The sequence below is a fragment of the Heteronotia binoei genome, chromosome 3 (assembly GCF_032191835.1).
Source record: "Heteronotia binoei isolate CCM8104 ecotype False Entrance Well chromosome 3, APGP_CSIRO_Hbin_v1, whole genome shotgun sequence".
Lineage (NCBI taxonomy): Eukaryota > Metazoa > Chordata > Lepidosauria > Squamata > Gekkonidae > Heteronotia > Heteronotia binoei.
In genome coordinates this window covers 137,897,624-138,474,339 of record NC_083225.1, presented here as the reverse complement: position 1 = coordinate 138,474,339, position 576,716 = coordinate 137,897,624, and the positions used below count along the sequence as shown (strand labels likewise).

At 42.2% G+C, this 576,716-nt stretch overlaps 1 protein-coding gene and 1 long non-coding RNA gene across 3 annotated transcripts; both read left to right on the top strand.

Moving 5' to 3' along the window:
* The first annotated feature begins 164,523 nt into the window (after positions 1-164,523).
* Positions 164,524-529,312, top strand: EPHA3 (EPH receptor A3). Of its 2 annotated transcripts, none has more exons than XM_060234514.1 (17): positions 164,524-164,753; positions 191,349-191,413; positions 296,119-296,779; positions 407,350-407,505; positions 408,270-408,605; positions 445,872-445,996; positions 455,322-455,481; positions 460,683-460,785; positions 463,100-463,167; positions 473,907-474,032; positions 484,910-485,095; positions 495,584-495,645; positions 499,040-499,249; positions 506,621-506,770; positions 509,384-509,577; positions 523,864-524,019; positions 528,161-529,312. In XM_060234514.1, the coding sequence occupies exons 1-17, from the start codon at positions 164,663-164,665 to the stop codon at positions 528,264-528,266; spliced, it is 2,955 nt and encodes a 984-aa protein (XP_060090497.1). In that variant the 5' UTR covers positions 164,524-164,662; the 3' UTR covers positions 528,267-529,312. The 2 variants fall into 2 exon arrangements, with proteins under 2 accessions (XP_060090497.1, XP_060090496.1); XM_060234513.1 differs by having other exon boundaries at positions 164,531-164,753; positions 455,319-455,481.
* Positions 217,309-220,358, top strand: LOC132568968 (uncharacterized). The gene is made up of 2 exons (XR_009555232.1): positions 217,309-217,386; positions 220,186-220,358. It is a non-coding gene; the product is annotated as an uncharacterized LOC132568968 (long non-coding RNA).
* Positions 529,313-576,716: the final 47,404 nt, after the last annotated feature.

The window sequence follows — 576,716 nt, the reverse complement described above, 5'->3', positions numbered from 1 at the left end:
GGTGCCACTTCTCTGCTAATCCATCTAATGAGTGGCTAGAGAGCCAGAAATCCCACAAAACCATCTGAAGCTGCATAGGGTCCATCTGGCATTGTGGGTGAGCTAAAATATGCTCTCCAACTAAATAGGGTTGTGGTGAACCATCCACACAGGTCCTCAGGGCAAAGTGGTCTGACCATAGCACTGCCTCTGCAGTAATCCGGTCCACTAAAACTCCTGCCACAAATATAAAATCCAGCTTGTGTCCAGCCTGGTGGGTGGTAGTTGTTATGTATTGGAGAGTCCTAGTGTCGCCATGGAAGACACCAGGTCCATCGCCTGTATGGAGTTTGTGTCATCAGCATGGATGTTGAAATCACTCAAGACTAAAAGCTGTGGGTATTCCAATGCCCAGCCTGTTACGGTCTCCATCAGGGATGGTAAGGCACTGGCCGGTGCATTAGGCAGTCGGTATACCAGCCAGATAGCCAACCTCTCCCCCACATCCCATACCAGGCTGACGCATTCAATGCCAGTGATTGTTGGAGACAGAAGCACCCAGAAGGAGTAATTCTCCTGTATGAATAGCACCAACCCTCCCCCCCCACCCCGTCCACTAGTCTGTGATTGGTGAAGGACTGAATACCCAGGAGGAGCCACTTGAGAGAGAGCTACTATCGCACCTAGGACTTGGTCTCACAAGCCAGGTACATAGCCTGCTCGTGCAGGAAGTCCCGAAGGACTGCAGTCTTATTATTAATGGACCTGGCATTGCACAACACCAAGGACGGAGATGAGTAATTTCCTTGAGCCCTACTACCTGCTGCCTTCAAGATGGGACATAGGCTGGAAGGAGAGTGACCCTTCCCATATCTATCTCCTTCCCTTTAACCCTTGCCTATTCCCACTGTTATACTTTTCCTGCCCCATAAGCACTGGGATCTCCCAGCCCAACATCACCACCAGCTGGTCTTCGCAACAACCTCAGACCGAACCAATGTAGCAATGTGTCACGGCTCGAGCCTCGGGTAGGCAACGGCTGCTGGCGTCCCGGCAGTCAGCCAGAACTCTTGCAGCCGGCTGAGGTTTTCAGGGAGCAGCACAGGCGTTATCTTAAACAGTCCAATTAGTCAAAACCATAAATCAGTCCGAGCCGAGGGATGAGACAGAGAGCGTAAACACAGGAATGCCGAGGGTCGGGTACCCAGAGGGAGCAAAGCCGAATGAAGTCAAATTACCAAAGCAAGTCCACAGAGCAGAGTCACAGTCCAGAGTTCTGAGGTCCAAGCCGGGTCAGAAATATGCGGGTTCTCACAGGAGTCAAGAGGGTGCAGAGCGTGGTCACGTCCCAGGAGGATCGTTCGTTGCCAGCACAGTTTGCCAAAGGGCCAGGATTGCAGATATACTGTGCTGGCTCGTTAACCCATTAGTATGCCGGGCTTAGATCTCTTCTCCCCCGCATGCGTGCTTCACTCCTTCTGTTTCTAATCTCCTGCCGTCTCCTTTCACGGAGCCGGCTAACAGGTGGTGGAGATTCAGGAGGGGATGAGCTGGGGCCCGGCGTGGCCTGATCAGTTCCAGGTGGCTCCTGCTGCCGGCTTGCCTCCTCAGGACTTACGTCCAGGGCTGTTAAAGGCACCTGCTCTGAGCTAGCAGGTGCTGAGTCAGGGGCAGGCATGACACAATGTCCTATTTACGCTTAACTTTGCCGTATACATTTTCTATGCTTGTTGTTTTATATCTGTTGTTTGACAGCTGCCTGGACTGTGCCCCAGAGTACCTGACCAGGGCTTTGGAGGCCATGACTGGTTGGTTGCAGCAGAGCAGGTTGAAACTCAATCCAACAAGGATGGTGGTCCCGTACCTGAGTCAGAGGGGGTATACCATTCCATAGGACCTGTAAAATGGAGCTGTTCTACCAGGCTTTTGACTCAGTTGGCCTCTCTGCTGTAGTTCCCATTCTATTGGAGTACCCATCTGACTCCATCTATGTGGAGTAAAGAGGTCACTATGCAATTGTTGCTGTTTTAGTCTTATATTTTAATTTCTATTAACTGTATATTTATAACTGTTAATTGTATGTTTCATTTGGATTTTATTGTGACAAGTCACTGACTGTTCTCTTGTTGTGTTCTGCCTTGAGCCTGCTCATGGGAAGGGTGGAAAAAAATCTAAGTAAATAAATAAATAAATTTTACTTAAATTTTCTCATAAACAGGACAAGGATCAACTGTCTATCTAACACTTTTTTGTGATGGCAAATCTCTTGCACTGGTAAGAAGAGGATGTGAACATATATACCTATGACCAGGAAGTTAGTTCCTCAAGTTTAATATTGACTGACAATGATTCTCTGGTAATTTTTTTTTAAAGGTGGGGGGGGCTTCTCCATACAATAACATTAATAGTCTGGCAAACTGGCATGCAAACATATCTTCTTCTGCTGAGGCACAGTTTCTATTCTATAATATGCATCAGAACTAATAAAAGTTCAGTGTTTCTTCCAGAACATAAAAGTATCAGTACTAGAGATAAGACTCGTTATATCTAATAGGTCTACAAAAACCTCTTGGTTGTTCTTCCAAAGGAAAGCTTTTTAATAAATATTTTGATAGAAATCAGCATTGAACAGTAATCACACATCAGTTTTAGGTGTCAGAGAGCCACTTAGCCATAAAGTTAGGCAGTTGTGCCTAATGTCTGTTTGTGTGTTAAGAAGCAGAAGCGGATTTGGGAGTTTGGGAGATCTGGAAATGAACAAAGTTAAGGAAGAAATGGTAAGGAGGAATTATGCCTCCTTAACTTAACTGCAACTTTTTAAAATTAATATTATAACTCTTTAGATGTGTGTGGTTTTTAAAAAAAAAAAATGGTAAGTCAATACCATGCTTGCAATACTTTGTAAATAAGTATTTGAACTTAGACATTAGTGGTAGTGATAGAAAATTTAAACCTTTGCATATATTGGCAGATTTTAGGTGTATTGAATGTTGGAAAACAACAGGGCCACCATTGGTAAAAATTAAAAGATGAATTCTTTCTAGTCTGCTTTTTTAATTTCTTCCCGTTACTTCCTCATTTGCAAATCCCAGGGCTAAATTTAGAATTAAGAGAGGAGGTGTGATTTAGATTTCATAATGTCACCAGCATTAAATTAGTGATCCAAATCTGTGTTCTATATTTATGTGTGTGTGTGTATTTTCTGTATTTAAGGAGAGTTCTTTTTTTTTATTTAAGAGAATATCTTACTTATCTTAAAACATAGCTTTGAGATATACCTATGTGTATGTACACAGATATAAAATATTTTAGTCTTGCTTGCAAATAATTTGGAATGAAAAATGGAAATAAGATACTGTTATATTTCCTGGGAAAAAATTATACTGTAATATGATTTGCAGAGATCGTGGACCTCATGTGCCTGAAAGAATATGTATGGACTATTAACCACCATTCCAATATATCTAAGGAAGTGTGCATGCACATGAAAGCTCATACCTTGAAAAAAAACTTTGTTGGTCTTAAAGGTGCCACCGGGCTATAACTTTGTTCTACTGCTTCAAACCAATACGGCTGCCTACCTGGATCAACCTAGAGTTGGCAACCCTATCTGTATGATGGTATTTTGTTTTCATAATAATCAAAATTCTCAGAAGTCCTTCAGAATTAAATGTATGTACAGAAATCTTGGAATTTGCAAAAGTTGCCAAGTACTTTTAAGTCTTTTACAGGTAAAATCAATGCTGTGCAAATACTCCTTTGTTCTAATTGAGATTTTCTCATGAATTATGAGCAGCACCTTTCAACACCTCAAAAAAGAATCACTTTTATTGAACATTGTTTTAAATTGATTTGCAGATATTTTAGGCATGAACTACCTTCTGGAAGCTCTCCTCCTCTTAACCTACCTGACATTTAAAAAGACTTACAAAGAGCATCTTTTTCTTGGTTGGTTCAATCTTGCTGAGATTGTGGGATAAAAGCTACTTGGTTTTCTCTCTCTAGAATGCCACTGTTGCCCATTAAACCTGCCTGCCTGAGAACTGCAAACCCCAATCATTTCCAAAATCTAAGTCTATCCAAGATATCCTTTGGATTAATTTAAGTCTAGATTGTCTTATTTACAACTTAATGAATTCCTTTTTTCTTCCTTGTATGTATGGGACAAAAATAGAAGCTGTTGCTGGATATGTCTCTTTATTCAGCTTTTCTAAAACAGGATTTGTTTCAACCTCATCAGCATCAGTCTTTCTATCATAGATTCAACATAAAATGAGATGTCTTATTGACATATCCAACAAGCAAGCCATTTTGGATAAATCTAGCCTAGATGAAAAGCTAAATTGTAAATTGCACTGATTTCAATATTTTCAATTCAAACATCTATCATCATTATACATTCAATACACTCCATAGTAGATGTCTTACAGACTTTGAAACAATTCTTAAATCCTTTGTTAATGCAAATTGGAGTTTGATTACCAAAGTTTATAAAATTTTAATTAATAATATTAGTTCTAAGCAAACTCATTATCAAAAGACTTGGCCATCTGTCTGTAAACTAGACTTGTCAGAAGGGTATTGGTCTTCCATCTGGAATTCATCCATCTTCACATCCTCTTCATTCAATATAAGAGTTTAATCTTTCAAAATTCTGTTGCATGGATAAATTATTTCCATTGAATTGTCACTTATAGACCCTTCCCATAGTCCTTTCTGCCAGAAACAATGCAGCGAACTTGGATCTTATGACCACTGTTGGTGGCAATGCAAAATTATAAATAAATTTTGGCAACTAGTATTTGCACAAATATATGAAATAACTGTGTATGATACACCTCTGAGAACTGAACTATTGTTTTTGAATTATTCGCTAGCTTAATATATCAAAACCTACAAAAGAACTGATCTCTACTGTGTTCATGGCAAAAACAACTGTTGCCTCTAAATGGCATAACAAATCAGGGCCTTCAATCTCCTTATGGCATACTAACATCTAGAACCTTTATCTGAGAGCCAGTTTGGTGTAGTGGTTAAGTGTGCGGACTCTTATCTGGGAGAACTGGGTTTGATTCCCCGCTCCTCCACTTGCAGCTGCTGTAATGGCCTTGAGTTAGCCATAGAGTCCTTGAAAGGGCAGCTGCTGTGAAAGCCTTCTCAGCCCCACCCACCTCACAGGGTGTCTGTTGTGGGGGGATAAGATATAGGAGATTGTAAGCCACTCTGAGTCCCTGATTCAGAGAGAAGGGCAGGGTATAAATCTGCAGTCTTCTTATTTAATGGAGAAAATTACAGACCAATTAATTCAATCCAAAGTATACCCTAAACAATCTATATTTGTTGCAAAATGGTTCCCAATATTGGACTACATTATTATTATTATTATTATTATTATTATTATTATTATTATTATTATTATTATTATTATTATTATTATTATTATTATTATATTTCTATTCTGCCCCTTCCCCCTTTTGGGGGGCTCAGAGCGGAGTACAATAGTTTAAATTAAGATCACAATAAAATTATAATAAAATCAACTTCAGCAGTCAGTAAAGTGCAATAGGTTAGTTCAGCATGATGATATGAAACAAGATAGTATAGCACCACGATACAGTGGTGCAATGGGCCATAAGGGCGTAGGGGGAGGCCAACTGATCTAACAGGTGGATAGATGCCTGCTGCCTCATCCAAAACCTGGTGGAATAGCTCCATTTTACAGGCCCTACGAAAGGTCAACAAGCCAGGTAGTGCCCGGATCTCCATAAGGAGCTGATTCCACCAGGTCGGGGTCAGGACTGAAAAAGCCCTGGTAGAGGCAAGATAGGCATCCCTTGGGCCGGGAACTATTAGAAGATCTTGGGAGGCCGAATGAAGTGACCTCCGGAGCGTATATGGAAGGAGACGGTCCCATAGGTATGTTGGTCACAGGCTGCATAAGGCTTTAAAAGTCAAAACTAACACCTTGAAACAGATCCAGTACTCTGTAGGCAGCCAGTGCAAGTTGCAGAGCGCCAGCCGTATGCTCATTTATATAGGTGATGCAGTCAGCGGGAAAGCTGCCGCATTCTGCACCCGCTGCAGTTTCCGGATCAGTTTCAGGGGCAAGTCAGTGTAGAGTGAGTTACAGTAGTCCAGCCTGGAAGTGACCATTGCATGCATCACTGTAGCCAGATCTTGGGAGGATAGGTATGGTGCTAGCTGCCTGATCTGCCATAGATAGAAAAAGGCAGACTATGCAGCTGTTGTGACCTGGACCTCCATGGAGAGGGAGGCATCCAGAATCACTCCCAGACTCTTCACCTCCTTGGCGGTACCAAAGCAGCATTGCCCAGGGCTGGGAGCTGGATGCACGAAACCCCCCCCCCCCTCAATTCAGGTATAGGACCTCTGACTTAATTGGATTTAACTTCAGTAGACTCTGCTGTAGCCACCCAGCCATGGTTTCTAACACCTCCAACAGATGTTCAGGGGTGGAAGACTGTCTGCCATTCATCAACAGGTAGAGCTGGGTGTCATCAGCATACTGGTAACAACCCAGTCCAAAACCTCGGGCAATCTGGCCAAGGGGGCACATATAGATGTTAAATAATGTAGGGGAAAGAATAGCTCCCTGTAGCACTCCACATATAAGTGCCAGCTGTGAGGGAGCACTGAAACAAAGCTCCTCTCAAAAATTTTTTAGAAAAACCTAAACTTCGTATACTGCGATTTAGAAATTTGAACATACCTGTGCATGCCTGAATCCTGTGGATTCACTGAGGAAAACAGCAGCATTAATCCTGAAGCAGAACTTTGTACTGTGAGTTTTTATCGGTGGCCTAGTCGATAGTGAAGCAGCCAGGAGGTTTACTGGCTGCTGACCGATACAGAGGACCGGATGGTGAGTGAGCTGACTGCTACGGCCATAGAGAGAGCTGCAGATACTGGGAGCTAAGAGGGCTGTGGGCACAAGGAAACAGCAAGGGTCTGTCTGACTCTATCAGCTGTGCTGCAGCTTGAAGGTTCTCCTCAGTAGTTTGTTTCGGTTCCCTCTCTAAGCTGTGCAACACAAGAGAACACTCAGGGTGCATTTGAAACATGGCTAAAAGGGCTGTGTTCTGTGTGGTGGCTGGTCCAGACTCCTTTTTTCCCCTGATCAACTTATCCTCTATGGCTGCTCTTTGGGAGAAAATATTCCAGGCGGAGGTTTGCATCCCAGTAACTCCTTTCCCACCGCCCCCACCCGGACTTTATTTGTGACTGTGGCTTTATTATCCAGCCCCTTCTGCAAACTGGATGCAACCAGCTCCAAGTTGCTTGGACACCAAGTCTGGAGGAAGATCAAGGGCTGTGATTGACCTCATGTGGGGTAGTGAGGTGTGTTTAGATACTGTAGATCCTCTGCCTGTGCAAAGGAACACAGACATTCTTCTCACAAAGTCGAGATACTGGGCACTATGAAGAGCACTTTATTATTGGACATCTGAGCTGCTGTTTGGATTATGTGTTACAACTGAATCCCCCCTAGAAGACCCACCTTCTCTCTGCTATGTGTTACTGCTTCTGTTTTGGGTTTATGACTAATTAATTGTACACTAATTAATTACTGTGGGTTTTGATTTGATTAATTGATTAGGATTGCCAAAAAAAAAATTTCTATTGATCAATTGGTTTATTGTTAGTGCAGGGCAGCAGGGAGGGGGGTTAGTTTTGGTCTATGAGGATACTTTTCCTGCATAAGGAATTGGCTCATTAATTAATTGGTGTGTAGTTATATTGACATTAATTAGTAGTTTTTACTGGAAGTATAGGATTAGGGGTGGGGGGTGGAGGTTGGTTTATATAATGGTATTTTAAGGTGGGGGGTGGGCTCCCTCTGGGAATCCTACCCCCCCAGGGAAAGTGCATGCGCAATACATAGCCTCTCCTCTCCCGGTGTAGTGAACGCCGCGTGGTCACTGTCTGGCTATGCCTGGCAGATGGTCACTGCAATGGCCTCTCCTGCATTACTGCTTCCGTAGCAACACCTTCTCGCTGGTCCCCCCCCGTTTTCACAGAGTTTGCTACGTCATGGTGCGACCGAATTGTCCGGCGGTATAACCGGATGGGCAGGCTGGGCCCACCAACCTCGTCAGCCTAAGAGAAGGAAAACTCTAACATCAAACCCGGACAGATAGAGCTCGTTAATGTAACACCTACCACCTGGAGGACTCACTGCCGGCGTCCCGGCTTACTGGGCCATGGCAGATGACCCCCAGGTGAAAGGGTGGAGCCAGTACCGCGCACACTGCGCTTCACCTAAAAAATTCCTCTGCGCAGGCCTGAAGGGCATATCCACACACACAACCCACAACGCATCAAGTCCTGCAGCGATAGGCAAGGGGCGAAACGGCAGGTGGAAGGTGCCACTGGAAGCCGCAGTCCCGATCCTGCATGTAGGCGGTTCAGGATATTGGTCGCCTGATGCTAACCCGGAGACGAAAGCATCTTTCGGCAGCACCCTGAACGACCAAGCAGCCTTATCTAGGGACAGCACTGCTTGCTCCACACGGAGAGGGGCCTAGAAAAGGTGGCTTAAACAAAGCTCGTCTCCCCCACCCCAGTTGGCTAGCCGCGGTCAACGGGCATCCTTACTTGCGGTCGAAAAATAACAACAAAGAAAAGGCATGCACCTGCCTCACAAAGTGTGCAAAGACTAAAGCTTGCGTGTTGGAACATCAGAACCATGCTTGACACAGTAGGCAGTGGTCGCCCTGAACGACGCTCTGCTCTAGTTGCCCACGAACTTCTCAGGTTGAATATCGACATAGCAGCTCTCAGTGAGGTCCGTTTCCCTGAGGAAGGTAGTCTTCAAGAACACGGTGCTGGCTATACCCTCTACTGGTCGGGTAAGTCAAAGGCTGAGAGCCGCCTTTCTGGCGTTGGCTTCATGGTCAGGAACTCCATTGCCTCCAAACTCGAAAACCTTCCAACAGGTCACTCAGATCGCATCATGTCCATGCGCCTCCCACTTCAAAACAAGCAGCATGCAACACTCTTCAGTGTGTATGCCCCAACCCTTCAAGCAGATCCTGCAGAAAAGAACAAGTTCTATGCTGATCTACGCAACCTCGTACGGAAGACCCCTACAGAGGACAAGGTGATCATCCTTGGCGACTTCAATGCCAGAGTAGGTAAAGACTCGGAAGCCTGGAAAGGAGTACATGGCAAACACGGCATTGGCAACTGCAATGACAACGGGCGCCTCCTGCTAGAATTCTGCATGGAGCACCAGCTCACCATCACCAACACTATCTTCCAGCAGAAGAACAGTCTGAAGACAACCTGGATGCACCCACGGTCCAAGCATTGGCACCTTATCGACTACATTCTGGTGCGCCAGAGAGACCTTCGAGATGTCTTACACACCCGAGTAATGCCCAGCGCAGAATGCCATACGGATCATCGTCTTGTACGCTGCAATCTCCGTCTTCACTTTAAACCCACACCCAGGAGAGGAGGTATCCCTCGGAGGAAGTTTCAGGTTGGCAGCCTCCAGTCAGCCGAAGTTAAAGCTGCCTTCCAGGCAAAACTCCAGTCGAGAATTGAGGACCTCAGTTGCCCCACAGACCCTTCTCCAGAAGCACTCTGGGAACACCTAAAAACTACCGCCCTGCAGATCTCTGAAGAAGTCCTCGGGTTCTCCACAAGGAAGAACAAGGACTGGTTTGATGAGAACAATCAAGAGATCCAAGAATTACTGGCAAAAAAGAGATCTGCCTACCAAGCACATCTTGCTCAGCCCTCCTGTCCTGGGAAAAAAGCAACCTTTCGCGCTGCATGTAGCAACCTCCAGCACAAGCTTCGAGACATTCAGAACGAGTGGTGGACCAAGCTTGCAGAGAGAACCCAGCTGTGTGCAGACACTGGTGATTTAAGAGGGTTCTACGAAGCCCTGAAGGCAGTATATGGTCCATCATATCAGGCTCAGAGTCCCTTGCATAGTGCAGACGGCCAAGTGCTCCTCACAGACAAGGCATCCATACTGAACCGGTGGTCGGAGTATTTTCAGGTTCTCTTCAGTGCCAACCGCGTAGTTCAAGATTCAGCAATCCACCTCACCCCACTTCAACCGGTGAAAACAGAGTTGGATGAGATCCCCGCCCTAGAAGAGACTGTTAAAGCCATCAAGCAACTGAAAAGTGGCAAGGCAGCAGGAGTTGATGGAATTCCACCAGAGATCTGGAAGCATGGGGGCACAGTACTACATAGCTCACTTCACAAAGTACTTGTCACCTGCTGGGAACAAGGCAAATTACCACAGGACTTTCGCGATGCAATCATCATCACCCTATACAAGAACAAAGGGGAAAAGTCAGACTGCTCCAACTACCGGGGGATAACCCTGCTCTCCATCGCAGGCAAAATCCTTGCCAGAATACTCCTGAACAGACTGGTGCCCACCATTGCAGAAGAACTCCTCCCAGAGAGCCAGTGCGGCTTCAGAGCTAACAGGAGCACCACCGACATGGTATTTGTTCTCAGGCAGCTCCAAGAGAAATGCAGGGAACAGAACAAGGCTCTGTATGTGACTTTTGTCGACCTTACCAAAGCTTTCGATACCGTTAGCAGGAAAGGCCTGTGGCAAATCTTGGAACGTTTAGGATGTCCCCCAAGGTTCCTCAGCATGATCATCCAACTACACGAAGACCAGCGAGGCCAAGTCAGACACTACAACGACCTCTCGGAGCCCTTCCCAATAGGCACAGGTGTAAAGCAAGGCTGCGTTCTCGCGCCAACTCTCTTTACGATCTACTTTAGCATGATGCTTCAAAGAGCCACAGTAGATCTAGATGAGGACGATGGTGTCTACATCCGCTATCGCACCGATGGCAGCCTGTTCAACCTGAGGCGACTAAAGGCACACTCCAAGACAATGGAAAAACTCATCCGAGAGCTACTGTTTGCTGATGGTGCTGCACTCGTCTCCCACTCGGTATCAGCTCTGCAGCATATGACGTCCTGCTTTGCAGAGGCTGCCAAGCTATTCGGCCTAGAAGTTAGTCTGAAGAAGACAGAAGTTCTCCACCAGCCTGCACCCCAGGAAGATTATCACCCTCCCTGCATCACTGTGGGTGAATCAGTTCTGAAGACAGTCCAGCAGTTCAGCTACCTGGGGTGCATCATCTCCTCAGATGCCAAGATCGACAAGGAGATTGACAACAGGCTGGCAAAGGCAAACCGTGCATTTGGCCGACTGCACAAAAGAGTGTGGAGCAACAAGCATCTGAAAAAAGGCACAAAGATCAATGTTTACAAAGCGGTTGTGATGACAACCCTCATCTATGGCTCCGAATCGTGGGTTTTATACCGTCATCACCTGCGACTCCTTGAGCGCTTTCATCAGCGCTGCCTTCGCACCATCCTCAACATCCACTGGCGTGACTTTGTGACCAACACTGAAGTCCTCAAGCGGGCAGAGGTTACCAGCATCGAGGCACTGCTGTTGAAGACGCAGCTGCGCTGGGCAGGGCATATTTCTAGGATGGAAAACCACCGCCTTCCCAAGATTGCCCTGTATGGTGAACTCTCCACCGGCCATCGAAATAGAGGGGCACCAAAGAAGAGGTACAAGGACTCCTTGAAGAAATCCCTTAGCACCTGTCACATCAACCATCACCAGTGGTCTGACCTAGCCTCAGATCGCAAAGCATGGAGGCACACCATCCACCAGGCTGTCTCTTCCTTTGAGAACGCACGCATAGCTGGTCTTGAGGACAAAAGGAGATTGAGGAAGAATCGCACTGCTACAGGACCAACCCTAAATCAGACTTTTCCCTGCAGCCGCTGTGGCCGGACCTGCCTGTCCCACATTGGTCTTGTCAGCCACCAGCGAGCCTGCAGCAAACGTGGACTATTTCACCCTTCTTAAATCTTCGTTCGCGAAGCCAAGCCGAGAGAAAGGGGGAGTTAGGTAAATAATGGGAATAGCAGGGAGCTAAATTGACATTTGGAGTAGTGTGCATGAGAAAGGAGTGTGTGTGTGGGTTAATGAATGAAAGATCTGCTCCTTGGACTTTCCCAGCAGATGTTAGCAGGGCCTCTTTTTGGCCAAATAGCACTGTGTGTGGGAGATCATGTCAGGGTCAGAGATTTTGGTTGTAGTAGGGCGGGGAAGGTATGATGGTAGGAATAGGTTGCGAAAACAGAGAGTTGGAGATATGGAAATGCTCGGACCCCCTCCCACCTATGTCCCAACCCAAGGCATGTTGGTTGCAGGGCTAGGCTAAATTACCCATCTCCTTCACTGATGTTAATTAATGCCAGGTCCATTAATAATAAGTCCGCCACGCTATGAGATTTTATTATGGAATAGCAAGTGGACCTGGCCTGTATGACAGAGACCTGGGTGTCTCCTTGAACCAGCTTACCCCACCTGGATTTGCCGTCCTTCACCAGTCTCGGACAAATGGGGGGGGGGGTTGGTGTGCTCATCCAAGACCCTTTCTTTCAGGGCACTCCCTGACCCGAACATCGCTGGCATAGAGTGCACTGGCCTGGTGTGGGAAACTGAGGAGAGTGTGGTGATCTGGGTGGTGTACCGACCGCCTAATGCACCACTGGAGAGCCTACCTGCCCTGCTGGACACTGTCCACTTGGGCATTGGACTTCCCCAGACTTTTAATTTCAATGTTGATGGCGCGGCATCCTTGCAGGCACAGGATCTGGTGTCATCCATGGAGACACTGGGACTCAACCAATTTGTATTGGTTCCCACACACTGAGCCAGTCACATGCTAGATTTCATCTTCAGGGCAGGGATATCAGTGGATCTGATAGCAGCAAACGCTGTTCCATGGTCAGACCACTATGCCTTGAAAGTCCGGCTGGACCTGCAACTTCCACCCTGTTTAGGCAGCAAGCAGATTTACGCTTGCCCGCGGAGCCAAATGGACCCAGAGTGGTTCCAAGATCCGATGCCCCCTAGTGGGTCGTTAGATGAGCTTGTGGAGGATTGGTATTCCTGACTCTCTACTGCCATCGACAACATTGCCCCCCCGGCGCCCTCTTTGCTGCCGCACCAAAGCAGCTCCCTGGTAGTCCTTGGACCTGCTAAGGATGAAACGGCAGCTTAGACGGTTAGAGAGAGTGTGGCGGCGTGCTCGTGATGAAGAGTCCAGAACCTCTTATAGAACGCTTATGAAAGTCTATGAGAAGGCTATGAAGTCTGCCAAGAAAACTTTCTATGTGGCCTCCATAGAGTCTGCAAAGTCGCGCCCAGCCCAATTATTTAGAATGATTCAGTCTGCCATCAAGCATCCAAAAATATAGGGAATTGGATATTGGCTCTGAGGCTTTTGCGACATATTTTGCAGATAAAATCTTGACTCTCCACCAGGACCTCCCAGCCACAGTTGATGCAATATGTGAACTGGAAGCCCCTTGGCTGTCAGATGGTCCAATATTGGACCACTTCAGTTGACTCGCATTGGAGGATGTAGACAGGATCCTAGCAGCAGTGAAGTCTACCACCTGTCCCTTGGACCCCTGTCCATCCTGGCTTGCGCAGGCTTGCCAGGATGATGATGATAATAATAATAATAATAATAATAATAATAATAATAATAATAATAATAATAATAATAATAATAATAATAATAATAATAATAATAATAATAATAACAACAACTTTTTATTTCTATCCCGCCCTCCCCGCCGAGGCAGGCTCAGGGCGGCTCACAACATAAAATATATTATACAACAATTATACTTATAAAATCATAGTTAAAACAGACTACAGATTATTAAAATTAACATTAACAATAAAGTGCTATAACATTAGATCTTCAATAGAATTCAGTAACTAAAGGCATTTTCAACGGCACTTCCTGGCTTGTCGTTAGTTGAAGGCTATTTTGAAGAGGTGGGTCTTACAGGCCCTACGGAATTGATCTAAGCATCGTAGGGCCCGTACCTCCTCCGGGAGTTGATTCCACAGCAGTGGAGCAGCGATAGAGAAGGCCCGATCCCGGGTGGCCTTCAATCTGGCCTCCCTTGGCCCAGGGATATTCAGCTGTTTTTTTCCAGCCGACCTCAGCGCTCTCTGGGGCTCATATGGGGAGAGACGGTCCCTCAGGTAGGCAGGTCCTCGGCCATATAGGGCTTTAAAGGTGATAACCAGCACCTTGTAACGAACTCGGTATACCACTGGCAGCCAGTGCAGTCCGCGTAGCCCCGGCTGTATGTGCTCCCACCTTGGGAGCCCCAACAGTAGCCTAGCCGCCGCGTTCTGCCCCAACTGCAGCTGCCGAGTTCAGCACAAGGGCAGCCCCATGTAGAGGGCATTGCAGTAATCCAGTCTCGAGGTGACCGTAGCATGGATCACCATTGCTAGGTCACGGCGCTCCAGGAAGGGGGCCAACTGCTTTGCCCGTCGAAGATGAAAGAACGCGGACCTGGCAGCGGCCGCTATCTGTGCCTCCATTGATAATGAAGGCTCCAGAAGAACCCCCAAGCTCCTGACCTTATAGGCTGCTTTCAACAGCACACCGTCAAAAGCGGGCAAGGGGATTTCCCTTCCCAGAGCGCCGCGACCCAAGCAAACGACCTCTGTCTTCATTGGATTCAGCTTCAGCCTGCTCAGTCTGAGCCAACCTGCCACAGCTTGCAATGCTAGGTCCAGGTTTTCTGGGACGGAGTCAGGTCGGCCGTCCATTAGTAGATAGAGTTGGGTGTCATCTGCGTATTGATGGCACCCAAGCCCAAACCTCCGAGCAATCTGGGCAAGGGGGCACATGTAGATGTTAAACAACATCGAGGAGAGAACTGCCCCTTGTGGCACCCCACACACTAGTGGGTGCCTCCGGGACAGCTCTCCCCCAATTGCCACCCTTTGTCCCCATCCATCAAGGAAGGAGGAAAGCCACTGTAAGGCCAACCCCCTTATCCCCGCGTCGGCGAGCCGGCGGGCTAGTAGCCGATGATCGACCGTTTTTTTTTTTTAGAGCATATTCATCATTTATTGAATTTAGTATATGTAACAGATCCATAATAACAATAAGAATTTAACAGTTAAACAAACAAAAATTACGTAGTTCACAATTATCCACTCATCCAGCACCCTGTGACCCGTCACCCTTGTTAGCCCTACTTATCTATCACTGCCTATTGTATGCCTAATACTTAATATAGCTCTCTGGACCACCTTGGCCCCCACAGCCTAGAGGGAACTATGTTCAAATTCGCCTCCCGGACCCTGTAAATTATTGACAGCCGCCAAAAACGGTGCCCAAATGTCCTCAAATTGTTGTTGTTGCATCATTCGTCGGTAAACCAGCCTTTCATCCACCGCCAATCGCAGCATGTCCTCTAACCATTGCGCTACAGTTCCTGAAAAATCCGTTCTCCACATCTGCATGATTATCCTCTTTGCCGTCATCAGTGCCCGAAATACCCAATATCGCTGTGGGCGAGACAACACCCATGCTGACGGGAAGTAGTTTAAAAGAACTTGCATAGCTGTAAATCTGTGCTGAGTTCCCAATACGCGGTTTATCCACCTGAGTATATCGCCCCAGAAATCAAGCAGCACCGGGCATGACCAAATCATGTGGCTTAGCCCTGCTTCACCTCCCTGACATCGCCAACATGCTGGTGAAGTCAAAAGGTTAAATTTGTGTAGTCGAACAGGTGTCCAATAAATGCGAAAATGAATTTTTTGCTGAATTAATATCAGGCGTTGATCTTTAGAGACTTTTTGGATCGCCCTGTTGATTGTGAACCATTGGAATGATAGAATACTAAGTTCATCTGCCCATTTTACCCGTAATTCTTCAATTAGCTGTTGTTGTTGCGTCCCATATCGAAAGTACGTGTACAGGGCTTGCACTGGGTTATCTTGCTGCCATATCCGCCTTAATACAGCTAAAAGGGATGGTGGATCAGGGGCAGCCAAGGCATCCGGACCCAGCAGCTGCGTCAGCGCCGTCTTTATTTGGTGATAGTGTAGCCATTGGTTAGATTCAAGATTATACTTGTCTTGAAGCTCCTTAAATGTCCAGAATTCTTCTCTGTTTGGGTCTAGTAGATGATCAAGTGTTGTTATCCCTTTTTCAATCCAACCCTTCCAGACCACTTGGCACCCTCCAATCCTCAATTCTGGGTTTCCCCAAAGAGTCATTGATCCATGTAAGAAGGCGTTAAAGCCTTGCTTGGTACCTATTAGCTGCCATAATCGCCTGGTGGCCTGAACTGCCGGAAGCAATACATCCCCTTGGTAATGCTTCGAACTCAAAACCTCTAGCGTAGAAAGAGGGGCCACAGTTGAAGCCTCGAGAGCCACCCAGTCTGGAGATTCCTTCCCTACATTTCCTAGTCATGAGGAGAAGGGAAGCATTGAAAGAATTATCTGGGCATGGAGGCAAATGTCAGTATTTTTCCATTGCATCCACTGAAGGAGAGGTGGTGGCTGGGGGCGGGGGGGAGAAAGGTCAATCAGAGGCTTGCCACCTCCTATGAAGCCCAGTCTTCCAGTATGGAGTTTTTTTGGTCTCCATCTTGGGGCCTTTTTGGGACACACAAGCTAGCTTGAGGGAGCCCCTGTGTCTTTTAGGGCTACCCTCTTTATTCGACAGCACTCTGGTATCAGTCCTTGCTCACGTACTGCAAACCAATATCGTATGTATCTTATGATACATCACTTGTTGTTCTCTATAGCAACTACATTGACCTAGTGATTAAGATATGGAATTCACTGCCAGATTATATAATAATAGCCACAGGAATAGACAGCTTTAAAAGGGAATTAAATAGATTCATGGAGGATGGGTCTACCAGTGGCTACTCGCCATGGTAATTGAATGGAACCTTCTCTGAATCTCAGTGCCAGAAAGCAACACCAGAGGAAAGTTTTTACTTCTGTGCCCTGCTGTTGGTCCTCCACAGGAACTGGCTGGCCACTGTGTGAGGCAGGATGCTGGACTAACTGGACTAATGGTCTGATACAGCAAAGCTCTTCTTATGTTCTTAAATGCAGATATTAACACACACCCCTCTAACTACATGGATTAGCCCAGGAGTGGTGGAATCAGTGAATGAGGTTAGTCGCAGGGGGAGTCTGTTAGCTGGGGACCTGGATAAGATTTCCTGGGCTCTGATTACCTTGTATAAGGAAACTGAAAATTATGTATAAATTAATTACTACAGGGGGGCAATATTTAGTATGACTTGATTATAGATGCTACTGCTGGACTATATTTTTCAAGTTGAAAATGTAGCCTGGTTTCTATGGCATCAGGTTTGTTTCCTTTTGCAAGAATCTGGCCCCACCCAGCCGATCAGCCAATTGGCTGATAAGGCTGGGGGCTGTCCTTTGCCTCCCTCAGATGGAGGAGGGACAGTGGACTCTTCCCGGTTATCCGTGGCCTCAGGGGGTGGGCACAGGCTAAATTAGCCAGCCCCGGCCCCTGTGGCGCAGTTCTTCACCAGTTTTGGCCCACCCACCCGCTCTCTTATCAGTGTAAGCACAGGCTGGTTGCCTTGTTGAAGGGGCCAGGTAGGAATTTTTCACTCTCAACTAATTGGCCTTGTTGGGGGTGTTTTTGTCTACCCTACGCTGATCATGTCGGGTGCTGGCTAGGGAGGTGGTGGCACCATTGAATAGGCTGGTCACTAGTTGCTGCAGTTGGGCTCCTGTTAAGCATGGGGGTTGGTGAGCACCTGGGGCATCGTACCTTATGGTAACGGTTTACCTGTTTTGACCATTAAGCTTCACGGCTTGGGGTCCGAATCCAGGTAGACTGGGGATCCCCTTGCAATGGGAATAATCCACTGACGGCTGTATGGTTTGGGGGAGGGTGGTGCTCCGTTAAGGGGAGATCAGTTGGACCCTGCCAGCAGGTTATGAGCCAGTAGATTGGCTCGTCTCTGGAGCTGGGTGCTCGCCCATAACTAGGTCAAAGGGGTAGACAAAGGCTTGATCTTGGCTTGACCTGACCCATGAGTTAGCCCTTGCCGTTGTGTTAAAATTAATAAAGTGGCCCTTAACTCTAACCTGTCTCTGCCTCATCATTCCGACTGGGCGAGGGGGCAATTTGAAGAATCCAGACTCCCAACATTATTGCAAGCAAAAACCAGTTGCTTGACTGACTTCATAGAAACTATTCATTGCAAGGTTCAACTCACTATTTTTGTTGCAGAATGAGGGCCTAGGTTGAGCCTCAGTCCCCTGCTAAACCTACAGTAAATTAGCCTCCATAGTTGAATCTTTGGTTCTGTTTCCCAGGAGACTTCAGGAATCTGCTGGTGTTGTGGCCTTCTGGTACAGATAATCCTGCACATGATTTCTGCCTTAGAAGATGTTAATACGTTCCAGGAGTTTGTGGTGCCACTATTAAAGTCTAAATGGATAGAGTATCAGAACCTAGCTTCTTTGACTTTCTAAATTCTAAAGCAATGTGGTAAGGTTGTAGAAGGAAGGTAGTTTTGCTACTCAGTTGAGTGGCTGTTGTGGATTCATGCCCAGTGGATTTGCTTGTTGTTGAGTAAGGACTCCAGAAATTATTGAACTCTTTTAAAATGGCGAACAGATAAGATGAGCAGGAGACATCACTTGTATTTAATTAATTTTCATTGATTCTACAGTCAAGTTTTCTTCTTTTTCCTGCTCCCCAATTATGCTTAGTTTGTTATATCAATTGTCTCTTGGCTGCAAGTACAAACCTCTGGTTTCTCATAATTGAAGTGGCTGGCAGTGTCCACTGAATTGGTTGAGCTAAAATCAATGGAAAACTGTCTAGGAATTAAAAAGAGTATTAAATCCTGCAGGATATGTAAATACTGCCCCTGCTTTCTATTTCTTTTTTTCCTGTTCTTTTTTTGCCTTTGTTATCAGAAACTTCATATTCAGCAGTTAAATTGTTTCAACCAGATCTCTGGATCCAACAAAAGCCATGACTGAAACCATACCTGCCACCTTACATGTTTCTTATTGCTATTTAGGGAGGTGGGGTTTATAAAAACAAAAAGACAGTTCTAAATCTATTTCTGCATATGTTAAAGCAGTTTTAAGTGCACTCATATAAAATTTCCAAATTGACTGATGGCCACACAGGAAGATCAATTTACAATCACAATACAACCATTTTAAGACATGTGTAACTTCAGCAAAGAATTCTCAGACTGACGTTCAAAATTCCTGTTCCTTGAGAGGAATCCCATTGATTAACTTAAAAGGCAAAGTACAGGTAATAGTAATGATTCCTATTAAATACTTTGATCTTTACCAGATTGATAAATATAATGCGTTGTTATGAGGATCTCTCATGCTGTTTGGTAGCACATGAAAGAACCCACCTGGTATTGCATATTTCATTATTTTTAAAAAACAACTTCCCTTTTCCCAACTAAAAATAATAGTTTACTTTAGGAATAAACAGCAGAATTTGTAGCAACATCAGAATGTTATTATTTTATTGAGGTATTAAAATGGACTGTTTATATGTCATAATGTCCTCTAAGTATTTTTTTTTCAGTGTTTCATTTACATTTTACAGTTTTCTTAAACAACATAAGAAATGCCTGTTGCTGCATGGTAAAGAATACACTTGGCATGCAGAAGATTTAAAGACCAAACCCTAGTGTCTCTCCAGTCAAAAGGAACATTAAAGGATCAGTTAGTAGATGTAAAACTTCTACCGGTACCTCAGATACCTCAATAACAGCATGCAGCATTCTGAATATACATTCTGAAAAAACTTAGTTGGTCTTAAAGGTGTGCTTGTCTACTGCTTTGTTCTTCAGCATGTAGCGCTGACCTTGATAGACCGATCATCTGACTCAATATAAGGGAGCTTCATAGGTTTCCAGGCTGTTTTACTAGTTCTGCATTTTTTCTTCTAGCAATTTTTAGCCACGTGCTCTTTGGAACATCACAAGCAGTGTATGATATTTAGAATTCAACATTCTACTTAGTTTTATGGCTGCTGGTAGGCAATAACTTAATTGAATTATCATTATCATTCTATCTAAAAGCAAAGGCCCTTTGCCTATGACATGAACAGGAGAACCTGTCCAGACCAGCCACTAAACTTCTCTTCCCAAGTTCTGCATTCTGTGCCCTTATCTTCAGAAATGAGGTAAGTGGTGACCAGAAATAGAGCTTTTCCAGTGATGACCCTTCACCTTTGGAATGCCCTCACCTTTGGGGGTCATCTGACACCTATCTTACTTTAATTGAGGCATCAGACCAAAATATTTCATTTTATTCAGGCTTTTAACTGAGATGCTCCATCTTTTAAAGCTGTTCTTAAGGTCTGCTTCTAGCCTGAGAAATGTTTTGTGATTATCATTTGAGGCTGCTGAGTATACTGTTTTTATGCCCTAGTTTGTTTGTATACTGGTAATAGATTATTTTATTATATTGTTTTACAATGTGGGTCACCTTGAGCAGGTCTATGGCAAGGCACCATATAAATTTCTAAATATACAAATAATAAAGGGCAAAGATGAATAGGGTTGCTAATCCCCAGTTGGGGGCCAGGGGATCCCCTGATTTGAGGGCCCTTCCCCCACTTCAGGGTTAGTAGAAAGCAGGGAGGGAGACTGTCCACTGGCACTCCATTATACCTTACAGAGACCAGTCTTCATAGGGTATAATGTAGAATTGATCTGTAGGTTTCTGGGGCTTGGGGGGGGGCTGGGTTTTTTTAGGTAGAGGCACCATTTCTAAACCACCATCCCAAGTTTCAAAAAGATTGGGCCAGGGGGTCCAATTCTATGAGCCCCCAAAGAAAGTGCCCCTATCTTCCATTATTTCCAATGGAGGGAAGGCTTTTAAAAGGAGCGTAGTCCCTTTAAATGTGATGGCCAGAACTTCCTTTGGAACTCAATCATGCTTGTCACAATCTTGTTCCTGTCCGCACCCCCAAAGTCCCTAGATATTTCCTAAGTTGGACCTGGCAAGGCTATTTTAGAAGTAGAGGATTTCTACAAACACTTCATTTATAGGAGTGCATTTTTATTGATTAAAATAAAATGTCTTAAAACAAATGGCTAAGAAAAATACAGTAAAAATCAAGTATAAAGCAAACATTAGAGCAGTAGAAAATACTAATCCAAAGATGGATTTCTGGGGGTAAAAGAAGAAAATAAATCAGTGATGGAGAAAGAGAATTTCTCAAACATTAAAGAACCCCAGAGAAACTGAAAATATACAGGGTAGTACATCCCTACAGATAGGCTGGGGGATCTTCTGTACTGGAAATTGTATAGGATTGCATTTTTTTACACTACTGTTCTGCAAGATGTCAGTAAACCAATATGGAGCCAGTTTGCAATAGGTTTAATAAAGCCTTTATCTGGTTGTACTTTTCAAAGCACCGACCTGGATGGACCAGGCTAGCTTCATCAGATCTTGGATACAAAGCAGGATTGTTCCTGGCTGGTATCTGGATGAGAGACCACAAAGGAAGTTCAGGGTTACTATGCAGAGGCAGGCAATATCAAACCACCACTAAACATCTCTTGACTTGAAAACTCTATGGGGTTGGCATAAGTCAGTTGTAACTTGACACCACCACTCTGCAAATGGAGTAGTATATGTCTCAGCATGACACAGTGTCACACACTGCTGTCTTCCTGTGAGTTAAAACACACTGCTTATCTTACCATAGCTGCTAGAAGTCAAGTGTTACCAACAAAGCAGGATTGAACCAAACTAGAGTTTTTACAATTGACATTTTTACATGAGACTTTAGGCCTGTACACGTGGCATGCTCATATAGTAGAAGTTTCAGACATAATTAGTTTCTGGAGGATGCCAGTCATGGCTATTGAAATGGCTTTGAGTACACCTCCAATCCTTATTGTAGCACTATAACTTCTGTATTTGGCTGTATCTCCCAGAGGAAGCATGGCAGCTGAAATGGATATTATAATTGTTCACAAATGTTCCTTTTTTGTAAATGAGATATCTTTAATGTAGAAAGCAAAGGGTAGTGTATTTTGCAGAGAGACAGAACTTAGGCTATTGAAGAGCCAAGCTGTCTACAATATTGTACAGGCATAAAATTAGTTTTTATGCAGGGTTCTCTCAACATCATTCAGGACTGTCTGAATGAACAACCCTCCAGTGATTTATGGCCCATTCATTGGTCAATGCCCAGCCACTCTTCAGCAATGATGGATAAGCTCTCCTGTTGAATTGACTATGGCCTGCTGGGCATTGTTGAGCATGAGAGGGAACAGGAAGAGGATTCAAAGCAAGCCCCACTCAGAGGTTAGATTGGGGTAATCATTAATTATGTGGAAATTGAGTGAAGTACAAACCAAAATCCTGAACAAGGAAAACAAGAAGGTTTTTCCTGAAAGTAAGATCTGACAGGGAGATTACTGTTAACTTTTTTGAAAAATAAAGAACTGTCCAGGCTTAAGAATCAAGTCTGAGTATAAAGACCCATAATCAAAAGAGTGTCTAAAGCTGTTTGTTATACCACATGGAAGAAATTACACAGTGCCTCTTTTCATGCAGAAGCATTCTGCACATAGTGCAGAAGTGACAAGTGTCCCTAGAATATTCAAAGTGCTTCAGATTATGACCTTTAATCATTGTTTGGAAAGGTTAAGTACATTTTAGTGGAGGGTAGATGTTAAAAATACACTCCATTTAGTAACATGAATATCTAGAGGTATATTAATATAATTGTAGTGAAGAAATTAATAAAATAATCAATAAATAATTACTCACCCTGAATTTGAGCTATGATTTGGTGATGTTTACTATGAATGAATTGGATATTTCTTATTCCTTTTCTCTTTTTTTGCATTCATTTATATTTTTGTTGAGAATTTCTGTGCACATTTCAGTGTTATTGGTACACCAATAAAGCAGCATTATATATTCACAAGCAGTACTTTTAAATGACACATACACAGTGTGAACTGCATATAAAGACCATACATAATGCATACATAATGCAAAAGTACAAAACCAAAAAAAATTAAAAAACAGAAATTCCCAACAAAAATAGACAAGGGTACAAAAATAAAGAGTCAGGGGTTTGGATTGCATGAGGAACAAGCAATATCCAAATAGGAATTTGGGGAGGGGTGGGGGCTGGAACAACCAAGAAATTTAAAATCATCCCTGCTATATAGTGGCAGAACCTACTATATAGAGCTTGAATGTCATCTAGATGCATAGCTAGGTTAGTCTACTGGAGCCAAAATCTCAAAACAGCCAAAACCCACATTGTCAGATGCAGGAGTATCATCCAGTTGCTTTTTCACCAACAACAAAAAAATTACTGTATTCATCCAGTTTCTATCTTTTAATCCAACCTTTTGCTGACTATACTAAGCAAAGCCAAATAATAGTTGCTGCAAATTGCACTTTATATGGCACAATTTACAGATGTCTTTCTTTAATATTTGAGATTTAATATGAGTATGAACCAGGAGTCACCAGAGCCTAGGCCTAACACTGCCTGGAAAAAGTCCTGGAATACATCAATAAGGACGTGCAGACAGCCTTTCTCTCATCACTATGGAAACCTAAAAATCTCCATATAACTAGGAGTAGGGGAGCCACCTGATCATGAACTCTATGTAAGCTTTCACATAGAACAATTTAAGATAGAAAGTAGCACATCAATTGCTCCATTTAAATCTTCATCAATAGGACTTCAACTTATTTCCTCTACTCATTAAAAAGAGAGTAATTGTTCCTTTCCTCAGTTGTGGAAGAACAGATAAACTGTCTTCTCTCCGCTCCATTCTTTACTTTTCCTTTCCACAGATCAATTTGTTTTGGTTGTCATCTTAGTTTTTCTTCTTTACTTCATCTCTATGTCTCTTTAAGAAAGAGTGAGCTCAAGTACCTCACAAATCTAGTTAGGGTGTAGCCAGTGCCAAGTATCATAGGATTGTTGCTCCATATCTTTGGATCAATTTCTGCCTTGCAGGCTGCCCACAATTTGGAAACACTGCTGCAATAGCAACTGACATACCATCTGTGAACCAGTACAACATAAATTCTTTACAATCCACAGCCCTTTCTATTGTGTGTTTGAACATTTACATTTGATTGTATGGTCTTGTTTTTCTTTACCCTGAAATATACCTTGAAATATAAGAATCATACAGGCTGACCATCTAGATAAATTTTACTTAGTTTCAACATTCTATTTTGAGCTGTCACTTTTGGAAACTCAGCTCACCAGTATGTTAGATTACTTTGATGACTTTTGATTGTCTATATCTTTCCCACAATGCATGAACTGTGGGTAGGGCCCTGACTCCAGAATCAGTGTCTTGTGGACACTTACAACACTGCATGAAGAAATGGTCCTTCAGCACCATTTTCCATCCATGGGGTGCTTTAATAGAATTACATTGTTGTGAACTACATCAGGCACTTGTGGTGACAGTGTGGAGAATTGATATATGAAATAAACAAACATTCTTCTCTTACAGTTATCATCTCCAGATCAAAAATATTGGCATACCAATTGCCTTGTTTTACAAAGGTGTGTCCAAATGAGTGACTTTTAATTATTTGATAAGAAGATAGCTTTTTTCCTGTCAGGGGAAAGGTTTTAGCTTTTTCTGAACTTCAGCAAACCATTTTTTCCTGTTTTACACCGGGAAATTATTTATTCAGAGTAGAAACTCAGGGTGTCAAATCATAAGAACATAAGAGAAGCCATGTTGGATCAGGCCAATGGCCCATCCAGTCCAACACTCTGTGTCACACAGTGGCAAAAAAATTTATATATACACACACACTGTGGCTAATAGCCACTGATGGACCTGTGCTCCATATTTTTATCTAAACCCCTCTTGAAGGTGGCTATACTTGTGGCCGCCACCACCTCCTGTGGCAGTGAATTCATTTAAGTAAAATCATTTACTGTGAGATGGATAAGGAATAAGTTCAAGATTTTTTAAAAGGCTTGTGACAATGACTGCTGGGGTCTTCTCCAAATTTCTCTAATGAGGCATATTGCAGGTGGATCTGACTATGGAAGAGAAGGGAAAGAAAGAAACAGAGAATATTTTTACACTCCATTGCTGCCTCTAAACCTCAGTTTCCCACAGATTTCCTTGAATTCCCATAATTAGAATTCATACAGCTATTAGATTTTTTAAAAATTCAAAATAAGCATCAAGTTTATTCTTGGATCCATACTATGCTCTACTTATCCTGTCAAACTCTTGCTTTTTGTTATTAAATTCTTGAACAATCTGTTGTAAAAGTTATAAATATTCTCTGTAATTCTCACAGTTACCTTCTCAGTGTTGATAAGCAGTGAGAAAGAGTATTTTTGAAGTGCTTATTTTATTTCACAGTTAAAAACAAAATCTTAGGTGACTAACTGCTTTTTGGAGTGGTTCTTTCTTCAGGCAAAACAGAGTTGCAAAAAGTTTAATCACTTGAATTTAGGAATAATGCAAACTTAAATTAGTGTGCACATATAGCTTACATTAAACACAAAAGAACACAGTTTGAGTCCAGTGGCATCTTTAAGACCAACAAAATTTTATTCATGGTATAAGCTTTTGTGCGCAAGTACACTTCATCAGATTCATTGAAACAGTTTCCTCAAGCTTTAGTCTTCATATTAATGTTACCCTGCTCCTAAGCAAACATTCAATTACAGGTTCATATGAAAGCACAGAGGCAATGTCAGGGTAACATCTGCTGACCCCTGTCCTCAACCTTCACCTCTGCATAGGGGCCATGTTCATATGGGACACACTTTCATTTTTGTTTAAGTCAAGTTTCTCATAAAATAACCAAATGAAAGCTGTGTATAAGCAAGATAGCAGTGTCTTTGTAAAGTTGAGGGATTTGTGAGAGCTCTTAAAATGGTGTTGGTACTCTATTAAGTACCAGAAAAGACCTGTTTTTCATCAAGCTCCTTAATTCCCATCCCACATGGAATAATTAACGCTAATCAGGGTTACAGGGATATACAAATGCCCCAATTTTTTTGTTTAATTTTTCAGTTTATCAGCTTTTCATTTCACCTGTTTCATCTTTGGTGTTCCCAATTCCCCTTTATGCCATTTCATTTTGCATGTTATTCATATATTATTGACCCCAAAATAGGATTTCAAATAGATTCATTTTAATAGAATGCATATACTGATATGAAACATAAAATGTTGTGTAAATCAATGCTTACAGATTCTGTTTACACAGAGAGAACGGAAATCAATATGGTGCAGTGATTAGAGTGTCAGACATGGACTGGAGAGACCCAAATTCCAGTACCATCCATCCATCCATCTATAAAGTTTATTGGGGGACCTTGGGCTTGTCAATCCCTGTCATCCTATCTCATAAGATTGCTGTGAGGATAGAATGGAAAGGAGGACAACACATACTGCTCTTGAGTTTATGAATAGGTGGGATAAAAATGTCATGAATCTCAGAATGGGAATTTTTCCATTTGAAACAAAGGAACTGAAGAGTTGGTAATATATTAATATCAGTAACAATACTTCTGTGTAAAATGATGGAGACAAGCATAGATAGCTTTAAAACGGGATTGTACAGACTCATACTAGGCATGATGACTGAAAGTTGCTTTCATGTACAGAGGCAGCAAATCTCTGAATATCAGTCCTGGGAGGCAGCAGCAAAGGAGGGCCTCATTTGGGCTTGTTTGTTTGTCTCTCTAGGGCAACTGGTTGGCTACTGTGTGAAACAGATTGACTAGATGATTCAGAAGACTTATGTTCTTAATTGAGAAAACATGTAATTCCTTAAATTCTATGGTGAATCCAGAATCTATCCATTCTTTAACCATGGTCTTGCCTACCATCTCTAAACAAATATTGTGAGTAAATAAGTGGTAATAATTTTTAATGGTATCCTTTAAAAAAATCAGCATTTTGAATTATGATCATTGGTACAATTAAAATGACACTCAGAGCCACTTCCTGGTTATACTGTTGGAGATGCAGGTCTTGAGATTAACTCCACATAAAAAGATGTAACAAAAACTGGAGTCCAGTTGAACACTGGTATCTTGTTTATACACAGCTTGCATTTGGTTATTTAATGAGAAACTTGACTTAAACAAAAATGAAAGTGTGATTAGATTTTTATTGTTTTATCTTTATTATTTATATCTAATTGGATGCTCAAGGCATCACACAGTGTTATTAAAATAACAACTGGAAAATTTAAAACAGCTATAAAACTAAGCAACCAGAAAATATGTGAACTGCAGTGTGACATAATTAAAGACACCAACAAATAAAAATATCAGAAGGAAGTCTGGCCAATAATGGAAGATGGATTGAATTTTCTCGGTATCAAGAGATTAGATCAAGTGAGCTTTCTTATGGATGTGACATTGAGTTGATGGTATTCTCTGACTGTAATCAGCTTTACGGTTTTATTCCTTTTTTGAAGGTTTTTGGGATCACCACATCATTTCACTGCAGATAATATGAAAGCATTTTTTGAAACATTTTTATTAAAAAGTGCATTGCTCCCATCTCCCATTGAAAAGAAAGCTTGCCAATAGTATTAAAGCAAGCAAAGTTAAGTTATTCTTTTTATGCTCCTTGAAGATACTTCATTTTGGAAGCCCTCTAAATCTTTCCTTCAAATGCTGCTCTGGTGGGAAAAATTACTGAGCAAGTAGCTTTAACCAGCTTCTGTTTACACCTGTGAGGATTGAAAATGAGGTGCATTAATAGGCCATATGAGAAATCTATGTTGCACTTTTTCATGGTTTGACTCAACGTTCTTCAGAACTTGCCTGAATCCTTAACATCTGGCAGATTAAAAAACCACATTTTGAAGGAAAACTTTTTCTGAAATTATGTATTGACTGTAATGACTCAGTTAAATGTAATGATGCCAGTAGGTACTGCTTGAATATGGCAAGGTATGTAGCAGTTCCAGAAGGTCTTAACTTTTTATTTTATTTTATTTTTGAAAGCACAGAAGTATCCTGTTGTGTCATTAACTCAAATGGGTGCTTAAGGAAGCAGCTGTTATAAGATTAAACAGTTTAAAAGTTGTTTTACTATTTCAGATTGTCTCCAGGTAGCATTATTTTATGAGTTTGCTTCATTTGATTGTTCCTGAAGTTTCTTTCTTCTGAAAACAGACCGCTGTAGTCTGAATTTAAATTGAATATGAACAAAAAAAACCCAACAACTCTCCAGGCATTGTCATCTAATTCTGTGGTTATCAAACATATGGTGATATCAAGAAAGGGAAGCATGATCCAAGTCCAGTTGGTTTTTGTTTCTTACTCTTCATATTAATGTTGTACTACTCCTAAGCAAACATTCAGTCACAGGTTCATATGAAAGCACAGAGTCAAAGACCGGGGAATGTCTGCTGACCCTGTCCTCTGCATAGGGACCATGTCCATATGGGACCCAGGAGTGGAGCCAGCGAGTATTAACCTGATTTTTTTTTAGTGATGGGCACAAACAGGCACAGGTTCAGGAGGTTCAGGAATGTATAGAATGAATCATATGCAAGCTAGAGACACCAAACTTGTAGGGTATTTCCATCTGACTTTCCTCTACCCGCCCTCTAATTTGGTGAGGATTGGATTTATGGGTGATGGCCCCCAAAGTAATGGCCTCTAAAGAATGTGCCCCTAGGAAAATGCTTTCTGGGGAAATGACTGCCTGTCATTTCCCCAGGAAGCACTTTCCTGGGGGCACCTGCTTTGAGGGATGCAACTTGGACCCTGTAAATCCAATCTTCACCAGACTTGTAGGGCTGGTAGAGGAGAATCAGACAGAGATCCCCTGTGAGTTTGCTGTCTCTAGCAAACTGGGAGTGTTCTGTCAGGCCACAAACTTCACAAACTGAACCAATTCATGAAGCAGCTAAAAATTCATGATGGTTCATGGTCCACGAATGGGGCATATCATGAACCACAAACTAAACCACATTTTCCTGGTTCATGTCTATCCCTATCCTTCTCTCCTCTAATCAGTCCACCTCTAAACTGTGTTACCAAAAGATAAGCTATTGAATAAAGGGGAACAGTGGTAGTCAAAGAGAAGATTGCTGCTGTGTTCTAAAATTTTCAAAATACCATAGTTCATTTAACCCAAGGTTTTGTGATTGCCCCCAACTTTCTTTTAAAACAGTCAATTCATTAAGCCTTTCCACCCACTCCCTAAAGAAAATACAACAAGCCTATGATTATTTCAACTTATTTCTTCCTTGGATGGCTATTGCCTGTTTAGATCTAATAATTATATGTGAAGTGAAAAATTTTGAGATTTTTATGTCCCAATGTCATCACACTTTTCTTGCTTCCTTGAATCTTATTTGCTATTCTGTTTCCAAGTCACTCAGACTGGAGTTTTACATTGCTCAGGATTTACCATCCTGGATAACGGAATGTTATCAGCAAAAGTAGATACCTTGCTATTCATTTGAAATGTTACACAAAGAAGAAGTGAATTTATTCTTTGCAGCTTGATTCCATTCATGCTGAAATATTAGCAGTTTCAACTTATGCTGGAAATCTCAGATTTCTCTAAAACTGCATGCTTCAAAGTACATACCAAAAATGCAAACGGCCTGGCTCGATCATTTTCCAAATGTTCAGCAATCTTCTTTAAGTTGTTTTTAATTCTTCACCATTTTGACAATAAATGCTGTTATCAGGTTACATGTAGGTATGGGCCACCTCTAGGTTATTTCTGCACTATACTTTCAGTCTTTGATTGAAAAATAATATGGGAGGGAGCCAAATACTTTCCCAACCCATTCTCAAAGCAGTGTCAAGCTGAATATATAACTCTGATAGGCTATGTCAGTGTGGTTCGTAAGTAGACCTTTGAAGAAATATGCATTGAAACGTATATCTATGCATTTTAAATGCATAAATCATATGCATTTATTGTTACAAATTAATATTCAAGTAACCAGTGCAAAAAGTAACACATAGGGAATGGGCAGAAAATTACTCCCACAGCTGTACAGACTGAATTAATCTTTCATAGACAATATGGTATGAACTGTTTAGTTCTGAAGTTAACAGGATTGTAGTTATATTGTCTGGCTGACCATTTGTGCTGTTTAATATTATCATATCCTCATAAGACATTAAAGAAATAGCTCTTCTCTTCATACAAATAATTATCCTCATATCAGAGAGGATATAAAGATATGGGCTGGGGTGTCACCAGTATGCTGATGACACCCAGCTCTATCTGCTGATGGACGGCCATCCGGTCTGCACTGGAAAATCTGGATCGGGCACTACAGGCCGTGGCTGAGTGGCTCAGACTGAGCGGACTGAGACTAAAACCTGCGAAGACAGAGGTCCTTTGCTTGGGTCGTCGGGGACCGGGGGGGGGGGGAATCCCCCTACCAGTTTTTGACGGTGCGCCGCTGATGGCGGCGGACAGGGTCAAGAGCCTGGGGGTATTATTGGAGCCTTCTCTAAAGATGGAGGCTCAGATAGCAGCCACTGCCAAGTCCACGTTTTTTTCATCTTAGGCGGGCAAGGCAGTTGGCCCCCTTCCTGGAGCGCGATGACCTAGCAACAGTGATCCATGCTACGGTCACCTCGAGGTTGGACTACTGCAATGCCCTCTACATGGGGCTGCCCCTGTCCCGAACTCGGAAACTGCAGCTGGTGCAGAAAGCCGCGGCCCAGCTGTTATTGGGTCTCCCAAAGTGGGGACACATTCGGCCGGGTCTTCGGACCCTGCACTGGCTTCCAGTGATGTACCGAGTTCGGTACAAGGTGCTGGTCATTACCTTTAAAGCCCTATATGGCCTGGGACCTGCCTACCTGAAGGACCATCTCTCCCCACATGTTCCCCAGAGAGTGCTGAGATCGGGAACCCAAAATCTTCTCGCTATCCCTGGGCCAAAAGAAGCCCGCTTAAAATCCACTAGAGACAGGGCCTTCTCTGTTATGGCCCCTACATGGTGGAATCAGCTGCCGGAGGAGGTGAGGGTCCTGCGGGACCATGTTCAGTTCTGCAGGGCCTGTAAGACAACCCTCTTCCAGCTAGCTTACACCTAGCTGAGACGAGAAACTCAATGTAGCTTTGCCAAACTCCTGTTCACATAGTTTTGGAATGTTTAATGGTTTTAAGGTTTTAACTGTTCTAAATGTTTTAATTGTTTATATATTCAAATATTTGTTTAATTTTATGTCTGACTAATTGTTGGGAGCCGCCCTGAGCCACTTGTGGGAAGGGCGGGATACAAATCATAAATAAATAAATAAATAAAACAATTTGCCTCTCATATCAACCTTGCACTGGTTTGTCAAGATTCTGGAGCTGGCTTGGCTTCTCCTGCAGTTTGGTTTAAACCAAGCTACAGAAGAAGGCATGCAGAGCTGTGCCAGTGGGGAGTTATTGATCCTGGCTTAGCTGTTGTCTCCTGCCATCCAGTTTAAACCAGGTAGCAGAAGAAGGCAATGTAGAGCTTTGCCTGCAGGGAATAATGGGCTCTCTGCAGACACAGCAATCCCAAACTGGGCTTCCCTCTTCTGACATCCAGTTTAAACAGTGCAGAAAGGAGCAATTGGCTCCCCATGGGCACAGCCAATCCTGGCTGGGCTGCCCTCTCCTGCTTAATCATGTTTAAACTGGGCAGCAGGAGAGTGCAGCACAGAACTGTACTGGCAGGGAGCTCTCAGCTCCCCAGTGACCCATCACATCTTGGGCTAGCTTCTCTTGCAGCTTGGTTTAAACCAGGCTGCAAGAGAAGCTAGCCACAGCCCAGGTGACAGGAAGCTTTCAGCTTCCTGGCACCCAGGCTGATCCTTGGGCTGACTTCTGCAGTCCCTTTAAAGTTTAACCCTTTAAATTTAAATCCTTTAAAGTTTAAAGAAACTGCATAAGCCTGCCTGACAAACTTCAGTGTTTATATATATCCCGGATTTTCTCAGGAGTTCCCCCCTCTCCAAGAAAACCAGAACATTTGGAAAGCTTAAATACACCTGAAAATACTGATAAGGTAGTTTGTGGTATATTTTCAGTTCAGATCCAAATGCACATCCCTACTAATGTACGCATTACACCCAGCTATACATCTCTATACATATCTTTGACTAAGCTTCCAGATGCCACTGTTGCAATTCTTTGGGTGTTGTCTGGATGTTGTGGTCAAGTAGCAAAGGACAAACAAACTGAAGATGAATCCAGATAAGACAAAGGTGATGTTGGTCATGAAGACTAGTAGAGGATACTTCACTGCCCACTTTAGATGGAATGCCTTTAGCACTAGTAGATTAAATTAAGAGCCTGAAGTGCTCTTAGGCCTGACCTTGAAAATGGAAAGTAGACTGTTGCTCAGAATGCCCTTTTCAGTTATGTCTGGCTTAGAAACTACACTTTTTTGGATACAGTTGATCTGGCCACACTAATACATACTAATATAACTCAAGACCAGATATGTTGTTATGTGCTCTTAGTGAGAATGCTCTTGAAATGATTTTAGAAACTCCATCTGGTACAGGCAGAGTGTTTGTATATGGGAGCCAGCCAGACTAGTCATATTAAAGCAATATGAGATAAAGTGCACTAGTTACCACCAGTGTTTTCAGGTTCAATACAAAGTGCTGGTTCTGACCTTTAATGAGCTTTATGGCCTACAACCTGCATAACTGAGGGCTCTTTCCAGATGAATGTGGACATACCTTATAAACTTTGTACCAAGACTTGCTTTCTGGTATTCTTTAAGAGTCACTAAGCAGCCTCAACTTGTGTAAGGATGTTTTCAGAGGCAGTTCTGTCCTTCTGGAATGGACTGCCAAATGATGTAATGGCTGCATCATCCCTTTTGCAGTTCAGAAAGAAATACAAAGGAGAGATTTTTAGTAGGACCTTTGGTTGAATGTATCTTCCAGGCTGGCTTTTTTAATGGGTTTCAAGATGTTGTTTTTTGTTTATTTTATTTTATTTATGTATGGAAACTACTTTGAGCTTATATTGGGAACATGTTATATAAATATACTAAATAAATAATAATACATAAAATACTGAAGGATCGAATCAATGGCATTCATGCTTCTATTTGGGACCCAGTTCCTCATTCGCTCTAACTCATCTGTATTCAAGCTGCAGTCACTACCATCTACAGTATATTAATGCAGCTTATTTATCAAAAATATATTTCCACATACTTTTATCAATCTCTTCATCTTTCCTCTTGCAAATACTGCTTTATTTTTAATCATGACTCCCATATTTTTAATATCTATTACTTACTGCTAAGCAATCTCTATTTTTAACAACCACATTTATTTTACTGCTATTATCGAATATTAAGATCTTTTGAAATGACACACTTCATTGCATTGTAAATTAATATAAAACAAAAGAGGTTGCTAAATATTCCATTGCTGTATCACAAGAATGTCAATTCTGTAAGTATGTCTTTGGACAAGGTGACTATTTGCATAGGCTTTCCTGGTCCTGTTCCACTGCATTCTGAAAAAGGTTATGATAGTTACAGCATTTCCTTTACAATTTGTTTGTAGGCGTAGTGGATGAGGGATTGGGTAAATGGCCATGATGCTGGTGTCTCATCACGAGCCTTTAAGGGAAACTTCTGAATCCTTACTATGATTGTACTGTCTCAACAAACAAGGAACTGTTCTGTTTCAGTTTAACAAAAGCTGAAAAAATTTCCTACTGAAAAAACATAAACTCGCTGTTTGAGGAGTCCTGGGTGGCTGCTCCATATTTTCTCAGAGTGAGACTTTCCAGGGCCGACAAAGTATTTGCTTCATGCTGACTATGGAATGAATGTTTCCTGATTGCACAAACTCAGCTTGTACCAATCAGTGTTTAGCAAACACTGATATGTTTTTAGCCTCAATCACTTTTTAGAATGCAGATTTATTTTTTTTAAAGATATGGTTCTAGAGTTCAGCAAACCAAGTAATGCTTCATCAATCCATTTCATTTTTCCTCAAAAGGGGAAATGGACTTCTTCGTAAATGTGTGTCCTGGTTATTTCTGTACTCTTTGTATTTCAAGCAAATTTTCTCCCACTCCACGGATAATAAAGCATGTCTAAAGGGGAGGTCTATACTGGAAAAAGGTTTCATTAATCATGAATCATTCCAATTTGTCATTTGGCAAAAGAAGACTTCCTCATTTATCCTTTGAATGAAATTAGCTCTGGTCTGGGCTGCAGATAAGAATCTTAATTGCCTTGGCAACTCTCTGTGACCGTGCATGTATGCTTCTTAAAATGGCAGAGAGGGTTTATTAATGGCAAAGATTGGATTCTTTGCAAGATACTTTGAACAATTGTCAGAAGTTATTTTGCATCTGATATTCAGAGAGGCTATTTAAAAACATGTGTCTGCATACACAACATCTCTTTAAAGATTGTTTCATAAATGGTAGAACAGTGGAACCCTGAGAATGTAGTAAGAATGGTTAATATATGATAATGGAAACTAGTTATTTCTACTCCTGTGTAATGTCACTAACATGAGGGTGGAGATGATGAGGTATAAGAAAAAAAAGTATAGACTAGTTCTTCATACTATAACAGTATCCAGAGATCAGCAAGAGAAGAAATTAGCATGTAAAGACATTTTTCAAGCAGTTACTGTGTTATGACAGTAACATGTAGCTTGGCCTCAACTTTGTAAAAGGAAATACAGAAAAATTCCATAATTTTCCATAAAGGAGTAGAGAAATATCCCCCCCCCCCAATAGGGAATACTTAAAAAAAACATTATGTGTCTCAACACCAGGCTACAAGCTTCATTGTTCCAGTGCCATTCTTCTGTTCTCACATTTTATTCAAGCGATAACCTTTTGTATGCATACACACTTCTTCAGATACAGTGAAACAGAACTTCCTCATCCATTACATATAAAAGGGTGGGTGGTAGTTGCGAGGAAAGGTTAGTTAGAGTAAATATGCATAAGTATCTGGGCAATTACAGCTGAGATTGGATTAAGGCAGTTGGTAAGATCTGTGAATACTAGCACTTAAGATACAAATACAAGCATTAACAAACAGATGGGAGAATGATGTTTGAATCCAGTGGCACCTTCAATAATAATATAATAATAATATTTTATTTATATCCCGCCCTCCCTGCCGAAGCAGGCTCAGGGTGGCTAACAACATAATCAGTCTGTACAATGAGTTATACAACAAATTTTAAAATCAAAATTCAACTTAAAACATTCCAATTTAAAATTAACATTTCTGGTGCTCTTCTATTAGATACAAATATGTATGATGGCTGAATCACTTAAGACGAGTCCATCAGTCATTCAGTCAGATAAAGGCCATCTTAAAGAGGAAGGTCTTGCAGGCCCTGCGGAACTGTTCAAGGCTCCGCAGGGCCTGCACTTCTTCCGGGAGCTGGTTCCATAGGTGTGACGCTGCAATGGAGAAGGCCCGTGTACGAGTGTTCTTTAATTTTGCCTCCTTCGGCCCGGGGATAGTCAGTTGGTTCTTCCCCACTGACCTCAATGCTCTCTGGGGTTCATATGGGGAGAGACAACCAACAAAGTTCAATTTTGGATAAAAGTAAGAACTGAGAGACTAAATATGTGTAGATGCACACTCCTTCAGATACAGTGAAACAGATTACCTCAAATGTTACTGTCATGACTTCCTCTTAATGTAGATAATGCTGACACCAGGAATTTAATTCCAAACACTTTATTTAACATTTCCAACTGAATTGTGCCCAAGCTCTAATGCTCCTTCATTGGACTATGTGGCCCTGAGGATGAGTCTCTTATAATTTAATATCATAGGACTCCAGGTTCATATAAAACACAATAAAACATTATAATATAATTGAAGCCCTTTCACCTTGGTAAAACCAAGCAACCTGATTGGTTGGGACTGAGTGGGACTGTGTTTTTAGAAGTGAAAAACAGGTTGCTTACCTGTAACTGATGATCTTTGAGTGGTCATCTGTGCAGTCACCATTGGGATTAGGCGCCAGTGCTGATCTCGATCGGTAACTTGAAAGCTGTGGATTTCCATGCCTACGCCTCAGTGTGCATGTCCAGAAGCCCCACTGCGCATGCCCAACGAGGTGGGAGCAGACATCCCACCAGTTCCTTCTGACCGTTTCATGATCTCAAACAAACGGACCGGCAGCAGAGGGGAAGGAGGGCAGGTAGTGTGACTGCACAGATGACCACTCAAAGATCATCAGTTACAGGAAAGCAACCTGTTTATCTTCTTTGTGGTCTCTGTGCATCACAGCATTGAGAGATTTGCAAGCCACAAAAGCCTACTTGGAGGAGGGTGCAATGGTCCATCAGCAGGTAAAAGACTGTAGAACAGCACGGCCCACCAACGTATACTGATGTAAACGCAAGTCCAGCGCATAGTGCTTCACAAAGACAGAAAGGTTCCATTGAAAACAAGACAAATGGAAAGCAGAAATACCATCAAAAGAAGAGATTATGAAGAATCTGTCAAACTATCAGTCAAGAGTAGTGTGCCATTGGCTGAGTCTGCTCCTCTCTCCTGCCTGAGTGGCTGTTGCTAGCCAGCAAAGTTGATTCTGTCAGTGAAAGGCAACCAACCTTAGTTCTGGCAGTTACTTTCACCCTACTCTCTCATTGGCTGAGCTGCCTGTGCACTGATTCACAGAGGAGAGAAAGAAACCTCTCCCTTAATTGACAGAGGGAGGGAAGAGGAGGGATGCAGACAGAGAAAGGCTTGCCTTGATTGGTTGAGGACTCCTCCCTATTCTCCTCTGGAAAGGGGGAGAAATGGCATCCTGTGGCCAGATAAAGAGAGAGAGACAACAGAGAGAAAGTGAGATACAGAGAGTGAGACTGCTGTCCTGTGCTGAAGACCAACAACATTCTCAGACTGTTGGTCTAAAGGCCTCTGAGGCAGAACTCATTGGGACCAGTCCTGACCACAGCTGCTGGTTCCAGGTTGCTAGGAAATTCCTGTAGGTTCTGTGGTGGAGGAGGGCATAGGAGCTAGGGCTTCAGACTGGAGTCTACCAGACACGGATTCTTGCTATGGAAGTTGAATTGATTATTTTGGATGAGTCACAGACTTCCAGCCTAACCTGCTGTAGATCCCTCAGATGAGAATCTCTGTAGGATTGGAGCAGATGCAACTGTAGAGTAGAGCCTGGCTGTATACAATGGATTACTATTGAGTTATAGCCTACCATTTGGTTCAACTAAGCATGCAGTCTTAGTCCAATGCGGGGGGAAAAGCTTTGTCCAGAAAAAATAGTCTTCTAGGCTGAATTCAGGCAGCCAATTTGAGCCAGGCAGATTTAAAAAGCAAGGACAGACAGCCACAGCTGCCACCCATCCCATTCCACACTCACCCCATCCTTTGACATCTCTGAGACAGATCAAATAGCTACCACTTGGAAAATGGTAGCAAATTCTTCTGCTGCACTCCATCTGTCTTTCCAGGCATCTGACCGCAGGAGCATGCAAGCAAGGCAGATTGGTGGAGTGAACCTACCAATCCGCTCTAGGCACTTACCAATATATATTTTTTAAAAAAACACCCCAGTGCGTGTGTGCATGAACACATGAGCACCTAGCCACTAAAAAAATGTAAGGGAAAAACAGAAACCCAAACTGTGCTAAGGGAGTGGTGCAGAACAATTGTGTGAATGTGCCAAAATGCCCCCTGTGCAATATATGCACTGGTTGCCTGTGGTGTTCTGGGTTTGCTTCAAGGTGCTGGTTATGCTTAAAGTTCTATATGGCCTGGGACCTGTCTACCTCCGGGCCCACCTTTCCTCATATGAGCCTCAGAGAGCACTCAAGTTTACAAAATCTCCTCATGATCCCTGGGCCAAAAGAACCTGACCACCACTAGAGCAAGAGCCTTTTCAGTAGCAGCCCTTGCCCTGTGGAACGGCCTCCCTGAAAACATCAGGGCGCTGCGGGAGTTGCCACAATTCTGCAGGGCCTGCAAGACAGAATTGTTTAGGCTGGCATTTAATGTCTAATGGGGAGGCAACCACTATTCCACCATCCGATATCATTGGTATTTGAACTCATCCCAATATAAATGTAGAGCGCCAAACAACATCTAACAACATCATTACATGTAGTTCTCAATAAGAACTAACCACGCCATTTTGGATTCTAGGGAATGAAACTGAAACTGAATGGAATGTTTCTGAACTGTATGAAATATTTTTAATAACTTTATTGCAATTTTATTTTAGCACTATGTTGTTTTAAATGTTGTTAGCCACCCTGAGCCTGCCAGGAGAGGGCAGGATACAAATTTAATAAAATAAATAAATAAATATGGGCACAGGGCCGGCACGTGGGAGCCAGGAGGCACCCCCTCTCCTCACGTGCTATGCCTGCTGCCATCCCGACCTTGCCTCAGTAAAGTCAGGGGGCGTGGCAGCGAGTGTGCTCAGAGCCCGGCTCTGAGCATGCCCACTGCCTTTCCAACATCTCTGGATGAAATCAGGGGGGCGTGGCAGCAAGCACGCTTAGAGCCTGGCTCTGAACGTGCCCGTTGCCATCCAGGACTCAGGAAGCGGGCCAAGCCATGTGTCCTGCTCCATGCCCAGCCTCTTCTGCTTCAGAGGGAGCCAGGAAGTGGTGGTCTTTCCAGCTCCTTTTGAAGCGGGAGAGGGCCAGGCACAGTGGTGGGTCAAGCACTCACACTTCATGCCCCCGATGATGTTACTTCCAGTGACGTCATCAGGTCACGTGCACTTTGTGCCCGAATAGACCCCTGGGGGGGAGGGGCGTGGGGTTCAGCCTGGGGCATTAGAACCCCTAGCACTGGGTCTGTATAGGCACATTGTGTGGGAGCATCTGATTAGGATTTGGCCACTCTAGTTTGGAATGGCTCCAGCGCACCCAAAGCTGCCTGTCTGTACCCAGCCCTAGAGAGTCTCTTCTGCCAGAGTAAGAGTTTCTGCACCAGTGAAAAGTTTCACACTTAGCTGAATGGCATGGTATATAGCTTATTCCACATTCAGCTTTACAAAGATAACACCCTTCCACACACAAAACCATGCATGGATAGAATACTAAATGATTCAGAATTATTATAGAATACTAAATGATTCAGAATTATACTTACAATAAACATTTAATGTACAAATTAGTTTTAGTTTACAAGAATTCTTAATATACATGTGTAATATTGGTTGCAAGGATAGATTTAAAACTTTCACAGAATTTTATCACCAGGAAGGCACCCTGAGCAGTACATGTAATAAGTAAATGGATACAATATAAAAGAAAACCCCATTGAAGAAACAGAATAGTTTAATTAATAATGGGTTTCACCTTTGATGTTGCTCTGTTTATGAAAAAGATTATTATTTGCTGCTAGCAGTGAGGGAAGAAAGAGTTATGCTTTGAAAATTCATATTAAGATTTTGCTGATTCTTTCCAAGTTAATCAGATTTGTGCGGTGAAAAGTAGTGTAGATTTACTAGTCATTGTTATAAATTGCATTTGACAAGGATGCTGAATATTAAAATGTCACTTGCTTGCTTCTGGGTCATCAAAGTATTTTTACAAGTGCAATATTAATATGGGGAATAGAACATAAAGCCATTTTAATGTCCCTAATGTAATCACTGAAGCCACTTTATGACAAATCTATCTAGTTTATTTCCGTTGCGGATGTTCCACATGAATTTCCAACAATCCAATAGCAGAACACCATAAAAATGTAATTGCGGTAGACTCCTAGCTTTGGTGCACTTTTCTATGAGTCGTCCACTTGATGTCTTCAAAGTTTTGCTCTGTAGGCCAAAGCTTGAGACTGAATGACACTGATTTAAAATAATATTGATTTTTTTTTTTTTTTAAATCTGAACGAGCATAGGTATGTAAGTGAACAAGCATAGATATGTAAGTGTCATCAAATCACAACTGACTTATGGCTACCCCAGCTAGGTATTTTCAAATCAAGTGAGAAGCAGAGGTGGTTTGCTATCACCTTCCTCTGCAAAGCCATCCTTGGTGGTCTCCCATCCAAATAACAACCCTGCCTAACTTTCAAGTGTAGTGGGTGCGAGAAATATATGGTCAAGTGACCTTATATAGGATTCAAGTATGTTGACAGCTAGGCTTTGTAACCATAAGTGGCTACAGGATCACTCTCCTCTGATTTATTCATCCAATGAAAAGTTAAGGGAGCTCCAGATGCTCCAAGCTGCTATAAATTCATGGCTCGCCAGATATTGCTAGTCGGGGGAGGGGTTTCCCACCTAGTTGGCTGGAGAACATTAAAAGGAAGAGGCAGAGTGTAGGCTTCACTGGAAACTCAGAGCTTCTGGCAAAACATCAAGATCAGATTAGATCAGGCTGTACCATGCCACTTCCCCTCTTCAAACTATCATAGCTGGTGCTAACAATAAATGCCTTTCCCATGTAGCCTTTGAAATGTCAGATTTGGGGGTCTATCCTGGAATTTTCTATAACAAACTGAGAAAAGGTTGATAATAAACTTTGGTTCTCAGTGTTCCTTCTAGCGTGTTGAAATGCCTTGCCACTTATAAACAGATCTCTTATAGCCATTTATATTGTCCCTTAAACCATGCAGAGAGTCTAATCCAGCAGCTCTATTAGTATAGAATTGAGAGATTACACTCAGGCTATTTTAGTGTGGGTTTAGGCTGACTTGGAGTCTGCATTCATACCAACAAGTATCCAATGTATATATGTTTTCTTGATCATGCATGGTAGAGGGGAGGCCCACTATGAAACAATATGAAAATATCACCTCCGAGTCTTGAAATCTATATATACTTCCAAGAGTACTATGTTCTTTTATGGTATCAAGTAGGGTGACAAGGAAATCAGCTGTGAGGCTTTTGCGAGCTTTTTTGCAGATAAGGTCTCATTGTTTCGACATGACCTCCCCGCCACATTTGATACAGTAAGCAAACTTGAGGCACTGAGCATGTCTTCTGGTCTGTTTTTGGATTCCTTCACTCCACTCAGTCTGGAGGAAGTCTTTCTACTGTGCGTCCTACTACCTGTGGATTTTGCCTGTTTTGGCTTGTAAAAGCTAGCCAGACATGAACCACTATTGGTTATTGTCAACAGATCCCTCATAGAAGGGATCTTTCCCACGCCTTGCCTCATCTTAAAGAAACCATCTGCAGACCTGGCTGTATTGGCAAACTATTGGCCAATAAGGTAACAGAGTGGGCAGTGGTGACTCAGTTACAAGGTTTCCTGGATGATGCTTCCGTACTGGACTCGTTCCAGTCCAGCTTTTGCCCAGACCATGGGATGGAGATGGTTCTGGTTTATTTATTTATTTATTTAATTCAATTTATATCCCGCCCTACCCCACCGAGGCGGGCTCAGGGCGGCTTACAACATAAAACCAACAAAATCAATTTAAATATATTAAAAATACATTAGTAATTATAATTATACAATAAAATACTTAAAATACATATAAAATACATAAAACACATAGAGCTCACATCAATATATACTATGCTGCCATTCTTCAAATCAGTTCTTCAGTGTTCCAATATTAGATAGTCTGATGTTCGAGATTAGATGTTCAGGCATTCCGATAGCAATTTACTTGTATGCCAACCGGAAGAGGGCTGTTTTGCAGGCCCTGCGGAACTGTTCAAGGTTGCCCTCATGGATGACCTCCTATACATCTGGATCAGGACAGCTCAGCAGTGCTGTTATTGTTAGATCTGTCAGCTGCATTTCATACGGTTGACCACCAGCTACTGTCTAACCACCTCATCAGTGTGGGGATCCAGGGGTCCGCCTTGCAATGGTTGGCCTCTTTTCTACAAGGTTAGGGACAAGGGGCAATTCTGTCCCCCATGTTATTTAACATCTACATGTGCTGAAAGAGCTGCTCTGGCTGCCTATTGTGTTCCAAATGCATTTCTGATATTGATCTTTAAAGCCCTATATGGTTGAGGCCCTGTCTATCTATGGGACCACCTTTCCCCAGAGAGCACTGCATCTGGAAGCACCTTTCCCCAGAGAGCACTGCATCTGGAAGCACAAAATCTGCTCTCTATCCCCAGACCAAGGAAGGCCAGACTGTTCTACAAGGGCTGGGGCCTTCTCAGTGGCAGCGCCAATGATGTAGAATGCCCTCCCAGAGGCCATAAGGGCCCTGCAGGATCTTTCCCAATTCTGCAGGACCTGCAAAACAGAACTATTCTGACTGGCCTACAAAACCTAAATAGGAGAGGACTGCCACTTTAATATAGGCTGAGCAACATCAGACCATCATAAGGATCACTGTCAGATAAAAAAGAAATTACATCATCAATATTAATTTGCCTGCCTGCTGAAGAAAGTTGTGATCCCACCCATATAATTTTTTTCTGAGTATCACCATAATGTAGTTTTAAATTGATTTTAATTGTTTAAGTTTATTGTTTTTAATACTATAATTCAATATTGTTATTTTAAAATTATTGTTAGCCACCCTGAGGCTGCTTGTGAAGAGGGCGGGATATAAATCCAAAGTAAATAAAAAAAATAATACATTTATTCCTTTTTAGTGACTCTCAACATTTCATTCCTTCTATCATTTGAAGTCCTTTCATGGCTAGTTTTTCTTTTGGTTGGTTTACCTTGAGTAAACCATTTTACAGACCTTTGCTTTGTCTGTTGGTAGCCTGGTTTTGCTGCTTTCACTATTAGATATAGCAGTCAGAGAGACAGAGAAGATGGTTTCCCATGAGAAACCTTCCACATTCTCCTATCCCCTTTCCTCCTATCTCCCCTTCTTGTAACCTCAATTTTTGTTTTCATCATATAAGGAGATTGCAGCAGAATGACACTGAAAGCTCACAAGATGAGCTTGCAAGACTGGGGACTCTGTTTTGGTTTGTCTTAACAATCCAAAAGATGTTGAGGTGTGTAACTTCCATATGCTGCAGAGCTCCTCTGAAGAATTCAGTGCCCTCAGCCAAGCAACTGGCATTTTACCTGTCACCTGATCTTTGGCTGAGGGCACTAGACTTGGCAGACAGGCCCCACAGCACAGCTAAATTCAGCATTTGGCTGAATTAGTAAAACAACCCAAAATAGCAACCAAAGTCTTGCACACAAAAGCTCATATCTTGAATAAAACTTGTTGGTCTTAAAGGTGCCACTGGACTCTGACATTGTTCTATTGCCTCTTTAGTGCTGATCTGCAGGCTTCCAGTTTGTTTTATGCTGCAATAACTGTTTGTATTTGTGTTGCAAACAGTTTAAATCATACAAGTAGGAAAACCCTTATAAAGTATCAAATAAATAAATTAAATGACTGCCAGACATGTTATTTTGAATGTAATGAGAGACTTTACAAAACTTTAAATATAACTTGTTAGTCATTTGCTTAGCTGAGGTTTACAGTAGGTTAAAAGTTACAGTATAAACTGGGGCATTTTTCCTATCCCGTATCTAGACTTAATAATTTCTGATAAAAGTAGTTGCATGTTGGTCTGTCTTTTGAAAACTTGCCATATCAGACTGAATCCCATAAAACATGATGAAGTTTACATGACTTTCCTAGCATAGCATTCTGACAAAAACTGTCTGATTTCAGCTCTTGGTCAGGATGGTAAATTTCATGATGTTCTATTTATTTTATCTACTTCATTTATATTCTGCCTTTCTCCACAATGAGGATCCAAGCAACTTCCACCATTCCCTTCATTTTATCATCACAACAACCCTGTGAGGTGGGTTAGGCCAAGCGTGTGTGACCCAAACTTCCATGGCTGGGTAAAGATTTGAACCTGGGTCTCCCAGATCCTTGTCTGACACACTGTACCACACTTTCTCCAAAGGAAGGTTTTGAAGGATTCAGTCACAGGGGCCAAGCTTAAAGGTAACAGAACAAAAGATAGTATATGTAGTGTTTTACTATGAAAAATACTTTGTGTGTGTTTATGAGTTTTAATGTGGAATTTTGTGTGTATGTTGCTGTGGTTTAAAATGCAGGCCTCTAGAGTAAGAAAGAAGGAGGAAGGATGAGTGAATGAAGCATGTTATGATTGGGTTGTGGCATACCCTAGGGGGTGGAGCTGATAGCTTGGAACAGAGAAAGTGTGTTCAATGTTTGGGGGAGAAGAAAGCTTGAGCTGGTGAAGAGCGTGAAGTGTGAGAGAAATCTATGTTCTTTGTGGAAATTATTAGCTTAAGTGGCACGTGAAGAAAATAAACTTTTGTGGCTAAATCTATTTAAGGAGCTTTAGAGAAAGTGAACTATACCTATCTGAAACCATTACACTTATGAACCATACTGAAACTGATATACTTCTGAATAAACTCTTTAAAGGATCCCCTTTTACATCAGAGCCACCCCTCACACTGACCATTCTGTTATTCTACCAAGTATAACTAAGCCATCTGTTCTCTGGATTCTAAGAAATCTAAATTGAGAACCTTTGGCAGCAAAACTAAGTAGGGAACACCAGGGAGGCAAGGAGGCACTATAACACAGGCCTTGAATTCAGCAGGAGCTCACAGGAGCACAGCTCCTGAACCTTGCTGAGGGTCCCCCTTCCTCCTCCTCACCTACCTTGTCCATTGAATAGTTGATGCAGCTGCATGACAATCGCTGGATTAGGAGAGCAGACAGACAGACAGCCACCAGTAGCTTTGCCACACTCCCAGCAACCCTCATTAACCCCTGGAGAAGCCCACACCACCCTTTCTCCACTTCTTATGTGATTTTGGGCAGCAGGTGGCTTGCTGGCCTTTTGACTGTTGGGGGAGGGGTGGCCAAGGAGAGTCACAGATGAGCGAGACCTGCTTGGGCTGGCTGGATCTCTAGTCAGCCCAAGCCGGTCTCACTTGCCTGGGGCTCTTCTTTCTTGTATTGGGTTGCTGTTGGCTGGTGCGGGGGCAGCATATGCCATTGAGTTATGCTAATGAGCTCTACCGCCTATTTTTCTACAAAATGACTCCTGCTATAACACATATATCACCGAATACTACAGATAGCTGCCTTTACAGGTGCTGCATATAAGGTGTCTCAGAAAGAAGCAAAATGTTATAGTATATAATAGAACAAAGTTTGAGTCCAGTGACACCTTTAAGACCAACAAATTGTATTCAAGCTTGAACAAAACTTAAAGGTGCTACTGGATTCAAATTTTGTTCTGCTGCTTCAGACCAACATGGCTGCCCACCTGGATCTAGTATATAACCCACAACTATTTTTCTTGAAAATCACAAAGTCTTGATCATTTGCAGCATGAAAGGTGAGAGTCCCCATGACTGTAAACCACATGTATGCAGTGAATGGAGGCATATGAAACTAATGGTCAAAGCACAGATGCTCATTCTTTCCAATTTGTTTTTGATTATTTAGGCTGTATATTGTTTGGGAATAGAAACTGAGTTAACATAAACACTGTTGATTGTTCACAAGAAGTTGTAGAGAATGCTTACAAGTTGACAGCATGAACACGGGATTTTACACATTGCCTAGTAACTATGCCTGCCCCACAACTGATTTTTAAGACTCTTATGTAAATGGAGTGTCAATTAGATATTAACCAAACAATATACACAATGTCTGTGGTCATTTCACACTATTCAATTTATATATAATCTGTGACTTCATGTAAGTGCAGTACTACAGTTCACAAATCAATTTGCATCACTCCAGCACATAACAGCCACTGATGGACCTCTGCTCCATATTTTTATCTAACTCCCTCTTGAAGTTGGCTATGCTTGTAGCCACCACCACCTCCTGTGGCAGTGAATTTCACATGTTAATCACCCTTTGGGTGAAGAAGTACTTCCTTCTATCCGTTTTAACCTGACTGCTCAGCAATTTCATTGAATGCCCACGAGTTCTTGTATTGTGAAAAAGGGAGAAAAGTACTTCTTTCTCTACTTTCTCCATCCCATGCATAATCTTGTAAACCTCTATCATGTCACCCCGCAGTCGATGTTTCTCCAAGCTAAAGAGCCCCAAACGTTTTAACCTTTCTTCATAGGGAAAGTGTTCCAAACCTTTAATCATTCCACTTGCCCTTTTCTGCACTTTTTCCAATGCTATAATATCCTTTTTTGAGGTGCGGTGACCAGAATTGTACACAGTATTCCAAAAGAGACCACACCATCGATTTATACAGAGGCATTATGATACTGGCTGATATGTTTTCAATTCCATTCCTAATAATTCCCAGCATGGGGTTGGCCTTTTTTATTGCAATCGCACACTGTCTTGACATTTTCAGAGAGTTATCTACCATGACCCCAAGATCTCTCTCTTGGTCTGTCTCTGCCAGTTCACAACCCATCAACTTGTATTGTAGCTGGGATTCTTGTTCCCAATGTGCATTACTTTGCACTTGGCCACATTGAACCTCATCTGCCACGTTGATGTTTACTCACTCAGCCTCAACAGATCCCTTTGGAGTGCCTCACAATCCTCTCTGGTTCTCACCACCCTGAACAATTTAGTGTCATCTGCAAACTTGGCCACTTCACTGCTTACTCCCAACTCCAAATCATTTATGAACAAGTTAAAGAGCATGGAACCAAGTACTGAGCCTTGCGGCACCCCACTGCTTACCGTCCTCCACTGCAAAGACTGCCCATTTATACTCACTCTCTGCTTCCTATTAATTAGCCAGTTTTTGATCCACAAGCGGACTTGTCCTTTTACTCCATGACTCTCAAGCTTACTAAGGAGCCTTCGATGAGGAACTTTATCAAAAGCTTTCTGGAAGTCAAGGTAAACATCTATTGGGTCTCCTTTGTCCACAAGTTTGTTCACCCCCTCAAAGAAATGTAACAGGTTAGTGAGGCAAGATCTTCCCTTACAGAACCCATGCTGAGTCTTCCTCAATAAAGTGTTCATCAATGTGCCTATTCATTGTGTCCTTGATAATGGTTTCTACCAACTTTCCCGGTATTGAAGTCAGACTGACTGGCCTGTAATTTCCCGGATCTCCTATGAGACCCTTTTTAAAGGTGGGGGTGACAATTGCTACCTTCCAGTCCTCAGGAACGGAGGCAGATTTCAATGAAAGATTACATATTTTTGTCAGGAGATCCACAAGTTCAGCTTTGAGTTCTTTCAGAACTCTTGGATGTATGCCATCCAGACCTGGTGACTTATTAGTTTTAAATTCGTCTATCAATTGTAGGACCTCCTCTCTTGTCATCTCAATCTGACTCAGGTCTTTCAACACCCCTTCCAAAATAAGTGGTTCTGGAGCAGGCAAACACTTCTCATCTTCCACAGTGAAGACGGAGGCAAAAAATGCATTCAGCTTCTCAGCCATTTCCCTATCCTCCTTCAGTAATCCTTCTACCCCTTGGTCATCCAAGGGCCCCACTGCCTCCCTGGCTGGTTTCCTGCTTCTTATATACTTGAAGAATTTTTTGGTCTTAATGTTTTTTGCAATATGCTCCTCATAGTCCCTTTTTGCCTGCCTGATCACAGTCTTGCATTTGATTTGCCACAGCCTGTATTCCCTTTTATTAATCTTAAATGGACTAGCTTTCCACCACTTAAAGGAGTCCTTCTTACCTTTTACAGCTTCCATTATGTTGTTTGTTAACCATGCAGGCCTTTTCTTATATCTGTTTGTGCCTTTCCTAACTTGTGGTATATATTTTATCTGAGCTTCTAGGATTGTAGTTTTAAATAGCCTCCAAGCTTCCCCAAGGGTTTTGACTGTATTTACCTTTCCTTTCAGTTTCCTCTTCACATGCCTCCTCATCTCAGAGAATTTACCCCTTTTAAAGTTAAACGTGGTTGTGCTGGTCTTTTGGGGCAACTCTCTATTTATACAAACGGTGAAATCAATAATGTTATGGTCACTGCTCCCAAGTGGCGCAATCACTTTTACATCTCTCACCAAGTCTTGGGCATTACTTAGGACCAAATCCAGGATTGCCCCACCCCTGGTATGTTCTGAGCCATCTGCTCCATAGCACAGTCATTGAGAGCATCTAGAAACTCAATCTCTTTCTCTACCTGAACACATATTGACCCAATCAATCTGCGGGTAGTTAAAATCACCTATTACGAAACAGTTTTTACGTTTAGCCACTATCTTTAATCCTTCCATCATGTTATAATCGTCCTCTAACTTTTGATTTGGTGGGTGATAACAAACTCCCATAGTTAAATTTCCTTTTGGGCCCTCTATTTCGACCCAAAGCATTTCTAGAAGGGAATCTAATTCTCTGACCAGTCTTACTGGACTGTATACCCTCTCTGAGATACAGAGCCACCCCACCTCCAACCCTTCCCTCCCTATCTTTCTGATATAACTTATATCCAGGAATCACCGTGTCCCACTGATTCTCCTCATTCCACCAAGTTTCTGAAATTCCCACAATGTTTATGTTTTCTCCCAACACTAAACATTCCAACTCCCCAATTTTACTTTGAACACTTCTAGCATTTGTATACAAACATCTATAATTTCCCAGGCAAGCTAGGCCCGCCACCTTTCTCCTGCTGCCTCGAGACTTTGGCAGACAGTCCATACTGTTTGTCACCATATCAGTGGATAACTCTGATCCATTATCCAGTAGAAAAGTAACAGCTAACCCTTCATCTCTTTGAGATGAGTCCTCCCGAATCAGAGATATTTCATCTCCTGTCGGCTTTTCCCCAAGATTTAGTTTAAAAACTGCTCTGCCACCCTTTTGATTTTAAGCACCAGCAGTCTAATTCCATCTGGGAATAAGTGGAGGCCGTCTCTTTTGTACAGCTCCTGCTTGTTCCAGAAAGCATCCCAGTGCCTAACAAACTTAAACCCTTCCTCCCTACACCATTGTTTCATCCACACATTGAGACTTCTAATTTGTGCCTGTCTCTCCTGCCCTGCACTTGGAACAGGTAGCACTTCTGAAAAGGCTACCTTGGATGTCCTGGCCTTAAGTATCCCACCTAGCAGCCTAAATTTTTCCTCCAGGACCTCAAGACTGCATTTCCCCACATTGTTGGTGCCCACATGCACCATGACCACTGGCTCCTCCCCAGCACTGTTTATCTGCCTATCTACTACATGCTTAATGTCCGCTACATTTGCACCGTTAGTCACCATACGGTCAGTATGTAGTTTTTCCACCCAGCTGCCTACTTGCCTAAGGACTGAATCACCAACTACCAAGACCCCCCCCCCCCCTCTCTCCCTGCCCAGGGATGGTTCCTTGGCGTGAAAGGATACCCGCTCACCAACTGAAGAAGAGGTCCCTTCTGAGGGTGCATTCCCCTTATCCTCAGCACGGTGCCCTGCTCCCTCTCGACCCTCATGCTCCCTGGCAGCAACGGGGCTGCCATGTTCAGAGTGGCGCTCATCTAATACGTCCCTGAGAGTCTTCTCCGAGTGCATAACTGACTGTCTCTGCTTCTCCAGGTCAGTCATCTTGGCCTCAAGGGTACGAACTCGTTCCCTGAGGACCAGGAGCTCCTTGCATCGAGAACACACCCAAGACTTCTGTCCTGTGGGCAGATAGTCATACATATGACACTCAGTGCAAACACTGGAAAGCCCCCACCCCCCTGCTGGTATTCTACCTTCATGATAGCTTTTTAAAAAATATACAGTCCCCTTTTAAATCCTGTTTTCTTATGTGGCTCTCCTTCTGGAGGGTCTACTTACCTTATTGGGAACACAGGAAAATAGGGATCTGGGTTCCTGGGTCCTTACACTGACCCCAGGCTAAGAGCCACAGGCCAAGAGCCCTTTGTCTCTCTGGCAAGGCACAGCTTAATAATGTAAAGAGGGTGGGGAACACAGCCACTCCTAATCAATCAGCAACAATCACCTTCAATCACCTTCAGCCCACTCAAACCAAACAGACAGCAGTTCCCCAGCAACCACAAACTCAGAATATTCAGCAGTCACACAAACTCAGAAATTCTCAGCAACTTCCCCAGCTGCTTAGAAAGCCAAACCTCCCTTTAGATCAATTATTCTCTGCTCTCTCTCAGAGCTCTCTGAAATGTGCTCAGCCTCTGGCAAGGTGCAGCTTAATAATGCAATAATAACATTATTACAATAATGCAATATTACAATACATTACAATATTACAATAATAATAATAATAATAATAATAATAATAATAATAATAATAATAATAATAATAATAATAATATTGTTACATATCTGATGACTATGATCTAGTCCTTGGCTACAGTCCTGAGACCTGGTGTGGATACTCTGAAGGACTTGTATATATCCACAGCTCATTGTCCCCCAATCCATGTATTGTTATTTATTTTATTTTTTAAAAATATTAAATTCTGAGTTTCTAATACCATGCAGATGAGAGCATCTTATTGTTTGAAAAACATTAAAATCTGTCTCTCAGGGGATCCACACGTTGTTGGATACTGAGTTGCTGTGTAATCATTCACTTCCCAGATTCTCCTGTGGAAATTCCAGGAAGTGAATGATTACAATTACACAATATTCAGGAACGTGTGGATTCCCTCCTGGGTTTTAGAGCTAATTGCACCATTCTCTGCACTGTGCTCCTGGTACTCAAGTCTGTATTAGAACAAGGTGAACAAATTATATTGAATTTTCCAGCAGTAGGCCTTGACTATGCAGATCTTAATTTCAGCTTCAGACACTTTAAACTATAATACAAATATGACATTCTGCAAACTTTCTCTTATGATTGAAATTCCTTAATTAGTGATATGCAAAGCATATCATATAGTTTTTCATATGCTGTAATGGCAGATCAAATACTGAGGAGGGCATCAATGATGTGCCATGCTTCTCTTTTCCTCTCCTCACCATGAATGCAATATCTGCAAAACTTTGCAAAGAAAGATGCATGAAAGACTTTCCTTTATTGCACACCATTCACACTCCTGACGTCTTTACTTGAGGCAATCTTTTACACAATTGCATGTAACATTCTGATCATTTTAACAAATAGTTTGTTCTCTTTGTGCATCAAAGACATGCTTCTCCCCAAGGGAGAAGCAGCTAGAGTTTCCAGTAACAGAACATTACTATGTTATGTGGGGCTTGGAAGCAGCTCTGCCCTCATCCCCAGCAGTGGATCATTGCATACTTTAGACCACCCATGTGTGAGCCTTTCAATGCAGTTAGTTATTTTACAATAAATCTGAACCTTAAATTTGAATAAATTTAAATTTGGGAGGGGCTATGTTTCAGTGGTAGAGCATTTGTTTCGCAAGCAGAAAGTTCAATCGCTGGCATCTCCAGTTAAAAGGACCAGATAGTAGGTGATGCTTGAGACCCTGGAAAGTCACTGCCAATCCAAGTAGACAGCACTGGCTTTGAGGGACCCACAGGCCTGTAGCCACGGGGGGCCTGGGGGGGGCACAGCCCCTCCATTAAACCCCCCTTCCCCCTGAAGGGCCCCTCCATCCAGTGCCCCCCGCCACCGCCCACCCCTTCCCTTCCCATTGCAGGCGCACCTCCTCCTCCCTCTACCTCCATTCCTGACCCCGTGTGGATTTCCAAGCCAGAACAGGCTCTAGCGCCGCGTTCCGGCTATCTAAAGCACCCCCCACGGATGGCTGAAGTGATGGGTAAAACCGCACCATGAGGCCGCTCTCACAGTCTGTCAGGACCGGAGTCCTGAAAGTGCAGTCTTGCTGTCGCTGACTCCTCCCCTCCCCACTTCCTGGATGGGATAAGACACAGCGATAGTCATCTGTGCGGGGGGGACACTTTAGATAGCCAGAACACAGTGCTAGAGCCAGTTCCGGCTTGGAAATCCACACAGGGTGGGGAACGCAGGGGGGAAGAGGCACAGGGGGCAAACTGGTGGAGTTTGCATGAAGGGCTCCTCAAGAGAAGTCCTCCATGCAAACAGGGCCATCTGGCCCTGCGGCCCCATACCACCAGAATTCTTACCTCAGGGGCCCCTCCACCCAAAATTTTCTGAGGACCCATGGTCTGATTCAACATAAGGCAGCTTCATATGCTTATACATAATCTGCTTGATGCACATTCCACATGTTATCCATCAAGACTGTGATTCTGTTGCAGCAACATCACATTCCTTGAGCATTTGGAACACACCATTATGTACACAGTACACTGCAATGCTTCCCAAGTTAGAGCTTTCACTGCTGTTGTACCCTCTGTCTCCAATCCTGTTTCATAGATTGGGCTGAAACTGGGCACGTACAGCATTTATTTACATGCATGATTCCTTTTCCAATCTGATTCTGTGCACTTATAGCTCAGAGCTGGATGGTGGTGGCTGTGTCAATGTGATTGGTAATATATTGATGGTGGGGATGTAACTTTATCCTTTCATGTGCATACTTTTCTGTAGAACAGTTAGCTCTTTATTGTTCATTTGTGTGGTGCTGTGAATTCCTTGTTATATAACACCAGTGCATGAGTGTTGTTAAACCTGAAAGCAATGCAACCCATTTGTCAATGTTATTAACCTTTTGTTATTTAAAAAAATATGTTGCAAGTGATGCATACTTGCTTTTCTGTTCTGGAAATCAAATTTATTTTATTTTTAGGATGAATAGCATCAAGGAGGCCAGCCCAGACTGGCCTGATCTCATCAGATCTTGGAAGTGAAGCAGGGCCAGCCCTGGCTTGGTAAATGAATGGAAGACCTCTAAGGAACACCAGGGTCATGACATGGAGGCAAGCAATGGCAAACCACCTCTGAATGTCCATAAGTGAGCTGTAGCAGCACTTTCCACCACCAGAACATCAGGGAGACTTACCCAATTGCCTGCTATAGAAGGGTGTCAAACTCATCTGTTTTGTTAACCGGATTTGACATATATGAGACCTTGTTGGGTCAGGCCATGTGTGTCATAAAATGTAATGCCAGATAGTGGACATATAAATTTTATAAAAGGCATAAACACAATTAAAGATTTTTTTAAAGAAAACTTAAAATAAAACATGCTTAACACGTTAGCATGTGTGACGGTAATGAATGGGTTAACAAGAAAACTAAGGATGCATAGAGCCTGCATCAGATGACCTGAGGGTGGGGGCCAGAGTGCTCTGAACTCTCAGAGGTGATTGACAGCTAATGGCTGAGGGCAGTTAGTAACAGACAGAGTCTGAGGGAGACTGCTGAAGAGAGTGGTTGGTCTGAGAAGGAGCTGAGACAGGAGCTGAGGAGAGTCTTTGAGAGAAGCAAAGCTCACTGTTCACTCTGTTAAGACAGCCAAGGGGCTGTGTGTGACTAGAGAAGAGTCACAGTAAAAGACCTGAGAGGTCACAGACACTTCTCTAAAGAGCTAAAGAGGTGGTTGAGGGAAAGATGTGGGTCTAGAAGTCTGAAGGGCTGGGAGAAGAGACACCAGTCGACTTAAGGGACTTGGCACATTATACCCAAGAGGCCAACCTAGAATAGTGTTGGAGAGTGAAATCTATATGATCTGTGAAACCTGAGAGACCTAAGTGAACTAGATATTATAAAGCCTGAACTACGAAAAAACTGTTAACTGCTTGAGATACAATATAGCCCATGTATATATTTCCCATTCCCCAGTTGAAGATGGTGTGTGTACGTTAATAAATTTCTGTGGTTTACTTTAAAGTTCTCTGGTGCCAGTATATTGGGAAAACTATCAAAGCTGCTGTGGTCCCCTACAAATTGAGTTCTATATCCATCTGAGAGCAAAACAAAACCCCCGAAGAGACTAGTAGTGAGAAATCCATATTACACCCACCCCTTGAGTTCCATAGCTGTGAGGTAAAATTTTAAAAGAAGAACTGAGGCGGAAGAGGGGCTGGTGTAGCCATAAGCCGCATATAGAAGCGATCCAGTGAGACCACGAGGCACACTGCTATAGCATGCTTGCTTGCAATATTTGGTTTTATAGTTTCTGATAAATGTCACCTCTTGCTATGGATTATTGCATCAAAAACTGCAGACGATATCTGTGCTGTACCATTCTTGAATATGCTGTTCAGGTGTTGTGTTGTTTTGTAAGCTGCAAAACTACTTTTGATTTATTGACATTCATTACAGAGATCTCATGGTCAATGCTGCAAGCTTAAAACCCAGCGAAAACATGAAACAACTGGGCATTGTGAGCGTTTTTACATAAGTTGCTTCATGTGATGGTCAAAAACATGTGAAGGCACCATGGCACAGACTGAGGGCTATGTGGTTGTCTACAAAACTATACTCTTCCCCAGAGAAATAACTACAACTCCGATGAACAAAGCAGTAGACAAGTGACAGCTAAGGTTTATTCAGAATATAAGCTTTCATATGCTCTTAAATAGACTTCATCAGACAAAACTGGAATGGCAAGCCATCTTTAAATATAGAGAAACTTGGCAGTGACTTGGTATGTAGAGTCATGGGAATGTTTTTAGAAGATTAAAAGAATCACAAATTGGAGTCTGTGTTTGTTTGGTATTATTAACTGGGCTGTAAAAGCAGTGGAGGGTGATAAAAAGCAGACATGTCATAGATGTGAAGTGCCATAAATCTGGGTGTCATTCTGGCTTCTTAATTGTGGGTTTAAATGGCGGACATTAGTATCTCAAGAGGTTATATCATTATAGTTTGTCATTAGAAGAAAATAATACATTAAAAATAGTGGAAGATGGGTTGGCATATCAGGGGTGGCCAACGGTAGCTCTCCAGATGTTTTTTGCCTACAACTCCCATCAGCCCCAGCCAGCATGGCCAATGGCTGGGGCTGACGGGAGTTGTAGGCAAAAAACATCTCGAGAGCTACCATTGGCCACCCCTGGTATATGTAATAAGATAAACAGCCAATTTGAGGCTTGCAGCCTGCAGCAAAGCTGCTAGGCTGCTTTAGTCTTGTTTGCCTCCCTGGGAGGGTGGAATCAGTGTTCGCCCATTTGGGTGCACAATGTTGGGGGTGGGGTCTGGCTGCCTTAACGGTCAGATCCCTGCTCCTTGCTGTCAGTCCTGCAGATGATCGGCCCTCCCGCCCACCCTGTCTGTTATGTAGGCAGTTGCTGGTTGCCTCATTTGGGGGGCCGGGTAGGAATTTTTTACGGTCCAGCTGATTGGCAGTTGCTGGGGTGTGTTTTTTGCCTACCCTACATAGCAATGCAGCGGATTGTGGATTTGGCTATAGGGAAGTGCTGTTAAATAGGCGGTCACTTTAGTTGGCAGGTTTTGGGGGGTTTAGGGCACTATGCGGCTAGGGGAGGACTGTGAAGCATCCCCCTTTTGGGGAATTAGGGGTCTGGCATGATCAACCTTGGGGTTTGGTGACCTGGGGTGTGGAGAATGCAGACCGTCCTGGAGGCTCGACTAGAGAGTGCCTTCCGTTGAGACGTGCATCTGGGTTTGGGCCCTCTGGTGCATGCCTCCCTGCTGGGCCTGCCTGGTGGGAGCTGAGTCACACAGCTCCAGCTGGGGGGGCTGGGTCTCTTGCCCGCTAATGGCAGGAGAGTGGTCGCGGTGACCCCTAGCCCTGGCCAGGCTGCTGGTTGGGTGCCCTTGCCATTTATTATGATATTTAATAAAGTAGCCCAATTATTATCCTTTTTAATATATAAATATATTTATTGTTTTCATCATTTACATTGAGCTTATCCTTTTCCTCATACAGAGTATACATCTAAATCTCTATCCCCCTTTACAAGGTATTCTTGCTCAGTCCTTTGAGTCTAAATGTTCTTATATCAATCCATATTGAGGCCTTCTCGCTTTCAAGTAGTACAGTCGATCTTTAGTCTTCTTCCCCTTCTAGGCCTTATTAAGTCCATTTTCTTTTCCACCTTCATACTCTTGTCACTTCCGAGCTTTTCCTGTCCTGACGGTAGGGATGAGAATGTTTTAGTACATAGGATTTGATTTCCTATTACAATCATCAATCTATTTTTCTTCCCTAATCCCTCCTTTGCATACTCAACTTTCTAACCAGGGGCACAAATTAAGGAGCTTCCACCGAATGTCCCGCCGTTGACTTTCTAGTGACCACTTTAAATATGGATACCATTTCTCCTTTATCCTTTTTGTTTTTGACCCCCATTGCTCATCTCGATTAATCATGGCTATAATGTCCGACTGAACATATTCAAATAAATAAGTGGCCCAATTATTATCCAATGCATTGTGTCTGACTCTTTATTCCGACCTTGGGGGGCAATAGCCCTATTCGAGTATGTCAGTACAAAAAACCAAAATATTCTGATATTTGAGTATATCAATACAAGAAAAAAAATATTATTCTGATACACTGTTCTAAAAGAGAAATACATTGGAATACTGTGGATGTATAGTTTTTTTATCACCCTCCATTGCTGTTACAGCCCAATTAACAATACCAAACAAACAAACACAGACTCCAATTTGTGATTCTTTTAATCTGCTAAAAACATTCCCATGACTCTGCATACCAACTCACCGCCCACTTTCTCTATATTTAAAGATGGCATGCAATTCCAGTTTTGTCTGATGAAGTCTACTTAAGAGCATACGAATAAACTAAGTTTGTGCAACTTGTCTACTGCTTTGTTCTATTGCTTCAACACGGCTGCTCACTTGAATCTATCTACAACTCCTATGAGGCAGTGCAAAAAGAGAGAGACAACCATGTACAGTGGTCAGCCTACTATCTGGGAAGTCTAAGTTCAAGATCACCAGCCAAAGGAAAATGTGAAAGAAAAATCAAGGGAAATTTGCTGGGTAAATCTGGGCTGGACGCACGCTTTCATTCTAATCCTGACTAGTTGTTATTTCTCTTCTAAATAGTTCACATGCTTTCCTATTGAGAAAGTCTGGAGAGCATGAATACAGTGAAAAAGAGGAGAACCCAGTTGTACCCATAACAAGCCCAACAAAACTCTCTCTCTCTTCTCTGTAGCAAGGCAAAAAGCTCATAATTTTAGTAAAACATTGCTTATCTTAAAAGTGCTCTTTGTATCTCTTCTGATGGTGGGGACTGGGCAAAGGTATCTTTGACTGTTCCTTCCTTCCCCAGGGGACAAGGAGAGGGAGGAGCCTCAGCCACTAAGGAAGAGAAGCTTGGCTCAGTAGTTCTGCTGTGTGATTGATTGAGCCTGGCAAACTTAATCAACACAGCAGAGCTATAGAGCCAAGTTCTATCATTGGCTGAAGCTCTTCCTCCCTCTAGGGAAAGGGAGGGGGAAGAGGGAAAGAGTAGGGAGAGGCTGCAGAGTTTGCTGGCTGATCTGAAAAGAAACACAAAATGGCAATGGAAGGAAGCAGGCAAGGAGGAAGGAAGCCGACGAGGGCCAGTTGCTGGCATGCCTGATTGGAGCCGGATCCATCCTCCGGGCTGCATGTTTGATACCCCTGTGTTGTAGCCTCACACCCCTCAGCTCTGTAACTGCCCTTACTATGTGGAATTGTGGGAGCAAAACACGGAGGGATGGCATCATGCACCATTATAGGAATCTCCCCTTGTTTCTGTGTTTTTTTACCATAGAGGTTTAGGACATTCTTAGAATGTTATATGATGTCATGTCATTTCTGGGTATTTCACAGCATCAAGCTATACTGTTTGCAGAGCCTTTACTCCTCATATGTTCTCACCCAACCAATGCTCCTCGCTGACTTCACCCCCTCCTTGCATTATTCAAATATGAGATTTCATTAAAAATAATTTGTTGAGAATGTTCTAGGGAAGCTAACTTGCTTTTTTTGATGGTTTGTTTAGGAAATGCCAGTGACTGGGGTGCATGATACAGTCCTAATAGGCTGGGCTTTGGCGGTGGGGGGGGGGGGGGCGGATTTCCAGCTTTCCAATCACACATTGAAAGATATGCCAATCAAACCAGTATTGAACAATCCGATTTGCAGATTGAGGCATATGCAAACCTGTTTGTTTATTTAGTTGTCCTTGTTAGATTTTTTGCAGACTAACCTATGGCAACCCATCGGGTTTTCAAGGCAAGAAACATTCAGATGTGGTTTGCCATTACCTGCCTCTCCATAGAAATCCTGGTATTCCTTGGTGATTTCCCATCCAAATACTGATATAGGCTGATGCTGCTTTGTTTCTACGATCTATGACCTATCGAGTGCAGTCCTTAGGGAAATAGTACAATCCTTAGGAATCCCTAAGTGCAATCCTTAGGGAAACAGTTTTATGGTCTTGGAGAGCTTTGCATTATTCCTTGAGTGGATTTCAGGCTGCTAAAATATGTCAATGTGGTGTTTTTAAATGACGGAATAAAAGCATCACAGCACTCTAAATTTTGAGGGGGGTGTCATTCATACTTCCTTCCTCTCAGCTTACACAGGATAGAACTGTTTCTCATTTCAGTGACCCAGAAGGTAAAACATGCCATTTTCTGAACCACTTGATCCAAACCAATTTTACTGATAACTGCCTTTACTGATCAAGATGAATATAGCATTCCTATATGATCATATCCTGCATTCCAGAGTCTATCTTTGTTTGTTACACATCATTAAAGAACGAGTAAGCGGACTATGTAATGATGATGGTAAATGTAAATTGTCTTTGACAGCAGCTGGTGGTATCCTGCTGACAAACGATAATGCCATTTCAACATGTCCTTAGAGCATGGTAATTACTGTTGTATTCAGGGATGTATATATAACTTGAGGTATACCTGATCTGAATACCAAAATGCTTCTCTGGAAAGTTCCATGCAGGCTCAGTGCAAGGCACATGTCCTGCATAAATGTATTAAAGCAAACTGTTTGCAGATATAATTAATTCAGTTTCATCTGACCTCAGGCATTCCCTACACAACGCCAGAGCAAGGACTTTCCTGGAATGCCAAATGAGTCTATTATTAAAATGTTGCATTAAGTTCCTTGTTTTACAAGATGATGAAATGAAAAACATAGTGTGGTAGATCAGGTGATGCAGCACTCACAGAAGAAAACCAGCCACCTCTATCAGCTTGTGTTTCTAGCAGAATTTATCAATGGTCAATACAAAAATTTTCAAATATGTTCAAAACAAAAATACTGTGGTATTAACACAAATTTTATTACTGGAGGAAATCTATCAGGTATAGCCTGAAAAGGGGTAATCACCCTGTCACAGATTTCCACAGTTCTCCAAGTAACCACCTTTCATAATTGAAAAAAGTAAGAATCCAGTCTTTTTAACTTGCCAATATAAAGGAATGCATGATAATGTGGTACTAAAATGGGTTGCTTGAAGTAAACTTCTTTCTGACTCTCTTAGGGCATCCAGTGGTTGGATTGGGATCTGGGGCACCCAGGACCTGTAATATGAAAAGCTTGCTGGTTAACCTTGGCAAGTCATGCACTCTCAGCCTAACCTACCTCAGCAAACCTACCTGAAGAACCAGAAAGCTTATATTCAGAATTAAACTGTACATCTTAAAGATGCCACTATATTGTGTTATGTTTGAGATATGAGGACCTTTGACAATTATTGGCTGAGCTGGTGCAGTAGTTGGAGATATTCAGTTGTACAAGCAGCAAAGCAGTTTGCTGTCTGGCTTCTGTGAGGGAGTGAAATGTCATTACTTTGGCTATGATTGACATGTCACACCTCGGTTATAGCAATGATAAAGGACAGAAAGGCCAAAAACTCATCAGTGAAGAAAGAACAGGAAACCTACTGAGGATCTATGTATACTGTAAATGATGCTCAATTTCATGAGTATCTGGATACTGTAAAAGGAGAAATAAGCATGGGTTCTAAAAATTACTTGGGAGGGCCAAATCTGATAATAAAGACTGTTTACAGGAAAACAAAAAAACATGTTTTTCTTAGGAGAATGAAGAACTTTCAGCTTCTTACAGTTACCTAAAAAAAGTGGGGAAAGCTCTCGGGGAAGACACCCATGTGATTAAGGCTGTAAGTATCTTCAAAAATAGAAAGTGCAGGCTGCGAGAAAGTGTAGGTTAAGGAAAAGGAGGCTTGATGAGAAGATAAACACTGATGTTAAGGAGAGAAGAAACTTCATAGCATTTATTTGCTCTGAGAGAAAATACAGGGGAAGTGCTCAAGTGACAAGGTGTTTTAAAGAAGTAGGACAAAGTAAACAGACTGCTGAAAAGCAGGAACTTGAGAAAACATCAAGTGATAGAACCAAGATGAAAGTGGAATGAGGATAAATTATGTATAACTAGGAGAAGAAAGCCTGTGAGCTGTTAGCACAAAGAGAATGGGCAAGGAAGGGAATCATGGGAGCATAACATTTCTATGAGTATCGACCCTCATAAAAATTCTGCTAGTTCTGTTTTCTGCAGTGACAGCAGCATTATGCTCTTGCTACTGCAGGGTGGGAAGTGGTGGTCCTCAGTTTTGCATATTTATTTGAACTACAAGGCAATTTATTTTGACTTCTATTTTAGACAAGCTAAACTGCTTGAATGTATTCTTTGTACTATTTCTCATTGACTTGTGACTGTTCTACCAGATTGAACTAGATGAGAAATTTTAATATGGTCTTCACCTTGCCATGTCCCTCCAGCCATCTATATATTTTGAATTTTTTTTTGTCATCAAGTCATGGATAATTTATGACAAGAGACTTTCAGAGGTGCTTTTGCCATTACCTGCCTCCACATAACAACCCTGGTATTCCTTGGAGGCCTCCCATCCAAATTCTAGCCAGGGCAAACCCTGTTTAGCAGCCAGGTTCTGATGAGCAGGGATGGGAAAAAACCAGCTCACAAATTTCAGCCAGTTCATGCTTTGCAAAGTCAAGTTTCTGACATGTCAACTGGCACAAACTTTCCATTAACTTTGAAGCTGTTCCTGGAGGTTCATTGTGGTTCATGAACGGATACATTTCTAAAAGGACTGTCTCTGCTCAATCAAGATGTTTACCAACCTTCAAAGCAAAATGGGAGAGGGGGGGTCAACATTTCCCTGGAAGTTTGGTGTCACTGGCTTGTTCCTCAGCCATTACATAGACTCTTGCTAACTGCAGCAACACAAGCAAAAGAGGACTAATGTCAAACCACATTATCCCTGTAGTACAAACTGAAGGGGGAGACATTTGTTCAAGCTCAGTACAACCAGTTTAATGTACAGATTGCTCAGTTCAATGTACAGATTGCCCAGTACCATGGGGCAATGTAATGCAAGCTTAAAAGGAATGATTGATTTCAAATTTCAATGTCAAGTGTGGGAAGGGGGTTTCAAATCCAGCACAACTAGTTCAGTGTACAGAATGCCCACCAGAATCCAGTACTAAGATAGTAATGCAAGCTTAAAAGGAATGATTGATTTCAAATTTCAGTGTCAAGTGTGGGAAGGGGGTTTCAAATCCAGCACAACCAGTTCAGTGTACAGAATGTCCACCAGAATCCAGTATTAACAGAGTAATGCAAGCTTAAAAGAACGGATTGATCTCAAAGCAGTGTCACAAGAAATTCAAGGGGAGGGAGAGATTTTGCAAACTCTGTGCAAAAAAATGGGAACACAAAGGAATACCAGCAACGTGAGGGAGAGACTTCTCAAAACTTACAAGAGTTGTTTGAAACTGAGAAGAGCAGTGGAGAAAACTTGAGACAGAAGGGAGGAAAGGAACCTCCTGAACCTGCACCTGTCATTTCCCCAGAAAGCACTTTCCTAGGGGCACCTTTTTTGGGGGGGGGGCTGTAACTTGAATCCTGTAACTCCAATCCTCACCAAATTTGGAAGGTTGGTAGAGAAGAGTAAGCTAGAAATCCCTGCAAGTTTGATGTCTCTAGCAGGCCTGGGGGGCATTCTACCAGGTCACAAACTTCATAAACTGAATTGGTTAATGTGATGCCTAAAAGTTAGTGACGGTCTGTGGTTCACAAACTGGGCATGCCACAAACCGAACCACATTTTCCTGGTTTATGTCTATCCCTACTGACAAAATCAGGCCATCCTGAGCTATCCAGGTCTAGACATTTTGAATTGTGGTGCTTACAAAATGGGTGTCTAGCCTGAAATACTTTCTTACTGGGAGCGTATGTATTGGAATTAAGCCATGAAATTGAGTAAAAGTAATAAATATGGCAAAAACTTAGCAAAAGCACTACATCTGCTTTTAAAATGTGGGCATCAAGAAGAAGAGTCAAGAATAGCCATTCCAGATACTTTTAAAGAATTCTATTATGTTCTAATGCCAGGATGTTTCACCACAGAGTGAATTTGATTTAAAAATAATTTTTTTTAAAATGGAACTGGGATTTAAACAATTTTCCTGCTTGCCTTGTGAGGTTTTTAGAAACCACTAAAATTTCAAGATGGGTCACAACTTCAATTAAACCACATAAAAAATGCCCATGCAGTGAGTATGTAGGAATAACAGGTGACTAATCTTATTAGATACATAGCACAGAAAATTCTGTCATTGTGAGCCGAAGACGGGAAACTCACCCACCTCCATCAACCAAAGTGGAGTAAGAAATATAATTTTAAAATGATAAACAGACTTTAGAGTTGTTATGGCTGAAAAGCAGTCTCTAGTAAATTTATCCATTTGTTCATTCATGCAATTGTACCACCTTGACCAATTTTCCACTAGTCTTGTCCCAGTCTCATACTTCTCTTCTCCACAGCACTTACATCTCATTTCGCACAAGCTGCTATAGGGCTGCAAATTGCCCCGCCTCTTTCCCGTGGCAAGCAAGATCTCTGAAAACTGGTTTCTGCTTGCTGCCAGAAAGAAATGGGGTGAGTTTCAGCCCCGTGGCAGCTTGTGCAAAATCAGATGGAAGCGCTATGGAAAAGAGGAGCGTGAGACCGGGACAAAGCTAGTGGGGAATTGGTTCTTGTTTGCACATACTTGAACCATGCAATAATAATGCAGCAGAGTGCAGAGAATCCCTTTATTTCTAAACTCTACTTGCTTATTGGAACCAGTATTTCTGTTGTCCAAGCCCTATGCCAACACTCCATGTATGGGAGTGAGGAGAGGGTATGGGGAGTCATTTTATCTAGCACCAGTGCCTTCAGTGCCTAGCTTTAAATGTATAGGACATTATCAGCATATGTTAAGTGATTCTGGCATTAGCTCTGTAGGCCTATCTGTGACATATAACTAATGGAATCTGGAGTGCTGACTTGGAGCCATAAATATTATCACACCCTGCATACACATGCACATCCAATGCTTTACACACACACACACATACACGCACAAAATTCAAGAAAATCTTATATTCCACTATCTGTTAGTGGCACAGTTGTAACGTGAATCCCACTGTGATCTGTGGAGGTTTGATACTTAATGAATGGTATTATTTATCTGTTTGGACTTTCAAGTACATGCAATAGTTGTACACAGGTTCAAAATTAATATTTATTTATTTACTATTTTCAAATTTGTAGCCCACCCTTTCCCAAATGGGCTCTGAGTGAGTAACAACAGTCAATAATACAAAGTTAAAATCAGATACATATAATAAAACAATATACAATAAAAACAATTAAACATTCTAAAAACAAACTCCAGTTCTGCAGTTGGTGGTATTAGTTTCCTCCACTCCTTCCATACATTCCCCAGCTGGTATAAGATAAATGGGTCGACAGAGTTATTTCATCAGGTTTCCCTGCAGCAGGAAGGCCACAGAATAACAAAATGTCCACCACCTCAATTGAATGCCTGGTGGAATAGCTCTGTTTTACAGGTCCTGTGGAACTGCAGCAGTCCCTGCAGAGCCCTAATCTCCAATGGGAGCTTGTTTCACCAGGTAGGGGCCAGGACAGAGAATGCCCTGGCCTAGGTTAAGGTTAAGTGGACTGCTTTTGGGCCAGGGATTACAGTAAATCCGGTACTCAATTGGCAACCAATGCACCTGGCAGAGCACTGGTTGCATGCATGTCCATATAGGCGCTACCGCAAGCAGATGCGCTGCAGCATTCTGCACCAGTTGGAGTTTCCCGATCAGATTCAAGGGCAAGCCTACATAGAGCCTGCATAGAGCGAATTGCAGTAATCTAGTCTGGAAGTGACCATTGCATGGATCACTGTGGCCAGATCCTGGACGGATAGGTAGGGAGTCAGTTGTTTCACCAGTCATAGATAGTAGAAGGCAGACCTGGCTACTGCGGTGACCTGGGCCTCCATAGAGCATTGTCTGTAGGCTTGAGCCCTAGGTTAACTCAGACAGTGTTTCTCAGTTCACTCTAAGAGTGTGGAAGTTCCAGGGTTCCAGAGCAGCTATAATTTTGTATTTCAAAATTGCTAATCCTAAATCTACCTGATATTACTTAACTTCAAATATTGGGTTAAAAGGAATGTTTTTGTTGTTTACATGTCACTTTTGTTGTCTTGGGTATATTGTACAAGGAAAATATATAACTATTTTTAAAGCAAAAATCTGCCAATCTGTGGCTGCTTATTAGAGATGGGCACAAATGGCTTTTTTCTGGTTTGGTTTGTGGTTCGTGGCTGAACCAGAAATGTAACCATGAACTCTTACGAACTGGGAGGTTGGTTCACAAACTGACCTGGTTTGTATTGGTTCATGAGCTATTTGAATTTTAAACCTCTGCTTTCTAATCCCCGCAGATTTTTGTAGGAAGCAGAAAGCAGGGGTTTTGTTTAAATGGCTCCAAGCTATTTTGTGAGGGACAGAAAACAGGGTTTAAATGCCTCTGAGTTGAGCCAAACCAACAGCTGAGCAGCTTTCTGCTCTTCATGAACTGCCATGAACTGCACCAAAATTCATGGAAGTTGATGAATATTGCTTCATGAATAATGAACTGGCCAAAATTTGTGATGAACTTTAGTTCATTAACCAGTTTGTGCTCATTCCTACTGCTTATTATTAAGAATGTCTTCAACTGGGGATCTAGAGAAATCACAAGATGGGGGTCATACTCTAGGCTGAACACATGAAACCTACTTTTGGTTGATGGGGTGACTTCTTGGGTCTGTTCAGGTTGATCTATGGGCCATGGCATGACCTTGACATTATGAAGAATGAATAGTTTTCCAAGTCACATTTTTTTTAATTTAAAAGAAAAAGCCATGCCACAGCTCTCTCTCAAGCAAATCAGGTCAAAAGCTGCAAAGTATTAGAGCATGCTGGGTCAAAAATGTTATACATAAAATAATCTGGAATTGAAACTGATGTAAATAAGAAATACCAGAGATCATCTGAAGTAATTTTCTAATGCAGGCAGAAAGAGCGTTCTCAAATACATCCCTGAGCAATTGTCAAGAAGATTGTTGCAAATTTATTTAATTATCCAGCCATCTATAGTGCTGATCAAATAATGGGCACTTGTATTTGTAATAATTATTCGATGGAGAACTGCCAGCATTGGCAATGAATGCTGTTTGACCACCTCTAATCATCTGAAATATTTCAGATGGTCATTATGGGAATTACCTGTCTAGCATTACTTCTTCTGACAAGGCATCTGATTGCCCTCTGGTTCTCAGCCTTCCTGTCTGATGATTAGCTAACTCTTCTGCCCTCGTTACTCTTGTTTATATTAGCATTTGAGCAGTTTCTTGATCCGTACTGTTCTTCCCCTTAGCAGCTTGAGTCCTTTTGCTGAGACCATCTTAACAAGTTGATCCTGATTTTCAGTTATAATAATACATAGTGGGTGCTGTGCTTTTTATCAAGCATCATGATACAATGTTAGTTAATATTTAGATAATACATACTGAATATATATACTTTACAATAGAACTCAGACATACAGCCTGGAGATGGAATTAGTATCTGCTATCAATTTTACATTAACAACTAACAAATATATACTACTTCTTCCTTCCTGTAGTGCAGGAGTGGCCAAACTGCAGCTCAGGAGCCACATGCAGTTCTTTCATACATATTGTGTGGCTCCCGGAGGTTGGGGAGGAACTTAATGCAGGCTTACTCTCTAATAAGTGTGCATCGCATTGGGACCTCAGACAGCCTCTGAGCCCTGACCCATAACTAGGTGACTATTTCTGCTGTGTGTGATCCAGAGAAGGAAGGTGGAATCGGCAGGCTTGCAAGCTCATCTCCACCACAGAGGTCACCCAGATACCTAGAGCAGCGAAAGTGAGCGCAAGAGCCAAGGGAACCACTGGAAGGAGGGGTGGAATTAAAGAGGGCAGCACAGAGTTCCCTCTTAGTTTCATAGCTCTTGTAGGAGCTATATTTACTAACCTTGGTGTCAAGGCAAAGAGTGTTTCCTTCTCCCACTGGTGCCAAATCCCTAAACTTTCTCTATACTGGTCTTATGGGGACTGTTATTCCCAGCTTTTGTTGTTGTTGTTGTTTTTAAAAGTCTTCTTCCACCATGGTAATGGTGTAAAGAGCATACATATGTATTTTATCAAACACCTGATATTTATTCTATGTGGCTCATGTTAAGCAAGTTTGACCACTCCTGCTGCAGTGGAAATAATACATTCTAATGAAAAATGAAGACAGATCAAGATGGTAGATCTACCAGTAAAAGTAGAAAAGATCAAGAGTCCACTGGCATTTTAAAGGCTATCATAATTTGTTGCAGGGTTTGAGCTTTCATGAGTCACAGAACCCAGACATACACCCAGTCATAGCAGTGACTTACGAAAGCTCATAGCCTGGTACAAATTATAATAGTCTTTAAGATGCTAGTGGCTGCTTGTTGTTTTTTTCCTAATGAAAAATGGTTTTTCACATCTTCAGTGTAATTTTTATTACTTCTATGCAACAACTCTTCAGACATTTTTTGCGTTCAGTCACATCCTCCTCATACTTCTTTTCTTCATGCTAAACATGCCCAATTCTCTGATTTTCATCACAGGACATGTTTTCTAAAACCCTCCCTCTCCCACACTATCTTTATTGTCTCCTGAATCTATTCTACTTTGTTCAAAACTGGACAAAATACTTTAAATGAGTTCTGATTGGGGAAGACCACTAGCATATATATATATGTATATGTTAAGCAAGTATATATATTCTAAGCAGCCGTAGGAGTTATTGTGACTGAAAGGTGATCTTTCCTAGTTCATCCTTGCATTTGTTCATTCATTCAGTGCAACTCTATCGTTTAGCTACCAGGATTTTCCAGGATTCAAGTTAGCTATATTTTTAGTGTCTCATTGGATCAGGCCAGAAATAATTTTCAGAAAATTCTTCCTGGCTTAAGAGATATGTGTTCTCCTTGGCTGGACGTAGTGGATATTTTCAAATCTGGAGCAAAATGAAGACTGTGATAGAGCTATGCAGTACAGATGGTGGTGATTTGCTGAAGTTGAATGAAGTTAGCACATATTTACTACTATTCTAAACTGGTTTTGAAGGATTTAAAAGAGCATAACTCTGTTTAGGATTATACTTATAGAATGCTGAAGGATATGGTATCTTTTCAACACAAATAGTTTGATTAAGGGGGAAACACAATCCAATTCAAACTGGAAAGGAAAACAAAGTAACAACGCTCAAACTGAGAAAAAAATTGTGTCTTGCTGCTTTTTTTCCAGCTTTGTGTTATATGGCCACTTCTCTGTGGTCGTTTTCGCACTTACCTCCAGCCGGCGCGACCCCCCTCTTCACCGCGCAGGATCTGCGCGGATTTCGCACTAAATGCCGCGGAGCAGCCTTTTGCGCCGGAAACTCCCGTCGCAAAAGCTGCTCAAACGTAAACTGCCAAAAAGCAGTTCCCGTTTGAGCGGCTTTTGCGACGGGAGTTTCCGGCGCAAAAGGCTGCTCCGCGGCATTTAGTGCGAAATCCGCGCAGATCCTGCGCGGTGAAGAGGGGGGTCGTGCCGGCTGGAGGTGAGTGCAAAAACGACTTGTGAGTCAAGAAGAGATTGTCTACTTTAAATTACAGTTAATTGCTGCTTTCATTAAAAAGGATATGGGATGAGCCAACCTCCCAAAGGACAAACTATAAGTATTTTTGCAATTTGTTTGATAATCTATTTTTTTCTCCTGGATTTTCCAGATGATCTTGTAAATAATTCTAGTTTTGCATTATATTTTATTTTTTCTAATCTTACTATGAAGTACTTGAAATCATTTTAATATCTCTCATGATAATTTCTGAAGGAAAACTAGGTATTACAATGGGGTATATAAAGTTGCAATCTCTATTTTCCCCTTGTGATACCTGTGCCCCCCCAACTCTGCACATAGTACTGAAATCCAGGGCATAAAAGGTATATTTTATGGGGAAAGTGGTTATTGGGGAGTTTATTTTCTTTTGGTTTTCAGTTGTGATGTTTTTAGTTATGATGCATAAACAGCCTTGAATCACAAGGAAAGGCAATATATTAATATTTTAATAAATATATAAATGTATTTTTCATGGCAGGTTGTCTGTCTTTTCCACTATTGTGGAGTGCATAGGGGAAAATATTTATCTGGGAAATGCTGGTCTTTCAGAGAAAGAGTGAAAGAGACCTGAGATTTGTTGGGAGAAGAGTAGCATTTGCCTCTTCTGTTACCCATCTAATCAGCTTTGTGGCAACTCTGCCCTCCAGAGAATATAAGCAAAATATTTATCTTTCTCCCCTGCAGGCTTGTGGCCTGTTGCAGCCAGTTTATAGAATGGCCTGTCATCTGCATCTACTTTTGGAAAATGCTTTGAATGTGAATGCGCTAAACGTTTACTGTTATTATATCCAGTACCTTTGCCAAAGGAACAAAGAACAGCCCTTGAAACTGTGTCTGGGCTCTGAACCTGGGTATGTTGTCACCTGGGAATATGGCAAATGCAGACACTGCTAAAGGTAATACCTGCAGAGGGAAAGGTAGTTAGGCAATTCAATAGAGCAAGTTTCCATAGCATTGCAGCTTCTTTAATAAAGGCTGTGGACTTTGTTCTGCTCTGATCTTGTGTTTTGTCTTTGGATTCCTGTGCGTGCCCTTGCAATACCATTATATATCACAAAAGCAGGGAACAAAATAATGTGTATGTAGCAGATCCTGAGAAACGGGACTTTATGAATGCTATCTATCATATCCTCTTCTGCATGCTGATGTTACTCCCAATTTTCTTTGCATTCAATCTTCAGGTTTTAGAATTGGCTTGAAATTCAGCACTCTGTACCTTGTCCTTTTTCCTATAGTATTTCCTGCTTTAAATTCATTGTTTTTCTGTTTGCACTGGGTCACGCTTCAGTTATAAAATGCAAGGGCAGCAGACGTCAGCAATGTTGTCATTGCTGCTGACAGATCGCCTTCCCCTTTTTTTAATTTGTGCAGGCACAATAGCAATACTGTATACTAGCACTAAATTGAGAGATCACCCAACATGTCACTTTTTTTTTTTTTTAAGACCACTACAACATGGCTACTAATCATGTGTTATCTTGCCCCATTTTGAGTAACACATTAACATGCTATGATGGACCTGTCCACTTTCCTCCCTCAGAGACAAGTTTTCCTTCTATTTCTATTTGTGTTTGGCTTTTTTTTTTTTTGCCTTTCTGACTGAGCAGCCCTATCAGTCTGTTTTCTTCTTTCCAAAAGAACTCTGGCTGTCCAACTCTGTCTCAGTATGACAAGGCTCAGCCCAGAAACCTGACAGAAGGATCAGGGTCACCCTTAAACTTAATCCACTAAAAATAGCACTTCAAACACTTTGAAATTCAAAATTAGCAAAATATTTTATTCAATTTAGTGGGGAAAGGTCAGGTGAAATCAGGGGGTGAAATTTGTGAGGTAACTCATAAGAACATAAGAGAAGCCATGTTAGATCAGGCCAATGGCCCATCCAGTCCAACACTCTGTGACACACAGTGGCCAAAAAACAAGTGCCATCAGGAGGTTCACCAATAGGGCCAGGACACCTGAAGCCCTTCCACTGTGCCCCCCTCAAGCACCAAGAATACAGAGCCTCACTGCCCCAGACAGTTCCAACAATAAGCTGTGGCTAATAACCACTGATCGACCTCTGCTCCATATGTTTATCCAATCCCCTCTTGAAGCCATGCTTGTAGCCGCCACCACCTCCTGTGGCAGTGAATTTCATGTGTTAATTACCCTTTGGGTGAAGAAATACTACCTTTTATCAGTTCTAACCCGACTGCTCAGCAATTTCATTAAATGTCTATGAGTTCTCGTATTACGAGTTCTTTCTCTACCTTCTCTGTCCCATGTATAATCTTGTAAACCTCTATCATGTCACCCCTCAGTCGACATTTCTCCAAGCTAAAGAGCCCCAAGCGTTTTAACTTTTCTTCATACGAAAAGTGTTCCAAACCCTTTACTCATTCTAGTTGCCCTTTTCTGCACTTTTTCTAATGCTATAATATCTTTTTTGAGGTGTGGTGACCAGAATTGTACACAATATTTCAAATGAGGTTGCACCATCCATTTATACAGGGGCATTATTATACTGGCTGATTTGTTTCTCACTACAGATAGGTCTGAGGTACAACCAGTACATACGCAAATTTTAGTTCATATATTTCAGGCTAATGAGAGTTTCTTAAGCTATTCATAGTTACTTGAATCTTTATGATGACAGACTTTTGTTCCAGTATTTTCCAAATACTCCAGTATATTTTCATTGAGTATTCACTAATGTTTTTAGTTTCCAGAAGGCTGATATACTCTTTCCAGTATCCAACCCCCTTCTCTTGAAACATGAGTACTTGTCTTGACTTTTTACCTGACTGTTATGGTTTCTACAGACAGATTCTAACTAGGGGTGTGCAAAAAAAGAAAAATTCAGTAAAATCTGGATTTGGGGTTATAGCAGCGCCAACCTCACGGCCTCACTGGATCTCTTTATTTCAGTCTCTTCGGGGTATTTTACTTGTTTATTTGATGGGACCACAGCAGCTTTGTTTGTTCTTCCCACAAAATATAGGCTCTTGAGAACTTTAACTTAAACCACAGATTTATTGTAACACAAAGTCTTAACTTGGGGATATGGGAGATATTTACACAGGCTAACACGTTGCTCAGTTGTTTCAAGCTTTACATTCACTTTGTCTTTTGAGTCTTTCACAGTTACACAGTTCACAGTTTTCCTATAACTCACTCTCCACCTCTAGCCAAGGTCTGGCCTCTTGGGATTGATGTGTCTAGTCTCACCCCTCGACTGGAGTCTCTCCTCTCAGCCCTTCTTGGTGTCTCAGACCCACATCCACTCCCTCAACCACCTCACTAGATCTTCAGAGTAGTCTCTAGGTGTCTGTGACCATTCAGGTCTTGACTGACTCACACACACACAGCCCTCTTGGCTGGTTTTGTCGAGCTTGCAGTCTCTGGAAGACTTCCCCGTCTCTGCCTCAAGCTCCTTCACAGGATCAGCTGCCCTCTCAGCCCTTTTGGTAGGCTCAAACTGACCCTCTCAGTCTCTGTCAGGTCCCCACTGACAGATTTCTCTGACAGGCACCTTCTCTGTCAGAAGCCAACTTGACTGAACCCTGCCTCAGCAGTTTCTCTCACTCTCCTACTTTCCCTCCCTGAGAGCTCTGAGCACTTTGCCCCCACCCTCAGGTCACCTGACGCAGCCCTGTGCGTCTTCAGCTTATGGTTAACCCATTGCTTTCCGTCACAGGGGTTGTTCAAGGGCAAGATATTTAGGAGGCCCAAATATCCCTGGATACCATATTTGTCAATTACAGAATATATAGGAGATATTTGGCTATACAGCCCCATTATATTCTATGGGCCATTGAAGTCAATGGCAAAATAGAAGAAGAAGATATTGGATTTATATCCCACCCTATACTCTGAATCTCAGAGTGGTCATAATCTCCTTTACCTTCTCCCCCACAACAGACACCCTGTGAGATAGGTGGGGCTGAGACACCTCTCACAGCAGCTGCCATTTCAAGGGCAACTCCTGTGGGAGCTATGGCTGACCCAAGGCCATTCCAGCAGCTGCAAGTGGGGAATCAAGCCCAGTTCTCCCAGATAAGAGCCTGCACACTTAACCACTACACCAAATAGGGAAAATTAATTGTGCCTGGGGGGGGGGGGATTTAAGGGACAGGCTCTAAATTTGCAGGGCACCTGTGGGACCCTTTGCCCAACAAAACCCCCAAGTTTCAAAAAGATTGGACCATAGGGTCCAATTGTATGGGCACCCAAAGAAGTGCCCCTATACTACCATTACTCCCTATGGGCCATTGAAGTCAATGACAAAATAGGGTACAATGAATGGCAACGGGGGGGCAGGGAGTTTTAGTGAGTCGCCCAAAATTTGCAGGGCAGCTGCAGGAGCCTCTCCCCCACAGAATCCACAAGTTTCAAAAAGATTGGATCAGGGAGTCCAGTTCTAGGGGCACTGACCCTTTTCCCCTATGGTGGGGAAAAAGCATTCAGTCACTTTTTCCCACTGAATTACAGGGCTGCTTCTGGTGACTCTCCCCCACAGAACCCCAAAATTCCTGAAAGGTTGGAACTGGGGGTCCAATTTCTAGGGTCATCCAAAGATGACCCTTTTTCTCTATAGTAAGGGGGAAAACAAAGTTACTTTTCCCAATGTAATTACAATGGAAAAGATGACTCTGTGGAGGCGGGGGTTTAAGGGAGAAGCCCCCAAATTGCAGGGCAGCTGCAGGGGCCTCTCCCCACCAGAACCCCCAAGTTTCAAAAACATTGAACCAGGGGGTCCAATTCTAGGGGCACCCAAAACTGACCCTTTCCCCCTATGGTGGGGGGGGGGGGTTTGACAGATTGGGGGTTTTTCCAACATAGGGGGGGAGGGCCAAATTTGGGGACTCTTTCTCAAACCACCTGCCCCCAGCTGCCATTCATTGTACCCTATTTTGCCACTGACTTCAATGGTCAATAGGGCATAATGGTAGGATAGGGGCATGCTCTTTTGGTGCCCCTAGAATTGGACCCCCTTGTCCAATCTTTTGGGGACTTGGGGGATCTGTTAGGGAAAAGGTCCCACAGGTGCCCTACAAATTTGGAGCCTGTACCTTGCTTAAACCCCATCCCTCCCAGGTGGAATTAATTCTACCCTACTTTGCCATTGACTTCAATGGCCTATAGGGTATAATGGAGCTGAATACAGCCATATACTGCCAAATACCACCAAACACTGATTAGGTGATATTCAGCCTGCTTTGCTTGGCCCCTGAATAACATTTGAGAATCTAAATAAGCTGATTAGACTGGGCAGGGAAACTTCTCTCTCTAGAAGATCTATCCCCTTCCTTTGGCTTGAATGAGAATCTTCACCTAACTACTCAGACTTGCTTGCCAACTTTCCACCAGAACTCTGTCTGTGTAAAACTGCTCTCAGCTAAGTCTGAAATCAGACTCAGTCAAGGCAAACATCTGAGAGCTTGTAGCTCTCAAGTCTTTCTCTCTCAGCTGAGGCTAACCAATCAGATTGTTTGGAGCAGCCTGTCACTCAAGGCTCTCTGTTTCTGAGAAGAATTAGCCCTTCACAGTCCTTTAGCTGTTTGTACAGCACTTCTGTGCTTTTAAAAGTGCAGTCCATCACACATGCCAATGTCAGTCCATTGCAAAACAGACAAATAAGGGTGGTAGGCACAGGAAAATAACATGGAAAATATTATCCACTGCCAGCTACTAAAATTATATATCACCATGGGTGAAGGGGACAGTAAATGTAGCCCGGGGTGAATGAGATTGCTAAAACCAAAGGCAGGAAAAGGCAAGGGAGGGAGGACATCAAATTGTGTGTGCTGCTGAAGAAATTATCAAATGAAGTAAAGCAGGAAGTTTCTGAACATATCATAGTAAGGAACATTAGCAAACATTGCTGCCTTTGGTATGATGCAAGCAAAGGTACTACTTGGGGGGACATACTCAGAGTTTACAGAAAAATAATCAAAATAATCCAAATTCAGAATAAGAATAATAAAATCATCAAGGGGTGAATGGTTGCCTTTAAAATAACTCATGAATGCACTATTGCGCTATGATCATACTGTTTAGCTATCATTAACATACTATTGTTAATCTCCTTTACAATAAAAAAAAAGTTGTGTGTCAGAGAGGAGGGATTGAAAGGGGAGGGGATACAGAAGAGGATGTTCAAAGGGAATATAGACCACTGCTGCAAAAAATAATGATTCTAACCTTTAACACTTGAATCAAGCCAACTTGAAAATAATATTGTCCTATAAGTGCTCAGGATGGGTGTGACAGATTCAAGCTAGTAACTTTGCTTCGGGTTCTTCGGTAAATACGATTCCTCTGCTTGCAGATATTCTTGGGGAAATGGGATCCTAAATTGGCTTAGAATAGTTTTTACTACTGAAATATTCTATATGGTCAGGATAAGGTATGCCAAGTAACTGGATTTGTCTGACTAGAAATTCTAGTTGAACATGCTTATCTCAATACACCATTTATTCAGTATAGATTTTAGCACTTTCTAAACATGTAATATTCTGAAATATAACATTAACTAACAGCCCTAGAGGCTTTTCAAGAACATCGTTATCACTGTTGATGTGCTTATGGGTAAAACAGTTTTTCTCTTTGATAACTTATCCTTCAAGCTGTATTGTTGATTTGAATTGGAAGTCGGTGGATGTGTTGACACTTGTTTTCCTGACTTTTCAGGGAACAACAAAGGGAGCCCCAGGAAAGCCATCATTTTGCTCTGAAGTGCATTTAGAGAGAGCAGCAACAGGAGAGGCTTCATAGTAGAGCGCATTTGATCTGTATCACAAACATGATTGAATGAAAAAGGCTGTACTTTGTATACTGTTGAAAGAAAACTCCCTGTGGTATGTTCCATTCTCCCTGACGTGCACATCAAATTGAATTAGCACACAGTGATCTGGTGAAAAATGTTTCCTGAATCAATCATTTTGGGATGGTTATAGGAAAACTGCTGTGTATTCAGTCCAGTAGCAAAAAAAAATCAATGAGACCTTGCTGGCTTTCTACATGGGATATAATCAGAGCAACTTAGGCTCCGACTTATGTTTAGCTGTGATGAGAAGCCAGCACTCACAAGACAATGACAGTTATTTTTAGCACAGACAAGGCAATTGCAGAAATTCTTCAGTTTCAGAAAGATGTTTCTTAGCTGCTAACTGATCTCAGCATACGTGGTTGTGAATAGGCTGCATAAAAGCCATATCTAGCCATATTTTTGCAAGTACAAGTGTAATAAATTAATTATATCTTAGAGGTTTTAATTCTGTGGCATATTTTATCAGTATACAGAAATATGCACAAATTGCTGTGTCTTTAAATTCAACATACATATAAATTCATAAAAGGAAAAATGTGCAGGTGTCATAGGTAGAGGAGGAGGGATGTTATATAAAACAATGAAAGAAGTGTAAAGGAACATAATGAAGCTGCCTTATGTTGACAGAGATAGACCACTGGCTGACTATTTTTTACTGACTGGTAACAGTTATCTAGTAAAGTGATGGATTTAGAGATACTGGGGAATGTGGAATCTTATACAAGTAAAGCATGTGTTGCATGAAACACAGAATTATGATTCTAAAGCGTGAGATTTGATGTGCATTTAGACCATAGACTTGCCTGGTATACATTTTTATATTTCTTCTTAATATAATACATTCATTGGCCACTGTTAGAGCAAAGAGAAAAGATAATGTTGATTTATGTCCCAACTTCAATTCTTAGAATCTCGAGTTAAATTTATTAGGGTGAGATCTTTCATGAAAACTGGATTACCAGATGACACAAGGTGCATAGTATTGGATCAGATTGACCAATTGTCTACAGTTCTCTACACAGTTTCCTGGAATACAACCTAACTGAATAAAGTGTGATAATGAATAAACATGCTAAGGATTACATACAATATATGTAATAATGTGCTGCTTTCATGAGACAAACTTGTAATGCTTATTCAGAAACCAGTTGAATAGTCAGAAGTGAAACAATAGATGAAGTTATGGAGTGGGGCCATAGGGAAGAGTATCTGCTTTGCATGCAGAAGGTCCTTAGTTCAATCCCTAGCAGTTCCACTCAAAAGAATGAGGTAATAGGTGATGTGAAAGACCTCTACCTGAGACTGTGGAGAGGTGCTGCCACTCTGAATAGGCAATATTGACCTTGATAGACGAAGGGTTTGATTCAATATAAGGCAGCTTCATATGTTCAAGTTGTTGCACTGTGAGTAGACAAAATACAGGTTGTAAGATCATACTTTCCTTTGTATGTTACCACAAACCTATGTGCTTGTAGCCTGCACTTGCATAGTCTCCATGTGACTGAGAACTCTTGAGAAATAGTGCTTCATGGACAGCATCTAGATCAGGGGCTTCCAGTCTTGCAGAGCCTTTGGACAGTAGAGGATAGCTGGCACTGGGTCAGTAAATGGGTGTTAGTAAACCAATCAATAGGTACCATGGTACCCCATAAGGGTCAGAGAAGGAATAGTAGATATTATGATTTCTGCTTGGTGTGTATGGTGTCTGACTGTGTTCAAAGTAGAGTTACATTCCTCTAAATCCTTGAAGTCAATGAGTTAAAAACAAAACAAACCAGGATAGGCTTTGTCTGATTCAAACCAAATATACTTTCAGAGGAGTTCAGTAGGCAGGGTACAGACACTGGAAAGGTCCTGTCTTCAGTCAATATTTGCCTGACTTTACAATGCAAGAATGCAAAGTAAAGGCATCTTAATGGTAATTTCAACTGTTGGTCAGGTTCATGCTCAAAAAAGGTGGTTTAGGCACCATGGCTGAACTCTAGCTGTAGAATATTTAAGGCCTTAATGAAGGTTTCATATAGGCTTGGATCCCATGCAGCATTTGTGGAACATTTAGTTACTGTAACATTATTCTGTTCACACAGTGCAAGTGGTCACACTTCATAGTGTGATCAGCAAGAGGTCTGCAATCTCTTGCACATACAGAAACATGCTAAGGATGCATGATCTTCTAGGTTGTTAAGGGAAATGAACTATGAGGATCCACTTGGGCACAGGTAGATGTGCGGGTGAGACACTATCATAGGATTCAAGCCAGTGTGTATATATACTGATATATATACAAAAGTATATATACTATACTTTTGAGTATAGTTTAGTTTAAAGGGCAATCTATACATTTAAGCTTCATATTATACTATTAGCTTTAATGACTGTGAAATAGGTATGACTTTCATTTGTCCAAACTTCCAATGGTCTATTAATGAAAACTTCCAAAAGCTAGTTCTCACAAAAGCAATAGCAACTACCTAGGGCATGGCTCTTGTGAAAAATTAATATGTCCAGAATGTTGACAGTTTTTGCCAAGTACTTTTTTAAAGCCATTTTTCACTGCTGACCTACTATAGTAAGCTCCATCTCTGCCATTAATGAATTATTGTAACTTTTCAGAGAAATCATGTATGGCTGATATAGATCTTTTTCTTGGCTGTATGTAGATTTAGGTCTGTGAAAAGGGCTTATAAGAGCAAATCTAAACTAAAGTTTTTCACATATTTAAAAGTAAATTTTACTTGCTTTATTAAAATAAGTTTAAAATAACTACAAATGTTGTGATATGTAGATTATGACTACTAGCTTGGTACTCTTATTTAAATGCCAACTAGAGTTTTCCCCCTTACAGCTGTAATCACAGTCTTCAGCTCAGGAGAATTTGTTTTACATGCAAATAAAATCTAATGTCTGCTCCATTTGTGGAATGCAGGCTGCTTCCCTATAGTCAGTCCCCACATTATTCTGTTAATATCTAAACAGAGAAGCACGTGGCCACAGCAGTGACCAAGACCACAGAGAGATTCACACTGTTCTTCAGAAACCAATTTCTTGAGGTTAGAGTTAAATGGGTGCTCAGGTTAAAAGCTTGCATTCTGGGAAGGGTGAAGGTTATTCTCAACATGGCTCCTGACTGAAGATCAAAATAATCTATGCAATGAGCCCATGTAGAGATAGAGGAGAGCTTTTAAAAATACATTTGGATACACTGATACTTATGTTTAAACATAGATAAGCATATTAAACATCAAATTTTACAAAACTCAAAACTGCATTTTTGCAAAATCCTTAGGTGTTCAGAAAAACCCCAAAATTAAACAAAACCTGACATCTGAATTGGATGGTATGCACATGCTCACTCATGAGATCATCATAGGAATTAAGGGGAGGGACGGTGGCTCAGTAGTAGAGCATCTGCTTGGTAAGCAGAAGGTCCCAGGTTCAATCCCCGGCATCTCCAACTGAAAAAGGTTCAGGCAAGTAGGCATGAAAAACCTCAGCTTGAGTCCCTGGAGAGCCGCTGCCAGTCTGAGTAGACAATACTGACTTTGATGGACCGAGGGTCTGATTCAGTATAAGGCAGCTTCATATGTTCAATTGCAAAGGGAGAAAAGGCAAAGGGGGATTAGAGAAAGAATGGAGGAGGTGGGGCTTGAAGTCCTCTCACTTGTTCTTTTCTAAACAAACGTTTCTTCTACCTCAAGAGAAGATATCAGTGCCATGAGATGAAAACATCCAATTTATCAGTTGTTCCCAGAACATACAAATGAAAACAAGCATTTAACCTAAGCACCCATTTAATTCTAACCTCAGGTAATTGATTTCTGAATAACAGTGTGAATCCTTCTGTGGCCGTGGTCATGGCCGTGGATGTCACCTGTGTGACCCATAGCACTGGAACACATGATAAGCTAGGTGGTGTGAGAGTTTCCATCCCATTCATTCTGCCCACAGGAGGCTCACAAGTCAGAAATAACCAACAAATATCACTTTATTGCTTCCTATTCTTGTACAAAGTCTTCCTCAATGGAGTACAACACCACTTCTTCATCCCTCTACAGCAGGGATCCCCAACCTCTGGGCCATGGACCATTACTGGTCCATGGCGAGTTAGCAACCGGGCCATGAGTTATATAGTTATTTCACTATATATTACAGTGTCATAGAAATTAAGTGCACAATTGTATCATCCTGAAACCATGGCCCCTCTGCCCGATCCATGGAAAAAATTTCCTCCACAAAACCGGTCCCTGGTGCCAAAAAGGCTGGGGACCTCTGCTGTACAGCCACACTACTACCACCATCACCAGAAAACCCACAGATGCAACACAGCACAACGTTTGAGGCTTGCTGTAATAACTGGACCTGTCCCTGGGGATGGTCTTGCCTTCTTAAAGATCTTCCCTAGCTGCCTTGGCTCAAGCCTAATAGGGGTACCCTTTTCTCCCAAGGCTGCTGATATCATTAACTAGCCCTACACTACATTCTCAGTATTAATCTATAACCATCCCACAGACTGACCTCTATTGTCCTGCATCTTTAAGCCAGTCTGAGCCAAACTGGTCCATCTTCTTGCAGCTGCCATCTCCCAGCTGGTTCCTGAGTGCTCAAAGGGGGCCTGAATCGAACTTTCCTTGAATGGTTACTCTGATTGACTGCACTTTTAAAAACTTCGAAGTGCTGTACCGAGTAAAGGACTGTGACAGGTTAATTCTTCACAGAAACAGAGAGATTTGAGTGACAAGCTGCTCCAAGCAATCTGAATGGTTAGCATTGGCTGAGCAGAGAAAGTCTTCAGAGATCTGCATGCTGAGGAGAGAGTTGAGACTGATTTCAGCCTCAGTTGAGAAAAGTTTAATGTAGAAAAGAGAACTAGGGGAAAGTTGAGAAGGAAGTTTGGGAAGACAAAGACATCCATTTAGGCCAATGAAAGGGAACAGATCTTCAAGTGAGAGAAGAATATTCCCTACCCAGTCAAACAGGAAGTTGCTCTGAAGAGTACAGAGAGTCCTGGTTTGGTGTGGTTAGAAACTTCCTTTAGAAATGTTAAGAAGGGGGAGGAGATGTTGTAGCAGGAACTCCTTTGCATATTAGGCCACACACCCCTGATGCAGCCAATCCTCCTGGAGTTTACAGTAGGCCCTGTACTAAGAGCCCTGTAAGCTCTTGCAGGATTGGCTACATCAGGGGTGTGTGGCCTAATATTCAAAGGAGTTCCTACTACAAAAAAAGCCCGAGTTAAGTGTCAGTTAAAAACTCAAGATGAGTACTGGTGTTTCAAGAGAAGGGGTTTGGGTACTGGAAAGATTTGTAACTGTAAGAACTTTACAAAACTCTCATTACCTTGAAACATAGGAAATAAAGGCTGTGCATGTACTGGTTTCACCTCAGAAATTTCAACTCTTGATTTCACCTGACCAACAGCCAATATTGTACTATGACAGGGTAGGATAGTCAGAGTTCTTCAGAAAGAAGAAAACACATTGCTAGGGCAGCTTACTCAGTAAAAGGAAAGAAAAAGAAGGAAAAATGTTGCTTCTGAGGGAGGGAATCATAGAATCATAGAGTTGGAAGGGACCTCTAGGGTCATCTAGTCCAACCCCCTGCACAATGCAGGAAACTCGCAAACACCTCCCCCTAAATTCACCGGATTTTCATTGCTGTCAGATGGCCATCTAGCCTGTTTAAAAAGCCTCCAAGGAAGGAGAGCCCACCACCTCCCGAGGAAGGCTGTTCCACTGAGGAATCGCTCTGTCAGGAAGTTCTTCCTCATGTTGAGCCGGAAACTCTTTTGATTTAATTTCAACCCATTGATTCTGGTCCTACCTTCTGGGGCCACAGAAAACAATTCCACACCCTTCTATACATGACAACCCTTCAAGTACTTGAAGATGGTGATCATATCACCTCTTAGCCACGTCTTCTCCATGCTAAACATCCACAGCTACTTCAACATTTCCTCATAGGACTTGGTCTCCAGACCCCACACCATCTTTGTCGCCCTCCTATGGACCCATTCCAGTTTGTCTATATCCTTCTTAAAATGTGGTGCCCAAAACTGAACACAATACTCCAGGTGAGGTCTTACCAGAGCAGAGTAAAGCGATACCATCACATCACATGATCTGGACACTATACTTCTGTTGATACAGCCCAAAATTGTAGTAGATTTAGCCATCATACTTACCTTTAGAAATGGGCACAAACCAGCTCATGGACTAAATTTAATTACAAACATTGGTTGCAAAGCTATGTTTGCAAACTGAAGAGCTGCCACAAACTTCCATGAACTTTGATGCAGTCTGTGGCAGCTCATGGCTGGTTGTGAAGAACAGAAAATGGGTTTAAATGGCTCTAAGCCATTCAAACCCCTGCTTCCTGCTCTTTATTAATAAAAAAACAGTCGTGTGGTGGGGAGCTACCCACCACTCAGCTGTTTGGTTTAAATGGCTCAGAGTAGAAGAAGATATTGGATTTATATCCTGCCCTCCACTCCAAAGAGTCTCAGAGCAGCTCACAATTTCCTTTACCTTCCTCCCCCACAACAGACACCCTGTGAGGTGGGTGGGGCTGGAGAGGGCTCTTACAGCAGCTGCGCTTTCAAGGACAACCTCTGCCAGAGCTATGGCTGACCCAAGGCTATGCCAAGCAGGTGCAAGTGGAGGAGTGGGGAATCAAACCTGGTTCTCCCAGATAAGAGCCCGCACACTTAACCACTACACCCAACTGGCTCTCCTTTTCACCCCCATTTTCTATTTGTCATGGCTTTTGGCAGTGAACAAAAAAGCAGGGGGTGAAATGGCTCAAAGGCATTTCACACCCTGCTTTATGCTGGCTGTGGCTTTTCACAGTGAGCAGAAAGCAGGGGGTGGAATTCTTCCCACCAATTTAACCTCAGCTGCAGTGAGCAGAACATGGAGGTGAAATGACGAGGAGGCATTTCACCCCCTGCTTTATGCTGACTGTGTCTTTTGTAGTGAAACCAAAAGCCACAGTGAGCAGAAAGCAAGGGTGAAATGTCTTGGAGCCATTTAAACCTCTTATTTCTGCTCCCCACTGCTTTTATCATGGAGCAAAGTGCAGGGGTTTAAACTTTAAATGGCAAATGAATCCATACAAACCAGTTCCATTCATAAACCAGCCTATCAGCTTGCTGTTCAGCCATGAACTACAACTGAACAAGAAAAATGCAGTTTGTGCCCATCCCTGGTTAGAGCAGTGATATGGGGTATCACTTGTGGTTGACCATTCCCAATTATTTTTGCCCATCACCAGAATACTAATAACCAGTCTGCAGTGCAAAAGTGTATGTATGTTGTTGTTGTTTTTTGTTTAAGGTAAGCTTTTATGAGAATGTGGTATATATTGTTGTATATCAACTACATTTTGCTGAAATTTTGTTGTTTTTGATTACCGAAATCTTATATTTTCTATATTTGGATTTTTATTGAAATGCCCTTAGAACATTTGGGAAATGTTTCCTCCTTTAGAAGATGGAAGGAAAGCTATCATCCTAGAGCAGGGGTGTCAAATTCATTTGGTACAAGGGCCAGATCTAACATAAATGGGACCTTGTCGGGCCGGGCCATGTGGATCATAAAATGTAATGCCAGGTAGTGGAGATATAATTTATTATAAAGGACACAGACAAACATAACTAAGGACCGTGTGCCTGTTGGGATTATTTTTTATTAAAACATAAACATGCTTAAAACATTAACATTCCTACAACATTAGTTTGATAACTGATACCTCTTGCTCTGACTTTCTGTATTAAAATTTGAAAACAATTTCTGTCCTATAGCAATCTTGCATATGCTGTTTATATGTGTATCTGTAAACTGTGTGTGTACTTTTGATTTATTAACATTCATTACAGAGAAGAGCTGTTCATGAACATAACTTTTGAAGGCCTACAAAACGTAGCAGCAAATAAACCCAATTGTGCCTATTAAAAGAAAATGATAGGTAAATCTACAATTAAACCTAAAAACACAAGAGAAGCCATGTTGGATCAGGTCAGTGGCCCATCCTGCTGGGCAGTCAGCTCCCACTAAAATTCCAAAATTGCAGTCAGGCAACATTCCAGGGAAAGTACCATCAAGGGTCACAGAAAGATACCAGAAGCAAGCCTGGATTTAAATAGATCCATTGTAACACAAATGTTGTTTCCTAAGATAATTAATACTTGCAATATTAAATGCAGCTTTATATTATAAACAGAATGTTACTTATTCAAGCAGATTTTTTTTACTTGTTTTTCATAACCTCAAGTAATTAACCACGCTTTCCATGCAACCACACTTAAATGTAATTTAATGGCAAACAAAATGATTCACTCCAACCTGCAATGCTCAGAGAAACAACCACACGTCTATAGCAGACAATTGTGCTTCTTTGGGCTCTGCTGCTTTTGCAAACACAGCACATGAGGGAGCTTCCAGTCAGCTTGGTCTATTGAGTTCCTGTCTTTGCAACCCTGCTTGGTGGGGAGGGGAAGAGAGCAGCTGTTTTACCTGAACAGGTGGGTGATTCAAAAAGACTCCAGAACAATGCAAGGCCTACTGGCTCCGTGGATTGAACTCCTGTCTTTGCAAAACTGCTTGGTGGGGAGGGGAGGAGACCAGGGCAGCTGCTCTACCCCAACAGACACACAATTCAATGAGGCATCAGAATGAAGCAGGGCTAACTGGCAAACCTGCTTGGTAGGGAGGGAATGTACCTGAGGCCAGCCCGCTCTGTGGATGAGCCTTTGCAAACCTACTTGGTGGGGAGGGGAAGAGACCAGGCAGCTGCTTTACCTCAGCAATTCAAAGAGGCACCAGGATAAAGTGGACTCAATCGACTGAGTTCCTGCCTTTGCAAACTTGATTGGTGGGAAGAGGCCAAGGAGGCTGCTGTACTTGAACAGGTGTAAGATCAAAGAGTTGAAAGAGGCACCAGAACAACAGCAAGGCTAGTAGGTTCAACTGAGCTCCTGCCTTTGCAATCTTGCTTAGTGGGGAGGGGAAGAGGCCAGGCAGTTGCTCTACTCCAACAGATGCACAATTTAAAGAGCCCACAGAATGACGCAGAGGCTGGCCAGAATGGTTGAGTGAGTTCCTGCCTTTGCAGAGCTGTTTGGTTGGCAGGGGGGAGGCTCCCATGGGCCAGATTAACGCCCTGGGTGGGCTGGGTGTGGCCCGTGAGCCGTATGTTTGACACCCCCTGCCCTAGAGTTTCTTTTCCTAAGCCCAAAAGTGATATAGCTCCATAACTAAATGAAGTTGATCCATAAATAACCCATAAAATATTTGTTTGACAATGATATGAAAACCCAAAGTATGCACTAAGTTTTATTGCTTCTGAAAAAAATGGATTCTTATAGTATTCATACATGTCTAACCCCTACTATGTATTAGGAAATAATGCTTAGGAAAATTTCTGCTTATAAAGAGAATAGCCAGGAATTATAATACAGGCGGATGGAGTGCATAGAATGTCTATGCTATCAAAGGATTGTACCTTTAGATACATAGTTATGCAACCATATCAGCTTTTCCTCTTGCCTTCATTTTCTTCAAAACCAGTTGAGTGAATTGCAAAGTTTGAAAGAGTGAACTGCCTTGCCTCACCCAAGAGCTAAAATAGCAACTCAAAAGATTGCTTTGCCTAGCACTTTATGGATGGAGTTTCATGATTTGGGCTTACAGCTAGGGAAATCAAGAAAAGGTATATTTTTCTAATAGTTTTGTTCTCTTGGAACGCAGATGCACAACCATTTGGCTTAACTCATCAAGTCCAAAGTAAGCGACTGGTGCCAATACATCTTTATACTCTGGCTGCTAATATATTGGCCTTGTTTTTTTCTAAGACCTAGAACCTTGTTTCAGACCAACGTGTAAACGCACATGAGTGAATTACATAGTGTGTCTATTCAGTGGGAAGACTGCAGTGATTGTCACTCCCACTGTGGGTAGGAACATAATACGTTATGATCTCAATGCTGGTTTAATTCTTTGTCCAGTATGTAAATGCCTGCTGTGTAGGAAAAGTACTGTGTCCCGAAGGTTAGTTGTACTACACTGGGAATTGTTTGCAATTTTCAACCTTATTTATATCTGTATTTGATCCTGGTATGAACATATTTTGTTAAGTTTACTACATAGTGGTTGTGGGAGGGTGAATACCAAACTCTTCATAGCAATACAAAACAAAATTCACAGGACTTGTTATAGCTCAAAAGCTGATTGTCAAATTGACAGATTCTTCATGTTCCTGTTGCTTTAGCTATTAGGTTGCTTATGTATTTATATTTAAAAACAAAATGCTAAAGTAGAGCAGATTCTGACATGACGTCAAAGGTATCTCTTCTGTCTCCTTATATCTTCCTTGATAGCCATTGATACTCTTGTGTTATGGGAGGAGCAGGCAGACCTAAACTGAAAAGTGTAGGAGAACAAGGTATTCAGCTCTTCAAGTGAATGAAGAAAAATAAAAAGCAGCATTTAAAAAGGATTGTATTAGGCACAGTTAGTGGTAGGCTGATTTGATCACTCAGCTAACAGGTCAAACAAGTACCACCAAGAGATGTTGATGTTCTAAAACTGATAGACACAGTGCTCTGGTGTAGTCCAAAGGAGACTGTGCCACAACTTTCAGTGTGTTTAATGACTCTGTCAATTTCCCCCTAGACATTCTTGTCTGCGGTTACTCTCACAAATAATATGTGGATTCAGTATTTGGATCAATCACTCTGATATAAATCAGTAGATTAAGAATAACAATGAGATAACAGTTTCTGAAAACATTTAATTAGTCAGATACGTAAACTACCTTATAGTATGTATATCATTGTTATGCAAACCTGCAAGCCACAACTAATCAAAGTGCTGAGAACAGTGTTGCCTGAAGCCTGGAGTGATCAATTTACTTTATAGCAACTCTGCACACTGAGCTCAGGAGACAAATCTAGTATAGTTAAACAGCCGTCAACTCCAACCTTAAATCCTTGTGTGAATCCCTCATGCACTGCTGTACTTCGAAAACCATCACATTGCTCAGCGTAATTAAGCATGATTGTTTTAACAGCCTGGATTGACTGGCATTAATTAGCCATGTTGTGCTATTAGTCATTGTCCATAAATCTGCTCTTACCATTCAGATCGTGTTTGAATTTGCTGGCAGAGAAACATGTGGACAATGTATAAATCTATATTTTAGGATTTTTTTTCAAGCCAACATCTATGCATCTTGTCAGGGTAAGGCCTTTCAATGAATACAAAATAAAGACATTAAATAAAGCCAAAGAAACCCAAAATTCTGGTTGTGAACAAATTTGAAAGTATCAGGGAAACTCCTTTGTGTTTCAGAAGGAGACAGACTGTCTTCAAGAGAGCCATTCTTTTGAATAGTGCAGCTAACCTTTTCTTTTTACGGAGAATAAGAAGCATGATATGCCAAACACTCTGGAGAGGTCTGTGGTTGATTTCTTTAAAAATTTAGTCATTCTGACTAATGCAGAATTCATCCTCAGTCTTGTGGAGTGACCAGGTGACATATAGATAGGGTTCAAACAAGGACAGAGCTCTGAAACTCTGCAAAGGGACAGAGTTCTGGTTGCAAACTTTGCATCTAGCTTTTGTTTTTCAACATTTTTAAACAATGGTGTGACACAGTATCAAGTTCTGTCCTCCCAGAACCTCAGCCAATCACTTTCAAACAGTGGACTGGAAAGTTGAAAAGTGAGGGGAAGAGAGGAGTTTTGTCAATTTAAAACTGCTGGCCAACTGGGGGAGTTGGATTTTGGTGGTAGAAGGGTTAGGAGGTCTGATGATTAGGCAGGGATTTCATTGGAGACATTAGGTATTTTGAAGATAAGAAGAATTTGGGTGCTGTTCCTGTCAAAAACAGTTAAAAGTTAAATGCCTTTTTTGTTCCATGTTGTAAGTCTGTAGCAGTTAAACAGGAAACCTTTATAAATATTATGCTTTATCATATCTCTTCCCATATACCCCCTGGAGAGCCTTACGCTTCATGGATCAACATCTGCTGGTAATTCCTGTGTCTAAAAGCTACACAGAGTGCTTGAGCACATGAACATTTGACTCTTTGAGGGAGAAAAAGAGTAGTGTCTCGGCCCCAGCCCGCTGGGACTGCCGCTGGCACTGCCCACCCACCCCCACCTCAAACCAGCACAGGACCCCCAAGCCCCCAGCAGACATGCCCGACAACCCTTACGCAGGATGGAGACCGCCCGGCCCTCCCACACTCACTCAGCGAGCCACTAGCCCGGCACCTGCTGCCAAGGTCTGAGGAACCGCAGGGCCAGCAGGATGGCCGTTTCCTGGGGCGGGGAAGACACTGAGGCCAGGAACCGCCTGGTGGAGAGCCAAGCCCAGCCCCAGATCTGAGGCCACGTCACCTGGTTCCCTCGCCCTGATGGGCAGGAAAGGAGGGGCCAGGATGGCCAGGGCATGTCATTCCGGACCAACTGATTCAGCCAGAGAGGGAGGGGGCTGCTTGGTGTCTGCCCTTAGAAAGGGGGAAGAGCCTGGAGGATCCCTCTCTGGGGGAGGAGGCAAAGGAGTCGGGGGAGGGATAACAGGAGGGCTGGTGGCCAGGAAAGGGGCTGATTATGACGCATAGGAGTGGAGCTGGTGCTAGAGAAAGCCTCGTAAGTCTGACCAGAGCCAGAGAGCGAGTGAGCACAAAGCAGAAGAACCAGCCAGAGGGGTGGCAGGGTGCTGCAACTCGGCCCTCCACTCTACTCTGTGACCCCCGGCCACCCAGGGAAGGGCCCCAGGTGGCGGACAAGTTATGGCCTCTCTAGGGGAGGGCCCCCCGAAGAGGGCAGGGCGTGACAAGTAGTTTAGCCTCTGAGGCACCCCCCCCCATCTTATCGCACCATGACAAGTAGTTTAGCCTCTGAGGCATACCCCACCATCTTATCGCACCAAGCTGCCTCACAGACAGGATGGGACCACCTGGCTGGGGAGCATCTGGAGGGTTCAGGATGACTCTTTTTGAGCTGGCCCAATTTGGGACACCTCCAATCTGCCCCTAAATGCCCATCTGTTATCACCCAATATGTTCATTTCAAAGGCATAATTTAAAATCTAGCTTCATCTTGAAATGTGGAAAAGTTATGCGTAACATCACTCCCTGACATTCTGTGGTTGGCTCTGCTTCCTGTGGCAGCCATGTGTGGTTTTTTTTGTGCCCTGTGTCAAAATTCTAAAGGTCCCACAAACAAACAGAAAAGGTTGGGAGCCCCTGGCAAAGACCATTAAAGTACAGTGGTATTTGGTTAAATATATAGATAGAGATCTTTCAGCCTAATTACTATAAGGAAATAATTGGCTATTTGTTATTTTCTTTGAAGCCTCACAAGGAAATATGGCACTCCTACTGTGGGGAAGATTAGCTGTAGACTTGTACATCTTCAACAGAATCTCTGGCCATTGCAGGAGGTTCTAGGATGCATACTAGGGTGTCCATTCAGTTCATGTGTGGCACTGGTCATGCTTGTCATCTAATGAGAACCCCACAATCCCACCTGGTTGCATTTTAAGGGGAAGCCAGTAATGGCAGGCAAAATATCTTTTGGAGAAGCCTGCCTGAGCTTCACTTTGACAACTCCTCCTGTAGTAACTTCAGAGTCTTCCAGAAGAGTACCCGGAAAAGGAAGGAGGATCCAACTTACCCAAAGCCCTCTTTTTGCTGCACCGGGAGGAGAGGGAGAGTCAGCCAGGAATAGTCTGGGGCTGATTCCGCACTCACCTTTCTCCGGGGCAGGCTTCCGTTTCTGGGCGGAGCAAACTGGAGATTTCGCACCAGTTGCTCCACACCGGCATTTTGCATGGGGCAAACCCGCGATTTGCCCCGCCGCAATGCAAACCTGTTTTTTTTCAGATTTACACTGCAGTGGGGCAAATCACGGGTTCGCCCTGCTCAAGATGCCAGCGTGAAGCAACTGGTGCAAAATCGTCAGTTTGCTCTGCCCAGAAACGGAAGCCTACCCCAGAGAAAGGTAAGTGCAGAATCAGCCATGGACTGAGCTGCCACAGAGAAGGTGAGGGCCAGCCACAGTGGTGACTGGGAGGGGGGTAGGCTACAAGAACAGCAGGAAAAATTGGTCCCCCCCACCGCCAAGGACCTATAGAAAGGTTTGTGTTGAGTCTAGGGCAAGGATCTCCTAGGAAAAAGGGGCCTGCCATGCTCCCTGGCCTCCATCCTTTTTCTGGCCTCCCAAGCAGTTTGCCCACCTACCCCACCCTATGTGGAATTCTTGTGGAGATGATAATATTAATACTAGGTAGCTGACCAGGGGCTGTTTTAGGAAATTAGCCTGTGTTCTGCTTTCCCAGATATGGGGATCCCATTAAGGGTCTCGGCATGAGGGCTGCATGGTAGCAGAGCACCTCCAGGACTACCAGTGTTTGCTCTCATGCTCAGATGGCAGGGGAGATCATTTAGGGGTGATTGTCCATGTGGACTCCGGCAACTTGCCATTCCATGGGTCTCCCACTCAAGCCAGCTAGCTGGCGGCAAATGTTCCCTCTAAGCTTCAGAGTCATGTGAGCAAAAATTCTAATTTGTGAGCTACTGGCATTAAAGTTGTGAGCTACTGGCATTAATGTTGTGAGCTACTGCATAAATTATTGTGCTCTGGGGCCATCCATCCTGAACTAGGACAAAAATCTGGGAGCTGGAGGCTAAAAATCTGTGAGCTACTCATGCTAACTCAGCTTAGAGGGAACACTGCTGGCGGGATGGGTATGTTGACTGGTGCTAGGTCAACTGACGCTGTGAATCCAGGGGATCCATGCCATGTCAGTGTTTCTTACAGCTGTAACCAATAAAGTTGTGGCCATTTTATTCTGTACTTATCCAAATCTTGTGTATGACTGTTTTATTCAATGCTGATGTGGGGAATATATGCCGGGCTGATCTCCCTCCGCCCCCACCCCGCCTTCCTAAGAGTTGGGGCCACAACTATGGTTAAAGATGGCATGGACTGCTTTTTAAACAGAAAAGCAGCCAGTGTCTTCAGTGGTATGAATCACTGCAACTGAAACATTAAACAAAAATTAAACCTTTTCATATCTCCTTGTTGATACATGTAGAGGCGGAGCAAGGTAGAAGTCAAAATCTTCCTATAGCAATATAAAAGGAATATATTTGGTGGGGCGGAATCCAATCACACATGATGCATCAGATTCCCAAAGGAAATTCAAGGTGCAAAACTGAATCTAGCTGTCTGTCTGTATCTCCCAGTCTCTGAAAAGTGTCATGTGCCAAAGGGTAGAGAGAAATTCTAGGCTATTAAAAAGCAGTAAGCTGCTTTAGTTAAGCCATGGATCATTCAGCTGCTGATGGGCAGGCAAAGCCTTAATGAGGGGCCCATTCTCAATCTAGTGAGCCAAACACATAGCAATGGTTATTATGAAATGATCATTTGGTCATGTTTTTCAAAGCCTACAAATGGACTACAGTTTTTCTCAAAGGGCAGCAGATGTTTTTAGATAAGCTGTCTCCGTATCATGAAGAAAAGCCAGTGAAATGGAAATAGCCTTATGTCAAAATCTCAGCATTAGGAAGTGGGGGGGAATCTGTGTGGTTGCCATTTCATTCCCCATAGACTACTGTCAAGGGTATGAGAGACCTTTGGGATTCCATCTTGACAAACATGCTTTTAAAAATCAACGTAAGAATTTGCTGCTCATGGTCATCTATGGTTCTATCTTTATGGCTGATTCAGTATTGCAAAATGAATGAATGCACTTCTTAATGTGCCTTGGAGAGCCTTGGCTCCATGGTATACCTTGGAGTTGCGCCAGCTGAAACAAGGGCTCAGACGACTAGAGAGGCGGTGGAGGCATACTCAGGACGAAGCGACGAGAACATCCTATAGAACGTTTATGAAGTCATATGAGATGGCAGTCAAGGCTGCAAAGAAAGAATACTTTGCAGCCAAGATTGCATCTGCAAATTCGCGCCCAGCACAATTGTTTAGAGTAATTGGGGACCTTATAACATTGCCACAAGGCAAACCAAACGTTAGAGAATTAGAGATAGGCTGTGAAGCATTTGCGAAATATTTTGCCGATAAAATCTCGTCACTCCGCCAAGACCTGCCTATCACATTAGATACAGTAAGTGAAATTGAGGCTCCGCGCCTGTCTTCGGATTTAATGCTGGGCCACTTCGACCCACTCATCCTGGAGGAAGTCGATGGAATCCTCTCTGCTGCTCGCCCAACAACATGTGATTTGGACCCTTGCCCCTCTTGGCTGATTAAATCTTGCCAGAGGGAGCTTAGATGTCCTTTATGAGACATCATAAATAGATCCCTCTTAGAGGGGCATTTTCCAACACCTTTGAAAGAGGCCTTGGTCTGCCCCCTCTTGAAAAAATCTACAGCAGACCCAGCCGAATTGGCAAATTATTGACTGGTGTCTAATTTACCATTTTTGGGTAAAATTATCGAGAGGGCTGTGGTGTTGCAGCTACAGAGATTTCTAGATGACGCTTTTGTCCTAGACCCGTGCCAGTCTGGTTTCCGGCCAGGCCACGGGACGGAGACGGTCCTGGTCGCCTTGGTAGATGACCGCCAGCGGCAACTGGATCGAGGCAGTGTGGCAGTGCTGATGTTACTAGATCTGTCGGCTGCATTTGATACGGTCGACCATCAGTTGCTGATCCACCGCCTCGCCGACATAGGGGTTAGGGGGTTGGCCTTACAATGGCTCTCCTCCTTCCTCATGGGTCAAGGACAAAGGGTGGCGATTGGGGGTGAACGATCCCAGAGGCACACACTAGATTGTGGGGTGCCTCAGGTAGCAGTTCTCTCCTGGATGTTATTCAACATCTATATGCGCCCCCTTGCCCAGATTGCCCGGAGGTTTGGGCTGGGTTGTCATCAATATGCAGATGATACCCAGCTCTATCTGCTAATGGATGGCCAGCCCACCTCCGCCCTGGGGAACCTGGACCAGGCCCTACAGGCTGTTGCAACGTGGCTTAGGCTGAGTGGGCTGAAGTTGAACCCAGCGAAGACAGAGGTTCTCTGTGTGGGTCGTGGCACTCTGGGGAAGGAAATATCTCTCCTGACCTTTGACGGTGCGCCGCTGAAGGCGGCGCAGTGGGTAAAGAGTTTGGGTGTTTTACTGGAGCCTTCATTATCAATGGAGGCCCAGATAACAGCCACTGCCAAGTCAGCATTTTTCCATCTGAGGCGGTTGAGGCAGCTGGCCCCTTTCCTAGAGCGTCAGGACCTAGCAACAGTGATCCATGCGACGGTCACCTCAAGATAGGACTACTGTAACGCCCTCTACATGGGGCTGCCTCTGTGCCGGACCCGGAAGTTACAGCTAGTGCAGAATGCGGCGGCCAGGCTGTTGCTTGGTCTCCCAAGACGGGAGCATATACGGCCGGGGCTACGCGGACTGCACTGGCTGCCGATTGTATACCGGGTCCAGTACAAAGTGCTGGTCATTACCTTTAAAGCCCTATATGGCCGAGGACCGACCTACCTGAGGGACCGTCTCTCCCCGTACGAGCCCCAGAGAGCACTGAGGTCAGTAGGAAAAAACAGATTGACTACCCCTGGGCCAAAAGAAATTAAACTCCAGAATACCCGCACACGGGCCTTTTCTTCCGCGGCCCCATACCTTTGGAATCAGCTCCCAGAGGAGGTGCGGGCCCTGCGGAACCTTGATCAGTTCCACAGGGCCTGCAAGACCACCCTCTTTAAACTGGCGTTTATGAATAGCTGAACTATAAGTGCATAACAAAGAAACATCAAAATGGTCCAGTCTGGAGATCCGCCATCAATACCAACTGACAGGCATAGCGTCAAATGATAATATTACGGTTAGATTTAATTCAATGCTATTAGATTAGTAACAGTTCTTAATTAATGTATTAATTGGTTTTAAGGCTAATTTAATGTTTTATTAATGTATTGTTATTTTCTGTTGTTGTTAGCCGCCCTGAGCCTGCTTAGGCGGGGGAGGGCGGGATACAAATAAAATTTTACTTTACTTTACTTACTTCTTGCCTTACTCACGTGTTTCATTGTCATCTTCCTACATGTTGCTTTTGGACTCAATAGTTATTCATGACCTCAGGGGGGAAAAACAACTTGTATTGTTGGTGCTCAGGACAGGACAATTGTTCTGTTTCCCTTTGGGACTGGAGCACTCTCATTATTTCACATCCTAGGAAAAAATGATCATTACATAAACTTTTTTTTTTTAAAATGTAAGCTCTAAAAGTTTCCTTAGTATTTTGTGAGCACTTTTGTAGAAAGCTTTAAAAAAGAAGAAGCTTGCCTTGTACAGCTATTGTGTTTCTCTACATTTACTTTTGCAAATTGGTATAAGCAGGCTACATAACGGAAATGACATTATTCTTGCTTAATATGGGTGGGTGTGCCATATTGAGACTCCCAAACACTAGGCATCAACCTGGCACCTCTCTTGGCTTAACCAGATATAAATATAGCCCGGTTGGAAGGGAAGCAAGGAAAGGCACTAGGAGTGCAGAAGGGGCCTCCTCTCACCAAACCTCAGGCTAGCTCAACAGAGCCCAGAACAGACAGAATGTTGAGGTGGATTCCAAGGCTGGCAGACATACAGCTCAGCACACCAAGTGCACATGGTGGCCTTTCTAAATAAATACATGTATCACCAGGCCTTGAATTCAGCAGGAACTCACAGGAGCACAGCTCCTGAACCTTTCTGAGGGTTTCCCCTCTTTGTCCCCACCTACCTACCTTGTCTATTGAATAGTAGGTGCAGCTGCATAACAATCCCTGGATTAGCTCCACCACCTATATTTCTACAAAATGACCCCTGTGTTAAAATGTTAAAAAAGAACACTTCCTGTAAAGAGTGTATAATGTAAACTAGAACAAATTCTTGCTTTGTTGTTAATTTATAGTGTGGTCTAAAAGTTTGCTTGTATGAAGTTATCCAAAGAACATATTCGCATATTACTTTTTGATGTGCTAAAATTACCATGCAGTAACTTCTTGTCAACACTACAGGTGTTTTGTATGAATTGGCCCTGTAGAGTAACAAGGATAACATTGTCTGGTTTGCAGGGTGTCAGGGGATGTGACAATATGCAAATGAGTTCCTGCTGGTTTTTTCCCACAAAAAAGCCCTGTGTGTGTGTGTGTATATATATATATATATACACACTCACACACAAATACATACACACACATAGAGGTTATCAAAATTCTATTTAATAAGGGTGTGGATTTTTTAAAAATAAGAATAGAAAGATTATTTGCTAAATAAGCAATAAGGGGTATCACAACAAAAGAGAAGACTGAAAACTATATGACAGTTATTCTGACTATTTTGGTAGTGAATACATAGTGACTAAAACCAGGGTGTGTGTGTTTCTTTTACCCTTGGAAGAAACCAGAAGTCCTTCAGGCTTGAAAATTCTAAGATCTCAGTAAATAAACATATGCAATCATATTGATGCTGCCGTGGTTTGCCCATCATGGTGGTGACTATACTGTATTAGATTTATTTCATTTCTATTTTACCCTTCTTCCAAGTATCTCAAAGAAGAAGCACATTTATCTTCACAAATAGCTACATGATGTTGATTAAACTGACTTGCCCAACTTCATACAGTTAGCAAATGAAGATTTGAAATCAGGTTTCCAGGGTCAAAGTCCAGCACTGTTTACTGCATCATGTTAACTGGGTCAAGGAGAAGGCTTCAAAAGAAAGGCTCGCTAAGTTTCTCCTTGAAATCTTGCCTTACCACAGCGTAAAAGGTAAATACATTTATCATCTTCAGCCTCTGGAACTAACATGATAACAATATCAACTACAAGTACATATTCTGTTGAAAACAATGTTGAATCTACCATTGATTTTAATTATGTTGGATTGTGCCCAAATCCCCAGATATTTGCTTTCTCTTTCTGTCTCTCTGACCTTGATGCTGATTTAATAGAGTTTCTTTATCAATGAATGTCAATATACATGACTTCAAGAAATATATGACAACTGTTAGAGCACCAGACTGTTAACAGGGGTTGATTCTTTACTTCGTCATGCCACATTAAGGATAGTTTCCTTCCACCAATAACATAGCAATTAGTTGCTCTGTGCCTCAGACTTTATTTTGACCAATTTCTAAAGCAGGGTCAACAATTCTGTTACTTCAAATGCTACTGAAAGGGCTTACAAGAGAGGGTTGTTACCTGAAGTTCCATCAAAATATAGAAAGCATTTGTGAGACCATACAAAATAATGTGTTAGGCATGTTGGAAAATTCATAGTACTTCACTTAAACTATACCATCCTCATAGAATCACAGAGTTGGAAGGGACCTCCAGGGTCACCCAGTCCAACCCCCTGCACAATACAGGAATTTCACAAATTTTTGTTGTTGTTCAGTCGCACAGTAGAGTCCGACTCTTTGTGACCCCATGGACAAAGTCACGCCAGGCCCTCCAGTCTTCCACAATCCTACAAAGTCTGCTCAAATTTGTGTTTGTTACATCAGTAACGCTGTCCAGTCATCTCATCTTTTTCCGTCCCCTTCTTCTTTTGCCTTCTGTCTTTCCCAGCAACAGGATCTTCTCCAATGAGCCCTCCCTTCTCATTTGGTAGCCAAAGTATTTGAGCTTCAGCTTCAGCATCTGACCTTCCAGGGAACAGTCTAGGTTGATTTCTCTTAGGACTGACGGATTTGATCTTCTTGCAGTCCAAGGGACTCTCAAATTTCTTCTCCAGCACCACAAGCATCTATTCTTCTGTGCTCAGCCTTCCTTATGGTCCAGCTCTCTCAGCCATACATTACTACTGAAAATACCATCGCTTTAACTATATGGACTTTTGTTGGCAGGGTGATATCTCTACTTTTTATTATACTGCCCAGGTTCGCCATAGCTGTCTTCCCAAGGAGCAAACTTCTTTTAATTTCATGGCTACAGTCACCATCTGCAGTGATCTTGGATCCCAGAAATGTGAAGTCTGTCACTACTTCCATGTCTTCCTCTTCTATTTGCCATGGTGTGATGGGGCCGGATGCCATGATCTTAGTTTTTTTGATGTTGAGTTTCAAGCCTACTTTTGTGCTCTCCTCTTTCACCCTCAACAAGAGGTTCTTTAGGTCCTCCTCACTTTCTGCCATTAGAGTGATATCATCTGCATATCTGAGGTTGTTGTTGTTTTTCCCGGCAGTCTTAATTCCAGTTTGTGCTTCATCCAGACCAGCATTCTGCATGATGTACTCTGCATATAAATTAAATAAGCAGGGTGACAATATACATCCTTGTCGAACTCCTTTTCCTATTCCAAACCAATCAGTTGTTCCATATCCCATTCTGACAGTTGCTTCTTGACCCTTATACAGGTTACTCAGGAGACATGTGATGTGGTCTAGTACTCCCATCTTTTTAAGGACTTGCCACAGTTTGTTGTGATCCACACAATCAAAGGCTTTAACGTAGTCAATGAAACAAAAAATAGACGTTTTTCTGATACTCCTGTGCTTTCTCCATAATCCATCGAATGTTGGCAATTTGATCTCTAGTTCCTCTACCTCTCCAAAACCCAGCTTGAACTTCTGGTAGTTCCCGATCTACATACTGCTGAAGCCTAGCTTGTAGGATTTTTAACATGACCTTGCTGGCATGTAAAATGAGTGCAATGGTGCAAAAGTCTGAACATTCCTTGGCATTACTCTTCTTTGGGATTGGAATATAAACTGAACTTTTCCAATCCTCCATTTTGGAACTTTTCCAATTTTGCATTTTCCAAATTTGTTGACATAATGTGTGCATCATTTTAACAGCATCATCTTTTAGGACTTTGAATAACTCAACTGGGATACCGTTATCTCCACTCACTTTGTTGTTAGTAATGCTTTCTAAGGCCCATTTGACTTCACACTCTGGCTCAAGGTCAGCGATTTCACTGTCATGGTTGTCAAGAACATTGAGATCCTTCTTGTATAATTCTTCTGTGTATTCTTGCCACCTCTTCCTGATCTCTTCTCCTTCTGTTAGGTCCCTACCATTTTTGTCTTTTATCATGGCCATCTTTGCACGAAACGTACCCTTGATTTCTCCAATTTTCTCGAAAAGATATCTTGTCCTTCCCATTCTATTATTTTCCTCTATTGCTTTGCATTGTGCCTTCAGGAAGGCCTCCTTATCTCTCCTTGCTGTTCTCTGAAACTCTGCATTCAGTTGGATGAATTTTTCCTTTTCACCTTTGCCTTTCGCTTTCCTTCTTTCTTCAGCTATTTGTAAAGCCTCATCAGACAGCCACTTTGCTTTCTTGCATTTCTTTTTCTTTAGGATGGTACTGATTGCTTCCTTCTGTACAATGTCATGAACCTCCATCCATAGTTCTTCTGGCACTCTATAAACTAGTTCCTTAAACCTATTCTTCACCTCCACTGTATATTCATAAGGGATGTGATCAAGGTCAAACCTGAATGGCCTGATGGCTTCACAATTTCACAAACACCACCTCTTAAATTCACAGGATCCTCATTGCTGTCAGATGGCCATCTAGCCTCTGTTTAAAAACCTCCAAGGAAAGAGAGCCCACCACTTCCTGAGGAAGCCTGTTTCACTGGGGAACCGCTCTAACTGTCAGGAAGTTCTTCCTAATGTTGAGTTGGAAATTTAATTTAATTTGATTTAATTTCAACCCATTGGTTCTGGTCCTACCTTCTGGGGCCACAGAAAACATTCCACCCCATCCTCTATATGACAGCCCTTCAAGTATTTGAAGATGGTGATCATATCACCTCTTAGCTGCTGCATCTCCAGGCTAAACATGCCCAGCTTCTTCAACCTTTCTTCATAGGACTTGGTCTCCAGACCCCTCACCATCTTCATTGCCCTCCTATGGACCCGTTCCAGCTTGTCTGTATCCTTCTTAATGTGGTGTCCAAAACTGAACACAATACTCCAGGTGAGGTCTTAATGTGATGCCCAAAACTGAACACAATACTCCAGGTGAGCTCTTACCAGAGCAAAGTGCTACCATCACTTCACGTGATCTGGACACTATGCTTCTGTTGATACAGCCCAAAATTGCATTTGCCTTTTTAGCCACTGCATCACACTGTTGACTCATGTTCAGCATATGGTCTACTAAAACCCCAAGATCCTTTTCACACATGCTACTGTTAAGACAAGTTTCCCCCATCCTATAACCATGCATTGGATTTTTCCTACCTAAATGCAGAACTTTACATTTATCCCTGTTAAAGTTCATTCTATAGATTTTAGCCCAGTTTTCCAGTCTGTCAAGATCATCCTGGATCCTGTTTCTGTCTTCTACTGTATTTGTAACCCCTCCCAATTTTGTATCATCTGCAAATGTAATAAGCATTCCCTCTATTCCTTCATCCAAATCATTTATAAAGATGTTGAGCAAAACAGGTCCTAGGACAGATCCTTGAGGCACTCCACTTGTCATTCCACTCCAAGTGGATGAGGAACCATTCACAAGAACTCTTTGGGTGAGATCTGTCAACCAGTTACAGATCCACCTAATGCTAACAGGATCCAAACAACATTTTACCAACTTTTCAGCAAGGATAATATTTGAAACCTTATCAAAAGCCTTACTGAAATCAAAATAAACGATGTCTACAGCATTCCCCTGATCCAGCAACGTAGTCACTGTCTCAAAAAAAGAGATCAGGTTAGTCTGACATGATTTGTTCTTGAGAAACCCATGTTGGCTCTTAGTAATCACATCCATTCTTTCTAAATGTTCCAGGACCAACTGTTTGATGATTTGTTCTAAAAATTTTCCAGGTATAGAGACGTCAAGCTGATGGGTCAGCAGTTACCCACATCCTCCTTTTTCTCCTTCTTGAAGATGGGGACAACATTCTCCCGCCTCCAATCTTCTGGCACCTCTCCTGTTCTCCAGGAATTCTCAAAAATAATAGCCAGAGGCTTAGAAATTACATCTGCAAGCTCTTTTAGTACCCTTGGATGCAATACATCTGGCCCTGAGGACTTAGTTTTATTCAAAGAAACTAGGTGTTTCTGTACTACCCCTATGCTTTTAAGTCAAGTCAAGTTAGCCTTTATTGGCATAAAATATATAGATGTATATATCAAAGCAAATTGGTTTAAAAAGAAAAAGATAAAATGGAACAATTGCATACATATACATCAGGAAAAGCATAAACATAAACTATTTCTATGAGATCCTCTGGCATGCCTTTAAAACAATAAATAATAACAAAATAAATAATAAACAAAAAAATAAAGAAACTTAGCCACTTTCTCAGTGACACTAGATGAAGTATCGTTCAAAAGATTATAGACCTTAAGTGCATCAGAACAATCAACCATGCTAACTAAAAGAGGATGTAAATACTTGTGACGAAGATCTGCATACAAATTACAATAAAGAAGAATATGAGTAACTGACTCCACACATTTTTGCTTACAGAGACAGTATCTGACTGAGTAGGCTGTCTTGTTAAATCTGCCATAAAGAACGGCAGAGGGCATGAATTTGCATCTGGCAAGGGAAAAAGCTCTACGCTGCTGTGGCACCTGCAAGACGGATAGATATGAGGCCATTTTCCCAGTACTAAGAGAGATCTCAAAACTCAGTGGGGAACAAGTTTTCTTAGCCAGACTGTATAGGTCTTGGCATTCAATATCTAGCAACCTGTTTTTAATTTGTTGGATTGCGATGGTGAAGGACAGCATGTACAATAGTTCTAGGGATAAACCCATTGCTTTTATTTTTCTCTCAATTTGTGCTGACCAATTTGACAAATTAAATTCAGAGAGCATTTGAGAGATATAGCTCCCTGGTTCAGAGTTGTAGTGCAAGCGTAGCCAGAATTTGAAGGTCATGCCAGTTTCTAAGCAGATAACTGCATATGGGACACATTTTGGCATGCTCAGAATTTTACACAAGAATTTGGATTGGACACATTCGATAGCACCTTCATAAGATCCAATCCAGATTGGGATGCCATACAGAAGTTGTGAAATCACTTTGGCTTTGAATATTTTTATGGCAGCTGGCACAAATTGGTTACCTCTGCCATAAAAAAAGTGAGCTATGGCAGATGCACTGATGTTAGCTATCTTCACTGCATACTTGCGATTGGTAGACCAAGTCACATTATATTGAAAATAAACACCTAAGTATTTAAAATACTTGACTTGCTCTATCTCTTTACCATCAATAACCCATTTGTAAAGTCTCCACTTTTTTGAGAAAACTAAGATTTTGGACTTCTCATAATTGAGCTGGAGTTTATTACTAGTAAAATACAGAACACAACGGGACAACAGACGTCTTAAGACCACTCTAGAGCAGGACAACAGCACCGTATCGTCAGCATAAAGTAACAAGGGTACATGTAATGCACCGAGTTTTGGACTATGGCAGTCAGGACCAGACAACTGAATAGCCAGGTCATTACGGAAGAGATTGAATAAAAAGGGAGCCCAAATGCAACCCTGTTTGACACCCTTATTGGCAGCAATCTTTGATGTTAGGTTGCCTGCTAATGAGCATTTGATCTGGCAGGTGGTAGAAGTGCATAATCTCTTAATAAGCATAAGGAGTCTTTTATCCATGTTTAGTTTATCTAGCTTAATCCAGAGGAGGACCCCGTCAACTGAATCAAATGCGCCTTTTAAATCTAAAAAAGCAACAAATAATTTCTGGTTATTATGCACAGTGTACTTCTTGACTAGATGGGATAGGGTAATGCAGTGGTCTAAAATGGTCTTACCTTTGCAGAAGCCCAACTGTTCAGGGCCTAGAATTTTTTCCTGCAACATCCAGAGATTGAGCTTGACTAATAGATGTTTGGAGTAAAGCTTGCCAATGATGGAGAGTAGGCTAATCGGCCTGTGTTTCTGTACTACCCCAATGCTGGTCCTAGGTTGCAACTCCATACTCTCATTATATGTTCAGTTTTTGCCATGTTGAGCACTGTTTCCCTCAGAAGAGGAGACTGAGGAAAAGTAGGAACTGAGCAGTTCTGCCCTCTCTTCATCACCTGTTACAATTTCACTTTCCTGCCCTTGCAATGTCCTTGCTCGTTTTCTTACTCTGAACATAAGAAAAGAACCCTTTTTTGTTGTTTTTAGCATCTTTGGCCAACCTAAGTTCATATTGAGCTTAAGCTTTCCTAACTTTTTCCTCTACAAGCACTGGTGACTTGTTTAATAAGGTATGACATTTAAGCTGCTTGTTGCAGCCCCAGTTCTTTTCTTTTTGCAATTTTTTTTCTGATTATATGAAGAAAGAACAGTTGTTTGTGCCCTTTCTCCAAGGTTCGAAGCCTTCCTCTGGCCTTCTTCCAATAACAGTAGTTGTTTGTGTGCCACAAGAGCCCTTCCATTACAGCCTCTTCAGGCTGGATAAAGGGTTCAAACTTTGCTGAGGCCAAAGAATCCAGTTCTTGGAATAAGGAACAGGTTATAAACGTGTTGTGAGAGGATACAGTGGAGCACAACTGTAGCCAAATATGAGGGTAGATGAATTGCTTACCATTCTTAGTCACAAATATATCTCTTTCATACCTCTCTTCTCCCTGATCTGCCACTCTGTATTGTACTTTTTGCTTTGGCTTATCACTTAATTTGCATTATGCATCCCTGATAAAGATTACATGAACGAGCCCATCACACATATCGGCCTCCAACAGGTGATTTTATGTCACAAATGCTGTAAGGTATAAAATAAAGAGGAGGGGAAATCCTTGGCCACTGAAAGAGCAATGCCATTTGGATGTCTGAACAGGAGAATTTAGGAAATAAGTAAAGATGCATGGGACAGTTGCCTAGCAATGGCTGGAGCTCAGTGGAATATTGCTAGACAACAGATGCTTGTTTCCCCAGTTCTCTCAAACAGGCTTGTCAGCCTTCAGTCCCATGCGGCTTTTAAGCAAGGACACTTTCAAAGGCAAGATAAGTAAGCAAGCAGGAGAAGGGAGGGTGTGAGAAAATAGAAAAGACCCTGTATGTGTTTTTACTAGAATAGTAAAGATGCTGGTTTACCTCACATCAAGCTGAAACATCAGAATGCTATTAGATGATTAATTAGCAAATTCAGACATAGCATAATTGAACAGCATCTCTAAATATGGATATATATTAAAGTTGTTATTGTGAGAATACAGAATAATCCAATAGTTTGAACCTCTTTACATTAGTGAAAAATCAATAGTGCAAAGGAACAAAAAGAATTAAGTGCCTATCAGATCACAATAAATTAGCCAGGCAAATTTTCAGATTATCTAGATGCAGTCAGAATAGTGGGACCAGTCCAATGATTCTGAAGCCCAAAGATACACTGGCAGTGAATTCTAATTTCACAGATGTTAAAATTATTATGACAGTGGCAGGAGTTAGAATTACTATGGTGAATGGTCCATAGAGTCAAAATCATCTTTCCAATGGCTCTACTTAAAGCAAACTCATGAATACATGTACACATGAAGCTGCCTTATACTGGATCAAACCATCGGTCCATCAGTGTCGGTATTGTCTACACACATTGAGAGTGGCTCTCCAGGGTCTCAGGCAAAGGTCTTTCACATCACCTATTGCTTGGTCCTTTTAAACTGCAGATACCAGGGACTGAACTTGGGACCTCTGTAGATGCTCTGTCACTGAATCACAGCCACTACAAAAACGGAACTTTACTCAAATTTATTACTGTTCTTGCTCTTGTAGTTTCAGTTTGGACATTGTCAAGAACTAGTTTCTAATGGGGTGGAACTTAAGAGCACTGGATCTTCATAAATCAGGAAACTGAACCAAGTGGGATGAGTCATAGCTGGTGGGTCAGTGAAGTTTGCACCCAAATACGCAGTCCTCTTAGTTCTCTCCCTTCACTGTGATTTCCCTTCGCCCAGAAAATGAGTCTTAAGCCCCCCAAAACCACACGTCAGAATTAAGAGACATGTCAATGGTATCTGAAATGCCAGTATTGGATTTAATAGGTTATATCTCAAGCTGCAGTTTGTTTGCTGCTTTTAACATTCAGTGCTGATGTAACGGTAAAAGACCAATATGTTTGTTAAATCCTGAAGCCTCTCAGTGCACAAAGTGCTGTGTTGAAGATCACAGTTCTCCCTCAATCTGTAAAGGGTAAAACATGCGAGCTTGCAGCCATGATTCGGACCAAGGTCATGCAGGAAGGGTAAAGAGGATTTAACCCCTAGCCTATGCTCACTTTTGTTAATAGAAATTACACTTCAGATTAGTATATTAAAAGGACAAGATGGGGTTTAAAGCACATTCAGCCATCTCTACCTCCCTGATGTTGACAGGATTCCAGGTGCTGTTAGGCTAACTACTTGCCTCTTAGATCCATATCCCTCATGGATGCTGAAAGCTGGCAATGAGAGGATATGGGCCCCGCTGATGGACTTTATCAACCTATCCCTGGAAACAGGGGTCTATCCTGAGGGTCTGAAAGAAGCTATGGTGGTACTGCTCTTGGAAAAAAAAATCCTTGGATCCTACAGATCCTCCCAATTACCACTAGGTCTTGAATTTATTGTTTCTGGGTAAGGTAATTGAGAGAGCAGTAGTTGAACAGTTCTAAAATGTCTTGGATGATACATTGGCATAGGATCCATTCCAGTCTGTCTTTCACACTGGCCACAGGATAGACACAGTGTTAGTTACCCTGATGGACAATCTCCACAGACAGCTGAATTGAGGCAGGTTAGTGCTGCTGTTGTTACTCGATCTCACAGCAGCATTTGACACAGTCGACTATGATCTATTGACCCACAGCCTCACTGATATGGGATTCTGTGGGTTAGCCCTGAAATGGCTTTCTTCATTTCTCCTTGGTAAGGAAAGAGAGTGGTGCTGGGGGGAAGGGGGTCAACTTGGTACCTCTTAATATGTGGGGTTCCTCAGGAGACAAACCTCTCTCTTTTGTATGTGCCCTCTCACTCAGTTACTGTGGAGTTTTGGACTGGGATGTCACTGATGATATACAGCTATACCTGTTAATAGACAGCCGTTCAATACCGCCCTGCATAATTTGGCTAAAACTTTGGAGGCCATGGTGGAATGATTAAAAAAGAGCCAACTGAGACTGAATCTAACAAAGATGGAGGTTCTGTGCCTGGGGGGGTTGGGCTTCAGGATTGGGGCACCCTTGATGGAGAGCAATTGACACTGGTGTAAACCATTAGGAGTTTGGATATGCTCCTGGATACCTGCTTATCCATGGAAGCCCAGATCTCAAATGTTGTGTTCCATCTATGTTGGAAGCCCAGGTCTCAAATGTTGTCTTCCATCTATGTCAAGCACTGCACGTAGCCCCTTTCCTGTAGTACCCTGCCCTGGCCACAGTAATCCATGCAATGGTCACCGCCAGGCTAGACTACTGTAACTCATTCTAGGCTGGCCTGCCTTTGAGACTTACCCAGAAACTCCAGCTGATTCAGAATGCAATGATGTGTGTCCTGATGGGAATGTCACAGTCAGCACACATTCAGGTTGTGCTGTGCCAGTTACACCGGCTTCCAGTGGAGTATTGAGTCAAGCTCAAGGTTTTGGTGTTGACCTTTAAGGCCATGAGCAGTCAGAGGTCCATGTAATTTATGGGCACCACCTGGGAACTGTTTTTAAGATTGTATGTTTATATTGCATTTTATTTACTAGAGCCCTGTGAACTCATGGATTGGGCTATACATAAATTTAATTTATAAATAAATTCACAAATAAAATATTTAAAATAATAATAATGTGGACAACTTGGTTTTATCAAAGATTTCAGGTTTTCACGGCTGGTAACATCATTAGGGTTTGTAGAATCTTTCGGGATCAAGTGCTGTGTTCTACTGGAGAAAGTTTTCCTTCCAGACGTTTCGTTCTCAGCTGCGGAGAACATCCTCAGTGGCGTTGCAGCTGGAGCAGGCGCTCAGACCTTCTTGGCTGCTGTGCATTGAGTGGAGCCAGGGCTGCTGGAGAGCTGCTATTTCTAGGCTGGAGGGGGTGTGATGAAAGGGCAATTGGTTTGTGGATGTGCCCATTGTTTGGTGGGGCTTCCTGGAAGGGTAGTGATAAGGAAACTGGCTGTTGAATGTGACCATTGTTCTGTGTTAATTGCTGGGAGGGTTGGAAGGGGTTTGAAGATAATGAAGATGGTTGTTGACTGTGCTGATTGTTCTGTGGAATTTGCTGGTTGTTCTGAGACTTTCTGCAATTGCAATTAACACAGAACAATTGCAATTGCAATTAACACAGAACAATGGTCACATTCAACAGCCAGTTTCCTTATCACTACCCTTCCAGGAAGCCCCACCAAACAATGGGCACATCCACAAACCAATTGCCCTTTCATCACACCCCCTCCAGCCTAGAAATAGCAGCTCTCCAGCAGCCCTGGCTCCACTCAATGCACAGCAGCCAAGAAAGTCTGAGCGCCTGCTCTGGCTGCAATGCCACTGAGGATGTTCTCCGCAGCTGAGAACGAAACGTCTGGAAGGAAAACTTTCTCCAGTAGAACACGGCACTTGATCCCGAAAGATTCTATAAACCCTAACAACTTGATTTTGTTTAGTAAAATGAAGGAGTCTGTGTTTTGCTTAATTGTTTTATGTATTATATATGTATTTTAAAGTAATTTTGATTTTTTTTAAAGAAAAAAGAAGAAGTAGTAGTAGTAGTAGAAGAAGAAGTTAACTGCTTTGGAGACCCTACATTGGGTGGAAAGGTGGTATATAAATGTTTCCAATAAATTAAATTAAAAATTTCCGCATGGTTCTATTCCAAACCATGGCTGCTCGTGCAATTTAACATATAAAGAAAAAGAGATCTGTAATCTTCTTAGCTTTCAGTATAAAAAATATGGCATTAACAAGAGCTAAAAACAAAATTCTGAGCTATGGCTGCTCCTGGTGAAACACTTATAAAGTTATTCAATCATTTCATGGGAACTGAATTGAATGACTGCTTGAAGTTCAAGTATATCACATCCAGCATCAGTTTCTCTTATTAATCGCACTCCAGTGAGTTCACTTTAATCTAAATGGACACTAGTCTGGGAAGAAAGCCTCTTGAATTATATTTGGGAATTTAACAAGCTTAGACATGGTCTGAGGTTTGGAAATACTGCAACTCATAGTTATTTGTTAAAAAAAATCCCATTATTCTAGAGATTGTTGTCATCTTTTGCAGTGTGGATGACTGGCTTCAAAATCAAAATCCAGATATTGTTTCTTCTTCTGCATCCTTTGTTTCTATAACAGAGTTACTAATCTATGTGAGGTTATCAAATAACTTGAGAATTTGCTATAATTGTATATACCATTTATAGCCAATAAATTGTCTTTGCATACAATTTATAATAATACCATTTAGTGAAATTACTAGGAAGAGGTTGAAAATTTCCTAGTTTTTAAAATGATTTGCCTCACATATGATGGTGATGATGATGATTATTATTATTTTCCACCCATTTCTCTCATGGGGTCTCAGGGTGGAGTACATCAATATTGGTAATAATAAGATCGCAATAAAATCAGTTACAATATTTAGTTAATAGTACAGCAGGATGGTCCTGCTGGATAGTATAGTAAGATGGTACAGCAGTATGGTACAGCGGGGGAAGCCAACTGATCTAATAGATAGATGCCCGCCACCTCATCCAAAAGCCTGGTGGAACAGCTCCATTTTACAGGCCCTATGAAAGGCTATCAAGCCAGGTAGGGCCCAGATCGCCATAGGGAGCTGATTCCACCAGGTCAGGGCCAGGATGGCCCTGGCAGAGGCAAGACAGGCATCTCTTGGGCTGGGGATGGTCAAAAATTCTTGGGAGGCAGAAGGAAGCTGGTCATATGCTCATCCATACAGGAGATGTAGTCAGCAGGTGAGCTGCTGCATTCTGCAACCGCTGCAGTTTCCAGATCAGCTTCAAGAGCAAGCCAGCATAGAGCAAGTTACAGTAGTCCAACCTGGAAATGACCATTGCATGGATCTCTGTAACCAGGTCTTGGAGAGATAGATATAATGCTAGTTGCCTGATCTGTCGTAGGTAGTAGAAGGCATCATGACCTGGACCTCCATAGAAAGAGAGGCATCCAGAATCACTCCCAAACTCTTCACCTGTTGGGCCAGCACTAAAACAGCACTGTTCAAGGCTGGGAGTTGGATGCACGAACCCCTCCCCCTCAACTCAGGCACAGGACCTCCATCTTAGTTGGATTTAACTTCAGTCGGCTGTGCTGTAGCCATCCAGCCACGGCTCCTAATGCCTCAGACAGATGCTCAGGGGCAGAAGATGGTCTACCACCCATCAACAGATAGAGCTGGGTGTCATCAGCATACTGGTGACAACCCAGTCCAAAACCTCAGGCAATCTGGGCAAGGTGGCACATATAGATGTTAAATAATATTGGCGAGAGGATAGCTTCCTGTGGCACTCCACACATAAGTGGGTGCCGCAAGGAAGTCTGCTCACCAAGCACCATCCTTTGTCCCCGTCCCTGGAGGAAGGAGTAAAACCATTGCAAGCCTACCCTCTGTACTCCAGTGACAGTGAGGCAGTGGGTCAAGAAGTCATAATCAACCATGTCAAATGCTGCTGACAGATTGAGGAGAATCAGCTGCGCCAACCCGCCTTGGTCCAGATGCCTTCTTAGGTCATCTGTGAGGATAATACCATCTTCATCCCATGGCCCAGGCAGAAACCAGACTGGAATGGGTCCAGGGCAGATGTTTCATCCAGGAAGGCCAGCAGCTGCTCCACCACCACTTTCTCAACTTCCTTTCCCAGGAACAGTAAGTTCAAAACTGGGTGGTAGTTAACTAATACCCTAGGGTCCAGTGATGTTTTTTTTTTCAAAAGTGGCCAAATCACTGCCTTTTTAATTTCTCTAGGAATGTCCCTGTTTCCCAGGACAAGCTGACAATGTCACCCAGAGAGTCCCTGATACCATCTTGGCATTGGATTTGTATTGGATTTTGCACATGCTCCTTCAGGACCAACATGGCCCCTCAGGACCATGCAGCTAGGGTTCTGGGAGATCATGACTGCCTGAGAAACAGTTGACCCTAATGAGTAAGCCGGTTTTATAAGAACAAAGTAATATAAGACAAACTGCTTGAGTCATAAGAGACAAGTATGCATTACTCATGCATTTTCTTTCATAGGGACACCACACACCTTTGGGCCCACTGTCTCATTTCTTACTTGGACTGCAGCATAGCCAATCTATATGTTTTTTTCCCCAGAGCTTTTTTTTCTGGGGACTTCTGGAACCTCTTCATGGAAACAGGTTTTGTTTTTTTAAAGTCTAACAGTTCATGAGGCACACCAGGGGAGCTTGACAATCTTTGATCCAACAAAGTATGTTAAAACTTGGTTGCTTCATCATTCAGCATTAGGCACCAAAAACAAGACCCCAAAAAGAACTGAGAAAGTTGGTGACATGTCTAAAGTTTGGAAACTGCTTTAAAGCGGAGGTAAGTCCATAGTACATTAAAATAATACCGTTTCTATGAATCCTACATGTTCCTCCTTCATTTCCCTCTTGAGAGTTCCAGCACCTCTTTTTCCAGAAAAAAGTCCTTTAAAAAAAATACTAGTCCACCTTATGTCAAACCAATATTTAACAGCAAGGTATAATGGTTACACAGTGGAAGGGGCAGAATGACTATAATGTTAATCTGTTCTGGATAAAGTTGTCTAGTCTTGAAGAGACTGAATGCCCTGAAAAATAACAAGTGATCAGCACTGTGAGGTGACTCACAGGTAAGGACTGAGGCAGCAAGCAAGCAGAAGGGAAAAATGTATGTGACTTTGCACCTCGGAGATTTTTGTTAATCCTTACAAAGATTTTGCTTTTCTTATTATTCAGGGCATGCTCATGAGAAACCTGCTTCTGAATGGTCAGGATCGTATGAGAGGTAAAACATACACACAGGTTTTATAAGAGTTATTATTAAGTTTTGTTCACTTCTGAGCAAGCATTACACCAGTGCTGGGCACTGCAGCAAATATGTATACACAGTAAATTGGATTTTGACAAGCAAAGTAAATCAATGGGGGTATCTATGAATACTTCATAATGCTGACTCGGTCAGGTTTATACACTATTCATTCTTGGTGTGATATTGTGAGCTACAAGCTCCCCTCCCCACTTTATTTATGAAAAAGTGGTTTTCTCTCCACAGAACCAGTTCCTTCACTGAGTCCAAGTAGTGAGATGATATCATTTTGAGATGTAACGTTTATGTCCAGACTTGTTCTTGGAGATGTGTAGCACAGGCACATGTGATTTACATAGCAATTTTTCGTGTCTGGCTGAGAAAAGTCCAGTGTCTTTCCATTTATCAGTATAAGAAAAATAATGTACTGTTCACATAGGAAATCAATGTCATTGCCACTTTACAAACCACTTTTCTGAAGCTGAAAAGGTCAGGCCTTGCCATTACATATGCACATGATGTTGCATTGCTTTACTACCTGTGGGTTCAATGTGCATTTAAGAGAAATCCTCGCTAATGTTACTGTCATGATCCTGGGCCTAACGAGGCCTGCAGGTCCCAGGGAAGCCTGCTTAGGAGTTACTGGGGAAAGCCTACATCTCCTAGGATCCCCTCTGTCCCTCTAGTTGGGTAGCAAGGGATTTGGAGGGAAACAGGCTCAGAGAGGGGTGGGGCCTGGGAAGAGAATATAAAGGCTAAGCCCAGGAAGGGGGGTTCTTTCCTTGGAAGACTGAGCTGGAGGTAGGCTGTGCTTGAAGAGCTTGAGCAAGGGAAAGCTCCCTCATCCAAGGCAAGGGGTGAGTGCTGGTTAGTAGTTTAGGGACTGTAAATTAAGACGCGTTAGGACTTTTATTTTCCCTTCACCCTTTTACAGTTTTATGCACCTTGTTACTTTATATAGCACTGACTTTAAAATAAACCTTTTTGTTGTTGTTCACTCTGCCTGGTCCTCATGCCTATTATTTGGCCTAAGCTACAAGAGCCCTGAAGGGCTTGGGGGGGGGGGGACTCTGGGCCTTCTCAAAGGGAACCTTAGATGAGTTTGAAGAAGACGATGACAGCAATTGATAAGACTCCCGTGAGTCTTGACAGTTACCAAGAAAAATTTATTATGCTTCTATTAGTAGCTTCTTCAGCACTGATAGATAAATTTCCAATCCCAGCTCTACAATACTGAGTTGCAGGGGGGGGGGGGGCTGAAGTATCAAAAGCATCTTAACAAAAACTGGGAGCATGATGGAACTTCCTGAGTGCCTTTATCATAACAGTAGAGCCTAGGGGAAACATGTCTACCACTGTAGCAGGATACAACCTGTTCCTGCTGCTACCCAGTAAAGAAACAGGAGTCTTTATTCATCCTGTGGTGGCAACTGATTCCCACATAGGGCCTCCTTTATATTTTTAATAGCCATTCTCTGCAGGTACTGTGAGGCTGCTGGGAAACAGAATTGAGTGTGGGCAGTCAAAACAATGGTTAGCACAATTCCATAGGTTTCATTTGTGAGTGTTAAATACTGAGTTCGATGCATGAGGAGGCTCTTGTGTAGTGATTAAAGCTCTTTATTAGTAATTCAGCATGTTTACTAAGTGACTAAAGAACATGCAGCAATATATAAACTTGGGGCAAGGGAAACCCAGCTCCCAAGAAACAGGATACATCCTGTGATTGTGCCCTTTTTGAATCCTTCATTAGAATATGCATACTCATTGGCAAATCCTATGATCCTCTGATACTGCCTCCCAATTGAGGATGGAACCTGGGAAGAACAAGGACCTAAGTGGTGTCCAATGCCAATGCCATAAAGTCCACCCTCCCAGGCATCCATTTTCTCCAGGGGAACTGATCACTGGAGCCTGGAATCCCGGGATCATGGTTGTAATCTCAAATTATGTTTTCTCAAAACCAGGGCATTTTTTCTGGGTGACTGCGGTAGAATAGAACATCTTTGTGGAAACAAAATTCTCAAAAAAAATGTTTAATAGTTCATGAGGGGCACCCATGGACTTTTCCTTCATTTCCATCTTGAGAGTTTCGGTACTTGTTTTTCCAGGGGGGGAAAGCCCTACTCAAAACTAAGATGTGTTTGCAAATGTGGGGTTCCCCTGGGTTTGTTTAACACTGTACTGGAGTCACAGTGCTGATTTTTGTAGCTACACAGTGACTAGCCCTTGGCTATTAAACACATAGCCATCAAATGTACGCATGTACCTTTCAGATTTGTGTCTGATCTGCAAACACCTGGCATATTTCCATGTTCTCTCATGTAAGGAGCCTAAACAGCAAGTAACAGCATAGAAGTGGCTGCAGTCCTGCCATCTCAGTCACTGGGTTGTTGTTTTTTTTAATACCATGCACTGTCAATATAATGAACACATTGTCTGGCTTTCTAATATAAACATAATTGTCTTGTGCAAATTTTGTGTTCAGAAAATGCCTGCAAGGTTGGTAAACCAGTCTGGTTTCCTTAAGGTCCAGGAGAAAGAATGTCATCCTTCCCCACACACCATTGTAATTTAGTTCAAAGCAGCTCTTAGCAAACATGTTTATTTCTCTCTTAAATACATATTGTTGTGAGACAAACTGCCATAATATTATTATGCATCCTTTTCCAGTAGTTATTTTAAACCTGAATTATTGGTAGTGTTTCCTGAAAGCAGTATGTGGCTTTTTAAAATGTGTTCACCTGTGTTCAATTTCCTCTGCTTTTCCCAAGCCCTTTTGACTGCTCTAGCACTTTTTTCTGGTTAAATGCCTGAGTGGCAAAATAGGAAGTGAACCGTAGTGTGTAATTAAGTTCTCTATATGCTTAATGTACTCATTAGTGCTACCGAGAAATTTGCTTTTGGGTGGAATCATAGGAGGAAAGCAGTGCATTCTGCAGCCTTTTAAGAGAGCTATAGAGAAGTTTAAATAAAAAAAAAATTAGTAGAAACATTGTATTTTTTAAAAAATTCCAATTCAAAGCATGTGACAAATTGCACTTGCTCTGTACGTTTTCACAGAATGCAATGTGTTAGATTATTTTATGACAAGTAATGCAAAGCAATGCAGAGTGTGGCACGTTGAGAATAGCTTGATCAGTATTCAACACTAGGAAACCAAAATAGATTGTGTTCTATGAAGCCAGTAGCTCAGGGTGAAGCGAAATATGACAAGAAGAGGACCAGAGGATGTACTGGGTTGCTTTCACAGAGTAATGATTCCTGCCTGCTGTGAATAAAAATAGCCATTCCCAATAACACAATTCAGCAGTGCTAATTTGATAGTTGAGTGTGCTTATGAGTGTTTAATGGAGTGGAGTGAATAATCCATAGGGAGCAATTTACTTGAAATGTTTGAGACCCCATTTCCCCCTCTGAACATGAAATAACTCTACTTAAAATTACTTGCATTTATTCATTTTTATAATATTGTTATTAATCCTGCATCAGATGATCGACTAGTCTCCAAATCCATACAAACCACATTCAGGGGTGGGTGGGGGCATTAAAATGATTTAGCCCTGTCAAGGAACTGGAAGAGAAGGATACATTACCCAGGACCTGAAACAAACAAAAAAATTACTTCTAAAAACTGCACCATGTTTTCCCACACAATAAATACTTCTTCAAACAACTTAAACTGACGCAGAAAATTCTCATGCAGCTTGTCATGTTCTTGTATCAAGAATTTTCTGGATCCAAGAAACAATAGAACATTGGATAATTTTATTAATTGCTTACACAATATAATAGGTGATTATTAGAGGAAGAAAGAAACTTCTAACTGCCCAATTAGAGATTTGTAGGATGTCATAGTAAAAAAATAGGGACAATTCTCTAAAGTGACGGTGTTCTCACATCTTTCCTTCCACAAAAATAAAAAAATATTCAACAATTATTCAACAATTCTCTATTAGGCTATGATTACACACCCTAAATAATGTACTTTCAATCCATTTTCAATGCACTTTCCAACTGGATTTTACTGTGTGAACTGGCAGAATCCAGTTGGAAAGTATACTGAAAGTGGATCAAAAATGCCTTATTTAGTGTGTGTGATTGCAGCCTTGGAGTCTGGTCTGGGTTCCTCAGCCTTGTAGTACTATGAGATATAATGGACATTTCTGCTCTCTCTTTTGGTATTCTGTCAACATCTGCTGTCTGATGCACTTGAGCACAACTAAGCTTCCTTGGTTCAGATTTTGTCATACCTGCAGGCAGCTAATTTTTGTCCGCTTGCATAATAATCAGATAAAGATATTTTCTTCTGCAATTGTTGGCTTCTCATAAAGACTGAGCTGTTTCTTGAGTAACCTTTGTGCTTGGTTTTTTTGGTTTTTTTTTGTTTTTTTTTTGTTTGCTGAAATCTATGCTACAATGTTTATTGTAGAATCCATATTGTCGGTAACTTTTGTATGTAGCAGAACTGGGAATGGAAATAATGAACACTTTCATACTCATTGGTTGAGGTGGTTACTCAGTGGTAATAGCCAAACATGACAATGTGTATAGTACCATGGACCATATTCAAGGCTCCAAATGTTTGGATTTTAAAAATGTGTGTTTTGAAGATACTTTTAGTTCCTTTCAATTAGATATGTTTGACCAGTTGTTGTGATCCAGAAACAGCCATTTCTGAATAGCCCATTAGTGTAGTTTATACAGCTCCAGTCAGGCTACTATACATTCTTGTTCAGTTTTCTGAGCTAATTGAGAGAGCTCCAAGGTGAAATTCTAAAACCACACTTCATTATATTTTCTAATTACCTCAGCAGATGTCATTAACTTAAGCAAAAGCGAATTACAGGATGTGTATGCATACAACTCTGAAGGCAGAAAATGAGCTGTCCTTTGTTTCAAAGATTCAAACCCATTAGTTGACTGTTTTGAGTAGTTTTGAAGTAAAAAATGAAATAAAGAGGAAAATGGTTGCAGACAAAAGGTTTAACTAGTCTTTGCTGAACTGTAACTGTCTCTTCATCATCATGCTTCATAAAGCTCATACAATTTGACCTTGAATTAAAGGGCTTCCACTCCAAAACAGAAAATAATTGTATGTCTGGTGTTCAAAACACTGTGTTACAATGAAATTAGCCTTGCACAGGAGGAGATATTACAAGGAAAAACATCCCATTAAGGTTCTGTAAATCTTTGGCGTACACCGTTATTTTTCAAATCGTTTAAATAACTGTGAAGTCATATAACCTGTCTATTGCAGGAATACATTCCCTTCATGTTCAATACCATTTTATGTGAAAAGACAGTAAAGGATCTAACAATGGGTTCTGTAACTTTTCTAATAACATTGGGGAGGGGAAATCAGATGTCATTTTATTTTGTTTTTAAGCAATTCACTGAAGAAGCTGTTATATGAGCCTGTGTGTTTGCTATAGTATTTCCTGAACAACCTGCTGACACTTAGTTATCCAATGTAGATGGGCATTTGAAAGAACTGAGCAATTTACATCTTTTGATAAAAGTATAATAAAGCCTTTGGAAAGTCTGTGGCAGGATTACAATCAAGACAGATTGTTTGAGAGATCTTTAGAATAAAGGATTGGTGTATAAGCTTTTTTTAAAAAAACATGCACTTTAAAAATTAGATATTTTACTATTGTGACTTTTTAAAATAATGTTTTTAGGGGCTGTGGAAAATGAATTCATGCAGCTTCTGTCATTTCTTTTTGAACATGCAATGGTCCACCTTTATTAATGTGGAAACCATTACACACAATACTGTATTTACAATTTACTGTATTTACTTTTGGGCTTGTGTGCTGTTTTTGTGCTTGTGTGGTTATCAGACTGGACAGCTGAGGTAAGGAGCTGTTTGCTGGTATGTTTTCTGAAGTTTCTCCTTTAACTAGTCCTTTATTTCCTTTAACTGGTTTTTATGACATTTCTGTGGTAATGGAAGCTGAATTGAGGGGGGTTGTTTGTTTTTGTAAACTAAATAGTAAATGTCACTGTCTCTGCTGTTACCTCCTAGCTTCACAAACAGATCCAAGCTGGGATACCTGGAACATGGGCAAAGTGTTATCATGCATAAAAGTCATTAAAGAGGAGCATCACAAAGTTGTGCCTTTTATACAACTGCACTGATCCCCAAATGATGTGGAAACATATTTTTTGTGTGTGTGTGTGAAAGAGAGAGAGATGTTGATTAAAAACATTTCAGCATTATTTGAGCTGTAGTTCACAATCATTAGTTGAATTCATCTATCTATCTATCTATCTATCTGTCTGTCTGTCTGTCTGCCTGCCTGCCTGCCATCATCTATCTATCTATCTATCTATCTATCTATCTATCTATCTATCTATCTATCTATCTATCTATCTATCATCCATCCATCTATCCATCTATCTATCTGTCCGTCCGTCTGTCTGTCTGTCTCACACATCTTTTTGAACAACTGATTCACATGAAATGTGCAAACCACAATGATCGTCTTTCATTTGAAATAACAGAAGGCCTGGCACTGAATTGCTTCAAAGTGCAGTTGATATAGAATGAGTATGAGTACCTTCCTTTTCTCCAGACACTAGCCATGACACTCATTGATCGCTACCAGTGCCCAGCCTGGAGAAATGGAACCTGTTTCTTGACAGACCATGAATACCAGACAAATTGGTGACTCTACAGCTCCAACTCCCTCTAGCAATGGAAGTCACTTCTACCTTTAGTCAGCACTTTAACACAAATGGATGAGGTATAAAGGACAAAAGCACATTAAAGGTCCTTAGAAAAAAGTTCTGCAAGCAATGTGACAACAGGAGGCTGACCTGTTCCTGAGAGGTAAAACAGCCGCTCAGCTGTTTCATACCTGAGCCTATGGGAATGCTGCTCCAGTAGCCAATCACCTTACAGAGAGGGGGGGACTAGAAGTTGAGAGTTGCCGCGGAAGAGAGCAAATAGATGAGACAGCAAGGGAGTAGAGAATTCTGTGTGTAGGTCTGCCTGATAGTGTCGCTGAATGGTTTAACTCTACTACTGGGAGTGGACAGAGTTGTGAAGCCTGTCTCTGGAGATGAGCAGACCTGATGACTTCAAGCTTTAAAGCAAATTCACCACATAACCTGTACATAAATAATCTTCTCTGATAGTTAATTAAATTTCCTGCTTCAGTGCTCTCTGTATTCTTCAGGCTCAATACAGAACTAACCTCACAGCAGCAGCCCACAGCCTTTACACTTCCTACCTTAATGACATATAACTGAGGGGAAGGTCTGTATCTCAAAACCAACCGGATTCTCCAAATTCATAAGTGAGGCAGTGTGGGTCCCTTCAGTTTCAATAAAGGGCCTGTTATAACCATCAACATAGCTCATCCATAATAGCCTTTAGGCTAGCAGAGGAGGAAAACCCTTGTTCATATTCTACTCCAGATAGGGCTTAACATATTTAATAATAAGGTAATTTAAGTAAGCTATTTAAAAAATGCCAGTATAAATGTGCAGAGTAGTAATGTTGGGGAGGGACGGTGGCTCAGTGGTAGAGCATCTGCTTGGTAAGCAGAAGGTCCCAGGTTCAATCCCCGGCATCTCCAAAAAAGGGTCCAGGCAAAAAGGTGTGAAAAACCTCAGCTTCAGACCCTGGAGAGCTGCTGCCAGTCTGAGTAGACAATACTGACTTTGATGGACCGAGGGTCTGATTCAGTATAAGGCAGCTTCATATGTTCATTGTGATAATATGGTACTGAAAATGACCAAAAACTCTACTTTGAAATACCTGCTATAAGTCAAATAAATAGCAAAGTGATGTGTTCCTTCCTTCATTTTAAAGGGGTTCCTAGTTGGTGATGAAGAGGCAGTGGTGGTAATGAACTGGGTTAAGGAGATTCCAGTTTATAATTAGATAACAACAGTTCCATCCTAAGAAGAGTTGTGCCCTTCTAGCCTAATGGGCTTAGAAGGATGTAACCATGCTTAGGATGCCATGGTTAGTTCTGTAGTAAATCTACTTGTTACAGTGCTAAAAGACTTATTGTATTGGTCTGAAACAAATGACTGTTGAGACAGAGTCCTCCCTACCCCCATACATTCCCTCCCCTTAATCCCATGTCTGTAACTCTTTTCCTTCCAGACATGGACCTCAAAATATAAATGAGTTGCTAAGGAGGCTTGTCAATGAGGAGATAATTTTGTCACTAACAGTGAATTTAATTAGACAAGCTCTTTTAAATTAAAACACACTTTCAAAGGGAGGCAGAAAGAGCAGGTGGCAGTCCCACTTTCCTGAGCAAACAGAGTTTTATGCTCCATCAATCAATGGTGGAAGAATATGTCATTGGGGACAATAATGGCTTAAAACAAATTCATCAATGTAGGATTTCCAAAGTTGTTTAGGGTAGTTAAGTTGCCAGCTCATACTGGAATCTGAGGAAATGGACTGCCTCATTTTGTTGGATGTCTTAAAAAAAAAAAACAGAAGTCCCAGTTCATAAATTTAGTTTATTTACAAATAGCCTCATTCACTAGCTGTACTTAGAAAACCAACAATGTTCAGAGAGATTATAAATCACTGCCAGCATGAAGCAAACTGAATTTTAAATAAAGGTTGAAAAAGATGAAAGGTTGTGGCAGTGTGTGATTGCCTGGGAGCAAAAACATTTATTTATTTATTTATTTGATTTATATCCCCCCCTCCCTGCCGAAGCAGGCTCAGGGCGGAAACATTTGCCATTAGCACCAAAATAACTTGTAATATGGCAGCACCTCCACTGAACATAGAAACTATGCTACATTAGCAACTCAAGAATACCTTTTACATTAAATTCCCTGCACCAAATTATCTAGTGTCAACAGGAAAAAAAAATCTATGGCCTCTAGTAATCAGTTGATGAAAAATCAACATGAAGTAGAAGTACAGTACAGTACAGTACAATACTGTTGAAGAAATAAAATAGTGAGGACACAATCCTGTTCTTGTGTATCAGACCAACAGTTTCATGCCAAGAATGTACTCACCTACTGCTTCTCAGTATGCATTGCATAGGGTTGCCAACTCTGGGTTGGGAGATTCCTGGACATTTGGAGGCAGAGCATGGGGAAGATGGGGTATAATGTCATAGAGTTCACCATTAAAAGCAGCTATTTTGTCTAGGGTTTCTGATCTCTGACATCTGGAGATCTGTTGTCATGTGGGAAATCTCCAGGCCCCGCCTAGAATTGTCTTAGGCCCTTTTCACACTTACCGGTGGAAACCGGAAGGGAGCTGGTATTGTGCCAGCCTGGAGTAATCCGGAACAGGAATGGGAGTTTTCAGACACATGGTTTTTTTCCCGGTAGGGTTCTGTGATTGAAGCGAGCCATTTCATACTATTCCACTTTTATCTCGTTTCCATGAGCACTGGCTCTTTTCGCGCCCTTTTTTTGACTGCCAGCACACGATTTCCGGCTTTTTTTTTTTTTGAACGTTGGGCTAAGATTGTTATAGCACTATAGCGATGTTTCAAAACAGCATCACCATAGAATTGGATACACAGTTCAAGTGGGAAGAGAGCCTGGCAATCTGAACATGGTCTGCGGCTCCCCCCCTAATATTTATACCTGCTGCAGCTTGGCACAAGTCACTTTTCAGCCAGTAGCCTGTGAGCATGGATGGGTGCACATCAGGCTGGGTTAACAACATCTGTCTCACCAATCACTGTTGGTCTGTTCTCCCGCCGAAACCTGCTGCCCTATGGGCAACCCCTTTCCTGGTGGCAACAGCCCCCCCCCCCCCCCAATAAATGTGCCTCAGAGTCACCTACAAACCAATCACATTCCCGTGACTCCTGTGAGGGCATGAAAGTGATAGCAACAGGTGACGGTTCAATGCCTGGTGCCCTGATCTTCTGCTTGAACTGTGTATCCAATGGGGCACTTGTTACAAAGTGTCAGCCGCAGCGATCTCAGGCATCTCAATGGAGCCCAGGCACCCCTATGGTGGTGCTGTTTTGAAACATCACTATAACACTATAGCGCTATAGCAATCTTAGCCCGACGTTCCAAAAAACAACAACAACTGGAGATCGCATGCCGGCAGGCAAAAATGGCGTGAAAACGGCACTCCTAGAATCACTACAGGGCATTTCGCACAACGTCCCATAGCAATTTCAACCCGGCAGGAGGGGTTGAAAACTGAAAGAAGCTGCTCTTTGTTAATAACGACTCAGGCATGCCTCACTACTGGGACAGCCGTGGGACTGTGTGAAAAGGTGACAGTATTCCGGTAGCAGCCAGTTACTGAATCTGGTCTGTCTGAAATGCCAACAGAAACCCATTACTGTTCAGTAACTTACCAGCTACCATACCGGAATACTTAGGCTGTGTGAAAAAGCTCTGAATCAGACTGGATCCACATCTGTGTGATAATTGCATTAAAAACACACAGAGAGGGAGCTCTTTCCACAAAACTCCCAGTTTTCATCTGGTTTGCTCCTCAGTCATGTTGGGAAACATGGCAACCAGAAAACCAGGTTCTGGCTATAAGCTAGGAAGAAAAAAAAATGCTTAACTGACCTTTTCTTCTTCCCTTGCAGCTCAGCAATGGAAGCTGCCCTGTTGCCTTGCTTGTGCCTGTAAAGAAACACCCTACTTAGCACTGTACAAGGAATAGGATTGCACTCTTATTTGACAACATTGTATCAAATATTGCACACCCTATCTGTAAAATGTGAACAAAGATAGCCCATGTCATAAGGCACCATGAGGCAGAAACCAACGTTGAATAGGATAGTATTTTCCTGCAAAAGTTGCTTTTCCAGGGTCCCCTCTCTTTTCTGTACCTTGATGGTCCAAGGATATGGGCAACATGCAGATCTTTATAATGTTACCAAGGAAACAGAGAAACAAGCTGACCGTGTCGATTCTCTGGTACAGTTCTTAAAGCATGAGATTTATCTTAACATAGAAATCATCTGTAGAATACCAGTTCTCTTAGTGAAAACAGTAAAGTGGACTTGTGGTATCAAACAGTGCTTCTGCTCAATCTTAACTGAATCTTTAATTTTACTTGTGTTGTCCAAAATGTAAAGACGAAAGTAATTGGTAATGACCCTAATCCATTCTCTACACCCATCTAACCACTCCCTAGCTTGCCAGTAGTGCTCAATAGGGTGCTTTGGGGGAATTTTTTATATAACACGACTAAATGTAAGACTAGGATGTCAAAACCATGGGAGCAATCTGTTTGCCAATCTGTGCTGCCTGCAGATACTTGCATAGCAGCAGAACAATAATTGCCAAAGCATCCTGTTTTTGTTAAAGACTTTTTGTCAAACCACTTACAATAAGCATTTCACCTATTGCAGATAAACTTTGTTTCTATGCAAGGACATTTCTAGTAAACTGAATAAATGCTTATTGTAACTTAAGAAATTTCTCACTGTAGCTACGTGTGTCTGAGTGTATGGGCATGTGTGTATCTACAGTGAGAAATTCCTTAACTGTGTTCTTGAATAAATTTTAATTCTTTCTCTTTGTGAAACTGATGTATGAATTGTCATGCCTACTGAAATGCTATAAAAAAACCTCTTATGAATTTAAATTGGCCTTGTCTAAGGCATGCCCCACTGAAAAGAGTTCCAGACTGAGGATATAACCTCCTGTTTGTTCTCCTTTTTAACATTTTAAAATGATGTATATTTAAAAGTAAATAGAAAACACCACCTTTTTTTGATCTCATCTAACTATTTGAGGAAGATCACTGCAATTTCTTTTTTACAAATAGAAAATCTAAAACAGATAATCCAAATCCTCACATGTTCACAGCCTGGACCTTTAATGGATTTTCACTTCTGACCTCTGAACTGGAGTTGAATTGTTGTTTTGTGGCTTGTGTATGTGTTTGTTGTCATTTGACATTCTCCCTAAGAGGCGGAGGACATCTTGGGGGGGTGTTTCCCACCGTCCAATCAGGGAGGCAGGAATCTTAAAAAAAACTTCCCCTTCCTGTGGATGTGGGAACCACCATCCTTCCAGTTTATTTCCTGCCTCGACAGGGAGTAGCAGCGTTTAGGCTAGGTTCCTACCCTTTCTCATTACTTGCCTATCTCTTTAAAAAAAAAAAAAAGATACTTTTTCTTTCCCCTCAGTTCCTACCTTGTTGTTCATCTCCTGATATTCTACCTCAGATCTTTTTTCTGCCTTTCAATCCGTCCTTCAGTCCCTCTCAGCTTCTCTGCCTCCTTCCCCCCCCCCCACTTTCTTCAGCGCTTCAGAAACGGCGCGGCTGTTTAAACTCAAGCCGCAGCCAAGCGCACAGCATTCAAGCCGCAGAGGAGAGGGAAAATGACACGTCGGTCAAGAGACGCGTTCATGGACGATGACCTGGTTCCTGACGCCTGGCGCGGAACCGAGAGGCCCGCCTTCGGAGCCGGCATGACTTCTAAGCTTGCCTTGGCTACCGGCAACGTGCCCTGTAGGGGCGAGAAACCCAAAGGCGAACGCAGGCGGCTCTGGTCTTCCCCAGCCACGGAGGAGGCTTCCTCGTCAGGGCTCTTCCCCACTGGCGGCGGCCATCTTGGGGAGCGCAAAAAGGCGCAAAACGGGGATAGATCTCAGCCATGCAGCTTCCAGACGGAGGAACGTCCCGATGCCAACCTCCTGGCGGGAGACTCAGTCGCAGATGTGATCCAACCTGCACTGGAAGCCACGCAGACCTGCCAGCCCCAGTCGGGCTTGGGTAACGTACCCTTTATGGGACCCTCCCTTTTTTACTGAGTTTCTTGAATCAATAAAGCAGACAGTGGGGGCAGCAGTCAGGGCATCTGGCCATAGGAGACCCAGGTCCCCCAGGTCCAGTTCCTCCTCCAGATCACCTTCTCCAAAGAGGTCCAGAGGTAGCTCCAGCCACCATAGGGCTTCAAAGAAACCTCTGCTCTGTGACCAGATGGAGAGCGAAAGATCCATTTCTGAGACCCACTCTCATGATTCCTATGGGGGAGATCGGGAGGAGGGCGAATTCTTATCTGATGAGGAGATAGAGGACGTTGCAGTCCGGAACCCTCATCACGGTTTTTCAAGGCAGAAGCGTTCCAACCTCTTTTAGCCAAGGTGCTGTCTGCTCTAGACTTACAAACATCAGGAGCAGGAGTCTCCCCACCCACTAGCCAACCCCAAAAACAAACCCAAGGGAAATACGGAGTTTTTCCCCAGATTCAGATCCTCTGAAAAGGTTTTTCCCTTCCCTGAGTTCTTTGAGCGTCAGTTGAAATCTGAGTGGGCCAAACCTAGTACCAACAGACAGGTACGCAATTCTATCAAGAAGCTCTATGAATTACCTGCCTTTGCTAACGATATGCTGCAAGTACCATTGGTGGATGCACCAATCGCAGCCTTACAGTCACACGGTCTGTTAGCTGAGGATGGCCATGGCTCGGTGCGAGACAACTGGGACAAAAAGATAGACCTGGCTTTGAAGAGGAGCCACGAAGCTACGTCTCTGGCCATCAAGGCAGCTGCGGCCACCTCTATAGTTTCCAGAGCAGCGATCGTCTGGATAAGACGGCTTACCCAGCTACTGCCAGACGTGGATAAACGGGTCCTGGAAGGTACCTGCAGACTCCTTAGGGCCTCCGAATTTTCAGCGGATGCCTCATTGGATGCCCTCACTTTCTCCGCTAGAGCAATGGCATCAAGCACCGTAGCAAGGCGGGGGTTATGGCTCCGGGCTTGGCCGGCAGACGTGCACTCGAAGTCCATCGTGTCAGCATACCCATTCCAGGGAGAAAAGCTATTTGGAGACACCCTGGATAAGATCCTGGTGGAAACACGGGATAAGAAAAAGGCCATGCCCAAGTATCTGCGCCGCTCCGATAAGAGAAGCTTCGGGTCTGGCTCCTTTTGTGCCTCCTCCAGCTTCTCCAAACCAAAACAGGACTTCAGAAGAACAACCTGGGGACAGTTCAAACTGAGTTTCCAAAAGGGCTTCTCCAATTCCCGGTTCCAGAGGAATCAGCCCGATAGGTCCGACAAATTTGAGAAGGGCCCCAAGCCCAACAAAGCATGACTGGAATTCTATTCCAGTGGGGGGCCGTCTACTACACTTCAACAGGCATGGGCGGCCTCGAGGGTCGATGCTTGGACGTTGGAAATCGTTTCATGGGGTTACCCCATAGAATTCAAAAGGGCACCTCGAGATCGTTGCTTGGTGTCTCCTCTTCGCTCAAACCCAGAACGAAAAAGCATCACCCTCAAAGCAATTCAACATTTGCTGGAAATTGCAGCGATAGAACCTGTTCCTCCATTGCAGAGATGTCAAGGCGTCTATTCCATCTTCTTCACGGTGCCCAAGAAAAACGGGGACTGGAGAGCGATTCTAGACCTGAAATTTTTAAACAGACATATCAACCTCCGTCACTTCAGTATGGAGTCCATCAAATCTATAATGGAGTCCCTGCACCATCAGGACTACATGTCTTCTCTGGACCTAACAGAGGCATATCTGTACATCCTCCCAGCACATCGCAAGTTTCTTCGTTTTTTGCGTAAATGGGACTCACTACCAATTCAGAGCCTTACCTTTCGGCCTGGCGACGGCACCATGGGTGTTCACCAAGGTGTTGGTGAACCTGATAGCAATCCTCAGACAGAGAGGGATACATGTGCACCCTTACCTCGACGACCCGCTGATAAGATCCTCGTCGAGGGAGAGTGCGGAGCAGGACGTTATACACACCATATCCTGTCTTCAACAACACGGGTTCATAATCAACATTCCCAAGAGTCATTTACAGCTGTCCCAGAGGCTACAACATCTGGGTATGGTCATCGACACAAGGATGAACTCTGTTTTCCTCCCAGAAGAAAAGATACTGAGGACCAAGGCATTGGTGCTCCAGATAGTGCGGGAACCATTGTCATCTCTCCAGACCCTGGCACAACTTATGGGTCTTCTAGTCTCAAATCTAGAGGCGCTTCAATGGGGCCGCTTTCACACCAGACAACTTCAGATGTTTTTGTTCCCTTATCAGATCCAGATCATGGAGAAGCGCCCTATGTCGTTGACTGTTCCCAAGAAGGTCAAGGAGAGTCTCCTGTGGTGGACGAAGGACCACAACCTGTGTCAGGGGAGAACGTTCCTCATAGAGAAGGAAATACAGCTCTTTTCGGATGCCAGCCTTTCAGGTTGGGGGGCGACCCTCAACGAGATACCTACCCAGGGCCAGTGGACAACCGAGGAGGCGAGTCTTCCCATCAACCTTCCGGAACTCCGTGCCATTCGACTGGCTCTCCTGTACTTTCAGAACCAGGTGACCGGGAGGCATGTCCTGGTACGAACGGACAATATCGCTGCCAAGGCTTATTTAAACAATCAAGGGGGGTCCAGGTCGACTTCCCTTCACAAGGAGGCCATGAAACTGTTCGAATGGGTGGAGAGACATCTAAAGTCCATAAGGGCGGAGCATATCAAGGGGACTTGCAATATCAAGGCGGACTGGCTCAGCCGGGAGAGCATTCAATCGGGAGAGTGGTCTCTCAACAAGAAGCTTTTCTTAACGATAGTGACACGCTTCGGCCCGCCGGAGTTGGACCTCTTTGCGTCTTCTCAGAACCACCAGCTTCCTCGATTCTACACGAGGTACTACCACTACCAAGCGGAGGCCACGGACACATTAACTTCTCCCTGGCCGCAAGGCCTTCTATACGCCTTTCCCCCAATCCCGATCATTCCGAGGTTGCTCAGAAGGATCAGGCTGCTAAGGGCCGACGTCATTCTGGTTGCTCCCTGGTGGCCACGACGTCACTGGTTCTCATCAATCCAACAGATGTCAGTAACGGAGCCGCTTCACTTACCAATCTGTCCAGACATGCTGTTACAGGGCCCGGTGTGGCATCCTCATCCAGACTGGCTGAGGTTGACCACTTGGAGGTTGAACGGCGCTCTCTCCTAGATCTTGGTTATGCAAGTGACGTGACGAACACCATCCTAGCATCCAGAAAAAGCTCCACAACGCGGATCTACGACATGTCCTGGAAAGCCTTCCACAGATGGTGTCGGAGAAAAGCCGTGGACCCGTTGCATCCTCTGTCCCCAAGATCCTGCAGTTCCTTCAGGACGGTCTCCATTCTGGATTGAAGCCAGCTACCCTCAAACGTCAGGTGGCAGCCTTATCCTCAGTTCTCCAGCAGGTGGTTGGCGTGAACCTCTCATCTCACCCCCATATTCGACGCTTCCTTAGAGGAGCCTCCATGAGTTCTCCACCACAAGTACATCGGTTTCCTACCTGGAGATTGAACCTGGTACTCTCGGCCCTAACAGGTCCTCCTTTCGAGCCCTTAAGTTCTGTATCCCTAAAGTTCATGCGTATGAAGACCATCTTTCTGGTGGCAATAACATCGGCCAGAAGAGTCTCAGAGATCGGGGCCTTATCGGTTAACAGGGAACTGTGTGTGTTCCACAAGGACAAGGTGGTCCTCTATCCGGACCCTACCTTCCAACCGAAGGTCTCTTCTAGATTCCATCAGAGTCAAGAGATCAACTTACCATCCTTCTGTCCGGATCCCAAGCATCCCAAGGAGCGCACATGGCATACCTTAGACGTGCGAAGAGCAATTAAGGTCTATCTTACAAGAACTGAATCTATCCGAAAATCAGACTTCATGTTCATTAATATAGCGGCTCCTAGACTGGGACAGAAGATGTCCGAATCAGCAATTAGCTACGCCATCAAGCAGTGTATATCGGAGGCGTATAAGGCGTTAAACCTTCAAGTACCACCAGGGATCACTGCACACTCAACCAGGAGTGCGGCCACCAATGCTGCCTTCAACAGGAATGCCTCCATAGAGGAGGTGTGCAAGGCAGCTACGTGGTCATCTATCTCCACTTTCATCCGACACTATAAGTTGAACGCATATGCGTCGGCGGACGCAGCCTTTGGCAGACGAATCCTGCAACATGTGCTGCCTGAGTAGGACGATCCCACCCTGTATGACATACTGCTATGGGAGCACCCAAGATGTCCTCCGCCTCTTAGGGAGAATGACCCTTGGCACTTACCGTGAGGGGTCCTTCTCCTAAGAGGACAGGAGGACATCTTGCCCTCCCCTTCTTCTATCGTCCTACCTTGGGCAGCATCTATCTTTTATGTGTCTGGATCTAACTACAGGAGATGAAGTTGGCAGCAGATGTTGGGCAGATGTTGGGCAGCATCTATCTTTTATGTGTCTGGATCTAACTTCTTCTCCTGTAGTCTCACCTACAGCTGTTGATTACTCTTTAACACAGGCTACCTGTAGTTTACCTGTTTTTTCTCAGTTTCTATACGAGTTTATTTCAGTCGGTTTGGGAGGCTCATGCCAAGTTTTTGTACCAACCACCAGTTAGCTCACCTTTTTTCATAGCAGCGATGGTTGCAAGAGTTTTTTACTGCTTCTCGGAGTCACCCGAACTGGAAGGAGGGTGGTTTCCACATCCACAGGAAGGGGAAGTTTTTTTTTAAGATTCCTGCCTCCCTGATTGGACGGTGGGAAACACCCCCCCAAGATGTCCTCCTGTCCTCTTAGGAGAAGGACCCCTCACGGTAAGTGCCAAGGGTCATTTTGGGGTACATTTAGTAGTATCTAGTTTCTTTTAGAGACCCTTCATCTGACAAATCTCACTTTATATTAGCAGTGAGATAAATGCTAAGTGACATGTTCAAGGCCTCTGAAAACCTATAAGAAATATCAAGAACAAAAAAGAATGGAACCATTAATCTCTCCTAGGTTGTGGTTGGAAGGGACAGCATGCAACAATCTTGGTGAAGCCAATCAGGTCTGAATCCCTACTGGGAACTTGAATGAATACAGAGTTAATAAATATGCTTTTAAATCACATTGGAGTTCTACTAGCATCCATGGTCTTTCATCTTAAGAGGCTGAAAAGCACACACTGACTAGGGTTTCCAACTCTAGGCTGGGCAGGGCCATAGCCAGAAAATTTTGGATGGAGTGGCAGGAAAGAAAATTTTGGGTGGAGGGGCCCAGGAGAGAAATGGCCCCTGGTGGGGCCAGCAGGAGCCCACATCTGGTGGCTAGGATTGCCAAGTCCAATTCAAGAAATATCTGGGGACTTTGGAGTGCAGCCAGGAGCCTTTGGGGGTGGAGCCAGGAGCAAGGTTGTGACAAGCATGATTGAACTCCAAAGCGAGTTCTGGCCATCACATTTAAAGAGACCATGCCCCTTTTAAAATGCCTTCCTTCAATAGTGAAGGATAGGGGCACCTTTTGGGGGGGCTCATAGAATTCGATGCACTGGTCCAATCCTTTTGAAACTTGGGTGGGGGGGTGTTTTGAGGAGAGGTACCAGATGGTATGCTGCAAATTTTGTGCCTCTACCTCAAAAAGCAGCCCCCCCCCCCCCGGAGCCCCAGATACCCACGGATCAATTCTCCATTATTCCCTATGAAAATTGGTCTGCATAGGGAATAATGGACTGCCCAGCAGACGTTTCCCTCCCCCCACCCCACCTTTCTGATGACCCTCCAAACTGGGGGAGCGAGCTAGCAGGTGGGGAGGAGAGAGAGATGGCTTTTTGGGGCCCTGCATGAAGAAGAGGAGGAGAGAGAAAGACATTACAGATCAAAAACCCCCAGCCAGTGCACCCAGCAACAGAGGCATCAGGAGTCTCCCACTCCTCCCTCTCCCCGCCCAAGCCAGCCATCCAGGGCCCCAGCAACCAGCGCAGCCTGGCACCATCAGCGGCTGCCCCACCTGGCAGGCCAGGCAGCAGGGGGGAGGGGAGGCGGATCGCATGGGAAGGAAGGAGGCACTCTCTGCCAGACAGCCCAGTGCTTCTTTGTGGGGGGGGGGGGAGAGGAATCGGGCATGTTCCCCTGTCCCCGGCAGGGATGGCGCTGCTGCTTCTGCTGTTGCTGCTCTCCTCTCCAGTGGGCCCAGCAGTTGGGCACTTGCCGGGGGGACTGGGGCAAAGGTTTCCCCACCTGGCTCCTACCTGCCAGCTACAGGTCTCCTCTCTCTGCATGCCAGGAGCACAGGGTCCCGGACACGGCTCGCCTTCTCATGCCGCCCAACCCAGCCAGGTGTACCTCCTTCTCCTCCCTCCTCTGCACCACTTTGCCTGTCCACCCCATCAAGTCCCGTGATTTGTGGGAGGAAGGGAAGGCAAAGGTGACGGGCTGCTGCTGGCAAGCAGAGGAAGGGGCGCTGCAAAGGAAAGACCCTGCTGATGCAGGCAGAGGGACAGCCCAGCCAGACAGATAAGAGGGCTTGCTCCAGTGTCACCCTCAGGGGGAGCACTTCTACAGCTCACCCCTTCCTGTGGGTCCTAGAGGCTATCCAATAGAGGGGCCCTACATAGGGAAGGGGGGTCTCGCCCAATGGAGGGGCCACAGAGCATTAAGGGGGGGGGGTTGAATGGAGGGGCTATGCCCCCCATGGCTACGGGCCTGAGGCTGGAAAGTTTCTTGAGATTTACAGGTGGAACCTGGGGAAGGCTATTTTTAACAGCAGAAGTGATCAGGACCTATTGGATATCTTCCAGAACTCCACAGCTAGTCTTGGGGAGCTAGGTTTAGGACTTTTCTTTTTTTTGAACATATCAAATATGGCAAGGAAATCCACAGTTTGAGGGTAGGTGGGAAGGGAGTGCAGCCATCCCATTGGGCATACCTTGGGCACACCTGAAGTAACTCTTTGTATTGCAGCCTATATATCTCTTCTTAACAGGAGTTGCAAAAATGATGTTTTGGATTCCTTCTAATCCTCGTTCTAAGTAGAATTATTCAATTACAGTACTGGGAGAAAAGGCCTGTGATGGGTACAGTCTCACATGTATAGTCAACTGGCATATGTATACTATGCACACACAAGCTAATGGCGTCTCCCTTCCTTTGTATACATCAGCTTATGGGGAAAATGCCCAAATTATATTTTCAGTTTCTATGATTATGCTATGATGCAAGGGTGGTGATGGTGGGGAAGTACTGATGTTTTTGCTGCAAATGCACATAGTAGCAGAAGACTGTGTATGTTTTAGAATTCCAGAAGAGATAATAAAGATTACTGTAATGGTAGAATCTTCATCATGGCTTGACAGCTACGGTTTAATGCAGTTCTGCAGGGCATGTAAGGCAGAGCTGTTCTGCCAGGCATTTGTTTTGGGACAATGACGGCTTTCCATCTGTCTGGCAGTTCTGTTTTCCTGCTTCCCGCCTCCCCATGAGACAGTGGCACATTTTGGTAGTCTTACTGTCATTTTATTGGTTACTAGGTTAACTACTGTATCTCAGGGGTGGCCAGCGGTAGCTCTCCAGATGTTTTTTGCCTACAACTCTCATCAGCCCCAGCAATTGGCCATGCTGGCTGGGGCTGATGGGAGTTGTAGGCAAAAAAACGTCTGGAGAGCTACCGTTGGCCACCCCTGCTGTATCTTATTGATGTAACTTGTGAAGTTTATTATTTTAACTGTGAATTATTATGTGAAGTTTTTTATTGATGTACACTGTTCTGATTCCTGTCCCACAAGGCAGAGAGATTTAAAAACTGAATGTAACAACAACAACAAAGGATGGTTGTACATATCTGAAGCATGCCTTTAAAAGTATGAATGGCTGTTACTTGCCTGGTCATTTGCTTTTCTTAATTTCAACTAATATTTCCTCCTTAAAATTATTGACACTTCTAGCATTCTCTGCTTGTAATAACACAGTCTGAACTTCAAGTTCTGGAAAGGATCCGAAGGTCAGCAAAGGCATAACTGTGCTGAGACATACACCTATCAAAGAGGTTAATCACCAGCTCTGCAATGCCATGATGAAGGCTTCTGCTAGGAAAGAACATGTATTTTAAAAGAAAGAGAGAAGCTATCCTGTCTGCTTTAACAATATGAAGAATATTACAACTTTTTTTTTTAAAAAAAAGTCTGTAGTTAGGTCATCAGCTCTTTCAAGGTGAGAAAACAGATTATCAGTTGACAAGTATGACTTGGGAAAATGCAAACAATGCCAGTAATTACCCAAATTAACAGTAGAGTTTTGAAGCTCTGTCAGAAGAACACCTTTTCACAGAGGCAAGATGCAGAATTCATAAAGAATGCTGAGGCAAAGAAAGAAAGAGATGCCTCGCCCTCTTCCCTACCACCCCTCCCCCCCGTTTTAATAATGCAAGTCTGACATGTTAACAATCGGGCACATGCTCCTTCATTGTAGCCTGATCTCAGCTGTCTGATAATGGCTTAAGAAGGATGATGAGTGCAATCACACATCAAGGGACTCCTTTGTTGATGGAGGGGACTAGGAGTGCATTTCCAATTTACAGCTTGGAGAAGCAGCTTCAGAAGCACTGCTTATGTTTGATACCCACTTAGTTGTTACCACCAAACCATCAACCTCAAAGGTCAAGCATTCTTTTTCTATTGGGTGTATATGTGAGTGCCTAAGAAGCTTTTCTGGAACTGCTGCCAGTGTTCACATAGAAACACAGGAAAGAAGAGAGCTTCTTGTGGACAGTTTCATGTATACATGTGTCAAAATCTTAAGTACATAACCTTTCCTTGTGCAATGTGAGTTTCTTGATTCTTCATTGTAATGATGATCCCCAAATCAAGACAAAATGGTTATAGCTTCCCTAAGTGTACAAAAAGGACAAAATGGCTCAAGTAGCAGAGAGTTACCTGAATATGATTTGATTTATTTGACTTGTATCTCACCCTCTCCCACAAGCAGGCTCAGGACAGGTCACAACATTTCAGTCAAGAACAACAACAAAACATTAGGGTTTAAGTAGAAACAAATGTAAACAAAATTAACATTAAAAGATACAATTTAAAATTGAGTTACAGTCCAATTAAATAAATAGTGACTAGTCAAGGCAGATTCATAATGCCTCCTGTGGTGATGCTCTGTTGGTCTCTGTGAGCAGGGCAAATTCTGCTGAATGCTGTAAGCAGAGGAGGTCAAGATGGTTGGATAACTGCTGCCCCAACCCAAGGAATGGTGGAACAGCTCCATCTTACAGGCCCTATGGAATTGTAATACATACCACAGGGCCCTGATCTTAACTAGAAGCATATTCCAGCAGGCCAGGGCAGAAAAAGCCCTGGTCCTGGTCGAGGCTAAGCAGATGTCTTTTTGGACTGGGGACTGGGAACTGCCAGGAGATGTTGCTCTGCAACTCTCTGGGATACATATGGAGAGAGACTGTCTCATAGCTATGTTGATACCTGGTTGCATAAGGCTTTGACGATCAATTAAACTACTTTGAACTGGGTCCGGTACTCAATTGGCGCAACACTGGCTGAATGTATACCCGCACAAATGTCACCATCAGCAGGTGTGCAACCATATTTTGCACTAGCTACAGTTTCCAGGTCAGGTTCAAGGGCAGCCCTACAAATTATGAGTTACAGTAACCCTGCCTGGAAGTGACCATAGTGTGGATCACTGTAACTAAGTCCTAGGAGGTGAGATAGGAAACCAGCTGTCTGACCAGCCAATGATGGTAAAAGGCTGACCTGGCAATTGCAGTGACCTCAGCCTCCATAGACAGTGAGGCATCCAGAATTACCCCTAGGTAATTCTTGGTGCTGGTGTCAATGGCGCCCTGCCAAGAGTTGAGAATCAAACCCTTGCAGCTCAGCTACAGGACCTCTGTCTTCATTTGATTTCAGCTGGTTCTGCTGCAGCTATCCAGCCATGGCCTCCACTGTCCTATATATATATGACTTTAATGGTTTTGTTCACCATGGCACCAACCACTGCAAATTCAGATAAACCCAATAAGACCTAGTCAACCTGTCTCCAAATTCCACCAGGAGATTTTCTCAGAATATTGGAAGTACAGCTGCAGCCTTTCCTTTACATTAATACTTCTTTTAAGCCATTTTTGGATATTGAAAAAAATCAGAGGGACTTGATTTATGCTCTTATCAAACAGGTAAGAGCCAACATACGCTGCTTATAGTCTCAATCAATGTGAACTTTTATTTAATTATGGAGATGTAATATTCTAGACATCTCAGTCAGTGAATTCATTCTTTCAGTGTTCCATGCAAATCAGTCCTGCCAGGATAAACAAGCTGAAAATTCTATCTCTTGGCCTGGTAAATTCCTGCATGTTTTTACTAGACCACTTAACCAGCATAAGCAGGAAGAAAAAAAAAGAAGAGCTGGTTTTATGCCCGACCCTTCACTACCCAAAGAACTCTCAGAGCATCTTATAATCACCTTCCCTTTCTCTCCCCACAGCAGACACCCTGTGATGTAGGCAGGGTTGAGAGAGCTCTGAGAGAACTATGACTGATCCAAGGTCACCCATCTGGGCTATATGTGGAGGAGTGGAGAATCAAACCTGGTTCTCCAGATTAGAGTCCATTGCTCTTAACCACTATACCACCACTGGCTCCACACATACTTTGCTACACACTACTTACTAGTCTTTGACCAATTATCTTGCCTTCTCCATTGTTGTAATGTCTTTCTGTCTCTTAGGACTCCAATTCTAAATTAGCTTTTCCCTAAAAGAGACCAAGTGATGAGTTTGCATGGTTCGGCCAACTATCATAGTGGGGAATGCCACTAATGCCACAGCTTTACCTTTCAAAAGTAACTTCCTGATCTTTTACACATTCAAGAATATGGAAGGAGGGAAAATCTTGAAATATCCTGAGCCTTTGCTATTTCTAGTGGAAATTCCCCCTAAAGATTCTCACAGGATATAACTTCTAATGGTATGTTAGGATTCCTGTGCCATAACACTGATACTTGCATATAAACAAAAAAAATAGCAGGTGTCTTATTAATTTATTTATAAAATTTATATGTTGTCTTTCCTGACCTGCTAAAGAGTTCACAGTTGAAACAGCAAAAACAATATAAACAATATCAATATAGGGGAAAAAATAAGTATTAACATTGTTAGCCAAATTGCCCTCAAAAGAAGTATGGGGGAATTATTTAGGTGGGCAAAGATGGCAAAATATATGGGGTCAATAACCTGTGTATACAGGAGTCAGTCCTCCAAAGGAGGCCTTTTTAAATAATGAGATTATATACTAAAAATGGGTTTTTATTAGAAAAATCACTCAAGAAACACAATTATCAGCAATCACACAGTCCTAGGAAAATAGGTAGGAAAATTGAAAGGGACATATAAGGATAACACAAACAGGGCAATACTATACCTCTTGATGATGGAACAAGAACAATTCTCCAGTGAAGATAGAAAAGGGAAGGGGAAGCAAGAGATGACCAGCATCGCTCACAATAATGGGCCCAGTACTGATCAGGAATTGGGGGTGGCTTCAACAGCAAGGTAGGGGTACTGGCTGGCCAAACACAGGGCTGGCCAAAAAAATGGCCTTCTATTAGCCAGTTTCATATTCCAAGGCAGGGTCATGTGATGGGGAACACCTACCCAGAGATGGATCCCTTGAAATAGAACAAAAGAATTTGATGGGCAATGATCATCCATGATGTGCAGACCATTGTTTATATAAAAGTGGTCAATTTGGTGCCAGATCTTTCCCTAATGTAACCTTGGAGGAGAACATTGATAAAACAAAGAAAGGAGATGTGGCTGTCAACAGGCTATCATCTCCAATGGTAATGAGGCTGGTGTAGGAGCCAAATAAGTACAGTCCATTGAAACTAAATGTCCATAGTAATTCTGGCACTGGGAGACAAATGGTTATAGTCTATACTAGTTGGAGAGGGGGTCCAGGGCTAACAACATTATCAATACAAATAGCCAACAAAAACAAGGCACAGTATAAAAAGTGTCTAAAATCATATTGATAAAACAGGCCACAACATATTTATAATAAGAACATAAGAGAAGCCATGTTGGATCAGGCCAACGGCCCATCCAGTCCAACACTCTGTGTCACACAGTGGCAAAAATTTTTTATATATACATATATATACACTGTGGCTAATAGCCACTGATGGACCTGTGCTCCATATTTTTATCTAAACCCCTCTTGAAGGTGGCTATACTTGTGGCCGCCACCACCTCCTGTGGCAGTGAATTCCACATGTTAATCACCCTTTGGGTGAAGAAGTACTTCCTTTTATCTGTTTTAACCATAATCCGTTTTAACCATAATCACTTTTATGCCAGGATTGCTGCAAATTAGACCCCTGCCTGAAAAAAAAAGAGCATAATAAAATTAGTTTCTTTTTAGTAGCAAATAGAAATGTCTCTTCTTTTTCCCATAAGTGACACCACGGTTGAATTTGGATTTTTTTTCTTGACAGTTTATTGAACCTCTGCAGAAGCTTTTTCTTCTCCCCCCAAGGAAATGTTTGTTATAAAGCTACCTTGCAAATTCCATTAGAATTAATATTTCAAAGGAAATAAACAAATCAAAATGAATAAAAGCCCAGGATACACATGCTGACATAAATTATATAACAGAGCTATTAAATTAATAACCTTGTTGCTATGTGCTAATTTGTAGCCTCAATGGAATTTTGGAAATGAATACTGATTTGCAGATGAAATTTCTTAATTGAACACCATTGTAACATATTCTGAAGAGAAAGTATTGCACCAGCTTTAAACTGCAAAGTGATCTCAACTGCTTTAAGGCTTCAGATGTGCAATCAAGTGTATTAAACTTCAAAACACCAAATGGTTTATGCGTAGCCCAGATGTCACTCATTCTTTGTGATCATGTATCTTCATGTCCAATCTAATAGATCCATCTTTCATCCAGACACACAACCCAAGAAAGAGATATACATGCCTTAAACTTGAGCATAGAAAACATGGATCAAGAATATACTGTGCAAAAACCAGTAGTATAAAATATGACCAAACTGCTGTGCATCATCAAGGGGCGGGTATATGGTAATTAATAACTAGTTACATACCAGGTTTGAACAATCAGCTTGATAAGCCAATTCTGCCAAGCTGTGGGGGCCATCTGGGAGCCCCAAGTAAAGCAGCAGTGAAGCTGCTGAAGGAAGAATGGGACAGGAAATCTGGGTTAAGACACAATCTTAATGTCATTTGGGAGCTGTTTAGGATGGCAAATATGCACTTCTGCTGGTATAATTGAGCATTTTGAAATATGTCTAGATTTCATACAAATCTACTATATTCTCTTGTAGTAGTTTGTTTGTTCGTTTGTTCATTCATTCATTTGATTTAATGGATCGCCTCATCTCGGTCGGGCTCTGGGTGATTTACAACACAAGAATAAAATACATACATTTGAATTGATAAAACCAGTTACATTAAAAACAAATTACAAATCCTAACGGCATAAACCTATGGACATTAACTGAGCTGGCACTGTGGCATGGAGTGGTTAGTTTTCTTAAGGAGCTAAATGATTTTGCAGTTCAGTAAAAGGAAAGAAAGAAGAAAGAGCAAATATTGTTGGGTTTATATCAGATGGCTGACTACTAAGAGGTGCTAGGAGGTGTTTAGATTCTCAGTGCAATCATGTGAAGAATTGTTCTAGTTTATGGGCTTAGGCTAGAAAAACTGTGTGTGGCATTCCACTGTGATACTCTGGCTTATGCAGGTAAAAATAACTTGGACTGATTTTGCAGCTGCTTGATGTTTATCCAATGGGTTTGTGCAGTGTCTCTGATGCCTGAAGTTCAAAGATACAGTGGACTCACATTGCCTTCTCAAAACCTAGTAAATGAATGGTGAATATAGGCCCAGTTCTAGCTGTGCGGTATATAGGCTTCCCAATCCCCAGGTCCCAGCGGGGGATCCCCGATTTTACAGGCTTCCCCCCTCCCCCAGCCAGCTGGCCAGTGGAGGAAGCCCCACCCCCACAGCCATTATGCACCTCCACAAAAGATTCCCATAAGGAATGATGGGGAATTGATCTGCGGGTATTGGGGGCTCTGGGGGGCCTGTTTTTTGAGGTAGAGGTGCCAAATTTTCAGTGTAGCATCTAGTGCCTCTCCCCAAAATACCTTCCAAGTCTCAAAAGGATTGGACCAGGGGGTCCAATTCTATGAGCCCCAAAAGAGGGTGCCCCTATCCTTCATTATTTTCTATGGAAGGAAGGCATTTTAAAAGGTGTGCTGTCCCTTTAAATGTGATGGCCAGAACTCCCTTGGAGTTCAATTATGCTTGTCATACCCTTGCTCCTGGCTCTGCCCCAATGTCTCCTGGCTCCACCCCCAAAGTCCCCAGATATTTCTTGAATTGGACTTGGCAACCCTAGCGGTATACCCTTCTGGTCTGTGGAGATGTACTGGAAAGAGTAGAAAAGTTACTCCTCTTTTCCAGGAATCCTGCCTGTACTTTTAGCTGAGTGGGTCAGCATCAGAAAGAAGCATAGGAAATCTCTCCCATCACCAGTTATTGACTTAAACAAAATATTGTTCTGGTAGAACTGTAGATATGGAACTGTCACACTGCTACAATTGTGTCCTGTTTATGTAAGCACATTACAACACAATATTTATTACCAGCTACAGGTTTTCTCCTTGGTTTAAACTTTTCAAACAGTACCAAACCAGAGTCTTTTACTTACCCAGCATCATCTTCCATAAACTTAGAAAAGCCTTTACTGCCATCCAATTACAAACAGTGTCAACTGCCAGTGTGTATCTGTGGATCTCTCAGCAAGTGTGTATTTGTGGATCTCTGGAGCTGGAGGGCCTCCTCTGCTACATCCTGTTCTGCCATCTTTATTTGGCTCCCATGTCTTAGTTTCTTGCAGCCATTTTAGCCAGGCTAGCTATGCACTTCGTGGTAGATAACTTCTTTCTGATGATCTGCTTATTACCTATATGTTTTTATATGTACTGGCTACTTGGAAAATCTGTCCAAAAATTTTGCTTAACTTTTAATAGTCTCCATTTATGTTATGTTTTACCCCTGGAAATTTTAACATCACTCTCATTTTTGGGGGGGGAGGGTATTTTTGTTTTATTTATCATTGCTTGAGCAGTTGTCTTTTGCTATACTGTATCACCACTTGGGCATATGCAATAATTTTTACCTATTTACTTACCTATAACAAAACCTATGACATAACATCAAACTCTGCATTTCCCATCCTCACCAGGAAACAAAGTGGGACAGGGGTAAATATACTGAGCCAGGGTTACCAGCTTACTTGATATAGTGGGAAGTCTCCTACTACCATCTCCCAGCCCCTACAGCTACCTGAATCAGTAGCAGGAAGGAAGACAGAGAGAACAAGGTTAATCGATGTCACATTACTTCCTCATTTCACCCAGAAGTGATGTTATGGTAGTCTAGGAAGTCCCAAAAACTCTGTGTTTTTACCATAAAATTTAGGGGATGTCTGGAATATTATGGCATCAATCAACACTTTTCTTCCCTGTACGCCACCCCCAAAGCTCCCACAGGTTAAGGTAGAGGCCTGGCAACCCTAGAATAAGCTAATAATGTCATATCATGTGGTACATTAGAAGAGATGTAGAGGAGTAATATCTCCTTGGCTCCTCTGTCCAGTTCTGTTCTGTCAATAAAATTAAGGATCTTAATCTTGGAATTTGCTCTGTGTAGAAAATGATTTGGCAATCCCTTCAGTGGCATCTTTATTCAAAAAAAAAAAAAAATTAGGGCCAATGTTATAGGACCAGCAGAATGGTGCCAGGCTATCCTGACTCATCCTGAATGTCATGTCAGCTAAAAAAGGACTTCCCACATGGCTGGGTTTTATGCAATTAGGCCTTTCTGCTAATACATACAAGGAAATGCCACATAAAGAAACTACACTCTCTCTCTTTTTTGGTAGCAGGAAACAATCAGGGCATAGGGCCCAACAGTTTGGCTCATTGGGCTGAATAAGGGAGCAGTGTTAACTCTTGATTGCAGATCCACAGAGCTGACAAAGGTTGTCTGATCAACATTTCAGATAATAAAGGACACTGCAAAGTTGTGGTGTTTGTTCTATAGCTTTCTATAGAGCTACAGTGTTTTGAAATAAGGGAGGTCCATTATGTGTTGTGGAGATGTGATATTCTGGAATCAGGGACAGTCATTTAAAATAATGGGTGTCCCTGAGAACAAGGGCCATCTGGCAGCATTAATACGGACAGACTTTACCCTTAATAACAAAAGGGGCAGAAGACAGCAATGTGATTTTTGGAGCCTGGAGTGTGGGAACTATGCACAAAAGCATCATTGACAGGCAGGGAAGAATGTGCTTCAAAGGAACGATGTTGCTTGCAGGAGACAGAAAGCATGAATTGCAAGAGACATTAAAACCACCTCTATTGGATCCCTTCACAAGGTAACAGGAAAATTGGAAACATGTTACCATTCGCATGAATTTGTGGGGGCCTCCCAGTGGCTGGTTTTAGAATCAGAGTATATTTTCAATAGCCAGATACAAAGTTATGAAAAACACCAACTTTACATGACTGAAGTGGTCTGTATTAGTCAGAAATATAATACACTTCAGGAGTGTATTAAACAAACAACTAGTACTAGTGTTTGTTCATAGAGGTCTCATGGAGAGTTTGACAACCATAAAAACAACTCTCTTTTGCTTCATTTTGAAGTTGGAGTTGAGAGGGCTCTTCATATTCTTTTCTTCAGATCTGGAAAAAACAGAAGACCTTCGTCAAGGTGCTGGGGGCAGGGAAAGGAGAGGGCATGTAGACCTGTCATGCCTAGGAATATCCAGCTCCCAATGGTGAAAATATGCAGCAGTTCTTAAAGTATTACAATAAAGCCATCTGCCTATTGAATCCTTCACACATCTACTGCATCTGAAAGATTTTTAACAGCAGTATGAGGAACCATCCCCACCAAAATACATATAAGTGAGGAACACTTTCCTGATCATGCAGAAAAGCCTTTAAATCAGGGGTGGCCATGTGGCTCTTTCACGCATATTGTGCAGCTCTTGAATCCCCCACCTCCCTGTCAGCCAACTTGGAGAAGGCATTTCTCTAAAAATCACTTCTCCAAACCAAGCCAGACGGCAATTTGGGGAATGCATTTAAAGTTGTTTTCTTTCCACCTCTCCCTCCCTCCTCCGTCTATTTGCTTTCCTTCCTTCCTTCTCTCCCTGTCTTGAGGCTCTCAAACATCTGACGTGGCTCTTATGTTGCCATTTTGGACACACCTGCTTCAGATAGTAGGTTCAAGGTTTACCATGGTTAGAGGAATCTCTGCTTGCTCAGAATTTTGAGAAGCTCTTCTGCAATCAGAAGATAGGCCATAGTCTATCACACTGGCAATGCATGTTGGAAGGGGCATTATCAGAAATAAGTTCTCAGTAATGGGAAAGAGGTTATGAGCAGTGTTCCCTCTAAGCTGAGTTAGTGTGAGCTCACAGTTTTTTAGCCCCTGGCTTACACATTTTTGTCTTAGCTCAGGAAAAATGGCCCCAGGGCAAGCTAATTTATGCAGTAGCTCACAACTTTATTGCCAGTAGCTCATAAAGTAGAATTTTTGCTCCCAAAACTCCACAGCTTAGAGGGAGTATTGGTTATGAGAGGGAAGTTTAAGAAATGCAAACATGCTGAAGATAAATCCTCTGAGGGATAAGAATCCTGGGAAAGATATACAAATAAACTTTTTTTTTTAAGCACAAAATAAACAGGGCTCCAGCAGAGAAAAACATATACTTCTGCAGTAGGAAAAGCATATACTTTGATGAAACAGTAATGATATAAATATGAAAAAGAAACAAAACAGAATGAGGGAATACTTTCTGAAAAGTACTGACTGTGTGTGTGAGAAAGAATTTTGCTGTGAAATTTCAAACTAGATTCTACAGCGAGCCATTTTGCACGTTATTTATTTACTTAACAAGATGGTGACGAGGCAGGGGCTCTGGTGCTAGGGCTCCTGAAATGGAAACTTTTACCCCTAGCACACGCCTGCAACAGTTGCTTCTAACAGTTGCCTAGTAATATGTTGCTAGGGGATGATGCGGGGCAAAAGTTTAAGAACTTGGTGGGCTCCAATTCCCCAGAGAGACAAAGAAACATGGTCTACCGTTTTGGTGAGTTGGGCCTGGCGCTGACACGGAGGGCCGCTGTGACTGCGGCCTGGTGTGTGGGCAAGGCCGGGCGGAGCCGAGTGGTGAGCGGGACTGAGTGGCGAGTGGAGCGTCGAGCACTGGCGGGGTTGGACGCCGGAGAGCAGGGCATCGGAGAGGAGACACTGGTGGCGGCTGGACCACCAGACGAGGCGCCAGGAAGGCAGTGGAGGGCACCCATTCGGCTCACTGCAATTCAACCAGTGCTTCCTCCGCTGTGGTGGTCGGCTGCTACTGTGCCTCTGACTTGGGCGGGGAATATTATAAACAGCCGTCCTGGGCGCCGACCACGAGCAGAGCTAGTGGAGCTCCTAGAGTCCTAGTTTGCATTGTGGGGAATAGCAGGGGGGGCCTTTATCCCCCCAAATCTGCCAAGCTGCGCAGAGGGGTCAACGGGCAAAAGACTTTGCTCAAAAGGACGAAAAATTGAAGACCTTGCTCTGCACCTTGCTGCATGACCACACTTTGGAGAAATGGGGACCCTGCTTTTTGCACAACTGCACTTTGAGGATATTTTGCACAACATCTACACTATAGAAGCACAGCAGCACTTAATTTTGCTACAACGTCTACCTCTAACTATCTCCGAGCTGCTAATTTATAATGATTGAATTTTAACTGCTAATTGATGAATTGTTTTAGTAACTAATTTATAGAGAAATTTATTGTTGAATTTATTGGCTTTCAGATAGAATATATATTTTTGGCAAATTAATTAAGGGTGTTTTATTGTTGGGGAGGGTTTCTATAATTAGTAATGCCATTAGAATTAATTTACGTATTTTAGCTAATTAATTTAAAAGGGAGATTGTGGGTTGGGCTTAATTGGTTGGTTAACTTTTAGAATTGGCAGGTCGGTAAATTAAGGGAATTGATTGGCAAGGACAGAGAGGATTGGGGAGTTAATTAATTGCAGGATGTGAGTTGTGCTTTCTACATTGGTTGAGGCTGAAGTAGAGACCAGTGGGAGATGACAGACCTGGGGATTCCAGTACTCCTGGGAAGGGGAAGGTATGACAGTGGGAACAGACATCAATATAAGGGAAGGAGGCTGAGACAAGGTGGTGGTCGGCCACCTTCCGGTTTGTGTCCCATCCCGACGGTGACAGGTAGTGGGGCCAGGTTGAATTACTGGCCTCTATCATTGGTGTTATGTAATGCCAGGTTCATAAATAATAAGACCTTGGTCATCCAAGAGTTTCTGCTTGAGCAGGACGTGGACCTGGCTTGCGTGACTGAGACCTGGGTGCAAGAGGGAGACGCTGTGGCCCTCTCCCAAACGGTTCCCCCGAGTTACTCAGTCTTTCATCAATCACGGACTAGCGGGCCGGGGGGGGGAGGGGTGACTCTATTCATACGAGAGGCTTACTCCTTTAGGGCTCTCCCGGCCCCAGAGATCAATGGTATTGAATGTGCCAGTCTGGCATGGGACGTTGGTGATTTGGCTGATGTACCGTCCGCCTAATGCACCAGCCGGCGCCATACCATCCCTGATCGAGGACGTAACAGGCTGGGCATTGGAGTACTCAAGGCTTATGATCCTGGGCAACTTCAATGTCCATGCTGACGACGCGGCCTCTAGTCAGGCGATGGACCTAGTGTCATCCATGGCGACACTGGAACTCTCCCAATTTGTTACATCACTCACTCACCAGGCGGGGCACATGTTAGATTTGATCTTTGCAGCTGGGATTTTGGTGGACAATATTACTGTGGAGGCGGTGTCGTGGTTGGACCACTTTGCCCTCAAGGCTTGTGTGGATGTGCCACCCCAAGCCCGTTTGGGCGGTGAGCTTATTTTGGCTCACCTGCGGAGTCTGATGGACCCTGAGTGGTTCCAAATGGCTCTACGGGACCCCTGGCAACTCTCTTGATGATCTGGTTGAGTCCTGGCATGGCCGGCTCTCCAGAGTCATTGATGAGATCACACCTCGACGCCCTCTGTGCCCTTGCATTAAGCTGGCCCCGTAGTATACCCCAGAGCTGTGACAGCTGAAATGAGGACTCAGACGGTTAGAAAGGCAATGGTAGCATACTCGAGACAAAGCGACTAGAACATCTTATAGAGAGTTTATGAGGTCCTATGAGATGGCAGTCAAAGCCACAAAGAAGATTTACTTTGCGGCCAAGATTGCGTCTGCAAATTTGCGCCTGGCGCAATTGTTTACAACTATTCGGAATCTTACAACACTGCCACAAGGCAGGCTGAATGCTAGGGAATTAGAGATAGGCTGTGAGGCTTTTGTGAAATTTTCTGCAGATAAGATTGCATCGCTCTGTCATGACCTCCCCACCACATTGGATACAGTATGTGAACTCGAGGCCCCTGGTCCAGTTCTGGATCACTTCGACACACTCAGCTTGGAGGAAGTTGACAGAATCCTCTCTACTATACACCCAACAACTTGTGATCTGGACCCATGTCCCTCCTGGCTAATTAAAGCTTGCCAGAGGGAGCTTAGGTGTCCTATATGGGACATCGTAAACAAATCCCTCTCAGAGAGACTTTTTTCAACACCTTTTAAAGAGGTGTGGTCCGCCCTCTCCTGAAAAAGGCTACATTAGATCCGACTGAATTGGCACATTACTGGCCAGTCTCAAATTTGCCCTTTTTGGGCAAAATTATTGAGAGGGCAGTAATGTTACAGTTGCAGAGTTTTCTGGATGACACTTCCGTCCTAGATCCCCACCAGTTCAGCTTTCGCCCGGGCCATGGGATGGAGACAGTGCTGGTGGCCCTGGTGGATGATCTCCAGCGTCATCTGAATCGAGGCGGTTCGGCGGTGCTGATGTTGTTAGACCTATTGGCTGCGTTTGATACGGTCGACCATCAGTTACTGATCCGCCACCTCGCCAACACGGGGATTCAGGGGCTGGCCTTGCAATGGCTTTCCTCTTTCCTTGATGGTCGGGGATAAAGGGTGGCGATTGGGGGAGAACTGTCTCAGAAACATCCACTTAATTGTGGGGTGCCACAGGAGGCGGTGCTCTCCTCAATGTTGTTTAACATCTACATGCACCCCCTTGCCCAGATTGCCTGGAGGTATGGGCTGGGCTGTCACCAGTATGTTGATGACACCCAGCTCTATCTACTGATGGATGGCCAGCCTGGCTGCATCCCAGAAAATCTGGACCGAGCGTTGCAAGCCATGGCAGGATGGCTCAAGCTGAGTAGGTTGAAGTTGAACCCAGTGAAGACAGAGGTCCTTTGCCTGAGCCATGGCAGCCTGGGAAGGGAAATTCCCCTACCAGCTTTTGATGGTGCGCCATTGGAAACGGTGTGGAAGGTCAAGAGCTTGGAGGTGCTACTGGAGCCTTCCTTGTCAATGGAGGCCCAGATAGCAGCCACTGCTAAATCCGCCTTTTTCATCTTAGGTGGGCGAGTCAGTTGGCCCCCTTCCTGGAGTGTGACGACCTGGAAACAGTGATCCATGCAATGGTCACCTCGAGGTTAGACTACTGTAATGTCCTCTACATAGGGCTGCCCCTGTGCCAAACCCGGAAACTGCAGCCAGTGCAGAACACGGCAGCCAGACTGTTATTGGGACTCCTTAATTGGAGCACATACAGCTGAGGCTGCGGGAACTGCACTGGCTGCCAATTGTGTACGGGATTCGTTACAAGGTGCTGGTTATTACCTTTAAAGCCCTATATAGCCGAGGACCTGCCTACCTTAGGGACCATCTCTCCCCATATGTTCCCCAGTGGGTACTGAGATCTGGTTCACAAAATATATTGACAATCCCTGGGCCAAAGGAGGCCAAACTGAAAGCTACAAGAGAAAGGGGCTTTTTGATCACAGCTCCCCACTGGTGGAATCAATTACCAGAAGAGGTGCAGGCCTTGCAGAGCCTTACCCAGTTCCGCAGGGCCTGCCAGACTACCCTCTTTCAGCTGGCTTTTTCTAAATGAGGAACCTATTTTACCGTCGCCATGTAAAATTATAAGATGAGTAACATCGGGACTGGAGCACCAAACTAATAGTTGGAATTGAATTTGATGATTTTAATTAGATGGTTTTAATGTAATAATATATATAAGTGAACTGTATTATGTAATTTTGTTATGTAACCAGTGTGCTTTTATTATTGTAATGTTTGTATTTTATGTTATGCTATGTGAGCCACCCTGAGCCTGCTTCGGCGGGGAGGGCGGGATACAAATTAAATATTATTATTATTACTTATTCTATACCATGATAAGATAGATCCTGGGTCAAGGGACCGAGGGATCAAGTCACCCACAGCCAGCTGGTGCTATGAGAGGAGCCTTCAAGAGTGAGTAGGGAGACTGTTGGGAATGCCCACCCATGGATTGGGCTGGCTAATCCAAGAATTCCACTGGGTCTGTGGAATTCCACTGGGTCTTGCTGGAGGCAAGGCAGGGCAGGGACTTAATAAGAAAGGGTAGGACAAGTAATTGAGGTAGGCTAATCTGGTGGTGCAGAGCAGTAAGTAAAGAACATAAGAACATAAGAGAAGCCATGTTAGATCAGGCCAATGGCCCATCCAGTCCAACATTCTGTGTCACACAGCGGCCAAATATATATATATATGTGTGTGTGTATATATACACACACACATATATATATATATATATATACACACACACATATATATATATATATATATATATATATATATATATATATATACACACACACACACACACACTGTGGCTAATAGCCACTGATGGACCTCTGCTCCATATTTTTATCTAACCCCTTCTTGAAGGTGGCTATGCTTGTGGACGCCACCACCTCCTGTGGCAGTGAATTCCACATGTTAATCACCCTTTGGGTGAAGAAGTACTTCCTTTTATCCGTTTTAACCTGTCTGCTCAGCAATTTCATCGAATGCCCACGAGTTCTTGTATTGTGAGAAAGGGAGAAAAGTACTTCTTTCTCTACTTTCTCCATCCCATGCATTATCTTGTAAACTTCTATCATGTCACCCCTCAGTCGACGTTTCTCCAAGCTAAAGAGCCCTAAGCGTTTCAACCTTTCTTCATAGGGAAGGTGTTCCAGCCCTTTAATCATTTTAGTTGCCCTTTTCTGAACTTTCTCCAATGCTATAATATCCTTTTTGAGGTGCGGCGACCAGAACTGCACACAGTACTCCAAATGACACCGCACCATCGATTTATACAGAGGCATTATGATACTGGCTGATTTGTTTTCAATTCCCTTCCTAATAATTCCCAGCATGGCGTTGGCCTTTTTTATTGCAAACGCACACTGTCTTGACATTTTCAGTGAATTATCTACCATGACCCCAAGATCTCTCTCTTGGTCTGTCTCTGCCAGTTCACACCCCATCAACTTGTATTTGTAGTTGGGATTCTTGGCCCCAATGTGCATTACTTTGCACTTGGCCACATTGAACCGCATCTGCCACGTTGACGCCCACTCACCCAGCCTCAACAGATCCCTTTGGAGTTCCTCACAATCCTCTCTGGTTCTCACCACCCTGAACAATTTAGTGTCATCCGCAAATTTGGCCACTTCACTGCTCACTCCCAACTCTAAATCATTTATGAACAAGTTAAAGAGGATGGGACCCAGTACCGAGACCTGCGGCACCCCACTGCTTACCGTCCTCCACTGCGAAGACTGCCCATTTATACTCACTCTCTGCTTCCTATTACTCAGCCAGTTTTTGATCCACAAGAGGACCTGTCCTTTTACTCCATGACTCTCAAGCTTTCTAAGGAGCCTTTGATGAGGAACTTTATCAAAAGCTTTCTGGAAGTCAAGGTAAACAACATCTATTGGGTCTCCTTTGTCCACATGTTTTTTCACCCCCTCAAAGAAATGTAACAGGTTAGTGAGGCAAGATCTTCCCTTGCAGAACCCATGCTGAGTCTTCCTCAATAACCCGTGTTCATCAATGTGCCTACTCATTCTGTCCTTGATAATGGTTTCTACCAACTTTCCCGGTATTGAAGTCAGACTGACTGGCCTGTAATTTCCCGGATCTCCTCTGGAACCCTTTTTAAAGATGGGGGTGACATTTGCTACCTTCCAGTCCTCAGGAACGGAGGCAGATTTCAATGAAAGATTACAGATTTTTGTTAGAAGATCCACAAGTTCAACTTTGAGTTCTTTCAGAACTCTCGGATGTATGCCATCCGGACCCGGTGACTTATTAGTTTTTAATTTGTCTATTAGTTGTAGGACCTCCTCTTTTGTCACCTCAATCTGACTCAGGTCTTTCAACACCCCTTCCAATATTAGTGGTTCTGGGGCGGGCAAACACTTCTCATCTTCCACGGTGAAGACGGAGGCAAAAAATGCATTCAGCTTCTCAGCCATTTCCCCATCCTCCTTCAGTAATCCTTTTACCCCATGGTCATCCAAGGGCCCCACTGCTTCCCTGGCTGGTTTCCTACTTCTAATATATTTGAAGAAATTTTTATTGTTGGTCTTTATGTTTTTTGCAATATGCTCCTCATAGTCCCTTTTTGCCTGCCTGATCACAGTCTTGCATTTGATTTGCCACTGCCTGTGTTCCCTTTTATTAATCTCACTTGGACTGGTTTTCCACCGCTTAAAGGAGTCCTTCTTACCTTTTACAGCTTCCAAAGGACAGAGGCAGAGAGAAAGATGAGTGAGGACCAGAACAGCAGTACCAGAGGGCATGGCATGAGCAACCAGGTAGAGATTTGGTATGAACTGTGGCAAGTTGTTGGCTGAAAGTGTGTTGTCTCTTTATTTGATTAGTGCCTCAGTCCATACCCTTCTAAGGATATCCATGCTGCAGATACTCTGCCTACCTGTCCCACCCCAAAGCTTGTGACACCAGCCTTTGTCCCCAGTGAGGACATAAATAGCTTTGACCTCCTGGGCAAAGGTCATTCAGCAAGCTTCCAACATCCTAGTCCAACTTTCAAACCACTACACTATACCTATGTTATTTTGCAAAGCTATACAAGGGGTGTGATCAAACAAGCTGTTTGTTCCAATGTTGTCACTTCTACTTGCCAGATTTAATGGTGCCCATCCAGACATCTGTCTGGACATCTGTCTTCCATTCTCCAGTTGTACTTCATCCCTTGTCCTTATCTCCAGCTTTCCTGACACCAGAGAAGATCTAGTATTTAAAGATTTATTGTTCTCACCACACATTTCTGGATGACTGCTCTCTTCAGTGCGTGCTCAAGCTGTTTCGGTGGTCTGAGGCTTCTGCTCCTGACCACAATTTAGCAATATGTGCATAACTGAATATTCTCCCCCACCAATAAGCAGTTCTGTGCATGTACAAAAGAATTTCTTTTTTTAAAAAAAGTTGCCTGCCCACTCCATGGTGTCTGTGCAGCTGTTTTCTGATTGGTCAACCACAGAGTGAGGCAGGATTAGGTGGGTGTGTTTGGTCAAAACTCTCCAGAACAAATAGTTCTGGAGAAATTAGAGACACAGCCAGACTGCGTCATTTGACATCAGCCAAATTCTTGTATTTCTGGGATTGGATCACCCAGCATGTCTTCAGGGTTGCAGAAAATCATGAGAATCTGACTGTATGATATCATATTTGCAAATTTCCATTAATTATCAATTTGCATTCTTAAGACTATCATAAGGCCCACAAAATAAAATGGGACAAACTTCTAAGTACAGTTGGTTAGGATTGCTCCTTTAGTTTACAACTCAAAACGTTTTTTTAAAAAAACACTGTAAGGCATTTCAGGTTTTTTATATTAAAAGAACACCATTATTACATATTTATAGGGATGGGCACAGACCAGAAAATGCTGGTTCAGTTCATGAACAGAACCGGACCAGTTCGCAAACCAAACCACAGCCTAGATAGCGAACCAGTTCGTGAACTGGTCCAGTTTTTAAAAAGCCCCCCACAGGTCTTCGAAGCTCCAAAATGGCAGGTTGTCTCCAGATCACTCTGCTCAATGTACCCACCAAGTTTGGTCCACATTGGACTGTGGGAGGGGGCACTGGTGGACTAGCTAAGGGAATGTGTGGGAATATGTGGCAGAGGAGAAAGGATTTTTTTTTTTGGAGGAGCAGAAAGGGCACGCCATAGCCAAGCCCCCCAGAAATCTGCAGGCAGTTTGGGTGCCTGAGTGGGAGAGGAGAGAGGATACCCCCCAGGCAGAGACTCAAGCAATGCAAGAAGAAACAGGGTGCTTTTTGGAGGAGCAGAAAGGGGACCCCACAGCCAGCATGCAGAAAAAAGGGCAGTTTTCAGAACCCGCAAAAATGAACAGTCCACCCCCAAATCAAATAAAAAACATGTTTCAAATGAAAAAAAATCTATCCATGTTTCTCACTCCTCACAGCAAAGAAAAGAGTAGGGTGGGGTGGGAGAGAAATGTAGCTCCGAATGCAAGGAAAGGAGAAAAAAAGAGAGAGGTGATGCTTTTACTTTGGCAGTTTGTATAGAGGCCAGGAGATTCAACAGGTTTCTCCACCCACCCCAGTAATTCCCACCCCCCACCCACCAAAAGATATTCTTTCACGCTCAAGAAGAACAAGACTCACAAAACCCAGATGCAAACAGAGGACAGGAATGCGCCTTCAGTGACTATATTCACCCCCCACCCCCATCCTGAGGAAGTCAGATCGATGCCTGTCAGCTTCAGACTGTCACTATGGGTCCCTCAATGGCTGGAAATATCTCACCCATATCCATTTTTCAGCACAAAACTCCATGGGTGGAGTTTCTTTGCCAAGAGTGCACAAGAGGATCCGAACCAGGCAGAAAGTTTGGAGACTTCCTGGTCCAAACATATGACTTTTGAACCAAGCTGTCCGAACCTCGAACAAGGTAAAGTCCAGGCCAGATTTTAGTTCAGGTTCAGGTCAGTGCCCATCCCCACATATTTATATATTTCTGTTCTACTTTTCTCATGCTGGGGACTTAACAACAGTGTAAATAAGCAACAGAAATGTAAACCCAAATACACAACTAAATATATTCCTCATTAAACGTATAACAGGCTATGAGTCATAAAGATGTTCCCACTGGTGTTCGTTTTGCTGACTTGGCTCATTACAGAAAGACCATAAACTGCAAGCAAAATGCCAAGACAGCTGATGCTATTACCAGTGTGGTATGGTGCTCAGAGTATTGGAGTACAATCTGGAAGACCCGGGTCCAAATCTCCATTCTGCCATGGAAGCTTGCTGGGTGACCTTGGGTCAATCACTCGCTCTCACTGTAACCTATTTCACAGAGTTGATGTGAGAATAAGATGGAGGAGAGGAGAATGATGTAAACTGCCTAGGTCTCCATTGGGGAGAAAGGCAGGGTATAAATAAGGAAAATGAATAAAACCCTTGCTCTTGTCACTCACTGTGCACTTTGGGTCCTTGCCAGCATGGTGGGAATAGGAATGCTTGCTGGTATCATTTCCCACCAAGTGCTGGAGGAAGAGAGGAGCGTTTTGGCACTTGAAAAGACACAGGGGAAATGAGAGTGCCTGGTCCCACTGGGCCTTTTTAGCATTTTTAAATGGCTTGTGTTAGGCGCTAAAATGGTGGTAGCATCTCTGGGTTGAGTTCCAGAATGCTGTCATGTCTAGTTGTGCTCACAGAAAAAGTGGGTATAAATAATTTGTTCTTACTGTTTCTATAGCAGTAGAATTGAGAGTCATTTAATGAGACTGGCAGTAGACTCAGGAGAGAAGAAAGGAAGTAGTTCTAACATGACACATCCTATGGAATTCATTCTCACAAGGATATGGAGTTAGAGGATAGAAAAATTCCCAGAGAACAGGTCTATCAACTGCTATTATTTGCAATACCTAAATGAAACCTATGTTTTCATGCAGCGTACTTCTGAAATACAGTTATTAAGGAAGAATGCTGCCTTTCTAGTGAGCCTCAGGAGTATCTTGTTGCCAATGTTAGATAAAAATACAATTAGTCAAACGATGATAGTGCCATCCAAAGCAGAATTACACCCTTCTACATTCATTGAAATCAATGGTTTAGATGGGTGCCAGGTGGCATGGGATTAGGATGGTAGTGTTGGTCTGGTCCAGTGGAGCTTTTTAAAGTTCTTAATATATAAGAGGTCAAGAGAAGAAACAGAACTAAAATGGCCCATCAAATTCTATTCAAAACCAGAAATAACAAATTTAAAAAATTATGAATTGGATGAAGTTCCAACAAAATTTCTAAAGCTTTTGAAACTGATGTAAAAAGCTGACTGTTCTTGACACTTTTGGAGATAAAAGTAAACAAACATCCTAGTATGTGATCATAAGAATGCAATAATATCCTTGAGCAAACTCAGCTGGATGGGAATGCAACTATATTTTTTACAAAGTTTATGTGAACTTTATAAAATTATGCATGGAGGCTGAAGGTTACTACAAACAAACTACACTGTAGAATTCTTATTCCAGTTCATCTAAAAATGGCTGCTGTTCTTTGTTTCCTCCAAACATTCTCCAGAACTGCTGTTCTCCATGTATGCACTGATGGACTACTTTGCTTCCTATAAAAAAAATCTCCCTTTTAAAAGAAAGAAAACATTACTTCTTTGTCTCTAATTGATGTTCTGCCAACTGATGTAGTCACAGAAATCTCAGTGGCCAATGCATTCTGAGAAGTTCCTGAGGCATTTTGTACTATAATAATTTCATTAGCAAAATAGGATTTTCAATCTAAGCACATATGCCTAGCCAGTAAACATCCTGAGCAATTCTATTCAGTTCTTTTCACAGATTACTCTCATGTAAGATTTTTAGTATTTCTGGCCTCAGATTTTGGGATTCTGTCCCTTTAAAAATGTGTATCATTTGGGGGTTTTATTAAAGATTATATCCTATTTCATCTTATAATTCAAAGCTGCTAACAGCACATTTAAAATACGGAATAAATTTAACAAAAAAAAGGAAATTCACAGCAACAATAAGCATTAGTAATTCAGTCAGTAGCAACTCTGTCATGATAAAATCATCATAAACCAGAGAATCAAATCCCTTGATGAGTTAAACTGCAAACTTCAAAGTGTGGTGTAGTGGCAGACTCTAATCTGGAGAACCAGGTCTGATTCCCCATTCCTACACATGAAGCCCATTGTGGGACTTTGGTCCAAAGTCCTCTCAGAATTCTCTTAGCACCACCTGAGCCTGCTTTGGCGGGGAGGGCGGGATATAAATCTAATAAACTAACTAAACTAAACCTACCTCACAAAGGTGCCTGTTGGGGGGAAAAGGAAGGGACAGTGATTGTAAGCCTCTTTGAGACTCCTTAAGGTATAAAATCTTCTTCTACCAAACTGCAAATTCTCTTAAACAGAAGAGGGGAAGAAACTCTCCAAAAGTCTTTGGGCAAACTGCTCCAAAGAACAGATGCCACCACAGAGGACGGAAAACATCTAACTGTGGTTAATGTAACTCAGCAAACGGGATAACTAAACATGAGAGGACAAGGGGCATGAGTTATTTTAAAATATAAGTTACGGGCTCATTGTGTTTCACACCTCTCAATAAGTGGACCTCTGCATTTTGTACCAACTGAAGTTATTGGGGCACTGAGTAACAGGTGAGTTTATTGAGTAAAAATAGGGGAAGGGTATCCTGTTCTCTCACAATGTTCCCATTTTCTTACTGGATATGTCTATGATACTGGAGGAGCAGGAAGCCCCCAGTTGACTACCTCTACAAGGCTTCCCGGTAATGTTACTTTAAGGAACTTTTTTGGATCTGATTTTTCTTGAAAGAGCTGTAGGTATTCTGTCGGTCTCACCACTTCAAATGTGGAATCCCTCAGCAGTGCTGGTTTTTATAGGGTTCTTTGGTGAGAAGAGGCATCCCATCCACGTTGGCTTCAGATGACTCTTGGATTAGGTATGTTTATTTCTGGTTGGGGTAATCATGCCACGGAGCCAACATCTAGATGCCATGGCTCCTTTCCACCACAAACATATTAAAAGCTCAAAGCTTGTATTTAAAAATAAATTTTAAGGGTTTGCCAAAAGATCCAAAAGAAAATCTTCTCATCCTGTAGACTGCATGTGGTCTTTTTTTTTGGGGGGGGGGGGGAATGGATGGATGGATTAGTGATCTAACTGAAGATTTTAGTTCAATATCTTCTATTTCCCTGCAGCAATTATTCATGTTTTCTTCACTATTTGAAATTGCATACTGATAGTGTTTTATTTGATTTTGTGTTATCTTGTACTTTTCTGTTTTCATGTCTGGCTTCCTTGTTTTTGTCTGTAAACAAAGAGAAATCTCTGTGTTTTTTTTAAAAAGAAACAAAATATTCAACCCACCCTTAATCTACTTCTGAGTCATTTCTCACTAACTACCCAGCTGTAAGATTACCTTTTCAATTTCTAATCATGTCAGCAGCTTGAACACTTACACTATTGCTGTAACTCATATATGGGTATTCCTAAACCACTATCTTTCCCAGATGATATAAATGGTCAAGAGGAGTGTGAAAGAGTGTGAAAGGATGGAGAGACACTTCATGGCTGTATTGAAAAGGTGGGTTGAGCCAGATCAATAGCGTTGAAAGCAATCATATAACTAGTTTTGTATAGCTTCAACTCTGAGCTCAGGCTACATTTACTATGAACGTGAAAACTGAAAAGCAGCCCCAAATGATTTTGGTAGTATCGTGGATAAATGTGAGTGCAGGCTGAGATGGAAAAGATGGAACAATCCCATGACTATGTCATCATAATCTGAATCATGTGGAAAAAAATCTTCACCCACAGACTAACTAGGAGGTTCTGAATATTTACATTTTCCCATAAACACTTTTTCTGAATTAAAAATTAATCCACAGCTTTCACTTTAAAAACAGTGCAATTTACAGAGATTTTAAACCTCTACCATTAGAAGCTTACCTTGTGTGATGCAATTAATTAAAAGTGCAAATCAAGCTCTGTAGACATTAAAAAGCCTTTTTGGAATCAGACTGTGACTTTGAGCCCTTAGAGACGGAGTGATTGATCACTTCTGTAGTTACTTTTAATAATCCCATATTTTTCATCAAACAGAAAGTTGCTTTGGTGTTCTGTATTCAAGCATGTTGCCGCAGCACTCTAACTGTATGTTCACAATTTTCGATCTTATTCTCTCAAGAAGATGTCACTTTCTGTTTTAAGGGATGAAAAATGTGTGATGTAAAGTTTACATTTGGTAGTGATTTTAATCTTCGACATATTTTTTAAAAATATATGTAAGTGCAACATCAGCAAGAAATAATAAATCACAGTTATGTGCTTCTACAGAATGATTTTATGGAAGCTGGAATGGATAGATTGCATTATCTGCTAATGCAGAATGCCATCACTGCCTGATCTTATTCTGCAAAGGTACTTTTACAGTAAGAGAAGATTACTCTTAATAGAGTAAATAATGTGCCCAGTACAGCGTTTATACATGCAATGGTAGGATGGGTGGAACACAGGCACACTTCTAGCACCAGCCTATGTATGAATAAATTGAACTAATGGATTATGCTTATGCAGGTGTACTCAGATCAGAAAAGTGATTTCAGAATTGCACTGTATGCCCTATGATGGAATGGGGCTGACTCCAAATTAAATTTGAATAGGAATGCACCTGTTATCTCTTTTTCAACTCTGATCTTTGATTTCTGTTTGGGGGGTGGGGAGAAGGAGATTTTAAAAGCAATATCTATAGTAGCTGCTTACATACAGGTTCTGCTTGAAGTTTTGTGTTTTCTAACAGGGCAACTCTTATAATTTGGGAAACATTCAATTACTAATAGTAGCTTTTGACAACATTCTGACAGGCTGGAAAACTGGACTAAAATCAATAAAATGAATTTTAACAGGGATAAATGTAAAGTTCTGCATTTAGGTAGGAAAAATCCAATGCATGGTTATAGGATGGGGGAAACTTGTCTTAGCAGCAGTATGTGCGAAAAGGATCTAGGGGTCTTAGTGGATCATATGCTGAACATGAGTCAACAGTGTGATGCGGTGGCTAAAAAGGCAAATGCAATTTTGGGCTGTATCAACAGAAGTATAGTGTCCAGATCACGTGATGTGATGGTATCAGTTTATTCTGCTTTGGTAAGACCTCAACTGGAGTATTGTGTTCAGTTCTGGGCACCACATTTTAAGAAGGATATAGACAAGCTGGAATGGGTCCAGAGGAGGGCGACGAAGATGGTGAAGGGTCTGGAGACCAAGTCCTATGAGGAAAGGTTGAAGGAGCTGGGGATGTTTTGCCTGGAGAAGAGGCATCTGAGAGGTGATATGATCACCATCTTCAAGTACTTGAAGGGCTGTCATATAGAGGATGGTGTGGGATTGTTTTCTGTGGCCCTGGAAGGTTGAATGGGTTGAAATTAAATTAAAAGAGTTTCCGGCTCAACAATAGGAAGAACTTCCTGACCATTAGAGCGATTCCTCAGTGGAACAGGCTTCCTCAGGAGGTGGTGGGCTCTCCTTCCTTGGAGGTTTTTAAACAGAGGCTAGATGGCCATCTGACAGCAATGAAGATCCTGTGAATTTAGGGGGAGATATTTGTGAGTTTCCTGCATTGTGCAGGGAGTTGGACTAAATGACCCTAGAGGTCCCTTCCAACTCTATGATTCTATGATTCTAGTAGACCCAGCAAACAGAATATTCCAGAAAGAAAATTATTTATTTATTTAACAAATGTATATGTCTCCCCTCTAGAGAGCCTGTTTGAGGCAGCTTACAAACTATTAAAGCTACAGCCACCAGGACCCACCTGGCTGCTGGCAGGGGTATCCTTGTTTCTTTCCAGAATGTTTTGCCATGCATGCAAAGTGCATATGTGTGATGACTGTGGTGGGATTATAGAAGAGACTAGACAGTTCTGTCCAGTTCTGAATCAAATTATGGCTCTCTGTTTGGATTTATTCCCCATAATGCTTTGCATCTTTCTCAAGCCTGGCCTGTTATGCCAGTACACTCTGTTCTAGAAGAATTGTTGACTTCTTTTAGTTTCACCCTTGAAGCCATAATATTTATGTGTCTCCATGGTTCCTCCTTGACACAGAGAGTACCACTGATAATATACAGATCATTATTATTTGAAGCAACAGGGCTTCTTGCTCTCATAGTGTTGTTCTGGTAAAATCAAGGTTCATGCCTTACTGTAGAAAAGGGTTGGGTTTTGTCAATTATGTCAGACTAGGAATAAGGGCCATTGAAGAGAAAAATACAATGGGCTCTAGAAAGAGGCTCTGGGCAAGTGCCCCCACCCTTACTGTCTTCCCACCCACCCAAGTAAAGGCATTCATTCCTTCCCAATCTCAAGGATAGCTGATCTCTGCCATCTGGAAAGGAGTTGTAATTCTGAGCGATCTCCAGCCCTCACTTGGAGATTGGCAACAGTGGTTCCCCAAGAGGAAATGGCTGTTTTGGATGATGCAGTGTATGGCATTATATCTGTCTGAGGTCCCACCCCTCCTCAAACTCCACCCTCTCTAGGCTTTACCCTTTAAATCTCCAGGAATTTCCTAACCTGGAGTCGGCAACCCTATCTCCTTCCCATTATATGCCCCTCTGACTTCAGCTTTCCATTGCCTCCCACCTCCCTGCAGCTTCCACCTAGGGAAAGGACACTGTCCATCCACAGTGCTGGTGACCAAAGCAGCTTACATCATTCTTCTTTCCCCACTTTAAACAACAACCCTATGAGGCAGGTTAGGCTGAAAATCTGTGACTAATCCAAAATCACTCAGTCAGCTTCTACAGCAAGAATCTGGGTCTGGCAGACCATATCCTGAAGCCCTAACTCCTATGCTTTCCTGAAACTCTACCACAGAATCTCTAGGAATTTCCTATCAACCTGGAACTGGCAGCCATAGTTAGAACTGACCCCAATTTCTCCCTCAGAGGCCTTTAGTGATACCTTTCAGACCAACACTCTCTGATAACATTGTTGGTCTTAAGCAGAGCTTTTTCTACCAAAAAAGCAGGAACTCATTTGCATATTAGGCCATATCCCCAATGTCACCATTGTTTCACATAAGGCTTTTTGTAGAAAAAGCTCAGCAGGAATTCATTTACATATTAGGCCACACCTCCTGATGCTAAGCCAGCCGGAGCTGTGTTCCTGCTCAAAAAAAGCCCTGGTCTTAAGCACAGGACTTCAATCTGTCTCTATCTCTCACTTTCCCTCCCTTTCTCTCTCTGTATCTGGCCTGCTGGTACAGGATGCCATTTCCCCCCATCTCTGTTTGTTTCCCTTCCAGAGGAGGATAGGGAGGAGTCCTCAGCCAATCCAGAGAAAGCCTTACCTCATCCTCCCTCACTCATGCAATTGTGAGAAAGCTTTCTCTGCGGCTCTTTCCCCCCTCCTCCATCCCTCAACCAGTTGAGGGAAGGCTTTCTTTTTCTCCTCTGCAAAGCAGTTGGCTTAGCCAATGGGAGAGTAGGGAGAGCCATAAACTGCCAGAACCAAGGTTGGTTGCTTTTAACTGAGAGAAGCAGCTTGGCTGGCTAGCAACAGCTATTCAGGCAGGAGAAAGGAGCAGAGTCAAACAATGAATTCTCTCTCAAAGGCCAAAATAGGACTTGAGAAGACCTCCCCCCCCCATCTTTTACTGAGAAAACCAAGCTTAGTTGTTTTTTATTGAGAGAATTGGCCCACTCACTTTCAGTCTTTCAGAGCTGAAAATATGGTTACGTTTATTAGCAGTCCTCAGTTGTGATTAAAAATTGGAGTTTTTATGGTTTAATGGGTTTTTATTTTAAGCATTTTATCTGCATTGTAAGCCACCTTGAGCGCTAAAAAAAAAGCCAATTAATATTTTAAATGAATAAATAAATTACTGTCTGATGCAAAAGCCAGTGTGGCATAGTGGTTAAGAGCGTCAGGCTACTATCTGGAAGATTCAGGTTCAAATTTCCACGTGTCATGGAAGCTCATTGGGTAATCTTGGGCCTGTCACATTCTCTCTGCCTCAGTTACTTCACAGGGTTGTTATGAGGATAAAATGGAGGACATCATAATGATGTAAACCACTTCAGGTCCTCATTGGAAGAAAGGCAGGGTATAAATGAATTATTAAATATATAAATGAAATAGAACAGGTTGCAATAATCTTTAACACATTTTTATCCTCCTTTTCTTCCAAGGAGTCTAGGATACCCTATGGTTTGAACCTCATTCATTCTATCAGCGTGGTGTGGCTGTTAAGAGTATTGGCCTCTAATCTGGAGAACCAGGTTTGATTGCCTGCTCCTCCATATGAAACCTGCTGAGTGACTTTGGGCCACTGCCAGTTCTCTCAGAACTCTCTCAACACTATCTACCTCACAAAGTGGCTGTTGCGGAGAAAGGAAGGAAAGGCCATTGTAAGCTGCTTTGAGACTCCTTAAGGTAGAGAAAAGCTAGGTAAAAAGTGTTGTTATTCTTCTTCTTCTTCTTCTTCTCAACAGTGTGATGTAAGTTTGAAAGAGAATGATAGCCCCAAGGTTACCCTAAGAGCTTCATGAGTGAATGCAGATTTGAAACTACATCTCCCAAGTTTGCTATTACCCAGTCAGAATCCCAGCACCACACTGGCTGATCTTAAATGTATAGTTAGCAATTAATACAAAAACATAAATCTGAGTCCAAACTGGCAAATCATACCACACAAACGTTTTCCAAAATTAATTGCAAAGTGGCCTAAATAAGATGGAAACAAGTTTTGTAATCTTCAGAGTTGTTTGTTGCATCCAAGATGGTATCTGAAGTCATGCTTGTTTAAGTTCAGCATGTATAATATCAGAGTCAAATTTCAAGTGTTTGAAATTTAGAATTATGTTTCAGTCTCTGTTGAGGCACCTCACAAGGATTTAATTATACAGCCTCATCAGGATCATTTTCTATTTATTGCTCAAAATGAAAACTGGGAAGAAAAATAAAAGGGTGCAAATACATCCTCTGCAGGTGTAATTTAAATGCTTTTGTACTTTAATGGGTGTTTGCTAGGAAAAGGGTCAGCAAGTGCAATGGCAAAAAAAATGCTTGCCAAAAGAAGCCTGGAGTCCTACATCTGGAAGTGTGTAGTTGTAGAAACATTTCATTCATATATATATATATACACACACATACAAAGTTTAACACATTGATTGTGGCATCTATTTTCATTGACTCCTTTATTGAAAGTGTTATTTTATATTGGCAAATACATACGATACAAGGCATACAAAGTGTTTGTTTGTTTGAAACTGACAGCAAGACGCTGTGCCATACCAGGGCAATGTGTTTAAATGCTGATGCAAACTGAACAAAATTATAAAAGCAGAATTCATTCACTGCTAATAGCACTGTTGTGATGGACTGCATTTGAAAAGCTCAGGAGTGCAATGTAAAAATGCAAAGGGCTGAAGGGTCAACACCTTACAGAGCCAGAGAGCCTTGAGTGACAGGCTGCTCCTGTAGCATAAGTTGAGAAGAGAAAGACTCGAGAGCTGAATGCTGAGAAGTACTCTGACTGATAAGAGTCTAATACTGGAAGAGTCTGAATATAGCCCTGACAGAAAAGGGTTTACTACTGATGCGGTTTGCGCTTAGCCCTTATTGAGAACAGTTTAACACAGATGGAGTACTGGGAAGGTTGGCAGGAGGAGTGGATAGTTATGTGAAGACTCCTATTAGGGCCAAAAAAGGGGATAGATCTCCTAGTGAGAGAAGAATTTCCCTATCCAGTTAGAAAAGGGAGATAGCTCTATGATTCTTTGGTGAGTGGAAGATCTGACCCGAGATTTAAGGTGTCACCCATTCTAGATGGGTTTACGCTTCCTTTGAAGGAACAGGTCTGTAGTGCGGGGTGCTTGTGGACCCAAGCCTACTGTTGGATAAACAAGTGGCAGCTGTGACCAAGAATGCCCTTTACCAGCTTAAACTGGTTAACCAGCTGCAGCATTTCCTGGACAGAAATGATCTGGCCACTGCAGTGCATGACCTGGTTACATCTAGATTAAACTACTGCAATGCGGTCTATGTGGGCTGCCTTGAAAAGTATTTGGAAACTTCAACTGCTGCAGAATGCTGCAACCAGGATGTTGACGTGAATGGGTTATATGGATAGTATCATTCCAATATTGCCCCCCTCCACTGGCTTCCAATAAGTTTCTGGGCACAAATCAGGTGCTAGTCTTGACCTTCAAAGCCTTATATGGTTTTGGACCAACATACCTGAAAGGTTAACTAATTTTGTATGAATCTGCCTAGCCATTACAGTCATTGCTGTAGGCTCTGTTTTGAGTACTCCTGCCTTCCAAGATTAGGCAGGTGGTAACCAGGGAGAGAGCTGTAACTCTTCCCCCAGTAAGTGAAAACTTCTTCATTTTGTTTGGTGTTCCCTCAGTGATCCCTCCGTTACCTACTGTTTTTGGAACAATCATATCATGCCAAAAGGGTGTATCACACCACACTTTGGTCAGTAGTGTGTTTCTTTCTGTTTGTGTTTGGAGATCCCATAACTTACACCCCCAGCACAAGGTTGGGCACACTTTCTTCCTTAAGTGAGATGCTCATTCATTTCACTCATTCCTCTTCTTGAGAGCCAGTTTGGTATGGACTATTATCTGGGAGAACCAGGTTTGATTCCCCACTCCTCCACTTGCAGCTGCTGAAATGACCTTGAGTCAGCCATAGCTATCAGAGAGGTTGTCCTTGAAAAGGCAGCTTCTGAGAGAGCTCTCCCAGCCCCACCTACCTCATAAAGTGTTTGTTGTGGGGGAGGATGATAAAGGAGATTGTGAGCTGCTCTGAGTGGAGGGTGGAATATACATCTAATTTCTTCTTCTTGGATCTCTGTTCTTTGGATAGGTAAATATAGTCCCATATAATAACTTCCCTTCTTCGTCTCTATAAAGGTACTACCTTTATTTTCTGAACTTGTATATGTGTTTATAGACTGCTCTTCAATTAATAAATTTGGTTTTATTTCTTTAGTTCTATTTAACAACAACAACAACAATAATAATTTAATTAAAACAATTCCAATTCCTGGTTCATTTGAGAGTTCTATTAACAGAAAAATCCTAGTATATAGATGGAGATCCTGCTTATCTGCCTCTTGGATAGCCCAGGGGTCTTCTTGCTAATTCTCCCAACACAATCATGAACCCATCATAACCACGTAGGGTAAAAGAGGGCCTCCTCAGTGACTGATTCAGTTCTGTGGAACCAGCTGCCTGAAGAGATGCATGCCTTCTGGGATTTCCTTAAGTTCTGCAGAGCATGTAAGGCTACTCTTTTTTGGGTGGCCTTCGAGTGATCCATCAGGCAGTTGGTATGCTTCAAGGGAAAGAAATTTGATAAGTAAAATAAGTAATGACCACTCCTCCGTTTTCCTCCTGCTACTCCATTGAGTGGGGAGAAAGGCCAGGGCAGCTATGGTGGGAGGTTGTCTGCCAAGAATGGCAACCTGGCAAGACTTAGTACAGGGAAGCTTCATGTATTCCTGTAGGACTGAGATGATGAAGTTAATTTCAGGGACACTGTGCTTTGTTGAATGTACTTTGACTTAGGCAATAACAGTTTAAATACGTATGTTAAGATTCCCCACCACAAGGCTACATTCGTTCAGTTTCATAATGAATGCCATTTTGCAGTCCTAGACTAGCAGAGGTGTCCCTCGTTTATTATGAGGGCCTGATCTGACAGGAATGTCAATTTGTCGAGTTGGGCCATGTGTGCCGTATCATATAATGCCGGGTACTGGTGATATAAACTTTATAAACTTGTGGGTACATCATGCCCTTGTGGTGACATTGTACCTTATTGCAGCACTATCACCATCACTTAAATGTGGGCTTATAACTGGCTACTTGACATGCTGTGCCTTTTTCACTGATGGTGCATTTTTATTGGTTATTGTTTTTACTGTTTAATTTTACTGTGGTATTTTAACTCTGTTTTATAGCTTCATACTGTTACTATTATTATATGTTGTGATCCGCCTTGAGCCCGATTATGGGAGAAGGCAGAATAGAAGCCCACAAAATAAATAAAGAAATAAATAAAATAAAGGACAGTAGTTGACAGGCTCTGAATTGGTGTGTCCTCACCAATGCCCCATGGGCTAGAAAAGGGAGGTGCAGAGGAAAACCTGCATGAGTGGACTGGAGAGCAGTGGTGCAGCAATGGAAGATATTCTCCACTGCCTGGGGGGCAGTCCCCTTCCCCAGCCCACTCTTGTCACTAATGCTGTGAGCCTGGGCCCCAGGGGAAAAATGTGAAGTGGCTGGGCATTGCAACCGCCCCCCCCCCCAAGCTACCAAAGAAGGGGCCTGGGAAGGCAAGTTGAACTAAACCCCCCACTCGCAGAAGCATGGAAGGGAGCAGCCCAGGTACAAGGCTGCATACATGACAAGACACAAGCCAAGCAAATTCCAATAAGCTGGAAATGCCTGTGCAGCAGCAACCACCTCCAGCCAAGAACAGGTCACCCATGGGGGCATGCTGGGGATTCAAGCAGAAATTGTCAGCAAGCCTACCACTCCATGCAGTGGCACCTACCCCAGGCTGAAGGCCACCAGATTGTTTAATGGATTGTTCAAGGCTGTGTGCGCAGCAGAAGACCCTGGCCACCCAGCTACCAGTATAACTGGAGATTTCCAGCATCTCCCCAGGTTGTCCATGGGGGAAGGAGGCCCGGCTGCTGAGTCACATGCTTGATGGCAGGACCAGGACCCTAAAGTGCTGAAGAAACTGTCAAATGCCCTCCATGAGCTGAAGCACATGGGGAGGATTAAATGGCAGCAGTGCTGACTGCTAGCAAGCTCTGGCAGAGGATCATTCATACCACCCCCCCCCCCCCCACGTGCAAACACCTATCCCCACAGTCACCTAGAATAGCATCACCAGAGCTGAAGGCCAAATGCAGAGGTGTGTGACCTTACCTTGGAATTCTGAGCTGGCATGAATGTGGCTGCTATGGTCCCCAGCCAAAGAGGTTTCACTTGACTGCTGCAGATGTTCCACTGTGCTGAAGCCATGATTGGAATGATTCTGACCACTCACCCTCTCCATCACCCTCTTGTTCCCTCTCGAACCAGTTGCATGCAGGACAGATAAGAGCTTTGGCAGGCCAGTTCTGGCCCACAGACTGTATGTCTGTCACTCGTATTCTAGTCGGTCCCAGGCCAGTTTACCTAAAAACTCTGTATTTATTCTGGATTGTAAATCCTCAGTGCTTTTATGCCAATAAAGGTATGGATTGAATTTAAATCGGTTACAGTAGGAATACAAAAATGTCAGCATACACAAATTTCACTTGTGGATCTTAAGATCCAAGTAACAGCATAGAGATTGGTTGCAACAACAATCTCACACTTATAACTAACAACAGAATACAGATTTGCCAATTTGTGAGCCAAGGAGATTTTTTTTTCTGGCATAAAACCTTGGAAGAGGAGCTTTGTAACAAAACACATGGAACAAAAGCAATGAAACACAAAAGAGTGTAACCAGCCCCTATCATTATTATAGTTGTTGCTTACATTTGGAGTTTATGAACCACTTTTTGAGTGTTTCAAGTGATATTATTTGGGTAGAATTTATGGCAGTCCTGAAAAGCTGGTTTATTCTCAGATAAAACCAAAGCATAGAAAAGAGCTAAAGGTGAGCAGGTGACTTGCCCAAGTGATTTTAATTCCAGAGATGAGATTTTAAACAGGTATTCCCCAGCTTCAAGTCTTAACAACTCTATTACTCCAGAGCAACTGGAGCTGCTTGGGACTCTAATCTGTTGGTTCTGAGAGTGAGGGATTGTGACACAAAAGTTGGATCCCTCATTCCACCCTTCCCCGCAGCTGGCAGATGCAAAGAGGAGTGCTAATGAATCCCAGCAGGCACTGCATTTATCTTTCCTGTAGCAGCCCTCAGAATGACTTCATTTGAGGCCTATATGACTAGATAAATGGAGCAGAGGATTTAAGACACAGACCTTTAATGAATTCTATTAAAAACATGCTTTCTGAGTGGAAACTATGAGAGGGTGATCAGCTCTACAAAATAAATGCTTAGCGCCGACAGAATAACAGCAGAGTATGTAGGAAAGATGAGAAAGTAATATGCTCTAGTTTGCACAGGACATCTCCAAGGGCCCATAAGGATTTCCTGAGGTGTGAATTATTATCCTAAGCTTCCAAATTGCCGAATTCATGGAGCATAAAGGACTGCAATTGCTCTCTGTGGCAAAGGGAGTAAGATTGACACATTCTTTAATACCTCTGCCACAGAGTGACCTGAGCTCTGATAACATTACTTAAGCTCACAGTTGCATTTGACCTGGGAATAAAGCAGTAACTGGGTAGTACTGGGAATGGCTCACAGCGTTTAAGGAAGAAGCCCAAGTTTGCTGGCAATTATGTCATATTTTCTAGCAAAGCTCCCTTGGGAATTGCTCAAGTATCACATGTGTATGGAGCAGTGTGGAGATAGTTGTTTTATGATTTATTGGCAGGACTTGGTGGGACACTGTTGTATCATAATTTTTATGCACAGTACCACCACACAACATAAACTCACAGACTAGGTGCTGTGCAGTGAAGGGCCTTCTTGTGTGATTTGCTGGCTCTAAAGAGATGCCACTGATGCCAGTTTAATTATTTGGTGAGCTAGAGAAACTAATTGAAAAAGAAACAAACAAAAAGGGATCCTATAACTGTAATAATTGAGTTTAAGGAAAGGCACTGCATGTCACCTAATTTGGCCTGTGCTTCTGGTACTGAGGGGTGGGCTTGTGTGGTTAAGTCACTGCATGTCCAAGCATATCAGTGTGTGCATGTGTGAGATTTTAACACAGCACAATCAAATTTTGTGGAAGAAAGATGTCCAGTCGCGTTGAAGAATGGACTTGGACACGTGGCGGAGCATAATCCTGGTTAAGACACATCCACTCAAAACTAAGTGCTTTTATATTGACTCCGAAAGTAAGCACAGGAGGGGTTCGACCCTTAGCTTCACCACGGAATTCAGCCCGCATTGCTTCAGTCTACCTGTATTGTGCTGAGATCCAGTCATGTCACCAGACAGCAGGCTGGCTGGCCCTGCCCCTTGCATCCTTCCTCTGCCCAAATTGCATCACATCTGGGTTGAACTGATAAGTCAACCAACAGAAATTGTGCATTTTGCACGCAGGAAGGTTTGTGATGGAGTTCAAAACTCTAGCCCTCTGGCACCAAACTATTCAGACAACCTGTCTCCAAAACAAGAGAGTGTAACCCAGATCGGGAGGAAAGCAAATTCCTCCCTCTCCCCCTTGCCTATAAAGTGTGTGAACAACGATAAATCAAACAAAGCATATGCTCAGAAGTAATCGTTAAATGGACATAGAAGCTGAATGGACATGTTCCGGCCATGCCTGACACACCACCACTCACCCCCCCCCCCCGCTCAACTTTAGGCTGCGATCCTACACACTAAATAATGCACTTTCAATGCATTTTCCAAATGGATTGTGCTGTGTGAACCGGCAAAACACAGTTGGAAAGTGCATTGAAACTGCATTATTTAGTGTGTGTGGTCGCAGTCTTAAACTCCAGCCCGGGATCCGGAGATGATGCGAACCGATGGAGCATCTGGGGAGGAGAGCGGCCCATTCGGAATGACAGAGCAGGAGTCCAGTAGCACCTTGGAGACTAACACAATTTGGGACAGGAGCTTCCGTGAGTCGCGATCCACTTCTTCAGACGCCAGGAATGGGTCGTGGAGGGGGGGGGGGGCAGAAGAATCCTCCAGCTTCCCGTCGGGACAGCGCTGCACTTTGTCCAGCTCCCGAAGAGCTTCTCGCCTAGCCGCGCTGGGGAAGGGGAAACGCGGCGGCGCGGGGTAGGGGCTGCCTGCCTGCCTGCCTGCTTGATGGCCGCGCCGCTAAAAAGCGACGGCTTCCCGCGGCAGCGTGGCAAGCTTCCATTCCATCCCAGGTGGCCCCGGAGTGCTTGTAAATAAATAACGCGCCCCTTATCGATTGCCTTCGCTTGCGGAGGATAAAACCACCTTTCCTTCTCCTTCTTACCAGGAGGCGAGATACAGACTGGTGAAACGATCCCGGCCCCTGGGTTCTGGATAAGGTTGCTTTTTTAAAAAAAGCCCGCACTCGCTCCAAGAGCCCAGCTGGCCGTCAGTGCTCCGATTTCTTGGCCCTCTCGACCTCCCTTCTCCCCACTTTATGTTGTTGCTGTTGCTGTTTCAATTGCCCTTCCTCTCCCGTCCCCACCTCCCCTTTCTTCCGTTCCGCATGCCTCGTGCTTTGTACGAAAGCGGGAAATCGCGAGCGCTAGGACCCCGCACGCTGCCCGCCGAGCTGCCGGCAGCCGAGGCAGCTCGGCAGACTCCTCCTTATCTCCAGTGTCAAACTTGACATCAGCCTGCAAGCGGAGCATGGTAACTTCTCCTGCAATCAGAGCACTCACATCAGTGGCATGCTTGGGGAAGATATGCAGCTCGCGCTGCCCTCTGCACCAGCAACATGGATTGTCACATCTCCAGCCTCCTCCTCCTCCTGCTCGGGTCTGCTCTCGGCTGCTTTGGGGATCTGATTCTCCATCCCACCAACGAAGGTAAGCGAGGCTTTGAGCAAAAGCCAAGGAGTGCTGGAAGTTCCCTGCATCCCCGTTGGGTAACCTGGTCCACAGGATTTCTTTTTAAGGTGGTCCGGCGAGGACCGCACAGTTTGGTTCAGCCTAATTTTCGAGGGGTTCGCACCGTTCCCTTATATCTGGAGAGAGGCAGGCGGCCAGAGACAAGCGCGTTGGGTTGGGGGAGTCAGAATCGGTTCTCCGCTTTGATCGAGGTTGGCAACAGGGGCAGCACTTCCCGGGCGTTACTTGACTGGCTTTTATTTGGCGAGGCGAAGTTAAAAGTGGAGGTAGCCTTTGAAGGGGTCTCTGCCGCGGCGGGTGACTGCAGCCAAGGCGAGGCTGCAGGTAAGTGGCAAAAAGAGAGGGCTCAACTCTTGCGTGTGATTGCCGCCGCCAGGGCGGGTTGCTTAAAAGCCTTTCAGGAAGGGATGAGGGAAGGACTCGGATCCACCTGGGGATAATGAGCAGGGCGTGTAGACTTGACTATTAGCATAAAAGTGATGCCAGGAAGACACGCTTTAGGGATGCCCGGTGCCTTTGCATGGCGGGGAACGGCAAATTCGGATATCTTTTTAACTGTTTTGTGGCTGGACAGATTTGTATGAAGGAAAACAAATACTGGATCAATAGAGAGAAAGGAGACAATGCTCATAAAGCTGTCCCACTTCATATTGGTTCCTTGTTTCGTTACCTGGCTGCTTTATTAATTTTGTTTGTATGAACAGATTTTGCATATATTGTGATCTGTAATTGCATTGAATAAGAGTACAGAAAATTTTTATAATGAAATAAATATATGCTGGCCCACATCCTTACATATTTGATTATGACAACTCATAGATACAATGTACATATTATTATGTTAATTTTCATCATAGACCTTAGATTTAATTTATAAACTGCTACTTCTGATAAAGATCAGGTGTATTAAAAACGAAGGTGTATTACACTTTCCCTCCTTCATACCTATTTAAATTTATTATATTTCTAGCATGTTAGCTGTGATTCAAGATATTGCTTACATTGCTACAAATACCAATGATATGGACTTTTATTGAAAAAAAATGTTTTAAGATGTTTTTCTTTAAAGTGTACCCAATGGCTGAAGGGACCATTCACTATGCATCCCTTCCAAAGCAAAGTTGTACTCATCTATATCCATTGAAATCAATGGGCGTAGAAAGATGTAACTCAGTTTAGGATTGTCCTAGTTACTTCTGGTGTCAGGTTATTCAAGAACACTTAACTGCAAAATACAAAAGGTATTAAACAATTGTGCCAAGCCCCATTTGATTAATGTTGAATTTTGAGCAATTTCAGTTCATTATGTTTTTAATAAGCAAGAATCTCTGGAGAACTGCTCAAATAAGGTGTTCATGGGGGGCAATGATAATGAAATTTTATGGATACACCCAAACATAGTCTAGGAAAAGATATATTGAAAGACGAAGGCTAAAACATTTTAAAATCAGTTGAAACACAAGGAAATTGTTAATTCTATTCTTTTGAAAAAAGAATAAAGAATTTCTTTTATGATTGTGTATTCAGGGCTTCTAATTATTTTTAAAAGATAATGACTAACACATGGAATAGAAGGATAATTAGTAGAACATGTGTAATGGATAGGAAACCTGTGGTATTTAGCATGTTACACCTTTGTTTGAGCCAATAAAGGAGGAGTGTCAGTGGAGGCTAGTTTGGAGTAGGGTGCAATTCTTAGAGGAACTCCTTGATAATGTCTGCAGTTCTGTTATTACACAGTCAATAGAGCTGGAGAGCTGCAAAAAGCTATTAGAAAGTAGATGGCAAGATAGCAGCTTTTCACTGTTAATCTTTCAAAGGTATTTATTATAGATGTATAAACTATTTATACGTGTCTATATATATGTATATGCAGTTAAAATCATAGTTAAATGTAAACGGAACAAAAATATACACAATTTAATATCCAGACATGATTTTTTTTTAAAAAAAATGGTGCTTGAATATAGTTACTTAAACACATTTTTCTATATAGTTAATTATCTTTCTGGCCATATTTTATTTTTTTTCTGTCCATGACCCACTAGTTTTCAGCTTGCTAGCTTTGACAAATCTCTTATAAATTATGTAATTATAATTATGCAATTATTAGGGAATTCAGTATTCACAAAGAAATACAGCAACACTTTGTTTTCAAAGTTTTCTTGAAACTTCCTATAAGAAAAATAATTTTTAAAATCTACTTTGAAAACTGTTTCCAGTAGTTTTCTCTTTTCAGTAATAGATGTAAACAAATACAACTTTAATATTAAATATTTCTGTATATTTTAACTTCATAGTAAATATTTTTTACACACATGACTGGGATAGTTACAACCAAAATTTAATAAATTAACAGCCCTTTCCCACCTATCATCAGAAAGAACTTCAAATTTATTTTTTCTCTAAAGATGCTTTGAAGTTAATTAACTTGTAAGATAGAGCATATTGTAACAATACTTGAGCTTTTGGTATGTTTTACTTCACATGTATGCAGAACTAACTTCCTTTATGTCCTGTGTAAAGCATGAGGAACTTCTTTTACCTCATGTGGGCTTGAAGAAAGAATTCTTGTTGTAGCATGCATTTGGGACATTTATATTCATTCTTTTTAGAACAATTGCAAAAATTGTTACTTAGTGCTTTCTATCTGCTGTGCCATTACATAAAAACATACTGCCATTTTGAGATTTAATATAAAGGAGCCGCGTCAGTTCATATGTAATACGTGGTGTTCATTTTTTTTGCACAATGGGGATGGAGCATGTGATTCATCTCACAGAAGCTTCTGTTAAACAGAGAGGTGATGAAACAGGTAATTTCCTTCAAAGTTATTTCTAAAGAAATCTATCACACAGAAGCCTTATTTGGTGCAAGGGTGTGGGGTGAGGGAAAGACGTGTATTCTTCTAAGTAGTCTCAACTGGGTAATTTTTTTTAAATAGAAGAGTTGTGAAGTGTGAGCCATCTATTCAGTAACAGGAAAATGTCAGGATAAATTAACATCTGAATAATGAATGGATTCTGCTCCATGCTGAGGTTTAAATAGATTTTTTTAATATGTTCAGAAATTTCAGTAAGAATTGAAATTCATAGGTCACCACTCTATCTGTTCGGAGTAGACTTTTATTTTAGGAGTATTCTGCTTTCGTATTGAAGGTGAGGTAGCTTCTTTCCGAACTAGTCATGTGGAATCAAGAAGCCAAATGAGTGGTATAACCCTGCAATTTAATCACTTTTTTCTAATCCATTTTTGTAATGATGCTATTTGCTCCAGGGTACTAGCAACCCTAATTTAACTGTTTTATAACCCACAACAGTTAACACTTGACCTAGGTCATTAACAGGATTATCAGCAAATTTGTTTAAGCTTTTACTGACAACCTGAATTGCTTCAATAATATTTTGACTGTGCAGACAGGAAACTTCTTTTAACCTCTCAAATCTCACATAAAGAATTTCTTATGAACACAACTACCAAAAAGACACCAGGATTGTACATCTGTTCATGGTTACCAACAGGCTCCATTTTGATAAACAGCAAGAAGTATTTCAGACTCTATGTTTACAGTGTGTAAGATTTTTCCTTAAATGACTTCATCATTTGTTCTTCCCGTATTGGGGCATTTATTTTTATGGTTATTTTGCATCTTATCCCTCCAACTAAACAGATTTTAGTGTTTCCAATTTATAAATACAAATACACTTTTAGTGATAACAGCAGCTGCAATGTTTTCAGGTGGATCAGTGCTAGATGTAGTTTTCTATATAGCTGGCATTTGGATATACAATTGCAACATTTTGTTCACTGATTTCACATAAGCTGTAGTAAAAACTATTTTAATAGATTTTAACAAAACATTTTTTTGGTAATTATACAGAACAGAATAAACAATTTTAGTACATGTTTTATATCCTATATTTATTATTTTAGCTCACTACTGGGAGGTTCTACTGTATGGACTTTGCTGAAGTGAATTGAAAGATGTACAATTCCCAATGATCTCAAGTAAGCCTGCACAGGGTAGCTTTTCAGAGGATTTAACCTTTAGTTCTTTAAACCCACAATATCTTAAGGCATGAGGTAGTTTAAAATATATTTTAAAAATAGAAGACACTAAAAATATCATGTAACTTTCAAGGAAAAGTGTCCCTTTTAACTCACTGTATTTAAAATTCTATCTTCAGCTCCATCCACCCCACTTACCCTACTGATGCCAGTTTAATGCAGGCCCCTAAGTCATCCTGTATAATAGTTTACAATACTTCAACACTTTTAAGAAGTTGAGTGTCTTTAGAGCATGGCATAAAAGGATAAAACTTATGTGTTAAAAAGTTAAAGTACCTGGGTTTTTTTAACAAGTTACAAACTGAAGTCTAAATGGCGGGTGGGGGGTGCTTGAAAACAGGGGGGAAAAACCTTCCCAGATTTTTAAAGTGGAATTTAGATGGCAATAAAGCTAAGGTGTGATTTTCATGCTGCTGCCTATTATTCAGACTTACTGTATTTTAATCCTTGATTATATAATACAAATAAGTAATGAGTATGCTTTATAATGTCCACAAGGGCATTTTTATCAATCCATTGTTACAAAACTGGAATGTTGTGTACGTTCCCTTTTCTAATTGTTAGAATTCATTAGGAGATTTTAATGATTTAAATATTCATGTGGCTTCATTTAATATTTCATAATGTAAGATCAACAATCCTGCCGAATGACAACTTTTTAATTTAAAACATACGTTAAATGTTAAGAATCCAAAATGTAAGATTCTCACTATTATTTGGTGCACAGTCTTTTACTAAGGGAAGAAACAGTTAATAGATAATGAAATCCATAATTAGGATACATGTTTTTCAAGTGTGTAACTTCAGAAACAGCCAGCTTTAAATAATAAAAAAGTTTCTCTGCCCTCTCATTTAAAAAAACAAACAAACAACTTGTAGAGAATTATCAAAACACATGCAAAAAGTGGATTGTTGCCTGAAATTATATTAAAAAGTCATGATATACATGAATGAATATTATCTTCATGTTTGTATTTGACAGAAATGTTGGGATTATAAAATAATCTCCCTGGATAATACTATGCAAGGATAATGTTGCTTCTGTCAATGTACTGACTTCCAGGTTTGTTCTAAATTCTACAGCTTTTCTTCAAGGAAAGTTGCATAACTGTCCTTGTTCATGTAGTTGTCATTTGGTGAAAGGTTTAGAAAAAAATGCAGGTGTTTCTTCTTCTTTTTCTCCCAGCAGTCTGGACTTTATCACCAGTGAGGGTCACTGCAGAGCTGTTAGCAAAAGTGGGAACAGAGGCAGCCAAATTTTTAAATTAAAGCTCCGACTACTTTGCTCGGTAACCCTGAGGTTACGCACCATAGAGATGTATTTATATAATTGTGTGTCTTTTGGTTTCAGTTAGTGTGTTCTTTTATAATAGAGGATTGAGAGAAACTGAAAAGCTTACATTAATGGAAAAGTCAGAAATGTTTAGCAAGGGGAAGGGATCTGAATGTGACTGGCCCAAGTTCCATCACATTTTCTGTTGAAAGAGTGTCAGTTCCCATGTACTGAATTTCTACTGGTTTGTGAGATTTAGACCACAATGCTGGCCAACCCATTGTGCATAAGAGAAGTTCTGTGGTCAGTGTTAGGATCTCTGAAATAAGGCTGATACCCATGCTTTATATGCTTTACATTTCTTCCTGCTCAAAAGTGTGTTTCATGGTTACTTAGGAGCTGTGTCAATTTATTTGTATTTAAATTAATAGGCATTTCCTAAGTATGTTTACTTGGGAGTCAGTCCCATTTGAAGTCATTGAAGTATTTCCAAGTGAATGTGTTAAGTTTAGTGTGTTAATTCTTTTGAAATAAAAGAGGGCTAAAGTTATGAATAGCATGAAAAAAGACACATCATTCTGGGAACTAAGTATTACTCATTCCAATGATACCAGCTTCCACATAACTACAGATTAATTTCATGAAATATGTCAGTTTGCTAACCTATACAAAATACAAGTTATTTATCAGGATGAACAAACCACGACACTTTACTTGATTAATGATTAAAATACAAGCCAGTTAAAAATAAAATTGTAGAAGGCTGAATGTACAGGTATTGTGATCTGATCATTACTGAGACAAAGGTCAAGAGCTTGGAGAATGCTCAACTTTAAAAGAGATATTAGTTACATCTATTGCTTCATCAAAGTACAAACTTGACCATGCCCCATGGAGAAAAACAGCAACAAAATGAAGTTGCTTTAGTAGTTTAACTGGAAGAAATACCAGTTTTGTTAGTTTGCATTATTGGTTTGAAAACTGAATCTTTGATCCCAAGCAAAGCACTTTTAGATTCTTGGTTTTAGCAGTATACACTTTAAATACACACACATTTAAGTAACTTAAATCTACAACTAAAAACAGGGGATGGATCTTTCTTATTGCATTTATTAAATGTAAAACTAAAATTTGGTTGCAAAATATAACTGAAGAACCTTGCTATGGCATTAGGGATACTCCTCAAATTTTATCAATTGAAAGCCATTATTATTATATATTCATTTAATAAAGGCATATTGCTCTTCTAAAAAGTACTTAAAGTATTCTACAGTTATTTTTAATACACCTGAATAAAATACTTAAAATTTACATACAACACCGATTACCAGAAAACCTTTTGGATTACCAGAAAATCTTTACTAGAAGCTTCATCTGATTCATTGGTATTGAAATGCTAATAATCTGGAGACCTTCCTGACCTGCACAGGAGGATCTGGCACTGTTTTGCATCTGCTCTAGAGAAGGCACATGCTGATTTAATTTACCTACATGGGGGCAGTTACAGGTTTTCCACTTGCTTGGTTCTTGATTCAGATAGTAACTGTGGCATGTGTTGTGTTTCCTGCCCCTGCTACTTTCCTGACATGAAGTGATCTATAGAGAATATTATTTTGATTTCTCCTGTGTATCAAATAATGCACTCCGTAGATCATTTCCACATGTGCCACAGTAATGATCTGAATTGGGCATCACACCCATGGAGACTGAGGAGAACCCACAGCTCACATATTACAAGCCATAGAGAGGAAGCCTCAGAACTATCTTGTGTTCTCTGCAGTGTGTGAATTACTGGTCTGATGAGCAAATGAGAGGTAGTCCTGAAGATATATAGAATCTAGATTATTAAAGGGTTTATATCACACCATCAGTTGAACAAATAGCCAATGTGATGTCTTCAACACTTCTGCAATAAGTGAACAACATTATCATAGGGAGTGAATTACTTTTTCCAAAATTTGTTTTTTTTTTCAGATACAGCCATTGATTACTCTTATTATCTCCCCCCCCCCCCGAGCATCTGGAGAATAAAATTGTGAAATTTTGTAGAACTCCCTTCCCAACCCTTGCTTCTTTGAATATCTTTTTTGATCAAAATGGAATTGGATCAGAACAGCTTCAGATTCCTAAAAAAAAAAGGGGGGAGGAGGATTTGAATTTCAGGAAGAAATTGGGTTAAGTGGAATTAAGATAATTTCTCTTAATAACATTATATGCAAATTGTGGTTAATTTTATATGGCAAACAAGCTGGAGCAATTTGCATTAACTGAAATGTCTGGCTCTTCTCAAATGATAGCCCCATGCAGAGCACATTACAACAGTCCAGCCTCAAGGTTAATGTAGAGTAGCTGCATAGACTGAATTGCATACTAAAGCGATAGTAAATTTTTCCAACATCCAGGTAGGGCCTAGAGTTTTTTCAGAATTACAAGTGATGTCCAGACTACAGAGGTCAACTCGTCTAGAAAAAGGCAGCTTTGAAAGGTGGACTGCATGGCACCACATTCCTACTGAGCTCCTTCTGCTCCCCAAATTCCACTCTTCCCTGGTACCTCTTCCAAATCTCCAGGAATTTCCCTAGCTGAAAATCTCTCCATAAGAAGAGGAAAATATTGGAAAATGACATGAGGAGGACTTCAATGAATTTAGAAGGGTGTTATTCTGCAAGAGGTTGGGAAAGGATTAACGAAACCACATCTCTTTGACATGGAAATATGTTATTGAAGTTGATGCACTGTAAGTGAAAACTTTTAGACATCCATTAGGGAGAGTGTTAGCTACTGTCTATCCTGCTGTTGCAGTTAGAATGAGAAAGAAAATCCCATTAATGTGCTGTGAAAAAAATGCTGGGAAATAAAGACTCTACAAACCCACAACAGTACAGACACAAAAGCAGCCTAACAATGAAGTGAAGAAATTAGAGTTCTGAAATAGAATTCTAGCACCACCAGTGATTTGCAGAGTTGGGATACCTTGTTTCTCACAAAGGACTTACACCATGATGTACACCTACACCATGATGGCAGAGAAGTTATATTGAAAATATCTTAGCTCAGTGCTTAGAAGTCAATCTTCAATAGTTTACAATTGTAATGCATTTTACAAATATATTAGTTGCAGGAATGTTTACGAACTTGTCTAGTTAAATTTTTTCTTAGAATTTCTAAGGAAGTGAGACAACTTTCTGGAGTTGCATTGCATTGAGTTGTTTAGCGGCAACTACACTCTGCAAAATACTATTATGAATGGTCCTGCACCAAAAATAATGTTCTCTGTGTTTGCACTAGCAAGCTTCATAATTGCAAGATTTATAATTTTTTAAAGTTTTTCATTAGTCGTTTCAAACTAATTACTAAACTAATTATCAAACTATTACCAGTAGAGTATATCATCAAAAAGAAAAGACAGAAAACATCATCAAACTGAATGGTTTAAATATTTAAATATTATCCATACTATTAAAGATATTATTTCAAATATCTTAAAGTTTAGGATCTTTTAAAGCTGTAAATTAAGCATTTTAAACATTTACTGGTACTTATCTTTCTTAAGGTATTGTTGGTGAAGAAGAAAATGACAGCATTTTCCATTCTGCTTAAGTAATAATCATAGACTACTTTGCAGTATTTATACAGGAGTGCAAAGAGGGTCATAGAAATATTTAGAGTAATCAGTGCTTGGTTATATGATCTCGAGCATACTTCTTCCCCCAACTGATTAAGTTTGGGTAACAATATCAAAACTGAGTACTCAAGTACTAGATGAAGAATGTTATCGGTAACCCAATAGGAAGCAAAAAACTCTGATGTTGTAATTCTTTGCAGAAACATTTTTTTTCTTGTTCTTTATGCTATGTTCAAATTGACAAATTCATTCATGTTTCAGCTTTCCTTTTCAACCACCTAATTTTTAATTTTGCATTCTTATAGTTAAAGAATATAGTTTTATCAGTCAGTCAATTTTATTACAGCAAGAGCCAGCAATAACATAAGTTCACAATAATAGTCAATGAATCAGAAGTTGTGTAAAAGTAAGCCATTGATATAAAAAGGATTGAGAGCAATACAAAGTTATGACATATCTTCAGTTACAAAGGATTTATGTTTCCTAATTGCTAAGCAACAAAATTCTGCTTGAGCTGAATAAAGAAATATGCTTTTTGCTTGACAGTGGTCATGTTTGTGAGAATATTTTTGTGTGGGATTTTCATTTGCAGAAATACCCTGTGCTTACAAATGTTTCTTTTAAAGGTGATCCACTGTTTTCTTTACTTATGAATATTCTTCCTCCTTCCAAGTTAGTATTCCACATTCAACAGACTTTTGCCATCTTGAAACACTGTAAACATTTTTAAAGAAAAGTAATCTTATTTGGAATGACAGAGTCTAGTGTCTTCAAAATATCCAGAAACCAGAATTGTTACTGGTATTGATATCTTGCTGAAATGGTCTATGAAGATCTTTTTATTCCTTTTTCAGCTTTAGAGTTTCTTACTGTGGGAGATTCTACTTTATCGCTAAGGTACAACTAAATTAAAATGCTGGAATCTTTGTGATGGTATCTTCCCAACAATTCTTAAATAGAAACAGCAGTCATCCTGGGCCTCAGTTTGAGCTTTGTTTGTTGTATGTGTATTCAGGGATTTTTTGAGCAGGAACACACAGGAATATAGTTCTGGCTGGCTTGACATCAGGGGGTGTGGTCTCATATGCAAATGAGTTCCTGCTAGGCCTTTTCTACAAAAAATCCATGTGTGTATTAGAACTTTAACTCTTCCACATGATTCCACAAATCCAGACCACCAGTTCTTCCTGTGCTGTTATTAATCTTGGAAAGGCAGAATAAACACATTTTTTAAAAAGTTTCCAATGGGGGGCAGTTTTAGTTGGTGAAAGAATTAAGCATCCTTTTCTCCTTTATGTCGTTGTGAAAGCAACGTCACCCCAGAGTCGGTAGCGGCTGGTGCTTGCACAGGGGTCCTTTCCTCTCCTCTCCTTTATGCTATGGTAGGGTTGCCAGGTCTGACTCAGAAAATATCTGGAGGTTTTGGAGTGGAGTCAGGAGACTTCCCCATTCCCTAAATAAACAAACAAATTAATAAAAATACAGCAATGCAGATCCCCTGAATGTAGTCTTCATTTCTTCATCCTCTTTTTTTTTTTTTGCCTACCATGGCTGCTGCACTTCCACTAAATGAAAGTGAAATTTATCATAATCTCACAAATCCCCTTGTCAGGCATTGGAAGTATTTGCAAACATGACTCTTTTAAGGGACACCCCCCAACACACAAAGCAGCCAAAATAAACACTTTTGTGATCTCACTGGGGCAATTTACTCACCATGAGGGTTGCTGAATGTAACAGTGTGCTGTATTTCAACCAGCTTCTTCAGACTAACACAGGAATAGGAATAGAGCTCAGCAGGGGGTGGAATTTTCCTCCATCCCACAATTAAATTCTAGCTAACTCTTTACTATCTCTTTTACTATAGGAATGACTTTTGAAATGAATGTAAAAAACCCCCAGAAGCACTATGCTGGCTTCTCTGCCTTTCTCAGAGACTTCACAAACTCCATGGCTCTGCTGGCTCACCCCACCCCCATCCAGCTGTTGTCAGGATTTAAAGGCGCACACACATTTGGAAACACAAACAGTTGCAAGCATTTCCTAACCCTGCCTAGAGTTAAAGGCACATGGAGGCTATTGGGGCAGGGCTTCCCCCACTATCCATCTGGCTGGCAGTGGGGAGGAGCATGCAAAACCAGGGTATTCCCCGATGGGGACTGCCAAGCCTATGCTATTGTGAAACTGGGGTCCCACATGGCCTCTATTTCTAGTTAAAAATTCTGAAAGATATAAGCATAGCTGTCTCAACATCATCTAGTTAGGCCCTTAAGTAGGGATGCCAGCTTCCAAGTGTGGCCTGGAGATCTGCAATTACAACTAATCTCCAAAGTATAGAGATAATTTCCACTAGAGAAAATGAATGCTTTGCTGAGTGGACTATATGGCATTATACTATGCTGCAATCCTTCCCCTGACCAAACCCAGGTTCCAGCCTCCAAATCTTCAGGAATTTCACATCCTGAAGTTGGCAACCCTACCCTTAAGATTGCCATCCTAAGCAGGTCTTCGCAGGATAATGCTCAGATCTATTCAGTAGGGTTTGCTTCCAGGAAAATATGTTTAGGACTGCAAGGTAAACTGCTTACATGGTAGTGTTCAAAACTTGTGTTTGGAATGTTGTGTACTGCTCTGCTCACTATTCCTGAAAAGAGATATGGTAGACCTTGAAAAGGTGCGGAAAAGAGCAACCAAAATGATCAGGGGACTAGAGTAGCTGCCCTTGGTTAAAACAGCACTTAGGGATCTTATCCTAGGAGAAAAAAGCTAGTGAGCGGAAGTATGACAGAGGCTTATAAAATTATGCATAGCAGGGAGAAAGTGGACAGGGAGAAGCTCTTTTCTCTCTCTCAAAATGCTAGAACCTAGGGTCATGCACTGAAACTGATGGGTGGGAGATTCAGGAAAGACAAACAGAAGTATTTCTTCTCTCAGCATTTAGCTAATTTGTAGAACTCGCTGCCACAGGATGTGGTCATGGCCAGCAAAATGGCAGGCTTTAAAAGGGGAGTGGATAAATTCATGGATGACTGGGCTATCAATAGCTAATAAACATGGTATCTACTCCCTCTAGTACCAGAGGTGTTACGCCTTTTAAAATCAGTGGCTGGGAATCACAGGCAGGATAATGCTCTTGTTGCCTTCTTGTTTATGGGTTTCCTGTAGGTAGCTGGTGGGCCACTGTGTGGACAGAATGCTGGACATGATAGATCTTTGGTCTGATCCAGCATGGCTCTTCTTATGTTCTTATGGCCAAATGGCACAACAGTTCTTCTCAATTTCTGAGCTCTGGTTAAAACAACCCATGTACAACAGGGCTGAACATGCCGAACACTGGGACCATTAAAGCCACCTGAAAGTACTTTAGTGACTTGCATGGGAGAGAAACTTCAGAAACAACCACTTTGGAAGCAGAAGTTGTGCCTGGGTGTTGTTGAGTTATGAAGAAAATGAAACAGGGCAGCAAACACCTGCTTGCTGGTGAAAGAAAACCAACAAATACTCTGGGGAGTCTGTGCACACATACTGTTTTGGGATTTTCAGAGAGGTAAAAAAAATGTTGTGAAACATGATGTTTCTGTATAAGAACAGTAAGTTAGTGGAGCAGGAGGTGGATAACTTTAAAGAGTTGGGGCAGACAGGGTGAGGAAGACCAGTAGAAGTAATTGTTTATCTGAGTCTGATCCACATGATAAAAGAGTGATATTATGTATATAAAATTTTGCTCAGCAAAGCAGAAAATTAAGCTGGGCAAATCAGATTTTTTTGAGGGGAAAATATATGAACAGTGAGACACACACATGTTCTGAGTTAATTACTTCCATAAATTTCTGTTAAACAATGAAAATAGCTTCTTGGTGACATCAGCAAGTTGGGAAATAAAACCGGATTTAACATTAGTATCCCATTTTCTTAAGCATGTCACTTAATGGACATTTCTGATATTATCAGCATGTTGTCTCTCCTCCATGTCCACATAAAGGCATTTAACAATGTGCCCTTTTAATTTGTCATATATGAATTAATAACTACCTGTGAACAATTGCTGATTAGGCCTTGAATTGGCAATAGGTGGATAGTTCTTTGAGTTCAGCTTGTATAGCTGTTTAACTATCACATGTGATTGATATAATACCCACAACCTACAAACTGTCTTTACTCAGGACATTAACACTGAACCTCATGAGACTCCTTCAGACTAATCTGTTTTCAAACTACAGTATAAGAATTTGTGAGCTCATATATTATGTGCTGAAGAGTTTAAATTTGCATAAAGATTTTTCAGGTTTCTGAAATACATCTGTTGTTATTATTGGATAGTATGAGTCAGTATGATGTGATGCATTTTGTAGACAATACGTAAATGTTTGGATGCTTGTGTTTGTGTGTGTGTGAATTTGTCTGAAACTGATAACACTATAGGTACTGAAGCCACCTGTCTCCTGCAAATACATAGATATTTAATTATACCTTTAAAACTTAAATATTTGGATTCATTGGAAATATTAGCCTTTTTCCATTGTTATGTTTTGCTGTGTGTATATAGGGAGAATGCGCTACATGTGATCCTCCCAATATGCATAATCACCATTTTCTCTGAAAGGAACAATTTGCATGTTTGCAGTTTTGGTACATGTGTATCAGAACCCTCTGGTAGACATTTACTGAGGCTGAAAATAATGGCCCTTTCATACAAAATGGTGATTACACATATTGGGAGGTTCATGTGTTCTGCATTCTTTCCAAATGCATGATGAAACATAATGACTGAAAAGGGCTATTGTCTGATTTGCTTTTCGCTTTCCCCATCTTCCAAAGTCTCAGGCCTCATATCAATGGTTGGTCTGATGGTTATGTATCTTTAAATCTGCTTTCCATCAGTCTGAAGACCTCTGATGGAATTGCTTATGCCATCATCTTCTCAATAAGCCACCATTTGACGACAACCTTTCAGAACTCAAAGCTGGGTGTGAATCCCTTGTAAACATTAAAAATGAGATTCTCCCATTGTTGGATGAATCCCAAATGTTGCTCAACTGGTAGGGTAGCAACAGCAAGTATAGAATTTTCCAAGAGTTTAAAAATCTGGCTCATTTGGTTATGTTTTGTCTGCTATCAGTGTATACAGTGCCAGAAAGTGATAGGGTTAATTCATGCCAGTGTACTCAGCCATATATAGAATAGTCTAGGACCAATTTCACACTAGGGCTTGTTCCAGGTAGAGAGCTTTTTTCCGCAGCAAGCAGAAACTGCTTGTCAGAGGTTCTCTCTTGCTGCGGAGTAGCAGCGCGCCAGCTCACAGCTCCGGGGCAACTTGTGCGAAAATGGAGAGAAGGCCTCGGAGCAAAAGGGCTCTCTACCCAAAACAAGCCTTGTGTGAAATCGGTCTAGAATTTTTAAAGAGCTTGAACAAGAACAGCTTAGAAAACCTTTTAGTTTAAGCTATAAATGTAAAGGTAGTCCCCTGTGCAAGCACCAGTCGTTTCCGACTCTGGGGTAACATTGTTTTCACAATGTTTTCACGGCAGACTTTCTTAGTTTAAGCTATATACCCTGCATATCAATCAATCAAATAGTGTGATATCCATGATCACATGCAAGTGAAAGTCATGTGCCAAGCATAGTCTGTTTTCTTCTGCTAATCTGAATAGATGAGTGGTTAGATTTACTGGAAAAAGTGCACAAGGGGAAAGGAAGGAAGGGAACATTGCTCATAATCTAGCAGGGGGAAAACAAGATGTTCATCATCTTTTACTATTTCCACTGCTAGCATGCATTTAATAGAACTTGGCAGCACTGCAATTAAGTTGCAAACACAAAACCCAGTATTTGAATTTTAATAAACCCACTTTAAACTTGCTTTAGCTACCAGGATCTATTATTCCTTTTGGAGAATTGTAATATTGTATAGGTTGTTGCTTATTTTAACACCCTGTTGCTTTCACAGATAGCAGTTTGTGATCTGTGATTAAAATTAAGTATATATGGATCTGGCAATGGATTAGGCATGCTTTGTACTCTAAGAATTTATGGCAGTATGCTTTATGCCACTTCGTAGCTCTCTCTCCTTTAACCAGGATGTTTAACTTCAAGCATTAATTCTTGTAAGCATTTAAATTCTATTTTAAGGTTTTAACAAAACATTTATCACAGGCTGCTGTTTATTTAGCCAACATTTGGATAGCTTCATGCTGGTTGTAGAGACAAAAAGTAATGTTTTAATTTTTATGTATGTTGTGTTAAAATAGGTAATAGACTTGCCAATCCCCAGTTGGGGGCAGAGGCTCCCCAGGTTTGGAGGCCCTCGCCTCACTTCAGAGTTATCAGAAAGTGGGGAGAGGAAATGTCTGCTGGGCACTCCATTATGCTCTATGGAGACCGGTTCCCACAGGGCGTAAGCGGGAATTAATGTGGGTATCTGGGCTTTGGAGGGGGGCTGAGGCTTTGGAGGGGGGCTGAGGTAGAGGCACCTTTTTAAAGCATAGCATATGGTAACTCTCCTTAACCCCCCCCCCCATTTCAAAAATATTGGACCAGAGCATCCAATTCTATGAGTCCTAAAAGAATGTGCCTTCATCCTCCATTATTTTCAGCAACAGGAAGGCATTCAAAATGAGTGATCCCTTTAAATGTGATGGCCAAAATTCCCTTTGAAGTTCAGTTGTGCTTGTTGCAACCCTGCTTTTGGCTCTACCCTTAAAGTCCCCAGATATTTACTGAGTTGGACCTGGCAACCTATGTTGACAGGAATTGAAGCATCATGTAAGTTTTCAGCAGTTTTCAGTTCCTTCAGTTTAAATGTTTTGTTTCTCTGTGTTACTGGAGCATGTAACTGAAATACTACAACCAAGAAATACTACAACCAAGAAATATTTCCTTCATTTTAAGCAGTTTGCATGCACTCATGCACATTTAGTACATAACTAAAGCATCACTGAAGAAATTTGGTACAGTTGTAGATACATGTACGGTATATTTTTAAAATTTGGTAGTGTTACATTAATGTTTTTATGTACACAGCTTGAGTCCAGTGGCACCATTAAGACCAACAGAGTTTAGTTCTGGGTATAAGCTGTCGTGTACATGCCCACTTCTTCAGAATACATACACGAGGAGACTCATGCCCAGAATTATTTGTTGGTCTTAAAGGTGCCTCTGCACTCAAACGTTGTTTTGTTGCTTCACACCATCATGGCTGCTCACCTGAATCTATGTACACTGTGTGTGTATCAGTATATTGGTACCTGCCAGATTCTTTGAGATTATATATATGACAGAGCCCTAAATAAGCAATTTCCACAAAAAAGTGATGTATTTTGGCTATCCAGCTTGGAGATTCCTACGCACAAACTGGCTAAAAATCCCACTGCCTCCTGCTGAACTCAGCTCACTCTCAAGTGACCACAGGATTGGACCATTAGTTATGGAAAACCAATCCTTCACCTCCCCCCTGTTTCCTCTCTGCTTAATTCCAAGTACTGGAATCTTGTACTTCAGGTTTGCCAAGAAATTATTCTGACTTTGATTAAGCAGAGCCATGAAAATATTTTCTCATAAATGGGATGGGGAGGGGGAAAAAGAGTGGGAAGGCAGGTGAAGTGTTGAAATAAAGGCAACAGGTGCGGTGGGAAAGTCTGCTGAAACTCCTCATTCTTTTTACAGTTAGTGTTCCAGCTGACTCTACAATTCCAGCAGCTGGTACATTATATCTTAGTAGAGAGAAGGAGAAGGAGATTGCTCATGTCCAGCCATTTAGAAAGAAAGTTGAGTTTGAAGAACAAGCATTCTACACTTCATTGGGTTGAGAAGGAACTGCAAGCAGCCAGATGCACTCACAGAGTGACTGCTGTTTTAGAGGCAATTCGTTTGAGTTACAGGACAGTGATTTCTGTTTGCTTTACATCAGTCTTGATCATTAGATGCTTGGTAAGCCAGTATGTGCATTAGAGTGAGTGTGCATACACTGTGTACAGGGGTTTGGCTTTTGTTTTTGATCTGCATACTGAGTAATTTTTTATATTACATTATATATTGTGTGGTTGAACATACTCCTCATTTTATTAAGGATAAACACCAGTTCTTTTCAGATGTTGCATCCACAGGAGCCCACCAACAGCTAGCACCTTTAGAAGCTGTCATAGCGGCACATAGCAAGAGAGGTGGTTCTGCAGGTAAACTGGCCCGAGGCCATTGAGGGCCTTACAGGTGATAACTAGAATCTTGAACTGAACTCGGTAACTGATTAGTAGGGAACCAACTTAGTTTCTGTAAAATGGATTTGACATGTATGCCTTTCCTGGTGTCTGATAGTAACTAGATGGTGGCATTCTGCACTAACTGGAGTTTCCCAGTTGTGGTAGCTTTATATTAAGACTGCTCTCAGCTGATTATTAGTAAATTTTGGGAAATGTTTCTGTGTTAATGTTGGATTGGAAAATCAAACTTGACTGGTGAGCCCTGACAAAGGCAGAATTCTGTTTGGTGGGTCTCTGTAGTCAAATGTTCATAAGCTGCTCTAGTAATCGGGATTTTTGCTGTTATGTTATGCCAGTGTTTCCCATTTGCAGGGTCGTGACCTGGTACCGGGCCACGGAAGCCTCACTACTGGGCCACAAGAAAAGCCAAAGCTAGCCCCACCCCCAGCAAAGCTAGCCCCGCCCCCAGCAAAGCATGAGCTTTCCTGTGCCTTGCAGTATGTTCTTTTGGGGAGATTTCCCCGGGAGGCCTGGGTGGCAAAGAAGGGTGTGTGTGTTTTTTTCAGCCAGGAGGGCTTCCTTCCTTCCTTCCTTCCTTCCTTCCTTCCTTCCTTCCTTCCTTCCTTCCTTCCTTCCTTCCTTCCTTCCTTCCTTCCTTCCTTCCTTCCTTCCTTCCTTCCTTCCTTCCTTCCTTCCTTCCTTCCTTCCTTCCCCCCCTCCCCCCTCCTCCTCTCCTCCTCTCCTCCTTTCTTTCTTTCTTTCTTTCTTTCTTTCTTTCTTTCTTTCTTTCTTTCTTTCTTTCTTTCTTTCTTTCTTTCTTTCTTTCTTTCTTTCTTTCTTTCTTTCTTTCTTTCTTTCTTTCTTTCTTTCTTTCTTTCCCTGCAAGTGATGCTCTGTCTCTATTCTTGTTGCTGGGAGGGGGGGAGCAACAGTGGGAAGGCTTCTAGTGCCCTGGCCCCATTCTGATGGACATCACAGGAAAAGGTGGAGTTTTGGTTCAGTGTGCCCCAGAAGTGACATCATGTGGCCTTTGACACCACAGGAAATGACATAATTCCTGTCTCCTGGCTCTACCTCCAAAGTCTCCTGGCTCCACCACCAAATTTTAGTGGGTCACGAAGGAAAAATGTAAAAATAACTGGGCCATGGGAAAGAAAAGTTTGAGAAACCCTGTGTTATGCCGTTAAGAAGGGGAGGAGAGAACCAGGGACATCTGCCACAAAAATATCTGAGATGATCGGTTGTTGATCTTAAACAGTGAAATTCATTTGTCTAAAACAAATGTCTGTTCTTTGGCCACTGCAGTTTACTGATGGTAGATTTTGGTATGAAGACTGGTAGTTAACGTTCAGTAGTTATTAACATTCAGTAGGGTTAGATAACATGTGCCTTCATTCTAGCTTTTACAGGGCATCACAGCTATATAGTTTAAGTGAAATCAACTCATTTCCTCATCTGCCCAGCAGAAAGAAGTACACTCAGAGCCACTTCCATGAGCATAAGGCATTTCAGACTGCAGTCAATACAACGAATTAAAAGGCATTTACATTTTGTGTGATGACGACCAACTCTGATTGGGAAATACCTGAAGATTTGGTGGGAGAGGGAGAGCCTGAGGAGGGTGGGGTTTGAGGAGGGGGGACTTCAGAGGGGTACTTTCTGTCACCTGGAGATCAGCTGTAATCCCTAGGGATGCACATGTTCTTTTCTGCACCTCCTCACCCCTGACATTTGGCTTACCACTGATGGTTTGGATAATTAGACTATGGAACTGTGGTGTGTTATAATATGGGATGTCCATGTATGTAATACAGAATGTTGGGCAGCCAAGCTGATATATTTCCTACAAGATGGAGACCTGGAGTCTGGAGGTTTGTAGTCAGCAGAAATTTGGCTTGTTGGGGATAGATTGTTATATACGTTATATTGTTCACCAAGAGGTGGAGATTGAAAACTATAATATATCATTTGCTTGGAATTTGAAGGTAATATCCTCATGTAGCTGAAGACTGGCTGTTCCTCTGCGTATACTAAATTTTCAGTTTTACCAACAGTATCAATCTGAGCCAAGCAATCTGTAAATGTGTATCAGTTTGTGAACAGTCTCTTCCTTGTCCCACCCAAAACCCAAGCCTGGCTTGATTTCTGCCTTTAGGTACTTCTGGGCTGCTGCCTGCTTCCTGGATTTGTATGACCCTCCTCTTCCTTCTATCTTTTCCTTTTGTTGTGTTACCATTTTATTAAAAAAAGAAAAATGATTTTGTTTAACTGGCATACCACATCTTCTATATATTGACAGGTGTGTTTAAAAATTTTAAATAAAGGAAGCATTGGCTTGGATATTGAAGAAAGGCACTTTCACCTATTTTTATATGTTTCTAAGTACCCAACTTGCTGGGGTTAAAGTGTAGATGACTGGAGAATGCAACGGCAAACCACCCCATAAAAAAGTCTGCCTTGAAAACGTGATGCGACATCAGCAGAGTCGGAATCAACTGGTGCTTGCACAGGGGACTATTTTTACTTTTTAATCCTGTTTTTGCACTTTTCTACAGGATATTTTATTGTTGTTATTGCAATGCTCTGTGATCTAACTAATCTCTGAAGGGCTGGCTAATGGATGGTTCAGTCTTGTGACAGGAGCCTGTAGTGTTGTATTAGGTTCTACTGTTTTATAATCCTTTTGTAAAGTACTCACAGTTTACAAAACTTGCACCAAAATGGTTACTTATATGTGACTGACTGTACAACCTTTTGCATGCTGGTGAGCTCTTGCATTGTACTGTTAGGGGCAAAAATACCATGTTTTCACAGGATTCCGGTTGAGATCTGCACTGCTATTTCAAGTTCTAGAATGAAACTCATCCTAGTAGCATGGCATAAACCTGTACTGAGGCAGGTCATTATGAGTTCTCTTAAAATTTGAAGCTGGCTACTGCCAAGCCCGCATTAGCCATGCTGGAACCAGAAAAGAACATGTTAATAATAGGCAATGTGTTGGTATGTTGCAATGGGCCATAAATAGTGATGGTGTGCTGTGCTGTGGGCAAACCATATTTTTTTCTCTGTAATGGGGTGGTTATTTTCCTGGCTGGGATTTGTAATTCATGTAGTCCTATATTATGCAAGTTTTCTCAAATCATTCTTACTGATTTCACAAGGATTTACTCTCAAGAGCTCAAGAATTTCAGCCTTACAATAATGTGGCAAATCATTTGGTCCTTACATATATAAAAATTGCTTTTGGACACTGTATTCTTCTGCATCTAGGTAAAGAATGTTCTTTAATATCCTCCCCTCCTAAGGCAAGTAGTAAAGCACTTTAAAAGAGTTCTTTACACTCAAAAAACCATTCTTCACAGGAGATTCAATGTAAGGCTATAACCAGTAATCATCCAACATTACATTTATATGTTTTGGATTAAAATATTTCATATTTTACTAATATTTTATTTTGAATCTGTAAATATAGCTTTGTATTCTTTGAGTATGGGACTGCCAGTAAACATTCTCCATTGGGCAATCCAAGGGTGATTAAGTATATGAAGGGACAAGAGGACACCTATAGTCTAGCATTCGATTTCACATGTGTTTTGCTTTGCTGTGTGCCTTTATCTTGGAATTTGGAGTAAAAATGATGTGCTAAAATTGACAGGTAAAATCAGGGCTTTTTTGTAGAAAAAGCCTAGCAGGAATTAATTTGCATATTAGGCAACACCCCCTGACAGCACCATTATTTCACAAAGGGCTTTTTTGGTAGTAAAAGCCCAGCAGGAACTAATTTGCATATTAAGACACACACCCTGATGCCAAACCAGCCAGAACCGTGTTCCTGTGCATTCTAGCTCAAAAAAATCCCTAGGTAAAATATTCAGTTTTCAAATTCCTCTATTAATTGGATTGTTTTGACCTATAGATTGGTTCCAACCATCTTTTATTTTGGAAAAAACAGAAAAAGGGGCTCTCTTAGGCCACCTAAAAGGCTCTGCTGGGCTAGGACCACATGGACAAAAATCATGTGCTTGCTTCTGAGACTGTAATAAGGAGAATAACTGGCAGAGAGTGAGACAGCTGATTCGATCCAACCCTATATGTATTCCAAGTTTAATTTTCCAAAAAAACGTATTAACACAGCTGTTGTACCCTCATTCCATTTGAGTGAGGTGTAAGATTTTCATTTGCGTTTTAAGACTTTCAGAATTGTGTCTAGTACATGTTTATTTGCCACATATGAAGCATGTAATTAAAAGTTATGTGACATTATATTATATGTCAGAGAGATACTGCAACAATTATAAACATTAATATAGTTTGAGCAAGGATTAAAAGCAAGAAGAAAATATGATGACCATCCTGTTGTGTAGGTGTTTAAGACTGTAGAATGCTTGAGGATGCACTTCCTGCTCTTAAAACCCCCCTATTTTTAGCAAGAATTATATTTCTGTTTTCAGACATTCTAAACATGTAGAGTGCACACACTTGAGTTGAGCAGGATCATGACAGTGAGCTCTAGGGTTGCCAAGTCCAAGTCAAGAAATATCTGGAGATTTTGGGGGTGGAGCCAGGATACTTTGGGGGTGGAGCCAGGAGACATTGGGGGCAGAGTCAGGAGCAAGGGTGTGACAAGCATAATTGAACTCCAAGGGAGTTCTGGCCATCACATTTAAAGGGACAGCACACCTTTTTAAATGCCTTCCTTTCAAAGGAAATAATGAAGAATAGGGGCACCTTCTTTTGGGGCTCATAGAATTGGACCCCCTGGTCCAATCGTTTTGAAACTTGGGTATTTTGGGGAAAGGCACTAGATGCTTTGCTGAAAATTTGGTGCCTCTATGTCAAAACACAGCCCCTCCAGAGCTCCCGATACCTCCACATCAATTTCCCATTATACCCTATGAGAATCGATCTCCACACAGGAAACAATGAAGTGCCCAGCAGACATTACCCCCCCCTCCCCCGTTTCTGGCGACTCTGAAGAGAGGGATTGGCATTTCTCCTCCGAATTGCTGCCAACTTCTTCAAAGTAAAACAGACACACCATCACAAGAGAAAGCCTTTCCAATCGGAGACTGAAGCCTCCGGAGGAGGAAAGTCCTACCAACTCATTATGATCAGTATTTGAGGTTCTTGTCTGTGTTCCCAGCTGGGATTGCCATTTTAAAAATGGCTGTTGGCCTAATGGAATTACATCTCTTTTGGAAAAAAAAACAGAGATGACATAATGCTTTTCTAGCAATCACTGGAAACTCTGAAGTGAAACCATAGAGTTATCAGTGATTTTTACAGAAGATGACATCACTTCTAGGTTTTCTCTGGAAGTGACATCATGTTGCTGCTGGCTGCTTCCCCATGCCCTTGCCTACCCGTCTCCTGCTAAAGTCAGTAATGCTTTGGGACAGGGCCTTTTTTGTTATAGCCCCTCAGCTTTGGAATTCCCTCCTTGTGACAAATTACCTGATGCTTAGCAGTGCAATCCTAAGAGCACTTTCATTGGAGTAAGCCCCACTTAATGAACGTTAATAGAATTCAGAGTAGACCTACATAGGATTGTTCTGTAAAGATCTAGATGCCAGTGAACACTTTTCTTCACTCAGACACTGGTGATTTCTTCACTAGTGATTTGTCATGTATTGCTTCTTGGCTTCCTACAATGAAAGGAGTTTTGCCGTTTGCTAAAGGAAGGTTATACTTTTAGCTGAGCAGAGTTGTTGTACAATCCAGTACTATACTAGGTGATTTAGGGAGCAATTCTAATAAGTCTACTCAGGAGTAGATCCCATTTAGTTTGGCAATTTTTACTCCCAGGAAAGCATTTTTAGGATTGTAGCTTAAATGCTTACACAACAGGATAGTTATATTTTTCTGCTTAAATTAAAAAAAAAAAAAAACACCCTTGCTCAGGCTGTATTAAGGTTTGCAACTAATGTGATGTCTGTCTGTAATAAACTAAAATAAATTACATAACATTTATTTACATGGTTAAGTGATCTTTCTTTGATGTGGCATTTGTTATTCTCCCTAATCCAGCATTAATCGCTTGTAAAAATGTTTGTTTAGACAACAAACACTTATGCTACGTCTTCTCCTTGTTGCCCTGAAATGTTGTGTTGTAGGTGAACTGTCTTTTTGTTGGATTGTTAACCTAGTGATGGATCATGTTGTGACGCAGTGTCCATTTGCATCAATCATTTCCTCTTCAATGCTTTAGTAGACTCCATTGAGGTTATTGGGCAAAAAAATAATCTAATTGTATTACTGAGTTTGTTGTGAGTTAACTTTTATGAAGAGTGATAATAATGGAATCCTGAGGTTCCTAGAATAAAAGAAGAAGGTGTATTGTACAGGGTTGTTTTAGACAGCATAATATCTAATTAGTCAGTATAATATTTTGTTTATGAAAATACTACTATGTGCAATTAACTAAATGATCTTTTTTCTAAAATACTCTTTAAAGGAACAAACAACTGATAATCACTAGAAATTTATTTTTAACTCTTTCAGAATATGAAATATAATCAAAATACTGAATCAGACATTTTTCCCTTTAAAAAGACAATTTCTGAATTACTCAGTAATAGAAGTAAAAATATAATAATGTTGTGGGTTGGGTGGCTGGTCTTTCAGAAAACATTCATAACATCTGCAAGAATGTTTTATTATTTTATAAGTTTTTATGTGCAAGTACCCGAAGAAGTGTGCTTGCACACAAAAGCTTATACCTTGAATAAAACTATGTTGGTCTTAAGGGTGCTACTGGACTCAAACATTGTTTTGTAATTTTAAAGTTATAGGTAAAAACTTATGTTGGGGGGAAAGACTAAACTGTTGGTAAAAGACTAATGGTTAGAGAAGCTGACCTAGAGGCCTTTGGTTATTTTCATGAGTAGATTTCTGAATAAATTATACAATTTATAGAATATATTCTTTTCAAAATGTGTTTTTATCATTCCCCGCACAATTCTGTTGCATTTGCTCTTTTTGTGTTTACAGGCAGAAAAAAAATCAATAAAGAATGAATGGGAAATTATAATGAAAATCATACTACTGTATAGGAAATCCTATTTTTCATTGAGTGTCTTCATTAGTAAGGAAAGGCATTACTTTTGAGCACTACATTGAAACAGAGTTACCCTAAGTATCTTGAGTACCCGCATACCATTGTTCCTATTATATTAGGATTCATGCAGTGCCATTTTAAGCAGAGTTACACATAGCTTAGAGTGAAACTTTTTTTCTTTATTTTATTACATTTTAGTATACATATCTCCATCCCTCCCCCCTCCCCTCCGTATCTGGAATGAGAGTTTGTGACTGACTCACCCAGTGGTCTTTGGGACTGAAGATAAATCTGTAGAAGTAGAATTGTCTTACTGTGTTTGATGTAGTGCCATTTTGGAGTAGTGGCTAAGGTTGTGGACTGTAATCTGGGAGTTTGCTTCCACATTTTTCCACATTCACATGCTGAGTGACCTTGGGTCAGTCACAGTTCTTGAAAGAGCTGCTCTCTTTGTTGTGAGGAGTCTTGAAAGAGTTGCTCTCTCTGTTGTGAGGGTGTCCGTTGTGGGGAGAGAAGGGGAAAGGAGATTGCAAACCATTCTGAGACTCCCAAGTGAAGGGTAGGTATAAATCCCATCTCCTCCTCCTCCTCCTTCACCAAAAAGAAGGGGGATTTTTGACTTTAATTTTGTATAATAATAGAAGAATCCGTTTGTTTATAATGCCTCAGAAAATAAAGCGAGGAGTCTCAAATGTGGCCACCAGCTGCAGGATGATCTTGGGAATTGCAGTGCAAAAACAAATGAGATTTGGGGATCAGAGCTAATATGGGATAGGGATTAACATGTCTGACTAGAACCTGTGACCCAAGTTCAAATCTCACCTCTTCCACAGATGTCTTGGGACAGTTGCTTGATGATCTGTGCCAGTTGCTAGGGTTGCCAGGTCTGTGTTGGAAAATACCTGGAGAGTAGGGCTGCCGAGCTCCTGTCAGTTTGGGGCATCCCCTGGTTTGGGGGGCCCCAACACGCCGACACAAAGCAGGCTGCCAGGGGGATCCCCATCCCCAAAGAGCCCCATTGGGACATGACATGATGCATGATGACATCACCTGGAAGTGACATTGTTGTGCTGGGCACGTTGTGCCAGGATGCTCTAGGATTTGTGGTAAAACTTTGGTACCATACAGTTTTTACCGTGAATCCTAGAACGTCCCAGTGCAATGTGCCCAGCGTGATGAAATAACTTCCGGGTGATGTCATCATGCTGTGTGCACAAAGCACACATGAGAGGAGTTCCCTGCCACACAAGTGGAGGAATCCCTCCCTACCAAAGAGGGATGATTAATTATTCTTGTTGCTGCTTTGTCAGGTATTGCTGCAACTCTTTTGACAGGAGGCAGAATTCCTAAATGCAGCATTCAAACTGCCATTGAATATTGCGAGCTCAACAAGTTAAGGGGCTGGTGAGCAGATCAAGCAGGATTGGACCTGCAGTCATAAATATGGAGGGAGACTTTAAACCATTACATACTAAGATGCTGTATGTGTATTCAGAATTCTTATTGATTTGGGCCCTTGTGGAAACCATTACAATGATTTTTTGCTGCTACAGTGTATACAGGCTGTCTTCTGTTGATTGCTATTGAAAAATGAACAGACACTCTATAAAAATAATGTGACATTCAACAGCAATCAGATCAATATTTTTTATTATGAGGAACAGCAGAGATGTTGCTTGTTGCTGGTTTTGTAGGGGACAGTGGCAAAACAAAGATATTGTGTTTCCAATATCTATTTGAAATTTTTTGTACAATTGCAATTAACATTTCAAATGTGCTTCAAAATACAAGATCTGGTCTTCCATGTTAGAAAAGTGATAAAAACCTTAAAGTTATCTAAGATAGGAAAGTTGTATTCAAAAACAAGCAGACGTTTTGAAGTTAGTTTATTTTTTTAAAAAATAAATTTTTCTCTAGTCCGTAAATCATACATCAGCCAAAAATATGTGTAACTGAAATAGACAGAAAGTCAAAAGGCAAAGCCTGGCGTTAGCATTTATTATTATATTCTTCATGTTATGTTTGCAACACGTGCAATCTTTCTTAAACAGTATCTTAACATAGCTGTATCCCATCAGTGCATTTATTTGTGCTCACTGAGCCATGATTCAGAAAAGAGGGTATGCGCACATGTGATGAAGATCGTTTAATCCTTCCTGCCCTTTTTTTTGGGAATAAGATCCATTATTTTATTTTGCTTTAAAAGCTTTGGTCCTGTACATGTGACAGTTTAACTTGAAAAAGCAGACGCTTTGCAAGGACCTGTTTACTATGGAGCTTAGCTGAGCAGAGGCAAACAAAACTCATTCCTCTTCATTTTGTCTTCTTTTTGCAGTTAATCTGCTGGATTCAAAAACCATTCAAGGGGAGCTGGGCTGGATCTCCTACCCAGCACATGGGGTAAGTTCATAAGACTGCAAAATAAGGAAAGTGCTATTACAGTTCAGGATGCTGCTGATCATCTCCACCCCCCTTCTAGGAACAACAAACCAGAGAAGAAGCTCACTTGAATTTTCAAGTTGTGGTATCTATATGTAAATACCTTTCAGATCTCAAGGTTTGTGTTCTATATCACAAATACAACATGAATGTTTCTTTCAACAGAAAGCAAAAATGAGGGCGCTTTAAACTGCCTTTAAGGAGTCCAAAACACACTTTGGACTTTCACCACTGAGGCTTAATCAGGCTTTATTTGAGTCTAGGAGCACTTTAGAGACTAATGTGAAATTATTACAATGATTTTTTAGTCAGGCTTGAACACCTTTTAACCTGAAAAGTTGTACACTGAGAGAAAAGAGCCATTTGTAATACAAATATGTTTTCACTATTGTTGGTGTTTTTGAATATACTAGCTGGAACCAGGAATTATGTCAAGTTTTAAGTCTGACAATGATTATTTTTAGCTATTGTATGAAAAATGAAAGTTATGTAGCTATGGCATGAAGGCAGTATGATGCTTTTATTAGAAAAATGGTAGGCATACAAAGATGTGTAAGGAATGGTCTTAAGGATTCCCTTTGCCATACACCTGTCTATGTCTGCTCTGATACCACTAAAGATCCTGCAGATTTCAGGCTCACAAAATTTTAAAAATCTGTTACAGTTTCTGTCTCATAATTTCTCATTCTGTTTGAAATGACAAGGTTTAAAATACAATTCTAAATAACTTTTTCTGTCTGCAATTAGATAGGGGCACCTGGCTATCTTGTCTTCAGAGCTCAGGAAAGCACAGCCCAGCTAGCTGCCATGAGAGTCTGCATCAGCTGGGCTCTTCAATATGACCACTTTGTTAATGAACCTCACTCTTTTGTCATTGTTTGCTGTTGGGTATTTGCAATTTAGACAGCTGATCAGGGTTTTCATCTCAGTCACTCATTCCCTGTACTGGTTGTAAGTTTATAGGGAATCTAATTCAAAGGCAAGTCCCTCCCATGTTAAAAAGCACATGTGGACTGTTGACAGACATGGTTTGGGAGTTCTGTCCTAGGAACTTAATTCCCAGGTACGATTCAGATTGGAAACACGGTGTGTGGGGAGAGGAAGTTTAAGCCTTTCTTCCTTGCACTGATTTCCTCTGAAGATACCCAGTGAAGAGAAATTTGCTCTGTTGGAGAAATTTACATGTAGCCATCAATATGGGTACATTTTTTCCCCAGTGGCAAATAGCAGTTCCCTGGGATCATTTCTGGTGGGAAAAAAAATGACACAAGTAGAAGGCTTAACTACCCCCCCCCCCCTCTCTCTCTTTTCCAATTTAAATTTTATTGAATTTTTAAAACTTAACTGACATAACAAACATAATGGGTTTCATTCCAAGCATTACAAACAATTAGTGTGTGAGATCAACATATGTATCCATAAACCAATACCTCTCTCTGCATACTATGGTTCTAATCTGAATCATGTTCATGTGTATCGGAGAAAGAAGTTCCCAGACAAAATCTAACTGAATTGGCCCTAAGAGAGTTGCATCTTTCTGTGACCATTTCCCCCCTTATATTTACCACTTTTCAATTTCTTTACTACTGTTACCTCTATTTTATTTGCATAATCAGAGCAGCAAGAAAATCCCTCATGTGTCTTCCCCCTTTGTCTACTTTAGCTGCTTACCTACTCAAATCATATCAGGTGCTCCACATTCTTCCATTTGATTGTTATTAATTTTCTTTGGTGTAGTAGCATTCTTCCCGTGATATTGCATGCTTTCTGTGACATTGATGAGCAATAGATTCAGAACAGAAAGAAAGATCCATAACTTATGGAATTTACTGTCATAAGATGAACAAAAGCTGTAAAAGAGTGTTAGAAAACTCCATGAAGGATATATTTATCAATGGCTATCAGGCAAAATGGGAGGAAAGGTGCTGTGGTATAGCCCAATCTCATCAGATCTCAGATGTTTAGCTAGGCTGGCACTTGGATGAAAGAATACCAGGATTCTGCAGAGGAAGGAAATAACAAACCACCTCTTCTTCTCACTTTCATTGAAAGCTCCCTGCTGAGTTCACTATAAGTCAGCTGCGACTTGACGGCACATATGTCCGGAGACTCCGGACCAGCCAAAATATTTAAATGGCCCTTCTGTGTGCATAGACAGAATGCATCCAAGTACCAGATGCTGAATATTGGCAACCAGATGTTTGGGGTGCATTCTTGTTTTTATACCCTGCTTAAAGCCATTCTATTGAATACTGTTAGTTGGTTGGTAGATGAGCCTTTTGTCTTCAGGTTCAGGTGTACATTTCTTTTAAATTTAGGGACATACATTTTTAACTATTTAAGAAATAGGTATAATTCACTATTGATATATTTATGTAAACTTTTAAACTGGCCAATTGTGAACAAGAAGCAAGAATTGTGAGCAAGAAGAAGAGGGAGGAAAAAAATCCATGAGATTGGTTCCTCTGCTTTTATTTGAGTCTCTTTCTGATTTATGTTTAAATGATAAAAGTTTTAATAGTTCAAATGGTTACTTTTTAAAATTAAATTTACATTCTACTTTGTTTAATCAGTTGCACAGTTAACTTTTGAGTCTTCTCTCTAGTGTAATTAAACATTTTGTTTTCTTATATGGTAACTTCAAACAAACCATCTCTGCATGAAACTGAGTGATGGATCAAGTGTACATATATTCCACTTGAGAATGTGTGTTGAGGATCTCTTGAAGTACTGCAGAAAAATCCCTGCCTGTGGAAAATGAATGCATATTTGTATGTCTAATTGAATTCAATTGAGTTTACTTGCAAATAATAGTGCATAGGATTGCAGCTTTTTCCCTGTTCTTTATCTTGTACTGGGAGATGCCACTGAGATATTTTCAAACGATTTCTCAAAGGCATTCTGAAAAGGGATATTGTGATGTTGTGGTAAGACAATGCTGTTTCCCATCTGATGATTGGACTACACCAAATGTCGAAGCTAGAACTAGTTTGTAGAATTGATCACAAAATATCATAGATTATTTTGTCTCTTTTTTCTTATTACACCTTGGATGTTGAGAGAGCAGTAAATCATCATCATCATTCTCTAAAGTATCTCAGGATGTATGGTCCATCTGATCTAGCAAAAGAAGTACTATGATGTGAGTACAGATTCCACTGCTCGAGTGGTGTGACAGGACACATGGTTAGGTAATCTGACAAACTGGATAATCAGAAAGAGGACTAGCTCAAACATCACAATTCATTGGGGATACCAGAAATTCTCTTCAATTTTACGAATTAGTAATTTTGAATTATTTTTCTTTAGATTTGTTTGATGCAGCTTGCCTTAACCCTGTACTGTTTCAAATACAATGATAGCTGCATGTTACTAAACATTTGCAGAAATTAATCAAATAGCCAATATCAAATGTACAGAATGGTAAACTGGAAAAGGGGGAAAGGTTTCAGCAGCGCTTTCCCCAGTTCTGCTCTCCAAAGTTAGTCTTTGCTTCCTGAATTACATTTATATACTTCCTCTAGAATCTGAGGAATTATAATGGTGCCTTCCCATTTCTTTTGAATTAAAACAAATCCAGTCAATGATCACTTGTGATCTTATCTAGTTTGACCATCCTGTCATGTGGAGAGTAGAGTTCTGCTAAACACACATTTTGTCAGATTTTTCTGGACAGTTATGGAAATATTACAATGCATTGTTGTTTTAAAAAGTCAGTGAATGTAGTACCTTTTCTCCAGTCAGAGGTTCAATGCTCTGCTGAGGTTCTCACTTCCCCAACCCCTGTCCTTCTAGGGTCCACCCCAGTCTCCACAAATTTCCCAAACCAGAGTTGTCAACCCTGGGAGCAGTTCCTTATGAAGCTTTCATTATCTACACAGAGACTAGCCAATTCCTATCAGCTTTATTTATTTGACAAAGCCCGCCTATCCCGTAGGACAGGCTCGGGGCAGGTTACATCATAAAACCAGACAGTCAAACAGTTAAAATCAGATTAAATTATATAAAGAGCTAAAATTACAGAACCTAAAAGTAACAGATTCAGCCTCAACAGACATGGCCTATTGGTCCAGGTCCATCAGGTCCTACAATAATAGAATGGGAGGGGAGGCTAATAACAGGTTATGCCCACTACCTCAGTTGAAGGCCTGGCAGAAGAGCTGTGTTTTACGGGCCCTGCAGAATTGGAGTAGGTCCCACAGGGCCCAGATCTCCAAGGGGATTTCATTCCACCAGGCAAGGGCCAGGGCTGAAAAGGCTACAGCCCTAGTCAAGGCGAGTCAGATGTCTCTAGGGCCGGGTACCTCCAAGAGATGTTGAATTGCTGATCATAAAGACCTGTGGGGCTCATTTGGGGAGAGGTAATCCTGAAATTATGCTGATCCCTGGGCATATAGGGCTTTAAAGGTAAGTACCAGCACCTTGAACCGCATCTGGTACTTAATAGATAGCCAGTGCAGTTCGTGCAGCACAGGATTGCCTGTACAGGCAACAATGTACAACAGGATTGCCTCTACAGGCAACAGTGTCAACATTCATGCAGCAGTGTTCTGCACCATCTGAAATTTCTGGCACAGGGACAAGGGAAGCCCCACAGAGAGAGAGTTACAATAATCTAACCTGGAAGTGACTGTTGCATGGGTCACTGTGGCCGGGCCATGAGGATGAGATATGGGACCAATTGTCTGACAGATGAAAAAAGGCAGATCTGGCAGTGGAGGTAATCTGGGCCTCCATAGATAAAGATGCATCCAGGAGTACCCCCAAGCTCTTCACCCCTGACATGGGCATCAAAGGAGCCCTGTCAAAGGACAGGAGCCTGGATCTCAACCCCCCCCCCCCCATAGCCTAGGCACAGGACATCCATCTTCAATGAATTCAGTTTCAGCTGGCTCTTTTGCAACCATCAGTCACAGCTTGCAACTCTTTAGTGATTACTTGTGGAAATGCTGTGTTTCCCACATTTTTCTTGTGATTTTTGCTTTAGGGTATTAAATGAATATAATTCCAGGCATTTTGCTATTCTTTTCAGTAATATCCAATTGATAATTCTGTGATGGGGATTATTAGGAAAGGGACTGAAAATAAAACAGTCAATGTTATAATGCCCCTGGATAGACCTATGGTGTAGCTTCATTTGGAGTACTGTGTTCAGTTCTGGTCACCCTATATCAAAAAGGACATTGCAGAACTGTAAAAAAAAGTAGAGAAGAGGGCAACCAAGATGATGAGGAAAGGCTGAAAAGTCTGGATCTTTTCAGTTTAGAAAACAGATGACTAAAGGGAGACATGATAGAAATTTATAAATTTCTATAATTTCTCTCTACAGGGTAGAGAGAGCTGACATAGAGAATATGAAAGCATCCTAACAGATTGGCAACCAAAATACTAGAATTAAAGGGCATCCAATGATGCTAAAAAGGTAATAGATTCAGGATGGACAAATGAAATTCTTCTTTACACAGCCAATGATTAAAATCTGAAATTTGCTGCCAGAGGATGTAGTGATGGCCAAAGGAATAAATAGCTTTAAAAGATTTGGTAGATTAATGGAGGAAATGTGTATCAGCAGTTAAAGGGAACTTCCACATTCAGGGGCAGAAAACCTCAGAATACCAGGAGAAAACATGAGGAAAAGTCTCAGCCTCTATGCCTTGTTGATGAACCTCCAGAGGAACTTGCTGGCCACTGTGTGAGGCAGGATGCTGGACTAGATGGACCACTGGTCTGATCCAGCAAGACTGTTCTTATAATCACATAAGTATTGATATTGTTTTGCAGAATCTTATTTTTGCTCTTTTGTCTGACTTTCTGCTCCATTTTTGCTCTGTGAGTCTCTGCTGAAGCTCTCATATCAAATGCCTAAAGCTTGACAAAAGGAACTGGCACAGGGATAAAGAATAGCATGAGCCTTAAAAAAACAAACATGCTCTATTAAACCATTTAAATGACACCTGTGTCTTGTGCAGCTTTTTGGGTACACTTTGGTAATGTGGGCTGAGTTAGAAAAAGTCCCCCCCCCCCACTTGTGCAGGCTGTTCCTATCTGTGATTTTAAATGGGTAGGTAGATTTGTTGGATTGTACAGTGATTCCATGAATGGTGCACTGAACAAGCTTTGTTTATATGGATTGGTTGCCAATCTGTTAGGATGCTTTCATATTCCTATAGAATTCACATTCCTATTGAATCCAATAGCAAAGCAATAAATGATTTTAATGGAAATGCCATTTCAGAGGCAGTATAGTATACCACTAAATACCAGTAGATGTCAGGGCAACAACAGAGGAGGCCTTGGTTTCTGTGGTCAGCTTGTGGGCATCTAGTGGGTGGATGCAGAAAGCAAAGTGCAGGACTAGCTAGACCATTGGTCTCATCCAGCAGAGCTCTAATTGTTAATTTGTATGAATGGTCTGATATTTTAAAATAAAGATAAAATAACTTTTGTTGTTCTGTACTTGTGTCATAAAATATAATTACTGTGCTGTGAAGAAAAGTACTACTGAAGAAGTGAAAGAGAAGAGAGAATTGATAATATTTTCATAGTCCTTCTACAATATTAATTAAAACTCTGGGATTTACATCTATGGAAGACCTGGTTAAAATATGAACTTAAACTTCAGAGGGAAAACATTATAATAAAGATGTCACATCATATTGAAGCATTGCTAATAGCACAGAGGTGATTTACAAGGTAAAGTTAATAGAGCTACACTTGAAACTGTGACTCATAAATGAGTATATTGGTATCATGCCAGCTGAGTTCCAAGGCATAGTAATATATTCCCATCACAACCCATAAGTGCCTATACACTGAGACAAGTTACTTTTATAAATATTAAAAAAGACTGTCTTTCCCGTCTCTTGGAAAGTCATCCAGGGAGTTCTTCCGTATTCATTATTGTATCTTGGCAATACACAAAGGGTTAATCCTAGAGGAAGAAGATAATTTTGTTTGGCTGCTTCACTGTTCTTTAGATACTTTTCATTATGATTTTCTGACCTGATTTCCATCTATACAGAATTCCTGAATATTCATTTTATGATATATACTCATTTGTATTCATCAATTTGTGTTTCACTTGATAACTCAGTGTTTGAACCCTGGATTTAGTATCATCACCCTGTAAGAATGTGATTGCTTAAAAAAAAAGCTATCCCAGACTTCCACAGTATTCTCATTTGCAGCACGTTGATCATCTGATCAAGCTCAATCAAGCCCATTGGGAGGTTGGACCTCTCCACAAAGCAGAGCAACAGAACTATTAAGAAGTGCAATAGCTACATTTACTATACTTGATTGCAAAGTCCACAGAGATAATATCCTGCACCAACACCTGCATGTTTGCAATTTTCATTCTGTCAATCATTCAAATTTGTTAAAGGGCCTGGGAAATGAGAGCCACTTAGTCTTTGCTGAGCATATTATTGATATGCTGATTAAGCACAACACAACTGATTATTAACTGCAATTCACATAAATTACAGCAGTACAGATGTGGGATGGGGGGAAGTGAGTTACTTCAATCAATAACACACATCTGAGCAAATCCATACAGGATAAAAAGACTAGAGTCCATGATACCCTTTACTCACCCATTGAATAAGGGTGTTTTTATTTTTGTTCCAGTTCAGTTTCTTGTTAGTTGAATAGAATTCCAAGTATTAACTTTTATGCCCAGATGGCATGTTCAAGTGAGTCCAACATATGTATGGCTTTTGTGGTTGGTTCAAGGCTCTGTGTGGACAATGGGATCTGAATAAAAAAGATCTGCCGCCTCCGAGGAAGTAAAGGGGAAATTGTGCACACTGTTTGCCTCTGAAGTTGTTTAAGAACTCCATGTGCACGTATTTTGAACAGTCTATTGGCTATGTGACATTTTAATTCAAATTGTTAACTCAAAGCTGTGTCATGTTGAGTGAATATGTCCTCTTTCATTTGAGCCAGTTTGGTGTAGTGGTTAAGTGAGTGAACTCTTATCTGGGAGAACCAGGTTTAATTCCCCACTCCTCCACTTGCAGCTGCTGGAATGGCCTTGGGTTAGCCATTAGCTCTGGCAGAGGTTATCCTTGAAAGGGCAGCTGCTGTGAGAGCCCTCTCAGCCCCCCCCCCCCCAGCTCACAGGGTGTCTGTTGTGGAGGGAGAAGATATAGGCGATTGTAAGCCGCTCTGAGTCTCTGATTCAGAGAGAAGGGCGGGGTATAAATCTGCAATTCTTCTTCTTTTTGTATGTTGCATTTCTTAGAACTTCTACTGTTCACATCAAGAGAAGGGGCCATAAGATTCTTCATACATCTCTGACAATATGCAGATCCTGGGTTGTCTTTTTTTTAGTGGTAGTATCAATACTGGACTGTCCCCTCCAGAACTTGTTTTTGTAGAAAAAGCCCAGCAGGAACTCATTTGCATATTAGGCCACATCCCAATGCCAAGCCAGCCAGAACTGCATTTCTGTGTGTTCCTGCCCCCCAAAAGCCCTGGCTTTCTCCCTTACTATTCAGCCTACCAATTAAGATATGCCTCTCAAGTCCTGATATCTGTGCCCTGCTTTCAGAGCTGAGTTAGGTAGCAACCAGAGACAGGGCATTTTCGTGGCAGCACCTCATCTCTGGATCACCTTCTGCCTTGAGGCTCACCTGGTACCTGCTTTACTTCCTTTTAGTGCCAGGAGAAACCAAATCTTTTTACACAGGCTTTTTAATTAGGGTATTTACCTTATTAGTTTTGCTGGTCTGCTTCTGTTTTATGGATAATTTTTATGCTGCTTATGTGTAATGGCTTGTTTGTAGAGGCTTGTTTTAATGGGGTTTTATATTTTTTTTGTAATTTTAATTGTTAGTGTCCAAGCAGGACTCTGAAAAGTCTGAAAATTTTTTTCTGACGACACCATCGACATAAACGACTGGCTATGTCGATGGTGTCATCAGAAAAGATTCGAATTTCTGGACCATGGCTTATGCTTTTGAGATGGTGGTCTTCTGTTGGGAGATGGTTTGCACCTTACAGTGGTAGGGAAAAGGGTGTTTGGTAACAGCCTTGCTAACCTAATAAGGAGGGATTTAAACTAAATTGTATGGGGGAGCGAGACAATAATTCAAAGCCTCGTATGATGCCAGAAACTGGGGATAAGAACATTAAAGATTTGCAGAGAGTGGCGCATACGCTAGGTAATGTTAACTTGCAGGCTTGTACGGAAATCAAACCCTCGGGATGCATTAAACGTGGATTCTGATGTCTCTACACTAATGCACAGAGTATGGGAAGCAAACAGGAGGAACTGGAAGTGCTAATAAAGGAAGGAGACTATGACATAATAGGCCTTACTGAAACGTGGTGGGATGACACTCACAACTGGAATATTAGGATTCAGGGGTACAACATTTAAAAGGGACAGGCAAATGAATAAGGGCGGAGGCGTAGCTGTATATGTGAAGGAGGTATATACTTGTGAGGAAATATGTGAATCGGAGCATGGCAGCTCAGTTGAGAGTCTCTGAGTAAAAATAAAAGGAGTAAGAAACAGCAGTGATATTATTGTGGAGGTCTGCTATAGACCACCAAGTCAGGCAGAGGACTTGGATGAGATTCTTCTACAGCAGATTGCAAAGTTCTCCAAGAGAAGAAATACAGTGATCATGGGAGATTTCAATTACTGGGACATCTGTTGGAAGTCCAACTCTGCTAAAAATGAAGTCAAATAGATTCCTGACTTGTCTTGCTGACGACTTCCTTTTTCAGAAAGTGAAGAAGGAAACAAGGGGATCTGCTATCTTGGAGTAGTCAGACTTAAAGATTGGACTTCAGAAAGGCAAACTTTGATAAACTTAGAAGTATGCTGGGTAAAATCCCATGATCAGAAATACTTAGGAGGAAGGGGGTTCAGGAGGTGTGGGAGTTTCTTAAATGCAAAATATTGAAAGCGCAATCACAGACGATTCCTGTGAGAAGAAAAAATGGAAAAAGCCTAAAGAAGTCGAAGTGGCTCCATAAACAGCTCTTTAAAGACTTGAGAAATAAAAAAGACTCCTTTAGGAATTGGAAGGAAGGCCTTATAACCAAGGATGAATATAAAGAAATCACAAATGCTTGTAGAGAAAAAGTTAGGAAAGCTAAAGCTCAGTATGAGCTTAAGCTGGGCAAAGGTGCTAAAAGCAACAAAAACGGGTTCTTTTCTTATGTTCAGAGTAAGAAAAAGAGCAAGAACATGGTAGGCCCATTGCGAGGGCAAGAAAGTGAATTGTAACTGGTAATGAAGAGAGGGCAGATCTACTCAATTCCTACTTTTACTCAGTCTTCTCTTCTAAGGGGAACGGTGTTCAACATAGCAAAAATAGAACACATAAGGAGGGTATGATGTTCCATCCTAGGATCAGCATGGTGGTACTACATAAACATCTAGTTTCTTTAAATGAAACTAAGTCCTCAGGGTCAGATGAATGGCATCCAAGGGTTCTAAATGAGCTTGCGGATGTAATTTCTGAGCCTCTGGCTATTATTTTTGAAAATTCTTGGAGAACAGGAGAGGTGCCAGAAGATTGAAGGTGGGCGAATCTTGTCCCCATCTTCAAGAAGGGGAAAAAAGAGGATCCGGGTAATTACCGACCCGTCAGCTTGACGTCTATACCTGGAAGTTTTAGAACAAATCATCAGTCAGTCCTGGAACATTTAGAAAGGATGGCTGTGATTACTAAGATCCAGCATGGTTTTCTCAAGAACAAGTCATGTCAGACTAACCTGATCTCTTTTTTTGAGAAAGTGACTACCTTGCTGGATTGGGGGAATGCTGTAGACATCGTTTATCTTGATTTCAGTAAGGCTTTTGATAAGGTTCCACATACTATCCTTGTTGACAAGTTGGTAAAATGTGGTTTGGATCCTGTTACCATTTGGTGCTTGAGAATCGTTTCTCATCCTCTTGTAGAGGAGTGGCAAGTGGAGTGCCTCAAGGATCTGTCCTGGGACCTGTTTTGTTCAACATCTTTATCAATGATTTGGATGAAGGAATAGAGGGAATGCTTATTAAATTTGCAGATAATACTAAATTGGGAAGGGTTGCAAACACAGAAGAAGACAGAAACAGGATACAGGATGACCTTGACAGGCTGGAAAACTGGGCTAAAACCAATAAAATGAATTTTAACAGGGATAAATATAAGGTTCTGCATTTAGGTAGGAAAAATTCAATGCATGGTTATAGAATGGGGGAGACTTGTGTTAGCATTAGTATGTGCGAAAAGGATCTAGGGGTTTTAGTGGATCATATGCTGAACATGAGTCAACAGTGTGATGCTGTGGCTAAAAAGGCAAATGCAATTTTGGACTGTATCAACAGAAGTATAGTGTCCAGATCACGTGATGTGAAGGTATCGCTTTACTCTGCTCCAGAAAGTAGGCATGCTGGTGGTAGGATTGTGGTTACGTCCAGAGGATTTTTTGTAGTAGGAACTCCTTTGCATATTAGGCCACATCCCTCTGATGTAGCCAGTCCTCCTGGAGCATGGAGGACCTTATAACCAAGGATGAATATAAAGAAATTACAAATGCTTGTAGAGAAAAAGTTAGGAAAGCTAAAGCTCAGTATGAGCTTAGGCTGGGCAAAGGTGCTAAAAGCAACAAAAAATCTGAGTTTTTTGGCCACAATGTGGCAGAGTTTTGGACTGCATGGGCCATTGGCCTGATCCAACATGCCTCTCTTATGTTCCTATGCTGAAAATTTGGTGCTTCTAAAAAAAAAAAGCTTCCCTCAGCCTGCAGATATCTACAGATTGATTCTCTGTTATACCCTATGGAGTCCAGTCTCCTTAGGGTATAAGGAGTGCCCAGTGGATATTCACCCCCAGTTTCTGATAACCCTGAAACAGGGGGAGGGCCTCAAGACCAGGGAATCCCCTGCCCACAGCTGGGGATTGGCAACACTGTCATATGCACAAGAGGAAACCCTTGTGACCTAATGTGCTGTTACCCAACTGGACCTTTCTCAGAGGTCAAACAATGTATGGTACATACAGACCTCTGTTACAATCAAAAGCCAGTAAGCCAATTGACCAAAAAAGGACTTTTCAGATATGAGATCAAATAACACAGAAAAAAAATATTATTTATGAGGTCTCCTTGAAACTGGCCCAATGTCAATTATAGATGCATACAAAACAGAATAGTGTTGCAAGTGTTTGTCTTCCTGTTTTGGTCCAGGAAGTATATGTGAAGACACCTAGTCAGAGTCAATGTGCCTTCATGCAGCTATCATGCACCTAAATCTCTGGCTGGGTTAGGATGGTTACATTTCACATGCAGAAAGGAAAGCACTTTAGTTTTATAATGTGAGATAAAAGGTTGAATAAATCTGTTTTTTTGCAAAATTGTTTTCATAGAATTAAGCACATGATGATGCATTTTATTGCCATCTAGTTGGGACTTCATGTTTTGTGTATAACAGAAATAACCTAAATATGAAATAACCTAAAATATAAAAATATATATTTCTGTATCCTTGAAAAATATATATTTCTGTATCCTTGAAATAAACTAGGTATAAGAATAAAAAAAAATTAAAAAAAAGAAATAACCTAAAATATGTAGATTAAAAAAATCCTTGTGCATTTATGCATCCTGATATTGAAATACTTTTAAAAACATTTAAACATCTCTAGTAAACAGACATCTTTATATTTTATATTTATATTTTAAGTCAATTGACTTAAATCCAAATACTGTGGGTGAAATGAATAACAGTATCTAAAATCCTTTTGATCCTGCTTGGCAATCATGTTTGCTTTTTTTGCCAAGAGCTGTATGGGGTAAAAGAGCAGACACATGTTTGTACAAAAGTGAGTGCTATACATAAGAAGAACAAAAAACAGATTTAAAGTGCTGGTGGTAGTGGGGAGATAACTGAGTTGCTTAGAAGGTTTTAAGTGCTACAAAAAAATGAGGCAGCAATATGTCATACTAACCAAAACGTCATATCCAAACATTAGTTTTCTGATCAGTTTGTGGGACAGAAGTGAAATTAAAACAAGGTTGTTTTTTTTTTTAGTTTAAATCAGTAGTATCCCTATCGTAACTTAGGTTTGCCAGCCTCCAGGTGGGGCCTGGAGATCTTCCGCTTTTACAACTGATCTCCAGCTGGCAGAGATCAGCTCCCCTGGAGAAAATTCTCAGTATCAATCACCAAATAACAATAATACATTTACACATTTAAACTCTATTTATCAAAAACCATGCATCAGTATCAACATCACATATTACTGATAGCCACTCATAATTCACAATTCAAAACTGGAAACTGAGTCATTTCCACTTCCCCAAACTGTCTGCTGTATATAGTTCTTTAGGGGCAAAAGCCTTCCTATTAAGGTTTGAAATGGTATATGTTATAGGTATGAATGGTTGTTATATGCATTAATGTAATTTTTCTATGAAGGGTTTAGATAAAAATATGGAGCACAGGTCCATCAGTGGCTCTTAGCCACAGTGTATGTGTGTATATAAATTTTTTTGCCACTGTGTGACACAGAGTGTTGGACTTGATGGGCCGTTGGCCTGATCCAACATGGCTTCTCTTATGTTCTTATAATTAGCTCTAAAAGTTAAGTTTTTGAGAGAAAAGGCTGATGAAGGACTGGACCTGTGAAACCATGAGGAACCCCAGGCATACAGTCCCTTACTCTCTCTGTGACAAGTTTTACTGGAAACTGGAGGACTCCACCCAAGTCACTGGATACAAGTTGGGATAACGAGAAGGCTTTTGCCTCTAAGGAACTATATACAGCAGATGGTTTGCGGGAGTGGAAAGGACTCTGTTTCCAGTTTTGGATTGTGAATTATGAGTGGTTATCAGTAATATGTGATGTTGATATTGATGCATGGTTTTTGATAAATAGAGTTTGCATATACACTACATGTGTAAAGGTATTATTGTTATCTGGTGATTGATATTGAGATATTTCACTAACATTGGAACTTGTTGATTTTCCTCCCCTGAAGAAAATGGCTGCTTTGAAGGGTGGACTCTATGGCATTGTACTATGCTGGGGCCTCTCCCCTCCCCTCCCCAAACCCCACCCTCTTCTGGATCCACCCCAAACAGGTATTTTCCAACACAGACCTGGTAACCCAGCTTATGTCATATAGTAAGAAAATTACAAGGGCAGGTCGGCAATGAAGCAAAGTTTCATATCATGGTTGTAAGATTTCTGTTCTCAGAAATTCTTTTAAAACAGGCCATAGCCAGAATACTGTACAAATTGCAAATCAGATTTTTAAAAAACCCCTGTACTAGTATGATATTTTTTTCTTAGAATCAACCGAATACCACAAAAAGTCAGCATAAAAGACGCTTTTGAGTTACTCTCCTCGTATTATTCATCACAATCCTGTTGAATATGGAGTTGGAGGACGATTTTAATGAATTGCTGGCTTTTATATGCTTGGGGAAAATACTCCATTTCTGTTTCTTTATCGCTGAAATATTTAATTAAATCTGCAAAGTTTTCTAGTTTGAATTTTTTTAAAAATGCATACTTTAGGGCTCTTGCTCCTGAAACATAATCTTTCCTTTCCTACTTCTTTTTGAACTTCACACTCAGCCTGATGAAGAGTTCTGGAGAACTTAAAGGCATATTTTAGTTGGTCCTACTGTTTTAAATTAGGTTTTCATGAATTGCCATGGTTACCTACAATTCTGTCTATTTTAGGAATTGGATGCATGGGGCAACCCTCCCTATTTATTTAAGAAAGTTCAAAGTTTATTTAACAATATTGAATCACAGAAAGAAACAATAGACTTCCAGGTACTGAAGATCTTTCATTGTTGCCAGGTTTCCCCCCCCAGAGAGATACAGGCAGGGTAATGAAAGAGAATATAGCATAAAGAATGCCAGTCTTGATTGTGTTGGCCTAGTGTGGGAGGCGAAGGAGAACTTGGCTATCTGGCTGGTGTACTAACTGCCTAATACCCCAGCAGATATCCTGTAAGGTCTATTGGAAGCTGCCTCTGCCTGGACATTGGCGTATCCCAGGTTACTTATTCTGGAGGACTTTAATGGCCATGTTGATGAGGTGGACTCCACTCAGACCAAGGACCTGATGCTATCAATTGGGGCTTTTCCAATTAGTAGAAACCCCCCCCCCCCTCACACACACACACATACACAAAGCAGACCACACACTAGATCTTATCTTTAGGTTGGGGATAGAGGCAGGTCAGATACACACTGATGTAGTGCCATGGTTGAACCACTTTGTCCTTAAGGCCCAGATGTGCATTCCAAACCCACTTCATTTAGGCAATGAGTGAATTTATGTTCACCCGTGGAAACTTATGGATTCTGGAATGATCTGTAACCCGATACCACCTGGCAATTTGATTGATGAGCTGGTAGGAGACTGGAATAACCAGATCTTTAAACCATCAATATGATTGCTCCCCTCTTCACCCCAGTTCCAAACTGACTCCATGGTATACACTGGAGCTATGGTGAATGAAATGGAAACTGAGATGGCTAGAGTAAAGTGGCAGTGTATTCACAATGAAACAACTAGAGATAAGTCTTTTATGAGAACCTATGAGATGGCAATGAAGCCCACAAAGAAAGACTACTATGTGGCTGTCATTGCATCAGTGAGCTCTCGTCCAGCAAAATTATTCAAAACAATTCACTTCCTAACATTTGGTACCTAACAATTCGGTCCTACAGGGCAAGCAAAATATTGAATTGGACATTGGCTGGAAGGCCATTTCACTGACAAAGTCTTGTCACTCCACCAAGACCTCCCCACCACAGTTGAAACAATAGTGGAACTGGAAACCCCTTGGCTATCTTCCAGTTCTATAATGGACACATTCAGCCACCTCTCTCAGGAAGAGGGTGACAGGACCTTATGGCTGTGAGGTCCACCACTTGCCTCCTGGATATGTGCCTGTGTTGGCTGGTGAAAGCCTGTGGAGACGGGGTCTGACCCTCCTGTGTGAGATTATCAATCAATCAATCCCTATCTTTGGGGATTTTCTCAGGGAGTTAAGGAAGTGGTGGTGTGGCTGCTCTTAAAGAAGCCATCTTCGGACCCGATGAGGAAACTGTGAGGAAACTGAAATAAACATATTTCAAGATAAGAAGTGTTAAGAAGAACCACATACCTTCTCTGATCTCTTTCAGGAAAGACGTTGGTTAGCTGGATAGGGTCCATAGGTTGCCTAACTCAGCTTTGAGTGAATGAGTACAATCTATTATGTATGATGTAACCAGGTCTTTTATTGTAGCAGGAACTCCTTTGCATATTAGGCCACACACCCCTGATGTAGCCAATCCTCCAAGATCTTAAAGGGCTCTTAGTACAGGGCCTACTGTAAGCTCCAGGAGGACTGGCTACATCAGAGGAATGTAGCCTAATATGCAAAGGAGTTCCCACTACAAAAAAAGCTCTGGACGTAACCACAATCCTACCACCAGCATGCCTACTTTCTGGAAATGACAGTTTTATAAATTCATCCAGATTGTGATATTTGTTCCTAGGCAGAATTTTAGGTTGATAATAACTCAAAGTAACACAGTAGAAAATATCAGTTTGTTTCAATGTAAACTTCTCTTCCTCCCGTAATCACTACCTATATTTAATTTTTTTGAATATCTCATTTTATTGCCATGCTCTTTCGAACTTTTCTTCATCTCTTTTTGCAGCTCAGCTGTTTAAAATAATTAAAGCCACCAGCAATCCAAGAAAAGCAGTTAAGAATATAGCTGTAGTTCCACATTTGAGGAAGGGGAGACCTGAAATACCATCTTATTTAATTACATATATAATCAATCATTCTGCCATTTGCAAAATAACTTGTTGCAGATTGAGTATCATTTTTCTGTGGTTTTCAGAAATGCACATTTCAGCTCCTATTCCAAGGCCTAAATAAAGATTTTATTTAGAAGTTGTACTGTATATGTTCCAGCTTCCCATTTTTCCTTTTTAACTTTAATGCTTAGAAATAGTATCATTTCCCTTGTGGGTAGGCATTTTATTTCTGTCAGTATCTTGGTATAAATGCAGACCATTTGTGGAAAGTTATCAGAGATGAGATCACATGGGAGTTCTCTTCTTCCCTCCCTCACAAAGAAAAGCTTTACTGTCTTTCTAAGTTTCTCAATATTCTCTTATACTGAATTAATTTGAATAAAACACCACAGAATTAAATGATGATGCCCACTTGGAAATAATGAAAAAAGTGGATGGATGATGTCTTAAATGCAAATAGGTGCCGCTTTATTAGTTCATATTTATGAGTTATGGACCTTGGAGGAAATTGTATTTGGTAACACGCGTATGCCACAAATATATTTACCCCTGACTCTTTATAAATGCTGGATCTGCTCAATATAATGGCTCTATTGGTTTAATTTTTAAAGTGAAAATAGCTGTATAGTAGCTGCACATATTAGCTTTGAAATTGCCCTGGTATGTTGAATATGAATGTGCCTTACTTCCTATTATTGCCAGGTATCACAGATACTAAGAGGAAGCTTTTATTGTTAAAAAAGAAAATAAAAGAAAAAACCTGGCCATTATTTCATAATACCTCTCTCATATAGATTGATATATTTCTATTTTACTGGATCATGGCAAAGTTGTTTATTCTTACAAGATTGTTGTTTATTCTTAAAAAGGTTCTTGGAAATGGTAGCTGATGAAAGTTGTGTGTATACAGCTGGTGAATAATAATGTACAGTGGAATGGAAAAGACTCCATTGTTTTTTCACTTGCAGTGCAGTTCTCTGCAGAGTTACAATTCGTGGGCCATATGGGAGAGCTGTAGGCTGAGCAGAGAGGCATGCAACCTGGCCTTGGGACCCTGAGCTGGCATGAATGTGGCTGTAGTAGCTCCCAACTTAGTAGTGAGGCTGCCATTGGAGCAAAGGTATTCTGTTTGACTGCTTCAGACAAGGACCGATTTCCCACTCACCTTACGCCGCTCTCACATTCCTCTTCTCAGTGGGGCTTCCTTCCGATTTCACACTATCTGCCCCAGGGCTGCAGCTAGCATCGGATTTTTCACACCGCAAACAGAAACCTCTAAAAATCAGTTTCTGTTTGTGGTGCAAAAAAGCCGACACTAGCTGCAGCCCCGGGGCAGATAGTGTGAAATCGGAAGGAAGCCCCGCTGAAAAGAGGAACGTAAGAGTGGCATAAGATGAGTGGGAAATCGGTAAAGGTTGTTCTGCCATGCTGAAGCCACAATCAGAGCGGCTCTGCCTACTTTCCCCACCCCCACCTCAACAGTCTCCTGTTCCCGCACCAGTTGCCAGTGGGCTAGATAAGAGCCCTAGGCAGGCTGGTTCTATTTCCCTGACCTTTTGTTTGACACTCCTATTTTAAAACATGAACTTGCTTTTGTGAAATTAAAGGTGAATGGTCTGTGGCAATTGTGAAATTAATTGTGAATGGTCTGTGGCAAGGCTGATAGAAAATGGTAAATATTGGTAGGGATGTGGCCCCTAGGGTGTGATAGATATTCTACCATCCTTGATTGAAGAAGTAAAAAAGACTGAGCAACAGTGACCACTGAAATTTCAGAGGGTTTTTAGTTTGTTTTTATTTTTAAGGAAGCTGCACACTGAGATAATGAAGACTACATCAGAATCAATTTGCAGTCCCTTGTCAATGTTGCTGACTAAAGTGCTCAAAACTGATGTAATCATGCTGGATATGGCGACGCTCTAGCATTTGGCCAAAACTCTATAGTTTTGACCAAAATGCTAGACCATCACTGTGCAGTTTGTCCAACATGATGACATCTCTTCTTCATGATATCACAATGACAGCATCATGCACAGCAATGCTATCCCATCCTCCCCACTCTTGGAAGGCTGCCTTCCACTCGCCAGCCAGGTAAGTAGGCCTGACAACTTTTAATTACAGCCCCTAAACCTTAAATTGTCTATTCCTGGATAATGAAACTATTGAAGTTCTTAAACACTGTACAATATTGCAGTTGATGAACCAGTAACTCAATAGCAATTTTATAACTGGTGGTACAGAACCTAATGCTATATACGTGTGTGAACAATTTCTTTCATATTTCAGGAATCTTCATGCTCCCACCTTTCCTTATGATAGGTAGATAGAGCTATACTTCCTCTTTTTTTGTGTGTGTGGATACTTTTAACATCTCCCTGTTTGGAATCATAGGTTGTCAGAAAAGCATAAACTGTAGTTTACCAATACAGACATATTGGCAAATTATGATTTGCCAAGAAGGTAGAACTCTGTTTAGCTGGCCATGTGTGAGAAAAGAGACTAGAGAATGCATTGTGCGCCTGAGGGGACAATACTCCCTCTAAACTGTGGAGGCTTGTGAGCAAAAGTTCTACTTTGTGAGCTACTTGCATTAAAGGTGTGAGCTACTGCATAAATGAGTTTTCTGTGGGGTCATTTTTCCTGAGCGAAGACAAAAATGTGTGAGCTAGAGGCTAAAACTATGAACTACCTCACACTAACTCATCTTAGAAGGAACATTAGAGCATAGATTCTGCAGCTCAGTCCCTCCCCCCCACGTGCTCTGGTAAAGATTGTGTTTTAAAGTATGTTGCGTCTTTCTTTTTTTGGTGTGTGTTGTGTGTGTGTGTGTGTATGTGTATGCATGTCTGGAAATCATGGCTGATTTCTGATGACCCCTAGTGGGCTTTGGACATTTCAGAGAGGTAGCTTGCTTGCCACCTCTGCCTGGTATTCCTTGAAGGTTTATCATCCCTGCACTTGCCAGGGTCGGCCCTGCTTAGCTTCCGAGATCTGATGAGATCAGACTCTCCTGGACTATTGAGGTCAGGGTATAAAGATTGTGCTTTGATTAGCTTTATCAAGGGTGGTTTCTGTTTGTAGCTCATATATTTAAGCTTATAATGCTATCAGTAGTGTTATGGCTAGGTAGTTGGGCTACTAAAGCAGGAGACCTCCTTGTTGGCATGCTGACTCCTACTGCTGCTTGATAAGGTTGTGGTGGGCGGGTGCTGTGAAAATCACTGTAGCTCTGATGGAGTAATGTTACTTCATGATTTACACCTGAAATGACATCACAGCGCCAAAGCTTGGTTGTTTTAAATGTCTCTGCCCACCCAAGCCTCCCACTGGTTGCAAGTGTTTGGCTGGCAACCCTATTGTGAATTCACTTATTGCCACAGGCCAACCAGGAGTGACTAATTCTCTTTAGGTTTCTATAATTGTCACATGGCGAATTCTGAGAGCTGATGACCTAATTGTAGGTAATCTCAGCTAAAGTTGAGCTACTTCAGAATGTTTGCTGGAGCCCTAAGAAGCTGAAACAGGCATTGACCTATTCTTGTGTGCAGCAATTTTGAAATAGAAATTCAGCTAGTCAATATTTTTAGCCATTAAAACTTCTAGTAGGTATGCTGTCTGTCGCTGTTGTTCCTTACATTTGAAGGGATGTGAAGGACGGCAGCTGTGCTCAGAGTAAGAGAAAAGTAATGAGGGTTTTTCTTTTTAAAAAATCATTTTGCTGTGAATTGTATCCCAGGAGATCCAGGAATGTGCTTGTGCTGAAGCTTGCCTTTAAAGGGCAGAAGAAACCACAGAACACATTATTCCAGCCTGCATTTTAAGTGAAAAGACTAATACTCAATAACGAGTTGAGCTGTGGCCTTGAAGAGCCGCAGTCAGTTGTATGCAGTTAGGAAAATATTTGACAGGTTGTGAACTTCTGTGTTTAGATGTTTTTGGAAGCGTATTGCTTGTTGTCCTAAATTATACAAGAGATAATTTAAATAGCATTATTCCCTCAATTGGAAAACCGCATGAATTATAAATGTGACATATTATCGAAGAACGTCTTTAGTTCTTCAGAATGGTTGGATAGAAGGTGATGCCACTAGGGAAGGCTGCCATGTTTTTTACACACCACATGCAGAATTTCCACATAATTGTGTCTGACATGTTTGGAAGCAACCTTTTAAAACCACATGTATTGGAACTGGTACATGGGAGATATTTACAAACATTGGTGGAAGGTGATTTGGGTGTTTGTTTAGGCTGGTTTAGTAGTTAAGTAAAGGCATCTCTTTTAATTAATGTAAACAAGTTTGGAATGCTGTTGTAATACTTTGTGAGTAGGAAATTGGTTCATTTGGTCAATTTAGGCCTGGTTTTCATCTGTCTGGCTAGTCATCATTTATCAAAACTGATGGATACGCAAAATCTGACTTTCTTGGGAGTTCTTTGGTAAACTTTAGGCTGGTCTTTCTATAATTAAACTTTCACACAGCTCTTTGTTCAAGGGGAGGCTACTTAACCAGCCAACAAACAAAACATGCTTTTTCTTTTTAATTTCCTTCTATGAAAGTCACAAATAGCCATCCATGCTCATTCTGTTAAAGTTGAGGTAATTACATCTGAGAAATAACAATCTCCATCTTTCTAATTACTTTCTGCATACCTGCCTAGGAACTTAGAAAAACTCAGTGTTGATAAAAGGGGTAGCATGGGATGAGATACAACATGGTTCTTTTTATATCATGCTTGTATTTTACCTTTTTTCAACAATGTGACAGCAGCATAAGGCAACAATGTGATGGCTGTGCTATAGACACAAAGAGCATAGTACATGCAGTTTAAGGGCCAAATTCAAAATTACCCATATTTTTCGGTCCATAAGGCGCCGGACCATAGGACGCACCTTCCTCCTAGGGGGCGATCCGCTGCCTCTGCCTCCGATCCGGCGCTTCCCCCGCGCCCGCCTGCCTGGCTCCATCTTCTTCAGGCAAGCGCTGGGATCGCTCCACGTGGCCCCACCACAAACCCAGCGCTTCGCAAGCGCCGGCTGCGGAGGGGGCAGCATGCTTCCTCCTTGTCTGTCTGCCTGGCTCCACCTCTGATGCTTAAGCAAGCGCTGGGATCGCTCCCTCCGCCCTCCGATCCCAGCACTTGCTTTAAACATCACAGCTGAAACCAGGCACACAGGCAAGGAAAAAGCACCTGCCCCCTCCGCAAACCCAGTGCTTCGTGAGCGCCGGCTGTGGAGACGGCAGCGTGCTTTCTCCTTGTCTGTCTGCCTGGCTCCACCTCTGATGTTTAAAGCAAGCGCTGGGATCGGAGGGCGGCGGGAGCGATCCCAGCGCTTGCTTTAAGCATCAGAGGTGGAGCCAGGCAGACAGACAAGGAGAAAGCACGCTGCCCCCTCCGCAGCCGGCGCTTGCGAAGCGCTGGGTTTGCGGTGGGGCCACGTGGAGCGATCCCAGCGCTTGCCTGAAGAAGATGGAGCCAGGCAGGCGGGCGCGGGGGAAGCGCCGGATCGGAGGCACAGGCAGCGGATCGCCTTCCAGGAGGAAGGTACGTACCTTCAGACCATAAGATGCACACACACTTCCCCCCCCCCACTTTTTTTTGGGGGGGGAAAGTGCGTCTTAAGGTCTGAAAAATACAGTATATACTTTTTTTCATATGTTGGGTCTGGATTCCCTCAACCAAACTCTAGTAGTGTCAAAGCCAGTTGGTAGCTGCTAAGTCAGTTTTCTCCTTGTGCTGTTTTCCCAATCCAAAACGGATTGGGTGGTACTATTTGCACTGCTATGGATCCAAAATGGGTCCCTGTGGCACTTGGGATTTAATTCCTAGCAGCTGCCGTCTGACTATGAGACCATGAGAGTCAAGTTGAGGAGACCCAGATCTGACCAGTGTAAAAAACATCATATCTACTTTGGCTTTTTTTAAATACATGCCACCTTAGCCTGAAATAGACCATTGGTCTGCCTAAGTCCATATTGTTCAGATTCACTGAAGCTCTCCAGGGTCTCCAGCAGAGTGTTGTCTTACATCACTTTCTATCTTTTCTTTTCTAAAATTGGAAATGCTGGGAATTGAATCTGTGACCTGCTACAAATGAAGCAGATGCTCTGCCACTAACCCACAGCACCTCCCTTTAACATTCCGTTTCCAGCATTGTACTTCTGGGAAACTTACGCAAACAACAGTCACCATCTCTGTCCTGCATCTGATATGCAATAGTATGCTGCTTTTGAACATGAAGGTTCCTTTTAGCCCATCCTGGCTAATGGTTAACCTTAAGGTTTTAAAAGCCATCTAAGCTAAATTACATGTTCCACATAAGAGCTAGTGATTAACGGTGAATGCCATAGTTTAGCCGGTGTATAGACCTAGCCTTGCTTCATCAAAAATCAATACTGAAACTATTGTTCATGTCTTTTTACATGCCTATGATAAGGACAAAATAAGTACTGCATTAGATAGTAGATTTTAAAATAGGATCAGAAATGGCAATGGATTTAAAAGGCAGTCTTTAAACACAAACAAAGAACCTAAGGTAATTTATTGGTCTCCCTTTACTGTAACGGCAGTTTCCATAACATGAATATGGGATTATAAAACGCCCCCAACCCTATGCATGCTTGATAGAAGAAGCAGAATAAAATACAATGGGCAATTTCAAAGGTTACAGGATGGTTAATAAGATTATTAAAGCTGTTAATAAAAAAAGAGTGTGGAAAAGGTCATAATAAAGAGTGGGGTTTTTAAATTACTTGAGGAAGCTATGTTAACTAAAGGAAATGATGTAGCTCTGGAAGTGGCAAAAATTATTTAAAGCCTATAAAATATTTCTTCAAACACAATCAAATTAATCATTTTACTTGGGTTTCGGAGGGCTGTGAAGGTGATTGCAGATGCACATATACAGCTGAGAGATGTAACGAAAGAAAGAGGTCCCTATATTCAGCATTAATCATCTTGACCACTGGTAATATTTATCTTGCACAGGAAAGGACAGAATCAAGGTAAAGGCCTGTAATATGCATTACTGGGATTCTTGCAACAGTTTGTTCCCACTGAAGATTTTCTAAGAACTCAACAGAGTTGCTGGTTGTGTTCTCTGCTTAGTAGGCTTGCCAATCCCCAGGTCCCAGTGGGGGATCCCCCGTTTTTTCAGGCTCCTTCCCGCCCCAGCCAGCTGGCCAGTGGGAGGATGTCACACCCCCACAGCCATCACGCTTAGAAGACACTTGAAAACAGCTTGCTCTTTAAAAGATGTATGTGCCTTTAAATCTCTGGAGCCAGACTGAATGGGGGTGGAGCGAGCCTGCAGAACGACATGGCTGTTGTGAGAAAGGGAAGAGAAGCAACCCAGTCCCTCCATTTGTTTTACAGTCCCTTCAGAAGTCATCTGCACAGTGAAATAGAGAGTAAAGAGTAAAGTATAACCTATGGTTTCCCTGTGTTAGTCTGAAGAACTTGTTTGAGTATACAGCATTCAACATCTCCCATGGTGAATTAATTGCCCCAGTGAGACCACAGAAGTGTGTGTTTCCAAATTGTGTTTATTTTGGCTGCTTTGTGTGTGTGTGAGAGAGAGTGGAAGTGCAGTCAGCTGCTGTGGAGACTGTATTCAGGGGAACTGCACTGTTCTATTTTCATTTATTTATTTTAGGGAATGGGAAAGTCTCCTGGCTACACCCACAAAGTCCCCAGGTATTTTCTGAGTTAGATTTGGCAACACTACTGCCTAGGATTTCAAAAGATGGCTGGTTGTGAAACACATGTCAAGCCACAATATGTGACCAAAGGGATTTCTTTTTGTGGATCACGTAGTGTTGACCTGATTTAGAAACTATACTGTGACAATGCAAGCTACTGAAATAAGGTTGGGCAGAATAAAATACTATATTGATGCCATGAGTATCTCAGAAAACTTAGAAATATAGGTTTTATTTAATGTCAAGGCTTTTTTGAGCAGGAATGCAGAGGAACACGGTTCTGATGGGCTTAGCATCAGGGGGTGTGGCTTAATATGCAAATGAGTCCCTGATGGGATTTTTCTACAAAAAAGCCCTGTGTGAAACAGGAGTGATGTCAAGAGGTGTGGCATAATATGCTTTTTCTACCAAAAAAAGGCCCTGTTTAATATTATAAACCTTGAGAAAATAAAGGGATGATTTAAAAAAAATAAAATAAAATTACATTGAGTTATTCACTTAAAATAACTCTTTCCCCAGGCTCAAAGTTACTTAGATCGGTACATAAAATACTCAGTAAAAACAATTAATAAAACTCTATTTAGTATCTGTTCGAACAAGAAAGCTACTGGGTATGTTCACAGTACACTGAATAATGTGTTTTGCAACTGGATTTTTACTGTTTAAGAATAGCAAAACTACAGTTGCAAAATGCTTTATTTAGTGTAGTATGAATGCACCCACTATTAGGTAAAAGACAATCAGAAATCTTTTGCAGTTCTTGTAAAATGTCTGGAAAATGGAAGCTTTCCATGAGAGGTTCTGTTCATCACCATTTCTCCTATTTGAACAAAGAACTGTCAGTGGGATCTCTTGCCCAGTATATTCAGAGTAATGTAGGAAAGGGTAGACATTTGAGTATATAATTTATTTTAAACCCAGCACCTTGAATTGTACCCAGAAGAAAACTGGTAACTAGTTTTACTGGCACCAAAGAAGGCTGATAATAGTTATGACTGGCATCTGCTTTTTTAGCAGTTCAACTTTCCAAATTGTTTTCAAGTACAATCCTTCATGGAGTGCATTATGGAAAATGCATTATTCAAAGTCTGACAACCACAGAAACATTGATCAGCATAGCAAGGTTGGGTGCGTCTAGAAGGAAACAGTGGCTAGCATGTAGATGAAACCCCTGCAACCACCACACACTTGTCACAGACAAATCAACATGTTTCGTCTGATAGGCAAATGGAGGGGAATGATGTTTTGTCTTGTATGCGTGCATATGTATGTGTATAAATGTAACTCCAAGCTCATTATCTACACCAGGCACCAGCTATTGCAACCATAGGCTGCAAGTTTCTATAAAATGAAACCCATGCTCTAGTTGCAGGGGCCGATTAAGGCTCACTGGTGCTCTAAGCACTGACCAATCTTGGTGCCCCCCTCCTTTCCACACTGACCCAGTCCGTTTTAGTTGTTGACGTGTCTGACCAGATATACAATTTCATTTCATTTTATTCGATTTATATCCCGTCCTCCCCACCGAGGCGGCTCAATGCAGGTTGCAACAATACAAAAAATTATTCATATGATAACACAATATACTGTACAAACTAAGCCAAGCTTGGGCTACATAAAGTTCTACAAAAATGCAATACAACATCTATTTTAATATTTCACAAGTTAAATGTATCAAAGTTCCAATATTCATGACCTGAAAGGCATTTTTCTACATTTCATTTTCACAAAATCACTCGAAATTAATACTTCTCAGAATGTCTGCTTCAATTGTTAATATACACAGTGAGTTGAGTCTTTCTTAAAGCATAACTGATCTATTTGGGTTTTTTACATGTTTCGGTTGTGAGAAAGACCTCTCTGTTGTGCAGTTAGTGACCATTTATGTTAAAAACATTCTTAAGGCAATTTCAACATTTGGAAAGGCACTCTCTAGTTTGAATCTGTAATTGTGTTGTAAAGTTCCATGTGAGTGAAAGATGTTTTCTTGGTTGTTTTAAACTTATGAAGAACATATGAATGGAACTGCTGAAGCTCTGTAGACAAAGTGTTGTTCATGTCATCTGGATAAGCATCAATGAGTGTCTGACAAGTCTTTGAGTATTTTTCACTTTCTGATAATTGGGAATTAGCACCTTGTTGGGTGACATTAGGAACATCTCTCAGACAAGAGAATCTGTCTGCTATTTCAGTGTACACCTTTCGTTGCCTCATTTCCATTTCTAACTTTTCAACAATTACATAAAAAGTGGAGATATGGAATTTGTCTCTGGCACTGAGAATGACCTCTGGTGCATTTCCATCGTTGGGCATTATCTTTCTTATATGCTTACATGTTTGAGTTGCTTTGTATTCTACATCAGGGAGCATGTCTTTTGCAAATGATTCACATCTCTCAGACTCATCTCTTGATGTGTGCAACTGGTCTGCCAATGATGAATACATTGATGAATAGTGTCACTTGCATATGTTTGCAAGATCACATTTTCACTTTGAAGAAGTTGACTTGTTCAAGAATTCAGCATGAACACAAATTCCAGTTCTTGCATCTTGTTTGCAATATTCTTTGCCTCCCTTCTAGTGTCACTTTTTTGCAACTGGTCATCTGATAAATCTTCCAAAGCTTCCAGAATCTTGGAGTTGATAATTCCTGTAGTTGCCACAGCATGTGCTTCCCATCTGGTGTCTGAAAGTGATTTCAACACTTTTTCATTTCCAATGCAATCTTTGAGAATTCTCCACCGAGCAGTTGTAAAGAAATCTACTGCAACTTGGCAGCAATCCACAGCACTTCATCCAACTAAATTTAGTGAATGAGCTGAACAGGGTACATAAACAGCAAACTGATTTGCATCCAAAAGTTTTTGCTGTATGCCATTGTAACATCCAGACATGTTGGCAGCATTGTTGTATGACTGCTGTCTGCATTTAGCAAAATCCAATTTACAATCATCACATAAGTACTTCAACACCTGTTGTGCCATAGCTTCACCAGTGTGGTTTTGGAATTCCAAAAATGTGATAAATCGTTCAACTGGCTATCCATCTTGCAAGTATCTGAGCACCATGCTCAGTTGGTCAACATGTGAAAGATCAGGCGTTGAGTCCACAGACAGACTGAAGTACCCATAAACATTAATTTCATCAATGATGACTGAGTGCACTTTCTTTGCCATTAACTCAATTAGTTCCTTACATATCCTTTTGGACAGGTACGAAGGGTTGCCATTTCCAGCATTGCCATACCATGATATGTGAGCAGCCAAGAATGGGTCAAACCGACTTATCAATTTGAGTAGCCCCAAATAATTCCCATTACTGAGAGACCCATATTTTTCCATTTTTCCTCGGAATGCCAATCCTCGTTCAGCCAGTGTGCAAATTACTGCTACAACATGCCGAAGCACATTCTCCCAGTAATTGTACTGCTCTTCATTTTGTTTTTCCAGTGGCTGTGTGAAGCCTAAGCCTTGTTTTCGAGTTAAATATGTCAACATGGCATCTTGGCAAGTTGTACTTTTTTCATGGTTGTCAATTACAGCAGTGTTTTGCCAGTCACTGAATCCCTCATTTCTAGCAAAATGCATTGACCCTTTGGGCGCAAATAGTTTACAAACAAAACAGTAAACTGATCCTTTTGAAGGAGAGTACAACAGTCATTCTCTCTTGTAGTGTTCACCATTGACTTTTATTCCAAAATAATATCTTCTGTGAACAGTATCTCTTTGACTTCTCACTGATGAAATTGCGACAAGATTTGTCAAATGGCCCATTGTGGTGCTGACATTCACTGGGTCCACAAGCAACCCAATAAGTCACATCATCACTATAAAATTCATTCCACAAACCTGGGTCCTTAGCTTTGTTCATTTCATCCTTGGTCAGTTCTCTAAACTCCTTGGACAGTTCAAAAGCATTTACACATCTTGTCGTGGAAGTAGGTCCAGGTTGTGGCACTTCATCATGTGCAACATCATCATGAAAATCTGGCCTTGCACCAACACTGCCTGTTTCTGATGAAGGAGATAGATTTGATTCACTTCCTGTCTCTGAAGACTGATACTGGTTTTGATCTGGATCATCTTTCTCTGCAGTTTGTAAGAAGAAATCTATCAGATTTCCTGTCTTGGCTACAACAGACATTCTTGCTCATTCCCTTTTGCATGTTTTCTCTTTTGTGCACCACTCAACTGAACACGCTTCATTTTTGATGTTTACATGGGGCTGAAATTAAAAAGGGGCAGAGAGGAGTCATTAAAATGACTGTCATGACAACTGAATTTGGCTCCATCATTTTACTTTTAAACACATGCATTTTACTTTTAAACATAGCCTATGACACTGCACCTCGCCAACAAAAAATAGAAGATAACCCTAGGGTGCACCATGATCAATCTGAACTAGTTTTATCATTTTTTTTTCTTTTCACCCTTTTCCCAACTTTGTGGTGCCCCCTTTGGCCCTGGTGCCCTAAGCACGTGCTTAGTCTGCTTAATGGTTAATCCACCCCTGTCTAGTTGTGGTAGAGATCTTAATAGTCCTACCAGTTTATCAATCAGCTTTGTCCCTTGTCCATAAATCTATACTGTACTATTGTACAAGGCACTGGAAATTTCATGGCTATCCCTCATTAATGGGTAATGTTACAGATGCTGATGGATGTTTTAGATACTAGTAGCAAAAGAAGTCTTGCAGCAGAGGACTAAAAGTTAAAAATTTCCTACTGTATGAGGTTTTCACCCTTCTTCTGCACAGCCTTCATCCCATGTAACCATACTTGGTAGCGTGACAAAAAATGGCATAGATGAAACTGGACAACTGTTTCCAAAACACTATTCCTAACTGACAGATCCCACATTTGTCGTATTCCAGGCCAGACTAGTTTTCAAGATAATTCTGCCTAAGTCAATGCTAAAACAGCAACCAAAATATCAAATTCTGGTGGAAATTGGAGTAAATTGTGTGAAGCTTAGAAGGACAATTGTTCTATTGATATTGTTTGTAGTGATTAATGATGCTTCTATGAATAATAAATTGATATAATAACTATCGATTCCTTACCATTCCACCAATGCTGTGTGCCCTTTTTCTTCCAGCTGGACTTATTACTCATTTTTTTAAAGCACAGAGTGCAGTTGTAATTTAAGATCTGTTTCAGAGACCCTAAGTGCCTCAGAAGTGAGCACCAGACAGGGGGTCTTTTGTTGTGATGGTGTCTCCACTTTGGAATTCCCTCCTAGCAGTGACTTGATTGGTGCTGGGCTGTACCAGGGAGAAAAACTGCTTTTCAGAATTTTGTTTTTAAACTTGAGTGTTCTCTCTTTCCCCACCATTTTATTCTGCTGGGTTCTGGTTTGTTATCAGTCAGGTTTCATTGATGGTCTCTTTCCCATGTATTGACTTAATGTGATTCTGATTTGTCATATTGCTTTAATTCCTTGCATGAAAGTTGCCTTGTAAAATATGCTGATTACAGGGTATAAATGCCCCTCCCCAAAGAGAAATGATTATATAGAGTAGACATATTCTCCCCCCCCCCAATAACTTTATTAGAAAAAATTGCAAATAAATAACAACAAAACTAAATAAGTAAACGATTAATTAGAGAGGAGTAGCACAGAAATTCTGTCAAAAGCATTTTACATAGCATAATATGGTGGGCATTATGAACCATTGGGTACATTGGGATAGATAGAAAAAAGAGGACCAAATAACAAAGACATATTCTGATATGACAGGGAATCATGGTAATCAGAACTTTATTATTTATTTATTTATGATATTTCTGTGCTGCTTTTTCAGAGTCCTGCTTGAGGTGGTTTACAGTTAAAATCACAATATTAAAAAAAGCTGTTATTCCAAACAAGAAAAGCATATAGAATGAAAAAAAGTGAGGAATGGGAAACTCAGTGAAGCAAACTTAGGCTGATTCCTTACTGGCATTTGTCCCGCCCCCGCTCTTCTCCCTGCGCCAGCTCAAGCAATGGATTCCCCACTAGGTGCTCTGCGGGAGCCTCTTGCATTGTGGCTACTTCCTATTACTGTCGCAGCAACAGGATGCTGGTTTTTTGGAGTTCCAGTTGCTGTGACGGGAATAGGAAGCAGCCCTGAAGCAAGAGGTGCTGCAGAGCGACTGGTGGGGAATCGATGGCTTGGGCTGATGCGAGGAGAAGTGTGGGAGGCAGAGCAAATGCCGGTGAGGAATCAACCTTAATGGTAAAAATGACCATGTAACAGTTACCTTTATGCACAGATATGGCTGGATAATGGCTGAAGGGGATCATGCAAAAGGAACTGACATTGGCTTATGCAGGGAGCAAATTGTCCTTCAGACATTACAGTTGTTTGCCCCCCAAAAAAACAAATGCAAAGTGCTCATGTGTCTCTTTGTTTTCTCACAATGTCTGAATGCAGCTTGTGTAAAAAAAAAAGTGTCAGTCCATGGCAGGCACAAACAGCTTGTTGTCATGCTTATATCTCACTGTCAGTCCCTGCTTTCCTAATGTATAGAGTACAGGCTTCCCAAATCCCCCACCTGGGTGGGGGCCCCCCGATTTGGAGCCTCCTCCCCCCGTTTGGCAAAAATCCAGAAAGCGGGGGGGAATGGTGGCCCTTCACACGCAGCCTAGAACCCAGCAGCTTCTCTCCCCTTTCCACTGATCCCTGATGCTTCTCCTCCTCCCTTCCCTTCCCTTCTCACCTCCGATGGCAGCAGCTTCTCCTTGTTCCTCCCCTTCCCACCCAGCTCCATTGCAGCAGCCGGAGCTTTCCCAGGCTGCTTCCTGCCCCGCCCCAAAGAACCATGTGCCTTTGCACCTCCGGTGGTGAAAGGCTTCAACTTTCTGTGTCTGTGTCGCTATGAAGAAGCTGGCTGGTGAGTAGAGAGCCAATCCCCTACATCAGATCTGCGAGAAGGGGGGGGGGTGGAGGAGAGGGAAATGTCATCATTATTCCCTATGTGAAATATTTCTCATAGGGTATAACGGGGAATTGATCTGGAGGTTTCGGGGGCCCTGGGGGAGCTATTTTTTGAGGTAGAGGCAACAAATTTTCAGTATAATATCTAGTGCCTCTCCCCAAAATACCCTCCAAGTTTCAAAACGATTGGACCAGGGGGTCCAGTTCTATGAGCCCCAAAAGAAGGTGCCCCTATCCTTCATTATTTCCTATGGAAGAAAGACATTTAAAAAGGTGTGCTGTCCCTTTAAATGTGATGACCAGAACTCCCTTGGAGTTCAATTATGCTTGTCACACCCTTGTTCCTCGCTCCGCCCCCAATGTCTCCTGGCTCCACCCCCAAAGTCCCCAGATATTTCTTGAATTGGACTTGGCAACCCTAATAGAGTATGAGATTGAAAGCTTTCTGGCTTGCAAAGCCTCTATGAAACTCTTTTTTTTCTTGAGGTTTGACTCTAGACTTTGTGCAAATGGAATATGTCTACTCAGTCCAATTCCAGCTTGGAGTCCCTGGAATTTATGGAAGAAAGAAATTCAGTTTTCCTAGGTGTCTGCATCCAGGTGCTATAGCAAACTGGAAACTTTACAAATGAGGAAGCTTTCAGACAGCTTGTGTGTGAGGAAAGAAGAAAAGCAGGAGAGAGTGCATGACCTTGATAAGTGAACTGTAGTATCAAGAAACAGTTAATTCCTTTTAAAATTTCAAAATTATGTTAAACCTTTTTTTTTTTATGCTGAAAGATATCACTCATGATTATCCTGAAATATTATGCCTGCAGAAAAGTACAGGAGTCCAGTAGCTCCTTAAAGATTAACAGAATTTGTGGCAGGGCATACACTGCCACAAATTTTAGTCGTTAAAGTGTTACTGGACTTTTGTTCTTTTCTACTGCTACAGACTGGTGACTGACAACAGTAGATTTTTAACCGTTTTATACATGAATCTTTTTTGACCCATTAGTCTCTTATCATTTTATTGGCTTGTTTCCCCTGCTACCTTCAGGTCTGTTTCACTGCAGTTAAAGTACTATTTATCCAAGAGTTCTGAAAGAACTCAAAGTTGAACTTGTGGATCTTCTGACAAAAATATCTAACCTTTCATTGATATCTGCCTCCGTTCCTGAGGACTGGAAGGTAGCAAATGTCACCCCCATCTTTAAAAAAGGTTCCAGAGGAGATCCGGGAAATTACAGGCCAGTCAGTCTGACTTCAATACCGGGAAAGTTGGTAGAAACCATTATCAAGGACAGAATGAGTAGGCACATTGATGAACATGAGTTATTGAGGAAGACTCAGCATGGGTTCTGTAAGGGAAGATCTTGCCTCACTAACCTGTTACATTTCTTTGAGGGGGTAAACAAACATGTGGACAAAGGAGACCCAATAGATGCTGTTTACCTTGGCTTCCAGAAAGCTTTTGATAAAGTTCCTTATCAAAGGCTCCATAGAAAGCTTGAGAGTCATGGAGTAAAAGGACAGGCCCTCTTGTGGATCAAAAACTGGCTAATTAATAGGAAGCAGAGAGTGAGTATAAATGGGCAGTCTTCACAGTGGAGGACGGTAAGCAGTGGGGTGCCGCAGGGCTCAGTACTGGGTCCCATGCTCTTTAACTTGTTCATAAATGATTTGGAGTTGGGAGTAAGTAGTGAAGTGGCCAAGTTTGCAGATGACATTAAATTGTTCAGGGTGGTGAGAACCAGAGAGGATTGTGAGGCATCAACATGGCAGATGAGGTTCAATGTGGCTAAGTGTAAAGTAATGCTCATTGGGGCCAAGAATCCCAGGTACAAATACAAACTGATGGGTTGTGAACTGGCAGAGACTGACCAAGAGAGAGATCTTGGGGTCGTGGTAGATAACTCACTGAAAATGTCAAGACAGTGTGCGATTGCAATAAAAAAGGCCAACGCCATGCTGGGAATTATTAGGAAGGGAATTGAAAATAAATCAGCCAGTATCATAATGCCCTTGTATAAATCGATTATGCGGTCTCATTTGGAATATTGTGTGCAATTCTGGTCACCACACCTCAAAAAGGATATTATAGCATTGGAAAAAGTCCAGAAAAGGGCAACTAGAAGGTTTGGAACTCAACCAAAAGGTTTGGAACTTTCCCTATGAAGAAAGGTTAAAACGCTTGGGGCTCTTTAGCTTGGAGAAACGTCGACTGCGGGGTGACATGATAGAGGTTTACAAGATAATGCATGGGATGGAGAAAGTAGAGAAAGAAGCCCTTTTCTCCCTTTCTCACGATACAAGAACTCGTGGGAATTCGATGAAATTGCTGAGCAGTCAGGTTAAAACGGATAGAAGGAAGTACTTCTTCACCCAAAGGGTGATTAACATGTGGAATTCACTGCCACAGGAGGTGGCGGCGGCTATAAGCATAGACAACTTCAAGAGGGGGTTAGATAAAAATATGAAGAAGAGGTCCATCAGTGGCTATTAGCCACAGTGTGTATATATATGTGTAATTTTTTTTTGGCCACTGTGTGACACAGAGTGTTGGACTGGTTGGGCCATTGGCCTGATCCAACATGGCTTCTCTTATGTTCTTATTAGCAGAGTTTACTGTTACCTTGGATTTTAGATGTGGATTTCTGGTAAAATTTCTTACCATGTAGAATGGGAGATTGCATGTGCACCACAAGAAGCTACCACTTCATAACAAGTTGCTTATGTAGAGCTTTGGGAATTAGGGTTCTCAGCCTCCTGCTGGGAGCAGGGCTTCTCCCAGTTTTGGGACCCCCAACCCACCGGCGTCGAGCTGGCCACTGGGGCCTCCCCATCCCCAAAGAGCTCCTGACGTATGTGACGTGGCCAGGTACAATGACATCACCCAGAAATGATGTCATCATGTGGGGGATACTCTAGCAATTTGGGTAAAAGCTCACCTCCCACTGGGAAACTCACCTCCCACTGGGAGCCAGGTAAGACCTGGCAACCCTAGTGGGGATATATGCTGTTGGGTGGAGCAATAAAACTATTCAATTTGCATATTGGGAGGAGTATATGTAGGAGTGACTGAAGGAAAAAGAAAGATGAAGCAGGATGTGGAGCAAGACGCCTGGTCATTTGTCTTTTCAAGGACTGGAATGCTGAGGCTTCAGCTGAAGATGTTTTGTCTGGCACAGGCCCTCCCTTTATGGAGATCCCTTTTTCTGGAGGAGATTAGCCCCCAGATCTTTGAATTGGAGCCTGAAAAACTGGGGGATCCCCTGCCAGACCTGGGGACTGGTAAGCTTAGTGAGTGAGAGGGAGGGAGTTTAAGAAAGGAGACTTTAAGCCTTTAACTTGCTCTTATTTCCAACTCCTAGGTTACACTTATTTCTTTAGTTTCTGCTTTTTGATTACAAATTCCTTAAGTGTTTTACAAACACAAAGTGAATTTATACAGCTGAATAAGTAAAATAAATTGACAATGGCTGAATGCAGAATAAAAAATGTGTCCATTTGATTTTCCCAAGGAAGCACATATTACTATTCTTAGCTGTATAGAAACAGATACTTCACTTTAAAATAAATTGATGGAGAGAAAGCGCAAGGTGGCTACTCTATAGGGTGGAATCTATAGCATTATACCCTGTTTGAGGTCCCTCCCCCCTCCAAAGCTAGTCCTTCCCAGGCTTACCTCTGAAATCTCTAGGAATTTCCCATCCTGAAGTTGACAGTTCTACTGGTAATAGTTCACATACTACACTTCATATCTTTAAAAAAAAAAATCAGGCTGTGGGAAAACAAAGCTATGAAATGCAGGAAGAATCACACCTCATGCAATTTTATGAATGTACTTTCTTTTTAGTTGATGTTCATGTCCAGTTGATTTCATGATATCATCACATGAAAGTGTGTGCAAACATAAGATGGAGACGTTACTTGAAGGTCTATTGTGACTGGGTTAGAGCTCCCTTAATTATACTGTGTTGGGACAAGTCATATGCTTAATCATATGTGATTTATTCTGCCATTACAATTGTCACTAGCTTTGATACAGCAGGTTTAGGGTATTTGATATAAATGCGTTGTCTACAACACTAACCCTGGACGGAGATAATTGTTTAATGAGTTGAGCATGATTTAGCTTATAAACGTAATATTTTTTCTCTAGGTTTATTTAATCCAGATGTTTTGTTGTAAATAATTTATACGATGTTATATTACACAGGCATCAAAGAGATTTCTATGGTAAAATACTGTCAGTAGCATAAACTTCCATGATCAGATAAGGGGGGTGGGTGGGATTAGGGACTAAATGTTTCAGTGGATTTTATTGACTGTTAACGTGGATGCCATTCTTAGGTACTTTAAAATATATGGGACTTACAATTATATACAGTATTTCTTCCATGACAACATCATTTTCAATAGATTTTTGCTACTGTGAAGTTGTGTCAATATATGGATAAAAGCAAATATAAAATGGCTTAGAAAAGAAGTATTGTCTTATTATCTTGCATACAGAAAAGTTATTAAATAAAAGGAAGCAGTGAACAATGTAGGAAGTGTTTACAGCTTACAAAAACATGCCTAAATGCTTGACTGGAGAGAGTAGATGTTGGTGGGAGCTGGTAAATGAGCTTGTGACAAAATATTTGAAGAAAATATTTAGAACTCAATCCTGTTTTTTATTCTTTTCATTCTTTTTATGAATGTTGTTGTTTTTACTCAGTATATGCCTGTAAGCAGCAACCAAATAAAATTAGTTTAGGTTATTATTCTCTGTTTCACAGGAAGGAAAATAAATTTTGTACTTCTATGAAGTATCAGAATGATTTCCCATTCTAGTAGAAAGCAAACGGGTCAGATATGATGACCAACATTCTTTTCACTTTCTATGAATGCAAAATAATCATTTTTATAGTCAGTTTGCAACTGTCTTTCTGTTAGTTAATTTATGTATTTAACTTTAAAGTGTTCTAATTCTTTAGTACTTCTAGTGGTAAAACAATAGCCATGAGCAAAGTAATGTCATCATCAGCTGAACTAAATTGGTGGTCAACCATCCTTTGATTACTTCAGTATCAAGTGAAAACTAACGAGTATTAAACAATCATTGCAGTTCAGTTGTCACAGAGCTCAGAGATATTGACACAGAGAGCCATATGTTATGTGGTGGGACCCTGAATGATGTCCATGGTTGTGTGAATTAGCTCTTTCTCATGTTGATGACTGGGCTGGTAAGATAGACTCAGGTGGGTAGATGTGTTGGTCTGAAGGAGGTGCCACTGGACTCAAACCTTCTTTGGTCTGGTAAGGTATTTTCAGAAGCAAAACCCACTAATATAATTAGGCTTCCCAACCCTCACGCCCTGGTGGGGGACCCCTGGATTTGCAGCCTCTTCCCCTGCTCTCCAAAAATCTGGAAGCTGGGGGAGGGGGGGGGAAACGGCGCCAAGGAGCGTGACAAGCCGTGAGTCCGGATCCTTCTGAGCCCATTTCGGAGGATCAGCCTCTAAATAGATTCAAGTGGGCAGCTCTGTTGGTCTGAATCCTACTTTGTTCCTCCAGCCTTGGATCGCTCCTACATTGTAGGAAAGACCGCGCATGCGTTCGCAGCGGACCAGGCAGGCCAGACTCTCTTTCGATTGCGCTCGTTTCCCCCCCCCCCACGTGATCGGCCTAGGCTGGGTGCAGGCGCGTTGCAGGGCTGGGCAGCAGCAGGCACTGAAATTCAAATCTGAAGGGCGGTTGATAGCCACTCTTGCCTCAGAGGGATGCAGCGAAGGGAGAGCGAGCGCCGTAGCAGTGCCTGTTGCAGACATGGACCCTTTCACTGAGGTAAACGGTTCTGACGGGCCGGTTCTGTTTGTGGAGAGGGAGCTTTGTACGGTTGGGAGGGATGCTGACGGAGGGCAGCCTTTGCGTGTGTGGGGTGAGGAGGAAGGTTTTTATTTTAAGTGCATAATTTAAGATAAAGCAGTTTAAGAGGCTGTTACGAACTGGCCTTATGCTGTATTAAATTGATCTTCACTTTGTGCCATGCTTTTGAAACTTTACCAGAGTCCACACCCTTATGTAACTGAATGTTTTTGAGTACAGGGTGCAGCAGTCAAGTCTGACTTTGCCCATGTCAAGTTAATTCAGATACTTCACAATACTGGAGGGCATGCAAATATATGCCCTTGAAAATATATGCACATTGAAAAAGAAATTGTACTAGTTAGGGTTGCCAATCCCCAGGTGGGGGCAGGGGATCCCCCAGTTTGGAGGCCCTCCCACCGCTTCAGGGTCATCAGAAAGCAAGGGAAGGGGAGGGAAATGTCTGCTGGGAACTCTATTATTTCCTAGGGAGATTTATCCCCATAGAAAATCATGGAGAATTGATCCACGGGTATCTGGGGCTCTTGGGGGGGCTGTTTTTTGAGGTAGAGGCACCAAATTTTCAGTATAGCATCTAGTGCCTCTCCCCAAAATACCCCCCAAGTTTCAAAAAGATTGGACCAGGGGGTCCAATTCCATGAGCCCCAAAAGAAGGTGCCCCTATCCTTCATTATTTCCTATGGAAGGAAGGCATTGAAAAGGTGTGCCGTTCCTTTAAATGTGATGGCCAAAACTCCCTTTGGAGTTCAATTATGCTTGTCACAGCCTTGATCTTGGCTCCACCCCTAATGTGTCCTGGCTCCACCCCCAAAGTCCCCAGATATTTCTTAAATTGGACTTGGCAACCCTAAATATAATACAAGAAAATTGTCTGGAAGAAGAGCAGGGTAGGATAAAGCAAAGCACCTATGGGAGAGATAGGGGAGGCTTTTTTTGGAAAAAAAATACATGAACTGAATGATTTTTTTTTTTTATCCTTGTGCTTTGAATTAAGACTTTCCATATGCATATCCAAGATCAGGACCTTGATTGTTTTTGATAAAATGGAAAACTGCAATTACTTGCAGCTGTCTCTGTACGTAAAATTAAAAATCAACAGATCCTGTAAATAAAGCGGAAGTATAAAGCAATGGCCAGGACATGTTTATGCAATATCAGAAATGGTTGTTTACTGTAGAATGGAGAGGAAATAGCTGACATTCATATTTTTAATAGTATATGAACTGGTGAACTGATATCAGAGAACAAGGCCCCTGTGCTTTGTAAGTTGTAGAGAAAATACTTTCAGCAGGTGCAGTTTCTCATAATCTAGTGTAGGAAGGATAATACCAGGGCTTTTTTATAGCAGGAATGCACAGTTCCAACTGGCTTGGCATTAGGGGTGTGGCCTAATATGCAAATGAGTTCGTTCTGGGCTTTTTCTACAAAAAAGGCCTGTGGGAAACGATGATGTCAGGAGTGTGGCCTACTATGCAATGAGTTCCTGCTGGGGTTTTTTCTACCCAAAAAGCCCTTGCTGAAACAACAACATTAGGCTACTATAATTGATCATTACCTGTTTTTCTAATTTAATATTTAACATATCAATTCCCCACTCCTCCCCTTATAAGATACTTGCTATTCAAAGGCCTGGCAAGTGAAAATTGCATTTGCCTTTTTAGCCACCGCATCACACTGTTGACTCATGTTCAGCATATGACCCACTAAGATCCTTTTCGCACATACTACTGCTAAGACAAGTCTCCCCCATCCTATAACTATGGATTGGATTTTTCCTACCTAAATGCAGAACTTTACATTTATCCCTGTTAAAATTAATTTTATTGGGTTTAGTCCAGTTTTCCAGCCTTTCAAGGTCATCCTGTATCCTGTTTCTGCCGTCTACTGTATTTGCAACCCCTCCCAATTTAGTATCATTGGCAAATTTAATAAGCATGAGGAAAGGTTGAAGGAAGTGGGCGTGTTTAGCCTGGAGAGGAGGCGGATGAGAGGTGATATGATCACCGTCTTCAAGTATTTGAAGGGCTGTCATATAAAGAATGCTGTAGAATTGTTTTCTGTGGCCCCAGAAGGTAGGACCAGAACCAATGGGTTGAAATTAAATCAAAAGAGTTTCCGTCTCAACATTAGGAAGAACTTCCTGACAATTAGAGCGATTCCTCCGTGGAACAGGGGGAGGTATTTGTAGGTTTCCTGCATTGTGCAGGGGGTTGGACTAGATGACCCTGGAGGTTCCTTCCAACTCTATGATTCTAAGCAAGCAGGCCTTGCAGCACCTCCTGAAAACCTCCAAGGAGGGGCCCCCTCTCATCTCTCCAGAAAGCCCATTCCATAGAGCTGGAGTCATTATGGAAAAGGCCTGGGCTCTGGTAGGATAGCCAAGTGGTAGGATAGCCAACAGATGGCTGTCTGATTATTACACACCTATTGAGTACAATATGCAATTCTATAACCAATGCTAGGGCACAAATATTGCTTTGCATACTACTTGCAAATTTCTATATTGTGTTGTGCTTCATACAATTTCTGATTTAGTACTAGAACATTAAACCAATAAATGGAGCGTCCCATGTGGAATTTCTTGTATGTTTTGTCTCTGACTTCTTTTTGTTCTGTTATTATTTTGACAAAAATAGTAACTGTAAATGTATTTGCATTAAATATATTAATTAAATTAAGCACAGAGAAAACAAAGGATTTATTCACAGAATGCATAATTAACATGCAGAATTTTCTGCTACAAAATGTGGTAATTGTCACTGACTTAAATGAAGAACAGGTTAGGCAGCATTGCTGTTAGGAAGCATGCCGCTGAATTACCAGTACTTGGGTGGCAAGAAAGGAAGGCTTCTAAATGCTGGACTCAGTGGACCATTGGTATGATCCAGCTCGTAGATATTGATGTACGACATAACACCTTTTTGTCCAGAATAGGGCTAATCTCATTGCACTTGAGAAAATACCATCAAATTGTTTTACAATACTATACTGTGTTGTTATTGAACTTTTAAGTCTGAATGAAATCAAATTCTATTGATACTATTTAATTAGTTTCATGACAAGAGCAATCTGTTACAGTAGATAAAATGTAGCTGATTTGACAAGAGTCCATAATGAAACAAGGGTTGCCAGCTATTGCTGGGAGTTTGGGGAGGCAGGAATATTTAATTTAATTTACAATTTATATCCTGTCCTATCCCGCAAGGTGGGCTCAGGGCGGCTTACAGCATAGAGAGCATTACAATAACAATAAATAAAGCATATCAACAAAATTAAACTATCTCATAAATATAAAACAAAGGACCATAGTTCAGACAATTGGCACAGCCTGAGACGACAATTCAAACAGTTGGTACAGCTTCAGCTAATTGGCGTGGCTTTGGCACAACTTCAGATAGTTGACACCACTTAGAACTATTGAGGAATGTCAGTGACTAATGGCTTTATGTGTTACCATAGAGTTTCTGGTGATTCCTACAGTAGACAGATGTCAGTTCCTGGTTTATTCAGAAGTGATGTAATGCTATTAGCCAAAGGTGATTTTAAAAACTTTATTCTCCTGCCAGCTGCTGTAACTGCAGCAGGACATAGGAGCTGGGGGCGGAGAATCCCAGCAGCTATAATATAATGGACTGATCCACATAATTTGTGCTAGGCATTGTGACCATCAATTCCTGGCAGTGGTTCTTTAACTCCCAGTGCCATTTTAACAGCTGTTCAGAAGAGAAAACCTTGCTAACAGTCCATTGAACAGCTGCATCCTGAAAACTGAGACTTGAATTTGCTTACTAAGAATATAACTGCTCAACTACTGTAGGTCATAGTATGTCCGTAACTCCCTGGGTTTCCTCACATCTTCTGTTTGAGTTGGTACAGGTACTTGGTCTGGAGATGTGTTGCTATAGACTATTCCAGTATTTTCAGTATTCCATTATTTTGCATGTACTATATATCTTTTCATTATTTCCAGTGGTCTTTTTTCCCTTTGTGTCTAAATACCATATTCTGACATATTATTTGCTAGTCCTTTTGATCCTGTCCTATATTGTCTGCCAGATGACTTTGCATGATTATTTCTGACTTAGAGGGACCCACATCCTAGTGCATCATGGCAGATTTACTATGGCTGTGACCAGATCGCTGCCTCAGGGTGGCAGCGTGCCAACCAGGAGGTGAGCCGGTGGAAACAGGAGTGCCCTGGAGTATCCAGATGGCACATGGCCTGTGCTGGGAAAGGCCACGGGTGCCCAGAGGACACCCTCATGCGCCTGTCTACCACTCCATGGATGCTTTCAGGATACTTCCTTCCTGTCCATATGGTCAGGGAGGCACCTCAGAAGCACCTCAGCAATTTAGAACCACTTTGGCCAACCTGTAGGTAGGGATGGCTTCAAGGTGGGAGCGGGATGGGAGCCAGATGTTTGCATTTGGACACGCTTTTTTGATCTAGGTTCTCCTGTCCCTGTGCCAGCTTAAACTGCCGGTCTGGATTCAGCCAAAATGTATCAAGTCCCTCTGGTTCCATTTTGATTCTCACCAGAGATCTGGTCTGGGGAAACTGTAAGGCCAGTGGTCTTGGGTTTAAAATTTTTCCAGTGCTTTATTTTTTTTCCACTTGGAGTGAGAAGGGCAGACTAAGAAGACCATCATTACTGTTAGCTGCAACTGTTCTTCCTGTGTCCAGGCTATGGGTGTAAGCCCTTGCATGGCAGCCAACAGGCCCAGCGCTAAGGTTTCTTGTGCCCCACATCCCTCCCTTTACTGGCGCCCCCTGTTATGTTTTTGGCTTGATGACATCACCATGACATCATTGGCCTGCATGCACAAAGTGTGAACACCCCCCCGGCTTTTTTTTTCCTCAATGAAGAGGGAGAGGGATGGGCAATGGATGGGCCCCCAGCACTCCAAAGTTGCTGAAAGTCGCTTCTGAGTTGCTTCAGAGGGGTGGATGCCAGAGCCCCAGAAGCCACCTCCCTCCCCCCCCCCCAAGAGCGGCGGAAAGTCCTGCTCCTGCCCAACAAAGCCGAGCAGCGTTCAGGAGGGGTGGATGCCAGAGCCCTGGAGGTCGCCTCCCTCCCCCCCAAGAGTGGTGGAAAGTCCTGCTCCTGCCATTGCCCAGCCAAGCCAAGCAGTGTTCAGGAGGGGCAGATGCCAGAGCCCCAGAGGCTGCCTCCCTCCCCCTCAAGAACAGCCAAAAGTCTTGCCACTGCCCACCATGATGTCATCATACTGGGCACTCAGCCCACTCTTTCGGCTCTGAGGGATCAAGGCAAACTCCTGTCCCTCAAAGCTGAAGGAACACTCAGCCTTTCCCTTCCCCTGTGCCCTCTGAGGACGCAAGGGGAGGGAAATGCGGTTCTTTCAGCTTTGAGGGAATGGAGGAAAATCCTCTGATCCCTCAAAGCCAAAGAACAATGCATGTTTTCAGTCCTGGGTGTTCAGTTTCTCAGCCATTTCCCTATCCTCCTTCAGTAATCCTTTTACCCCTTGGTCATCCAAGGACCCCACTGCCTCCCTGGCTGGTTTCCTGCTTCTAATATATTTGAAGAAATTTTTATTGTTGGTCTTTATGTTTTTTGCAATATGCTCCTCATAGTTCCTTTTTGCCTGCCTGATCACAGTCTTGCATTTGATTTGCCACAGCCTGTGTTTCCTTTTATTAATCTCACTCAGACTAGCTTTCCACCGCTTAACGTGTAATTCAAGTGATGTGTTGACCTCCATGGATGAGAATTAAATTCTACTGTAACTGTATCCATGATATACTCACAGTTCTTTGAGTATGGCAAAATATATGTTTTTGGTTTATTTACATTTAAACCATGTAAGGAAATTCCATTCTAATCTGCCTCTAAGTTTTTGTAAATATTATTCCAGTAATGTTGCTTCTGCCTCTCCCCATTGGTAGCAGGCCTAGGTTGTGAGCAGCCCTCAAAGCCCCATATATGGTTTCTTTCAGGTTCTCCAGAGAATTCTTGACACAGCTTTAAAAGGGGCTGTAGACCGACCTTCAGCCAAGATGCACCTAGAGATGCAGCTTCCCCTGCAGGTGTGCATTTTGAAATTTCTGAAGCAAAATTATAAACAAACTTGCTGGGGATATTCAAAATGGCAAAAGAACTCCAAAGATTTTGAGATTCCCAAAGTCTCCCCCTCTCCACCCCCCCCCCCCAGTTATTTCAGCAAGTACTGGATACCAGGTCAATGTGCTTTGTGTAGTCCCATCTACATGACTTCGGGAGGAAGTTGGAGGTTCCTTGCATAACCGAGCTTCCTGACCTCACTCCCACAATCCCTCAGCATCTTTCCTTATCTCTTTGGAGTATGCCCTGTCTTTTGCAGGGACTATGCATATGTAAAACAGTTGTCTAAAGGCATCATTGGGAATACGTTTCAGGCTTATTCTGGCGGTGATGCTTATTACCAGGTACTGTTACAATACATATGTATCGAATATGCAAAGGTGCGCTTGTTTTATTATTGATCGGTAGCATCATTAGGCAGACTTACATTAACATGTTATTATGAAAGTAGGTCTCTGCAAGGTAGGCTCTGAGTGGCAGCGATGTTTCAGTATCTGGGGCCATGGCCTCCAGTGAGTCTATCCTGACCCGGGCTTGCCCGACAGGAAAGATGGAGTGCCTGTCAAACCGGTGACCTTTTTCTTGTGCGGCCATGCATACAAGCAGTTTAAGATTTCTGCATAGACAGCTTGAAGGTCAGATATTACAGCCGCAGGATTTTTTAAAAGATTATTTTCCTGCCACAGAAGTAATAATGAGAAATCAGAGGGAAACATTTGTCATTCTAGGAAGAGAAAACTGAAAATCTTAATGAGAATATAAGTAATTTATGTTGTAGCAGATCAGCATTCACTTGGAAGACTACTTATAAATTTCTGGAGCAACTTGCTTTTTAGCAGGGCTGGATCTAGGGGGGGCAGAGGGGAGTGCTTGCCTTGGGCGCCAATGGTGGGGTTTTTTTTTGCCAAATTGGTTATGGAGTCCATTGTATTCTATGGGACTATAAGATAGAATGGCCCAAAAGGGGGCATCATTTTTTAATTTTGCCCCCCCTCAAAAAACATGTAGATCCAGTCCTGCTTTTCAGTTCCAGTGGGATGGAGGTTTTGCTACAAGATCGAGCACACTGACCTTGTATCTGCAGGATTTATCCTATTAGTAGCCCTGTAAAACAGAAAAGTATTTTAGAAAAAATATATATAAATATTTAAAGCATCAGAAAAGTTCTAAAGGATTGCATGGCTTGTTTTAAAAAATGAAATCTTGAACTAATTTGCTCTGAAATTAGCAAGACCCACAGGTGGCAAGTAAAGTTTGAATGATAGACTGACCCAGACCTTGAGGTAAATTATGCATAATTATTCATAACTGCTATTTTTGGATTGCCTGCATTTGTCCTAGACCTCTACTAGAGGAAACAATTTGAAGTAATTAGTGTTTCTAGTGTGTTGACAATGATGAATGAATCAAACTTGTCTGATGCCAAACTTGGAACTCGATAAGAAGCAGATAACTTAGGTAACGATAGAATTCCTGTTTTGAAAATCCCCAAGACTGGAAACATTTAGCACTGGGCTGTAGTGGGTGGGCTAGCTTAACTTGCCATTTTAATTTAACAGTCAATGTTCAAGAATCCGATAGAAGTCAAACTTAAAAGATACCTAAATAGTCACCACATATAAATTCTTTATTTGTTCATTGAATTATAACATACTCTATCTTGAAATGTGCTTAAGCAGACAGAAAGTTCATCAGGGAGGTTGTTTTGGTTTTCAAGTGAGGGGGCAATATAAAATTTGTGTAGGTTAACACTTACACCCAGGGCTTTTTTTGTAGCAGGAACTCCTTTGCGTATTTGGCCACACACCCCTGATGTAGCCAGTCCTTCTAGAGCTTACAGTAGGTCCTGTACTAAGAACCCTGTTAGCTCCTGGAGGATTGGCTACAACAGGAACTTGTGGCCTAATATGCAAAGGAGTTCCTGCTACAAAAAAAGCCCTGCTTATACCTATGCTATTCTGATGCTCCCTGCAGCAAATATATTAAGTATGAATGATAAACAGGCATCCTTAACACAATTGTTTAGTTGGGCCATATTTAGGATCATGTGGAAGCCACTTTACATGTTTGCTGTGGAAAACACAATAGTGTATATTGGGGTGTAGAACTCATTTGTTAGGAGGGCCAGATCTGATACAAATGGGACTTTGTGGGGCTGGGCCATGTGTGTCATAAAATGTGATGTGAGGTAGTGGAGATGTAAATTTTATAAAGGACACAGACAAACACAATTAAAGATATTTTTTTTAAACTTAAAATACAAACATGCTTTTAAAACTCCTTTAATATTTTGTTTAAAATGGAAAAATGGGGGAATAGTGCGATTTGGCAATGCAAATTTTATAATAAAACATCAAGAAAAAACACAAGGATCACAGCAGAAACTAAAAATATAAAATGCTGTGAGCTTGGTTAAATATGAAAGTGGAGGAAAAATGCAATTTTAAAAATAAAACATCAAAAAAAAGCACAAGAATCACAGCAGAATCTAAAAATATTAAATGGCGTTGCACGCTTCTCCCCCTTCCCCAGGTCTAATCAGATTGACAGTGGCTTCCCAGTGTAATATCCCCCTTTGACTGTGGGTTCCCAGGTCAGGCCCAGTGAGCAGGGACAAGCTGGCTCAAGCATCAACCCTTTATTTGCAAGGGCATAACTGCCTATATAGGAACACTGAAAGGAAAGTGATCTCCACTCCATTGAAACATATTGCTTCATAGACAAAGCTGCAAGGAAAATGTGGAGTCGATCTTCCTTCAAGGTCCCTGGGCACTATCTATTTGGGCACAGAGATGTTAATGGAAAACCCACTCCATGTTCTCTCCATAGCTTTGATGAAGAATCCGTTCCTTGTTTTTCTTGCAGCTTTGTCTGTGCTGCAGCCTGCAAAGACAAGGCAGAAAAGGCAGGGAACTGAAAAAGAAGGGAGCTTTGTCAGCCTCAGAGCTTCAAATGGTGAGGACAAGAGGGGGGGGGGAGAAAAGAGACCCGGGGGCCTGATTAAAGTCCTGGGCAGGCTGGCCTGATTAAAGTCCTGTGGGCTGGACATTTGACACCCTTGGCATATATCATGTAACAATATCAAGATATTTATTATGATCACAGAGTAGGCTTCCCAATCCCCAGGTCCCAGAGGGGGATTCCCCATTTTCACAGGCTTCTCCCCGCCCCCAGCCAGCTGGCCGGCAGGGGAAGCCCCACCCCCCACAATCACCATGTAGCTTTAGAGCTCTTGCAGGTCCGTTTTTAAAATATGTGCCTTTAAGGCTGAGCAGGAAACAGGAAAGGCTTCGGAGAACGGCCCCTCCCTTTGTTTTGCTTTTGTTTTTAGATCAAGTAAAGTTCTGCAGGAACAAGACCCAGTAAGTATTTGTGTGTGAGAGAGAGGGAGGGGGAAGCAGATTCCCTGGTTTGGAGGCCCTCCCTCTGCTTTAGAAAGCGTGTGGGGGGGAGGGAAATGTCTACTGGGCATTCTATTATTCCCTATGAAGAACGATTCCCATAGGGAATAATGGGGAATTGATCCACGGGTATTGGGGGCTCTGGGGGGGCTATGTTTTGAGATAGAGGCACCAAATATTTCGTATAGCATCTAGTGCCTCTCCCCAAAATACCTGCCAAGTTTCAAAACGATTGGACCAGGGGGTCCAATTCTATGAGCCCCAAAAGATGGTGCCCCTATCCTTCATTATTTCCTATGGAAGAAAGGCATTTAAAAAGGTGTGCTGTCCCTTTAAATGTGATGGCTAGAACTTCCTTGGAGTTTAATTATGCTTGTCAGATCCTTGTTCCTGGCTCCGCCCCCAAAGTCCCCAGATATTTTTTGAATTGGACTTGGCAACCCTATCATAGAGCAGAATAAAACAAAGAGATATCAAAAGAAATAATATAAAACTAGATAAAATACTATTTTGTCCTGAAATAAATCAAATCAACTTGTTGCTGTGGATCTCTGGCGTATTGTATAAGCAGCTGCACAAAAATTGCACAGTTAATAGTTGTTCGAGAGTTAGTCCCCATATTACAGTGTAATAGGATATGTTAAACTGATTCAATCTCATTAGGTACATAGTCTTTGATCCAAGGGAATCTTCTTGAATTTTCCATCAAGGACAGCTGAAGAAAACGCCTGCCATCTTGCCAATGTATAGGCTCTTCTATGCTTGGGTACTACCAATAATGAGAGATATGCAGCCAGTGCACTTAAATACTTGCAGTTCTTTGAAATAAAAAAAAAGAGGTATCTTAGTGTTATCTTCCTGTCTCTCAGTGTTGAGTATCCTTTGTTGTATCAGTACTTTGTCATGGGAACTGTCTAGTTGGGCAATACTACCTTCTACTAGTCCAATAGAGTGGGGATTCTGAAGAACTCCTTTTGCCCAGGATGAATGAAATCCATCTTTTAAAAATAAAAAATGACATAAGACCCTGTGGATTTCGTCTTAGTCAGTGAAGAATGGAGATAAGTTTCACCTTAGCTTCAACTTTAACCAAACCCAATTCTATATGTAAATATTTGTTAGTCACACACTTGGGTACTTGCAAGATGGATCTTAAGAATTCGGATTGTACTTTTCCCAGAGATGTATAGTTAGTAGGTGGACGTCCTAACATAGAGCCATAGAGCAATTGTGGCAGAACTTTTGCCAGATAGACAAAGGGCTGCTGGAAGAAAATGGCCACTGTTCATATGATAAAATTTGAGGATGCCTTGAGTAGATTTCTGTCTACTTATAATGTGATATACTCTTTCCAGAGGCATAAGCAGTACCTATAGATAAGAACATAAGAGAAGCGATGTTGGATCAGGCCAGTGGCCCATCCAGTCCAACACTCTGTGTCACATAGTGGCCAATATATGTGTGTGTGTGTGTGTATACACACACGCACACACACATACATATATATATACACATACATATATATATACACATACATATATATACACACACACACACACACACATACACTGCGGCTAATAGCCACTGATGGACCTCTGCTCCATATTTTTATCCAATCCCCTCTTAAAGCTGGCTATGCTTGTAGCCGCCAAAACCTCCTGTGGCAGTGAATTCCACATGTTAATCACCCTTTGGTGAAGAAGTACTTCCTTTTATCCGTTTTAACCTGACTGCTTTCTCTACTTTCTCCATCCCATGCATTATCTTGTAAACCTCTATCATGTCACCCCGCAGTCGACGTTTCTCCAAGCTAAAGAGCCCCAAGCGTTTTAACCTTTCTTCATAGGGAAAGTGTTCCAACCTTTTAACCATTCTAGTTGCCCTTTTCTGGACTTTTTCCAATGCTATAATATCCTTTTTGAGGTGCGGTGACCAGAATGGTACACAGTATTCCAAATGAGACCGCACCATCGATTTATACAGGGGCATTATGATACTGGCTGATTTGTTTTCAATTCCCTTCCTAATAATTCCCCGCATGGCGTTTGCCTTTTTTATTGCAATCGCACACTGTCTTGACATTTTCAGTGAGTTATCTACCACGACCCCAAGATCTCTCTCTTGGTCAGTCTCTGCCAGTTCACACCCCATCAACTTGTATTTGTAGCTGGGATTCTTGGCCCCAATGTGCATTACTTTGTACTTGGCCACATTGAACCGCATCTGCCACGTTGACGCCCACTCACCCAGCCTCAAGAGATCCCTTTGGAGTGCCTCACAAGTCTCTCTGGTTTTCACCACCCTGAACAATTTATTTATTTATTTATTTATTTTATTTATTTAAGATTTATACCCCGCCCTTCCCACAAGTGGCTCAGGGCGGCTGAGTGCCATCTGCAAAGTTGGCCACTTCACTGCTTACTCCCAACTCCAGATCATTAATGAACAAGTTAAAGAGCATGGGACCCAGTACTGAGCCCTGTGGCACCCCACTGCTTACCGTCCTCAACTAGGGTGGCCAGACCGTCCCGGTCTCCCGGGACATTCCCGGATCTGGCCACCCAATCCCGGATCCCGGGCTGCCTATACCGGGACCATTAAAGGTCCCGGTTTAGGCAGCCCAGGAGCCGGTGGGCCGCGGGCGGGGAAGGCGGGGAGTGAGGGAGGGAGCGTCCCTGCGCCTGCGCAGGGCCCCTGCGCACGCGCAGGGACGCTCCCACCCTCACTCCCCGCCTTCCCCGCCCGCGCGCGGGGCCCGGCGGCAGTGGTGGAGGCCTCTCCGTGGCCTCCGCTGGTCGCTGGAAGCCCTCCAGAGACTCTGGAGGGCCTCCAGCGACCAGCGGAGGCCGCGGAGAGGCCGCGGGGCACCCGGCGCTGGTCCCGGAAGGCCTTCCAGAGCCTCTGGAAGGCCTTCGGGGACCAGCGCCGGCCAGCGAAGGCTTCCCCGCGGCCTCCGCTGGTCCCTGGAGGCCCTCCAGAGTCTCTGGAGGGCCTCCAGGGACCAGCGGAGGCCGCGGGGAAGCCGCGGGGCACCCGGCGCTGGTCCCGGAAGGCCTTCCAGAGGCTCTGGAAGGCCTTCGGGGACCAGCGCCAGCCAGCGAAGGCTTCCCCGCGGCCTCCGCTGGTCCCTGGAGGCCCTCCAGAGTCTCTGGAGGGCCTCCAGGGACCAGCGGAGGCCGCGGGGAGGCCGCGGGGCACCCGGCGCTGGTCCCGGAAGGCCTTCCAGAGCCTCTGGAAGGCCTTCCGGGACCAGCGCCGGCCAGCGAAGGCTTCCCCGCGGCCTCCGCTGGTCCCTGGAGGCCCTCCAGAGTCTCTGGAGGGCCTCCAGGGACCAGCGGAGGCCGCGGGGAGGCCGCGGGGCACCCGGCGCTGGTCCCGGAAGGCCTTCCAGAGGCTCTGGAAGGCCTTCGGGGACCAGCGCCGGCCAGCGAAGGCTTCCCCGCGGCCTCCGCTGGTCCCTGGAGGCCCTCCAGAGTCTCTGGAGGGCCTCCAGGGACCAGCGGAGGCCGCGGGGAAGCCGCGGGGCACCCGGCGCTGGTCCCGGAAGGCCTTCCAGAGCCTCTGGAAGGCCTTCGGGGACCAGCGCCGGCCAGCGAAGGCTTCCCCGCGGCCTCCGCTGGTCCCTGGAGGCCCTCCAGAGTCTCTGGAGGGCCTCCAGGGACCAGCGGAGGCCGCGGGGAAGCCGCGGGGCACCCGGCGCTGGTCCCGGAAGGCCTTCCAGAGGCTCTGGAAGGCCTTCGGGGACCAGCGCCGGCCAGCGAAGGCTTCCCCGCGGCCTCCGCTGGTCCCTGGAGGCCCTCCAGAGTCTCTGGAGGGCCTCCAGGGACCAGCGGAGGCCGCGGGGAAGCCGCGGAGCAGCCGGCGCTGGTCCCTGGAGGCCTCCAGAGGCCAGCGCCGGTATCGGAGAGGCCCGGCGCTGGTCCCTGGAGGCCTCCAGAGGCCAGCCCCGGCAGCTCCCTCCCTCCCTCGCCGCGAGGCCGCCGCCGGAGGACTCCCCGCCGCCGCCGCCACTGGATCCGCCGCCCTGGATTAAGGTAAGGGGGCCGAAAGCGGGGGGGGGGGGGCGGGGGGGCGGCCTTCCTTTCTTCCCTCCCTCCTCCCTTCCTTCCTTCCTTCCTTCCTTCCTTCCTTCCTTCCTTCCTTCCTTCCTTCCTTCCTTCCTTCCTTCCTTCCTTCCTTCCTTCCTTCCTTCCTTCCTTCCTTCCTTCCTTCCTTCCTTCCTTCCTTCCTTCCTTCCTTCCCTCCCTCCCTCCCTTCCTTCCTTCCTTCCTCCCTCCCTTCCCTCCCTTCCTTCCTTCCTTCCTTCCCTCCCTCCCTTCTTCCTTTCTTCCCTTCTTCCCTTCCTCCCTTTCTCCCTCCCTTCCTTCCTTCCCTCCCTCCCTCCTTATGTTGTTATGTGATGCAGAGTGTTGGACTGGATGGGCCACTGGCCTGATCCAACAGGGCTTCTCTTATGTTCTTATGTGACGCAGAGTGTTGGACTGGATGGGCCACTGGCCTGATCCAACAGGGCTTCTCTTATGTTCTTATGTGACGCAGAGTGTTGGACTGGATGGGCCACTGGCCTGATCCAACAGGGCTTCTCTTATGTTGTTATGTGATGCAGAGTGTTGGACTGGATGGGCCACTGGCCTGATCCAACAGGGCTTCTCTTATGTTATTATGTGACGCAGAGTGTTGGACTGGAGGGGCCACAGGGCTTCTCTTATGTGACAATACTGACTTTGGTGGACCCAAGCACTGATTCAGTGTAAGGGAGCTTTGCGTTTGTGTCTTCTAGTGCAATTTTGTTCTCAGATCCTGTATTTACTTCATCAGTATATGGGATAAGGCACTTTCTCAACTGTGCTGCATAATGCAGCCTATTTATTTTGTCCTGTTGGCTCTGTTGGCTCTATCTGCGCCACCTTCATCACTTTCGGGGTGTGGATCCCCCAGTGGAGTGGTCTCCCGACTCCCTCCGCCGGCTGTTTCTGATAGCCCTGCGCCCCCTCTTTCATTTGATATGTGTCCCGTGCGGGTGCCACCCTCCCGCCGGGAGATGCCGCAAAATGAGCCCCCTTGAGGCTTATGGCGGCAGGGCTCGGGGGAAGCGAGCTAGACTGCTGTTCTTTTGAGGGGTTATAGAGTGTTTCGAGCCCGTCCCTGTGGCATCGGTCCCATCGTTGTGGAACCAAGGGGGCCGGCGCAGCGGCACGCCGAAGCAGCCTGTCACTAATAACACCGGTCAAGATGCAGGACAGGAACCTGGAAGTGACCGACAGGCTGCTTCAGCGTGCCGCTGCGCCGGCCCCCTGGGCCCCACAATGATGGGACCGATGCCACAGGGACGGGCTCGAAACACTCTATAACCCCTCAAAAGAACAGCAGTCTAGCTCGCTTCCCCCGAGCCCTGCCGCCATAAGCCTCAAGGGGGCTCATTTTGCGGCATCTCCCGGCGGGAGGGTGGCACCCGCACGGGACACATATCAAATGAAAGAGGGGGCGCAGGACTATCAGAAACAGTCAGCGGAGGGAGTCGGGAGACCACCCCACTGGGGGATCCACACCCCGAAAGTGATGAAGGTGGCGCAGATAGAGCCAACAGAGCCAACAGGACAAAATAAATAGGCTGCATTATGCAGCACAGTTGAGAAAGTGCCTTATCCCATATACTGACGAAGTATATACAGGATTTGAGAACAAAATTGTTTCCGGCGGTGATATTTGGGGGATTTTTGGGGACGTCACAGGAAGTGCTGTGAAGTCACTTCCTGTTTCCGGCAGGTGACGCGGGGGAAATGATGTCACAGGAAGTGATGCCACTTCCTGTTTCCGGTGGTGGCATGACGTCACCGGAAGTGACGTCACTTCCTGTTTCCGGCGGCGCGCGCGCTTCGCGCGCGCGCACCCCCCCCCCCCCCCCAGTGTCCCTGGCTGGCCTTCAGGCATTATGGTCACCCTATCCTCAACTGTGAAGATTGTCCATTTATACTCACTCTCTGCTTCCTATTAGCCAGTTTTTGATCTGCAAGAGGACCTGTCCTTTTACTCCATGACTCTCAAGCTTACTAAGGAACCTTTGATGAGGAACTTTATCAAAAGCTTTCTGGAAGTCAAGCTAAACAACATCTATTGGGTCTCCCTTGTCCACATGTTTGTTCACCCCCTCAAAGAATTATAACAGATTAGTGAGGCAAGATCTTCCCTTACAGAACCCATGCTGAGTCTTCCTCAATACTGACTGATACTTGGTATAGGAAACTTGCTCTAATGTGTGGCGTTCTAGTTTCCATGACCTACTTTTCTTATTGTTGTCAAAGGAAATAATCTTGGTTTTGTCAAAGTTGATCACAAGACTATCAACTATATTGACTATATCATTCAAAAGTTCTAAGAGCCTCTTCAGGCCCACTGGAATCCTAGACAGCAATACTGTGTCATCAGCAAACAAAAGAGCTGGACTATACCTATCAGTTGGTTGAGGTGGATGAAGATCTGTGGAGCTTAGATGTACAATGAAATTGTTAACAGATAGATTAAAAAGAGTTGGATCCAGAACACACCTCTGTTTGACTTCTTTTGTGGTCTGAATTATGTAAGAAAAATGTAACATAGAAGCCATTTTTTTTTTGTGGTGCAGAATTGTAAGCTGCATTATTGCAGTCCAAGTTCTGCTTGTGACCTGAGTTTGATCGCGGCGGAAGCTGGGTTCAGATAGCCGGCTCAAGGTTGGTACAGCCTTCCATCCTTCTGAGGTCGGTAAAATGCGTACCCAGCTTGCTGGGGGTAAAGTGTAGATGACTGGGGAATGCAATGGCAAATCACCTCGTAAAACATCTGCCATGAAAATGTCATTATGCAACGTCACCTCAGTCAGAAGTTACTGGTGTTTGCACAGGGGACTACCTTTTTTTTTACTGTAAACAAACTAGCCTAGTTTATTGTCAGTGTCTCTTGCTTTGTCCATCCTAATTCAGAGCTAACATTGAGGCCTTCCTAATTCAGGAAGCCTTTGCTTTAACCCAAGTTTATGAGTTACAAATTCATGTACTTTATGAGATTTGCTTTTTGCCCACAGTTTGAGATTTTTAACCAGGACTAGAGTAAGATATATAACAGTCTTGAATTCCTCAGAGGGAAATGAGTATGCAATCCAGATAATAAAACATGTACAAATGGTGTTTTCCCTGTGATCTGGAATATACGCTAGTGAAGAGAACCAGAATGGAGAGCAGCTTCTACAGATTAAGCACTAAATGCCTGAAACCAAGTAGCTACTATTATTTTACTATCTATGACATACTGTCTATGTCAAGGGTGCCAAACTTATTGCCCACACTGGGAACTGCTTTCTTCACTGGGGCTGGTTTTGCCCAGCTTCCTCTCCCGCTTCCTGCTTTGTGTGAAAGAGATTTTATTTATTTATTTTATTTGATTTATATCCCGCCATCCCTGCCGAAGCAGGCTCAGATATGAATCCAAGCCTCCATTGGCAGACTAAGGTTTCCCCTTTTAGAAAAAGGGTGGTGGGAAGGAAAGAGCTAGAGAGCACACCCAGGCAGGAGAGAGAGAGCAACATATGAACCTTTAAGAGCAGCTAAGTTTTATTTCAGGTACAAGCTTTTGTGTGAATACATACTTTTTTAGAGGGAGGGAGAATGGTAGATACTTCTGACAAGCATACTGTTTAATGGCTGGAAGTAGATGGCTAAGTATTTAAAATACATTTATGGTTCCATATATTCCAGTTTAACACATCTCCCTTTCTCCTCTCACTAACTGCCTTTTGCTAGCTGCCATTTGGTTTTTTAACTGCTTCATTATCATCATTAGCAATGAGTATATTTTGCCTAGTCTGAAATCAACACACTTCAAGAGATCCCTCTCTCCAGTTTAAACAGATGAAGCGGGTGGGGGGAGAAACTAACAGCACAGTTTTCAATTTTTATTAGTGGAAAGGAATAGGAGTCCAGTAGCACCTAAAAAATTATGGCAGGGCATGAGCTTTTGTGAATCGCTGCTCACCTCTTCAGATACACCTGTGAGTCCATTGGTCCTTATATCTTGGAGAGTGCAGTGATTTCATATGTCAAATGACAATAGCAGATGTTGGTAATTAGACAGAAAACTTAGGTCTCAACTCAGTCTTGGAGGATACATTGAGCCTCACTATCAGTTGCAATTCAGCAATCTCTCTTTCTAATTTCCCTTTGAAATTTCTTTATAAGAGAACTGCTACTCTTATGTCAGCAACGGAATGTCCTGGAAGGTTAAATGTTCTTCTACGGTTTTTGAATGTTGTGGTTTCTCATATTAGACTTGATGTCTATTTATTTATTGCATCCTATTGGACTGAATCCCCCTGAACCGAATTGAGACCTAGGTTTCCTGTCTCATTGCCAGTGCTGGTATATCCATGTCTACTACCCATCTGAATATCATACCTATGTTAGCCAGATTGCTCTCAAATGAGGTATAGTTGAATTTATTAGGTGGGCAAAGATAGTAAATGCACAGGGTCAGTAACCTATATATACAGGAGGCAGTCTACCCAGGAACCCTTTAAAATAACAAGGAGATCTTTATTATATAACTAAAGGGATTTTTATTAGAAAAATAGTTCAAGCATACAAGGGAAATAAATCACACAAGCATCACACAGTCCTAGGAAAAATAGCAAGAAATTTGATATGGAAACATATATGGGAGAAACACAGATAGGGAAATACTTAATCAATCTCAAAGAATCCAGAAGAACGATCTAAAAACAATGATAAGGGAAGAGGAAGCAAGAAGCCAGCGTATCTCACAATAATGGGCCCAATACTGATCAGGTATTTGGGGGTGGCTCAAGCAGCAAAGGTGGGGGTACCACAAGAGACATACTGATCTGGCCAAAAATGGCCTTCTTATAGCTAAATACGTGCCCTAAGGAGCTGTTAACTTACATCACCTCCGGAGATGGCTCCCTGGAAATTGACAAAAGGATTAATGGCTGTTGATGGTTTTACCCATTGCAAACTATCCCTAAAACAAAGAAATATGATGGGTCAATCTAGCGCCAAATTACTACCTATTGTGACAACGGAGATAACACAATGAAGGAGGTCTATGTGACAGGATTAAGTTTTCGATGGCAGTCATCTTTCTGGATGTTATTTTGTGTCAGACACTTGCCTAGATGGTCATCATTAACAGTCTTTTGTTAGGTGTGTAGACGTGACAGCAAGTCTATTGTTGACCATTGGCATCTATCTTCATTTATATCTCCATAGCATGACTGGAGTATGTGGGGCTCTCTTCTCACCTTCATGGTGCTTGGCAGGATCAAGAGTTGTTGTTTTAGGACATTGCAGGAACATGGCTTCTGTGATGGCTGCTTCTTGCCACTGTCTTCTGATGACAGAAATGCAGTTGCAGTTTGGAAGGCTGGGCAGCTCTTTAGGGAAGTGTGATCTGGAGTTCTTCTTTGCAGGAGAAGTACAACAGTCATAGTAGGAACAGGCAGGGAACTGTCTGGAGTCTGGCTGGAGAATCTTACTGCTTTTTTCCACACAGAGTAAAATGACCATATTGAGTTGGCACAAATGCCAAAGGCTTAAAAGTCCAAAAGACTGAATGTCCAATGAGTGATAGACATATGAGTATCAGACTATTAATGTCCATTGCAACTATAAGTCCATATAGGGCCTGGCATCATAGCCAGAGAGTTCTAATCCTTAATGGTGGGAGAGGGGGTCCAGGGGTAACACCTAATCCAATCAAGCCTGCTATTGTCATTCACCTGCTATTGCCAGTTGGCATCTGAAATAATTTCTTAAAAGTTTATATCTCTAGTACCTTGAGAAGGGACAGTGTCTCAGTGGTAGAGCATCTGCTTAGTAAGCAGAAGGTCCCAGGTTCAATCCCTGGCATCTCCAACTAAAAAGGGTCCAGGCAAATAGGCATGAAAAACCTCAGTTTGAGACCCTGGAGAGCCACTGCCAGTCTGAGTAGACAATACTGACTTCGATGGAACGAGGGTCTGATTCAGTATAAGGCATCACTAGCTAGGCAATCCTCTTGGCATTCTAGGCTGGGGGCACAGCTATCAAAAGCTATAATTTATTTAGCAAACTTTTATTCTCCTCCTCCACAGAACCTGCTCAAGATGGCTTACAAACATAATATTTTAAAATGCCATAAAAGTTGTTAATTATTAATAAACAGAAAAAATCAAAACTACACAATTCCAGCTACAATATAGAAATAGTATAAAACAGCATAAAACACTGATAGGTTTAGAATGTGTTTAACTACATAAAGAATGGAAACAGGACATATTGGAATGCTGGATGTGGGGTAGCAAAGGTATTATCTGGGACACCACAGCTGGGACACTACAGTCTGGTACATTATAGGATTCAAGAGCAGATTCTATGTTATGTTGCCTATTTATAAAGTAATCTTCTAAGTCAGGAGATTAAAAAGCTGGGGCAATATCAGATATGCCTGCTGTCTGTACCAATATATTTTTTGTAGGTAGATTGCTGGCAGCTTTGATTTTGTAGTGTCACAACATAAATGCAGACATCAGTGGAAACAGAAGCAGCTGTCAAAAATGATCAAGTACTGCTAATCAGAATTAATGATGGGGTTGGAGTGTCAAAAGTAATGAGCACCACTGTGCAGGGTAGTAAGCAGGGTGGTTTCTTTTGCAAACGTTGTACTAATGCTTCACTAATTGGTGCTTAGTTCTTGAGGAATTTTACTACATCAATAATACCAGAACAGGATTGGCTGTGATGCCTTTAAAGCATTTGTGGGAACTACTTTCTTTCTAGATAGAGTTTATTTTTATCACAAGGATGAAGGAGGGAAAGGATTACACCACATAAAAATCAAGAGTCTCTCTCGTATGTATGTATGTACGCATGCTTGTATGCTTGTATGTATTATGTATGCGGCCCCATCTCTGGATCCCTAAATCTCCAGTCATTAGCATGGAATCATTAACAGATCTCTCTACAAGTTTGCAGGGGAAAAACCTTGGGATGATGATGATGATGATAGTAACAACAACAAACTGGAGGTTAACCCCCCTCCCAATAATAGAAGTTCTTTGGCTGTTGCTAGACAACCACAACAGTATTACCATCTGCCAAGGCTTGGTTTTCATCACTAAAAGGCAGAAACAGGGCCCTTTTAAGGGCTGTTTTGGCCTTCAAGAGAGGACTTTTCAAAGCCAGGCCCAGCAGCAACTACTGGGCAACATGCTGATACCAGACATGCATGACTCACCTGGACCAGATTCTTGCTACTGTTCAACAGCAGCCACCCTATGAAAACCAGATTAGAGTTGCAGATTAGAATATCAGTGGATCCAAATCCTCATTCTGTTGAGGATCACTGTGCACAGCATGATGATGTCACTTGGAAGTGCAGCAGCACTCTGGTATTTTGGGGATGTAGCATTGGGTCATGGGGACATTGTGCTGGGTCATGGCTATTGGGGGCAGGCAGCTGGCCAGTAGCAGGCAGGAGCCCATGAAACCAGGGGATTCCTTCTTCCACTTGGGGGCTGATGCCCCTACCTTTCTGCCATAGAAGCTAACTCAGTGACCTTGGGTCACCCCACTGGGTTGTTGTGAAGATAAAATGGAGGATAAGATAATGGAATAAGCTGCTGGCAAGCCTGAATATGAGAGGAAGACAAAGGACAGATTGGTGTGTGGATGGGAAAGAAGGAAGGAAGGAAGGAAGGAAGGAAGGAAGGAAGGAAGGAAGGAAGGAAGGAAGGAAGGAAGGAAGGAAGGAAGGAAGGAAGGAAGGAGCAGGAAAACATGAGGATATGGGGGTTTCCAGGAAGAGAGAAAGAGAAAATAGTGTGGGGAGGGGGATCCAGGGGAATGTGAGGTGGTCTCTACAAGTCCTTTGGGGGTTTCTGAGTTGCTGGACCCAGCAGCTGGCACCATTCAACTGGGCCATAGTTTTCCTAGGTAGAGAAGCTGCTACGGGGAGAGGAGAGAAAGTTGAAGACGGGGTGGGGGACAGGTAAAGAAAGTTTGTCTGGTGAGTGAGAATGAAGGAGATGATAAAGTTGAGAAGAGACTATGGGGCTTTCAGGGAATAGAAAAAACAAAGCGGAAGAGAGGGAAATTGGAGGCCCCCCTCAACTGTTTACAATGGAGACCTTTTATATATATAATGTATTAAAACTCAAAATTAAGTCAGAAGACTATCATAGATGTAAACAATCTAGGAATCAATGGAAGATTAATTTAAAACTAGCTAACTATTCTACTGTATTGGAAACCATCCAGTTATCCCATTCTGCTCTTTCATAGAAATACAGGCCAATCCAGACCACCCTTTTTCCCCAGTGGGAGGGGTTTGTCCCTGTGGTTCTGGAAGCAACATTCTAGGGATAATTATGTGTTATCTTCTCCTTGGGAATTGGCTTCAGGTATGTCTATCAAAATCATCATTACTGGGGGATTACAAATATATATTTTTTATCTTGAAATGGATATACTGGTTTTCCTTCTTTGAAAGACTCCCAAGGGAGTTTAGGATATCATCCCTTGTTTCTCTATTTGTTTCTGAAACTCCTCACTTTTTATTTCATTTCTGGGATGCTTTTAGTTTTTAGGGGCATGACAAAAATAGAATGTAGTAAACATGCTTAGTCAGGTAGACTTAGGTAGGCAGAAACAAGTTGCTCATACTGAAGATCAAGTCAGAGACACTCGTCCTGTAAAGGTGTGTGACACACTGTTGGCTTTGTACATCACTTGATCCCTATCAGGGATGGTGATGAAAATTTCCACTGCCTAATTTTTGCCAGCAAATCTGATCTCTTTATATTGTTTATACATATCAGCTTGGGACACCACACTTTAAGAAAGATATAGACAAGCTGGAATGGGTCCAGAGGAGGGTGATGAAGATGGTGAGGTGTCTGGAGACCAAGTCCTATGAAGAAAGGTTGAAGGAGCTGGGCATGTTTAGCCTGGAGAGGAGGTGGCTGAGAAGTGATATGATCACCATCTTCAAGTACTTGAAGAGCTGTCATATAGAGGAGGGTGTGGAATTATTTTCTGTGGCCCCAGAAGGTAGGACCAGAACTAATGGGTTGAAATTCCATCTCAAAATTAGGAAGAACTTCCTGACCATTAGAGTGGTTCCTCAGTGGAATAGACTCCCTCGGGAGGTGGTGGGCTCTCCTTCCTTGGAGGTTTTTAAACAGAGGCTAGGTGGCCATCTGACCGCAATGAAGATCCTGTGAATTTAGGGGGAGGTATTTGTGAGTTTCCTGCATTGTGCAGGGGGCTGGACTAGATGACCCTGGAGGTTCCTTCCAGCTCTATGATTCTAAAATGCCTTGATCATGCATCTTTTATTGATCCTCAGTGTACTGCTTATGAAATGAATGACCAGAGCATACTTAGTTGCATATTTAGTTAGGTAATAGGTTTTGTTTCTTCTAATGCAGTGCCAAAAGGAATAGAAATCATAGGCTATGCAGGTCAGAGAACAACTGTTCTCAGAAGTTTTATGCTTCCTTTCCTACCAGCTCAGATGAGCTGCCAAAGACATGTGCAACCTTGGGAAAGAAGTATAAATGTAGTTGTGACAGCTTAAAAGTGCTGTGTAAACAGATAAATGACTGTGAGGGGTTAATTCTTTACAGAGCCAGAGAGCCTTGAGCAATGGACTGTTCCAATAGATCTGATCGCTTAGCATCAGCTGATCATATAAAGACGTCTGAACTGGATGCTGAGGAGGATTCAGTCTGCCCTAGTCAGCCCTAGCTGGCAAGACTCAAGTACTGTTTTGGAATTCAGTCCTGACTGCGAGCAGTTTAACAGAAACAAGACATTTGGAGGAATGTTGGCAAGGAAGTTTGGGAAGTTAGGCATAGTCTCCCATTCAGGCCAAAGAGGGGATAGATCTTCTAGTGAGAGGAGAAATTCCGTACTCAGTCAAACAGGGAGTTAGCTCTGAAGAGTGCAGAGATCCCTGGTCTGATGTGGTTAAAAACTGCCTTTGGAGACCTTAAGAGACAGTTAAAAATTCAAGATGAGTACTAGCGTTTCAAGAGAAGGGATTTGAGTACTTGTTAAAGCATATCAGCATTCTGGAAACCGAAAGAGTCATAGAATACTCAAAGAAAGTGAATGTTTGGGAAAACATTGCAGCAAAAACCTCTCAACATAAAAAAGTAACTGTGAATAGCTTAAAAAACTCTCATTGGCCTGAAATATAAAAACTAAAGTCTGTTCATGTACTGATTTTACCTCAGAGTGATCTATATTGAATTACCACAGAAATTTTTATCCCTGATTTCACCTTACCTTTCCCTTCTATGTTGAGCAAAATATTCTTTTAATTTGGAATATAAAAATATTTTGAGTGCCATTAAAGTTAAAGGAGGCTCCCATTCCTTCTTTCTGGTTTCTGGGATGAGCAAACAGCCAAAATATTATATTATGATGGGGTGGGACAGCAGAGTTCTTCAGCAAAGAAGAAAACACATTACTAGAATGGCTAAGTTAGTAAAGAGAAAGAAAAACAGAGGGAATATCTTGCCTCTGAGGGAGGGAAGTGGACGGCACTATCACAGTAGTGTTCTGTCATCCAAATGCATATGTAATTCCATGTTAAAAGCCAAGTAAAAAGTGTGTTTGGAATACACCCACCCTGCATAAAAATCTAAAGAAAAGGAATGGAAGGTCAGAGAGGTGAAATATATATTCACATTTGGATTTATGTAAAGGAAATCACTTATGTAAAGGAAATCAGCCTGGCAGCCATGGCTTTGTTGGAGCAGGAATGCACATGAACACAGTTCCAGCTGGTTTAGCACCAGGGGGTGTGGCCTAATATGCAAATGAGTTCCTGCTGGGTTTTTTTCCTACAAAAAAGCCCTGTGTAAAACTGGTGCTGTGGCCTAATATGCAGATGAGTTCCTGCTGACCTTTTTCTCCAAAAGAAGCCCTACTGGCAGCTATAGCAGATACTACTTCTGACAGCTACAGTGGTGGTGCTGCAGAGCAGCAGACATCAGGCCAATACTTCGCTTTGCTTCCAAACTGGTAAACTGTCAGGGCCCTGTTGTCCTGATTCAAGTCCTCTGGGACCTTGTAAGGTCACACAATTTCCCCAGATTCTGAGGGAAAGGAGCTACATTGTTCCTAATGGGTTGTGTTGAATATTTCTATCCCTTAAATCTTTTTGAAACCTCTGGAGCTATGTAGAAACAAGTTATCTAACATTGCCTTGAGTAGTGGGACTGCCATAGAATTCCTAGATTACCTGGCAGAAAGAAGAGATTTTTTGTAAAAACAACAACCCAAAAACAAAACATAGGAGTAGGAATGGAATGAAGTATGAAATCATTGCTGAAGGCCTGCCTTTTCTTGGAATGTGTTATTGCTCCCCCCACCCAGCACTAAAGTAGAATGCAAAAACCTAATGGATACAAAATTTCCACATTTTGAAGACTTATAAGCAGACATTTTTGTAGTATATATAACAAAGGCAAACAATGGAATGGGTCTTCTGATTAGTTATTTCTGAATGGAACACTATAGGAAAACCTTAAAGGGGATGGCTTTGTTCCCAATGTAATCTTACCATCTTCCACTTCAAAAAGATTTCAAGACCATGGTGCCTTGTAATCCATGATGTGGTTTAATAGCTAGCTTGAAGGTTATTAGCATCGTTATAAATGTTAGTGGTGACAATGATGGGTCTTTGTTGTGCTAACATCATGACTAAATGGAGAAATCTCCCAATTCAGACTGTAGCCCCCTTCTTTATTCCCTTGTCAGAAAGCTATTGTGCAACAAACACTGTCAGTCCTTACTCCCTGTTTAATAGCGGCAGCTTGTCATTGAGGGCTGGGAAGTGGGAGGATAGGATGCTGGCACCAGCCACCAGGTGGTGGCCAACTGGCCAGCAACTCCCACGCATTTGAACCTAACACAAGTTGCATCAGAGTTGGCCACAAAAGGCACACATGTGTCTTCTGTAAGCCTCATTAACTCCTTTGGAAGCGAAAGTACCTTTCTGACATATTAATTAGTTGCTGTGCTTTCTTTTACTCCAAGTTAACCTTTGCAGTGGTCACTTGATTCAAATTACTAATAATTGCAAGGCTGTTAGAGCCCAATTTATGCAAAGTGTAGTTAAAGCTTTCCCAGGCGGAAGGATGAGGTGAATGTTTCATATTATTGTAAAGCTGATGGGTGAGATTGTGAAAAAAAATGGGGGGAAAGGAGGACACAAAGAACAACACACAATGAGGATGCCATTTTTAAAAGCTAGCGGAATAAAAACGTAACTATCTCGAAAGCCACTGTGGAAGTTTAACTGGGCTTTGCTTTTTTTCAATAGGTTTTTTTAATTGAGCCATTACATGAAAAAGCATATTCCCCATGCAAATGCCAATACTTAGAACTTTCAGAGAGTACAAAGTACTTAATAGAAAATATCTCAATAATGCAGACAGTTTTAGTTATTTTGGCGGGAGATGTAGAGGTTGGGTAATAGAATATCTGCTTTGTGTGCAGAAGGTCTCTGGTTCAATCCCAGTCCTCTCTGCTTAAAGGTTAGGGTTTTTTTTTTAGGTTTATTCGATTTAGGTTTATTTGAGGCAGGCTCAGGGCAGCTTACAGTTTGTAATAAAACAACAATAAAAGCATTAATTAATAGAACATTCAGGTGCTAATTTCAATGCAATTAAATAATTTAATAAAGAATGCCTTGTTTCTTGAGACAGTGTAGAACTCTGGCAGTACTGAGGTCTGACTTGGTCCTTGACTTTTTGCATTATCGCCCTTGTTCTGCAGATATTGAGATAATAGTGCTTAGCAGAGTTGCACCTTTCTAGTGCACCTTTCTCTGCTAGTGTCAGTATTTAGAAATCTAACTCTGTTTAGGATTGCAGTCTAACCTGGTAACTTTACTTAAAGCTATATAATAAAATTAGGACAGAGGCAAAGTTTTGCAGCTGGTTTATAACTTGGTGGTGGAACATGCTGTCAAATAACAGCTGACTTACTGTGACCTCATCAGTTTTTCAAGGCAAGATCTGTTTAGAGGTGGTCTGCCATTGCTTGGCTCTGCATTACAACTCTGATATTCTTTGGAGGTCATCCAAATACTAGCTAGGGCTGACCCTGCATAGATTCCAAGATCTGATAAGATTGGGCTAGCCTGGACTATTCAGGTCAGGATTGTTCTTAATTTGCACCCTTAGTGACTATATTATGCTTGTCTCTCCTTTAACAGTGTGGAATACACTTCAGGAACCAAATTTGGTATAGGTTATATGGTATAAGTGTTTCAGATATGGTCATCTCACTGGTATTCAAATATAACAAGAGTTTCTGGCAAGTTAATCTGGAGTAGATGGTGATGGTAAGAAAAGCATGTCACTTTTTTGCAAATTTTACTAGAGACTTCTTGTGCCTCCATCTTTTACAGGGCAGGATTTTATAATATGTTTATAGGCATCACATATTGATAAATCCATGGTGTGTCCTCATTTGGAGTACTGTGTACAGTTCTGGTCACCACATCTCAAAAAAAGATATAGCATTGGAAAAAGTGCAGAAAAGGGCAACTAGAATGATTAAAGCACTGGAACACTTTCCCTATCAGGAAAGGTTGAAAAGCTTGGGGCTCTTTAGCTTGGAGAAATGTCAACTCAGGGGTCACATGATAGAGGTTTACAAGATTATGAATGGGATAGAGAAGGTAGAGAAAGAAGTACTATTCTCCCTTTCTCACAATATGAGACCTCGTGGACATTCAATGAAACTGCTGAGCAGTTGGGTTAGAATTGATAAAAGGAAGTACTTCTTCACCCAAAGGGTGATTAACGCATGGCATTCACTGCCACAGGAGGTGGTGACAGCTGCCAGCAAAGACAGCTTCAAGAGGGGATTGGATAAACATCTGGAGCAGAACTCCATCAGTGGCTATTAGCCACAGGGAATTGATGGAACTCTCTGGGGCAGTGATGCTCTGTATTCTTGGTGTTTGTGGGGGGGGGGGCAACAGTGGAAGGGCTTCTAGTGTCCTGGCCCCACTGATGGACCTCCTGATGGCACCTGTTTTTTTGGCCACTGTGTTACACAAAATGTTGAACTGGATGGGCTACTGGTCTGATCCAACATGGCTTTACTTATATGATATGTCTCTACTACTTGCCTTTCTCTATTGCTTAAATTTAAAAGTTTCTAATATAAATAGGTATCGTGAAGAGCAGCAATCATGTGAGTTTAAACATACATAAAATTAAATTGATTCTTGAGCCCCCTTCTCAGTTTTCCATCCAGTAACTGGATAAACAAAGAAGGCAGGATAGTCCCTATCTCATGGCTTTATGTCAAAATTTCCATTAACTTTAAAGGTTCTTCATGACTAAACTTTAATGTACTTTTATATCTACACTATTACATTGTTTATTGTTATTCTACTGTCCTTGAAAACTGGTCAATTTGGAAACTTATATTCTGACTCTACTATGTAGCAGTAAAATGGTGAAGATATATAGATAATATGATTTTACTATGGCAAGGCAGTATAGAAATTTTAGAGAACTGTCATGCATGGATTAACAGCAGAGATGAGAATATTAAAATAAAAATGAATCACAATTGTTACTCTATAGACTAGACTTTAGAGTAAAAAAAATTATAATACCTGGTGCACCTTTAAAGACATACCAAGCAATACATTTAATGTTTTCTGTTAAAGTTTATGCCTGCGTGTGAAAAAAAAAATCAATTTTGAAGATTAAAAACAATTTATACACTGCAAAAGTCTTGTTTTATTAATTAATCATGATAGAAAGTGCCATCAGGTTGCAGATAACTTATGGTGACAGTGTATGGTTTTCAAGAGAAAGTAATTAATGCAGAGTATAAAATACCTATGAAGAGGGACCCCTGAATAATTAATGAATACCCCTATAATAATAAATGAAAATTTTTGGGGCCTTCAGAAGAGAATGTCTGATGCAATGTTTAAAGTAACTGTTAGAGGCCACACAGCCCAAATGGGTGTGAATTCAAGGTTGTAAAAGTAGATAAAAGAAGCCCCTCTGAGAAGCTTCTTGCTAAGCTGACAACGCATGAAGGCAGGACGTATGGAAAATTACAGGAAGGTGGGGCATGTTGAGTAGATAAGCCTGGGGGCTTGCCTGCTTGTTTGGGGGGGGGGGTGAATAAAAACGGTTGGTATGAAAATAACTTTAATTTAGTCATTTTGAAGGCTTATGCCTTGCTAAGTTCTGCTTTGGTGCCAGAGTAAAATCGTTTCATACCACAAGTGTGCGGCTCTATTATTTTCCTGCTACACCTAGAACTAGAAGAGTGCAAATATGCCATTTTCTTTCTTTTAAAATATTGTTTTAATGAGATTTTGATTGCTAATCTTCCTGAGTTCTTTGTTTCCTTTTAATGGCAGTTTACACTCTTTTTATTGCTCAGACTTGGATAGTTCAGGCTCATCATATCTGGGAAGCTAATCAGGGTTGGCCCTGACCTCCAAGCAATACCAAGGTTGTTACATGGAAGCAGACAATGGCAAAATACCTCTGAATATCTCTTGCCTTGAAAACGCAACAGGGTCACCATAAAAAAAAGTGACTTGATTGTACTTTCCACCACTACAGCCACCACCACTATTCTTTTACATGTTTTTATGCCATGTGTACTTTTATGTTATGTTGATGTTACAATAACATTTAAAATAGTAGAAATGTAATGGAAAAAATGACTTGAGAAAACAAAACAAAAAAATTGTGTGAAAATGGTTCAATTCACAGAAGAATTGAAAATGCCATGTATGATCTGCAATAAGGTAGTTTTTTTTTTTTTAAAAAAAACTTAGAATCTACAGTTGGCAGATCTTACCTAGCTTCCAGCAAGGGGCTTCTAGGTCCATTCCACACATGCACTGCAATGGCATCACACAGAAGTGATGCCATCACACTGGACATGTTGTGCACAGCGCTCTAGCATTTTGGCAAAAAACTGTATGGTAACCATAGAGTTTTGGCCAAAATGCTAGTGTCCATATATGACATGCCCAGCATGCTGATGTCACTTTCACATGATGTCAAAATGTCAATGTCATCAGCATGAGAGGGGGCTGTTTGAGGGTGGGGCTTTCCCCACTGACCAACTGGCCAGTGGCAGATTGGAGCCCCTGAAATTGGGAGAAAATCCGCCCAGACTGGAGAACTGGCAACCTTATCAGAATCATTAGTTAGGAAAGGATTGGGCTGATGTTTCCAGGTTTTAAAAGACACATGCTCTTAATTGCTCTGCCAAGACAGCTTCGCTCATCCAAGCATGACCTTCTGCAAATGCCAGCCTTCAAATGGGCAAAATCAACAACTGCTCATACACATACTTTCTTCATTGTGGGCCCTACCTTGTACAATGGCCTATCTGAGGAAGTTAGGAAGGTTCTCATTCTCCTGACTTTCTGCAAACTATGGAAAAATGAATCATTCAAGAGGGTTTTCTACTCATTCAGTAAGGTAGCACTACAAAAGGCTTCACAAAGTTGCTTGGATAAATTTTTGGGGACTGTGGTCTGTATTATTTTGTATAGTTTGCTGTGGTTGTGGCCTGTTGTATAACTTCACATCATTTAATCTGTCTTGTGAACACTTATGCTTTGCTTCTTTTTTTTAGAATTCTGGTTCTATTTTATTGTTCATTGAATGTTCCATTTGTGCCTTTTTAAATTAAATGTTTATTTAAGAGTCACATAAAATACAGTAATAGTAGCATATACACATATAGCACATATAAAGATAACATACAATTGGAAAGTAAATTATAATTCTGTTGTGTTATAGTGTGGAACCTAAGATATAATTAGGGTCAACATAACAGTACACATGCACACACAAAAAGGGATGATGAGTGGATATAAAAAATATCCTGTCCTGTGTCACAGCTCACTCCACAGCTGACAAGCAAAGAGGCTGCTTGTGTAGACTGTAGTTACAAAATTAAGGTGAGATAAAACAAGTTGAAAGTAAAATGTTCTTAGATGTAATGGATCATGGGGAAGGATTTCATGGGATGGAATGTCCCATCTTGTTAACTGCATTGACTTGCTCTGTATAATCCTCCTTGAGTCCTAGTGAAAAGGGTGGACTATAAATAATGCAATTAAATTCTTAGGTATGCCCTTCATATTTACCAGGACATGCATGCATTTTGTATTCAAGTATTCATCATGCGTATAAAAGTCACAGAAGAAACCGCCCAGAGCCTAGATTTCTCCCAAGGCCCTTTAAAAAGCAGAACACAGAAAACATTTTTTATAAAAGCAGAATACAGCAAGTAGGAATCAAATGTGACCTTAAGGAGTTGACTGATGGCCTTCAGGTACTGGTTCCTCATTGGATGTGTGCATTAGATTCATGTACATATAATAAAAATTCTTATATAAAGTTACTTTGTCTGGAGTGCTGTTTTATATCCTTTTTTTTATAACTGATTATGAGCTTGTTCATCACCTCTAGTCCTCCCATGGGTGCCTTCAGATTGAGCCCTTGGCACAAGCTTGTCTAGCCATAGCACAACTCCACTGTTTTTCAGTGGCAGTTTCAGTGCTATGTGCCATCCTCCCCAAGGAAGTGTCTTGCCTTCCAGAAGAAATGTGAAGCTGTCGTTTTCAGGATGGAATTTTTTTAAAGGGGAAACTGTTTTTTGTTTTTAATAAATGTTAACTGCAGGCAGTGGGTAGGGTTGTAGCCACCTTGAGCTAATATGATCAATGGAAAAAGTAATGTATAAATATTTGAATTAAATAAAGAAGGAATAATTCAATGATAATCTTGTAAATTTGGGTGGTGGTTTAGATTTTCATATATCGTCAAGGTACATATCTGCTAAAATGTCTTGAAACTGGAAACATAACGCATTTTATCTGGTCATCCTGTCTTGGATTAAGGAGAAAGAGATTTTCTTTTTCAGGTTACTTCCTTTGTCGTCTCTGGAGTTTCTGCAGGAACTTGCAAATAAAGCTTCAGATCAAACTGTTGTACCTTGCTAGAAATCTACTATCTGAACCTCTTGCAAGCTTTTTTCCATACCTATTGTTTTGTTATTTATGGTGATAATCCATAGAAGCAGTCACTGGTTAAACAATGCCTAATTAACATGACTGCTGGACTGACTTGTTTAAATCCGCCCCCCCTCCCCCCCGCAGGCACTGATGCTGTGCTCTCACCTCCCAGTCCTCATTCAGTGAAATCATATGCATCCCACACTTGTTACATGACAAAGCAAGGGGTGATTGATGACCCCAGACTGAAAAGTAGTAAAGGAGAAATCCCAGGGGAGCATTTGTAGTTGAGGTTCTGCAAAAGAGGCAGTGCCTTAACCTTGTGTTGTAGAGATCTTGGCAGTGTTCCTAGTCAGCGACCAGACCAGTATCTAGCATCATTGAGCTGTTTGCTGACCTTGGAAATGGCCTTGGAATCAATCACAGTTCAGGGTCTGAACTAAGGAGTCAGTGGAACATGTGTGGGCTAAATGAGCATGTAGATCTCTTCACTTGGGAATGTGCAAGTTGTCATTCAGACATTACACAGAAGCATAGAATGAGAAAACACAAGAGACTCACTTATCCACCTTTTGATTCTTCTGTGTATTATCACATAACAGAACTACACAATCTTCCTTTGGTGTTTCTGTTCTAAACTACAATATGCAAGCAGCCTCACCGTGGATGCTACATGGCTTGCAGAGTTGACAAAAAGCATATCTGAGCCAATACCTTGTTTATGAAAAGAAAGTGACAAAGTCTCTTCCCTGTGATGTCAACTGAATTTTCCTATCACATGCTTACTTTGTCACAGTAGATCATCATGCCAAGCAGGCTGTCAGCACATTAAATTTACCACATGATAGTCATTGCTCTCCAGTTGTGTGATGATCCTACAGTGAGCTATAGGGACCAGCAGAGAGTGGTTAACTCTAGAATGCAGTAGCCAGAGGGCTCTCTTGAGCCAGGAAATGCAATAATGGCTCTATCCATCATTTGCTTAGATTTTTTTTGTAATCATACGCTCTGCTGTCTGTCCTCTATATTTACAATAGCTTATAAAATAGCTTGGCCAATAAAGTGTGCCAGCTGCTTTTCCTTAATGGTAGCTTAATTTTCTGTGTGTCATATCCCACAGTAGTTAATCTCTGATAGTTAATGTTGTGCTTTATATTTTTTTAAAAATCTGATTTGGCTGGAGAGAGAAGCATAAGCACCCACTTCTCTTTCGTGCTAGCCCACTCACTGGTGGAGAGTATTTGTTTCAAGTGTAATTTTGCTTTATAGAATGGACTGTAACATAGTTGGCCCATATGAAGCTGTGGAAGTCTTTGATAACATAGACTGGTATTTCTAGACTTTTTTCTCTTTTTGATCTTTAAAATACGACACTTTAGCTAGATAACAAATCATTTTCAATTTAAAAAGTGCATTTAAAATATAATGAATGAGAATTTAGTTAATTACTGTATAGTTTTCTGTGTACCCCTTTAACATACAGGAATACACACAGGTTTTTGTCTACCATTTTACCAAAATGTGTGTGTAAACTGCTGTCCAACTTGGTGATCCTATAAATTAATTACCTCCAAAATGTCCTATCATTAACAGACTTCCTGAGGTCTTGCAAATGGAGCGCTGTGGCTTCCTTGACTGAGTCATACCATCTCATGTTGGGTCTTCTCTTTTCCCTGCTGCCTTCAGCTTTTACTAGCATTATTGTCTTTTCCAGTGACTTGTCTTCTTGTAATACAACCAAAGTTCAACAGCTTCAGGTTAGTCATTTTAGCTTCTAGGGATAGTTCAGGCTTGATTCGATCTAGAACCACTTATTCTGGATCTAGAACCACTCTCAAGGCTGTTCTGCTCATGAGCAGTTCTGAGAGAGCTCTCTCAGCCCCACCTACCTCACAGGATGTCTGTTGTGGGGACGGCAAGGGAAAGGAGATTGTAAGCCACTCTGAGATTCCTTTGGCTAGTGAAGGGTGGGGAATAAATCCAATCTCTCATTATTATTTGTCTTTTGGGTGATCCATGGTATCTGTAAGACTCTCCTCCAACAACACATAAATAAATAAAATTTATTATTATTATTATTTCAAAAGAATCAACCTCCTTTCTGTCAGCTTTCTTCATTGCCCAACTTTCATACCCATACGTAATAATGGGGAATACAGTTGCATGAGTTATTTTGATCTTGATCACACATCTTTACACTCAGGGGTCATTGCGTAGAAAAAAAGGTGCTGGAGCTCATTAGCACAACTAATTTGCATAACTCATTTGCATATGCCACAGATCCCTGACATCACCGGAAGGTGTATTAATTATATCAGTTCAGCATCTACCTTAAAATGCTTTTGAATTATAATTGTCATAATAAAATCTTACTCCCATCATACTTTTTAAATTACTTTCTCCTCTGTGGCCTCAGTGGCATGATGAAGATTTCCATCTGTCTGCTTTATATGTTTTTGTTATTTCCCCATTTTCTATGTGGGGGGAAATATTAGAAAATTTGTCAACTCTTAGAGTTTAGCAAAATTTTCACAAGGGGTTTGAACAATGGAGCCCCATAATCAAGTATTGAGGGAGGGGTAAGAAAGAAAAAGCACAATAAAATTTAGAGGTTCTGAAGCTCTGTTTATGTGAGCCCCTGCCCACAAAAAGAGCCTGATTACACTTAAGGCTCTTTGCTTGCTTCTTCATGGCTACCCTTCCTAGTCTTCTTCTGATTTCTTGGTTGCCATTTCCCTTTTGGTTTATGATGGTGCCAAGGAGTAGAAAATCTTTAACAATTTAAATATAGTGATTGTCAACTTTAAAGCTGTGCAGTTTTCCAGTAGTCATTTGTCTTCTTGATGTTCAGCTGTAAATCCTTACTTAGGACTGTACTCTAGTGGTTAAGAACTAGAACTTTAAATTGTCTTTGGAACTACACTATGTACAATTGATAATTGTGTGTCATGTTTTGCCTCGTAAATTTGTGAAATTTCTGTATCACAGTCCAAAGTTGAAGGTAAGCTCCCAAGTTGCAAATCAAAATCCTTCCCCCCCACTATATATTTTATGAAAAGGAATGCATCATGATGGATTCCACACTAGCTACTGTATAGGAAGGTGTGTGTGTGTTTTTTTCTTTCTGTTTCTTTCAAAAAAGAAAAGAAAATTGTTACCTTGAAATTCAAAAGCATTTCTTATCTTACTGTATAGGGGGCTAGCCTGTGTCATGTGAGTCTAATTCAAATTGGAAGAGTTTGGTGGTCTTGTCTCAGGCCCCTGAGATTAGGCTGTCTTTATCAGAAACACAAATAATTTGACATGCAATAACTCAGAGGTTAACCTTAAAGCATGGAGGTCTCTGGGGACTGAAATAGTCTGAAGGTTAACAAACCTCCTATCCTTGGAAAACTGTTCCTGTTCTAGTGCCAAGTTCATAAGCAGGGCATTATGTAAGAATGCATAGTTACCTACAAGAAGTGGTGTGCAAATAGAGACTTTCATTATAACCCTGTGATGTCTGTCCTTCTACCATGGAGGCACAATTTATCAAGAAGTCAAACAATGAAATCTTTGTGTGACTTTTTCCCACTTGTGCAATTTCAAATACAGAAGAAAGAGTCAAATACACTTGTAGAAACATGTCCCCAGCTGGGTTATATTTTTGTGTAGCACTGTCTTAACAGGAAAAAAGCCACCTCTCTGGTGTGCATTTTGTTTTGTTTTTTACCTTTAATACAATGTCTGATTTTTCTGTGAGAACCCACTGTTTTAAAATCCTGTGAAAACTAGTATGTGAGTAATTTTTAATTCTATATTTTAAAACATGTACTGCTAGCTCATTTCCAGCAATTCCTAGAGAGGCATGGTGTCACTTCTATCTAGGGTTGCCAAGGTTAAATCCCTAATATAAATAAATAAAAATACAACAGTGCAATCCCCCTTAATACAGTCTTCATTGCCTCATTCCCTAGCACTTCCACTCCCCCCCCCCCTCTCTCACACACACAGACTCACACAGCAGCCAAAATAAGCTCTGTTTGGAAGCACACACTTTGTGGTCTCACTGGGGCAATTTACTCACCATGGGAGTTGTTGACTACAGTCTATACTCACTATTTTAATGTCCAAATGAGCTTCTGGGCTCCTTCCCTTCTAACAGGCTCGTTCTACAGACTCACCCTGCCTTCATTCAGCCTGACTCTTAAAATATTAATCTGATCTTAGAATGCTTTTTAATTACAATGATGATTAATTTTATAAATGTTTGATTTATAATATGTATGTACGTATAATATGTATTGTTTTAATTGTTGAAGTGCCTGTGTTGTGAGCCACCCTGAGCCTGCTTTGGCGGGAAGGGTGGGATACAAATTAAATATTATTATTATTATTATTATTAAAGGTGCACACACACCTTTCAAGAAGCAACTGTTCCCAGTGTCTTCTTAAGCCTTCCAAGGTTTGAAGGTACATAAAGGCTATTGGGGTGCATGGAGGCCACTGGTCAGCTGACTGGGGGTGGAAAGGAGCCTGCAAAAGTGGAAGAACCCCCACTGGGAGCAGGGGATTGGCAAGCCTACTTCTATCCCTGTAGTGTCCACCCTCAGATTCTTACCCCTGGACTGTCTCCTGGTTCCAGCTACCAGTTCCACTTTTTCTCCTCTAAGGTACCATACTTGGTCAATTTTGACTTTCTTTTTTTATCCTAAGTTAAGATAAGAATATGAAAAGGTCAGATATAGTTGATGTGGGCAAGGGAATGTGTCTGGTGGGCCTGTTTTCTATTGCCATGTTGTATGCATGCAATCTTCATCCCTACAATGTCTGTACGAACAGGTGGGCACTTTCTGGAAGGAAGCGCCAAGACAGATCTGTTGGATTTTGTAACAGAATGCTTTTTTCAATAGTTTACTGAAATTGAGTAATGAATTTCCTTTTTTTCGTGTTCTGGCAGCCAGATCACTGATTGCTTTTTGCTCTTTGTATGCAGTTTGTATGTAGAAGGGTCAGTTGGTTTTGCAAATATATGTCAACTGCGTGCATAGATTTGTGGCAGTCTGTCTTAAGCAAGAAAATAATTCTTTTTTTCTTGAAAGAAAACATTTTAATCAGACGTTGGTTCTCATTGCATCATGAATTTAGTCAGTCAGGAGAAATGACTCAGTTAAATTTGTACTTAGGAGATTTTTTGGGGGGGTTTCATATTTGTGTTGGTGGTTTTTTAGTCATAGATCTGCTGATAATAGTGGCCCCGTGGCGCATTCAGGTAGCCAGCCCAATGTTGACTCAGCCTTCCATCTTTCCGAGGTCGGTAAAATGAGTACCCAGCTTGCTGGAGGAAAAGTGTAAAGGCTGGGGAAGGCAATGGCAAACCACCCCATAAAAAGTCTGCCGTGAAAGCAACATCACCCCAGAGTCGGAAACGACTGGTGCTTGCACAGGGGACTTTTCCTGCTGATTATATTTATTAGCTCTAAATATTAAACAGCCGGCAGAATTCCATTGTATATAAATAAGACATTTGAGACCTGGAAGTAAGCCATTACTGATACAACCAGCTGGTGCTTTTTAACAGTTTTATTTCAGCAAGCATTAAGGGAATCTCACTGTACATTTGATGCTATGCAAAATGACAATAGGAAAATATGTATTCGTTTGAGATTTCTGGAAAAAATTCCATTGTGCACATTCAGTTTGAAAGTTGGGTGGACTAATAAAATGATATATTGTGCACCTGTCTGATGTCATTACTTTCTTTGGGTTTGTTTAACTAAGAAAGCCAAAACTATGATTTTTCAAATATAAAATTCACAAAGAACTATTATAGCAATTTTTGTAAAATCTCAGATATAGATTTTCCCTCATATTTACGTGACTTTCTCATTCTGCCCTGAATAATGGATGGATTTGACACTTGGAAATACTGACATTGATTTGATGGTAGCTTTGGTTGTATGTTACAGTTGCATGCTCCAAAGTGTAATAAATTTACTTCATTATAGAGAGTGAGTGATATGTATCAAATAAGGCATTAAAGCTGTGGAGCATTTTGCCCTAGCTCCCTTGTTTCAAAGGAGGCACAAAGCAGGAATGACGAGGAGAAATTCCAGCTAGTGTTGAGAAGACAGCATGTAGACTGTGAGGAGCTACTACCTTTGCCTCTCGGCCTTTTGTCGTTGTGGATGCACATCTCTTGGCATGTAGTCCATGTGCAGGCAAGCAACAACAAGGCCAACAGAATCGCTGACCAACTTTGGAGCCAGGGTAGACTTTCCTATAAAAGGCAGGCTAACTAGCACAGCTAGTCTCTGAGAAAGTTAGCTTATGGTAACAAGCAGTGGTGTTGATCAGCCATTTAAATAAACAAAACCCACACATCTGTCTTGCATCTTCATTTGGGAAGTGTCAAGGCAAATGAAATTTTAGCTGTTTAAAAATAAACCTTTCTATTCCAAATCTGGCCACTTTAAGGAACCTCAAGCCAGTTCAGAAACTTGAATATCTGGGAAGAATTTTGGCAGGATCCAAAATCCCTAGCCTGTATGCAAGAGGAAATTGCTTCTGCACACACATGTGAGTGACGGAGTGGTTGCAACCACCCTTCAAGGAGCCTTCCTTTAACGTAAGTTGTTCTTGCTTAATAGAAGGCTTCAAATTTTGCTCAGTGCTGAGGGAGGAGAGGGATGAAATCCTCTCTGGTGTTTTCCTCTGGGAGCAGCACATCATACCTGTCCTGAAACACCCCACTTTGGGGGAGATTTGGGAGGGTATTGTAGCTTCCTCATTGAATGGGGAAGTGAAAAAGCCCCATGCAGAAGTATGTTGTTATTTTGAATTCTGGTAGTGAAATTTCTTAGCTTAAGAAAAGGTTAAGGATACTGTAATAATAGAGATCTTCTTCGTGGTCTCTGTGCTTCACACTCATGGGATAGTGCGCTTGCGCCGATCCCCGAATCGGTATCTGCAAAAGCCCGGGATTTTTTCGCGCTCGGCGCCAGCAGGCATGCGCAGGCGACCCACTGCGCATGCCCACCGGCGCCCGCGCGGCAATCCCGCCAGTTCCTTTCTGACCGCTGCGCTAGAGAGGTTCCCTTTCTGATTCTCCGGTCGGTGAGAGCGATTTTTTCACTCGTTCCAGCCCGTTTGGCATTGTAAATAGTTAGTTAGCCAGTTATTAGTGTTAGTTAGTGATAGTTAGTAAAAAAAAAAAAAAAAAAAAGAAGCGTTTTCTTTGTTGTCCGGCGGATCGCCCTTTGGGGTGGCCCGCTTCCGTTTCTTTACCCACCCTTTCTCTCAGGCGTTCCTGAGCAGAAGGAAAATTTTTTTTTCCCGCGCGACTGCTTATGGAAAGTCGCTGGGGGTTTTTTAAGCGCTGCCGGGCTTGTGGGAGGAAGATTGCCCCTCCCGACGGACATTCCTTGTGCCTACTGTGTTTGGGGGAGGCGCACAGAGTTGAGTCGTGCCCGCATTGCCTTCGGTTTTCGAAACAGACCAGGAAGAACCGGGCGGCTCGATTATCGGCAGCGCTCGTCGAATCGGCGCTTCGACCTCATCGACCGATGGAGGTATCGGCACCGAAGTCGACCGACAACCCGGCACAGGAGCTTGCATCGGCCGATGCCGCTCCGATTCTGACTTTGGAATTGCCGGAAGAGCGTGGCTCCACGAAGCGTCCCCACGAGGGTTCGGTGGATACGCCCGCTACAAAACGCCGAGAGGACTCGGGGACCCGGGCTCCGAAAAAGGCGAAATCGAAGGAGAAGCGCAAGCGACCCCGCACTCCTTCTCCGTCGGAAGGCGCATCGACGTCGGCAAAACCGCCGAAATCGATTCGGGTCTCCCCGCGCAGGAGCCCAGCAGCCCAACAACGCCTGTCGGCGTCGGAGCAGGAGCCGGAAATTGACCTCACCCAACGGTCTTCATCCTCAGGCTCACGGCGTCGGTCGAGCAGCGGATCGACATCGGGGGTAGACGCTTCGGCACCGGTCGTAGACCCGCCCTTCAAGCCCCGACCCAGGCGGGACCTATCCTTCACCCCGCAACGCTTCCCAATACCACCATGGGAGCAACGGCGGTGGCAGCCTCTCTACTCCCGATACGAATCCTGTCGGTGGTACCCGGAGGACTACCAGGACTGGGAACAGGCTTCGGAGTTTTCTGCGATGTCGAGGGTATCGCATCACTCCCGGAAGGCGTCGGCGTCGGTGTCAGTCCCCCCGGATCGACAGCTAGTCCCGGTCGAAGCTCCTCAGAGACTATCGTCGGTGCAACTTCAACCGCGAGAGTCGACACCGAGGCTCTCCGAGCACTCCACCCAGCGTGACTCCTCGTCATCGGAATCGGACAGTGAGATCCCTGATCAGGAACCCTCACCTGGCTCCAACACGGCGGAGGATCTTCCGATCTCGCCGTCGGAAGACCTGAAATCCTATGGCGACCTCGTGAGGCGCATTGCTTCCACCCTCAGACTGCCTGTGACCCAACCGGATCCCGTAGTGGATGACAACGTGTTCGATATAATGCAGAGGAACACGTCCACTGCGGTGGCCCTTCCAGTCACCAAGGTGATTCTTCAGGCCATCAAAGAATCTTGGAAGAAGCCTTCCTCGACACCCGTCTCCTCTAAACGCCTGGACCACATGTACAGGGTTCAGGAGGCAGGTGCTGAATTTCTATTCACCCACCCATGTCCGAATTCTGTGGTGGTCTCCTCCTCCTCGAAGGCAAGGAAGGTGCACTCCTCCCCACCGGACAAGGAGGGTAGGAAAATCGACGGGATGGGCCGCAAGGTCTATTCAGCGGGGGCACTCGGCATCAAGGTATCTAACTATGCAGCCTGCATGGCTAGGTACCAGTATGCCGTGTGGGAACAGCTTTCCCCCTTCCTCTCTTCACTAAGTGAGGACAAGAAGACGGCGGCAATGAAATTGCAAAAGGAAGGTCTCGCTGTAGCCAGACAGCAACTGGCTGCAGCGAAACATATGGTGGAAGCCTCAGCCAAAGCCATTACATCGGCAGTTTGCATCAGGCGACACTCCTGGCTCAGGTCGACGGCACTGCACCAAGACACCAAGACCTTTATCGAGGACTTACCCTTCGAGGGTGATGGGCTCTTCAGCACCACGACCGACACGGCGCTGCAAGAGTTTGACAAGAGCGTCAAGACATCCAGGAACTTGGGGGTCCAACCTTCCTCCAAGTCCCCGAAGTCAAAACAATGGTCCAAACCTTGGGCCAAGAAGCCCTATCAGAAGTTCTCCCCTGAGCAGTGGCGTCCTCGCTCGCAGCAACCTGAACGGCCGCCCTACTCCGGCAACGGCAGAAACCGTTATGGGGGCCAGCCTTCCAATAAATCCAAGGGGGCTCGGCCACAGAAGCAGGGGGTTTGACTTCCCGCAAGCACGCGTCATCGCCCCCACTGTCAACCATTCCATTCGCCTACGCCCTTTCCTGCCTGCCTGGGAGTTGATCTCCACAGACAGGTGGGCTCTGTCCATTATACAAGAGGGCTACAAGATAGAGTTTATCCAGACCCCAAACCAGTCCGTGGTAGTTACCACTCCCCCTTCCCCACCTCTGCTGGCGGAGGTGAGCAACCTCCTACAGAAACAAGCCATAGAGGTTGTTCCACCGGAGGCCAGGGTGGGAGGCTTCTACTCCCGCTACTTTCTGGTTCCCAAAAGGGACGGGGGTCTACGGCCTATCATGGACTTGCGGGATCTGAACAAATTCATTCTATACCAGAAGTTCAGAATGGCTACACTGCAAACAATCCTGCCCCTCATCAATCAGGGGGATTGGATGGCGACCCTGGACCTCAGGGATGCTTACTTTCATGTCAGCATCCATCCCGCGTTCAGGCGTTTCCTACGATTTGCAGTGGGTGCTCGTCACTTCCAATTCAGGGCCCTGCCGTTTGGACTGTCTACTGCTCCTCGGGTGTTCACGAAGCTGATGAGTGTGGTGGCTGCTCACCTTCGTCTTCAGGGAGTCGTTGTTTTTCCGTACATCGACGACTGGCTTCTTGTGGCGAAGTCGAGGGAGAGTTTAACATCTCACATCGCCATCACTCTGCGTCTTCTCGGCACCCTGGGGTTGCAGGTCAACGTGGAGAAGTCTCATCTCACCCCTTCAAAGACAGTTCAATTCATAGGGGCTCTGTTGGACACAGATCAGCACAGAGCGTTTCTTCCCGCTCAGAGAGCAAGGGACATCATGACTCTGGTACAGCTTCTCCAAAGGCGACAGTGGGGCACAGCACAGCAGATCCAGCGGATGCTGGGACTGATGGCTGCGACGACGAGCGTGCTACGCTTTGCAAGACTGCACATGAGGGGCTTACAGCTATGGTTCTTGCGCCATTTTCGCCCCCTCAGAGACTCACCTCGGAAGAGGTTCACCATCCCATCCGAGGCTCTTCAATCCCTGCAATGGTGGGGGTCGGAGAGCAACATCTGTCAAGGGGCTCCCTTTCATCTGCCAACCCCTTCCGTGACCATCGCCACCGATGCTTCCATGTGGGGGTGGGGAGCTCATCTGGAGAACTTATGTGTGGGGGGCAAGTGGCCACTGAAACTCGGCCAGTACCACATAAATTATCTGGAACTGCTGGCGGTCCACTTTGCCCTTCGATCCTTCCGCCCTCTGTTAGCGGGGAAGACCGTGGCATTACTGACGGACAACACCACTGCCATGTGTTATATAAACAGGCAGGGAGGGACAGTGTCTCGCAGGCTATGCTCACTGGCATTAGATCTCTGGAGGGAGTGCCTCCAGTGGGACATTTTTGTGAAGGCTGCGCATCTGCCTGGAGTCCTCAACGTACAGGCAGACTCTCTCAGCAGGGGTGCAGCGTCCCCACACGAATGGGAACTGCAGTGGAAGTTCCTGGAACCGGTGTTCCAACTTTGGGGCTATCCGCAGTTAGATGTTTTCGCCACAGCGCGGAACAAGAAGTGCCCCTTGTTCTGTGCCAGGGGGGGTGCGGACCCGGCTTCCCTGGGAGACGGACTCCTTTTTCAGTGGGAGGGTTGGTTCCTGTACATGTTCCCACCCTTACCTCTGCTGACGAGAGTGGTCCACAAGTTAGTGCAGGAGAGGCCGCGATGTATTCTGGTGACCCCGTGGTGGCCCCGTCAGAGCTGGTTCCCGATTCTGCTCCAGCAGTCGAAAGGGGTCTTTTACCAGTTCCCGGCGGAACCGGACCTGTTGTCGGCCCAGGGCGGACACGTGCTCCATCACAACGTGCCGCACCTGAAGCTGACAGCGTGGTTCATCGACCACTAGACTTTTCCACCAGAGTTCAGCATGTGCTCCAGAGTAGCAGGAAACCTTCCACTCGTGCCTCTTATGACAGGAAGTGGAAGAAGTTCAGTGACTTCGTGGCTGACTCTCTTATGCCACCCAACTCGGTTGGGCTCCCGGCTATTTTTGAGTTTCTTTTGTCTTTGATCGATGAGGGGTTAGTTTTTTCCTCCATCAAGGTTTATTTGGCAGCTATTTCTGCCTTCCATGTTTCGGTTGAAGGTTACTCTGTTTTTGCGCACCCGCATTCCAAAAGATTTTTAAAGGGGCTGTTCCGGCTTCATCCTCCCTCTAGATCCCCTCCACAGTTGTGGGACCTGACCTTGGTTTTGGACAAGTTAACTCGCCGTCCCTTTGAACCCATGGCAACATGCTCCCTGCAGCTTTTGTCCTGGAAGACTGCATTTTTAGTTGCCATCACTTCAGCACGTCGTGCGGGGGAGCTCACAGCGATGCGGTGTGACTACCCATACCTTGCCTTTAGGGAGGCCGGAGTTTCTTTGGCCCCGGACATTACTTTTCTCCCGAAAGTGGTTTCCCAGTTTCACCTTAACTTAGAAGTTTGGTTACCCACCTTTTACCCTAGTCCTTCCTCGGATGAGGAACGGAGGCTGCATGCACTGGATGTTAAGCGTGCCCTCCTATTTTATTTAAACCGTTCGAGGCGTTTTCGTAAGGATAACCAGCTTTTTGTTTCTTACTCTGCCCCCAAGTTAGGGTCCAAGATTTCGTCTCAGAGACTTTCCAAGTGGCTTACTGAGACGATCAAACTTTGTTATCTGTTGGCTAAAAAGCCTTTACCTGGACCTGTGCGTGGACACTCCACTAGGGCGATGGCCACGTCGGTGGCTTTCCTGAAAGGTGTGTCCCTTTCCGATGTCTGCAAGGCGGCTACCTGGTCTTCTCCGCATGCCTTCATGAAGCACTACGCGCTGGACGTGCATGCTCAGCAGAGGACTCGGTTGGGAGCTGCGGTGCTACAGGCTGTGTCTTCAGGCTGACCGTCTTCCCGCCTCCAGGTATGCTTTGCTTGCTAATCTCCCATGAGTGTGAAGCACAGAGACCACGAAGAAGATAGACAGGTTGCTTACCTGTAACTGTAGATCTTCGAGTGGTCATCTGTGCATTCACACTACCTGCCCTCCTTCCCCACTGCTGACGGTCTCTCTCTCTCCAGAAGGGGGCTTTCAGCGGTCAGGGAGGAACTGGCGGGATTGCCGCGCGGGCGCCGGTGGGCATGCGCAGTGGGTCGCCTGCGCATGCCTGCTGGCGCCGAGCGCGAAAAAATCCCGGGCTTTTGCAGATACCGATTCGGGGATCGGCGCAAGCGCACTATCCCATGAGTGTGAATGCACAGATGACCACTCGAAGATCTACAGTTACAGGTAAGCAACCTGTCTTTGCCAGGAGGGTCAGACAAGCCAGCGAGGGACTTACATGGAGGTTCTGAGAGATGGGAGCAAAGAAGCATGTTTGAACTCTGAAGCAAGTTTTGGCCATCACATTTGAAGGGACTGTGTTCCTTTAAAATGTTTTCCTTCCAATAGAAATAATGGGGGCACCTTTTGGGTCTAATCTTTTTTAAACATAGGAGGTATTTCTTTGTTAGGAAAGGCACCAGGAGCTATCTCAAAAATGTGGTGCCTTTACCTCAAAAAACAGTCCCCCAGAGCCCCAGATACTCACGGATTGATGCTCCATTATATTATATGGGACTAGTTTCCATATGGTATAATGGAGCACCCAGTGGCTGTTCTGCTTCCTGCCACTTTCTGATAGCCCTACAGTGGGGGGGGGGGGAGCTCCAAACCAGGGGATTCCCTGGCCCCAACTGGGGATTGGCAACTCTGTTTTATGTAGCTTGTGAAAGCATATATTGATTGCCCCCCAAGTCGGAATGAAGAGTCGGACACAAAGCATTGGTGTAACTAATGGGCCACTTTATTAACCATATTAATAATAAATGGCAAGGGCACCCAAAACTGCGGCCTGGTCAGGGCTAGGGGTCTCAACAGACCGCTCCCTGCCATTTACAAGCGAGAGACCCAGCCCCCAGCCGGAGCTGTGTGACACAGTTCCTGCCAGGCCAGCCCAGCAAGGAGGCATGCCCCAGAGGGCCCAACCACAAGACGCACGTCTCGGGACTTCCGGGGGAGGAAAATGCCGAGCTAAGCTGTCTCTCATAGCGGGAGCAGGCTGGAACTTCTGTTCGGGGTAGTGGAAGGCAAATTAATGCCTACTGCCTACTTTTCTCAGTTAGAGAATAGTCCAAGACATGCATGGAAAACTTTAAGGAGATTTACCTTGGCTTAAAGGGAGCCCCGGAGGCGGACTTCTTTGAGGCTTTGAGGGGTCTCAGGGGAAGTTGCATAGTCATCGTCAGCAGAAGTGCCCAGAGTCATTTATTTGACATAAGCTCGTCAGGATCCTAATCTTCTTGGACATTGCTAAACATCTAACGCTTTGAAAGACCAGTGGAAACTTGGATAATGGGAAGAAAAGGTACAGAAGATTATTTTTTCATTCCGGAGCTATTTATAGCTTAAAGGGACAAAATTAAAAGGTGGGAAAAGAAAGTATAGAAAGCTTGGAAGAAGAGAGAAGGAAGAGGCGAAATTTGGATTTTATAAATATAAAGGACAGTGTTAAAACTGTTAAAAAGTGAGAAGGAATTTATTGTTTTGTCTACTTGCGGTTTGGAAGTAAAAGCAACATCGTCATACTGGAACAGACCTGCAGCACATCTGAGCAAGACAGGAAATACATCAAGTATCCTGAGATCTTCTTGTGAGTTGGTGGCAACAAAAACAGGAAGCAGTAGAAAGAAAACCTACTCTAGGAATATATACCATTGAGAAACATTGGCGGCCATTGCTGGGAGGCTAAATTAAAAACATTGTTTTTAAAAGAATTTGGGACATTAAAAATTGTTGGAATCAACTGAAAAGAGGGCAAGAAGATAAGTATTATTGGTTATATTATTTGTGGGCTCCTCGGAATTTTTTAAAAGGAAAAAGAAATTATAAGAAATAATAAAAAGTTGCGGCTGCCATTTTGGAAAATTTAAAGACTTTAAAAATAAATATCTGGACTTTGGGGGCTCAGAGGACGGCGAAATTGGGCTTGCCATAAAGGGCAAGTCCTAATCTATTGAACCTGATAGTCAAATTGAAAATTGGTGAGGTCAAAAATTTCATTATTTTTTGAAGGGATTAAAAGTTTTAAAAATTCATATCTTGGCCTAGGAAGCTCTGAGGAAGATGAAATAAAGTTTATTATAAAAAGTAAGCCCAAATCTCTTGAATCTGATAGCCGAATACGAAATTTGTGAGATTAATTTTTTTTTTAAATGTCTGAAGCCAAGCAGCCCCGAACAAGGGCTCTTTCAATGGAGAAAATGCAGGAACAATTGGATGCAATGGAAGCCAGAATGATGAGAGGGGTCAGGAAGATGATAGATGAATTGAAAGAAGAAATTATTGCAGAGATTAAAAAAGACATGGAAGATCTCAGAAAGGAAAATGGGGAAACAGTTAAGAAAGTGCAGGAAGTAGAAGGAAAAATGAAAGTATATGATTACACCTTGTTGAAAATTCAAGAAAAAGTGACAATTCATGACTGCAAATTGATGGAAACTCAGATACATCTGAGAGGAGTACCTGAAGTGGAGGATGGTGATCTGAAAGGATATATAATAAAAGTAATTGCAGAATTCCTAGAAGAAGATCCTGATGAGACTAAAAATACGTATGACTATATGTACAGAGTGAATTCACTTTTTGCCAAGAAAAATAATCTACCAAGAGATGTTGTTATAAGATATATGACAAAGGAAATGGTGGGAAGGATCGTGAATAAAAATTTTGAAAAGGCGTTGATAGTGGGAGGCAGTAAAGTGAGAATCATAAAGGAGTTGCCAAGGCAAGTGATAAATGATAGGAGAACATACAAAAAGTTGACAGGAAAACTGAGAGACAATGGCACAAGGTTTAGATGGATAATACCTGAAGGTTTGAGCTTTGAACTCCAGGGGAAAAGAGTCACAATTACAAATGCTCAGGAGTTACGTAGATTTTTTTGAAGAAAATAAAGAATTTGCACCATGATGGATTACAAATTATTGTCTTGGAATGTTAATGGACTAAATTCACCACAAAAAAGAAGGGCAACATTTCATTGGATTAAGAAACAAAATTGTAATATAATTTGTTTGCAAGAAGTACACATTAAACAAAAGGATTATAATTTTTTATGGAAAAAACAATTGGGAGTAGAGTTTTTTTCACTAGCTGAACAGAAGAAAAGGGGAGTGGTTTTATATATTAAACAAGAATTGGAGCCAAAATTAGTATTTAAAGATAAGGATGGAAGATTTGTAGCAGCGGAGATAATATTAAATGGGAAAAAAACGTTGTTATTGGAACTGTATGTGCCTAATGGTGCAAAGGATGCTTTTTTAAAAGACATTACACAACAGGATGAGCTGATTTATGATCAAGTATTGTTAATGGGAGACTTTAATGGAACAGTTAAGAACTCATTGGATAGATCTGGAGGGAAAAAAATGATGGGAAAGAAGGGAAATTGCCAAAGTCTTTCTTTGAATTGGCTAAACATGAAAATATAGAAGATATATGGAGGAAATTTAATCCAGAAGTACGGGATTACACTTTTTTTTCCAGCAAGACATAAAACTTTTTCCAGAATTGACATACTGTGGGGAACTAAAGACTTAAGTCTTATAACAAGGAAGATAGAGATTTTACCTAAAATTGGGCCGACCATAACCCAATAATGTGGATTACAAAATTGTCCAAGAAATTGAGAAGATGGAGATTGAATGAAGATTTGCTACAGAATAAAGAAACAGTGACATTTCTAGAAAAGGAAACTAAAGCCTTTTCCCAAGTGAATGATAAAGAAGATAATGATTTTCAGACGGTCTGGGATGCTTATAAAGCAGTAATGAGAGGGGTGTTGATTACTTTGAATAATAAAGACAAAAGAAAAAAAGAAAAACAGTTGTTGGACATTCAAAATGAAATAAAGAAAAAAGGAGAGCTGAGAAAAAGACCAGGGAAAAAGAAGATTCTAAGGGAAATTTCAGTATTACAAACTCAATTGAGACATTTTTTAAATAAAGAAGTGGAATGGAATTTGAAAAGACTTCAGCAGAAATCGTTTGAAGGGGCAAATAAAGTGGGAAAGTATTTGGCTTGGCAATTGAAGAAAAAGAGAGAAAACAAAATAATTAGTAGAATTGTGATAGATGGAAGAGAAGTGGTTACTCAAGAGGGAATAAAAAGAGAATTTTTAAGTACTATGCCAAACTGTTTAAAGGTGTTAAAGTAAAGAAAGAGCAGATGGATGAATATTTACAAAAGTTAAAAATAGAGCCCCTAACTGAAAATATGCGAAAAGTTTTGAATGATCCAATTGAAAAGATAGAAATTGAAGTAGCAATCAACGCAATGAAAAATGGGAAAGATCCCGGGCCAGATGGATATACAGCTAAATATTTTAAAACTTTTAAGGACGAATTAATACCAAAATTGGAGAAGTTGATGAATATAATAAGAATAAAAGGGAATGTACCAAATACATGGAAAGAAGCTGTTATTTCCTTGATACCTAAAGAAGATAGAGATGCCACGAAAGTAAAAAATTACAGACCAATTTTGTTATTAAATAATGACTATAAAATATTTACAAGAATCTTGGCAGAACGGCTTAAACAACATTTGATAAACTTTATAAAGGAAGATCAAGCAGGGTTTCTTCCCAAAAGACAAATAAGAGACAATATTAGGACTGTTGTAAATATTGTAGAATATTATGAAAGACATCCAGAAAAAGAAGTAGCATTATTCTTTGCAGATGCAGAGAAAGCATTTGACAATTTAAGCTGGGACTTTATGTTTGCGGTAATGGATAAGATGGAGCTGGGAGAAAGTTTTATAAGAATGATAAAAGCAATATACTCTGAACAAAGGGCAAGGCTGTGTGTTAATGCAGATTGCACAGAAGAAATGAAAATTAGTAAAGGTACTAGACAAGGTTGTCCGCTCTCACTATTGTTGTTTATAATGTCTCTTGAAATTTTATTGATGCAGATTCAAGAAGAAAAAGATATAGAAGGCTTACAAATAAAAGGATGTACTTACAAATATAGAGCATTTGCTGATGATATAATGTTTATAAATGAAAACCCCGTACAAATTACACCTTTGTTGTTAACGAAAATACAAGAATATGGGGAGTTGGCGGAACTTTCTATAAATAGAGAAAAATCTAAAATTCTGTGTAAGAATATGCAGATGAACAGACAACAAGAATTACAAAGACTAACGGGCTGTGAAGTTACCTCCAAGGTAAAGTACCTAGGGGTGGAGATAACAATGAAAAACATTGATCTGTTTAAAAATAATTATGAGAAGTTATGGCATAAAATGGATGAAGATATGCTAAAATGGAACAAGTTTAATTTGTCATTGCTGGGCAGAATATCTGCAATAAAAATGAATATTCTACCAAGGATAATGTATTTGTTTCAAACTATTCCTATTGTGAAGGATGCCAAACAATTTGATAAATGGCGTAGGAAAATTTCAGAATTTGTGTGGGCTGGGAAGAAGCCAAGGATTAAAATGAAAATTCTGTCAAATGCAAAAGAGAGAGGCGGATTTCAACTACCTGATTTAAAATTGTATCGTGAAGCAGTTTGTTTAGTATGGATGAAAGAATGGATAACATTGTTAAACAAAAAACTTTTAGTGTTGGAAGGTCACGGAAATAAATTTGGCTGGCACGCATATTTATATTATGGAAAAAAGAGGATGGATGGTCTTTTCTCTCACCATTATATAAGAAGCAACCTATTAAATACATGGATAAAATATAAGAACTATGGAGATGAGAGAAGACCTTTATGGATAGTGCCAGCTGAAGTGATAAAGATAATGGCTAAGACAGGCGAAGAAAAGTGGCTGTCATATAATCAATTATTAAAAATACAAAGTGGGAAAATAGAACTGAAAACTGCGAAGAATTGAGTCATAAATATGATTGATTTCAAATGCAACAAATAAAAAGCTTGGTGGAGAATGATATCAAAACTGAAGGAATAAGGAAAGAACAAACAGAAATGGAAAAACTTCTGCTTGGAGACAATGAGAAACTAATTTCAAAAGTATACAAATTACTTTTACAATGGTCTACAGAAGATGAAGTAGTGAAATCTCAAATGATAAAACAGGCAATTAATGCAAATAAAGAAATAAAGATGGAATCTTGGAATATTTGTGGAAGAACTCTATGAAACTCGCAACATGTCAAAGTATTAAAGAAAATTGTTTTAAGATGATGTATGGATGGTATATGACTCCTTAAAAATTAGCAAAGATGCCAGACAGGTGTTGGAAATGTAAAAAGCATGAAGGTTCTTTCTACCATATGTGGAGGACTTGTGAAAGTGCTAAAATGTTTTGGCAGATGATCCAGCAAGAGATGTCTAATATCTTGGGATATGAGTTTAACAAAGTTGCAGAGACTTTTATGTTGGGATTACAAATGGAAACATTTCCAAAAGAAGATAGAATTTTAATTTGGTACTTGCTCTCAGCTGCTAGGACATTGTATGCACAGTTGTGGAAGCAAGAAAAAATACCAGAGAAATGGGATTGGATTATAAAAGTTATGTCATGGAGTGAAATGGACAAATTAACAAGCATATTAAGAGACTATGATTTAGAAGTTTTTAAGATAGAGTGGAAGAAGTTCAGAAGATACGTAGAAAAAGAGTGGAAAATAAAAGGACATTGGACAATCTTTGATAATGATTAAGTTTTTTAAAACAAGAATTAAGGGTACCTTTAATATTTGTTTTTCTTTAAGTAAATAACACTGGCGGGGGTCAAGTAACGGGGGGAGGGGTGGGGAAAAAGTAAGATATGGGGTAGATAAATCTTTTTTAAGTTGTAATATATATAGATTTGCTACCATATATTACCAATAAAATTGTTTATTGATGCCACAAGACACACGTCTCAACAGAAGGCACCCTCTAGTTGAGCCTCGAGGACAGTCTGCATTTTCCCCACCCCGGGTCATCAAACCCCAAGGCTGATTATGCCAGACCCCTAATTCCACACAAGGGGGATGCTTCATGGTCCTCCCCTAGCCGCATTGTACTCTAAACCCAGTAAAACCTTCCAAACCAAAGTGACCAACCTAATTAACAGTGCCTCCCGATAGTCAAATCCACAATCCACTGTTTTGCTATGTTGGGTAGGTGAAAAACACACCCCGGCAACTGCCAATCAACTGGGGAGCAAAAAATTCCTACCTGGCCCCCCAAACATGAGACGCCCGGCAATCGCTTACATAACAAGCAGGGCGGGCGGGAGGGCCGATCGTCATCCAGGACTGAAACAGGAAGCGGAGGTCTGGCCGTTACAACGGCCTGGCCCTGCCCCCTCAAACACATGCCCAAATGGGCTGTAGATCCTCCCTTCCCTCCCAGGGAGGCAAACCTTGCCCACACAGCGTTGCTGCAGGCTGCAAGCATCAAATTGTAAGTGCTGAGAGCTGCAAAGGCTCTCTATGAAATTCCTCTACTAAACTGACTTATTTGCGCTAATCTGGGTTTGGAATACCCACCTGTTAGCGCTGCAGTGGACATCAAACACTCATTAGATCACTGGGCTGCCTTGTTTCAGCATTCAACACAGACCACCTGGCAACTCTTCCACAAGGCTTTTACACCCTGCAGGTTTATCCCAGCACATTGGTGGGAGGCACTGCATTAAAGTGTTCTCTCTTTTTTGTTTCCACTTGTTAGGGCAATTACTTGGCAACTAGAGATTGATACGATCAGTTTTTTTGTGTTTGGCCAAGGGGGGGGGGGAAATCATAATGTTCCCACACAGGGCATCTGTAATATGAGAGTCCTTTTACAGATATGTTACTGTCTGTACAGAAGAACTGATTAAATAGATGTCAGAAGAGGAGGAAGCCTAGTTAAGTTTACATCTTTTCTCCTTTGATTTGCATAATCCTATTGAATGCTACCCAACAGGATGGGATTCTGGATGTGATCAAGCACTCTTTACTGTGCTCAGTGGCATCTTTGTTGCTTGACTGAGTTCACAAGGTGACACAACGTAATTACATTGACAATGAGACTGTCATGATTTTACCTCCCCCCTCCCCCACCTTAGTTGCTTATACAGAATATGAGGATTTGTCTACTTCCAGCTGTGTGTCTGGAGCTTGTTAGTACATGTAGCAATTTTCATATTATGTCAATATCTTCCCATCAGATATTCATCTTCCTTTTGATTTTTTGTTTCTCAGCCGCATGTTCACAGTATGTTTTCTATGAATGTGTCAGGTTCACTTAAGTTCAATCTATGGTTTGTTGCCAACTGCTATCCAAACATAATGGGGACAGGGATAATTGGAAGTAGTCATACGCTGTGGTTGGGTCTACTGTTGTAACTGTGTACATGTTTCGCAAAGAACAATATTTTAAACATTCCTTCTGGTTTAAAAATAATTAAATCACAGAGTTGCACTACATTTTTAATGGGAACTATTTTCTTTTCTTCTTTTAAATGTCAAGGAGTATTTTAAATGTTAATTATCTATTTATTTAGGAAATTTGTATGTTGCCTCCCCATACCTGCTCACAACTAAAACATCAAAATGAAACCAATCATGATAATGAAAGCAGTCAGTAAAACAAATCCACAATAAAACAAGTCACTAAAACAGACCAAGTCAATAGAATGAATTTATATACTTAGGATGACTAATACTTATAAATGTCTGTACTACAGTAGGAATGTTACTGAATTTTTAACAAACATTTTATTCAGTAAAAAGATAGTTGGATACAAAGTTTTACAAATTCATCTTCAGTTCTGTAAACAAATCATATAGCCATCATTAAGTTCAGTTTGCCATCTTAGCCAGAACAGCCTTCCACATCAAACTTACTTAACTTTTTACCATATAACATACAAGTTAGTTTACACATTCCTTTAATTTCAACAAGCAGTCCACTTTATTTAGCATCATCTTCCTTTTTCAATATCTAGCAAAAACTCATCTTGCAGAGGTTATAGCATTTTAAAAAATTATTGAGTACCCTTAAAGAAGTGTATGTAATTCAACAACAAACATTTACATAGAAAAGCAACTTTTTACCTGTTCATTGAGAGAAATGAGCCATAGAAATTCTTTTCCTATATTCCTTGGTTGTACTACATCTCTACCATGTATGTATAAAAATTGTGTCAGCTACTCCACAACATAAAATAAAAGGAATGTTACAGAATTTTGCAGCTCCAGCCTTTCAGTTTGAAAATTGAAAACTGCTCAATTTCTCCCTTGAGAAAATGTAACCTTGTTATTTTTAAACTGTTGTCCATTTCCTCACTCAGTAATGATGCATAGCATATAAATGGCATTAAATATTTTAAAATGTGACCAAAAAACCCCACACATTTGTGCCTATTGATGTCAGAGATGCTATTGTTTCAGCCCTTTCTACAAATTCAAATTAGGTTTGACTATTTAGAATATTTAATTCCCCAGTCTATGGGTGATAGCTATGTGGCAAGACATAAAAGAGTCTTCCTGCTTCTTTACATATTTTCTGTCTGCTGCTGACCCACTGACACCAGGCAACATGAAATTATTCCAAGTGTTGTGACTAAGCAGGAATTTTTGCAGTTCCTGTGATTGATAGTTTTAAGGGAATTTGAGTTTGTTGTTGTTGCTGTTTTTGGCCTGCTTCATGTTGTAACAGGAAGGATGAGATGAATAGGCTTGGTTTTGGGACAGTTAGGCCATAACTAGAGACAAAAACATTAGGACAGTTTTTTAGGATTGCCAGACAAGGCAATGGGTGGGAGACATACTAAAGGGAGGGGGGCTCACAAGTGACATATTGAAGCCACTGGCAACATGCACCCAGAAGTGACATCAACACATCACCAGGGAATTGGGATGCTCTAGCATATGACCAGAAACTCTTTGGATTTATCATAGAATTTTTGCAGTATGCTAGAGCATTCTGTTACTTCTAGTTTAACATGGAAGTAATGTAGGTGCATGGGGGCACTGCTGGGATGCCAGAGGTCGTACCCCCCCTCCATGTCCTCTCATCAGGCACAAGGCAGCAATGGGTATCAAAAGTCTTCACTTAGGGGCTTCTTATTATGGCACAAGATGTAGTCTCCCTGTAGGTTGCTCATGATAGAGGCAGAATATTGGTGAGCACCCTGAGACATCTTGCATTAATGGAGGGCTGTTCCGGCAACAGTTCATCATTCATTGTACAGCGGGGAAGGTTGTGAGGGAACATCCTTGGTGCTGTGCCTCATCAACAAACCCCTTAACTGTTTGTGTAGCATGCTGGAAGGGAAGGATGAGATTTAGCATATCTCAGAGCAATTAATGTGCAGAAGTGAAAAATAAAATCACCAGTCATTACTGGCTGGACCCAGGATGGAGTTGCAAAATAACTAGCTGTACGGTGTCAAGCACATCCCACCATTTAAATATGAGGGATCTTAAGGGCAGCATCTTATAGGATTTTCATTCGTCTGTAGACAACTATGGGCAATCATGGTCCATGATTGCTGTGATAGAAGAACATTTATACACCATGCCCTCCCCCTACGGTATGTCAGACCAATTAATAAAATAGTCTCTATTGTGTATCAGGAGACATGACTGAAAGCACCAGCAAGATAGAAAGTCTTATAAAATACTTTGTACATAAGAAATGGATGTATACATAGACTAACAAGCTGTAATATGCAAAGCTGTAAGCCAATTTTGACATAAAGAACCACAAGATCATGATTGTAAAGCTATTAAAAATCTCTTTTAGGGCTCTCAAAATGAATTGTGTGCAATCTGATAAGTACAAAATAACTATCACAGATAGTAATTGAATCTGGTTATCTCAGTTTCTGACAATTTTGATGTTTCTGCTGTCTCTGCAAATGGTTTGAAACCTCATTCTGCTTTAATTTTATGGGCAATTTGGACTTCATTACAAATTAATGCAGTGATAATTGTTCATTGCTGCCCTTTATAAAGAACATATTCTAATGTTTGCTTTGTCATGTGAGTTACACTTCAGCATTTTGCTCCTTGCATCAACATATTGAATTAAAAATGTTAGACATGAAGATTAACCAATGCAATGAATCTTTTCTGCATCCTAATAGTACTGTGTCTTACATTGATATGATCACTTAAACCTGCTTATTAACTTGTTCATTTTTATCCTGCACTTCTTTACTCTTTCATGCATGATAGGTTAGACTGTAAGAGAGTGTCTAGAATCTAGATCAAGGTCAATGAGAATGAAGCTGCATAGCACAGAGGCTGTGTAAACCTGCTTTCTTCTTAGGACTAGTACAACATCCTAACCATACCACACAGACATATATTCAAAAACTAATACTATTATATCGACAGAATTAATATTGAGTGTCTTCTTAAGTGCATGGCAATATATTTGCATGTATAATTGGTCTATAAAACCTTGAAGGTACTATTAATAATGCATAAATACATTAACACAAAAGATGTTTACAAACTGTAACTAGACTAACAGATATTAAATAACTCAAGGGGAAAAATACAGTTAATTCATAATTGCTTTAGCATGTACTTCAGCATTTCAAATACCCCTGTTTGGCCAAGCTTGTCAGGGCTTGGAAGCTAAGCAGGATCAGCCACAGTCAGTATTTGGATAAGAGGCCATCAGGGAAGGCCATGGTTGCAGGTCAGAACAAGGCAATCACAAACCATCTCTGCTTATCTCTTGCCTTGGACACACCATAGTTGAGGTCACCATGAACCAATTGTGACTAGATAGCACATTATTTTTAGTATATATTTACTTGTTTCTCCTGTTAGCTTGAATCACCTGTTCATTAATACCTCTTTGATGCACTAAACTAATCTGAGATCGCTGGCCTTTTAAAATATATGTAATGTTCTGAAGTACCACAACCCTGCTAAATAGCAATTGTGATTTTAAAATAACTATTGGGGGGAAAAAGTCCAAATTTGGCATTGCTGCCCCATCTTAAGAGCATAGGAGCGGGCATGTTTGATTAGAGTAATGGTTTATCAGGAGTGCCAAACGTGTGGCCTGGGGAAAGAATGTGGCTTATGCAGGATTCAAATCCATCCCTTTAGCAACTTCCCTCTCCTGCTTCCATTTCCAGGGCTGCTGCTGCAGTAGCACAGAAGCTTGCTTTCTCCCTAGCTTCCAGAGTGACTCATTAACTCATTATTCCTGTTTCCTGCCTCTCGCCTCCCTCCTTCATACAGAGAGAGAGAGAGAGAGAGACAGCTGTGGCTGCTTTCTGCTGTGTACAGGAGATAAAAAAATAAGCTTCTCTCTCATGCACATGCAAAGAGAGAGGGGAGAGAGAGCACTTCTGCTTCCTTCCCTGGGGCTGCTCTTCTTCTTTTGGGGAGAAAGACAGGGGAAGGAAAGAGAGAGAGAAAAAACAAAATTGGAGCCCCATAGCAGTTTAATACCAACAACGTTTTATTCCCAGTATAAGCTTTTGTGTGCAAGCACACTTCTTCCTTGGTAAGTGGGTGAGTTGGTTGGAGGGTGGATGGATCCTTCTGACAAACACAATGCACATTGAGAAAATTATTCTGGTTTAGTCTGAAAAGTTGTTCTTAAAAAGATTGGATTTCTCTGTTCTTACATGGATTTATTTTCTTAAAAAAAAACTGATTAGGAATTGGAATACTTGGATTGGTCCTTATATCTTGGAGAGTGGAGTGATTTTAGATGCCAAATGATAAGCACGCATTAATAAGGAGATAGGAAAACTAGGTCTCAATTCAGTCCTGGAGAATGCATTGGCTTGAATTTCATTATCAATTGCAATTCAGTAGTCTGTCTTTCTAATTTCCTTTGAAATTCCTTTGTAACAGCACTACTACTTTAGGTCAGCAACTGAATGCTGCAGTTTCTAATGTCAGACTTTTAATGTCAGACAGTTTCTAGTGTCAACTGAATGCTGCAGTTTCTAATGTCAACACTTCTGTTCTATTTATTCTTTGCATCATCCTGGATGGAACTGAGGCCTAGGATTCCTGTCTCATTACCAATGCTGGTATCTCTGTGCCTAGAACCCCTCTGCATATCGTATCTAATCCAATCAGAACTGCTGTAATTCACCTGCTATTGCTATTCAATGTATGAAATCAGCTTTATAAAGTTTGTATCTCTGGTACCTCTGTTACATTTTATAGCACTCATCGGCTGGCTCAACAAGGTGACATTTATGTAAGATCTGTCCCTCATAGCAAATTAGTTCAACACTTCTAGACTGCTTTGTTCCTTGCTTTTGTTTTCCCGTGTTAGTCTGAAGACCTTTAGTTGAAATACAGCAGATTGCTACATTCAGCAACTCCAATGAGTAAATTGCCCAGTGTGATCACAAAAGTGTGGGTTTGCAAACTATTTGTGCTTATTTTCGCTGCTTTTTGAGTGTGTGTGTTTCTTATCAAAGCCACGCTTGGAAATGCTGGCAAGGGACTTGTGCGATATGACAAATTCCTCTTCCATTTAGTGGAAGCACAGCTGCTGGGTAACCCTTTGAAGGTAAAAAAGAGGCTGAGGAAATGAAGACTGCATTCAGGGGAACTGCTCTGTATTTTTATTTATTTTTAGGGAATGAGAAAGTCTTCAGACTCCACCCCCAAAGTCCCCAAATATTTCCTGTGTTGGACATGGCAACCCTAATTGTTGAGGTGAAGCTTGGCTCCACCTGCCTGCCTGAATTGGTTGCCTAGACATTAATCTTGCTTTGCAGACTGTTTTCTTTGTATATGTGTCCATGTATAAAGTGCCATCAAGTTGTAGCTAATTTATTGCAACCCAGCAAAGGGCTTTCAAGGCAAGTGAAAAGCAGACGTGGTTTGCCATTTCCTTTCGCTGCAGAGTCATTTTTGTAGTCTCTCTTCCCAATAGTGACCCTGCTTAGCTTCTGAGATCTGATGCGATTGAGCTATACCATGCTGCTTTCCCTCCCCTGTTTCTTCTAATCAGCTTGTACACGTTTGACTTGGAGAGTAAGTTTCAGCTGCTTGTAACCCTTACTGTCAAAAGTCTCAGAATTATTTTCTCCAGTGGTCCCAGTAGTGGGTCAGTCCTGACCTATGGGAATACAGCTCCTCCTCTCCATAGGCAGGGCCAGCAAAACAAGTTCTTTCCAGGAAGGGGTACTATTCCCCTTAACTTTCAGTTTTGCTTGGCCTACCTCCAGAGCAGGACATGCCAGCTGAGCTTTGGCTCAACTTTGCAAAAATAATAAAAAAAGAAGTAAAAAAAGAAGCGGGACAGAGATAAGAGGCGCTTCCAGCCCTTTCAGGATCAAAGGAGGGGCTCCAAGTCGAATTACTCCAAATCCTATACGGGAAGATGGCAACAGAAGCCCCGCAATTCCAGATCTTCATCTTTCAATACAAAGGGCAGTCCTCCAAAGACCCGAGAAAAGGCAATACCACCTGACTATGCCCAGAACAGTCCCCCAGGGGCTATAGGGGGCCATCTCCAATGCTTTGCCGAAGTGCGGAGACAGACAGTAACAGACAGATGGGTGGTGGAGACGGTGTCCAAGGGCTACAGTATAGAATTCAAGACAGTTCCACAAGACAGATTCTTGGAAGTTCTCAGGAACAAGTCTCCTCAAAAACATCAGCTTTTGCTATCAGCCATCTTCTATCTCCTTGAGATAGGGGCTATACAACCGATGCCGGAGGAGGAGAGGACCCAGGGTGTCTACTCGATCTTCTTCATCGTCCCAAAAAAGAATGGGGATGTGAGAGCAATCTTAGACCTGAAATGGCTCAACAAAAAGGTGGAGACGAAGACGTTTCGGATGGAAACCTTGTAGTCAATCCTCCTAGCCCTACAAAAAGGAGATTTTCTGGCATCGATAGCTCTATCTGAGGCCTATTTACACATACCAATTCGGCAGGGGCACCGCCGTTTTCTAAGATTCTTGTATGACGGCAGCCACTACCAATACAAGGCATTGCCATTCGGCTTAAAGTCCTCACCCAGAGTCTTCACAAAGATACTGGTGACTCTAGTGGCAGCCCTGCGTCTCAAGGGAGTGTCATTGTTTCCATACCTGGACGACAGCCTAGTCAAGGCACCATCATTTACGCAGACGAAGGCGGCCCTGAAGGAGACAATGGATGTTCTATCCTCCCATGGGTTTGTCATAAATCGGGAGAAGAGTTCCCTCATACCGGCTCAATCCATCCTTCACCTGGGGGTGCAGATCAATACCAGGGAAGACAGAGTCTTCCTCTCCCAGGCAAGACAAGCGAAACTGACACAACTGATCCATTCAGTGTTGCAGGCCAAAACCACACAAGTGATGACTCTAGAAAAACTGGTGGGACTCTTAGTCTCATGCCAGAACCTTGTGCAATGGGCACGTTCCCATACATGACCCATCCAGTCCTTCCTACGTCCCTTCCAGACATCCATTGCTCAAAGGAAGCCGCTTCAGGTAGGAGTGCCAAAACGGGTGAAAGTGGCCTTGCAATGGTGGTTGTTGCCACGGCGGTTCCAAGCCGGACAGGCTCTGCGAGAACCAATTCAAACAGTCGTGACGATGGATGCCAGCTTGTTTGGCTGTGGGGCACATGTGAAAGGACAGATGGTTCAAGGGCGCTGGTCCAGTCAGGAGACCTCCAACAGTATAAATATCCTGGAACTGAGGGTGATCAGACTAGCTCAGCTCCACCTTTTGGACATAGTGAAAGGCCAACATGTTCTCGTCCAAACGGACAATATGACGGCGATAGCCTTTGTGAACAAGCAAGGGGGGGATGTGATCGAGACTCTTGCAGCGAGAAGCAACTCTGCTGATGGACTGGGCGGAGACAAATCTTTGGTCCCTGAAGGTGACACATGTTGCCTTCAACGTGTTAAAGGACAACGTGTTAGCGTTCTGGCTCAGCCATCAGACCCTGGATCCTGTGGAGTGGTCGCTGAACAAGATGGTCTTCCATCAAGTTTGCCAGAGGTTCGGGTTTCCAAAAGTAGACTTGTTCGCATCGGAACTAAACCATTAAGTTCCAAACTTCCTGTCAAGAACAAAAACTCAAAAGGCCATGGGTACAGATGCGTTGCACGCAGAGTGGCCCAAGACTCTTCTTTATGCCTTTCCTCCAGTCCAGGTGCTGCAGAAGTTCTTGCTCAGTACAGGAATTGGGGGCAGAGGTAATAGTAATAGCACCTTTTTGGCCGAGAAGGGTCTGGTTCCAGGAGTTGATGCATCTCAGGGTAGCCAAACCCTGGATTCTTCCACTAAGAAAAGAGCTTCTGCTACAGGGAGAGGCGCTGTGTCCACGAATGGAGATGCTAAGACTCACAGCATGGAAGTTGAATGGAGGCAACTAAATGAGCTGGGGTACCAAAAAGGGGTTATAGATACCATGCTGGCCTCTAGACAAATGTCTACTAATAGAGTGTACAATGCTGCTTGGCAGACCTTTGTATCCTGGTGTCAGGAGAATAGTGCAGACCCAATGGCTGCTAAGATAGCAGACGTGCTAGCCTTTCTTCAGGCGGGGTTGGAGAAGGGACTTAGTACCAACACCCTCCGAAGGCAAGTAGCGGCCATTTCAGCGGTGATAGGTGATAGGAAGGGCAAGTAGCTGTCCAAACATTCACACATCAAATGGTTTTTAAGAGGGGTGTCTCTCCTTAATCCACAGCAGGCACACAGGTTCCCTTCTTGGAATCTGAATGTAGTGCTTGAGGCATTAAGTCACAAGCCTTTTGAGCCTATGGCTTCATGCAGTTTAAAGATGCTTACTTTTAAAACGATTTTCCTGGTGGGGATTACTTCGGCATTCAGGGTGTCTGAGATTAAGGCATTGTCTATACACAAGGATCTTTGTGTTTTCCACTGAGATAAGGTGGTCTTGAGACCTGATCCGGACTTTGTCCCAAAAGTTAATTCACTGTTTCATAGATCGGAAGAGCTTATTCTTCCTTCCTTTTGCCCCAATCTGCAGCACGAAAAGGAGAGACTATGGCACTGTTTAGACGTTTGCAGAGCCTTAAGCTTTTACTTGGACAGAACTAAGCCTCTAAGGTCTTCTGATTCCTTATTTGTTCCTTTTAGTGCCAGAGCCCTGGGTAAAGCCATTTCTAAATCTACAATTAGTAGATGGTTGCGAGGCTGCGTCATCGAGGCATATAAGGCAAGGAGATTGGAGCCTCCATCAGGCATCACAGCTCACTGCTTAAGGGGAGCAGCCACTTCGGCAGCTTACAGAGCTTTCCCTTCTATGGAGGCAGTGTGTAGAGTGGCCACTTGGCTCTCTGTTAATTCCTTTACGAATCACTACCGTATTGATAAGTTTGCTTCAGCTGAGGCAGCATTCGGTAGGAGGGTGTTGCAGGCTGCTATTTGATCCAAAGGACTGAGTGGGCCCACCCTCGGGAACTGCTGTTATAAGTCCCATAGGTCAGGACTGACCCACTACTGGGACCACTGGAGAATGGAAGATTCTGTTCACTTACCGTGAAGTCTTCCTTCTTGGTGGTCCCAGAGTGGGTCAGTCCTCCCCGCCCGGTTTGGGATTGACTCAGTCTTTGCATCAATACACTGGGAGGCCCAGGAGTTCGGGCATTTGTCTTTCTGCTGAGTTTACTGTGGACCATGTAATTGCACATGAGGAGTTATTCGTTATGGGCGTTCTGGTTTGGTTGTACCAAACTGTCCAGTTCCACCGTTATGAATAAAGGAAGTTGGTTGATTCTGTGTATGCTTCCTTGATTCCGGGTCTGGGAAGGGATGACAGATATTACTGTGGTGTTTGTTCCTTCGGTTGCAGTTTGTTTTCTAGTTTCTAGTTGAGAGTCGACTGGCTTGAAGACGAACTGAAAGTTAAGGGGAATAGCACCCCCTCCTAGAAGGAACTTGTTTTGCTGGCCCTGCCTACAGAGAGGAGGAGCTATATTCCCATAGGTCAGGACCGACCCACTCTGGGACCACCGAGAAGGAAGACTTCATGGTAAGTGAACAGAATCTTCTGTTCTGCCTTAGATAACACTTCTATGTCAGAGAAGAATTTCTCTTTCCTCTCCAGTTTACCTGCAATAGCTGCAGAGGCCTGTGGTGGCAGCAGAAGCAGTAGCTTGGGCTGAAAGGAGGAATGATCCCCCATGCTTCCTCTCTTCCTTGTGTGTCATATGGACAAAATGAATGTACAATATTTGTGGCATCTCTTTTATGCTAGGCAATATAGAGATGATTTTTAAAAAATAAAACATCTCCAACTGAATATTCTTGCCCCTGACTGTGTAGTTCAGTTGTTGCTGTTTTTAGTGGGAGACTGCCCACATTCCGTGTATCATCTCTTTGGTCTCTCGATGGGTTTTTTTGCCTGACATTTGAAAGACATCATTTAACAGCATTGTGTGTTTAAGCCAATGGAAGTTAATAGTTTTAAGTGCTCAATGTTGGATATCACCTTCTAATCTAAACATTTAGAAACATTTATTCTATAAAAATTGTGTAAATGTTGTTTGGATGATAGTAGACAATATAGAATGTTTTGACTGTGACCTAGTTGTGTTTAGAGATTAATAGTCTGAAGTTCTATTTTGTATGTTTAAAAACCAAAACTACTGTTTTCTTTTTTGTTTCCCATCAGTTATTTTGCTAGAAGGAAGAAAATTGCATAATGAGCAAAATCATTCAAGTGAATGGATAATTGTGGTTAGGACTGAGCTTTAAGAAGTTCAGTGTTGACATGCTGGGATCATTTGTTGAAAGATCCCTTGTGAATTACCGTATTTTTCGGACCATAAGACGCACTCCCCCCCCAAAAAAAGTGGGGGGAAAAGTGTGTGCATCTTATAGTCCGAAGGGGGGGGGGGGCGATCTGCTGCCTCTTCCTCCGATCCGGTGCTTCCCTCGCGCCTGCCTGCCTGGCTCCATCTTCTTCAGGCAAGCGCTGGGATCGCTCCACGTGGCCCCACCGCAAACCCAGTGCTTTGCAAGCGCCGGCTGCGGAGGGGGCAGCGTGCTTCCTCCTTGCCTGTGTGCCTAGCTTCAGCTGTGATGCTTAAAGCAAGCGCTGGGATCGCTCCCTCCGATCCCAGCGCTTGCTTTAAACATCACAGCTGAAGCCAGGCACACAGGCAAGGAGGAATCACGCTGCCCTCTCCACAGCTGGCGCTCGCAAAGCGCTGGGTTTGCGGAGGGGGCGGGTGCTTCCTTCTTGCCTGTGTGCCTGGCTTCAGCTGTGATGTTTAAAGCAAGCGCTGGGATCGGAGGGCGGAGGGAGCAATCCCAGCGCTTGCTTTAAACATCACAGCTGAAGCTAGACACACAGGCAAGGAGGAAGCATGCTGCCCCCTCCGCAGCCGGTGCTTGCAAAGCGCTGGGTTTGCGGTGGGGCTATGTGAAGCGATCCCAGCTAGGGTTGCCAAGTCCAATTCAAGAAATATCTGGGGACTTTGGGGGTGGAGCCAGGAGACATTAGGAGCCAAGATGAAGGCTGTGACAAGCATAATTGAACTCCAAATGTCAAATGCTGCGCGACCCTGCACTTGTGACAGGAGTGGGGGCTGAGATGCGGCTTGGCCTCCGCCAGCACCTTCCTGCGAATGGGGCAGGGGCCTCCACTTGCCTCTCTGAGACGGCTCTGCTGGATGTGAACGCTGGCCACGGCATCGACCGACAGCAGCACCGTCACCCCAAGCACCGCCGACATGTCCCAGGACACGACGCGTCACACGGAGCATGCGCCTGCCTCCCCGCGCACAGCCCTCCTGTTCCTGGAGCAGCTTTGCTCCAAAGAGCCTTCCAGGGGTGACCCCCACCCCCAGAGAGCAGGGAGCGGCCTGAGGCCCAGTCAGCTGCGTGTGGTTCGACTCCCTGGGCTGGGGGTCATTGGCCGGCTGGGAACGATGCGCTCGGCATGCTAAGCCTATAGGAAAGGTCGAGGGCCGCCTTCGGAGCGCTCCGGCGCTTTCTCGAGTTCTTGGCCCAGCGCTTCTCTCCAGAAGCAGCTGCCGTGCAGCAGAGCCGCCCAAGGGAGCAGCAACCTTGCGCCGGCCCAGGCGACAGCACCGCTCTTGGGACTCTCTCCTCCATCTCCCGCCCGGGGCCGCTCGGGCTTGGCACTGCCGGGCTCAGGCACATGCTCCTGCGAGAGTCTCGGCGCGGGGCAAGGAGGGCGCGGAGAGGCAGCGCTGCGCTTCTCGCTTAGCCTTTTCCCAGAGGCAGTGTGGGTGCTGCAGTGCTGAAGTCTGGAGAAGCAGCAGCAGCAACGAGTGCAGACCCCCAGGCACGCCTCGCCCAATGCGGCAAAGCCTCTCCTGGCGCCAGGCTCCAACACCGGCTCGGGAGCCTCGCGGTGCAGCCGTTTCCCCCCTCCCCCCACTTCCATTTTTTGGGGGAGCGGGGGAAGAGGCTGGAAATCCTGGGGTCCCCCGCCAGGGCGGGAGGGTTGGGAAGCCTAATCCCAGCGCTTGCCTGAAGAAGATGGGGCCAGGCAGGCAGGCACGGGGGAAGTGCCGGATCGGAGGAAGAGGCAGCGGATCGCCCCCCAGGAGGAAGGTGCGTCCTATCCTCCGGAGCGCCTTATGGTGTGAAAAATACGGTAATTTATTAGGGTTAACAATTTTTTGAAAGATTTAGGAGAGCACCTACCTGGAAAAATTCTAAATTTATTCTGATCATTCTGAAGATGCTTATTATTATATTGCCACAAAAGCAGTATTTGTATTTTCAGAGATTGTTTCAAGTTTAGCATGCTGTGCTGTGTCACATCTAGTCTTTTAAAAGGCTTGTAGGTTTTTAAACCATTTTGAAATATACTGAAAATAGATTACTGTAGCTGTAGGGTGAGACTTAATTTAGTTTTGAGACATCCAGTTTACTGATAAAGACTGGGTTTTTTAAAAGACAACTTTTGCCAAAATATCTCAGAATTATTTTCTAGTGTTCAGTGATTTCTGACAAAATGTTTTGCTGCTCATCAGTAGCTAGGAAAATTATTAAATTACAGTGAGTGATAGAAATGATTCTATAGTACATTTATTTATTTACTATTTAGTAAATCTTATTGAGATTCAAGACAGATTACAGAGTGTAAAACTGTACAATCAAATAGCATGAGACATCCAATAAATAATATAGTACCAGGATGGGGGGGAGGGGGGGGAACAGAAACATTCAAAAAGTAACAGACATTCTGGGCCTGTTCAAATGCATAGTTTAATCAGTTGTTGCTGCTATTTCCTACCGGATTAAAATTGGCTGATCAGACAGCAACATCTGCCTCTCGGTGGTCAATCATTGTCGCCCCCCTCCAATCCTTCTCCAAACCGGATTATTTTGTTACCTGCTCCTTTGTGGTGTTTTTTGAGTTGTGTGGTTTCACCTCAAAGTTTTCTCCATCTGGATAGTTCTGCTGCGATATTAACCAACTTCCAGATGTCTGAAGGCTGTCCCAGAGCAAAAGGAGCCTCAAACATCCAGTTTACGGTTGCCATTTTTTTTTTACTACTTAGCGATATGTGCATAGCTTCATAACCACATACTGTTTTGACCTATGCGCATGCACATATGTTAATAATGTGCACATGCACATTATGCTCTTAAGCGCATAATAGTGGAAGAAACAAAAAAAGAGAACTGCATGGTGCCATCGTGTGGATAGCAGAAGACGGTTTCACCGTGGAGTGATTCGAATTGCAGTATGGCAGTCTGATCGATAATATCCGGAACAAAGATATTCAGAACAGAACTGGGACAGTTTAACAGGACCTTAATGTCATAAACAATGCAAAGATGGGATTATAAAAAATAGGAAACAATGCAGCAAGAGCAAGATAATATGTACAGTAAAATGTGTAATAGACTACAATACCATTCTCTTTATTAAAATGTCCTCCTGAACAATTCTGTTTTATGCAGTTTGCAGAATGACAGCAGTGAGGGGATCATCCTGACCTACAGGCTGCATATAGGTACCATTTTGTACAAGGCATTACACTGCAGCCCCTCCATGTCTTACAGAATGTAGAACTACTTGTTAAACTGAGTATAAATAACACAACACTAATTATTTTGTGTAGTTCCTTCAAAACAGAAAGCAGAAAAAGATATTGGACAGGTTTGTTAGAGGCAAATATTTGTACCAATGGAAACATTGTAAGAAAAAAGAGCTTTAATACTAGCTCTCCTTGGTGACTACAAATGTTCATTGAAAATTACCTTACTGTCAAAATTCCCATGACTCAATTGCATTTCCATTATCTTCTAGTTTACCTAAGAACAAGTCAGTGGGTGCTTCAGCGGGTTGCTAGCTCCAGATTGGGAAATACCTGGAGATTTTGGGGGTGGAGTCTTTAAAAAGCAGGATTTGGGGAAGTGAAGGACTTAATTGGAGTATAATGTCATGGAGTCCACCATCCCAAAGCACAATTTACAACAGATGAATTTATCTCTGTCACCTATAGATCAGATGTAATCCAAGGAAATCTCTAGCCACCACCTGGAGGCAGGCAATCCTAGGTCAACCATGCAAGAAACCAGTAGAAGGTTATAAAATCAATCCCTGATCCTAAGTGGCATCTTACTTTCAAGTGGAACTTACTTCCAAGACTAACTGGTAGACTTCAGGATTTTAAGCCATACAAATTGTGTCTTTGAAAAGCAGCTGTTTCTATATTACTGCCAAGGAATGGACATGAACCACAACAGCTTGCATACGAACTGGTTTTGTGAGGTTTGTGGCTGAAACAGCTGAGCTATAGGGGCAGCCTGCTCCCGTGGCTCAGCTGTTTAAAGGAGCTTTCTTGGGCAGCCAATACTTGGGCTAGCTGGAGCTGGCTGAACAAGAAAGCTCTTTTAAACAGCTGAGCAGTGTGGAGCAAACAGCCCCTGTGGCTCAGGTATTTAAAGGGGTTTTCTTGGGCAGCCAGCCCCAGCCATCCTCAGGCTCAGAGCCATTTAAACCCCAGCTTTCTGTTCCCCACAGCTTTTTGCAGGGAACAGAAAGTTGTTTTTGTGAAGAGCAGAACACAAGGGTTAAAACCCTTGTGTTTTGCTCTTCATGAACTGCATCAAAAATCATGGAAGTTTGTGATGGTTCTTCAGTTCACAAACATTGCTTCAAGAACCATGAACTGGCCAGAATTTGTGATGAACTTTAGTTAGTCAGCTGGTTCATGCCCATCCCTAGTTATTAGGCTATGAAAGTTTTTTTCTAGTTTAATAAATAATGCTTTCATAATAGAATCATGTTTGTATACAGGTTCTTTTCTATCTTGTCTGTCAGACTTGCACTGTTCTATTGCTTATACTGACAATGGGTAAATATGAGCAAAGAGATAATACAAATAGTCCAAGACTCTTCTCAGTGTGTTAATCAACAAAAAAGGTATCAGATCACCATCTGATTTTTTGACCTGGTTAAAATGGGCTGTTATATGACTGTTTTAATATTTATATTTTCAGTGGGAAGAAATAAGTGGTGTTGACGAGAACTATACTCCAATCAGAACCTACCAAGTTTGCAACGTTATGGATCATAGCCAGAACAATTGGCTGAGAACAAACTGGATACCACGTAACTCAGCTCAGAAGATCTATGTGGAGCTCAAGTTTACCTTACGGGACTGTAACAGCATCCCACTTGTTCTGGGCACTTGCAAGGAGACTTTTAACCTGTATTATATGGAGTCAGATGATGACCATTCTGTCAAATTTAGAGAACATCAGTTTACAAAGATTGATACCATTGCTGCGGATGAGAGCTTCACTCAGATGGATCTTGGGGATCGAATTCTCAAGCTCAACACAGAGATTCGCGAAGTGGGACCTGTCAGTAGGAAAGGATTTTACTTGGCTTTTCAAGATGTGGGTGCATGTGTTGCCTTAGTATCGGTGCGAGTGTACTTTAAAAAGTGCCCTTTCACTGTGAAAAACCTGGCCATGTTCCCAGATACTATACCTATGGACTCCCAGTCATTGGTGGAAGTGCGAGGTTCTTGTGTTAATCATTCCAAAGAAGAAGATCCTCCCAAAATGTACTGTAGTACAGAAGGAGAATGGCTAGTTCCCATAGGAAAGTGTTTATGTAATCCTGGCTTTGAAGAAAAAGGCTATTCCTGCCAAGGTAATGTAATTGAATTTTTTCAAAGGATTTCATTGGTGGTTAATTGAATTACTCTGATTTAAAATGCTTTGTCAGGTTAATAAGCCATTATTGTTCCAGTCCTAGCCTCGTAGCATCAGTGCTTTTTTGGTAGAAAAAGCTCAAAAGGAGCTCATTTGCATATTAAGCCACATCACCTGGCCTGGGAGCATGTAGCTGCCTCATGGCGGATTGGGTCAGCCAGGGCCTTGGCCAATCCAGGCAGAGCCCCACTCCTGTGGGCTCCAACAGAACCCTGCCCCCCCAGCACCATTGTTGGTCCAGAAGCTAGAACCAAATTGCATACTGGCTCTCTTGAAGGTCCACAGCTCTCCAGATCTTCCTTACCTGTCAATTTCAATCCTGCCAATATTGCACATGCTTACTGTTTCTATACCCTGTGTGTTGTTTTGCCCATTTTTTTTTTTTCTTATATGGCTTTTCTGTCAATGTATATTGATACATGTACCCACTTCTCTGATTGGTAAGAAGCTCCAAGGGCAAACTTACCTGGGTTGACACTTTTTGATAGAGGAAGTATTCATAGAATCATAGAGTTGGAAGGGACATCCAGGGTCATCTAGTCCAACCCCCTGCACAATGCAGGAAACTCTCAAATATGTCCCCCTAAATTCACAGGATCCTCATTGCTCTCAGATGGCCATCTAGCCTCTGTTTAAAAACCTCTAAGGAAAAAGAGCCCACCACCTCCTAAGAAAGCCTATTCCACTGAGGAATCGCTCTAATGGTTCCTCAGTGGAAGTGAGATGTGTTACCACTTAGGAATTGAGATGTGTTACCATTCATTTTGTCATGAAAAGTAGAATGGCACACAGTGATCTGAGGCTAGTGCATGAATATGGGTGCCACCTGGTGATGTAAAAACATAAGAACATAAGAGAAGCCATGTTGGATCAGGCCAATGGCCCATCCAGTCCAACACTCTGTGTCACACAGTGACCAATATATATATATATATATATATATATATATATATATATATATATATATATATATATACACACACACACACTGTGGCTAATAGCCACTGATGGACCTCTGCTCCATATTTTTATCTAACCCGCTCTTGAAGCTGGCTATGCTTGTAGCCGCCACCACCTCCTGTGGCAGTGAATTCCACATGTTAATCACCTTTTGGGTGAAGAAGTACTTCCTTCTATCCGTTTTAACCTGACTGCTCAGCAATTTCATTGAATGCCCTTGTATTGTGAGAAAGGGAGAAAAGTACTTCTTTCTCTACTTTCTCCATCCCATGCATAATCTTGTAAACCTCTATCATGTCACCCCGCAGTCAACGTTTCTCCAAGCTAAAGAGCCCCAAGCGTTTTAACCTTTCTTCATAAGGAAAGTGTTCCAAACTGTTAATCATTCTAGTTGCCCTTTTCTGCACTTTTTCCAATGCTATAATATCCTTTTTGAGGTGCGGCGACCAGAACTGCACACAGTACTCCAAATGAGACCGCACCATCGATTTATACAGGGGCATTATGATACTGGCTGATTTGTTTTCAATTCCCTTCCTAATAATTGCCAGCATGGCGTTGGCCTTTTTTATTGCAATCGCACACTGTCTTGACATTTTCAGTGAGTTATCTACCACGACCCCAAGATCTCTCTCTTGGTCAGTCTCTGCCAGTTCACACCCCATCTACTTGTATTTGTAGCTGGGATTCTTGGCCCCAATGTGCATTACTTTGCACTTGGCCACATGTGTTTTATGATGTTAATGATGTGTTTTATGATGCTAATTCTACAACTTTATTTTCAAGAGTTTTCTGTTGTCTGCAGCAGATAGTCTTATACATTTCAGATACTAATGAAAAGTGAAATTTCTCCTTCAGAGAGGTTTACATTTCAAGATGGCTGTAGTTATACTATAAATCATGAGTAATTATGAGTAATTATTAGTACATAAATTACTCTGGTTTGTGTTGTTTTATGGGAATAGCACATAGTCATATTGAAGTCCCAGAGCATCCCAGACTAGCAGTTGAAGTCAAAAGAGGCCTTCTTCTTGCAGGAAAATCTTTCCTGAGCAGGTGGAGACATTCTACCCATGGATGTTTTCTTCTCTGAGTGGAACATTCCTCTGTGAGCAGAATAATTTTATTTAGTTCAAAACTCTTTGAAAGATCCTGAGCCACAATTTTGGCGCTGCCCCTGTGAAACACATTATATTATCTACTCAACCCATGTTCAAGATACTCTGGGAGATGCAGATTATCTCTGCTTCTATTTTATCCTCAAAATAGCCTTCTACTGAGAGATAATAGATTTCCATTTACCTGGATTTCAGTAAAGCTTTTGACAAGGTTCCCCATGACGTTCTGATGGCTAAACTAGAGGTCTGTGGGCTAGATACTAAGATAATTAGGTGGATAGGGAACTGTTTGGAGAACTGCACTCAAAAAGTAGTTGTCAGTGGCATTTCATCTGAATGGAGGGAGGTGTCCAGGGGGTGCCATAGGGTTCGGTTCTGGGCCCTGTACTTTTCAATATTTTTTATCAGTGATCTGGATGAGGGTGTGGAGGGGCTACTCATTAAAATTGGGAGGAGCAGCAAATGCACCAGAAGATATAGAATTCATTGAGATCTGAACATGCTGGAAAAGTGGGCAGAAGTGAACAAGGTGAGATTTAACAAGGATAAGTACCGAGTTCTACATCTAGATAACAAAAATGAGGAACACACATACTGGATGGGGGATACACTTCTGGATAGCAGTGTGTGTGAGCATGATCTTGGAGTATGGGTGGACGGTAATATGAGCAGCCAGTGTGATGCAGTGACAAAAAAAGCTTATGCAGTCTTGGGATGCATCAACAGAGGCATACCATCCAAATTGCAAGATGTCATAGTCCCGTTGTACACTGCATTGGTCAGGTCGTACCTGGAGTATTGTGTGCAGTTCTGTAGGCTTCACTTCAAGACGGATGTAGACAGAATGGAATGGGTTCAGAGGAGAGCGATGAGGCTGATCAGAGTCTAGAGACCAAGCCCTATGAGGAAAGGCTGAGGAACTTGGGAATGTTCAGAAGAGGAGATTGAGGGGAGACAAGATTGCTCTCTCTAAGTAGCTGAAGGGCTGTCACTTAGAGGAGGGCACGGAGCTCCTGGCAGCAGAGGAGAGGACTTGCAAGAATGGGTTTAAATTAAGGGTGAGAATATACCGGCTGGATATTAGTTAAAACTTGTTCAATAGTGGAATCAGTTACCTTGGGAGGTGGTGAGCTACCCCTCATTAGCAGTCTTTAAGTAGCAGCTGAACAAACACTTGTTGAGAATGTAGGCTAATTCTCTATTGAGCGGGGGTTGGATAAGATGGCCTGTATGTCCCTTTCTAGCTCTATAATTCTATGAGGGTTAATGGTCATGTAATGAATTTCATGGCTGAGTGTGTCTATGAATCCAAGATAGCACATTGACTTTCTTTTCTCTCAGCCTAGCAAACTTAATTGAGATGAAGTTGTAGCATTTCTGTCTGAAAATAGTATGTTTATTACCTCAGACAAAATGCTGCAACACTGCCTAATCCAAGTTGCTGGCATGCAGAAGCTTTCTAACTAAAAACACCCTGCTAAAAATGCAATGACACTTTCCAGGTTAAAGTTATTTTGAATAGGTACAAAAATGCATATTGCTACTACAATCACATATAAGCAAGCTTTTTAAAAAAATCACCCAACTTAATTTCTTAAGCTCAAAACAGATATTTTATTTCAATATTTATATCTCCAGATGAATCCTGTTTTTAGAGATAGCATACAACATTCCTGCTAACTTTAGACAGCAAAAGATTACTTTTGACCATGAGTGTAAAATGTGAAATGAGATTCTGATCCTGCAGTCATTTGTTGGTATCCAGTAGAGCTGCTCTGCTTTTTGATTTCCATTCCATTTGTTCATCAAGTGAGCTTTGTATGAGAAGACCATTAACAAAAGCGACAGGACATTTTGGTATGCTCTGGTTTTACATACAATGTCCTGCTGTCCTGACAGCTTTTATCAGGACCCAAATTTGTCAAATATTTTCATCAGGGTATGATTTAAGTGGCACTTTAAAAGCAGCTGGTAACCCAATCTCCTCCCTGCTGTTGACGTCAGTAACACAGCGGGAATTGGAAGGCTTGGATCCCAGTCCAGTTTTTCGCATACTTTTTGACTGACCAGTGTGGTTCTGTGATTTGTGTCTCTGCTTTTTTAAAAAAGCTAAAGCTAGCAATTAAAATAGCTATTCCATATGCAGGGCAGAAATGGCCAGGCAATTTTGGCATGTAATTATAAGTAATGTAATAATGAGAAACATTTGGATCGTACCTGAAATAGCAATGTAAATGTCTGTGGATAGCTTTTATAAAACTGGGAATGTTTAAGCAGCTGCCTCTATAAAGATCAATTAGTATTAAATAGAAATGTACAAGACATATAAAAATATAGATTCAAGCAGGTTCAGACAAACATTTTATAGCCTTCCCTTTCATTTTAAGATGCAGGAGTAATGTACAGTCTTGACTAAAGGAAATTGAATGGATCTTAATTTTTCAAAACTTCTCTGCTTAATTATATCACCAGCCTCTTTGCATACTATGGATTTTTTCATTTACTTGTTTGAACTTGATTTGTAACAGCTTTTGCTGCTCACATGTATTTATTGGTTTCCATTTTTATTCCTCCTTCCCTGCAAACGGACTCAGGGTGGGTTACAAGTCACAGAAAACAGTAGAAGTTTAAATAATTAAAACTTTATTTTAGTAAAAGCACAAATCGCTTTTTATATTTTGACCATAAATAGTGTGAATTCCCCCCCCCCATATTTGCTAAAAATTGTGTTTAACAATCTAAGTTGGGTAGATCCAAGTGAGCAGCCATGTTGGTCTGAAGCAATAGAACAAAGCAGTTTTATTCAGAATGTAAGCTTTCGTATGCTTAAAGCATGGTCTGCTTAAAGCATACGAAAGCTTACATTCTGAATAAAACTTAGTTAATCTAAGTTGGGAATATAGATATCCTTTTCCACTGGCATGGAAAACTGTTCCCTATTTTGGGGCCACTTTTGTCCAATTGGTTATTAAAGCCCTTAGAACCTACATAAGAATATTAAAGCCCATTTACATAAATTGAGTCCAGCAGAACCTTACAAACCAACAGTTTTTCAGGAGATAAGCTTTTGTGAGCTGAAGCTCACTTCATCCCATGCAAGCTTTTGTGAGCTTGGTCACACAATACCTTATGCCCTGATAAAAATTTTGGTCTCTAAGGTGCTACTGGACATGAATTTTGCTCTACTATTAGGAACTAATGTGGCTATCCATCTGAAGCTCGTTATATAATATTCTGACAAGAATTAACCTACTGGGGTAGGCTTCCCAATCCCCAGGTCCCAGCGGGGGATCCCCTGGTTTTACAGGCTTCCCCCCTCCCCCAGCCAGCTGGCCGGCGGGGGAAGCTCCACCCCCATAGCTATTATGCACCTCCAGGAACGATTCCCATAGGGAATGATGAGGAATTGATCCGCGGGTGTCAGGGGCTCTGGGGGGGGCTGTCTTTTGAGGTAGAGGCGCCAAATTTTCAGTATAGCATCTAGTGCCTCTCCCCAAAATACCTCCCAAGTTTCAAAAAGATTGGACCAGGGGGTCCAATTCTATGAGCCCCAAAAGAAGGTGCCCCTATCCTTCATTATTTTCTATGGAAGGAAGGCATTCTAAAAGGTGTGCTGTCCCTTTAAATGTGATGGCCAGAACTCCCTTGGAGTTCAATTATGCTTGTCACACCCTTGCTCCTGGCTCCGCCCCCAGTGTCTCCTGGCTCCACCCCCAAAGTCCCCAGATATTTCTTGAATTGGACTTGGCAACCCTATACTGGGGAGATCACGGCAGAAAGCTCTGTTCTGTGCCAAGGCCCACTAACTGTAAAGTGTGCAAAGGTCTTACATGGATGCAGCTATACACATGTAGAATTCTCTTCCCTCAGTGGGGAACCCTAACACTTGTAAGTCAAGGCTGAAATGGATGCTATCTATTCTCTCCCCAGAGTGTCGTGTGAAAGACATATATGTCTGTTGATTTTATCTTTGAAGCATTCTCTGCTCTCTGAAAAACCCTTTTCAGAGGCTGAGATCACCCTCAGCAACAGATTGAGATGGATAGGTGCTCCATTTAGAAGTTCATTCATCCTTTTTTTAAAAAATTAAAATTTTAAGATTTTGGAAATTTGTCATTAACTTTGCTTAATTATGAACTTTAAAGTATCCTACTGAAGAAACTGTGAAATTTGACTACAAGAAACAAGGGACTGGGTCCAGCAAAATATTTAGCCTTGCATTAAATGAGATTATTAAAACTGATAATTGTAAAAATCTGTCCTATGTAATGAGTGAGATATGACACATATTTCAGTAAAAGAATTGGTTATTTTCTAGACAAAGTGTAACAATTGTCAGCCTTACAGTTTGAGTAGAAGAGATCCAAGCACAACTAATGTCACATTCAAATTCATTTTCTTATCCATCAACGTTAGGGTTGCCAAGTGCAATTCAAGAAATATCTGGGGACTTCGGGCGTGGAGCCAGGAGACTTTGGGGGTGGAGCCAGGAGACATGGGGGTTGGATCCAGGAACAAGGGTGTGACAAGCATAATTGAACTCCAAGGGAGTTCTGGCCATCACATTTAAAGGAACAGCACAGCTTTTTAAATGCCTTTCTTCCATAGGAAATAATGGATAGGGGCACCATCTTTTGGGGCTCATAGAATTGGACCCCCTGGTCCAATTGTTTTGAAACTTGGGGGGCATTTTGGGGAGAGGCACTAGATGCTATACTAAATATTTGGTGCCTCTACCTCAAAACATAGCTCCACCAGAGCCTCCAATACCCGCAGATCAATTCCCCATTATTCCCTATGGGAATCGTTCTCCATAGGGAATAATAGAGTGTCCCGTAGACATTTCCCTCCCCCCCACGCTTTCTAAAGCGGAGGGAGGGTCTCCAAACCAGGGGATCCCCTGCCCCCTCCCTCTCTCTCACACACACACAAATACTGGGTCTTGTTCTTGCAGAACTTTACTTGATCTGAAAACGAAAGCAAAACAAAGGGAGGGGCAGTTCTCTGAAGCTCTTCCTGCTCAGCCTTAAAGGTACATATTTTAAAAACGGACCTGCAGGAGCTCTAAAGCTACATGGTGATTGTGGGGGGTTGGGTTTCCCCCGCCGGCCAGCTGGCTGGGGGCGGGGAGAAGCCTGTAAAAACGGGGGATCCCCCGTTGGGACCTGGGGATTGGGAAGCCTAATCGACATGGACATACCAGTCCATAGTATACACACACACATGTGTGTGTGTGTGTATATATATGTATGTGTGTGTGTAAAGTGTAGATGACTGGGGAAGGCAATGGCAAACCACACAATAAAAAGCCTGCCATGAAATCGTCATGATGCAATGTCACCCCAGAGTCAGAAACAGTTGGTGCTTGCACAGGGGACTACCTTTACCTTTTTATATTTGCACAAAAGTAGTGTGTGTGAATAGGCATGACAGAAATGTAACTAAAGAAGCAGATTAAACTAGAGATATTGTTGTGATAGCTTTGAATTATATTTTATTTTATGGCAGAGCTTTACTAAGATTTTAAATAATTCTGTATCTGGTTTCAGCTTGTATTTGGTTTTAAAAAACAACAACAACCCTGCTATGAAAACAAGGTTAGCAATAAATAAAAAGCTAAAGTTTCAGTCCTTGCTTCTTTCTTGCTTCTAAGTAACTTGGGCTTTTTTGTCAGGCTTATTTTTCTGTGTATTTCCCCAAATTATATAGATATCATCAGTGGTTGTGAATTATAAAACTATTTTTGTCAGAAGAGGCATCGACTCAAACTAGATTTATGATTAGCTTGGATAGGTAGTTTGCTCTCACTGTGACTTTCAGGAATGCATTCTACAAAAACCAGCTGTATTACCCATACGTTTATCTTTGTTTCTCCAGTAGAAATATATTGCAGTTTATGGGAGAAAGAAGCCAGAGAAATGGGGTCTTATTTATATCGAATTTTTCAGAATTGTCCTTTTTGGTACCATATGCAGTATGATCATAATTGGTAAAACATTTCATGTAGAACTCTGCTTAGATCATGTAGCTGATTTGTACAGAAAAATGATTAGAAGCATTTATGAGCATACTCCCTCATCTTTTCAAACTGTTCTGTCAAGGATTAGAAAATAATTTTCAAATAACTAACTTTAATTTTTGAAATTGCTACACTGTGTTTGGCAAAAATGAGCAAGACATGAGATTAAGTTCATAGCTACGTAAAGGTTGCATTGAGTTGTACAAGTCATGCATCATTGCGCTCTTCCCCTTTCCAGAGGATCCTTCCTCAGTTCTGTCTGTGTCTGGAGTTATCAGACAATCCTTCATTAGTTCCAGATAGGAATGTATAAGAACTAACAAGGGCTTACATTACAACATTGACAGCTGCTACAAGACTTTCATAGAGAGCAATTGTAGTGAGCAGTGTACATTTTGATAATTGATGAAAATAATCTTTAAGTAAGAGCCATTTGGAAAGATGAGCATGGGTAGGCAAGCATCATCATCCACTACTGTTCCTTTCATGATGTACAGTGTTGCCAAATCACGTTGATGGCAGATATCTAAATAGCCACTAATGAAATGGTATTTGCTTTGATTTACAAACTTTTTGTGTTGATGCTTAAGCAGTCTTACAGTTGACTCTTATTCTGCATGAGTTGTTGGCTAATCAGGCTTTGAACTATTATTTTAAACTTAGTGCCTATATTTTAATGTTGTTATATGTTAATAGTATAATATGAATCCATAATAAGGAATCAATTTTTCATCTTTTGTTACACTATGAGAAGGATTAGAGGTAGAATTTTTAAAAAATAATTTGTAGTTTAAGCAACAAATTTCTCAGCCACTTTGCAGATCAATAGACCACTGGCAGAATGAAAGCAAATTCCTCTCCCAAGTCCTTTAAAGGCCATTTGGGGCGATGTACCTTACTGACATACATCTGTGGGTTCATGATTGCCTACCGTAAGGTTAAAGTTTGATATGATCACTTAGGCAGCTGCAGTTTGACAGGAAGCTTCACTTTGTACAAAGAAAGGGAAAAAAAAACTGATGAAGCACAGCATAAATGAGAGTCAAATCACATTAGTGCGGTGGGTGAAGAATGACTTCTAAAATCCCTTATTTCACTTAGCTAAGTTCAGATACCAGCTTTAAATCATTCAACGATAGCCACTCACTAAACAGTGGCCTTCACGGTATCTCACATCAACCTCAATGTTATGTTTCGGGTTATGTTTCGACTGCCTGGAAAATATTTTCTCACAAACAGATTGAACAAACATATTTCACTTGCTAAGGGGGAAAAAATCCCTCTCATTCACGAATCTTTAAAATGAACCTCTGGATGGTAGCTAAATTAAAGGCAAGCATGCCATCATCCCTATCTTAACATCCCTATCTTCGATAAGCAAGCATCTTTCTTCCCCTCACCAAAAAAAAAGAAAAGAAAAGAAATATGAGCATTCTACAACTTGTGTCCCAGCACAATATCATGTATACATAGTGTTGTGTACATATGGGAACTATTGTATTCTTTAAAACAAAAGGACTTTGACCTTGACAGCCACCATAAATCTCTTTAAACACTTGGCTACAGTCACAGCATTTCACATAGTCTATACTACATCCAGTACCAGCAGAATAAAACTCTACTGCGATCTACACAACAGGAATATGCAATCTGCTTCACAGCATTATTTGGAGGCTCAGAAAATGTTGGCACCAGTTAAATAACCCTCGTATCATGTCAAATGACTACTTAGTTTCTGAAGATAACCTAATATATCTCTAGGAGATACATATACTCATGTTCCTCAATTTTCCATAGGGTTGCCAGGTCCAATTCAAGAACTACCTGGGGACTTTGGGGGTGGAGCCAGGAGCAAGGTTGTGACAAGGTTGTGACAAGCATAATAAAACTCTAAGGGGAGTTCTGGCCATTTAAAGGGATCATATAACTTTTAAATGCCTTCCCTCCACTGGAAATAATGAAGATTATTATCTTATCTCACAGGGTGTCTGTTGTGGGGAGAAGAAGGGAATGTGAGTGTAAGCCACTTTGAGACTCCTTATGGCAGAAAAAAGTGGGGTATAAAAAACTACGCTACTTCTTAATTTCTTGCCAATAAGCAAAATCACAAATTATATCAGTTTCAACCAAATATTTTCCTTTTCTTTAATTTGATTAAACTTTTCCTGTTATGAATAAGACTGTTACAATTTTTAAAACAAGATGACAGTTTTCTCAACAGATTGGTAACTGATGTGCTGTTCAGTAATCCCTAATTAGGAAAGAATTTGGATGGTTGACATTACTGGCATTAAGGCAGCAACCTCAATAGTGTCATACTGACCCTTCCGGAATGATTACTGTCCAGACATACAATATATCTGATTACAAAGAAGTGATTAATGTAGTTTTACACACCTTTATGAATTCACATCTAACTCATGTCTATTGCTAATGTGGAAAAATATTAGTTGAATTCCTACATGCTGATAAACTTCTCTGTGTGTGTGTGTTCAATTATTACTAAAAGAAACAACAAAAGCCAGGAAAACTGTGCACATTTTCTCTTTACGTGCATCCAATGATCTAAAAGGCTATATACTTTTTTGCAAATATATATGGAAGAATACTTCACTGAAATCAATAAAATCTACTTTGAATAAACAGCTGCACCAGTGACTGGTTACAGTTGTAGAACATGGGTGGTAACTTGGAGCTTAATTTATGTCCAAGCCCTTTGGTGTGAGAGAGAATTCATTAAAATATTTTTAAACAATAAATACACATTTCCACATCACTTTAATATTTGTATTCATTTTAAGGTATTATCTTATCTTATCTTATCTTATCTTATCTTATCTTATCTTATCTTATCTTATCTTATCTTATCTTATCTTATCTTATCTCATCTTATCTTATCTTATCCATTTCTCCCACATGTAGCCTGCTGTTCTTCAAACACACTCATAGTGGTATACATGGTTCTCAATTTTGTGCTCACAACCCTTCAAAGTAGGAAATGCTCAGCTATATTTACTGTCGCTTGGTGAACTGCGCAGATGAGGAGGGATTTGAACCCATATTTCCCTCATCATAGATCAACTACATGACACTGGTACCCTTGCTGCATAATGTAGCACTACATGTAACCACTACATAACACTGGTACCCTTGCTGCATAATACCAGAATTCTCACGAGTTCATAGCTTCAGGTGTCCATGCCACCTTGTAAATTATCAGTGTTTTCCTGTAGGTTATGCAAACTCCCTTCTGCCGTGTATTCTATGTGTATGAGATGAGCCAGAAAATGCTGGTCATGTATTTACTATAGCCTTACGTTTGTTTTACAAACTTATTCATACACAGCTCACTACAGACTTATCTAATCTTTGTGTAAAAGTTCAACAAATAATATTGGGGTAAAGATGTTATAAAGAGCTCCGTGGCTCAGAGTGGTAAAGCTGCAGTACTGCAGTCCTAAACTCTTCTCACAACCTGAGTTCGATCCTGGCGGAAGCTGGGTTTCAGGTAGCTGGCTCGAGGTTGACTCAGACTTCCATCCTCCCGAGGTTGGTAAAATGAGTACCCAGCTTGCTGGGGGGAAAGTATAGATGACTGGGGAAGGCAATGGCAAGCCACCCCATAAAAAGTCTGCTGTGAAAACATTGTGAAAGCAACGTCACCCCAGAGTCAGAAACAACTGGTGCTTGCACAGAGGATTACCTTTACCTTTTTAAAGATGTTATACAAAGCCAAATAAGAAACCCAGCTGACATTATGCCACAATTTGTAATACGAAAGCCTGGAAAATCCAGCAACAATTAAAGGGTCATTCTCACTCCTCCTTTCATACTGTTATTGGTTTTGGCACTAATTGAATGAAGAGTGTTAGATAAATCTATAGTAACCTTACTAAAAGAAGACAACATTTTCTGTACTGATGTTCCTTTATTGCTATACGATTCTAGGGTTGCTATCCTCCAGATGGGGCCTGAAGAGCTCCCTGAATTACAACTGTTCTCCAGAGATCAGTTTCCCTAAAGAAAATGGCTGCTGAAGGTTGTGATCACACATGCTAAATAATGGAGTTTCAATGCTGTCTCAATCCTCTTTAAATGCACTTTCAAACTGGATTTTGCCAGTCCATAGAGTAAAATCCAGTTGGAAAGTGCACTGAAAATGAATTGAAACTGCATCATTTAGCATATGTGATCTCAGCCGAAGAGTATGGACTCTTTGGCATTATACCCCATTTAGGTCCCTGTTCTGAAAACTTCTTGAAATTCCACCTTTCACAGGTTCCACGCCCAGATCTCCAGGAATTTCCATTCACATTCACCACCTTAGAGACCCTGACTGGGTGGAAAGGTGGCATAAAATGTTTAAAACAAAAGGAATTTGAGCTAGATGTAAAATACCATCTAAAACCCCACCCCAATGTTGAGCCTCACTAAGTCCACTAACAACACTTATTTTTGGTTGCAAAGGTCTTGACCAGGAATTACAAGGCAGAGAGCATTTCTGAACATGGTAGAGATCCTCCTTGAGCTTATCCAGCCTCCTTGGGGTTATGACGTCTTGCTTAGAGTTCTGAACCCCAGCTCCATCTCTCCAGGGGAATTCATGTAGTCCAGGTTCCATGTGGATGTTGGCATCCCTTTATAACTACTGGTTTGGCAACTTTACTCAGGACCCCTGTGACTGTGCTTTCATGAATCATTTGCTCTGACTGCTGCAGCAAACACGTTCTTGCTTTTAGCTCAATGTTCTGAAAAAAGTTTCAGTCACTGATGTCTGCACATCGAAGCTCTGTTAAAAGCAAAGAAACAGTCTGGGCTGGCTTTAGGCTGATGTTGACAGGCACCCACACCCCAGCAGTTGGAAGTTCACTATAGACACCTGCTTTGGCCTGCCTAGAGAGCTGAACATCTGGCATGACAGTTCTCTTTTCACTCCTCCCAACATGGCTTCCAGCTAGGGTTGCCAATCCCCAGATGGGGGCAGGGGATTCCCCAGTTTGGAAGCCCTCCCCCCGCTTCAGGGTTGTCAGAAAGTGGGGGGAGGGGAGGGAAATGTCTGCTGGGAACTCTATTATTCCTTATGGAGATTTATTCCCATAGAAAATCATGGAGAATTGATCCGTGGGTATCTGGGGCTCTGGGGGGGGGGCTGTTTTTTTTGGGTAGAGGCACCAAATTTTCATCTAGTGCATCTAGTGCCTCTCCCCAAAATACCCCCCCCCCCCATTTCAAAAATATTGGACCAGGGGGTCCAATTTTATGAGCCTCAAAAGAAGGTGCCCCTATCCTTCATTATTTCCTATGGAAGGAATGAATTGAAAAGGTGTGCCGTCCCTTTAAATGTCAGGACCAGAACTCCCTTTGGAGTTCAATTATGCTTGTCACAGCCTTGATCTTGGCTCCACACCTAATGTCTCCTGGCTCCACCCTCAAAGTCCTCAGATATTTCTTGAATTGGATTTGGCAACCCAACTTCCAGCAGAAACGGCCATAAAATAGGAGAAGGTGAAGAATAGTAGAACTAAGAAAGCCTGGTGGGTCCTTCCAAAAGTGAAGGTGAGGAAAGAGACAGACACTTGACAATGCCCCTCCTCAGACAGACTGACTGATTGATTGAGGCTCACTGAGGCTCAAGGATGATTACAGAGCACAAGTCAACCCAGTCAACAGGATAGGACATCCAGTGAGCAATGTAGTAGGATTGAGACTGCAGAAATCTGAAACAAGCCTGAAACAAAGCATGGCATGTTTTTTGGGCAAACAGTCAATACATTTACAGTGACCTTACAGGAAGAAATGAGGGTTTGGAGCCCTGTGATGGAAGTGACATAATCAGAGGGGTGGCATTTGGGAATGCTGAATCCAGTTTTTACAGATAGGTTTGCCACTCAAAGGGTTGCCAGCCTCCAGGTGGTACTTGGAGATCTTATACTATTACAGGTGACCTCCAGATGACCAGGATCAGTTTCCCTGGTGAGGTTCCTCCCTTCCCCAAACCCTGCCCTTTACAGCCTCTACCCCCTAAATCTCCAAGAGCTGGCGAACCTACGGGGCTGTAGCTGGAGTCCTGGGAGCATTTAGGGAACATAGACTGGTGTGCCAGCATTATGCCAGCGTACCGATATCACTTCAACAGAAAACTGGAAGTTGCATCATGGGAGGTTTTAGGATTGAGTGTTTGCAAATTCTAGAGCATTCACTGATGTCACTTCTGTTTTTCACCAGAAGCACATTAATTCAATACCACAGAACACCTACTTTTCCTTTCCGTTTCCTCCCACCTATGCTTCAGGCACCCATGGGCAACAAATAGGATATCAATATGGAGGTTTTCTGATATAGCAGGAGAACTGGCAACACCAGTGTGCATGTATTTTGGCAAAAGAAGCAAATGTTATTTTTTTGGGGGGGGGAGAAGGGGAAAGGTCTTTTACAGCAACACACATGCAAGCTCTATAATACTTATTTTCAGTCTCAGATATTTAATATGCTAACACACTGGGCCTGTTCAGACGCACAGTTTAATCAGTTGTCGCTGGTGTTTCCTACCGGATTAAAAGTGACTGATTAGACAGCAACATCTGCCGGTAGTCAATCATTGTCGCCGCCCGCCCTCCAATCCTTCTCCAAACCAGATTATTTTGTTACCAGCTCCTTTGCGGTGTTTTTGAGTTGTCCGGTTTCACCCTGTCTGGATAGTTCTGCTGCAATATTAACCAACTTCTGGATGTCTGAAGGCTGTCCCAAAGCAAAAGGAGTCTTAGACATCCAGTTTATGGTCACAATTATTTTTACTACTTAGCAAAATCCACTTAACCGCATAACCACATAATGTGCATAATGTGCTTATGTGTATTATGTGTTTATGCGCATAATAGTGAGGAAAACAAAAAAAGAGAACTGCATGGTGCCGTTGTGTGGACGGCAGAAGATGGTTTCACTGCAGAGTGATTCAAATTGCAGTATGGCAGTCTGATCGATAATATCTGGAACAAAGATATTTGGAACAGAACCGGGTCAGTTTAACACAGACTCAACATGCTGTGTGAAGAGGGCCATCATATATCAGTTCCTGTGTGGTGAACAGGAGCTAATGGGTGATAGAAAAAACGGATGGAGGTAATCAAGAATCTATTAATACAATTTAATGTAGAAAATAAGGACCAAGGAGGGAACTATATCTATTTTTTTCAGGTTAATACAGGAATATAACCTCTCAGGAAAATTCTGCTAATGTGTCAGCTTTATAAATTGTTCACTAAAATAGAATTTAGACTGTAAAAGTGACTACACGATATAGAATCTGTGATTTGATGTAGAGGGAATTTTAATAATGTTGAATTACACAGGAAAAATCAGAGTAGCTCTGAATAGCATCTCTGTAATAAATATAGTAGTTATTGCATTTTAAACCTTCTTTCACAGCCACATATTCCACTACTCACTGATACATATTAGCATTATGTGTGCAGCTATAGTGTCTTAGCCCCAATATACCTAAAATGTTATATGTGCTTACTATAACAATGGAACTAATCAGATAGTCTTCCTAACAAAATGAACCCATTTAACCTTACAAGAAATGGCACTGTGAATGTGTTGGCACCAACAGTTCCCTTAGACTATTTTTGAGATTAGAAAGTAGCATTTTAAAAGAAGTAAAATAAACTTCAGGAATCATTTGGCAGGTACAAACTTTTAGTCTGACCGACCTGATAGCTTGTTGTGAAGATAAAAAAGGATGTAGGGAAAAATCTGTAACACCATGGGTTTTCAGAAGGAAAGGTGGTAAGAAAATATAAGAAAATTCATACATGAAAAAAGGAACAGCAGGATCTTTTCATGGGACATTTTTTTGTTAATTTTCTTACTGTGGAGACTATCATATACTATAGTTTTTGTCCCTTGTATTGGTAAGATCAAAGCATTCCTTCTGCACTTTGTTGCCATTGACATGACTTTTTACTTCACCTTCTCCTGCTGTTATGGACCTTTGGACCCTATATGGCTGCTATTTTTTCTCTGATACCAATGATGGGGTTGGGTATTACATATGGAAAGGACGTGGTAGGGCACGAGGGGAGAAGTACAAGTTTTTCTTTCTTGATAGCTGTTGCTGGCAAGGAATTTGACTGAGGATTGATGTTTGGAGTTGGTTTGGGGTGGGAGCTGGAGGGCTGCATGAATAAGATAAATGACTGCAGGTTAAAGTCCATCAGCTTGAAAAGGCCATAAACTAAGTTATAGTGCTTTCCTTGTGGTCTTACTTTAATTCACATTTTCCAAAACAAATATAAACTAGATATATATTTCCAAAAGCCCGCATTCTAGGGCTACATTTCTAATCTTCAACAATCCAGTTTAACCATTGTTTTTAAAGGTATTCAAAAGCCAGACACTAATGATGCTATTTAAAAAAAAATGAATAGCTTTTGGCTGGCAAAACATTTACTCAATAAGATATTAAATAGAAGCTCTGTTTTAGATAGTGGTAAATTGGTTTGGGCCCTCATACAAGCCATAGTGTGTTTTGTATGGATAATAATCCAGGTAATCGGGGTTCTAATGTATTAACCTTTTGAAACAGGAAAGCAGTTACAAGCAACTAACACTGAGAAAAATCTATTTGCATATAATAATTTCTGCTTACTGGCTTTTTAAATAAAGATTTATTGATCAATCTTTAGTAGAATAATGTTTAATCTATTGATCCTTGAAGAATAGTATCAGAGTATATGCAGTTTTTAATTTGAAAAGGAAAGTAATTTAAAATTGGAGCAAGTTGTATTACTGGATAATAAACCTACCCTTGTAGTCAAAAAGTAATAGTGGAAAGTCCAATTTAAATATGAAACATGCAGCTATTAAAGAGGAACACAGGGCACAGAGATGGAAAATGGATGTTAAAATGAAGAGTTTTCAATAACATGAAGCCCACAACAATCTTCTGGCTTCCTGCAAAAAAAGTTTATGTTTATCTTGACCCTAATTTAAACTGATTCAATTATATTCCTTTGTAACCACCATTTGATTCTGAAGATAACTTGAAATGCTCCACAGAACTCTGTTTAACAATGGTTGTTCAAATTATGCATTAAATTACTGCAGTGTAACCTGAATGGATGACTTTCATTAATGTTTTTGTAGTTTCTGTAATTTCCCTTCTGTTTATAAGTTGGATGTTTTGTTGTTGTTTTTTCTCAGAACTGCAAGATATTTTGCAGGTCAGAATTCTCCATCAGTCAAGTATGAAATAATTTCATTCAAGTGGTTTATCAGCCATTGTTTGGCTTACGAGATACCTAAGATAGTGTTTTGAGGGTTTTAACATGGCAACACTAGTGGAACAATAGTATATGATTCTATAGAGAAGATTATTTAATGCAGTAGTTACTCTTAGAAAACTTAAATGGGGCCTATTGTATAACAAGGGTGATAGAAGAGCACTGAAATGCAGCTAGTTATCTTTTTACTGTATGTTTCTGGATGAAGACAAAGTAGGGTTGCTAACACCAAGTTGGGAAATTCATGAAGATTTGAGGTGGTGGGACTGGAAAGAGCAGAGTTTGGGGAGGAAACTCAGCAGGGTTGTAATGCTACTGAGTCTACCCTCTGAAGCTGCCATTTGCTCCAAGGGAATTGAACTCTGTCAAGCATGCGGGTTCAATGAAGTTGAAGTTGATACAAAGACTACGTTTATTGATAGACCGATACTTTGGTAACAGGTTCTTGAGAGTAATGCCAAATACACATTGATACAATACTTTTAAGCCCTACTTCAAAGGGATTCCAAGGGATGGGGTTGCGGGGTAGCATTCACACATAAACGATCATAAATGTCTACATTCCCATAGTGTTTTCGGGACTGTGTCCTTGCTTTCTCCAGATGTCTCTCACTCCCTTACTGGAATGTATGGGAAGGTGCTGATTACTTGGTTTCAATTCTCACTACTTCTAATTACTGACCATAAAGCAAGAAGAGGGAAGGGAAAGAATAACAAGCTAAGACCGTTGGATCCTCCATGATGTTTCACAGACCAGGTTAGGCAGGACCCTTACACAATCAATTATCAATAGAATTTCACCATGCTTGACAATACCAACCAGCAGAAGACAGTGGGGGCAGGGGCATGGGTAGCAGTCATCATTAATAATGTAATGCCACTTTCAGATTTTTCCAGAACTGATGTCATACAACTTTAGGAATCACTGGAAACTCTATGGTATGATTGTACCATATGGTATGATTGGCCCATGATAGGTATTACCACAGAGTTTCTGGTGATTCCTAGAGAGGTTTTCTTGGAAGTGATGTCATACCTAGGATTGCCATTCTCCAGGTGGGGGCAAAAGATCTCCCGAATTCACAGGCTCCTGTCTACTAGTGGCCAGCTGGACAATGGAGGGGAAGCCCCAGCCACAACAGTAGCCACCAGCAGCCACTCTTCTCCCTCCCCTCCTGCAAGATTTAAAGGGCCCTCCAGCTGATCTGTGGGACTATATGGCCCATCAATCAGTTGGAGGGTCCTTTAAATCGTGCAGGAGGGGAGGGAGAGAGGAAGCCGCTGACCACATGCCTGAACTCCAAGCAGCAAACTGGCCACTTGGAGTTCAGGTGTGGTAAGCCCCCACTTGCAAAAAAACAACAACAACACACACACTTAATGGAATTTTTTTAAAAAAATTCTCCTGCTCTGAGCAACAACAGAAAACAGGAATTGGGGGCAGGAATTCCCTGCCCTCAGGAGGGTCTGGCAACTCTGCTGTAGTTCAGAGAAAAGCTGTAATTCTGGGAGAACTCTAGGCCTACCTGGAGGTTGGTAATCATAACAGAAATAACTAATCTACATTAGTGGTTGCTGAAATGGGAACAGGGAATATTAGTTATTCCAGATTAACCAAGACAGGGCTTTTTCAGAAATGACAACTCACCTGCAGAATGTCTTTCCCCTGGAGGTTGGCCTGGCACCTGCCACCCTTTTTTAGATATCAGGGCAAAATGTCTTTGTTTATCCAGGCTTTTAATTGAGGATTTGATGTTTTACCACCATTTTAATAGTATGTTTTATCCTAGAAACTGGAAGATGCTTTATTATCCATGCTTTTTAATGGTCTGGTTGGTTGTTTTATGCTTGGTTTTAATCAAGTATGTTTTTATTATATTTTCTTTTGTAAGCCACCTTGGGCAGGTTACCTGGACATAGTGATTCTTTAAATAAGTAAGTGATGCAAAACAAAAATGTATTCCTTTGGGTATGCAGCACAGAATTATCAAGAAGCCTGGCAAACAGCAACTTTTCCTGAGTTTGGATTCAGTCTGTTGTGACAGAACCTTAATAGTGTTCTCTGCTGTGTCATGAAAGCATGGCATGGATCCTTTGAATCTGTTCCACTAACACTAACATCTGAGCCTGACTCAGCTCAAGGAAACTTCTTCTAATGAAAGAGGCATTTTCTACTGGAGCAAGGTTCTTTTCCCCAGCAAAAGGCTCCTCCGTTAATAGAATATGTTCATAGGACATTCTACATTCATGGTTCATGGCTTCCTGGGAAAATGTGCAAGCTTAAGTGATGGAAAACTATGTTAATTGATCTGGAATGCTTCCACATGCTGGTTACCTTACCTATTCTAACTTCAAATTCTGCTTCCCCCTATAAATGTGCTTAGAAAGAATGAAAGAATCTGTTCTTTACCAGTGCTTAACCATGTTAGTGGTGTGAACAACAGTTCAAAGTATTAAATTGTATAAGAGCCACATGTAACGGTTCACATTTAGCTGAGAAGTGGAATAATTCATCCTTACCCTTGTAAGTATATTGCAGGACTAAATCTATTTAATAGAATATAATATTACTACTGAAATTAGCACCATTTAAGTACTTAAGGGATGCAACTTTTTGTAAATTATATTATTTACAAAAATTTTGTTTCCCAGCTCACATATATGATGACAAATGAATTACTATGAAGGGGTATACAGAGCAACCTTGACACAGTTAAAATATTTTGCAGCCTTCCAGTCACATCTGGTACAATGATGTCATTTCTGCGCTTAGAGAGATAGCCATTAACTGTGATATACTTTACTTATAAACACAGGGCTTCCTTTCTTGGAGTCATGTGAATGCTTTATATATAATTGTGCAATTAACTTTATATAAGACAGACAACTTCCAGGCCCCCCACATTGACTCAAGACTATAGCATTTGGTGTTAGACTCACAGATTACTTGATTGTAATACAGTATAGGAAAATCACTTTACCTAACAAAGCATGCTTGAGCCAATAAATCTATGTAGCCTGAATCAGTACTTAAAAAAAAAATCCTACAAGAAGGCACTTGGCATACAGTTACATGATCTGCATTCTTAAAATCTTGGTGGCAATTATTCTACAATTCACTTTCTGTCAGTGCCTTGAATTGGCCTAGACCCACTCACACACCGCTTACAGGAATGTCTCAAATATTTTAAGGTCTGATATACAAACAGGTCAGATTCTGCTGTATTTTCAGGTAGCCCACAAGGTTATGACCAAAATAATTATTAAACCCCTGAAGAACTAGAAGTTTCTTTAAAATATGCACTACATATCTGTGATACATGCCTTTAAAACACTCTACCTAAACCAGGAGTATGCCATCCTGTGATCAAAAACATTGCTCCCTCACAGAATATCACCAACTCTAGAGAAGAAGAAGAATTGCAGATTTATACCCACCCTTCTCCCTGAATCAGAGACTCAGAGCGGCTTACAATCTGCTATTTCTCCCCCCACAACAGACACCCTGTGAGGTGGGTGGGGCTGAGAGGGCTCACACAGCAGCTGCCCTTTCAAGGACAGCTCCTGAGATAGCTATGGCTAACCCAAGGCCATTCCAGCAGGTGCAAGTGGAGGAGTGGGGAATCAAACCCGATTCTCCCAGATAAAAGTCCACACAATTAACCACTACACCAAACTGGCTCTCAGTTTGAGCTGGAGTTTCCTGCAGTATACTGTGAGACCTTGGCTACACCAGTACTTCGAGTTCTTTTTCAGGATCCAGTGTACACCAAACAACCACTGCCTTCTTAAAAGAAAGAAGGCAATTTATTAAAATAATAGAAACAGTAAAAAAAAAAAAAGTTGTATCAGTACAGGTTTATGAAGCTGTCTTCTACTGAATCAGACCCTTGGTCCATCAAAGTCAGTATTGTCTACTCAGACTGGCAGCGGCTCTCCAGGCTCTCAAGCTGAGGTTTTTCACGTCTATTTGCCTGGACCCTTTTTAGTTGGAGATGCCAGGGATTGAACCTGGGACCCTTTGCTTACCAAGCAGATGATCTACCACTGAGCCACCATCCCTCCCAAGGTTTAAGCTTCCAAACGTGCATACACACACACACACCCCTCTAAATAGCTGACTTCTTCTAGTTACAAGAAAAGGTCATCTTACAGGCATAGGTTTGCCAGGTCCCACCTGACATTGGGTGGTGGGCTCCTGGGTCCTTTCCTGGGTTTCCCTCCAGAATTGGCATCAGGGGCAACACTCTAGTTTTTGGACAAAACTCTGTTTCCCGCCCCCCCCCCCCGCTTCAAAACCATAGAGTATGCCAAAAAACTAGAATGTCACCCCCCAACACCAGCAACACAATGATATCACTTTCAGGTGATATCATCACATTGGGGGTATTGCTTGGTGACATTCCTGTGCAGGGATGGGGTTTTCCCTACCAGCCAGCTGGCTGGTGGCAGATCAAAGCCCTTAAAATTGAGAATGGTAGGAATGGTTCATAATTATGGCACAATTATATAATGGCCAGTGTCTACATGGAAACCACCTGAGAACTCTAAGTATGCTGTCTTAAATTCCATGGTAGAATAGGAGATATAAATGATGTCTAAGAATCACTCACCTACAGGTTATTAAAGTATGAAAAGATTGCTTTGAAATAAATGTAATTTTTGGCATAGTTTTAACATACACATGATCAAAGATTTGTCTTTTATTTTCTACAGTTACTATTTTGGTTCCAGCGGTTTTGCTTTAGTTGAATATATTTCATTGATGTAGTGCTTGCACTGAATGCCAGATTGGTGCTCTGCATTAATCTACAGCATACAACTGTATATATCTCAGGTTTTATATCATCACTGAAACAAGCCAAATATGAGTAAAACTGAACATCTGGATCTGTAAACTTCAGGGCCAAATTCCAATTTGATATCAACATGAAACTCCATTGACCTGAGTTGATTTATAAGTACATAAGCCAGGTGTCACTGTGGAGCTCATAGTTTAGCAACCCAATACCTATAAATCTTCAACCCCAAATGCTATCAATATGGCATTTGTAAGGTCTATAAATTAGACTGCATCATCAAATGTTACTAATAATTAGGAATGGTATTTGAATATGGGTTTCACCCCAAAATTAATTCAAGCATAACATAAAATTAAAATAAGTACTTTGGGGAATGAGTGCATCAGGAAGAGGTGAGGTAATTAGGTAATTGTTAATATGTTGTAAATTCATAATAGACCAATCCTAAAACAGATAAAGACTTTTGGATGAGTCACAACAGAACTTCTATGCTATACCATTATTACAGATATTAACATGACTGTCCAATATACCTAAGCAAAAGTTTGGAATCCCTGTGTTTGTTTCATTTGGCTTCTCACTCAGTCCTGTAGGGTCACCTAATTCTCAGCATGGGAACATATCACTGTGCTTTTTTCATTTTTATTTGTTTTCATTCATTGTGGTTGTGAACCTCTGATTTTCATGGATGGCATTACCAACTATTTTGTTTTTCCCTTTACAGAATTTAAATGACATTTCATGTGCCATTTTTATATTACTAGAAAGTTTTTAGGGATCTTATTTGCAGGACATGTACATATGTATTAATATACATATTTATCATTTATGCATAGAGAACTTCACATGGAATTGTTAATATGTTAGCATTTTTAAAAAGCTCAGGTAAAGTATTGTATAAAATATGTATGGGAGGGAAGTTATTATGACTTTTCAGTTACATGACTTTCTAGAATCACAAGTGCTGAGTAAGTGAGCTCAAAAGTGTTGTAATATTTTTAGTGACCTTTCAGACACAGCATAACTAATTAAGGCAGTATTTTCCAATAGCAATCTCTATGCCAAATAATTTCCCCCTTTTTGTCTCAGTAATGTGACAGATTCCTAAACCTGATCAGGCGCCTCACATACAGACAGTTTCATATTTCTGCAAGCATTTCTCTGGCCAGCCTGACTTGATTTTTAATAGCTGAGGTAGTGCAAAATTAAAAATTAATTAATATGAATGTGGCTGTAATCAATTGGACTAGACTGAGCTACAGAAATTATAACAGCTCTGTTCCCTGGCCAAGTGGGCAGCTGATACTCTCAGATATGCAAAAGTCACAGTAGGCAAAGCTGACAACTGAATATGTAGGGTGAAGGATCAACCATTTTTTCTTAAGCCCAGTGGGACCAAATAAAGGAGCTGTTCAGTGTCCCATTCCAGTTGAGAATCTTTCAGATCTTTTAAATAAAATGGAAGTGTGACAGTTGCTAGTGGTGAAAAAAAAAATCAGACTTTTATAGAATCTATAATTATGCCGCCCACTTTGTATATTGCTTTCCCAACAATGTTGAAATATTTCCTGCCCAAACAATAATAATACTTTTATTTATTATTTATTACGTTCAATTTCTATCCCACCCTCTCTGCAATCGAACTCAGGGAGGCTAACAATGAATAGTATAATACAATTTTAAAAAACAGTAAAATAGAGTTTAAAACATTTTTAAACCATTTTGTGGTGCTATACAATTTTTGGTATGGCGGGATCTTTCTTCTTCCTGTTAGTGATCATATGATGTTTGTAACTTCTCAGCAATGTGAGGTGGCAGTTCTTCCCAGTTAGGTGTTGAAGGCCTGCCAGAACAATTCAGTTTTGCAGGCCCTGTGGAATTGAGAAAGGTCCTGCAGGGCCTTTATGGCCTCCAGGAGGGCATTCCAAATTTCTGGAGCTGCCACCAGGAAAAGTCTGGCTTCCTTTGGTCCGGGGATGGACAATAGGTTTTGTGTCCCTGAATGCAGTGCTCTCTGGGGAACATGCGGAGAAAGGTGGTCCCATAGATAGGCAGGCCCCTGACTATAAAGGGCTTTAAAGCTCAAAACTAACACCTTGAAACGAACTTGGAACACAATAGGCAGCCAGTGCAGTTCTTTCAGCACTGGCCTAATGTGCTCCTATCTAGGGAGCCTCATTAACAGCTGCGCTGCAGTGTTCTGCACTAGCTGTCGTTTCCGTGTCAGGTTCAAGGGTAGCCCCGTGTAGAGAGCATTACAGTGATCTATTTTCGAGGTGACCGTGGCATGGATCACCATAGCTAAGTTGTCATGTTCCGGAAAAAGGGCCAACTGCTGTACCCGCCAATATTCAGAGCCTCATGCTATGTGATATATTAGGAAGGAATATATCAGTTCAGCATTTGGAGATGAAGCATGCAGGTTACAGAGAACATTTCTTAGCTCCTTGTGTGCACACATTCTGTGCAAGCAAGTCATGCTGGCAACAGGGAATTGTGCTCATATTGTTTGAGCCATAGCCCCTCTGCTGCAGAAGAGGGTGAAGCAAAAGTTACAGTGAAAGATGCCAAAAAGAGTTGTGTTTTAACTTTTGTATTAGGTGATCTGAAGTTTTTAGAGTTCCATAGGTTTTGCCAATGATGGTGGGGTGGCTGAAGATTTAATATAGTGATCCCTTATACTCTCTAAAAATCTGCATTCTAGCAGATCATGAAAGGATGTATCAATCCTGTTAAAGCCATGAGGGCAAATTCTATCAATGTAGGGTTTACTCAAAAATCTCTGTTGCAAAACCATTGCCACCCCAGTCGGAATAATGAGACAGACAACAAGATATGGATTAAAGGGCCACTTTATTAAATTTAAATGGCAAGAGGAAAAAACAGTGGGGACAGGTTAAGCCAGGGGTCAACCGGACCACCTCCTCAACCTGGAACTGGGCGAGCCCCAGGCCCCGGGTGGGAGCCAACCCAATGGCTCAAACCCGGCCGGCCAGGCAAAAGATCCCGTTCACCTGCGCTCCAACATCCCCCAAGCAGTGCAGCCCGGAATGTGGACAATACCAAGTGGCGGGATCCCAAGGCTCCCTGGAGCCAACCTTGGGCCGTACAGCTTACGGTCACCCCAGGGACGCCATTCACTCAAATGGTGCAGTGCTGCGGTCGCTCACCAATACCCCACACAACATGTTCCCGACAATAAACAGCCAGTGACCGACTTATTTAACAGCACCACCTGGCCAATTGCCAGCGCCAAACGACAACAGTACAAGGTAGGCAAAAACACGCCCCAAACTGGCCAATATGTTTGAAGGTGAAAAATTCCTACCTGGCCCCCAATAAGGCGACCAGCCTAATGCCTGCACTGCATGACGGGCGGGCGGGTGGGCCGAGAGCGCGATTCGAACTGCGCCACAGGGGGCGGGGCCAGTCTTGTAAGGCCGCCCACACCCCCGCCTACAAGGAAGAAGGGTCCACTGTCTCCTCCTTCCGGGGAGGCAATGGACAGCCCCCAGCCTAACGCGGCTGATTGGCCGCTCGGCTGGGTGGGGGCCGAATTGTAGGTATAAGGTTCAGTATTGCCAAGCAGACAATCTTTACTGTGCTGATTGGAATATCACTGTGGTAATCATTGTAATGATTTCTACACAAGATACCTAGACCCCTCTTTGGATCAGAATAGCTATAATGCAATTATATATTTAAAGAAATAAACACATGTCAACAAATGAAACTTTTCTGCAGAAGTGTGTGTCTATACAGGATTTCTCTTATCACATTAATACATCTAAATGAATTAAAAATGAATACACAGAATAGGGTTGCCAGGTCTGTGTTGGAAAATACCTGGAGACTTTGGGGGTGGATTCATCTGAGGGCAGGGTTTAGGGAGGGGAAGGGCCTCAGCATGGTACAATGCCATTGAGTCCACCCTTCAAAGCAGCCATTTCTCCCAGGGAAGCTGATCTCTGCCAGCTGGAGATCAGTTGTAAAAGTGGGAGCTCTCCAGGCCCTATCTGGAAACTGGCAACCCTAACAGAGAAATAAATTAAGAGAATTGGTCTGTCCAATAATGTGGCACAACTTTAAGTTCTCAATGTTACATCCAAGGAAATAAACCTGTCAACACCTGATACTGTTGTTGAGACTGTGTTTTTCTAATATTTTCTCAAATATATATGTACTCTGCTTCTCTTTTTCTGCTTAAATTGCTTTTCTTTTTTTGGTCACATAGCTGCCTTAGTCAAATTAATGTATACATATCTAGTTGGATTTAAGGGTCAGTGAGCACACCACATGACTGAACTGCACATTTTGTTGCTCTCCGCTTTTAAACATTTCCAATGTACATTCTTTTTTATGGTGAAATGCCCTCAATACACTTGTTAATTTTTGGGATAAGCCTCAGTTTGTAAGCTTGCTGGCTCAATATAATATTATGTTCAGTTTGAACATGTCTATTCCATTTCTACCATGTGAGAATAAAGCCATGATTCTGTAATTTTGCACCATTTTCTTGAGTGAATACAAGTATCTTCAGCTTTCCACTACCACTTCCTGAGGATTCTCACTCTAGATGGCTTAGAGTAGGTGGATTCTGGGAAGAATTATGAGATGCAGTATGGAGGGTTCCATCCCACAGGAGAAATTTGGAAAACTGCAAAGCAGGAAATAGTAAACTGCTGTTTGTTGAACATCAGGTGCTTTTACAGATTGTGGTGTGTTTCTTGACTACAAAGTAGGATACTAAACTGTAGTTTAGAATTCTGGTTGTATAAATGAGAAACAAACTCTGTCTAGTTTGGATGTCTAAATAGTCTGTGGCATATGGAATGATCTAAGGTTTAAAGTTTCGGCACTGAGTGTGTTAGAAGAAGGTGAGTACAAAAGCTCAGGAGTTTGGCTCCTTCTCATCTGACCCTGGTTTGTCACATCTAAAGGTAGCCATAACCTTGTGGGTGCATTTTAAGGCCATAAGTAAGTACTTACAGATTATATTTTTACCTAAGTCTTCCCTCCAAAGTTCTCAGTCTAACAGATGCCAGTATTGGAAACTTTTAGATTAGGGAGACCTGAATTGTCTTTGATTCATCAAGTTTAGCAGAACCTGCAGCAGTGGATGGTAAATTTTATTTCTTGTTGTCCACCACTGAGTGCTGTAAACACAGGAGAGTTGTCAAGCATCTGCCAGTTCATAATGCTAGGCTCAGACTGCATTCGCTATGATGGACAACAAGCCATAGATCCAAGCTTAAACATTTTAAAAATAAATGTTATTTGTAACTTTTATAGGGGATACAGAATAAAGAAAAGGAATAGGGTAAAAAAGAATAAAAGGTAAAATTATGAAAACACAATACAAAGGGCAATTTTTGCATATATCATGATTACCATTATCATTATCATTTTATTAGATTTGTATTCCTCCCTTCTTGCAAGCAGGCTCTCAGGGCAGATTCCATCACAAAGTGTAAGATTAAAATTGTGTTTACAGATCAAAATACATCTAAAATGTTCAGAACAGCTAATCAGTGCCTCGACAACCAATTGTGTTGCAGATGGTCATTCAGGACTGAGGTCACAGGAAGGGAGGACTCGGTTTACTACAAACCAATTGATTGTATAGAAGTACCTTGCAAGCTAGATATATGTTCTGTGGGTATCCTACTGCCTATCCTTGTATTAAAATGTCATAATAGCAGCCAATACTGAAAGATATCTGCTGCCTCAACTAAAGGCCTCTGGAAGACCTCCATTTTACAGGCCCTGCGGAACTGTAGTAGGTCCCACAGGGCCTGATCTCTAAAGGAAGCTCATTCCACCAGGCAGGGGCCAGGGCTGAAATAGCCCAGACACTAGTTGAAGAAATACAGTGTGTTATGCTGGCTAATGCATTTAATAAAACTTTTTTCAAGAATCATACAAATCTTTTGTCACATTGTAAAGAAGTACAGCCTTACAATATTACAAAGAAAAGTCTACCCAATGTAGACCTGGATAAATGCTCATTTCATCAAAGTCTTCTTCAGGAGTATTCCTATTTACTTTAAAGTTAGCAGCCTCTTGTTGCTATTCAGTGTGTATACTGGGAGCAAGCCAGTTCTTAACCTCTTCTCTACAGATGCAAAAGCCTTCTGAATTTGGCTGGCAAAATGCTCTCTGCAACTTTTTTTTCTTCAAAAATTACCATCCTGGAATAAATCATGGTAATTATAATGAGATACAACACAAAACTGAATGGAAGTGATTTTTTTTTAAAAAATAGTGCAATAACAGAAAATAGGGCAATATATGACAACCCTGTCCCCTGTACAAAAACACCTTCCTGACTCAGTTTACTACAAACCAATTGATTGTATAGAAGTACCTTGCAAGCTGGATATATGTTCTGTGGGTATCCTACTGCCTTCCCTTGTATTAAAACATCATAATAGCAGCCAATACTTTCCCAATGGCTTCTAAGCAATTGCTCTGTATTTGTGGCACACTGTTCACCCAAAACCACTGGTCTCCTGTTCCCTACAAAAGGTTCAGAAATGGCACACCTCCATTGTGAATCTGCTACCAAACAGTCACTTTGAATTGAGGAAATGACTTTATGAAATGATCCTGAAAGACCCTACAAGAACCAATGTAGCAAGAAAGGGCAGCTTGAAATGACCACCAAAAATGAACATATTTGTAAAAGAATAACTGATTCCAAAGCCTCAGCTTCCATGTTTATGGTATGTGTTACTAGGATGGCTGTTCTCAGCTCCAAAGGTCATTATCTTAGATATTTCTGAAAGAAGCACTTGATATGATTCATTATACTGATGGCCATAAAATCTTGGAAATGTCTGAAAATGTTAAGACAATATTCATTAACAAGTCTAGCCTGGTCTCCTCATATTTTTGAAGAACCAGGGTTTATATTAATATATATTAGTGTGAAGGTTTGTTTCCACTTGATCATCAATGTGTAGATTGTATAAACATCTATGCCAATAAAGGTATTTGGATTGGATTGGTTTTATAAACAGCCAGGATTTGTCCATTTAATTTGAAGGTTTGTTTTTAAGCAACTTTAGCCTGTTAAGGAGTTTTTTTAAAAAGCTCTAACAAAGCTGTAAGAACTGGAGTATATGTGTATAATGGATTTTCATTTTTAAAGAGTTTGAGAAGTTTTCTAATATTAATATTATTTATTTTTAATCTGATTGTGTTTCTGAACTCTGACTTTAAACACATCTCATCTGATTACCCCTATGGTCATAGACTAGCAAAGTAATCCTAAACAGAGTCGCACCCTTATAAGCCCACTGAACTCTGAGGATTCAGAAGAGAGTAACTCTTTTTAGGATTGTACTGTAAGATAAATACTCATACCTACTCTAATAAAAAATTATCAATTCACTTTTCAAACTGCCTTTCTTCATTTCTCTCCCAGCCTCCAATCTTGCTTTTTCCAGATGTCAGTTATTTCTAGCGATAGCATAAGATTTATGTGTTGACAAGTGGCGAGGTGAAACAGTGGTTAAAGCATAGCTGCAAATGATACTCCTGGTCCCAGCAGGAGTTGCTGGCAATCTTGCAGAGTTTTTCTTTTTGTCAAGTTTCCCCTTGCGAGTAACTATAAATTACCTTCTAGAAAACATTTAATGGGAGCTAATATCACCCCCATTTATACCTGCAGATTCCTGAGGTGCACAGTAAAGGTTAATCCCTGAACATGTATACTTAGTGGAGCCTATGGTGTGTTAACATTAGATAATATTCAAATTTATAAATTCAAATTCTCAGTATTGTTCTTCTCTATGGTTCTTAAAATCTTTATTTATTGACATTTTCTCTTTCATTTTTCTTTATTCACAATGTTTTTCTCCTCCCCCATTTCTAAGAGGAAAGAAATTAGCTAAAAGTTGGATCACTCTAGAATGCATTAGTAATAATTATTTAGCTATACTTAAGTTAAACAGTGACCTCAGAGAAGGAGGGCACTAGTGTTAGCCTTGCCTAAGGTGCCAAGGTGTCCAGGGCTGGCCTTGTAAATAGGGGTGTGCATTCAATTCAGCCAAACAAAATACAACCCCCAAAACAGCTGATTCAGCTGTATTCTGGCCTTATAGATTCTCTGATCTGATATGGCTGCTGAATACAGCAACTACAAATAGCCACTGAAATTCAGCGGCTATTCAGCTCCATTAAATCCTGTGGGCCATTGAAGTCAATGGCAAAATAGGGTATAATGTATTGCAGCTGGAGGGAAGGGGTTTGAGTAGAGGCTCCAAATTTGCAGGGCAGCTGCAGGATCCTCTCCCCCACAGAACTCCCATGTTTCAAAAAGGTTGAACCAGGGAGTCTAATTCTAGGGGCACCCAAAGGCGGTATCCATCCTGCTTTTATACTCTATGGGCTATTGAAGTCAATGGGAAAATAGTGTATAATGAATTGTGGCTGGGAGAAAGGGGGTTTGAGGTAAAGACTCCAAATTTGCAGGGCAGCTGCAGCAGCTTCTGTCCCACAGAACCCCCTAATTCTAGGTGCACCCAAAGAGGGTGCCCTCATTCTCCATACTTACCAATGGCAGGGGGAAAATGGGTCAATTTCCCCATGGTGGGCAAATTGACACTGGAGAGGAGAAGATTTGAGGAAGGGGCACCAGATTTGCAATGTAACTGCAGGAGCCTCTCCTTCAAGGAACTCCAAGTTTTAAAAATACTAGACAAGGGGTTCCCATACAACTCTACCAACTAGCGCCCAGCTGCTGAATCCAGTGCCCTTGTGGCCTCAGTATACTGAGAAATGAATGGACTCAAGATTCGCAAAGCTGAACAACCTGTTTTACTGCAACATCACTTCAGAAACAGGATGGAACAGAAGAGGACAGCAGGGTTAATAGAAGAGAGGATATTGCAGCTTGTTTCTGAAATGATGTTGCAGTAAAACAGTTGCTCAGGAAACAATTTTAACTAACTCCCTCTCTCCCTCACTCCCATCCTTCAGAACAAAACAGAAAGTGGGGGATAGAAGATTAAAATAACTGAATAAGAATGCAAAACCCAAATTTACAGGGTAAAATTAATAGAAGAAGACTGCAGATTTATACCCTGCTCTTCTCTCTGAACCAGAGACTCAGAACGGTTTACCATCTCCTATATCTTCTCCCCCCACAACAGACACCCTGTGAGGTAGGTGGGGCTGAGAGAGCTCTCACAGCAGCTGCCCTTTCAAGGACAACTCCTGCAATAGCTATGGCTGACCCAAGGCCATTCTAGCAGCTGTAAGTGGAGTGGGGAATCAAACCCAGTTCTCCCAGATAAAAGTTTGCACACTTAACCACTACACCAAACTGGCTAGAGAAAATGAATTCTGTATGAGAATGAAGAGATAACAGTATAATCATAGTAAATATTTTTTAAAAAATAATTTTATTTTTTTTCAAACAACCCCCACCAAAAAAACAAAACAAAAGAGAAAACCCCCAAAACATTACAAATCAGGAATAAGATTACAAGAAAGAAAGAAACACAAAATGCAAAATGAGGGCAATGTTGAATCAGATTATTAACAGAGGGCTTAATATTTAGCATGGCCCCTGCATGAGGATCATAGCAAATATGTTAAAACAGGATGATGACACTTCTGTTGACATCATGGGGTGTGGCCCAATATGCAAATAAGCTCCTGCTGGTCTTTTTCTACAAAAAAGCCCTGCTTATATGTGTAATTCTTACTTCACCAAACTAGGGAATACATGCATGGGACCCTGATTCTGTATGGTTCCTACTCCGACCAGATAGCTTAATCACTGTTGGGGCTTCAGTTCTTACTCTGAAAGCAAAAAAGACATAGTTAAAAGTGTGTTGAATTGTATTGTATGACCAGCAGCTTTTTAGAAAGTAACTACTATGTCTTCCATGCAACACAGGCAGCCATTTTGCTATCATTTTCCAAAACTCTCCAGTATATACATTAGCAGGAACCAGGGGTCATTTCACAGAAAAAGAAGACGACCACAGATTTATACCCCGCCCTTCTCTCTGAATCAACGTCTCAGAGCAGTTTACAATCTCCTTTATCTCCTTCCCCCACAACAGACACCCTGTGAGGTAGGTGGGGCTGAGAGAGCTCTCACAGCAGCTGCCCTTTTAAGGACAACTCCTATGAGAGTTATGGCTAACCCAAGGCCATTCCAGCAGCTGCAAGTAGAGGAGTGGGGAATCAAACCCAGTTCTCCCAGATAAGAGTCCATGCACTTAACCACTACACCAAACACTAGCACAAATGAATTGTACTAGTGAGCTCTGGCACCAAGAGGTGCCAGAACGCACTAGCACAACTCATTTGCATATGTCACTCACTCCTGACATCACTGGAAGGTGTACTTAATTATATCAGCTCAACATCTCCCTTAAAATGCTTCTTAAACTATAATTGTCATCATAAAACCTTATTCCCATCATACTTTTAAAATTACTTTCTCCTATGTGGCCATAGCAGCAGAATTAAGATTTCCATCCGTCTTCTTTATAGGTTTTGGTTATTTTCCCTTTTTTTTGTGGGGAAAAATATTAGAAAGTTTGTCAGATCTTAGAGTTCAGCAAAATTCTCACAGGAGGTTTGAACAATGGAGCCCAGAAGCAAATATGGGGTGGGAGGAGTAAGAAAGAACAGAATACAATTTAGAGGTTCTGGAGCTCCACTTTTGTGAGCTCCTGCCCAAAATGAGGCCTGGCAGGAACTAGTAATTACCCAGAAACTTCATACAACTTATACTTAGATTGAAACAAAAAATAAACCAAGTTGACAGATGTTGAAATGTATTAATAGACTCACAGACATATAGACTCAAGACCTTTGTAAATTTATTGAACCAAAGGGCTTCAAATAGGGTTGCCAAGTCCAATTCAAGAAATATCTGGGGACTTTGGGGGTGGAGCCAAGATCAAGGCTGTGACAAGCATATTTGAACTCCAAAGGGAGTTCTGGCCATCACATTTAAAGGGATGGCACACCTTTTCAATTCCTTTCTTCCATAGGAAATAATGAAAGATAGGGGCACCTTCTTTTGGGGCTCATAGAATTGGACCCCCTGGTCCAATCTTTTTGAAACTTGGGGGGTATTTTGGGGAGAGGCACTAGATGCCATACTGAAAATTTGGTGCCTCTACCCCAAAAAACAGCCCCCCCCAGAGCCCCAGATACCCGCGGATCAATTTTCCATGATTTTCTATGGGAATAAATCTCCATAGGGAATAATAGAGTTCCCAGCAGACATTTCCTTCCCCTCCCCCCACTTTCTGATGACCCTGAAGCTGGGGGAGGGCTTCCAAACTGGGGGATCCCCTGCCCCCACCTGGGGATTGGCAACCCTAGCTTCAAAAGATATTTTCTTCTTAGGATAGCATTAGCAGCATGCTACATTTTGATAACATCACTCCCCTTTAAACATCATAATTTTTTGGGAAACATTCAGCTTTGAAAGCTGCTTTAAAGAAAGAAAGAAAGAAAGAAAGAAAGAAAGAAAGAAAGAAAGAAAGAAAGAAAGAAAGAAAGAAACTTTTTTTTACATAGCATGAGATGCAAATCCAGTTCATATTTGCTTGTTTTCTTAAAGCCATGATCACTTTTAACTTTTATTTCATAAATACCACTAACTTTCAACATATGCCTTATATTGTATTATCAAAGCAAAATAAAGAAACCTAAATAGGAACACTTTTAAATTTTACAGATCCTAAACATTAAAGATAATATGCCATCCCAGTTATCTTATCTCTCTCTTGTTGGCCAAGCTGCTGCTAGGGGAAGGAACATGGAGTTCTTCTTTGGTGAGCCTGAAATATTTGGTGGGTGAGTTAACAGATCAGCTGTCCCATTCTATTTTGCGCCTCCTGTTTGGCTGCATTGATGCTGGATTATTGGCGCACAAGGGCGCACTCTTCCACCGCCCTTATTTCAACCTCAGTAAAGCTCCTGGCCCTTATCTCTCTCTTAAAAAAAATCACCTCATACATAAGATTTTTTGGACTTAGTTTCTAATGGAGTCTATTTTGCATGTGAATTGTTAAACTTGTGAAATCCTTCATGGGTATCTGACCTTCCATATAATTATTTTAAACATATCATACCTTATCTGATTTTTAGTGACATTGACTTCTTATTCGTCTGCCACTTAGATGTGTTAATGTCTTCTTGATGTAACTGAAAAAAAGCCCTGCTCTTATAGCCACTGAGTAAGAAAGTTTGAAATTAAACCAAATCAAACATGTAGCAGGAAAATTAATGAAAACCAAAGTAACCTAATCTTTTGAAAGCTGAAATGTGAATGTTCTAGTAAATACTATAAGTAACTCAACCAACTGGTAACAAGTGTTCTTGTTTGTTTTGAAAATTGATTCTGAAAGAAAACTGGCTCAGCTCTAATCTGTCTTCTGCTATAGCCTCTTAAAGGTTTAATAGGCATTATTCTGTATATTTAGTAAAAGTCTGTAATTTAATTATCTTTGGATGAATTTCACTGTATCTTATGTTGATAGACCCCAAAAAACTGAAAGGCAATATATAATATTACAGCATTTTGTAATGGTATGAAGAGGAAAGGCAGTAGTTCAGTGATTCAGTGATAGAATATGTGCTCATTCAAAAGGTCCCAGGTTCAATCCCTGGCATCTCCAGTTAAGTGGACCAGGCAGTAGGTGATATGAAAGGCCTCTGCCTGAGACTCTGGAGAACTGCTGCCAGTTTGAATAGAGAGTTTGAATTGCAGACTTGGATGGACCCATGGTCTGATTTAGTCTAAGGTAGCTTCACATATGTTCAGGATAAGCTAGAAATCCCAATTTGTTTTTGCTCTCTCTGCAGTTATATAAATAGGGTTATATGAGTCATGATATAGTTCTAATTTTAAAAACTGAAGAATTAGCTAGTGCTTTGCATGCAAACTTACATCAGCCATGCAGTCCCCATTGGCATTAATAGTGTTGAATGCTAATGGCAGATCTAACAAAGGAGCAACGAAAGAAGAGTAAATATATTAGAAATATCACATAAACACATGAAGCTGACTTAATGCTGAATCTGACCTTTGGTTCACCACATTCAGTATTGTCTACTCAGATTGGCACCAGCTCCCCAGGGTTTTATGAAGAGGTCTTTCTCATCACCTACTGACAGATTCTTTTCACTGGGGTTGCCAGGGCTTGAATCTAGGACCTTCTGTATGCCAACCAGATGCTGTACCACTAAGCTATATGTGTAAGATATTTTGTGCATATTATCCAAACAAGCAAAAAAGCAAGTGCAGATTTAGTGATGGAATTATTAGTTTTACTGTAAATTCATTTTGAAGGTATAATTTGACTAAAGTCCAGTCTTTCCTGTTTTGGTATCAGTATAATATCTGGTAACAAATAACTGATTGAACAAATGTTAATTTCAAAGAAGCCAGTTGGTGTTTTAGTAACAGATGAATGCAATATAAAAATGTACTGCTTATCTGCCAAGATTTGTACTTGCCTTTTGAAGCCATTCAGTTTTGTTCATGAGATCTGTAAAGTAATACTGAGGTAACAGACATATATTTTGCTTACCAAACAATTTCTGTGCCTTGTTGCACTTAACATATGTGTCCATTTTCCTTCCTACGGAATGCATTAGTGAAATGTAACTTATTTCGTAAGACAGATTTAGATTTCACTTGAGTGTTTAACAGGCCTGACAGAATCCTGGGAGATTTGAAAATGGTGGCCTTCAATAAGCATGCAATTTCAATTGCCATAAGGGCATGAGACACGAGGGTGGCTTAGCTTACACAGGGGACTTGCTTTACCCCTATTTCCAGAGCCATGCCACTTACTGAAAGAATGGAGGATTGGCCAACTGTTGCAGCAATGATAGGTGCACTTTCTTGCTGTCCATATTTGGCTTTCTATTTGGCTTCCATGTGATTCTCATATAGATTAAATATCTGATTTTCTAGGGTTGTTCCTGAATTATTAGGATTAATCAGATCTGCAACAAGGAATAGTTCTGTGTGCAGAAGTGGAAACAAACTGTCACTTTTATGAATGGCTTTAAGTCTTCTTAAATTCCATTGAGTTAGATCCTAGGGACTTGCTCCACTACTGGGCTTTGGTGACAAGGGTACTGGTAGCAGAGGCTCTACTGCTGTAGGAGTTAATTCACGATAAAGAATATGATTGTTAGCTGAGCATAGGATCCAAGCCATGTGAGGATAATGGCATATGAGAGATTAAATTGCAATTATACTAATTGATTAACAGATGCATATAGTGGAATTCAGATATTACAATTAAATAAGCTCAATTTATAATGTGAATCTTAGACAATTATCCTCCAACTACCCCCAGTCCTGTCCAGTCTTCTTTGATTTGTTTTTAATGAGGGAGGGGGAGTTATTGCTGTCTAAATCCATAAGCCTACCAAGTTTGGTGATTTAAATCTGGGAATATACATTTGAACACTCATCCCATTCAAATCAAGAAACAGCATCTCTCTCCCTGTGTGTGTCTCATCTCAAGCTTTCCCCCAGTGCTCAGGAGCAGCTTTTGTGGAGACAAAAGGTTACAGCAGGAAGGCAAGATCCTTTCCTGAAGCAGAACTTCTCTTGCAATTTCTTGAATTCAAGCCACATTGGCTGATGCTGAGAGAATCTTCATGTAGGAAAATGTAACACATGAAACATGTCTCCGAAGAAAAACAGATGGCTTGGGGGATGGAGACAAAATGTCCAGTGTGCCTCATACAAGGAGAGGTTCTATTTCAGGACCTTCTCACAACAGTAGACCAAAGTTTGATCCCCCCCCCCCCCCTTTGTGTGCTTGCAGTTTTTCACTTTCTTAAATTGTCACTGTGTTCAATTTCACGCTTCTTGTATAATTGTATGTAATAACTTTGTATGCTTGCATTGAAAGACCTTGCATGATTTTACTGTCAGAATAACATTTTATTGGGAACTAAATATTTCCTGAAAACACAGCTTCATACTGATTACATTGATGTGTCCTGAAAAGCATGGAAATGCTGTTATTTAAAGCAGAGGCAAATATATGCAAACAAATAAAATGAAAGCTGAAACGATCTGTACATACAGACTATCAAACTATCAAATCTATGCACTCTGTTCTGTGGAATCTGTTCCTGTGATTGTGCATTGAGCTCAGTATTGAACTGTGGATGTAAATCCTGAAGAAATATATATTGCTTGGGCTATGTGTATATATGTGTATCATGTTTAAAGAGTTGTTAATGGGAATTTTGGCAGGGTGAATGGCACTTCTGCTTTTGTACAGCAAAATGGAAAATGAGAGCCAGTTTGGTGTAGTGGTTAAGTGTGTGGACTCTTATCTGGGAGAACCGGGTTTGATTCCCCACTCCTCCACTTGCACCTGCTGGAATGGCCTTGGGTTAGCCATAGCCCTGGCAGAGGTTGTCCTTGAAAGGGCAGCTGCTGTAAGAGCTTTTTTAGCAACACCCACCGCACAGGGTGTCTGTTGTGGGGGAGGAAGGTAAAGGAGATTGTGAGCCGCTCTGAGACTCTTCAGAGTGGAGGGCGGGATATAAATCCAATATCTGCTTCTTCATCTTCTACTATACAATATTTGGAAATAACAACAATGGAAGATTCCTAATGCATCACCTTGTGGGGGGAGAATTTAGGGAGAAATTTAAGTGACGAAAATCCCTAGGGCAGTAAACTTATAAGAAACTTGTGCCTTCTAGGTTTGTTCATCTATTTCATATCAGAAGTTTGCTTTAGATCAAATTATTAAAACTGATAATTATTGATAATGATAATTAGATGTATTATAAGAAATTTTATTAATCTTATTTGCACTGTTTTAGTCTTCCATGGAATTTCTCAGCTGCTTTGTCAGAAAGTAAACATGAACCACAAATTAACTTTGATTTTCTTTAATCAGCATCTTGGTAGCATCTCTGGGTCTTAATGTTTTAGTGCATATATTATTGATAACTCTTTACATTGCAGGCTGTTTCTTACAGACAGGATTGAGATTACAGAAAGGGGGGGAAAGCCTGAATTTTAGAGCTCTATTCTGTTGTACAAGACTAGTACGTACATAACTTTTTCATACAATGCAATAATTTCTGACTCCCTGATAGAATTTTAATTGGAGTAAAAAAATGTAAACTGTGCAATACTGAATTGCACTGAAAGCAATTCTCATACTTGCAGCGCTTGAGAAAACTAGACATATGAAGGTGCTTTATACTGGGTCAGAATATTGGTTACATCAAGCCCAGCATTTTCTATCCCAACTGGCAGCAGTTTTTGGAGGTGCTGAAATGAGGTCTGACGTTGGAGATGCCAATGTCTGAACCTGGAACATTCTTCCTGTTTCACCATAATCCTTGGAAACATATTCATGAACATTTGGTTGATATTCTACATTTGTGAATGCATTGTCAAAAACTGTTGGAGCCATGCAAAAAATAATAATTTAAAAGTTTGAATAATCCCAGAGACAAATTGAAGCTGGTGCACTGAAGTGTGCTAAAATGATTCTATTTTCTGTGTTTAATCTAGCAATATTCAGGATACATATCAATTAACATACACAGGAGCCAAAAGGAGCAACAACAGCATTACACAGTATCTTGGATGCTGTTTAAAAATGGCATCATAAAATGTTTTGATTAAGTGAGAGTGTCTAAGTTTTATGAAGCTTTCTATGTTGTGGATAAAGATTTATGACACTGTACTGAATGGCTCTCTCAGAAAGTGAAGGTTCCCACCGAATCCAGGAAATGATGCATTTTTCTTTTGTGCTAAAAGAGCACATTATGTATAAAAGAAGGATATCAGAAAGTCAGTGCTCTTTTGAGGTAATGCAGCTGGGGTGTCAACTAAAACAGAGTGTAGTGATTGTGTTGAGAGGTTGAATATTAAGCTGAAAATAATTTTTAAAATAGGGTTTCCTCCAACTAAATATATTATTTTAAATTAAGCCACTAATTTAGTGGTCATTACCTATGGTAGAAGGTATGTCCTGCAGAAAAAGGACATAAATTGTGCTGTGAGTCGGCTGTGATCAATAATATGCCCAAAACATTTTCGGAAAGTGAAAAGGGGAGAGCAACCTAAACCAACCCTGCCTGTTCCCAATCCATATTTTCACCCACTCTTCCATCTGGACTGCTAGAGAGAAACAGATATTTTTCTTCTCATGAGTCTCTGGAAAGGATGTATATTTGGAAACATACTGTAAAGACTCAAAAAAGTGTCTCATTATAAGGATAACAGTTCTAACGGGTGTTCAGTAGTTATTAGATGTATGGGACTGGACTTAGAGACTAAGTTCCATCTAGGCATGAAATGTAGTCATACAACTTTTTCCTAAATACAACAAGCATCTTTAGGACATTGTGAGTCCTAGTCTGGAGGACAGTGGATATAAGGAAATGCTTAGTCATTTCCTATAATACTGCTCAGAATTTCTCTATGGGTTTCATCCCACATGGGAAGAAGACACTGGTACTATCAATAATATAGGAATCACTGAATGCATGACTCATCCATGTGATTATTTTTGATGCTGACTTTAAGTGGATTTTGTCCCCGGTTGGATACTGTTAACATAGTATTGTCTGCTGGCACCTTGCAGTGGAAAGGATCTTCTTGTGCTAGAATAGATGTCCATCTAGATTGGCTCAGTTTTGCCATCACTTTGTCTCTTTCAGTAGTTCAAATAATGGGGGAAATGTATTAGAAATGAAGGCCCTAATTAAAAGAAAATTAGTTGAATAAGTTAGAATCAGCTGGATTTAATTAACAGTGAGACATTTCATTGATGTCAAACTCTATTTTTTAAATGTGTGTATGTATGTCTGGAAGTCATGTTGAACGCTGGTGACTGAAGCCTACTGAGGGCCTGGATGATATTCGGAGAGGTGGCTAAATAAAGCCTGCCCCTGTCCCTCAATCTGGTATTTCAAGCAAGCCCATCTAACCAGAGTTGACCCTGCATAGTTTCTGAGATCTGATGAGATTGGCTTGCCTGGGCTATTGAGGTCATGGTGATGTCAAAGAAACTGTGGCACAGCTAACTTTCTCTGTATCAAATCATGTACATAGCCTAAAAACAGAACCACCTTGAAATGGATTCTGTGAATCCCTTCTGCTAATAGTATCACTTTCCTCTAGCTCTAGGCTTCTTGGAAGCAAGTGACATGTTATTGCAGAAAATGTTTGAGACTCTGGTTGTCCTGCTAATTTTAATAACATATTTTAAAAAAAAATCTGAGTCACATTTTAATTGTAGCTTAAAACAGCATATCAGCAAAGTTTATTTAATTATACTGGATGATGTTAAATGTATAGATACTTAAGAAAAAAGAATGACAGATGAAATGAAAAGCTTCAAGTGAAAGCTAAGTACAAGGTATAAAATTAAAATGAATGTATGCTATATTTACCTCTAAAACATCTAAAAATCATGTTGCTTTTTAAAAATCAAGTTACTTTAACAGCAGAAGATACACCTGTGAAAATATTTTAAAAGGAGAGAAATGGGGAGTGGAATAGAAAAAGGCCCACATCTGAAAGAATATTTTGTTAGGTCCATAAACAAACTTAGTATGCTGTGACACTAAATGATTGTTTGCTGTTCAGTCGCACAGTCGAGTCTGACTCTTTGCAACCCCATTAACTAAGTCACACTAGGCCCTCCTGTCTTCCACCATCCTCCAAAGTCCGCTCAAATTCATGTTAGTCACATCAGTAACACTGTCCAGCCATCTAAATATATGGAAACTCTAATCTGTTTGGTTCATCAAACTCTGTTTTGAAATTGTAGTTTTACGTTCAAGGCAGTGTGTCAAGGCTTTGATATATATTTTGATTTCTTAAAGCTTCAGTGATGCAGAAGTGATGTCTTATTTTACTACAGGTTAATCACACGCCAAACTGTAGCCAAAAGTTTGGCTGCAGCTGCCTTTACAATGAAAGTTCATGAATTCCCCCTTGATCATATTTCTCCCCTCCCTCCAACAATGATCTTTGCTTTTATGGGCTCTATGATGACTTCATACACATTTATATATTTTATACAAATTACATATCAAAGGCCAGCGCCTCATGTCCCCAATAAGCCTTTTAAAATGCATTTGAGGTGCTTTTCTGCTAAATGAGACAGTCTGAATGCTTAGAGGGGCATAGAGGAGATGTTTAGAATTTTTTTCCAGTTTTCCATTTGTTTTTGAAAGACTGGGCATATTACTTAAATCAGCGGAGCTTCATTTGTTTCAAGGGGGTTGTCTTTGGTTTAAATTGATGAGTTATATAATATCATTTCCCTTAAAGGAAGCCATCAAAGAACATGTGCTTAGCAGGAACTCATTTGCATATTAGGCCACACACCCTGATGTTGCCATTATATTGCACAGGGGTTTTTTGTAGAAAAAGCCTGACAGGAACTCATTTGCATATTAGGCCACACCCCATGACACCCAGCCAGCAAGAACTGCGTTCCTGTGCATTCCTGCTCAAAAAAACCCCTTGGTGCTTACACTGTAGGTGGTTACATGTTTAGGAAATGCAGTTCTTTCTGGGGGGAAAGAAACCTGTCAGGTTGAGTAATAGATACATCGTTAGTTTACTAAGTTCATTAAAGGAAAATATTTGTAAGTGTGTTCCTCTTTCTTACAAGGTTTCCATGTAAGTGTCCCAAATGGCTGCAGCGGGTGTACTGTAACACAATAGTTACCATGCAAGAAGAGGTGTGTCAACCCACTCAATCAGTAGTTCTCATGTATTATGGTATTCAGTCTACCCCCCAACATACACAATAAGATACCATTACTGACAAGTGCTTCTCCCATGGATTATTGATTTGTGTGAATCAACTCCAGGTGAACAGAGTAATAAACAACACTTCAGATAGTATGAAGCATTGCAAATTTAATATCCACTATGAACTGAATTTTAAAATCTCTCTGAACAGTCCCATTTTGATTTTGTGGGTTTTTTTTAAAGTATTAACTTCTCTTTCCTCACACTGAAATTTCTCCATTAATTTAACTAATTTAAACATTAGTGTAGTCAGTTTAACTGGAATAGCAACAGTTGTGTGCTTATATATAAATGGACATGAACAAAAATGATAAAAAATAATGAAGTGATGATATGAACTGCATAGGAAATAATCATTTTCTAGAGTATGAGAGTTAGACAACAGGATTTCTTTATGACCTCATGGATTATTAGCAAGTATGAATCAAATTGAGATGTATCTGCTCTAAAGTCTGTAGTTCTCCCTATTGCCTGGGGTCATGTACAAAGGTAACTGAGAAGGGGTGTGTATAAGATGGGATTGAAACAGATTTCTCTTTTAGTAGAAGGGGTTCTAGACGCCAGCTCTCTGATCTTTTCATCTTTGTTTCTCTTTCAGTTTTCTATGAAGGTTTTTACTTGAAGTCATAAAACTGAACTGATCTGTTCTATGGTATTTCTATAAGTATATAGTTTTCATTATATTCATACAAGACTCATAAGATTCATGAAGGAGAGAAACCTCATCTGCTTTCATGTAGGTTCAAAGAAAATTCAGGATCATTGTCCTGCTTCACGTCCATCATGGAAAACTTGAGGAGGAATGGGAAAAGGAGAGTGAGGTGCAGCTTTAAAGTTAAAATTTTAGATAAGTGCTGATCAGTTTTTTAAAAGGAATTTCTGGAGTCATCTATAGTTAATTAATGTCAGCCTTGCTTTTTTTTTAGCTGTCTAGAGATAATTGGTTAAAGTCGTAAAGATTTGTTTAATAAGTGCCCAAGGTAAATGGAGCTGAAAATTCAGAGAAATGGCTCAATTTGCTTAGTATTCAGAGAAGTAAGCTGGTCTGTCACCCATTCATATATGGAGGCTTTTTGGTTAATTGATCACAAGTGACATCGTACTGTTTCTTAAATGGGGCAATTCATCTTCAAAAGAGTTTTCTTAATATGGTGCACCATAAGGGTGTAAGTCAGCAGAACAGTTGTGTATTGTGTCCTCCACTTTTTATACCTAATAAGGAGCCAACTTGTCAGTGATAAGTAATGACTGTACATTTTAAAAATCCTTGGTATAATTACAGTACTGGGTTGCAAAACAAATGCCTCTGAATCCATTTTGTAATGTGTTGTACAGGAAGACTATACTTGCTGGCATGCACTACAAATGGCTTAATCATAGATAAATCAATGATATTACCATTCTCCCAGCATTAGCTGTGTTTTTAAGATGTGAATTGCAAGTAGTTTGTTCAATTTCTAGTTTCTATACTGGGAATACAAAATCATTGAAAATGGTGTTCCTTTACCCCCTGAAGGTATTCTTTTGTGTATCAGATGTGTTGTACCAATTTAGTAAAAAGATAAAGAGCCCTAGTTCTGGATTTGCTGTATCCAAAGGGAAGTGCAGGCAATGTTTGCTATAACATTATGAACATAGCTCAATGAACTTCAATCTCAAAGAATTAAAAATTGTTCAGTTTTCCATAAAGAGCGCTGAATACTTTGATGTTGATGGTGAAAAATGACAGGTCAAAGAGGAGAAGATAGCAGTCTGTTTTTACAGTCTGGGGGCAAATGTTGGATAGACAATCTGTCTGCATCTCTAAATGACAGTTACAGTAAGAGAGAGAGAGAGCTTCTCGTATTTAACTCTAGATCAATAGGAAGGCTGCCAAGGAATGGACAGGAGAACCAGGGGCATATTGTCATCTTGTCCCTACTGTTTGTTGTACTGATCACACAAATCAAAGTGTCTCAAAAGCGACAAGTGATATTTCTATTCCCATTGATCAAGGATGAATAAGCCATCCTGGAGGGGATGATTGCTGCTCAGAGAGCCAAGGAGGCAATAATCTGATTTCATACATGTTAAGAGATCCATCAGTAATGGCTTTAAAAATAGGTTATAGTTCTTAAAAATAAAGGGTCTCGTACAATTGATAAGACAAAATGAAGTTTAAAATGTCAGAACTAATATTTCTATAAATTGATAAATAATGGAAAATAAATATGAAGCTATAAAATGAAAAAACAGAATAAAACAATACAATATTAATCAGCCGTAACAGGCAATCATAAAAACAGCTTTAAAAAATGGAATGCTCACTTGAAATCCTGGGAAAAAAAATTGTTTTGGCCTAGGGCCTAATGTAGGTCCCAAGTGATTCTCAAGGTGAAGAGTATTCCAAAGGCAAGGTGCCATCACTGAAAAAAAGCCCTGCTTCTGGTTGCTTCTGGACTCACCTTTGCAGTTAAAGTACAGAAAGCAGGCATGTTGGCAGGCTGGACAGTGTGGGGGAGGCTGTCTTTCAAATATACGAATCCCAAGATACTTAGGAGCTTATAGGAAGAAACCAGTACTTCCTATTGTGCTTGGAAACTGATAGGCAGCAAATGCAGCCTTTGCAGCACAGGGGTGATTCTTGTACCTAGCAATAGTATGGACACTGCATTTTGGATCCCTGAAGTTTCTAGACAGTTTTGACTGTTTCCATGTTAACTGCTGTACAGCTATCTAAACCTGGATTTGATCAGATGTCATGGACTGCCACAGTGTTGTATGGGAGGACGAGTTCTCATTGGAGGAGGAGGAGGAGCACAATCCATCCCCAAGCCTAACTTTGGAAGACCCTTCCTGTGGGTCCGGTGTCTCAGGGCCTCCTCAAGGTGATCCTGAGCCAGCACTAGCACCACTTTCTGAACCAGGCATGTCCTCAGAACCAGCAGGGGCCCTGTTGCCAAGGTCTCCCAAAGCACCCCAGGAGCAGAGAAGGCAAAAAGCAAGGGCTTAGGCATGGACCAAGTGCAGGGATGGGTGACTAGCAGCCCAAGCCCTTCCCTCTTGTAAAGAAATGCTAGAAGAGACTGATATATAATTATGAGGAGTACTGAGGATCTGGTCCTCAGTACTCCTCATAAGTAGAGACACTGGCTCAATTTGTGGGGAAGAGCCTAACACTTATAGGGGTTCAACTTATGTGGGTTCAACTTGTCTGCAGTCTTTCTGACTATCCCACCAATTGCATGATTTGACTTGTCTTCATTCTTGTAACCTGACTCTAAAATTGCCTGCTGACTTTTCCTTTGTATTGTGTTATCGGACATTGGACTGTGAGTCTGGCTAGAGAACCCTGTTGTCAGACTCTGTGCTTACTAGGACTTGCCTTCTACCTGGTGGGCAAGACATCAGAGCATGGATCTGTGTGTGACTGGACCACACATTTTGAGGAGCATATATTTTGAGGTACCTGGTGCCTCAACCAAAGTATGACATGACATGCCATGACTAAAACCTGAACTTACAATGGTAGTCCAAAATTTGCAGAATCATTAAGCTATGAATCTGCTGCTCTGGTGAAGAGAACTCCACACATGGAAGCAGTGGCAGGACAGGAAATGCCCCATGTTGAGAATATGAAACTAACTGTCAGCTCTTTGAGAGCTCTCCAGGAGGAATCCAAAGGCAGCATAGGAAACAGCAGTTCATGCAAAGAGTGCAGTGGTGATAACTTAAAGGAGAAGATTGGGGTGGGGCATTGAAGACTCAATAGGGAGTGCTGCTCGCAGTGCCCTCTGCTGGCTATGGGCCTGTTTGAGAGGCTGAAGTTGGATAGAATGCCTGGATGGAGAAGCAGCCCCTGGCCCACCAGGGATTAAATCCCAGTTATCTAGCTGGGTGTCAAAGAGGGGGGGAGTAGGGGGTTGTGTGAGCAGAAGTAGTTCCCTGTTAGTTCCAGGTAGCAGCAAGCAATTATGTCTGAACTGAGCCCATATGTGGAGTTTGTACAAGCATAATTGTTAACTAATTATCTTTTAGTTCTTTAAAGAGAAGTATTTCTTATCTTATATTTATCCTCACTGATAAGGCTATATAATTTATCTCAGTAGCCTTCACAGGAGAATTCTGTGTCTGAATTTTTCAAAGACATATTCTGGATAAAAAGACAGCAATATAAGTTCTGAATTTTTATAGGGCCAGATGGCCTGAGATAAATACAAGTAACTAACTTAAAAATAGCAACATTGCTAGGGCAACCAACCAGAAGGAAAGCACATATGAATTTCTTATGGGTGGATAAGGCCATAGTTGTAACATAGGACATTGTAATCGATAAAATTAACCCAGCATAGAAAAGTATACAATATCATAAACCATAAAATCATTCATTTCATTTTTCATTCATTTGTTTAAATTTAAGGTAATAATAATAACACACCCTTAGCTGTAAACAGGGCTCAGGGTGGAGGGACATCAGTTCCAAAAATACACAACAATTTAAAATTGAATTAAAATTAAATAAGCTTAACAAGTCTGTTAGCAATTACAAGTAATCTTTTCAGGTGGGACCAGCAAACACACAATTTCATAGCTTTTCCCAATGGAAGAGAAGGAAGGAAGGAGCCAGGCCAACTATAAAAAAAAATTGCTGTCCTCAACTGTAAGTCTGGTGGAACATCTGTGTCTTATAAATTCTGTGGAAATGAGTCAGAGTTCACAGGACATGGATGTCATTCAGCAGAGAGTTCCACCACGTCTGTACCAGGGTTGAGAAAGCCCTGGTTCTGGTTGAGGACAGCCAGACACTTTTTAGGCCAGGGATCACTAGCAGGTTCTTCTCTCTTGAGCATAATATTCATAAGATAAAACTTGTAGGGTGGTTTCACACAAGACATTTGGCCCGACCTAGCCTTGCCTTCCATTTGGATTAAATGTGTATGATCACATGAGCATATCTTCCCTCCAAGCCGCATCCGATCTTCTTTGTGGTCTCTGTGCTTCACACTCATGGGATATAGCGCCTGCGCCGATCCCCCAAATTGGTACCTAAGAAGCCCGAGATTTTTTTGCACTCGGCACCAGTGGGCATGCATGGGCTTCCCAGCACGCATGCTCACTGGCGCCAGCGCGTGGATCCCGCCAGTTCCTTTTTGACCACTGCACTGAGAGGATCTCCTTTCATTTCTCTGTTCGGTACTGTAATCCTTTGGATTGTTTCTTATTGTTGTATATAGCCCGTTTGTTGTTTTCTTAGTGTAGTTAGTTAGTTAGTTGTTAAGATAGTTATTGTTGTTTAAATTGTTGGACTTTGCCCCTTGGGGCTTCCCCCCCCTTTTCCCTCAGAAATCTTCTGTGTGGTTTTTTCTTTTATGCCTATGGAAAAGCGTTGGGGTTTTTTTAAGAGGTGCAGCTCGTGTGGTAAGAAGATCGCCCCTCCTGACGGTCACTCTCTCCGCTTATTGTGTCTGGGCGAGGGACACCGAGTTGATTTGTGCCTGCACTGCTTAGCCTTCTCTAAGCAAATCCGCAAAAACTGTGCAGCGAGACTATCTGTGGCACTTGTGGAATCCGCTATTTGCCCGCCGAAAATGGCAACGGGCCCGTCAGTACTGATAGAAGAGGCTGCATCGACCCCGATGGTTACATCGGTCGAGCCATTGCTCGTGCAGACCGATTTGCCGACTGAGAGAGGCTGACCCACTAAACGACCCTCTGAAGGGTCAGTGGCGACTCCGGCCAAGAAGCGTAGGGACGATTAAGGGACTCGGTCATCCCTCACGAAGAAATCGAATGAGAAGTAAAAGACCAGACTCTCCCGCACTCCTTCTCGGGACGCTTTGGTGTTGACTCAAGCTGCTCCACCCCAAAAGATCCTGGTGTCTCCATGTCCGAGGAGTCCTTCAGCATCGAGAGGCAGAGTCGCAGCAGCTCCACCTGTCGGGATCAGAGCACGAAATAGACCTGACCCAGCGCACCCACTCATCAAGATCAGGATTGCGCAGTCGCAGCGACAGTGGTTCGATCTCAGAGATAGAGGCTTTGGTACCAAACGAACCCCTGACACCTGCATTGACTATGTTCCGGAGAGAGCTAGAGCCAATGACGATGGCTTGACTCTTCCCACCACTTCCACCTTGGGATCAACGTCAGTGGCCTTCTCCTTATGGTTACCCATACCCACCATACCAATAGTATCCTCCACGTGACTTTCCTGAGTGGGATCAGCATTCGGAGGTCTCTCATCTCTCCAGAGTTTCCAATCACTCTAGGCAGCGAGCATCGGCATCGGTGTCGATCCCTCCCGAGAGACGAAGAGAGAGGGTGGAAGACGTCCAAGCTCGATCGTCGGTATCTCTGTGGTCTCCCGAGCGAGCTTCGACCTCGATACTCTCCAAGCACTCAGTAAGAAGGGACTCCTTGTCATCGGACTCCGAGGTCGGTACCGATGACCCGGACAGAGCGGTGGAACCTTCGCCAGAGTCGCATATTGCTGAGGACCTTCCCATTTCACCATCGGAAGATCTGAAGTCGTATGGGGACCTGGTGAAGCGGATGGCACACTCCCTCTCCCTCACAGTGACGCAACCGCAGCCAGTCATCGATGACATAGTCTTTGATATTATGCAGCGGGACACATCAACGGCTGTGGCATTGCCTGTAACAAAAGTCATCCTGCAGGCAGTGAAGGAGCCTTGGGCGAAGCCAGCGTCCACCCCTATTTCCGCGAGAAGATTGGATCATATGTATCTGGTCCAGGAGGCTGGTGCTGAGTTTCTGTTTGCGCACCCCAAACCCAACTCAGTGGTAGTTTCCTCAACATCCAAGGCTCGCAAGACCCATTCTTCACCACCTGACAAGGAGTGCAAGAAATTGGACAGTGCTGGTCGCAAGTTTTATTTGGCGGGAGTTTTAGGAATAAAGGTATCTAATTATGCTGCTTGCATGGCTAGATACCAATACTCAGTTTGGGAGCAGCTCACCCCCCTTTTGTCCTCCCTGAGCGAGGAAAAGAGATCTGCGTTCCAGAAGTTATAGAAGGAGGGCTTTGCTGTAGCCAAGCAACAACTGACTGCAGCAAAGCACATGGTTGATGTATCAGCCAAAACCATCACGTCTGCAGTCTCCCTACACCATCACTCTTGGCTGAGGTCTACAGCTCTTCAGCCTGACACCAGGGCCTTCGTAGAAGATCTACCCTTTGAGGGTGAAGGTCTCTTCAGCTCAACCACAGACAGTGTCCTCCAGGAGATGGACAAGAGCATAAAGACTTCAAGGAACCTGGGTGTCCCAGATGGCTAGGCCAAAGCAGTGGCACAAATCCTGGCCTAAGTGGCCCTACCAAAAATTCTCCCCTGATCAGCAGTGGAGACCTCAATCTTCCCAACCAGAAAATAGGTCTCCTTACAGGGGAAATAACCGAAACAGGTTTGCTTCAGCACAAACCACTGGCAAATCTAAGGGTGCTCGCCCACAAAAGCAGGGCCTTCGACTTTTCAGTAGCACGCATTGCCGCCCTTACTTCAGCTACCATCCGCCTTCGTCCATACCTTCCAGCTTGGGAGTCCATCTCCACAGACAGGTGGGCTCTTTCCATCATAGCAGAAGGGTACAAGATAGACTTTGTTCAGGTTCCGACTCAGTCAGTGATTGTCACCACACCCCCTTCCCCACCTCTGCTGGTGGAGGTGAGCAACCTCTTATAGAAACAACCCATAGAACTGGTCCCAGTAGAGGCCAGAATGGGAGGCTTCTATTCGTGTTATTTCCTGGTTCCCAAACAGGATGGGGGATTGAGACCAATTATGGACCTTCAGCATCTGAACAAGTTTATCGTGTACCAGAAATTCAGAATGTCCACTTTGCAAACAATCCTTCCCCTCATCAACCAAGGGGCTGGATGGCAACGTTGGATCTCAAGGATGCCTACTTCCACGTCAGCATCCATCCTGCATACAGGCATTTCCTTCGGTTTGCAATAGGCTCCAACCACTTCCAGTACAAAGTCCTTCCGTTCGGTCCGTCCACTGCACCTCGGGTGTTCACCAAGATGATAAGTGTTGTGGCCTCACATCTCCGGCTTCAAGATATAATCGTCTTTCTATACATCGACGACTGGCTCCTTGTGGCAGTGTCAAAAGAAAGTCTGTCCAGCCATATTACCACCACTCTTTGACTTCTTTCCACCTTAGGTCTGCAGGTCAACATGGAAAAGTCTCATCTTACTCTCACAGAAAGTTCAGTTTATAGGGGGTTTGCTGGACACAAACGTTCACCACGCCTTTCTGCCTCAGCAGAGAGCGATGGACATCATCAATCTTGTCAATCTTTTACAGAGTCAGAAATGGGGTACAGCACAACAGCTGCAGCGGATGCTGGGGGTGATGGCAGCAACTACAAGTGGACTGCTGTTTGTGAAACTGAGAATGAGAGGTCTTCAACTGTGGTTTCTCAGACAGATTCGGCCTTTAAGGGACTCACCTCAGAAGAGGTTTATGATTCCACCCTTGACCCTCCAGACCCTGCAGTGGTGGAAATCCAGGGAGCTCCTTTCCACCTACCTGCAACAACTGTGGCCATCACCACAGATGCGTCTCTGTGGGGCTGGGGTGCTCACATGGACTCTCTGTGTGTGGGGGGCCCTTGGCCTTCTTGATTGACTCATTGCCACATAAACTACCTGGAACTATTGGCAGTTCATTTCGCCCTTCAATCTTTCCGTCCCATAGTGGCTAGAAAGGCGGTGGCCCTTTTGACGGACAACACTACAACCCTGTGTTATATCAACAGGCAGGGCAGGACAGTTTCTCAACGACTCTGTGCGCTAGCACTAGAACTGTGGATGGAGTGCCTGGAGTGCATCCCCGCACGAGTGGGAGATACAGTGGCGCTTCCTTCAACCTGTGTTTCAGCTCTGGGGGTATCCTCAGGTGGATGTGGTTGCCACAGCCTGGAACCGGAAGTGCCCTCTGTTTTGTTGCGGGAGGGGGCATGGATCCAGAGTCATTGAGAGACGGCCTGATGTTCCCGTGGAACAATTGGTTCCTGTACCTGTTTCCGCCTCTGCTGTTGCTGACAAGAGTTGTCAATAAAATTGCAAGAGAAAGGACATGCTGCATCCTAGTGACACCATGGTGGCCTCGGCAGAACTGGTTCCCGATCTTGCTTCAACTAGCGAGGGGGGTTTTCTACCAGTTTCCGGTGGAACCGGACCTTCCGTCAGCCCAGGACAGACATGTATTCCATCACAACGTGCCTCACCTGAAGCTGACAGTGTGGTTCATCAACCCTGTGGATTCACCAACCCTAAATCAGACTTTTCCCTGCAGCCACTGTGGCCGGACCTGCCTGTCCCGCATTGGTCTTGTCAGCCACCAGCGAGCCTGCAGCAGACGTGGACTATTGCACCCTTCTTAAATCTTTGTTTGCGAAGCCAAGCCGAGAGAGAGGGATTCTCCAGTAGAGTCCAGCACGTCTTCCTAAATAGTAGGAAATTGTCTACTCGTGCTTCCTATGATAGGAAGTGGTGAAAGTTTCTTCAGTTCTTAACTAAGCCTACAGTCTCACCCCAACAGGTAGGGCTATCGTTGATTTTTGATTTTTTGTTATTTTTGGTGGATGCTGGCCTTGTTTTTTCGTCAGTTAAAGTTTATTTAGCAGTGATTTCAGCATACCATGAGCCTGTTGAGGGGCATTCAATTTTTGCACACCCTCATTCTAAGAGGTTTCTAAAAGGTCTGCTCAGGTTGCATCCTCCATCGAGGTCACCCCAACAGCTGTGGGACTTGACTTTAGTTTCGGACAGGTTGACTCGGCGTCCCTTCGAACCAATGGCCACATGTTCTTTACAGCTTCTGTCCTGGAAGACTGCTTTTTGGTAGCAATCACATCGGCACGCCGTGCAGGGGAGTTCATGGCTATTTGTTGTGACTACCCATACCTAGTTTTTCAGGAGTCTGGAGTGTTGTTGGCTCCTGATGTTTCTTTTCTTCCCAAGGTGGTTTCCCAGTTTCACCTTAAGTTGGAAGTTTGGTTACCCACGTTTTATCCTACGCCTTCCTCGGATGAGGAACGTAGGTGGCATGCTCTGGATGTTAACCGTGCCTTATTGTTTTATTTGAGTCGTTCTAAGAGTTTTTGCCAGGACCAGCATCTTTTTGTTTCCTATGCTGCTCCTAAGTTGGGCTCCAGAATCTCATCTCAGTGGCTTTCCAAGTGGCTCACTGAGACTATTAAACTAAGCTACTTGCTGACAAAGAAGCCATTGCCTGGGCCCATTTGTGGACACTCTACTAGAGCGATGGCGTTCCTGAAAGGTGTTTCCCTGACAGATGTCTGCAAGGCTGCCACCTGGTCCTCTCCGCATGCTTTCATGAAGCACTATGCTCTGGATGTGCATGCTCAGCAGAGGACTTGTCTGGGAGCTGCGGTGCTGCAAGCTGTCTCTTCTGGTTGACCGTCTTCCCGCCTCCAGGTATGTCTTGCTTGCTAATCTCCCATGAGTGTGAAGTACAGAGACCACAAAGAAGATAGAAAGGTTGCTTACCTGTAACTGTAGATCTTCGAGTGGTCATCTGTGCATTCACACTACCTGCCCTCCTTCCCCACTGCTGACAGTCTCCCTGTGTTAGGCGGCTTCCAGCGGTCAAGAAGAAACTGGCAGGATCCGCGTGCTGGCGCTGGTGAGCATGCATGCTGGGACACCCATGCATGCCCACTGGTGCAGAGCGCGAAAAAATCCCAGGCTTTTTAGGTACCGATTCGGGGGATTGGTGCAGGTGCTATATCCCACAAGTGTGAATGCACAGATGACCACTCGAAGATCTACAGTTACAGGTAAGCAACCTGTCTTTCTCACTCAGACACCTCCTATCCAGATTAAAAAGCCACCTGGATTTTCCTGGTAGTTTCTCCTTGAATCACATCTAACTCACATAATCAGCAGCTGTCTGAATGCCCGGGTGCAACTCATAAGTGGAAGAGTTGTGTGATTGTGCCAAGTCATTTCAGACCTCACTATAATGAAATGCATGCAGGGTTATTCAGATGGAAGTCACGTAGGAGGCCAAATTGTGCTCCTCATTCATCAATTCTCTGAAACTTTGCCTGTAAATACCTCCCTCTCATACAGCTTCAGAACCTGTTACAAAAATCAAACCTATCAATTCACGTTTTTGTGGGTAATAATAAACTGAGGGGAGGGGAGGCAGCATGGCAAAGCCTGATCTTGTCAGGTCTCAAAAGCTTTGTAGGTACTTGGAAAGGGGAACCATCAAGGAAGACTGCAAAGGAACACTATGGCAAAACACCTCTGCTTCTCACTTGCCTTGAAAGCCCCTTTCCAATGTCTCCAGAAGTCAGCTGCAACCTTATGGCACCTTACTGTCAGGAAAAATTATTAAGTGAGACTGAGTCCTGTTCTCTCTTAGCCATTTTTGAATTAGCCTTGGCTTTGGCCTCTAGTCTATCAGGTCCTTGACTTAGCATCCCATAAGGCTCTATAGTCTGCCTAAGTGCTGGATTTTTCGAGACAAGAGTGGACTCACTGATGCAGTATACCTTAGAAAGAATAGTTTATATATTCCAAGCCCATGGTACTAGCTCCAAAACCTAAACATAGATTGCCAGGCCCCTGAGATATCCTTGACATAGTATATGTTTAAGAGCTTCGCAACCTACTGATAACATACAGATTGCCACTTGGAGAGGCACCAAAATAGTCTGGGCTTCATGCCCTCACAGATAATAATAACAGGCAAAGCTCATGCTTGCTGTACATGAGGAGCTGGATTTGGTCAAGTACATCAGATGTCTGTCACAGGTCTAATTAACAGTCACATTAGCTTCAATAGATAGCAAAAGGTATTTAACATTTGAATTTTCTTTTAGTCATTGTTCTGGCAGGGCCAATGAGAGCCAGTTTGGTGTAGCGGTTAAGTGTGCGGACTCTTATCTGGGATAACCGGGTTTCATTCCCCACTCTTCCACTTGCAGCTGCTGGAATGGCCTTGGGTCAGCCATAGCTCTCATAGGAGTTGTCCTTGAAAGGGCAGCTGCTGCAACAACTCTCTCAACCCCACCTACCTCACAGGGTGGCTGTTGTTGAGGGGGGTGGGAGGTAAAGGAGATTGTGACCACTCTGAGACTCTGAGGCTGGTTTCACACTGCAAAACTAACACAATTTTATCCCATTGTGAAAAAATCCACTGCACTTTGAACCATTTCTGGGCTATCAGACAGACCCTGCTGAATTGGCAGGATCCTGGCAGGATCCTGGCAGTGGTAGGTGGTTGCCCATTCACACTGCTATCCCGGCTCAAGCACGGACCCACTGCAGAATGAGTTGTCTCATTAAAAAAGACCCCTGTGTGTGCGCACCATTGGAGAAGCGGACAAGCGCACCTCAGAGAGGGGTGCGGGGGAGAAAAAACCCTGACCTTGCCAGAAATGGCTCAGCATGATCTCACAGCTCTTCCGCTTATGAGTCGCCCTGGGGCATTCAGACAGTAGCTGATTATGTGACCTACATCCGATTCAGGGGGATGATACCAGGAAAATCCAGGTAGCTTTTTGATGTGGATAGGAGGCGTCTGGAAATGGGGTGGCTCAGAGGGCAGATGTGCTTGTGTGATTGTACACTTTTAACCCGAATGGGAGGTGGGACTAGGTCGGGGCAAATCTGTGTGAAACCACCCTGAGATTCAGAGCATAGGGTGGGGTATAAATCCAATATCATCATCATCTTCTTCTTCTTCTTCACCAACCATCCTATTATATAGTGGGTTCAACGCAATGAAGAGGCGAGGTGATAGTGAGTGATCATACTTCTTTTTGTTATCACAGCATAGTATAGGGCTGTGCTCTGAGACTAAAGACTGGGCCATCAGGACCAACTATATGTACACTCAAGGTTCCCATGCTAGCATGCTATTGGACCATTCAAACCAGCAGGGGGCCTGTGATTGTAGCAGGACAGCAGGGATTTGGATCCTATTGCCCATTGTTCCTGGCCTCCAAGCTCAGTCCTACAAACTCCAATGAGCCAGGCAAGAACACCATACATTATATACATTTCAGTTCACACATACAGCACATTCTCTGTTTGGGTCTTGATAGAATAACCAGTATATATCCTCTATAGAACTACAGTGCATTCTATTTAGGTATCTGATTAATTCTGTATGCTGCACACTGGAATATTATATGTATGAAAGTTTCTGCATTTTGTTTTTGTTTTTCAATAAACAATAGATACTTTGGAACACTTCTCTCTCTTTAAAACTATGGGGTCCCTGCCAGTTTCAATCTCCTCCTTTATTAAGCCAGGTGGGATTGGGAGTTCTGCACTCCTGTTTTCCCCAACAGTTACACACACACACACACACACACACAATACACCAATACTACATTTTCATATATTAGGTCTTGCAAAGCTTTTAGAAACAGCTACGCCATCAGATGTTCACATAAAACTTTTAAGTGTATTTTCCTTCAGACAAGAATCACAAAGGGCAAGAGATAGCTAGGAAGGGAAGGAACCTTTGCTAATTTCATGATAATAGGTTCCAGGGGAAAATTTCCTTTATAGCACTAAATAAGCATATTGGTTCCTTGTTCCAGACAGCAAGACACATAGGCACCAATGTTGGCTTAAACTATGGTGTATTAATTTGAACATCTGATCCTTTATTCCTCCATTCAGTTCAGGTTCCAAAATGCTATCCTACAGGTTCCCCAGCATCTGTGAAGTCCCACACTGGCTCAAAGCTTAACAGTGAAAAAATAGCTATTCTTCACATATTTTATTCATTTACAGAATTTATATTCCATATTTCTGCCCCCACAGGGGCCACAAAGGCAGCTAATGATTTAAAACATACATGATTAAATCATGTTTAAAATCACTTAAAATCAATCCTCACAACACACTTCATTAAAGCAAATTAAAAACAGAGTTAAAACACAAATACCAAGACATAAAAACAGCAATTAAAAGACTGATCAGGAAGGAGGGAAGGATCACTGAGGGAATGCCAAATGAGGCAAACAGAGACTCACTGGCGGAAGATGGCAGCACAAGGGGATGGATGGATCTCCCTGGGGAGAGAATTGCTGAGCTTTGCCATGACTGAGAAGGCCCTTTCCCAGGTAGCTACCCACCTAATCTCAGAATGTGGGGGCAGCCAAAGCAGTGCTCTGAAGATGACCATACGTTAAAGGATTTTTTTCTTGCCTGAACACCAAACTGTGCTCAGGGATGCTGTCCATCAACACCGTTCTTCTATCTGATCCAGGCACTGGTGAATCACCTGGACAGCCAGAAGTGTCTGACTAGGGTACCTCTAACCATCCTTTCATTTTTCATGGAGCTTGCCAATCAAATTAAGTTTAAGCAGCCACACTAATTCTACCATTACCAGTCTACTCTAATCAGGTCAATGTTCTGCCCAGTTACCCATAGTTCACCAAGTCAGGTTTTAGGATTCAAATACATGGAGGACAGCTTTTCAAGATGTATATTTAATTTATGAAGAGTGGCTGGTGGTGGGATGGATTACAGAAGAATAACAGAGGATGGAAGAATGGTTACATACATCTGTCCCACCACTTCTCTGATCTACAGCAGCCCCCTAAAACAGGTGGTTGTTCCCATCCTATCTTCCCCATTTGTGCAAACTGTGATCAATTTTCCAAGACCAATGTTTGCTCTGTAGAGAGAGAAAAAAGGATCATTAGCTTGATAATACCATTATTCTGAACTTGTTTCCTTGGTATTAGCCTTGCTCAGGCTTCATAAACCAACCAGGGGAATCCCAAGATTTGAATCTCATGTCAGGATTTCAGTTTCATTCACCTAAGCTAATGGTAGTTCCAAATAAAATGTCAGCCTCAGATTCAAAAGAGAAAATTATATTTTAATGTAATGACGTCAGATTCTAAAAGCTATAATAATAGATCTAATTTTAATCAGATTAAGAATAATGTGATAATTTAATATTCTTGATGCATACATGTACATGCATGTTATATGTGCCTGCTTGAGGGGCCCATATTCAAGATTTTCCATTTCTATGGGCATTTTTAAAAAGAGAGTGTTCTGGTTTCTTTTTTAAAAATTAAAATGAATGAAGAATTGTGCTTAGGGTGTTGGATACACTTGTCAGAAATGATCATATTATGCCGTTTTTGGTGGTGAAAAATAAAATAAACTGACAGATTAATATACTAGGAACTTTTATGGAAACAGAAGTTGTGTTTTTGATTGGCACTTTTCTTTCTCAGTCTTCTGGAATGGAAATACATTAGAGGCTGCTGAAGTCTGAAGCATGTAATGACATCTGTCACAGTACATTTATTTTTGAGCAAACAATCTGTGCACAAAATATGCAGAATCTCATCAAAATATATTTTCCGTGAATTGCATTGGATCAAATACAGGCAGTTGGTCCTGTAGGGAAAACAGGTGGGCTGAACTATTCACAATTGTAGTTTTGATGTCATGGGGTTAATATATCACAAGTGACTCTGTTAATTCATGTTTACTTTTATCCACGTCAATGTATGAAAATGCTAAATATACACATGGGAACTTTTAAAAAGGAAACATGTATGTGATCATTTAAGATGTATTTCATTAAACTTTTCCCTACAAAGAAAGTGGAAAGGTTGCATCCTGAAAGAAATATTTGGTAGATACACTGTGCTGTCTTTTTATAGTAGCTCAATGGGCAGGTTGTGCTGTAATTTGAATAATTTTTACTCAGTTGGGATTGGTTTGTACTAATACTTGCTTATTTAAGACATTTATCTGTGCTTCAATCAACCTTCTTTCTAGAGCACAACTAGAGCACAAAATCAGGAGTTCTGAATAAGTTATGTTGTCCTAATATCTACTACAAGAAAACACAACCACCTTTGATATGGCACAGAAAAAAACTACTTTTGTTATTAACAAAATTTAGATAGTATCTCTGTAAAGAGGGTTGAAACACACACTTTGGGAGGCACTGCGTAGTGCTCCTTCAGCTGAGACATTTATCCCTAATGTTCAATCTAAGTTAACTATGTTAACTAACTTAGTTAGTTAAACACATTGCTTGTATCTTAATATCATTAAAAAGAAAATATTGAACTCAGTAGCTCTATTTATGTTTTAGTTTGTAGGGCTAAACATATTAGGAATGAGAGCATTTTGTAGCTTTCTATGTAACCCTTATTAGAAACTAGCTCCCGACACCTTGAAGCTAGTTTCCAACAGATTGAGGTGGGCTGAGCACAAATGAGGCTTGCAGTGCTGACTGTCAGAAGCCTAGCAATAGCCAGTGGCATCATGCCCCAAGATAGGCAGGTTAGTAATACGTGTCTCTGGATGCAATGGCATGGTAGGCATGAGAAAAGAGCTTGCCCTATGGGCAGTGCTGCTGAGTGATCATTCTAGATAATCAAGTGCCAGATAACAAAGCTTTCACTGTGTATATGTAGACCAACACAACTTGAGACAAGACACCTGTTCATAACATCTCACCTGGTTCAACTGACTCAGCTCAATATGTGCTTCACTCTAGTTCTCCAGATAAGTTCTTGCAGGGATTTTATATAGATGGGAAGTAATATAGAGAATGAATAACACTAACTATGGGTCGTGAGGTCGAGTTACACTTAGTTGTTCAGTTTGGAGAAGGCATTTGTCTCTTTAAATGACTTCTCCAAGCCAAGCCAGCCAGGAGCTTGGAGAAGGCATTTAAAGTTAAAATTGCTTTCTTTCCACCTCTCCCTCCCTTCCCTCCACCATCTATTTTCCTTCCTTCCTTCCTGTCTTGTGGATCTCAAACATCTGACATTTATTCTATATAGCTCTTACGTTAAACAAGTTTGACCACCCCTGGCCACCCCTGTCACGAATAAAATCACAATCTGTGCATTAGGCATGAATATTAAAATAGTGCTTCAAAGGTCTTCTTAACTAAACTGGGCTACAAAAAAATCCCACTAAATCCTAAAGTTGTTTTGTAACGGGTATAGAATAGTGGTGCAAATTAGCCTATAGGAAAAGGGAAGTGTTATATCTTGTAAACCCAAAGTGATTGTTGTTATTTATTTTGAATGCACATTTGAATATAAGACATTTCTTCAGGGTGCCATCAGAAGCATTTCCACAACTCCCTAATGAACAGCAGTGTGTGGATACCTTTGCAGGATTGCATTTCTGCAAGCTGGAAACGTTTTGTGATTTTGTTTCTGTATTAAATCTGAAGGATTATTTTTCAACTGAAGTGATATTCTATTAAAAATTACTGTTTTATAGTGGTACCTACATGTGCTCCAGTGATTCATAATTAAAATTAATTTTGTTTTGTGATATGATAGATAACTAGAACACATAGCTTGATTTCATGAATAATAATTACTGTGCAAATATTTGTAGCATATTTCTTAAAGATGGCTAATTTATGAAAATCAAATGGGTTTTTGATTATCCCCTCAAAAATGCATAACATTTGTTTGTAGTCAGAGTGAACTGTCTAACTGGTGCTACGGAAACCTCTAGCCAAATTATTGTACCATCTGGGGTGTTGAGGATAAGACAAATCTAAAAGAAATGAAATATGTTATGGATTTTCAAACTGTTTGTGCACCATTTGTCATAAAGCAATATTATTCTTTTGTTCAATACCTGGGAGTATGTTCTTGAAAGCTTCAGTGTTTTGTATAAGGTTCTCTTTCTTCAAGGGGTGGCTTTGGTTCTGTAGCTGAGACAGGAACCGCCTGTGTGTGTTTTGTGAGTGTGTTTTGTGTGAGAGACAGTTCATTTCCAGACTTCATCAATACAGTTAGATAGCTTTTAATTACAGGTTAAGGAATGACCTTTCAGAGGAACTAATTGTAACCTCGAGTTCACGTCCAGTTATTCGTTCTGAACAATTATCAACTCTGTACCCTCAAATTCATGCCCAGAATTGATTATTCAGAAAATTGACATGATCTTAATTTATAAATAGGTTACTATTAAATCAGGTTCTTGTAGTGAAACAGGTTGAATAGTGCTCTTAAGTGTGGTGTTATCCAGTAGTATCTGGGAATAATTCACACAAAGAATTTTAGGGACATATTGAGCTTATGCTTTTTGTCAGTCAAGTCTCAACATATGTGTGAAAAGAAGTTATCAATTTTTTAGCCGAATGCCCTCATACCAAATTACTGTGCCAGCCTTATTATCTTTCAGAAGCATTTTGTGGCACTACAGCAAACTGTGATCTGGCATCTGAGAAAGCAGTAAAGGGTTTAGATGAGCACTTTATCACAGCAAAAAACAACAGAGCCAGAATAGATTTAAAAAAACAAAATTAGCCACCTATTTTGTTGCTCAGTCGCACAGTCGAGTCTGACTCCTTGCGACCCCATGGACAAAGTCATGCCAGGCCCTTCTGTCTTCCACCATCCTCCGAACTCTGCTCAAATTCATGGTTGTTACATCAGTAATGCTGTCCAGCCATCTCATCTTTTGCCATCCCCTTCTTCTTTTGCCTTCTGTCTTTCCCAGCATCAGGATCTTCTCCAGTGAGTGCTCCCTTCTCATTTGATGGCCAAAGTATTTGAGCTTCAGCTTTAGCATCTGACCTTCCAGTGAACAGTCTGGGTTGATTTCCCTTAGGACTGACTGATTTGATCTTCTTGCAGTCCAAGGACTCTCAAGATTCTTCTCCAGCACCACAGCTCAAAAGCATTTATTCTTCTGCGCTTGGCCATCCTTATGGTCCAGCTCTCACAGCCATACATTACTACTGGGAATACCATCACTTTGACTATATGGACTTTTGTTGGCAGGGTGATGTCTCTACTTTTTATTATACTGCCTGGGTTTGCCATAGCTGTCCTCCCAAGGAGCAAACATCTTTTAATTTCATGGCTACAGTCACCATCTGGAGTGATCTTGGATTCTAAAAATGTGAAGTCTGTCACTACTTCCACATCTTCCTCTTCTATTTGCCGGTGTGATGGGGCTGGATGCAATGACCTTAGTTTTTTTGATGATGAGTTTCAAGCCTACTTTTGTGCTCTCCTCTTTCACCCTCAACAAGAGATTCTTTAGATCCTCTTCACTTTCTGCCATTAGAGTGGTATCATCTGCATATCTGAGGTTGTTGATGTTTTTCCCAGCAATCTTAATTCCGGTTTGTGCTTCATCCAGGCCAGCATTCCGCATGATGTACTCTGCATATAAATTAAATAAGCAGGTTGACAATATATATCCTTGTCAAACCCCTTTTCCTATTCTAAACCAATGAGCTGTTCCATATCCCTTTCTGACCGTTGCTTCTTGACCCTTATACAGGTTTCTCAGGAGACATGTGAGGTGGTCTGGTACTCTCATGTCTTTAAGGACTTGCCACAGTTTGTTGTGATCCACACAATCAAAGGCTTTAGAGTAGCCAATGAAACAGAAATAGATGTTTTTCTGATACTTCCGTACTTTCTCCATAATCCAGCGAATGTTGGCAATTTGATCTTTCGTTCCTCTACCTCCCCGAAATCCAGCTTGAACTTCTGTTAGTTCCCGATCTACATACTGCTGAAGCATAGCTTGTAGAATCTTTAACATGACCTTGCTGGCATGTGAAATGAGTGCAATGGTGGGATAGTTTGAACATTCCTTGGCATTACCCTTCTTTGGGATTGGAATATAAACTGACCTTTTCCAATCCTGTGGCCACTGTTGCGTTTTCCAGATTTGTTGACATAATGTGTGCATCACTTTAACAGCATCATCCTTTAGGACTTTGAATAGCTCAACTGGGATTCCGTCATCTCCGCTCGCTTTGGTGTTACTAATGCTTTCTAAGGCCCATTTGACTTCACACTCCAGGATGTATGGCTCAAGGTCAGCAATTTCACTGTCATGGTTGTCAAGGACATTGAGATCCTTCTTGTATAATTCTTCTGTGTATTCTTGCCACCTCTTCCTGATCTCTTCTGCTTCTCTTAGGTCCCTACCATTTTTGTGCTTTATCATGGCCATCTTTGCATGAAACGTACCCTTGATTTCTCCAAGTTTCTTGAAAAGATCTCTTGTCCTTCCCATTCTATTATTTTTGTCTATTGCTTTGCATTGTTCCTTCAGGAAGGCCTCCTTATCTCTCCTTGCTGTTCTCTGAAAATCTGCATTCAGTTGGGTGAATTTTTCCTTTTCACCTTTGCCTTTCACTTTCCTTCTTTCCTCAGCTATTTGTAAAGCCTCATCAGACAGCTGCTTTGCTTTCTTGCATTTCTTTTTTCTTTGGGATGGTGCTGATTGCTGCCTTCTGTCAAATGTCATTTGCCTCCGTCCATAGTTCTTCCGGCACTCTATCAACTCTAGTTCCTTAAACCTATTCTTCACCTCCACATCAGGGATGTGATCAAGGTCAAACCTGAATGGCCTAATGGCTTTCCCAGTTTTCTTCAGTTTAAGCCTGAATTTTGCAATGAGTAGCTCATGATCTGAGCCGCCGTCAGCTCCAGGCCTTGTTTTTGCTGACTGTAAGGAGCTTCTCCATCTTTGACTGCAGAGTATATAATCAATCTGATTTCTGAGTTGCCCATCAGGCGATGTCCATGTGTAGAGTCGCCTTTTAGGTTGTTGGAAGAGGGTGTTTGCTGTTACCAGCTTGTTCTCTTGATCAAACTCTGTTCGCCTTTGCCCGGCTTCATTTTGTTCTCCAAGGCCAAACTTGTCAGTTGTTCCGGTTACCTTTTGACTTCCTACTTTGCCGTTCCAATCCCCTATGATGAGGAGGACATCTTTTTTTGGTGTTAATTCTAGAAAGTGTTGTAGATCTTCATAGAACTGTTCCACTTCAGCCTCTTCTGCATCAGTGGTTGGGGCATAGACTTGGATTACTGTGATATTGAATGGTTTGCCTTGGATACGGACTGAGATCATTCTGTCATTTTTGAGATTGTATCCCATTACTGCCTTCCTCACTCTCTTGTTAACTATAAATGCTGCACCATTTCTTCTATGGGACTCTTGCCCACAATAATAGATGTAGTGATCCTCTGAGTTAAATTCACCCATTCCTGTCCATTTTAGTTCACTGATTCCCAAAATGTCGATGCTCAGTATTGTCATCTCTTGCTTGTCTACATCCAGCTTACCTTGATTCATAGATCTACATTCCACATTCCAATGTAGTATTGTTCTTTGCAACATCTAACTTTTCTTTCACCATCAGACACATCCACAGCTGAGTGTCGTTTCGACTTTGGCCCAGCCGCTTCACTCTTTCTGTGGTTACTTGGACTTGCCCTCCGCTCTTCCCCAGTAGCATACTGGGCACCTTCTGACCTGAAGGGCTCATCTTCCAGCGCCATATCTTTTAGCCTTTTGTTACTGTCCATGGGGTTTTCTTGGCAAGGATACTAGAGTGGTTTGCCATTTCCTTCTCCAGTGGATCACATTTTTGTCTGGGTTCTCAGCTGTGGCTTGTCCATCTTGGGTGGCCCTGCATGGCATAGCCCACAGCTTCACTGAATTGTGCAAGCCTTCTCGCCACGTCAAGGCAGCAATCCATGTGAGGCCACCTATATCAGCTAGTAATTTACAGTTACATCTTGGATTTGGGAATGAACTTTGCTAAATGCATGCTGAGTAGTAGCCACTGCTGTTGTGCGAAGGTTGTGTTATTCTATAGTAAAAGATCTTACTAGGGAAGGATGCTGGATCAGTTGATATTATATGAATTATCACTGTAGGGCTAGCTTACCAAAGACCTATCTATATGTTGTAGTCATGATATAGTTACCGCCAAAATTATTTTCTTGTAGGTCTGGGCTTCATATGACTATGGAGCCCAGACCTACAAGACTGTATTCCACTTTCTGTGTTCCCAGGAAAGTGCAGCAACTGCACTAGTATTCATACAATATGGTATGTTCAGCTGAACTGAAATTGTTATCCTAGCTGTGTGGACCACCGACTATGAGAAAATATCACATAGTGTGGTAACATACTGTGGTAACATTTCATGCAGCCCTAAAACAGCAGAGTAGAATGATGGTCTTTATGCTGTTTTTCTTCCTTTACCTGAAAGTTTATCATCTGGATTTTAACAGAGCCTTTATCTGAAATGTAATGTGGATTAAGATTAACATAACTTTAAGATACTAACATTAGCATCAATTATCATCTATATCCACTGTCTAGATAAGCTCAGGTATTTGGAATTAAATGGCTTTCCCCTCATAGTATGTCTGTAAGGAGCCAATTTAGTGGCAAAATGTTTAATTATTTTAATATCCTAGGGCTGTCAGGTCAGACCTCCTCTTTGGTGGGAGACTTCAGGGTGCGTTCCTGGAGGGGGGAATGGTGTCACCAATGCAATAATGTTGGGAATACAGTTTCAGTGGGAGCTCACAGGAGCCCAGCTCCTGAACCCTTCTGAGAGTTCCACCTTCTCCTTCTGAGAGTTCCTCCTTCTGTCCATTGAATAGTATGTGCAGCTGCATAACAATCCGTGGATGAACTCCACCACCTATTTTTCTACAAAATTACCCCTGATCCTACCGCAGCAACTCTGGCTACATGCCTGAACTTCAAGCAGCAATTTGCCACTTGGAATTTGGGCAAGCGCAGCATTTGGTGGTCTCTTTAAGTACTTCTTGTGAGTGGGGCCAGGACTTCCACATCTGAAATCCAAGCAACATCACACCGTGGAATTCAAGTGTGAAAAACCCTGCTTACAAAAAGAACATAAAAGGTGGTCTATTTAAATGCTTTTGCGAGGGGGGCCAGGGCTCACATGCCTGAAATCTAAATGGTGATGCTTGCTTGGAATTCAGGTGCATGAGGCTGGCCCCACTTGCCCGAATTCCAAGCAGCAAATTGTCACTTTGAGTTCAGGCATGCGGTCATCCTCTGCCCCCTTTCCTTGTCCTGTCAGATTTAAAGGGCCCTTCAGTTGATCGGCTCCTGCGATCAGCTGTAGGATTCTTTAACTCTGACAGGAGAGGAGAGAGAGAGTTGTCCACTATTGGGGGTGTGGCTTCTGCACCAGAAACCTGGCCTGGGGCACGAAGGAACCTCCACCCAGACTGAGAGGCTGGAAGCCCTATAATGTCCTAAGATCACTCTAGGAATCACAAAATTTGCATCCTTTTAGCCCTTGCATTAAAAAACCCCGGAATAAATGTCTTCTGCTGCTCAAGATTTGTGAATCAATGAGCTTATAAGGGTGCAAAAGGACAAAAAAAAGACAAAGAATATTATAACACGCTCTAACTGGGTCTACACTTGAGGTTAACCCAGAGCTTGACTTCCAGAAAGCTTTTGATAAAGTTCCTTGTCAAAGGCTCCTTAGAAAGCTTGAGAGTCATGGAGTAAAAGGACAGGTCCTCTTGTGGATCAAAAACTGGCTGAAGCAGAGAGTGAGTATAAATGGGCAATCTTTGCAGTGGAGGATGGTAAGCAGTGGGGTGCCGCAGGGCTCGGTACTGGGTCCCATGCTCTTTAACTTGTTCATAAATGATTTAGAGTTGGGAGTGAGCAGTGAAGTGGCCAAGTTTGCGGATGACACTAAATGGTTCAGGGTGGTGAGAACCAGAGAGGATTGTGAGGAACTCCAAAGGGATCTGTTGAGGCTGGGTGAGTGGGCGTCAACGTGGCAGATGTGGTTCAATGTGGCCAAGTGCAAAGTAATGCACATTGGGGCCAAGAATCCCAGCTAGAAATACAAGTTGATGGGGTGTGAACTGGCAGAGACTGACCAAGAGAGAGATCTTGGGGTCGTGGTAGATAACTCACTGAAAATGTCAAGACAGTGTGCGTTTGCAATAAAAAAGGCCAAAGCCATGCCGGGAATTATTAGGAAGGGAATTGAAAACAAATCAGCCAGTATCATAGTGCCCCTATATAAATCGATGGTGCGGTCTCATTTGGAGTACTGTGTGCAGTTCTGGTCGCCGCACCTCAAAAAGGATATTATAGCATTAGAGAAAGTCCAGAAAAGGGCAACTAGAATGATTAAAGGGCTGGAACACTTTCCCTATGAAGAAAGGTTGAAACGCTTGGGGCTCTTTAGCTTGGAGAAACATCGACTGCGGGGTGACATGATAGAGGTTTACAAGATAATGCATGGGATGGAGAAAGTAGAGAAAGAAGTACTTTTCTCCCTTTCTCACAATATAAGAACTCGTGGGTATTCGATGAAATTGCTGAGCAGACATGTTAAAACGTATAAAAGGAAGTACTTCTTCACCCAAAGGGTGATTAACATGTGGAATTCACTGCCACAGGAGGTGGTGGTGGCCACAAGCACAGCCATCTTCAAGAGGGGGTTAGATAAAAATATGGAGCATTGGTCCATAAGTTGCTATTAGCCACAGTGTGTATATGTGTATTTTTGGGGGGGGGGGGGGCACTGTGTGACACAGAGTGTTAGACTGGATGGGCCATTGGCCTGATCTAACATGGATTCTCTTATGTTCTTATGTCTATAGTTGGTATAGTTGGAATGCCACAGCATGTTGATTATCAGGAGCTTGATAGAACATGCACATTATACCCATTCTGAAGTCATTCCACTGGCTGCTAATCAGCTCCTGGGTACACTTCAGGATACTGGCTATCTCATACAAAGCTTTCATGGTCTTGAACCCTCCTATCTACAAGGTTGCTTTCCACATATGTCCCACCATAACTATTTCACCCATCTGAACTAGTGCCATTCTGAAGTGCCATACATTCTTCGTGCCATACTGAAAATGCAGGTTACAATTCTATATAGATTAGAGCTGCTCATTATGCATGTTACAAGGCTGGCATCAAAATGGCATTCCAATGTTAAGTTGCCACAATAATTCAGGATCATTTACACTTTTCTTGTGGTGCCATCATATTGTTCATGCCCCATTCAATGTCTGTAGCAGCTGAAGATGTAAGGTAGAAAAGTACATGATGCAGCATGGGAAAAGTGATCTTCAGTATTATGGGGGAACTGTAAAGTGTAGTTTTTCTCAAAGTTGACCATGTTTGTCAGTACATGTTACCATAACAGAGAAAGGCTGTGGAAATGCTTCCAGGAACCCCCTTTGATGTACAGGAGGAGTCTCTAGAGGCCAAGTCAACCTTTTCACACTGAGATACAGGTCTGCCTTCTGACTCAGACTTGGATCCTGAACCCTCCATCCTATGGTTAACAGGCTTCCACTTTGCCTGGGGAATCTCTGTGCCCTGGCTGGCCCTTCCCACAGCTACTCAGCAGGGCATCAGGAAAAAAAAATAGGAAGGAACAGAGAGGACAATCACCAGCATTATTGAAAGTGATGTCACCACATTGCCTACAATGCTCCAGCATACAGTCAAGGTTATGATTAAACTATATAGTTTTGGTTGAATGCAAAAAAGTCATCTACAGTGATGTCACTTCTGATTCCATGCCATTGACAACATTATTACATCACCAGTAAGATGGGTCAGTCTCTTGTGCTGGCAACCCTACTCTACCCCACAGCTTACAACAGCTTCTGAAGTTTCCCCCAGCTGACCCCTCAAAACTAAGAACCAGCCTTTGCATCTTCACCTCCTTACAAGAGTATTTTAAGTACTCAACTTTTGTTGTAACACCATGATACTGGTATGGCATTGCTGGCTCCAGAGCAGTGCCCTGACTTTTGGGACTTGTGCAGGACACAAGTAGATTTTTGCTAATCTTGCTGCCTGACAATTTTTTTAACTGGGCATGCCAGAATCAAACCCGGAATTTTCTATATGCAAAACATGCTGTCTACTGATAAGTTATGTTCTAAACATCTAAAGCTACATGTAGAACCTTCTACCCATTTATCTACTCTCCTCCACCTCCTCCTCGTTATGCTTTTTTTGCCACAAGGGAGTGATATTCTCTTAACTGTCACTTTCATTTCCTTGGTGATTTGTTAAGGCTTTGAAAGTAAATATGAAACTATGTGAGCAACCAAATGAGGCACTCATTTCCCATTATACACCAGAGGACACAACCATTTTGTCCCTGATGTTCATTTATTGGACATGTCTCATTTAAGGAAAATAATCTCTCTCTCTCTCTCTGGCATGGTACTTAACTTATACGAGTGTCCTTGATTAACAAAGTTATAATTGTCCTTTTGCTTAGTGTTCTTGAAGTATGCTTGAGCTAGCCAGAAAACTGCAGCATTCCAAAACTGCAAAGGCTAACAGCATAAGACAGTTCAAACAGTTTGATATATATGCTGAGGTGTTTAAAGACAGTAATGAATGCAGTTCTCCTTAATTTACTCTCAAAGAAAGGCAGCTGGCTAGGGATGGGACCAAGGGAAAGAGTTATTTACAGGATTTTGCATAAGATCAATAGGAAATTTCACATCTATGATGCCTTATAAGCAATTTGGGTACTTAACTTTGAGGAATTATTATTAAGGCCCTAACTGAGGACCTTGAAATGCACTGTTGCATGAGATTATGTGCAAGGATCATTTACTCCACTTTATAACTGTCACTTACTGACAGGATGAGGAGCAAAACTTTCTGTCTCGCACAGACAAAAGTTTTGGCTGATTTATGCCAACATGGGTGCCAGTCTGGCATGATGTATGGAAATGTCTGTAACTTCTGATGAACCACTTTGTGTTTCCAGATGAGATTCGATGTATTTGGAGCAGTTTACATTGTGCCTTATGACAGCCTCAATACCCAGTCAGTAGAGATAAATGGGAGGTGGCTGACAGTCAGATTCTAACAAATGTGCTGACACCCAAGCTGAACCATGAGCATCCAATTCTGATTGATTTCATCATCCTTTGTGAACAGGAAAACTTGCTGTCACTGGGGTTCCACTATCCTGTTAATCTCCTGAGACATATTCTATCCTTTTGATTTATGACCAAGAGAATGACATTGTATTCAAAAGCGAATTCCTGATTTCCCTTTCATAAATCTTGTTAATTCTCCCGTAAGCATTTAATTAATATACATAGGTCAACATAACATGATCATCTTTGCACCAAAGAGGAAGTAGTCTTCTGGGTCTACCCTGCTCCTAAATTATGGTTCATTGAACTTCTGTGATTTGTTAGCTATAATGCCAAAACCCATTGCTGTATTTATGTTGATAACTTTTCTTCACTGTATGTGGGCATTACATGTTTAGCAGTGCCCTTTGAAGCAGAGTTAAACTCTCCAAGGTCTGCTGAAGCCAGTGGGCTTAGAAGGGTGTAACTGTCATTTTCACAGTGGAAATCTGAATTTTGTTACAGATTGCTTATTTGGTTTTTTTCGCTTTAACCTTACTAGCTACTATACTGCACAAAGATTTGTTTTAATTATATCCTTAACATTTATTATATATTGGGTAATTACAGACTGGAAGTTTGGGGCAATTCAGAGATGGTTCTGAAATCGACCCAAAAAATCCTTCCACACACAAACAAATGCCACCTGTCCCCATCCCGCACTCAATCAATCAATCAACATTTTATTTATATCCCGCCCTCCCCGCCGAAGCAGGCTCAGGGCGGCTAACAACATCAAATACAGTAAATTATACAATAAATATTTAAAAACAGTAGCTAATTTTAAACAGTCTAATTTAATTTTTTCTAAAATTAACATTCTGGTGCTATTTCAGCATGATGGTGAAAATCGCTTAGGCGAGTCCCTCTGTCATTTTAATCGGTGAAGGCCATCCCAAAAAGGATGGTCTTGCAGGCCCTGCGAAACTGTTCAAAGTCCCACAGGGCCCGCACTTCTTCTGGGAGCTGGTTCCATAGGTGTGGAGCTACGATAGAGAAGGCTCGCATGCGAGTGCTCTGCAGTTTTGCCTCCTTTGGCCCGGGGATGGTCAGTTGGTTCTTCCCTGCTGACCTCAGTGCTCTCTGGGGTTCATACCTCATCCATTGGCCTCTACAGGCCAGATCAAAAAGCTAGCACTTCCAAAGTGGTAGCAAATTTATGAGCTGACAGCTAGTTGCTCCATCGGCATCTGGAAGCAGCAGGCCAGATGTGAGGCGACTTGACTATGTGAAAGTGCCAAGCTGCCCTAAGCCTCTTCTGCCTTTTTTTCTCCTTAAAAACTGTTGGGAGTGCTTGAGCACATGAGCGCTTAACTTGTTGGGGGAAGAAAGAGCTGTCTGACTTCTGAGGTGCCTCTGCATCTGGAGGCGCCTGGCAGATGGGATGCAGATGCTTCGCTGGGGAGCGTGTGGAGACTTCGGGACAGCTCTTCCTGTGCCAGCCCAATTTGGGACGCCTCCCAACCTCCCCCAACTGCTCATCTGTTATCACTCATTGTGTCTCAAATTGGGATCCACTTGGTTCTCTCCCTCTCCACTCTGTCCTCACAACAATAATCCTATGAGATAGATTAAGTTGAAAGATTATGTTGTTCTTCAGGATCACCTGGCAAGCTTCCATCGCAGAATGGAGATTTGAACCCTGGCATCTCAAATACTAGTTCTACACTCAGACCACTGTACTATGGCAGCATTGCTTACTTTTTTTTGCATGTTAGCTTATTTTTGTTATATTGCCCATGTTCAGAATCTCTTTGAGCAACACTGCAGATTTGAACATTGTGTATAGTGTGTATATTTGGCTTTGTGATTCAACAGCTTGTGCAACCAGTTGGCCTTCTTGCTTCCTGCACAGTTCAAGCAATAATATTCCTCAACCTGCCACCTGTTCAATACACTTATGTGAAACAGCAAATCTGTGATTTCAGACTGAGAGTGGAAAATCACAGGCACACCGGACTCCTCAGTGCCAATATTTTGTATTGTATTTGAGGTAACAGTGGAAAAGCCACTTAAATTGGAGGCAGGTTCAATACAGACCAGAATAATTTTCATATTATATATGATTTAATAACATCTCAGAATATTTCATTTCCCTCTTTTGCTGAATTTCAGTGCCGTCCTTGGATTCTGCAGAATTTAATTAGAGGCAGATTCTTTGCATACTGAATCATTCAATGATATAGCAACAATAGTTTTCTTTCCTTGCTTTTACTAAGATTCCTGTTTATGAAAGCTGATCTGGATTATTGGTACATTTCAAGGACTTCTGCTTTCCTACTTATTGAATAACCTGAACATAAAAGTAACAGCAGCAGCACAACACAGCAGCAACAAATCAAACACTGAATACTTTTAAAACAGTAAAAAACCCCTCAACTTTTAACAATACAGGAACTTTGCCCCCCCCCCAAAAAAAACCCTTCACCCTAACCCCAAGAAATCCAAGCCACCCAAATCAGGAGAAGTAAAAGGACACTGCACTTTTAAAAGTCCTCTCACTAAATTAAGGTATGGGCAAATTAGCAGCCCCCCCACCCCAGGCCCCTACCCCCAGCAGAACCTAACCACAACCCCAAATAGGCTACCCCCACTAAAACAAGAACCCCAAAACTGTCTTACCTTGTCTTCTCTACTCCAGGGAAGTCTGGTAAGGCTGAGTGAGAGAGCGGGAAGAGGCCACTAAAGGCGGGAAAGTAGGCAAGCAGCTCCACTGAGGCTGCAGAAACTACTTTCCCGCCTTTTCCACTGACAGCCGTATACTTCCGAATAGCTATTCGGCAGTATACGGCGAGCCGTATTTGGCTGCCGCATAATAGGCGGCAATGGGAATCGGCTACGGCCAATTCCGTATACAGCTGAATCAGTGTTGATTCGGCTGTATATACGGTTCGGCCGAACCGAATGCACACCCATACATCTGGGTAAAGGATCACATGAAGACAAAAAAAGGGGCTGTTGTTGGAATGAATTATCTGGAAAAATTATTTATGTTAATAGCGCTCCACTTTTGTATTTATACTGCTTCTCATTTGGCCCTTTCTCTGAACAGAAAGACATTCTGGCAGAAGTGCCACAAGATTTTTAGTACTCTTTTGTCCAAAAGAAATGCTGCCTTCTTAGTGTTTGTGCTTATTTAATATTAGCAATTATAATGGAAACAAATATATTCTCATAAACAGACAGTAGAACCCTAATTCTAATTATCCAACAGAGAAACGTTATTAGTTGTGTGTGGGAGGGTGGGTTCATATCAGTATGCAGATGGCAGCTAGCTTTATATGTTATTTAAGAAACTGCTGGATGTTGCTATTTTTTGCCTTAGGCCAATGCCTGAACCTTTCCCATTTCTTGGTGACTGATGCTCTAGCTATACTGATCCACTGAACAGGAACCTCCAGGCTTAACTGTTGTAACACATTCTACATCTGGTTGCCCTTGAAGACATTTCAAAAAGTTCAGCTGGTGCAGAATTCAGCAGCCTGTCTGTTACCAAGGTGGGCTACATGGATCATGTTTTGCCCCCCAAGGTCGGAATAAAGACACAATGCATTGGAATAAAAATTGGGCCACTTTATTAACTAACAGCATAAACAGCAAGGGCACCCCATCAGCAGCCTGGCCAGGGCTAGGGGTCACTGTGACCGCTCCCCTGCCATTAACTGGCGAGAGACCCAGCCCCCCAGCCGGAGCTGAGCGACTCGGCTCCCTCCAGGCAGGCCCAGCAGGGAGGCCCGCACCAGAGGGCCCAAACCCAGACACACGTCTCGACGGAAAGGCACCCTCTAGCCGAGCCTCCTGGACAGTCTGCAATCTCCAAACCCCAAGGTTGATTATGCCAGAGCCCAAATTCCCCAAAACGGGGATGCTTCGCAGTCCTCCCCTAGCCGCATAGTGTCCTAAACCCCAAAAACCTGCCACTACTAAGGCTAAGTCTCTACTTAGGACTTAGCGCCCTCCAGGAGGCCTAAAGCCACCCGCAACCCTTGCTGCAAATCTCTCAGGAAAAGCATATTACCCTTTTCCGAGAGATGGACCCCATCCCCCCTGTAGAGGTCAGGACATTTCGCAGAAATGTCCGGATGGGGCAAAAAGTGGCCCAACCCCCTCTCCAGCACCTTTTTAATCTCCTTGTTAGCCTTATACCTGGCCCTTTCTATAGCTGCAGGGTCCAAAGCACAATGCCACACCAGGTGGGGCAGCATGGCTGACCACACAATGATGGTCCCCGGCCATCACTCCCGAATGTGCTGGAAATCATCACGAGCTTGCCAAACTAAGGCCTTGCCCTTCAATAACCCCAGATCATTACCTCCCAGGTGAACAATTAAGATCTGAGGAGAAGGACCCGCTCTATCATTAAACAATAAAGGCAGCAGGCCTGGCCACTGAAGGCCCTGGCGCCCCTGCCATTCGATAATAGTATGCTGGCTGAGTCCCAGCTGAGAGCCAGCCTCAGTTCTCCATGCCTGAAGAGCGGTCCAAAACACATGGTTATGGCCGCAGATGAGAACTCGGCTCCGGCTCCTCTTGCCAGGAACAACAGCATCTAAAGAGAAAAAACAGTTAAACACAAACAGAACCAATAACCTTCCAACCCCCAAGTCACTCACGGCCTGAAAAAAGGTTGCACATATGCCTTATAGGCCGATGAACGCCACCGGCCCAACCTCTGAATAGAGGTGGAAGGATACCCAATGGCGGTCGCCGTAGAAACCACCCCGATCCTAAAAAAGTGGGTCCCAAACCGCACTCCTGACAACCCCAGCTCACCCAAAGCCTGGGATGTCACAGCCCAAAACTGTTGTCTCGTTAATGGGTTATCATCCAAATGTAAAAACAAAAACCCATCTTTGGGCCCCCTGACTGCTAAATAAGCAGCCAACGCAGTAACCGGACACAGCTCAGGCTCTGAACAATCACCAAGCTCGATCGCAGTATCACGCTGCAACTGATCCATCTTGGAACGACGGACAGTAATGACTACCTTACCCCCAGACAGCTGCAAATCCCCCAACCGCAGAGCCCTACCAGAGACCTCGTTTCTAGACTGAGCCACTAGCTCACTCACCCAAAGAGCCCCGAAAAAGGCCAACAAGGACGCAGCATGAAACAAATATGCTTTGAAAGACGAAGCACACACCACGTCCCATACCCTCTTCAAACCTTGCAGAATCGACGGAGACACAGGATTCCGCGTATCAACCCTGGGACCGGCCTCTCTAGACCACCCCTCCAACATCTTTCGCAGACGAAAGTCCGCTGTATCCTCCCTATAACCCAGCGCCTTGCTGGCAAAAGCCAGAGCAGACAAGCGCCCCCTAATGGATCGTACTGCCCTTACCTCTCAGTGACACACAGTAATGAAGCAATTCCTCCACCGGAAGGGGCCAAACCCTGTGATACCCTACCTCAGCCCTAAAGTCTTCAAACTGCTGCACAGCCCGTTCATAAGACTTCTGAGTGCTGGCGCAATGGCTAGACCTATCGCTCTGCAGGCTTCGGCTCTCCAATCAGCCATAGCTCCTGGGGCATTGGCACCGGCTCTCCGTCTGTCTCTGGGGCCAGCTGACGAAATCTCCCCATCTGTTTACGAGATAGAGAGTCAGCCACCCCGTTACTTACCCAAAATGGTCCGGTTTAGGGGATCTACTATGATTATACCATCTGACAGACATAGCGTCAAATAATAATGTCTACTGCCAGATTTAGTATTGTTAGATTTAGGAATGTTTAATTAATTATTGTAATTATGTTTTAATGCTAACTTAATGTCTTATTACTGTATTGTTTACTTTTAAATGCTGTTAGCCGCCCTGAGCCTGCTTCGGCGGGGGAGCGCGGGATACAAATAAAATTTTACCTTACCTTACCTTACCCCAGGAACATGTTTGGCTAAAAACAAAATATTAAGCCGCAAACAACGCAGAGTGAAGGCCCTCACCAGATTTGGATGAAAGGGAATTAATGACATGGACCACCACCATATTATAACACCAAATATGAACGGTGTGATTGGCCATATCCTTCCCCCACAGCCAAACCACAACTAAAATGGGAAAGAACTCGAGAAACATGAGATCCCAGTTCACTCCTACCCATGCCCACGAATCAGGCCAACTATCCGCGCACCAATGTCCGCGGAAATAAACCCCAAAACCCAAAGAACCAGCAGCATCAGACATGACCTGGAGCTCGGCCTCGAGCCTCAAGTCCTCCCTCGAAAAGGAGACTCCATTAAAAGACTCCAAAAATTCCTGCCAAACCTTCAAATCATCCCTCATGCCGCAGGTAACCCTAGTTCTGTGCTGAGGCAGGCGTAGCCCTGCCATAGCATCATACAACCTCCTAAGAAAAGCCAGGAGCGACCACTTTGTATGCAGAGTTGAGGTACCCCACTAGCTGCTGGAATTCCAACAAAGTAACCTTCTTCTTAAGAAGAAAGGTACCAATCCTAGTCCTCAACTCCACTATCTACAGAGGCACTCTAGACAACTGTGCTATAGTATCAATCTCTAGCCCCAAAAAGCTCAACCTCTGGGTCGGACCTTCTGTCTTCTCAGGCGCCAAAGGGACCCCAAGCTCAGTAGGCAGCTCAGCAAAACCAACCAGCAGCCGCCCACAACTCCCCATCCCTTCGGGACCCACAAACAGGTAGTCATCCAAATAATGAACGACATCCTGCAGACCCACTTTCTCCCGCAGAGCCCATTCTAAAAATGTGCTGAAACGCTTGAAAGCAGCACATGACACAGAGCAGCCCATTGGCAGTGCTCTATCCATGTAAAATTGGCCCTCAAAAGAAAACCCTAAGAGCTCAAAATCATCGGGGTGGACAGGTAAAAGGCGAAATGCAGACTTAATATCGCATTTTGCCAATTATGCCCCCACCCCACAATGCCTGACCACGACAATAGCCTGGTCAAAGCTGGTATACCTGACGGAACACAGGTGCTCCGGAATCCCATCATTCACAGACCTACCCTTAGGAAAAGATAAATGATGAATCAGACGAAATTCGCCAGGCGTCTTTTTAGGGACCACACCTAAAGGTGAGACTCTAAGAGTGCTCACTGGAGGATGTGAAAAGGGGCCCAAAATCCTTCCCTCATCCAGCTCTTTAGCAATCTTGTCTCTCACGACCTGTTCCAAACCCTGAACTGACTTAAGGTTTCCAGACATAAACTGAACTCTGGATCCCTGAAAAGGGATTTTAAAACCAAACTTAAAACCTTCTAACAAATACAACCTATCAACCCGTCTAGGATACCTTGCCAGCCACTGCTCAAGAGGCCCACCCTTACCGGGCTGGGTCCCTTTTTTGGCTGGAAAGGCTCCCCCGCTCCCTCCAGGTTTCTTTGAATTCCTACGCCCCCGGGCTTTAGGGCAGTCATCAAAAGATTGGGATCCCCTGCACATGGGGCACTCGTGCTTAAATTGGCACGCTTTCCTATTGCATACCCCGAGGGCTCCAAAATCCCAGCAGAGCGAGCTGGGTTGAACCGCCTGCCCCACTGTACCGCAGGGAGAGCCTGATGAAGCCAAAGCAGTGGTGGACGACCTACTTACCAAGTGACCGCTGTCAGAGCGATCACCCAGATTAGGCCTAGCTGGGGACATCACCTGCAGCCAAAGCTGCTGATGGATCTGATCCCACTGAAGAGACGGATACAGGGCAGCCCTCATCCGAAATTCCTGGTCATATTGCAGCCAGGCTGGTCCACTAAAGGCAGTATAGCCTTTATAAATTATGTCCAGGTACTGGAACAAGAACGCTGCCCGCCACGGCTGTGCCTTGGCAATCACCCCGGCATAAATACAGAACCCAGGAAGCCAATTCGCCCAGGTCCTGTCCACCTGAGTGCACCCCTGAAGTACCCTGCCCGGCTGCCAAAGCAGGCCCCCATGTCCCCCATGGCCAAACCTGCCCGGACCCAACTTGCAAGGTATCACCAAACCTACCTCCAAATCCAGCAGGCACCACTGGCAAACCGCCGCCGGATGTCCCAGCCGCCACCACTGAACCCGCATCAGGACCACAGGGACCGTCATCCCTGCCAGGCACGACTCCACCAGATCTGCCCTCAAGAATAAACAGTCTGGTGAGAATATTAGCCTGCCTCGCCTTTTTGGATTGCTTCCCCCCCCCCCTTAGAGAAGGGACACCCAACGCCTGCTTCAGCACCCTCAACCTGCTTAAAATATTAGAATCCACCGCTGCTTCACCCTCCTCATCCGAAGAAGATGACGGGGGAGGTTGCCTCCTAGCAGGTACTTTAGATGGCCTAGGTGCAGGCTTCTTACCTTTAGGCTTTCCTGAGCCCTTACCCCCCCAGCCATCTTTTACAAGATTAACTGCACCAACTAATGCCTAAGAACACTTCTAAAATGGCCGCCACCCTCCTCCACTAAGAAGGGACCTAAAATGGCCACCCAACAGCCTTTCACCCCTTAACTACAAACTGTAAGGAAACAAGACACTACTGCCACTTCCCAAAATGGCTGCTGCCCTTCAAACAAGAAAAAACCTCAAAATGGCCACCCTCCAATGTCTTCAATGGCTCTTTACCCCAAAGCAGGGGCTTAAAATGGCCACCACCTACTTTCTGCCCAGAGACACAATTAAAAGGAAACAGCAATGTCCCCCTATCGGCCCGCCAATACTGGCAGCAGCTCCCCAGAGTCTCAGGCTGATGCTTTCCACACAACCTGCCTGCACCCTGATTCAACTGGAGATGCTCAGGACCAAACCTGTGACGATCTGCCTGCCAAGGAGATGCTCTACCACCGAGCCCCTATCTCTCACTGGCCGTCTATTTCCCAATAAAGGGGGGGGGCAGACCACCCCCACTCCCAAGTAAGGCCCCCCAGCCAAGGCCACCATACACACCAAACCTATCTAAGGAAAGCCAGCACAGGTAAACCAGGCCAGAGCCCCAATAAAAGGGGGGTGGTGGAACAGAATGGCCCTTCCCCTACCCAACCAGCCACCCCAGCCCATCCAAGCCTCATTCAGCTCAAAACTCCCTGCAAATCCGCCAACGCCGCCGCCCCCAAGAACGCCGTCTGCACGCTCTGTTGACAGGGAAGCCTTCGACGCCACTCCAAGCTCCCGACGACGACACCACCGCTGCAAACAACAACACCGCCCAAATGTTCCTCAGCCAGACAGGGAATCCTTCGACGCCTCTCCAGCTCCCGACCGCGACAACGATCTGCGGACGATGCCCAGTCCGATGATCGAAGGACTGCCAGGGGAAAAGGTGGAGCTAGCCATTAAAGCGGCTAGCCCCACCCCTTACATTGCGTGCCCAAACGGGCGAGCTCTGACTCCTCCCTCCCAGGGAGGCAAACAGAGCTGACGCAACCTAGCAGCTACGCTGCAGGCTGCAGGCTCACAAATACTTGGAGAGTTTCAGGAGAGAGACTGTTGCCATCAGGGGTGGAGATTTTACCACCTGCTCTGTTCTTCCCCTCCAGCCCTGCAGGCTTAAAAGGAGTTGCTTCACTGAAGGAAAGACGTGCCTAGAGAGACTGTTGCCATCAAGGGCAGTGCTTTTACCACTTGTTCTGTTCCAGTTGGAGGCAGAGCATCTATGGTTTATAGGCCCTCATCCCACTTCAGGATTATCAGAAAGTGTTTGTGGGGGGTAGGGGGAGAATGTCCACTGGGCACTGCATTAGACTCTATGGAGACTGGTCTCCATAATGTATAATGGAGAACTGATCCATAGGTATTTGGGGCTTGGGATGCTGTTTTTTTAATATATAGAGGCACCAGATTTTCAGCATAGCATCTGATGCCTCTCCTTAAAATACCCACCAAATTTCAAAAAGATTGAAGCAGGGAGTTCAATTCTATGAATCCCCAGAAAAGGTGCCCCTATCCTCCATTATTTCCAATGGAGGGAAGGCATTTAAAAGGCATGTGGTCCCTTTAAATGTGATGGCCAGAAATCCCTTTGTCGTGCTTGCTCCTGGCTCCACCCCCCAAAGTTCCCAGATATTTCCTGAGTCAGACCTGGCAATTCTAGTTCCCTTTCCCATCCTTGTGGATTAGTTTGTTGCTGTCTGGTGAATTTGTTGTATTTTTTTACATGTTAATGTCCAGTAGCTTTCTTATATTGCAATCTGCTTTGAGTACACATTCAGTAGTGAAAAATAGGATAAAAGTATTCAAATAAATAAATTGTTGCACTGGTTGAATCAATTCAAGGTGTTCATGCTTATCTTTGAAGTCCTTTGTAACCTGGAGCCTGCATACCTCAAGGATTTTGCAGTACATAACTTCCGTTTTTTAGTAATTTCCTGTTATTAAGGGCCATTGAATAAAAAGGAAGTAATTTATGAGCAGACCTGCTAAGGGTTTTCCCCATAATGTGTCAGTTCAGTCAAGTATAGGATTGTTACCCAAAGCTGTCAACTAGCAGGAATCTTAACTAGGGGTGGTGGTTTAACCATAGAATTTGGGACAATTGTTATCACCTGACACAATTACATCTCTTCCAGTTTGTGCTGGAAGTGAAGTCATGGTGCTAGTGTGATACCACTTGCCCCCATTTCCCTCAGAATTTCCCCCTTGTCACCCAGGTGGACAGCAGCAAACAGAGCCAGTATGGTTCAGGATGTATCCTGCCAAAGTAAAGAGCTGGCCTCCCTAGTTCTGTAACTACATTAGGCCATATTCCCTAGGTAGGTTCACTTCTGTTATCAGGAGAAAATGTGTCCCTGATGAAATGGTACTGAATGTCAGGGATACAATTTGTATAGAATGGAACTGCATTTTATGCACTGATATGGATTGGTAGCTGAAAGGCTTTTTTTTCTGGAAAAAGACTTGCCAGAACTCTCAAAAGGAAAATGAAGGAGAAACACATTGGTGTTGCTAATGAACTTTTAAACATTGTTTTGAGAATTTTGTTTCCAATAAGGTTCTGGAACGTCATTCCACCTCATTTCCCCAGGAAAAAAGCCCTGGGTTGCTAGCCACTGTGCTGGTATTGTAACAGAAAGGCAAGCAATCCTAAATGTTATGGAAGACAACTGCATGTGAGAATACAGGGCTGAAATAAAAAGATATTAAATAAGGTAAATTGAAAGCCATCAATTAGGCACAAGGGCAAGAAAACAAAAGGTCAAAGAGATTTTGAAAGTGCTTGTTAGCAGTGTGTTTGGCTTGTAGAAGCATAAGGCAGCAAAAGAGGAAGTTAATCCTTCACCCACCGGCTCTGCTGCAGCTGCCTAAAAGAGGAACTAGAAACTGGCTGGAATAAGCATTGAGCAAATATACTTTGGAAAATGTCTCGGGAGCAGGTCAAAGGTGCAAATGTGTTTTTGATGAAGGATATTGCTGCAAGAGTGTTAGCAACATCAATGCCATGTATGGAAAGACCCTCCCTGTCTCCTCCTTGTTCCTTTAGTAATATGACGCTTGTGAGGATGTATGGGATATGGGGTGGTCCTTTCCTGTAATTGTGCGATTGTTTACTGGAAATGATTGTCTGTGGCTATAAAACTGTAGACCTTCCTGAAATCAGGGCTCCCAGATTCGTTTAGACATGAGTCTGATCTGGGGTCCATGTACACATTAAATAAATGGCTGTTTCTTCCTTATTTTGCCTGTGGCCTCTTTTCTGCCTGACCACCAAGGGCTAAGGTTGCTGCTACAGAAACAGAAAGGTAAGCAATCCTAAATCTTATGGAAGACAACTGCATGTGAGAATACAGTTTTTGGTGCCATCCCCAATCCGTGCTAATGTAAACCAAAGTAGCAAAGATAATATCTAAACCAACATGGAACATAACCTTACATGTTATGGGGGCCAAGTCAATGTAGAGATGTTATGTTTAATTGTGTTCCTTTGTTGTATCTGTCTGTAAAATAATGACATACTTTTTCAAGGCAAATAACTATTAAGAGAGTATTTACAAATGTTATTTCAGTAAGAAGGACCTTAATGTTAGAACATTCTGTTCATCACCATATGGCTGACACTGCTTTCTTCAGGAGGATGCAGATTTCATCAAGAAAAGGTAAAGATTAGATTAAGTGCCCAGGTAATTACAGGATGATAATCAGCTAAAACCCAGGATGTGATGTGCTGTTTTCCTGGCACCAGGTGGGTGATGCAAGTTCTTAATCAGCTTCTCTGGCATAAGTTTGGCTTTCCAGTGCCAGATCTGTGGGAAGATGCCTTGATCTTACTGTGTGATGTCAGTAGAACAGATCATATGAGCAATGACATCCCTATCAATGGAACATCATTTCACATTAAGGATGATTTAATGTGATACTTCACTAATGCATTATGACAGTGTTTAATAGTAAAGACAGTTTTCACTTGTCTATTGTAATTGCTTCTCCTACACTGATGAAGACAGGTTCTTTCCCCTTGCTTGGTGAGATTTCCCTCTACTGTCTTTACATCTAAAGACTTCAAGACTTAAAACGCACATCATTAACATGTTTATAGGATGTTTGCATTATCAGGAACAGATTTTTACATGCAAGAACTTTATTGGGAATTCAAACTTCTGCTGGGAAGAAAAGCTTGATGTGTTTATAACCCCAAGAACTGTAAGATACATTTAAAAAACCACTATTGGTTAACTACTACCCTATGTTTAGCAGAATGTGTTTCCAAAAAGAAGTAAGGTTCCTTTAAAAATAAACAGTATCTATTAAGACAATTTCATAGATGATCAGCTTCATGAACGATAGCAATACAATGTTAGGCCTGTTTTCCCACTTAGTTTAAGTAAAGCCCTTTCATTTTTGAAGAATGCAGCAGAAAATTTGCATACACGTGTAGTACTATTAATAAGAAACAAAGTCATTTGAACATTTTTTGGGAAATGAGACAATTCTACCAAATACAGGGCAGATACTAGTTTAGGCAGGAATTTGCCCTACTAGGGTTGCCAACTGTGGCTTGGGAAATTCCTGGAAATTTGGGGGTGGAGCATGAGAAGGGCAGGGTTAAAGGAAGGAAGGGACTTCAGTGGAATGTAATGCCATAACATCCACCCTCCAAAGCAGCCATTTTGTACAGGTGAACTGATCTGTAGTCTGCAGGCCTATTATAATTTCAGGAGATCTCCAGGGCTCACTTGGATGTTGGCAATTTTATGCCCTTCGTAGTGTCATTAAGATATTTTGTGAATGTCCGTATAAACTGATTTGTTGTGTCTCAACACATGATGCTGACTGGGCATACATATTGGCCAGCTCCTTTCAGATAATTTTTATTCCGCCTCCTAAATCACCACAGTTGATGCCTTTCTGTAATGGCAGTTTCTTCCTCCCTTTCATTAGATAAGATAAGATAAGATAAGATAAGATAAGATAAGATAAGATAAATTTATTCTTATATCCCGCCCTCCCCCGCCAAAGGCGGGCTCAGGGCGGCTCACAGACATGGAAGACCATGATATAAATAAAATACAATATAAAACAAACAATTTTAAAATACTATTCGGTTGCGATGCAATTACATAGTTAATTAAATAGATAAAACAGGTGCTATAAAGTGCTATTGATCACAATCATGCACAAGATGGCTGGATGGCTACAGATCCATTTAGCCAGGTTCTGTCCCAAAAGCAAGCTGAAACAGAGAGGTTTTGCAAGCCCTGCGGAACTGGCTCAGGTCCCGCAGGGCTCGCACCGTCTCTGGAAGTTCATTCCACCAGCGAGGGGCCATTGCTGAAAAGGCTTGCTCTCTGGTTGTCTTCAGTCTAGCCTCTCTTGGCCCAGGGATTTTTAAAAGGTTTTGAGAGCTAGATCTCAGTGCTCTCTGGGGGACATATGGGGAGAGGCGGTCCCTAAGGTAGGCAGGTCCTCGGCCATATAGGGCTTTAAAGGTAATAACCAGCACCTTATAGCGAACACGGTATACAACCGGCAGCCAGTGCAGGTCCCGCAGCCCAGGCCGCACGTGTTCCCACCGAGGTAGTCCCACTAGCAGCCTGGCCGCCGCGTTCTGCACTACCTGGAGTTTCCGTGTTCGGTATAAGGGCAGCCCCATGTAGAGAGCATTGCAGTAGTCTAATCTCGAGATGACCGTTGCATGGATCACAGTTGCTAGGTCGCTGCATTCCAAGAAGGGAGCCAACTGCCTCGCCCTCTTAAGGTGGAAGAAGGCGGCTCTAGCGGTGGCAGCTATCTGGGCCTCCATTGATAAAGAGGATTCCAGTAGCACTTCCAGGCTCTTGACCCTGCGCACTGGTATCAGTGGCGCACCGTCAAAAGCCGGTAGGGTGACCTCCCCTCCCGGTCCGCCGCGGCCCACACAAAGGACCTCAGTCTTCGCCAGATTCAACTTCAGCCCACTCAGCCTGAGCCAGTCAGCCATGGCTTGTAACGCCTGGTCCAGGTTTATAGGTTATAGGTTTCATTGCTGCTCGGTAGGTACATTAGTGGACCATTCACACACTTACACTGTTTCACTATTTCCAGGAGATACAATCCCCACATACACACATTTTTAAAGCAATAACCAACTTGTAGCCTTTCATAATTTATAGTTTACCAAATTGTATTCATAGTTGGGATTCTTTCCCCCCCGCCTGAAGTGCTTACAATAAATAGGATTACTCCACCTCCTGACTCAGTTAGGGATTCTCTCTGTTCCTATCAACTGTTGGTGCATTTTTAGGGAAGCCTGCCATATGTTTGAGAGTTGTCATTGTAGATTATTAGGGTTTTTTTTCTTTAACATTACGATTAAGACTAACAGTTATTTGTATAAGATATGTGTTTTTGTGTTTAAATATTCCATGATTGTAAATAAGTATTAGAATGTTCATTTGGATTTTTTAAAAGGCTCTCTTCACTTTCTGTATTATATTAACAACATTCACATTATACATGTTTCAGTCTTTTAAAAGTTATCTTAGTGTCCAGTATGCATACTCCTTAAATTAGATAGCTTTGGAAACAGGATTTTAATTTATCTGATCTTCTTCGTGTTCTCTGTGATTCACACTCATGGGATATAGTGCCTGCGCCGATCCCTGAATCGGTACCTAAAAAGCCCAGGATTTTTTTCGCGCTCAGCAACAGTGAGTATGCGCAGGCGTCCCAGTATGCATGCTCACCGGAGGCAGCACGAGGATCCCACCAGTTCCTTTTTGACCGCTGCGCTGAGAGGATCTCCTTTCTATTGCTCCGGTCGGTACTGTAATCCTTTGGATTTTTCTTCTTGCTGTATAGCCCGTTTGTTGTTTTTTTAGTAATAGTTAGATAGTTAAATAGTTATAGTTAGTTATTGTTTTTTAGAAAAAGACTGTTGTTGTTGGACTTTGCCCCTCGGGGCTCTATTTCCCCCCCCATTCCCTCAGATATAATTCTGTGTAAGTTCCGGGGCCTATGGAAAGGCGTTGTTTTTTTTTTTTAAAGGTGCCGCAAGTGTGGTAGCACCTCCTGACGGTCACTCCCTCTGCTTACTGTGTCTGGGCAAGGGACACCGAGTCGATTTGTGCCTGCATTGCTTAAGCTTCTCTAAGCAAACCCCCAAAAACCGGGCGGCAAGGCTATCAGCAGCACTTGTGGAATCGGCTCTTCAGCTGCCGAAAATGGCAACGGGCCCGTCGGTATCGATGGGAGAAGCCACCCCGGCCCCGACAGTTACATCGGTCAATCCATTGTCACCAGTGCAGACTGATATGCCGACCAAGCGAGGCTGACCCACAAAACGACCCTCAGAAGGGTTAGTGGCGACTCCGGCCAAGAAGCGTCGGGACAATTCGGGGACCCGATCGTCCCTTCCGAAGAAGTCTAAGTCAAAGGAGAAGCAAAAGAATAATAATAATAATAATAATAATAATAATAATAATAATAATAATAATAATAATAATAATAATAAATTTTTATTTCTATCCCGCCCTCCCCGCCTAGGCAGCTCAGGGCGGCTAACAACATTTCAAACAATTAACACAGATAGATAAAACTTTAAATTTAACAATTAAAATTTTAAACATAAAAACCAGTCAATTAGATTAAAATACATAGTTCAAATTGTATTAAATGCATCTGGCAGCAATAAAATTGTTTGGCGCTGGTTCTGCCAGTTTAAATGATTCCATAATCGTATTATGGATGGCGGCTCTTTATTCCAAGCAACTCAGCAGTTGGTATCAGTATAGGCTTGTCTGAAAAGGGCGGTCTTGCAGGCCCTGCGGAACTGGTCAAGGTTCCGCAGGGCCCACACTTCTTCCGGAAGCTGGTTCCACAGTGCAGGAGCCGCGGCTGAAAAGGCCCGTGTTCTGGTGTTTTGAAGTTTGACCTCTCTCGGCCCAGGGATGGTCATTTTGTTTTTACCCACTGACCTCAGTGCCCTCTGGGGTTCATGTGGGGAGAGACGGTCCCTTAGGTAGGCTGGTCCTCGGCCATATAGGGCTTTAAAGGTAATAACCAACACTTTGTACTGGACTCGGTAGGTAATTGGCAGCCAGTGCAGTTCGCGCAGCCCCGGCCGTATGTGCTCCCATTTCGAGAGCCCCAATAGTAGCCTGGCCGACGTGTTCTGCACCAGCTGCAGCTTCCGGGTCCGGCACAGAGGTAGCCCCAAGTAGAGGGCATTACAGTAGTCCAATCTTGAGGTGACCGTTGCATGGATCACTGTTGCGAGGTAGCGACATTCCAGAAAGGGGGCCAACTGCCTCACCCGCTTCAGGTGGAAGAATGCTGACTTGGCAGTGGCTGCTATCTGGGCCTCCATTGATAATGAAGGCTCCAGTAAAACACCCAAACTCTTTACCTGGCACGCTGGTTTCAATGGTGTGCCGTCGAAGGTTGGGAGAGCTATTTCTCCTCCTAGGGGGCCGCGACCCACACAAAGGACCTCTGTCTTCGCTGGGTTCAGCTTCAGCCCGCTCAATCTGAGCCACGTCGCTACAGCCTGCAGAGCCCGATCCAGGTTCCCTGGGGCGGAGCCGGGCCGGCCGTCCATTAGCAGATAGAGCTGGGTGTCATCTGCGTATTGATGGCAACCCAGCCCAAACCTCCGGACAATCTGGGCAAGGGGGCGCATATAAATGTTGAACAGCATTGGGGAGAGAACTGCTCCCTGAGGCACCCCACAATCGAGTGTGTGCCTGTGGGATCGCTCACCCCCAATAGCCACCCTTTGTCCCCGACCAGAGAGGAAGGAGGAAAGCCATTGCAAGGCCAACCCCCCAACCCCTATGTCGGCGAGGCGGCGCTTTAGCAAGTGATGGTCGACTGTGTCAAATGCCGCCGACAGGTCTAGTAACATCAGTACCACAGTGCCGCCCCGATCCAGTTGTCGCTGAAGGTCATTTACCAAGGCGACCAGCACCGTCTCCGCCCCATGGCCCGGTCGGAACCCAGACTGGCACGGGTCAAGAACGGAAGCGTCATCTAGGAACCTCTGTAGCTGCAACGCCACTGCCCTCTCAATAATTTTACCTAAAAATGGTAAATTAGACACCGGACGGTAGTTTGCCAATTCGGCCGGGTCTGCTGTACATTTTTTTAAGAGAGGGCAAACCAACGCCTCCTTCAAAGGCACTGGGAAACGCCCCTCTGTGAGGGATCTATTTATGATGTCCCATAAAGGACATCTAAGCTCCCTCTGGCAAGATTTAATCAGCTAAGAGGGGCAGGGATCCAAATCGCATGTTGTTGGGCGAGCAGCGGAGAGGATCCCATCGACTTCCTCCAGGTTGAGTGGGTCGAAGTGATCCAGCACCAAATCCGAAGACAGGCACGGAGCCTCAGTTTCGCTCACTGTATCCAAGGTGGTAGGCAGGTCTTGGCGGAGCAATGAGATTTTATCTGCAAAGTATTTCGCAAATGCCTCACAGCCAATCTCCAATTCTCTAATGTTTGTTTGCCTTGTGGCAATGTTATAAGGTCCCCAATTATTCTAAACAATTGTGCTGGGCGCGAGTTTGCAGATGCAATCTTGGCTGCAAAGTAATCTTTCTTTGAAGCCTTGACTGCCATCTCATAAGACTTCATAAACGTTCTGTAGGATGTTCTCATTGCTTCGTCCCGAGTATGTCTCCACTGCCTCTCTAGTCATCTGAGCCCTTGTTTCAGCTGGCGCAATTCCAAGGCGTACCATGGGGCCAGCCTCATACGAGGGCACAGAGGGCGCCGGGGTGCTATTTCTGCCGGAATAGACTTTCCCGCACTCCTTCTCTTTCTCGGGATACTTCAGCATCGATGCAAGCTGCTCCACCCTGGAAGATCCTGGCATCTCCATGTCCAAGGAGTCCTTTGGTGTCAAGAAGCAGAGGTTCACAGCCAATCCGCCTGTCGAGATTGGATCAGGAGATAGACCTGACCCAGCGAACCCACTCATCCAGATCGGGATCGCGTCGTCGGAGCGACAGTGGTTCGATATCAGAGATCGAGGCTTCGGTACTGAGCGAACCCCTGGCAACTCTTGCACTGATTGTGAGATGGAGAGAGCTGGAACCAGCAGCCTTGGTTTGACGTTTCCCGCCACTTCTGCTGTGGGATCAACATCAGTGGCCTTGCTCTTACGGTTACCCGAACCCGCCATACCAGTGGTAGCCTCCACAAGACTTCCCCCAATGGAATCAGAGGTCGGAAGCTTCTCATCTCTCGAGAGTTTTGCATCACTCTAGGCAGCAAGCATCAGTGTTGATCCCTCCCAAGACATGCGAAGAGAGGGTGGAGGAAGTGCAGTTGCGATCGTCGGTATCTCTGCGGTCATCTGAGCGAGCTTCGACTCCGATACTCTATGAGCACTCTGTGAGAAGAGACTTCTCATCATCGGACTCTGAGGTCGGTACTGATGACCCAGACAGAGCGTTGGAACCTTCGCCAGAGTCGCATATTGCTGAAGACCCTCCCATATCTCCATTGGAAGATCTGAGGTCTTATGGGGACCTGGTGAAGCAGATGGCACACTCCCTCTCCCTCACAGTGGTTCAACGACAGCAAGTAGTCGATGACACGGTCTTCAATATTATGCAGAGGGACACATCGACGGCTGTGGCCCTGCTTGTGACAAAAGTATCCTGCAGGTGGTGAAGGAGCCTTGGGCAAAACCGGCATCTACACCCATCTCTTCCCGGAGACAGGACCATATGTATTGGGTCCAGGAAGCTGGTACTGAGTTTTTGTTTGCCCACCCTAAGCCCAACTCGGTGGTGGTCTCCTCATCATCCAAGGCATGCAAGACCCATTCTTCCACACCTGACAAAGAGGGCAAGAAATTGGATAACGCAGGAAGGAAATTTTATTCGGCTGGAGCATTGGGTGTAAAGGTCTCCAATTATGCCGCGTGCATGGCTCGCTACCAATACTCCATTTGGGAGCAGCTCACACCCCTTTTGTCTTCCCTGAGTGAGGAGAAGAGATCTTCATTTAGGAACATACAAAAGGAGGGCTTTGCTGTGGCCAAGCAACAACTGGCTGCAGCAAAGCACATGGTGGACGTATCCACCAAAACCATCACCTCTGCCATCTCCCTATGCCAGCATTCTGCAGCCTGACACCTGGGCCTTCGTAGAAGACCTACCCTTTGAAGGTGAAGGTCTTTTCAGCTCGACCACTGACAGTGTCCTCCAAGAGATGGACAAAAGTATAAAGACCTCAAGGAACCTGGGTGTCCCGGCCTCCTCTAGGGCTGGCAAGCCTAAGCAGTGGAACAAATCCTGGCCCAAGAGGCCCTACCAAAAGTTCTCCCCCAACCAGCCGTGGAGACCTCGATCTTCCCAACCAGAAAGTATGTCCCCTTATAGGGGAAACAACAAAAACAGGTTTGCTTCAGCATCCCAAACCACTGGCAAATCTAAGGATGCTCACCCACAGAAGCAGGGCCTTTGACTTTTCGGTAGCACGCATTGCCACCCCTCATTCATCACTCATCCACCTTCATCAAAACCTTCCGGCTTGGGAGTCCATCTCCACAGACAAGTGGGCTCTTTCCATAATAACAGAAGGATAGAAGATAGACTTTGTTCAGGTTCCAACTCAGTCAGTAATTGTCACCACACCTCCTTCTCCACCTCTGCCGGCGGAGGTGAGCAACCTCTTGCAGAAACAAGCCATAGAACCGATCCCAGTAGAGGCCAGAACGGGGTGGTTCTACTCTCATTATTTCCTGGTTCCCAAACGGGATGGGGGATTGAGACCAATTATGGACCTTCGGAATCTGAACAAGTTTATCGTGTACCAGAAATTCAGAATGTCCACTCTGCAAACAATCCTTCCCCTCATCAACCAAAGGGACTGGATGGCAACGTTGTATCTCAAGGATGCCTACTTCCACATCAGCATCCATCCTGCATACAGGCATTTCCTTCAGTTTGCAGTAGGCTCCAACCACTTCCAGTACAAAGTCCTTCCGTTCGGTCTGTCCACTGAACCTTGGGTGTTCACCAAGATGATAAGTGTTGTGGCCGCACATCTCCGGCTTCAAGATATAATCGTCTTTCTATACATCGACGACTGGCTCCTTGTGGCAGTGTCGAAAGAAAGTCTGTCCAGCCATATTACCACCACTCTTTGTCTTCAAAGATTTCAGGTTTTCACGGCTGGTAACATCATTAGGGTTTGTAGAATCTTTCGGGATCAAGTGCCGTGTTCTACTGGAGAAAGTTTTCCTTCCAGACGTTTCGTTCTCAGCTGCGTTCTCAGCTCTTTGTCTTCTTCACACTTTAGGTCTGCAGGTCAACATGGAAAAATCTCATCTTACTCTATCACGGGCAGTTCAGTTTATAGGGGCTTTGCTGGACACAAACCTTCACTGCGCCTTTCTGCCTCAGCAGAGAATGATGGACATCATCAATCTTGTCAATCTAGGTTCCAACCACTTCCAGTACACAGCCCTCCCATTCGGCCTTTGCACTGCACCACAGGTGTTCACCAAGATGTGTGTTGTAGCCTCTCATCTTACTGTATCACAGACAGTTCAGTTTATAGGGGCTTTGCTGGACACAAACCTTCACCGCGCCTTTCTGCCTCAGCAGAGAGCGATGGACATCATCAGTCTTGTCAATCTAGGTTCCAACCACTTCCAGTACACAGCCCTCCCATTCGGCCTTTGCACTGCACCACGGGTGTTCACCAAGATGATGTGTGTTGTAGCCACACATTTCCGGCTTCAAGGTATAGTCGTCTTTTCATATATCGATGACAGGCTCCTTGTGGCAGAGTCGGAAGAACATCTATCCAGCCATAAGAACATAAGAGAAGCCATATTGGATCAGGCCAATGGCCCATTCAGTCCAACACTCTGTGTCACACAATGGCCAAAAAATTTATACACACACACACTGTATGTCTCTCTCTCTCTCTCTCTCTCTCTCTATATATATATATATATATATATATACATATATACATATATGTATATATACATATATATACATATATACATATATATACATATATATATATATATATATATATATATATATATATATATATATATATATATATATATATATATATATATATATATATATATTAGCTAATAGCCACTGATGGACCTCTGCCCCATATTTTTATCTAACCCCCTCTTGAAGCTGGGTATGTTTGTAGCTGCTACCACCCCTGTGGCAGTGAATTCCACATGTTAATCACCCTTTGGGTGAAGAAGCACCTCCTTTTATCCGTTCTAACCCGACTGCTCAGCAAATTCATCGAATGCCCACGAGTTCTTGTATTGTGAGAAAGGGAGAAACTTCTTCACACCTTAGGTCTGTGCTATATCCCTTGAGTGTGAATGCACAGATGACCACTCGAAGATCTACAGTTACAGGTAAGCAACCTGTCTTTCATGGAAATATTTTTAGTGTGCTATTTACAGCATGACGTAAGAACAGAGAGAGACAGACAGATAGACAGAGAGAAGGGGTATATTCATCATGGCTCACTGCGATTAAACAGACTAATGTTTGGGTAATACATTGTGAGTACTGTTCTTTGCCACCATTGCTAACGCAAACAAAGTCAGTTTTGTGGCTTAGGGTACACTTACTATCCACTGGAGTATTGTTCAGCTTTTTACTGGAACATCAATTTGAGTAAATGTGATAAGACTAAGTGAAGTCCTGTTTACTCTGCATAGGCTGGTAAACAAACATTTGGCATAGTGACTGACAAATCAGTGAGGACATTGAAGAAGGGTTAATCCCATGCCAAGTTGAAGGATGGAGAAATATAAATGAAGATTTGTTGCGAGGGTAAAATAGAGGAGAGGAGCAATATTTAAGGGGCTTTGGTTCCTCTTTGGGGAGAAAGAGAGGATGTAAATGAGGTAAATTTAAAAAAAAATTGTTGGCAACAGACAATGTTGTCTACTCAGTAGCTCTCCAAAGACTTGAGTAGAACTTTTGTAGCCCTGCTGTGTAGGGATCCTGACTTCTAGAGATTTGAGGATTTAAAACTATGACCCCTGGAGGTATATGCCCAACCACTGATCGTTGGTACCTTTCTATTAATTTCCATTAATTTATCTGCAAATATATCTAAATATTCTAGAATGAGTCCAGTTGAATTTTTGCATGCACATGCAGACTTTGAAGACACAGTGGTTGTATGATTAAACTGTTAGATTACATTTTTGTTGGACACAGGCTTAATAGCCACTTGTTCTTGACCCAGTTTCAGTTTGCTATCCATTTCATTGGGAAAGTATAAATTATATACCTCCTTATTCCTCCTTTTATAGTTGATGGAAGCTGATATTCTAAAGTTATTTCAGCCTGGCAATCACGCTCCTAAGGGACAGTCTTGGGTCTTTGAAATTTGAAATACTTTTACTGGCAGCCTTTCATTTAAAAACACTTGGCAAAAAGTTTTAAAAGCCACATTAAATTAAGACTATTACCACATTTATGATCAAATAAAAATGTCCCTATATTCAAATGATGTCCTATATTTTGTCAAGGGTTAACTGTCCCCATGATGCAGTAATTCCTCATAATTTCCTGCATTTGATGTTCATCAGTATTATCCTGCATCACATATATTCCATATAACTACAGACTGCCCTGACCTCATCAGATTAAATTTGAGCAATATCCTCTTATATAACTTTTAAAATAACATATTTTGGCATTAGTTCTTATGAGAAGGCTGAGTCACAAAGAACATAATTATAGCAGACATATAGCAGGAGCTATGCATCTTGTGGCCTGAACATGATGCCCACATGAGGTAGGCCTTTCTTGAAAGGCATGGACATCTGTAAGAGCAGACATAAGCACTTCTGAGATATTGCCCAGACCAGATAATCAATCTGAGTAGTTTGTGGGAATTTCTCTCCATCTCTCAGATCTCAGGGCTACTAAAGGAAATTGATTGCCAATAGTTTTATGACAAATAATTGTTTCAGCATTATTTTCTTCAAGACATATTCATAGAAGATATATCCACAATAGCTTCTATTCAAGCTACCTAAGCAGAACTACCACATCCATAGACAGTAAACCTCTGAATATTAGTGGTTGGAGGCAAATAAGGCAGATGAAATTCTTGGTCCTGTATACATTTGTGGGCCATCTAGACAACCGATTGGACAATATGTGGCACATTGCTCACCTTCCTTTGTCTGAACTGTGTGTCACTCAGTCTCAATCCCTCTGGCCCCAAGACAGGCAAGGATTTGGGCCACTAGGGAAGCTGCCTTAATGCCCTATTGGCTAGTCTTGCCAGGTCCTCCATTCTTACACTGCACTCCCGTATCCCTCAGTGCCTGTTGCTAGGGAACTACAGTATTTGAGGATGGTTCTATCAGTAAAAAGTGGGGGGAGGCCTTTGGGGCTGGTCCTGAGCTAGGGTTGCTGGCTCCAAGTAGGGAAATTTCTGGAGATTTAGTGGTGGAGTCTAAGAAAGCAGAGTTTGGGAAGTGGAAAGGCCTAAGCTGAATATAATGCCATAGAATCCACCCCCTCCAAAGCACTTATTTTCTCAATGGGGAGAGAGATCTGTTGTCTGGAGTTCAGTTGTGATCCCAGGTGATCTTTAGGCTCCACCTGGAGGCTGGCTAGCCTAGGCCTGGCAGCAACTGCTGGGTGACTCGATGCCACCTGACTGGCATGACAACTAGATCCAGGGCTGGTGCACCCAGTACGTGGCCTTAGGAGTCACCTAGGGTGTGGCTCTGGGAAGTGCCAAATTGGGCTCCCCCTGGGAGGGTGGGGGCCACCTTCTCCCTCCTGGGTGATTTAAATTGCGTGGGAGGGTGCCCAGGAGCAGCTGCTGTCTTTCCCAGGCAGCTGCTGTCTTTCCCAATGATCAAATGATTGGTATGGCTTTTAAATCACCCAAGAGGCGGGTGCCTGCTCCTGGGAGTTCTCCCGATTGCACAGGAGAGACAGCAGAAGCAGCTGGGCTGGCCTTCCCCTCCATTTAAAGAGCTGGTTGGTGGGTTTTTTTAAATCTCAAGGGAAGTTCAGCAGCTGCTCCTGCCACTTTCCCCATGTGATTTGAATTGCTGACAGAGGCAGCCTTGAAGCTGTGGAGGAGGTGCTTGAAGAGCACCCCTCCCCCCCTGGTGATTCAAATTGCATTGGAAGAGTGGTAGGAGCAGCCACTGCCCTTCCTGTCTGATTTAAAGACCCTACTGATCACTGGTCAGCAGGATCCTTATATGGAGGGGGAGGCTGGCCCAGCTGCTTCTGCCAATGCTCCTGCATGATCAGGAGAGTATCCAGGAGCATGCCAGCCTCCTGAGTGATTTAAAGGCCCCGCTGATCAGCTGATTAACAGGACCTTTCCTGGGCATGGGAAGGGCAATGGCTGATCCTGGGCACCCTCCTGGGCAATTTAAATTGCCCAGGAGGGAGGGGCAGTCCACACTCTCCCAGCCTAGGGCACCAGCAACCCTGGCACCAGCCCTGACTACTATGCAGACATTTGAAAGTTTTATTAAAGGTACCTGCACTCATGGGGATTTTTTCAAATGAAACTGGAGAGATCTAACTGCATAGGTGGCTCACCTGAAATGGATTAACACAGAGTATTTTACTATTGCAAGTAAGGTGTTGTGATTGAGAACCCGGTTCCTTCGACAAGTTTGAAGCACATGCTCCTTGTTGAAAAAGAACTGTTTGAATTAGTGGGTAAGTTGTTATTTGGCACTTTTGTTGGGTTAATGTGGGTAGAACTGTTCTATAATTATATGCTTTATGTTATAATTTCAAATGTAGAAAATTGTTTGTTATGAAAACATCCTCTGAAGAAACTAAAATGAAACACCTAGAATATCCAGGATCAGTGTTAGACTGTTTTCATTGTGTCCATTGAGACCTTCTGTTGTTTATGGACCTATGCACTGTGTCCTGGTGGAGACAAAGTGCCCACTTCTGATCTGTATATCATTTCAGGACTGCAAGATATATAGACTGATATACTTCAATGCTTCTCAGTGGACTTTGTTTGAAATTGTTTTGCATACCTGCAGGCAGATGTTCAATAGGTATATCATTTTGTAAGTTTGCAATATATGGTTGAATTTGTATAAACACTTTAATAGACACCTTGTTGTCTGTTGTAAATGTTTATTGATGAATGACTGCTTTTACACACTGTTTGTTTGTGGTTTCAGTGCTGCTCGGTGTGCTCCCAGTTTTTGTATTTTTGACTGTTTGATTTTTTAGAATACATCTTGAAAGGACCCATTCAGAAGGAAAGAAAGCTTTTAAATTTGCAGAAAGTCATTCTATAATTAGTCCGTCTATGACACTTCAACTTCTGCTTGAGTTAACCCAGTTTTGTGGTTATTATTCCACTCTGTGTCTCAGATTGTCCTGGACAACATATATATGTTGTATGTTTTATATATACAAATGCACAGTCTAATCTATCTCAGTGGGTTGTTCTTAGGATAAAATGGAGGAGAGGAGAACAATGTAAAATGATTTACTTTACTTTATTTGATTTAGATTTACTTTACTTTATTAAAGTAAATGGGATTTGGGTTCCCATTGTGGAGAAAGATGAGGTATAAAAGAAGTGACTAAATAAATAAATATGTGGGATAAATAGGGTTGCCAGACAGTGTGTGGCAACCAGTGAGAGAATTATTGGGAGACAACAACCTGAGGGGGAGAATTAAAAAGAAAAACAAGGCCTAATATACTTAAAGAAAATTCTGATCATGGAATTCCTGGCAATCCTAGAGCTACCTAAAGTGACAAGGATAGTTCTAGGAGCCATCAGAAACTATGGCAGGCTTCTGAGTAGCCTAGGAAGCTCCAGGAACTCTATGGTCAGAATTTCCTGTAAAGAGATGAGGGCATCTTTTTCTTTTTAATTGTTCTTCCCAGGATGATTGTGCCTCTCCCTTTGGCCCCAGTTCTCACCCGCCAATCAAGTGAGCATCATCAGGCAAGGACTGCAATTATCTGGAGGTCTTCCACTGTAAGTGGGCAAATGGGAACCCTAGGGGTAAAGTTCTCATAAGTGAACAGAACTAATTATGCCATTTTTTATTCTTATCTTTGGCTGGATCAAAGTTCAGATACAATGTATCATCTTGGATAAATATTACTGTTTATTCACAATAGATTTTATTTTATCCTTGCTGACAGATTGTCACCTTTTAAAACTAAATTATCATAATTTATTAAGGTTGTAGCTTATAAAAAGAAGAAAAAGCTTGGATGCAATGATGTAACGCTAGTACAGAGTTTAGTGAGAAAGGACACTTTTTCCTTGTGGAAATGAAGCTCTCTCTTATGTACATATAATTAATGTATCTGTCAGTTATTGAACAGAGAGGGCTTATTTTCTGTTGGATGACTTGACTAGTGATTGAGGCCAATGTCTAAGGCACAGATTGGTGTAAAATATGACATTAGGAATTTGTAACAAACTGTTTAGCCCATTTTTGGTGGGCTTCCATATTGTTTGTAAGGGTTTGCTATTTCAGAAGACTTTTATTAAGATCTAGTTGAAATTCTTGGCCATCAAATTTATTTTTCATCTTGAATCTTTGTACATATTAGCAGTTGGCAAGATTGTTGAACTAGTATTAATAACAGGGTTGTGTTTTAATTATTTAAAGTGTCAGGTCTGTTTTAAAGGTTTGCTGTTAGCACCCTAAAAGCATTTCAAATAAATAGATTAAGTGGGAAGAAGCAGTATATCTCAATTGGCAAATTTTTAAGGTGCATTAAAGAATGGAAAGTTATAAATTATGTCATATATTAATATGGGTACCATGTGGGCATAATATCTCTGGTTAATTAACTTTAATTTTACTTTGGACCAGTTGTGTGTTAGGCATTGGATAGGAGAGCACTAATGAAACTGTAAAACACAGAATGCTAGATACCTTATTTCTTAATTTGACTGTGAAATTAATATTCTTTTCCCTCTATGCAGAATTTCCTTACTTCCCTTTGCCCCCAAAGCCTTCTGCTTTCACACAGCAAGAGTTGTCCACATTGTTTTCTTCAGTGCTGTGAATGCAGACGCATGTGTCATGGCAACAGAGCTTCCACATGTAGGCTTCACAATCCCCCGCCGGACCCCCCGATTTGGAGCCTCCTCCCCCGCTCGCCAAAAATCCAGAAGCGGGGGAAAAATGGCGGCCCTTCCCACCCAGCTCCGATCGCAGCAGCTTCTCCTCGCCCCTTCCCTTCCCTTCCCACCCAGCCCCAATCGCAGCAGCTTCTCCTCACCCCTTCCCTTCCCAACCAGCCCCATCGCAGCAGTGTCTCCTCGCCCCTTCCCTTCCCACCCAGCCCCGATGGCAGCAGCTTCTCCTCGCCCCTTCCCTTCCCTTCCCACCCAGCCCCATCGCAGCAGCGTCTCCTCGCCCCTTCCCTTCCCACGCAGCCCCGATTGCAGCAGCTTCTCCTCGCTCCTTCCCTTCCCATGCAGCCCCGATTGCAGAAGCTTCTCCTCGCCCCTTCCCTTCCCACCCAGCCTTGATTGCAGCAGCTTCTCTTCACCCCTTCCCTTCCAACCCAGCCCCATCACAGCAGCGTCTCCTTGCCCCTTCCCTTCCCACCAGCCCTGATCGCAGCAGCTTCTCCTCACCCCTTCCCTTCCCACCCAGCCCCAATCACAGCAGCTTCTCCTCACCCCTTCCCTTCCCACCCAGCCCCAATCGCAGCAGCTTCTCCTTGCCCCTTCCCTTCCCACCCAGCCCCATCACAGCAGCTTCTCCTTGTCCCTTCCCTTCCCACCCAGCCCCATTGCAGCAGCTTCTCCTCACCCCTTCCCTTCCCATCCAGCCCCAATCTCAGCAGCTTCTCCTCGTCCCTTCCCTTCCCACCCAGCCTCGATCGCAGCAGCTTCTTCTCGCCCCTTCCCTTCCCACCCAGTCCCATCGCAGCAGCGTCTCCTCGCCCCTTCCCTTCCCACCCAGCCTCGATGGGAGCAGCTTCTCCTTGCCCCTTGCCTTCCCTTCCCACCCAGCCCCATCACAGCAGCGTCTCCTCACCCCTTCCCTTCCCACCCAGCCCTGATCACAGCAGCTTCTCCTCACCCCTTCCCTTCCCCTCCCACCCAGTCCCATCGCAGCAGCGTCTCCTCGCCCCTTCCCTTCCCACCCAGCCCCATCGCAGCAGCGTCTCCTCGCCCCTTCCCTTCCCACCCAGCCCCATCGCAGCAGCGTCTCCTCACCCCTTCCCTTCCCTTCCCATCCAGCCCCGATCACAGCAGCTTCTCCTCACCCCTTCCCTTCCCCTCCCACCCAGCCCCATTGCAGCAGCTTCTGTTTGTCCCTTCCCTTCCCCTTAGGCTTTCCAATCCCTAGGTCCCAGCGGGGGATTCCCGGGTTTTACAGGCTTTCCCCGGCCAGCTGGCTGGCTATATCTTGGGCAGGACCTGCAAACAGGTACAGTTTTAAAATGTGTGTGTGCCTTTAAATTGGAGCAGGAAGTACTTCATGGGGAAGGGTTAGCAACAGCAGACCTTGTGAGAGTGCAGCCCCTCTGTTTGTTTTGCTTTCCTTTTGGACGAGTGAGTGTGTGTGTAAAAGAGCAGCGTAGACCCTGTACTTTCCAGACCTGGTTGTGGAGGCACCAGAGACTCCTGCTTTGTTCTACTGCTTCAGACCAACAGGCTGCCCACTTGCATCAGAAACAGTTAAGCATGTGTGAGTGAGAGAGAGAAAATGGGGGGGGAGGGGAGGAAACTCTATTATTCCCTATGGAGACTTAGTCTCATAGGAAATAATGGAAAATTGATCCGCAGGTATCTGGGGCTCGGGGGGGGGGGCTGTTTTTTGAGGTTGAGGCACAAGGTTTGCAGCATAGCATCCAGTACCTCTTCCAAAGTACCCCCCAAGTTTCAAAAAGATTGGACCAGGCAGTCCAATTCTATGAGCCCCAAAAGAAGGTGCCCCTAGCCTTCATTATTTCCTATGGAGGGAAGGGATTTAAAAGATGTGTGGTCCCTTTAAATGTGATGGCCAGAATTCCCTTGAAGTTCAATTATGCTTGTCACACCCTTGCTTCTGGCTCTGCCCCAATGTCTCCTGGCTCCACCCCCAAAGTCCCCAGGTATTTCTTGAATTGGACTTGGCAATCCTATCCACATGTGAGAGTGAACTGCTCACTTTCTGCCAACCTTTCCCCTACTTTTTTCTTCCACATGTGTTCAGCTCTACTCTGACTCTCAAGGGAATGGTTGTTATGACTGACATAAATATTTCAAAATTTGAAATAGTTAAGGGGCAATTGGTTGTTATGCTGTGTAGCAATTACTGCTTGAGGGGAAAAAAAGAAATTTAAAAGATCCTTCTGGGGGTGAGGCAGAAAAAAAGATTCTGGGAAAATAGTGCCCAGGAAGCTGACCACGGGATTTGAAAGGCAGAAAAAAGCATACTATTTCTTCCAGATGGCGTGCTGCTTTCTTTCTTTAAAAACGCAAGACAAGCAGGTATATAGGGTTGCAAGCTCTGGGATGGGAAATTCCTGGGAATTCAGAGGCAGAGCCTGGGGAGGGAGGAGATTGGGAAGGAGAAGGAACTCAGTGAGAAAGATGCTGTCTTACACTCTCCATTTCCTCCCAGTTTTCTTGCACCAGACTTTCAGGCTCTAGTGTGTAATAAATGGGTTTTCCAGGAGACCCGGCAGCCATATATACTGAAGGATAGGAAAACCTCAGAAATTGATTATTACAGCACATGTTGTGTGAAAGCTTTTTTTAAAAAGTGCTCCAGTTTGCAGGCAAATACAGAATAAAATCTCTGTGTGAAAGCAGCCAAAAAAATGATGGAATTTAGGCTGAACTTGCTTAATGCTGTAGAAAAAGAAACAGAACAGCATCTCTTTCAACTTGTTAAAAGCTTTCTTTGAAAAATGAAATTGCTGAAGACATTTCATTCTCCAATCCTTTTCCTTCTTAGTTGGCAAAAGCCAAGCTGCAAGAGTGAAATCCACAGTGTATTGAGGTGTGAAATGTTTCCTTAGGAGGCTGAGGTGATTGGGGGGGGGGGGGGGGGTGAAGAGAGAATGCCGAGGGTTGAAAGAAAGAAGGAAGGAAGGAAATGTTAGTGAGCACTTGCTGTTCAATAGGTTGTGACTTTTTATATAGTGATCACAATGAAGTCTGTTGAAAAGTGTTGCCCAGCATGGAGGGAGTTTGCACAAAATCTGTATTATAAGAGATTCCTGCTGATAGAGGTACCTTAGTGTTAGGAAAGAAAAGGATAAAGAGCTTAACAATGAATGGTCCATGGTAAAGTATTAGAGACTAACTGTGGTCAGAATATTTATCTTTACTCTTGAATTGACTGTTTTTCATACTGAGAATGACCTTTATATTATTATTGTTCTTTTAGAATGTTTCGGAATACATGTATACCAAATGTTGACCCACGGGGGCGGGATGTGATCATTTATATATTTCATGGTTAAATTTCATCTCTTCTTGTTGCCTGTGTATTGCAGCAGGCAGATTGTTAGACAAGGAATGGGGAGACCTGGATTCAAATCCCCATTTTCAGTTAAACTTGCGGAGATGTTGACCAAAACATTCTGTTTCAGTCTAGTCCAGGGGTAGCCAAACTTGCTTCATGTAAGAGCCACACAGAATAAATGCCAGACATCTGAGAGCTGCAGGAGATGAACATCAGATGTTTGAGAGCCACAAGACGGAAGGGAGGGAGGGAAGGATGGAAATGAAGCAAATTTAACTTTAAATGCATTATCTAAGCTGCTGACTGACTTGGCTTGGTAAAGTGATTTAAAGAGACAAATCTTTTTCCAAGCCAGCCAACGAGGTGGAGGGGTCTTCGAGAACCACACAATATATGTGAAAGAGCCACATGTAGTTCCCGAACCACAGTTTGGCCACCCCTGGGCTAGCCTATAACATGGGGATGCTGTAGAGTTGCCATCCTCTAGGTGGGATCTGGGGATCCCCCAGAATTACTGCTCATCTCCAGACTACAGAGATCAGTTCCCCTGGAGAAAATGACTGCTTTGGAAGGTGGGCTCTATTGCATTATATCCCACTGAGTTCCCTCCCCTCTCCAAATGCTACCTTCCCCAGGCTTCTTCTCCAAATCGCTAGGAATTTTTCAACTCAGAATTAGCAACTCAAGCTCCTTGGAAGAAGGGTGGAAATAAAAATGCACTAAAACCAGCATCAACAGTCTTGATTATAATGTTGCCTTTCAACTTTATTTATTCGTCACTTTTTGGTAGGGTTGCTAATCCCCAGGTGGGGGCAGGGGATTCCCTGGTTTGGAGGCCCGATCCCCACTTCAGCATCATCAGAAAGTGGGATGGGAAAGAGAAATGTCTGTTGGCCACTCCATTATTCCCTGTGGAGATTGATTCCCAAAGGGTACAATGGAAAATTGCCCTGTGGGTATCTGTGTCTCTGGGGGGCCTGTTTTTTGAGGTAGAGGCACAAACTTTTCAACATAGCATCTAATACCTCCTTAAACCCCCGCCACCTCAAAAGTTTAAAAAAGATTGCACCTGGGAGTCCAATTCTATGAACCCCAAAAGAAGGTGCCCCTATCATTCATTATTCCAGATGGAGGGAAGGCATTTAAACGGAGTGTGGTCCCTTCAAATGTGATATCCAGAACTCCATTCAGGGTTCAATTGTGCTTATCACACCCTTGCTCGAGGCTTCACCCCCAAAGTCTCCTGGCTCCACCCCCAAAGTCCCCAGATATTTCTTGAGTTAGACCTGGCAATCCTACTTTTTGATAATAAAGTCCTCAAAGCTACTTACTGCACTTCAATAAACACAACTAACTATATCTTGCTTCCCCCCTTCCCAACTTCTGAATAAATGCATTAGACCTTCTTCCCAAGGGTACATGTCTTTAATGCCCTGAGGGCCAAGCCAAGTGGACCCAGGACCTGCTCTGCCTCTGATAATAGACACAGAGAATAGCAGTGTTTGTATGGTGTGCTCTATAGTCCCATCTTCCAGGTTTATAGCATTCCTTATGCTATCTCTTTTTAAAATTAAAATTATTTTTCTCACACAAAGCCATGGATATGTGTGCACATAATGTTTTAATTTAAAATACACATGTAGAACATTTCTAACTTTTTACTTGCTTTTAGTACATTGCTTTTTTATTAGTTTTCTTTCTGAGTTTATGTCAGGGTTTCCAAGTCTGTGTTCAAAAATACCTGGAAACTTTGGGGGCGGATCTGGGAGAGGCCAGGGTTTGGAAAAGGGAAGGGCCTCAGCATGGTGCAATGCCATAGATTCACCCCTTCAAAGCATCCATTTTCTCCAGGGGAGCTGATCTCTGCCACTGAAAGTCTGTTGTAAAAACAGGAGAGCTCATCTCCAGGCCCCTCCTGGAAGCTGGCAACCTTTGGTGTAGAACTTAAAAGTCTGACTAAATGAGATGCTGGGAGGACCATAAACAGATCTTTGGCACTTTTTATATTTCTAAAGGGTAGCCAAGCAGAGCCCTGATTTAATCAGGGATCTGGTGCAGTGAGGCTGTATTGAACAGTTTCTCCTTAAAGTAGTTTCCTGCCTTCAGGTAACCCCTTGAAATTTTCCTACTGCAAAAAGTATAGTGGGGCAATAGCATCTTCAGGTAGCTATTTAAATTTAGAAAAACCGTGCAAGTGAAAACAGTTCACCCACTTTCCAGCCTACATTATAGTTCTGATCCAAATCAACCTTCCTTGGATATTGATATGCTGTACAAAATTAATAATTTTGCTATAACATGCTGTAAGAGATCTGATCATGGTTATGCCAACTTCTCATATTGCTTTTACTTTAAGATTTATATTACGAGTCAACCCTCTTTCCATCAAAATAAATAAATAAAAAGGTTGGAAACATTAGTGAACAGGGCTTTTTTTGAGCAGGAATGCAAAGAAGCACAGTTCCAGCAGGCTTGGTGTCAAAGGGTGTGGCCTAATATGAGTTCCTGCTGGGCTTTTTCTGCAAAAAAGCCATATGTGAAGCAATCATAATGTCAGGGGGTGTGGCCTAATTCCTGCTGGGCATTTTCTTTTTTTAAAAAGTCCTGTTAGTGATTATGTGCATGAAACTGCTCAGAGAGGAGTGGTGACCCAGGAATGAAAACAAATTTATGTGTCTGTGTGTGTCTCTGTGTGTGTCTGAGTTGTGAGAAATATCATGAGGGGGGGGGGGAGATTGCAATGAGATAATCTGCAGTAATCTGCATAGATTGGAATCTGAAGGCCTCCCTCCCCTAACAAGACTGATAAAGAAGAAATGAGAGTACAGGGCATAATAAGAATGATGAGATGCTAATGTAATTAAAGTATAGGTGAGACCGTTACAAGCTTAATCATGTAGCAGCAGTTATGTGACTTACATTTTTTAAAAAGTAGGTGGGGAGGAAGGTGCTGTTTTGCATCTTCTTTATATGCATTATTTCTTTACAGAAACAAGCAAGCATTTTACTACTTGCAGGGTATTTCAAACCTTATTTGAACTACATCCACAGTGGTCTGCCACTACGATATTCTGTCATTTTACCTGAAGATGGTATACAATACCTAGAAGTATTTTGCTTCTTGGTGTAGCATAAGAACATAAGAGAAGCCATATTGGATCAGGCCAATGGCCCATCCAGTCCACTGTGTTGCACAGTGGCCAGAAAAACCAGGTGCCTTCAGGAGGTCCATCAGTGGCGCCAGGACACTAGAAGCCCTCCCACTGTTGCTCCCCCCCCCCAAGTACCAAGAATATAGAGCATCACTGCCCCAGGCAGAGAGTTCCATCAATACCCTATGGCTAATAGCCACTGATGGACCTCTGTTCCATATGTTTATCCAATCCCTAAAGAGATCCCAGCCAAACTGCATGTTAAAGGTGGAGAAATTTTACCTTGAACACAATTGCTAGGGCTTTTTTTGTAGAAAAACCCCAGCAGAAACTCATTAGCATATTAGGCGACACTCCCTGAAGTCACCAGTCATCCAGCCACATCCCTGACCCCCTGAAGAGAAACCAAAGGTTTTCTAGTCTATGGACACTGACATTGTGCACAGAGATGTTGCCAGGATAGGGACTATCAACATACATGAAACATTGGTTTGGATCCATTGGACTACTTTTACCTTTTTACCTACCTGTGGTCTGCCCAATGATTGTTGATCTTTTGGGAGAAGTGTTGTTTCTTTCTTCCAGATTTATCCCAGTTAAATTCTAGGGCATCTTTATTATTTGAGTAGAAAAATTCATTCAGCAACAGAAATATTTGTGGTAGCTGACAGTAGCAGATATCATTGTTCTGCTACAATTGCTTTGGTTGAGAGAGGGAGCATCCAATTATTTTGCTCTCCCTTGCTGAAGCTTTTAGTTACAGTTGCCCACATGGATGTATAAGATCTTACTGTTTCTTGATTTAACCTAGTTGCTTCCAGCTATTTCAGATTGTCAAATCCCCTTGGCCCGGGGATTATGTTTTGTGAACCTGATCTTATCACCCTCTAGGGTACATATGGGGAGAGATGGTCCCTAAGGAACCAATTCCAATATTTCCTCATTCTCTTAGAGGTATTTTTTAAAAATCAAAACATCAATGTGTTTGGAACCTAAGACATTAGATAACTATGATAAACGTCCATGAATTCAAAAAGAATTAGTAATAATTTCAATTCTTTTTTATTTGTATTATTTATTCATTGGTACCTTGGGACATTTTTATCTCCCTTTTACTGCAATATAATGTGAAAAACTACCCCAATAGAAACATGAATAGTTTTCTGGAGTGTCCTAAAGAGGAAAAAGTTCTGGATTCATGTTTTTTTCTCACCAAAGTACTGTGGTAGCAAAGTCACTGAAATGGTGTTTTAAAGACTAAATTAAGCACAACCTCGTAATTCTTTTCAGCCTCTTTCTTTTCCTTTCAGTCTCTTTCTTTCTTTTCCAGCTGCTTTCTTTGCTCATATTTATTGGAGGTGGGAGAAGAGGAAAACATTACCAGGATGTCGCATTGGTTATATGAAGTTTTATTATAGAATGTTACATAAAGTATATGTTTTAATCATCAGTTGTTCAACAGTTAGTTCAAATGTCTTTTTTGTATCTTGGAAGGAGAGATGTGATGTATGTGTCTTTAAATAGGACGATCTCCATTCCATTGTTATGTATTTAACTTGTTTAGAGTGGGATGGTCACTGAACTCTCCCGCTACATGTTGTTTGTTGTTGGCTCTCCTTCCTGGTGTTTCATCTTTGCCAATAAAGCTGTTCTGTAAACAACAACTCAGTGTTGTTGTTCATCATTCCTGGGTGCCAGATACTACAATAATGCTTGCTTTTTGAGGCTGTGGACCTCACATTGTATCAAAGAACCAGTGGTGTGTCAGAGTAATCTGATGTTCAGGCATCCATACAAGAATATTTCCTTTTTTACCTAATTTAGTTTCTTATTGAAACTATATGTATCTTTCCTTCTAATTGGTAATGATCAGAGCCACTTTCAGTGTGATTCCTGTATCTTGTGTCACTCAGCCCTGCTTTCTTTTAATGTGTGCTTTCCCCCCAGACCTCGAATATATATATATTTGAAGTATGAAGCTGTCAGTCTTTCCTTTGTATTTGTTACTCTTGGGATGATTACAGACCAGTGCTTTGGGCTGACTCAGAGACACCTCTGAAATTGACCCAAAAAAATCCTTCCACACACAAACATCTGCTGCTGGTCCTCATCCCATACTCACCCTGTCCTCTGGCATCACAGTGAAACTCAAAAAGCACCACTTACGAAGTGGTAGCAATTTTTTGAGCCATACGCCAGTCACCTCCTTGGTGTATAGAAGTGGAAGGGCGCAAGCAAGGCGCCTTGGCGGTGTGAAACTACCAAGTCACCCCAAGTTGCATCCGGCTTTTTAAAAATAATAAAACGTGTGTGTGCATGCGCACGGCTACTGAAAATGTATGAGGAAGCTGAGTTCTGAGAATGGTGCACAACAGTCTTCTGAAAACACCCATGTCGCCCCATGGACAGGATGGGGATGGCTCTTTTTGAGCTGTCCCGATTTAGAATGCCTCCCACCCACCCCAAAATGCCCTTGGGGATCCTAAGTAATTTTAGTTTTGCTGAGGAAGACTTTGAGAATCATTTGATTAAAAGAACTGTAGTAGTGAAACAAGTAAGACTTTTTTTTTTAACATACTGTATTTCACCTTAATTGGGAAGAGCTTTTGAGCTGAAACAAAAACAGTATGTATGATTGCTTGTACTGGTGGCAGCAGCCTTATCTGTAGTGTATCATCTACCTCATTGGCTGGAGTTACACCCTGGAATGCTTTCAGTGATGGATATTTGGCTGGAGGCTTGTCACATTTCTGTCCCCCTACTACTGGCATGTAACTCTAATCTGTCATCTATCAGCTATGTGTTACACCTGCAGCTGTACTAAGAATACTTAAAATAGCTGTAAAATAGTTCTTCTAAGTTAGGAAATATTAGGAAAATCATGCTTAGTTTCTGTTCATTACTTTAAACCAGAAGCCTCCTTCATTTTAAGTCACATGTGGCTTTCCTGGCAAACAAAATGCACTTCCTGTGTTACTGAAAAGAAATTTCTTCTGAAATGAAAACTACCATTCTTCTCCCCTTCTCTTTGACCTGCCATTTTTATGTCAAAGAAATGAAGTTGGTGTGACCACCTTTTCATGCTACGTTTTAAATTTACGATATAATTGCTTTTTTATTTTTCCTGAGGGCTGTAGCGCTGAATAATCTTATGGTCGCTTGACACACAAAGATGGAAGTGCAAGGCAGCCTGAGGGAAAGATACAAATCAGAATCCTCCCACTAGGGCATGCTGGGACAGCAGGATTCTAACTAGCTCATTTCCCTTATAACTACTATTCTTCACAGCACTGTAGCTGAGCTTTGCAGAAAACACAGAAGATTTGGTGAAGTTTCTGCCTCTGGAGACAATAAGCAGACTAATCTGCCTTTATTACGCTGTTTCCTGCAATGTTCTGCTTCACTTTTTCTTGTCTTCATTAAGTGATATTTGTGGCTCTGTTCTTTTGCTTTTGTTTTGCCTCATAAGCTTACAGTATATTTGTGGCAGTTGTTTGTTATTTAGGGTTGCCAACCTCCAGGTGGTATCTGGAGATCTCCTGTTGTTACAATTGAACTGTAGACAACCAAGATCAGTTTCTCTGGAGAAAATGGCTGATTTAGAAGGTATCCTCCACAGGGGTGTCAAATGTGCAGCCTGTGGGCTGGATCAGGCCCCTGGAGAACTCCTAGCAGCCCCACTAGCAAGTTTGCCTCCTTCTCCCTCTTGCTTCCTTCTGCATCTCAACTTGCTTTGCCAGGATTTCTCAATCACACAGAAACTGCAGAGCAAAGCCTCTGTTTTCCCCATTGGCTGATGCTCCTCTCTTGGGAAGGAAGGGGAGAGGGAGTTTTGCTTTGATACTGACCACAATATTGCAAGAGTGCTAATACTTTAAACATGCTTTTAGTTTTGTTTTGTTTTTTAAAAAAAATCTTTGATTGTGTTTGTGTCATTTATAAAGTTTATATCTCCACTACTTTGCGTTACTTTTTATGACACACATGGCCTGGCCCAACAAGATCTCATTTATGTCAGATCTGGCCCTCATAACAAATGAGTTCAACACCCCTGCTCGATGACATTATACCCTCCTGAGGCCCATTTCCCCTTCCCTCCCCAGGTGTCACCCCAAAAATCTTCAGGTATTTTTCAACCCAGAGCTGGCAACTCTAGTCCAAGGACATAATGAAAATATCTTTTGCAGCACTGAGAAGGAGCATCATTCAGGCTCCTTTTCCATTTTCTGTTGCCCATTAAAGCCCAAACCCGCACCAAAATTATTATGTATATAGAATAGAATTAACATTTCTTCCACCACTTCTAGCTTCATGCTTTGAATCTCCTGCCTTAAGTTTCAGTGGTAGCCAAAGCAAACGTATACCAGTTCTCCGTAGTGGAGCATGTGCCAGTAGTAAGGGCTCTTTGATGGCAGAGAAGCACTGTCAGTTTGGAACACTGAGACCTGGATGATGAAATCAGAAATGAGGTTTATTAAGTAGAACAGTACTATCTCAGGGGAAGACAATTCCAAGCAATAAAAATATCAAGTACCCAATATGTAGTACCTTATAAAACATGTTATATCATTCATACAGGGAAGAGTAGATGAAGTAAGACAGATGTTTATAGATAATGATCCTGAAGTTCAGTGAGGTCTAGCACTTATGGAAGAGATCAGGCAGCAGGCAGCAAATTGACCAGGGGGGGGTGGGAGGTCTTACTATGAATTACTTACCACATGGGAGATTGCCAGGTAGGAAGTCTTTGGAGAAGACAAAATAATTGTCACCCATGTTATAGGCTGGGAATTGGGGGGAGCATGGGCAGAGGGCAGGAGGGAGGGCTTGTGAACCTAAATAAAGCAAAACGGGCAATTCTGGGATTGGATAGGAATTGTAGAACTTTTAAAAATTAAGCAGAATCGATATGCATTTCGTTGCTTGAGACAGAGATGTACAAGACTGAAATAGGACAAAGGGTATAAAATGTTTAATACAGATATTGTTTTTAGGAAGAAACCTTAGAAAAGTGAATGTAAAAGATTGAATGTAAAAGATTGAATGTACAGTTTTGTGTTTGAATGTCATAGCATGAGAAAACTAGGTGATACATTTCTTTTTAATGAAAATAAATTAAATCATGCTTAAAATTTTTCAAAATTCTGTTGGTACAGAGAAGACATTTTTGTTGGTTGTCAGCCATGACATCATGGGCGACATCCACCAGGCCAGTGACCCAGTGAAGCAAGCTAAAAACAGCTGTATGAGGATAACTAGTTCTATTTTTAAAAGAGTGAGAGAAAGAATTTTTTGCAGAGTGATCTGAAACAATGGAAAGTTTTGTCACAGTGGTTCTCTATCCACTCTGTAATCTCGTTGTTGATTGTGTGTTGATGCCATGCAGTGAGCTGGAAAGCAGGTTCTTTCAGTGCAAGTCATGCACACTTTTCACTATATATTAACATGATGTGTGAGGTACTGATTCAGCCTGGGTGATGAGAAAGAACTGGGGAATTGTGCCAATGTTAATGAAACACCACCACCTGGAGTTTGTTACAAGTAGATTATACAAGCTGAAGCAGCTTCCCTAACAGCCTTTGCTTAACGCAGGATCCACTCTTGTAGCACATGAGAGGTATTTACATTTTATCCAGACAAGACCATTATGTTTCTCCTTCAATACAGTTTCAAAGCTGGATAAGCATTTCACTTTCATAAGTTGTTTTAGTTTACTTATTGCTTGGTATTCTGAGAAGATAAAATGGAATTTATAAACAAACGCGAAGGAGAATTGTTCAAAGAAAAATATAGGATTTATTTCTTGATGAGGGACAAAATTCACAAAAAGAGTTTTGAAACTGCAAAAGAGACAATTTTTGGAGATGATAATAAGTATCCTATAGATCTGGTATTCAGATCTTGTCGTGCTCTGGAGCCTTGCAGTTAAAATATTCCTTGGGTAAGAGGCTCCCTGTATTTAGTTAGGGTTGCCAATCCTCAGTTGGGGATAGGGGATCCTTTGGTTTGGAGGCCTTCCTTCCACTTCATGGTTATCAGAAAGTGGGGGGATGGGTTGAATGTCCACTGGACATGCCATTATGCCTTATGGAGACTGGTCCCCATAGGGTATAATGGAGAATTGATCCACGGGTATCTGGGGTTCGGAGGGGACTGTTTTTTGAGGTAGAGGCACCAGATTTTCAGCATAGCATCTCCTCAAAAAGAAACCTGAATTTTCAAAAAGATTGGACTGGGGGTCCAATTCCGTGAGCCCCAAAAGAAGGTGCCCCCATCCTCCATTATTTTCAATGAAGGAAAGGCATTTAAAAAGAAGAAACCCCTTTAAATGTGATGACCAGAACTTCCTTCAGAGTTCGATCATGCTTGTCACAACCTTGCTCCTGGCTTCACCCCCAAAGTCCCCAGATATTTCCTGGTCAGTCCTGGCAACTCTATGGACTCTGCCTGTGGTTATAGTGATACTAGTCAAAAGAGATTATAAACAATTTGATCTGGGACATTGACACAGAACCTACAACTTTCAGGGATTTAAAGAGGATCAGTGTGGTCCTGGATTATCTGAATTCCCCAGGGAAGCTTTTTTGCTAAGAGAAACCAACTAGTTTTGCCTTTCTGCCTGTTGTCAATCTGAAATACTCACACACTGGCTGGGTCCAAACTGGCACTTGAAGCTGACACAGGGACAGCTCACAGATGGATCAAAAAATCATGCACATCTGCTTCCCGTCTCACTCCTGTACTCACCCCATCCTTAGGTGTCTCAATTGTACCTCAAAAAGCTACCACTTCTGAAGTAGTAACAAATTTTAGTACTGCATGCCATCTGCCTTTCCAGCTTATGAATGCGAGAGTGCACAAGCGAGGCGGATTGGTGGTGTGAACCCACCAATCTGCTCTAGGCACTCACTGGTATTCTTTAGTGCATAACCACTAAAATATATGGGAAAAAAGAAACCTAAACCATGCCAAGGGGATGGTGTGCAGCAACTGTCTGACCATGCCAAAGTGCCTTCCGTGTGGGAAATGGGCAACTCACGCAGGAGCATCTGATCAGGATTCAGCCACTCCATTTTGCACCAGCCCAATTTGAGATGCCTCCCGTGCACCCAAAGCTGCCAGTCTAGACCCCTGCCACTGCCAGTCAGACTGAATGCCTGTCATTGCTAAAGCAATTTTTGAAGATCAAAATGAGGCTTTAATTGAAGTTAATGCTAACATTCTAAAACAGACTATTGTGAATGTAATTTGCAAGAAATACACTTGTTTGAGTGTTATACAAAACCCTCAAATTAGTATGGAAAAAAGGATCTAATAAGGTTGCTAAGAGCAAAGTAAAAACCAACGTATTAGAAAATTCAGCTGTTCTCCAACAAGTTTTGTCCTTAATTCTTCATACATATTTGTCTGAAGGAAGAATTACAAAATTATTTTTATGGAAAGTAGGGTTGCCAGCCTCAAGATGGGGCTGGGAGATACCCTGGAATTACAGCTGATCCTCAGGCTAAAGATATTAGTTCCGCTGGAGAAAATGGCAGTTTGGGAAAGTAAACTCTATGGCATTATACCCTGCTGAGGTCCCTCCTGTCTCCAAATCCTGCTCTCCCTAGATTCCATCCCAAAATAATACAGGAATTTTCCAATTAAGTGCTACTTCTCAAGTTATAGTTTTGGCTTTATCTTGGTGGCGATTCTACTCCATTCTTCAGTGAAGGAAATTATAGAACCATATTGTACAAGGTATTGTAAACCATTACTGTTCTTTTACAGCTTGCCGATCAGGGTTTTACAAAGCCTTTGCTGGTAACGTGAAGTGTGCCAAATGCCCGCCCCATAGCTCTACAAATGTGGAGGGCTCGACAAACTGCAAGTGTGAAAAGAACTATTTTCGATCAGAGAAAGATCCCCCATCTATGGCTTGCACAAGTGAGTAGTGATCTCATTTTAATAAGCCTATGACTGTATTTTCATTCTCTGCTGTAACTATGACTTCCAGCTTTGAATCACATCCTCTGTTTAACCCTGTGTGTTTCCCACAATTTAAAACATGTTTCACTGAAAGCAAAACACTTTCAAAGAAAGAAAACTGAACAGGGTATTTGTCTCTAGGGTATTTTTGTGGGGGAACCAAGCATTATCTTTAGTAGATAGGAGATGAAGTATACATCTCCCCTGTGCAAAAAAAAATGTGGAAAAAAACCTTTAAACTTTGACTTGGATCTCAGTGAAAATTAGAGGATGACTTTGGTTCTCTCCTCCTCCTTCCTGCTGCAGTCCATCATGTTGCCCAAAGCTGCCCAAGGTTTTCCTTGGGAAGGAGAATCAGTGAAAAATGAAGAAATGAGCAACATGATGCAATGGTCTGCTTGGTATTTTTCTTTCACAAAAGGTTCAAAATGACCTTTACTCATAATTTCTTTTCATTGCTTTCCTTCAATTTTCAGTAAAAGAGAAATTAGTCATAGAGGAAAGATCCTTAAATTGACACCGTTCAAGAAAGGCATTTTTGGTCCATGACAGATTGTTACTTAAGAGAAACTTGTTTTAATACAAGATCAGTTATAAAACTGGAGGTTTAGTGAGCTGTTTCTCAAGACATGAGAAACAACAGCATGGCATCATTTTTGTGTGCCTTTTTATTCTATTGTGGAATATTATTTATAAGTATACTTTTCCCATTTCCTTTGCAGGACCAACCTCTGCTCCCAGAAATGTTATTTCTAATATCAATGAAACATCCGTTATCCTAGACTGGAACTGGCCTTTGGACACTGGGGGCAGGAAAGATGTCACCTTCAACATTGTATGCAAAAAATGTGGAGGGACTGCCAAGCTTTGTGAACCATGCAGTGCCAATGTAAGATTTATTCCCCGTCAGACTGGGCTTACCAATACCACTGTGACTGTAGTAGACCTCCTGGCACATACCAACTACACATTTGAGATTGATGCAGTTAACGGAGTTTCAGACTTGGGTGCCCTGTCAAGACAATTTGCTGCTGTTAGCATTACAACTAATCAAGCTGGTGAGTACTGCTCTGATTGTTTTCCTGTCATGGGCCTACTTCTGTCACAGGCATTGAGGTTGTAAACCCGTGTCTCAACTGTATCACTTTAGACTGTCAGAACAAAACATCTGTTAATGCTGGGCTTAATTTTTGAGGCTGAGATAATGTTTTCTCCAATCCCATTTTACAACTAACTACTGAAGAAATGTACACATTTCCATTTCTTTAGCATATGGGGATAAACGACTTCATTGATTATGAACAGGACCAGTTATTTGACTGCTGCATGGTATTATTGCCTAGGGGTTGGCAAAACTACTATCAGAATCAACTCCTATTCTGCATTGTCAACTAACACTTTAGTCTGCTGTCACAGAAGGAATGTATTTTATTAATAAAACCAGACTTTAATAGCATTTTCAGTCCAGAAATCTCTAATATAAATTACTGAAGTCATGTAAGTCATTAATTTTGATTTAATAGGAGAAAATTAAGTGCTTTGATGTTGGAGATATAAAAGGCTAACATTGACGTTAGAGAATTGGAGATAGGCTGTGAGGCATTTGCGAAATATTTTGCAGATAAAATCTCATCACTCCGCCAAGACCTACCTATCACATTAGATACAGTAAGTCAGACTGAGGCTCCGCGCCTGTCTTCGGATTTACTGCTGGACCACTTCGACCCACTCAGCCTGGAAGAAGTTGATGGAATTCTCTCCGCTGCTCGCCCAACAACATGTGATCTGGACCCTTGCCCCTCCTGGCTGATTAAATCTTGCCAGAGGGAGCTTAGATGTCCTCTACGGGACATCATAAATAGATCCCTCTTAGAGGGGCGTTTTCCAACGCCTCTGAAAGAGGCCTTGGTCCGCCCCCTCTTGAAAAAATCAACAGCAGACCCGGCCGAATTGGCGAACTATCGACCGGTGTCTAACTTACCATTTTTAGGTAAAATCATCGAGAGGGCAGTGGCGTTGCAGCTACAGAGATTTCTAGATGACGCTTCTATCCTAGACCCGTGCCAGTCTGGCTTCCGACCGGGCCACGGGACGGAGACGGTCTTGGTCGCCTTGGCAGATGACCTCCAACGGCAACTGGATCGAGGCGGTGTAGCAGTGCTGATGTTATTAGATCTGTCGGCTGCATTTGATACGGTCGACCATCGGCTACTGATCCACCGCCTCGCCGACATTGGGGTTAAGGGGTCTGCTTTACAATGGCTCTCCTCTTTCCTCATGGGTCGGGGACAAAGGGTGGCGATCGGGGGTGAACGATCCCAGAGGCGCACACTAGATTGTGGGGTGCCTCAGGGAGCAGTCCTCTCCCCGATGTTATTCAACATCTATATGCGCCCCCTTGCCCAGATTGCCAGGAGGTTTGGGCTGGGCTGCCACCAATATGCGGATGACACCCAGCTCTATCTGCTAATGGACGGCCGGCCCGCCTCCCCCCCGGAAGACCTGGATCGGGCGTTACAGGCTATCGCAACGTGGCTTAGACTGAGTGGGCTGAAGCTGAATCCGGCAAAGACAGAGGTTCTCTGTGTGGGTCGCGGCGCTCCAGGGAGGGAAATATCCCTCCCGACCTTCGATGGTGTGCAGCTAAAGGCGGCGCAGCAGGTGAAGAGTCTGGGTGTTTTACTGGAGCCTTCATTATCAATGGAGGCCCAGATAACAGCCACTGCCAAGTCAGCTTTCTTCCATCTGAGGCGGGCAAAGCAGTTGGCCCCTTTCCTGGAGTGTCGGGACCTAGCAACGGTGATCCATGCGACGGTCACCTCACGATTGGACTACTGTAACGCCCTCTACATGGGGCTGCCTCTGTGCCGGACCCGGAAGTTACAGCTAGTGCAGAACGCGGCGGCCAGGCTGTTACTTGGTCTCCCAAGATGGGAACATGTGCGGCCGGGGCTACGCGAACTGCACTGGTTACCGATTGTATACCGGGTCCAGTACAAAGTGCTGGTTATCACCTTTAAAGCCCTATATGGCCGAGGACCAGCCTACCTGAGGGACCGTCTCTCCCCGTATGAACCCCAGAGAGCACTGAGGTCAGTAGGAAAGAACAGACTGACTACCCCTGGGCCAAGACAAATTAAACTACAGAATACTCGCTCTCGGGCCTTTTCGGCCGCAGCCCCACATCTCTGGAACCAACTCCCAGAGGAGGTGCGGGCCCTGCGGAACCTTGATCAGTTCCGCAGGGCCTGCAAGACCACCCTTTTTAAATTAGCTTATGAATAACTGAAAATCCGCCATCAGCATCAACTAGAAGAGTGTCAAGGATAGCGTCATAAAATGTTTTAGTTAATTGTTTTAATTCAGGCTTTTAAGGTTAGTTTAATGTTAATTTAATGTTTCTAGTGTAACTGTTTTATTGTTGGTGCACCATTGGTCACCGTATTGTTAGCCGCCCTGAGCCTGCTTCGGCGGGGGAGGGCGGGGTACAAATAAAATTTATTATTATAATTTATTATTGACACTACAAGGATTTAATAATATTTTGGGTTACATATTTGCCCCGATCATGCTGCCTGCTCCCTTACCACGAGCTCTACAGGATATTACTATAAAATACTGATCCAGCAACTGATGATGTTCAGATGGCTGTCAGTGAATCCATTTGTGCCTTTAGGATTTGACAAGTGCAATTTTGGTTATACAGATGCTGAATACATGAAGAACATAATTTTCATTTTGGAAAATTTGATTTATGCTGACAAAGGCTCTAACAAGTGCACACTTAGAAGACTAATCATGAATTTTCTGCTGTTTTAACTCTAGCAAAATAATGGTTCTTTCACTTTATTTGGAATTCTACCCCAAGGCACTGAAGAAGATTGCAGATTTTATGTTAAAGCCTCTGGCTGTCAACTTTGATGATTCTTACAGAACATGAGGTCCATCTCAAAAAAGGGAAAAGGTGGGCTTGGAAAACTCCAGACCAATCAGCTTGCCAGTGCCTAGAGAAATTCTAGATGATACTATTAATCAGTCATTCTGCAAGCATTCTTTTCTAGAATGGATTGTTTACTTTGAGTCAGCATAAGTGAGACCATATCTCTCTCTCTCTCTCTCTCTCTCTCTCTCTCTCTCTCTCTCTCTCATAAAATAACTAGTTTTGTAGGCTTGGGAATTTGGTGAACTAGTATTTAAGCAAGGCATCTTACAAAGTCTTAAGAGTGGACAAGAAGTCCAAATGTGGGCTAGATGATACTAGATATAGTCATACTTAAATGGTGTCACGTCATCCTGGAGGAAGATCTTTAACGGAGTCCTCCAAGGTTCTGTCCTAGGTCCTTGTTCATTTCAGTATTTTATAAGGGCCTTTGTTGAGATTGTAAAGGGAATGTCTATAACATTTTCAACTGATGTGAAGCACTAAGGAGCAGTGTCAGGACTCAAAATGATTGTAATGGTCTAAAACAAATACATCAGCAGGGATAAATATAAAATCTTATGTTTAGGTTAAAAATTAAAAGTCTTGGCTAGGGTCTTACAGTGCAGTCCTATACAGAGTGACCTCAGTCATTTTGGTAGGTTTTGACTGGAGTTACTGTTTTTCACTACTGGAGTTACTGTCTTTCTCTATTGCTCATGAATAAGTCTGCCTAGGATGTCAGTGTTGATCACAATTGGGAATGTGATTAATCAGTATAGTGTGGTGGCTAAAAAACCCTAATGTACTCTTTGTGGCTGCATTGTCAGAATCATAAGGTCCAAATTACAGGAAGTATTCATTCCACTCACTGCTCTGTATGTGTCAGACCTCACCTGATCCATTCCCAGGCACCATATTTTAAGAAAGGCATCAACAAATGACAGCATGACCTGAGCAGAATTTACCAAGATACTGATCGGTCTGTAAATCAAGCCCTATGAGCAAAGGTTGAACAAGATGGGTATGTTTAGCCTGGAGAAGAGAAAGCTAGACAAGAGTACTGTCTTGAAATATCTGAAAGGCTATAATGTAGATAACAGAGCAGATTACAGTCTGTTGCTCCAGAGATCAGGAATAAAATTGATCAGAGAAATTTACACAGAAGTAGATTTCAGCTAAATGTTAGGAAAAACTTCCTTACCATTAGCAATGAAACATTTTATTGGAAGATGGTGGACTCTCTTTAATTGGAGTACTTAGGCAGAGGCTGGATGGCTATATTTCCTCCACTGAACAGGAAATTGAACAAGATGACCTCCAAGATTCCTTCCAATTCTGACAGGGGAAAAATGATCCTGGAAGAAAGCACATAAAGTTACTGATCTGTTTTACTTAATACAAAATGTGCATCTCTTATGTTTTGTACACATGGCCTGCAATGACATACCTTGAATATCTGCAGTATTGTACTATTTATAGTTGTATCCTTTAGTCACCTGTGATCTGGAAACAATATATATATTGCAGCTTTAGATGCTCACTTGATTTGGCTTCTATCAATTTAACATTCTATTAAGGTACAGGCTTACAGCTTCAGCTATCAAGCATGCTGAAGGGAACAATGCTTCACCCTAGCCCACAATAATATGTTTTTCAAACAGATGTTGTCAAATAACACCAATCAACCCTGTTTAGGATGGGTCACTGACTACTACAGGAGATTGATATAAAATCCAGAATCCCCAGAGGCAATGTGCTAATTATGAATGTGTCACTGAGAGAGATGGACAGCTGTGCTACACTTGAGAAAGTCATATACAGATTTATCTGGTCTCTGTGGGCAAAACTGTTTGGTGCCTAGATTTTCAGATCAGATATCTGGCTGGTTATCATAAAAGATCACTTACATATTTGACTTTGTTTATGGCTACCTGGATCCTTTGGTAAATTGTTCACTTTATATCTTATTAATCAGAAGTAGGAATAGCAGTGTCTCATTTTCTCCTTTTCAGGATTATTTTGCAGTCCCAAAGGTCCTGGTGGAAATGAATATGATTTAAAATGAAACAGTATCCAGTGTAAATTTATAGTGTACACCAACATTTAAAGTCTGGACAAACAGTCTACAAAACAATTTCTATAATTTTGGCACAGTAGTTCTGAAACAAAAATTCAGGATAAAACTTAAAGATTTGGAGATTTACATATTCCACTATAGTCTACATAAAATATAAACAGAATGTCTTTAAATACTGTGAATCTCTACTTCAGATGGAAAACACAGCTTTTAGAACCCAGGTTCTTCCTGGTAAGCTGGTTGTTGCAGTTTGCAGATTTAGTTAGTTAGAATATACACATCACAAAGAGAGTTGTAATTTTAGAACTTCTGAAATTTATTGAAATATGTATAGCCTGCTTTGCACCAGGCATACTAGACAGCCAACAAAATGCTGATATGGAAGGAAAAAAACCACAAAAGCAGAAAAATAGAGGCATCATAATAAATTATTGGAAAGGTAGTACCACTCAACCCCTGATACTTTTGTAAATATAGGTATACAGGCCATTTTTTGTTCTGTGGTGCAAAAATTAATGGCTACAAGATAGCCGTTGGCTTGGTTCTTTTTCCAAACAAGGCTCCTTAATTAGCAGAGATGTAAAAGGTTTTGGTAGATATTTGCATATAATGGTTCATCTCCTCTGTTTTTATAAGTAACAGTTCCATGTATGTGACCTCTAGGGATGGGCACAAACCTGCCCATGAGCCTAAATGTGCAAGTAAAATTGCCTGGGGCATGGTTTGTGAACCGAGATCCATGTAACCTTCCTCCATGTGGTTTTCAGAGGTTCAGGCATCTTGCAGTGGAGCGTATCGGCTGCATCTGCAGCAGGCATGCTGGCACAGATCAGTTACAATTGTCAAAGCAATGAGTGAACTTCTGCAGCCCTGGAAATAGCAATAGTGGCCCTCCAAAGCTCAACAGGCAGCACTGATTGCCAATAAGAGAGCTTCCATTCTGTGGTATGGGAGCAAAATTATATATCTCTCCAGCTCACATGCAGCCATTGTTTTCCATCAGCAGCAGGTGTACTGCTCATTAGTTAAAGGCAGACACAGAGAGGGAAGGGAACTAGAAGTTATTCCTCCTGTGAACAGTGAGGTTGGAGGTGTTTGGTCCTGGTGTGACAGACTGCATTTTTTTTAAAAGCTCAGAAGTGCTGTACAAAAAGCTGAAGGACTACGAAGGGTTAATTCTTAACTGAAGCCAGAGAGAGAGTACAGAGTAACAGGCTGTTTCAAGCAATCTGATTGGTTAGCATAAGCTGAGCAGAGAAAGACTTCTGAACTGCATGCTGAGGAGAGATTCAGTCAGATTGCTTTAAGGTAATTTAAGGAGAAATTCTAAGTAAATCCATTCAAAAATAAGTCCGATGTTATTCAACAGGACTTACTCCCAGGAAAGTGTTTTTAGGACTGTGCTATACAGTCATAGCATCACATCCAGATGGCCTTTGCACAGCATCAAATCCAGGTGGCCTCTATAGAGCTTCTCACCAATAAGAGAGCTCCCACTTTGTTCTATGGCAGCAGAATGATATAAATCCCAGCTCACATGCAGCCATTGTTTTCCATCAGCAGCAGGTGCCCCATGCATTAGTTAGAGGCAGAGACAGAGAGGGAAGAGAGCTGACTGATTTTCCCAGAGAGCAGTTTCCTGGGGACACCTCCTATCCTCCCCAAATTTGGAGGCCTGGTAGAGGAGAGTCAGCTGGAGACTTGCTGCAAGTTTGGCATCTCTAGGCTGTAGGGGAGGCATTCTATTGGATCACAAACCAAACTGGCTCTGTAAACATGAAGGGTCGAAACTGAAACAAAACTCCATTTTCGAGCTCTTGCCCATTCCTAACAGACTCATAATTTCTCTGAAGATTTAAACTGGGTGTGGAAAGGTATCCCATTTTTAAAATCTTTCTTATATCTTTGTTGTCCCTGGATTTTTGTACTCCTTCCTCCTCAAGGCATTTCTGTTCTTGTAGCAGGTAAATAACGAAGCCCCACACATGCTTGGTTTGAAGCAAGGTATTTTACTTTGACATCAAAGTAGAACTTGTCAGCATAAGCTCAAAATGACTAAGTTAAAATCATCAGCCTTCTGACCATTTTTATTCATCCCCAAAACAAGCAGGCAAGCCCCCTCTTAGCTAATTCAAATGCTCCACCTCTTGCTTTCCTTCCAGTAATTTCTTGTAGTTTTCCCCTGCTCTGTCCCTCTGTGTTATCAGCAAGAAGCTCCTTCTCTGCGGGGCCCCTGTTATCTTGGATTTACACCCTTAGCCTGTCTGGTTTTAGCACTTTAGCAGAGGGGCCTCTTAACAGTCACTCTAAATGTTGCATCAGACATTCTCTTTTGAAGGCACAACCATATTTTCCATTATTATTATTATTGAGATATTCATTAATTATTCAGGGGTCCCTCTTCATTCTTACAGAATGACCTCGCAAATGGTCCCATTTCTTTCCCTTTATAACTAGATGGTGCCTTGCATCAGTTGAAGTCCAGAATACTTTGCAGCCAAGAGTGATTCGGTGCACTAGTGTGCCAATAGTTTTACATTCTTTCTTTCAAGAGTGTCATTTTTCTTTCTTACAATTTTCTTTTAATTAGTGAAACGTATGCATATCCCAAAAGTTTCAGCTTGTATTTCTATCTACATGAGCTTCAGCTAAGAGAAATGCTATTTATATCGCCTTCATATAAAAGACAGCATGAAGATGGGAGGTGATGGTTGTAATGTATTATTATCATCATCAATATGGGGAGTGGTGGTAATTGATACTTGGAATAATGGCCAGGCTAAGTACCAAAAATGTAGAAATACTATGAATCAGAGGAAATGTCATAGGTTGGATTTGATGAAATCCAGTGGCCTTGATGGCCTTTGATGAAATCCAGTGGCCTTGACTTCTGTGAAAATGAAGTGTTTTGAGCAATTAGTTCGAAAATATATTATTTCCTGCCTGCCTGCTACTTCTGATGAACATCAGTTTGCTTACAGGAAAAACAGATCTACTGAGGATGCTGTTAATACTGTCCTTTATACTGCTTTATCTCATTTGGATAAAAAGGGGACGTATGTTAGTTAGAATGTTGTTTGTGGATTTTAGCTTCGCTTTTAATACAATATCACCCCATAGATTGTTGTTTAAGCTTAAGGATTTGAAGCTGTCGGACTCTATATGTGAGTGGATTTTGAACTTTTTATCAGGTCGCTCACAAAGGGTTAAAATGGACAGATATACTTCTTCTGTGAAGATCTTAAACACTGGCACTCCTCAGGGATGTGTCTTGAGTCCACTTCTTTTCACTATTTATACGTCTGATTGTGTTTCTAGTAGTCTGAGTAACAAAATCATTAAGTACGCAGATAATACAACGTTAGTGGGGCTCATCTCTGAGAATGATGAGTCTGCGTATAGGAGGGAAGTTCATCAGCTGTCCCTTTGGAGTAAAGTAAATAATCTTATTTTTAATGTAAATAAGACGAAGGAAATCATAGTGGATTACAGGAAGAGTAGTCTGGATTTTCAGCCATTGTTTATTGATGGTGTTATGGTAGAACAGGTGACAGAATGGAAGTTTTTGGGAATTACTATGAAACAGGATCTAACATGGGGGGCAAATACTTCAGCTCTAGAGAAAAAGGCCCAGCAATGACTATACTATTTAAGACTCTTAAGATCACAAAAACTGTCAGGGAGTCTGCTGGTTGCCTTTTATCGTAGTTCCATTGAGAGCATTATATCTTATTGCCTCTGCGTGTGGTTTGGGAGCTGCACGGAAGCAGAGAGAAGGGTGCTCCAAAGAGTGATGGTAAGAGCACAGAAGATTTGTGGATGCTCTCTCCCCTCATTGGTGGATCTGTATAATATGGGATGTAAAAGGAAGATACAAATGATCTTAAAGGACCCTTCACATCCGGGCCACTTGCTATTTGAGATCTTACCATGGGGCAGATGATATAGAGTGTTGAAGGCTAAGACAAATAGATTTAAGGGCAGCTTTTATCCAAGTGCTGTGGTTAGGCTAAATGCAGGGCTATGAATGGTTATTTGTTTTAGATGTAGGCTAAATGTAGGGTTATGAATGGTTATTTGTTTTAGATGTATTTAAATGGTTTATGTATATGTTTTGTTTTGTTTTTAGTGTTGATGTGTTGGTATGTTTGTGGAAGAGCACCTCATTTCGTTGCTCTCATTTTCCTTTTTTGAGAACAATGACAATCTATCTATCTATCTATCTATCTATCTATCTATCTATCTATCTATCTATCTATCTATCTATCTATCTATCTATGAAATTATGTAACTATATTTTGCTGACCATCTCAAACAACAACAGTTCATTTCCCCAGCATCAGAAGCTTTTGTCCAGTAGAGATCGAAGCCCCACAGAGCCTGCTGCAGTTCTGCAGGGCCTGTAAAACAGAGCTGTTTTGCTAGGCCTTTAGGTGAGACAGTGGACCAATATTGTTTCCCTGTCCCATACTGCCCCACTTTGGAGTAGTGACTATGACTGCTATCATTTATTGTTATTGTTCAGCTGGGGACCAGGATTTTGAAATGGTTCTTATCTGAAATTTTTAATTAGTCAGTTGGTTTGTTTGGCTTTATATTTGAGTTAGTTGTTTTAGAAATTATGTAATTTGTTTTATTCTTGATGTGACCCATCCTGAGCCCATCTGGGAAGGGCAGGATAGAAATGTGAAGTAATAAATAATACATACAAGATGCTCTTTTGCCAGTGGAAAAGCTTCTTGCAACAGAGGAAGGTGCTTTGTTTCTGAGAAGTGTGTCATTGTTAGTAAGATACATACAACAGAGGTGGGAAGGGCTAATACAGAGGACGGAACCACTACTTTTCTCAATGAGAGCAAGAGGGCTAATCTGTATGTCAAAGGAATAAAATGTTGCTGTCCATGTGAGCTCGGTGTTTTGTTTTAAAGAATATGTGGGCTAAGATGCATCCATGTTCATGTCTCATAAACTGTGCAGCATATTTTCTTAAAACAAAATCATGGGATTCATGGACTGAACAAGTGTGTACAATATATATGATAGATCTTTGTGGCTTAGTAAAAGACAGAGCCGCAATGAAGTTGTCTTTTTTAAGAGGCCTGGTATAATAAAGCCATAGAAGTCTGGTGATAGCACACATTCAATGCTTTTTATAAACTGAACAAAAAAAGGAGGCCAGTGATATTTTAGATAACAAGAAATCAGTTGATACTGTGTTGGTGGTGACAATTCGCATGAGATTCTTTGAGCATTCGTATATTTGAATAACATATTGTCAAAGGACCACCTCCTTCCATATGAACCTATCTATACAATCTGGTCATCTTTGGAGACTCTACTTCAGTTGCCCCCACCATGTCAAGCTAGATGTATTGGCAAACAGAGGAATGGTCTTCTTGGTTATGGTACCAAAACTCTGGAACTTCTTCTTTTTCTAAGAGGTGAAGACATTTTTTTTGTCTGGCATACTCTTAATAATGGTTATTAGCTCTCCTTCTAGTGTTGTTTGTTTATATGTTTTAATTGAATTGTTTTATCATTTTAACTGTATTTTATCATTTTAACTGTATGTTGATATACTCTTTGGCACATGTTTATAAACTGACTTTATTGAATAGCCTTATGCTTTCCCCTTTGCTGTGCCTATCATAGTGCCCTTAGATAATCAAACAGAATTCTGAAATTATTAGAAGTTTTTAATGTGTTTTTATGTTAACTGCCTTGTATACCTTGATCAGGTGGAAAGGCAGCATAAAATATTTTAAATAAATGAATGTTTAAACATTGAAAATAATTTGAAAATAAACTAAATAAATTTATCTCTTTCAAGTATGCTTTATAAGTCAGCACCAATTATATATTATTTACTTCTTTAGTATGAAGATAGTCCTAAAGCAGCCACATGTATTATTGTCTCTGTAGATACTGTGGTAAAAAAACTGAACTGTTTCCTTTTGCATAACATCTGACTAAAGGACCACATAATGCACAGTTCAACTCTCAAATCTGAGAGGCATCAAGATTAAATGGCAGAATTTATCTTGTTTATTTTTTCTCATTGACTCAAAGCAGAACAAAATACTTTTAGAAAAAATCTATCATTCATGATCATTTAACTTCACACCATTTTGCATTTTAACAACTTTATATGGCTTAGTTTATGTTGAAAATTATGTTGATATACTCTTTGGCACATACTTGTAAACTGACCATTAAATAGTTTTATGCTTTCCCTTTTGCTGTGCCTATCATAGTGCCCTTAGATAATCAAACAGAATTCGGAAATCATTACAACTACTTTTCAGGAGAATGACATATTTTAAATCTTTTATTTTATTTTTTATGCCCTAGTTCATCATGATGTTTTTAATGAAACCAGAATTCAAGATAGTTTCTCTATCTACCCATATGTATACAACAACAAAAAAGTATTGTTCTAACAGAAGTAGTATAATACTAATGCAGTTGATTAAAAAAAAATCAATGAATGTGTAATGTGCTGGATATTTGCCAGTTGATATTACTTTGTTGATTAATAGAAACTTTAAAATATTATCAGGCTATATGAGATCTTAATTTTACTTAAAATAATGCAGACAGAGGGATTATAATTTAAAAGGAAATGTATAGCTATTTCATCTTCTTGTATTGTTTCTTCAGACTGCTTTTTGAACTGAAACTATGGGTGTGATCAGGCAGACAGAAGCAAATATTAGCCACCCCCACCCCTGGATTTAATGCGCACGATCACATGCTCACATCTGTTCCCCATAGGCCGCTGGTAGGACGATCCAGGAATGGAGGAAATAGCCACCAGGAAATTCCCAGTGGCAAAGTCCTTCCGGCACTTCCATGGTGAGTTCTAGGCTGCCTGATAGCCATGCACACGCAGGAGCAGTGTGATCACTCCACACTGTGTTTGCAACCTGTGCCTCAGCTGCCAGGCAGGTGTTGTCTGATCGCTACTGCACATCTCAACCAGGATCAGCTTTTTTAAAGGCAAAGACTGCCACAACTAACCTTCCCCATGTGCTCACATCCTATGAAACTGCATAAAACATATTTCGCATTTCATATGTGGAACTCATTTAAGATTGCTATTATTGACACCATAGTGTAAAATCCAGGGCTTTTTTAGTATAAAAAGCCCAGCAGGAACTCATTTTCATATTAGGCAAACCCCCCCCCCCGATATCACCATTGTTTTGCACAGGGCCTTTGGGTAGAAAAAGCCCAGCAGGAACTCACTTGCATATTAGGCCACACCCTCTGACACCAAGCCAGCCAGAACTGCGTTCCTGCTCCAAAAAAGCCTTGGTAAAATCACATGAATTTGAGGCATATATTATTTGTCCCTTTCCATCTGTGAAAGCCACCCTAACTGCTGTTCCTGAAGTTTATTGTGCAGCCTGTTACTTTTCAGGTGGACTTGGTGTTACCTTGATTTATTGCACACATGTTAAGCATATGAGAAACACATGTACTGTGCTCACTTGGTGTCTCTGTGAAAAAGAAACATGCCAAGAGCGCATGAAAGAGGGAAATCAACAAGTTTGCTTTCATTTTTAAATGTAACTTCACAAGTGGAAATACTTGCACCAATGATGGTTCTTATAGAGCAGCTATTAGCCAGGAAGGTAGTCCATCTCTGCAATTAAAATGAAAGGAAGCAGCTGCTTTTCATTGTTTCTTTCTGTTTTTTCCTTTGGCCTCCTTTTTGTCCCCCTTTCATGCTATTACTTGCAAGCAGCATAGTATGTAAGCAAAGTCTTTAGCCTGCTAACCTTTAGGAATACATATTGAGTAATTTAATACATTCAATATAATCACGTAACTAGCGCCAGCCTTTACATGAATGACTGGAGAAGTCTAGGACTGCCAATCTCCAGGACAGAGATCAGTTCACCAGGAGAAAATAGCTGCTTTGGATGGTGGACTCTGGCATTGTACCCCACTGAAGTCCCTCTCCTCCCCACTCCAGCCCCCAAATCTCTGATATTTCCCAACCCAGAACTGGCAACCCTAGTTCACAAAAGAGCTTTGTGGCACCTTAAAGATTAACAGATTTATTGTGGAATAAGGTGTCATAAACCAGAGCCCATTTTGTTACAGGCAGTGCTCTTATTTTAATGGGGAAATTAGCTAAGAGAGTTGGTAGAGCAAATTAGGAGCGAGGATCTTTGCTGTCAATAATACGGAGTTCGGGTTTTCAGCCAAGAAATAGACCAAGCAATAGTCATTTGATAGTGTTTACTTAAGCTATGTATCAAGAGGATTTATACACACACATGCATGGTGTACAAGCAAACAGGAGCCTAAGAAAATAGAGGTTATTGATAGAGGAGTTCAAGGGTTGTTGGAGCAGGTAATATTCACCTGATCCAGAAAAGGAGACATCCGTCCAAAGGAAAAATACACGGAGAGGAATGCAAATGACCAGCATAACGCGCCCTATAGACCCAATTACAGGAGTAACGGGTGGTACAGACTGCAAATGGCGCCCTACAGAATGCACATCGAGGTGGGCTTTTGACCCATACTTTATAGGGGTACAAGGATGGGGGGTTGGTAGTTACCAAAGGGGCTTTGATGTTCCATCGATGACTATCTTGAATCTCTATGTTGGGAAATTTCGCACATTTTGCTAGTATGATAAGCTTGGAGGGACTGCATAATTTGTTACCGGGTTTTGTCTGACACTCGGAAAACGGATCAAAGACTTTGGAGCTAGGATCAATCAAGTTATGCATTTTATTGAATTTTAGCAAGGTAGAGGTGATAGACTGGAGGAAGAGACAACTGGCAAGTTCTAGGAGATCAGAGTGAGAGTAGTACTTACCTGCAGTTCCCATGCTATTATGCATCCCGTTTGGGCAGGGACGCTGGAGGGGAAAATGGGTGAGATTGTGCTGAGATACAGACTGCAGGCGCCAACCAAACCAGACTCTCTACTGGGTCCACTCCACCCATTTAGATGGAGTGTTGTCTTGGCCTGTCTTTGGTCGGACTCCATTTTGTTTACCAGAAATAGGAGACCCTCTCTCTTTATTTGCACTGGGGTACTCCATTTATATCAGGCAGAACCTCTCAGTAACAATTTCATCAGATGAATTGAGCCCATTTCATCAGATGAATTTTTAGTTAGGCAAAGATATATGTACACAAAATTATATATCACAAAAAGACAGGTAGAAGTGGAGTATTAATTCTAAAGAGAGGTAGAAGGTCTCATTTCTCAGGACATTCAGTCAAGAAAGAACATTGTAGGTGTGAACCATTCCCAGTTGTTGAAGAGCTAGCAAAGTAGAATGAATCAGAATAGTATACATTGTACAGAAATCTCCAAAGAGAAACAATTACTTACATGTTTTTATTGTTCAAACCTATCAAATCTTCATAAATTTTAATATTATCTATTAATATAATATAAGCAGTTGTCCCCCCACCCCCCTGAATCTCCTTGGAAACTTTGCTGAAATAGTGCAGCCTTTCACTCTTATCCAGGAAGTTTGTCCATTGGTTTCTTAGTGTCCCCATTTTTAGTTCCTGATTTGTGTCCATTTAGTCTTCTGCGTAGAGACTGTTCCATATGGCCAGTATAAATGGCAGAAGGGTATTACACATACATGATAACATAAGAACCAACACCTTGAAATGAACCCGGTATGCGATAGACAACCAGTGCAGCACTTTCAGCACAGATTGAATGTATTCCCATATAGGAAGGCCCATTAACAAGCTGGCTGCTACATTCTGCACCAATTGAAGCTTCCGGGTTCAAGCCAAAGGCAGCCCCATGTAGAGGGCATTGCAGTAATCCAATCTTGAGGTGACCGTGGTGTGGATCACTGTTACCAAGTCACTGCGTTCGAGGTAGGGGACCAACTGCCTTATTAGCCATAGATGATAGAAGGCTGATCTGGCAGTTGCTGCCACCTGGGCCTCCATATTTAAAGAGGAATCCAGGAGCCCCCCTAAGCTTTTGACCTTGGGCACCGGTGTAAGTGGTGCCCCATCCAAGGTTGGTAGTAAGACCTCAGTTCCCAGACTGCCACTTAGGTACAGGACCTCTGTCTTCATCGGATTCAACTTCAGTCGACTCAGCCTGAGCCACCCTGCCACAGCTTGAAGTACCATGGTCAGATCTTCCATGGAAGAGTTGGATAGATAAAGCTGGGTGTCATCCGCATATTGATGACATCCCAGCCCAAACCTCTGGGCGATCTGGGCAAGGGGGTGCATGTAGATGTTGAACAACATCGGGGATAGAACTACCCCTTGTGGCACACCACACACAAGTGGATGCGGACGGAACAGTTCCCCCCCTATCGCCATCCTTTGTCCCCAACCCTGAAGGAAAGAGGAGAGCCACTGTAAGGCCAACCCCTGTATCCCGCGTCAAATGCAGCTGATAGATCTAGAAGCATCAGTACTGCCAAGCCACCTCTATCCAGATGCCTCTGGAGGTCATCCATGAGAGCGACCAGAACCGTCTCCATTCCATGGCCCGGGCAGAACCCAGATTGGAAAGGGTTCAGTACGGAAGCGTCATTCAGAAAGCTCTGTAACTTCATCGTGACTGCCTTCTCGATAATCTTGCCCCAAAAAGGCAAGTTTGACACTGGCCAGTAATTTGCCAATACGGCCGGGTCCAGAGATGGTTTCTTTAAGGGGGGGTGGACGATTGCTTCTTTAAGAGGCTGAGGGAAGGTCCCTTCAGATAGGGACTGATTTACAATTTCCCTCAGGGGGACCCAAAGTTCATCCCGGACGGACATGGGTCCAGACTACAAGTAGTTGGATGTACAGTACAGAGCGTACAGAGCGTACTATCAACTTCACTCCTGAGTGGAGTGAAGTAATCCAAAACCTGACTAGAAGACGTACATGGAGCCTCAAGTTCCTTTTCTGTCTCAAGAGTGGCCGGGAGGTTGTGGCGGAGTGACAAGACCTTATCTGCGAAAAAACTCACAAAAGCATCGCAGCCTATGTCCAATTCCCTAACACTTTCATTACCCTGTGGAAGGGTAGTTAGTGACCAAATTGTTCTAAACAATTGTGCTGGGCGTGAGTTCGCAGATGCAATCATGGCCGTAAGATGGACTCTTTTAGCAGCCTTGACTGCCATCTCATAAGTTCTCATAAATGACCTATAGAATCTTCTTGTCACTTCATCACGGGCACACTGCCATTGCCTCTCTAGCTGTCTCAGCCCGTTTCATCAGCTGTAGCTCCGGGGTATACCATGGAGCCAGCTTTGAATGGGTGCAGAGAGGGCGCCTGGGAGCGATCTCATCAATGGCCGTGAAAAGCCATTGCACATTGAGAGAATCTCCAGGGGGCCAAGAGTCTCACAAAGCCATCTGAAGCCGCATGGGGTCCATTTGGCTTCACGAACGAGCTAAAATACGCCGGCAACCCAAATGGGGTTGGAGTGAAAGATTCACACGGGCCTTCAGGGCATAGTGGTCTGACCATGGCATTGCATCAGGTCCACTGACCAGGTCCACTGACCAGGTCCACTGTCACTCACGCCGCATCCTACAGAATGCTGGCGATCATAGTCGTGAAGTCAATACCGCCTATATTGGACTGAAACAGCGCTATAGAATGGTTTTAAAATTGATATAAGTAAATTATGGTTTTATATGTTTTATTGAATTGATTGTTTTTATGATGTTGTAAGCCGCCCTGAGTCTGCTTGCGGAGAGGGCGGGAAATAAATGGAAAGTAATAAATAAATAAAGACCAAATCCAGCATGTGCCCAGCCTGGTGTATGGGAGTTGTTGCATATTGGGAGAGTCCCAGTGCCACCATGGATGACACTAGATCCGTCGCCTGAGTGGAGTGTGCATCATCGGCATGGACACTGAAATCACCCAAGACCAATAGCCTTGGGTGTTCCAACGCCCAGCCTGCCACTGTCTCCACCAGGGATGGCATGGCACTGGACAGTGCGTTGGGTGGTCAGTACACCAACCAGATAGCCAAACTCTCTCCTGCCTCACACACCATGCTGACACATTCAATGCTGGTGATCTGTGGAGACAAGAGCGCCCAGAAGGAGTAAGCCTCCTGGATGAATACTGCCACCCCTCCCCCCCACCCGCTAGTTCGTGATTGGTGGAGGACCGAAAACCCAGGCGGAGCCATCTGGGAGACAGTAACCGTCTCCCCATCTCACACCCAGGTTTCGGTCACACAAGCCAGGTCCATATTCTGTTCTAACAGAAAGTCCCAAAGGACCAAGGTCTTGTTATTAATGGACCTGTCATTGCACAGCACCAATGTCGGAGGTGGGTACTTCAGCTTGACACAACTGTCTGCAACCATTGGGATGGGACGCAGGCTGGAAGGAGGCTGAGCCTTCTGATATCTCAGGCTCCTTCCCTTAATTCTATGCCTGTTCCCACCACTGTACTTTCCTCTCCCCAGGAGCACCAGAATCTCCAGCTCGCTCATCACCTCCTCCTGATGGTCTTCGTAATTGCCTCAGACAAACTGAGGTGTGATGGTGATAGCAGTGCAGAAAGGTACAGAGAAACCCTAATTATACCTGAATATGCCTCCAATTTGCTAATAACAATACCTTACCAACCAGTTTAGTCTAGCCCAGTTTAGTATACCAGTTTAGTATTCCAATTTGTCTTACCTACTAAATTTATAAATGCTTAATATTATAATTGAGCAATTTCCAATTAGTACTATCAATTTACTCCCATTTTAATCAGCAACTTCTAACATTTAATTTAGCAGCCAATGTTTCTCTAGGGGGGAGGAGCACAAGGAAGGTGGAAGTGAGGTCTATTTACTATCTACTAAATTAATTAAAAATTTAAGTTCATTACATATCAGATCAATAATTCTACAGATAAACCTGAATCAAATTCTTACAGTTAAATTTAGCATCCAGTACAATCTCCTTACATATTAATTCCAGGTGGACTTAATTGAGTAAACTTCATTATCCTATGCAATTTAATTTAACATTTCATTATCTTATACATTTAATTTAATATACTAAAATTACATTGCAATAACAATTCATCTGATTAACAGAAGTTTGTTAAAAAAAGGAGTCTGATTTTACAACCCCATCCTTGTGGCGAATGATCGAATAAAAAGCTGGGTTAAAACGTCCAGAGTCTTCCAGGTGCAAGTTGTAAAGTGCAAAAGATGTAAAGTATAAAGTGCAAGGTGCAGTTTGGGTGCAAAATGCAGTTTTTGTGAAGGTTGAAACAGTTTAATAAGCCACAGTTTGTCTGGGTACAGTTCCTCCGACACGGAGCAGGTCCCACGACTCTCATTCGCCTCTGCACAGCCCAGTATAACCTTACTACCAGCTGGACAATTTGTTGGCTTTGTGCAGCCCTCAGGGGGCTCCGGGGGAGTGGAAACTGTCCCTGAGTTCCCCTCGCTGCTCCGCTGGGGTTTGCAACAGCAATGGCAAGCGGGGCCAGACTGCATCGTCACCGTGGGGAACCTACCAAGGCCGGCAGTTTTATACGGCCGCAGCTCCTCTCCCGCGGCTCAGATATATCTGTAATGTACGCCGCGGCTTCGATGGTCCTCACCGGCAGAGATAGGCTGTGGGCTCGATTTTGTCTGCAATTTTGGGTGTCTTGATGGTCCATGTTGACTTCCTTCTGCCCCAGACTGTTGCATCGCCACATTTGCCGTTTAATCCTGGCAATTTGACTCCATACAGGTATTTTGGGGGGAGAAGACAGCAAGAGCTTTAGCGCCGGAGCTCATCGCGTACCGCCATCACGTAGCTCTAGGAAATGTGGACACTCAGTGGAATAATACAGAGGGCTATGTTTGAAGGTGTTGACTATTTATACCTGGCCATAAATAATCAATAAGGTTATGAGTTTAGAAAACATTTGAGAAATATAAAACTTCTGCTTTAGGATAACAACTTCCATTAAGCAATGTGACCAGCAGAGCAAATTCAGATGACACTTCCATCCCACTCAACTCCCATTATGTTGTGCTTCATCTACCTCATTAGTTCGAGCCTTTTTATTTTTAAAGGTAAACATCCAAAATAATACCTGCTTCAACTGTTAATTATTCAGTGTTAATTAATCAGTTTGTCTATGGCCTGCCTTTTGTATTCACTGTGTAGTGGGATTACCAGGAATTAAAGTTGCCCAAAGTGGAGTGATGTATGATAAATTCTACAGCTTCAGTGCTTTGGGACAAGAATCAGTCTTATGCTTTGATAGTGTGAAGGTCATGGATTCCATCTTGCATTTCTCCTTAACCAATTCAGATAACCTGGCACTATAGGAAGTCTTGCTAATTAATCAATGCAATGTCCACAATGGTTGCAGTGGCTAAATAAATATAGTCCTGTGAAAAAAACCATTTTTCATATGGCATGAACATCTGAATGGGCCATTTTGGTGAGATCAGATAAGGGTTTTTTAGCAAATCCAAATTCTAAAAACTTGAATTCCACATAAATTTGGATTCCACATAAACTGTGGAGAATCATGATTCCATCAGCAATGGAAGAAAAAAAATAAACATAGCATAGTTATCCTGTGCTACTTTATACCTGCTTTGTAAATACCATCTTCATACTCTGTTTAATACTACAGCATTATTCTGATAATATATTGATGTCCCATGCATGTGCATTTTTGAACTTCATTTAGATACAAGGTGGATCATCATAACAATTTATAACCACTACAATGAAGTTACTTGTGTTAGAGAGCAGGGCTGGTCTTGCTACTAGGCAAACCAGGCAATTGCCTAGGGTGCTGGCCTTCTGGGGGTGCCAAATCTGACTCGGTGATGTTATCAGTGCGGGGAAGGGGGCTGCAGAAGTCAGCCTTGCCTAGGGCGTCACACAGTTTAGGGCGTCACACAGTTTGCCCTGTTAAAGAGTATAGGGTAAACAGATGATATAAGCATGCCTTTGTTGTTGTTTATCTGTACTCCAATTCTACATGTAATAAATAAAAATAATAATACAGTTAAAATCAAAAAAGAAATGTATGTTCAACAAGTACGAATGGACACAAAATGTATGATATGCTAGGATCATATTCCTTGTAAATCAGTTTTAGCAAGGTAAAACTAAAGTTGTCAGCAGTAAAGATGTTTCATCACCTTAAGTTTTGTGGCTTTAACAGTTAACATTAGAGGCAACTTCACAACCCGTTAGTCTTTGTAGTTCTTGTTGTCTATTTTTCTGCATATTCTTACATAAGATTTTTGATTTTTCTTTGTTTATATAAAGTCCCGCCAACTCCCCAAACTCTTGTATTCTCATTAACAACAAAGGTGTAACTTGTAAAGGATTTTCATTTATAAACATTATATCATCTGCAAATGCTCTGTATTTATAGGTAAATCCTTTTATTTGTAGTCCTTCTAAATCTTTTTCTTCTTGAATCTGCATTAGTAAAATTTCAAGAGTCATTATAAACAGCAATGGCGAAAGCGGGCAGCCTTGTCTGGTACCTTTACTAATTTTCATTTCATCTGTAAGATCTGTGTTGATGCACAGCCTTGCACTTTGTTCAGAATATATTGCCTTTATCATTCTTATAAAACTTTCTCCAAGCTCCATTTTTTCCATCACTGCAAACATAAAGTCCCAATTTAAATTGTCAAATGCTTTTTCTGCATCCGCAAAGAATAGCGCTACTTCCTTATCTGGATGTCTTTCATAATATTCTACAATATTTACAACAGTTCTAATATTGTCTCTTATTTGTCTTTTGGGAAGAAAACCGGCTTGGTCCTCTTTTATAAAATGTATCAAATATTGCTTAAGACGTTCTGCCAGAATTCTTGTAAATATTTTATAATCATTGTTCAAAAGTGAAATTGGTCTGTAATTTTTCACATTTGTAACATCTCTTTCTTCTTTAGGTATCAAAGAAATAACAGCTTCTTTCCATGTATTTGGTACCTTCCCTTTGACTCTTATTGCATTCATCAGCTTCTGTAATTTTGGTATTAATTCATCTTTAAACATTTTAAAATACTTGGCTGTATAACCGTCTGGCCCGGGAGCTTTATCATTTTTCATCACGTTGATTGCTGCCTCAATTTCTATTTTTTCAATTGGGTCATTCAAAATTTTTCTCATATTCTCAGTTAATGGCTCAATTTTTATTTTCTGTAGATATTCATCTATCTTTTTTCTCTTTACTTCAGCACCTTTAAACAGCTTGGCATAATACTTAAAAAATTCTCTTTTTATTCCCTCTTGAGTAACTACGTCTCTTTCATCTATCACAATTCTATTAATTATTTTATTTTCCCTCTTTTTTTTCAGCTGCCACGCCAAGTATTTCCCCGTCTTATTTGCTCCTTCAAACGATTTTTGCTGGAGCCTTTTCAAGTTCCATTCTACTTCTTTGTTTAATAAATGTCTTAGTTGAGTTTGCAATATTGAAATTTCCCTTAGAATTTTCTTTTTCCCTGGTCTTTTCCTCAGCTCTCCTTCTTTTTTCTTTATTTCATTTTGAATATCCAGTAGTTGTTTTTCTTTTTCCCTTTTATCTTTATTGTTCAAAGTAATCAGCAACCCTCTCATTACTGCTTTATAAGCATCCCAGACCGTCTGAAAATCGATATCTTCTTTATCATTCACTTGGAAAAATTCTTTAGTTTCTTTTCCTAGGAAAGTCACTGTTTCTTTGTTCTGTAGCAAGTCTTCATTCAATCTCCATCTTCTCAATCTTTTGGACAGTTTTGTAATCCACATTATTGGGTTATGGTCAGTGCCAATTTTAGGCAAAATCTCTATCTTTCTTGTTATGAGGCCTAAATCTCTGGTTCCCCATAGCATGTCAATTCTAGAAAATGTCTTATGTCTTGCAGAAAAAAAAGTATAGTCCCGCACTTCAGGGTTAAACTTTCTCCATATGTCCTCCAAATTTTCCTGTTTTACTAATTCAAAAAAAGACTTTGGCAATTTTCCTTCTTTTCCACTATTTTTTTTCCCTCCGGATCTATCCAATGAGTTCTCAACTGTTCCATTAAAATCTCCCATTAAGAGTATTTGATCGTAGGTCAACTCATCTAGTTGTTGTGTAATGTCTTTAAAAAAAACATCTTTTGCACCATTAGGTGCATATAGTCCCAATAACAGCGTTTTTTTCCCATTTGATGTTATTTCCACTGCTACAAATCTTCCATCCTTATCTTTAAATACCAATTTTGGCTCCAGGTCTTGTTTAATATAAAAAACTACTCCCCTTTTTTTCTGGTCAGCTAACGAAAAAAATTCCCTTCCCAATTGTTTGTTCCATAAAAATTTATAATCCTTTTGTTTAATGTGGACTTCTTGCAAACAAATTATATTACAATTTTGCTTTTTAATCCAATGAAAGGTTGCCCTTCTTTTTTGTGGTGAATTTAGTCCATTAACATTCCAAGACAATAGTTTGTAATCCATCATGGTGCAAATTCTTTATTTTCTTCAAAAAATCTCCTCAGTTCTCGGGCATTTGTGATCGTGACTCTCTTCCCCTGAAGTTCAAAGCTCACACCCTCGGGGATTATCCATCTATACCTTGTGCCATTGTCTTTCAATTTTTCTGTCAACTTTTTATATGTTCTCCTGTCATTTATCACTTCTTTCGGTAGCTCCTTCATAATTCTCACTCTGCTACCTCTTACTATCAATGATTGTTCAAAGTTTCTCTTCATAATCCTTCCCACCATTTCCTTTGTCATGAATCTTACAACCACATCTCTTGGTAAGTTATTTTTTTTGGCATATAGCGAGTTGACTCTATACATGTGATCATACATGCTTTTAGTCTTATCAGGGTTTTCTTCTAAGAATTCTGCGATTATGTTTGTTATATATCCTTTCAAATCATCATTCTCTTCCTCAGGTACTCCTCTCAAACGTAGCTGATTTTCCATTAATTTGCAGTCGTGAATCGTCACTTTTTCTTGTACTTTCAGCAAGGTGGTATCATGTATTTTAACTTTCTCCTCCACCTCCTGTACTTTCTTGTCTATTTTCCCAATTTGGTTTTTGAGGTCATCCACTTCTTTTTTAATCACTGTAGTAAGTTCTTCCTTCAACTCTTCCATCATTTTCTTAACTCCTTTCATAATCCTGGCTTCCATAGCCTCCATTTGGTCTTGCATTTTATCTAATGAAAGGGCTCTTGTTCGGGGCTGCCTGGGCTCTGACATTTAAGCAAAGAGCAAGGGGGATGCAATTAAAATACCAAAAATTTCCGTCGCACAATTTGCAAATTTGACTACCAAGTTCAGAAGGTCTAAATTTTCTCTCTCAATTAAACTTTGTTCTGTTTTCTTCTGAGCTTCCCAGGCCCAGATATAAATTTTTGAAGAATTTTTCCCCTTTAAAAAAATGACGAAATTTTTGACCTCACCAATTTAAAATCTGACAGTCAGGTTCAATAGAGCAGGGCTTGCCCTTTCCAGCAAGCCCAATTTCGCTGGTTTCTGAGCCCCCAAAGCAAAGATATTTAACAAAAAAGTCTTTAAAAAATCCAAAATGGCGGCCGCGATTTTTTCTCCTTTTAAAGATTTTTTTCCCCTTTTAAAATCACCCCAGGAGCCCACCAATAATGTAGTCAATAGTTCTTATCTTCTTACCCTTTTCCCTGTCGTTTCTGTCACTTTTTAAAGTCCCAAATCTTTTTAAAACGATGTTTTAAATTGGACCTCCCAGCAATGGCTGCCGATGTTTCTCTATGATGTAGAGTAGGCTTTTTTCTTTACTGCTTCCTGTCTCTGTCACCTTCAACCTTATAGATTGCTTGACGCACTTCCTGTCTTGCTCAGTAGAGTTAAAGGACTGTTCCAGTATATTCCTGCGCAGTATGGTTGTTTACATTCCACAAATCGTAAGTAGACACAACAATGATTTCTCTTCAATTTTTAGCAGTTTTTAACACTGTCTTTTATGTCAAAATAGTCCAAACTTCACCCTTCCCTTCTTCTACTTGCAAGTTTTATATTTTCCCCTTATTTCCACCTTTAAAACGTCTCTTTAGTCTGTAAATAGCTCCGGAGTGAAAGAAGAGTTTCTGTACCTTTTTGCTCTGTTTATCCAAGTTCCACTGGTCTTCCAAGACTTTAGTTGTTTAAAAATGTCCCAGAAGGTTAGGATCGTGACGAGCTTATGCCAAATCCATGGCTCTGAGAGATCTTGCAGACGATAATTTTGCAAACTTCTGAGACTCCTCAAAGCCTCAAAGGACCCTTCTCCAAAGCTCCTTTTCAGCCAAGGTAAATCTCTTCTAAAGTTTTTAGTGCAAGTCTTGGACCTTTCTCTCACTGAGAAAGGTAGGCAGTGGGCTTTGATTTGCCCTCCACTACCCCGAACAAGACCTTCAGCTTGCTCCCGTTACAAGAGACAACTCAGCTCGCCATTTTCCTCCCCTAGGGGTAGAGATAACAATGAAAAATATTGATTTGTTTAAGAACAATTATGAAAAGCTATGGCGTAAAATAGAAGAAGATATGCTAAAGTGGAACAAGCTCAATTTGTCACTGTTGGGTAGAATAGCTGCAGTAAAAATGAATATTTTACCAAGGATTATGTATCTGTTTCAAACCATCCCCATTGTGAAAGATGCTAAGCAATTTGATAAATGGCGAAGAAAAATTTCGGAATTCGTGTGGGCCGGGAGGAAACCTAGAATTAAAATGAAAGTCCTGATAGATGCGAAAGAGAGAGGTGGATTCCAATTACCAGATTTGAAACTGTATCATGAAGCAATTTGTTTAGTATGGTTAAAAGAATGGATAACGTTATTAAATAAAAAACTTCTAATGTTAGAAGGCCATGGAAAAAAATTCGGCTGGCATGCATATTTGTACTATGGAAAAAAGAAGATGGACGGTCTTTTCTCTCACCATTATATAAGGAGTAGCTTATTAAATGTGTGGATAAAGTACAAGAAATATGGTGATGAGAGGAGACCTTTATGGATAGTGCCGGCTGAAGTGATAAAGTTAACGGCCAAAACAGTCAAGGAAAAACAACTATCATACAACCAGTTACTAAAAATACAAAGCGGGAAAATAGAATTGAAAACTGCAGAAGAACTAAACTATAAATATGATTGGTTTCAAATGCAACAAATAAAAAGTTTGATGGAGAATGATATCAAAGCTGAAGGAATAAGGAAAGAACAAACAGAAATGGAAAGAGTTCTGCTTGGAGATAATGAGAAATTAATTTCAAAAGTGTACAAATTACTTTTACAATGGGCTACAGAAGATGAAGTAGTGAAATCTCAAATGATAAAATGGGCAATTAATGTAAATAAAGAAATAAAGATGGAATCTTGGGAATATCTGTGGAAAAATTCCATGAAACTCGCAACATGTCATAGTATTAAAGAGAACTGTTTTAAGATGATGTATAGATGGTATATGACTCCAAAAAAATTAGCAAAGATGAACAATAAGATGCCAGATAGGTGCTGGAAATGTAAAAAGCATGAAGGTTCTTTCTACCATATGTGGTGGACTTGTGAAAGAGCTAAAATGTTTTGGCAAATGATTCAACAAGAGATATCTAAGATCCTGGGATATGAATTCAATAAAGAGGCAGAGACTTTTCTGCTGGGATTACAAATGGAAAAATTTCCAAAAGAAGATAGAACATTAATATGGTACTTGCTCTCAGCTGCTAGGACATTGTATGCGCAGTTGTGGAAGCAAGAAAAAATACCAGAAAAATGGGACTGGATTATGAAAGTTATGTCATGGAGTGAAATGGACAAATTAACAAGAAAATTAAGAGACTGTGATTTAGAACTTTTTAACCAAGAGTGGAAGAAATTCAGAAGATATGTAGAGAAAGAGTGGAAAATAAAAGGACATTGGACAATTTTTGAGGATTAAGATTTTTAAGATAACAATACAATTCTTGAAGGGGGTTCTTCTTCCCTATGTTTCTTTTTTGTTTCGTTTTTTTTTCTTGATAGTTAAGGGTACCTTTAATATTTGTTTTTTTAAAGAAAATAACACTGGCGGGGGTCAAGTAATTGGGGGAGGGGTGGGAGAAAGTAAGATGTGGGGTAGAATGATGGTCTTTTTCTTAATATATATTAAGCTTTTTATAAGTTGTAGTTATAGTTCTACTACCATATGTTACTAATAAAATTGTTTATTCACACAACAGTTAACATTAGAGGCCTTTTCTTCTTGCAATGGTTTATTGTCTACTGAGTTCAAATTGCTAGTACAAATTCAGTCACTATATATCTGTATATAGTAGTGCTGGTACTGGACTATAGCCAGTGGAAAGACACAACATGCAGTACCCCTATCGATTTTGAATCGCCCCACCCCAACCTTCCCTGATCAGCCATTGAAGCTCTTACCCTGCGCCCAGTGGTAGCAGGCAGTTGTCGGCTCTTTCTGCTTCTTGGTGGGCCAGGTACTGTTTAAGCCATGTCATGGCTGCACTGACCTAAAGCAACTGCATGATTTAAAAAATACTTGGCTTGCCAAGAAGCAGAAAGAGCTGGTGACTGCCTGCTGGGGATGGGGTAAGGAGCTATTCCTCTCCTTTCACTGTGCCTGTGCCAGGGAAGTGGGGGAGAATCTTGCTGCTAATGTCATGTGGCCTGGGTCACATGAGGCTATCAGCAAGATCCTCCCCAGCACATGTGCACTACAATGTGATGTGGGGGCAGGCCATTCAGGTAAAATTACCTACTTTTTAAAAAATTCCTGGCTATGGCCCTGGCTGGCACATATGCCTGGCCTCCAAAAGCAATGTGCACATGAGTCTCTAATATATCATTGCACACCTGGACAGTGCAATCCTAAGAACACTTTCCTATTTCAAATTGCACTGACAGGTGTGTGTGTGGGTGTAAACATTTTCAGGGGAAGTTGTTTTCATTTTTGTAAATTGTTCTGGGCATAGCTATCAGAATTTGGAATATCAACACCCAAAAATAATCATTTTTAAAAGCTAACCAAAATTAAACAGTTTGGGGTGTATTTCTCTCTCCTTGTCAGTGGAAATGGGAAGGAAAATAGAACAGCTGATTCTCAATGTATGTATATTTTAATGTTAAAGGATTATTATTTTCTATGGGGAAGACATGGCCTCCTAATTAGAGATGGCAGAAGTAGTGTAGGCTGCTGAGACTATGGCTGTGTCCAGACTGGCATCCTGGAGTGGCAGCCTCCCAACCCAGAAGAAACCAACAGAGAGGAAAGCACCTCAGGGATGGGTTGTGCATGCTGTGCAATTACACCATGCAATCATACTGCTCAAGCAAAGGGAGGTGCTCCCTGGCGCTCCCTGTCCATTCAGACAGCCGGAAAAGGCATCCCGGAAGCACTTTAGCAATTTGAAGTGGCAGGAAGCACTTTTTGAAGTGGCAGGAAGACAACAAAGGATGAGGTAGGGCGGGAGCAAGGTGGGACCCAGATGTGTGCATTTGACCGTGCAATTTCAATCTAGACACGGGACATTCCTGTAGCAGCCCAAACCGGCTGTCTGGACTCAGCCATGAATTGGAAGGTATTCTGGAATATCTAAAGGATGAAGAGGATTTTTTTTCAATCCAGGCACTCTTCAGTTAATAGCTTAAAGGTCAACCATTCATGATGTTAAGCATTGTCAGCCAAACTTTTAATGGTTGCTTTGGTTTTTGGGGTGGGTGGAGATTTTAGGCTTGGCACCTCTGTGTTTATGTTTTATGCATGCTAGGATAAGTAAGGCCAGAAGTTATGCTAGCTCAGACTGAAGCCAAGATAGAGTTTCCCAAAATGAAGGTGGTAATCCACACTAATGAAATGAATATCTGTAAACTGAGAAATAAAACCTAGTTTAACCCGTGTCCTGTGTCTACATTCCAGAGTGAAGGAGCAATCTGACTTATAAAGGTACAATATCTATTCAGCTTGGGTTATGGTTCGGCGGGGAGGGCGGGATATAAATAAAATTGAAATGAAATGAAATGGTTGCTCTACAACTCCCAAATGAGTATCACACAAAGTGTTCTACAGTGTGTCCTTCATCAACAGCTTATATCTCTGAATGCTGAATTATTGATCTGTATCTATTTGCCTTGTATCATGTTTAATTTACCATAATTAGAGAGGAGTAATTTTTATTGTTTCTTTGTTTCTTGTTCTGTGCCTGAGTCGAGTGCCTGAGTCAAGGGGTGGGTGGGTTCATGCATCCAGTTCCCAGTCTTGGATGGTGCTGTTTTGGTGCCGGCCCAACAGGTGAATAGCTTGGAGTGATTCTGGATGCCTCCCTTCTATGGAGGCCCATCGTTATCAGGTCTGCCTTTTTCTATCTACAGCAGATCAGGCAACTAGCACCATATTGATGGCAGAAGTAGTGTAGGTTGCTGAGACTATGGTTGTGTCCAGACTGGCAGCCTGGAGTGGCAGCCTCCCAACCCAGACTTAGCTCCAGCAATCCATGCAATGGTCACTTCCAGACTGAACTACTGTAACTTGCTCTACACTGGCTTGCCCTTGAAGCTGATCTGGAAACTGCAGCAGGTGCAGAGTGCGGCAGCATGCCTGCTGACTGCATCACCTGTACGGGTGAGCATACGGCCAGCACTCTGCAGTCTGCACTGGCTGCCTATAGAGTACCGGGCCCATTTCAAGGTGTTAGTTTTTACTTTTAAAGCCGTGCGCAGCCTGGGATCAACATATCTGCGGGACTGTCTCTCCCCATATATGCCCCGGAGGTCGCTTCGTTTGGCCTCCCAAGATCTTTTGACCATCCTCAGCTCAACTTGCCTCTACCAGGGCTTTTTCGGTCCTTGCCCTGACCTGGTAGAATCAGCTCCCTATGGAGATCCAGGCCCTACCTGGCTTGTTAGCCTTTCATAGGGCCTGTAAAATGGAGCTGTTTCACCAGGCTTTTGGATGAGGCAGCGGGCGTCCATTTGTTAGATTGGTTGACCTCCCCTGCTGTACCATCATGTCGTACCATCATCAGTGCTGAAAAAATTATGCTATTAATATAGCATTGCTATTTCATCATTATTCAGACTGTTGTTACTGACGGGGGCCAGTGGGTTATGTAAGTGCTGATTAGTTTCTGAGCTTAATGCTGTAACTGATTTTATTATGATTTTAGCTGTTTTAATTGTTTTATTATCATACATTTGATGTACTTCACTCCGAGCCCCCATGGGGGAATGGGCGGAATATAAATAAACTAATGATCATCATCATCATTTTTTACTGTTATATAAAGTTATTATTAAATAACCTTGCAGAAATTATGCATGGACAGAAAGGGTATGAAGGAATACTTTACTAATGTATTTTGGTTTGTGGTTTTCACATGGGAAGGCAATGGCAAACCACCCCGTAAAAAGTCTGCCGTGAAAACGTCGTGAAAGCAACGTCACCCCAGAGTCGGAAACAACTGGTGCTTGCACAGGGGACCTTTCTTTTCCTTTCCTTTCACATGGTAATCTCTCCTCCTCATGGTCAGACTCATGGATTGTTCCATCAAAGGGCCAGAAGCATAACTTTGTTAAAGATCACATAGTCATGATTCATGTTTTGTCCTTCAGCAGCATATGAAATTATCAGACGTGCTGTTTGATTGAGCCATAATTCATATTTTTTAAACTAAAAATCCAACAAGCAATAATAGTTTAGTTACAGTTACTCTTGAAGCTCCCTCCTTTATGAAGCTCCCTTTTACAGAGTCATACTGTACAGGTTTTTCAAATTCAGTACTGTCTGGTATCCTTGGAAGCAGTTCTCCAGAATCACAGGTAGAGTGTTTCACTTTAACTAGAGATATTTGGGGTTCACCAGGACTATCAGGAGCCAGCATTTTAAGGCTCCCAGACTGTTTTTCTTCCCTGAAATGTCTGTGTCTTTCCAGGTTTGGTATAATTTTGCCAGGTTGATTTGTTTTAGATTATGCCCCTTTAGATTGTTTTTGAGGACTGTGCAAAGTTATGCTCTTTGCTTGAGTCACTTTGTGTCAGGTTTGCTTTTTTGTAGTGGATTCTTGATCAAATTTCTAGTTATATCTTCTTTGTGATCTCTGTGCTTCACACTCATGGGATAGAGCACCTGCACCGATCCCCCAATTGGTACCTAAAAAGCCTGGGATTTTTTCGCGCTTGGCACCAACGGGCATGCGCAGGCGTCCCAATGCGCATGCTCGCTGGTGCCAGAGTGAGGATTCCGCCAGTTCCTTTCTGACCGCTGTGCTGAGAGGATCTCCTTTCGTGTCCCCGATAGGTAAAGTAATCTTAGATTGCTTTTTTCCTGTTGTATATATCCCGTTTGTTATTTTCTTAGTGTAGTTAGTTAGTTAGTTATTAGATAGTTAGTGTTGTTTAAAAAAAAAGTTTGTTGGACTTGCTCTTCAGGGCTCAGTTTTCCCCCCGTGTTTTCCCCCTCGGAGACTTTCCTAGGTGGGTTTTGTCCTGGGCATCTATGGAAAGACGTTGGGGTTTTTTTAAGAGGTGCCGCTCCTGTGGGAAGAAGATTGCCCCCCCCCCGATGGCCATTCCCCCTGTCTCCTCTGTCTGGGCAAGGGACATCGCGTCGACTCTTGCACACACTGTCTGAGTTTCTCCAAGCAAACTCGTAAGAATCGAGAGGTGAGGTTTTCGGCGGCGTTGGTCGAGTCGGCACTTCATCCTCAAATGATGGCATCAGGCCCGTCGGTACCGATGGGAGAGGCCGCAGCCCCTATGGTCATATCAGCTGAGGTTTCGCCGATAAGGACCGAGATGCCAGTTGAGCGCAGGTGTTCCACAAAACGGCCTTCTGAAGGGTCAGAGGACACTCAGGCTAAAAAGCGTTGGGATGATTCGGGGACCCGATCATCTGCGCCGAAGAAGGTGAAATCGAAGGAGAAGCGGAAGAAGAGACCATCCCGCACTCCTTCGCCTTCGCATGACGCTTCGACATCGACAGCTCCACCGAAGAAAATCTTGGCGTCCCCGCGTCGTAGCCCTTCGGTGTCGAGAGGCAGTCCTTTGCAGCTGCGCCTATCGGCATCGGAGCAAGAGATCGACCTGACTCAGCGCTCCCACTCTTCAGGGTCCAGGAATCGCAGTGAGAGTGACTCAGTCTCAGAGGTGGAGGTGTCGACGCTGATGGAGCTTTCGGCACTGATGGATCAGGCGAAAGGCCGGAGAGAGCTGGAACCGACTACAGTAGTTTGTCGCTTCCCACCACTTCCTCCTTATGCTTATCCCTACCCACTGTATCAGTGGTACCCTCCTCGCGAGTTCACAGACTGGGACCAGCAGTCCGAGGCATCCCATATGTCCAGGCTGTCTCAACACTCTAGACGGTGTCCTTTGGCATTGATCTCTGTCCCACCTGACAGACACGATGTGGTAGTGGAGGAAGTCCAACCTTGGTCGTCGGTGTCGATCCTGTCGTCCGTCAGAGAGTCAACTCCGGTGCTCTCAGAACATTCTCTACGCAGAGAGTCTTCATCGTTGGACTCCAAGGTCAGTACCGATGATCCGGACCAGGCTTTGGCACTTTCACCAGTGTCTCATATGGTTGAGGATCTTCCCATTTCACCATCGGAGGATCTGAAGTCATATGGGGACCTGATGAAGAGCATGGCACTCTCCCTCTCACTTCCAGTGACACAGCCGCAACCCATTGTAGATGATAATGTGTTCAACATCATGCAGCGGGATTTGTCTACAGCGGTTGCCCTGCCGGTGACGAAGGTCATCCTACAGGCGATGAAGGAGCCCTGGGCGAAGCCTGCTTCTACACCAATGTCATCGAAAAGGTTGGACCATATGTACCGTGTCCAAGAGTCCAGGGCTGAGTTCCTCTTTACACACCCAAAGCCAAATTCGGTGGAAGTTTCCTCCTCATCGAAGGCCCGCAAGACGCACTCCTCTCCACCAGACGAGGGAAAGAAACTGGATAACATCGGGAGGAAGTTCTACTCTGCTGGGGCGCTGGGAGTAAAGGTATCTAACTATGCTGCATGCATGGCTAGATACCAATACTCAGTGTGGGAATGACTAACCCCCCTCTTGTTTTCCCTGAGTGAGGAGAAGAGGTCGGTTGCAAAGAAGGAGGTGGTAGCAGCTACAAGCATAGCCAGCTTCAAGAGGGGGTTAGATAAAAATATGGAGCAGAGGTCCATCAGTGGCTATTAGCCACAGTGTGTGTGTGTGTGTGTGTGTGTGTATATATATAAAATTTTTGGCCACTGTGTGACACAGAGTTTTGGACTGGATGGGCCATTGGCCTGATCCAACATGGCTTCTCTTATGTTCTTATGTTCTTAAGTTGCAGAAGGAAGGCTTTGCTGTAGCCAAACAACAACTGGCTTCAGCAAAGCACATGGTCGACGTCTCAGCAAGGACCATCACTTCTGCCGTCTGCCTCTGCTGCCACTCCTGGCTCAGATCCACGGCTCTCCAGCAGGACACCAGGGCCTTCGTTGAAGATCTGCCCTTTGAGGGCGAAGTCCTGTTCAGCTCTACCACTGACAATGCGCTCCAGGAAATGGATAAAGTATAAAAACTTCCAGGAACCTGGGTGTACCGGCATCTTCCTGAGCTGCAAGACAGAAACAGTGGCACAAGCCTTGGGCAAAGAAGCCATACCAAAAGTTCTCCCCGGAACAGAAGTGGAGACCTCGCTCTGCTCAACCTGAGAGTAGGTCCCCGTACAAGGGGAACAACAGAAACCGTTATGCTTCAGCACAGACCACCGGCAAGTCCAAGGGCACTCGCCCTCGAAAGCAGGGCCTTTGACTTTCTGGGAGCACGCGTCACCATCCCTTTTTCCCCTTCATCTATCTGCCTCCGCCCATTCCTGTCGGCCTGGGAGTCCATCACTACGGACAGGTGGGCGCTTTCCATCGTAACGGAAGGCTACAAAATAGATTTTGCTCAGATTCCGAACCAATCTGTGGTAATTACCACTCACCCTTCCCCACCTCTGCTGGCGGAGGTGAGCAACCTGTTAGAGAAACAAGCCATAGATAGGATCCTGATGGAGGCCAGGACGAGAGGCTTCTACTCTCGTTACTTCCTGGTTCCCAAGCGGGATGGGGGTCTTAAGACCAATCATGGATCTTTGGAATCTGAACAAATTTATTTTGTACCAAAAGTTCAGAATTTCCACTCTGCAAACAATTCTGCTCCTCATCAACCAAGGGGATTGGATGGCAATGCTGGACCTCAAGGATGCATACTTCCACGTCAGCATCCATCCTGCGTTCAGACGTTTCCTTCGGTTTGCAGTAGGTTCTCAGCACTTTCAGTTCAAGGCTCTTCCGTTCAGTCTGTCCACTGCACCTCGGGTGTTCACAAAGATGATGAGCGTTGTGGCTGCCCATCTCCGGCTTCAAGGAATAGTCGTCTTTCCATACATTGACGACTGGCTCCTTGTGGCAGAGTCGAAAGAGAGTTTGTCATCCCACATTGCCATCACTCTTCGTCTTCTCGACACCTTGGGTCTGCAGGTCAATTTGGAGAAATCACACCTTCCTCCTTCAAGGACAGTTAAGTTCATAGGGGCTTTGCTGGATATGAACCTTCATCGCGCGTTTCTGCTTCAGCAGAGAGCGATGGACATTATCAACCTTGTCGAACTTCTGCAGAGTCGAAAGTGGGGCACGGCGCAGCAGCTGCAGCGGATGCTGGGGCTGATGGCGGCGACTACAAGCATGCTGCTCTTTGTGAAGCTGAGGATGAGAGGCCTACAGCTTTGGTTTCTTCATGAGTTTCGCCTGTTAAGGGGCTCACCTTGAAAGAGGTTTGTAATTCCACCTGTGACACTTCAAACACTGCAATGGTGGAAGTCAACGGACAACATTTGTCAGGGAGCTCCCTTCCATCTACCTGCACCAACTGTGACTATCACAACAGATGTGTCTTTATGGGGTTGGGGGGCCCACATGGACAATCTGTGTGTGGGGTGACCTTGGCCTTTGAAATTGACTCACTGCCACATAAATTACTTAGAACTGCTGGCAGTTCACTTTGCTCTTTGGTCTTTCCGCCCCATGGTGGTGGGGAAGACTGTTGCTCTGCTAACAGACAATACCACTCCCCTGTGTTACATCAACAGACAGGGAGGGACAGTCTCTCGACGGCTGGACCACAACACCTTTGTGAAGGCAGCGCATCTCCCAGGGGTCCTCAACTTGCAAGCAGACTCCCTCAGCAGGGGTGCGGCTTCCCCGCACGAGTGGGAGTTACAGTGGCGCTTCCTTCAACCTGTGTTTCAGCTCTGGGGGTATCCTCAGGTGGATGTCTTTGCCACAGCCGAAAACCGGAAGTGTCCTCTGTTTTGCTCCAGAGGGGGCTCAGATCCAGAGTCGTTGGGAGATGGTCTGCTGTTCCCGTGGGAAGGTCGGTTCCTTTATCTGTTCCCACCTCTGCCACTACTGTCGAGGGTGGTCAACAAGATCTCAAGAGAGAGACTATGCTGTATCCTGGTGACTCCCTGGTGGCCTCGCCAGAACTGGTTCCCAATCCTGCTCCAACTGGCGAGGGGAGTCTTCTACCAGTTTCCGTCGGAACCGGACCTTCTGTCAGCTCAGGACGGTCATGTACTCCATCACAATGTTCCCCACCTGAAGCTGACAGCATGGTTCATCGACCCTGTGGGCTCTCTAGCAGAGTCTAACATGTTTTCTTGAACAGCAGGAAACTTTCTACCCGTGCTTCCTATGATAGGAAGTGGAGGAGGTTTCTGCAGTTCTTAGTTGATCCCTCAGTTTCACCCCAAAGGGTGGGGTTGTTGGTAATTTTTGAGTCTTTGTTATCTCTGGTGGATGCCTTTTGTTATCTCTGGCCTTGTTTTTTCTTCCATCAAGGTTTATTTGGCAGCAATTTCTGCGTTTCATGAACCAGTTGAGGGGTACTCTGTTTTTGCACACCCTCATTCTAAGAGGTTTTTGAAGGGTTTGCTTAGGCTTCATCCTCCATCGAGATCACCCCCACAGTTGTGGGATTTGACTTTAGTGTTGGACAGGCTGACTCGACGTCCTTTTGAGCCGATGGCCACATGTTTGTTACAGCTTTTATCTTGGAAGACTATTTTTTTGGTAGCCATCATATCAGCACGCCGTGCAGGGGAGCTCATGGCTATGCGTTGTGACTACCCATATCTAGTTTTTCAGGAGGCTGGAGTGCCGTTAGCTCCTGATATTTCTTTTCTCCCCAAGGTGGTTTCTCAGTTCCACCTCAACTTAGAAGTTTGGTTGCCCACTTTTCATCCTACACCTTCCTCGGATGAGGAATGTAGGTTGCATGCTCTAGATGTGAAGCGTGCTTTATTGTTTTATTTAAGTTGCTCCAAGAGTTTTCGTAAGGACCAGCAGCTTTTTGTTTCTTATGCTGCTCCTAAGTTAGGTTCCAGGATCTCGTCTCAGCGGCTTTCGAAATGGCTCACTGAGACTATTAAACTGTGTTATTTGTTGGCAAAGAAGCCGTTACCTGGGCCTATTCACGGACACTCTACAAGTGCGATGGCGATGTTGGTGGCGTTCCTAAAAGATGTTTCCCTGACAGATGTTTGCAAGGCTGCCACCTGGTCCTCTCCGCATGCCTTTGTGAAGCACTACGCGCTGGACGTGCATGCTCAGCAGAGGACTTGTTTGGGAGCTGCGGTGCTGCAAGCTGTTTCTTATGGTTGACCGTCTTCCCGCATCCAGGTATCTCCCATGAGTGTGAAGCACAGAGACCACGAAGATAGACAGGTTGCTTACCTGTAACTGTAGGTCTTCGAGTGGTCATCTGTGCATTCACACTACCCTCCCTCCTTCCCCACTGCTGATGGTCTCCCTCCAGTAGGGGCTTCCAGCGGTCAGGAAGGAACTGGCGGGATCCTCGCTCTGGCGCCAGCGAGCATGTGCATTGGGATGCCTGCACTTGCCCGTTGGTGCCGAGCGCGAAAAAATCCTGGGCTTTTTAGGTGCCGATTCGGGGATCGGCACAGGCACTCTATCCCATGAGTGTGAATGCACAGATGACCACTCAAAGATCTACAGTTACAGGTAAGCAACCTGTCTATTCCTAGTATCGGATGGGCAAAAAGTTTTCCCTCTCTAGGGTGGGGGCGGTCAGAATGTTGACTGTCAGCTGATTCTCTTTTGACAGCCTGATATAGGTCTGTAGAGAAGAATAAGTGATATAAAGTTATCGTATAAGTACTTTATTCAGTCTCCTGCTGTAATATAGAGGTCAAACAAGTAAGGCATATAATTCTTTTATAATCCATATAAGGATTTTTTTTTCATTTTTAAAAACTTTTTAACACATGGTCAGAAAGAGAACTTTTATCCTGCCTATTGCCTTTGGAAAATGTCCCTCATTTTTGTTTTTTTCACAGCCTTCTAATGCCAGTGGAAGCAAAAACAGATGTGAATTTCAATAGAACATTTCTACTTAATTTAAATAACATGGTTAGATAAAGGATTACTGGAGTGACATGCAAAGTACAGAGGAACCATTAAAGAAACTTGAAATAAAGTATTGTCATGAAGTTTAATGACATCTCTAGTGTAAAGTCATTCATTTTAGTGTAAGGTGTAGTATAATGTATGGAATTTTCAGGTTTTGAATGGGGCTTCCAGTAGGCATGGGATGCAAACAGCTACAGCATTAGTTCTGATAACATTATGTATAATGTATGAACTCATTGGTTAGGCTTCAAAATCATATCACAAAATTTATGAATAGCCTTCAGGAGATATGATATATTAAATTTTAGAATTTGTGCTATCTGCTCCTATATTTTTCATTAAGGAATATTATACTTAATAATTGTATTTAAATTCTAATTTTTTTGTTAGATTAATCCCTGTAAAATTGCTGCAGATGTCTAAGAGAGGTTTGAACTGTGGTGGGATGAGAAAGAAACAATATGTCACAAAATGGATACATTCAGCAGTACACTTATTATTAACAATGGACCTCTTGGGACTACTTGTGCATAATCTATTCCAGTCTTGTCGTATGCCTAAAATAGGAAGACATTATCAATGAGCAGCAGAATCTGGTAATAATAACACCACAACATCATAATAAATAGGCAGGGTTTTTTTGTTCACTTTTTATATATAAAATGTATTTCATTGCTTACATTATAGTAGCAGATTAGAAACATCTGCTCATTTGCTGCTACTTTGCTAGCAACAGAAAGTCTAACTCGTTTTTCTGCAGGCCATCCTGCTTCAAGGCTTGGGTAAGAAGTCTATAATACAGCTGTTAAGTGTTGATACAAGTCCAGGTTTATACACAGGAGTCCTTCAGATGGAAACACCACCTCCTTGCCAAGGATTGGAGCAATGATAAATTCCATTTGCTTTTGCTTTCTTCCCCCTTACCCAGCTCCATCCCCCATCACAATAATTAGGAAAGACCGGACATCTAGAAACAGCGTGTCTCTGTCTTGGCAAGAACCGGAACATCCTAATGGGATCATCTTGGACTACGAAGTCAAGTACTACGAAAAGGTGGGAAAGCAGGGCAAAAAGAGCCAGGAAAAGATCTGGTTAAGTTCAAGCAGTAACATCAACAATAGTGTAAGAAACTGAAAAGAAAAGCTATAGTGCTTTCAAATCCATGTTTTTCAGGCAGTTTCCAATGCTGTAAGAAAAATATCAAACAAAATTTACATTCTGGAATGCCTCATATTAAAGCCAAGGCTTATAGTAACCACATTTAACACCTTTAAAAAAAACTTACTGTAATAAATGGATGCAGTACAAGAATTTGGATCTTTCCCATTCTTTACATTCCCATTTATACAACACTGTGGTAAATCTTCTCTAATGGAGTGCTTTTCTATCAGTAAAATGAGATATTCTTACTTTCCTCCATTCTGTTGAAGCCACAAATGCTGCTCCAGGAGGACATTGGAGCAGCATCAGGGGATAAGTCAGAGGTCTAAAGCAGGAGGAGGAAATTAGCAAAAATTTTGTTGTTCAGTCGCACAGTCAGCAAAAATAGCTGCCTATTAATAGACATTTATCTAAGGATGCAAGCCAGTTTTTTTGGGGGGGGGGGTTCATTTTTGTAAAATGAAGGATCTTGATTAACTTTTAGAATGGATGTCAAATAACCGGCCTGTGGGCCAGAAGCAGCCTGCCCAAGGCTTTGATCCGGCCTGCAGAGCTCTTTTCTTCACCCTCCCCCTCCTGTCCTTACCCTTTGTAGCTCCAAGGCTGTCTCTTTCCATTCCCAGGCTCTTTGAAGCTCTGAGGCAGAGTCTCTTTCAACCTGGAAGCTTCAAAGGCTCTTTGAAGCTCCCTTTGAAGCTCCCAGGGAGTCTCAGTTCCCCGCTCTTCCTGCCTTTCTTTGCTGGCTGCTGCAAGGAAAATGTGGGGTGGATTTTAAGATCCATTTCATTTTTTTCTTGCAGCTTTGTCTTCGCTCTGCATTGGTTTCCAATGGAGTGAAGATGGTTACATTTTCAGCGTTTCCATAGCCTGCTGAAACTCATGCTTCCTGGAGTTGTGTCCTTGCAAACAAAAGTTTGATGCTTTCAGCCAGTTTATCTCTGTTGAATGTACCTAATCTAGTGAGTACTCTAATGTGGGAACCCACGGCCAAAGGGAGATATTATACTGGCAAGCCATTGCCAACCTGAGTAGACTCAGGGGATGGGGATGGGGGAGAAACGTACAATGCCATTTCATTGTTTCCACAGTCAGAGCCTTTGTACTTTTTCTTGATGTTTTAAAAATTGCACTGCCAAATTCCACTATTCCCCCACCTTTCCAACTTAAACATAATATTGGAAAAGTTTTAAGCATGTTTGTATTTTATGTTTAAAAATAATATCCTTAACTCTGTTTGTCTGTGTCTGTTATAAAGTTTATATCTCCATTACCTGGCATTATATTTTATGACACACACAGCCCAACCCCATAAAGTCCCATTTGTGTCAGATCCAGTCCTCCTAGCAAATGAGTTTGACACCCCTGTTTTAGATATTAAAAAGTGGGAAACAAAAGGACTTAAAGGCTGGATTTCTCTCTCCTCCACTATTTCCTTTTCCCCTTCCTTGAAAGGCCCCCGTCTCTCCCTGTTTCCTGCCTTCTCTCCTTCCCATCCACCAGCCAACCTACCTTTATATTTTTGCCATCTGGAGTGTTCTGTCATGCCTTACCCTGGCACTGTCTACCCAAGAAAACTTCGGCTCAGTTGTGTGGTGCCGGTTGCCAGATGGGCCCAGCTGCATAATGATGAATCTGCAAGGCAAATCATTTTTCCTGTCTCCCACACAATTTCTTTTTCCTCCCCCTGGCAACAGAGCTGTAATTAAGCAGGTGGTGGTGCCCCTTCCCAAATCTGCCAGAAATACCCTCTCCTGGTCCCCCTCCTAGTCCCTCGCCTATTGTTTATGCTTTAATAATTAAAGTAGCATCCCCCAGAGCTCTCTTCAGAAAAAAAAATCCTGGCAACTTCCATATCCTCAAACTTCTCTGCTTCCTTCTCTTTTTCCCATCTACCCACCAACTATTTATCTGCCCCTCCATCTTCTGTTGTATTTTTATTTACTTCATCGATAGCCCATATTTCTCTGTGATGCGGACTCAAAACACCTTCATTCTCCTCTGTCTTGCCTTTCTTTACAGGGTGCTCAGTTGTGTTGGGTGCTGCCCTCTACCTTGCCTCATCTCGTGCAGGGTTCAGCCAGGTGCCAGCCTCTATCTTGCCTTTGTGTAGCTTGGCCAGACTGGGGGCCAGCATTTGCCTCACCATGAGCAGGCTGGGCCAGATGCTACCATCTCTCCCATCTCAACTCTTAGAAGGGTCTTCAGTAGGCCAGGCTCTGTCTTCCTGGCTCTGAAATGTCCTTTTTCAGATACAGTGACCAGTACACACAGCCAGTTTTCTCCTCTATGGAATTCAAGGTGGCTTACAATATAATATTGGCTCTTCTATTTTCAGTCCCTCTTCTAATAATCCCCAGCATAGAGTTTGCCTTTTTTGCCTTTTTTCACTGTGTTTACATTTTGATTGAGCTAGCCAATATCAACTACAAGGTCTCTTTCCCTCTCATTTTCAGGAAGTTCAGACCCTATCAGCATATATTTAAAAGGTGGGATTGTTTGTCACAATGCACATAACCTTACACTTATCTACATTAAATTTGATTTTCCACATTGTAGCATGCCCAATTTGTGGAGCTCTTTGTGAAAATGTTCACAGTCAGCCTGAATTATTCAATTACCTAAATAATTTTGTGTCATCTGCAATGTGGGCATTACATCGTTCAGTTCTACTTCTAGATATTTTATGAACAAATTAAATAGCACCCGCCCCAGTACCATTCCTTGTTGGACTCCACTACTTAGTCTTCCATCACCAGACTTTTTGAGATATACAGCATTCCAGTTGCACCCATACCATAGATACATGGGCATTATTTATTTATTTAAAATATTTATTACTACCTTTCTACCCTGTGGAAATCAAGTTGGCTTACATATAATATTGGCTCTTTTATTTCCAGTCCCATTTCAAATAATCCTCCAGCAGGCACATAGCAACTTCTAAAAGTTGGTAAGGCAAGACTTCTCTTTGCAGGAATCATGCTGATTTTCCCTCAGCAGGCTCTGTTCCTCTATGTGCCTAAGTCCATCTTTAATTACAGATTCTAATAATTTGCCTGGACCAGATGTTAGGCTGACTAGCCTGTAGTTTCCTAATTCCCTTCTGGAAACTTTTTTAAAAACAGTGCAACATTTCCTGGTCTCCAGTTTTCTGGTACAACAGCTAATTTTAGTGACAAGTTACATATGTGAGACAGAACATCAACAATCTCACATTTTAATTTCTTAGGAACCCTAAAGTGTATGCAGCTAGGAGGTGGAGACTTATTGGTTGTTATTTTTCCCCAAGAAGTCTAGAACATCATCACTCATCACCTCAGTTTGACTCAGTTCTTCAGACTCTCTTCCTGTCAATAGTGACTATGGCTTGACTACGTGCCCCATCACTTGTCATAGTGAACATAGAGGCAAACAATTAATTTGGCTTTTCTTCCTTTAGCCATCCTTTATTCCCTGGTCATCCATAGGTCAAACAACTTCTCTGGCTGATTTCCTGTATATATTTAGAGAAATGTTTAATGTTTGACTTGATGCTTTTTAGAAATCTGCTACTCAAATTCTCTTTTCACATGCCAATTATTAATTTACACTTTTTTGCCAGTGTGATTTTGCCTGGTGGTTAAGAGTGGCAGACTCTAATCTCATTTGATCTCCCACTGCTCCACATGACACCAGCTGGGTGACCCTGGGCCAGTCACAGTTCTCACAGAACTCTCTCAGCTCCACCTGCCTCACAAAGTGCCAGTTGTGGGGAGAGGAAAGGAAGGCCACTTTGAGTCTCCTTCAGGTAGAAAGAAGGGTATAAAAACCAACCCCTCTTGCCAGCCCCTGTGCTCCCTTTTGTTCACTTCATTGCAGCAGATCTTCCACTCTTTAAAAGAAAACTTTCCGCAGCAAACTGTTCTGGATGTGATTAGAGCATAAATTAATCTGGCTAAATAATGCTTATATAATGCAAGAAGAGCCACAGTTGGCACACCAACCATAGTTGAGTGAAAGTACTGTGCATCACAGAGACTCACGTCTTCATTTGAGCTAAGATTTGATAGTACCTGTTGTAAAAGTACACTGAATCCACTATGGGTAAAGAAGCTGTCTGGTGTACAGCACTCTTGAATTCAGATAATCTTAGGTAGATTGCCACCACCGGGGCTTTTTTTGGTAGAAAAAGCCCAGCAGGAACTCATTTGCATGTTAGACCACACCCACTGACATCACAATTGCGTAACTGTATTCCTCCTCAAAAAAAGCCCTGGTTACCGCCATGAGAATGAATCTTGCGACATCAATGAACTGCTCCAAGCCAGTCCTGGAGTACCACTGTTGGAGCATGAAGGGCATATACCTTTGGACCCCCAGTCGGAATAAAGAGGCTGACACATAATTAAATGGGAAACGGGCTACTTTATTAACTTAAAACTCAACACGGCAAGGAGAACAACTATAGGATAAGCCCTGGGGTCTACCGCCGACCCCGCCAAGTCCATAAATGGGCGAGCCACCCCACCCCCAGCACGAGCCATAGTATTGTGGTTAGTGCTGGCCGGCAGGCCACGAATTATCTCCCCTTCACCTGAGCCCCGATCACCAGAAGGAGGCTAATAAGGGGAGGCTTAAATACGATCCGCATTATACGACATTGAGCCGTACAGCCCATCTGCCATGCATGCGGATCGACTGCCCAAAACAGGTGCAAAGGCCTGGGTGCTCACCGGCAAGGTATAAATCCCTTGCGCCTTCTGCCACCGCCAATGCCAAGCCTCTGCTTAGGCATTCATGACCCCCGGGCGGCCCAGAGCCACCTGCAGGCCTTGCCGTAAGTCATTCAAAAAGGCCCGGTTCCCTGAATCCAACAAATGAACACCATCCGCCCGATACAAATCAACCAACTCCACCCTAATACTAGGATGGGGAAGGAAAGCACCCAGATCCCCTTCCAAGGGCCCGATTTGCCTTCTTACGGGCCCGCTTGATCCCTACTGGATCCCAAGCGGCCCGCCAAATTCTCCGTGGTAGGATGCTGGACCATATCAGACAAACTCCTGGCCACCTCCGCAGGATGACCCGAAGATCCGCCACCACCTGTAGGGACAGGGCCTTCCCCTTCATCAAACCCAGATCATTACCACCCAGGTGAATGACGAGAATGTGAGGTGGGAAACCGACCCTTCCCGAAAACAACAAAGACAGGAGCCCAGGCCATCTTAGCCCACGACGCCCCAGCCATTCAACAGTAGCCCACTCGCTCAGCCCCAGCTGGGAGCCAAATTTAGATGCCCTACGAGTTGCTGCAGTTCTAACAAGGACACCTTACGCTTTTGTTTCAGTGCGGCCAACCGATTTCTAAGCTGTTGCACCTTCTCTGCTGGCAACTGTGAAGCCTGCTGGCAGGTATCCAATTCGATACATAAAAATGTAAGCCGAGTGGAGGGGCCCTCCGTCTTCTCGTGTGCAAGCGGCATGCCGAGCTCGTCAGCCAGCTTCATAAACAGCTCCAAAAGCCTGGCGCAGCACCCGGTCCCGGACACACCCACAAACAGAAAGTCATCTAAATAATGAACCGTCTCGCCCCGCCCCGATCTATCCTTCAACAGCCATTCCAAAAAGGAACTGAAACGCTCGAAGGCAGCACAGGATACCGAGCATCCCATCAGTAATGCTCTATCCATATAATACTTTCCTTCAAACTTGAACCCCAACAACTCGAAATCGTCCGGGTGAACTGGCAACAGGCGAAATGCCGACTTAATGTCACATTTGGCCATTTCTGCACCTGGCCCGCACCCCCGCACAACCTTGATTGCCTGGTCAAAAGAAGTGTAGCAAACCAAACAGAGGTGATTGGGAATTCCATCATTCACTGACCCCCCACTGGGGTATGAAAGATGATGAATCAACCTATACTCCCCCGCTGCCTTCTTAGGAACCACTCCTAATGGGGAAACCCTCAAACATGGAACCAGAGGGGCATCAAAAGGACCAATAACTTGCCCTTCCTTACATTCTTTATCTATCTTAGCCCTAACAACATGCCCGAGCTCCACAACAGAACGAAGGTTAGATGCACTACAGGGTGCCCTAGGCCCCTGAAATGGGATCCTAAAACCCGCACTGAACCCTTCCCACAAATAATCCGTATCCGCAACCCTGGGATAGCCTTCCAGGAAGCACTTAAGAACTTTCAGGCGGATGGGACTGCGACCCTTTACCAGATGTCTGTGAATTATCTCCACCCCCGGGGCGCTTTTGACCCCCTTTTTGCTTGGCTTTACTGCATGCCAAAAATGCATGGGGGCCATCGCATAACGGGCACTCGTGCCTAAATTTACATGTTTTCTGTGAACATTCTCCTTGAGATGTGAACTCCCAACATAACAGCCGGGGTTGAACCGACTGACCCGCCGTAGGGCGGGCTGTTGAGGTACCAGGCTGCCTATGCACTAAGTGTCCGCTATCTGCCCTATCACCCAGATTGGGCGTAGTCGGGGCCATCAACTGCAACCAAAGCTGTTGATTAATCTGGTCCCACGGCAGCAATGGGTTAACCACTGCTCTCATCCTTAAAGTTTCATCATATTGCAGCCAAGCTGCCCCTGCAAAATCAGTGTATGCCCTATAAATGATGTCGCAATACTGAAACAATGGCGCAACCCTTGCTGGCTGCGCCCCAGCGATCACTCCCACATATATAAGGAAACCCAGCAGCCAATTGGTCCAGCTCCTGTCAACCTTCCTCCGCCTGAGCTTCTCCTTCTCCTTTTCATCCATTTCAGCTTTATTCTTCTTCTCCAATTCTCTATAGAGAAGACTAAACACATCAACGTAGTCCCCCCGCAGGATCTTCTCTCTTGTCGCGGGGGTCAAATGGTCCTCCAAAGGCATTGCAGAATCACCAAATGGGATAGCCAAAAAAGGAACTGACCCATAAGGGTTCTGTGAATTACTCCACGGATTGCAAGGGACGCCAGGCCATATCATTGATTATGCCGCAGACTTCTGTCTACCCCAAGATAGGACCCCTGCTGCCTAGGTAGATGCCATCGGCCCCTGTGTACCCTCTGACGGTGGATGGCACCAGCCCACCGTGGGCCCACCGTGGGCCCAGGTGCCTGCACTAAAGTCGGACTCCCTGCCACCCAGGATGGTCCAGGCTGGGCAGATGAAACCCAGTGCCCACCTTGTTCAGAAATCACAGGTCCCAGCCCCAACGGGCCCTGGCTATACCCCGGAGCCCCATGGACCCCAAGGCTATGTAACCTGCTGCTGTGTTGTTACGCTCTTACCTGCTGCACCAGTCGGTGTAACTGCTACCGCCCAGGCTGGACCTGCTGCTGCCCAGCATCCTCCACTTCCTGTTCCACTGCTTCGTCGTTCGGCACCACATTTGTGGTTTTTGTCACATCCTGCCCTTGTTCAGGCTCCATCCCAGGGGCCATGCCCTCCTGCAAAGCAGAAAGTCGTGCAAGCACTTCTCGCTCAAAAGTAAGTGTACCAGAGCGCCCGGTGGCACACCGACACTGCCCCAGACGTGCCACACTCCCTTTCAAGAGCAGTCAGCCGCTCCATTATAGCTTGCCTCATCGCAACACTGTCCAGCTGTTCCTCCCCCGGGGCACCAGGTCTGGCCCGTTTTTGTGGGGCCTTGGCAGGCTGCTTGCCCTTAGAAGGGCCCTGACCCTTCTTTGGACCCATGCTCTAATCCCACCAATGCACCCCAGCAACCAGCTGCCTTAAACAGAAAACTAGGTGGGGCGGAGAAGAGGGACTAGGAGGAGGGTAATAAAGAATACCACCCTCCCTTATAATTAATCCACATAGCACCCCAAAACAAGGGGGGAATAGGGGGGAAGGTGGTCTCACAGGACCCTTGAAGAAAATAGGGGGGGTATAGGCCAACTGTATAAACTCCCCTTTCGAACTCAGCACCCTCTCTTCCAAACCCCCCAGGAAAACACTGAAACACTAACGGGGTCCGCTCCCAGGCGCCCCCACCCCTTCCCAAATTACTACAGCCCCTCTGGGGGCTCGCAGGCAAACAGTCCTAGCCAGGGCTGAAGCCTCTCGTCCGTCGCGACGCTCTTCCGTCGCCCTGAAGCTCTTCTGCGCGCCTGCCTGGCTCCCAGGAGCCCACCTGACAAGCTACACAGTTCGGGACAAAGCGCATGAACGTGCCTTCGCTCCGAGCGCTAGCTTGCAACTGAGGAAGACAGGTGGGGCTGAGACTATATATAGCCTTGAAGCTCCACCCCACTTGAAGCACCCGGATGTTCGGGAAAGTGCAAAAAAAAAAGCCTCGGATCCATCCGGGGCTGCAAACGACGGCCCCGTGGCGCGTAGCCGCTTTTGTGGCCCAGCCGGGGCGGGGCCGGATTCTTGCATGTGGAGGAAGTCCAGTGAGTTCTTTGTCCCTGCAAGGCAGCTACCTATTCAACTTTTGTTCTTGTAGAATGAACTAGTCTTACTGGATGTACTCGTAGGATGAACAAGTCCATAATCTTGTTGGAAGGAGGTTAACACAAAATCATAAAGGTTTCTGTTTTCAGTCTCTGTTAGGAAATGAGCATGTGGATTTATCAAGATCATTCTGTTTTCTCTTTCTCTTTTTCTCTAAATTCTTTTTCCAGACAAGAGAAATACAGGATTGGATCATATTTCCTTTTTTCTTATTATCTGATCACCCCTGCTACCTCCAAGGAAGTCAGAAAAAGACTTGTTATACTGTTTTTAGAAATAATACTGCAATGGACTTTCAAAAACAAAATCCCTTTATATCATTCTGGCAATGAAAGTAAATTTGATCCACTTGCATTTGAAATGCTTTTTACACAAAGAAAGTTATGTAGAGATAAACTAATACAAATGAGTTATTTATTGTCCGACCTTCTCACATTGACTCAAGGTGGATTACACACAGTGAGTCAGTACAAGCAAAAAAAAAAAAATGGAACATTTAATAGGGTTGCCAACTCTTGAGTTGGGAAAATCCTAGAAATTTGGAGGTAGAGCCCGGGGATGGAGCTCAGGAGGAATATGATGTCATATACTTCATCCTCTGAACTTGCCATTTTCTCCAAGTGAACTGATTCCTGTAACTGGGAGGTCAGTTGTAATTCCAGGAAAATTCCAGCCCCCACTTGGAAGTTGGCAACCCTAAAATAACTCCCATTGGCTTTGAATATGTTAGGTTTTAATGTGGCCATTTATTTTGTTAAAGCAGGAGCAAGAGACAAGTTACACCATTCTGAGGACAAGAAGCACCAATGTCACTATCAGTGGCCTCAAACCGGACACCACTTATGTTTTTCAAATCCGAGCCCGAACAGCTGCAGGATATGGGAGCAACAGCCGCAAGTTTGAGTTTGAAACCAGCCCTGACTGTACGTATTTGCAAAAAAATTGATTTTAAATGTTTTCTACACAATTTTCAAAACGATATGGCTGGCTAGTTTTATTCCTTTTCTAGTTCAGCAAATGTGATTCTATATTTATGATCTGCCTTTCCAGCTAACATGCCTATAAATTTTTATACTTTGTCATTATTTTAAAACATGCTATGAAAAATATACCATAAAATAGTGCAGGTGGGATTCCTACTTTCTCCTGCCACATCTTATTTATGTTGCTAGAATTAAATAAATTTTGTGCTAGATGGCAGCTCCTGCCGGGAAAGAAATTTAAAAGATCCACTGTGCTATAATATTCCAATATTGTTGTCTAAGCTTGCGGACTCCAAAAACTTCTGAACTCCAAAAGAACTGTTGAGTCATTTTTCTCCTTCAAATCCACAAAATAATGCACATTTCATTACTTCTCAAGGCAGAAGTTTTCTTCTCATCAGCAGTAGAAATGTTTGGAAGAGAGCAATGGATTTTCAAGGAAATTGCAGTCAAATGCAAATAATGGCCCTGAACAGCCATTCTATACTCTATTTCTTGCTACTTCACTTGCAGAGAAAAAGGACATAGAAAAGGCATACACAGACATACTTATCAAACACAAGCATAGTTCAGGGAGTAACCTAGGAACTGTAAAGTTCATGTTCCAACTATTATCTCAAGTCATGAAGCTATTGTTGGCCTTAGACAAGCAACTATCTATCTGCTTGTGAACTTGATCAAGAGTAAATTTTCTGAGGGCAGAATGGAACTTTCCTAGCTCTGTCCTCCCACTGTAGCCCATTGATCTCTATGAAATGCTGCTCCTGGGGGATGGGGGACCAAGAGGAATGAAATGCAGGGTTCTACCGTAGGAAAGGAGAAATTAGTAGAAAGTAACAATTTAGTCTGGATCTAACCCATAGGCTCTATCTGTAGTACGAGCATAAAGATCAGTACTGACCTAATCAAAAATACTGCTGAAAGGATTATTGAGATAGTACAGTGAAGTGCCTATGGCATTTATGGGAGGAGGCACTATATAATAATGTACAGCACAGTTCTATAGGCTTAGGAGTACCTCCGCTTAGGATTGCACTGGAAATATTGTCATCGTGATGATGCTAGATAGATGTCTATAAGTAGTATGTATGTCTGAAATTCAGCCCAGCATGTCATTTAAAATTTTTGAAAATGAAACAAATAGAAGAATGCAGAGATAGATGGCAGAATGGCTGCTCTTTTATTGGAATTGAGAAAGTTTTGTACTTAAGTGTATGCTCCTGGAAGAACAATGTAGGGGGGCTGTCTCGTTAACATCATAGTTTCAGGAGGGTAAGTGTTGCTCTGCAGTACAAGAGTAATATTCCAGTCCAGAAACTCTTAAAAAAAACCAGTAAAATTTCCAGGATACACATTTATGAGAATCCAAGTTTCCTTTATCAGATACCACAAAGGAAGGTTTGACTCTCAAAGACTTTAGCCTGGAAATCTTGTTGGTCTTTAAGGTGATACTGGACTCAAATCTGGCTCCCCTTGAGATCATTGGTTCTGTACATTATGTTCCATTCAATTTGCTTGTCATAATTCTGGTAAGCGTGTGCCTGTAAAACCTTTAGAAATTAGGTGTTACACGCTCACCCTCAGACATCTGGACTACTGTTACAGAAATATGTGAAATGCCATTGAGAACTCCTGTTAAATCACCTACCATGTGATCTCAGTGTAATCAAATTGAAATATAATTTCATCTGAGGACAGAAGCTTTTTAGGCTGACAATGTTTCATATATTGCCAGTTTGAATATGCAGAGTTCTTTCAAAAATTAATTTAACCAAATGTTTTCCTTTTTAAAAAAAGTGCTCACTAGCACTGCCAAAATACTTTCCCCCCCCAGAAAACTGAACAAAATCTTCATTAACCTTTTGGCTTCAAATTACAGATTTAATTTGTTGTTATCAGAAATATTCACATTTAGTGTAACATTATGTTCATAAACAAAGGCAAATCATGCTGTGTACTTTTTTGAGCATGGTGTGATTTACTTCCACTCTGTTCACACAATATATGCAGAAATAGCTTCTCCAGGGTTTTTAGTTCACAAAGTCTTTGAGTTCAGGGAAGCAGTTTGTAGTTTTCTTATGCTTTTCTTTCTAAAAAGAAAGAAAAGACATGTTTATATAGCTGAAAGAAGCACTGAAAACTGGGAGGATTTTCTTTGGTAATATTCATACAAATACGAATGCCTGAGCTAATAATATAAAATGTAATGAATGTATTGATCACTCCAGCAACCAGCAGATCCCTCCCTTTTTAAAAATCCATATTCATAGTGAATGTTATTGTTTTTTTATTCTAAAAGTTTGCTCAGTGCTGCATTCCACTTCTCTAAATACTAATATAACTAGAATTGTTTAAAATTAATTCTGGGATTTCTTCATGGGCAGTTTCCTCAATATTTCAGTTCTTTCAGTTGCTTTACAGGTTCTTTCCCATCAGTGCTACCAGTGTGCACATTTAATTGATTAAGTACTGCAAAAAACATTCTGGTTGCAAAATTATTCTTATTATAAGGCTCTTTTTGTGTGATTGTATATGTGATTCTAGTAAGATGCCTTTTATATGGTTTTAATAATGGGCAAGAACTTATGGAAAACAAACCCATCAAGAATAGGGCTATGGTATTTTATCAATGTGGACTGTAACTTAAAACCCCACACCCAGAGAACCTTGATGTGGTCTTGGCACATTCGCATTGTTAATATAAAGAAGAGGACACAAATGAACAGAAGAAGTGGAAAACTCCAGCAACCAGCAGATTCCCTCCCCCTTTTTATTTCCATATTTATAGTGAATGTTCTGTAAGATTCAGAGATTAAAAAAGGAATTGATCAGTCTACTTCATAAACAAGATAGCATATTTTGGATCTCAACATTCAGAGAAAAATTCAAATGAGCAAGGGATATATTCACCCATGTTTGTCATCTTCCCCCCGCCAAAAAAAATAAAGATCTAAAGTGCTTCCCTATTTGAACAGTACAGCAAGAACTGTGAAACTCTCTTAAAAGTAGAAACTCTTCTATAAGTTTTTAAAACAGCATAGCTGTGCAGGGTAAGTTATGCAGTCCTCTACTAGTCATAACCAGAGATTGCCAATACTCACACTGTCACATTTTGTTCTCAGGTTGATGTCCTTTCTGGGAGAAGAAGTCCATGCTTCCAAAATGGCAAATTATTGTATTTTAAATTAAATAACTAGCCAAATACACTAATAGGGGCAAGGATGGGATTTACCTAGTAGTCAAAGAACCATCGAGGCAATCCTTTGACCACAAGGGCATTAGGACATGCTTTTCTTAAACTTAAGGTCTCTTCCCTCCCATGTCACATGACAAACTGTTCCTGTAACTTCAGGAGAGTTTCTAAAGTACTTTGTGACATAGCATAGAGGAATCTGCTGTTCAAAGGGGAAAAAGTAAAGAATTCCAATGGTCTACCACAAACCCTGAATACCAGTTGCTGCGAGTCAAATAACTAGGCAGTATAGTTGTTTTTATGTCCTTCTTGTGGGCTTCCCAGAAGGATCTGCCTGGCTACTATTGAAACAAGATGCTAGACTTTGGTCTGCTCCATCAGGGCTGTTTTTAAGCCCCTTGTATGAGCCTAAATAGCTCTTTTTATGGTCATTGTATGGCAACTTTCATATTCATCAGACCCAGGATATCTAGGTGGGTTTTTTGTTGTTGTTGTTTTTTGCAGTAGAACTTAACAATGTTATTTAAAAATCAGGCAGAGACTTTAAAATTTGGATAATAAAATGTTCAACTTTTAAATTAAATGTGCTTGTAACATTCCAAATTGAATTATTAGTCTGGAGACTTGCTTTCCTCAACAGAATTATTAAAAATATTTGACAGCTTAATGTTCAATCTGTCTATCTCAACTGTAATGTCATTTTGCAATAGTGTAATGATCTAGTAGTTAGCCCTGATTAATTTGTCAGATGTATGCATTTTGGAGAGACAAGAAGGAATTCCAACCTTATAGCATAACATAGATTATACCACAGATATTGTGGTGATCTTTTACTTGTCCCAGGACCCAAGTGTCTGAAGTTTAAGAAATGTTCTGTTTGGAGAATATAATGTCTCACAAAAATAAACAGAGAAAATTAGTAGCAAGCCAAATAATCTTGCACTTGACATGTTTGAATTTTTGAGATTTGTGAGCTTTTAAAAATTCCAGCTCTTTCTGTAAAATAGCTGAGCTCCTTACTTTAGTTAACGAATGACTATTACAGTAACCTTTAGCTCTTGAAATTCATTATATGAATCACATAGAGTATTAAAAATCATTCAGAGCCTAATTTCTGAGAATGTGTGGGAAAGAAATATGTTTTTGTGTTGAGCAAACATGTATGTGCTTGCCATGACAAATTAATATATAATGATATTGAAGAGCTCTGTATATTAGATTATTAATTATACTAACTAGGTTTTAGATTATTTATTCTAATTTTTATTTTTGAGCAATTTTCATTGATCACTTTGGCAATCGTCTGCTGAATACGGATATTCTTGTGTTGCAATAACTTTGAGAATTTTAGTGCCTAGACCCTTACATAGTTGATTGCTTTGGACACAATCCAACTAAGAGAAAGCACTTTTAATTTCCATTGATTTCAGTGGTAATTGTGAGAGAGAAGTCAAATGTTCACTGCAGGTTTTTCATTTGTGTCAGGTTGAGTGTAGATTTTTCATTTGTGTTAGGAGCTGAATTGAAACAAACAAAGCTGATTTAAGACTCCCATTTTCTGAACCACATACATTACTAAAGAAATTAAACATGGACTGTTGAACTGTTTCATCCATTATGCTAGATTTCTTTAGCTAAACATTCCCAGTTTGATTTTAAGTCATCAGTAAAAACTAATGATGATCATTGTATCATATTTTATTTTCCCAAATCACTACAGACTTGTAAACAGATCTATAGAACTTTGCCTTCAGTTTTTCCTGCATATACATATAATCAGTTAGTAAAGTTAGTAAAGAATTAACAGTTTCCTAGCTGAGAGACTGAGCATGGTTGTTCCCGAGAACAAAGTGATGTAATGATTTAATTTGTCCACTGCCTACATTTGTCTTTGGTAATATATATATATATATATATTTTACTCATTTTTATTTTCTTGGACTTCTAGCTTTTTCCATCTCCAGTGAGAATAGCCAGGTTGTAATGATTGCCGTTTCAGCTGCAATAGCAATTATTCTGCTCACAGTTGTGGTTTACATCCTGATTGGGAGGTTAGTTCATCATTATTTTAGCCATTTTATTTCCATTTATTTCCTGCTACTTTGGAACAATAAGCACTTTTGCTAAAACACTGTCATGGACAAGAATGGACCCCTGTACCAGTAAAATTTCATAGACAGCCTTCTCTTAAGGTTTCCTATCTTGAGATTGTATGTATGGTTATAACTGCATCACGGGTTTTTCTGATGGTAGGCCCAGTCCTCTGGAATGGCCTACTAAAGCCAATGCAGAGAGTGCCTTCACTTGCTATATTAAGGTTGCCAGGCCCAGCCAGGCAATCAGCAAGAAACCAGAAGGGGCAGGGATGGGAGGGGGGTGGCTATCAGCAGTGGCATGGTATCACTTCCAGGAAAACCCAGAAGTAACATCACATCTGTCTATGAATCATGAGAAACTCTATGGTAAAGAAAGTTGCCAGGTCCAACTCAGGAAATATCCAGGGACTTTGGGGATAGAACCAGGAGACTTTCTCATTCCTTAATAAATAAATAAAAATAGAGCAGAACAGTTCCCCTAAATACAGTCTTCATTTCATCATCCTCTTTTTATACCCTCAAAGGGTTCCCCAGCAGCTGCATTTCCACTAATTGAAAGTTAAATTTGACATTCCCCACAAGTCGCCTGGCTTTGGTAGCATTTCTAAGTATGGCTTTATTAAGGGGAACACACACTCACAAAGCAGCCAAAATGAACAGAGTTTGCAAGCCCACACTTTTGTGATCTCACTAGAACAATTTACTCATGGGAGCTGCTGAATGTAACAATCTGCTGTATTTCAACCAATTTCTTCAGACTTACACAGGAAAACAAAAGGGACAAAGCAGTCTAGGGGATTGAGTTTTCCTCCATCCCATAATCAGATTCTAGTTTACTCTTTACTATCCATTTTACTATGCAAACAACTTCTGAAACGAATGCAAAACAAACAGAGGGACTGTGTTCTCTTCCTTTCTCACAGCTTCACACACTCACTGGGAAGAGACACATAGCTCTGCCAATTTACCCTGCCACCCTGTAGTTTTCCTCCTACTGAGATTTAAAGATTTAAATTCCAAAACACAGTTTGCAAGTTTCTTCTAAACCTGTGGAGATTTAAAGATACATAATGGCTGTTAGGACAGGCAAGGAGCCTGCAAAACAGGGGATCCCTCACATGGACCTGGGGACTAGCAAGCCGAGTGGTAAAACCATAGTGTTTTCAGTGATTCCTACGGAGGACTGATGTCACTTCCAAGATTTCCCCAAAAATTGTCAGCCCTCTCTAGAAACCTTTGGAAACTCTATGTTGTTGCTGACCAAAATTTAAGAAAATTATTTCGTTCCCTGGCTGCTGGAGTGCTGGTAGGCAAGGCCTTCTGGGAAAGGAGATCTACCACCCTTGGAAGCACATAGCAACCCTGCGCTGTGTTTAGGAAAGCATATAAGATAGTCTTCCAGACAGCATTTGATGGAGACGGAGACCAATTCCACACTAGGCTTGTTCCAGCATCAGAGCTTTCCCACCCCCCACCCTGACAATTCCATCCAATTTTGCACATGCTGCCCCGAGGCTGCAACTTGTCTCGCCTCTTTCCAGTGGCAAGTGAGATCCTCTGAAACCTGGTTTCTGCTTGCCATGGGAAAGAGGCAAGGCGAGGCAAGTCGCACCCCTGGGCAGCTTGAGTGACATTGATTGGACTGAAGCATCGTGCGGGGGGGGGGGGGGGGAGAACTCCAAGGCTGGAACAAGTCTACTGGGGAATCGGTATAAATTTCTTTAGCAAATTTGACTATGTTCATTTTGTGTGTTTTCCAGTTTTCTGTATTCTAAATCTTGCTTTGTTATTTGAGCATTTAAAGCTTGTTAACTGGGCTACTGTAATGTGTTTTCATGACCTGATTGCTACATTGTTAGGAACCTGGAGTCTGAAGAGATAAGGTGGGATATAAATAGTTTATACAAATAAATAAAATGGTTAGTCTGTTTAGACCTTCATCAGCTGAGCAAGACATAGGCACAGCTACATGTTAATAAGGCTGCTAACAATAGTAGCACCAGTCCTACAGGACCTGTTTAAAACAGCTATAAACACATTCTAAGACAACTGTAAAATGTATCTGGTGTGGTAAAAGATCAACATATTTTCTCATTAGCTAATTTCCTCAAATTCCTTCAGAACTAGCTTAGCTCTGTAAGGTACAGAGAACATAAATAGTATTAAGGTTTATACTAAATATTTAGTTATTTAAGGGAAATATTTAATTCTCCTTTATATGTCAACAGTGCATGCATTTCTGATTTTTTTTAAATTATTGTTTCTTTAGGTTCTGTGGGCGTAGTAAATCAAAACACGGTGCTGATGAGAAGAGGCTGTATTTTGGCAATGGGCACTGTAAGTTACAAAAAGTAGTAAATATGTATGATGTTTGCCAATTTCTTTGTATTATGAATGAATTCATATTGAGGGTAAATTTAAGTGTGATGCCAGTGGATAGGAAAAATACATGCAACTTTGCATGAATCTGGAATCTCATTTAAATCAGGACAGTATTCCCGCTGTCCTGCTTCACTTGTTGACTGTCACTGCAATGCCAGCCCAGGCTACAGATTCCAGTGTCCTGACATTTCATGCAGAACAGCTGTAGGTCTGGTTTAAACATGATGTGTGACTCTACAGTAGTAAATTTGAACAGGCAGTGTTAAATCTCAGATGTAGTCAATTTGATCAAATATTTTGTAATAATAATTAATATTTGATCTATGTTCTAAATCTTTTGTAACATTGCATTCTTTTTAAAAAATGTGTCTCACAAAGTAGAGAGAATACATAGATACATTATTAGTTAACTGATATGTGAGACAGTTAATATTTTTTGTCTTAGTAACAGAGTTTCATCTTCCCCATTTCCCTTAGTGGAGAGAAGTTCCAGGCCAACAGTACAGATTTGATCTTTGTTTGGATGAGAGAGAGTGCTGAATACTAGGGTGTCTTTATAATATGCACTTATTCATTTATGTGAATAGAGCCAACTGCCATGTTAACAAAAGACAGCAAAGCTGCTAACCATGGATTTAGTTCTTAAAGAGTCAGGTCCGTTATGCTTAATCTCAAAACAACTCATAATTGTGAGTAATTTTTCAGATGGCAAACTGGTTTTAAACTGCTTTTCTGTCTACCTTTTATCAAAAGTTATTCAACTTATTCAGAGTTATTCACAGTTTATTAAGGTTGCTTTTCAAAAGCTCTATCATGTTGCATGTTTTAGCAAAAAATTTAGCCAGGCCCTTTCACACTAATCAAATAATCCAATCTCATCTACATATGTAGTTCCAAACACCCCAAACAGGCTTTTCTGCAAACTTAGATAACCTCCTAGGTTGCAGAAAAATCTGAAAAGTTAAAAAACCCACATCACATGGGTTTAATTCCCCCCCCCCCTATTAAAAGCATTGTCTGCCTATGCGCAGACAATGCACTTACCTTAGAAAGATCCTGGGAGCTGCCACTGAGCCCAGGCTGCGTGGAACTGCACCAGGCAAGCCACTGAAAGCAGACAAAGGCAGCAAAAACAAGTGGGGGAGGGCCCTGGTGGGCCTGCCTGTAGCAGCTTTGGGCGAGCCACTAAGAGAAGGGAAAGATGGAAGCTATGCTGGCTCAACCAGTCTAGCTCCAAGTGAGCAGCTGAGATGGGGAGGAAAACCTCAGTAGTCCCATCTGGAGCAACTCCAGGTGACCCATTAAGAGCAGCAATGAGGAAGATAAGGTCAGATGGCCTGCCTGGAGCTGTCCAGGTGAGCCGTCAAGGGAGGGGAGGAAAGATAGGCTGGCACTCCTGGTGCCTCTGTGGCTGAGGCAGTAAGTGAAGGCAGGGGGTGGGCTGGCTCTCCCAGAGCTGCTCTGGGAAAGCCTATGAGGGAGGGGAGAGAAGGTGGGCTGGTTCACCCAGAGCTGCTCTAAGAACAGGGGGAAGGAAGGAGGAAGAGATTGATGGGGTAGAGTGACAGAAACAGTCAGAAAGAGAGAGTGATGAGGTTGGGGGCAGAAAGAGAGAGAGAGGCTGGGGAAGGGGTAGAAAAAGAAAGAGAGTAATGTGGTAGGAACCAGAGAGAGAGACAGATATGGGGGACAGAGTAAGAAAAATGGTGGCAGGATGGAGGAAGAGTGAAAGGCATAGAAGTAGGAGGAAAGGTGGGGGGAATGCCTCCCTCCACCCAAGTTTTGTGCAGGTCACCACTTGTACTAAAACTATTTAGCATTACTAAGTTCAGCAAATGAGAGCAGACGGAATGTTGAGAGTGGAGGTTGGAAAAAGAGCAGTTGAAAATGACAAGAGTTAGTAGCAAAGGAGATGACAGCCTATGCGGGGGGAGAGGGAGGATTTCTGACTGAGTGGAACTGCCTAGAAAAGTTACTTAGAACAAGCTGAAAATAGTTTATAACTAAAGGTTCTCAAATGCAGGAATAGGACCTAAGTTCAAAAGTTCAATGGAAGTGTGAAATATTGTTACATATAACTTATTTTCCTCAGTGTTTTGTTCATACCATAAATAAATAAAATAAAAGTTTACTTGGTTTGAGTTTTTTTTAAGCCTGTGGACTGCATGTCTAAGGGAAAGAAGCACATGCACAATTCAGTATCTTGGTCTATACCAGGGGTGGCCAAACTGTGGCTCAGGAGCCACATTTGGCTCTTTTATACATATTTGTGGGTCTAGAAGCCACCACTTCCCCATTGGCTGGCTTGGGGAAGACATTTGTTGGGGGCTTGGAAAATGCATTTAAAGTTAAAGTTGCTTTCTTTCTACCCCTCCTCCATCTATTTTCCTTCCTTCCATCTTGTGGCTCTCAAGCATCTGACAGTCATGTCCTGCGGCTCTTGAGCATCTGATGTTTATTCTATGTGGCTCTTAAGTTAAGCAAGTTTGGTCACCCCTGGTCTATACATCTATTATAGGATGTGAATGAATACTGGCAGAGAGTTATTGGATCAGTGTTTGAGCCCCAGCTCCAATAGCTGTGTGAGTGAGGCCTTATAATTAAAGGAGGCTGAGCTACTCTGTCTGTGACAGAGAAGACCTGAGGTGTGAGATGGTCGTGACAAGAAGGGTAGCTTGGGACATCCTGACCTACTGATAACTCTGAACCAGAGAGATAGAGATGGGGGGATTGCTGAGGATGGTAGGCACCCTGTGTGAGTAGAGAAAGGGTGTCACACCAACCTTTAAAATGTCTTTGTTACTTTTTATTATTGATGATTTCTGACATCTTTGTTCTTATTCTGAAGTTCAGAAGTTTGGGTTCAAGTTCAGGAGCTTGAGTTGCAGTTCAGAAGTTTTCATTTGTTTTGATAGATGTTTAAGGTTTGAACAAAATTAGGTGGTCTAGTCTAGAAGAAATCATCCCCTAATGGATCTGATTTATATTGTTCTCAGAAAACTTGGAAACAGTTTCTCAACACGGGAATGCCTGCTGAGAGTGGCTTGTTTACCGATATCACTGCATGCGAATCAATGTTTCCATCTAATACATCTTTACAGCTGGCTACAGTATAGTATTTATATGTTGCCTCTTACTGTGATACTTAGTCCTTTCCAATTAAGGTCTGTGTGTGAAAAAGATGAGTTTCTCCAAATGTTTTAAAGGATGTTTTTCAGTAACTACATAGACCTTTCTGAGCTACATTAAAACATTGTTAGTCACATTTTAGTCTCATTTCTGGAGTTTTTAAAATTATTATATTATATAACAGAATGATATGCATAGGATGATGATGATATTGGATTTATACTCCACCCTTCTCTCTGAATCAGAGTCTCAGAGTGGCTCACAATATCCTTCCTCCCCCACAACAGACACCCTGTGAGATGGGTGGGGCTGAGACAGCTCTCCCAGAATCTGCAAGAGCTATGGCTGACCCAAGGCCATTCCAGCAGGTGCAAGCAGAGGAATGGGGAATCAAACCCGGTTCTCCCAGATAAGAGTCCGCGCACTTAACCACTACACCAAACTGGATGAGCACGAACCAGGAAAATGGAGCTTCATGGTTCATGGGGTCTCATGAATCATGAACCTCCACAAACCTTTCCATTTAATAACCAAGCTTTGTGGTTCGTGATGCAGTGTAGCTTGAAAAAACAATTTAAAGGGATCTCTTTAAATGGTTTTACAAGCCAAGCTGCCGTCACCACTGCTGTGGTGCAACTACAAGTGAAATCAGAAGGCATTCTGAGTTCACTTGTGAGTTACACCATGGTGGTGTGGCTCACAAAAGCCATTTAAAGGGATACATGTAAATGGTTTTGCATGTCGTGCTGCCACAACCATTGCTGTAGTGCAACTCACAAGGGAATTTAGGAGGCATTTAAATTTATATTTATCTGTGAACTGAATAAATATTTCTTTGAGGACAAACCATCATACCTTCTCACCATCAAGAAATTCAGTAACATTCCCAATTAAAGGTCCTAGCAGGTGTAACCAATATTGAAGGCTTAGAGATACACTCACAGAATGTCTATAAAATATCTGACTGTGGCCAATATACCAACTACAAAAAGCAGGATAAATCCTGTGATTCAATTAAACCCCCCGCCCCCAGGAAAGTGTATTAAGGCAAAAAAATCCATTCTGCCTCATTTTGCAGTAATAATTTTCTCATATTAATACTGAGTCGCAGGGCTTTTTGTAGCAGGAACTCCTTTGCATAACAGGCCACGCACCCCTGATGTAGCCAATCCTCCCAGAGCTTACAGGGCCCTTAGTAAAGGGTCTATGGCAAGCTCCAGGAGGATTGGCTACATCAAGGGTGTGTGGCCTAATATGCAAAGGAGTTCCTGCTACAAAAAAAGCCCTGCTGAGTCCCTTGACTTCATATTTAAACAAACTAAAGAATCTCATGGAATCCACCAGGTAATTGAAATTGTTAAAGTTCTCTAAAAGTGGCACTTCTGGAATTTAATGTCCAACCTGTGATTGGTGTTCCAAAATATGGGATTTCAATGATCTACTGGAACACCTTATGTACAGGTGCATGATCCTGAGTGCAATAAATAAATTTCCCAAAAGGTATATTGCAAAAAAAAAAAAAAAGTAAACTTACATTTATTTAGGTAGATCTAGTTAACATTCAGGTTGCAATCAAAGAGAAAACAGGCGTGGTCTAAAGATTGCTTTCCCTATCACAAATGATCAGCTGGTCCAGCATCATGTGTGTGGGAGTATGAGGGTACTGTATCTACAGGATAGACCTCCAGAAACATGTGTCCCTATGGAAGGTCATCAAAAGAGAGAGAGAGAGGACAAAGTGAGGAAGAATGGAGGAGTCAGGGCAGCTCCCAGGTTAAGACAGAGAGGAACCCCATTCAAGGAGATAATACCTAAACACAGGGCCTTTTTTGTAGAAAAAGCCCAGCAGAAACTTATTTGCATAGTATGCCATACCCCCTTATGCCAAGCCAGCTGGAACTGCATTCCTGTGCATTCCTGCTAAAAACAAAGAAAAAAGAAAGCCCTACCTATACACATTGAGTGATGTAGCACTCCTCAATGTCCAGGCATGCTAAAAACTCCAACAGTTTTCTCATATGCACAGTGACATACACATTGTGCACTAATGTCCTCCATCTCCCATATTGTACTTCAGGGAATCATTGTGAGAGTGAAGAAATAGCTAGGTTCACTTCCTGAAACTTTGTAACACAAGTGGGGCTACAATAAGTTTGACAGCGCAAGCAACTACAACAGTATTTTTCTTGCATTTCCACTTGTACAAGAAGTTTAGTGCAAGTGGACATGCTGTGCCAGAACCAACCATTTAGCTACTGGTCCCCTTTTGCCTAACCATATAACCTTTTGCCCAGCTTACCTCAGAAATGAGGGCTGTAACAAAAGTGATTCCTGCCCAGTGGAAAAGGGAAATAGCTTCTAGAAAAATGGAATGATTCTTGATTTATTTGAAGAAAGATTTGGGGGACTTGGTTGTATATTCCTGTCCTCTAAACTTTACATATCCATCAGAAACCTATGCTTGAGTGTTTAATTAGAACTGAAAAGAAAACATCTCTCCTCAAAGTTTTAATGACCTTGTTGAATAGCTGAAACACTTACTTGTTGACAAGAAGATATCTAGTGTTTGAATAAAAAGTTACATCAGTTTTATTATCTGTTCACCTCATACACCCTACAGCTGATTTTACATGCCTTTTTCTTCTCCTAGTTAAATAAAATATTTTGTTTATTTTGAACTTTCAAAAGCCATTACAAAGCAGAGTATAAAAAGATGGTTGTGTCTCTACCCTCAGATCCCTGGGGTAGGCCAGCATCTATATGTATAAAGTGAATAAGTAGAACAGCCATAGACAAATAAGAAAATACAGAAGGGGATGTTCAGCAAGAAAGACAACAAAAGGAAAAATCCTGCATGTGAGGGAAGAAAGAGGGCAAGATCATCATAACCCTAGTTTGTGTTGAATGAAGGTTAATCCTTGTCAGTTGAAATGCTTAACATATCTGATGGGAAGAGAGCTGCATATAAGAAAGGGCTTGGATAAAATTCTCTGGCCCTGATTCCTTAACCATAGCTAAAGTCCAGGTAAAGTTACATCTCACAATAGCTTTGACAGCCAAACCACACAATCTGGATTGCCTTTTCTATTTATATTCCATAGCCCATTCATTGCATTTTGATTCTATTCCCCCTGTAATATATTTTTTTCCACGTAGCAGAAACACTGCCAATTGATTACAGATTCTTCCTCCCCACCACACACACACTTTTCCTTTCTTTCTTTTTAAAAATCTGGACTGAGAATTCATTCTTTCTGTGTGGTTTTATTTGTGGTTGCTGAAATTAAAACCTTTACATAATTGCAATTGTGTTGGGGCAAATGAAACTCCAAATTGTTTTTCTCAAGAGCCTTTCCCCCATAGCAGCGTGACTATACTTTCTTTATGGCAAGCATCAAGCTGTGAGTTCCAGCTACTTAGGGCCCCACGCTGATATTTAACACACTGGATTTAAGCTATCCATTTAGCGACATGTGCCTCACATCATGAGGTCTTCGTTATTCAAATTTAATTAGAATATAAAACAGAAAGCCATTTTAAATGTGTCACAGATAAATAACTGGTTAAAATTTGTTTTACCCACCCCTATACAGTAGGGTTGCCAAGTCCAATTCAAGAAATATCTGGAGACTTTGGGGGTGGAGCCAGGAGCAAGGTTGCAACAAGCACTATTGAATTCCAAAGGGAGTCCTGGCCATCACATTTAAAGGCATCGCACGCCTTTTAAATGGATTCCCTCCATTGGAAATAATGAAGGATGGGGTACCTTCTTTGGGGGCTCATAGAATTAGACCCCATTGTCCAATCTTTTTGAAACTTGGAGGGTGTTTTGAAGAGAGGCACAGGATGCTATGCTTAAAATTTGGTGCCTCTACCTAAAAAAACAGCCTCCTGGAGCTCCAGATACCCGTAGATCAATTCTCTATTATTCCCCATGGGAATCAGTGTCCTTAGGGAATAATGGAGTGCCCAGCAGACATTTCCCTCCCCTCCACCCCACTTTCTGAGGGCCCTGAAGTGGAGGAGGGCCTCCAAACCGGGGGACCCCCTGCCCCCACCTGGGGATCGGCAACCCTACTATAAAGTGGAATGTCATAATCATTATTTTAAAAAATTGCCCACTGTGGGTACATTGCTATGGATTCATCCACTTAGATTTTTGCTTTTACTGTCCATTCTTTATTTTTAAGATTCCTGTTATAATGCGAAGAAAAAGATCTCAGAGTTTCCTTTATAAAAATGATTTCCTGTTTTAGAGAAAGTTGTTTTAATTACTACTTTCTAGACTGAAACTCAGTGACCCTTGGTTCAAATTAAGTCTTCTGGAAGTCCTCAACTTCATGCAGTTAAAGTTGTTGGGATGTTAGCCTCCAGGTGGTACCTGGGGATCTCCTGGAATTACAACCTATACCCAGACTGTGGAGATCAATTCCCTTAGAGAAAATGGATGCTTTGGAGTAGGAGGGTGGTCACTGTGGCATTGCACCTCACTGAGGTCCCTGTCCTCCCCAGGCTCCATCCCCAAATCTCCAACCTGGATTTGGCAAACCTATCCCTATCTCCCATCCCCAGCCAGAAGCCAGGAGGACCTGACAACACTATGAAGTGGCTATATTGATGATTTTGTCCTTACCAGTTATTCTGGAATGTAAAATAGATAAAATATATTATTATTCACAGTCTTTTTACTGGAAATAAGCTGTTTCTTTAAAGATAATTATTTGTTTAATGCTTAGAACTATGACAGGACTTTCCAAGTCTAACTAACCAACCCTTCCCTCCCCCCTCCAAATTGTCACTAGGGAAGTATAAATCCAATGATGCCAGGCATTCTTCCAGAGGTAGCTGATAAAAGGCTAATGAAAATACAGAAACTGAAATTCTCTGGGTTAATTGCAGCAGGATAAACTAACTTCCGTGACTGTAATAAACTTTCTGCACTTCAGCCTATGGCAGCTGGTGTATTTCAGTCAGTTGATTCTGAATTGCTTGAGAAAAAGTCTCAGCCTTAAACTGTTCCCTGCAGCCTTATTTTATATCCTATAATATCACTTCAGACAAACAGAGCAGTATTTCAGCTCCTCAGATAATCTGTTTGCCTGCTTCTGGACAAGCCCTTTCTATTTCTTTGCTACCTGTGGGGCAATTCAAGACAGCAAAATAGAAATGGAAATCATGGCATATGCACAAAAGAAAAGCTGTAAAGCAGAGCAGCTTAACACATGGACATGTGTTTATTATACACTGTTCATGACAGAATGCACTTAGCTATATGCACTGCCATTAATAACTGGGTATAAATGGATTATGCTCTTTGCAATTTCTAGCCATCTGATAACAGACAGAACCTCTAGGAACAGTGTTAAAAAGAACAGCAGCAGCCCTCTTCCCAGTTGTTTAGGGGCTTTAAATAGCTGTTGCTTTTTATTGGGGGTAAGGAGTCTATAACATGCAGCCTGAGTAAATGGCAGGGAGCCCTTTAGCTGATGGTAATTTGCTGTTGTGGGTGTGGGTGTGTTTGAATTAGGGTTGTCAACTCTGACTTGAAAAATCCTGGAGATTTAGGGGTGTGCTCTGGAGAGAGTATAGTTTGTGGAGGGAAGGGAAGTCAGCAAAGGTATGATGCCATAGGCCCTTCTTACAAAACTGCCATTATTATTATTTTAAATGATCACCCCGTCCCAGTACACTCTGGTCTCTGGGCAATGTACAATATGATTAAAAACACATAAAATTTATAACAATGAATTAGTTAGTATTATTTTAAAAACTCATAAAATGCAGATGGTGCCCTATAGATTGTCTTTAGATCCTGGACTACCGTGGCATCTCACTGGGGATGGCGAGAAAACTCACAAAGTATTTGGAGGTAGGAGAAAAAGGAGCCAGCCAAATAATAACTATTACTGCCTTCAACCAAAAGCCTAGCGAAAAATCTCTGCCTTTCAGGCCTTGTGGAATTGCAAAAGGTCCCACAGGGTCCTGGTGTCTTCTGGCCATTTCCTCAAAGGAAATCTGTGACCTGGAGATTAATTCCAGGAGAACTTCAGGCCCCACATGGAGACTGGCAACTTTCAAACTATATTTTTGTTTCAAAGATGATAGTGAAAATTATTCTTTACACACTACCACCTTGCAGGAAAGACTCTCACATGACTCTCACACTACCACCTTGCAGTGCAGCTCCTCTAAAAAGAATGTTCCATCAAGTCACAAATGGGCATTCCATTGTCTTCCTCTTTGGACCAGCCTCAATCTTTCTTTGTGGTCTTCCATCCAAATACTAACCATGAGCCACCCTGCTTAACTTCCAAGCCCTGACAAATTCAAGCCAAACTGGGCAAATCGGGCTGCTACATCCCCTGTTTTCTGAGTATAATCTTTATTTGCTGTTTAATGAAATTAGCACTTAAGCTTGCTTTTTGTCATTTAACTTCTGAAGCTATTTTTCCTGAAGATTTCTGAACCCTGTGAGTGGTTTGATTAAATTCACACAGCAATAAGAATGTGCCAAAAGGCATTAGACCAGACAGCCTGACACAGCATCCTGTTTTCTGTGAGTGCGGAGCCTCACCTTTATGGAAGCTCATTTCTGTTGTGAATTCCCTGGCAACTGGCATTCAGAAGTGGACTGCCTGTAAACTTGTAGCTAGTGTAGCTACTAGCCATATCAACCTCCCCTCCATGAACCTTGTTCCCTTTGAAAGACTCCTAAACCATTGTTCTTCCACATCTGTGGAAGCATTTCTTATAAATTAATTATGTGTTGCATGAAGAAGTTCTGAGTTTTGTCTAGCATGAATATACTTCAATCCATTTTGGAAAAAAATCCTTCTTTTCTTTTGTAGAAAATACCTTGTCAAAACATAGGAACAGTTCAGTAATATAGTTTGGCCTAGTATGTTACATGGCATTCCTGGTTCCAATACTTATTTTTTTGTTCTTCCATGTATGACAAATACAAACAGAGAGAACAGATGTAGTATAGTGGTTATAGTGCTGGATTAGGACTGAAGACACCTGAGTTCAAATCTCTAGTCAGCCATAAAATTCCCTGGACCAATCAGTTCCCCTCGCTTACCTTCCAGGATAAAGCAGCAGCTGCCCTGAGCTCCTGAGGAGACGGCTAGGATAGACATGTAATCAAAAATGCATAGGCATTTAACCCCTACTGAACTCTGTGCTGGTGTATTGCCAAATAAATCTAGAAGAAACAAACACATTTTTTGTCCTATTAAAAAAAGTATCCAGAAACTGAAAGGGAATACAAGGTTTTATATATAGAGAGAGAGATATAGATATATAATATAATATATATTCATATTCCTCTTTCCTGAAAGATCTGGGGAATAAATGTTATTTTGTTGATGTTATTATACAGTGAGATCAGGTTAAATTTTGATCCTAAGTAATATTGTACCTTTCACTATAGTTGTTTTTTGTTTACAGTGGAGTATTCATTTTGTTTACTGTGCATGCTTTTTAATGCACCCATTAACTTTTGAGTATATGGTTCTCTTTTACTGAGGGTTCGCTTATCATCCTCAATTTTATTTTTTAAACAGTAAAACTTCCAGGCCTCAGAACTTATGTGGATCCACATACTTATGAAGATCCCAATCAAGCCGTTCATGAGTTTGCAAAGGAGCTAGATGCTACTAGTATTGCCATTGACAAGGTTGTTGGAGCAGGTAAGGATTACTGTACTGTGAGTCACTGCCTATTTCAGTGTAGAGGATGTTTTTGGGCCTTTCAGATGCAAACACTTTGCTTAAGAAAACTTTCTGCAAAGATCAAGCATTTATTAAAAGGTTTCTATCTGCATGATGAATGGAGCAAAACCATTTTGATTTGCAGCTGCTTTTTCTAGCTCATCTTCTTTTTCCCAAGCAAAGGCATCAGCAAGATCACTTGTGTTCTTGGAACTGCTTGTGTTGAAATATTATCTGGTGAGTCCTCTTTTAACACTGTGGTTGTAGCTACATAGTATTGGATATTATGCTACTGTTGCACATGGAAATCATTCAAAACTGGATTGTCCCATGTGGACAAGACAATCTAGCTGCAAACTATTAGCTGTAGTACAATAGTAGTGCAATATCCAAGAAAGTGTGGATGCAGCCTAAGTGTATTTAGATCTTTTCTGCATCAAACAACCGCTAAAACAATTGTCTCAGCCTTTTTTGTTACCTGGTCCTCCTGAGTTGAAATTTTCACTGCCCCTTTTTGTTTTGGTTTTGCCACACTGCCAGCAGCCTGTTACTATGGTGCTGGGCCCCAAAAGTCTAAATTTAGCAATGGATCCTATTTGGAACAGTTCCAAATGGTTCTGCGGGATCCCTGGCCCTCTGGCTATTCCCTCAGTGGCCTGGTTGAGACCTGGAATAGCCAGCTCTCTAGGGCCATTGATGAGATTGCACCTCGACGCCCTCTACGGCCTCGGATTAGGCTGGCTCCGTGGTACACCCCGGAGCTACGCCAGCTGAAACGAGGTCTCAGACGGCTAGAGAGGCAATGGCAGTGTACCCATGACAAAGTGACTAGAACATCTTATAGGGAGTTTATGAGGTCCTATGAGATGGCAGTCAAGGCCACAAAGAAAACATACTTTGCGGCTAAGATTGCATCTGCAAATTCGCGCCTGGCACAATTATTTAGGATAATTCGGAATTTTACTACATTGCCACAAGGCAAGCCAAATGTTAAGGAATTGGAGATAGGCTGTGAGGCTTTTGCGAATTTTTTTGCAGACATGTCTGTGAGCCGCCCTGAGCCTGCCTTTGGCGGGGGAGGGCGGGATATAAAAATAAACTTACTTACTTACTTACTTACTTACAAGATCCAGTCACTCCGCCACGACTGCCCTGTCATATTAGATACAGTAAGTGAACTCGAGGCCCCGTGCGTGTCTTCTGGTTTGATCCTGGACTGCTTCGACCCACTCAGCTTGGAGGAAGTTGACAGAATCCTTGTCACTGCATGCCCAACTACTTGTGATCTGGACCCATGCCCCTCCTGGTTAATTAAGGCCTGCCGGGAGGAGCTAAGATGTCCTATACAGGACATCATAAATAGATCTCTTTTGGTGGGCTCTTTTCCAACACCCCTGAAAGAGGCAGTGGTCCACCCTCTCCTGAAAAAGGTTACATCAAATTCAGCCGAATTGTCTCACTATCAGCTGGTCTCAAATTTGCCCTTTTTGGGCAAAATCATTGAGAGGGCTGTGGCGTTGCAGTTACAGGGCTTCCTGGATGACGCTTCCACCTTAGACCCATACCAGTCCGGCTTCCGCCCGGGCCACGGGACAGAGACAGTGTTGGTTGCCCTCATGGATGACCTCCGGCGACATCTGGATTGAGGCAGCTCGGTGGTATTGCTGTTGTTAGACCTATCGGCTGCGTTCAATATGGTCGACCATCAGCTGCTGACCCGCCGCCTCGCCGACGCAGGAATTTGGGGACTAGCCTTACAGTGGCTTTCCTCCTTCCTTGAGGGTTGGGGACAAAAGGTGGCAATTGGAGGAGAGCTGTCCCAGAGACACCTACTTAATTGTGGGGTGCCTCAGGGGGCAGATCTCTCCCCGATGTTGTTTAACATCTACATGCGCCCCCTTGCCCAGATTGCCCGGAGGCACGGGCTGGGTTGCCATCAGTACGCTGATGACACCCAGCTCTATCTATTGATGGGCGGCCGGACTGACGACGTCCCTATAAATCTGGACCGGGCGTTGCAAGCTGTAGCAGGTTGGATTAAGCTGAGTGGGCTGAAGCTGAATCCAGCGAACACAGAGGTCCTTTGCATAGGTCGCGGCGGGCTGGGAGAGGAGATCTCCCTACCAGCCTTTGACGGTGCGTCACTGATACCAGTGCGCAGGGTCAAGAGCCTGGGAGTGCTGCTGGAGCCTTCCTTGACAATGGAGGCACAGATAGCAGCCACTGCTAAATCCGCCTTTTTCCATCTTAGGAGGGTGAGGCAGTTGGCCCCCTTCCTGGAACGTAGCAACCTGGCAACAGTGATCCATGCAACGGTCACCTCGAGGTTGGACTACTGTAATGCCCTCTACATGGGGCTGCCCCTGTGCCAAACTCGGAAACTGCAGCTAGTGCAGAATGCGGCAGCCAGGCTGTTATTGGGACTACCTCGGTGGGAACATGTACAGCCTAGGCTGCGGGAGCTGCACTGGCTGCCAATTGTGTTCCGAGTTTGTTACAAGGTGCTGGTTATCACCTTTAAAGCCCTATATGGCCGAGGACCTGCCTACCTTAGGGACCGCTTCTTTCCATATGTTCCCCAGAGAGCACTGAGATCTAGTTCTCAAAATCTTCTAAAAATCCCTGGACCAAGGGAGGCCAAACTGAAAACAACAAGGGAGCAGGCCTTCTCAATAATGGCTCCCCACTGGTGGAATCAGCTATCAGAGGAGGTGCAAGCCCTGCGGGACTTTAAGCAGTTCCGCAGGGCTTGTAAAACTGTCCTCTTTCAACTGGCTTATAAGGTGGAATCCTGAAAGTGACATTTAGCCATCTTGATATATATGTGTTGTACTGTAGCACCTTCAATTTATAGTGGTTTTAATTTATTTATCTAACTGTGTTTTAACTGTATTTTATCATATTAATTGTATTTATTGTAATCATGGTACACACCATGTCTTGTGAGCCGCCCTGAGCCTGCCTTGGCGGGGAGGGCGGGATATAAATAAAAGATTATTATTATTATTATTATTATTATTATTATTATTATTATTATTATTATTATTATTATTAATTTAGAAATGGATCCTATTTGAGAGCCACCAGGTTATTCCAATGGTCAGCCCTTAACTACCAAAAAATGTGCAATCCTATCAGGATTCTCCATACAGGGGCTAGACCATGGAACAGACTATTCAAATGAGGGGGAGCAGAATGATATGGAAAAAAAGTCTTCTCTAACAAATAACTGGGGACTCAGGGGTGCCTGAGCTGTTCCAGGGCTTCTCAAATACCATAGCTCCTCTATTCAAAGAGCTTGGTTACAGAAACCTACTCTAATGAACAATATTGTCAAAGAGCTCAAACAACTGTCCAGCCTATTTCAGTTATTCATCATCTCTAGTGCCTGATTCAGCAGCCCTTTAGAAAGCCTGCTGATCTATTTTTGACATAGATAGCAAGTGTGCATAGGAGGTGCACCCAAGTTGCAACCAATAATAATTCTGCTAAGCAAAATTGCTGCCCCCATATTCATAACTCCTTACAGAATCAGAACCCAGCTAACTCCTTGCAAGAGAATACACAAGAAGGGTAGGGCTGCTTTCCCCCTATTTAAGACTCGGCAATGGTTAGGAAACTTAGTGATTTATCTGCTTCAACAGAACAGCATCTGACATTTCTTACCAGCTCTCTGGTCCAGCTACCTGACCGGGCCCAGCCCAGCCCAGGGTTAGCCCCATTGGTGAGCTCCAAAATAGCCTGTGGTCTCAGTTAATTTTGTGAGGAAGCTGCAACCTCTAGTAAACAAAGCACAGAATAAACCCTATCCTAACTCAGTTCTTTGCACAGCCATATTTCTATGCCATGTTTCTCATTGCCTAACATAAAACATGTATCTCCTTCTCCCTTGCATTTTTCCTTATTATGCTATCATGTGACTGCTACTGGAGCATTTGCACACATTACCAGCCTTTGCTGCGACCTCTGAATGCTGCCTTGATAGCCCTTGCCACTGCTATGCTATAGGATACTGACTTCCAGTGCACACCATCAGCCAAGCTCCCTAACCCAGCTATAAGTGCCCAGTTCCAGGAGGTGGAGAAAGCAAATTCTTCTCTGGCTTGTATCCCTATGGACTATGAGATGCCTAACCAGCTTCCAGTCACCTGGAGCCTTGTGCTTGTTCTAAAGAATTCTAATAGCAAATCTGGTGGGAATGCTATGCAGACTTTCTTGCTTTCATGCAGCCTTCTGACTCGAAACAGCTCATTACCACAATTGTGGACCTCTGAAAAGAGGCATCAACTGGCATACATGCTGCAACCATGCAAAAAAAAAAAAATCCTGGAATAATTTTTTCTTTGTTAAAGTCCTGCATCAATAACAAATTGCTTAAACAAATATTTGCTACCCAAAGAGAAATGTGTGAGACTGATTCAGATCTTAATAAATCCATATTGATTATTAAATAATACCTTACTTCACAGTAAAGTAGCAATAGCAAAAAAAAAAAAGCCAAAAAAGGGGTCATTTAAAAAATGTGTTGTCCCCACCCCCAAGAGTGCTGTGTTCTACACCATTTTCAATCTAGACAGGCAATAGCGTATCCTCACTAGCTACAGTTCTTTGTAACTAGGAACAGAGAATAAGATTGATAATGCATTTAAGAGCAAGTAGTGAGGCTGCCAGCATAGTCCCCAGAATATCTTGTTCTGTACTGATGAATTTCTCAGGTACAATGTAAGCTCCTTAGGCTGCCTGTTTTCTGCAATAAATACTTGTCTGATAGAAAGAGAATGTATTCTAACCATCCTTGTCAGTTTCACCCAATCTGTGCTAACTGGTTCAGTTTCTCAGAGTGGCAATAGATGCTTCAGCAGCTGTCTATAAAACAGTTGCTAATACATTCATTTAAAAAGCTGTACGATGCTTTTAAAACGTATTAAAATGATACTTTTCATAATTGGTGCCATAGGTCAGTTGACAACACCCAGCAGTGTGAAGTGTTGTACAGTTTCTAAGTAAAACCGGGATGGGCATTCCTTATAAACTGTGTTTAGACTGCTTAGATTTACAACAGAGATTCCCTTCTCTCCCTACCACCACCACCACCACTACTACTGTATTCCACTCACTAGGAACAAAGACACATAAAAATGCTTTCAAATGCACTTTATATTTTGGGTGTCTTTTTCAGAACAGCCTCAAGGTCACAAACAAGAAAATAAGCATTTTCTGCAACATTTTTAATGGACACCAGAAGGTGGAGCCTTTGTATATCCAGAGATCTGTGACCAGAGCTGTATTCATAAATGTATCTTTGCCATATCCCTATCGATATATCCTTTTGGGCCTCCTGAAGAACTGCTCTAGCCATCCTTGGAAATGGCATGCGATGTAGAAATGTTCAGGTAGAAACCAATTTTTGGGGGGGGTGGGGCGGTTGTTAAAAGATACATACCCTGTCTTTCCAAATATTGAAGTTGAAATCCCACCTAGCACCAGAACAATGGTCTGGCTAAGTCAGAAATAAGATTTTGGAGCTACATCTTACATTCATACAGTGTCTACAGAAGGCCTGCTGAACTTGTAACCCACCAATCAAAATGCACCGCAGCTGCTACTACTTATGGTATTTTGTCAGGTGCCTGTGATCTTCTCTGTTTTGTATACTCAAGGAAAACAGGATGTGTACTGGGATCCTACTGGGAATCTGTATATGATGTCTTTGGACACAAGTTGTATATACGTAACGTATGTGAATCAAATCTGCAAGTGCTCTTTCCCCACTGTTTTTAAAAAACTTTTCAAACAGTTTATTAATAATAAGGTCAGGATACAACCTGTTCCACACAAGGACTTTCAATAGCCATCAGACTTTTGAAGGTATGGAAGATAATGAAAACATATTTCTTAAAATACTGGAATCTGTCATCAGTCTGTGCAAGCAGTCCTTGAGGAGACAGAGAATAGATAGCCCTTCTTCCATTAGAATATTGGAACCTACGAAGTTTGAATCATGGATGTTGTTCATGAACACAAGCTGAAGAATGTATTTGAGTAAACTTAATCAGCAGGGCCAAATTAGGAGCATATACCGTATTCTAAGGACTTCTCAGATTGCTGGGAAAATATAATGATGGTTCAGGAAAAACAGAGTTCTCCAACAGATATTTGTAAATATTTTCTGTGGAATGAAATTCATGCTACATTCATCAGGGCTGGCAGATCTGAAAAGATATGACAACAATTCTTTAAAGTTCTTGTAACATTCAAAATAATTTTGCATGATATTTTTGTCTTTAAGTACAACTTTTGTTGTTGTTCAGTCGCACAGTCAAGTCTGACTCTTTGCTACCCCATGGACAAAGTCACGCCAGGCCCTCCTGTCTTCCATCATCCTCCGAAGTCTGCTCAAATTCGTGTTAGTTACATCAGTATTAAGTACAGCTACATGAGTACTAAAGCCAGTGTGGTGAAATGGTTAAGACTGTCAGACTGTAATCTGAAGAACTGGGTTTGATTCCCCACTCCTTCACATGAAGCCTGCTGACCTTGGGTCAGTCACAGTTCTCTCAGAATTATATTTCACCTATTTCACAAGGTGCCTGTTGTGGAGAGAGGAAGGGAGGTGATGGTAAGCTACTTTATGACTCCTTAAAGTACATAAAAGTGGGGTACAAAAACCTACCTTTCTTCTACTCCTCTAAAGCTAAATTAAACTTTACATACAACACCTTTTCCTTGAAAGCGCATGAAAACAGAAACAAGGAAATAGCAGTATTTCCCCATGTCGATTTCTATGACTATAACATGTCTAACTGACAAGGTAAGCATGTATTTGATCTCTTGTGTAAATATGACTGTAATGAAGTGAAATACATGTCAGGTCCTGGTTCTGTAGTTAATTTCTGTGAAATGTTATTCTGTTCTTATATTCATCTAAATAAATGTACCGTACTAATCACCTTTTACATGAATGAAAATATACTTTACATTCTTTGTTGAACTTAGGTCATTCATTCTGAATTTGTACATCCTAACTGTGATAGATAACCTAGTTTTCTTCAATGAGAGATTCAACACAAAATGCCTAAGACTCACAAAGCTCCCACAAGGCATTTGTCTTATCTGAACAGGAAAGAGAATGTCAGGGAGGCCCTTTTTGCATTGCAGAATTGTGATTTAAAGCATACCAAAGAGGGGAAACCATTATATCGCAAACTCATCTGTGTGCAAATTCTCAACACAATGCAATTGATTGAGGCAGCAAGTGTCTGAATTAATAGAAATGTCCACTATCACTTGAATAAATTTAAATTATGTAAAGTTGTTCGAGTAATATGTACCTACAACCTTCTGTTCCCAATCAGTCTAAATGAAAAACAAAGTCCTGTCATGTGTGGATCTGATTTGCAATGAAATTAAAGTGTTACCTTTTTTTTTTCCAAGGAGAGCTTTTATGACCTTTCATTGTAAAGATCAGAAATCAAGGTTGTGCCTAGCTGGGATCATGTACTCTATTTTTAAAAGACAAAATATTATTACTACTATTACTCTGTAGTTCTGCATAGTACTGCAGTAGCAGCAGCAGCAGCAGAAGAAGAAGCCTTTCTGAGTAGTCAAAAATTACAAATGTCTCTTTTTCTTGTAAATCTTGACAAATGTTTCATGATGCCCATTTCACAGACAAGAGGCCTGATACTGAGATAACAGCTACTCCAGTTTAATGAACAGGTGAAAGCATAATTGAACTGTGACTTCCCAATACTCAATTCATTAAACATCACTCATTTTGCCTTTAACTTTCTTTATTTCATGCATTATAGGATTCCTCATATATGGCATTCTGTAGGCCTCATGGAAATTTGAAATGGGGTTTTTCAATCATGATTTTTATTCATTCATTTGTTTACTTCATTTATACTCTGCCTTTCTCCCTGATGTGCAACCAAAACAGCTTACCATGATTTTCTTCACCTCCATTTTTTTCCTCACTTCAACCCTGTGATGTGGGTAAGCCTGAATGACTATTTAAACCCTGATCTTCCCAGCACAAAATTCTAACCACTATACCACATTTCTTCTCTGATTAGTGAAGCAATGACTATTTATCAAGAAGAAAAATAGCTGCTCGTTATTCCTATACTTTCAGTAGCACAGCTTGGAGGCAACGGTAGCACAGAACAGTTTGATAGCTTTCTTATAGTTTGTTAGCTGAATGGAAGCTAGAGTGCCTGTTCTTGCCTTGCTAAAGAAACTGTCCTGCAGCCATTATGCTACTGCCTCAACTTGTTTCTGTTTCATGACCAAAACTGGAATTATATACCTTTATCTAGGGATAAACTTGTTGAGGTTTAAATGGCGGACAGAAGCCCTTGGAGTAGTGCAGTGGCTTCGAAATGAGCTGGTGGAGAGGGAGCAATGATGGGAGGAAGCAAAAGATGCATTTCTCCCATGGTGCTGTTGCCTGAATTAGGCAAACAAGTTCAAATTAGACAATTGTTTTAGTAGCTGCTTCATTCCATAGGTTTTCTTTGGATTATTTTTAAGCATTACTTTAAGTAAATTCTATAGGGGCAGAGGGAGTACAGGGGCACTGATGTCCCCTATAGAAACTGCAGCACCCCCACACAATTTTCCATAATCTTCCCTTTTAGTGAAAGGGAACACTGGAGAAGATTGGATGGGGGTGCTGCAGATTCTATCGGGGGTATTGCCCCTGTGCCCCTCTACTGGCTACAGCGCTAGTTACTTACTAAAAATTCTTGAAAAGTTGTGAATTAAAAATTATCACGTTAAATAATATATAAAGGTAGTCCGCTGTGCAAGCACCGTAATAACATGCATGTAATACTAAATAGCTACATACCAAGAAGATAGATTCAGGTGGGTAACTGTGTTGGACTGAATCACTAGATGACTCAAAGACTAAATAGTCTTTGGCAAACTGTTTGGGCCTCAGTTACTCCAGCAAGCTTTGTGTATGTGGTATGCTTTTGAAAATCAAGGTAATCAAGCTAATAAGTTTCGGGGTGTAGTGATGACAAATTTAGTTTTTACTTTTTAAAACATTAATCAATGTAATTTATTCTCTTTATCAATGTAATTTATGCTCAATAGTATAGCAGGAAATGGAAAGTTGCCCTCTTTTCCTGACTAGCAGACATCAAAACCCATACACACCTTTTACAGTGAAGAATTCATGGTCTTAACAATCAAGTTTGTTCAAATCCTAAAGAAGGGCTATTCTGGCTGTCATACTGTAGGTGTAGAAGACTAATAGCTCATATCTGTTCAAACCATTAAGATAACAAATAAAAGAAAATGCAACACTTAAGGTGTTAGAAGATGGGTTGCAATATGTCCCGCACCTTTTTTCTATCTAGTATTATGCTTTGAGTATTTTTTTTAACCCAGCAGGTTTCTTAACTATCAATCTAATGCTAATATTTGAAAAAAAGAGCAATGTTTGTTCTCGGTAAAGCATGTGGCTTACAGAGGTCAGGATTTTATTCATTAGAATTCTTACATTGTTACAGCAATGTACTTTACTAAATATATGTTGGCACCTCAAAATTATCAGAAAAATGCAGAAAAAATAGTTTTCAGACAGAATGACCTTTGTGACATGCAACCAATTAAAAAGAAAATACAACATGTTGCAGTTCAAACTATACATGATATTTTCTCCTTTTATGCTCTTCTGTACAATTTTAATGACACCTTGCACTTGTTCAAATACTGCTGCTGGCTTGTGGAAAAGCTGGCTTTTTAAAGATGTTAGAAGAAATTCTGAGCATGTTTGTAAAGATTCAAAAAAATTGCCATACTATCATATGGCACATGTTCTTCTTGATCTATCCCCCTAAGTTAGCCATGTATACATTATACAAAGTATCAACACTTCCTGTCTCCAAAGACAGAACTGTCCAAGAATTTAGAAATGTGAAAAGTAACTGATCTTTCACTCCTCAAGGTAGATGTAATTCCTGAAAGGAAGGAAGACTGATTACTCAATTACAGGGAATACTGTGCTGGTCACTGTTGTTTGTATGATTCAAGGATTTCTGTCTATTCATCTGTCCAGCAAGTTTTGGGAATATTTAGCACATGACTATTGATCCCTAATCTAATAGACTTTTCAGATGTTATTTCCATGCATACTAGAAGCCTCCCAACTGTGCATAGATCTTTCCAATATTCATAGTCTTCATGTTCTCTGAACAGGGGCAACGTGTGTATTTTGCAGGCATGTTCTGCTTCTGTGTGCTTAAACTGGATTTTCAATGTTGTGCTTCATGTATGCCAAACTTATTTGTGCATGCAAAATACATATGTTAGCCCCAGACAACATGGTGAATGTGTATATCAGAAACATCATGTGCAGCATGTCCTCCTGATACACGTAGTTGCTGGAATCCTGGTACACATGATATAACATTTGAAAATAACAGCATGACATTTCACAATTTGACTGTCAGTCAGTTAAGTAGTCAGTTTCTTGGGATTCCTGATAGTTACTATGAGGGTGATAATAATTATTAAAACATAGTTTGTTTAAAGAAACTTTTGCTGTGATATACTACTGTAAAGCTTTAAATGTCAGTAATTTTAATTGTTACCATTTTGAAGCAAAGGAACTAACTGACATGAAAACTTCAGTCATAGACTTGAATCCTCTCTTCCATGGCAATGACTATCCAGCATAGACAGAACTTATTCATAGAATCCAAAGCCATGTGTTCAATAGGCCTGCTATGTTGGGATAGTAATACCTGGTACAAGTAAAGGGCACATGTGCAATTTTATCATCATTTAATATTAACTCTGTCTCCTAACATCTTCCCCATATGATATTCTTTTATTGGCAGGTGAGTTTGGAGAAGTATGCAGCGGCCGCTTAAAACTACCTTCAAAAAAGGAAATTTCTGTGGCAATCAAAACTCTGAAGGTTGGCTATACAGAGAAGCAGAGGAGAGACTTCCTAGGAGAGGCAAGCATCATGGGACAGTTTGACCATCCCAACATCATTCGGTTAGAGGGAGTTGTCACCAAAAGTAAGAACCATTATCCACTGAGAAATCCTTTTTTAGAATATGGAGTTTCAAGAGTCAGTGAAAGTCTGTGGTGAAAGCTGAATAGATTTCACCACGTTCCATATTTACGATATCCATATTTTTGAAGGTGCACATTGGATAAAGCCTTGCCAAAATGCTTCAGTTTTGCTGATTTAAATTTCTGGTGTGCACTATAAAGATAGTATAGATCATCTGCTTGGTTGTCTCTTAAAGCCCATCCCTGCTTCTAAACCTATATAACAGGCATGGAAAAGCCATTTTTTAGCCTTAGAATATGGATACACACAAAGTTCCAGCTTTGAACAATGTTACAAATAATCACATATATAAGCACTGAATGTTGTGTCCATGGCCAATAATTTTTCATTAAAAGTCTGAAGGGTGGTTCAACTAATTTGCAGCTAGAAGAACTAATAGGAAAACCCAAGGGACGTAGACAATGTTTAAATGATTTATGAAAAATTACTCTTGAACTTCTAATTTCAAAGAAAGCCCCAATGTCCTTAGCAGTTAGCTATATATCCCCTAGGTTGAACTCATTTGTGAAGAGGGCCGGATCTGACATAAATGAGACCTTGTTGGACCGGGCCATGTCAGGCTGGGCCATATGTGTACCTATTTAAGATAAGGTAGCAAAGATATAAATGTTATAAAGGACACAAACACAAAGATTTTTTTTTTTTTTTAAACTTACATGCTTAAAACATTAGCACTAGTTGGTCTTAAAGGTGCTTTCTTTGTATTTCGCTCTTGGGATCCAGGGAACTAAGCAAAGGAAGCTCTGGCTCTTTCCTTCCTTCCCCAGAGGACCAGGAGGGGGAGGAGCCTCAGTCAATCAAAAGAAGAGAGGTTTGGCTCAGTAGCTTTGCTGTGTGATTGAAAGCCTGGCAAAGCAAGTTCTGCCTCCCTGCCTTCCTTTCAAAGGGAGGAGCCTCAGCCAATGGAGAAAATAGAGGTTTTGCTCTTTAGCTCCTGTGTGATATAGCAAACCTTGCAAAGCAAGCTCTCATGCAGAAGGAAGCAAGAGAGAGGGAGAAGGAAGCAGATGACAGCCAGTTGCTTGGAGGCCTAATAGGAGCCCTCCAGGGGCCTGATTTGGCCCCTGGGCCACATGTTTGACACCCCTGCCCTAGGCTGTCCAGCTTCTTCGTGATTCAGAACAGTTAGGCAATGGCAGGTGGGTAATAGACCAGGTCCCAGCACTGTGCTGCAACTCACAGCAATTCCTTATGACCATGATCGTTTTAGTCAGTGTGCAATTGCAATAAAAAAGGCCAACGCCATGCTGGGAATTATTAGGAAGGGAATTGAAAACAAATCAGCCAGTATCATAATGCCCCTGTATAAATTGATGGTGCAGTCTCATTTGGAGTACTGTGGGCAATTCTGGTCACCACACCTCAGAAAGAAGAGGAAGAAGATATTGGATTTATATCCTGCCCTCCACTCCAAAGAGTCTCAGAGCAGCTCACAATCTCCTTTACCTTCCACCAACAGACACCCTGTGAGGTGGGTGGGGCTGGAGAGGGCTCTCACAGCAGGTGCCCTTTCAAGGACAACCTCTGCCAGAGCTATGGCTGACCCAAGGCCATTTCAGCAGGTGCAAGTGGAGGAGTGGGGAATCAAACCCGGTTCTCCAAGATAAGAGTCCGCACACTTAACCACTACACCAAAAAAGGCTATTATAGCATTGGAAAAAGTGCAGAAAAGGGCAACTAGAAAGATTAAAGGTTTGGAACACTTTCCCTATGAAGAAAGATTAAAACACTTGGGGCTCTTTAGTTTGGAGAAACGTCGACTGCGGGGTGACATGATAGAGGTTTACAAGATTATGGATGGGATGGAGAAAATAGAGAAAGAAGTCCTTTTCTCCCTTTCTCACAATACAAGAACTCGTTGGCATTCAATGAAATTGCTGAGCAGTCAGGTTAGAACGGATAGAAGGAAATACTTCTTCACCCAAAGGGTGATTAACATGTGGAATTCACTGCCACAGGAGATGGTGGCAGCTACAAGCATAGCCAGCTTCAAGAGGGGATTGGATAAAAATATGGAGCAGAGGTCCATCAGTGGCTATTAGCCTCTGTGTGTGTGTGTGTGTATATTTTGGCCACTGTGTGACACAGAGTGTTGGACTGGATGGGCCATTGGCCTGATCCAACATGGCTTCTCTTATGTTCTTAGTCATAGTATGCTTATATTTAATAATGTGTCCTGAATACCAAAACAGTGTTAGATATTAAATATGGAAGCAATATTTAAGTGTAAAGCAATTTTTCACCATCTTCATTTTTAAAATTATCCACATAGAAGAAACTAATGCTCCTGTCATTTCTAAACGTACAAATATCTTACAGATTTAGGCTGTACTTCTAAGAACACTTTCATGGGAGTTAGCCCTCTTGAATAAAGTAGACCTATTTAGGATTGCTGCCCTCATAATCTTTCAGAATGCTGTGTCTTCATACATCCCTTCCCCATGGTGGTAACCACTGTAACTATAAAGCCTTCAGGATTAGAAAGCGGTCAGTTGGATGTTGGAATTGATTGCTCATAAACAGCTGTAGGTATTCTAGCTGCAGTTACAAAAAACATTCTTCACATTACCTCATGGTGTCAGCATCTGGTAAATATTAAAGGAGCCACAACCGGGCAGCATAAATCATATGGCAATAACAAGCCCAGGTTAATACTTTGATTTCATATTCGTTCATAACAGACAACCAAAGTTGAAAACAGGTATATGGAATTGTAACCTCTTTTTTTCTGGTAAGTGCCTTTTTAAAGACTGAAATGCACCACTTTCTTCTTGATCCTTTATTTCTTTAACTCTTTACTTTCCACCACCCATAATTTCCTCAGATCTTTGTTTTTCAGATCACCACTACTCCATCTAGCTTCTATCAATCTCCCTGCCTACACAGCACTCTTTTCTTGCCACTCAGTCTTCTTTTCTTATAATATACTAGCAATAAGGCCTGTTGTGAATAAAAATACAATGAGCTCTAGAAGGAGACTCTGGGCAAGTGCCCCCCTTGCTGTCTTCCCACCCACCCGAGTGAAGGCATTCACTTCCCCCAACCTCAAGGGGAGCTGATATCTGCCATCTGGAAAGCAGTTATAATTCTGAATGATCTCCAGCCATCACCTACAGATTGGCAACATTGGTTCCCAGGAAGAAATGGCTGGTTTGGAGGATGGAATCTATGGCATTGTACTGTCTGAAGTCCCATCTCTCCTCAAACCCTTCCATCTTCAGGCTCCACCCCTCAAATCTCCAGGAATTTGCCAACCTGGAGTTGACAACTGCTACTGCTAAGTCACACTGGCCGTCAGGGGGCTGCTGTTGAACAGGAGCAAACAACCAGGCCTAGTTAAGTCATGCTAGTCAGGTGGCATCAAGTCACCCAGAGGGTGTTGTCAGGCCTAGGATAGCCAACATCCATGTGGAGCCTGAAGATCTCTTGGGATCACAACTGAACTCCAAACAACAAATCTCTCTCCTCCTGGAGAAGATAACTGCTTTGGATAGTGAATTCTATGGCATTATGTTTCGCTGAGTGCTAGGGTTGCCAAGTCCAATACAAGAAATATCTGGGGACTTTGGGGGTGGAGCCAGGAGACATTGGGGCGGAGCCCGGAGCAAGGGTGTGGCAAGCATAACTGAATTTAAAGGGATGGCCCAGACGCCCCCTCCCCCCCGCAGGAGCCACCGGAGGGGGAGGGAGCAAGGCCAAAAGCGGCCAGCCCTGCCAGCCAGCCTGCTGCCCCACAGCGCCCCACTGCCACTCACCGGGCCCTGTTTATTGTTTATTTCATCCCCCAACGCACACACGTGTGACGAGGCAGGCTGCCCGCGGCCGGCTCTGCCTCTGGCCCGGATAAGGCGGCGCTGCCGAGCTGCCCCCGCTCCTTCTCTCTCGCCTCTTCTCTCCCTCGCCCCCTTCGCCTGCCAGATGGAAGAAAGGAGGACTGAGCCGCCCGCCAGCCCGCAGGAACGCCAGCCATCCGGAAGCAGCAGTTGGTCAGCAGCAGCGAGGCCGGCGGGGACGCGCCCGAACCGCTCTCGGCGCCTCCTTCTCCGCGGCTGAAGGGGGCTCGGAGCCCAGCCCGGCCCAGACGCCCCTTCCTCCCCGCGGGAGCCGCTGAAGGGGGGGGAGCAAAGCCAAAAGCGGCCAGAGGGCGGCCAGCTCGGGACAATCGCCGCAGTCCCGCCGCCCCTGCCACTCACCGGGCCAAGCTCCTTGGCGCAGTTTCCCCCCTCTCCCCCCGCTTCGGTTTTTTTGGGGAGCGGGGGAAGAGGGTGGAAATCCTGGGGTCCCCCGCCAGGGTGGGAGGGTTGGCAAGCCTACTGAGTGCTCTTCTTTTACTGACAGAAGCAACTCTTGCTAGCAGTTTTCCCATTGGCCCAATCTTAATGTGTCCTGGGGCAAGACTGAGGGAAGGAGGGAGGGAGGGAGTGACAGAAAAGAGGCAGCCATCATGGCCCCTGAGAAAACACTCCCAGAGCTAGTCCTTGCCAGCTAGTTGCATTGCAATGGCAGTGATGGCTCCCTGACTATTTTGGTGGCCTTTGGAGGCTATGTGTGCTGGGAGGCTGTCTGTGTGGGCCATTGATTGGGCAGCAGAGGTCTGTTGCTGGCAGCAGCCACAACATCTTTTGTGAGGCCGCAGTAGAGCAGCAGCCCTTTCTGAGGCCAGTTAATATAGAAGACACAGAGAAGCATCAGAGATGTGTCTGTTTCTGAGGTAAGAGTGTTTGGGCAGTTTGTTCAACATTCCTGGGCCTGAAGTAAGCAAGGGCAGGGGAGTCAGCCAATGGAGGGCCAATTGCTTATGGAGTGTATTGAATTCACCCCTAAGCCAATGGGAGAGCACCACCATTAGGGAATTATATATAGAAGGTGATAGCAACTCCCATTTGTCCTACAGCTCATGCCTTTTCCTCAACTAACTGTGTCTCTTTCTTTATTGCTTCCTGTGTTTTCCTTTTTAAACATCTCATCCCTCAAATTCCTATTTCTTAGGCCACTGAACATTCTGTCACCTTCCTTAAGAGTACCTTGCCTCTGGACTCTCTGTTATTTAACTTTCCTGACAAGTTTCTAGACATTAAACACCTGAGCTACTTTTAAATTTGTTCCTGCTCTTATATTGCAGGACTTGTTTTCTCTACAGCCATGCTTTAATGACATGCAAATCAGATTTGAAAATATTCATAATTCACCAAATATTTCCAAATTCAAAATTTTATAATTCCATATATTCAGGGATAATTTTGAATATCTGGAATCCCATTGGAAGTAGGCAGAGCTGCCTGGAAAATGAAAGTATAACATAATCTCCAGACAGCCTGTCCTCAAAGATAGTGATATTCATGTTGCTGATAGGGTTTTCTGTGGTTTTTACTGTGGAAGGTGGGCTCAGGAGGAGAGCAAGGCCTAGAACTGATGTCTGTCTGCACTTATGGAATTTCAAAGCAGGCTGGTACAGTCATCAGAAAGCACTTTTATAATGTTCCTTTACGGATCCAAAGCAGTTATAACTGCTTTATAATCCCACTGCTATCCCATAACCATTTGCTGTAGATTAATGTTCTGCATGCTGACACAGCCCTCCCTGTGTCCCAATATTGTTGGAGTGGTTGCCTGCTGTTCTCCCACCATCTGGCATCTGTACCACTCATTCTGCCAGTTCTGCTCTGCAAATATGTCTGTCTCCCAGCACCAGCTGGCCTCTGCTCCACTGTGCCCTGCTCAGTACTGCCCTGGTGACTCTTTGCAGTGTTCAGGGTTTTGATTGCCAGACTGCAGTTATTGCTTGATGCCCAGACCCTGCAACCTGGAAAGTGTGGCTGTTGTTGTGCACTTACTGAATCTGTTCAGTTATTTGCCACTGGTTCTAGGAAAGGGGGGCTTTTGGGAAAAAAAAAAACAGTTTGCCTTATTTTTTGCCTTGGAAGGTAGTTTTCTTGTATGACCTTTAAGAGAATTCCAGAGATTCAGAAATTACACATTTTTAAAATTCTGAATCCAAAAGTCCAAGTCCCAGTTTGGAACTGTTCTGCTGGTACACATGTCTATTGAACTCCCAACAAAGAAAAATAACTTTTGTAAATAATAATCTATTTGTAGTGTATTTTCGTCAAGAATATGGCATCCAACCTGAAACTTCAATCACCTGAAACTTCAATCCTATATTCATTACAAGGTGGACTTGTTTAAAATATATTTTGGCTGAAGAAACAGATTCCTGTGAGGCATAGTTTAGGCAAAATTAAAAGTAATGGTAATCAAAATTCATTTGGTTGCTGTTGCAATTATGGTTAAAGTAGTTGCCCCCCCAGGTCGGAATGAAGAGGCTGACACAGTGTGTTGGATAAAACTGGGCCGCTTTATTGGAAACAAACTTGAGCAAACTTAGAATGAGCAGGGGTATGGCCTAACAGGACAAGCCCTGGGGTCAACCCCATGACACCACCTTGTCCTGGGAGGGCGAACCACCCTGCCCCCAGCACAAGTCCCGTATTCTGGCTGGTGCTGAGCGGCCAGGCCCAAAGCCCGCCTCCACCTGGGCTAGCCTCAATCCCTCATGGAAATATCTGCCCTGGTGAGGCTTTGCCGTGATCTGCACTCCCCGCATTGAGCCGTACAGCCCATCTGCAGTTCATACAGACCACCCGCACCAACTAGTGCTGAGCCATAGGTGCTCCTCTGAAAACACTGTGGCCAATACCTCATCCTGCCTAGCGACCGAACTAACAAAACTCCTTCCAAGCTTCCTAACACTACAAAGCAGTACAAGGTAGGCAAAAAACAACTCCACATAGGCCAATTCTGTGAAGATGAAAAAATTCCTACCTGGCCCCTAATAAGGCGACCGGTAATCAACCTGTACTGCCAAAGGGTGGGCGGGCAGAGAGCCAAAAAACAACTCCGTGCTTCTGGGCGGGGCCGGGGCTTATATAGCCCCGACACCATGCCCAGAGCAAGCTCCCGGATGCCCGGGACAAACAGTAAGCCCTCCCTCCTTCCGGGCCGGCAACTGACGGCCCCCAGCCTATCACTGGCGATGCCAGCTTGGCTGGGAGGGGCCGATTTCTCATCATACTTGGCTGGGCAAACCAATCTCATGCTTTTGATTATCACTGAGAGTTACAAAAGCTGAGCCTGTGTTTCCTCTTGAACCAATAGGTTGTAATGATAAATTAGTGCTTTGGAATTATATTTTACTAGCCATTATGCAGTGTTTAAAGGTAACTTGGACACATTTCAAGAACATAGAGTAAGCTTGTATATTATCCATGGGTGTTCCTTCTGAAAGGAGTTTGCCAAGCGTCTGTTCAAATATATATAGTGTATGATAAATAGGCAATGGGACTCTTACTTGGTAAACCAAGTTTTGATGGATGGTCCTTACAAATGAACTGGCTATTCATGCTGATTGGATCGTGTGGAGTAATTCTTAACACTTGCATGGCAGACTTCACTAAGAAATCCTGCTTGGAACTAGACGCATATACTGTATGCTATTTCAGGGCACTCTAGCTTATTGCTCGCCAGAGATGTGATAAGGTATATAGGCAAAATAAGACCTCCATTCTTCCAACACTGAATTATTCCCCTGTTTCATATTTGTTTCTGTATTGAACTTCCCTTCCACAATGGTCTCCAGGGTGCTCTATAGGCAGAGAGCCTAATAGCGGACACACATGTTCTGCTTAGTTTACTAATAATTTACTGCAATTTGTAGCATTTTAGTGTAATAAATTTAAAAAACACTGTTGACATAAGTTGTTATCATGTAAATGGCTGCATTTTGATAAATGAACATAGAATGTTTCTTTAAAAATTAAGTTTGCTTTGGAGCATATGTTTCTGATTCCACATACATTTCTATTTCCCCTTCAGCATTAATGAAAACTTCTGTTAAGAACAGGATAAATTAGGCATTTGAAAGGTTTTTCCTTCTTTACTGATTTTACTCTAACACATTTTCAAACTGGTAAATTCATACTGAACTAGGCAACTTTTGTCAGGAAGAAGATAATAAATATAGCACTTGGTGCATGAATTCTTTGAGCAAGAATTCATCAGATAAGATTCACACATACACAGAAGGATGTTACTCAACATGGTTTTTGATTAAGAGGTTTTTAAACAAGGCATGATTCAATAAGACTCCTAGCAAACTGGTGTTTTGCAATTCTCAAGTGTCTACCTATAGTGCCTTTGTCTATATATTGCAGCCTTAGGCATAGGTAGAATAATGTGCTCCATTCGATCCTGTCCAGCAGGGTAAAGTAGGATGATGCAGTTTATTACGTAACTGCTGGTTCCTGGAAAACCTAACTGTATTTTTTTATAATAAAACATGACATTTAACCAAATAAAATTGACATAGCATAACATAGCAATAAATGACTTAAAATCCTAAAGTCTGGTCTAATGGCAAATTTCAAGGACGAGTTGGTAGACATATTTTCCCACTTTCTCTTTCCGTACAGTGTGTAGGGGGTGTTCAGAAAGTCACCTTCTCCTCCACATTCCATTGTGAACTACAGTATGTACATCTTTCGCAATAGGCATGCAAGTCCTCTGGTCAGGGTGGAGAATCCCCCACCCACAGGCTCTGTTGTGATGGTGAGGCAAAAATAAAAAAATAGTGATGTCATCTGCATCATTACATCACTTCCAAGGACAAAAATTGATGTAATGTAAGGTAGATTAAGAATTGCTGGAAATGCTGCTGATGTTGTGCCCCTCCCCAGGTCCCTGCCTCCAGTTTTGCCAGTTGTCATGCTCAGGCAGGCAACCAAATGGCATCCTCATGACTGGTGTTTCAGTTCAATTTATTATGGTCCATGGCCAGATCCAATTGGCAAAAAAAAAAAAAAATCAGGTATACAGGTATTCAAGTTAAGCTCCAGTTGACTGTGGTATATTTTGTCCATGATGTCCCTCCACCCCTAATTGAGGCTTTTAAAGACAAGAAGCAGACTAGGTGTTTGTTTGGTTTTTTTTGGGGGGGGGGCAGTGGTTGGGGGTGAAGAAAGATCTTTCTTCCATTTCCTTTCATAGGCTTTTTCAGTGGATACAAGCCTTTTATAATAAATGCATTTTTAAAAGAAGCTAAATACTTTTAAATACTTTCAAAGTTAATGTTATAACATTCCTGTACTACCCTGTGGCCAAGATTTCCCAATAGTCCATAATATGCCTTAACATATTTGGAATTTATTTTATTTATTTCATTTACAGTTTGCTTTTCTCAAAGAAACTCAACTCAGATTATAAAATTACCATAAGAATATCATATGAACATTTCTTACGTTGAGTCAGAATGTTATCTGGCATTTGAGCAGTTATTGTTTATTGTAGTGCCCTTTCCCTTATTGGCAGGAGTGGGAAGGTTTTAGCTGTGCAGCACATAATATATGAGACAATTTATAAATCAGTATTTGACATATTGACTACAGTACCATGTATTGATAGGAGTGCTTTGAACCAAATAGTCCCACCATCATTAATAAAGTGATAATTGTACAGTTGACAATCAAAACAATCTTACAGTACAGAGTAAGCACATACTTCTGGTACCTGATGGATTATTTTCAGTTGTAATTTGGTTATTAATAATTAACTAAATGAATGTTTTGCTATATCCTGCTGTATTTATTGATTAAGAATTGAAAGCAATGGCAGAAGGAGAGTGTTATCCCTAAGGGGTTAAAGCAGTTGCTAAGTGGATTGTCTAGTGGCTTTTCTGGTTCCCAGACTGTAACTCATGTCAAACCTGACTAGAACTATTTGAAAGACTGAGCTTTGTAAAGATTTATTGGAATCTAAGCATAGCAGAGTTTCTTTACAGAGCAGTCTGTGGATACATGTCCAATTGCTATTAGGCAGTAGAAGGGCTGTTAAGTTTCTGGATTCTGTATGCTATGCCCAAATTACTTAACACTTGTGATGATTAAAATGAGATAATTTGCTGGGGGCTAATTAGTCATAGGAGAGCTAGCTAGTGCTGTGCCATAAAACTTTCAGCCCCTACATTTGGAAAACCATGCAGGCTGTTTTGCCCACCTTGAGGAACTGGACCACTGTAAGATGTTGCAGAACTGACAATGAATTTGAACTTTCAGCTCAGGATAAGCAAGGATGAATTTGTAGTTTCAACGATTTGTTTGTGTTATTCACATGCTTGTTCCCTGTTGTTTGAATACTAGTTAATAATCATAGTTACTGCAGTGCCCTGTATATGGGATTCCACTTGAAAAGTGCTTGTTTACACCCAACTTTTTAAAAGGATATTTTTATAATATACTTTGACTATATCCACTAGTCTTTGTTAGCAGATTACTCATAATAATCTGGTCTTCATTTTCACATTTCTATTACTATTCCTTCCCTGGTTGGAGTTACACCTGTAAACAACTGACTGTCATTTATATTTATATATTTATAGGTAAACCTGTCATGATTGTTACTGAGTATATGGAAAATGGCTCTTTGGATAGTTTCCTAAGGGTAAGTACCATGTGGAATTCATGACAATGACCTGGCTTTTTCATGCAAGTCTCAGGATGTTTGCTTTGTTACACCATCTCCCAAAAATTGTGTGCTATAGTTGATAGATCTACAATAGAACTCCTCCTGAAGTTGCAAATGATTTTTGCAAGTTGGGTGACATCAGTAGCAGCAGCGGAAGGCAGATTCCTTCCTGCAAACTGGGAGAATGTATGGCTAGCCACACTGTACAAGCTTGTGTTTACCCAGGCAGGGGTTGTTTTTTAAGCATATGAAGAGCAGTATCACTGTATTTCCTAAAGCAAAACTATTTCCTTCTTTCCTCTATTAGTTGTGGGTAGGTTATCAATCACACTATTGCCAGTAAAAAAAGAGTTGAGTAAGTTATGCTGAGGTGGGCTTAGAATGATAGAGTGATGGTAAACTGTCAGTACAAGACAAGAGTTTAACTGGCATACTGAAAGAATCATGTCTGACCATCAAGAGATAAAATACATTGTCAATCAAATTCATTTCTGAAAAAACTTATTATGCTTTTTAAATATGTATTCTTTATAGTCTAGGATATTTTTCATTAACCTATTCCTCCAAGTTATTTACTGGGGTTTGTTTTTTAAAGATATAAACTAGTTGCTTGTTCTGGTACACAGGATCCCTAAAATACATATACTAAGAAATGTTTTAATCAGCAGTTGGGACTGTAAATGAAAGCATTTCAATAGGATTCTTGCCTCTGGAATATAATTTTCTTGCCTTCTCACTCTCACGTTTTGGGGTGCAATGGAAAGGGGAGGTGAGAAACTATTGCTCTGAAGGCAAGAATACTGCCCACCAAAAAGTCAGGTGTGTAAGCCAAAATGCCCTCAAAACGAGGATGGGGAATTGTCAGGTGGGCACCTGGCTTAACCAGGATCTTTTACCTGTGTATACAGGATTCCACGTCCAGAAATTGCTTAAAATATTAGGGACTCTAATTAAATTAATTAATTAAAATTAATTCCAGAAAAATATAGGCTTACATACAAGATGAAATACTCATAAAATCATTCATACAGTCCTAAGAAAAATAGAGAGAGATATAGAGACAACACATGGGTAGACAAACAAGGTGATAATTACCTATCGTAGTCTTCAAGGAAGGCTCCAATGGCGACGAAAGAGGACGGGGGTAATGGGACCCTCAACTGGCCAAGAATCGGAGATGGATCTAGACAGCGAAGATAGGGTACCGCCCCAAGATAGAGATGGTGTTCTCCCGGACGAGACTGGAAACCATCCGTTCTCCTTGCTGGTGCTCTTCCAGGGACACAGAGCGCTGCTTTAGCGTTGTGGCTGTTAGTATTCATAAGTCCTTTCCATTCTGGTAGACAAACCCATGTCCTCCTGGCAGATGTGTGAGAGCTCTGTCTCCAGGCACTCTGGCAACCAGTCAGGTGACTACGATGTTCTTGGAATTTAGGGGCATTTCCTTACAGGTGAATCCAAGCCAATGTAATTTTTGTTTTTATACAACATAATTGTAAAAAGTTTTTTTAGTTTCCCTTACATTAACAAGTCAGCTGATGGCAGAATCTGTTTGGATTGGTAGGTCACAAATTATTCAGGCCTGCTTAAGGACCCATGAGGCATCAAGATATGAAGGAGTGTGTTTTTAGGGACAATAGAAGGATGTGTATAAGAAAAATCTGATGTTGTATTTTGCCAAAAGAAAAGCATGAGCATTCATTACTAATACAGAGAGAACTAATATTCAGTTACAGACTGTGGCTGATTCCTCATTAGCCTTGGCTCCAGCGCTGTGGTTCCCCCGGGGCAGATGTTGGTTTTCACATATCTTGACCCAGGGCGGCAGTTTGACCCGCCTCCAAAGCGGTGCTGCCCCGCATTTAGGGGATCGGCAAAATGCAAGAAGTTTATTTTTGATGCGGTTTTGGGGCTCAAAATTTATGTGCGGAATTCACGCCAATGTGCTATGAAACTTCTCACATCAGTAGAACACACCCACATAACTCCACACCCATGATTCTGCCCAGTTATTTCATCATACTTCCTTAATTTTACTCCCCTTGAAAATTATCCAATATTTTCCGGAAATAGAGTAATTTTTTTAAACAAATCACGTTTCTTGTTACAGCACAAAAAATATATAACAATGTAACACGATTTTCTTTTACTGAATACATCCCTTGCTTCCACCTGCCCCCATTCTTTATGGTATTCCATGTGATTTTGATAAGGTGTCATTGCATTGTGATTACTTTCTTCCCCCTCCAATAAAAATCACTCCTGACTATTATAATTTTTTTTTCAAATAAGATCGTTACAATGCAGCTAAATAAATAGCGATGTTACACGAACTACTTTAAAGATGCGTGATTGCCACCTTTAGCAATCTCCCCCCCCCCCCCCCGTATTGCCTCAAATGGGAACGGGAATTTGATTATGTTTATAGGTTTATATTTTTGATAGGTTGGGGAAACTTTCTCCCTTAATCCCTCTGCATAAATCTTCCCCCCCCCCACCACCACCTTTATGCATCTGTTTGTAATTTGTTATAGCTTTTAATGGAAAACTGTGTGCTTAACATTCAGCGTGTGTGGATAAAAATGGTGGATTGCTGACTCAGATTTCCCAGGGCTTAGATAACCTGCCAATGGCAGGGTGAAAGGAAAACATGTGACTTTGCCAGCATTATGCCTCTGGCATTACGTTGTAACACAAACAAAGACCATCATGTTGTAATGCGAACACGCATGCGTGTTAAAAAAAAAGGGAAACGTATGAGGGAGGAGTAAATTGCTATGATTGTGGGAGAAACTCCAGGAGCAGCAGTAATGCGGAATCAGAACACACGGAACAGATTGGGAATTGAATCCGGTAGAAATCCTCTAGTGTGGAATCGGGAAATCACGCCCGCATGGAATAACCTCAGAGCAAAAGGGAGGCAAATGCTAAATGCGGAATCAGCCTGTGTTTATGTAGCATGTGCCAATTTGAATGTATTAGGTAGGTATGTAATCTTAGTTTATCAGCCTTCTTGTTTATGCATTTAATTTGAGGAGGGGAGGGGATGAACAGGAACACTGTGGATGAGGTTTTCATCTACATTCAATAACATTTCTTTTTAAAATTTCCAGAAAGTGAGACATACTGTTCAGACTTATGTGAAAAGAATGTGTTTTGAAGTATAATGCTACCTAATGAGACAGATGAGAGGTCTGTTATCTGGCAGTCCTTGGGACAGTTTAAGTCAGCTTAATAGCTCTCTGTTAAGTGGCCAGCTTTGGCAGAACACTTTCACAAAGCAAGTTTTTAATGATTTTCAAAGAACGTCTGCTGATCTCACTCTTGTGTACAATGTAGAGTAGAATGATCTGACATATATGTTTTTCAGAAACACGATGCTCAGTTCACAGTCATACAGCTTGTGGGAATGCTTCGAGGAATTGCATCTGGCATGAAGTATTTGTCAGATATGGGTTATGTTCATCGTGACTTGGCTGCCCGCAACATTCTCATTAATAGTAACCTGGTATGCAAGGTCTCTGATTTTGGCCTCTCCCGTGTTCTGGAAGATGACCCTGAAGCTGCTTACACAACACGGGTGAGTTCAGTGATCTCTACATGATTACTGTAAGACAGAGATGTCTAACAGCCAGTATAACATGAGATCCCTTAACTAGACAGGGCCAACTGAGGGAGAAAGGGACAAAATTCCTGGGGTCCAATTCAGTTGGAGAGCTCCTGGAGCAGCCTCATGCTGCATTCAGAATGCATCTCCGTTTATTTAAATACAGTTCTGCACTGCAGCCACTAGGGGCATAGGGAAGGAAAAACAAAAAATAGCAGTTGCGCTGATTTCTCCTCCACCACCCTTACTACAAGAAGGTGAACACTTTATATTCTGCTAAACCTATCGGCCAAGTCAACACCCTAGCAAGGCAAGACCAGCCAGTGCAACTCATAGCTGCTATAGTCATTGTCAGGCTGCAATTTACTAACAAGATTGTTGTTTTCATCTATCTGTTTATCTCTTCCTTTCCTTCATCCCAGCTCTATAATTTTGCCTGCTCAACCAAATATTCCCTTAGTGCCTTGTAGAAAACAAAACACCTTTCCTATTTTCTTAAATTCTCTTCCTCAAATCAATTCCAGTAATCCCAGTACATCTCATCTACTATGACTACATAATCAGTTTGTCCCTGCTTTTGTGCAATATAAAGGTTAAAAAAGGTAAACAGATTTATTACTGATTTACTTACTAAAGATTTATTATGGTATTAAGTTTTTTGTGTACTACAGTCCATTTCAGCATAGGTAAGAAGTATATTGGTACACATATTTATGTGTGTAGAAATGCAAAATTATAAAATTAGATGCATGATCTGGATCAGGGTCATGGTGGCAGGTAGAATCTTTGGGGGCCCACGGTGGCTCTTGGCAGCCCTGTAACTTGATCATTTATGCTCTTTCTTAATAGAGTTATAATGATCAAATGCAGGCTCTTTCTGCCTACATTTGATCATTATAACTATACAATAAAGCAGATGTTTTTTTGCCTACAACTCCCATCAGCCCCAGCCATTGGCCATGCTGGCTGGAGCTGATGGGAGTTTAGGCAAAAAACATCTGGAGAGCTACCGTTGGCCACCCATGCAATAGAGCTATAATACCATGTCAAGTATTTAATAGTAATACAGGACTTTTTTCTGCTGGAGCCCACTGGAGCGGAGCTCTACCTAAACTGGGCACAGTTCCAACCAGCCTGACCCACCATGTGGCATCCACATGCTCCCAGGCCTGGAGGTGTGGCGTAATATGCAAATAAGCTCCTGCTGGACTTTTTCTACCAAAAAACCATTGGTAATACATATTAGTAACCTAGTTCAAGGTAGTGCTTAAGAACAGTGGACACTAATCTGGAGAAACAGGTCTGATCTTCTTCATGGTCTCTGTGCTTCACACTTATGGGATAGAGCGCCTGCGCTGATCCCCAAATTGGTGCCTAAAAAGCCTGGGATTTTTTCGCGCTCGGCACCAACAGACATGGGCAAGAGTCCCAGTGTGCATGCTCACCGGCACTTGCGCGAGGATCCCGCCAGTTCCTTTCTTACTACTGCGCTGAGAGGATCTCCTTTTGTGTCCCCGGTTGGTAAAATAATCTTAGGATTGCCTTTCTTCTTTTATATAGCCCGTTTGTTATTTTCTTAGTTTAGTTAGTTAGTTGTTAGATAGTTAGTGTTGTTAAAAAAAAATTGTTGGACTTGCCCTTCGGGGCCCAGTTTTCCCCTGTTTTTCCCCTCAGAGACTTTCCTGGGTGTGTTTTTTTGCTTGGCGTCTATGGAAAGACATTGGGGGGGGGTTTAAGAGGTGCCGCTCCTGTGAGAAGAAGATTGCCCCCTCCCCGACGGCCATTCCCTCTGTCTCCTTTGTTTGGGAGAGGGACATCATGTGGATTCTTGCTCGCACTGCCTGAGTTTTTTCAAACAAACTCGCAAGGATCGAGCGGCGAGGCTTTCGACTGCATTGGTTGAGTCGGCACGTCGTCCTCAAAAGATGGCATCGGGCCTGTCGGTACCGATGGGAGAGGCCACGGCCCCAATGGTGACATCGGCCGATACATCGCCGATCAGGACCGAGATGCCAGTCGAGCGCAGGCATTCCACAAAGCGACCTTCTGAAGGGTCAGTGGACACCCCAGCTAAGAATCATCAGGATGACTCGGGGACCCGATCATCCACACTGAAGAAGGTGAAATCTAAGGAGAAGTGGTAGAAGAGATCGTCCCACACTCCTTCCCCTTCTCATGACACTTTGACATCGATGTTGACAGCTCCACTGAGGAAGATCTTGGTGTCCCCATATTGTAGCCCTTCGGTGTCGAGAGGCAGTGCTTCGCAGCATTGTGACTATTGGCATCGGAGCAAGAGATCGACCTCACTCAGCACTCCCATTCTTCGGGGTTGAGGCATTGCAGTGAGAGCAACTCTGTCTCGGAGGTGGAGGTGTCGGTACCGATGGAGCCGTTGGCACCACTGGATCAGGCAAGAGGTCGGAGAGAGCTGGAACCGACCACCGTAGCTCGCCGCTTCCCACTGCTTCTACCGTGGGAGCAGCGCCAATGGCCTCCCTACGCCTATCCATTCCCGCCGTACCAGTGGTACCCCCCTTGGGAGTTTGCAGACTGGGACCAGCAATCCAAGGCATCCCATATGTCAAGGCTTTCCCAGCATTCTAGACGGCATCCCTCGGCATCGATGTCCGTCCCGCCCGAAAGATGCGGCGTGGTGGTGGAGGAAGTCCAGCCTAGGTTGTTGGTGTCCATCCGGTCACCCGTCAGAGAGTCAACGCCAGTGCTTTCGGAACATTCTTTGAGGAGAGAGTCTTCATCATCGGACTCCAAGGTCGGTACCGACGATCCGGACAGGGCTTTTGGAACCTTCGCCAGTGTCTCATACCACTGAGGATCTTCCCATTTCACCATCGGAGGATCTAAAGTCATATGGGGATCTGGTGAAGAGGATGGCACTCTCCCTCTCTCTCCCGCAACCCGTTGTAGACGACACTGTATTTGACATCATGCAGCGGGATATGTCTACAGCGGTTGCCCTGTAACAAAGGTCATCTTACAGGCAGTGAAGGAGCCCTAGGCGAAGCCTGCTTCTACACCTGTGTCATCAAGAAGGTTGGACCATATGTACCGTGTCCAAGAGTCCGGGGCTGAGTTCCTCTTTACACACCCAAAGCCAAATTCGGTGGTCGTTTCCTCCTTGTCGAAGGCCCGCAAGACGCACTCCTCTCCACCAGACAAGGAGGGAAAGAAGCTGGATAATGTCGGGAGGAAGTTCTACTCTGCTGGGGCGCTGGGAGTAAAGGTATCTAACTATGCTGCGTGAATGGCTGGATACCAATACTCAGTGTGGGAATGACTAACCCCCCTCCTGTCTTCCCTGAGTGAGGAGAAGAGGTCTGCTGCAAAGAAGTTGCAGAAGGAAGGGTTTGCTGTAGCCAAACAACAACTGGCTGCAGCAAAGCATATGGTGGACGTCTCAGCAAGAACCATCACTTCTGCTGTTTGCCTCCTCTGCCACTCCTGGCTCAGATCAATGGCCCTCCAGCAAGACACCAGGGCCTTTGTTGAAGATCTGCCCTTCGAGGGCGAAGGCCTCTTCAGCTCGACTACCGACAATGCTCTCCAGGAAATGGATAAAAGCATAAAAACTTCCAGAAACCTGGGTGTCCTGGCGTCTTCCAGAGCTGCAAAACCAAAACAGTGGAACAAACCTTGGTCACAGAAGCCATATCAAAAGTTCTCCCCGGAACAGTAGTGGAGACCTCACTCTGCCCAACCTGAGAGTAGGTTCCCATACAGGGGGAACAATAGAAACCGCTACGCTTCTGCACCGGCAAGTCCAAGGGCGCTCGCCCTCAAAAGCAGGGCCTTTGACTTTCTGGTAGCATGTGTCACCGTCCCCACTTCTTCTTCATCTATCCGCCTTTGCCCATTCCTGTCAGCCTGGAAGTCCATCTGTACGGACAGGTGGGCGCTTTCCATCATCGCGGAAGGCTACAAAATAGATTTTGCTCAGATTCCAAACCAATCTGTGGTAATCACCATACCCCCTTCCCCACCTCTGCTGGTGGAGGTGAGCAACCTCCTACAGAAACACGCCATACAACGGGTCCCAGTGGAGGCCAGGATGGGAGGCTTCTACTCTTATTACTTCCTGGTTCCCAAGAGGGATGGGGGTTTGAGGCTAATCATGGACCGGAATCTGAACAAGTTTATTCTGTACCAGAAGTTCAGAATGTCCACTCTGCAAACAATTCTGTGCCTCATCAACCAAGGGGACTGGATGGCAATGCTGGACCTCAAAGATGCCTACTTCCACATCAGCATCATCCTGTGTTCAGACGTTTCCTTCGGTTTGCAGTAGGTTCTCAGCACTTCCAGTTCAAGGCCCTTCTCTTCGGCCTGTCCACTGCACCTTGGGTGTTCACGAAGATGATGAGCGTTGTGGCTGCCCACCTCCGGCTTCAAGGGATAGTCGTCTTTCCATACATCGACGACTGGCTCCTTGTGGCGGAGTCAAAGGAGAGTTTGTCAAACCATATTGCCACCACTCTACGTCTTCTTCACACCTTGGGTCTGCAGTTCAATTTGGAGAAATCACACCTTACTCCATCACAGACAGTTCAGTTCATAGGGGCTTTGCTGGATACGAACCTTCATCGCGCTTTCCTGCCTCAGCAGAGAGCGATGGACATTATCAACCTTGTCGAACTTCTGCAGAGTCGAAAGTGGGGCACAGCAGAGCAGCTGCAGTGGATGCTGGGGCTGATGGCGGCGACTACAAGCGTGCTGATCTTTGCAAAGCTGAGGATGAGAGGCCTACAACTTTGTTTTCTTTGTCAGTTTCGACAGTTAAGGGACTCACCTCGAAAGAGGTTTGTAATTCCACCTGTGACACATCAAACACTGCAGTGGTGGAAATCAAAGGACATTTGTCAGGGAGCTCCCTTCCACCTACCTGTACCAACAGTGACGATCACAACAGATGCGTCTTTATGGGGTTGGGGGGCCCACATGGATGCTCTGTGTGTGGGGTGTCCTTGGCCTTTGAAATTGACTCACTGCCATATAAATGACCTGGAACTACTGGCAGTTCATTTTGCTCTCCTTTCGCCCCACGGTGGCACGGAAGGTTGTTGCTCTGCTTACGGACAATATCACTGCCCTGTGTTACATCAACAGACAGGGAGGGACAGTTTCTTGACGGCTCTGTGCACTGGCACTGGAACTGTGGTTGGAGTGCCTGGACCACGACATCTTCATGAAGGCTGCGCATCTCCCAGGGGTGATCAACCTGCAAGCAGACTCCCTCAGCAGGGGTGCGGCTTCCCTGCACGAGTGGGAGATATAGTGGCGCTTCCTTCAACCCATGTTTCAGCTCTGGGGGTATCCTCAGGTTGACGTCTTTGCCACAGCTGAGAACCGGAAGTGTCCTCTGTTCTGCTCCAGATGGGGCTCGGATCCAGAGTCGTTGGGAGACAGTCTGCTGTTCCCTGGGAAGGTCAGTTCCTTTATCTGTTCCCACCTTTGCCACTCTTGACAAGGGTGGTCAACAAGATCACAAGAGAGAAACCATGCTGCATTCTGGTGACTCCGTGGTGGCCTCGGCAGAACTGGATCCCGATCTTGCTCCAACTGGCGAGGGGGATCTTCTACCAGTTTCCGGCAGAACCGGATCATCTGTCAGCTCAGGACGGTCAGGTATTCCATCACAACGTGCCCCACCTGAAGCTGACAGCGTGGTTCATCAACCCTGTGAGTTCTCCAGCTGAGTCCAACACGTTTTCCTGAATAGCAGGAAGTTGTCTACCCGCGCTTCTTATGATAGAAAGTGGCGGAAGTTTCTTCAGTTTTTAGTTGATCCTACAGTTTCGCCCCAGAGGGTGGGACGGCCGGTTATTTTTTAGTTTTGTTATCTCTGGTGGATGCTGGCCTTGTTTTTTCCTCCATTAAGGTTTATCTGGCGGCAATATCTGCATTCCATGAACCAGTGGAGGGGCATTCAGTTTTTGCACACCCTCATTCTAAGAGATTTTGAAGGGTTTGCTTAGGCTTCATCCTCCTTCGAGATCACCCCCACAGTTGTGGGATTTGACTCTCGTGTTGGACAGGCTGACTCGGTGTCCTTTTGAGCCGATGGCCACATGCTCGTTACAGCTCCTATCTTGGAAGACTGCTTTTTTGGCAGTCATTACATAAGCATGCCATACAGGGGAGCTCACGGCTATGCATTGTGACTACCCATATTTAGCTTTTCAGGAGTCTGGAGTGTCCTTAGCTCCTGATATTTCCTTTCTCCCCAAGGTGGTATCTCAGTTCCACCTTAACTTAGAAGTTTTGTTGCCCATGTTTTATCCTACACTTTCCTTGGATGAGGAACGTAGGTTGCATGCTTTAGATGTTAAGCGTGCCTTATTGTTTTATTTGAGTCGCTCCAAGAGTTTTCATAAGGACCAGCATCTTTTTGTTTCTTATGCTGCTCCTAAGTTAAGTTCCAGAATCTCGTCTCAGTGGCTTTCAAAATGGCTCACAATAAACTGTGTTATTTGTTGGCTAAGAAGCCGTTACCTGGGCCTATTCGTGGACACTCTACAAGAGCGATGGTGATGTTGGTGGCGTTCCTGAAAGGCGTTTCCCTGATGGATGTTTGCAAGGCTGCCATCTGGTCCTCTCCGCATGCCTTTATGAAGCAGTACGCACTGGACGTGCATGCTCAACTGAGGACTCGTCTGGGAGCTGCGGTGCTGCAAGCTGTTTCTTCTGGTTGACAGTCTTCCCGCCTCCAGGTATGTCTTGCTTGCAAATCTCCCATGAATGTGAAGCACAGAGACCACGAAGAAGATGGACAGGTTGCTTACCTGTAACTATAGATCTTCGAGTGGTCATCTGCATTCACACTACCCGCCCTCCTTCCCCACTGCTGATGGTCTCCCTCCAGTAGGGGCTTCCAGCAGTCAGGAAGGAACTGGCGGGATCCTGGCACTGGCTTGCGCATGCCCGTTGGTGCCGAGCGCGAAACAATCCTGGGCTTTTTAGGTACCAATTCGGGGATTGGCGCAGGCACTCTATCCCATGAGTGTGAATGTACAGATGACCACTCGAAGATCTACAGTTACAGGTAAGCAACCTGTCTATTCATCCACATACAGCTGTTGGGTGACCTTGCGTCAGTCATAGATCTCTCAGAACTGTTCTTTCAAGGTTTCAAAGGATAGTAAGATATGGATTTAGACTAGCCTTTTTTGGGGTGCAAGGACTGCACCTGTGCAGTGTGATCCTCCCCATGGTAGCCCAAAATTTACCCTTAAATTGTGGTCAAGTCAGTTTGGATCCAATCTAATAACTTATTTTGAAGCTGATGGGGGTTCATACATTATGATTTGTGATATTTTTTGCTTGTAGGGGGGGAAGATCCCAATCCGATGGACATCACCAGAGGCCATTGCTTACCGCAAATTTACATCAGCCAGTGATGCATGGAGCTATGGAATTGTTCTCTGGGAGGTGATGTCCTATGGAGAGAGACCATATTGGGAGATGTCCAATCAAGATGTGAGTACATTATAGATTGAATGATGTCTGCAGGTGGTGTGAAAAAGTGAAGTTAAACAGAAGAAATTGATATTGATTTTTGTTTTCCTACATTATTCGTAACCAATGTTTGGAATCATCCCTTTGTTGAAAAGACATGTGCTGCTCAATACTGATTTTTTTTTTAAATGAACTATTGAACTCCAGCTATTGAACATCTACTATTCTATGGAGCAGAACAGACCTGATGATTCAGATAACCTAGAGAAAAGATCACAATGTTCTTTATTCAACAGACATTTAGAGAACTTTTGTAGAATGTTATTAAATGTCTCCTGAGTCCTTTTGGCTGTATCTCCATTAAGTCTTTCTATGAATATACAAGCTAATTAGAGCTGAACTGCATGAAAAGAGAAAGAAAGCATTTGTGTTTAAGATTTTAATGAGGCAAATGCCTTTGGATGTGGCAAACAGATAACGTGAAGTGACTGTTTGATTTGTTTGGAAGTCTTTTCCATAGAGGTTCATTTAGATAGCTTTAAATTTATTGCTGTGTAACTTTAGTCAGTTAAATAGATCTGCTATCTGTTTTACTCTTGTTAGGAATATACCATTCCCAAAGCCCCTCTTTCAAATGTACCATATTGTTCATTTGGTTTGTTAACCTAAATTTATTTCACATGAGCCAATTACAAGCTACAAATTCTGACAAGATGTAAAGTCCTAAGCGTGTATCGCAAATAAAGAAATGTTATATATCACATTGTAAGCTTTAAACAAACAAACAGTAACAGCAAATGAAACCAGAAACTTCTTATTAGTAAATGGGAACATAATTGCAGAATATATGATCTCATGCGCCAGGACCACTGGCTGTGTAGTATAACACATTATGCACTGTTTGTAATTGTTTGAATCAGTGGCTTTAGTTCTTCAGTGCAAAGGTACTGAATGTTCCCCAATTGCTTCTCTGTTATTTTGAGATGGCAAATCACCTCATGCATCTTCTTCCTCTTCCTCTTCCATGCTGTAGTTTTATGTCTGAACAACGCTACCAGTAGACATGGTTGGTTCCAACATGGTGTCTCCCAGCCTGTTCAATAAAGGATCAGTAGTTAAGAAATCAGTGGGTCAAGAAATTGGTTCCTTGTCTTGGACTAATTAATAGTATTATTTACCCTGCTGAATCTGAATGAGTTAATTTCATAATAATTGTCTTCCGCAATGTAAAACGTAGGGGAATATTCTATGATCTGCCAGCTGGCAATTTAAAACTATCTGATGAGTTTAAGTCATTTTTCCTAGGAGAGTTATAGACAGCACAATGTGTGGTTGTGTTTTATACACAGACAAACCACACAACCACAGCCTCTTAAGCCAAAATTGAGTATCACTGAAAATATTCTTGTTTCTGCAATCACTGGTAATCCCGTTTTATTGCTACTCCATGTACTTGTTAGGAATTTAATGCATCTGTCAACAATCACATAACTCAGGGAATATGCAACTCTAACCCTGTTAGCTGAATAAAATGGAAATATGGGCATTTGGGTATACTTGTATATTTCTTGAATTATATGGTTAGCAACTGCCATATCTTCTGCACATGCCATTTTAAATTAGTACTTCAAAGGCTGCTGCTACACTACATAAAGAAGAAAAGGAAATAGCTGCTTGCTACCAATGTATATTCAATAGAATACTGCCCTCTTTCTGTGAACCAGTTAACATAAAGGGCTAGATTGAAGCTCAAGTCTTGCATGTGTGTTAATGGAAATAACTTGAAAAATAAGATCAGTTCATTGACGATAATAATAATAATAATAATAATAATAATAATAAATTTTATTTATATCCCGCCCTCCCCGCCTAGGCAGGCTCAGGGCGGCTAACAACAGTTCAATAAAATTATACAATATACAATATAAGGTGATTTAAAACAACATTTAAATTATACATTAATTTAAAACAACGATCTAAAAACCAGTTCCAACTGTCTGGGTCGTTCCATAGTTTAAACGGCGGTGATCTTCCTGATGTTATTCTGTACACTTATATTATGGCAGGGGTCACTAGATAAATCGTTGGTGGATTAAATAGCCATCCTATCAACGTCTATAAAAGCCTGCTTGAAAAGAATGGTCTTACAGGCCCTGCGGAATTGGTCCAAATTCCGCAGGGCCCGTACTTCCTCCAGAAGTTGATTCCAAAGGCATGGGGCTATAACAGAGAAGGCCCGTGCCCATGTACTCTGTAATTTTGCCTCCTTTGGCCCATGTAAAGCTTCATGGGGAGAACTGAGCATGGAATGATCCAGATGTTTTCTTTTTGGAGCAATTAAACTTATATTTTAAGAAATGTATTAAATTGACCTCCATTCTGTCTAATCACATCTGAGTATCAGACAAAATATACTTTACCTTATTTCTCTTCAGGCATTTTCTGCCTGAAATCTCCCCTTTGCAAAGCTTACTTAGCAGATAAAACAGAAAAGTTACATTTCTGAAAAATTAAAGGATAATTACATCTGTTGAAATATTTAAGGATTCATGATTATGTAATAGATGTCTGGAGAACTAACAGGTAAGAAATTCATGGGATGTCCTTCAAGTTTCTTTAATCTCTCTTGTGCAGGTAATTAAAGCTGTGGAGGAAGGGTACCGCTTGCCACCACCCATGGACTGCCCAGCTGCCTTGTATCAATTGATGCTGGACTGCTGGCAAAAAGACAGAAACAACAGACCGAAGTTTGAGCAGATTGTCAGCATCCTGGACAAGCTGATCCGTAATCCCAGCAGTCTAAAAATAATCACCAGTGCGGCTGCAAGGTGACACAATCAATTCTACATTTCTGTACTCTGAAAATGAATGCGTTTGCTTTCTCCATCTCTAGTACTTAAAATACGTTTGCGTTGTTGACCTACTTTCTTGCCTCCATCCATTACATGTACATTTTGGCTTGGCAAAAAGGTCTTTGCTTAGAAAGAAATAGAATATTTTGGGAGTTCAAACTGACAAAAAGAGGTAAATGAGTGCCTAGAGTCATGTAACTTGGGAATTCAAAGGCTACTAAATACCCATGAAAGAGATGAGTGCTCAACACTTTAGGAATGCTCTGATTCAGGAAGTGATTTTTATAACAGCAAAATATATTCTATGGTCAGGCTGAATAAGTAGCAAAGCTTCTCAAAGGCATTTGATCCTATAGACCAGTGATGGCTAACCTTTTCAGCTTGGTGTGTCGAAAATCGGGAAAAAGTGTAGTCTTCCTCGGGTCGCATGTCACTTCACCGTGTCACTTCAAGAAATATCAATAATTTGATGATATTTGCAGCCCCAATAAAGAAAGAGGGTTGCCAAGTCCAATTCAAGAAATATCTGGGGGCTTTGGGGGTGGAGCCAGGAGACATTGGGGTGGAGCCAGGAACAAGGGTGTGACAAGCATAATTGAACTCCAAGGGAGTTCTGGCCATCACATTTAAAGGGACAGCACACCTTTTAAAATGCCTTTCTTCCATAGGAAATAATGAAGGATAGGGGCACCATCTTTTGGGGCTCATAGAATTGGGCCCCCTGGTCCAATCGTTTTGAAACTTGGGGGGGTATTTTGGGGAGAGGGGGATCCCCTGCCCCCACCTGGGGATTGGTAACCCTGCGGGAAAGGGTGTATCTTTTTTTTCTTCCCGCCTTTTCTCCTCCAGCGCTTGCCAAGGGAAGCCAAGGGGGGCGACCCAATGCTCCCCTCCCCTTGCTCTTTTGCAACCCACACACAGCCCCCATCGCCCACCCCCTTCCTCCTCTTCCAAGCTGAAAAGGGCAGCTTGTCCTTTAAATCTGAAACCCCGCCTCCGGCAGGCGGCCATGAGAAAGAGCGAGAGAGCAAAGTGAGAAAGATCATGTTGGTTGCAAAAAAAAAAAAAACAGGACCGGGTGGAGGAGGAGGAGGGGGGGTAGCCCCACAACAGGCCCAAGAGCGACACCCCCTCGAGCATTGCACCCCACACACACTGCTGCAATGCCATCTCTGCCTCCCCCCCCCAGCCGCTCCATGCAAACAAACGGAAAAAAACACGCCTGCCTTGCTCCTGCATTTGCAAAGCCCCGGCATTGCAAAGGCGCGACCCGCCGAGGAGGGCACTTCTTTCCCCCCCTGCCTCTTTTTTTGCAATGCTCTTTTTTTCTTTCTTGCTGTACCCACCTATTTCCTCAGGCCCCGGGGAGGGCGGGAAAAGGGGGTTGCAAAGCTCGGCCCTGTTGCGAGGAGGAGGAGGCGCGTTTGGCTGCCTCTGCTTTGGGTGGGGGACGGGTTGCGCCAGGAGGCTGTCTCCTCCCACCCCCAGGTCAAGGCGAGGCGCTGGCGGCGTCGGCCAACCTTCCCTCCCACCCCCAACCTTCCCTCCCACCCCCACCCCCGGCCTGGAGCCGGGGAAAGAGGCGGCGGCGCTGCCAGCGCTGCTGCTGCGCTGCTGCTGCCTCTTCTCGCCTTCACCTTAGCAGCTGCTGCTCCTCCGAGACGGGCTCAGCAGCCTCCGAAGGACTCGCGGCTCGCCACGCTCCTTGGTTTCCGGTGTGTCAGCCAAATTGCCTCGCGTGTCACCAGTGACACGCGTGTCATAGGTTCGCCATCATGGCTATAGACCAAAAGCTACAGAATACCTGCTGGCCTTCCACAGCAACAGAAATCAAGTCTTGAGTTACCTCTGTTTGCAGATTTTCCTCAATAGAACAGGAAGTTAAACATCACAGTCAGCCATGGTTCTTTAAAAGCCAGTTCTTGCCAGTATATCTGTATGTTTAATTCCTTTTGTGCCTCACTAGAGAGTAGATTCTTCCTCTACCTCGCCCTATCCATTCTACATCCTATTAGCAAACTGTTGCCCCATCACTTTTAACTACTAGGAATTACTCTGAAGGAATTTTCTTATTGTCTGACAGGCTAGCCTGCAGAGGTGATAATTGGTATCCCTCCTGCAACCATTAGCCTTCATTTCTAAAAACAGCAAAGACCTCAAAATAGCATAGTTCTCCTGGCTAGTTATTCACATACTTTCTTTTGTACAGCTTCAGTGATGACATTTCAACTGTCCGTTGGTTTGAATCTGCAGACTGGTTGACATCTTTGAAATGCCCACCATTGACAGGCTTCTCCTAATGTAGTGTCACACTCTCACAATGATATTTGCTAACCCAATTTGAGTAAGAATTACTACTTATACGTAGAACAAAGTTTGAGCCCAGTGGCATCTTTAAGATTCTGGCACCTTTAAGATTTAAGTTTGATTGTGGGTATAAACTTTGCATGCACATGAAAGCTTCTACCCAGAATTCAACTTTGTTGGTCTTAAAGGTGCCACTGGGCTAAAACCACAAAAAGGTGCCACTGGGCTTCAGACCAACATGGCTACCCATCTGAATCTAATTATATATATAGGCTGATTCCGCATTTGGCGTTTGCCCTCCTTTTGCTCCGGGGTTGTTCCATGCGGACCAGATTTCCCGATTTCACATTAGAGGATTTCCCCTGGATTCAATTCCCAAACTGTTCCATGTTTTCTGATTCCGCATTACCGCTGTTCCCGGAGTTTCCCCCTCCCTCATACGTTTCCCCTTTTTTTTTACACGCATGCGTGTTCATGTTACAACGTAACGTCTTTATTTGCATTACAACGTAATGCCAGAGGCATAATACTGGCAAAGTCACGTGTTTTCCTTTCACCCTGCCATTGGCAGGTTAAGCCCCATGAAAACTGAGTTGGCGATCCACCGTTTTTATCCACACACGTTGAATGTTAAGCACACCGTTTTCCGTTAAAACCTATAACAAATTACAAACAGATGCGTGAAACGGGGGGGGGGGGGTTGTGAAATATGCAGAGGGGTTAAGGGAGAAAGTTCCCCAACCTATCAAAAATATAAAGCTGTAAACATAATCAAATTTCCACTCCCATTTGAGGCCATGGGGGGGGGGGATTGATAAAGGTGGCAATCAGGCATGTTTAAAGTAGTTTGTGCAACATCGTTTTTTATTTAGTTGCGTTGCAACGATCTTATTTGGGAAAAAAATATAGCAGTCAGGATTGGTTTTTTTTAGAGGGGGGAAGAACATAATCACAATGCAATGGCACATTATCAAATTCACGTGGAATATAGTAAAGAAGGGGGCGGGTGCAAGTAAGTGATGCATTCAGAAAAAGAAAGTAGCGTTACATCGTTATATTGTTTTCGCATTGTAATGTTTTCACATTGTAGTGGTTAAGTGCACAGACTCTTATCTAGGAGAACCGGGTTTGATTCCCTACTCCTCCACTGGAATGGCTTTGGGTTAGCCATAGCTCTTGTAGGAGTTGTCCTTGAAAGGGGAGCTTCTGGGAGAGCTCTTTCAGCCCCATCCACCTCATAAGGTGTCTGTTGTGGGGAAAGGAGATAAAGGAGATTGTAAGACCCTCTGAGACTGATTCAGAGAGAAGGGCAGGGTATAAATCTGCGGTCTTTTTCTTACTTCCTGGCATCTTGCATTTGCAGCTCTGTATCCCATTCTCAGTGTTCTTTGTGTGGGTACTTGGCCTAATTCCAGAAAATGTGTAAGTAGCAAAATTCCTACTTTTGTAGGGCAACATGACCTTACAGGCTGGGGATGATTTCTGGATGTAGGGAGAATGTTTATCTTTTCTTATAGGATGTTTAGGAACATGGTGATTCTCCATATACTATGTGGTTATAGCTAGAGAAAAGAGCTTTGTAAAACCTAAGCTTTAATAAGACACTATATTTTTCTTTGTTCTCAAAATCACTTAGTGCAAATATGTTCTATGATTAGGATTAGTGCAAATCTATCTGGCACTCTGTGCATGTTCTAGTGCAAATCTGAATCTACATTCTACAGTAGCATGGGAGATGGAAACTAAAAGCAGAGCATAGCAGGATATATTATGGTGCTGCAAGAAAAACAGTCAAGGTCGAGTCTAATTGTATCCAAAAGCTGGAGAAAAATTAGTGGCCAATAGGTTGTGCACAGATCAGATTTTGATTAGCTGTGGTCCAAATATACATCCCTTTAAACCATTTATGGACTACTGCTTGTGGTCAGGTATAACACATTTGGTCATTTATGACATTCATATCCCACCTCTCCAGATACCCACTTGATATAGATATATACATTCAAACAGAGCTTTTTTTTTTTTTTGCAGCAGGAATTTCTTCGCATATTAGGCAACACACCCTGATGTAGCCAATCCTCCAAGAGCTTACAAGGCTCTTAGTACTGGGCCTACTGTAAGCTCCAGGAGCATTGGCTACATCAGGGGTGTGTGGCCTAATGTACAAAGGAGTTACTGCTACAAAAAAAGCCCTGCATTCAAATATTGGCTTATGCACTAATATATGGGAAATGTCAGGAAGTTTTCTAGTTTCATGAATGTGTGCTATAGGGCTGCCATATGACTGTGGCTGATTTCTCTATATCGTAACAGTTCAGATATGTTAGATTCATTCTTGTTTCAGCATTACAGATGACAGGGTAAAATAAAATTTCTTTAGTATTATTGTATATAATAAAATTATCCATCACTTATTAGCCCAAGGAAATTATTTGCTTGTAGCCTACTTAGATGGTGGGAAATCCTTGACTGGCTTTCTCCTTTGATTCTTAGCAGCAAATAGTTGCTGAGAAGGCACTGATAGTGGGAGTATGGCACAGGTCAGGAGAAATGAGATTAATCCCATCCTTTCTCTTTATCCAGGGGGAGGGAATTTTGATAGTCTTTTCACATGAGAATGGGAAAAGTGAAATCCTTTCCCCTGCCCTGCTATAGCCCTGCTCCACATCAGTAGCAGCCATTTTTGCTTTAACACTTCTGAAAAGAACATATCATGGATTCTGCAGCATCTGAAAGGACATAAAGCCCAAGTGCTTCTAGTTCAACACTTTATCACTATACCATATAGGCTTAAAATAAATCTTGTTGGCCTGTTACTCCACTGCCTAATCTATAAATACTTTTCCCCAGTCATTTTGTATACATCACTCAATATGTCTGCAAGATTTCTCAGTGTAGGCAGAATGGTTCTTAGGGGAATCAGTGCTTTTCCAGTATAAGAAGTCCGAAAGAAAGGCCTAGGCACAATATATGAAGCTTTCATTATTGTGTAGTTTGTTATTTTGCCAGAGCATTGCATAACCTCAACATTATTTCTTTTGATTTGTCTCCTGCAGTTCTGTCTGGGTTTCTGAACATAGTTCTTTTCTCCTCTGCTAATTTAATCTGTGTAGTGTTTATATTTTGTAGAATGAGTTCATAGTTCACCCAGTTTTGATCAGTTCTCTCTTTTTTTTTTAGTTCAGTTTATTATTTTTCAGCCCCTTGTGTATTGCTTTCAATTGTGATTATTGGAATCAATTGCAGAACAGATGGAACAAAGCCTTGGGAAGACAAAGGACCATGTTTTGGGAACCTACACTCATGAGTACCAAATTTCCTTTTGCAAATGCAGCGGTTGGCAGAGTAAACACACTGGTTTTGAAACATAAGCAGCCAGTAAAACAGTCCATCTCTATAATTCCCTTTATATTTTCAAAATTTTATTAAGTTTGGGTATAAAAAGAAAGAATAATGCGGGGATACAGAAACAAAAAAAAAGCAAGGGAAGGGGAGGGGGAGCAAGATAGAAAAACAATAAACAGAAAAAAGCAACAAGTATATCAGTTACATTTCTACCTCAAAGTATAATACCAAATTCTTTCTACCTGCAAGTCTTTAAATTTTAACCCAACATAACCATTAAGTTCTACAGACATTATTTCATTATATACTTTTTACTGTTCTATTGCTTATAACATAAATTTAAGCAATTCTTCTTCAATGCATACAAACGAGAAAAGAAAAAAGGGAAAAAACCAATCTTAAGATAGAACTAAATGGTTAATTTTAGTAATTTTAAAGATAAGAACTAATTAGTTAATTTGACAATGTTGAAAATAAACATAAGCAGAAATGATGAATATAATTTCTTTATCCTTAATACTAATTATTTCTAGCAGGAGAAAAAGAAAGACAGACAGACAGACAGGCAGAAAATACAATACTTTGTCTATTTCATTATAAACAGATTCTCAAGTCAAAAATTTCAGGAGCAGATCTTAAAAATGTAAATTATCTATATTGTCTACCTTATTATAAATTGACCCAAATTACTTGTTTGTATGGTTTGAATATTTAAAATTCTTTTGGAGATTATAACTCCTATTTTCATATTACTCTAAGAGAAACAAGTTTGATAAGCAGTAGCAGCCTCATCTCCCACACGTTTATTTTTGCCTAGGGAAGAAATCATACCGTCTCTATAACCTACTTGCTATTAAATTGCTCTATTTAGCTTTAAAATATACGATCCATAGATGAAAATGACAAACAGAAAAGAAACATCCAGATTCTAAAAAAACCCTTGCTTGCCATTTCAGAGTCACAAGCCAGTTCCCTTTTATTAGTTCAATGGTGACCAATTACATTAAAAAGAAAGTTTATAATCCCTTCTTTTTGAAAGCTTTCCAGGTCTTGATCTTCTTGATAAAGTCTGCCTCTTCTCCCTTTGGTGCATTCATCCATTTTACTAAAAGTGATGAGGCCTCCACACTGTCATTTCTTCCTGTAAAAACTTTAATCAATCTTGATATCCGCTTCCTCTTTGTAACTGCGCACCCATTTTAATTTACTTCAGCTCCTTTCCCAACGGATCCTTATCCACTTCTCTCGACTTCATAGACATCACTGAGGTCTCTTTACCACTCCGCTCATGTAGATTTTCAATTTTGATGTATTTCAAAATAAAAGTTTCCAACCTGTTTTGTATCAACTCTCAACAAACTGATTTCCTGCTTTAAAGAGAATATGGTAACCCAAACATCTTTTTTTATCAATCGCTTCAAGTTGCATTGCCATCTTCTCAACAGTGTAACTCAGTCTGCTAATCAAAGTTGAAAAAGAAATCAAAGTCCCAGATAACATATCCTTCTAAATCTCCTTCAGCAGTGTGTTTTTCTCTTACATTCCGGTTATAATTGTTTCAGTCCCGATCAAGTATCAGATGCATTTCGCTTAAAGGTATATCCAGCTTTTATTCAGACCGTACTGTAATAAAATAATGTTCTCATTTTAGCTTATTTTATTATAAGCCAAATCCATTCAAAATATCTATGTACAGTCCAATTTAAGTCATTGAAAATTCTTAAGTTTGTTCTCTGTCTTTTTGAAACCTCCTTTGCAGGGAGGGAGGGATGTCCCCCTCTTCCCTTTTTTGAACAGTCCCAATTGGTGTTATAGTAGAAGATCCATTAGTCGGTAGTATTAAAAAATAGACTTACTTGCATGATAGTATTTCAATGATTAAGGTAGAAGAATGATGTATTAGAAGCTTATTATAAGAAAGAAGCAGTCGGACATTCATCTCTAGCTGCCATCATAGTTACCATGGCGGTGGAACATCAGAGCAGACAGGAGGAACAGGGAGCAGCCGCCACTGTTTCCCTGGCTCCTGTAAAGCCCCTTGATGTCAGGAGACCCCTCCAGGGTCCCTCTCGAGATGCCTACCACCTGGTTCGGGGGAGGCGCTGAAGGCAAGCTCCGCGGACCCCACTGAGCTCAAGATGCCAAAACCCGGAAGTCCTCTATAATTCTTTAGCTTTGGCTGCCAGTAGTTGAGTATAATTCTAGAAAGAATGGAGTCCAGAGAAGATAATGGGTAGTTTTGGAGTTGAAGGGCTCATGTAAGAAAGGATGGATTAGGCAGTCAGTCTCAAAAAGAAGATGAGGAAGAGGCAGGGTTCAGCTGGAAGGTTGAGCTCAGGACAGGCTCAAGTCTATAAAAAAGAGAAGGAACCAAGCTGAGGAATAGCAGTACAACCATATAGGGCCTAAACCCAAATCGTTTTCTCATCAATTGGAAAGGGACAATGGGGTTGGTGAACAAGTGAGCAGTGCATTTTTTATACTGTTTCTGTATCAAACTGTGAGAAGGAGGCAGTTTCCAATAGAATATACCGTGATCTCTCATGCGCATTGCAGTGTTCATCTGGTGGAATCTTAGTAGTTAGTGAGAAGTTCACATGGCTAGGATTTTTTATCAGGCCTCATTTTGGGCAGGAGCTCACAGGAGCAGAGCTCCAGAACCTCTAAATTTTGGGATTTGTTGGTTTTTACATTTGCAACTATTTTAGGAGGGATGATGTGTTGTCCTTAAAAACATAGCTTTGGTTATCCACAGTGCTACAATTCAATCGGTAAATCTGTTTCGGGGGACTCAAAGACCAAATGTAAAAATAATTTGATATATGCCTGAACCAAGTAAACCTGATATAAAGAAATAACAAGGGAAGTTGACATGCCACATAGCTAGGTCAATTTTATTCTAAGAACAAAGTTACTAATTTTATCTGAGTAGCACTTTAAAATGGACATAAATAGCAATAGAGGCAAAGATTGTACTCCTTGTGGTACAGTGATTATTAAAGTCAACAAAATGTCTTGACAACTCCTCTACGTGTCATTTATTTTCTGGTCTCCTGTTGGGAAGTGGATACCTCCATGATTCCATTCGGCAGTCAGGATAATATTTAAAATTTTTCACAGGCACTTGTGTTTCCTAAGGACAGAGATAATAACTAGGTTGAGGTGATAATTAGTCCTGATTTTTTGATCCATGGGGTTATTTATAAGCTGTAAATTAGAACTTTTAATACAAGGAAGTTTACCTTTAACATAGGCAGCAATATAAGATATTGAAAATTACAAGTCTGAAATAAACCAGCCTAAAGTGAAATGCTAATGCAGAAGAGAGGATTTGTCCAAGGCAAGTAAAAAAATTAGCTCTGCTTTGGGTGCAGTATTTAACATTTATCTTAGTAGCTAGCATAATTATACCTCTCCAGTAGTCATAATGCTTAATGCTAGTGGTTACAAATTAAGTTATCTCTTTCCCGCTGGACAGCTGGCATACTCAGTGCAGCAATTTGTATCAGCAGGAGGCCACACTCCATTGCTATTTATATGTGTATTTTGAGACATGATGTGGTGTGGCAGAAAGTTCCTTTGCAGTGTGGCAACATCCATCTTTATGACAGCAAACCAGGGCTGTTCAGGCCTGCATGCAAAAGAACAAGGTTAATTCCAGCTGTTAACATAATAGGCCAGGTTCATAAAAGCTGACTGCAAGAAGCCATTGGTGGAAAATATACTCTGCCATTTAATTGTTGAGAGGGTTACTGTCCTTTATTTATGACCGCCATATGCTGGCAAATGCAGACTTCGAATCATACTGACTGCCAGGATGACCAGCACTGAGGATTCTTTCTGTGCCAGTACACAGACAACAGTTTTGAATATAGTAGTGCGAATGTGGTGCGGCAAAAATAAAAAGGAGGGGAAAGCTGTTGGGTTGATGTTGTTTCACTTCCCCTGAGCAAGCATGTAATTTTCATGATTTCTTTTTAATGACTGCCGTCTGATGCTAGTAGGTCCTGATTTATGAAAAGCTGTGAAAGATCAGGTGGAACCCTGCAGGACATCATTTACAGCTGCACGGATTGCAGCCCATCTGATTGTGTAGTAAAAGTGTGAGCTTATGGCGTGCATCACTCTCCCCATAAATTTCATGTTTAGACCTGCTGTCTAGGGGCAGGGACAGGGTGGGGGAGGAAAGGCCAATGGATACAGATGCTCTAAAAGCCCAGCATTCCCTTGGTGCACATGAGGAGACATCACAGACTCTTCACAGTTAGAGACAAATTCCTGGTCATTGATAAACTGTCCAGATGTCTTCTCAAAGGAGGAAAGTAACTAATTCCCCCCTCCCAAATCCTACTAGGAGAAAAATGATATTCTAGTTATTCTGTGGTCATTTGTATTAAAATTAGCTCATATTTTTGTTTTCATTGTTCCCAGCAATAAACTTAAAAGCTTTACAGGATTTGTCTAAGCTGTAATCATGCTGTTCTGTTCTGTTCTCTCTCTCTCTCTCTCTCTCTCTGTGTATGTGTATGTATATATATATATATATATATATATATAGAGAGAGAGAGAGAGAGAGAGAGAGAGAGAGAGAGAGAGAGAGAGAGAGAGAGAGAGAGAGAGAGAGAGAGAGAGAGAGAGAGAGAGTGAGTTTTTTAAAGTGAGTGTTAACTGAATTCCTCTTTTATTAGAATAAAGGAAGATGTTAGCTTAACCAGAGAAGAACAACTTCTCCATGCTTCATAAAGTCTGTAATAAATGTCCGGAGATCTTGGAAGTTCTACGGAAAAATACAGTCTTCACTAGACAAATAGAAGTTAGCTAAGCCCATGCAGTAAATACATTCATCCAACCTACTTTACAAACAGCTATTTAAAGCAACTGATTGCAACTTAAACAAATTATGTATGGATGAGAACTACATGCTGAGCCTGAACTTTGGCTCTGTATTCCAGTAGCTAACTACTGGCTAACTACTTTATAACTGAGAATCAGCTAGCCTTTTCAGCAGGTATGTGAACCTGGGAGCTTACTAGACAACTGTACTGAGTCATATCAACTGTCTACCACAAAGGTGATTTACTAGTGGTAATGCATTGAGCTTCTTGAAATATTTTGCTGTTCCTGGTTCTGGTGTGGTTTAATAGAATGATCATAAACATTCTAACCAATTAGCTCAATGAGCCTAGGGATGGGAGGGGGAAGGGCTCAGAAGAGGTACAGAAAAGTCAAGTGAAGTGATCAGTTTCTAAACTGAATATGTATGAATACGTTTTGTGTGTGCATGTGCATGCCCACTTGCATTGGTATGAATGAAAAAATGACATATATGTGCTTGTAGGTTTAAACTTTTAAATTTAGTTATTTAAAAAAAAATCCCTCACAAAAGTGGAAAAAAACTTAAAATCCAACAGCTAAGTAATTTTTTTTTAAAAAAAATACATAAATTCAAGACAAAATTATAAGAACAGTGGTGGCAAATATATGGGTGTGTGTGCACGCGTGCACATGTGTGTTTTTCTATACATTATTTACATATATAAAAAATAAGTCTATGTGCAGTTGCTCTCTATATCAAGGGTGTCGAACTCATTTTTTATGAGGACTGGATATGACATAAAAGAGACCTTGTTGGGCCGGGCCATGTCTGGTTGGGCCGAGCTGTGTTGGGACAGGCCATGTGTGTACCTATTTAAGATTACGTAGCAGAGATATAATTTGTATAAAGAACACAGACAAATACAAATATATATATTTTTAAAAACATAAACATGGTTAAAACGTTAGCACTCATTGGTCTTAAAGGTGATTTCTTTGTACTTCTCCCATGGGATCCAGGGAGCTGGGCAAAGGAAGCACTGACTCTTTCCTTCCTTCCCCAGGGACGGGGGTGGGGGAGCCTCAGTCAATAGAAGGAAGAGAGGCTTGGTTCAGTAGCTCTGCTGTGCGATTGAGAGAGCCTGGCAAAACAAGCTATTCCTCCCCAAGGGAGAAGCCTCAGCCAATGGAGAAAATAGAGGTTTTGTTCTGTAGCTCCTGTGCAGTTGAACAAGCCTGGCAAAGCAAGCTGTGATGCAGAAAGAAGCACGAGAGAGGGAGAAAGAAGCAGATGACAGCCAGGTGCTTGGGGGCCTGATAGGAGCCCTCCAGGGGCCTGATTCGGCCCCTGAACTGCATGTTTTACACCCCTGCTCTATATGCTATATGTCCACAATCCATTGATTTATCGGTGGTGGGCTTTTATCTTTTCACTGTTGCAATATGAGTCTTTTAGCTATAAAGATTCCAGATTTGGTTCTTGGAACCAATAAAATTACTTGACGAACTTCCACTAGCTTTTTTTTTTTTTTTTTTGCAAAATACTTTACCATTATGTATAGCTAGCTTCTTCCGCCATAAGACTTGAATTGGGTCTTCCAAACATTTCAGCAATAACCTGGAAAGCCATAGAACAAGGTTGGAGTCCAGTAGCACCTTTAAGACCAACAAAGTTTTATTCAGAATGTAAGTTTTCGTGTGCATACACACTTCATCAGACAATAAAATGGAGCACAGTGAGCAGAGTTGCATATAGCTGGTGGGCAGTGGTTAAGCATGCAAAATAGTACCAAGTTAGAATCTATGGCAAAATAGTACAATTAACAAATTGAAAGAACAACCAGTTTGGTTTAGATACCATTTGTTGTGTTGGAAAACAGCAAAGTCAATAAACATGTCAGAATTGAAGAGTGATAGTGAGAATGTCACAGGCACTAAATGCACAGTCTGTTAATTGCTCTATAGCTACTCAAGGCTGAGTTAAACTGAGAACATGTTTTTCTCAGAGGTGTTCCTGTCCACCTAGTTTACTTTTTAACATGTAGCATACATTTTAAACATCATTCCAGTTTGCCAAGACAAAAAAAGAATACAATAAACTATACTGGACAAGGGGTTTAGGATATGTAATGAGATAAACAACCAATATCCCTTATTTAAGTTTGTCAATACAAAAAAAAATATTCTGATACACTATTCTAAAAGAGAAATACATTGGAATACTGTGGATATATAGCTCTACAGCTGCCCACCTGGATCTATCTGGAAAGCTATAGTTAGTTTTAAGTCTAAACTGCTAAATTCTGAGTAACTCCCAGCTTTTACCATATCAGCAGCCCATCAGCAGCTGTAGTAATGGCATGGAGGATCCATTTCCGCTGACCATCAGTTGGCCTCCAAGAGACAGGCAGATAGTTTAAAAGTGCATAAGAATTCTCAAAAATCAATGAATATTCTAATAAAAAATATGAGCAGTAATTTCTTCCCAGAAAAACCAAATGACTGGACATGTCCAACATATACTGTATGTGTAAAGGATGCATCCTGTAACACCAATAATTAGACACTTTCCTCTGTCCTTAGCAAAAAGTCACTGTAGTGTCCTGTATATTCTAAACATAATTTCTCAGCTTAAGATCCATAGAGAGAGCAGATATAGCCTTCAATGGGATGTGACTGATCTGTGCATGTGAATAGACTGTATATTCCTGTGCACATGAGTATGCAAAAGTGGGTTTGAGAGTGTGAGTGGAATAAAAGTATAAATGGTTTGTATATAAATTGAAAGGACTAGGAAGAATCATAGAATCATACAGTTGGAAGGGATCTCCACAGTCATCTAGTCCAGTCCCCAAGAGTTAATACATAATTGATGTAGACAAGATATTGTGAACATATGTGTGAGAATATTTGTGGGTCCTCACAAAGACAAGTTGAATTCAGTAACTTCTTCAGTGTCTCCAGATTATGGTAGTATGACCATGAAACCTCAAGTTTTTATACCTCATTAAAAATTAGTATCAGATTTTAATAGGAAAACAAGCAACTGTGTGAAATAAGACTTTGTTTCTGTCTCTCTAAAAGGCAAATCTCAATTTCAGTTTTCGTCTTCCGTTGTTGAACACTAGTGCTGATATTTTTCTGTTATTTTTGTTTAGTTGTATGTAGAATCTGCATAAAGAAGTGTAAAAGAAACACCAACAACAAAACTAGACAAAACCAAAACCACAATGATAGCATGTTTTTATTTTGCTTTTTAAAAGGCAATGACCTATTAGTCGCATCTAGTATTAGGGAACAATATACTGTTTTCAGAGCTAGTTAGTACAAGGTATGTACTGTGAATTCTTTATTAAGACCACCTAGAATTTTTTCAACAAAGCGAATCTTATTTAAGATATCACTTAATAATGTATGTATATTAGGCTGTGTATTAGTTGATCAATATGTTTAATTTGAAATTAAGAAGGCTCATTACTAGTGTAAATAGTTTGTTATTTGAGATTTGTTTGTCAAACTGCTAAACTACTTTAAGATTAAACTCGTCATTGTGTAAACTTCAATTGAATACAAACATGTACCATGGATGTAGCACAAATTTCACCCAAACTGAGAATCTAGTTCCCTTAAGCATTGTGATTACATGCCCACCCCCAAAGCAGCCATCTTGAACAAATAAGATCTTTGCAATCATTGAATGCGACAAATGAAGCTCTATATAGTCTGGAAGCTCCTGCTGGGATTGGTATAGACACAAAGTGAACTTGTACTATCATCACATTCTTTTTATTTCAGACCCTCGAATCTTCTTCTGGACCAAAGCAGCATCGAAATTTCAGCTCTCCGCTCTACCAGTGACTGGCTTAATGGTATTCGGATAGGACAATGCAAGGACATATTCACGGGAGTAGAATACAGCTCATGTGATACAATAGCTAAAATTTCCTCAGAGTAAGTGTTGATGATAAACCTTTTTCCTTGATTGTTTTTATGTTGCTCATGCAAATAACCAAATATAGATTCCAAACTTTTAAGAATAATGACTGATCTTCATGTTATGTGGGAGACCATGATCGGATCTTCCAAGGTATTTTTTAATGTTAAAAATCAATCATGTGGTAGAGTATTTCAATCAAGATTGTGGTGCAGAGGGGAGGCAGCATTAATGCTTTCCTCATGCATCCTTTCCTGAAAGAAGGCGCGCACACACACTGAACTTCTATTAGCCCTTGTAAGGTACTATATGAATGTCTGATTTTTTTCATTACTAGTATCAGTAGCTGTTATGAAGGGAAGAGGGCAATTTCTGACAGGAAAATGGTACAGTTATGCAATACAATAGTACTACCAAATGTAACATTAAAAATGTATGTTAAAATTTCCACATAAATCATCCTTTAGAATCTTATTTATAGCATACTTTCCCATGTGCTCATCTTCATGTGTCAATGCCACACAAGCAAATGATCTTGAGATCCACATTTGTACAATTCCATTACTTAAAAGCCTTGTCAAATCCCAAAATTAAGATATTTAAAGGACTTTATTACTTTTCATACTGGATTTTGGTGGTTGAGGTTGAGCTGGACTTGGAAATGGGAAAAGCTTCAAGAATTCTAAGAGTTTTTCAACTTTTGGAAAAGATTTGTGTATGAAATACATCACATTCATAATAGTCCAAAATTTTTTACCCTTCAGCAAGACTAGTAGATGAAGATGTGTTTGTGCAAGAGAAATTTAAAAGGAGCTGACCATATCTTGCTCTTTTCTGCCACAATTACATCCTCACAATATCTTAAGCAGAGTTGTTCTGAGTTGTGAAGGGGCTTTTATTTTAAGTTCTGAAAACGTAGACACATAAAACATACAGGCTCACTGCGATGTTTTTGAGATGTATTTTACAGAAAAATATCACATCCTTTTGACTTGATTTCCACAGCTGGTTCAGTTCAATCACAGGATGACATTAGAGTGCAGTTTGGTTCAGACCAATTCCTCACTAGCAGTCACTCTGCCCCTGGACTTCTGCTTTTCTCAGATCGAGTGATAAATTCCCCACCAGTTGCTGCGCAGGCACATATTGATCCACGGCTCTCTCAAATTTCCCTCACAGCTTCCTGATCTGTTTTTTTGTAGATCTGGAAGCTGTGAGGAAAATTGGAGGGAACCATGAGTCAAAATGCAGTTGTGCAGTGACTAGTGGGGAATCTGTCACTTGATCCGAGGAAAGCAGAAGCTTGGGGACAGAGCAATTGCTAATGAGGAATCGTTAGTTGGTGAGAACTGATGAACTGAACAAGTTGCTTAGAAATGTATAGCCCACCACATCTAGACTCTAACCTTGCCCTCCATTGCTGCTGATGTCAAGCCATTTTCTGAGAGACAATAAATACCACATTGCAGGAAGGAGTAGTTCCACTGACTTTGAAAGAGGAGGTATGAGACCCCACCCCACCCCCAAAAAAGAAGGCAGATCTGGACTTCACTAATGTGAACAACTACTGCCTAGTGGCCAACATTCTATTTTAGGGAAAGGTAGCTGAGCAGGTAGTGGCTATGCAGCTTCAAACACTCTTGAAGGAGAGGGATTATCTAGATACATTTTAAATCCAGATTCAGGTCTGTTTCAAGTCTCAGTTTGGGACAGAAAAATCATTGGACACCATGACTGATTATCTTCTCTGGGAAAGTGACCAGGCAAGTATGTCCTTGTTGATTTGTCTTATGTGGCATTCATAAGGATCATGGTATTCTTCTGGAGAGGTACTTTCCTTCAGTGGTTCTGCTCTAACTCCACTGGTTGATTCAAGCAGGTTGTGTTGATATACTGCTGCTTGGCCCCATCATATCAGCCCATGATGTTCTTCAGGGTTGCATCTTGTCACCCATGCTGTTTAAAATCTATGTGAAATTGCTGGGAGATCATAATGGAATTTAGCATAAGGTGCCACCAGATTTAAGATTGATTGATTAGTTAAAACATTTTATTCTGCCTTTCCACCGAATGTGGTGAACATTAAAACATTTAAGCAATTCAAATACAATTAAAATTATAAAATTCAATTAAAAACACATTAGCACACAGCACCAGAATAAGGTCAGTACTATTATTGGGGGTATGCCAGAAGAAACAAAAAGGTTTTATCTGCTCACAAAAGACACTGATAGAGGATGACAGATGACTCTCCCTGGGGAGGAAGTTCCAAAGTTGTGGGAGCCACAACAAAGAAAGTCCTTTCTTGAGTCACCACTCATCTAGTCTTATATAGTGGAAGCAACTGAAGCAAGGCCTCCTGGATGACCACAGTGAGCGGGTAGGTTCATATCAGAGAAGACAGTCATTAATTATGTTAGTCCTGGACTGTATAGGACTTTAAAAGTCAATACCAGCACCTTGAATTGAAGTCAGAAGCAATTTAGAAGCTAGCATAACAGGAACAAGATTGGAGTGCAATGGTTCCTACAACCCATTCCAATAAACACTCTAGTCACAGTGCTCTGTACCAACTATAGCTTCCAGACGGTCTTCAAGGGCAACCCCATGTTGAGTGCATTGCAGTAATCTAATCTAGATGTTACCAGGGCATGCATCATAATGACAAAACTTTTCCACCCAGGAAGAGTTGCAGCTAGCTCACCAGCCAAAGCTAGTGAAAGGCACCTCTGGTCTCGTTTTGTAAATTAAATTAAAAAATATGGAGATGAGACCCATTTCTGCTTAACAGCTGAGTCAGATGGGTCTGTGGCAGCCCTTAACAGGAGATGATACTGGTATAGATAAGGACCAGTAAACTGGGATAGATGAGGGCCAATAACCTAAAGATGAGGTGCTGTTGATCAGCAACAAACCTGCCTGAAGATTGAGGCGTCAGCCTTTCCTGAAGGAAGTTGCATTCCCCTTGAAGGAACAGAGTCATAGCTTAGAGGTATTGTGAGATCCTGACAGGGTTGGAGATCCAGGTATCCTCTGCCACACATAGTGCCTTTTATCAGCTATGACAATTCCTCAGAAAACATATGCTAGGTATTGTAATTCATACTCTGATTACATCCAGATTAGATGACTATAATGCACTGTATGTGGGACTGCCTTTGAATGTCAGAAAACTTCAGCTCATACAAAATGCAGAAGCTATTGCATTGTCAGCGGATGCGATACAGAAATTGTATCCACCCAGTGCATTGGCTGCTCATTTCTTTCCAATTCTTACCTTTAAAGCCCTAAATGGCATGAAGACTAGAAGGACCACCTCCTCCCATATTGTCCAGCTCTCCAGTTAGATGTGCTCCACAAGACCTGCTCTTGGTGCCTCTACCTTTAAAGGTGGGGGAGGTGGCAACCAGAGGCACATCTTTTAGTAGCATCTCATTTATGGAACATTCTTCCCCTTGAGAGTTATCTGGTGTCTCTGTTGGTCTCTTTTTAGGTGGCAGACCAATTTTTTTCTGTTCATCCAAGTAAGAGATCTTTTAGCACCATGTTGGTGTGCTTTTTAGTCTGAAGGTTGTTGTTTTAAACTGTTCAATTTTTTCAGCATGTTTATTGCTGGGTTTTCGTTCATAAATGTTAATGTTTTTAATTGTGTTTTATTGCTAAATAAATACCGTAATGACCCTTTCTAACTTAGCCAGGATCTTGGCCGCCCATAATGGACTGTAATTAGGAAAGCTGACATTGGTTAGTCTATGTATCAGTTAAGCTGATGGTAGCCTTTGACATCCAGGATGGTGATCATTTCTTGTCACCCCATGCTTTCCTGCCTGCCTGCCTGGGGCCAAAAGGGTCAAATCCTCCAAAAACTGAAAGCTGCTGTGCAGATGTATCACTTTTTCACAGCTCTGATGATGTTTATGTTTCTTGCTTAGGAGAGCTATTTTATTGGATCATGCTTGTCAGTGTTTCTAACATAGGAATGCATTCTTACTTCCTTGCCCATCTGGAAATATTCTTAATGCTTAGCTGCAAGTCCAGCCTCTATTTAACAATATGCAGAGGATGGTCCTGACCCTCATACAGAGTTGGATTTTTTAAATGTACATGAAATGCTTACCATCTACTACCAATTAATTGCTTGTGTTCTTTATTTTTCAGTGATATGAAGAAGGTTGGTGTGACGATTGTTGGACCACAAAAAAAGCTCATTAGCAGTATTAAATCTCTGGAAATGCATACAAAGAATGGCCCCGTTCCTGTGTAAGATACCAGAATAACAGGACACCACAAGAAGAAATGAGAAGTTGCTGCAAAAGGGCATGGTGACGAGTGAGAAACTGCAAGATGTAAAAGACACTTGTAAACAAACTGAAAACGTTACTTCAAGTGGACACCTCAAGTCCACTGAGAGACTCATCTGCTGAGTTAAACTGCCTTAAAATAGAAATGAAAACTGGTTTTTCCCCCTATATTCTTTCTCCCCTTGTAATAATGGACTGCTTAAACATATCATATAAATGAAAAAAAAAATCTTCCAAGAAACCTAGAGCCATGCTAATATTCGGGAACCAACACAAGAGGCAAAAACAAACAAACAAAACCCTGGGTATTATGCTGCATTTTGACTCATAGTCAGCAACGGCAAGGGGAGGAAAGAAAATCCTTGCAGTATTTTTTTATATGCAGAAAGGATAGGTGATTAGTATTTTATTTCTTTAAAACTGACTCTTGTAATCATATTTGGGGACAATACCTCAGACTCCTGGCCATATCATAAACAATATATTTGCAATATTCTGTTTCAGCTTGGGATGGTAATACATGTATAACTTTTGCAACAAAATAGAAGCACTATTTCACATATAATGCTTGCCATGAGGCTAGGTTTGACGTGGGTGATCTTTTTAAAAGAAAAGTCTTAATTTTTTAAAAAAGTGAAAGGCATATTTATTTTCCTTTTGAAGTTCTTTATTGTTTATATTTATATATGTATATTAATTTGGATTAATGACTGCCAAGTGCCAAACTCAGAATTTGGCTTCAATTCTAATATTTGGGGTAAACAACTCATTGAAGTCCAAGTAATTGTTGTCCAGGCAGGAAAAAAGAAAAGCTCTGCATGCACAAAAAGCAAGGTATTGTATACTGGTTTGGACATTTCCAATTGTTACTACCTAGTGTAAACTAGGGAACCATTCAATCATTTTCCCACATAGCCTTGGTGAACTGTTCCTATTTTTTCCATGAAAATTGCATGTACTTGGATATTTGCAGCATGCATGCAGTGTTTGGTTGTCGCCAGATTACTGTTTTTTTAAAAATTGGGAAAATCCTTTATTAGGATATGAACTATATGATATGATACTTGGTGGCAAAATTATATGTTGTCAGTACTCTGCGGTCCAGAAAAGAAATTATGGAAATCTTAGTACTTTTATTTGAGAACTAACCTGGTGTTGTTGGTATCCATTTAAAGTATTTCATTACAGCATCTACAGTACACTTCTAAGAGCTTTATGGTATTGCAAAATAGTACATGTACAGTGTGGATGGAATGATCTCCAGAACAGCATATATCCTGTTCATATGTTCTTTTGCTTCCTTTGGACTCCTTTGATCATCCTCAGTAGGGTGACAGTGGCCATATATAAACGAAACAAATAGAACCAAACACATCCCATAGAGTATGTTCAATAATGTATACTAGGGCTTCTTTTGTAGAAAAAGCCCAGCAGGAACTCATTTTTATATTAGGCCACACCCCCTGACATCGCCATTGTTTCACACAAGGCTTTTTTTGTGGAAAAAGCCCAGCAAGAACTCATTTGCATATTAGGCCAGTCCCCCAATGCCAAGCCAGCCGGAACTGCATTTCTGTGTGTTCCTTCTTAAAAAAAAGCCCTGATGTATACAGTCAAACAGGGATCATGCAGCAGCATCATGATCCCTGCTCATATATATTACTGCTGGTGAACCACTTCCGTAACTTACAGTTCTTTCTAGTATCTTATCAGTTAGAGCCTATTGCTTTTTTCCCACTTTTTTTTGCTAATTGAATAGCCTTGTTCCAACAAAAGAGGTACCTCACTTAGAAGAAGGGAATCATGGGAACAATCCACAATGGTTTGCAATAGTCTGTTTGCATAGAAAGAGCTATCTACCATTTTAAGCCCACTTGCAAGTTGGGATATGTGAGGATAAAGATCAGACTTTGCTATCCATTTGATTGGCTAAAAATAATAAATCCTCCCAATTAATTTCAGTGATATGGTAGAACAATGCAGAACTTAATTTCCAAGACAAAATCTTAAATACCTGTAAAGAGAAGAAAATTATTCATGTGATTGATTTTTCAGTATTAATCGCAAAGTGTTACCAATCTCAATATCAGGTCATACCATCACACATAATTTTAAATATGTTCAGTAGGAGAGATGATTTTATTTTCGTTCAAAAGGAAATTTGTTTTGCAGATGGTTTTAAAGGAACTTTTAGTCTTCTCTTTCTTACAAATAAAGCTTTGGTACTATTCAGTGGCCTCCTATAGCCCACTTTCCCCTTCTCCCCCTGTACATATGTAAACATAGCAGTGTACAATTCTTAACTGTGGAGTAAAGGAAATAGAAATTTTGTGGCCATCTTCCTGTATAGGACCTGCCTTTGATTATTATTTACATCAGACAACACAAAGTATTCACAAAGAATATGTACCACATTATTGATTTTGTATCTTAAAATTGGTTTTGCATATATTATTTATTTCTGTTAACATACAACATAGTTTTTTTCTGTACTTTAGAATCCAATAAGCAATGCATAGTGATTTGAACTGCCAAATCTGCATTTAACTTTTATTTCAACACATTACTTAATTGTTTAGTTTATTATGTTGTACAATTGTAGATGGCCTAATACTAATGTAAAATGATTTGTAGTGGAAACATTTATATTTTTATAATAAACATAATGAAAGTATTTTTACATATTTGAATGCAGAGGTGGATTGCTTTGAAGCCATGGAGAGCAATCTTGAGATGAGTTTAATAGAAGTTTACAGTTCATCTGCATGGTATCTGTATTAAGCCTTAGTTTTCAATGGAATTTGGAGGCACACCCCACAAGGCCCAGGGGAAGTAATTAAAAATCACAATAATAGTGCTTGTGAAATAAATAAATATGCTGTTTTTAGTGTCATCTACTGCTCACTGTGAATGTTATGAAAAATGTGATCCAAGAAATAGGGAAGTGCAATTCCATGCACATTTGTTGTTAGCTAATTAAATGAGGCTGCTTTCATCCAGGGATCATTCCCAGCACTGCAAGAAAGAAGCCCTTGCATTAATGTGAAACATCCAGCTTCTGTTATGCTCATTCTGAGCATGGCTTGGGGCCTTTTTCCCAATCTGATTCAAAAGCCAATCCACAAAGTCTCTGTGGGGGAGTGTCTGTGGGGGCTGTATAATTCTGTAGGAATATAGCATGGTTCAGTAGGTTAAAAGAATTTCAGGGCTATGCGCAGAATCACTATCCATCTGTGCCTCAGTTTGTACAAACATGATGGGAGAGGGTGGGTGGCCTAAGTATCAGGGAGGGTCAGTAGCAGCAAGAGGCACAGAGAGGGTGGATGCTGTTCCCACCCATTCCTAAACCTCTTACTGATGATGTGACACATTTTCATGCCCACATACGCATACAGCCAAACAGCGACTTCATCGTCTGTATGCAGGACAGTTTATAGTAAAACACACACACACTTAAAAGCATACAATCAACAATAATAAAAGATTTCTACTGCAATCATTTGCAGAGTTTCTGCAGCCTCAGCCAACTGTTAGGAAAAGTTGAAAGCAGCAAGAAAAGAGGAAGACTAAAAAAGCTGCAGTATTGCAGTCCAAACTCTCTGCTCACGACCTGAGTTCGATCCTGGTGGAAGCTGGATTCAGGTAGCTGGCTCCAGGTTGACTCAGCCTTCCATCCTTCCGAGGTCAGTAAAAGCTTGCTGGGGGGAAAGTGTAGATGACTGGGGAAGGCAATGACAAACCACCTCCATAAAAAGTCTGCCAAGCAAACGTCATGATGCAACATCACCCCAGAGTTGGAAACAACCGGTGCCTGCATAGGGGACTACCCTTTTTTATAATGCATACCCAAAGGAAAATGAGCATTTGCTGGACTAGTACAAGTTTGTCTCTAACTGCAACAAAATTATAAATACATTACAGAAAATAATTGTTTTGCAAGTTCTTTAAAAGGCTTTCAGTGGTTTTCCGAACCTTTCAGGCAACCTGTTCCATAATGCTGGTGACACTGTCAAGAAGATCTAAGATCACACTGAGGGTGTACAAACTCTTTGGATGAATGGGACTTGCTCTACAGGATTTCCACAAGGACCTAAGTCAGTTTAGAGGTTCATACAAATCACTGCATCTTAATTCAACGTGACTATGTACACACAGATTAATAGTCTGCTCCAAGACCTCAAAGTTGGTGCATCACTGATCCCGGCAAGACACTAGCGCAGCTACTTGGCATCCTTTGCTTGCTTCTCAGAAGCAAACAAAAGACCTAACACCAAGGTACAAAGTTCATAGCAACTGCACTGCAGTCCATAGCAGCTCACCAGTAATGACCCAGCATGTCAAAGAAAGGCAGAGAGAAGTAGCCAGTCAATGTATTCTGATACACAGCCCATGTCAACACACTTGCAGATCCCTACAAAGGAAGGAACATAGCACTCACCACTATGCTGGAACACCTACACACATAACATAGAGCTCCACAAATGCAGCTTCAAGTGCCATCCATGCAACTTGTTTCTTTTTACCAGTTGCAAATCTAAAGAAGGAAACCTGGTCACTCTAGTCACACTTGGTCACATGCAGCACATTCAGTAGAGGCAGTTCTGCCCAAGAATCCTCCTGGTATAAGGATTTCAGTCTTGACAGAGGAGGGATAATTCTCAGGAGCTTCGGACTGCAAAACAAGAAAGGGGGACGCCAATCCCAGGGCAGCAAGAAAAGAGAACATAAAAACGGAGCCTAAGAAGCTCTTACAGGCAACTTCCTGATAGTTCACTGTGGATAAACTTCCATGGCAAACAAAAAAACATAGATCCAGATTCTTCTAAGGAGAATGCTGGGAAGAAAGAAAAGCTTACCTTTTGCCCAGCAACAGAGTAGCCACCTACAAAATATAAGAAAGATGCCAGGTTAAAACCCACAGTTCCCACACTCATTAATAGTCTCCTAACCATGCATCCATCTGGGCAACAAGACACAATACAGAGCACTAGGTATTCCCAGCAGCTATGTTGTCAACACCAGCCACATGTATCGTGGTAGGGAAGACTGGAAAGAAAGGCATAAGATACTGGGAAGGCACATTCCATAGTCTATATGAAGCCCATTGCAAGTCAGCCCCAGAACCAGTTACACAGCTGAGGTTTTGCATCATCAGACAAGGATGAGCTGTTCTTACTGCATGGCTGTTCTGTATGGCAATCATTTTGGCCAGCAATATCGCAGTCACCATTCTGCCGCTGCACACAGGGAATTAATTACTGCCACTTGTGCTCCTCCTCCCACCCAGTATACAGATTGCATGACTTATTGATGCCTGTAATTATCTGGCAAGGTGTCACTTTGAGGACCTAGCCTGTCCCCTCCCTTTTACAAGAGCATATTTATGTAAATGTTGAATGGCTTCCTCAGCCAACTCCCCTGTGTAAGTTCTAGATGAGGTCAGTCAAGAGCAGAGGGTGGAAAGTAATCCCTATCTAACAAGCCCTAATCAAACAAAGACACAGCTGTGAGACAATTTGTACACTTTCTTTAAAACATCAGGCATCCAGACAGCAAGTCAGATGGCGTTACTAACATTTTTGCTTCAGAAAGTTTTCTGTGCCTTTGAAAACTGCATTGATACATTGCAGAATCACAAGCAGACCTGTCCCTGCCATCACATTGTTACCCTAATAAGCAATCTCCTAATAAAATGAGGGGATTAGCAAAGGAGACAGAGTGAGAGGTGGGGAACTGGGATTCTCCACCTATATACACCAGGATGTATCCTTTTAAGGGAACTCTAAAAATAAGCCAGGCAGATATTAAACCAGAAAGATTTTCATTTAAAAAAAAATTAAAATAAGAACACATACACACACTGAAACATACAGAAGAAATAACTAAGAAAAACAGGGAGGAAAGAGAGAGGTTTTTAGGAAAAGGCAATAATTACAGATCTTGAAGAGGTCCACAGAAGCAGCAGGTTATGTTCTGTGAAGGAAAGGGGAGGAAGAAGCCCACAAAGTGGAGCTTGTGCAGTTGGAATGTACAGACACATACTTCTGAGGCAGCAGGGTGGTTCAGTTATAAGGCAAAACATACCCCCCCCTCCTCTGATAAGGATTATGCATTTGCCAGAAAACAATAACTAAATGGCTTAACCAGAGGTATGACAAAAAGATATGAAAAACCAGACAGGAAGAGGAACTGAGAAGGTGAAAACATTTAAGCATTAATTAATGCCCACTTAATCAAGGTGTAATGGGTGAGGGGAAGTGAGGCTGTGGGGGTGATGGAATTATGCTAAGTGAATCAATAGGTCCTGGGCAATTGTTCTAAAGTCAAATATCTCTCCTGGGGAAGGAGGGGGTGTAGTAAGCCAGCTTCTCTGACTTGCATTTTGAAACTATTTTCCCAGGCTGATGCCGGGCCGGCATCCATTTTTGGTTCATTTTGGCCCAAACAGCGCCCTGCACTAAGATGATGTACTGTGATGATGTATGGAAAGGTGTTTCTGCCTCTATAAACTATAATCTGACCCCCTGCAGAGGAGAGGTCTTACTGCTAACAGCATGCCCACTAGAAGGACAAGTGTCATGTTCAATCAACTGCAAAGGATGTGGCTTGTGATGGTATAGAATATAGACTAGAACAAGAGAGCTGACAAGCCCACTGGTCACTGCAGCAACTGGTTATATTGCAAGCTTAGCAATGGCTAGCATTGCACCATGAATGGAGTCCGTCCTGACTTGTCATAGTACTGCCTGAAAAGAATCCAAACTGAGGCAAGGATAGCAATGAGCAATAAGCAGTAGTAGCAGTATATAGCCAATGAGCTCCCAAACCCAGTTCATGGTGCTTCTGTGGTTCCCAACACTGCATCTCCCTTTGGAGATGGTAGAATGTGCTTATTGGGGGACATAGCCAATACCTGCCTTTCCTTAAAGAGAACTGTATTGCAACTGTGTCTGCACTGTGAGCTGGGCTTGTTCCATGGCAGCAGATTTTGTCAATACCATAAGCTGCACCAGAAACTGGGGACAGAGTGAGAGCTGAGGGGGGCGTGGGCTTGTATTTTCCCTGGCATAGGCCTCTATGGGATGTTTTTAAAGATAGTCCATGGTTGACTGGGTCTTGAGTCCTTTTCTGCTCCCAGCACAACCCAGATATCATCTAGTTCATTACTGGACTTACACCTTCAGACCGTGCTGGCAGGGCTTGGCACCAGCATATACTATGTTCAGAATATATCACTGTAGATCTTAGTCACCATTCTAAGCTCTTTGGAGGCAGCAAGACTTAGGATGATGCTATGATATCACTAAAATTGAATCAATGGGGAGCCAGATGTTTGTTTATCCCAATTTAGGCAACAGACAATACTCTTCTTCCCTTTCAGAGGATTTCTTCTAATGATGGTAGGATACTGAGAAACTGGGGAAAATGTATTCAAACTATATAAGGTAAGGTTTATTTATTATGCTTCCTTTTATAATCACTCCCCCCCCCGCCCCTTCAATTTGAGTGCGTGTAACAGGAGAGATAATTTATTGTCTTCTCGGTGCCTTAAAGTTTTATGTGCCTTTCTAAAGCAAGAATCATTTCAAAACACCAGTGTGTGTGGAATAACTTTTGCATATTAAATGTTGCCTTGCATAAGAATAGGAGCGCTAGGATATGTTCTAATCCTATATTTAAAATAAACTGAGAATGATTAAAGATGTTCCACTGTATTATAACACAGAAATGTATAGAGCACATACATTTTCATTCATGCTCTTGACACTGTGGAAAACTAAGAAAAAGGGTGACTCTGATTGTATGAAAGTACTTGGTGATGAATAATGCTGATTCTAATGGGAAAAGGAACCACTTAAAGACATGGAAGCACAAACAGGAGATTGTGTGTGTGATGTGAAATGTCCTATGGCTCAATCACTCATCTTGCAGTATGTTCATGCCTGGTGTGGATTTCATTTTGAGGAGGAGTTCCAGAACACATTGGAAGGCTATGTTTTAAAGTAAAATGCATATTTAAACTCACAGGCACAATGTAGCATGAATTTGCATAGAAAAGGTAAGAAGGATTATTAGACTCTGGAGCCAGAGCAGATCTGTATAAATACTCTGGGAATCTGTTTAATCTGTGGCTGCAGACAGAAATTTTTGTTCGATCCAGGTTATGTATAGAATTCAGCACCAATTCTGCTTTTAAATCTTTTGGAGTTTGACTATTTTTGACTGTTAAGAAGACCCCACAATTCGGTTAAATCAAAAGTTCTCTATATTTCCTACTTTTCCTAAAACATAGCGACCTTCTTTCCTGCAGCCCATATCAGATCCTCCAACTTTATGAGATTAATTTTTCTACAGGCAGTTAGGTTCTTCTCCTCACCACTCCTAGTCACAGGCACATCATTACTCATGTCTTTTCTGTGTTGGGACCCTGAATTGAGTAGAAAGGTGGCATAAAAATGTTTTCAATAAATAAAGTATGCAGCCTAAGGAATATTTTGAATGACAGACCAGCACCCTGGCAGTGTTTCTGGGAAAGATATGAAAGATACAAGTTGATACTTTGTCAGTAAGCACTAATCATTCCCTGCTTCTTCTTTTTTTTTAAGGAGTCTTTTATATTATTCAAACTTTCCCCTGCGGCTCATTTGAGGCTTTGGCAAATGAATACTGCCTGATTTTCTCTTTAATTTTTAAAAAATATATGCCTCATTAACTGAGTTAATAGATGCCTAGCTCTAATAGCAAAGCAATAAAACTCAATCCCTACAATAATGTGATTTTGTAACTCCCTTCCTCTAACTTATGATGCTGCAGGATTCCTGCCAGGGAATTACTGTGAAACATAGGAAATAACATGTACAAATAATAGACTCTGCCATAAATAGTTCTACGTGCTGTTGCAGCTGAACCTTTACATTGTCTCTCTCCCAATTATTCTCCTTTGTGTTGCAATCTTGTTACCAATTATGCAGCTTCAGTGCCATAGAAATTAATGGGATATATACCTGCATAACTGGCCACAAAAGTGTAACCTTATACCTTTACCCATTAGTACACACAATAGGGCATTTTCCTGAATTTTTTGCACCAGGCCTTCTAGATCTGTGCCTTAATGTTTAAAAATATTGTGCAATTTTCATCAAATTTAGTTTTGTGCTGGTGTCAGTGCCCAATTCTTGTATTTTTGGGGTACATGGAAATGGCATGAAAGCAAACAGTTTAAAAAACAAAAGCCAAGGAAAGGGTTATAGGGCAATGGTGGAGTATTTGTTTGGTATGCAGAAGGCTCCAGCATCTCTAGTTAAAAGGATCAAGTAATGTGAAAGACCTCTACCTAGGATCCTGGAGAGCCACTACCAATCAGTGTAGACAATACTGAATGCATAAGTATACACATTCAGTATAAGGCACCTTCACACATTCATGTATGTATATTTGACAGATTCTAGAGGGAAGCAAACAAGATCTTGTAGAAAAGGAGGATAGTAGAAATGCTCCATCAAAAAAGTCCCGTTAAGTTGTCTTAGATTCACTTCCTCTTACTTATCCACAAGGGTTTCATAATTTAGAGTCAGTCGCAAGAATAGAGGCTGAAGTCTAAAAGATGGACAAAAAGGGGGATAATTTATTACTCTATTAAATGTAATACTCTATTAACAATTAACAAAATATTAACAATTAACAAAATATTTTATTCAACATAGAGGGAGAAAGTCAGGTTAAATCAAGGGATAAGTTCCTGAGGTAACTCAGTATGGATAACTCTGAGGTAAAATCAGTACATGTACAGACTTTAGTTCTTATATTTCAGACTAATGAGAGTTTCTAAGCTACTCACAATTATTTAAAATCTTTATGTTGAGAGGCTTTTGTTCCAGTGTTTTCCCATACACTAGAGTACACTTTCTTTGAGTATTCTCTGACTCTTTCAGTTTCCAGAAGGCTGGTACACTCTTCCCAGTACCCAGATCCCTTCTCTTGAAACACCGGTACTCATCTTGAGTTTTAACTGACTCTTAAGGTTTCCAAAGACAGTTTCTAACCAGACCAGGGATCTCTGCACTCTTCACACCTAACTCCCTGTTTGACGGGGTAGGGAAATTGTCTTCTCACTAGAAATGCCATCCCCTTTTTTTGACTCTGTCTAACTATCCACTTGTCCTTGCTAACTTTCATCAGTTCTTCTGTTTGTGTTAAACTGATCTCAGTTAGGGCTGCATTTCAAAACAGTCAGTACTCTATTCTTTTCAGCTAGGACTCAATTCAAATTGCCTTCTCCTTAGCATCCAGTTCAGAAGTCTTTCTCTTCTCAGCTTATGCTAACCAATCAGATCTCTTGAAACAGGCTGTCGCTCAAGGTGTTTTGGTTCTGTGAAGATTTAACCCTTCACAGTCCTTTAATTTACACAGCACTTCTGAGCTTTTAAAAATGCAGTCCATTACAGTTGCATACCATGGGATTTTAACTTGTTAAAAGTCACTTTTCAGGGCATATATTACAACAACATGGCCCTGACCATGGGACATTCTTACTCATGTGCAATATTTGAAAACTTTGGTGCAGGGCTTGAATGTGCAGTTAGGTCTGCCCCAGATAATTCACTATGGTTAGTTTTATATAGTCCTGCAAAATCTGATCAATATGAACTGATTATGTAAGCATTTGAGAAAATGGCCAGGGGCTCCTCTAGCACTGATCTAGATGCAATAATCCATTAGTAGTCTGAGTTTCTCGGGAAGAGAATTAGACATGGTGGGTCAGCTGTCCAGACTTGCAAATAATAATTTGCAGAAATGGTTTTTGGGACATGTATAGCTCAGGGAAGTGGATTATAATGGGGTCTCATGGCTGGAAGAAGAATTTCAAGTTCATTCCATTGTAGCAGGCAATCATGGTTTGTGGACTATATTGCCAAATCCTTGTTTCTAGTTGGAATGTTTTGGATTCCTAGCTCCTCATGTGGAGGAAGCACTCAATGAGTATGTAAATTCTGAACAAATTGAGTATTTATTTATTGTATGGCACAGCTAAACATAGTAAGCATATAATAATATATAGTGCATAAACAAGTCGACAAATGGGTATGCAGACCTATTGGGCAATCCCCCTAAATACTAATATCTAAATTTTCAATTTACTCTATTACAGCTGGGGAGAATCCAAAGAGCTCCACCACATCTTCCTGGAAAGCATGATGCTCAGATTCCTGTGACAGTTGAAAAATAGTTTGGGAGGCTACACCACAATCACATTCAGGTCCTGGTATTTTGCCCCATTCAAACAGCAGGTCTGCATGACTGCTAAAGCCTGTTTGTATTCTATTAGCTGTCTTCCATACCTTACATGGCAAGTCAAATCCTGTAGGCCTCTTGGAGATGTTTATCAGGTTATGGGTACCAGGTGGAACTGATTACATCCATGTTTGTAACCATTCTCTAGATCAAAATTATGTGATTGCAGAATTTGTGAAGATCTTCTTGCTGAGTGTCAGGATTTTAATCTGGATAAGCCTGTATCAGCCATGTTGTTGTGAACAGGCATTTCTCTGTTTTCCGTTATTTTTCTATATTCATGAAGAAGAGTGTCTTCCTTCAGAGGTGTGGGGGAGCAGAATGTGGGTAGCCAATAGGTCAGAGTGGGTTTAATACATTCACTGACAGTTCTCATGGTTATATTGAGCTGGACATCAAGTATGTGGGCAAGGGGGCTGCTAAGTCACACTGAAGCATTGTATTCCATAGTACTTTACACCAAACCCAAAGCTGAGTATCTAAGTGTTGTAGCAAATGTGCCCCAAGTTGTACCACATAATTTTTGGAGAATGCTGTTTCATGTGCATATTTTCACTGCACATTGGTAAGATGGTGTTAATAGCTCAAAGTCCCATACAGGGTAATGTCAAGGTACTTAGGTATATGGTTGTGTATAAATCAGGTGTCATTAAAGCAGACATTCAATTCACAGTTGGCAAGATTGTTATTGAGATGAAAATAGGAGAATTCTGTTTTTCTTGAACTTGGATAATTTCGAGGTTCCTAGTCAGTATTTCCTCAGTCGTATCAATTGATTTGTGCCTTATTGCAATTGCCATGTCACCAGCATAAGCAAACTTCTTGGATATTGTTTTGGGTACATCAGAGATGTAAAGATTGAAAAGAACTGGAGTGACAACCAAGCCCTGGAGTAGGCCATTATTCAGTTTCTTCTGCTTGCTGATCAACTCACCCATAATTACTTAGAAAGGTCTATCAGCCCATTATTTAGGAATCAAAATAATGTTCAGCAGATGGCAAATTGTAAAAACTTGTACAATAGACCATACCTCCAGACTGTGTCATCAGCGGCAGTCAGATTAACAAAAACTGTTGATGTTTTAAGACACAGTGAAGAGTTGTTAGATGAGAATCTGGTCTTTACAACTGTGATGGGATCTAAATCCTGCTTACTCTATCTAGAGGGACATATTTTTTAATTTTGTCACTGATTCTGTTCAGGATTAGCTGCTCAAGATGTTTATAACAAGAGCTCAGAAGGGAAATAGGTCTGTACCTTTCCATAATTTGTTTTGATTTTCCAGGTTTCAGAAAGCAATTATCTTTGCTTTCTTGAATTCTCCTGGAAGTCTTCCTGTCCTCGTGATGTCAGTGAGAAATAAGCCACTTCCTAATGAACATGTCACTGTTAATCAAGAACTTGTTATGGATTCAGTCAAAGCCTAGTGCATTTCCCCTATACCCTTCAGTGCCCTTGAAATCTCATCAGCACTGAAATCCCCTGACAGTTCACAGTCTTCAAGGCAGGTGCACTTCAAAATCTGGAGTTCTTTTTTTTATCCTGATTGTAAAATCTCAATCCTTCAGAGCTCTGGATAGGGACACCAGTTGGGCAGCTGCCTGGATTGATGTTGCCTCTGGATTTCCTCAGAGCACAGGTGGCCTGCACTTAATTTTTTTCAACAGGTTCCAGGCTTTCCTACTGGAAGGCCTAAATCTAAATTCACAGTTAGTTCAGTCAATTCTTGCCTATATGCAGTTCATGAAGTAGTTTATCTGCTACTTCTTGGTCTTTACTATCATGGAAATTTTGATAGTCTCTTGATCTGATCACTCCAGCCTGGAATACATATTTCTCATATCCTCAAGGAACATGTCTTCTGACCATAGATATAACAGCTCCAGTGAATTGGTGGTAATTATTATGTGTTGGAGGGACCAAGACAACTATCCAAATCTTCACAGCAACCTTTCCAATTCACCCTCTTAAAGTTCCATTGTGGTCTCAGAAATTACCTGATAACTGGTATTTAGATTCCTAGCTCAAGGATTACAGGTTGATGCTGACTGTGTGGGAAAGCCTCAAGAACACGTTTGGATTATAGGCAAGGGCTGACTTTTCTTGTTAGATGAAACAAATGTTAAATCAGGGTTGGACTCTATATTCCATGCTGCTGATATGAAGGTGCCTCTGTCTTTAGTGTGGAAAACAAGATGTAAGCCATGTTGTTCAGTCCAGTTGACCAGTGCCTGACTGTTCTTGTCATTAACCGTGTGCCTCCAATTTCCATGGTGGCTGTTAAAGTCACCAGTATATAGAGAAGGTTGAGGGTAGCTTGATAGGACATATGCTGACCGTACTCCAGGAGGTTTATAAATGTTGACAACACATACTTCCCAATTTTTACTAGAATTGTGTGGATGTCATTGTGGACATTAGTCAATACCAGCTTCACATTTAGAAGTCACTATGACATAGGTGTGATGGTTTGTGATGCCAATAACATCATATCCTGCAATTTCTGCCCTGTTACGGCTTAACTTTCATTATCAAGATGGGTTTCTTGAACAAGAGCTAAATTTATTTTATCAGCCAGTAAGATTCAGCCAGTAAGATTCAAGACAATTATTGGCATTTAGACTTGATTATATCTTCAATTTTTATTTGGCAGATTTGGGTGGAGTCTTCTATAGCCCTTGTCAAGTAGTCCTGAGAAGGACCGTTTGTTTGATTTTTATCATGTGTGCAGTGTAGGCAGGCGATCCTATGGTCATCTAGCCCCAGAAGTTCAAACTCTTTAGCGTTATCCAAGGTGTACCACAAGAAGGTATACCACAAGAAGGCAAGCAAGAATTGCACCCAAATTGGGTATGTATAAAGCACATATAAGGTACATACTTACTGACATGCACTTTGTGTGTGCATCCACATAAATTAAGTTTACAGAAATTCACATTAGGCCATTAGATGGATATTTGGCACAGAAAAACTATGGAAGATGTACCAAATTAAACCCTATTGTGAATCTAACTCCCTTTGGAATTAGATTGCAAGTATGCACATTCTCTCATTCTCACATGTGAGTAGTGAAGAGTGCAATAACTTAGAGTGTAATGGCATATTTTGCTACATAATAAAAATGATTTCTCATAGTCTTCACCATTAAATGTTATCACTTTCCCAACATTGCAAAAGACACTGACTGCTCTTTGCAGATTGATTTAGATTAATAATAGAACATCAAGGAAAGCTCACAACAAGTGTACTCTGGCACTTTTTAAATTAAATAACTGAAGTCTAGGACAGGAGAAAAAGAATTCTCACTTGTTAGGTAAGCTCATGGTTTCAAAACTCTGATTTCTTGGAAAAGGTAGAATTGAGTATAGCAGATGGTTACAGACTACACAAAAAAAGACACAGGAAAACATTGTTACAGGAGAATTTCTCCTAAGCGGGTCTATTCGGAATCCTACTCAGTTATATTTAATGGGGCTTACTCCTAGGAATGTGTTCTTAGAATTGCACTGCACAGCTACCAACATCTTTCTGTTTACTCTTCTATCAGAAAAGAGAATTTTCTACATATAGGGCTGCAACAAGATTCTAACTTTCCTCTCTAACACTCCATAAAAATGACATGAATTTTGGAAAGAGATATAAAACTACAGTTAAGTCTAGTTGAACTGCTCTTTTGATAGTACACTCTTAAGGACTTTCAGGAAGTGACTGCCACTTTGAAGCAAAAAGAGCATTTATATCATGTAGAAAAAATATACTAGAAGTCACAGGGGAAGCATCTGAAATTTCATGCATATATTGTGAAGGGAAGCATAATTTTCCACTAACAGTAGGGGGTGAGTGTATTCAAAGTATCGCATCTTGCATAACAGAGGAAAGTTTCATTCTTGTTTCCTTCACTTAGCCTCAGCAAACTGAAACCAAGATGCTGAAGTTACATCTTTCCCTAGAAGAATTAGGTAAATAACTTTGTGTAACATTAAAGTGCTATTTCCCTGCACATCTCTACAAATGAAGACAACATATAGAATACTTGGATTAAACTAGATTATCAACTAACAGTTGATCTGCACACTTCTCACCCATTAGTTTGGTTCATATTCACAGCGAGATTTTTTACATTCAGCTTGATCCAGAGTTTTAGAGTCTTCAAATCGCCTGCCACTGTTCCACTTTAATTATTTTCCTTTTACTTTGATGGAATTGCTCTGCTCATTTTGTGTAGCCAAACTTCTATATTTCCTGCTAAAAGCATTTCAGTTGCGAGGTGGGGGGGGGGGGTCTCTGATCAGAGGGGAGACGGAATACCAGGGCTTAGTTAAATGTATATGATTGCTTGGAAATCGTGTCAACACTGCAAAAACAATACAAATTTAAGTTACAAGATGAAGCAAGCAATGATATGTAAAAATTTCAAGTGCTGTCAGTTCTCATGCAAATTACTGCACCTTGTGGCTTTTGGAGGAGTCTTTTAAAACGCATGAAAATTTCTGCAATACAAGTTTGAAATCTCTCTCTCTCTCTCTCTCGGCTTGACTTCGCGAACGAAGATTTAAGAAGGGTGCAGTAGTCCACGTCTGCTGCAGGCTCGCTAGTGGCTGACAAGACCAATGCGGGACAGGCAGATCTGGCCACAGTGGCTGCAGGGAAAAGTCTGATTTAGGGTTGGTGCTGTAGCACTGCGATTCTTCCTCAATCTCCTTTTGTCCTCAAGACCAGCTATGCGTGCGTTCTCAAAGGAAGAGACAGCCTGGTGGATGGTGTGCCTCCATGCTTTGCGATCTGAGGCTAGGTCAGACCACTGGTGATGGTTGATGCGACAAGTGCCAAGGGATTTCTTCAAGGAGTCCTTGTACCTCTTCTTTGGTGCCCCTCTATTTTGATGGCCGGTGGAAAGTTCGCCATACAGAGCAATCTTGGGAAGGCGGTGGTTTTCCATCCTAGAAATATGCCCTGCCCAGCGCAGCTGCGTCTTCAACAGCAGTGCTTCGATGCTTGTAACCTCCGCCCTCTTGAGGACTTCAGTGTTGGTCACAAAGTCACTCCAGTGGATGTTGAGGATGGTGCGAAGGCAGCGCTGATGAAAGCGCTCAAGGAGTCGCAGGTGATGACGGTATAAAACCCATGATTCGGAGCCGTAGATGAGGGTTGTCATCACAACCGCTTTGTAAACATTGATCTTTGTGCCTTTTTTCAGATGCTTGTTGCTCCACACTCTTTTGTGCAGTCGGCCAAATGCACGGTTTGCCTTTGCCAGTCTGTTGTCAATCTCCTTGTCGATCTTGGCATCTGAGGAGATGATGCACCCCAGGTAGCTGAACTGCTGGACTGTCTTCAGTACTGATTCACCCACAGTGATGCAGGGAGGGTGATAATCTTCCTGGGGTGCAGGCTGGTGGAGAACTTCTGTCTTCTTCAGGCTAACTTCTAGGCCAAATAGCTTGGCAGCCTCTGCAAAGCAGGACGTCATATGCTGCAGAGCTGATACCGAGTGGGAGACGAGTGCAGCATCATCAGCAAATAGCAGCTCTCGGATGAGTTTTTCCATTGTCTTGGAGTGAGCCTTTAGTCGCCTCAGGTTGAACAGGCTGCCATCGGTGCGATAGCGGATGTAGACACCATCGTCATCATCTAGATCTACTGTTTGAAATGCCTGTAAAGAAATGACCGGATCAGCCCATGAGAAAGGACTTGATGGGGAAAATTCTGGAAACAGCTGAGGTGGATTTTTTGTCCCAGCTGATGGCTGGGAATCTAAGGAAGAAGCAAGAAAACATTGGATGAAATTTTATGCCTGGCTAGATACTCAAGACTCTTAAGATTCTTTGGTGTGAACTTATATCTCCTTTTTTTTCTATACGTTGTATTACAAGATTGCCTTTACTGGATTTGTTAAAATTTAATAGATATTTTAACTAAAGGATTTATAATATAAAATACTATAATATTGATGACATATATTATAGAGACTTATAACATAAAATATTATAATGATTATATATAGTCTAGAGATAATAAGAACTGATAAGGTATGTATTCTAAGAAAACATTGTAGACGCAGTCTTGTATTTTTTGAAAGTATTTTTACATAGAAAAAGAATAATATGTACTTTCATTTTCTATCCCCCTATTCCCTGAAACCAATAGAACTTTTTGAAATAGAGAAATGACCAGATCAAAACTAGGTTTGAGAAAAAGTTGCAGCAATGATGCAAAACAGTTGTGAGAACGTTAGGTAATGTAAAAGGTGAGTTTCCAACATGGTGATAGAGAGTCACAAACTGTCAGTGTAAAAACACCCAGCATCTACTGAGATGCCCAAAGGCTACAGCAGCATTTCTGCCACTCTAAAATTTCTGTTCCTATACCAAATGATTAGCTCTTTTCCCCACCTGCCAGCAACTCAGTGACACAGGCCCTTGCCAACAAAGGATCACATTTTTTTCAGTGGGCAGATTAATGACAGCATCCCTATGTAGGCATGCTAAGCACAGTGATGCTGGGATGATGAACAATGCTCCCCCCTCCACACACACCTTTGAACCCTTCTATCAATGCTCTGTTAACACAGTATTGGGGTTTGTCAACTCAGGTGAAACTAACCATCACCCACCATTCATGTTAGACCAGGGGTGTCAAACATGTGTCGCATGGATTGAATCCAGCCCCTACAAGGTTCCCATCTGACCTCTGGGCAACTGGCTCCCTCTTGCTCCTCTGGGGCTGCTGCTGCCATCTAGCTTTTGTCCAGCTTCTTCTTCCTAGTTCCTGCTTTGTGCAGGAGAGAACCAAGCCATGTCTCTCTTCCTTCCATTGGCTGAGCCTCCTTTGGGAGGGAGGGGGAAGGAAAGAACAAGAGCAAAGCCTGACTCCTCCCCTGACTCCTTTAAAAACAGCAACATTTGATTTCAGATATAAACTCTTCTTCTTTTTCTCCTTCTTCTCTTCTCAAGGGAGCAAGGGAGGACGGATGGATGGATTCTTCTGTCAAGCACAATTTACTAATGGTTTGCTGGGTACTAAAGAGGTGTAAAAATGAGTGAGTGAGGGGTATTCCATGACTTGTGGTTTTCTTGGTGGCCTGGGACAATTTATTTACCATAATTAGTGATTTATTTATTTTATTAAGCTTCTATCCTGCCTTATCCCAAATGGGCACAGAGCAGCTCACAACTGTAATCACTATATTGGCTGCATCTAGAAAAGACACATCTGCAGGTATTGGGGCTACCTAGTCCTTTAAATCCCTTTAAATGGTTTTGCTGTGATCTATGCCTTGCCAAACATTAATCCATCCAAACCATCCCTTTTGCTGCCATTTAGTCATAGAAACTTTGTGAGTTTTTCCTGAGGGACTGATTAGTATTATGTTAACTAGGGATGGGCATATACCCAAAAATTCTAGTTCAGTTCAGGGGTTTGGGGTGGTTCCTGAACTAAACTCTGAATAAAAAAAATCCCCAAATTGAACCACCCAGTTTGGACACACACACACACACACACACCCTTTCTCCTGGCTGCAGAGAACGTGGAGAATCACCCAGGAAGGCTGACAGCCAGTGTTCCCTCTAAGCTGTAGAGTCTTGTGAGCAACAATTCCACTTTGTGAGCTACTGGCATTAAAGTTGTGAGCAACTGCATAAATTATTGTGCTCTGGGGCTATTTTTCCAGAGCCAAGACAAAAATGTGTGAGCCAGAGGCTAAAAATCTGTGAACTAGCTCATGCTAACTCAGCTTAGAGGGAACACTGCTGACAGCCCTTTAATCCTAATAGCTGCCAGGTGGACATGCTTAAGCCATGTCTGTAGCAGAACTGCTCCCTTTCTCCAGGGCTGATAACAGATGGGCATTTTGAAGGTTGGGAGGCGTCCCAAGTCGGTCTGGCTCAAAAAGAACCATCCTGAAGCCTCCACATATTCTGGTGGGAGGTTGCCCCATCCCGTCCCCAAAGCAGCTTGGTGCAATCAGATTGGGGGGGGGGGGGGTGCCTAAAAAGCCAACAGGGCAATAGGCAGGATTTGGGAAGTCAGGGGGCCTTGAGATGTTTGAGGGGGCACTCAAGCTCCTCCCCTCTCCTGACTCCCACCTCTGAAGCTGGCTGAGGGCTGTGCTCCCCAGCCTCCACCTCCCCCCCATCCTTGCCATTTCAATACCCGGGAAGGGGACTTCCCAGGGCACGTAAAGCCCCTTCCCCTTTGATCAGCTGATCAGCAGGGAAACTGGCTCTGGGGTCCCCTATGACAGCCCTCTGGTATGATCACGATCAATGTGGGGTGAGAAGAGCCAGCAGCAGTGGGAAGGACGAGCCACAGACAGAGCGACTGCGGCCACTGCTGCCGTTGCCTCCTCCCACCTTCCATCCTGTGTGATCCAGGATGGAAGTGGGGGGGGGAGGCGACGGTAGCAGTGGCTGCGATTGCTCTGTCTGTGGCTTGTCATAGGGATCCCAAGCCTTCAGAGCCAGTTTCCCTGCCGATCAACTGATTGGCAGGGGGGCTTGACATGCCCCAGAAAGCCCACTTTCCAGTCATTGAAATGGCAGGGATGGGAGGAAGGTGGAGGCTGGGGAGCCAGGGAAGGACCCCTGCAGCCCTCAAGCCATGGGGGAGGGGCAATTCAGCCATTTCAGCCTGAAGTGGGGGGCTGTGCTCTCCCCCCCCCCCCCACGAAACCTTAGGTGTTCATGTGTTCCAGCACTCCAGGCAGGTTTTCAGGGGATGGGAAAGCGGAAGTGGCTTTGGGCAGCTTGGCGGTTTCACATGGTAAGCCGCGTTGCTTCCGCCCTTCCACTTCCAGATGTGGCCCAGGCGACTGGCTGTTGGCTCAGAAATTTGTTACCACTTTGGAAGTGGTAGTTTTTTGAGCTGGAAAGATTGGCCTGTAGGATGGGGTAAGTATGGGACAGGGACGGGCAGCAGATGTTGCCATCTGCAGAGATTTTTTGGGGTCGATTTCAGAGGCATCTCTCAGCCCAAAGTCTGTTATCATCCCAGATGTCCTGTTTTCAAAAGGTGCTCTTTTGTTGGGATGACCATTTTGAATTTGGCTCCAGCTATGGAATCAATACAACCTGTCAAAAGCTTCTCTCTGTGTGCTATCGATGTCAAAACCTTGCATGCTACCAAGAAGCTTGCCTTCTGGGGACATGTTTGTGTTGGTCTCACTCCCATCTCAGCTCGCCAGTAGAAGGTATTCTACAGGAAGGGTAAGTAAAAAAGAAAAATGCCCCCAAAAGTGATTTGGTCATTTAATTGGGTCATCCTAAGCTGGATCCCACACTGGCATTGCAGCACCCCCAACCAGCCCTGGTGTCCCAGGCCCATCATTCTTCTCCCTTACTGGATTTGTCACACAAACACATCCCTGGAAGATAAGCTTCTCTGAAGTATGAATAGTTTATATATCAATACAACACATACAAAGCCTAGATTTTTCTTGTGCTTCTACATTTACAGTTTTCTATTTTCCATGTTTCATTATGGCCCAGTTACTTCTGTCACAGAAGTACAATACTAAAGATGCTTGTGGTAGACTAATATCCTAAAACAGGTTATACTATTCTGAATCCATTCACTTCAATGATTTACCCCTTATTTCCTGGTACTGCATTAAGGCATTACCTAGAATCTCAAAACTGTGCTGCTGGGTCTTATTCTGCCCACAGATCTCAGTGCCAAAGGATAAACTAGCAAGAAAGGATTAGAATGAGAGGACATTCAGTTGGCTGAAGAACAGAAGCTAGAGAACATGGCAGATAATAGTCAACAGAAGCTGAGGGAGGAACAAGAGATGGACAAGGACAGTTTAGGAAAGAAATTGTGAAAAGAACAGTAGTTAAGAAAAGGAAAGCTGGGTCACATCAAGATTTTGAGGTAGTTGGGAATGGAGTAGGAAGCCAGGTGTCAGGGAAAGGAATGTAAATGTAGCAGGGTGCACGAGGGCCAAAGGAATGAAGGACAGAGTGGGGGAAGACCTGACTAGAGGATAATTGGAAGAAGCTGAGGACAAGGGGAAGGAGAAAAGCCTGCTGGGAGCAGGGAAAAGATCTTGCAGTCACATATACAACATCTTCATCATGTAACTTTTCACATCTCCACTATTTGGTCAGTATCTTTATAATGTCTGAGGAAAGATGGGGTAATTACAGAAAACAGCAGGGAGGTTCAACTTAATCTTCTTGCTGTTTTCTGTATGTTTCTACTTTCTGTATGCTTTAAATCATCCATTCCACTAACAATCCAGTTTCAGAAGCAAAATGAAGCCAGTAAAACCTGCTTTTACAAGCACCCTCCCCTCTCCTAGTTTATTGCAGGGAGATACTTACGAACAGGTGGAGATGCTGGCTGGTCCAGTCAGCCAGTGACAAAGGAATAGTAATAGACTTGTTATGGCTTGGCAGGGCCCATTTTGCAGTGCCTGTGGGAATTTTATGACAAGTCAATTGGTGCTCTGAAAACTTTGATTGCACATCGTCCACTTGTCTGTATTACTTCACATCTTTAATCAATGCAACTGGATTAGCTTTTAGGGAGATGCAGGAATGGGGGTGGGGTAGAAGGCATAATTTAATTAAACTTGCACACCTTTTGCTGTTGTTATCTTTTAAGAGCTATAAGTAGATGTGAAAGTGCAGCTGTAACAGTTTTACAGGCTGTTCTTTAGGGACTGGAGAAACACTGCATTTTAATGGGGCATCAGTTCTTGCTGATTTAGTACATCATGAAACTGCTATCAGAGTAGATCTGATTTTCTCTTTCTAACCTGAAAGGCTTATGCCATTACAGTGCATGTTAATGGTGCCTAAAATTAAATAGTCAACTTTCTAGTGAACAAAAGAAAAGACAGAGAAAGATTGCTTGCTCTGAGTTTTTAAGGAGTGGTAATAGTGATGATAATTATACTATAAAGTTTGATGCTGCTTTCCAGAGCAAGAATCAATGAAGTTGGTGGAAAGCTCCTTAGACTGAAAGAACTTCCTTTGACAGAAAGTAGAATGCTGCCTAGTTGTAATTGTTACTGTATTGTCTACACTGAGTTTAATCCCAGATCTTCTTCGTGGTCTCTGTGCAGTCCCACACATGGGTCTTGCCGCAGGCAACGGATCCGTACCTCGGAGCTCCAATAGCTCGTTTATAACGTCTTTTGGCGCGCTTTCCTCCCGCCCTGGGGAGCAGGCAGCGACTGCGCATGCCTGGAGCGGGGGGAGAGCGCCTATTCCACTCAGTTTCTTCCCTTCCGCCGCCCGGACAACACCTACCTCGTTGCGTTCCTCCTCTGGCTCGTCTCTTGGTATCGTACTACTCCTCCCTTTTCTTCACTATTTACTCTATTTTTTCCTTCTTCGTCCCATTAATATATAAAAAAAAAAAAAAAAAAGGTTACCCGATTCTGCGCTTCAGCCTTTTTTCTTTCTACCCCCCCCCCCTCTTCTCGTCTCTCCCTTCCCTCCTTCCCCTGTCCGGAACGAATGGAAGGGAAAATCACCTTTAAAAGGTGCAGGCAGTGTGGTTCTAAAATTCCGTCCTCGGACGGTCATTCACTCTGCCTTTTGAACCCAAGTCTCCACAACGTCCCCTCTCGGCTTCGGATAGAGACACTTCTGATCATTCCGACTCCGAGGAGGCCCCTGCCTCACCCTCATCCGACCAGCCTCCTAGGCTTTCACCATCCGACAGTTCTAAGGCCTACCTGAATCTCATTACAACCATGGCTTCCGCACTAAACATCCCTATGTCCTCCGACTCACCAAAAGTTTCGGACGTGGTCCACGACCTAGTCCGCGCAGATTTTCCAGATAGCTCCACGCTTCCTATGCTCCCTGTACACCTTGAAGGCCTCCAGGAAGCCTGGGAGAAGCCGGCTTCGATCCCTACACTTTCTCGCCGCCTGGATTCTCTTTATAGGGTGCACGTAGCTGACTGCAAATTCCTCGCATCTCACCCGGCACCCAACTCTGTCGTGGTTCATTCCGCCACCAAGACCAAACAATCTCGCCACCCCGTTCCTCCGGACCGGGAGGGTCGAAAATTGGACACTCTGGCTAAGAAAATCTACAGTTTTTCTTCAACCAACTCCAAGTTGAACAATTATTTAGCCTACTTTGCGGCTTACTCCTTCAACTTGGCTAACCAGATTACCCCTCATATTGCATCCATGCCTGACTCATCTCAGAAGACTGTGTCGTCTCTCGTCTCTGAGCTCTCCCGTGTCAATAAACAACAAATCAACTCTATCCGCCATGCGGTCTCCTGTTCTTCTCGAATTTTTGCAACTTCGGTGGCTTTACGTCGCCACGCCTGGCTGCGCTCTACCAACTTGCAGCCGGACATCAAACAGCGTATAGAAGACCTTCCCTTCGACGGTCTGGGACTCTTCCATGCGTCCACGGACGAGGTCCTTGCATCCGTCGATGACGGCCGCAAAAGAGCCAAACGACTTGGTGTCACACAACCAACCTCACTGCCCTCTAATAGGCAGAGACCGTGGAAGCCATCCTTCCAACGCCGCCAGCGGTCTCCCAAGTCTCAAGATTTCTGGAAAAGGAAACCTCTCCCAAAGCAACCTTTTCATCAGAGGCCACGGGCCCAACCTTCTAAGAAACAATCTCAGACAGGCAAGCAGTCTCTTTGACTCCCCCATCAGGCATACCAGACTATCCCCTTTTTACCCGAGTTGGAGTTCCATCACCACCGACTCTTGGGTCCTCACCATCGTGCGTCTAGGTTACGCAATAGAGTTCGTTTCGCCACCACACCACCACCACTTCATAGCCACACCTCCATCTGCTCTCTTGCAGCAGGAAATTCTGGACTTGCTCCAGAAGAATGCCATAGAACCCGTTCCTCCTCAACATCGAGGCACGGGATTCTACTCAAGATACTTCCTGGTCCCCAAACGCGATGGAGGAAAGCGCCCTATCCTAGATCTTCGGAAGCTGAACAATTTCATCGAATGCAGGAAGTTCAGAATGATCTCCCTACACACCATCCTGCCTCTTATTCCCAGGAACTCCTGGATGGCTTCCCTAGATCTTCAGGACGCTTACTTCCACGTGACTATCCGACCTCATCATCGGAAGTATTTAAGATTCGCTATGGGGCAAGACCACTTCCAGTACGTATCCCTGCCCTTTGGCCTCTCCACCGCACCAAGGGTATTCACCAAGTGTATGGCGGTGGTGGCAGCGGCTCTCAGACTCCGAGACATCACAGTCTTCCCATATATAGACGACTGGCTTCTCATAGCACCGACTCAGCATCGTTTGCAGACCAATATCAGCACAACGCTCTCCCTCCTCGATTCCCTGGGCCTTCGTGTGAACACATCCAAATCCCATCTCGAGCCCACGCAGGACATCAAGTTTATAGGAGCTCTCCTTCGCACCTCTCTCCACCGTGCTTTCCTTCCAGAGGATCGAGCAATCACCATCATCACCTTAGCCAGGTCAATTCAACGACAGCCCTGCCAGTCTGCATTCACAATACAACGCCTGCTGGGCCTCATGGCCGCCACGACTTCTGTCATCCACTTTGCCAAGCTACGGATGCGACATCTACAGCTCTGGTTTGTGAGAGCCTACCATCCTCTGTTGCAACCGCAGAGCACCCTACTCACGGTTCCCCAGAGAGCTCTCTCATCCCTTACCTGGTGGACGGTACCCAGCAATCTTCTCGCGGGCATGCCGTTCCTACCGATGCCTCCAGTAGCTGTTGTGACAACAGATGCCTCAAAGTGGGGATGGGGAGCCCACTTACAGGACAAGACCGTCAGAGGCCTTTGGACGCCCTCCGAGAGGGCCATGCACATAAACTGCTTAGAACTGATTGCCGTACACAGGGCCCTCTTATCCTTTCTTCCCCTGATCAACGGGAGCCATGTCCAGATCTCAACGGACAACATGGCAACGGTCTATTACATCAACAAGCAAGGGGGAACCAAGTCTCTCAGACTTTGCCGTATAGCCATCGTGCTCTGGGAATGGTGTCTGGAGCACAACATCCATTTGACCGCCGTTCACCTCCCAGGCGTAGACAATGTTCTGGCCGACTCTCTGAGCAGGTTTCGTCTGGACGACCACGAGTGGTCCCTCAATCCAACCTACCTCCGACGCATTTTCAGATGCTTCGGAACACCCATGGTGGATGCCTTTGCTTCACGGGACAATGCCAAATGCCCACGCTATTTCTCCAGAAGGGAGAACGACGCCTTCCTACACAGATGGACGGGCCCCCTCCACTACATCTTCCCACCAACCCCCCTACTGACTCGGGTTCTGACGAAGATCACACGAGACGGCACGGACTGCATCCTGGTAGCCCCCTGGTGGCCACGGCAACCATGGTTCACGAGACTTCTCCAGTTATCTCATCACACCTACCGTCGCCTTCCTCTCGTGAGCGACCTCTTGTCCCAAGCCAATGGTCAGATATTGCACCACAATCCTCAAGTACTGGCCCTAACGGCCTGGAGAATTCGACCCCCCACCTCTCCGCAGAGGTAGCCCACGTTATTCTAAACGCTAGGAAGCCCTCCACAAGGCTTTCGTACCAAAGGAAATGGAAACGCTTCTGTTCATTCGCGACTGCTAACCATCTACTCCCAGAATCAGTACCTCTCAATATGATCCTGGAGTATTTACTTTCCCTACAGAAATCAGGACTCTGTTACTCATCCTTGAAAGTTCATCTCTCTGCCATCTCTGCGTTCCACAACCTGGTAGACGGCAAAACAGTTTTTTCTCATTCCTTGTCCAAGTCTTTTCTCAAGGGCATGTTACACCTCAATCCACCCGTTAAACCCCTTGTCCCAACTTGGAGTTTATCCCTAGTTCTTTCCTCGCTTATGAAAGCACCATTTGAACCTATGGCTACCATAGACCTCAGTCTCCTCTCCTGGAAGACAGCATTGCTGATTGCCCTTACCTCTGGAAAACGGGCAAGTGACTTATGCGCCTTCCGCCACGACCTTTCCTACACCATTTTTCACAAGGAAAAGGTTGTCCTCAGACCGGACCCTGCGTTCCTTCCTAAGGTTGTCTCCCAGTTCCACTTATCGACTGCGACCTCTCTGCCGACCTTTTTTCCAAACCCAACAGATCACGGACAACGGGCCCTGCATTCGCTGGATGCAAGAAGGGCTTTATCCTTCTACCTTGATCGTACACGGCCTTTCCGTAAGGACCCTAATCTATTTGTGGCATACGGAAACCCCTGCAGGGGACTCAAAATCTCTACCCAGAGACTATCTAAATGGGTAGTTAGCGCCATTAGGCTGTGCTACGAACTGGCTAAGCAGCCTCTGCCCGAAGGCCTTAAGGCTCACTCTACCAGAGCGGTCTCGACGTCTTCGGCTTTTTTGCACGGCGTCTCCCTAGAGGACATCTGTGCTGCTGCATCGTGGTCCTCTCCCTCCACGTTCGTCTCCCATTATGCGTTGGACGTTCGTGCAAGACGTGACGCCTCCTTCGGCCAAGCGGTCCTCAGATCCATCTTTCACTGAAATGGGGTGAGTGTATCCGCTTATGTCTCTATGTCATACAATCTTTGCCTTAGGCCATGTGACTAACCTTTTTCTTCTCCAGCACCCTCCTCCAGGACACTTAGCTGGCTAGTCACCCATGTGTGGGACTGCACAGAGACCACGAAGAAGATAAACAGGTTGCTTACCTGTAACTGATGATCTTCGAGTGGTCATCTGTGCAGTCACACACGCCCACCCAGCCTTCCCCGCTGCTGGCTTTTGGTACTTCTTGTCTTACCTTTTTAGTCTCTCTGCCAGTGGCGGCTGGAAGAAACTGAGTGGAATAGGCGCTCTCCCCCCGCTCCAGGCATGCGCAGTCGCTGCCTGCTCCCCAGGGCGGGAGGAAAGCGCGCCAAAAGACGTTATAAACGAGCTATTGGAGCTCCGAGGTACGGATCCGTTGCCTGCGGCAAGACCCATGTGTGGGACTGCACAGATGACCACTCGAAGATCATCAGTTACAGGTAAGCAACCTGTTTTTTTCTAAGGTTAATGGCATTGATTTGAATGGTGTTTGGAACATACACTAAAGTCTCTTCTTCCCCTTCATCACTACCTGTACAAAATCCCCACATAATTGTCAATGTCTGTCCTTCATAAAGTTCCTTTTAGGCACAATAGCCACTTTTATTCCCACTTCATAAAATAATACTATTATGGAGAGTACCTCTTTCAATATCTTTCAAAATAAATGTATCCAGGACAGAAGTAAAAGGAGTTCTTTAGGATACTTTTAATGATGATTAGGGCTGTCAATTCGGTAAAGGGTTTACCGAATATTTACCGAATACCAGCCTTTTCGGTGATATCTGGAATTAGGGAATTTCAGAAAGGCATCTAAGCCTATTTCTTGAATTGAGATTGGCTGAATTCTGGATATCATCAAAGATATTCGGAAATATTCGGTAAAACCTAGCTGTCCATAGGAAACAATGGGGAAAGGCAAAAGGCAGTCTGTGATTGCCTTTCCCGCCCCTGGCTGAGGTGAAGGAGAGGGCAGGTGGAGGCCCCTGACCAGTCAGAGCCATGCATTTTGCAGATTGCAAAATGCATGGCTTTGCAGGATCCTGCAGGGCTGTTTTTGTTGTGCAAGGTAGGGGAAAGGGAGAAACTGAAATTCTCCAATGGAATTGCATGTTTCCCCCTCCATCCAATCAGAGAACAGAACAATTTATTTTCAAACTGTTCTGTTCTGTCCATGGGCAGAGACGGGGCATTTATTAATCATCTCTTGCCCCTTGACTCAATTGCTACTGCCATAGAGAGAATGTGAGTATGAGCTTCTGCTTTTGGCACTGCTCTGCTACTCTGCTCTCTGTGGCTTGGTTGGTGGTGCTCCTGAATCCTGGACCTGGACTTCACTTCATCTGACTGGTGAGATTCCTCCTTTCTTGTGCTTATTGTGGGAATTGGGGGATTTTTAGAAGCAGTTTTTTCATTTTAGCTTTTTGAAAACCTTGAGTTTTCCTCCTGCTTTGGGTGTAGGTATCTGTTTGGTTTTCTGTTGAGAAGGTGGGTTGCTGGGGGGGGGGGGGGTTGGGGGGTGGCTCTGGCCTGTCCTGGCTTGAAATGTTTGATTTAATAATGGGGTTCAGCCTGGGGCACTAGAACCCCTAGCTCCGGGCCTGTATGGGCACATTGTGTGGGAGCGTCTGATCAGGATTTGGCCATTCCACTTTGGGGCAGCAGTTTGGAATGGCTCTAGCACACCCGTAGCAGTTTTGGGGGCTCTCTCTCAACCCCCCTGTCCCCCAGCAGCCTTTGATTATACCCTATGTTGCCATTGAGTTCAATGGCCCATAGGGTATAATGGTGGGATTAGGGCACCCTCTTTGGGTGCCCCTGGAATGGGACCCCTTGATCCAATCTTTTTGGGACTTGGTGGTTCCTTGGGGGAGAGTCCCCTGAAGCTGCCCTGCAGTTTTGGGGGCTCTCCCCCAAACCTCTTCACCTTCAGGCAGCTTCCAATATACTCTATGTTGCCATTGACTTCAATGACCCATAGGGTATAGTGGAGCCAAATATCCAGATATATCAGGATATCTCTGTATATTTGGATATATCCGGATACTACTATTCAGAAATATCTGGAATACCAAAAAATTTATTACCAAATATTTCCGGATCTGGATATTACCATTTTTTTTTGGTTGACAGCCCTAATGATGATATTTGCTCAGTATTTCATATTCCTCTGTTCAGCATATGAGACCTCAAGCTAAAGATTGTCAGCACTCCTTCTGAGCCTAGGCATTGAAAATTAATTACAGTTGCAACCATGCAATTCCCCTGCTCGTGTGGTTCCCTGGTTGAGACATACTACTGGGGAACATTCCCATACAAATGCATGTGATGATTGAGGGGAGCAGTTTTAAGGAATGAAGCATCATAATCTAACAGAGCAATCCTGTAAAATTATGATCATTTTTAAACAACTATGTCACTTTGGTTCTCTATGACAGACAATAATATAGTAGGTACAGCAGAATCCAGCTTGGGTGGGGGGGGTGGTGGTGGTGGAATGAAGTGAAAAGCAACAAGCAGCCTCTTACACCAAATATCACCAGCATTGAATTTGTCAGCCCAGTGTGGAGTGCCAGGGAGAGGGTGGGAGTTTTTGGGAGAATTCAGTGTCCACTTTGATGCTTCCTTGTCTGGTGCCTCTATGACTGCCATGGCAGCATCAGGACTCTCCCAGATTGTATTGGCCCCCATGCACAGAGTAGGCAACACATTGGATATGATCTTTTGTGCAGGAATTGATCTGGATACAGCAGAGTTTTGCAAACTGATGCCATAGGCTGATCATTAGCTTGTGATGGTCAGTTTGAGATTTGCTCCCTCCCTCTGCAGGGCTGGTGAGTAGGGGTGTGCATTTGGCTCAGCCGAACCGCATAGACCAGCGAATCACCCCTGATTTGGAAGTATACGGCACTGTGTACTTCCGATTCCATTTTCAGGTCAGTAAACGGGAACCATAAATGGCTCCCCGTATACTTCCATATAGATATTTGGAAGTATACGGAAGTCAATGGAAAAGGCGGGAAAGGAGCTTCTGCAGCCTCAGGGGAGCTGCTTGCTTCCTTTCCTGCCTTTGGAAGCCTTTTCCCGCCACTCCCAAAGCCTCCCTAGAATCAGGGAGGAAGGGGGAGGGGGGAGAGGAGCCCCAGCGGCCAATCCAAAGCATGCATTTGCAAAATGCATTGCAAATGCATGCTTTGCAGGGCTTTTGTGTAGCTGATGGCTGGGCTAATCCCTCAGCCATCAGCTACATTGTTGTTCTTTTGTTTACTTGGGTATCCAAGTAAACAGTGTTATCTGGCCAATCACAGAGCAGTGCTATTTTTTGAAACTGCTCTGTGTAGGGTCAGAGTCTGCCTGGCTGGGGGGTTTGCCAATTTGCCCATATCTTACTTTAGTGAAAGGACTTTTAAAAGTGCAGTGTCCTTTTACTTTTCTTGATTTGGGTGGCTTGGATTTCTTGGGGTTAGGGTGAAGGTTTTTTTGGAGGGGGAGGGGTTGGTAAAGTTCCTGTATTGTTAAAAGTTAAGGGGTTTTTTACTGTTTTAAAAGGATTCTGTGTTTGATTTGTTGCTGCTGGACACCCTGGCCCAATTTTTTTTTTGGCTTTGTGGGTTTTGTGTGGAACAGTGCCCTGAAGCTGCACAGCAGTTTGGGGGCAGCTCTCCTCAAAACCTCCTGCTCCCCAGAGCCACTTTTCCCATGACAATTACAGTGAGGAAGTGGCTCTAATTGTTTTTTTTTTCCTCACCATTGGGAGAAGTGTTCCTTTTGGGGTGCCCACAGATGGGTGCAGTCTTTTTAGGCCAGGGGGGTTGCATGCGGGGAGTCCCCTGAAGCTGCCCTGAAGTTTTTGGGGCTCTCCCTCAAACCCCCTGCCCCCAAGTAGCCTCTAATTATGCCCTATGTTGCCATTGATTTCAATGGCCCATAGGGTATAATGGTGGGATAGGGACACCCTCTTTGGGTGCCCCTGGAATGGGACCCCCTGGCCCAATCTTTTTGGGACTTGGGGAGTTTGTAGGGGAGAGTCCCCTGCAGGTCTCCTGCAAATTTGGGGACTCTCCCTCAAACTCCCTCTCCTCCAGGTGGCTTCCAATATACCCTATTTTGCCATTGATTTCAATGGCCATAGGGTTATAATGGGGCCATATATTCGGAAATAGCCGCACATCTACCGTATATGTGGCTATTCCGACTATGGTAATAGGAAATACACGGTATTCCGTATTTTTTTGGCCCCATATATTTCCGAATCCGTGTAATTCTGGGGGGGGGGGGGGGTTTGCACACCCCTACTGGTGAGCTCATTTATGCTCACCTGCAGCGAGTCACAAATCTAATCAGATTCCAGGACACTCTATGGAATTTGTCTGTCTCTCCCGGCAGATCTGTTGATGAACTCACTGATGCCTGGAACCTAGGTCTTCAGAATCTGATCTGCATTTAGTAGGAAAAATCAAATGCATAATTATAGGATTGGGGAGACTTGTCTTAGCAGTAGTATGAGTGAAAAGGACCTAGGGGTCTCAGTAGACCATACACTGAACATGAGTCACCAGTGTGATGCAGTGGCTAAAAAGGCAAATTTAATTTTGGACTGTTATCAACAGAAGTATAATGTCCAGATCATGTGAAGAGATGGTATCGCATTCCTCTGCTCTGGTTAGACCTCACCTAGAGTATTGTGTTCAGTTTTGGGCACCACAATTTAAGAAGGAGTTAGACAAGCTGGAATGTGTTCAGATGAGGGCAATGAAGATGGTGAGAGGTCTGAAGACCAAGTCTTGTGAGAAAAGGTTGAAAGAGCTGGGTATGTTTAACTTGAAGAAAACCAAACTGAGAGGTAATATGATTACCATCTTCAAGCACCTGAAGGGCTGTCATATAGAAGATGGTGTAGAATTGCTTTCTGTAGCCCCAGAAAGTCGGACCAGAACCAACAGGTTGAAATTAAATCAAAAGAGCTTCCAGCTAAGCCTTCAGAAGAACTTCCACAGTTCCTCAGCAGAACAGGCTTCCTTGGGAGGTGATGGGCTCTCCTTTCTTGGAGGTTTTCAAACAGAGAGGCTAGATGGTCATCTGACAGCCATGCTGATTCTGTGAATTAGGCAGATCATGAGAAGGGGGGCAGGAAGGGTTGCATCAATGCTTAGTTTTCATGGCCATTTCTTACACACCCTGGGAAATGCTGATTGTCATTTTGGTGTCAGTCTGCAGTTTTTCTCCAGGCCAGTTTGGCAAGGGATCCTGGAGGTTCTGGGCAAAGAGCAGGGTTCACTGGGATTGTTTTTGTAGAGGGGAGGTGTTTGTAAATTCCCTGCATTGTGCAGGGAACTGGAATAGATGACCCTGGAGGTACCTCCCAACTCTATGATTCTATGACCAAGTTGCCCCTGTGCCCTCTTCGTCCCTGTACTATCTTGGCTTCCTGGTATACAGATAAACTAAGGATGGTAAAAGGGGGCTTAGGCAGCTAGATTGGTGCTGGCAACAAATTCTTGATGCAGCGAGAACACTTTATAGAGTCTGCTTAAAGACCTCTGAAGTGTCAGTGAAGGCAACAAAGCACTGTTGCACCTGCCATGTTATGTGTATCTGAATTATTTAGAGTTATTAGGCAATTGAACACACCTTTGGTGGCTCCAAAAGTTGATAAAAATTCGGCTATTAGTTGTGACACATTTGCAACATTCTTTTCAGACAAAGTCTTACTCCTTTGCAAAACTTGACTACCAGGTTTGGAGTCAGTAGGAAACTTGGTGCCTTGTCTGTGCAATTGTGTCCATTTTTGGTCTCCTTCAGCCCACTGTTCCAGGTGGATGTTGACAAGGTCCTATCAGCTGTGCAACCTACTACCATCTCCTTGGATCCTTGCTCTTCTGGTTGGTGAAAGCTTCTAGGGAAGTGATGAGAAGACATTATAACTCTTTCACTCTCTCAGGGCTGTTTCTCTACTTTCCTCAAGGAGGCAGTGGTAACACTCCTCCTGAAAAAGTCATCATTAGATGAGAGGGACATAGCCAATTACTGCCCAGTAGCTAATCTTCCATTTCTGGGAAAGGTGATTGAGGAAGCCATTAGTAGCATTAACTAAGTTCAGGATGTTACCATAATTTTGAACATGAAAGCAGAATGAATGAGAATTGCAAAAATATGATATTTTAATTATAATTTTTGGAGTAGCATATTGGCACAGATTCACTGTAGCCACAGAATGGGGGCCACTATAGAGGGAGAAGGCCCTTATTGACAAAAGGTAGACAGTTCAAGACCAGGGACCTTTAATAAATGTTGAGATGAAGATTGGAGAAGAGGTGGAGGATCATGCCAGGACAGACAGTCCCAAAGGAAAGTCCCAGCTCATTTAGGACTTTAAAGGCAAGTAAAGAACAAAAGGAGGAGAACTTAACCCAACAAATGGAATCAAGAGCCTAAAAGGTGAGTTGGAAAAAAAGTCAGGGGCCAATGGTTAAGAACATAAATATAGAATAATTATAAGTAAAAATCCATGTATTTATTGCTGAAACCAAAAACATATAGGGCTTCTGAACATGAAGAAAGTGACAAATGCATAAGAAGAAATAATCTTCATTTCTGGGTTGTTCTTATCCATTGGCCCCTGACTTTTTTCTAACTAACCTTTAAAGGTAATACCAACACTCTGAATTGTACTCACTTTTACCGTGACCACCTTTTTCTGTGTCTTATCCTGTGGAACCAGCTGCCTGAAGACATGCATGTGGTACCTCTGCAGAGTTCTGCAGAGCATGTAAGGCTGCTCTTTTGGGGGTCACCTTTGGGTGATTGTGATCTACTCAGCAGCTGGTAGTCTTCAGCTGTGTTTTCATCTTTCACACATCTTACCCTGCTTGATAGTGGACAGATTTTAACGGAGATAGAATTTTAATAATTTTATATTTTTAAAGTTTATTTATTTATTGTATTGTTTTATTGGATGTATTTTATATGCTGTTAGCCACCCCCTGTTCTATTTGGAGGAGAGGGAAGATAATATAAATTTGATTACAAATAACAATAGAAACAACACCTGATAGTTTGATGACTGTTATGTAGCTGCAAGAACAGAAAGACATGCACTCTGTTTTCATCCGTCTGTTGGCCTCGGAACTCATTCCACCAAAGATCTGTTTCACTAAACCCTGTGACCACTCCAGCAGCATTTCTTCTCCTGAAATTTAGCAGCTTCTTCATCACCTCAGTTGTCTTTAATGAGAACCTTGCCACTTGGATCACAACCAAGAATAAGCAGGGAGGCCTCCACAGCTCAATAACCCTTTACTCAGTTATGACTGCATGGTCAGCCGGTGTTTCTTCTATGGATATTCTTTGTTAGGAGATACTCATCAGTTAGCTTTGTTAAGTACTATGACAGCTTAAAGAAGCAGCTCTAATCCATATTGGGTTCCCCTGCAGCTACTTTTCCCCCAGGTAAATTATATTTCTGGAGATCAGCACGTTGGCTCTGAATTCCTCTTGAGACTGTATCTTCTGGACCAAAATAGGAAGGAATATTTGAAGGAATATTTGAAACACTACCCAGGTTATGTGCATCTGATTATGACACAAGGCAATATCACATAAGGTCTCGATAGTACTCCAATGCCTTACATTGTAAAATCTTTATTAGGCATTTGTTCTTAAGAATCTGGATAATAACAATTATAATTATATTATAAAATAAAACACCATTTAAAACTATAAACATCTTTTTTAAACTTACATCATTATGGTACTCTACCCCACAAAAATTGGCTTTTGTAAATACTCAAATTAAGTCTGTTTGTTGGAAACAGTGTAAGCAAATAAGTTCCTACTTACACTGCAGGTTCTGGTGTCCAAAGATTTTTTTTATTTTGGAAGAAGATAATAAATAGAATTTTAGAAATCACAGCTGCGCAGATAAATTTAACTCCTAAGTTTATTTTGTTAAATTTTAGGAAAAACTCTAAAATATTCTCGATTAATCATAAAAGAATAGCATTTTTAATTTATGCAGCCAAATTGGCGATAGCACAAAATGGAAAGCAGAAGCAGCTCCTTCTCTAACTTTATGGCATTTGAAGATATTTTATATATATATATAATGGCCAAACTAACTGAAATGAACAAAAGATTAATAGACCCAGATTCAGATATATTTTTCTATCTTTTATCCAATATTAGAATACCTACAGAAATGTGATGAGATCCCTAAGATAGTAACAACACTCCAGTTAAGGTAAATATAAAGTAGAAGATTTTCTCTTATTTTCTCCCACAGAATTAGTAATTTGAAATTAATTACCTCTTCTTAGTCGTAACGAATGTTTGGTAATGCCTTCTCTTTCGGTAATTTTAGAAATCATTCTATATATGTGTGTATATTACTTTGGATTGTAATTTATTAAAAAATAAAACCAATAAACATCTAAATTTAGTACAAAATCAAGGATAAACTAAGAAATCATTGTAGTGATACTTAGAATCATAGAGTTGGAAGGGACCTCCAAGGTCATCTAGTCCAACCCCCTGCACAATGCAGGAAACTCACAAATACTTCCTCCTAAATTCACAGGATCTTCATTGCTGTCAGGTGACCATCTAGCCTCTATTTTAAAAACTCCAAGGAAGGAGAACCCACCACCTCCCGAGAAAACCTATTCCACTAAGGAATCTCTCTAACGGTCAGGAAGTTCTTCCTAATGTTGAACCAGAAACTCTTTTGATTTAATTTCAACCCTTTGTTTCTTCCCTAACTTGATAAACCCAGACAACCATCCCATTCAGTTGGATTATTGCCAACCAGTAGAAGCAGACAAGGAAATATTAGTATTAGTTGGAACATGCATGCAAGGAGAGTGAAGACATGAGTCAGTCGTTAACAACAGTGCCGACAGGCAACCAAAAGGTTAGGGAATTGGACATTGGCTATGAGGCCTTTGAGAATTATTTTGCAGATGAAGTCCTGACTCTCCACCAGGATCTCCAAGCCACAGTTGATACAGGACGGGAACTGGAAGCCCATTGTCCATCTTCTGGCCCTTTTTTGGACCACTTCAATTGAATTTCTCTGGAAGATGTGGACAGGATCTTGGCTGCAGTGAAGCCTACCACTTGTCCTCGGGACCTGTGCCCATCTTGATTTATCAAAGCAGGTGGTGCCAATGTCTGGAGCCCTCTGGTTGACATTGTTAATCTCTCCCTGTTATCAGGGATGGTCCCAGTTAGGCTCAAAGATGCAGTGGTACGTCAGCTTTTAAAGAAGCCATCTTTGGACCCTATGGTCCTGGCCAATTACCACCCAGTTTCAAATCTTCTGTTTCTGGGTAAGGTAATTGAGAAAGTTGTGGTGGACCAGTTTTAAACTTTCCTGGACGATACTTCTATCCTTGACCACTTCCGGTCTGGCTTTCGCCCTGGTCATGGGACAGAAACTGCTTTGGTTGCCCTCACAGATGACCTCAGAAGGCATTTGGATCAAGGCAGGTCAGCGCTGCTGTTAGATCTTTCAGCAGTGTTTGACAAGGTCGATTATGATCTAATGAGCCACTGTTTTGCCAACACTGGAGGTCAGGGGGTTGCTTAAAGTGGTTTTCCTCCTTTCTCCATTGTTGGGAACAAAGGGTGGCTCTTCGTGAGCAGATCTCTATGCATCACCCACTTGAATGTGGTGCACCACAAGGGGCTATTTTCTCGCCAATTATGTTCAACAAATATATGCGGAATATAAGCCTATTAAATAAAAATAAAATAAAATGAATTTTTAAAAATTTTAACAGTACAGATATTACTTTCCAACCCTGCTGAGGATTCACAGCCTCAGTTAGAACCAATACTGGGGGAGGGGAAAATACACTGAAAGGTAAAGATGGGGTGGGATGAGAAGAGAAAAACTGAAAGGGAAGGCATGGATAAGGCAAGGGAAAGAGAGAGTAAGGTAAAGTAAAGGAGGGAAGGGTGTCAGAGAGATGGGGAAAAGCAGAGGCTGCCAAGGGGAAAAACTTGGGGGAGGGAATAAGGTAGTTGAAAGGAGGGAGCAGGAGGGCTGTAAGGCCTGCTGGAGAAATACAGAGAAGGGGGGGGGAGCCTTACAGCATTAATTATAACTATAAAACTCCTTTTTGCTCCTACATTGATTAACTATTTGTATTATTATTGCAATGCTGTACCTAAGTGTACAATCTATGCTTGGCCGCAGAAGGCCATTTTTGCCGAAACATATTGAGTCATATTAGGTTTCATTTGTGTACTATTGTGTAAAATTGTACTATTTTATCTTGTATTGAGGCTATAGTTGGGCCCATAGCTGTTTTTAAATTATCCTCTAATAAATACGTGGGGTTTTTAAAAATATTTTTGCATTATTTATATGTTTATGTTTCACATTTATTGTTTTTCGGAATTGGCACTCAGGTTTGTGTTTATTTAACCTTCCAGGTTCTTCACTTTTATTATTGATGATATGCATTGCACAGCATGAGTGTCAAAGGGGAGGGAGTTAATTCCCTAGCCCTCTCAGTAACATGTCTCAGGATAGGACGAAGGCTGAAAGGAGACCATGACTATGGCCCTTTCTACACTACCTATTTGATCCATTCTTGATCCTGTGCACATTCCAAAGTGACCTTCTACATTACCTGCTGCCTTCAGTTCTGTCTTAAGAACATACGAGAAGCCATGTTGGATCAGGCCAATGGCCCATCCAGTCCAACACTCTGTGTCACACAGTGGCCAAAAAAGCCCCCAAGTGCCATCAGGAGGTTTACAAGTGGGTCTAGAAGCCCTTCCACTTTGCCCTCCCCCCAGCACCAAGAATACAGAGCATCACTGCCCCAGACAGTTCCAGTAATATACTGTGGCTAATAGCCACTGATGAATCCTCAGCTTCATATTTTTATACAATCCCGTCTTGAAGCTAGCTATACTTGTAGCCACCACCACCTCCGGTGGCAGTGAATTCTACATGTTAATCACGCTTTGGGTGAAGAAGTACTTCCTTTTATCTGTTTTAACCCGACCGCTCACAATTTCATTAAATGCCCACGAGTTCTTGTATTGTGAGAAAGAGAGAAAAGTACTTCTTTCTCTACTTTCTCCATCCCATGCATAATCTTGTAAACTTCTATCATGTCACCCCGCAGTCGACGTTTCTCCAAGCTAAAGAGTCCAAAGCATTTTAATCTTTCTTCATAGGGAAAGAGTTATAAAATCTTTAATCATTCTAGTTGCCCTTTTATGGACTTTTTTCAATGCTATAATATCCTTTTTGAGGTGCGGTGACCAGAATTATACACAGTATTCCAAATGAGACTGCACCATTGATTTATACAGGGGCATTATGATACTGGCTGATTTGTTTTCTGTTCCCTTCCTAATAATTCCCAGCATGGCGTTGGCCTTTTTTATTGCAATCGCACATTGTCTTGACATTTTCATTGAGTTATCTACCATGACCCAAGATCTCTTTCTTGGTCAGTCTCTGCCAGTTCACACCCCATCAACTTGTATTTGAAGCTGGGATTATTTGGCCCCAATGTGTATGACTTTGCACTTGGCCACATTGAACCTCATTTGCCACATTGATGCCCACTCACCCAGCCTCAACAGATCCATTTGGAGTGCCTCACAATCCTCTCTGGTTCTCACCACCCTAAACAATTTAGTGTCATCTGCAAACTTGGCCACTTCATTGCTTACTCCCAACTCCAAATCATTAATGAACAAGTTAAAGAGCATGGGACTCAGTACTGAGCCCTGCGGCACCCCACTGCTTACCGCCCTCCATTGGGAAGACTGCCCATTTATACTCACTCTCTGCTTCCTATTAATTAGCCAGTTTTTGATCCACAAGAGGACCTGTCCTTTTACTCCATGACTCTCGAGCTTACTAAGGAGCCTTTGATGAGGAACTTTATCAAAAGCTTTCTGGAAGTCAAGGTAAACAACATCTATTGAGTCCCCTTTGTCCACATGTCTGTTCACCCCCTCAATGAACTGTAACAGGTTAATGAGGCAAGATCTTCCCTTACAGAACCCATGCTGAGTCTTCCTTAATAACTTGTGTTCATCAATGTGCCTACTCATTCTGTCCTTGATAATGATTTCTACCAACTTTCCTGGTATTGAAGTCAGACTGACTGGCCTGTAGTTTCCCGGATCTCCTCTGGAACCCTTTTTAAAGATGGGGGTGACATTTACTAGCTTCCAGTCCTCAGAAATAGAGGCAGATTTCAATTAAAGATTACATTTTTTTTGTCAGGAGATCCACAAGTTCACCTTTGAGTTCTTTCAGAACTCTTGGATGTATGCCATCCAGACCTGGTGACATATTAGTTTTTATTTGTCAATCAGTTGTAGGACCTCCTCTCTTGTCACCTCAATCTGACTCAGGTCTTTCAACACCCCTTCCAAAATTGGTGGTTCTGGAGCGGGCAAACACTTCTCATCTTCCACAGTGAAGACAGAGGCAAAAAATGCATTCAGCTATCCTCCTTCAGTAATCCTTTTACCCCTGGGTCATCCAAGGGCCCCAGTGCCTCCCTGGCTGGTTTCCTGCTTCTAATATACTTGAAGAAATTTTTATTGTTGGTCTTTATGTTTTTTGCAATATGCTTCTCATAGTCCCTTTTTGCCTACCTGATCACAGTCTTGCATTTGATTTGCCACAGCCTGTTTTCCCTTTTATTAATCTCACTTGGACTAGCTTTTCACCGCTTAAAGGAATCCTTCTTACTTTTTACAGCTTCCATTACTTTGTTTGTTAGCCATGCAGGCCTTTTCTTATACCTGTTTGTGCCTTTCCTAACTTGTGGTATATATTTTATCTGAGCTTCTAGGATTGTAGTTTTAAATAGCCTCCAAGCTTCCCCAAGGGTTTTGAATGTATTTACCTTTCCTTTCAGTTTCCTCTTCACATGGCTCCTCATCTCAGAGAATGTACCCCTTTTAAAGTTGAACATGGTTGTGCTGGTCTTTTGGGGCAACTCCCTATTTATACAAATGGTGAAATCAATAATGTTATGGTCACTGCTCCCAAGCGGTGCAATCACTTTTACATCTCTCACCAAGTATTGGGCATTACTTAGGACCAAAATAGGATCCTCCACCCTCCTTCATGATAGCTTTTTTTAAAATATAGAGTCCCCTTTTAAATCTTGTTTTTTTTATGTGGCTCTCCTTCTGGAGGGTCTGCTTACCTTATTGGGAACACTAGGAAAATAGGGATTTGGGTTCCTGGTCCTTACACAGCCCCCAGGCTAAGAGCCACAGGCCAAGAACCCTTTAGGTTGTGCCAAAGGCTCATGCCTCTAGCAAAAGGTGCAGCTTAATAATGCAAAGAGGGTGGGGCCTCATTCTGCCTCAGGAACACAGCCACTCCTAATCAATCAGCAACAATCACCTTCAGCCCACTCAAACCAAACAAATAGCAGTTCCCCAGCAACCACAAACTCAGAATTTTCAGCAATCACGCAGTCACACAAACTCAGAAATTCTCAGCAACTGCCCCAGCTGTTTAGAAAGCCAAACCTTACCCTTAAAGCACTTATCCACTTTCTCTCAGACCTCTAAGTTTATTCTAACTTCTACATTTGTTTTACGTGTGTATCAACATCACTTCTACCCTGCTGTTGCCCCATGGTTCTCTCTGCTGTGGAAGTTGCACCATTCTCTTTTCACAGTGGCACAAAAGGCAAAAACAAAACCAAGCAACCTTCCCCCTCCCAACACACACAATGTACTATACAGTCCAGATATTCAGTTCCACCAGGCAGTATGGAGTCAAATTCCTGCTCCTTTACCATATCCAAAAATAAAGACTAGATCAATTTAAAAAAAAAATAAAAAATTAAAACACGTTTATGCCACCTTGCCAACTTACCAGGGTCCAAACAGAGTTAATTCCTAGAACCTCTAACCTACACATGAATGTCTAGAGCTCTTATCCTCCTAGGACAAAAAGAATTTGCTTTATAACCAAAGAATTTTACCATTTTTACCACATAATGGCTGCTACCAGATCAGCAGTTTGGGTGCATGGGAGGTGTTCCAAATCAGCGCGGCTCAGAAAGAAGCATCCTAAACCATCCACATTCTCCCCTGCAATCCATCCCCATCCCTTCCATGGGGCAACTTGGCATGATTGGACAGCTGTTGTGCACCATCCCCTGTAGCTTGGTTTGGGCTTCTTTTTTTTTCCCCATTCATTTTTTGGTTATGTGCATGTGTGCTGATGGGCCAATGCACCTATGCACTTGAAATCAGTATATTTTTAAACAAAAATAGCCAGAAGCTGCTTGGGGTGGCATGGTTTGTTCACACCGCCAAGGCACTTCACTTGCATGCTTCTGCGTCCCGATGTCAAAGAGGTGACTGACGTGTGCTCAGAAATTTGCTACCCATTTTGAAGTGGTAGCTTTTTGAGCCACTCTGAGGATGAGTTGAGTACGGGATGGGGGTGGGCGGCAAATGTGCTCGTTTAGATTTTTTTTCTAATCAGCTTCTGAGGCATCTCTGAGTCACCTCAAACTGCCCATCTGTAAGCAGCCAACAAGTGCAGATGTACACTAAAATGTATATGAAGGTTCTTCCTGGTAACCATCTATAATCTCTTCATAGGAAAGTTCATCAGTCAGGAGATAACAAAAAGCTGTTTGTAGAGACAAAAGGGTGGCTCTAAATTATGTGTGAAGGAGGCAAACATTCTTTAATAAATAAACTATATTCTTTAATAAATAAAGATTGGTTGGTCTTAAGGTGTCACTGGACTGAAACTTTGTTTTGCTGCTTCAGACCAACATGGATACCCACCTGAATCCATATTCTTTAATAGTTTCAGTTGTTTAAATACATTTCAAAATAAAGAGGTTTTCAGAAAGAGCCCCCCCCTCCCCCAAAAAAGTCTTGACAGTCTTTTCCTTTTCTAGAAGACTGCTTAACAGTATTCCCAGCATTGGAAATACGGATGGCCATCAGAAACAATGCTGAGTCTTGTTGACAACAGCAGATGTATCCCAGATGAAAGCTGCTAAATTAAACCATCAGGTCTCCACCTCCTTGTCAGATAGCAAGTTAATTTTCGCAGCTAAAACCAGTAGAGCATGTCACTTGTTTTTTACAAGGTAGTTCATTACAGAAATTGGACATATCTGCACACTGACAGGGATTGGGAAAACAGAGGTTTCTATTTAATAACATATGTTGCGTCTCCGGTTGTTTACAAAACTGAGTGGGTGGGTTCATCAAACACATCAGGCCTTCCCTTAAATCTAATTCCTGTTTACAAATGAGGATGGGGGGGAATGCATTGGTTGAAGGCCATGAAGCACAAATGTTAAAAAGGTGTGTGTGGGAGGGGGGGGGGGGACCATCTTGGAACAGTTCTGTAACTTGTTTGCAAGGATTTACTCATTTCCAAAACTGTCTGTCTTTTTTCTTGATTATCAAAGGTTGGAATGGTTTCTGCCTTCCACTTTGGCACCATTTTTAGTTTCATGTCCTTGGGAGATGCCTAATCAGTTGCAGATTTATTCCAAGGTGGTTAAAGGATTTAGTTAGTGTTTCCTGGTAGTTAAGAGTTTGGAAAGGGATAATTCAGTGAGAAAAGGGTAAACCAAGAGTCCATTGAGTCAGATGTTATGGGAGGGTCTGCATTAAAGGATGCCTGTTCTCAGCAGTTCAGAAAAAACTGTTCATTCAGAAGGTAGTTGGGTTCTGTTTGGGTTCCAGATCAAGTAATCATGCATATAATTTTGACTCTCAGTAGGACAACAACTTTGAAAAGAATACTCTGAAGATTTAAAAAAGCTTAAATTAAGCTGGATGCCAAAGAAAATGATCCAGATAGTGCAGAAGGCTTGAGAACTGGCTGCTATTTAACCAGAGATGTTTGATTATCCCCCAGTTCCATTCACATTCCATTTCTAATAAGACATGTTGTGAAACTCCATATAAACATCAACCTCAGAAATGCTTGTTGTTGTCTTCATTTAATTTTTTAGTTTCTGCTGTTATACCCAGGCCTCATTTTGGGCAGGAGTTCACAGGAACAGAGCTCTGGTAACTCTACATTTTATTGTGCTCTTCCTTTCTTACTGCCCCCCCTCCCCCCCAAAAAAGACTTGCTTCTGGGCCCCATTGTTCAAACCCTATGTGGGAATTTTGTAGAACTCTATGATTTGATAAACTTTCTAATATTTCCCCCCACAAAAAATGGGAAAATAACCAAAACATATCAAGCAGACAGATGGAAATGTTCATCATTCCACTGTGGCCACATAGGAGAAAGTAATTTTAAAAGTATGATGGTTTTATTATGACAATTATAATTCAAGAAGCATTTTAAGGTGGATGTTGAACTTATATAATTTAGTACACCTTCTGGTGATGTCAGGGGTGTGCAGCATATGCAAATGAGTTATGCAAATGATTTTTTTTTTGCTAATGAGCTCCAGCACCTCTTTTTCTACCAAATGCACCCTGATTATACCATTACAGTATTTCCACCAATTGGCAACATTTTCGGTGTCACAATGTAGCATTAATCTGTTAAAACATGAAAAAAAATACGGAAGTACATTTTCACCTATATTATTAAATGGGGGGAAACAGATTAATGATAATAAGGAACAGACACTAAAAATACATATAGACACCTAAACAGTAAGTCTAAATTCAAAAGGAAAGCATTCTTTTAATTATATACATCTTGGCAGACTGGGAGAGACAAAAAACCCACCATAATCTATGACTATTAATACTTCTCTCTCTGTGCAATTACTTTGGAGGAACATACCTGTTGAATGTTTTTGTTTTAGTTTGAGCCAATTAGTGCTATTATGCCATGACACCAGTACTATGCCTAATAGTAGAAATCACAGAAATGCTAGAAGATTGAACATGGACAAATGTTGTCCTCATCTTCAAGAAAGGGAAAAAGGAGGATCCAGGTAACTACCAACACATCAGCTTGATGTCTATATCTGAAAAAGTTTTAGAACAAATAATCAAACAAAGATTTCAGGTTTTCACGGCTGGTAACATCATTAGGGTTTGTAGAGTCTTTCGGGATCAAGTGCCGTGTTCTACTGGAGAAAAGGAAGGAAAACTGGAGAAAAGGAAGGAAAAAAGTTTTCTGGAAGGAAAACTTTCTCCAGTAGAACACGGCACTTGATCCCGAAAGACTCTACAAACCCTAAATAATCAAACAGTTTTTGAGCATTTAGAAAGGATGTATGTAATTACTAAGAATCAGCATGGGTTTCTCAAGAACAAGTCATGTCAGACTAACATCTCTTTTTTGAGAAAGTTACTACCTTGCTGGATCAGGGGAATGCTGTAGATACAGTTTATCCTGATTTCAATAAAGCTTTTGATAAGCTTCCACATAATATTGTTATTGACAAGTTGGTAAAATGTGGATTGGATCCTATTACTGTTAGGTGGTTCTGTAACTGGTTGACAGATTGCATCCAAAGAGAACTTGTTAATGGCTCCTCATCCTCTTGAAGAGGAGTGACAAGTGGAGTGCCTCAGGGATCTGTTTTGGGACCCGTTCTGTTTAACATCCTTAAAAATGATTAGGATGAAGGAATACAGGGAATGGTTATAAATTGTGCAGATTATACTTAATTGGGAGGGGTAGCAAATATGGTAGAAGACAGAGTCAGAATAAGGATAATCTTGAAAGGCTGGAAAATCGAGCTAAAATAAAGTGAATTTCAACAGGGATGTGTGATGATATGGAAAATTTTCTGAGTGCTGTTGAATTGTTTTTTTATGAAATGTTTTTATTGTATTTTATTGTTTTATCATATGTTGTACTCCACCCTGAGACATATAGGGAATAGGTGGAATAGAAATATACTAAACTAATAAATAAATATCAAGTTCTGCATTTAGGTAGGAAAAATCTAATGAATAATTATAGGCTGGGGGAGATTTGTCTTGGCAGTGGTGTGTGCGAATAGGAACTAGGGGTCTTAGTAGACAATACATTGAACATGATAGTGAGTGGTATGGAGACCAAATCTGATGAGGAAAGGTTGAAGGAACTGAGTATGTTTAGTCTGGAGAGAAGACAACTGAAAGGTGATATGATCACCATCTTCAAGAACTTGAAGGGCTGTCATATAGAGGACAGTGCCAAATTGTTCTCTGTTGCCCCAGAACCAACAAGTTGAAATTAAATCAAAAGAGTTTTCAGTTAAACATTGGGGAGAACTTTCTCACAGAGTGGTTCATCAGTGAAACAGGCTTCCTTGGGAGATGGTAGACTCTCCTTTAGAGGTTTCTAAACAGAGGCTAGATGGCCATCTGACAGCAATGCTGATTCTATGAACTTAGCCAGATCATGAAAGAGAGGGCAGGAAGAGTTGCATCAGTGCTTAGTTCTCATGGTACTTTCTTACGCATCATCACTTTAGAGTGAGGAAGCAATTTTATCTAGGCCAGTTTGTCCAAGGGTCCTGGAGGGTTTTCTGCCATCTTCTAGGCATGGAGCATGTGTGTGTGCGGAGGAGAGGGGCATCATCACTTGGAGGTATTTATGGAGTTCCTCCTTTGTGCGAAGGGGGTTGGTGTCAAGCATCGGTATTTCGAATAACCAAGTTTTTGTTTAATTCAAAGACTCGTTTTATTGATAATTCAATACTTGCTCCAAGGAACGATACCTTGGAAGTGATACATAGTTTCACACAGCATGGAATCTTAAAGGCTACTTCAAAGGCACAATAGTAGATAGCTTCAAAAGCTTAACATACAGATGTGAATTGCAGAGAAGGTTCAAAGGGTACTATCAACTATTCACTTGGTCACTACAACATCTCCTAGTTCCCACACATTCTTGGCTTACTGATAAGACGTATGAATGGGAACTGGTGGGAGAGGCAATTTCCTTACAAAGACAAGGTTACTTGCATATTCTGAATCCTTTAGAATTACTAGGTGGGGGGGAAGCTTTGAAGAGCAGTCTTATGCAGGAAAGGAATAGAGGAAAAAGAAAGAGAGTTCAATAACACATATTGATTCAATAACAAGAAATATCATGCTTGACATACTGCTCCCCCCCCCCCCCAAGATTTCTTCCGGGGCTTAGATGGATGCAGTTTGTAAAAAAAAAAAAATTATTAATTCTTTTGTCTGCACATTTGAACTCTCTACCCACTCATCATGACTTGGTGAGAAATGCTTCCACCTAATTAAAAAATACAATTATATGTATAGGGTGAACTCACTCTATGCAAAAAAAAATAATTTACCAAGAGATGTTGTCATAAGATATATGACAAAAGAAATGGTGGGAAAGATCATGAACAAAAATTTTGAAAATACATTGATAGTGGGAGGCAGTAGAGTTAGAATTATGAAGGAGTTGCCAAGGCAAGTGATAAATGGTAGAAGAACATATAAAAAACTGACAGAAAAATTACGGGATAATCAAATGAGGTATAGATGGATAATACCTGAAGGCTTGAGCTTTGAACTTCAGGGGAAAAGAATCACAATTACAAATGCACAGAAATTGCGTAGCTTTTATGAAGAACATAAAGAATTTGCACCATGATGGATTACAAATTATTGTCTTGGAATGTAAATGGACTAAATTCACCACAAAAAAAGAAGGGCAATGTTTCATTGGATTAAAAAGCAAAATTGTAATATAGTTTGTTTACAAGAAGTGCATATTAAACAAAAGGATTATAATTTTTTATGGAATAAACAATTGGGACTAGAATTTTATTCATTGGCTGAACAGAAGAAAAGGGGAGTGATTTTTTATATTAAACAAGAATTGGAGCTGAAATTAGTGTTTAAAGACAAAGATGGAAGATTTGTTGCAGTAGAAATTATATTAAATGCAAAAAACCCGTTGTTATTGGGACTGTATGCACCAAATGGTGCAAAGGATGCTTTTTAAAAAGACATTACACAACAATTTGATGAACTGACTTATGATCAAGTTTTGATAATGGGGGACTTTAATGGAACAATTAAGAATACACTGGATAGGTCTGGGGGGGGGGGGAATAATAAAGAAGGAAAATTGCCAAAATCTTTTTTTGAATTGGTCAAACAAGAAAATTTGGAGGATATATGGAGGAAATTTAATCCTGAAGTGCAGGACTACACCTCCAAGGTAAAATATTTGGGTGTGGAGATAACAATGAAGAATATTGATTTTGTTCTACTGCTCAACATGGAATCCAATTTAAACATTCAGTGAGCCAGTGAAGGTCTCAACTCATGCTAAAATTAGCAATTTAATCACAATAAGTTTGAATGCAGTCATGTTTGTGCAGAGATTTGCAGCATCCCTCTACCTCAGGATTGTAGCCAACTACTCTGCTCAGCTGTACAGAACTTTTATTTAGCACAAGCAGTCTCTTCCAGAAGAAGAACACTCTCCTGCTAATCAGAAAGTCTCCATATCAAAGCCCAATTCTGCCATTAACTTCCTACTATACAAACCAGTTTCCTGTAAAGCCATGTTAGGGTTAAGAACATAAGAAGAGCCTTGCTGGATCAGATGTATAGTCCATCTAGTCCAGCTTCCTGTCCCACACAGTGGCCAACCAGTTTCTCTGAATGAACAACAACAGGACATAGAGGCTGAGACCGTCCCCTGATGTTGTCTCCTGGCTCTGAGATACAGAAGCATAGTGCCTCTGAAGAGGTTTCCCTCAGTCACTATGGCTAGTAGCCATTGATAGAGTTATCCTCCATGAATCTATCTAATCCCCTTTTAAAGCTGTTTATTGCTGTGGTCAACACTACATCCTCTAGCAGTGAAATCCATATTTTAATCACCCTCTGTATAAAGTGATATTTCTTTTTGTCTGTCCTGAATCTACTGCCCATCAGTTTCATTGGGTGCCCTCGAGTTCTATCCTTTTGAGAGAAGAAGAAAAACTTCCCTTTGTCAACTCTCTCTATTCCATGCATAATTTTATAAACTTCTATCATTCTTCCCTTAGTCATTTATTTTCTAGACTGAAAAGTGCCAGACTCTTCAGCTTTTCCTCATAGGGAAAGTGCTTCAGTTTGGTGTTGTGGTTAAGTGTGCAGACTCCTATCTGGGAGAACTGGGTTTGATTCCCCCACTCCTCCACTTGCAATTGCTGGAAAGACCTTGGGTCAGCCCTAGCTGTTGCAAACCTGTCCTTGAAAAGACAGCTTCTGTGAGAGCTTTCTCAGCCTACCTCACAGAATGTCTGGTGCTGCGGAGGAAGGTAAAGGAGATTGTAAGCCACTCTGAGACTCAAATTCAGAGTGAAGGGCAGGGTATACATCCAATATCTATCTTCTTTTCTAGCCTCCTAAACTTTTTTTTTTAAAAAAAATTGTGTGTGTGTCTGCACCTGGAAGTCATGGTGACCTCTGATGACTGACCCCTACTGGGGGCCTGGCGGATATTCAGAGATGTGGCTGAATAAAGCCTGCCCCTGTCCTCCCAACTGCTGGTATTTGAAGGAGGTCTTCCATCCAAGTACTTGCAAGAGTCCACCTTGCTTAGCTTCCGATATCTGATGAGATCAGGCTTGCCTGGGCTATCCAGGTCAGGGCCCACCTAATAATCTT

Excerpts from the sequence above, each read along its gene's own strand:
- EPHA3 (XM_060234513.1), top strand. The coding sequence starts at position 164,663 with ATGGATTGTCACATCTCCAGCCTCCTCCTCCTCCTGCTCGGGTCTGCT. Across the intron at positions 445,997-455,318 it reads AAGTCAAGTACTACGAAAAG|CAGGAGCAAGAGACAAGTTA; the intron begins GTGGGAAAGCAG and ends ATTTTGTTAAAG. Across the intron at positions 463,168-473,906 it reads GTATTTTGGCAATGGGCACT|TAAAACTTCCAGGCCTCAGA; the intron begins GTAAGTTACAAA and ends TTTTTTAAACAG.